Below are 557,989 nucleotides of genomic sequence, written 5' to 3'. Positions count from 1 at the left end.
TAGAGGAAATCAAGGATTCAAATTTTGTCAATACAGGTAAAATCATCTCTTTACTATAAATATCTTTTACCAAAGCTCTAAGTTGGTAATAAACAAACAGAACTTTCAGAGATACCAAATTGTTCCCTCAATTGATTAAAAGAAAGAAGCTGTCCTTCCTCAAAACAATCCTGCAATATCTTTATACCCTTAGAATCCCAACTCTTTAAATGATTATTAAAAATTGAAAAAGGAATAAGCTGATTATTATTAAATGGGGTTAAAATTGATAATTTACCTTTTGATCATAGAACCTTATTTCTTCTAGTCCATACCTTTAACAAATGTTTTAATACTGCCATATTATACTCCCGCAACAAATTCATATTCCATCAAAATATAAATTGATGCACCTCAACTTCAGAAATACAAGCCGTCTCCACTTTCACCCAACTTGGAGGTTGGTCCAAGTCCATCAATCTACTAATAAATTTCAACTGAGCTGTTTCATAATAATTTTGAAAATGAGGTAACTGGAGTCCACCTAACGCATATTTCCATGTGAGTTTATACAATGCTGCCCAGGGTAATTTACCTTTCCTAAAAATTTCCCTCACAACTTTATTTAAATCCTGAAGAAAACCTTTGAAAGGGAACATGGTATCGATTGAAATAAATATTGGAATCGAGGAAAAATATTCATCTTAATACAATTTACTCGACCAATTAAAGTTAACGGAAGGTCTTTCCATTTAATTTAATCTGCTTTAATCTTTTATTAATAAAGAAACATAATTTAACTTATATAATGATTGATAATCAGCATTTACAATTATTCCTAAATATTTAATTTTATCGGACCATTTCAATTTTATAATATTTTTATACTCTGAATAATCACCCTCTCCAACTGGCAAATTTTCACTCTTATCTCAATTAACTTTATATCCAAATTATAATAAACATTCCTGCATATGTAACAATGACTGTTTTGGTTCTGTCAAGTATATCAAAACATCATCTGCAAATAGATTAATCTTATATTCCTCATCCATAACTCTTATCCCTCTTATCTTTTCATTCTGTTTTATTGTCTGAGTTAACAGTTCAATAGCCAATACAAACAAGGCTGGTAACAATGGACACCCCTGCTGGGTGAAATGTGTCAATTTGAATGGTAAGGAAACTTGACCATCTGTCACCACCCTAGCAATTGGATTTGTATATAAAACTTTAACCCAACCAATAAAAAAAGGGCCAAATTTAAACTTCTCTAACATCTTAAATAAAAAATCCCATTCAACCCTACCAAAGGCTTTTTCTGCATCCAGCGCAACCACCATTGGGTGGTTGGGCTGCTTTCGATATGCATTGACCAAAGTTATCAATCGAAGAATATTATCTGATGCATTCCTATTCTTAATAAAACCTGTTTGATCAATAATGTGTCAACTTAGGTAAGTACTTGGCAAGCTGATTTGCTAACACTTTTGTTATAATTTTATAATCTACATTCAATAAAGAAATAGGTCTATACAAAGACACTTTCAATGGATCTCTATCTTTTTTTTGAATTACAGTCATTAAACCACTTGAACAAGATTCCAGTAACACCTGCTCTTCAGTTATTGTAATACATTCCCAAATACAGAAGATAAGTCTTCATTAAAATTTTTATAAAATTCCACAGAGAATCCATCATCCCCCAGTGACTTTCCATTTGGCATCTCCTGTATAGCCTCCTTAATCTCAAAATCTGTAAACGGAGTTTCCAATTCCATAACATCTTCCTCCCCTAATACCGGTAACATTAATTTAGATAAATAAGATTCAATAGAACCGTTATCCTATTTCCCCTCAGAAGTATTTAATTTTTGATAAAATGAATAAAACTAGTCATTGACTTCCTGAGATTTATAGGTATCTATTGAATTCTTTTTAACAGCATTAATAGTCCATGAAACCTGTTCCATTTTTAATTGCCATGCAAGTACCTTACGTGCTCTCTCACCCAATTCATAATAACACTGCTTAGATCGATTAATTAAATGCTCAAATTGATAAGTTTGCAATGTATTATAACATAATTTCAAGTTTGCCAGAGCCTCTTTTTTATCTTCTGTCACATCTTTCTGAAATTCCTCCTCTAACTCAGCAATTCGTTTCTCCAACTCTAAGCTCTCTGCCATATATTGTTTCTTAAATCTCGTAGTATAATTAATAATCTGCCCTCTTAAATAAGCTTTCAATGCATCCCATAATACAAAATGACTCTCTACAGAATTAGCATTCTCAGGCAAAAACAAAGTGATCTGTTCTTTAACAAAAGTAACAAACTCCAGTTTTTTCAGTAACATTGTGTTAAACCTCCATCTATAAGATGAATGTACCACTTCTGAACTTACCCAAGAAAAAAACAATAAAGAATGACCCGATATAACCCTACTTTTATACTCAGCCTTATAGTACTCTACCCTGTAAATGTGCCGATACCAAAAAAAAATCTATTCTGGAAAATTAATCATGCTGAGATGAATAAAAAGAAAAATCTTTTTCTGTTGGATTAACTCTTCTCCAAATATCCACCAAATTTAAATCTTTCATCAAAGTCCCAATTTGTATCGCCATCTTTGATTTCCTTATACTTTTCAGAGATCTATCGAATAAAGGGTCCAAAACACAGTTAAAGTCTCCCCCAACTAAGATATTTGCATTAGCCTGATTTAACAACAAAAAAGCTTCTGAAATAAAATGTTCATCATCTATATTAAATGCATAAACATTAAGTAAAGACCAAGATTCAGCAAAAATTTTACAATTCACCCTTAAAACTCTCCCAGCATTTCCCTCCAAAGATTGTAATTCAAAAGGCAAACTCTTATGAATTAAAACCACTACACCTCTTGCCTTAAAACTAAAAGAAGAAGAAAACACATGACCAACTCAATCTCTCTCCAATTTCAAGTATTCTTTTTCAATCAGCTGTGTTTCTTGCAAAGAAGTAATGTCAACTTTCATTTTTTTAAAATAGGCCAAAACTCATTTCCGCTTATTATTTCTGAATATTAAAAGTTGCAAATTTCAAATTAGACATTTCTATAAACTAACAATATGATCACACACTACTAAATATCGCTCCCCTTATAAATCCTTAAAGTCACAATCCCTCCCCTTTAAAACGTCAAGAAAAAAATTAAAGAAAAAATCACCCCTAAAAAAAACACCCAAAGGTAGTAACACCCTAAAAATCTGGGTGTGGTAAACTCCACTAGCAGTGGATGACTGTCAAAGATTTCAGTGCCATCCACCTCCCAACCCCCAGCCAGACATACATACATTATTCAATTAAACATAAACAAATACAGTAAATATATTCAACCCAATGATTCCAGTCCCAATGATTGTTCCGGGTCTTCAATATCAAGAAGACTTTGTGTCAGTTCTTCTTTCTTTCCATTCTTCCCATTCCCATTCCCATTTCCATTTGCCCTTCCTTTAGGTGACAACAATGGAGATTGGCCATTTCCTCGCAAATCTGACAAAGAATTGGCAAAAATTAATGCATCATGGTCATTTTCAAAAAATTGAGATTGAAAATTACCATAAAAAACTTTTAACACTGTAGGGTAGCGAAAAGCAAATTTATAACCCTTCCACCACAGTACTTCTTTAGCTGAATTAAATTCCCAACATCGCCTAATAATTTCTTGACTCAAATCTGCATTAAAAAATACTCTATTATTTTGGAGTTTGACTTTGTCGGGCCTTTTGCACTGCCAGTCGTAATATCATTTCTCTATCTTGATATTTCAAACAACGAATTAAAACCGCCCGTGGCGATTGTCCCGAAACAGCTTCTTCCTTAATGCTCTATGTGCTCAGTCCAACTCCAAACCTTCCGTAACAAACTCTTTGCCCAACATCTCAGGAATCCATTTCTTAAAAAATTTTATCGGGTCGGAACTTTCAATATCTTCTGGGAGACCACAATTTTCACATTATTTCTCCGACTTTGATTTTCCAATGAATCAATTTTTTTCAATAGTTCTTTCTTCTGAATTCCCCAATCCACAAAGGAATCTTCCACTTTTTTCATTTTTTCCCTATTACGTTCAACTTGATTTTTACATTCAAAAAAAGCTGCTTCAATTTTTTTTAAATGATCTTGTACTGTATCAACCGATTTTAGAAGGAGGATGGCATCCAAAAAGGAGAAAATAAAAACAACTGGAAAAAAAGAAGTAGAAAAATCACCGAAGACAAAAGAAGAAGGCCTTACCTGCACGAAGGAACAGCACACTGTGGTGGCGAGGAGCGCCCGACCCCAGAGGTCAGTGCCTGCCCTGCGGATTCGCAACTCACCTGCCAGTGGACTTCAAAAATGGCTCTCAGAACCAAACAAAAGTACGCAACTAATGGAAACAAGGGAAAGAGAGGACACCGGTGGGAGGGGAACCAAGCAGAGGGGCAGGCAGCCGCAGCACAAACAGCTGAGGGACGCCCGACACCAGGGCGCTCAGCTGGAAGATTAGAAAGGCAGCAGAGAAGGGAGCGACGTGGGAGAGAGACGGAGAGACAATCACCAAGAAGATCAACGGCAGGAGGCACAACAGAAGAGTAGCCCAAGAGGAGAGGACCAGCAACAAGAGGCCCAGCAAGAAGAGGCCCGACAAAGAGATGCAAGCAGATCCACAGGAAAAACAGAAGAGACACAGACACAAAGAAGAGAAGAAGAAGACACAAACACAGGTACAGACACAGAAGAAGAGGACACAGAGAAGAAGAAGAAGAAGACCAAGATCTTCACAGAGAAATAGAAGGTAAAACTGATGGATAAAGAGAAATAGAAGGTAAAACTGATGAACAGAATATAGATAAAGTATTTTTTGAAGAACAAATTAGGTCATTAAAAGAATGGTTGTCATTAGAATTTAATGCAATTAAAAGGAAAATGAAAAGAGCAGAAGATAAAATGCAAAGGTTATAACTGGTAATGACAGAAATAGGGAAAAGAGTAGAGAGTGTGGAAGAGCGGGAAATGGCTGTAGAAATGGAAGTAAATAACTTAAGAGAAAAATTGGAAGAAAGTGACAAAAAATTTAAAGAGATGCAAGAGTTGTTATCTTAGAAAATTGATATGTTGGAAAATTATAGTAGGCAAAACAACATAAAAATAGAGGGCCTGAAGGAGGGTGAAGAAGGCACAGAGATGAAGGAATTTATAAAAGGATGGATCCCGAAGGTCCTGGGAATGACGGAAATACAGGAAGAAATGGAAATAGAAAGAGGACATAGAACACTAGCTCCGAAACCACAGGCACATCAAAAACCAAGATCCATCTTAGTAAAACTTTTGAGAAATACAACAAGATAAAACATACTGGAGCGGGCAAGGAATAAAGTTAGAGAAGACAATAAACCATTGGAATACAAGGGTCAAAAAATATTTTTTTATCCAGACATAAGTTTTGAACTCTTAAGGAGGAGGAAAGAGTTTAATACAGTGTGATAGTACAGATCTATCACCAATGTATATAGTGTATATAGTTAGAGTATCTAGACTGTGCTTACAGCGATTGGCTGAGAGCTTAGCCACGCCTACTGTCTGGGCCTTAAAGGGTTGTGTCCCTAGCCAGGTCGGATCATTCCAGACTGGTCGGCCACCTGTGAAGAACTCCTGTCTTTTGCTAATAAAAGCCTTGGTTTGGATCAACAAGTCTTTGATTCTTTCGACGAGCTCTACATACAGCGAAAACAATTTTATGGAAAAAAGGTTACAAATTCATGTTAAGACATCCAGCCGTGCTTAAAATATTTATACCTGGGGAGCAAAACAGACTGTTCTCGGATCCAGAGGAAGCAGTAGAATTCGCAGAATGTTTGCAGGACAGAAGAAGAGATGAAGAAGTGTAATAAGAATGAAGAATGGCGATAAAGTATATATAAAGATGTAAAAACAATGTATATGTAAAGAACTAAAGAGGGAAAACAGAAGGGAAGGAAGGAAATAAGGGTGGAAAAAAAGAAAGAGTGAGAGCTTTGTTATATGTGTTTAAAAAAAGTATTTTCTGGGGAGGGCTGGAGGGGGAGGGATGACCCGTCACTACAAAATCAGTTGACACTGCAAGCAAGATCACAATCCAAATGAAAAGGGTGAAAAGGGGAGTTGTGATTGCCCTGCAAGGGATAAGAGGCAACTCAGAGAGGGAGGGAACTTTTGGGGTTAAGGTATTAGTGGATGTGGGAACTGTCAGATTTATGTTTTAAATATGTTGTTGTACATTAAGTTTAATAAGAGAAAACTAAGAGATGAAAATGGGGAAAAGGGGGATGGAGGTGGCGAAGACGTAGAAAAGAAATATAAGCAAAATATAAGATGGTCATGTTGAACTATATGACTATAAACATTAATGGATTACATAACCAAATTAAAAGGAAGAGGGTACTAAATTTATTCTAAATCAGATACTAAATTAAATTACAAAAAAATAGCATACCAAAAAAAACAGAGATATTTCTTTTGGATAACATAAGAAGTAAGGAATTGGGCCTCCAATTGGATAAAGCACAAAAAAATTTCATTGTGATGGCCTTGGCAGTAGTAAAGAAATGTATAGTGTTGGCTTGGAAAATGAAAGAGAGCATGAATGTTCAGCAATGTACATGGAAATGAAGAAATGTACTCCATTGGAAAAAAATAATATATAATTTAAAAAAATAAAGTCACAATGTTTGAACAAATTTGGGAACCATACATGGAACATATCAGGGAGAGCTTGCCTAAGACCTCCCATCCCCTAAAATGAAAATGATAAGAAGACAAAATGACTAGATTCAGTGTGTAATAAATAGATGATGCATTTTTCTTGTTTATTTTCCTTTGTGGGAAGATACTGTTTTGTGGTTTTATTGTACTGTGTATGTTGAATACCAAAGGGTTTTGGGGGGGTGGATAGAGGGGAGAGAGGAAAAGGGGGAAAAAAGGGAGAAAAGGTCACTGTATAAATTTAATGAGAAACGTTTGTACATATTTTGGTTGACATGATTCACAGTGTGAAAAATTTTAAAAATAATAAATCCCGAACCCTCGAAGCACCCCGCATGCCCGGTAGGACCAGTGACTGCGCAGTTGCGTTCTCCAACGCAACTCTGCACATCCCCAGCCCACCTGACAACATCGCAGGCTCGAGGGCCCTTCTCTCGGCCGGACCGCCCGCGCTCCTGACTTCACGGACGCGTGGTTCAGCGCGCTGGCCGAGCTTATCATCAAGCCGGCGCCATCTTGCGGAGGCAGGATCAGCACCGGTGTCATACTTAACCAGGCAGGAGTGCTCTGAACCTTGGGGATTCCCACCAACGACTCCATGGTTTCAACTGAACAGGTAGGACTCAATTCTTTGACACTCTTGTAAGGTAGTTTCTTCTGTAATTGAGCTTTCGTTTTTTTACGTTGGTAGCCATTGTATTCCAGTAACTATAAATACTACTTTTAATCACTTTTATAAATTTTAAAAACAGGTATTTAAAAAACTAGCTGGTGAAGGGTGGAATTGCACGTCTGTCTTCTACGCCATCTTGCTACGCCCCCCAAGTTCTTTCTTGTCCTGAGTGTTAGCACCTCTGTACCAGGCACTGATGCAACCCGCCAGAATAATTCCCACGGTACACCTGTAGAAATTTCCGAGAGTCTTTGTCTCCTCGAGCGCCTTACCAAGTTGTATATAAGAACATAAGAAATAGGAGAAGAAGTAGCCATCTGGCTCTGCCATTCAAGATGATTCTGGCTTAATTTGGCAGAGAATTCTATAGATTCACTACCCTCTTGGAGAAGCAGATTCTCCTATCTGTCTTCAATCTACTTCTTCAGATCTTGAGGACATGTCCCCTCATTCTGGCGTAGCGACCACACAGTTAGATGGGCCGAATTGCCGCCCCAGATGACTGACACAAGATGGTGTGGGCCCCCCTTCCCTTCCGGGGGGACTGCGCCGTTTCCAGGTTGCGGCCGCTGGACGGGGAGTGACATCGTGACGCGCTTCGTAAGGCCAGCGTGCCCCTCACAGGAAGTGGGCGGTCTCCTTGAGCAGCACGAGGAATTCAAAATAAAGTTCAGTTACTGGTTCACCCCCGTGCTGCGTGGACGTCTCTCAGGCGCTACAATGGAAGCAACCTCCCGGCTTCTATCTTATTCCTTTCATAATTTTGTATGCTCCTCTCTGATTCCTCCCTCCCCCCCCCCCCCCCCCCACAACCCTCCACCCCACTATTTATTAGTTGCAGGCTTCTCCTCATCAGCTAACCCTCTCATTTCTGGGATCAATCTGGTGAACCTCCCCTGCACCATTATACCCGTTCCCAAGTCAGGAGACCAGAACTCCGCACAATACTCCAGGCACGGCCTCACCCTATTCGGTTGCAGCAGAACCTCCCGGCTCTTAAGTTCAACCCCTCTAACGACGAAGGACAAAGTTCCATTTGCCTTCCTCCATACCTGCCTTTACGGCCATTTCACTTCGACTGATTGCCCCTCCTTATAGCGTCCATAAACTTTGAGCGGTGTCCTAAGGGGATCAGAGTCGAAAAAAGGTTGAGAAGGTCACCCACCTTCCTCTGTGCTCAATTTAATTTGCCTCTTGCTTGCCTGTTCTTCCAGCCTATATTGGCCCGATGCAGGCAAAGGGGACCCACTTCAAGAAATTCCTCCTCAGATCTCTACGGAATCCCATGACCCTATCTTAAACCTGTGCCCTCTCCCTTTAGACTCCTCAGCTGAAGGCAACAGTTTCTTACCACGTGCTCCTCAAAACATCCCCTCCTTGCAGACCCTTCGGCCCAGTAACTATTGACACTCCCAGTAAATTAGATCCATTCATTCTGATATTCCAATTCCTTGCCTCATTCAGAAGGTTTATTTCTCGAACCAATGCTTTTTTTTTTCAGCTCTTTCCAGTGAGATCTTGCCATGCATAATTTTAACTGTTATATCATCCAGATGAGAAATTGAATTGGATTGTTTCATTTTCATGTGTGCCGAGATGCAGTGAGGAACGATATTGTGTGCTACCTGGGCAAGTCATGATGGAGGTTTGGATCTGGGCCCAGGTGGCCAACGGTTTGAACCGAGGTGGAGCTTGCGTGGGTGTAGAGGTTGTGTGAGCGATGGAGGTGGATCCATGGGCACTCGTTGACTCTTTTGCTTCTCCTTCTCCAACTGTAAGGGACGCCAGGCAATGCTAATGGCAAATCTTTGTCTGCTTTATGGCAGACGAAAGGCAATTTCATGTAAATATACATTTCTGATCTGATCTGAAGTCAGCCCATGCTTAAATGCAGCAGGTCATGCAATTATACAACCAGAACTGCAGTGTTTCTTGGATAAAGCGCAGGGTAGAGAGAAAAATGCAGTTAAACAGGGCAAGGGTATATTTTACCAGTGAGAGGTTCATTCAAGAGTCTGTTAACAACAGGAAAGAAACTGTCCTTGAATCCAGACGTTCATGTTTTAATGTATCTTCTGCTTGAGAGAAAGCGAGAGAATGAGACTGTAGGGGCTGCCTCTTTAGCATATTTAAGATGCAGTTTGCTAGATTTTTGAATAATAGGGCAAATGAAGTGTGATAGGGAACAGGCAGGTAGATGGAGCTGAGTCCACTGTCAGATTGGCCTGGATCTAATTGGATGGCAGTACAGGGTTAGTGGGCCAGATGGCCAACTCCTACTCCAGTTTTTAATGTTATGTCTTCATGAGATTCCCAGGACAAGTATTTTTTTTAAATCACGACCACCACACAGGAGAAGGCCCTTCCAGCCTGGAAACCTATGCAGTCCAATTACACTCAGTTAATCTGCCAATACAGCCAGCAAGTATATTTCTGCAGGTGTACCGCGGAAAGCATTCTGATGGATTGCACCACTGACTGGTATAGAGGTGCCAGAGCACAGGACAGGAAGAGGCTACGCAGAGAGCTGTGAACTCAGCCAATGCCATCACGGGCATTTGTCTTCACTCCATCAAGGACATCTACAAGAGGCGGTGTCTCAAGAAAGCAGCCCATCATCATGAAGGACCCAGGCCATGCCCTCTTCTCACTGCTACCGTCAGAAAGGAGGGACAGGAGCCTGAAGATGAGCACCCAATGTTACAAAAACAGCTTCCTCCCCTCTGCCATCAGATGGACAATGAACCACAGACACTGCCTCACTTTTTGTCTTCTTTTGCACTAATTTATTTATTTATTTTATGTAATTTATAGCAAACTTTGCACTTGTAACGCTGCCGTAAAACAGTGCATTTCATGATACATGTTTGTGACAATGAATTCTGATTCAGATTCAACCCCGTATGTTTTGTAGGGTGGGAGGAAACTGGAGCGCCTGAAGAAAACTAACGTAAAGTTCTCTCCCCTCGTTTCTATTTCAGTCTTAAATGTTTGCCTCATTTTCCGCTGCTTCTTTCTGCAGTAGCAATAACGTTACGTTCCTCTCTAATCTCAGTCCAGTGCTTGACTTCCCTATTCCTGTGTTGGTCTTCCAACCTCACTAAACCTGAGCTCATCCAAATCTCAATTGTCCTATCATAAAGATACATCCTTTTCTCAGTGGCTTGCACTTGCCGGCAACTCTTCCATGTTTAAAATCTTTTATTTAAACATTTTCCATACATGTAATTAATACAAAACAATAAGAATTTAAATTTAAGAGAGTTTCAATCATTACATGATGGTTACATCCCCTCCCCTTCCCTCCCTCCCTAAACCCCTCACCCCCCCAAAGAAATTATATATTAACATAGAATAAAGAAAAAGCAAAAAGAAAATTAGCTTCATGGGTTGCTCGGAGGATCGCTTCTAACTCAGCAAGTTCAGGGAGGAAGTTCAACACAGGTCTCAAGAGGCAGGAAGAACATCACTACATATTTATACTTAAAATATGCATATATAGGCTCCAAATGTTCAAAAATATACCAAATCTATTTCTCAAACTGTATGTAATTTTCTCCAAGGGGACGCAGCTTTGAATTTCTGCATTCAATCTTCCCATACCCAAGTGTGAATCTGATTTCCATGTCACTGCAATACACTTCCTAGCCACTGCTAATACTATTTTAACAAATTTCATTTGGTGTGTCGATAGTTTCAACTTAGGTCTTGTTCCTTCTATATTTCCCAATAGAAATAAATTTGTGTTTTGTGGAAATACAATACCAACAGCTTGTTCTAAAAAATTCTGTAAGTCCACCCAAAAAGGCTTTTGGGACATGGCCAAGTTGAATGCAAGAAAGTTCCCATCTCCTCACCGCATCTAAAACTTTGAACTGATAAATCTGATTGCATTCTAATGAATTTTTGTGGTGTTAAATACAGCTGATGTAAAAAAACATTTTATTGAACTAATCAATACCCTAAATTAATAGTATTTGTCATACAATCTCGACAGAGATCTGACCATCTTTGCTCATCAATTGTTATACTCAATCCACCTCCCACCTCTGTCTCGATTTATGAACATGTTTAGTTGTTCCTGTTTGTAAATCTCCTCCATGTTGAACACCTTTGCCTTGGCCCTCCCTGTCTCTGCAAACTCTAAAGCGTTCAAGTGTTCGAAAGCCTCAAGTTCCAGCGTGGTAGATTTAGAACAGAGGTGAGGAGGAACTGTTTCTCCCAGAGGGTGGCGAATCCACTGCCCATTGAAGCAGTGGAGAATGCCTCTGTAGATATATTTAAGACAAGGTTGGATGATGCAGCCGATCAGCACACTTACCACCACACCTCTGAAGAAACTTGTCAGACTTACTAATGTCATAGCCTATGGGAAGAAGTTATTTCCCAATCTGGCAGTCCTGACTTTGATGCTCCTGTACCTCCTTCTGATGGTATTGGGTCAAAAATCCTGTGTGATGGATGGATGGGCCATACTTAAGCAAATTCCTGGTGAATGTCATCAATAGAGATGCCAGTGATTTTCTCGGCAGTTCTAATGATTCTCTGATCTATTTTAATGGATTTTCAATACAAGACGATAAATGAACTTGAACGTTCTGTACATCAATCATTGCCATGTAATGACTTAGTGACAATGTCTAATTGGCTCTGGACTTAACAGTTATACAGGGGAGTGAAACCCAAACGTCTGCAGGTGCTGTGATTGAAGTAAAAAAAACAGAAATGCCGGAGGAGCTCAGCAGGTCGCGCAGCATCCATAGGAGGTAAAGATACCTTGAAGAAGGGCTCAGGCCTGAAACATTGGTTACACATTTTTACCTCCTTTGGACACGGTGAGAACTGCTGAGTTCCTCCAGCAGTTTTGTATGATTCTGCAGGGGAAGTCATTCCCAACAGACATCCTCTCCTGCCCTTGCTTCAGCAACACCCAGTTGATCTTCCATTATTTAAACTGCATGTCGGGAGTTCCTTCCTCAATTTCCAGACTCTTTTCTTCTTTCTAATGATGTTTTTAAGCCAGGAATTTGTTACTTCAAGCCATGCTCCAGGGACAAATAGTCTTTCATCTCCATACCACAGAAACATGTGGTAGTTTTCAACCTTTTTTCCATTCACATCCCACTTTAAGTATTCTCTGTGCCATCAGTGCTCTGTGATTGGTAAGGGATGGCTTAAGGTGGGATGTGAGTGGGAAGGGAAGGTTGAGAATCACTACTCTGGACCCAATTGTTACTGAAATATTTTGCTTGAGAAAAATTGTCATTGGCTCATTTCCTTTGGAGTTCTGAACCTGTGCACATAACGAGTCAATAAGGGACGATTAAGACAGTGGTTTTCAAACTGTCCCTTCCCACTCACATCCCACCTAAAATAATCCCTTATTAATCACAGAGCACCGTTGGCATAGGGATTACTTAAGGTGGTATGTGAATGGAAAGAAAAAGTTTGCCTTTAGCAAAGCCAACTCCTCCATTCTGAGCAAGTTGCCTCTTTGAGCTAGCCTCCTCTTGGCCCATCTCCCTCTCAACCTCTCCAATCCAAGTTCATGTCCAAATGTCTTTTAAATATTGTAATTATACCTACCTCTACCACTTCCTCTGGCAGCTCGTTCCATATACTCATTGTGTGAAAAAATTGTCCCTCAGGATTCTTATAAACTTCCCCCATCCATCACCTTAAACTCTAGTTTTAGACACTCCTACTCTGGGGGAAGGAGTGTAACTATTCACCATATCTGTGCCATAATGACTTTGTCTACCACAGCCATGATCGTGCCCCATATATTTGGCAGAACATGTTAAGGCTGTTCTTTAAGAGTCCCATCTTGACTGGCATTCTAGAATAATACTACATTGTTGAGGCAGTATTCAGGGATCCTGGTTACTCCTTCTGGTGGACGTAACAAATCACAAGGAAATAGGAGCAGGAGTTGGCCTCTCAACCCCACAGCCTGCCCCACTACCCATTGAATGTATCTACACAGACGGGGAGATCACTTTGTTGAGCACCTCGGCTCTATCCGCTGCAGCAGTGTGGATCTCTCAGTGGCTGCCATTTCAATTCTCCATCTCTTGCTGACATTTCTGTCCATGGTCTTGCCAGACTGAGACCACCGGCAAAATGGGGAAACAACACATCTTCTGACTGGGCATTAATATTGACTTCTCTGGCTTTCATTAAAACAACAACCCCACCCCCCCACCCAACCTCTTCCCCTATCTCTGTCTCTCCATTCCATCTCCTTTTGCACAAACATGATAAATTCTTTTTTAAATATTTTTATGGAGTTTAACATAAAATTTTAAGAAAAAAAACACAAAACAAGTCATCTCATATAGATACAAGTACACAAAGGATGGAACTACATTAGACAGTTCCTTCATCCACATATGAAACAAATGATTGAATTCATCTATGATAACCATGTTAAACCCATATTTGCTAAATTAATCCATATAAAAATTGATGAAAAACCCTAAAATCTAAATCTAATTGACACCGTCCCCCCCCCCCCCCCAATCAAGGTAATCTTATAAAATAACAGCAAACTTATGGCTCAGATAGCGACTCCAGACATCAGACAGAAAATCTCCAGAACATGAATGGGCCCCACATCTTTACAAATTGAAACTTTCTATCTTTAATGCTGTGTCCAATTTTATACAGGCTTAAATAAGACCTAATATCATGTAACCTCTGTGCATGCGTAGGTGAAGAATCATCTTTCCATTTCAATAAAATTGCTTGTCTGACTTTCAGTGTGGTAAAGGCTAAAACTTCCTTTAAACATGATAAATCCTTATTGTACCCAATTAACACCCTTTGTTGGTCTGGATTCCTGCCCCTAGATGGCATTGTCTGAATTGTGAGACCTTCTGAGACTTCCTGCCTCTGGCTTAATCCTTGAAGAAGGGCTCAGGCCTGAAATGTTGGCAATGTATCCTTGTCTCCTATAGACACTGAAAAGACTGGCTGAGTTCCTCCAGCATTTAGGAGTGTTTTTTTAGCTGTGTGAGATGCTGCCTCAAGAAGGTAGCCAAACGTCATAAAGGACCTCCATCGCCCTGGACGCAACCTCTTCTCACTGCTACCTTCGGCATGAAGACCAGTATGAACAGTTCAAGAACAGTGTCTTTTCAACATCAAATATAGAACATTACAGCACAGTACAGGCCCTTCAGCCCACAATGTTGAGCTGACCGTTATAGACCTACTCAACAAACTAAACTTTCCCATCCTTTCACCCATAACCTCTATTTTCCTTCCATCCATGTGACTATCTAAGAGTATATTTTTAACCCCTATGGTACCAGCCTCCACCAGCACCCTGACAATGCATTCCAGGCACCAAACATTCTCTGTGTAAAAAGATTTCCTCCCCTTACCTTTTATAGATATCCTCTCGTGCTCACCACTCTTGCCCTGGGAAAAAGGTGCTGGCTGACCACCCTCATGATCTTGTAGACTTGGACTTGAACTAAAACTTTCCTGCTGGCACCATCACCCCTTCATTTTCATGTGCTCTTTTCTAATATATTAATTTTGAGATTTCCAGATTCGCAGAGGGTTGGGAACCAAAATCAAAAGGCAGAGGAAGAGGTGGTTGGTGCACAAGTAGATACAACTAGTGAGGAGTCTGTGTCGAAGGACAGGAAGACAGGGATATGGAATATCGTGGATGACCTTGTCGTACAGCTACGTGTGGCCATTAGGGAATCGTGGCTAAAGGATGGATGTCATTGGGAGCTGAATGTCCAAGAAAGAGGTGGCATGGGATGAGAAGACATAATCATTGTGGGTTGTGTTTAAAAATAAAATACCATTGCCGGAGCTGTGTAACGGTGCAGACCCAGGAAGGGCAGGCGGCGGAGACACAGCTCTCCCGTGGGGTCCAACCGCCCCAGTTCGACTGCTGTCAGCTCTGCACAGGCTTTGAATAGCCCGTTAAAGGAGCCGACGGTAGTTTTATTTAAAATCCCGTGGCCACAGTGTCTGGGCCCATGATGGCGGCGTCTTTGATCGGCAACAGCCACGAGGGGTTGCAGACTCCAGGGAAGCGGAGTTTTCTGGTGCAGGGCACAAGAAAACAGGGAGACCACCCCCTCCCCCATCACCCCACCACTTCTATCTGGGAAGGAGAAGCAGGGGAAACGACCCATGGGACGGTGACCACGGCTGCCCTACGAATTACAGCCTGCTAGCCAGTCCAAGAAAGACCAATTTATTCATGTTCTATTTCATGCAAAGATAGAGTTCAAATCCCAACATGGAAGTTTGTGAGCAGGAACTCAGTTTTGAAAAAAAGTCTGGAAGTAAAAAATTGGCATCTGCACAAAGTGACAGTGTTGTTGAAGTAGAATATTTCACCCATGTCCACCTGAAGTGCAAAAGAGCAAGGATGGCATTGAGAACCGTCAGCCAGTAGAACCCTAGAAACAAAGAACAATACAGCCCTTTGCACCATCTAGCCCTTTGCTCCCAGTCCATATCCCTCCATACCCCTCCCATTCATGTCCCTGTCCAAATTTTCCTTAAATGTTAACATTGAGCTTGAGTTTACCAATTTAGCTGGCAGCTCCATCCATTGAGTGGAAAGAAAAAGGTTGCAAACCACTGCCCTTGACCATCAGGCACTGATGAGCACAGTGGGACAGAGGGATCTGGGAATGCAGATACATAATTCCCTGAAAGTGGTACCACAAATAAGTACAGGAGTTGGGACGTTGTATAAGGCATTGGTGAGGCCAAATTTGGAGTATTGTGTTAAAACACAAAAATGCTGGATTAGACTGGGTCTTTATTCATTGGAGCGTAGAAGATTGAGGGGGGATTTGATAAGAGGAAAATAAAATTATGAGGGGGATAGATAGATGAGATGTGAATAGGCTCTTCCCCTTGAGGGTAGGAGAGATTGGAACGAGGGGTCATAAGTTAAGGGTTGGGGGCAAAACTTTAGAAGTAACATGAGAGGAAGCTTCTTCACTCAGAGAGTGGTGGCTGAGTGGAATGACCTTCCGGAAGAGGTGGTTGCAGCAGGGTCAATTTTGTCATTTAAGAGAAGGTTGGATAGGCTTATGGATGTGAGGGGATTGGAGGGTTATGGGCAGGGTGCAGGCAAGTAGGACCAGAGGAGATCACTTAGATCAGTGCGGACTAGAGGGGCCGAGATGGGCTGTTTCTGTAGTGTAATTGTTATACGATTATATGACTCAGCAGGAGTAATAATATACTATGCCCTCCATAATGTTTGGGTCAAAGACACTTGTTTTCCTTTATTTTCCCATGCTACACAGTTTTAATGAAGCAGTTAAACATACCTGAGTAATCAAAAAGAACCATGAAGCCGAATGTCCCTGGAATGAGGGGACTATGGAGAAAAAGTGCTGTCATATGTATATGGTCAAACCAAAATGTATATAAATAACCTTGAATAAAATTTGGAATATGCACTTTAAATACATGTGAATTGTTTGATTACTAATGTAAAAGTCTGGAGCACGGAGGAAAATAAAGAAAAAACAATGTCTTTGCCCCAACCGTTATAGAGAGCACCATATACCTAGCGGTTCAAGCCTAAGCCCTGAGTCAAGGTAGCAAAAAGCAGACAAGCTCCTGTATAAAAAGGCTGGGATAGGAGGCAGTTTTGGCCACCTAACTACAGGATAGATATCAGTAAGTTTGAACAAGTGCAGAGAAGATTTACTAGGATGCTGATAGAACTTGAGGCTCTAAGTTACACGTTAGGAGTAAATGCTGGAAGAATTCTTGTAGAGTAAAAAAGACAATTTGGGCCTGAGCCCTTCTTCAAGGTAGAACTCTATTCCCTGGAGCATCGGAGAATGAGGGGAGATTTAATGGAGGTATACAAAATAACAAGGGGGGCAAGGAGAGTAAATGCAAGCAGGCATTTTCTTCTGAGGTTGGCTGAGACAAGTCCCAGAGGGCATGGGTTAAGGATGAAAGGTTAAATGTTTCAAGGGAACATTAGGGAGAACTTCTTCACGCAGAGAATGGTGAAGAGGGTGGGACAAGCTGCCAGGTGAAGTGGTGGATGCGGGCTTGATTATGAGGTTCAAGAAAAATTTGGGCAGGTGCACGAAGAGGTATGGAGGGATATGGTCTGGGTCCAGCTCAATGGGATGAGGCAGAGTAATTGCTTGACAGTGACTAGATGGGGCAAAGGGCCTGATTCTGTGCTGCAATGTTCTATAGTTCGACTCTGGTGAATCCAGACCCATATGATCATGACGACCTCTTCAATGACCTTGTCCGACCTTCAGTAATCAGGATGGTTGTTGGCCCCTGCTGTCTCAAGGGCAATTAGGGAGTGGCAATGAATCCTGCCTTGCCAGCAACACCCACATTCTGAGACTGGATATTTCTGCAATATTTAATATGACCACAGATAATATTTGATGTGAGCTGCACCCTGTGTATTAAAGGAACCAGCTTGTTCCAGTAGACGCCAGTTGGTGTTCCCTTGGCACGATCCATGGTAAATATTTATGGAAGAGCAGTTCAGTGTCATTTATTTAAAGTTGAATCCTGATTTATCTCACAATATTTAGTCCAAAGAAAACAAATCTATCGAGAAAGAAAAGGTCAGTGTGAATAAAACCGTTAAATACAACCAAACAATTCAGCCTGCACAATGACAATTCTGGTTGAGTGTAAAGTGCTTTCATCTCTGGTAGTTCGGGACTTCATCCCCACTCCAGTGAATTCGTCTGGGGAAGGCCCTTGGGATTAAAGAATGGTTGCTTCACTCTCGTGTTGTGGGCTCTGAGATGGGAGTCTGGGATACTTTTCCACAGGTGGAGCAGGGGCGGTTGACGGGATGGAATGGGCAGGGGGGGTTAATTGTGAGGTGGTCTACACACCTCCACATCCACACACATGCACAGTTGGGACAGACCTTTTCCTTTATTTGTCCCTGTGCTCCTTAGTTTTATATTTGTAATCAAACAATTCACATGTAATTAAAGTGCACATTCCAGATTTTATTGAGGATTATTTGGATACATTTTGCATTAACTATGTAGAAATTACAAAACTTATTATACATGGTCTCCACATTTCAGGGCTCCATAATGTTTGGGACATATGTCTTCAGAGCTGTTTGTGAGTACTCAGGTAAGTTTAATTGCTTCATTGGTGCAATTATAAGAGAGGAAGGCTGTAGTTGCCATTTTTCAACACGAGGACCACAGTTGTGCCCAATTAAAGTCAAAGAAGCCATTATGAGGCTGAAAAAGAAAAATGAAACAGTAAGAGACATTGCCCAAACCTTCGGATGGCTAAAATCAACAATTTGGAACATCATTAAGGAGAAAGAACATACTGGTGAACTCAGTAATCGCAAAGGGACTCGTATTCCAAGCAAGACCAACAATTGCTAATAATAGAAGGATTAGAACCGAGGAACCATAGAACACTACAGCATAGAACAGGCCCTTCGGTCCTTCTAGTCTGAGCCAAACAATTTCTTTTTGCCTAGTTCCATTGACCTGCAACCTCCATTCCTCTATCAAATCTCCCCTCATTCTTCTACGCACCAGGGAATAAAGTCCTAACTTGTTTAACCTTCCCCTATATACTCAGCTCCTGAAGTCCCAGCAACATCCTAGTAAATCTTCTCTCCATTCTTTCTATATCTTTCCTCGAGTTAGGTGACTAAAACTGCACACAATACTCCAAGTTTGGCCTCAATTATGTCTTAAACGATTTTATCATAATATGCTACTCAATACTTTGATTTATGAAGGCCAATATGCCAAAAGCTCTCTTTACAACCTATCCACCTGTGACACCATTTTCAGGGAATTATGTATCTGCATTCCCAGGTCCCTCTGTTGTACCATACTCATCAGTGTGCTACCATTTACCATGTACGTCCTTTCTTGGTTTGTCCTCCAAAATGCAACACCTCACACTTGTCTGCATTAAATTCCATCTGCCATTTTTCAGCCCATTTTTCCAACTGGTCCAGATCCCTCTGCAAGCTTTTAAAACCTTCTTTGCTGTCCACAACGTCTTCAATCTTAGTGTCATCTGCAAACTTGCTGATCCAATTTACCACATTATCATCCAGATCATTGATAAAGATGACAAACAACAATGGTCCCAGCACTGATCCCTGAGGCCCACCACTAGTCACAGGCCTCCAGTCTGAGAACCAATCATCCACCACTATTCTCTGGCTTCTCCCATCCAGCCATTGTTGAATCCAGTTCACTACTTCACCATGAATACCGAGCATCTGAACCTTCCTATCTAACCTCCCATGATTAAAAAATGGTAGGTGCGGTATTCTTTTGTGACTTACAATTTTTCTGGCTTACGATGGATGGGTTGGCCAGAACGTAACCCCATCATAAGTTGAGGAGTGCTTGTATACGTGATTATTGTGCGTGGTCTGGAGAAACACTGTTTTGTCTGGTTTACATGTAGTGTCAGATGATAATGAACTAATAAATAGAGTTATTACATTCAGCCTATTTAAGAGAGATGTTCCTAATTCGACTGAGATTGAATTATAAGGAGAGACTGGATAAGGTGAGGTTTTGCACCCTGGGGTGTAGGACACTGAAGAGGACATGATGGAGGTTTTAAAAATCACGAGGGGTATTATTGGTCATCCTTCGGATCGAAGAAGATTCAGAAACATGTGCGTGATGGAGTTTTAAGTGGAACATTCATTACATAGGGGCGATCCCACTCTCTCGGCAGAAGAGTCCATGACCTAGTGGCACAGACAACCCTTACGTCTGGAGTACTCTCTTGCTGCATTGGATGATCAGGATGTCTAAGTGACTTGTCATATTCTTAGTGCTCCACAATGCCTGCTGGGCCTGCCTTCTTAACCCGATGGACCATTAATCAGTCTCTTCTGCTCAATCCGCCAGGGCCAGACTTCACACACTGGGCTAGACAGATCCCCTACCTCAACGCGGGTTGGCAACCTGAAACGCTCTATCAACGACTGAGTGAGAAATGATAGGCTTTAATACACATTAAATTTCAGCTGGCCCGACTCCATGTGCTCACATGAATGGAAGGGGGCAGGGAGGTCAATCTCCTTGGCCAGGTCACGGGGGGGAGGGGTTACAGGGGGTCGAGTCATCAGTGGGCGGGCCAGCCACTTATACACAGAGCAGTGCCACACAACCCTCACCTGACTTAGCCCGTCTGCCGAGACGGTTTACTGGGGTGTGGCCGCTGCGCGTGCTACATTTACTTGGATCTGCAGGTGAGAGCTGAGCATCAGGTGGGGACGAAAGGTGGACAAGCTGCCTGAAAAGGGAACGACAGACACCACCCCCCTCCCAACCAGAGGTGCTACCCCTCTCTAGACACCCTATGCACTCCACTCTGAAACTGGAGAGCGTTGATTTTAGGTGAGAAGGGAATGAATTAAAAGTAAACTAGTGGGGCACAGAGAGTGGGCTGGGTATGTGGAGTGAGCTGCTGGCAGAATTAGTAACATTTGAGAGATATTTAGACAGTTACATGGATAGGAAAGGTTTAAAGAGATATGGACTAGTGGGGACTAGCTCAGGTGTTTTCTTTAAATATCCTCCCATACCCCTCAACCCACCCTCCCAACACTTCATCTCCTAAAATAGAAAAAAAGAAAGGGAAGAAAAAAAACTGGAGAATCTCAAGAAATAAAACATTTATCCAAAATAATCTATTGGCGGTTCCCAAAAAGTGAGGTCTTCAGGGTGTCAAATCAGACACGCAAACCAAAATTTTGTAAATATGGGTGGGTAGCGGGCTGAGAGGTCGTGTAACATAGTGGGCTGAATGACCGAGAGCCTGATCACCGCTGGTGCAGCCGGCCAAGCAGCCCATAAGATGGCGTGTGGCTCCCGTCGTCCTCCACTTTAAGCCCTGTGCTCTTTGGGTGTGTCGCAGGGATGTGATGATATCACTTCCGGTCCTGGGTGTCTGGACCGGAAGTGACTTAAAAAGTGAGGCAAGTTTGAATAAACATTATTGCTGACTAACTACTGTGTCTGGTGCAGACACCATAGACTCCATATTTTCAAAGAAACGTGATATTTATCTTGCATGTTATAACTAATTTTCTCTAATGGTAAACAACTGCAATGTTCTGCGTGCCATCTTTCCACCTCTAAATTTATATCTGACTTCCATGACATTGCTATACATTTCCTAGCAACTGCTAAATGTATTCAATTTGATAAATATTTAAATTTAATTTTGGCCTTATAACCTGAATATTACTCAGTAAAAATAACATTAGGTCCTGTGGGAATTTGACCTCACTAATTTGTCCCAAAAAATTACCTGCTCCTAACCAAAATTTAAGTCATTGCCAAGTTGAATGAAGACAAGTTCCAACCTCAGATCTACACCTAAAACATAAATCTGATACAGCAGGACTTAATCTATTTAATTTTTGCGGAGTCAAATATACCTGATGTAAAAAGTTATATTGAACTAACCTATATTGTACATTTATAGTTTAGTCAAGACTAGCTCAGAATGACAAGTTGGGCAGAAGGCCCCGCTTCTGTGCAGTACAACTCCATGACTCTCTGAAACAAGGATTATGAAAATACAATAGAAGCGGCGGCTTTTGTCAAAATTGTAGGAAACGGAGGATAATTTACTCTCAGGTGATGTGCTTCATCTAAACATGGCCACATCCAGGAACACAACTAACAGGCCTGCTTGACAGCAGAATGACGCAAATGTGAGCAAGGCCCGGGTAGGCACGGCTGTTGATAGATCCAGGGGCCCAGGTTCAATCCTGACTTCAAACGTTCTTCGTGACCACTTGGCATTTCCCCAGGCACTCCAGCACCCTCCCACATACCAGACAGTTGGCAAGGCAGTTATCGTGATGCCAGTAATCGGGACCAGGGTACAAATCCCGCGCTGTTTGCAAGGAGTTCGTACGTTTTCACCCGGTGACTGCATGGGATTTCCCCAGGGGCTCCAGTTTCTTCCCACCATTCGAAATGTACCCGGGGTGTAGGTCAATGGGTTGTAAATTGGGTGGAACAGACGCATGAGCCAAAATGGCCTGCTACCGTGCTGTATGTCTAAATTTAAATTTGTTTAAGTATTTAAATTTTAAAAATTGAAGATAAGTTGCCATAACCTGATACAAACCCAAATTCAGTGAAGTAGCAGACGGCAAAGCTTCATTCCCAGAGGAACTCAATCACTTCTATCCTCGATTTGATGGCAGAAACAGCGAAGAACGACCCCTTTCACCCCCACATCCCCTGATGGTCCCATCCTGTCCGTATCTGAGGTTGGCGTGTGTGCTGCCTTCAGGCGAGTGAATCTAAGGAAAGTATCCAGCCCGGATGGAGTACTTGCTTGAGTATTAAAAATCTGTGTGGACCAACTTACCAAGGTATTCACAGATAACTCAATATCTCACTCCAGCAGGGTGTGGTACCCACCTGTTTCAAGCAGGTGTCAATCATACCGGCGCCCAAGAAAACTGTAGTAACCTGCCTTAATGACTATCCACCAGCGGTGAAGCGCTTTGAAAGGCTGGTGTTGAAGCCTACCAGCTCCTGTCTGACCATTGACACAGATCCATTCCAGTTCACCTATTGTATAAACAGGTCTATGGAGGATGGCATCTCACTGGCTCTACACAAAGCCCTGGAACACATGGACAGTAAAGATGCATTCATCAACATGTTCTTTATCAACTTCAGTTCAGCATTAAATATTATCCCATAAAACTGATAAGCAAACTCCAAGACCTGGAACTCAACACTTCACTGTGTAATTGGAGCATGGATTTCCTCACCTCCAGACCACAATCAGTGAAGATTGGTAAGAACATCTCCTCCACAATCTTCATCAGTACTGAGGTACCACAGGGCTGAGTTCTTAGCCCCCTGCTCTACTCACTTTACACCTACGACTGTGTGGCTCAATACAACAATAGCACCATCTACAGATATGCCAACGGTACCACGGTAGTGGGTTGTATCAAGGATGAGGGTGAATCAGCTGTACAGGAGGGAGATTGAAAATTTGGCTGAATGGTGCAACAACAACAACCAATGTCACCAAAACTAAGGAGCTAATTGTTGACCTCAGGAAGGGAAACCCAGAGGTATGTAATCCAATGATCTTTGGGGATCAGAGGTGGAGAGGGTGAGCAAATTTTTCTTGGGAGTCACTGTCTTGGAGGATTCTTCCTGGACCAAACACACCAATGGCATTGTGCAGAAAGCATGTCAGCTCATCTACGTCCTCAGGAGTTTGCGAAGGTTTGGTAAGTCATTGGAAACCCTGGACAATTTCTACGGAGGTGTGGTGGAAAGTGTGCTGAATGGCTGCATCAGTCTGGTAGAGGGACATCGATATCCCTGAGCATAAAGCCCTGCAAAAGGTCATTGACACAGCCTAGGACATCGCAGGGAAAATCCCTCCCCACCATCTGTCGTTGGAGAGCAGCAGCAATCAGTAAGGATCCACAGCACCCAGCATCTGCTCTGTTCTCACTGCTACCATCAGGAAAGAGGTATCGATGCCACAACACTCACACCACCAGGTTCAGGAACAGCTGCTCCTCCTCCACCATCAGACTCCTCAACAACAAACTCAATCAGACATTTAAAGACTCAGACTTCACTCATTATTGATTTTTTTCTCTTCCTCTGAATTGCACAGTCAGTTTGTTTACATTCATTACCTGTTTACAGTTTTTTATTTGTTTACATATGTACTGTTACGTTCACTACAGCAGCAATAAAGATTCACCTTATATTTAAAATAATATTTTTAATTATTAATTTGCAATTATATAACTCCTAATCTAACTTATCTAAACTTAACTAAATGTATATACAGTCAGCTAATAAACTTTAACTTTACGTGAATATATTGGTGTGTGGAATACCCAAGCCACTATGGCTAAAGGCTCAATTCAGTTCCAAGTTCAAAGTTCAGAAATTTGGTGATGATACGTGGGCTTGAGTTTGATGTGACCCTCAGGCTTTAGATGGTTGAGGTCCATAGGCCTTAGATGAACAGTCAGACACGTAGGCTTGAAATGATGGAGACACGCAGGCCTTAAATGGTGAGACACACACTTAGATAGAAGGAGTAGTTCATGAGGTGGGTGAAAGAGACCGGGGGGGGGAGGGGAGGCGGGCGCATGGTAACAGAAGGTTGAATAACTCATGAAAACCCTTGCTAAGGTACTTCAGAGAAATGTCCCTTTTAGACGAGACCCTTCTTCAGCAATTTGAACCCCTTTTACGGTCAGTCGAAGAGGAGTGCAGTATTTCTTCTGCCAACGGAGAACCCTTTTTGTGCTTCAGTCAAGTGGAGTGCAGTATTTCTTCTACAACTTTAAAGCCCTTTTCGGGGGTCAGTCGAAGTGGTCTCTCAGCCCACGGTAAGCAAAAGGAGGAAATCTGACAATTCTGTCTATAACTACACAATGAGGCCAAGTGGGTTTCTCAATCCCACAAAGGAGGTTGACGAGCTGTTTCTCTTGTGCTGCCTTCTTAAAATGGCCTCTTGAACAAAATGTGCACTGTCTTTTTAAGAAGCTGGTCACATGGTCACATGATTCTCCCCTTCACTGTGCAAAATGTAAAGAAGATAATGTCTTTGAAACCTGTTGCTAGTTCACAGTGACTTTCCAAAACCTGCAGGCTTTGCTAAATCTGGTCTCTTAAAGGGGCAGTCCTACACATATACAATGAACTGCAAAACTGGGGGAATGTCAGAGTACATCGCGTAGAGTAATTCTACCTCACCCGCAGGAAAAAGAATCTCGGGGTGGTATCTGATGTCATGGATGTACAGTGAAGATAAATCCGAAATCTGAAAATCGGATTCTGAATTTTTTTCTTGCTGATGCCACACAGATACATCAGCAATAGTATAAATTAAATTTACACAATGTGCTGTTACAAGTCCAGAGGACCTCAAACCCAGCAACAATAGAAATTCAACAAGACAAATTGTTACTTAAACAAAAGGTGCTTTAAAATGTCTTTAAATATAAAAACAGGATCAAATTTTAACTTATTACTATTAACTTAACTTAACCTAATCCCCTTCTAATTGTAAGCGCAAGTGCATGTGTATGTAATGTGTATGTAATGTTCAGGCAAGTTCCTTGCTTTAATAGTCCAATCATTCACTTCTCACTTCTCCACGTTCACTGGTATCAGGCAATTATACTGTGCACAGAATTTAATATTTATGAATTTTCACCAGGCTCTGGTGCTTAAAGGTAATTGGTTACCGCTCAGGAAGGTTCTAATTGGTATCAGAGAGAGATTTGTTGCTCATTGGACACACACACAAACTAATTTCCTCTGATCAGCCACTTCAGTGCCTTGCTGAAGAAACTTGCCCCATCATGGGTTTTCCAAATGATAACCTCTTCTTCCAGGTCACCACAGAGTTCCTCTTGTTTCCCTTATTTCAGGAAAAACACTCTAGCCAGCCATTTCCCCTTGTAAGGACCACAAGAGTTTTGAATAGGTTGAACTCAGAACACACAACCTGTCTTCAAAATGGGGTTTTCAACAAGTCTGCCAGCTTGTCATGTTGCAGTGTCCTAAAAGCTACTGTAGAACTCTACCACTCTCTCCCAAAAAGAGAAATCCTGTTTGGTCTTCTCTCTGCTTGCAAAACCGCATGACCCCTCTTAGAACAGCTAACAGCAACCAGACAGATTGCAGGCACCAGAATCAGTTTGTGAGCCTGGATATCCATTTATTTACAGCTGCTTCCAAAGTAATTTCATTGCCTTTGCAAAGGCCCTGGTGCCTGAAGGTCCAGCTTGAGCAAAGCTCTTGAATTTTTAATGAGCTGTCTTTTGTGAACTATTACTCTATTTGTGAAGTGACCTACACACTAAACCCCCCACAATCTATCTCTTTTAAAGACACATTTATATATAATATCCAAAGTACCCCATAACAGTGCTATGAGACAGAAAAGGAGAAAATAAATATAAATGATAAATAAATAAATATTTACAGTTGCAGTTGAAAGGCTAGACCACACTTGGCGGTTTTTTTTAGACCAGCAGCATTATACACCTTTCGTCCCACTAACCCATGCAGCCTACTTACTCCTAATTGACCTACAACCCCGCAAGGTTGTGTACAGTTCAGGTCACTTCGCTTTAGGAAGGATGTCAGTGAGCTGGAAAGGGTCAAAAACAGATTCACAAAGGTGTTGCTGGGACTGGAGTGCTTGAATGATAAGGAGGGACACCACAGGCTAGATCTTTTCTTTCCCCCTTGAGTGAAGAAGGCTGAGGGAAGAGGTGTATAAAATAATGACAGGGCACAGATAAGGTGAACAATCAGTCTTTTACCCAAAGTAGGCAGGTCTAAAACTGGAGATTTAAGGTGAGAGAGAAAAACGATTTAAAGGTGATCCGAGGGACACACTTTTCACACAGAGGATGGTGGAGATATGGAATGAGCTCCCAGATGAAGAGTACAATTGCAATATTTAAATTATATTTAGTACATGGATAGCCCCATCCCTCAACTGCTTTAAATCCAGGTTAAAAATGTATCTTCTGTCATTACCGTTTAACGTCTGAAACCCTTTGTACGTTCCAAACCTCCAACAGTGCTGCACTATTCACTGCTCTTTATAACATCTTAATCCATTGACCTGTAAATAGTTGTACTTGTTTTGATCGATTGCCTTGGTTTGTACAGCAAGTTTGTCAATGCAAGTTGAAAAAAAATGTGCTATATAAATAAAGAACTTGAACTATCGGCCGAATGTGGGCAAATGGGACTGGCTCGGGTAGACGAGTTGGTTGGCATGGATGAGTTGGGCCGAAGAGTATTTTTCACTGTTGTATTATTCTAATCTGAGCTAGATTCCTGTTGTTTTACAAGCAGTTGTATGTGAACATCTAAATTTGATTAAATAGCTGGTCACACTAAAACTGTAGGATACCGCTGGTTCACGATTGACATTTAGGGAAGTATTTCAAATAGGGTATCAGTATATCAGAATCAGAATCAAGTTTATTGTCATGAACGTGTGTCACAAAATCTGTTGTTTTGCAGCAAAGTTGGCGTAATCCTGTTACAGCGCCTACGATCGGGAGCGGGCTTCAAATCCAGCGCTGTGTCCGTAAGGAGTTTGTACGTTCTCCCCGTGTCTGTGTGGGTTTCCTTCGGGGACTCCGGTTTCCTCCCACCGTTCAAAAAACCTACTGGGTGTCATTGGTCAATTGGGTGTATTCGGGCGGCATGGGGTTATGGACCTAAAGGGCCTGTTACCGAGCTGTATATCTTTTTAAAAATTATTGCACGTTACAGTTGCAAAAATTGCTATAAATTACATTTCCAAATGTACAAATAAATAAATAATTGAGTGCAAAAGAAGATTAAAAAAACAAGGTTGCATCTGTGGTTCATTGTCCATTCAGGAATCTGATGCAGAGAGGGAAGAGCTGTTTTTGTAATGCTAGGTGCTCGTCTTCAGGCTCCTGTGACGAGTGGTGGGCCTCAGGGATCGGTGTTGTTGTTTATCATCTATATGAAAGATCTGGATGATAATGTGGTAAATTTGATCAGCAAATTTGCAAATGACACAAAGATTGGAGGTGTTGTGAACAGCAAAGGAGGCTTGCAGAGGGATCTGGACCAAATGGAAAAATGGCAGATGGAATTTAACACAGACGTGTGAAGTGTTGCATTTTGGAAGGACAAACCAAGGAAGAATGTGCACGATGAATGGTCGGGCACTGAGGAGTGTGGTAGAATGAAGGGATCTGGGAATACAGATACATAATTCCCTGAAAGTAGCATCACAGGTGGATAGGGTTGTAAAGGGAGCTTTTGGTATATTGGCCTTCATAAATATAGGAGTTGGGATGTTATGGTAAAGTTGTATAAGACATATATGGGTCACGTCTCCAGAATGGAGGACCATCGCCTTCCCAAGATCGTGTTATATGGCGAGCTCTCCACTGGCCACCGTGACAGAGGTGCACCAAAGAAAAGGTACAAGGACTGCCTAAAGAAATCTCTTGGTGCCTGCCACATTGACCACCGCCAGTGGGCTGATAACGCCTCAAACCGTGCATCTTGGCGCCTCACAGTTCGGCGGGCAGCAACCTCCTTTGAAGAAGACCGCAGAGCCCACCTCACTGACAAAAGGCAAAGGAGGAAAAACCCAACACCCAACCCCAACCAACCAATTTTCCCTTGCAACCGCTGCAATCGTGTCTGCCTGTCCCGCATCGGACTTGTCAGCCACAAACGAGCCTGCAGCTGACGTGGACTTTTTACCCCCTCCATAAATCTTCGTCCGCGAAGACAAGCCAAAGAAAAAGATAAGACATTAGTGAGGCCAAATTTGGAGTATTGTGTGCAGTTTTAGTAATCTAACTACTGGAAAGATATCACATATGTACATATACACATTGGTGATAGAATCTGTACTATCACTGGAAAGATATCAATAGGTAGAAAGAGTGCCGAGAGATTTATGAGGATATTACCCAGGCTTCAGGAACTGAATTACAGGGAAAGGTTAAACAGGTTAAAATTTATTCCCAGGAGCATAGAAGAATGGGGGCGAGATTTGATAGAGGTATTTAAAATTAATGAAGGGAATAGACAGAGTGAATATAAAAAGGCTTTTCTACTTAGGGTAGGTGAGATAGAAACCAGAGGACATGGGCTAAGAGTGAAACAGGAACTGTTTGGGGAAACATGAAGGGGAACTTCTTAACTCAGAGGGAACGAGCTGCCAGCCGAGTTGGTGAACGCTGGCTCAATTTTAACATTTAAGAAGAATTTGGGCAGGTACATGGATGGGAGAGATATGGAAGGCAGGTCAGTGGGACTAGGCAAAAAAAAAATTCAGTGCTGGCTTGAAGGGGCGACGGGCCAGTTACTGTGCTGTGGTGTTCTATGGTTCCTGTACCTCCTTCCCGAGGGTAGCATGGCCTGGATGGTGAGGGTCTTTGATGATGGAGGCTTTTTTCTTGAGACACTGACGTACAAAGTCAAAGAACGGGAGCACAATTACAGAATAGTGTTACAATGAATAAAAAGCAATCAATCAAAGCAAGGGCAGCGCCATTGTTGGGGTCATTCATGAGCCTGATGGATGCGGGGAAGAAATCTGTTAAGATTGTGGGTGTATGATTTCACACTCTTGACCAGTGGTTCTCAACCTTTTTCTTTCCACTCACATACCACTTTAAATAATCCCTATGCCATCGGTGCTCTGTGATTAGTAAGGGATTGCTTAAGGTGCTATGTGAGAGGAAAGAAAAAGTTTGAAAACCACTATTTTAATTGTACCTCATTGAGTCATTATGTGCACGGTTTCATAACGCCAAAGGAAATGTGCCAGATTCATATATATATATATATATATATATATATATAAAATACAAAACCATTTACAGCACAGAAACAGGTAAGTTTTGCGCTACTAGTGCGTACTAAACATATTCTCCCACCTAGTCCCACTGTGCGGCATTCAGCCTATAACTCTCCACACTTCTCCCGTCCATATACCTATCCAATCTTTCCTTGAATATTAACATCGATCCCGTTTCTACCACCACTGCCAGAAATTCATTCTACACCCCCACCACCCTCTGCGTGATGAAATTCCCCTTCATGTTTCCCCTAAACTTTTCCCCTTTTACTCTCAATCCATGCCCTCTTGTTTGAATCTCCCCCACTCTCAGTGGAAAAAGCCTGTCCACATGCTTTTAAATACCTCTATCAAATCACCCCTCAACCTTCTACGCTCCAAGCAATAAAGTCCCAACCTGCAACCATTCCCTGTAACTCAAACCCTGAAACCCAGGCAACATTCTCATAAACCTCCTCCACACTCTCTCTATACTGTTAATATCCTTCCTGTAATTCGGCGACCAAAACTGCACACAGTATTCCAAATTTGGCCTCACCAAAGCCTTATACAATTTCAACATAACATCCCAACTCCTGTGTTCTATATTTTGATTTATGAAATCCAACATGCTAAATGCCTTCTTCTCCACCCTATCCACATGTGATTCAAATTTCAGGGAATTATGTACCTTGACTCCTAAATCCCTTTGTTCCACTGCACTCCTCAATTGTCTACCATTTAACGTGTGTGTCCCATTTTGATTAGTCCTACCAAAATGTAGCACCTCACATTTATCAGGATTAAACTCCATCTGCCATCTTTCAGCCCACTCTTCTGTCTTATATCACCCTGCAAGCTTTGATAATCTTCCTCGCTGTCCACAACATCGCCAACCTTTGTATCATCTGCAAATTTACTAATCCAATTTGCCACCCTCTCATCTTTTTTTTTAAAGCAAAATATTTCAGTAATAATTGGGTCTGGAGCAGTGATTCTCAACCTTTTTTTGTCCCCATTCACGTACCACCTTAAGCCATCCCTTACTAATCACAGAACATCTATGGCATAGAGACGGCTTAAGGTGGTACGTGAGTGGGGAAAGAAAAAGTTTGAAAACCACTGCCCTCGAGGAATAGGATACAAGAGCAGGGATGTGATTTTGAGGCCTTGTAAGGCCCTGGTGAGGCCTCACTTGGAGTATGGGGTAAAGTTTTGGGCTCCCTACTTAAGAAAGTATGCACAGGCATTGGAGAGGGTTCAGAGGATGATCCCTGGACTAAAGGGAGGAACATTTGATAGTTCTTGGACTGTATTCCTTGGCATTCAGAAGAATGAAAGGGAACCTCAAAGAATAATTTCAAAAGTTGAAACTCCTGGAGAGATGTAGATGTGGCAATGTTGTTTCCCATGGTAGGGGAGTCAAGGACAAGAGGGCACAGCTTCAGGATTGAAAGGCACCTGTTTAAAACAGAAATACAGAGGAATTATTTTAGCCAGAAAATGGTGAACCTCTGAAATCTGTTACCACATGTTGCCGTGGACATCAGGTTGGTGGGTGCAGTTAAGGCAGAGATTAACAGGTATTTGAATACCCAGGGTTTCAAAGGTTATGGATAGAAGGCAAGGGTGTGGGGTTGAGTGGGAGAATGGATCAGTTCATGATGGAATGGCGGAGCAAACTTAATGGGCCGAACAGCCTATTTCTGAACCTATATCTCATGGTCATTCGCCATTGGTGCATAGAAGATTAATGAGCCATGAGGAAATGGTACTGCACAGAGGAAGAGAGGAAAATAAGGTGCACATTTTCACGATTTGCCATGTGATGTTTCAGCAGAAAAAAAAGAAGGGGAGAATGAATTCTGTAAATCATTGATTCAGATTGAAGCCTCCTTGTCAATTATTGACAGTGTCTGCCTTGGGAAGAACACATTGTACTGTGAAAGAGACAATTACTCGCAAACAGGGGCAAAGAATTCAAGGCACAAAAATGAATAAAGATACCAATTTTATCACCCCTTAATCCATCTGCTTTTGCCCCACACTACTGCTTAGGGACTATTCATGATTAGCCGCCAATTTCCACAGGATATTTATTCAGGGAAGGACTGGAGGTCTTTGCATCTGGTTTATCTCAAAAGGCAAGATGAGGGATAATGGTTCAAGAAGCTGGGAGCAGCGGATTTATAGTTTGGGACAGAGAGATAAGGATTTTTTTTAACTTTTTTTTTACACACGGGCATGTCTCTGATCTGGATCTCACTATTTGTCAGGTGGTGGAAACAGGGTCAACCAGGATTCTAAATGGGCAACGAGCTCAGAAATCAATGATGCAGAGGGACTTGGGAGTCCTCATGCAAGATTCCATGAAGGTTCATTTGCAGGTTGAGTCAGGGGTAAGGAAGGCCAATACAATGGTTGCATCTATTTCAGGAGGGATGGAATTTAAAAGTAGGGATGTGATTTCAAGATTCGAGATTTGTTTAACCGTATGACAATTACAGCACGGAAACAGGCCATTTTGGCCCTTCTAGTCCGCACCAAACTAAGAATTCTCCTCTAGTCCCACCTACCTGCACCCTGCCCATAACCCTCCAATCCCTCTCCCATCCATATACCTATCCAATTTTTCTTTAAATGACAAAATGGACCCTGCTGCCACTACTTCTCCCAGAAGCTCATTCCGCACAGCCACCATTCTGAGTGAACAAGTTCCCCCACATGTTACTTCTAAACTTTTGCCCCTTAACTCATGACCTCTTGTTTTAATCTCTCCTATCTCAACTCTGTCTATGCCCCATATAATCTTAAATACCTCTATCAAATCCCCCTCAACCTTCTACTCTCCAAAGAATAAAAACCTATTTGCTCAATCTTTCTTTGTAACCTAGATTCTGAAACCCAGGTAACATTTTCGTCAATCTTCTCTGCTCTCTCGCTACCTTGTTGATCTCCTTCCTATAATTCGGTGACCAGAACTGCACATAGTATTCCAAATTTGGCCTCGTCAATGCCTTTCACTTCCCATCTCCTGTATTCTATACTTTGATTTACAAAGGCCAGCATACTAAAAGCCTTCTTCACCACCCTATCCACATGAGATTCTACCTTCCCAGATCTTTCTGCTCCACTGCATTCCTCAATGCCCTCCCATTTACTATGTATGTCCTGTTTTGATTATTCCTTCTAGAATGAAGCACTGCACATTTCTCAGCATTAAACTCCATCTGCCATCTTTCAGCCCACTCTTCTAAGCCATCCAAATCCCTCTGTAATCTTTGAAAACCTTCTTCATTATCCACAATTCCACCTATTTTAGTATAATCTGCATATTTACTAATCCAATTTATCACCCATCATCCAGATCATTAATTACAGAACCCCGAGGCACACCACTTGGTACCGGACTCCATCCTGACAAACAGTTATCCACCGCGACTCTCTGGAATCTTCCTTCCAGCCACTGTTGAATCCATTTGACTATCTCAAAGTTAATACCTAATGACTGAACCTTCCTAACTAACCTTTCATGTGGAATCTTATCGAAGGCCTTACTGAAGTCTATATAGACAACATCCACTGCTTTATCCTCTTCAAAAAATTCAACGAAATTAGTCAAACATGACCTTGGATGCACAAATCCGTGTTGAGTATTCCTGGTCAAACCCTGTCTCTCCAGATACATATATATATTATATATATTATATATATATATATATATATATATATATAATCATGTTGAGGAACTTTGGGGGACATCCGATGCGCTCTAGTATTTGCCAAAGCCCTTTCCTGCTCACGGTGTCGAAGGCTTTGGTGAGGTCAACAAAGGTGATGTAGAGTCCTTTGTTTTGTTCTCTGCACTTTTCTTGGAGCTGTCTGAGGGCAAAGACCATGTCAGTGGTTCCTCTGTTTGTGCGAAAGCCGCACTGTGATTCTGGGAGAATATTCTCGGCGACACTAGGTAATATCCTATTTAGTAGAATCCTAGCGAAGATTTTGCCTGCAATGGAGAGCAACGTGATTCCCCTGTAGTTTGAGCAGTCTGATTTCTCGCCTTTGTTTTTGTACAGGGTGATGATGGTGGCATCACGAAGATCCTGAGGCAGTTTACCTTGGTCCCAACAAAGCTTGAAAAACTCATGCAGTTTGGCATGCAGAGTTTTGCCGCCAGCCTTCCAGACTTCTGGGGGGATTCCATCCATACCTGCTGCTTTGCCACTTTTCAGTTGTTCGATTGCCTTATATGTCTCATCCAGGGTGGGAACCTCATCCAGCTCTAGCCTTAGGGGCTGTTGAGGGAGCTGGAGCAGGGCGGAATCTTGGACTGAGCGGTTGGCACTGAAAAGAGATTGGAAGTGTTCTGACCATCGGTTGAGGATGGAGATCTTGTCGCTGAGGAGGACTTTGCCGTCTGAGCTGCGCAGCGGGCTTTGGACTTGGGGTGAGGGGCCGTACACAGCATTTAGAGCCTCGTAGAAACCCCTGAAGTCGCCAATGTCCGCGCTGAGCTGGGTTCGTTTGGCGAGGCTAACAAGACCAACAAGGTCGGGTCAGATACAGAAATGAGCTCTCTGAACCCTTCTCCATTAACAATGGCGTGAAGCAAGGCTGTGTTCTCGCACCAACCCTCTTTTCAATCTTCTTCAGCATGATGCTGAACCAAGCCATGAAAGACCCCAACAATGAAGACGCTGTTTACATCCGGTACCACACGGATGGCAGTCTCTTCAATCTGAGGCGCCTGCAAGCTCACACCAAGACACAAGAGAAACTTGTCCGTGAACTACTCTTTGCAGATGATGCTGCTTTAGTTGCCCATTCAGAGCCAGCTCTTCAGCGCTTGACGTCCTGCTTTGCGGAAACTGCCAAAATGTTTGGCCTGGAAGTCAGCCTGAAGAAAACTGAGGTCCTCCATCAGCCAGCTCCCCACCATGACTACCAGCCCCCCCACATCTCCATCGGGCACACAAAACTCAAAACGGTCAACCAGTTTACCTATCTCGGCTGCACCATTTCATCAGATGCAAGGATCGACAATGAGATAGACAACAGACTCGCCAAGGCAAATAGCGCCTTTGGAAGACTACACAAAAGAGTCTGGAAAAACAACCAACTGAAAAACCTCACAAAGATAAGCGTATACAGAGCCGTTGTCATACCCACACTCCTGTTCGGCTCCGAATCATGGGTCCTCTACCGGCACCACCTACGGCTCCTAGAACGCTTTCACCAGCGTTGTCTCCGCTCCATCCTCAACATCCATTGGAGCGCTTACACCCCTAACGTCGAAGTACTCGAGATGGCAGAGGTCGACAGCATCGAGTCCACGCTGCTGAAGATCCAGCTGCGCTGGATGGGTCACGTCTCCAGAATGGAGGACCATCGCCTTCCCAAGATCGTGTTATATGGCGAGCTCTCCACTGGCCACCGTGACAGAGGTGCACCAAAGAAAAGGTACAAGGACTGCCTAAAGAAATCTCTTGGTGCCTGCCACATTGACCACCGCCAGTGGGCTGATAACGCCTCAAACCGTGCATCTTGGCGCCTCACAGTTTGGCGGGCAGCAACCTCCTTTGAAGAAGACCGCAGAGCCCACCTCACTGACAAAAGGCAAAGGAGGAAAAACCCAACACCCAACCCCAACCAACCAATTTTCCCTTGCAACCGCTGCAATCGTGTCTGCCTGTCCCGCATCGGACTTGTCAGCCACAAACGAGCCTGCAGCTGACGTGGACTTTTTACCCCCTCCATAAATCTTCGTCCGCGAAGCCAAGCCAAAGATATATATATACTATCTCTAAGAATGCCTTCCACTAATTTACCTACCACAGACGTCAAACTCACAGGCCTATAATTGCTAGGCTTGCACCTCAAACCCTTTTTAAACCAGGGAACCACGTTAGCAATACGCCAATCCTTTGGCACTAAACCCATCTCTAATGACATTTGAAAAATCACTGTCAGAATCTCGGCTATTTCCTCACTAACTTCTCTCAAGGTCCTGGGGAAAATCTTGTTGGGACCAGGAGACTTATCCACCTTTATATGCTTCAAAAGCTCCAGTACTTCCTCTTTCTTAATCACTCTAGTTTCCATAATTACCCTCTTTGCTTCCTTTACCCCGTACAATTCAATATCCTTCTCCTTAGTAAATACTGAAGAAAATAAATTGTTCAAGACCTCCCCCATCTCATTTGGCTTCACGCACAGTTATCCGCTCTGATTCTTTAAGGGACCAATTTTATCCCTCACTCTCCTTTTGCTATTAACATATTTATAGGAAGCCTTTGGATTTATTTTCACCGTTTGCTATAGCCACCTCAAACCTTCTTTTAGGTTTTCTAATTTCTTTCTTAAGATTCTTTTTACACCAGGGCAGAGGTGGCCTCTGGCACCTCACCTGGCTGCTTCGGCCTTTAGGGCCACAAGTCGGCACCAGCGGCTCAATACGCGGCAGAGCAATGGCCGTCCACCCCTCCCATAATCCCCCACGCAGCTGGAACCGTTCTGGGAAACGCAGAGTGGTTCCAGCTACATGGGGGATTACGGGTAACGAAGTCGGTCCTTGCTCAGCATGTAAGTGTGGTGTCATGGTACCAGTAGCCACGCCTCCAGAAAGCCACAGCAACGCCCCAGCCATCTCTAGGTTGAAAGGGGACATCAGAGCAGGGCTTTCTGGATCTGCATGCAAAGGAAAGAAATATCTTTCATTCGGTTTTAAGACGGCCTCCATGAAAAGGCCTCTAGATTCAATGTCTTGAATGATCTTCTTATGTGCAGTAATGAGTTTCTGACTCTATGACAACTAGGCAGGAAATGGGTTGATGGTGTTTGGGAATGGCAGGCCATTTAAAATATCTCTAATGACACTGAATTAAGCTTAGCCCAGATCATGGTAACACAGTACCTTTCAGACCAGTATCCCCAAGGCATGGACTAATTGGCCATGCATCTGTTTTCATTGCCTGGACAGTGAAGGAGAGGGCTAGTTCCATCATGTTCCTGGGAGTCCGCACATCAGAGGGCCTCTTCTGGAACCAGCACATCAAGAAGTCTGAGGAGATTTGGCATGCCGTCGAATAGTCTTATCGAACTTCTAAAGGTCGATAGTTCAGGGCCTGGTTTCATCGCGGTTTGGTTTGGACAGTACAGAATAAGAATCAGATTTTATTGTCACGAAAAAGTCACGAAATGAGTTGTTAGGCTGTGGAATCACAATGCAAATGTTGCTGTAAATTACATAGCTAAAATAAATACATAATGTACGAAAACAGGATAAAGTGGTGTCTGACGGCAGAGGGGAAGGATCAGCGACTTATTAAAGGACGCTTGCTTTTTCACTTTATTGATTTTTTCTCTCTCTCTCTGTATTGCACAGTCAGTTTGTTTACATTTCTTTATTTGCTTACCTGTGTATGTTGAGTACGGCTATTTTTGTACTGCCAATAAATGGCAATTCTGCCTTGCCCATGGGAAAAATGAATCTCAGGGTTGCTTGTGATGTGACGTATGTATTCTGACCATAAATCTGAAACCTGATCTAATCTAATTCAAAGAAGCTGTCCTTGAGCTGCTTGGATGCTCATATTCAGGCCCCTGTACCTTCCTACCTGGTGGCAGTAATGTGAAGAGGGCATGGCCTGGGGGGTCAAGGTGAGGGTCCTTGAGGCTGCTTTCTCAAGTCAACTTAACGGCGACTTTAACTGATGTTTCGGGCCTGAGCGACTGTGACTGTACTACTTTAGGGGTGACTCCAATTGCCTCTGGTAAGGCCAGCATTTATTGACCATCCCTGAGAGGGTGGTGGTGAGCCCCCTTCTTGATCTCCTGCAGTTATCCTGGTGATGCTCCACAATGTTATTCAGGAGAAGGCAGCTAAGGGCACCAAAACTTCATCCTGTGCAGGACCCACACTTTCAACCATCAGTTCTTCACTTGCCTGGCATCCATCAAAGACAGGCAGCTCACCTCCCCAAAGACGGTGGCAATAACATCGACCTCCAATTTCTATGAACTCCCTCCCCCCAGTCTCTCTCTTTCCTTATCCTTCTATCTAATTTCCTCCAGCTTCCCACCCCTTTCCTTGATCTGAGATCTCACCTAATAGCTTCCGTACACCTGAGATTGTCTGTTCTCGGAAGCTAAGCAGGTTCAGGCCTGGTCAGTACTTGAAGGGGAGACCGCCCAGGAACACCAGGGTGCTGTAGGTTTCTGTGAGGGGCGCAGGACAAAGTGATGACTCTCTGTCTGCCTTTCAGTAGACAAAAGTTAAAGAGTTTCATGTATGTTACATTCTACGTGACAATAATGGAACCTTTGTAGCAGGTTGTGAAAAGAAATGAGACCACAGGATGTGAGCTCATTAAGCACAACTGATTTACTTTGAAGTTCACGCTGCAGCCTTTAAGGGCATCCAGAGCCCACCCCTCACGTACCACCCCTCGCGTACCACGTCACACTGACATAACTGCGCACACATGCTTCCAGTCTGTAGAGAAGGCCCCGTGATGCTGCTCCGCTGACCACGCGTGACCGCTTTGCCGCTGCAATTATGTGCGCTGCCATACCTTTACCTTTCTCTACCCTCTCCCCATCTCCTCAGTATTTTTCACTTCTACCCTCCCCTGTATCCACCCCTGCATTCCTCTCCCTGCCCCTTCCTCCCACCTCTCCTTATCTCCCCATTCAGATGCCTGTCTGCTTCTGCTTATACCTGATGAAGAGCTCAGGCCCAAAATATTGGTTACCCTTAACTTCCTAGATGATGCGCAACCTGCTGAGTTTCTCCAGTATGTTTGTGACTTGCAACCAAGGATACCCATGGCCAAACATGATCCTGACTGGATATTGTCATTGGGTTTCAGCTTAGTTCCCTGCACTTTGAATGAGTACCTTGTAGATACAAGCCCTACACCAGAGGTAGACACAGAGAACAACATCAAACAGCACATAGTAGAGACATTTGAATTCATATTCCATTGCCAATCTAGTGTGGGGTTTGCTCCTTGCTTTCTCTGACTGATAAATGTAGTGTAGTCTCCTCCCCTTATGACCTGGCCATAAAGGTCGACCTCCCTCCCCCCCTTCCAGCGTTTCTGTACCTGGATCCGGGGCAGCCAAAGTCTTCTGTTTATTAAAGCCTATCCTTCCCCTGCTCTCGGTTTCATGGTTATTGATAGAGCCAATCAATTTAATAAGAGAGACCCACTGGTTGAAGAGGTGCAACTCATTCATGCCAACCCCCAGTTTGCTTATGTGGTGTATCCCGACGGCCACGAGGACACAGTCCCCGATGGGATCTGGCACGGGCCAGAGAACCCGAAACCAGCCCATCCACCCCTGACCACCCCACTGTTCACTTTGCACCCCCCTCCCCCTCATGGGATTCGTCACCAGGGATCGAGACGTCTAGGACACATCTCCCGGAACACACTCCAGTGGCACCGACCCCCATCATGGCACCGACACCGGACCCACACACATTTTTTCCTTTACACCTCCTGCACAGACAGTCCTGCTCCCAAACATACAGCCAGCAGCCCCGCCTCCAGATACTCGACTGGCAACAGAGCAAGAAAACTCCACGCCGGTCCCACAGACAGAGGAAAATGCCAGTGTGGCTAAACCTCCAGGAATGAGATGATTCAAAGACAATGGGGGGAGGGGGGGGGGGTCTTGTTTTAAAGAAGGGGCTAATGTAGTGATATGTTTTTTCTTTGTACATTATTCCCTACCTGTGTACTGTTGTATGTATGAGGCTGGCCCGCCCACATAGTCACTCCTCCCCTTATGACCTGGCCATAAAGTTCGACCTCCCTCCCCCCCTTCCAGCATTCCTGTACCTGGATCCGGGCTAGCTAAAGTCTTGCGTTTATTAAACCCTATCCTTCCCCTGCTCTCGGTTTCATGGTTATTGATCGAGCCTATCACGTAGGTCAGAGGGTGAACTATGAAGGTTCATGGGGGAAATGGAGGGAAAAATGGTTGAGTTTGTTTTCAAATCTCGCAGCCACACAGGGGAGTAGCGGGGAACCAGAAACGTGGAGAACACCCCCTCTGTTAAGAAGGAGAAGACTGGGAAAACACCCCACAGGGAAGGTGACCACAGCCCTGGACTCAACGCTGTTCTGTGGTCTGCTGGAGCTTGGCATGATTCAAGAGGGTGCTGAGGGCAAGGAGGGCTCTTCCCGGGCACTGATGGCTTCCTGACCTGGAGTTCGGGCTGCTGATGGATTAAACAGGAGTCTGCGGGAGCGCTGAATCCATGGACACGACGGCTCTGAAGGGACTCTCTTTTGTTTCTTTCTCTTATTGTTGGGGGTACTGGGCAATGCTGGTGGTGACAAAAGTTGAAGTATATCATGTATATTACATTTTTAAATATTATTAGATGGCAATAATCATGTGCTATGTGCAGCTGAGGTTATTGGATCCACATTCAATTCTCGGTGTGCAAAGATAAATCCAAAGAATCTGAACCAATTCTCCCAATGGCTGCTGGTCAACCCAGAAATTAGCAGCACGGGATCTAATGTCCGCAGAAGAACTTAGAAACAGACGCAAATTCTAGACAAGTGCACGACAACACTACCACATGAATTACCCTGCTAAAGATTCGTGTAGCTCGGCAAAGTTTGTGCAGCCGTTAGTTACAGCGCCAGCATCCCGGGTTCAAATCCCGCTCTGTCTGTAAGGAGTTTGTACGCTCTCACCGTGTCTGCGTGGGGTTTTCCCCGGGGGCCTCCGGTTTCTTCCCACATATCGGGGTGGGGGGTGGGTTATAGGTCATTTAGGTGTAATTGGACGGCATGGGCTCATGGCCCTGCTACCGTGCTGTACATCTAAATTTAAATGTTTCTTTTTAAAATATTATTATTAATATTTAAAGTATAAACAATTGAACGATACCATTATATGCAACACAATTAAAATGAAAGAGAAAAATGTGCAAATATGAACACGAATCAAAAATTCAGAGCACATTGGTAGTAGGATATCAAAGCGTAATGTCAAAAAAAATCCCCAACCCAAAAGAGAGGAAAAAAAGAAAAGAAATAAGAGAGTGAAATTATAAATTATTTTCAAGGAAGTTATAAATTTTTGATTGTAATTTTTTGTATTTCTCTTTCCTTCTCCTCTCCTCCTGTCGTAATTTTATTATTCACAGTTAAGCAAAAAAAATGTAAGCTACCAACTTCCAGAATGTAGGAAGTTTTAATGCTGCGGTGTCCATGATGTTGGGTCCAAAATACCTTCTGGACCGTTGGGGTCACCAATGCAGCGCTCGCGCTACGGAGCGAATAACGAGACCGGCAGTCGACAGGTTCGTCCCAAAACTTGCTGCTTTATTGCTTGCTGGCTGAACGTTTTTAAAGGCGCTCCCCGTCCCCACCACTGGGAACCGGGGGAAGTTGCGTCGCGGACTGGCAGCTCTTCGTCATCCGCACGTGCGGGCCCTTTCCTTGAGGGGGAAGGGCCCCACCGTCATCTAGGCTGCTCCAACCGCAGGCGCATTGCAATTGGAACCGAATCGCCTGAACGCCAAGCGCTCTGGTCTCCACGTAATACTGCATTTAAATAGCCACCAAAATCAAAAGAAAGAAAAAAACCCTAAACAAAACAGAAAATTAAAACCTTATAAATCAAAACCCCAATCACGAAGCAAAGTTAAATGATACATGGGAACAAAGTGACACCAACCGGGAATCAGACAGCACTAAAGCATCTAAATACCCCATATTCTTTGGGTTACGATATAGTCCAGGAATAGGCCGAAATCTAAAGTTATAACTGAACCCATTGAAAGGTGCTGTGCAAGTCTTTCCTACAACCCTCTTCTTCCAGACAATTTTCAACATTGTCCCTTCACTCTCAGCACCGAAAGCAACAGTTTCCTCACGCCATGTGCCTTGGAAAGGAAATTCTGTCCTCTGGTGTTCACAAGTAAGAAGGGCAGAGTGAAACAGGATGGCAAGAGAAACCTCACACAAATTTATATGGAATAATATTAGAGAATCACAGCTGGGATGTATACCTGAAGCACAGGATTAATCTTACAGAGATTTATAAATTCACAAGGAGTATATTTGAGGAAAATGGTCTTAATCTTTGTCCCAGGTCAGGGGAGTCTAAAGTTAAAGCACTGATTTAAGGTGATTTAAGAAAATCTTCAAAAGAGACAAGTGAAAAACACACGAGCTGGAGAGTCTCAGCAGGTCAAACAGGGTCTTTTATGTACCAAAGGAGGAGGAGATACATCACCGACGTTTTGGGCTTGAGCCCTTCATCAGAGAAATTCTGGTTCCCAAATTATAGAAAGGATATCAGTGAGGTAGAGAGGGTGCAGAGAGGATTTACGAAAATGTTGCCTGGATTGTAGGATCTAGAATACAGAGAAAGATTGAGTAGACTGGGTCTTTATTCATTGGAGCATAGAAGGTTGAGGGGGGGGGGATTTGATAGAGGTATTTAAAATTATGAGGGGGATAGAGTAGATGTGAATAGGCTCTTCCCCTTGAGGGGAGGTGAGATTGGAACGAGGGGGCGTAAGTTAAGGGTTAGGGAGCAAAGGTTTAGAAGTAACATGAGAGGAAACCATTCAGAGAGTGGTGGCTGAGTGGAATGACCTTCCGGAGGAGGTGGTTGCAGCAGGGTCAATTTTGTCATTTAAGAGGAGGTTGGGTGAGTGCATGGATGTGAGGGGATTGGAAGGTTATGGGCAGGGAGCAGGTAAGTGGGATTAGAGGAGTTCCCTTAAATCGGTACAGACTAGAGGGGCCGAGATGGCCTGTTTCTGTACTGTAATTGTTATATGGTTAAAGTATGAGAAAATGCCGGTGAGTGTAGGAATAAAAGAGTGGGAGGGGAAAGGGGGGTGGCAGGACAGCAGATGATGAGTGGAGAAGGGAGGGAGGGAATGGCAGCACTGAGGGGGAGGGGGGAAAAGGCAGGGCTGTGTAGGTGAAAGAACTGGAAAAACAGGAAATGGGGGAGAGGGAAGAAAAGACTAACAGGTTTATTGGAAAGCAGTGAAGTCAATTTATTGCATCAGGTGTTCCCTTTGTGCCATTCTCTACATCGGAGAGACCGGTCGCAGACTGGGCGATCGCTTCGCTCAGCACTTCCTTTACGTCCACAACCACAGCGACCTCCCAGTGGCCAACCACTGCAATTCTGGGTCACACTCATATGTCTGTTGATGGCCTTATGTACTGTCCCCACCCTGACCACCCGCAGGTTGGAGGAACAACACCTTATTTTATTTCTGGGCACTCTCCAGCCAGATGGCATGAACATGGACCACTGTTTTCCATTAAACCTGCTCGCACTATCAATGACTCCAGAGACTGAGGGAGAAAGGACAGGCTTTAATACACATTAGATTTCAACTGCCCAGACTCCATGTTCTCAAATGAATGGGAGGGGGTAGGGAGGTCGACCTTTAGAGCCAGGTCACAATGGGAGGAGTTACAGGACAAGTCATCCGTGGCAGAGCAGTATATACTATCACCACACCTTTTATTCCCTCTTCCCCCATTTCCTGCCTTTCCAGTTCTTTCGCCTACACAGCCCTGCCTTCCCCCTTCCCCCCTCAGTGACCCCTCCCTCCCTTCTCCATCTATCTGACAGGGGTCTCAAACTCAATTTACCCGGGGGCCGCTGGAGGTAGAGTCTGGGTGAGGCTGGGCCGCATCAGGTTTTCCACAAGAGAAGCTCTTACAAAAACATTCCAATGTTATCAAATGTCTTTATTTTTATTTTTTTTAAACACAAAATAAGATGAAAAAATAAATAAATTAACAATTCATAAGAAAAAAAATAAAATCAATCAGTAATAAATAAATAAAATGAAAATAATAATAATACAGCAGATAGAGAAGACGAAGAAACCACATCTAGTTGCTGACTGGAGAAATGTAATTATTATTATTCAGATTCAAATGTCTGTATTAACAGTTCTTTAACTTTCTGAACATGAATGGAACATTGAACATAAACTGTTATGAACATGTCTTCTTCTGCCGACTTCTTACTGCTAGAGATCTGGCAGCGCTTCCTCTCGCATAGCCGAGCCACATTTGGCTTAAGGGAGGAGCCAGTTGAGACCCTCAGTAGGGCTTGAAGATGCTCGTCAGTAAGTCTGGACCTGTCCTTGGACTTATTGAAGTTCAAGGAAGAGAAGAGCTTTTCGCACAAGGATGTGCTCCCAAAAAGACACAGGGTCAGCTTGAACATTCGGGAAAGCTCAGGGAAGCTGGGGGGCAATTCTCAAAAATTGCCCAAGCTTGTCTGCTTTTCCACTCACCTCCCTGAACTTGGTTTTGAGTTCAGAGTTGCACTGCAGGTCAATGTTTAGCCAATATGTCTTTTCCGCTTCTTTTTCTGTCCCGCTGAGCAACAACTTCCGGGTTCAGACTGGACGCCGAAGCGCGTGAAGCGGGATCGGCCGCGGAAATTGCGCATGTGCCGCGTGCATATAATGACAAATAGAAAATGCACACAAATATGCTTATATTCGCAATAAGCCCAGCCGATGTCCCGCCCCCCGAGAGCAATATACCCCACCGTGATTGGTAGGTTCGTTCAGCTCCGCACACAACACTGAAAAGTGCCAATCATATCAAACTCGCGGGCCGCACTAACATTAAACTTTCATATTAAGGCGGGGCCACAAATTATCGTCCCGAGGGCCGCAGTTGGCCCGCGGGTCGCAAGCTTGAGACCCCTGATCTATCGTCTCCTGCCCCGCCACCCCTTTCTCCCTCCCATTCTTTTATTCTGGCACTCGCCGGCATTTACACATACTTTGATGAAGGGCTCAAGCCCGAAACGTCAGTTACGTATCTCACCCTTTGCTACATAAAGGACATTGTTTGACCTGCTGAGTCTCTCCAGCATTGTGTTTTTACTTCAACCGCAGTGTCCACAGAATTCTGTTTTATCCCTTCAAAAAAGACGAAACAAGGGTGTACTGACAATAACCACACCAGTGGTGCGAGTATAAGACAGCTTTAATAAACTAATATGTACACTAAGAGGTCTCGTCTCTCTGCAAGACAAACCTGGAAGGCTAGACTGTAGCTCTGGACTGTTTTATATACAAGGTCACCTAGTGGTGTAATTACATATCACCACATTCACCCCCCCCCTTAAAAAATTGTTATTCCCCCCCGCCGTCCTCCTTTCCTTGTTTGTAAGTTCATGTCCAAAATTTTTTGTGGCTTCCATTGCCTTCTAGACCTCCTCGGAAGTGGTATAGGGGTGGGGAGTGCGGTCTGCCTTTCGGCCTTTCTTGGTGGAGGTGTGGGAGTGGGAAGTACTAGATGGCCATGTGGGCTGGGGATCCACTTGTATGGGATTAGGTCCTGCCATCAAGTCTAGGGTGGTGATATTTTGTGGGGCAGGAGTACCCAGGGTCCTGATTTCCTTGGGGTTGAGTTACAGGGGTTGAGTCCTCTGGGGTGACTCGATGGACGACTGTTCTAGTGACTGCTGCTGTGCTCCTTGTTGATCCGTAGACATCTGTGTTTCTTCCGCGTTGTTCACACATCCAGCCGGCATGAGATCCCTGGTGGCCACCGAGTCTTCTCGTGCCTCAACTCCACTTGTTCCACCAGCAGGTCCGCTTTGTGGGGTCTGCAGTGCTTCCGGAGGAGAACAAGTCCCAGTGTCATCATCCATTTAGGTAGCATTGCGCCCGTCGTGGCTTTCCTTGTGAAAGAAAAGATACGGTCATATGGGGTCATGTTACTGGCAGTACACAACAAAGAACGTATAGAGTGTAGGGCTTCTGGCAAAACTTCTTGCCATCTAGTAAAAGGACCTTTTAAGGTCAAAAGGACCGTTTTCCAGATAGTGGCATTTTCCCTTTCGACTTGTCCATTCCCCCTAGGATTGTAACTTGTAGTGTGGCTGGTAGCAATCCCTCTCTCGTGCAGGTACTGGTGTACTGCGCTCATGAATGCAGCCCCCCTGTCTGTGTGTATGTAGTTCGGGTACCCAAATATGCTGAAGATGGGTTGGAGGCATTTTATAACAGTGGGTGCTGATCCATCGGAACACGGGATTGCGAAGGGGAAACGGGAATATTCATCTATTACGTTTAGGAAATAGACATTTCTATTATTGGATGGGAGCGGGCCTTTAAAATCGAGCCTGAGGCGCTCAAAAGGTTTGATAGCTTTTATCAGGGTGGCTTTGTCTGGCCGGTAAAATTGCAGTTTGCATTCTGCACAGATGGGGCAGCTCTTGTTCACTGACCTCCCTCTACCGAAAATGGAAGGTTTTGGGTTTTAATGAAGTGAAACAGTCTAGCGACCCCCGGGTGGCCCAGCTCATTGTGCAAGTTCTACAACTGGGACGTGTGGTTAAGGATGGCACAAGTGCCTCTGGAAAGCGCGTCCGGGGGCTCGTTGAATCTCCCGGGGCGGTATAGAATGTTGTAGTTAAATGTAGACAATTCTATCTGCCATCACAGGATTTTGTCATTCTCAATTCTCCCCTGTTCTGGCTATCAAACATAAAAGCCACAGATTGTTGGTCCGTGACGAGGGTGAAGTGTTTGCACACCAGATAATATCGCCAGTGCCTTACTGCTTCCACAATGGCTAGGGCCTCCTTCTCTACTGATGAGTGTCTTACTTCTGACCCCTGTAGGGTTCACGACAAAAAGGCCACCGGTCGTCTATCTTGGTTTAGGGTGGCTGCCAGAGCCACATCGGATGCATCCGTTTCTACTTGAAACGGGATCGACTCATCTATGGACCCCATGGTAGCTTTAGCGATATGGTCCCTAATGTCCCTGAATGCTCTGGTGGCTGCTGGGCACAGTGGGACAACTGAGGCTTTTATAGGTGGGCGGGCCCTGTCAGCGTAGTTGGGAACCCATTGGGTATAGTAAGCGAACAGCCCCAAACACCTTTTTAGTGCTTTCAGCGTGTGTGGCACTGGGAGGTCTAGGAGAGGGCACATATGGGCTGGGTCTGGGCTGATTTCCCCATTCTGCACTACGTAACCCAGGATTGGCAATTTCCTGGTGCTAAAGACGCATTTGTCCCTGTTGTATGTTAGGTTCCTTCCCTCGGCTGCCTGGAAGAAACATTTTTAATTCGTGTCGTGATCCTCCTGAGTGTGGCCACAGATTGTCACGTTGTCTAAGTAGGGGAATACCGCTTTCAATTGGAACTCATCTACTATTCGATCCATTTCTCTCTGAAACAGGGACACTCCATTGGTGACATCGAAGGGAAGTCACAGAAATTGATACAGCCTGCCGTCTGCCTCAAATGCCGTGTAAATGCGATCGCTGTTTCTAATGGGCAGTTGGAGGTATGCTGCCTTCAGGTCTATCGTGGAGCACACCTTAATAGATAGTGTGCAATGTTGTTGACCATGTCTGCTATGCATGGCAGGGGGTAGGCATCTACTTGGGTAAATTTGTTGATTGTCTGACTGTAATCCACTACCATGCGCAAATTTTCTCCTGACTTTACAACTACCTGGGCTCTCCAGGGGCTGGTGCTCTGCTCTATGGTGCCCTCCTGTAGTAGCCTGTGGACCTCTGTCCTAATGAAGGCTCTATCCCTCGGGCTGTACCTCCTGCTCTTTGTGGCTATTGGTGTGCATTGTGGGGTCAGGTATGTGAACAGCGGAGGGGGTTCTATGTTCAGGACAGATAGGCTGCAGTGTTGTTTCTTCGTGAGGCGTAGTGGGGGGTGAGGCCCGTTGTGCACTATTGTACTGCTTTCTAACTGGCACTGAAAATCTAACCCCAATAGTACCGGGGCACAGAGGTGAGGGAGTAGTACTAATTTGAAACCTTCGTATTTTGTGCCCTGGATTTCTAGAGTAACCCTGCAAAACTGTTTTACCTCAGCCGCAAGGCTGCTGGCTGCTAACAGGATTGGTGCTCACTCGGGCATGTGGGGAGGGCAAGGCGGTTCACTAACCCCTGGTCAATAAAACTTTCAGTGCTTCCACTATCTATTAAGCAATTTACCCTCACATCATTAATTTTGATGCACACAGTGGCATCAGATAAATTGTGTGGACTCGCCTGATTCATGCGTAGGGAAGCAAGTCTGGCGTGTCCTTCCATCCGATAGTACTCGGCGTCATATTCATCTCCTGAAGACTGTGTCCTCTGCTTTGTAGCATTTGTCCAAGATGGCCGGCTGCACATGGCATTCTTCTTCTTCTGTTTGTCTGTGGAGAAAGAAGAGATTTCCCGCCTCTCATTAGCATGAGAATGGGCCTTGGCTGTGGCTTTGGGGCTTCTACAGACTTTTGCATAATGCCCACGTTTTCCACAGTTGGAACAAACATTTTCTCTGGCAGCGCAGAGGGCTCTGGGGTGCTTTCTTTGTCCACAGAAAAAGCACTTGGGACCCTCAAGGTGCTGCCGCTGCTGTGAATTCCTGAGGCAAAGTACTTTTCTTTTTGTGGGGCTAGAGTCCAGCAGTCTGACGTTTGTCCCAGCCCCAGGGTCCTGTTAGTACTCCTCCAATTCTTTCCTGGTGCTTTCTAAAGCTTCTTCAATTGTCTCTGCCTCACCTTGCCTCACCATTCCTTTCTCCAGCCATCGATGGCTCGTCTTAGTGGACCGTATGCCCGCAACAATTCTGTCCCTAATAAGGTCCTCCGCATACTCCTGAGCTGATACTGCTTTAAAGTTGAAGCCTCTTGCCAGGTCTTTCAGAGAGAGTTTAAAGTCTCTGGCAGACTCCCCTACTTGTGACCTGGTCATGAGTCTGTACCAGGAGTGGAGTTCACTATGCCCCTTACTGTAATGTCTCTGTAAAATGCTCATTGCCTCTTGGTAGGACCTGGCATCCTGTATAAGGGAGTAAGGGTGGACTCCCAGCTGGGCTAACAGCAGCATTAATAGCTCTTTATCCGATGCATCAGCACCCTCCATGTAATTCAGAAAGCATCTCTGCCAGCGGCCGAAGTGGATGCCTTCTCCGGGATTTCTGAGGTCGAGCTCCAGCCTGTCTGGTCGCAGCACATGGCCTAGCCGCAGTCTCTGGTCCGTTAGGTGTAGCCAGGGTGGACCTTGGGGTACTGGGAGCTGCTGGTAGAGCCTCTGTGGGGCTTGTGTCCGCTGGAGAAGTAACCTGGGTGCTTGGGACTGTTGGCTGAGTCTCTGGCTTTGGGACATTTGCAGCGGGCTTAAGGAGGATCCCAGTGGTAGCATCAGGTCTCCATGGTACTGGGGAAACTGCTGCTGGGGGAGTGACAGTAGCAGTGTCTGCTTTCCCTGGCTCTAGAGTGGTTGAAAATTCTGCACATACGTGGCAATCGGGAGCACAACTTGTGGAGATCCTTCCACCCGCACTTGTAGTAGCCCCATTCTGATTGGACCTGGGTTTAGGGTCGAAAGTGCCTGTATAGGTGAACCCATGGGCAGGCAGGGCTCTTGGCCATTTCTTACCTGCCCTATCGTACTTCTGTGGTCTTCCCTGTATTCCACCACGATTCCAGTACAGTGGTTCCTCGCTGTCTCTGTCCTCGGAAGCACGTGCGTGCTAGTCGTCCCTGGATTCCATTCCTCAGGAAAAGTCTCCATGTGGTCGGGAATGCAGAAGCAGCTTCCATCCTAGTAGCTATCTTATTAGTTTATTAAATTGTACTGACAATAACCGCAACAGCAGGCGAGTATAAGACAGCTTTAATAAACTAATATGTACACTAAGAGGTCTTGTCTCTCTGGAAGGCTAGACTGTAGCTCTGGACTGCTTTATAGACAAGGTCACCGGGATGACCCCTTATATCATATCACCACAAAGTACTAAAGGTTAAGGTTGAAGGGTGAAAGTTTAAGGGTGATAGGTGTGATGATAAGGAGGAATTGAAACACAAAAGTCGGCAGATGCCGTGACTGCAGTAAAAAGACAATGCTGGAGAAACTCAGCAGGTCAAACAGTGTCCTTTATATCGCAAAGATACATATCCAGCATTTCAGGCCCGAGCTCTTCATCAAGGGTTTCAGTGGTTCTCAACCTTTTTCTTCCCACTTTAAGTAATCCCTACACCATAGGGGCTCTGTGATTAGTAAGGGATTGCTTAAGGTGGATGTGAGTGCTCTAGACCCAATTGCTACGGAAATATTTTGCTTGAGAAAAATTGTCATTGGTCCATTCCTTTTGGAGTTCTGAAACCATGCACATAACGAGTCAATTGGGTGTGATTAAAACAGTGGTTTTCAAACTTCTTCTTTCCACCCACATCCCACCTTAAGCAATCCCTTACTAATCACAGAGCACCGATGGCATATGGAATACTAAAGTGGTGTGTGAGTGGAAAGAAAAAGGTTGGGAACCACTGGGATAAGGGGAACTTTTTTTGCACAGGGAATGGTGGGAATGTGGAATGAGCCACCAGTTGAAGTGGTGAATACGAGCTCGATTTTGACAGTTAAGAAAAATCTGGAGAGGTGCACGAATGGAAGGGGTATGGAGGGACTGGTCTGGGGGAAGGAAGGTCAATGGGACCAACAGTCTGGCATGAAATAGATGGATCAAAAGGTTATGCTGCGGTATTCTATGGTGCAACTTCTTTACTCAGGTGGTGGTGGGTATGTGGAACAAGGACATGGTAGAGGGGATCATTTAAAAGAGAGTTGAAAAGACGCAGGGATAGGAAAGGCTTGGCCATATGTGAACCAAGCTTAGGAAGAGGGAATAGCTTAGATGGACAATGATCAGCAGAGATGTGTTGGACCAAAGGGCCCGTTTCTATGCTGTTCCATTCTATTGTTCTTGTTTTATGGCTCTAGAATACATTTTGTTTTAAAGTACCATATTCTTTAGTACCAGATGATTTATTTCCGATTCCATCTAACAAGGAGACCATCTTGGTCCATTAAGGCTCCCAGTGCAATCCCATTCGACACTAATTTTCCCTGTAATAATATTCTTCCCACATCCCTGCCCAGTCTCCCCAGTCCCTACTTCTCACTACGCACTCGATGCACCGTTGGGATATAGGAGGAAATCAGAGTAATCGGGGAGCCCGCAGGGTCACAGGGAGAACATGCAATCTCTGCACAGACAACACTGGGGGGGTGGGATTCTGGGGCAGCAGCTGTGCCACTCTACAGTGCAAATGTCTTGCGGAGCTGCCCCTGTCAAATCTATCCCCATGACCGCCACTTTGAATCAGTGTTTCCCAAGCCTGTCACAAGATGCAATAAAAGTTCAAGCTTATTGTCGCATGCCCAGAGGACCAGTTAGAAAGTTTGTTTCATGTGCAATCCAGGTCATCAATACATGCATAGTACGGCAATTAAAAACTCCTGCAGAGTGCAGAGTATCAGAGAGAGAACAGAGCAAAGGCAATATCAAGAGTCTGATAGTAGCCTCCTGTTACCAAAGGGGTGAAAAAGCAGCTTGGGTTCAGATTTTGAAATGAATAAAACTGATGAATTATCCCAGAGCAAATTCTGTATAAAATGGAAGAGTGAATTGTTCAAAGGAACTAAGGAGGCATTAGTATTAAAACATTTATTCAAACTATGGAATGGAATCCGTATTGAGAGAGGAATTAAAAATGATCAATGACCAAAAATGTGTTTAAAACAAAACCAAACTTCTTCCCTTTTACTTTGGATAAATCTTTATTTGATAATTAATATAGTAAAGGTGTCCAGAGGATAAAAGATTGTTTTTTAGGATTTAAAAAAAAACTTTTGACCAATTAAAACATAATTACAATATACATAAAACAATTTTTGCATATTATCAATTAAAATCGTATTTAAAAATGAAATTGGGAACAGATGTGAGGCTTCCAAAACAAAGTCATTTTGAAGATATAAATAACAGATACATTTATGGCCAAGAAATTTATTACTAATATGTATATAAAATTACAAAAAACCACAAAGAAAAAAGATTTATACAAATCAAAAATGTGATGGAAGATTTAAATTTCCAAATTCGAGAGGAAATATGGTCAAAATTGTGCCAAGCAAAGTGTTACGAATACAGTTAATGTCAGATACCAAACTGTTCAACATGATTTTCTCCATCAGATGGGTTATATTCCAATGGACTTAATCCTAATTATTCTAATAAGTGTTTTCTATGCACAAAAGAATAGGTGGCACAGTGAAATGCGAAATTGTAGACCTTTAGAAAGAATTACATATAGTTTAAGAAAAAGAGTTGAACATTTTTATAGTATTTGGAAACCATATATGGATTTTATGAACAAGTTTCCGTCCTGCTCTTCCACCTTACCCACCCCTCTCAATTAGAAATTAACAATAATAATTAATGAACATTATCATGCTATTGTATATGTAGTACTCGAGATGGCAGAGGCCGACAGCATCGAATCCACGCTGTTGAAGATCCAACTGCGCTGGGTAGGTCACGTCTTCAGAATGGAGGACCATCGCCTTCCCAAGATCGTGTTATATGGCGAGCTCTCCACTGGCCATCGCGTCAGAGGTGCACCAAAGGACTGCCTAAAGAAATCTCTTGGTGCCTGCCACATTGACCACCGCCAGTGGGCTGATATCCCCTCAAACCGTGCATCTTGGCGCCTCACAGTTTGGCGGGCAGCAACCTCCTTTGAAGAAGACCGCAGAGCCCACCTCACTGACAAAAGACAAAGGAGGAAAAACCCAACACCCAACCCCAACCCACCAATTTTCCCCTGCAACCGCTGCAACCATGTCTGTCTGTCCCGCATCGGACTTGTCAGCCACAAACGAGCCTGCAGCTGACGTGGACTTTTACCCCCTCCATAAATCTTCATCCACGAAGCCAAGCCAAAGAAAAATTAGGTACCTTTCCTTTCTCTCTTCCTTTTGGGGGGGAGGGGATTGGGGAAAAAATTTAAAAGTTCACTTTTTTGTATCACTACATGTGGTCAAACAATTAAGATTGTATTCATTGATTTTTTTTGTCTGTATTGATACAAATGGGAATTTTTTTTAAAAAAAGAGTCTCATAGCGGCAAGAAAGGAACTATCCTTGAATTTGGGGCTGTATGATCTGAGAGTCGCGAACCTTCCTCCAGACAGGATGGCGGCGGCGGGGGTGGGGGGGTGAAGAGAGTGAGGCTGGGGTGGGATGAGTCTTTTATCTTTGAGGCTTTTCTTAGGGAAGTGTAGGTAGAGCTGATAGGGAGGGAAGGTTTGTGTGTTGGCCACAAACGCATTCACAACTCTTAAAACCTTAAGCTTGATGGAAAGAAATAAAACCCCTCGGGGTCTTGACAGGGTGGGTGTGGAGAGGATGCGTCTGCTGGGTGGAAGAATCTAGATAAAGAATGCATCTTAAATTCATGAGATGCACATCGACCTTCATATGGTCTCTATCCCACCATAGTCTATTCACGTATGCCTAAAATGTTCTTAAATATTGCTCTCAATCGACACTACAGCACAGAAAGAGGTCTTTCGGCCCATCTAGTCATACTGAACTTTCTTTGGCTTGGCTTCGCGGACGAAGATTTATGGAGGGGGTAAAAGTCCACGTCAGCTGCAGGCTCGTTCGTGGCTGACAAGTCCGATGCGGGACTATTATTTTGCCAAATCCCATGAACCTGCACCTGGACCGTACCCCTCCCGTCCATGTACCTATTCAAATTTTTCTGAAAAGTCAGTAATGAGCCTTCAATCACCACTTCGGCTGACAGCTCGTTCAACACTCTCACCGCTTTCTGTGTGGAAAAACTTCCCCGAATATATTTCACCTTTAACTCGTGTCATCTAATGTTTGTCTCAGCGAAAAAAGGACAGCTTGCATTCACGCTCTCTATTCTCCTTAGATTCTGCGAGAACCTAGAACTAGAACCTGATGAAGGTATATAAAATTATGAGGGCACACATGTACATGATCCCTATCCATTTACTGTTCATGTGGCAGTCTAAATTTTTTAAATTTAAATGTAGACATAGAGCAGGATAACAGGCCATTTTGGCCTACGTATCCATGCCACCCAATTGACCTACACCCTAGTACATTTCGGACGGTGGGAGGAAACCGGAGCCCCCGGGGGAAAGCCCACACAGACACGGGGAGAACGTGCAAACTCCTTACAGAGTGGGATTCGGGCCCAATTGCTGGCGGTGTAAAGGTGGTGCGCAAATCGCTACGCCAATCGTGCTGCCCTAAAAGCCTATCATCTGAAATGTCAGTAATGAGGCCTCATTCACCACTTCAGCTGGCAGCTCGTTCAACAGTCTCACCGCTTTCTGTGTGAAAAATATATTTCACCTTTCACCTTAACTCGTGACGTCTAAAGTTTGTCTCAGTGGAAAAGGACAGCTTGCATTTACTCTCGATTTCAGAAGCTATTGCTATTCCGGCAGCACGTTCCAGGCACTTGCCACTCACTGTGTCAAAGATATGCACTTTAACTCTTCTACCTCCCAACTATCCTCCAGTTTTGTCAGATCTGAGCTGATTGATGAGGCCAATGTAGGATCGGCAGACTGGGAAAGGATTTGGCTGAGAGAGAAGTGCACCTCCCACTATTTACTCGTATGCAGCCGATGGGGAGAGTGGAGAACACCACATTCCTCGGTGTGCATATAAAGCACGCTCTATCCTAGACCCCCAATACCTCCTCATTATCAGGAAAGTACAGCAGAGCCTACACTTCTTAAGGTGGCCAAGGAGGGCAAGGCTACCAGTCTCCAACTTGACCACTATTTTTTACAGGAACCTAATTGAAAAGGTCATGTCTGGCTACATCATGGTGTGGGCCGGTAGCTACAAAGCATCGGACTGGAAATCACTGCAGAGGATCATCAAAATGGCCAGGAAGATCTCCCTTTCCTCGATTACTGACATTTTCCAGGAGCATCAAAGAATTATTAAGGATCCTTTCCATCCAGCATCAAAATCAGGATAACAGTAGGTATCTGGGAATACAGATACATAATTCCCTGAAAGTGCCATCACAGATAGATAGGGACATAAAGAGATCTTTTGGCATATTGGCCTTCAGAAATCAAAGTATTGAGTACAGGAATTGGGATAATATGTTGAAGAACTTGGTGAAGCCAAATTTTGAAGTATTATGTACAGTTTTGGTCATCTAACTACACAAAGGATATCAATAAGATTGAAAGAGTGCAGAGAAGATTTACAAGGATGTTGCCAGGACTTGGAAGAGCTGAGTGATGGGGAAAGGTGATGAGATCAGGACTTTATTCCATGAAGCACATAAGAATGAGGGAGATTTGACAGAGGTGTACAAAATTATGATGGTTACAAATCTCAGGTGAGACCACACTTAGAATATTGTGCTCAGTTCTGATCACTTTATTACTGGAAGGATGTGGAAGCTATGGAGAGAGTGCAGAGGAGATTTTCCAGGGTGTGGCCTGGATTGGAAAATGTCTTATGAGGCCAAGCTAGCAGAGCTGGGACTTTTCTCTTTGGAGCAAAAAAAAAGCTGAAAGGTCTGCAACAGTGGTTCTCAACCTTTCTCTTTCCACTCACCTACCACTTTAAATAATCCCTATGCCATCGGTGCTCTGTGATTAGTAAGGGATTGTTTAAGGTGGGATGTGGGTGGGAAGGGAAGGTTGAGAATCACTGCTCTAGACCCAATTGTTACCGAAATATTTTGCTTGAGAAAAATTGTCACTGGCCCATTTCCTTTGGAGTTCTGAAACCGTGCACATAACGAGTCAATTGGGTATGATTAAAACAGTCACACCTCTTCTTTCCATCCACATCCCACCTTAAGCAATCCCTTACTAATCACAGAGCACCAAATGGCACAGGGAATATTTAAAGTGAGTGGAAAGAAAAAGCTGGAGTACCACTGGTGCAAGATTCTGAGAGGCATAAATAAGGTTGACAGCCAGCACCTTCTTCCTAGGGTGGGAATAGCAAACACCAGAGGACATCTGTATAAAGTGAAGGAAGGAAAGTTTAGGGGAGACATCAGGGTACGTATTTTACAGAGAGTGTTGTGGGTGCCTGGAATGCATTATCACGGGTGGAGGTTGAAACAATAGGAACACTTAAGAGTCTCTTAGACAGACACAAGGATGAAAGAAAAATAGAGGTAGAGACAGTTTAGTTTTTTTTTAAATACAAGTCCGCACAAATGTCATGGACCGATGGGACAGCACTGTGCAGTGATATTTCATGTTCTATGGAGTAAACGCAAGCAGGCTTTTTTTAAATTGAGGCTAGGTGAGATAAAATCTAGAGAATTAAGGGTGAAAGGGGAAAAGTTTAAAGGGAACATTAGGGGGACTTCTTCACGCAGAGTGGTGGGAGTGTGGAACGAGCTGCCAGCAGAATTGGCAATTGTGGACATGTACATGGGCAGGATTAGTCTGGATGGATATGGTCCGGGTGTAGGTCAGTGGGACTGAGCCAAAAAAAATCTATCAGACTACAAGGGCCGAAGGAGCCTGTTTCTGTGCTGTAGTGTTCTACATTCATGGAAAGCGATAGGCAGTTGATGTTTCGAGCCCGAGTCCTCCAGCACTTTTGGGCATTGTACTAGTAGCCCATCATCTGCAGGGCTCTGGGTTGCAGTGAATTACTCATCATTCCAATGACTTTGGACGATTTGGCAGAAACAAGTGGGCTTGGTATTCATCCAGGTCTCAGTAACCGATCACTCCTACCTTAGCCCTCCATGAGTTTGTCCCAAGTGCTATTCCGGATCCAAGAGTGCGGTTGAAATGACTGCCCTACTTGGGAGAAGAAGTAAAAGACACATTACAGGAGAAATTCGGCAGGTCAAACTGTGTCCTTTATACACCAAAGATAAAGATACACGACCAAAGTTTCGGGCTGAATTTCATGCTGAATTTCTCCAGCATTGTGTTTTCATTTCAAACTCCGCATCTGTAGACTTTGGTGCTTTACTCTCCCCTTCCCACTTTGATCTTGATAAAGACTCCCAACCCAAAACGTGGATTGAGTGTTTCTCTCCGTAGATGCTGCCTGACCCATGGATTCACTCCAGTTCTCTTTACTCCACATTCCTGGACTTCTTGTGTTGCCCCAGTAGGTCAATCAGTTCAGGAGGGGCTTAGGGTCAGGGTAAATGCTGGCTTGTTTAGTAATGTTTGCTTCCTGCACATGAATGAATCAAGGGCTTTAAAACGAGAAAGTCTGCAGATGCTGGGGCATGTACAATACATGAACTTGCTGAAAAAACAAAGCAGGTGACTCATCAGATATGGGAAGTACAGGTATCCGTCACCTATGGGTAGATGCCAGATAAGTGAATTTTCCAGTTGCCTGAGATTGCCTGTTGCACGATTGGCAAAATAACCACCGGGGGTGGGGGGGGGGGGGCGCCAATTTTAAATCCTTATTTTTTACCTGTTTATTTTCTTTTGCCAGTCACTTGAGGTTGCTTGATTTCTGGAAAATGGGGATTTTACAGTATATGCACCATTCCCGAAAGATTGGTTACCCTTCCATTCCTATGGATCCTGCGTGACCTGCTGAGTGTCTCCAGCACTTTTGTGTACAAGAACCAAGGTTCTAATTTTATGATCATGTGTTTGTGTTCTGGATGATCTGACCAGCAGATTTTCTCAGCACTTCCCTCCTTAAGTCATTTTAGAACCTTAAAATTGGATCAAACGTTGCAACCTCGACAAGATGACCAACTCACCAACTTTATGTAACTCCACCTCTCTGTCTGCACCAGAGCTCTGTTTTTCTTATTCCATTCATACTTTCTAGACTACCTCATCATTAACAAAGGTTTACCAAGCCAGAGGGCATATATAATTTCACCTGTTTGGTCTCACCCTATCGGAGAGGTTTCCTTTGATCTACCCATCCCTTCCCCACCATCTCCACTACTGAAAACAAACTGGTTTTTCTCTTTCCTGGTTCTGACAAAGTGGCCAAGCTTTAAAGCTTTGACTGCTTCTTGGTATTCATCCGGGGGATGTCTGCTGTGGGTAGTTGAGGTCTCGGTATCTGATCACAAATGAGAGTTTCCAGCATTTTGTTTTATTTCAGATTTCTACCATCTGCAGGGTTTTTTTTATTTTCATGCAGCCAACATTAATTGTACAACCACCTGTATCATTTCTGCCTTCCATCTCAAGCCCAACAATATTTATTTTTAATTCCTGACCAACCCCGAAAACTAAATAAGATTCTACAAAACAAACCAGATGAATCCAGATGGACTCAATGGATCAGGCTGCATCCACAAAGAGTGAAAAGAACCAAGATTAGATATAGGACTAGGTGTCCAGGAAGAGGAAGAAGCGGGAGAAAGGGTCTGGAGTGGGGTTGGGGGGTGGGGGGTGTGAGAGTCATGGCCACAGAAGTGAGCCTGGAGGTATCATGGCATGTGCGGAACTCATTTGAGGTGTGGGCAGAGAGGGACAAATGTGAGGCCTCTACTGAGGACCGAGCGTTCTGTCTCAGAGAGGCGGGTCAGAGGGAATGGTAAAAACCAAGGATGGGTTACAGTGGGGATAGGTGTAGTGGAGGGTGTTGGGGGGGAGGGGGAAGGTGGAGGGTGTTGGGGGGGAGGGGGAGGAGGAGAGGTTGGGGAGATCCGAGGGTGGAGATGGAAGGTGGAGGAGTTTGGAGGAGGAGGGGGGGATTGGCAGAAAGAGGGGGGTTTGGGAGAGCAGAGGAGGGGGGTGGTGGAGGTCAGAGGGGAGAGGTGGGGGAGGTCATGGGGGAGGTGGGTGGTGGGGGACGTCAGGGGGAAGAGGAGGGTAAAGGGGCAGCCAGTGAAGTGGGGAGGGAAATAAATTCTGCTATGGTCCTGCAGGATTGGAAAATCACAAATATCACTGCAATATTCAAGAAGGGAGAGAGGCAGCAGAGAGGAAATGAGAGATTGGTTAACCTATTGTCAGTGGTTGGGAAGAGTTGGAGTTGATTTGTCAAGGATGGGGTAATAGAGTACTTGGAGGCACATGACAAGATAGTCAAGTTTATTGTCATCTAATTGGACAAGAACATCCCAATGAAACAGCCTTCTCCTGTCCTCAGTGCAAATCACACTGACACATAACCAGTCATAACATACAGACAAAAAATACACGTGCAAGACAAGTTCTCACACTGTATATACAAATAAATAAGGAGATATATATGGTGGCCGAGTCACATGCGAAGAATGTTTCATGAGCTAACCCTGCACCTCTGCTCTTCCCACCCAAACTTTCTCCAGTCAGAGCAAGAACAGAGATCGCCTCATCATCTCTTTCCACTCCACCAACCTCCACACTCACACACACACACTCCCATGGATGCCGCTTATAGATGAACAATACATATGCAGGACAAGTATTTCATCTACACGAATAAATAAATCAATATTGTTTCATGAATATGAGAGTCTCGGACGGTTCGTGTGAGCAGTTCCTTTGGTCGTTCAGCGTTCCTCGGCCTGGTGGTACTGATTCCGATCCTCCTGTATCTCTTACCCGACGGGGGCAGCTGAAAGATGCTGTGTGCAGGGTGGAAGGGGTCCTCAATGATTTTGTGTGCCCTCTTCAGACAACGATCCTGGTACATCATGTTGATGGGGAGGAGGGAGTGATCCTCTTTGCCACTCTTATGATCTGATCCATTTCTCTGCATTTCTATCCATTTATATATTTATTTTACATTATGTATATACAGGATTATTGTGTGCTGGGTACATGTGTGAACCATGGCCTGCAGAAACGCTATTCGGTCGGGTTGTATATTTACAGTCAGATGATAATAAATTTGAACTTGAATTAGTTTATTGAGAGCCCAAACAGGCCCTTCAACCAGAGTGCAACACACAAACATAGACCATAGAATATTACAGGCCCTTCAGCCCTCAATGTCATACTGACCCATATATTCCTACCAAAAATACTAACCCCTTCCCACCTCGTAACCCTCTATTTATAAACGTGCTCAAGATGTGTCTGGAAGCTGTGTGGCCTGCTAAATTTCTCCACCACATTTGTGTATTGCAACCTACTAATCCAGTCAAAACACAGGGGTGCTGGAGAAACTCAGCAGGTCCTGCAGCGTCCACAGGAGGTAAAGATATCAAATGTCTGAATGAAAGGCTGGGGGAAGAAAGGGGGGAGAACGGGAGGGGGAGGGTTTCAGACCAACAGTATGATAAGAGGAAAAGTGAGAATAGATTTGGCTCTGTGAAAGGAGACTGAGATAGAAGAAAGGAACCATAGGGGAAAAGCAGGGGGGGGGGGGTGCTATTTAATGGTATCTGGAGAAGTCAATGTTAATGCCATCAGGTTCGAGGGAGCCCAGACGGAATGTGAGGTTGTTCTTCCAATTTGCAGGTGGTCTCGGTGACCATGGACAGACATGTCAGCAAGGGAATGGGACAGGGAATTGAAAACGTTGGTTACGTATTACCTCCTATGGACACTGCCAGACCTGCCGAGTTTCTCCAGCACCCCTGTGTTTTGACTACAATAACGGCATCTGTAGACTTCGGTGTTTTCACAACCTTGCAGCGCAAGCTACTTCAGGATCTGGGAAGAGAACAAGAGGGGCCAGAGGAAACCCAAGATCATTCCACTGAGATCGGGAACAGACCCAGATTTCGAGTTGGGATGTAGCAACACCTCCTGCCTCCATTAATTCATTTCATTTCAACCCTCTTGCTGTTAAAACATTTTGATTTTGGGGGCAGCGAATTACTGGAGCCCTGAACCCTGACATTAGGAAGACCAGGAATGACTCTGGAGTGGAGAGCACCAAGTTCTTTGGAATTCACTTAACTGGTGACTTATTGTGGTCACTCATCTCCTCGCTCGTCAGGAAAGGATCAGCGACTGCACACCCGGAGAAGACTGAAGCGGCCAAGGCTACCGGTCACGTTCCTGTCAACTTTCTGCAGGAGTTCTATCGACAGCACCCTGGCCGGCTGCAGTGTGGTACGGTTGCTGCAGAGAAATGGATCGGAGGTCAATCCACAGCAGAGAGGATCACTGGAGTCTTCCCTCCCTCCATTGACGTGACCTGCCAGAATTGTTGTCCGAAGAGGGCGCACAAAATCATTGAGGACCCCTTCCACGCTGCACCCAGCTTCTCCCGTCGGGGAAGAGATCCAGGAGGATCTCCACCAGGCTGAGGAACAGCTTCTTCCCGCAGGCAGTGAGAATGCCGAAGGACCAAAGGAACTGCTCACAGTAACCGTCCGAGACTCATATTCACAAAACAACATTGATTGATTTGTTTGTATATATGGATACTTAAATTTATAAATGTAGACCTGCAGGCCAGTCAGACACCCCACAAGCCCCTGCCACTCAACGATGCCCCTGGAGGAAACCCAGGCAGGCATGGGGAGAATGGACAGACCCTTGACAAACAACGCCAGATTCGAATCCCGGCCCTGATCGCTGGCGCTGTAACTTCAACGCTAACCCTGGCGCCCTTACACTGCCCATGTATTACAAGGCCAAGATGCTGGAGAAGTTCAGCAGGTCAAAAAGTGCCCTTGATGTAGCAAATGTAGCTGGAGCCCTGCATCAAGGATCTGAAGGGCTCAACTGCACATGCAGTTGGATACATCCCACTGCCTATCTGGTGGTGTGTCTGCGTGTTTTTGCACCGAGGACGGGAGAGGGCGGTTTCCTGGGGTTGTACTTGTACAATCAGGTGACAATGAACGGGACTTTCTCCCTTCAAGGCTGCGAGGGGTGGGGGGGGGGGGGGGATAAAGGAGAGAGTGCCCACCCCTTCACGACCTCCTGACACGTGGGGGAGAGAGAAAGAGAGAAGGGAAGGGCATTGGCAGCAAGGAGTGATGTCTCCCTGGTTCACCCTCAAGGCGTTCAGCCGGCTCCCGGGCGCAGCCACACTGTCCCGCAGAGCGACCTCAGCCAAGCGGCCAGCGCAGCTGAAAGGGTCCAAAGGTGCGGGGGGCTCTGCCGTCCTGGCGGCGCCGTCGGGGTCCGGAGCCCGGCCGGCGAAGAGTCTGTGCGAGATGCCTGGACCCAGCACAATGCGGAACCTGGCGGAGTTCTTCTGCAGAGACGGGTTCAACAGGATCCACGACATCCAAGTAAGTGAGGAAGGAGTTGGAGCCGAAGTTTTGTACCTGTATTGAAAGCGCTGGCTGGAGGTGGTGGGAGGTGGGGGGGGGAACAAAGAGGCGGCAGGAACACCGCTCTCAGTCTTTCCACTGCTTCGCTGTGTTGCTCGGTGACTTATTCATTTCCTTAACTTGCTTTTCTTTATGTTCAAGAAGAAAAACCAGTGAAACCACGAGCAGGAAAAGGCCATTCAGCCCCTCGAGCCTGTTCCACCATTCAACTCGATTTCCGATTCCTGCTTTGCTCCATCTTCTTTAGCTCCATCTAATAGCCAGTAGATATATAGAACATTTCAGGCCCTCGGTGGTTCCTGTCTATTCCTACCCCCCCCAAAAAAAATTCTACCTCCTAACCTTCTTTCATCCAAGAGTCTCTTAAATGCCCTTATTGTTCCAACCTCCACCACCACTACTCTCTTGTGTAAAAACCCCTAAACCTCCCCCTCTTCCCTTTGTACAGATCTCCCCTGGTGTTTGCTATTCCCACCCTGGGGTGGGGGGGAAGGTGCTGTCTGCCTATGCTATATCTCACAGAATCTTGTAGATCTCTATTAGTCCCTTCTGCACTCCAAAGAGAGAAGCCCCAACTCTGCTAACCTTGCCTCATGAGAGTTATTTTCCAACTCGGGCAACATTCTGGTAACTCTCCTCTGCCCCCTCTCCGTAACTTCCACATCCTTCCGATAGTGAGGTGACCAGAACTGCTTTTTGAATATATCTAATGAGCTGGCCTTAACAACTTTCTGTGACGGGGAGCTCTATAGGTTAACCATTGAGAGTAAAAAAAAATATTTAAACCTCGACTTCTGGTGTGGATTTTCTCCAAACTGGGAGTATTTTTGCGACTTCCTGAAACAGATTCTTTTTAAATTCTTGAATCTTTGATTCATGAATATTTTAAGACCACTCCTCTCACCTCCTGCTGGACTATTCTGGGAAGGAGGGGGTTCCTTGCCTTGGTTTGTGAGAACTTCACTCCGTTTTGTTCTTTCACAAAATGGGATAGAATTTCATAAGGAGCTCCTCACCTTGTTGTGAAGGGAGCAATACACAATCTGCTGTAGGAACTCCCAAGGAGTCGAACATCCTCGGCGGGAGAGAAGTTTCAGACAGGAATCCTTCATCGGGATGGTGAAGAGCTCCAGCCAGAAATGTCAACCCTTCTGGGGATCTCTCCTGCAGCCACCACGTTGATGCAATCACAAAGGCAGCTCACCAGCGGCTATACTTTGTGAGGTGTTTGAGGGGATTCGGTACGTCACCGAACACTCAAACTTCTACAGGTGTTCTGTGGAGAGCATTCTGGCCGGTTGCATCACTGTCTGATACGGAGACGCCAATGCTCAGGTTAAAATGAGGGTTTGCCAGCTCAAGTCTCCAGAAACGGAGAAGGTTGCAGAAGGTAGCAAATGCAGCTAGGCCCATCGCAGGCTCTGACCTCCCATCCGTTGCAGACAACTATGTGAAGCGCTGCCTCAAGAAGGTAGCCAACGTCATAAAGGACCTCCACCACCCTGGTCACAACCTCTTCTCACTGATACCTTCAGACCTTAGGACCAGCCCCTCTCTGTTCAAGAACAGTTTCTATCCAACATCTATTAGACTCTTAAACCTTTCTTCACTACACTCGTCATAAACAGCTTTGACACCACAGAGCTATTGCAAGTTACACAAGGATCACTGTTAATATTTACCATCTAACGTACAGTATTTGTTGCCTTTTAACAATTCAATTAGTTTATTATTGTACATTTTCTTTTCAAGTACCTGTCCGGCAGCAGCAAGTAAGAATTTCAGTGCATATGTACATTGTACAATTGTATGACAGTAAAACCCCCGATATCCGGCACCTGCAAGAATTGGTAAGCAAGTTTTCCGCCTGCTGGAAATAGCATGTTGCGCGACTGGAAAATTAACGGCCAATTTGAAGTTTCCACGCTTTTTCATCCATTTGTTTCCCGTGACTTTTTTTTTTGCCGGTTGCTTGAGGTTGCCTGCAGCTTGAATTCCAGATAACCGGGATTTTACTGTATTCTTATTATCAAAGATTCAACCTGTGGGTGACCGGGGAAGTTTCTTACTGACCGTCCAATGAATCTGTTGTTACCTGATACAGCTCCAACACACACAGCAATATGGCAAGATCTTTAAATCGCACTTCGGACCCCAGTTTGTTGTCTCCATTGCCGATCAGGATATGGTGGCCCAGGTGTTGAGATCAGAGGGCAGAGCTCCCCAAAGAGCCCACATGGAGTCTTGGCAAGAGTACAGACAATTGCAAGGAAGGGCTGTGGGGCTGATATCTGCGTAAGTAGAAACTGAGTGGGCACGGAATATGGGATTGGATCTGGGCAGTTAAGATTCTTAAAATTCAGGAATTAAGACAAACAAATTAGGCCATTTGTAAGAAAGCAGCATTCCTTTCACATAATTTTTTTTAACGTGATGGTTAGCTCCCACTCTTGCCCGAGCCTTTAAACCTTTGGGTGCATGTTTTGCTCCAGAGTTGGTATGCTCATGTTAGTTTGAAGGGGAGCGTTGCGTGATTTTCGGGTGAATCGATGTGAGGTGTGTTGTTCATTCTGTTTGCGGGTGGCCTTGATGTGTCATTTCCTGCATTGCGTGCTGCCAACGTGAACTCCTGTACATCAGGGAGACTGGGCGCAGACTGAATGGACCTCCCAATGGCCAACTAATTTAATTCCACACATCATTGCCACACCTACAAGCCTGTCCATGGCCTCAAATACAAAAAACCTTTGAATAAAAAGTAAAAGCTGGGAAAATCAACAGGTCAAACACTACTTTTTGGAGGGAAAGATTAGTTATGTATCTTTATCTTTGCTACAAAAGTACCTGCTGATTCTCCCAGCTTTGGCACAGTTGACATAGCGGTTAGCGTAACACCTTTACAGCGCCAGCAATTGGGACCAGGGTTCGTAACCCGCGCTGCCTGAAAGGAGTTCGTACATTCTCCCCATGTCTGCGTGAGTTTTCCCCGGGGGCTCTGGATTCCTCCTACCGTTTGAAACGTACCGGGGTGGCTGGGGGGTGCAGGTTAATTGGGAGTAAATTGGGCAGCATGGACTCGTGGGCCGAAATGGCCTGTTACCATGCTGTATGTTTAAATTAAAAATTAATATTGTTTGCAGACTTTTGTGTTTTACTTTCAAGTCCTTGAACAACATTGTTTCGTTACAACATTGATGAGAAGAAAGAATTAAAACGCAAAAAGTAAAATACCTCGCCACACTTCGTTATCGTTTCGGTTTGAACCGAACCGCTGTGCAGCAGACCACAGAACCATGACCTTCGTGAGGCTAGCGGCCGTTCTTGCCGCACCTCCTCGCTCTCCCGTCACAAGCTGTTTCTGTGCTTCTATCCCACACACTGGCAATGCCAGGTCCCTCAGGAATTCCTTGCAACACTCCCATCCTCACCTCCTGTGATGACGACGACCATCCTGCTTCTTTGCCCTTCAGGTGGTGATGATCACTTTTGGGGTTCCAGTCGCCTCCCTCCCCAAACCAGCCAACCTCTACAGTCTCCATCCACGTGACCTGCAAGGACTAATCGCATGTCATCCTCATCTTTGGGCAGATCTAACCATTGATTGGCACCTGGGGGGACCAATCACACATCTAAGCTTCACAGATCTAACCCTTGATTGGCAGGTGAGGTGACTAGGTTCCAGCCTGAGAGGCCACATGACCCTCCACCATCCACATTCCCAGCAGGTTCCAGATGGAGAGGCCACATGACCCTCTGCAATCCTCATTCTAGTTCTCCTTTACACCCCCCCAGCCATCTTTCCTCTCCTCCTTCTCCACCTATTACCTCCTGCATTTGCCACCATTCCTTCCCCCTCTCTTTCATTTGGATGCCTGCTGACATTTTTTGATACCTTGATAAAGGGCTCCAGCCTGAAACATCAGACATGTATTTTTGCCTTGGCTATATAAAGGTCACTGTTTGACCTGCTGAGTTTCTCCAGCATTTTGTTTGTACCTAACACAATCCACATTCCCACCAGGTTCCAGGCAGAAAAGTCACATGACCCTCCGCGATCCACACTCCCACCAGGTTCTGGGGAGAGTTCACATGACCCTCCACAATCCACACTACAGCGACCAAAATTGATTGAATAATTTTTATTTGTTTCTATTAATCTTTCTTAAACGTAACGCATACATTTATTTCAAGGTTTGATATTAGAAGTGTTTTGGGTCTTTATTTAGAAGTTCGGTGACGTTTTTGTGACCAGAAATAAACTGTAAGAACATCACTTGTTTTTATCATCGTAAAATTGGTGGTGTTTAACGTTGGTTCACATTCCAAGAATGTACCAACAACATTGTGTGGATCTGCTGTTCTGCCAAATCAAGGCCACCCAAAAAATTGGAGGAACACACCTTATATTTCAACTCCTCAGTCTCCAACCAGATGGCTTCAATAATGACTTCTCCAATTTCTCTTAAACCCCTCCCTGTGACCCTCTTTCCCTATCCCCCTCTCCTTTCTTTCAGTTCTCTTCCCACCCCCCCAACTTCTGTTCCTTCTCATATCTTCTCCCGCTATCACTTCTTACCTTGTTTCTCTTCTATCCTCCCACCTGCATCCACCGATTACCTCTTACCAGTTAGCCGGGGTCCTCCTTCTTTCATTCCTCCACCCCCCGCATTTTAGTCAGGCGTCTACCTGGTTTTCCTGACAAAAGGCTCAGGACCAAAATGCATGCTGCATGACCCGTTGAGTTTCTCCTGCACATCTGTGCAAAACACTTGACCTCATCATTTGCAGATTTTAAAATTTAGACATACAGCACAGTGACAGGTCATTTCGGCCAACGAGCCCAATTAAACTACACCCCTGGTACGTTTCAAATGGTGGGAGGAAACCGGATTGCCCAGGGAAAATCTACACAGACACGGGGGAGAATATACAAACTCCTTACAGAGAGCATGGGATTCGAACCCCAGTCCTGATCGCTGGTACTGTAAGGGTGTTGTGTTAACCGCCAAGCCAACCAGACTGCCAACCTCATCTTAAATCTCAGACTCTAGTTTTAATTCCCCTACCCTTCAGAAGAAAAAAAAAATTGTACCTTTTCTATGACCCTCTTGATTTTATACATCTTTATAATGTCACACACCACCAGCCTCCTAGGATAAAACTATCAGCCTCTCCAGCTTCTTCCTAAAGCTTAAGCCCACCAGTGCCAGGAACATTCATGTCAATCTTATCTGGAGCCCTTCTAGCTTAATGGCATCTTTTTGATTAAGCTGTGATCAGAACCACACGCATTTCTGCAAGCGTGGTCTCACCAACATCTCGCGCAGTTGTTACGCGGCATCGTAACTCCTGTACTCAGTTCCCTGAACAACGAAGGCATAAGGGCCAAATGCCTTCTTCACCCACGAAGCTCTTTGAGATCTTGCTTTTCCTTGTGCAGTAACCTCTTCCCAACCTGGAGGCAGCAAATGGAGGGGACTTGGGGACTTTTCCTCCTGCTTCAGTTGACACCAATGCGACTGTGCTTAGAAAAGGTTCGACAGATTCAAAGAGAATCAAGGCTGGACATGTGTTATCAAACAATAGTGGACGTTCAAAAGGGCATACACTCACAGACTAGCCAGGAATAATACACAAATAACTACACATTGGGAGCAAATCATCACTGGTGAACATTCTCAGCTTCCAATTAGGAATGCAAGGATTAAACACAAAATGCCCATCCACCCAAAGGCACAGCACACTCATGAACAGTATATTAATTACAACAAACTAGTATCTCAAAAGAACCTGGTTTCCAGCATCGACCACAACTCAGGATCTCGGACAGGTCCATTGCAGTCAGCCCTCCAGACCCACCCGTGCTTGGCAGCCTGGACTTCAGTGATGGTTTTGAGGCAAAAAGAAAAAGCAAGACTCTAAGTGCTAGGCTTTTTCAATACAGGGCTTGTCCATGTGACCTGTGAGGACCAATCACATGTCAGCCTCACCTGTGGGCAGATCTAACTGTTGATTGGCACCTGGGGGACCAATCACATGTCAGCTGCCAGGGCCAATCATGCATCAGCCTCACGGTTGGGCTGACCTAACCCTTGATTGGCAGGTGATGAGGTTCCAGTCAGAGAGGCCACATGACTCTCTGCTGTCTGCATTCCCACCAGGTTCCAGATGGAGAGGTCACATGACCCTCCACAACCCTCATTACAGCGATCAATCTCTGGCCACCCTGCTGGCCCTGATACATGGCCTCCATCAATGGTGGTTGACCATGAGTACTGTGACTCTGGTGGTCACTGTGGAATGGACTCTCCATGGCACAAGCCAGGGCTGAGTTGATATAGAGATCTGTCTGTTGCCCATGCAGTAGGAAACCCACCCCCCCCCCCCCCACCTCCACGCTAATGATAGGTCCAAAGGAACGACAAAGGTCAATACTGTTTGGTACCAGCAGCATGGCAGGAGTTGCCGAGTCGGTGCTGGGTACAGCAGTCAGCCACCTTCGGGACTCTGACTCCGGATTTTTCCTCAGGGTTTACTCCCAAAGCCTTTCCCATGAGGAGGTTTAGCCACAAGGCAGTGAAGGTTTGAAATCAGAGTTTACCCTCTCCTAGATGAGTTACCATCTGTGGTTAGCAAGCCCATCTGTCCGGAGCAACTGGTTTCAAGGCGCCAGCGACCCACCTTTGCCCCTTCTCCTGTCTTCGCCGGGCATAAGAACGATGCCACATGTGAAGGCCAGGAGTTGGACTTAGTTGTCAGAGGCCCAGTTGAGAAGCAAACTTTAACCTGGGAATCTCCTGATCCCTCTCGGCTTAGGTCAGACCGGTACTGCTGTTAATTTCAGGGAGGGTGAGGAGTGGCTGAAAATGAGGAACGTGCTGAAGCAGCTGATCATGAAGCCCAAAGATGTGGCCGGGTTCTCCAAAGGATTGACGGATGTCATCAGCGACCTGATCAAAAGGATAAAGTACATGAAGGGAGGCAGCTCACAGACCCTGACTGACGTGAACAGCTTGTTCTTCAAGTTTGCCATGGAAGGTGAGGCCCTTCATCCGAAAGCACTCCCTATCCTGTATCTTTTAACCAGATTCCAGATCAGAAACCGGATGTAGTGCAAGGGTCTGTGTCCCCAAGTGATCTATGAATGGGAAGAACTGTACAGCAGCTCCCTCATTCATGAGCTCAATGCTAGAGAGTCGTCATCCGGCCCTGAAACAGGCCCTTCAGCCCTCTGAATCAGTGCTGGCCATAAAGTAAAAAATGGTGGCACTGCTGTGACTGCAGGCCTGGCGTTGCAGTAGACTCGGGAGGGTAGATGGACACCACTACTCCGTAGGGTTTGTCCGCCCAGTCCTAATGCCAGCGTTCCCGTACAGGCTTTAAACGGCTTGTTAAAGATGCTGATGGTGTTTTATTTTAAAATCCTGCAATCGGGGGGGGGGTCTGTGCCCAAGATGGCAGCGCCTATGCTGGGCAGCGGCCATGAGGGGTTGCAGACTCCACAGGAGCAGTGGACGAGAAACAGGGAGAACCCCTCCCCCACCCCATTGAGAAGGAGAAGCTGAGGAGACGACGCTCCAGGACGGTGACCACAGCAGCGGCTGAGGATCCGACATAGGCTGCAGGCAACTTGCAGTCGGGGGACCCGCACAAGCCGTGCGCCCCGAGAGACTGGCTCAAGGAAGCCAGGATTCGTGGGGATGCTGAAGGCAAGAAGTGCTCCCGTCGGGCCTTGGGCGCTGAAGGCCTCCTGATCGGAGGCTTGGATCTGGAGCTCGGGTTGCCGATGGATCAAACTGGGGCCTGTCCAGCTACAAAGACAATGGGAGTGTTAGAGGCGCTCAGTGACTCTGAACATTCCTTCTTGTTCTCTGACTGTTGGGGGCGCTGGGCAACACCAATGGTGACAGTCTGCCTTATAATTTGTGTAATATTACATATTTTCTACTATTACATGACAATAAAGAAATATTTTTTTAATATTTTATTTATAATTTTAGATCGTATAACACCAATTATAATATATTCATACAGAAAGTATATAATTAAACTTTAAAAAACCCCAACCACCCTCTCCCTCCCCACTAACACCTACCTTCCTGCTCCTTCTATCCACTAAGAAAGGAGACCATCTTTTAAAAAACATTTAGCTGTGGAAAACAAGATGCCCACCAGAGCGGATTGAGAGATTAAATCTTCAAATCAAGAATTTTTAGGTATGGGCTCCATACTTTTACAAAAAAATTATATTTATCCTTCTTATTATCTTTTCTAAAGGAATACAGGATTTAATTTCAGTACACCATCTTTGCATTCCTAAAACTAAATCAGATTTTAGGTGATGGCCAAAATTATTTTAGAAACAGCCAAAGCTAAACATAGAAATTCAATTTGATGCATAGTCAATCTTAATCCTAAGGCAATCAATTTAATGTCTCCTAATAAAAAGATCAAATGGAAGACTCACTTTTAATACTTTTTCCAAAAATAATTTAACTTGTATCCAAAAAGTTTTAACATTAGAACAGGTCCAAATCGAATGGAAAAAAAAAGTGCCTATTTCTTCACCACATCTAAAACACAGATCCGAGGAAATTAAATTAAATTTCTTTTAATTTTTGAGGAATTAAATAGAGTTGATGTAGAAAATTATATTGTACTAATCTACATCTTACATTTATAACCTTTGTCACACTATCCTTACATAAACTTCTCCAAACATTTTCATCGACCTGTTTTGTCCAAATTTCCATTTTAATCTTGATTTATGAACATATGACTTTGACATTTTATTTTGCAATAACTTAAACACTTCAGAAATAAACTTGTTTGTTTCTTATTTAGTAAGTAATAATTCCAAAGAAATTTTAAACTGTGGTCTAATTTTTCCACTTAAAAGCAAACAAAAAAGGTATTACTAGAAACTTGAAATTTTTCCTTCATCCAATTTTTAAAAAATTACAAATTTCTCCCTGCTTCAAAACAATCTTTGACTTTTTAAATCCCCAATTGATTCCATATCTTCAAAAACTGATTATTGACAGTAAAAGGAAAAAGTTTATTTTGATATCGGGGCATTTTCGCTGAAATCTTTCCCTTTCCACCTATCTCATAATCAATTTTATTCCATAGTTCAATTAAATGCTTCAATATTGGTGGGTCTCTACATATTAACAATTTTGAATTCCATTTATAAGTAAATTTTGACATAAATTTCTCATTAATTTTATCTAACTCTATCCTTGGCCAAATTGAGGGTTCATTTCAATCAAACATTCCATTAATAAATTTCAATCGTGCAGCTTTATAGTAATTCTGAAAATGTGGGAGTTGTAAACTACCTAATTCAAATTTCCAAGTTAATTTCACCAAAGGTACCCTATTCATTTTCCCTTTCCATAAAAAACTTCCTTACAATTGAATTAAGATCATTAAAAAATTTCTGAGGTATTGAACAAGGAATAGATTGAAAACAACATTGAATCCATGGAAAAATATTCATTTTAATACAGTTCACTCTACCTATTAAAGTAATAGGTAAGTCATTCCATTTACTTAAATTTAATTTGATTAAATAGCGGTACATAATTTAACTTATACAAATTATCCAAATTTCTATCAATTCTAATACCTAAATATTTAATCGGATTTTGTGTCCACTTAAATTGAGCTACTAAACAATAAATAAATCTTGATAGCACCGACGTATGTACGGAATTATGCTCTTCATCCCATCAAGGTTATGTTGTAGATCATATTCATGAACACTAAAAGTCATACAGGCCCTTCAGCCCACTGTCCAGACTGACCTTTAAGCACCCATTTTCATTCATCCTATTTGGCTCATGTTCCCATCAACACGGCAGTAATACCAATTTCATGATTCATTAATAACTTCTATTGTCGTGTTATTACATAAAATTGTCTTCTGCCTGCCATAAGGCAGACAAGGAGTTGCCTTGAGCATTGCCCAGCACCCCTAATAGTTCAAGAGAAAGAGAAGCAAAAGCGAGTCCCTTTAGAGTCACTGCATGTGCATGGATTCATCGACAGATTCCTTTTCAATTCGTCGGCAACCCGAGCTTCAGATCCAAGCCTCTGAAGTGATTAGGAAGCCTTCAGTACCTGGGGCCCCTTCAAGAGCCCTTCTTGTCCTTGGCCCCTCACCGATGCCACTTCTGTGCATCCCTCTAATGCAAGCCATTGACCGCCTTCAGCCACTGAGGTCTTCACTGGACTGCTGGCTCCGTGCCAGAGTTTCTCAGTGGATTGAGCAGCTTCAGTGAGAGAAAAGGAATGGCCAACATCTCATGGGGGAATCCTTCATCGAGAATGAGAAGGCAGAAGGGAGAGAGCCAATGTAATGAGGTCAGGATAGGAGGGATTGGACAGGACCAGGAAGGGATTGGTGAATCAGGGAGGGGAGACGGATAGAGAAACAGAACCTGCAGCGGCTGGAGTCTTGAGCAGACTAAGAATTTGCTGAAGGGACTTGGGGGGGAGGGTGGCAACATTTTTACTCAGTGATCCGTATCTGGAATGAGAGTAAACAGTAGAAGTGGGCATCATTTCCACATTCCAAAGACATTAGGACAGATACATGGATAGGAAGGGTTTAGACCAGTGATTCTCAACCTTTTTCTTTCCACTCACATCCCACTTTAAGTATTCCTTATGCCATTGGTGCTCTGTGATTAATAAGGGATGGCTTAAGGAGGGATGTGAGTGGAAAGAAAAAGTTTGAAAACCACCGTTTTAATCGTATCTAATTGACTCATTATGTGCATGGTTTCATAGCTCCAAAGGAAATGGGCCAATGGCAATTTTTCTCAAGCAAAATATTTCAGTAACAACTGGGTGATTCTCAAACTTCCCTTCCCACTCACATCCCACCTTAAGCCATCCCTTACTAATCACAGAGCATCAATGGCATAGGGAATACTTAAAGTGGGATGTGAGTGGAAAGAAAAAGGGTGAGAACCACTGGTTTAGAAGGATATGAACCAAATGCAGGCAAATGGGTCTAGCCCGGAAGGTCAACTTGGTCAGCACAGAGTTGGGCCGAAGGGCCTCTTCCACACTCTGTGACTCTATGGCAAATATATTTAGGGAGGTGCTTCAAGGCAAGGGAGTAGATAATAAATGGGAAGATAATGCTTCTCTCCATCACACTTTATCCTTCCCATGACTCGACGCCAGAATCTGGTGTGGAGCATAGATCTTTAACGATGGGAGGAGAGATCAAAGGGTCTAAGAACCTGAGTCATGGTGTCTTCTATTAGACAAGGCACAGAATATAAGGGCAGGAAGATTGTTCTACAACTGTGGCACAGGACGAGTGTATTCTACAGTGAGTGGTCCACCTCCTTGGTTTTACAACACTTGCAAAGTGCCTGAGATGATGGCTAAAAATCAAGAGGTTGTACCTATCTGCACCTCCCCAACACTAATATGTGAGGAATGTCTATTGTCCATGTGCAGGTATTGCCACCATTCTCTTTGAATCTCGTCTTGGTTGCCTGGAAAACGAGATCTGCCAGGAGACAAGAGAGTACATGGAAGCATTGGAGCTCATGTTCAGCATGTTTAAGACCACGATGTACGCAGGAGCCATTCCGAAATGGCTCCGTCCTTTCATCCCTAAACCATGGAATGAGTTCTGTCAATCCTGGGATGGCCTGTTCCGATTCAGTAAGTATCGTTGCTTCAAGCTGCTGGACAGAAAGACTTGGGAGCGCTGGTTCATGAATCACAAAAATAGGTTGGTTTGCAGGTGCGGCCGGCTGTCAAGAAGGCAAATGGAATGTTGGCCTTCATGGCTAGAGGGATTGAGTTTAGGAACAGGGAAGGTTATCCTGCAACTGGTCAAGTTACTGGTGAGGCATCATTTGGAGTACTGGGTGCAGGTCTTGTCTCCTTAGTCTTGGAGTTGGTGCAGAGGAGATTCACTGGATTGAGAGGGTTAGCCTAGGAGGAGCGATTCAGTGGTCTGGGACTGTACTTGCTGGAATTCAAAAGAATGAGAGTGGATTTTATAGAAACATTTAAAATTATGAAAGGAAGAGATAAGATAGAGGTAGGTAAGTTGTTTCCACTAGTAGGTGAGATGAGAACTAGGGGACATAGCCTCAAGATTTAGGGTAGCAGATTTAGGCTGGAAATGAGGAGGAATTGCTTTTCCCAGAGGGTGGTGAATCTGTGGAATTCTCAGTTCATGCACACAGTGGAGGCGACCTCAGTAAACACATTTAAGACAAGGTTGTGATGGACCCAGAGGACCCCAAACCCCAGCAGCAATAGAAATTCACTAAAACTTGTCCAACCCAGTCCTGCTTAAGTTTCAAATGTTCTTTATCTGTCAAATGAATTTCCTGTAAAAAGGCCACATCTACTTTAATTTTTTTAAAATAAGCAAGTACTTTCTTACGCTTTATAGGATTATTCAAACCCTGAACATTAAGAGAAGCATATTTAAATTTTGACATGTCTTACAACAGTTAGAAAAAAACCCCCAACTCTTACCCTCTCTTAATACGATCAAAAAAAAAGAAAAAAAAGAAAGAAGAGAAAAAAAAGGAAAAAGAAACTTAAACAAAAAAAAAACCCTTCACTTTTTAATCTAATAATACAAAAAAAAGAGAAAAAAATGGGTAGGAGGTTAAAAATACCCCCTCCCGTCTAAACCGCGCAATGCGGTAACTCCCAAAAAAAAATGGGTGTGAGATAACTCACGCGTAGCAGATGACTTTCAGAAAATAGTGCCTATCCAGTTCTCTCCCCCAACTCTCACTTCATCTTAAACTAACATCATCATTATTTAATATCCCCTTTTTTTGAAAAAAAGCATTAGAAAAAAAAAGGACAAATCTTCTTTTAATCAGCTCCAACTGCTGAGTCACCATTACGACCATTCCTTCTTGGAGCACGGCTCTTTTCTTCCATCTCTTGTCTCCTTGAAAATCGCAGCGGACTATGTCTCTGTTGAAACTGAGTGATTGGCAGCTCTTGAGCAAATGCTATAGCTTCCTTTGGAGAATCAAAGAACTTTGGTTGGCAACCATCTTGAAAAACCTTCAAAACAGCTGGATATCTAAAAGTTGCCTTGTAACCTTTCTTCCACAACAACTCTTTAGCAGGGTTGAATTCCCGTCGTTGGAACATAACCTCTTGACTTAAATCCGCATAGAAAAAAACTCAATTATTTTGAATCATCAAGGGTGATTTTCTCTGTTATGCATTTCTAATAGCCACTCGTAAAATTATTTCTCTGTCATAATAATTCAAGCAACGAACCAAAACAGGTCTTGGACTTTGACCTGAAATAGGTCTTCTACGCAAAGCTCTGTGAGCACGTTCCAGTGTTATACCTTCCGGGAAATGTTCTTGACCCAGATTTACCTTTGGGTTTATTAGGAAGAATTAATACTATAAAAATGAATATTTTCCTCGTATACAATATTTATTTCAATCATTTCCTTGTTGTTTACAAAAAGGATTTTTTAAGGATTTATATAAAATAATTAGGGATTTTTTGTGGAAATGAAAATTTCCTAGGGTGGCGTTGAAAAAATTGATGTGGGATTTTCAATTTGGAGGGTTACGGCTACCTAACTTTCAATTTTATTATGAAGCAGCTCAATTTAGATTTCTTAGCGCATTAATGGCCACACAAGATACGCCTAGTTGGGCACAGATAGAATTGGCAGTTATTTCTGAAAAATTTTCGAATGCATTTTTATTTCGATGGAATAAAAATTTGTTACGAACTTATGATGTACCAATATTGAAACATTTAATGAATTTATGGACAAGTAAATTACATAAAATGGGATTCAAAAATAAGTGGTCGGGAAGATTACCATTATATAATAATCAACTTGTTCCTTTCACGGTATCTAATACTATTTTGAAACAATGGGAGGAGAAAGGAATACATAATTTGTCTGACTGTTTTTTAGAAGGTCATTTTTGTTCTTTTGTAGAATTGCAAAAGAGATTTGATATAAGTGGTTATTCTATATTTGTGTATTATCAGTTAAGATCTTTTGTAAAACAGGTATGCGGTCGTCAAATGAATTTACTGTCTGAAACTGATTTTGAGAAATATGTGCTCTCATTTCCAAAAAAGGGTTATATATCAGGTTTGTATTGTATTTTGTTGGAAATTGAAAGTAAAATAGATTGGGATAAAGATAAAATGAAATGGGAAAAAGATTTAACTTTAACAATAACTGAAGAAGATTGGTCTGAAATCTGCCGTAATAGTGTTTGAAAATTGATTAATGCTAGATTGGCAATGATTAATTATAGTTTTATACATCAATTATATTTAACACCCGAAAAATTTAAAAAATTTGGTTTTAGTAAGTCAGATCTTTGTTTTCGTTGTGATCAGGTTTCTGGTACTTTTTTACATGCTGTTTGGTTGTGTGATCGGTTACAACAATTTTGGAAAGGTATTCAATCTGTATTTAATAATCTATATAATCTTCATATTGTATTAGACCCTGATATATTTTTATTAGGGAATATGCAACCGTTGATTGATTTAGAATTAGATAATTACCAGATCTCTTTTATTTACTTAGCGCTGGCAGTGGCCAAGAAATGTATAGCGATTACTTGGAAGAATAGAAATGTACTGTCTTTAGATAGGTGGTATTCAGAGATGAAGTTTTGTTTGGCTATGGAAAAAATATCTGAGTTAAAGTGGTATTGATTATATACAATTTAAATAAGTTTGAATTAATCATTTTTTTTCTTTTTTTTTTAGTTTTTTTTATTAGTTGGTTTTTTTTCATTTAAGTTCTTTTTGTTTTTGTTTTTTCATATATTCTTATATAATAAATTTTTTTTGGATTAATAATTAATACTTAATTAATATTTTTTTGTTTTTTATATATATCGATCTTTTTTTAAGATATATATTTTTTATTTTTTTAATTATACTAATAGTATTAATTCTTCACTCTTTATCATGGGGTGGGGAGGGGGGGGTTTAGGGGTTAAAAATAGTTTTTTTTTAGTCTTAGTTTTTAGTTGTTAGGGGGAGATGCCAAGATTGGTATTGTATTAACTATGTTACTTTGTACTTGTATTACTTTATTTTGTATTTTTTCTGTACGTGAATTACTTACTTTCTTCATACGTTAAAATTAATAAATAAAGTTTCGAAAAAAAAAAGAAATTCACTAAAACAAATGGTTACTTAAATAAAAGTTACATTTAATTTTCTTTAAACATAAAAACAGGATCAAGCTTTAACTTATCACTATTAACTTAACTAACCTAACTTAACCCCCTTCTTCTAATTCTAAGCGCATGTGTATGTAATGTGTGTGTAAGTTCCGAAAAGTTCTTTGATTCACAGTCCAATCTCACTTCTCATTCCTGCAAATTCACAGGTTGCAGGCAATTTTTATACTGTGCATGGAATTTAATATTTATAAAATTCACCAGACTTTGGTGCTTGAAAGGTCAATAGTTACCGCTCAGGAAGGTTCTTGTCGGTTTTCAGAGAGAGAGAGATTTGCTGCTTGCTGGACACAAACTAATTCCTTCCAATCAGCCATTTCAGTGTCTCGCTGAAGAAAATTGTCCCATCAGGGTATGCCAGATGATAACCTCTTTCTTTCAGGTCACCACAGAGTTCCTTTTTGTTTCCATTATTTCAAATGAAACATTATACATCCCACCATCTTCTCTATGTAGACTTTGGCCAGGGCTTTGACCAGGCTGAACTGAGAATTCACAACCCATCTTCACAATGGGGTTTCAAACAAGCTTGCCAGCTTGTCATGTTCCAGTCCCAGCTGCTACTGTACAACTGAATTATCTCTCTCTCTCAGAGAAAACCACATGACTCTCTTAGAACAGCAAACTGCATTCAGACAGACTGTGGCACCAGACCCAATCTTCTGAGTCCATTCATCTGTTGCTTTCCAAAACAATAATCCATTACTCCACAGCACATTCAATTAACACCTACTTGTGAAGTCCTTGTTTTCATTGTCTTTACAAAGGCACGGGAGCAGAGCTCTGGCATTTTAAATGAGATCTATGTTGTGAAGAGTTTGTGTTTGCTTGTGACCTACACTTAAAAAAAACCCACATTTTATCTCCTTTAAAACATACAATATAGAATATAACATAATCCATCACAAGGTTGGATAGATTTTTGCATAGTGGGGGAATTAAGGGATATGGGGAAAAGGCAGGTAGATGGAGATGAGCTGATCATCAGATTGGCCACAATCACATTGAATGGCGGAGCTGGCATGAGGGGCCAAATGTCTACTCTTGTTCCTTACGTGATGCAGTAGTGTCCGTGTATCTTGTCTGTTACATCTGTAGTTGGACCTCTTGTTAGGGTGCAGACAATGGTCCAACCATCAACAATTGGTTCTGCTTCACTCTGGAAAGTGGGAGGCTACTTTAATTCGTGGTTATCAACTTTGAATACAACAGAAGATTCCCAAAAGGAGCGTGGGGCTTTCTCCAGCAGGCCACTGGGAAGCAAAATCCGCATGACTCACTTGGTGAAGATGGTCATATGGTTGGCACAAAATGTTGGCTGATTAGCCAAAGAGAGATCAGACTATTTGCCCGATTACCTGTTCCTAAAGGTCATTTACCAGAAATCTCTAGATGTCAAGCTCTTGTAGAGTTTGTCATTCTGGTGACCAGGCAAAGTTCAGTACTTCCAGATGGCTTGAAAATTAAGAACTGAGATTATGTATTTTTTAAATTTTATTTTATTTACAGCACAGTAGATTCCAGCCAATTACACCCATGCCGCCAAATTACACCCAAATTAACCTTCAACCCTGTCGGTAATTTGGGAATTGTGGCCGCCTAATCCTGTCATAGAGTTCCTCCTTCTCTGGAGTGACGAAAATTAGTAGACCACAGATGCAATTTGAAGGACTTGGGTTTGTAGACAGGAACTGAACCACCCTTAGGTTCCTTTTCATTTCCGTTCTTATAACCGTGCCTTTCATTTTCACCTTTTCACCCTGATCGATACTTCAAAATTATAATTGTATAAGGAGATGTTGAAATTAAACCAGAGAATGCTACAGCACAGAAACAGGGCCCTGCAGCCCATCTAGTCTGTGCTGAACAATTATTTTGCTTAGTTCCATTGACCTGCACCCAGAAACACGCCAATCCAAATATCTCTTAAATATTGAAATGGAGCCCATATTCACCATTTCAGCTGGCAACTTGTTCCACACTCCCTTCACTCTCTGTGTAAAGTTGCTTTTAAACATTTCACCTTTAACCCATGCCCTCTAGTTCTTCCCGTGCCTAACCTCAGTGGAAACAACATGCTTGCACTTACTCGATCTATACCTCTCATAATTTTGTACGCATCTATCAAATCTCCCCTTAATCTCCAACACGCCAGTGAATAAAGTAATTTTTTTTCTCTTTTTCAGTATTTTTATTGAAATTCCACTTTAAAAAAAGACAAGAGTACATAAGAATACATATTAAAAGTTTTAAAAAATTAAGAAGGACAGAGTACAGGACACTCAGATCACCCACGGTATCCCGCATTCTTAATCAAACAAATTATATCGTAGTAGTATTTTATTATAAAAAGAAAATCTAATCCCACTACCAAAACCGAAGCTGTTTGGCAAAGAAAGAAGAAAAAAAATTTGTGCCGCAGTAATAAATTACATGATTAGCCAACACTTCTGCATTGATACCAAATCAAAAATTTTGAAAGACATTCAAAAAGGATCCCCACTGTGTTTGAAAATTCAAATCGGAAATTGATCATCGAATCTTCTCTAAATTTAAACATGACATAAACATTGAACGTGAGTAGGCGGGGCAACATCCCTCTGTCTGAGCAACACCACCCGCCTGGCCATAAGAGAAATGAAAGCTAATACATGCAGCCCAGATGCCATTAAAAGTTATGCCTCTCTCTGTGTCTCTCTCTCTCTCTCTCTCTCTCTCTCCAACAATACCACAAGGCAGTTGAAGGATTAGGCCTAAAATTTACTTAAAAAGTACAGAAAAAGTATTTCCCAAGACTCCAAAGCATGTGAATTAGTGAAGCATCTCCAGGGATTGAAGTCCTAAGCTGTTTAACCTTTCCCTGTAACTCAGTGCCTCCTCCTCAACATCCTTTTACATCTTCACTGCGCTCCTTCAATCTCCTGTAGTTTAGGTGGCCTAAGCCTGCTTACAATACTCCATCTCAATCAGTGCCCCTTCATCCACTTCTCAAAGGCAATTTGATCAGCAAATATTGACCTTGCTAGTGATGTTAAGATTCCTTGAAAGAATAAAAGGATAACAAGAAAATTGCTTAAATGTTCTAACTTTGCAATATGATTAGTGCTCACGGTTATAGGTTCTGATTTGTCATAATTAGTGATAAAGTTTGTTTGAATACAGTAATAATATTGGGATTGGTAGATGCCACATGGGATTGTGTAGAATATAGGAGCTGGGAGATGATGTTGAGACTATTCAAGGTGTTGGTGAGGCCAAGTTTGGAATATTGTGTGCAATTCTGGTCCCCAAATTATAGGAAGGATATCAATAAGGTAGAGAGGGTGCAGAGAAGATTTACTAAAATGTTGCCTGGATTGCAGTATCTTGAATGCAAAGAAAGATCGAGTAGACTGGGTCTTTATTCATTGGATTGTAGGAAGTTGAGGGGGGATTTGATAGAGGTAGATAAAATGATGAGGGGGATAGATAGAGTAAATGTGAATAGGGTTGGTGAGATTGGAACGAGGGGTTATAAGTTAGGGGGCAGAACTTTAGAAGTAACATGAGAGGGAGCTTCTTCACTCAGAGAGTGATGGCTGAGTGGAATGACCTTCCTGAAGAGGTGGTTGCAGTAGGGTCAATTTTGTCATTTAAGAGAAGGTTGGATGAGTGCATGGATGTGAGGGGATTGGAGGGTTATGGACAGAGAGCAGGTAGGTGGGACAAGAGGAGATCACTTCAATCGGTGTGGACTAGAGGGGCCGGGATGGCCTGTTTCCTTACTGTAATTGTTATAGGGTTATATATGGTTTGCCTGCAGCTGATGTGGACATTTACCCCTCCATAAATCTTCGTCTGCGAAGCCAAGCCAAAGAGAGATATATGGTTAAGTGTATTTTTCGGTTGCTTGAGACTATTACAAGGCCTAAATAATACACCGGCATTAAGAATAAACAGTTTAAAAGATAAAATTACTACACTGAACCTTCACTGAACAAACTTCACTTGCATGAATATATAAACTTTAAAGCATTTTACTTGATGCTCAGTCACATTCTATGAAAACATTTAACCGTCGCTGCATCTGTAGATTCCTCCCCTTCCACAGAACCACCAGAAAGACGAACAATATCCTTATAGATAATTAACCCCTCTCCCCCAAGTTTACAGATAAAGCCTTACCAATATATTTAATAATATAAGGTAAAGGTTCCATTACTGTCACATAATGCTACATTTAGAATGTAACATACATGAAATTCTTTGACTTTTGTCTACCACTTTGTCCAGCGCCCCTCACAGAAACCTACAGCACCTGGTGTTCCGAGGCAGTCTCCCCTCCAAGCACTGACCAGGCCTGATCCTGCTTAGCATACACAGGCTTCTGATATTAATATACAAATAAAGACTCTCACCTAAGCAGGGATAAGGAGACATTTTAAGTGAGTCACCCCAACAGCGAGTGGCATCAACCAGCCCTTCATCCTGGGTGACGCCCTTTTATCCAAACACAAGTTGGATTGTTTGGCTGGACCCTATATGGCTGCAGCGGCAAATCCATGGACACACGGTGTCTCAATTTTGCTTCTCTTTCTCTGACGATAAGAGGCACTTCAGGCAATTTCTGCCGATGACGAATCTGTCTGCTTTACAAATTTTGTGCAATATGCATGACCAAGGCACTCCGCTGGCTGAATATTTCCTCCCAAAAGCTTTTATGTGTTACTTTGGAGCAGTGGTTCTCCACCTTTTTCTTTCCACTCACATCCCACTTTGAGTAATCCCTATGCCATCGGTGCTCTGTGATGAGTAAGGGATTGCTTAAGGTGGATGTGGGTGGAAAGAAAATGTTTGAAAACCACTTATTTTAATCGCCCCCTCATTGACTCATTATGTGCATGGTTTCAGAACTCCAAAGGAAACGGGCCAATGACAATTTTTCTCAAGCAAAATATTTCAGTCACAATTGTGTCCAGAGCAGTGATTCCTTGGAATCACACTCACATATCACCTTCAGTAATCCTTTACTAATCACAGAGCAATTATGGTAGAGGGAAAACTGAGTGAAGTTTGAAAACAGAGAACATTTACTTTTATAGTTTTAAATTTATTAAAATTTTTATTTATTCTTATTAATTTTTATTTATTTACTTTCCTCGTTTTTTAAATGCCGGTTGCTTAAGGTGGCTGGTTGCTTGAATTCTAAATAACAGGAGCTTTACTGTATAAAGCATTAAATGGCACTGAAAGGTCTGCTTCAACCCTTTATTCCCTGTGCTTGTCTCCTCACCTCCCATCTCTCCGCCACACTGTCTAACCAGGTGAGATCCATGTGAACAGGAAGGTGGCGCAGATCAAGCGACATTTGGAGCAAGGGGAAGAAGTCCAGGGTGGATTGCTCACCTACCTGCTGGTCAGTCAGGAGATGACGCTGGAGGAGATCTACGCAAACATGACAGAGCTGCTGCTTGCTGGGGTTGACACGGTAAATCTGAGAAATGCTTACTTGCATTTCTATAGCATCTATCGTGACCCGAAATACTTTACAATCATTTAATTTTTTTTAACAACTTTTATTTCCATATGCAGTCATATCATGTGAGCATTTAAACAAAATACATCGATCACATAACAGATGTATACAGCGAATCAATCTATCTTATTCGGGTTCTGTTCATAGAAGCATCACAGATTTGCGTACCCAATTATTCCAAACCAATATCCAGTCACCTATATATTTAACCATACACTTCTTCACAGGCCCATTGGGACACTTTTGAGCTTAAACTCACATCCCACTTTAAGCAATCCTTATGCCATCAGTGCTCTGTGATTAGTAAGGGATGCGAGTGGGAAAGGAAGGTTGAGAACCCCTGTTCTAGATCCAATTGTGACTGAAATATTTTGCTTGAGAAAAATTGTCATTGGTCCATTTCCTTAGGAGTTCTGAAACCGTGCACATAACGAGTCAATGAGGGACGATTAAAACAGTGGTTTTCAAACTTTTTCTTTCCACCCACATCCCACCGAAAACAATCCCTTACTGATGTCAGAGCACCTATGGCATAGGGAATACTTAAAGTGAGATGTGAGTGGGAAGGAAACGGTTGAGAATCACTGTGTTAAACCAATAAAAGAAATGTAAAGTTAAAAAAAAAACATTTAAAATCTTTGAAAATCACTAGCTTCATCGTCTGAGGCAAAGAACTGGGCAAGGATATTTGGGGTCTCACTGGCATCATACAGGCCCCAGACTGAATCTGGAGAGTCAGCTTCCACTTCGTCATCTGTCCCACAATAAATCGTCCTCCGTACCAACCATTGCACTGGAGACTTTTAACTTTGTACTTTCTTCGTTCATGGCTCCAGGATGACAACTTGATAAAGAATTTTTTAAGGGGGTTTGTCTTATACCACCAATATGAGTTAAAACCCTGAAAATGAGACTGAGGTCGGGGTCTTATCTGAAGGTCACCTTATCCACCGTAATTTACAGTAGTTCTCGCTGTAAGAGTGTGCAGGGCCAATTAGTTCAGTTGCAGTCAATGTAGAATGGAGAACATTACAGCACAGTACAGGCCCTTCGGCCCACAATGTGCCAACAAGCTAATCATTGCCCACCTCACACCCATAACCCTCTATTTTTTTTGTATCTTTTAAATGTCTTTATTGTGCTAACCTCCACCACCAACCCCAGCAATATGTCCAGGCGCCAATTGCTCTCTAGATTTAAAAAAAAATGTATCCCTGGCATCTCCCTGAAACTTTCACTTTAAACAGATGTCCTCTGGTATTTGCTACTCTCGCCCCAGGAATAAAATTCTGGCTGTCTACCCTATCTATGCCCCACATAACCTTGTAGACCTCTGTTGTTACCTCTCACCCTTCTCTCCTAGCTCTGCTAAAACACATTCTCAATTCCAGACAACATCCTGGTAAATCTCTTCTGCACTCTCTCCAGAGCATCTAAATCCTTCCAGTAATGAGGTGACCAGAACTCAATCTTTCAAGTGGGGTCTACCAAAAGTCTTATATCGCTGTCTCAGTACCTCAAGTCTCTTGAACTCAATCCCACAGTTAATGGGGCTAATCTATAAGCATTTCCAGTACAGATTGGTGGGTTGGGAACTTTTAGTCAACATGAGGACTGGGAGGCTTCTTGTAGACTAGGGGAGAGATAAGCTACTCCCCTGCCTTACCTAAGGATGATTTCCATCTCATTGGTTTTCACAGACTTCCTTCACACTCTCGTGGAGCATGTATTTATTGGCCAGATATCCCGCCATCCAGAGCGCAGTGTATGAAGAGATCTTCCAGAACCTGGGACGGGACACGACACCAACAGCCCAGGATCTGTCCAAGATACCTCTGGTGCGCTGTGTCCTCAAGGAAACATTGAGGTAAACTCCAGTGGTCACATTTTTACTTTCTTGTGTTCCCCTGCTGGTTAGGTGGTTGGGGGGATTCGATGTTATACCAGCAAGCGGAGACAGAAAGGAAGGGTGGAGTGGGTTGGGGGAGTAACAAAAGTGAATTTCTTTGCAGAAATGAATTGGGTTGAATTTTTAAATGACCAAAGGAACTGCTCACACTAACCACCCGAGATGTTCATAATCATGGAACAATCTCTCTCTCTCTCTCACTCTCTCTCTCTCTCTCTCTCTCTCTCTCTCTCTCCCCCCCCCCCCCCATACACACATATAAGTACATATATAACTCGTCCTACATCTCTATCTCTCTCTCTCTCTTTTATATGTATATATATATTATATATATAACAAGGTCGGGTCAGATACAGCAATGAGCTCTCTGAACCCTTCTCCATTAACAATGGCATGAAGCAAGGCTGTGTTCTTGCACCAACCCTCTTTTCAATCTTCTTCAGCATGATGCTGAACCAAGCCATGAAAGACCTCAACAATGAAGACGCTGTTTACATCCGGTACCGCACGGATGGCAGTCTCTTCAATCTGAGGCGCCTGCAAGCTCACACTAAGACACAAGAGAAACTTGTCCGTGAACTACTCTTTGCAGACGATGCCGCTTTAGTTGCCCATTCAGAGCCAGCTCTTCAGCGCTTGACGTCCTGTTTTGCGGAAACTGCCAAAATGTTTGGCCTGGAAGTCAGCCTGAAGAAAACTGAGGTCCTCCATCAGCCAGCTCCCCACCATGACTACCAGCCCCCCCACATCTCCATCGGGCACTCAAAACTCAAAACGGTCAACCAGTTTACCTATCTCGGCTGCACCATTTCATCAGACGCAAGGATCGACAACGAGATAGACAACAGACTCGCCAAGGCAAATAGCGCCTTTGGAAGACTACACAAAAGAGTCTGGAAAAACAACCAACTGAAAAACCTCACAAAGATAAGCGTATACAGAGCCGTTGTCATACCCACACTCCTGTTCGGCTCCCAATCATGGGTCCTCTACCGGCATCACCTACGGCTCCTAGAACGCTTCCACCAGCGTTGTCTCCGCTCCATCCTCAACATTCATTGGAGCGCCTTCATCCCTAACGTCGAAGTACTCAAGATGGCAGAGGCCGACAGCATCGAGTCCACGCTGCTGAAGATCCAGCTGCGCTGGGTGCGTCACGTCTCCAGAATGGAGGACCATCGCCTTCCCAAGATCGTGTTATATGGCGAGCTCTCCACTGGCTACCGTGACAGAGGTGCACCAAAGAAGAGGTACAAGGACTGCCTAAAGAAATCTCTTGGTGCCTGCCACATTGCCCACCGCCAGTGGGCTGATCTCGCCTCAAACCGTGCATCTTGGCGCCTCACAGTTCGGCGGGCAGCAACCTCCTTTGAAGAAGACCGCAGAGCCCGCCTCACTGACACAAGACAAAGGAGGAAAAACCCAACACCCAACCCCAACCCACCAATTTTCCCCTGCAACCGCTGCAACCGTGTCTGCCTGTCCTGCATCGGACTTGTCAGCCACAAACGAGCCTGCAGCTGACGTGGACATTTACCCCCTCCATAAATCTTCGTCCACGAAGCCAAGCCAAAGAAGAAAGATATGCATATATACACACACACACCACACACACACACACACACACACACACACACACACACACACACACACACACACACACACACACACACACACACACACACACACACACACACACACACACATAAATATAATTAAAGAAAAAATACTTGTCCTGCATATGTGTTGTTTGTCTGTATGTATGTTTTGTAAGGTTGTGTGTCTGTGTATTTTGCACCAGTGACTAGAGAACATTGCTCTATTGGGATGTTCTTGTATAATCAGATGACAATTAACGACTTAACTTGAATTACCATGAGAAACTTGCTATCCAGACTAGTCATTGTCCATACCCAGAGTACAACAGGGTGTGCAAGGGATAATGTTAAAGAGAAACAGTGCCATGCACCATGGTTTTATAAAGGGTCCATCCGAGAGTCTGATAACAGCCGGAGAGAAACGGGCCTTTAATCTGGAGGTGCATGTTTTCATACTCCACTATCTTCTGCTATGCATTGTTGGAATCGACAACAATTTCATCCCTCCAATGTTCAACAGCCAACTGTAGCCCAGTCTACACTTCCCTTCCTGGCATAAACCCACACCCTCTGCTTTCCACAGTGCACCTGTGACAAGCCAGATCAGTTGCTCTCTCACCCTCCCTGCTTTATATTAGTATAAATACCCTGCCGAGTTCTCCACTTCAGCCAGATGGAGGCAGGAATGAGTGGGTTGCTGGTGACACTACAACATTGCGCCAAAGAGGTGTGACAGTACCAGTGAACAAGCTCTGCTCTGTGAGGGGCGGCATTAAAATGGAGAACAGAAAGCGACAATCCCACAGTAACATATGTAGAAGCAGGACCATATGAAAAAAAACAACTTGAATTTATTCCATCTGTTTGTGTTTTGCTCCAGATGCCAGCATCTCTTATCAAATTCATCCAGCATCTTTCACGGGTTTGCAAACCAGCTTTTACCCGGGGACAGTAAACACATCATCAACGTGCACAGCAAGTTCCCATAAACAGAAAACTGGTTGATAAGGAAATGCTGAGTTTGAGATAAATAGGGACCTCACACTAGTAAAATAATATTCCCTTACTCCGTTCAAACTGAACTCTCTTCATTACTCTGCTGTACTTGTGTTTGGATAGACCTGCTGGATAGCACACAAAATGAACCTTTTCACTGTACCTTGGCCCACTGACAATAAATGTCAACTTGAACTTGAAGATTCTCCCTGCATCAAAGTTCAGTTTTATTGTTAGAGATTCTTTTTCCTGGGTGGCAAGCAGAATCAGTAACTGATAGAAGTATAAACCAAGAAAGAAATGTAAACAAATTGACTGCAGGAAAAAAATTCAGTAATAAATGTGCAAAATAAGAGTCTTTAAATGAGTCCCTGATTGAGTTTGTGGTATGTGATCTATACTGCCCATTTGGCATTAATATTGGCAGCTCCAGTTTTCATTACCGACGCCCCCCCCCCACCCCCATCCCATCTCCTTTCCTCTCTCTCTCTCCCTTTCCATCTGTCTCCTTTCCTCCAGCTCTGTATTCATAGAGACACACCCCCCCCCCGATCATTTCTCATCTTCCTTCTCCTGTCTATGGCCTGTTGGCCTGTGCTCCTCCCCTACCCCCCCCCCCCATCCACCCCCCCACCCCCCCCGGTCCTTTCTCCTTCCTCCTTCAACCTTTTTAATCAGGCGCCTTCCTGCTTTCCTCTCATACCTTGAAGAAGAGCTCAGGCCAGAAACGTTGGTAATGTATCTTTACCTCCTAAGGACTCTGAGAGACCTGCTGAGTTCCTCCAGCATTTCTATGTTTTTACTCGGAACTCAGTTCCCCTTGGATGCAGTGGAAGTAGCTAGCAATCGTAAAGAGATCTGGTTGGTGTCACCAGAATCTGAATCGGGATTTATTGTCATGAACAGGTCATGTTATTCGGTGTTCTGCAGCAGTATCATGCAGACATTCATATTATAACCATATTACGACCTGACTATAAAAAATAAAATAATAAAATAAATAATAATAATATTAGTGCATGAAAAGTAAGGCCGTGTCTTTGGTTTATTGATCATTCAGGAATCTGATGGCAGTGGGGAAGATGCTGTCCTTGTGCCGCTGAGTGTTCATCTTTAGGCTCCTCTACCTTTCCCCCGATGGTAGCAGAGTGAAGAGGGCACAGGTGGTGGGGGTCTTTGAGGATCGAGGCTTCTTTTTTTTTAAGACACTGCCTCATGTAGATGTGCTCGATGGAGGACATGTGATGTCGCAGGCCGAGATAACAACCCTCTGGAGTTTATTCTTGTCCTGAGAGTTGGTGCCTCCATACCAGGCAGTGATGTAACCAGCCAAAATGATCTCCACGGTACACCTGTATTAGTTTACGAGAGTCTTGGGTGGCATACCAAATCTCCTCAGACATCTCACAAAGAATAGCCGCTGGTGAGTCTTCTTTGTGATTGCGTCAGCGTGGAGGCTCCAGGACAGATCCTCGGAGATGTTGACACCCAGGAATTTGAAGTTCTTGACTCTCTCCACTGCTGAGCCCTCGATGAGGACTGGGTCGTGTTCCCCGACTTCCTTCTGAACTCCACAATCATCTCCTTGGTTTTGCAAACGTTGAGCACAAGGTTGTTGTCATTACACCATTCAATGAGCTGATCTATCTCCCTCCTGTACACTTCTTCATTGCCGTTTGTGATTCTGCCGACAGATGGAGTTATCCAAGGTTAAATCAATCACTGACTAGCTAGGAATTTAAACAGGAAATCCAATGGACCTAAATGAGAAATTCCTTCTTCCTTTCCCCTACAGGTTGTTTCCAGTACTTCCTGGGAATGGTCGAATCACTCAAGAAGACATGGTTGTTGGAGGATATTTCATCCCAAGTGGAGTAAGATGATCATTTACTTTTCCAAACTAAGTTTAATAACATGGCTCATATAGATTATGAGTCCAGCAACTTTGTAAAATTCTTGATCTCTGTAGGTGATAAAATTGTGGGGATGGGTATGATGGGAAAATCTGTGTCTTTATGTTTGTGGTCTCACTCTGTAAGTGTGTGAGAGTCTGTGTATTGTGAGTGTAGATGTGAATGCGTCTGTGCGTCTGGGAGCGGGACTTTGAGACCTTCGGGATGGAGGATGGAAAGTGGGACGTCCACAGTGAAAATGAGGTGGTCTAGTCCAGGCCACTGGAAGCTGTTGAAGTAATGGAGGGCATGTGAGGTATCACAGATGTAAGGGCTGGAAACCGGAGGACAAAATGGAGTCGAGACAAGAGGATTTCAGTCCAATCACATCCTTCCAGTAGTGTGGCAGCCAGAACTGACCACACTCTGTATGGTCTATTTCTGGGAGAGCTGTAAGTCTTCGGGCTGAGTGGGGGAAGAGGGCACAGTTAGTGTAGCGGTTAGCGCAACACTGTTACAGCGCCAGCGATTGGGACCAGGGTAAGGAGTTTGTCCCTTCTCTCCATGTCTACATGGGTTTTCCCAGGAAAAGTACCAGGGGTTTTGGTTAATTGGGTGTATTCGGGTGGCACGGGCTTGTGGGCCATAATGGCCTGTTACTGTGCTGTATGTCTAAATTTAAATGGAGAAGACAGGTCAAGTCACAGTGTTTAAAAGACATTTGGACAGGTAAGTGGTTAGGAATGGATGGGGGAGACAGGGACCAAACACAGGGAGATGGGATTAGCTCAGGTAGGCAACTTGGTCAGCACAGAACGATCTGGTGTGTGCTGTATCATTATCTGCTAATAGTCCCAAATCTACGGATCGTCTCTCACTGAGCGTGTGAAGGATGGAGATCGATGGGTGTTTCAATCTCTGAGGCAATGAAAATGATGAAGAAATGAGTTAAACAAGGAAATCTGAGGATCGGGCAGACACGGGGATGGGAGGGAGGGGAAGGGCAGGAGCACGGTTACAAGGGTGGATCCAGGTGGGAGTGCAGAAAGAAGCTGAGTTGGGGAACTGGAGGAAATGAGAGAAGGATAGGGAATGAAAGAGACACGGGCTGGGGGGGGCAGTGTTAATGGAAATTGGAGGTCGATGTTGATACCGTCTGTTTGGAGAGTGCGCAGACGGAATACAAGATGTTACATACTTGGCTGGTGTGGACCCACAGAGTGCAGGGAGTGGTGACACAGATCTCCCCTATGGGTTCTAACCATCCAGTTGGCTTTAAATGGTCTGTAAAAGCACCTGGTAGTAGTTTATTTTAAAATCCTGTTTCCGCGTGGTCTGGGCTCTAGGTGGGGCAGCAGACTCCAGGGAAACAGAGGGCAGGTAGAAGGAGATGACCTGACAGGAGAGTGACCACGGCGGCAGACCAGCAAGGTGCTCTGTGGCTGAAGAAGCACACAGGCAGTGGGGCTGTTGGTGACTCGAGGCGAGGCTGCTGGAGACTGCGGTCAAGGGACTTGCACCGGGCTGCGGACTGTGGTGAGACTGGCTTGAGACTGGCTGAAGCAGGTACCAGGTATCGGAACCGGGATGCGAGAGGGTGTCGAGAACACTAAGGGCTTTGTGATCATGTCAGAGGTTTGCATCTGGAGTTCGGATCACCGATGGTTTGGACTGAAGTCTGTGTGGCTGTGGAGGTTGCGGGAGTACTGGAGGCAAATCCGTGGACTCTGGAGGGACTCTTTTTTGCTTCTCTTTCTCTGACTGTAAAGGTGCTGGGCAATTTTGAATAATATTAGATTTTTTCTTTTAAAATTTGAATATCCACCTGTCATGTTCTATGGATACTGAGTGACTTGCTGAGTTTCTCCAGCGCTGTCATGTACGGGTGAGGAAATGAGTTGTTGGCCTTGAGCTGAGCGGACGTGGCTGGTGGAAAATCCAGTAGAAAGTGTGCTGACTGGCTGCATCACGGTCTAGTATGGGGACACCCATACTACCAAGCGCAAAGGTTGTGGACACAGCCCAGGACATCACCATCTACAGGGAATTCTGCCGTCAGAGGGCAACAGCAATCATCAAAGACCCACACCACCCAGCACACGCTCTGTTCTCGCTGCTGCCATCAGGAAAGGTGTAGGTGCCACAAGACTCGCACCATCAGGTTTAGGAACAGCTGCTCCACCCCACCATCAGACTCAACAACAAACTCAATCAGAGACTCGTTTAAGGACTCTTACTTTCCTTTATTATTCTCTCAGTATTGCACAGTCAGTTTGTTTACATTCATTATCTGTTTACAGTTCTTTATTTATTTACATGTTTATGCTGAGAACATCTTTTTTTGCACTACCAATTAATGGTAATTCTGCCACGCCCGCAGGCAAAAGAATCTCAGGGTTGTATGTGATGTCATGTACATACTCTGACAATAAAGCTGAAATAAAACTGAAATCTGAATCTGATACTTCTCCTTTGCTCCTAATAATTCTTTCCATTTTTCTCCCTACACCACATGCCCCCCCCCACCTCCAGACACAGCTTGCTCTGTGCCACTACACCACGTCACATGACAGCGAGGTCTTTGAGAGGCCGGGGGACTTCCAGCCTCACCGCTGGCTGCGGAAGACCAGCTCAGAGCAGGTGGATAGCTTTGCAGCCATCCCGTTTGGCTACGGGGTGTGGAGCTGCGTGGGACGGAGGATCGCAGAGATGGAGATCCATCTGGCGCTCGTACAGGCAGGTCTTGCGGACCGTGGTTGGGTCAGAGGATGGGGTGGCAGCAATGGATCAAGATCGGGCTGCATGGACCTTCTCCGTAGCACTGTCCAGGGGATCCAGTGTAGTTTAGGAATTGGGACCAGGAGATATTGGGGATGGGGTTGTGGGGGTGAGGTGGGGGGAGAGTTGGAGAACAAAGACCATGCCCCGTCTCTGAAGAACTTTACCGAGATAAAGTTTGTTTTGAGAGCAGTCCTGCTTGACATTCAGACAGGACAGGAAGGAACAAGCACTTCACGCTTATTGATATTAAACTCCATCTGCCATCTTTCAGACCACTCTTCTAAGCCGTTCAAATCCTTCAGCAGTCTCTGAAAATCATCTTCAATATCCACAAACCCCCCCCCCCTCTATTTTTGTATCGTCCGCATATTTACTAACCCAATTTACCACTCCATCCTCCAAACCATTAATGTAAATGACAAACAAGGGACCAAACACCGATCCCTGAGGCACACCGTTTGTCACCAGCCTCCATCCTGTCAGACAGTCATCCACCATTACTCTCTGGCATCTACCCTCTAGCCACTGTTGAACCCATCTAACTATCTCAACATTAATCCCTGGTGCCTCAATCTTCCTTACCAACCTTCCATGTGGAAACTTATCAAAGGCCTTACTGAAGATTACATCTACTGCTCTACCCTCATCAACCTTCCCAGTCACCTCCTCAAAAAATTCAACAAGATTTGTCAAACATGACCTTTCCCACACAAACCCATGTTGGGTGTCCCTGATCAGTCCCTGCCTCTCTATTATCTCTAAGAATAGAGTAAATGTCGATAGGGTTTTTCCACTGAGGTTAGGTGAGATACAAACCAGAGGACATGGGTTAAGGATGAAATTATCCCCCTCATTCCATATTCCCAGATCCCTTCGATCTACCACACTCCTCACTACCCTTCCATTTACCGTGTACATCCTTTCTTGGTTTTTCCTTCCAAAATGCAACTTGTCTGCATTAAATTCTATCTGCCATTTTTCCAGTTGGTCCAGATCCCTCTTCAAGCTTTGAATGCCTTCCTCACTGACCACAATGCCTCCAATCTTAGTGTCAATGTTCAAACTTGCCGATCCAATTTACCACATTATCATCCAGATCACTGATATCAATGACAATAAATTCATCACCAGTGTCCGCTCAGTGTTGATGACCCTTTTGTGATGCACTGGTAATAAATGCAAATACATTTCCCATTACCTGAAAACCACTTAACTGAAATTCTCAGAGGTAGTTTATTTGGTAAGAATTAAACATTATTTCATGCGTGAAAAACCCTCCAATTTTTTTTCTTGACTGATAACGAATATTCTGCTGATGGCGCTGGGCTTCTAAAAGCAATTTCTCAGTTGTCTGAAAAATCTGGCTAACCAAACATTGTCCGGTCTCAAGCATTTCGGATAATTGGAAATGTACTGTATTAGAGCACGAAAATCTCCAGACACCGTGGTTGAAGTAAGATCATGATTCTGGAGGAACTCAGCAGGTCAAAGAAAGAGCAAGTTTCTAGAGAGGAGGGCAACGTGGCCGTGGAAGCGAGTCAGGGTAATACATGGCCGTGGAGCTTGAGGGAAGCAGGGATTTCAGGTGGGCAGCAGTGAGAGAGAATCTCACAGAACTCCCTTCGGAGACCAAAGGAGAATTTATTCAGGCAAGGCATCCCTTGAAGAGATTTCAGAGTTTTGCAGTAGACAGGAGTAAACCACAAAGGTCTGCAGACACTGTGGTTGAATGAAAAACACAATGCTGGAGAAACGTTACCCAGCATCATATTTTTACGTAAATGCAAGTTGTTATTATCAGAGCCATTTTATCTGTATCCAGATCATGGAGCCCTGTAGTTCGGAAACAGAACCATCCGAACAATGTGTCCCACATCAGGCCCAATCCCTTCCCATCAATGTAATTACCCAAGTGCTCCTTAAAAGGAAGCCAACGTTCCTGCCTCCACCGCTTCATCTGGCAGCTCTGTGTGAAGAACTGCCCCCTCGCATCCGTACTAAATCCCACTCTCCTTCACCTTATGCCCTCTCATCTTAGATTCTCCCACCCGAGGAAGCAGACTGTTGCTATTCACCTAATGTCTGTCCCTTGTGATTTGATAGACCTTGATAAGATCCCCTCTCATCCTCCTACCCTCTAATTAGGATGGGGCTAGTTTTGCCAGTCTCTCACGATAGCTCAACTTCCTGGAAAAAACTGTAAACTTTTTCTGTGCCCTCAACAACTTTATAATATTCTTTCTCTAGCTAGATAACCAAAAGTAAAAACGCATTGCTGAAGGAACTTAGCGCATTTTATATAGCAAAGACAAAGATACGTAACCAACGTTTTGGACTTGAGCCCTTCATCACGGTATGGGACACAGTTTGACCTGCTGAGTTTCTCCAGCATTGTGTATTTGCTTCAACCACGGTGCCTGCAGACTTTCGTGCTTCATACTGTTCCAAGTGTGGCCTGTCCAACATCAAGTATAGCTCCAATGCATATATTCAATGCCCCAACCCATGAAATCAAACATCCCACTCTTGCCACTTCTCTATCTACCAGTGCTGCCATCTTTAAAGAGCTGTGTCCCTGCACTCAAAGCCCCTCTGCTCAATAACCCTCTTCAGGGACCTGCCGTTAACAGAGCACTGACTCTTCAACTTTTACCTTTCCAGCTCCTGCAAGCGTTTGAGATCCAGGAGGTCCCCGGTACTGGGACAGTTCTTGCCAAGACTCGCGGCTTACTGACTCCTGAAAGGCCCATTGACCTGAAATTTGTTGACAGGAAGTGATTTCCCCCACCCCCTCCCCCACCAGCAGAGCAGGGGGAGAGAGGGGGGAGGCCTGCCTGATATGATCTGTACACCCATGGAAGCAGCGTGGGAAATACCTTTGAGAGGAGCGCGGAGGGATTTGCTTCATTATACTCAAAGCCTCCAAAGCATCTCATCCATACGGACTGGCGGACGGGGATACCACAGGTCAATCTCAGCCATAGAATAACTAAACTTCTGGACGCTGGAACTTGGAGTAAATGATTCTTGAGGGTTTCTCCCTTGTTCCACGCACGGTCTGCCTAGTCGGAAGAAGTTATCCTCCTCCTTTCAAAGACAGCTCCCTAAACCTCGATGAAGGGTCCCAACATTAGCCATTGACTATCCATCCCTCTCCATGGATGTTGTTTGACCATTTTAGTTCCTCCAGCCCATTTAGAACTTAAAACATTGAACACTACAGGACAGTAGAGGCCCTTCGATATTGTACTGACCTATATATTCCTTCCAAAAAACCCCACCTCCACCTCATAAGCCTTTATTTTTCTTTCATCTACGTGCCTAAGATTCACTTAAATTCCCCTAATGTTGCAGCCTCCACAACTACCCTTGGCAGGACATTCCAGGCACCCACAACTCTGTGTAAAATAAACTTTTCCCTGATATTTCCCCTAAACTTCCCTCCCTTCATTTTATACAGATGTCCACTGGTGTTTGCTACTCCCGTCCTGGGAAAAAGACACTGGCAGTCAACCTTATCTGAACCTCTCATAATCTCTATTAAGTCACTTCTCATCCTTCTTCGCTCCAAAGAGAAATGTCCCAGCTCTGCTAACCTGGCCTCATAATGCTTATTTTCCAAGCCAGGCAACATCCTGGTAAACCTTTCCACCTTCTCCAAAGCTTCCATGTCGAGGGCTACTTAGGGGCCTATAGACAACTCCCAGCACAGTGATTGCTCCTTTCCTATTTCTGATTTCCACCCACTCCCTCTACAGCGTCCTCCCTTTCTGCAGCTGTAATACTATCCCTACCAGTAATGCAACTCCATCCCCTCCTCCCCTTGGACCTCCCATCCTATCCATTTTGAAACGCCTCAACCCCAGTTCCTGCATCAGCCAATCCTGTCCTTCCATCAGCCAAGTCCGTAACAGCCACAACTTCGTACTGATCCATACTCTAAGTTAATCTTTATTCTTAATATTCCTAGCATTAAAATTTCAATGACGCACTTCAAACCCTCCAACTGACTACTTCTTCATCCCCTCCCTCCCTGTCCTTCCTCACAAACCCACAACACGTTCCATCATCCTTTCCACCTTCTGCCCAATTCCCTGACCATCAACCTGCCAAACTGGTTTAAACTCTCTCCAACAGTTCTAGCTAAACCTGCCCACCAGGATATTGGTCCCTCTCCAGTTCAGGTGCAGCCTGTCATTTTTGTACAGGTCAGACCTTCTCTAGAAGAGATCCCAATGATCCACAAATCTGAACCCCTGCACCAAGCCACACATTCATTTGCCACAACCTCATATCCTTACCCTAAAGATGCAGGTATTCCTGAGATGACCATCCTTCAGGTCCTGCTTTTCAGCTTCCTTCCTATATAACCATATAACAGTTTACAGCACGGAAACAGGCCATATCGGCCCTTTGAGTCTGATATTCCCTCTTCAGGAGCTCATCCCCACTCCTGTCTGCATCATTGGTACCAACATGGACCACGACATCTTGCTGCTCACCTTCCTGCTTCAAAATCCTGTGGACTCAATCTGAGACGTCCCTGGCCCTGACACCTAGGAGGCACCTTACCTTCCAGTTGTGTACTGCTTCATTAGATCAGTGATAAACTGGTTCTAGAGGTTCATCTTTACCTCCTGCTTACTGGGAAAGACAGCCAATGTATTAAAGGACCTATCCCACCCAGCCACTCTTCACATTTTCTCTCCACAGCCAGGCCTCAGTCCCCAAACCCCCTTTGAAGTTTTATCGGGAACAGCATCTCCTGGACAGCCTTAAATCCAAAATCAGAGATTACAGACACTGGAAGAGGAAGCCAGACACAATCTGCTGCAAGAATTCAGACGGTCAAGCAGCCTCAGTGGGAGAGAAGGAATGGTCGACGTTTTGGGCCTGAGCCCTTCATTGACACAGTCCCGACCAAGGGCTCTGGCCTGGAACGTCAACCATTCTTTTTCTCCCACTGATGTTCCTCCAGCGGGCATGAACATTGAATTCTCCAGCTTTTGCTAAACCCCCACCTATCCCCACCTGGTTTCTCCTTCACCTTCCCATCTCTCTCTGTCTCTAACCTTTTCCCACTCTCCTCCCCCCTCCCACAATGGTCTATCCCTCTACCTAGCACTCCACTTATCCCACCTTCTCTGTCCAATATCCTATCACCTCAACCCCTCTGCAGCCCTACAAGAGTACAGAGATCCTGCTACAGCTGTACAGGGCCTTGGTGAGACCACCCTAGAGTACTGTGTGCAGTTTTGGTCTTATCTGAGGAAGGGCATCCTCGCCATGGAGGGGGTGCGGGGAAGAGTCACTAGACTGATACCAGGGATGGAAGAACTTGGATATGAAGAAAGGTTGGATAGACTAGGCTTATATTCTCTGGAATTTAGAAGATTGAGGGGGGATCTTAAAGAAACATAAAATTCTTAAGAGTTTAGAAACTCTGGACATAGGTAGATTGTTTCCAATGCTGGGAAAAACCAGAACCAGGGGACACAGTTTAAGATAAGGGGGAAGTTTTTTAGGACTGAGATGAGGAAAAAAATTCTTCTCTCAGAGAGTGGTAAATATGTGGAATTCTTTGCCACAGGAAATAGTTGAGGCTGGTTCTTTGTCAATATTTAAGAGTAGGTTAGATTTGGCCCTTGTGGCTAAGGGGATCAGGGGATATGGGGAGAAGGCAGGACCAGCTACTGTTCAGCCATGATCATATTGAATGACAGTGTAGGCTTGAGGGGCCAAATGACCTACTCCTGCACCTATTTTCTATGTCACGTTCTGCAATTAAAACGGTGGCAGCTAGGTGGTGGCAGAAGAGCCCTTCAGCTGATTTGAGATTCAAACAACCAGGCATTTAGTGGGGAATCAATGACTGAGTTGCTAGCCGTGGTTCCCAACCTTTTTCTTTCCACTCAAATACCACTTTTAAGTATTTCTTATGGCATAGGTGCTCTGTGATTAGTAAGAGATTTCTTAAGGTAGGATGTGGGTGGAAAGAAAAAGGTTGAAAACCACTGTTGTAATCGTACCTCATTGACTCGTTATGTCCACAGTTTCAGAACTCCAAAGGAAATGGGCCAATTACAATTTTTCTCAAGCAAAATATTTCAGTAATAATTGGGTCTAGAGCAGTGATTCTCAATCTTCCCTTCCACTCACATCCCACCTTAAGCAATCCCTTACCAATCACAGAGCACCGATGGCAAAGGGATTACTTAAAGTGGGATGTGAGTGGAAAGAAAAAGGTTGGGAACTACTGTGCTAGAGGAACCCAGCAGGTCAGGCCGCATATATGGAGGCAGATGGAGAGTCAACGTTTCGGATCGAGACCCTCCCATCAAATCCACTCCAAATTGGATTTGGGGCAGCACGGTTAGCACAATCGGGACGGGGGTTTGAATCCTGCGCTGTCTGTAAGGAGTTTGTACGCTCCCCATGTCTGCTTGGGTTTCCTCCCTCTATTCGAAACGCACTGGGTGGGGGGAGGGGGTTAGATCAATTGGGTGCCACAGACTCGTCGGCCAAAATGGCCTGTTACCGCACTGTATGTCTAAATTAAAAATTTTAAAACTCTTCATCTGTGTCCACTGTGAATAAATTTTCCCCTTTCTTCACCAGAAGTTCCATTAGACCCTTTTTCACAGGCAGGTAGGAAGAGGAATGGTTGATGGAATTAAACCCAGACTGTTTGAGGGGTCTCGCATGGGTAGGATCCATGCTATGAATGATAGGGATCTGGGGAGTATTGTTGAGCAGAGGGATCCAGGGCAGAGAGGTTGAGAAGGCTGGGGCTGTATTCCTGGGAGTGCAGGAGGATGAGGGGATGATCTCACGGAGGTGGACAAAATCAGAGGAATGGAGTGGGTGCATGGAGAGAGGTTTTTGCCCAGAAGGAGAGCGAGTGAACAGGAAGTGAAGGGATACTGTATAGAGTGGTAGGTGTATGGGACAGGCTGCCGGACGAGGTGATCATTCACTCTGAAGGTAGCGATCAAGGAGTGAGTTCCAAATCTGTTTCAGTCTTTTCCTTTCTTCAGCCGGAGCGTGGACCTTCCCACATTTGCATGAGGACATGCAAGAATGGGAGTGGGGGCAAATCACGAGCTGCCTCAAACTCAGGGAGGCCTGGCAGCAGCTGTGGAGGGGAATGTTTAACATAACATAATAACATAACAATTACAGCACGGAAACAGGCCATTAGGCCCTTCTAGTCCGCACTGAACCAAACACCCCTTTCTAGTCCCACCTCCCTGCACAATGCCCATAACCCTCCATCTTCTTCTCATCCATATACCTGTCCAACCTTTTCTTAAATAATACAATTGACTCCGCCGCCACTATTTCTCCCGGAAGATCATTCCACACAGCTACCACTCTCTGAGTAAAGAAGTTCCCCCTCATGTTACCTCTAAACCTCTGCCCCTTAATTCTTAACTCATGTCCTCTTGTTTTAATCTTTCCTCCTCTTAACGGAAATAGTCTATCCACATCCATTCTGTCTATCCCTTTCATAATCTTAAATACTTCTATCAAATCCCCTCTTAAGTTATTGTTTAAGGAAAACTGGATGTTTACATGGATAGGATGGGTTTAGAAGGATGTGGATCAAACAATGGCAGGTAGGACTAGTGTTGGGTGGGACATTTTGGTCGGCATGGGAAAGTTGGCCGAAGAGTGTTTCCACGTAGTGCAACTCTTTTGACTCCTCCTGCTTCCGATCGCCATTCTCAACCAGGCCTGCTGCTGTAGGCACACAACCTTCCTTGCTGGCTGGGATTCAGAGAAGGGTCTCGGCCCGAAACGTCCATTCTCCATTCCCTGCTGAGTTTCTGAGGCAGCTCATGATTCACCCCCACCCCCATTCTTGCACGTCCCCACGCAAACGAGGGAAGATCCATGCTCCGGCTGAAGACACACAAAGGCTGAAAGAGATTTGGAACTCACTCCATGATCATTACCTTCAGAGTGAACAATCTATCCTGGGTAAATACCTCCATGGAGATGGGCAGCTACCAGTGTTTCTAATGGATCAAAATAGTCTCCCATCATTGATCAGGACAGAATTTATTGCCCCCTCTTAAATGCCTTTAGTGGAGTAGTTAATAGGGTGTCCAGCCATCACCTTTTTCCCACAGTGACAATGGCCAAAACCAGAGATGGGGGGGGGGGGGGGGGGGGAGAAACGTTTAGGGGAAACATCAGAGGTGTTTACACAGAGTAGTGGGTGCCTGGAATGCATGGCCAGGGGTGGTGGTGGAAGCTGGAACAATAGGGGCATTTAAAAGACTCTGATAGGCACATGAACACAAGGAAAATAGAGGGTTTTGGGGGTGAGGGAGGGAAGGGTTAGATTGTTGTGGAGTAGGTTTACGTAGATTGGCACAACATCATGGACTGATGGGCCTGTAATGTTCTATCCGCATGGGGTAACATTTTAATTTAGTCACACTGCACGGTAACAGGTCATTTCGGCCCATGAGTCCGTGCCACCCAATTGACCTACACTCCCCAACCCTCCCAGTATGTACTCGTGGGCCAAAATGGCTGTTACTCTGCTTTGTGTCTAGATTAAAAATGAAAAGGTTGGCCACCCCTGTATGGGGTATTTTCAAATAGTGTGGAAGAATATGTAACAATCCTGATCTTGACAGACAAGGCACTGGAAAAATTAAGGCAGACAAATCACCAGGGCCCAGTGGACTGTTTCACGTGATTTTAATGGAAGTGGCTGCATTAATAGCAAAGCCATTGGTTGAAGGTGCTGTGGTTGACTTAGGGACAGGCACTTTTGTGATGGCAGAAGCTCTGGTTCCCAGGATAAAAGGTTATGGATTCACGAGGGGCATGGATAAAGTGAATGCTCACAGCCTTAAACCCAGGGTAGACAATTCTAGAACTAAAGACAGAGTTTTAAGGGGAGAGAGTTAAGAGGGTCCTGAGGGGCACTTTTTTCACTTGGAGAGAGGTCCGTTTCCAGAACGAGCTATAGATGATACTTTCCAAGTTCCTAATTTCAAAACATGTCATCTTCAAGGAACCATAAGGACGATATTCCAAATTACTATCTTATTAATCCAATAAACCAAACTTTGTAGGTGCAGTTTTAAGTAGCTTTAATTTGCTGATAAAACAGATAAACATTTTGTTTTTCATAATGACAAATAAACAAAGCATTCGACTATATTTAAAGATATAACGACATTCAAGATGAAATAAGGCGAGTTCAAAGAAAATGATCTCACGCTCACGTCCCCTTCATGGTTCATCGAAGAATGAGATGCAAGCCCTTAGTCTGCTTGGATATTACATCATATCACTACGGTAACACTACAAACAATACTTTTTCTTAAAGAGACGGGCTTAAAATTAACTAAGACTCAAAAACACAAGGTTTTAACCTTTACATCTACAACAATCAAAAGATATTAGTACAGATCTATGGATACAAATGGATTAGAATAGCCACCCTCCATCTTTTTTCTTGGCTCTGGCCCCTTTAGGACACTGCTCAACATTTATGAAGCAGTCAAGTTCAGTTGGCTTCTTATGTCCTACCAACTATATTTATAAAATGATTTCTGGGCGTAGAGGTTAGTGCAATGTGTTACAGCACCAGCGATTGGGACCAGGGTTCGAATCCTGCACTATCTCTAAGGAGTTTGTACATTTTCCCGTGTCTGCGTGGGAGGGGAGAGGGTTGCAGGTCAAATGGGTACAATTGGGTGGCATGGGCTTGTGGGCCAAAATGGCCTGTGGGCTGTTGGCAACTTGCGGTCAAGGGAGACTGGCTCACGGGAACCGGGCATGGGAGCCGGGATTGGCGAAGGTGCTGAGGGCAAGAAGGGCTCCTGAAGGGGCTCGGGCACCGAAGGCCTCCTGATGGTGTCGAAAGTTTGGATCTGGAGCTCGACACGAGTCCGTGAGGATGCAGAGGCTGCGGGAGAGTTGGTGGAGAGTCCACAGGCGCTCAGTGACTCGGACGGGGCTCTCTTTTGCTTCTCTTACTGCACTGGGCAGTGGACAACACTAATGGCAATGTTTTGTCTGCTGTAAATCAGGCAGAAGGCTATTTCATGTAATATTGTTCTGCACGATTATGACTTTCAGGAATCTGGATTTCGAAGCAGGCAGACATGGGGAGAACGTACAAACTCCTTACAGACAGTTCCGGATTCGAACCTGGATCAGTGGTGCTGTATTTTATTCCCCCTTTCTCTCCCCAGTCTACCTGCTCTTATACCTTGATGAAGGGCTCAGTCCTGAAACATCAGAAATATATCTTTTCCTCCCTTGAACATTGCGAGAGTTCCTCCACCATTTCTATGTGTTTTTGAATTTCGATAGATAAGTTGGGCCGAAGGATCTGCTTCAGGATGCCTGGTCCTAAAATGGATGCCCCCCTCCCACCTTTCAGCTCTGGACAGAATAATAAATGGTTGAGTTTTCCCCCCAATCCAATACCTTTTTATTCCACATCAAGGAAAAGGGAATCCATGTATAAACATCATTGATTAATCATAGATGACTTGGTTCACAATTAAAATTTCTTGTACATTTTTTTGGTTTCCATCTTAATTCACAAAAAAAAGATTAAAGTTCACTGCAGGCAGGGCAGTAGGAGTCCAGAGATCTCACGACCGAACAACATTTTGCTGATCACCTCAGGTTGACGTGCTCAGCTTTCGCAGAGAGACTAAGGGTTCACGACTCCATTGAAGCTGGTGTGTGGAAATGTAAAATCAGTGTGTCAAAAGATGCCACTTATCTCGAACTCGGGTAACTTGGGGACCCTAGTTTGAATTGAATTGTGGGATGTGAACTCCCAGCTCTGGAACATTAGACCTGGCCTCTGTGTGTAACTAGTCCTGCACCCTATCCACAAGGCTACCATTAACCTCAAGGCAGTGTGACTAAATACTGTGAATCAACAGTATAGATAAATGTGGTGATATGTTTCCTCCATTGTATATGGTTATTGTTGACTACTGTATATATGGAGCTGGCCCGCCCACTGATGACTCATACCCTATGACTCCTCCCCCGTAGTCCTGGGCCATAAAGGTCGAGCCACCTCTCCCTTCCCGCCATTCCTATACCTGGATCCGGGCCAGCAAGGTTCTTCTGTATAATAAAGCCTATCGTCTCCTCAGCCTAGTCTTGGTGGTTACTGGTAGTGGACAACAATAAGTTTGATATTTTTTTCAAGAGGTACAGCCCTTCCGCTACATGAGCCCATGTCACCTAAATACACTAATTAACCTACGATTTTTGTACATTTTTGGAGGGGGGTACGAAACCAGAGCCCCCAGGGAAACACCATACAGACACAGGGAGAACATACAAACTCCTTACAGAGGGCGCTGATTTCGAGCCCGGGTCGCTAGCGCTGTAATAGTGTTGCGCTAACCGTGCTGCCCTTAAGTTTGCTTGGGTTCATTTACATTGCATGTAACTGGGCCTTTCTTGATGTTACAGCGACTCTGTAGCCACTACCCTTGCTTTGTGCGACTGGGTGTGTTTTCCCATGAGCTGACAGAGGTGCACAAGCTCCCGACGGGCATCGAGAGGGATGCGGCCCCAACACAGGCAAATGGCAGACAACCTGGTCAGTATGTGCAAGTGGGCTGAAGGGCCTGCTATCGTGCAGTGAAACTCAACGGCTGAATTTGTTCATGTCTGAGTTATTAAAAGGGACGGATTTGGTTAAGACTGAGCAGCGTTATCAATTGGAAAGTAGCCGAACGAGAGCATCTGCAGGTGCTGGTGTCAAATGTAAAACATAAGCGTTCTGGAGATACTCACCAGGTCACGCTTGTAAGCAGGTGTTTGAAGGCACTCTACAGTATAGGCCCTTCAGCCCACAATATTGTGCTGACCTCCATCACAGTCTAATCCTTCCCTACCTCACACCCATGACCCTCCATTTTCCTTATTAAGTGATCTCCTTTATCAGAAAATACACGGAAGAAGCGAAGAGTGAAGCTCTTTGGGAGGCCACCGCGCCCCCACCAACTCTCCTCGATCACTATGCCTCCAGACAACGACGCGGTGGGGCAGATGTGGCTGTCACATTCCTGTCGATCAACTGAAGATTGATGGGACTTCCGGGGTACATCAGCGTCCTGGTTTTAGACGTTACCACTTTTCCTGAAGGGTCCGGTCGGATTTCAAAGTGCTTGATCAGCTAAGGCAAGAAGTAAACAGAGATGAAGCACTGTCCTGGATGGAGTTTGAGAAATCCTAAACGAGTTATTTATGCAAACCCTACAATTCTACTGGACTGATTTCACATCTCCAAGCCTTCCCAGATCATGATGGAGATGTGGCAGGCTTTCTTGTTAGAATGGTCAGGACCGAGCGGAAGACATATAAGAATTCTTGCCAGGACATTCCTTCGATTGCTGAAAGATTCCATCCAAGGTCAACCACACTGCACGGAGTTTGCACATGCAATGATCTGGTTGACAATTAGATCAGCAAATGACACAAAGATAGGAGGTGCAGCCTGGGAGTGCCAGTTGTGTATTACTGGGGGGGGGGGGGGTGCAGGTCATATGTTACTGGAGTATGGGCCATACATTACTGCTGGGGTTGTGAGCTGGGTATTACTGCTGGAGAGTGGATCGCTTGTTACTTGGGACAGCAAGGAAGAGGCTTTCAAAGCTTGCCATGGGATCTGGACCAGCTGGGAAAACCAGTCACTTCTTTTCGTTGAAACACCACTTGCACAATGGTAGATGGAATTCAAGTTGGACTTTGGAAGGACAAACCAAACCAGGACATACGTGGAAAGTGGTCAGCCACTGAGGTGGGCGGTAGGACAGAGGTCTGGGAGCACAAATACAGAATTCCCTGAAAGTGGCATCACAGGTGGATAGGGTCGTAAAAAGTGTTCTTGGAACACTGGCCTTCAGAAATCCAAGTACTGAGTGTAGGAGTTGGGATGTTATTATGAAATTATATGAAACATTGATGAGGCCTAATTTGGAGGATTGTGTGCAATTTTAATCACCTAACGACAGGAAGGATATCAATAAGATTGAAAGATTAAGGAGAAGATTTACTAAGGTGTTGCTAGGTCTTGTTGGACAGGTTAAACAGGTTTGGACTTCATTCCCTGGAACATAGAATAATAAGGAAAGATTTGATAGAGGAATTTAAAATTATAATGGATATAAATAGAATAAATGCAAGTAGGGTTTTTCCACTGAAGTTAGGTAAGATACAAACCAGAGGACATGGGTTAAGGGTGAAATTATACCTCTCATATATGTATTGGTATTCCCTCTGTTCCACTGCACTCCATTCACCGTGTACATCCTTTCTTGGGTTCCCCTTCCAAAATGCAACTTGTCTGCATTAAATTCTATCTGCCATTTTTTTCAGCCCAATTTTTCCAGTTGGTCCAGATCCCTCTGCAAGTTTTGAAAACCTTCTTCGCTGTCCACAACGCCTTCAATCTTAGTGTCATCTGCAAACTTGCTGATCCAATTGACCGCATTATCAACCAGATCATTGATATAGATGACAAACAACAGTGGTCCCAGCACCGATCTCTGAGGCCCACCACTGGTCACAGGCCTCCAGGTCCAGGAAGCAATCATTACTGGGGATGTGGGCCGCATATTACAGGAGTAAAACACAGAAGTCTGCAGACACTATGGTTGAAGTAATTACTGGAGATGTGAGTCATGTAATACTGGGGTGTGGACTGGGGTGTAATACTCGGAGTCCGTTGGAAACACTGTCGAATCGGTACATTGGGCAACCGCATCAGTAGTCTAAGATTGCCGGATTATTGGAGGTCCCATGAATAATTTTATGGTTCTACCCCCCTGCTTGGTCACCAGAGAACTTATTCTCGTTAAATGATATTCAGCAATTAAAGAGAACACCATCTTCAGCAATTGAACCAAGCCTTGTAATTCTTGTGAAGCTGTACCATCCACCCTTCTGTCGCTGGCCGCCTCTTACCTGCGTGGTCACACTGTACATTTCCAGCTCTGCCAATCGCTTCCCCAGGCAGCTGCGGGTACCAAATCCGAACGGGATGGAGGCAAAGGGGTGGTGCTTCTTCTCTCTCTCCTGGCTGCGAAGCCAGCGGTCCGGCAAGAACTTCTGGGGCTCGATGAAGATGCTGTCTTCCTGGCATATGGCGTAGTGGCAGAGGTGGAAGAGAGTCTGGGAAAAGGCAAGGACAATGAGTGCTTCTCATGCAAAAGGAAGGAGAGAGGGATGGGAGAGAGAGAGTGTGAAAGGGGGGGTGAGAGAGGGGAGAGAGAGGAGGGGGCGAGGGGCAGGGGTAGTAAGAGAGACAGTGAGAGAGAAGGGAGAGAGAGGGTGATGGGGAAGAGAGGAGCAGGAGAGAGGGAGGAAAGAGGGGAGAGATGGGGAGATAGAGAGATGGGAGAGATAGAGAGAGGGGAGAGATAGAGAGAGGGAGGGAGAGAGAGCACTCTATGAGCAAACAAAGAGGAAGTGGAGAGCCTCAAGGGGTCAGGCAGTATCCATGGAGACAAATAGACTAGCAATGTTTCAAGTCATGACCCTGTTTTGAGATGGAGGGAGTCATTGGGTCCCTCCATCTCCTCGTTGTTTGGCCAAGATTCTAACATTTGTCAGTCTCTCCCCATAACTGAAGTCGACCAACCCAAGTCCTGAAAAATCCACCATCCTGGACACTTATTGTTTAAGCAAATAAAGTTACTTTAGAATAAAAGGAAAGAAAATGGGCTGAGGATAAAATAAGATCTGCAGGTAAAGGGAAACATCAGTTAGATTCCGAGTAAGACTCCTGCGTTGTCTTGATCCCACGTTCCAACGCAGGTTAGAAAAGAAATGCATTATGAGCATGAACAGTGACAGATTTTTCATGAGGTCAAAGTCATGAGACATGCCATCCGTGGAACCTTGGCTGCTTAGATTCGGAACTGGCTTGCCTGCAGAAAGCAGAGGGTGGTAATATTCTGCCTGGAGGTTGAGGACTAGGGGGATTCCACAGGATCTGTCCTGGGTCCCTGCTCTTTGCCATCATTATCAATGACCTGGATGAAGAAGTGGAGGTGTGGGTCTTTACATATGCAGGTTATAAAAAGGTTGGAGATGTTGGGAATAGTGCAGAGGGTTGTCGTAGGTAACAACAGAGACTTAAACAAGATGCAGAGATGGGCAGAGAGGCGGCAGATGGAGTTCAATGAAGTGATTCTTTTTGGAAGTTCGAACTTGAAGGCAGAATACGTGGTTAATAGGATTCTTAACAGTGCAGAGGAACAGAGAGATCTTGAGGACCATCTTGGGCATATGGTGTGCTGTGTGCTGGCCAAGAGGTAATGTGGTAGCTCCATAAAATTATGGGTAGACTACACTTGGAATATAGTGTTCAATTCTGGCCACCTCATTACAGGAAGGATGTAGATACTTTAGAGAGGGTTCAGAGGAGATATAACATAGAACATTACAGCACAGTACAGGCCCTATAGCCCTCGATGTTGTGCCGACTGATATATTCATAAAGAAAAGAAATACTAAACCCTTTCTACCTCATAACCCTCTATTTTTCTTTCAACCATGTGCCTGTCTAAGAATCTCTTAAATGCCCTTAATGTTTCAGCCTCCACCATATTTAGATCACATCTACTGCCCTACCTTCATCAATTTCTTTTGTTATTTTCTAAAAAAAATTAATTAGGCTCATGAGACATCGCCTTCCCTTCACAGATTCATGCTGACTATCTTGAGTAGACCGTTCTTCTCCAAATGCTCATAGATCCTATCCTTAAGAACCCTCTCCAATAGTTTGCACACCACTGATGTAAGACTCACCAGTCTATAATTCCCAGGATTCTCCCTATTACCTTTTTTAAACAAGGGAGCTACATTTGCCGTTCTCCAATTCTCCAGCACCTCCCCTGTGGCCAAGGAGGACTCAAAGATCATAGCTACTGCCCCAGCTATCTCTTCGCCCCCTTCCCACAGCAACCTGCAAAGTGTCTGGCCCCAGGGACTTATCAATCCTAATGTTTTTAAGAAGATTCAACTCTTCCTTTTCCCTAATCTTAACATGGTCCAGCACACAAGTCTGTTCTTTTCTTACCTCACCCTATTCAAGGTCCTTTTCTTTTTTTTAATTTTTTTAATTTTTCACACCATATTGAACCATATTGACCAAAATACACACAAACATTTCCCTCTTGAATATACACAGTGTCATTTTCTCCCCTTTTCCCCCTCCCATCCCTCCCTCTTTCCCACCCCCCTCCCTACCCACTAAACATTCAACATATGCAATACAATAAACCCATTAAACAATGTCATCACACAATGAAAATAAACAAGAAAACTGTGTCGTCTACTTTTACACACTGGGTCAGTTAATTTTGTCTTCTCATTCTATCATTTTAGGGGGTGGAGGTCTGTGGTAGGCCCTCTCTGTTGTGTTCCATGTACAGTTCCCAAATTTGTTTGAATAGGTGTGATGTTATTTCTTAAATTGTATGTTATTTTTTCCAATGGAATACATTTATTCATTTCTATGTATCATTGCTGTATTCTCAGGCTCTCTTCTGATTTCCAGGTTGACATTATACATTTTTTTTTGCTCAGCTCAGGCTATCATAATAAATCTTTTTTGTGCTTCATCCAAAGCGAGGCCTAGTTCTTTACTTCTTATTTTACTTAAAAGAAAGATTTCTGGATTTTTTGGTATGTTATTTTTTGTGATTTTATTTAATACCTGATTTAGATCTTTCCAAAACTTTTCCACTTTCTCACACGCCCAAATTGCATGTACTGTTGTTCCAGTTTCCTTCTTACAGCGAAAACATCCGTCTGATAATGTTGGGTCCCATTTATATTCAAGGTCCTTTTCTCTGGTTTCTCTGAAGCAAAGTATTCATTTAGGTCCTTCCCAACCAACCACCTCCACCTCCAGGCACATGTGGCCTCCTTCATCCTTTAGCAGCCACACCTTCATTTTTGTCATCCTTATGCATAGAGTGCCTTGGGGTTCTCCTTAATACAGGGAATTACTAGGATGTTGCCTAGATTGGAAAACATGTCCTATGAAGCAAGGTTGACAGAGCCTTCGGCGCAAGGTGAAGGGGGGGGGAGTTTAACAGGGTCAAATGCAGGCAGGTGGGTCCAGTGTGGGTGGGATATTCATAGAGTTATACAGCTTCAAAGCAGGACTTTTGGGCCAAAAGTCCTGCTTTGAAGCTGTATAACTCTATGAATCTAATTAAACTCAAATAGAAAAGATTTAAAAGGGGTCTGAGGAGGAAGCTTTCACAGAGAGGGTGGCAGGAATATAGAACAAGCTGCAGGTGAAGTGGCAGGCGCTAATGTTTAAAAGAACATTAGACATGTGTAATCCTGCATAAATGTGTTTTTTTAACGATTTCAATGTCTATCATATTTATAACTGTAAATCAGTTTGTACACTGGTTGAGGTACCTTGGGACATTTTAACCTGGTGTTAAGGAGGAAGACATCATTCTGCAGTACTGTATCTAAGTTACTCCTTTACTCCCTGTAAAGGTTAAAACCTTGTGTTTTTAACTCTTCGTTAATTTTGTGCCTGTCTCTTTACGATACTATTGTTTGTAGTGTTACCATAGTGACTGTGATGTCATATGTCGCAATATCTGCCCAAACTAACATCTCACTCATTATTCAACGAGATGCGAAGGAAATGGGAGCACGAGAAATTTCTCTTTAAATAATTTTCTGTGTACCTCTCAAAATATCGTTATATATCTCTTTAAAGTTTGAGCTTTATATATGTTTTATATATCAATCATACAGTAAGTACTTTGTTATTCATCGTTATGAAAGTCTTAACGTGAAGCTATGCAAAGTTTATCCGTTTTATCAATGAATTAAAACTACGTAAAATAACAGCCACAGAGTTTGATTTGTTGGATTAAAGAGATCGAAATTTGGGTTATTGCAGCTCATACTTTGGAAGATGATACTGTGAAATTAGGATATATTAGAACAAGGAAAGCGTGGTCTACACTACTCACATTTTTAGGGAAGTGGTATCCTTCAACCACAATGTCCTTCTCCACTATTTGCCGACTATTGCCAGGCACCACAGGGTACAACCTACCAGCAAGGAAGAGGCAGATTTAATTTGAGTGAACAGAGTCCTTGCATTTCGAGAATCACAGATGGTGAGAAGGGAAAGGTATGGTCATGCACTTTGGTAGAAAAATATAAATGGGCAGACTACTTTTGAAATGGGGAGAACATTGAAAATACCCAGGTGCAAAGGGCCCTCGGTGTTCTTGTGCAGAGTAACCTGAAAATAAACTTGCAGGTTGAGACCGTGGTGAAGAAGGCAAATGCAATGCTGGTGTTTATTTCAAGAGGAAGAGAATATAAGAGCAGGGACGTGATGTTGAGGCTTCATGAGGCCTTGGTGAGACCTCACGTGGAGGATTGTGAGCAGTTTTGAGCTCCTCATTTAGAAACAGATACGCTGACCTTGGAGAGAGTTCAAAGGAGATTAATTGGGATTAATCCGGTATGAAAAGATTATGATGTGAGGAATGTTTGACGGCTCTTGTGCTGTATTTAGGAGAACAGGGTGGAGGGAAAATCTCTGAAATATTTTGAATGTTGAAAGGCATGGACCAAGTAGATGCAGAAAGGTCGTTTTCCATGGTGGGAGAGTCTAAGACAAGAGGGGACAACTTCAGGATTGAAGGGCATCCACATAGAACAGAGATGCATAGGAATTTCTTCATCTGTGGAATTTGTTGCCACGGGCAGTTGCGGAGGTCGGGTCATTGGGTGTATTTAAGACAGAGATTGATAGGTTCTGGATTAGCCAGGTCATCAAAGGATATGGGGAGAAGGGCGGGCAGTGGGGCTGAGTGGGAAAATGGAGCAGCTCCTGTTTAAATGGTGGGCTGAATAGCCTATATCTGCTCCTATGACTTAAAGGTGGGGTAGAGAAATGGAGATCAGGTGCACAGAGTAACAAAGATAGTTAATAATGGAAAAGAATGACAAAAACAGGGATTATTTTCTTTGCATAATTGCCAGTTGTGAATTTGGAGCAGCCAACATCATCAAGGACCCTCATAGCCCTGAACACCACCTCCTCTCACTGTTACCTCTGGGCAGAAGCCTGAAGTCCAGGTGAATCTGCAAATGCTAGGGTCTAGTGCAATGTACAAAAGCGTTCGTTAGAAATAAAAGCCAATCAACGTTTCAGGTTTTAGCCCTTCCTCGGGAGAGCCGAAAGTCAGGTAGATGGATGAATAAAAAATAGGGTGGGGGGAGGAGAAGAGGAAGGGGAGGAGCACAGGTAAGAGGCAATAGATGAATACAGGTGGGAGAGTAGAAGAGAAGTGGTGGGGAGAAGGAAGAGGCCTGAGAAAGATAGCTTTCAGATGGCCTAAGGAAGAGAAGAGGGCAGGAAGCTGGAGGAAGGGAGATGGAAAGGAGAAGGAAAGAGAGAGACTGGGGAAGGGGGTTTTACCAGAAAATGGAAAAGTCGATATTGATACCACCTGGTTGGAAATGGAGCGTAAGATATTGCCCCTCCAATTTTCAAGTGGCCTCAGTTTGGCAGTGGGGGGGTCCATGGACAGACGCGCCCTCTTCCACAACTCCACCTCAGCTTCTTTCTTTTCTACCCTCCCGCTAGAATCCACCTATTTACCATTTACCAGATAGCCTGGACACCCCACCACCCCCCTGATCTTTTTTTATACAGGCCTCTGTCCGATTTTCCACATTCCTGATGAAGGCCCCAGGCCCAAAACGTCGACCGTCTTTTACTTCCCCAAGGGTGCTGTGTGACCTGCTGGGCTTCTCCAGCAGGGTTCGGGCTCTACAGCCGGAAGACCAGGACCTCTAGTTTTTTTTTCCCCCCAACAGATTCAGGCTCTTGAACCTCCCCTTATTACACCAGTCAAGTGACAGCACCACAGAAGGGCTGTGTGCAATATTGCTAAATCACTCTTGTTTTGCACTAAGATAACTGTGAATATTTATATAAAGTATCCCTTTTTAATTTAATTAAGTATAATATAGTAGTTGGTGTTTTTAGTTGATTTTGTAGTTTTGTTTTTACAAATTTCCTGTCCAGCTGCTACTAATAAGAATTTTAATGATTATATGCAATGTTTAAGGTTTAAGACAAAAACAAAACTCATCATCTGGTTAAGCAGACAATAATGGTTGAGGTACTTTTCATGTGTTCCTGCTCCCCTTGCATACATACAAACAAAGGGTCCTTGAATTGACCTTGTGCCTGGAATAGTCGCAGCCATAATGACCATCAAATAGTGGCTAGAACGCACAATGAACAGCTGTTCAGGGCAAACACTGGAATATTTTGGGAGACCCGTTGCATCTGTGCCAGCTCCACTGGAAGAGTGAGTTTATATCCCTATCTCCCATTTTTCGGTAATGACGTGCGAGTTCTGCAGGGGTGCATTCGTATGAGCTGAACAGCTGTACTACAGGGGTTCCTGTAATGCTCTGGGTTGGACTCGACCATGGTCCAGGAAGAAATTTAAATTCAGCACATTGAATAAAATTGAAGTTAGACGCTAGTTCGCATCGGTATGATACATAATTGGGTTTCCTTTAGTCTCCTGCGATGTCGTACTTGTCCCTCACTGTCCTTGCCCAGACCAGCGGGATTGTGACTCAAAGCTCATAGAACTGTGTGCCCAGTCACAGTTGCTCCATGAGGCCATGGGAGTGGGGTGCAAAATTGATGTGGTTGGCCACTGGGAGATACGAACAGAGCGAAGGTGCTCAGAAAACCACTGTCTGGGATATTCCAAATATTCTGTCTGGTTAATCTCCAACTGGACAGCATTTGCATCATATTCTCTGGTTTCTGCTACGGTGGTTCTTAACCCTGTTCTCCCTCCCTTCTCCTTCCCTCTCTCTTTTTTCCACCAGTTCTCCACCCCTTCCCTTACAGAGCAACCCATCCCCTTCTCCCATTTGCTGTTGTGCCCTCCCTCCTTTATCTGCCTCTTATCTCCTGCCTGTGGGACTGTGCTCCTTCCTCTGCCCCCCCCCCACCACTTTGTTCAGGCGCCTGCCCACATTCTGCACATACCTTGATGAAGGGCTCAAGCCCGAAACGTGGGTGATGTATCTTTACCTTTGCTACATAAAGAACCCTGTTTGACCTGCTGAGTTTCTCCCACATGGCGTTTTTATTTCAACTGCAGTATCCACAGCCTTTTGTGTTTCACTCCAGACGGCTAAATGAAAAGGTGAGGGGAGTGGGGAGGGGGGAGGAGGAGAGGAGGGAGGAAGGGGAAAATCACAGGCCTATGAGGTAAGAGGTGTGGGAAGGTAGAAGCTGAGGAATGATGGGGGAGGGTGCCAGAGGTAGCTCTCTAATCGGAGAAGGAAGCGAAAGGGTGGGGATAGTGATAGGGAAAGGCCGGAGGTAGTGGTCTAATGGAAAATGAAGGGCGATATTGATGCTGTCAGGTTGGACCGACGGATTATTAGGTGTTGTTCCTCCGATTTGCAGTGGCCTCATTTTGGCAATGCATGAGGCCATGGATGGACGTGTTAGTGTGGGGAATTGAAATGGTTGACCACCAGAAGGACATTGCTGTTAGAGAGGACAGAGTGAAGGGGTTCATCAAAATGACCTCCCAGTCTACGTCCTCGATGTCAAGGAGATCGCATCGGGAGCACCAGATGCCCAAAATGACCCTTGCAGGTGAAGCATTGGTTCACTAGGAAGCCCTGAATGGTGGTGAGGGAGGAGGTATAGCATATCTTGCAGTCACAGGGTTTGGTACCCAAGGGCTGATTGGTTGGAAGTGATGAGTGGAAGAGGGAGTCACGGATCTGAACTAGTCTAGTGAGATGCTTAGATGTGTCTCTGGCACTGGGGGCATCACCAACCAGATGGCGAAAGTTCAAGATTGCACCTCCCTGCCATCTCCTCAAGAATGATTAGGGATGAGCTTTAAATGAAAATCCTCTCTGTCCACTACAGTTGAAATGAAACATCTGGGCTATACGTGTTATACTGACATAACAATAATTCACAGCACGGTTGGCGTAGCAGTTAGCGCAACCCCTTTACAGCGCCAGCCATTGGGTCAGAGGTTCGAATCCCGTGCTGTCTGTAAGGAGTTTGTACGTTCTCCCCGTGTCTGCGTGGGTTTTCTCCGTGGGCTCCGGTTCCCTCCCACTGTTTGAAATGTACTGGGGGTGCCAGTTAATTGGGTGTAAATTAAGCAGCACGGACTCGTGGGCCAGAATGGCCTGGTACCATGCTGTATGTGTAAATTTTAATTTAATTTCAAACTTAAATTTATACATTTTAATTCAACTAAATTGCAAGAATTATAAGAAAAAACATTGAATGGATACATGGATAGGGTGGGCTTGGAGATATATATGCCAAATGCAGGCAGGTGGGACCAGTGTTGATGGAATTTTTTAGTTAGCAAGTTGGGCTGCCAACCAAGACTGGACAGCTGTAGGGCCCTGGGTATTGGCCACAGACATGTCCAAATGTAGGAAATAGCTATAGGAGAAAGGCAATTGGTCTTTTATTCTTGTTCTACCATTTGATATGATTACCTAAATTCAATACCTTGTTCCAGATTTCTCCCCTTATCATTGGATCCCTCCAGCTCGATAAGCAATATCTCAACCCTTAATCACAAATAAGAATTTTAAATACAGACATACAGCACGGGAACAGGCCCTTCTGGCCCATATGCCCAATTACACCCAATTGACGTACAACCCCGATATGTTTTAAAGGGTGGGAGGAAACCGAAGACCCCGGAGGAAACCCACAAAGACAACAAGAGAATGTGCAAACTCCTTACAGACAGCGCCGGATTCGAACCCTGGTCGCTGGCATTATGCTAACTGCCACGTTAACCGTGTTGCCCTGATACCACTAATACACTCCACATGGGACCATGAGACAAGAAGGACATTTTGGAGTCGCTCCCAGACAGGTCCCACCAGGGATCGACTGAGAGGTGAACTCTATCATCTTCTGCTTTGCACAAGGAGTTTCAATCACCTGCCTCTTCGACACTCCTGGGTTATTAGAGCCATGCTCTCAACTATGAGTGTATGATGACTTTCCCAGGGATTATAATGGATGAGGTTCAGGACACAGAAAAGACTGCAGACACGGAAATCTGGGGCAAATAAGCAATCAACTTAGTAAGTTGATCACCACCAGAGGAGCAGGGGTGGGGACTGTCAAGGTTTAGAGTTAGAAGCCTTCATCAGGACTTTGATTTAGTAGCACAGGTTGGTGAAACATCCTTAAACACGCTGATGATGGAGAACTGTTCCATTTACTCCATTCATTCCTTCCATTACTAGCCAATTACACTGGTTAGACTCAACCACAAACCCCTTCACCTCACCCTCCCCAACATGAGTACAAATCTCCTCTACCATTCGCCCACAACCCAGGGGGAGTTGCCAAATTAGAAGAACGAGGCCAGAGGAATGGGAATTACCGAAGGGTCTCTTTGACCACCGCTTTCAACAGGGGCATGTGGACAAAATCCTTGGCCACTGGGATTTGGTCTCCTGGACAGACATTGTTCACTTCTTCGTACAATTGCTGCTGAATGGACTGTTCTCTGGCTAGATGGTAGAAGATCCAAGAAGTTGTGTTTGATGTCTGAAAGGAAAAGACAATTTCTTCACTCGTGCTGGCATTATGCAATAGAGGACAAATAGAAACATGATTTAGGAGCAAGAATATTGATTGGACTCCCAGTCTGTTCGCCACTCAATACAAGAGAGATGGGTTACACCTGAACTGGAAGGGGAGGGGGCCAATATTCTTGGATGGGAAATTTGCTATGTTCACCTAGGAGGCATTAAACTAGCCTACAATTCTGAAATGTATACGTTGTTACAAAACAAATTGCCTAAACCAGATCTTGATAAATCAAAAATGAAATGGGATGCAGATTTAGATAGAAAGATTGATGAAAATGTTTGGAGAAATTTGCGTAAAGACAGTATGACTAAGGTAATAAATGTACGTTACAGATTCGTGCAGTATAATTTTTAACATCAATTGTATTTGACTCCGTATAAACTGAAACATTTTCAACTTAGATCTTCAGATGTGGCCAAGAAGTAGATACTTTTTTTCATTCGACGTGGACTTGTTCTAAGGTTAGAAGTTTTTGGATGCAAATTAAATTGTTTTTAGAGCAGATATTAAAAGTAAGTTTACCTTTTGACCCAATGTTTTTAATAGGAGATATTAAGTCGACAGCTTTAAGATGGAGATTGAATATGTATCAAATTGAATTTTTGCGTTTGTCTTTGGCGGTTTCCAAAAAGTGTTTAGCTATGACATGGAAATCTGACTCAGTTTTAGGGATGAAAAGATGACATAATGAAATGAAAGCCTGTATTCCTTTAGAAAAGATTACATATAATTTGAGAGACAAATATTTTTTCTCTGTTTGGAGCCCTTATCTGAAAATTATTGATGTTCGAATTTGATCTCTCGGTCCACTTCGATGGATGCCGCCACTCCTGCAGCCAAGAAGCTTAAAAGTTTTAAAAGTGATTGTACTAGATAACGATCTCCTTTTTCTCTCTTTGTAGGAGGGGAAGGGAGGAGAGAGAGTTTAGTGGGGAGATTGCAGAGGTTGGGATGGGGGGGGTTATATAAATTATTCACATCATGCTTGTATTAAAATGTAGAAACTAATGTTATGTTATGTGATTTTAAACTTCAAATAAAATATTTTTTAAAAACTAGTCTACAAGGGGCTGGAATCCAAGATCGAGAGAGGGGTGGGGGTGGGGGGGGGGCGGAGATAGAAAAGGTAAAGGGGAGCAAGGAAGGTAAATTGAAGCAGAACAGGATGGTGGGGAAGCGTCAAGGAAAGACGGGTAAACTTCATTGTGCTGATTTCAAGGCGAGAAGCCAGACAGAGAAGGTGGACAAACTTAGGATGGGGATACATAAGGAACAATGGGATATTTTAGCCATAATGGGGACATGGTTGTAGGAGCACCAAGTTCCTAAGTTCTGTACAGTAGTTACAAGTGTGATGGGCACAGTGGAGAGTGAGTTGGGGGGAGGGGGAGATGGGGCTATCAATATTTGTCAAGGAATATATCAAAGCAGACTTCAGGAAGGACATAGCCAGAGAACTATCATGTAAAGGCAGTGTGGGTCAAAATCAAGAACGGATAAGGAGTAGTCCCCTGGATGGAGGTATCCAAAGGCATAGGGAGCGAGTGTGGAGAGAGATTGCTGAGGCTTGTAAATATTGCAAATCTGTCATTGACAGGGGTTTCAACTTCCCCAACATTCTATTCTGCTGGCATGGATTTGCTGGGACTTCAGGAAATGAGTCACAGAGAAAGGTTAAGCAGGTTCCCTGGAGCGTAGAAGTATGAGGGGAGATTTGAAAGAATTATACAAAATTATGAGGGCGATAGAAAGAGTAAATGCAAGTTGAGGGTGGGTGAGATACAAACCAGAGGACCTGGGTTAAGGGTGAAAGAGGAAATGTTCAGCGGGAACATCTTTACACAGATAGAAGTGGGAGGGTGGAATGAACTGGTGAATACAGGCTCGATTTTAACCCTTAAGAAAAATATGGACAGGTACATGTATGGGATGAGTATGGAGGACTGGGTGCAGGTCAGTGGGACAGACTAGATGGGTCTGCTTTCTGTGCTGTAATGTCCTATGATTCTATATGTTTCGATAAGATCACCTCTTATTCTCAATTCCAGCAAGTACAGTCCCAGGCAAGGTCAGACTGGAGAAGCCGGGATTGTCCCATCTGATCCAATTTTCTTGGAACAAATTGGTGCTCTTACTGTGTCCACTGCAGCCAGTAACACCTCTGACAGACTCCCGTAGATGTCCTTGGGTGTCATGTTGGTATTGGTCAAGAGGTAAGTGAGATATTCCCCACTCATTTCTTTCCCTTCCTTCATGTTGGTCTCGATCTCCCTCATCCTCTTGTTCACAAGTTTCTCGGCTAAAAATCAAAGAAACACAATTCACATACTAAGTCATTAGATCCAGCAGATCAATGGAGGTCAACCCCACCAGAACCAACAGATCAACAAGAGTCAGACTACAGGTCATAGGAACATAAGAACATAGGAAGTAGGAACAGGAGTCGGCCAAAAATGGCCCATCGAGCCTGCTCTGCCATTCAATATGATCATGGCTGATCTAATTTAGGACCTAACTCCACCTACCTGCCTTCTCCCCATATCCCCTAATTCCTCTATCATGTAAAAATTTATCGAACTGAATTTTAAATATGTTTAATGAGGCAGCCTCAACCACTTCCCTGGTTAGAGAATTCCAAACATTCACTACTCTCTTGGAAAAACTATTTTTCCTCATCTCTGTCCTAAATCTACTCCCCCGAATCTTGAGACTGTGTCCTCTCGTTTTAGTTTCCCCGGCCAGCTCAAAAAACCTTCCTACATCTATCCTATCCATACCCTTCATAATTCTATATGTTTCTATAAGATCTCCTCTCATTCTTCTGAACTCGAGCGAATACAATCCTAGACGATTTAATCTTTCAACCTAAGTCAACCCTTTCATCCCAGGGATCAACCTAGTAAACCTCCTCTGGACCGTCTCCAAAGCCAGTATATTCTTCCTCAAATATGGAGACCAGAACTGGACACAGTACTCCAGGTGCGGTCTCACCAGTACCTTATACAGTTGCGACATGACCTCCCTACTTCTGAATTCAATTCCTCCAGCGATGAAGGCCAACATTCCGTTTGCCTTCTTAATAACCTGCTGCACCTGCCACCTAACTTTTTGCGATTCATGCACAAGCCCTCCCAAGTCCCTCTGCACAACAGCATGCTGTAGTTTCTCACCCTTTAAATAATATTCAGCTCTTTTATTTTTCTTGCCAAAGTGGATAACCTCACACTTACTAACATTGTACTCCATCTGCCAGGCCTTTGCCCACTCATCCAGCTTAACTCTATCCCTCTGCAGACTCTCCACATCCTCATTACAATTTGCTCTTCCACTCAATTTAGTGTCATCTGCAAACTTGGCTACACCATATTTTGTCCCCTCCTCCAAGTCATCAATGTAAACGATGAACAGTTGTGGGCCTAACACTGACCCCTGCGGCACCCCACTTACCTTTCTCTGCCAACCTGAAAAACTCCCATTTATCCCGACTCTCTGCCTCCTGTCAGACAACCAATTTTCAATCCGGGCCAATAGACTTCCCCGGACTCCACTTTCCTGTAACTTACTGAGAAGTCTCTTGTGCGACACCTTATCAAACGCTTTCTGGAAATCCAAATATACAACATCAACCTGTTCCCCTCTATCCACCGCACCCATTATATCCTCAAAGAATCCTAACAAGTTTGTCAAACAAGATCTTCCCTTTCTAAAACCATGCTGCATCTGCCTGATTGAACCCTTACGTTCCAAAAGGTCCAGCAGAAGCCAGACTTCAGCCCCCACCATCATCACCACAGCCTCCAGTGGACATCAGTCTCGCCAAGGTGCAGCAAATAATTCGATTTCAGCCCAGAGATGCAGCAGTCTAGCTGGAGTTGGCTACCATCTGGTCCAGCTTACAAGGCTGGAATCCAAGATTGAGAGAGGGGTGGGGATGGGGGGAGATAGAAAAGGTAAAGAGGAGCAAGGAAGATAAATTGAAGCAGAACAGGATGGTGGGGAAGTGTCAAGGAAAGATGGGTAAACTTCATTGTGCTGATTTCAAGGCAAGAAGCCAGACAGAGAAGGTGGACAAACTTAGGATGTGGATACATAAGGAACAATGGGATATTTTAGCCATAATGGGGACATGGTTGTAGAAGCACCAAATTCCTAAGTTCTGTACAGTAGTTACAAGTGTGATGGGCACAGTGGAGAGTGAGTTGGGGGGAGGGGGAGACGGGGGTATCAATATTTGTCAAGGAATATATCAAAGCAGACTTCAGGAAGGACATAGCCAGAGAACTATCATGTAAGGCATTGTGGGTCAAAATCAAGAACAGATAAGGAGTAGTCCCCTGGATGGAGGTATCCAAAGGCATAGGGAGCGAGTGTGGAGAGAGATTGCTGAGGCTTGTAAATATTGCAAATCTGTCATTGACAGGGGTTTCAACTTCCCCAACATTCTATTCTGCTGGCATGGATTTGCTGGGACTTCAGGAAATGAGTCACAGGGAAAGGTTAAGCAGGTTCCCTGGAGCGTAGAAATATGAGGGGAGATTTGAAAGAATTATACAAAATTATGAAGGGGATAGAAAGAATCATCTGATTCCACAAGTGCAGCCCGACAACACTGTGTTCTCTGGTCCTCGGTGCTGAACACACAGACACACAACCAGACATAGCACAGATGCAGACAAACAAGACACATGCAGGTCAAGTATTCTTCCTTTCTTTTAAAAATATTGTTTTTATTGAGTTTAATAAAAACCCTTTACACAAGGTACATCAATAATAACATAAATCAAATAATCTCATATACATATCAATTGTAAATTAGAAGCAGAAGAATTTTTACACAACTTATTTTGTTCACAATATCAAATTTTATAATTATAATAATTAAACAACTAAATCATAATTCGTACTATGTCCAAAAATAATATTGAATACAAAAATTATACATGTAAAATTTCCTTACACAAAGTATTTTACATTTCTCTGATGTGATCCTGTTGTTCTGTGAAGTGAACTGTAATCTGTGGTGTTCTTCTATACAAATAAATATTGTTTCATAAACATGAGAGTCTCGGATGGTTACTATGAGCAGTTCCTTTGGTCGTTCAGCGTTCTCACTGCCTGTCGGAAGAAGCTGTTCCTCAGCCTGGTGGTGCTGGCTCCGATACTCCTGTATCTCTTCCCTGAAGGGGGGAAGCTGAAAGGTATTGTGTGTGGGGTGGAAGGGGTCCCCTCACTGATCATCACCCTCTTCAGCTAACGATCCTGGATCGCGTCGACGGTGGGGAGGGAGACTCCAGTGATCGTCTCTGCCATTCTTAAGTTCCTATGGATTGACCGCCAATCCATTTCTCTGCAACAACTGTACCACACTGTGATGTAGCCAGCCAGGACACACTCAGTAGAGCTCCTGAAGAATGGTGGCCCACTTCATTCTTCTCAGGAAGTGCAATTGTGCCTTCCTGACAAGTGAGGAGATGTTGTGTGTCCATCATAGGTTACGAGACAAGTCAATTTTATTGCTATTTGATTGTTCATGTACAACCTGACAAAACAGTGTTCTCTGGTCCTCGGTGCAAAAACATGCAGACACACAACCAGACATAACACGCACACACAGACAATCAATACATATGCAGGACAAGTATTATCTCAATGAAAATAAATAAATAAATATTGCTTTGTACGAATGGGAGTCTCAGAGGGTTTGGTCGTTCAGTGTTCTCACTGCTCGCAGGAAGAAGCTGATCCTCAGCCTGGTGGTGCTGGCTCTGATCCTCCTGGATCTCTTCCCCAACGGGAGCAGCCGTGTGAACTTGGTGCCATCTCCCACAGAGTTGTTGACTTGTAGCGGAGGATGGTCATTTCTGATCCTCCTGAAGTCGACGGTCATCTCCTTCGCCATGTCCATATTGGGACTCAGGTTGTGACTCTCGCACCAAATCACGAGATTTTGCACCTTTTCTCTGTAGTGCGACTCATCGTTGCTGGCGGATGAGGCCAGCCGCTGTTGCGTCATCTCCAACACTGTTGGAGCTGGATCTGGCAGTGCAGTCGGAGGTTTGTAACCTGAACCATGCGACCAGTGGAATTTGGATACCGTCTGTTCCAGCAAACCAGCAAAACTTGAACCCTCAACAGGCAGCAGGAATTAGACTGCCCAATTCCAACAGACAGAATGGGAATCTGCCCTTCCCCCACCCAGTATCCAGCAGACAGCAGGAATTAGACTCTCAGGTCTAACAGACACAGTAGAAATCTGCCTCTCCCGCCAGTATCCACCAAATAAGACCTAAATGTTTGCACTGAATTGTTTGTGCTATGTGTACTAAAGCTTAGGTTAGTCAACCAATACTGACAACACGCATAGCAGGTAGTGTAATAATAAAGAAAAAATTCAGAGTACATCAGAAAATTAAGAAGTCCAATCATTAGGAACATAAAGCATTACAGCACAGTTATAGCCCCTTCGGCCCATAATGATGTGCCAACTGTGGAAACAGCACAATTAAGCTTGGCTTTCCCTCCCTCATAGACCATAAGTCCCCATTTTTCTTATATCTATGTGCTTATCTTCAGGTCTTTTGAATGTCCCTATTGTACCAGCCTCCACCACCATTCCTGGCAATGGGTCCCAGGCTCCCAACACTCTCTAGGTGCTTTTAAACTGCCGCATCTGGGTAGCCCTCCTGGGACCCAGCTGCATTAAATGGGTTGGCGGTACTCCCAGCACCCTTCAGGCTGGGGCGGGATCGACCCAGTAAATCGCCAACCCAGCGATTAAAGGGGGATCCTGCCCCCGTGAAGGCGCATTGAACGATGCATCATGCAAATTATCAGCAAGTCTCCCCCATCCCCCCACCAGCTGTCAATCGCTCCCATGCCCCCCACCCCCTCAGCAGCACTGACCCTTCTGTTCCCGTGGCAGCCGATTGCAGAATACCCCCCCACCCGGACTGCCAATCACGGCATATCCCCCCACCCCCCCCCCCCCCCGGCACACCGATCGCAGCGTCCCCTCAGCCCACCAATCGCGGAGACCCCTCTGCCTCGCCAGCGACCCCTGTCTCCCCTTCTGCCAGTGATTCCCTGTGATGCCAGTGTGCAAGCGCTGACGTCACAGGAGTAACTGGGTCAGCCATTTTCACTTTCAAGCCACGGGAGGACACAACAGAGATAAGTTTTACTGGGCTCCCTAACTACCTCCGAGGTAGGCAGGACACGGTTGATTTCCGATGTGCCTAATCATGTCAGACCCTTTCAAACTGCCCTGTGAATAGGGTGCTAATTGCCTGGTTAACCCCATTTTATTGAGCAGTTTAAAATCACCTTCTGTGTATAAAAAAAAATTACATCTGAAGTCTTCCCTAAACTTTCCTCCACTCACCTGAAACAGACGTCTTCTACCATTGTCACCCTGGGGAAACTACAATGCAGGATATAGAGAACAGTACAGTTTGAACCGTGCAGAAGCATCATCTTTCACCAATAAATCTGGTCTTATGATGTATTACTGTAGGTTTTGATTTAATGGCCTTTGAGGAAATCCTGCCTCCTGGCCTTCTGAGAGTACAGCAAAAAAAAACTTTGTTATCCGGAATTTGAGCAAGTGGAAACCTCAAGCAACTGGCAAAAAAAATCAAGGAAAATATATATAAGAATAAATAAAAATTTAAATAAAAGATTAAAATTGTAAAAGTAAATGTCCTCTGAGGTAACACATAAACCTTTGGCAAAGATGGGAGCAAATATTCAGCCAACGGACCACCTTGGTTGTGCTTGGCTCGCAGCAGCTGTTTGAATAAAGTTGTGTTTGAATAAAATGGCATTGCCCAGGATGATGCCACTCGCCATTGGGGTGACTCTCTTAAAAAGTCTCATTATCCCTGCTTAGTAACAGTTGTTCTCTTTATTCTTAAGCATATTAGTAAGGCTTTATCTGAAAATTTGGGGAAGAGGGCGTTAATTATATATAATGTTATTGAACGTGTTTCAGGCGGCTCTGTGGAGAGGGAGGAACCTGCAGATGCAGTGACGGTTAAATGTTTTCAAAGAATGTGACTGAAAATAAACTAAAATGCTATCAGGTTTATATATTCATGAAAGTAAAGTTTGTGTAAGTACAGTCTAGTATTTTTGTGTTTTAAACTTTATTCTTAATGCAAGTACATTAGTTAGGCATTTTAAGCAGAAGGCTCAAGCAATTGGAAAACTTGTTTATCTAGCAACTATCAATCCCTGAAGGTATCATTTACCAGGGGTTTTGCAGTGCATTTTAGTGGTTCTAGGAGTTTTGACAATGTTGGTAGGAATTTTAATGCTAATCTTAATCTCCAGTCTGCTTACAGGAAGAATGAAATGGACCTTGAATCTAGAGGTTTATGTGGCCAAGCAGGTGCATCTCCTGCTTGATGCGAAGTGGGGAAGAGAACAGGGCTCCTCCCTACTCTGCTCCTCATGCACCTTCCTCAGTCCTGATGAACAATGTTGGTTCTTTGTCTCCCACTGGCCCTGCTCAACCTACTGAGTTCCTCTTTCAGAATGTGTTTGTCTCTAAATTCCAGCATCTGCAGTCTCCTGCCTGTGACCAAGGCAGGCCGGGTTCTATCTAAATAGAACAAAAATGCTCAAAGGTGGTAATTCAATAACTCTAGAATTTGTATTGGATCGATAAGCTAATGATATGAACTGGGAACCTTAATCTCACTGTAACTGCCTTAGCTCAGCTCCCTGATTACTGCCCTTCCTGATCGTATTTGATTCTACCCCAGAGGTGGCCCAGGGATGTTGGTGGAGGCTGGGTCAATTTAAACATTTAAAATTATTAGACATACAGCACAGTAACAGGCCAATTCAGCCCTATGAATCCGTGCTGCCCAAATTACCCCCCATTAACCTATCCCCTGGTACATTTTGGAAGGAAACCAGAATTACCGGAGAAAACCCACACTGACAAGAGGAGAACTCCTTACAGACAGCACAAGATTTGAACCCAGGTCCTGTCCTGGTCGTTGGCACTGTAAAGGCGTGGTACTAACTGCCACGCCAATGTGCCACCTAATTGATGCAAGAGAGATTAATGGATGCAAGGAAAATAGAAGGTTGTGGGTATGAGACTGGTAAGGTTTAGATAGTTGAGTAGGTTTATGTAGGTCGGCACAACATTGTGGGCCGAAGGGCTTGTACTGTGTTGTAGTGTTCCATATTCTATGTTCTAGATCATTAATATACATTGCAGATAGTTGGAATCCCAGCACTGAACATTGAGATGCTCCAATAGTAACTGTCTGTCACGCTGAATAGGACCCATTTATTACCACTCACTGCTTCCTGCCTGACAACCAGTTTTCTATCCATGTCAGTACATCACTCTCTAATTATGTACAGCAATATCTTGTGGGGGACCATATCAAAAGTCCCTTGAAAGTCCAAACGCAACTTGTTCATCAGTCCACTCTACTGGTTGCATCCTCAGAACATTCTAGATTTCCATTTCGTACGTCCACGCTGTCTTGGACGTATCCTGTCACTCCTCTCCAAATTTGCAGCAATGACGTTTCTCACATCCGGCATTTCCCCGCCACTGAAGTCAGGCGAATAATCTCCCGATTTTTCTCTCCTAACCTTTCTTAAATGTGGTGCCCCATTAGGCAGCCTTCCAGTCCAAAGGAACTGGCCCAGCATGTGGAGAATGTTGGAAAACTAACACTTTGACTTGGGCCACCTCTGGGGTAGAATCAAATACGATCAGGAAGGGCAGTAATCAGGGAGCTGAGCTAAGGCAGTTACAGTGAGATTAAGGTTCCCAGTTCCTTTCATTAGCTTATCGGTCCAATACAAATTCTAGAGTTATTGAATTACCACCTTTGAGCATTTTTGTTCTATTTAGATAGAGCCTGGCCTACCCTGGTCACAGGCAGGAGACTGCAGACGCTGGAATTTAGAGACAAACCACATTCTGAAAGAGGAACTCAGTAGGTTGAGCAGGGCCAGTGGGAGACAAAGAACCAACATTGTTCATCAGAATTGAGGAAGGTGTATGAGGAGCAGAGTAGGGAGGAGCCCTGTTCTCTTCCCCACTTCGCACCAAGGAGGAGATGCACCTGCTTGGCCACATAAACCTCTAGATTCAAGGTCCATTTCATTGCTGCTGGAAGCAGACTGGAGATTAAGATTACACTGTGTAAAAAAAAATACCAATGACTTCTCCCCTAAACACTCCTGCCCCTCACCTTAAACAGATGTCCTCTGATGTTTGCTATTGTCACCCTGGGACAAAGGTGCTGGTGAAGGTGGAGAAGGTCAGAACCTTCCAAGTTCCTGGGAGTCTATATTTCAGAAGACCTTTCCTAGAGCTAGCATATTGAAAAAACTGTGAAGAAGCCTCTCCAAAGAGACTGAGGAGATTTGACGTGTCTTCAAATACTCTGCAGGTACACTGACTGGTTGCATCACAGCCTGGTTCAGGAATTCAACTGCTCAGAAATGCAGAAGGCTTCAGAGGTTACAAGCATAGCCAGGTCCTTCAAAAAGTCCGAGCTCCCATCCACTGAAGAAGTCTATGTGACGCACTGCCTCAAGAAGGCAGCTGACATCATAAAGAACTCGAAAAGTAAATCACAAAATTCTGTAGACACCGTGGTTGAACACACGACGGTGGAGAGACTCGGCAGGTTAGGGTTACGGACTCGTAGGGCTGAATTGGCCTGTTACAGTGCTGTATGTCTAATAATATGTAGCAAAGGCAGAGATCCATCATCGACATTTCGGGCTTGAGCCCTTCATCAGTGTATGAGAAAATGCCGGCAGGCGTCCGAACAAAAGAGTAGGAGGGGGGAAGTGGGTGGCATAGCAGGAGAAGATAGGTGGAGAAAGGAGGGAGGGGACAGCAGCAATGAATGGGGGGGTGGAATGGCAGGGCTTTGTGGTTGAAAGAACTGGAAAGGCAGGAAAGGGGCGGAAGCAAATGAAAAGGCGAGCAGGATTAATGGAAAGCAGTAAAGTCACGTGGCAGGAGGGTACCCAGATGGAAAATAAGGTGTCGCTCCTACAATCTGCAGGTGGTCAGGGTGGGACAGTACATAAGGCCATGGACAGACATGTGAGCGCGGGAGTGTGACCGGGAATCAAAATGGTTGGCCGCTGGGAGATCGCTGTGGTTGCGAATGGGATGGAGGTGCTGAGCAAAGGACGCTGACCACCCTGGTCACATCCTCTCCTCACTGCTCCCTTCGGGGAGAAGGTACAAAATCCTGAAGACCAGCATCTCTAGATTCAAGAACAGTTTCTTTCCAACATATATCGGGCTCTTGAAACTCCCCTTTTTACACTAATTAGGGACTACTCTGACACCACAAAAGGACTGTCTGAACTTTTGGTCAGTGTGATGTAATATTTGTAGATGTTTTTGGGAGATAAATTGGTAAAATTGGAGTAGGTTACATACATACACACACTTTAAAACAGATCTTATTTGAAATACTGAAGAATTCATATTCAGTGACTTTACAGAAATTATGGAGGATGCTGTGCACATTTCACAAGGTGCTAATTGAAATGATGTCATGAAATGAATGGATTATTGTCTTGGAAGAACAACCAGAGTCAGGTTGTCTGTTTTGGACCTTTCTGCAAGGCTTTTGACCTCTGAAAAGTGCTCACTCAGAGGTCACTGAGAGGTTTTTTTACCTAAAACAACAGATGGACTAGACTGACAAGAAGACTGACTCCTATTGTTCAGTGGCAGCAAGTAAGAATTTTGGTGCTTGTGTATATTCTACAATGTGTATGACAATAAACTCATTATTAATATCATCATCTTTGGAGTATTGAGTGCCGTTCTGTTTGCCCTGTTAGAGGAAGGATGTTGCTCAGCTAAAAAGATTGCAGAGAAGATTTATGAAGCTGTTACTGGGACGAGTACTGAAGATATTAGAACAGACTTGATAGGCCTGTTTTAGGCCTTGATAGGCCTTAATAGGTCTGAAAAGATTGCAGAGAAGATTTATGAAGCTGTTACTGGGACGAGTACTGAAGATATTAGAACAGACTTGATAGGCCTGTTTTAGGCCTTGATAGGCCTTAATAGGTCTGAAAAGATTGCAGAGAAGATTCATGAAGATGTTGCTAGGACTCGAGAACTAGAGATATTAGAAGAGAATTGATAGGCCTATGCTGTTTTCCCTAGAGTGAGGGAGTCTGAGGGGCCTGCTAACAGTTGTACATAATCATAGATGTTGTAATGATAGAGATCAGATTTGCATGGCAACTAGCAAGGCCTTACTGTTTGATTATACTTGGCTACCACCAGGGGCTGAAACAGAGCAAGACACACAGTATGCAGTATCTTTAATGGAGGCTTGCCTCATGGTGCTGTTTGCAACAACTTTAAAGTAAATAACCTTTTCCTTCATCCATGTGTTGTCTTAGCAATTCACACAATACAAGATGAAACATGGTGTCAGAAGTGGGATGAAGGAAATACTTTAAAAAGTAAAATCTAAAGTCAGCAACTGATCAGTGTAGAGAAGCAAACGCAGTGAAAAATAGAAGGATTACATCCACCAGCGAAATTTCAGTTGACAGGTAATGAGGCTGAAAATTGGAACAGATTTAAACAGTGTTTATGATTGTATTTAGTGGCAGTCGGAGCTGACGAGAAAAGTGATAAAGTGAAAGCTCAGTTTTCTTACATGTCATGGGTAATGAAGCCCTGGAGGTGTATAATAACTTCACATCTGCTGCTGGAGACAAAATGAAACTGGAAAAAATAATGGAACAGTCACTTAACATGACATTTGAGAGACACAGATAATTCATGTGTACAGAAAATGGAAGGAAGTATTGATCAGTATGTGACTGAATTAAGAAACAGAAGCAGAATGTGCAAATTTGGTGGACTGACCGACTCGCTGATAAATGTCAACCTTGAGTGTGGTATTCCAGATAATAGTCTAAGGGAAAGACTGCTAAGAGATCAAAATGTAGATCTGGAAAAAGCCATAGCTCTCTGTCGGGCTACAGAATCTGTAAAAATGCAGGCAAAAGAGTTCTGTGAAACTAGCCGAACCGTGGATGCGGTGAGCACGAACAGACACAAACCATTTAACAAAAAGCATGCCAAAGTGGAAAGAGAGGTGTGGCCAGCGAACAAAAATGAAAGGGGCAATTGAAAGCCATGTCGTTGATGAGGTATACAACACTTACCAAAACAGTGTCCAGCATATGGTAAAACATCCTATATGTGGAACAAAAGCAACCATTATGACCATTGCTGTAGGAATGGAGTGCAACAGTACAAGGTCCATGCAGTAGATGAAAGGGAGGCAGAGGAATTCTGTGTAGATGCTGTGTCTGAAAACAAGAATGAAATCAGAGACTGGATGTTGAGATTAAAAGTGAATGATGTTCATATTTCAGTTAAATTGGATACTGGAGCACAAATTAATGTAATATCAGAGACTGATTTTAAGAAGAAGATTAGACCCAGACCAAAGATGTATGGAACAAAAGTGAAGGTGACAGGATATTCAGGTACCGATATACCAGGGCAGGGAGAATGCATGGTCAAAGTGAAACAATAAGGACGGCATGTGAGAAACTGAACCTGGTAAAAAGAGTCCTCATAGTGGAAAGCGAAGGAGAGACAATCTAAGATGAACTTATGAAAGAGTACAATGATCTATTTCAGGGTCCAGGCTGCCTTCCAGGAGAACACATGATCAGAGTGGATAAACGTGTGCCACCGATAATGCAACCATGCAGAAAAGTTCCTTTTGTACTTCAAAAGCAACAAAAAGCAGAGCTGGACAGGATGGAAAGCCTGAACGTGATTCAGAAGATAGATGAGCCAGCAGAGCGGGTGAGTTCACTCGTCATTGTGGACAAAAAGAATGGAAAGCTTAGAATTTGCTTGGATTCAAGTGATCTAAACAGAGCAATAAAAAGAACATTTTAAGCTTCTGACCTGTGAGGAAATCATGTCACAATTTGCAAATGCAAAGTTTTTCAGCAAGTTGGATACTTCATCAGGATTTTGGCAGTTAAAATTGGGTGAAGCAAGTTCAAGACTGTGCATGTTCAATAGTCCATTTGGAAATACAGATTCTTAAGGTGACCTTTCGGAATCGCCTCAGCTTCTGAAGTGTATCACAAAACTATCCATATGGTCTATGAGCACCTGGACAGAGTTGATACCTCAATGGATGACATCATAGTCTGAGGAACCATGAGAATGGAGCATGATGAGAGACTAAGGAAAGTGCTGGAAGCAACAAGACCTGAAGCTGAATAGAAAGAAATGACAGTTTGGGGTGACAGAACTAACATTTGTGGGAGATATTACTGGCAGTGAGGACATCAGACCAGATCCCAGAAAAGTTTCTGCTATTGGGAACATGCCAAGGCCACAATGCAAAAAGGACATATAGAGATTTAATGGAATGGTCAACTGTATGGGCAAATTCATATCCAACCTCTCAGAAAAGATGGCTCCATTGAGACGACTAACAGAAAAGAACATTGAATGGGAGTGGAATCATGAACCTGAAAAGTCATGGAGGGAACTAAAGAAACTGCTCATAGAGGAACCAGTTCTGAGGGTTTACAACCCAGCGAGACCCATCAAGATATCATCGGACGCATCACATAGTGGGCTCGGTGCAGTTCTTCTGCAAAGTATGATGAATGGCAACCCACTGCATGTGCATCACGCTCAGTGACAGACGCAGAGACGAGATGCACTCAAATTGAAAAGGAGCAGCTCGGCATCACATAGGCCCGTGAAAGATTTCATCAGTTTGTGTCAGGACAAGCAATCAGTGTAGAGACTGACCATTAGCCCTCGATTGTATCATTCCAAAAGCAATTAATACATACAAAAAATTATGATTAGGCTGCAACACTATACACTGAATATAGCGTACACTCTGGGTAAGTTAATGTACACAGCAGACACATTGTCTAGAGCTGTTGACACGAGAGAGCCAACAAACTCAAAAATGGTTGAAGACGTGAGAGCTTTTGTGGACATGATCACAAGGGCACTGCCAATATCAGATGCAAAAATGGAGCTTATAAAATCAGAGACAAACAAAGATGAAACACTGAGACAATTGAGAAAAAACATCTTGGATGGATGGCTCAACATGAATCAGGACTCCTCAACTGATGCTACAGAATACTAGAACCGCAGGGTGGAACTGCCAGTGGTTGAAGACATCACCTACAAAGGAAGTAAAATCCTTATCCCAAAGAGTCTGAGAAAAGAGATGCTAAAAAGGGTCCACGGAGGACATCTCAGAATCGAAAAGTGTAAGAAAAGAGCACAAGAGGTGATGTACTGGCCAATAATCAACAATGATATAACAAAGTAAGTGTCAAACTGTACAATATGCTGGAAATATCAAGCAAGCAGTCCTGCAGAACCACTAAAGCCACACCCAGCACCATACAGACCTTACTAGAAGGTAGGTATCCAGAGGTGTGTAGACTGAACACCACCACTGCAGATGCTGTAAAAACAGGTATGAAAGCCAGATTCTCCAGACATGGCATGGCAAGTGAGATATTCACAAACAATGGACGCCAGTTTTGCAAATTAAAGTTCCAACAGTTTGCCAAAGAGTGGGAATTTGTCCACACCACATCAAGTCTTCATTTTCCACAGTCCAGTGGTCTAGTTGAAAAACTATTTCAGACAGTGAAAAGACTGATGTGCAAGGCAAAAGACAGTGGAACAGATTTCTACCAGAGCATGCTAGTATACTGCACAACGCCGCTTCAGTGTGGTATGTCACCAGCACAACCTCTTATGGATGTAGGCTAATATCAAACCTACCCATTCAGGAGAACCTCCTAAAAACAAAAGAGGGGGGAATAGGTGAGGAAATTCAAAGAATGCAGAAAGAAAAGCAAAAGTTTTACTTTGACAGAGAAACAAAAAACCTACAGGAACTCTACACTGGTGACCAAGTAAGGCTAAAAGATAAAAACAAACATGGACTCAGAAGGGAACTGTCCTTCGTGAAGTCCAGCCAAGATCATACACCATTCAGACAGATGAAGGTGCTGTTCTGTGAAGAAATCGTCAAGATCTTCAAATGGGACCAGCCACAGTAGATGGAAAGACAGATACTGTTGAACAACCTGAATGCACATCTGAGAAGACATCGTCTGAGGCAACAACACAGATTCAAGGACAATCAATCAGGAGATCGTCAAGACACGTGAATCCTCCTAAGAGACCCATTGAGCAAATTTAAAGACTCCTGTTATAGAATGAAGTAGTGCTATCTTATTCACTCCTCAAGTTTTAGTGTATGTAAATGTGAACACACAAAACAAGTTTAAAAAGATGTTAACAATGTTGATAATAATGAAAATGTAAGTTCTTGGTGTTAAAGTTAAAATTGCAGAGTTATACAAAGAAAACATGTTAGTTAAAAGTTAGCTACTTTTGTTTTAAAAAAGGGAGATGTAATGATAGATATCAGGTTTGCATGGTAACTAGCAAGGCCTTACTGTTTGATTATACTTGGCTGCCACCAGGGGCTGACACAGAGCAAAACACATAGTATGCAGTATCTGCAATAGGGTTGCAGCCTCATGGCCTGCCTCATGGTGCTGTCTACAACAATTTTAAAGTAAAGAACATTTTCCTTCATCCATGTGTCATCTTAAGAACTCACACCTATGAATACAAGATGAAATAGATGATATGGACTTTTCCCCAGGGTTGGAGAATGTCAAGCGACATGGCATTGTTTTAAGGCTGGGGTGGCCAAATTACAGCCCCTGAGCCAACTGAGGCCATTGCCCATTTTAAGTGGCCCAGAGTGAATCTTAAAAATGAAATGGCATACAAGCCCGTTAGAGCATTGTCCAGCAAAAAAGTACATTGGATTTCTTAGCTTCAACACAAGATGGCGATGACATTTTAAACAAATACTAGGTCATTAGTTCTCAATCTTTTTCTTTCCACTCACACACTACTTTAAGTATTCCCTATGCCATTAATGCTCTGTCATTAGGAAGGGATTGCTTAAGGTGGAGTGTGAGGGGAAAGAAAAAGATTGAGAAAAAGGGAGGAGTTTTTAGGTGAGACATCAGGGATATGTTTATTTTTTACAGAGAGAGTTATAGGTGCCTGGAATACCTTGCCAGGGCTGGTGATGGAAGTTGAAACATTGTGGCCATTTAAGAGACTCTTAGATGAAATAAAAATGGAGTGTTATGAGGAAAGAAGGAATTCATTTTTTTGGGTCTGACTATATAGGTTGACACAGCATTGAGGGCTGAAGGTCCTGTACTGTGCTGTACAGTAATGTTCTAGGTTTTATGTTCCAATTAAAGAGATTAAAATGGTATATCTAAAACAATACAATGCACTGCAGGTCAAGAGCAGAAATAAATCATATACAGTAAAAACCCATGGTGACCAGCACCCATGGGGATTGGTAAATGCCAGAAAAGAGAATTTTCTGGTTGCTTGAGATTGCATGTTGCATGATGAGCGAACTAAAGGTGAGGTGTTGTAAGGTAAAAACATCATGAGTTGGGACCGGAGAAGGAGTCACCCAGTACTAAAGAGTAACAGGATGCAGGTGTGACCTTGTACGCTCAAGATAAGTGTGGCAATAACAAGATGATGTGCAGCAGACTAACAGAGAAGGGTAGCAACAGCTTATTCATTGGACAATGTAATGGTATGATAATTTACTAAGTGCGTGTCCTGGGGTATAAAAAAAAACACCACTTGCTGATATCGTTAGAATGCGCCTTCTCCAACTAACACTGTTAGTTGCAAGTGTTACAATCCGGTAATAAAGAACCTTGATTTCGACTCAGTCTGGTGTCTGACTCACTCATTCTCGAACAAAGCAGACCTAACAATTTGGTGACCCCGACGTGATGGGTGAGTGGACACTAGACGACGGTTTCTGTTTTTCTTGACAATCATCTCAGCTGGCTGACAAAAAGGTCCAGAGAAGCCTGTTTTAACAAAATTCTCTCTCTTAAAATCTTTATGATTGTCAGTAAGAACTGGAAATCGGACAAATTAGACGATCATAATTGAAGGTTGTCACCTGCCAGGATTGTAACACGTAAGTGTTTACAGACAAATCTATAAAAGTCCTTAAGGTGTTTTAGTGACATTTGATAAGTGCTTCGCCGACAAACTACTAGAGTTTAAAAAGTCTTTATTGTGACGTTGCAAAGTCCAATAGAGTGAGAAGGTGGTCTAAGAACAATTGGGGACCTGAGTTTTCTTCCCTAAACCGGTTATTAAGAGGAGAAATCTCCCACGTGAAGGTTGGGCTTTGAAAGAAAATGAAGGTTCAGGCTTATTGGTCTCAATTGTATAAGACTCGCTTATAAATGTCCGGTAGGTATGATAATGTCTGTACACTTGAAAACTTAAGAATTTATTTCCCAAATTCGCTGTGGTGGAATACCACAGCGGACATTAGAGACCCTGAGACGACAAAAAGAGTACTCAGAGATGCCTGCCTGGTGAACAAGGGCGACGACCAAAGACTGCAAAAGCTGTGTCCGGATCAGGTAGGAGATATCAATGAAAAAGTTGACAGAATCTTAAGAGACACACGGTTTATTCGAAATATTTTTGACAAGTTAAATGAAGGTATTCCCAGCATCACCAAGGAGATAAAGTTACGTAAATTCATAGATTGGTACAGGGAAACTGGACAAAAATATAGCCCAAAAACTTGGTTTCCTAGTTGTAACCTAACTTTCAGACCTCTTTGGGAAAACAGAGAGTGGAAGACGAGCAATCAGAGTATACAGGACAGTCTGAGGTCCACCGGAGGACCAGACTCGGAGACTGTTTCACTAAAAAACTTTTGTCATCCGGCCTGCAAGGAGACATTTTTAAAGGCGATTTTTGTTAACATAGATCCTCTAAATGGACAAGAACCTAAATTAAGAGAGGCATTAGGAAGCGACCCCGCAGCAATGGCTGCACAGTTGCCTGCTAAGACCTTTGACCAAGTTATTAGGGAAATTAATCAGGAATTAGAGAAGCGAAATACCAGTAAAGAGGCATTGGAGAAACAAAGAATTCTCCGAAAATGTGTAGATCGCTGGAGGAAGATGGGGTGGTTACCCGGGAGCGCCGAGATGTTCCTGACAGGTGAGGGAAACAAAATTCTAAAGCGTAGGGTCTTAGATAAGCTGGAAGAAACAAAACACAGAAGGGAAAGGAAAAGTGCCTGTTTCCGGTTTCCAGCCACGAAGTGTCCGGGTTTGCTCTCTCCCTCCCTCCTTTCCCCCTCCCCCCTCTCTCTTCTCTCCCCCTCTCTCTCTTCTCCCCCCCCTCCTCTCTCACCCACTCCCCCTCCCAATCCCAATCTGTGGCGGTGCTGCCCTGAAATCCCCAGGTGGGGCAGGGCAGAGAAATACAATTTGGTTTTAATTTTGTGCCCACAATTCCAGCTCCGCATCAAATGGGATCCTGTTTTATCCTCTCTCCCTCCTTCTTTCCCGCACCCCCACCATTGTGGGATCGGGGCAGACATTGTGGACTGACGTGTAGCTCACTCGAGGTGGGAGGGAAGGAAGGAGTGGTGGTTCCCAGTGGTGGGAGACCCAATCTGATCCAGACCAGTGATCACAGGATGAGAACCTTTTAAAGGTGTAACCATGAAACGGAAGTGTTAATCTGAAGACTTTTCTCCCAGTGGGGCCAGTGCAAGGCATTTTCTCTCTCTATCTCTCGTGCTCTGTGTATCTGCCTCTCTATCTCTTTCTCTTGCTATGCTCTCTCTCTCTCTCTCTCTCTCTCTCTCTCTCTCTCACAGTCTCTGGATGTATGTGATGTCATGTATGTACTCTGACAATAAATCTCTCCGACATGATCTGGTTTTACGGAGACTTGTCAGGGCAGTCATGCTTCCCCGGGCTCTAAGCCTAATTAAGGTGGCAGGGCATTCCCTACAAAACACAAAGGAAGGGAAAGGAAACACGACGGCTGACAGAGCAGCCAAACAGGTTACTGGATATCAAGAACCTATACAGGGGATGATTCTGAGGTCCCATGGCAAAAAAGAGGAATTAGAGAGAAGAGAAAATAGTAGTAAGTTGAGTGACCAAAAAGAGAAGGAGGGAGAGGGACCCCCACCAAATATTGAACACCTGATAGAAATACAGGAAAAAGCTAGCCCAAGTGAGAAAGAGGAATGGATGAAACGCGGTGCTACACGACAGGAGATCATCTATGACAATCGGACCGTACATGTCTGGCGCTCCCCAATAGGTTCGATAGTTTCCCCCCGCCAATTACTTCTGCTATTATTTGAAGAAACACATGGGCCGACTCACATTAGCGCCACCAAAACTTATAATATGCTTAAACAACATTGGTGGAATCCCCACTTACGCGAGCACATTGACAACTTTAGAGCTGAATGTACTATCTGCAATGGCCATAAGCAAAGGATCACCTTACCCCACCCGCTTTTACAATTTCCAGTACCAACACCCCCATGGAAAGAAATCTATATTGACTATACAGATATAGGTACTGACCTTAGGACAAAGGAAGGATACTGATATCTCTTAGTGGCGGTAGATAGGTTCTCACGGTGGGTGGAGGCTGTCCCAACGAAGAGGGAGGATGCGGATAGTGTAATAGGCTGACTGACGCGAGAGTGGATACCCCGCTACGGGGTCCCCAGCAGAATATGCTCTGATAATGGGTCCCACTTTAAGAATGAGCTGATCCGACAGGTTGAAGAATACTTAGGGATCAAACACCGTTTCGGTAGTGTCTATAGGTCTGAGAGCCAGGGGCCAGTAGAAAGGGCAAACAGGACGATAAAATCCAAATTAGGAAAGGTTTTGGGTGGGACCAGGTTAAATTGGGTCGAAGCATTGCCATTAGTACTGATGTCTATGCGACAAGAGAAGGCCAAAATACCTTCCTGTCACTACACGAGATTCTAATGGGTCGACTCATGCCCGGTCCAAAGACTGATCCAGCCTGGGTAAAGAATTGGGAAGAAAGGGAAGTGGAACTGGACCATTATATGCAGATGCTGGGTAATATGGTTGCTTTAGTTTCACAACAGGTGGCGAATGCAAATAAGGAGAACCCGGACACTGAAGGAGCTCCAGTGAAGGAGGGAGACCTGGTGTATATCCGTAAACCAGGGAAGGTACATTGGACTGAAATTAGATGGACTGGACCATACACTGCCGTGACAGATAGGTCGGTAAGAATTGACAAACCAGGGGATAATAATTGGCATCATTTTGCCTTTTGCTCCAAGGCAAAACAACAAGTAGCGAGTATTGGAAAATATGATGAGACTCATGTGGACAATGTCGAGGGCCCTATGGGCATTCCTGTTGATGGGTTGCCAAACAAGCCAACAGAGTAGTTCGGATCCATGCGGGGCCAAAGTTATTCTGAAGATAGATAAAGACAAGGATAGCACCTTCCAGTTCGATCTATGCTGCACTTCTATCTCTAATAACACAGGGCCAGATGGGTCACTCACTAAGGGGCTGACAAAACTTAAGGCATTGGCGAAGGAATTAAAAGCCCAATCTGGAGTCTCTAACCCTGTTTTGACCTGGTTACATGGAGTGTTTGGGAAATGGGGGCACAATGTTGGGACAACTTTTTCTAGAATTGTTCATTTCTGTATCCATTTTTATCACTTGTGGCTGTTGTTGTATTCCATGCATTCGAATGCTGGTCACGAGGACCATTCAGAGAGCCTTTTCCAACCGCGATGAGCTGCCTCCAAAATATCAAGCTCTACAAGCTACGGAGCGGGACTATCTCACGTCACAGGAGGTGTCAAAAAATGCTGAGATCGATCCGGAGTCTGATGGAGAATGTGACGGGGAGGAGGGATTATAAAATAGATTGTCGCACAAATGTTAACTTTTATCTTAACTAATTACAAATGCTTAGAAGGGCTAGCCAGTTATTTGCTTGGGGGCAAATGGGGAGGAAACTTGTAAACGGGCAATGGGATCGGGGAAAAGGATGGGGGGTATACGCTAAAGAGGGTTAGGGGGAGCCCTCACCCACCAGCCGAAAAACCCCGTGAACAGAACCCGTATAGAGCTTGGCAATAATAGGCGAACTAATGTAACGCGGTGGTAGCATAGTCAGGGCAAGATTGTCCTCTAAAGAGGACAAAGGAGGGATTGTAAGGTAAAAACATCATGAGTTGGGACCGGAGAAGGAGTCACCCAGTACTAAGGAGTAACAGGATGCAGGTGTGACCTTGTACGCTCAAGATAAGTGTGGCAATAACAAGATGATGTGCAGCAGACTAACAGAGAAGGGTAGCAACAGCTTATTCATTGGACAATGTAATGGTATGATAATTTACTAAGTGCGTGTCCTGGAGTATAAAAAAAACACCACTTGCTGATATCGTTAGAATGCGCCTTCTCCAACTAACACTGTTAGTTGCAAGTGTTACAATCCGGTAATAAAGAACCTTGATTTCGACTCAGTCTGGTGTCTGTCTCGCTCATTCTCGAACAAAGCAGACCTAACAGTGTGCCAATTTTAAACTTCCGTATTTTTTACCTATTTATTTTCCGCTATTTTTTTGCCAGTTGCTTGAGGCTGCCAGCGGTTTTACTGTATTCTGAATCCTACAGAGAAAGAGTTAGGTCCAAGTACTGCCAGGAGCAATTGCCACCATGTTGTCATTCAATTTTCAATCTGCTCAATAACATGAAATCTCACCAAGTACAGCGCTACAACTAATTTATCTTACTGATATAAAAGACGTAGTCCCACGCATCAAGGAACTTTTTCCAGTAGGGCACATATGTCCATAATACTTTCGGAAAGAAGGGGATAATGGCGGTGGTGGTGAATATCTCAAAGACAGCCGCAATAAACTTCTGCGTCTCCTCGGGGATTTCTTCTTTCAAACATCCCAACCTTGTTTCAAACACAATTTTGCAGATTGCTAAGAAAAACGAGAGAGAAAAAAAATGTGAGCAGATTGTCAGAGCAGCTGAGTTGATCCCTAATTTGCATGGATTTAACAGATTTGTTGACCTCAGAACGCCGAGCACATACATGACATCACATACAACCTTGAGATTCATTTGTTATGAGCCCAAAGGACCCCAAGACCCAGCAGCAATAGATATTCACCTTAATAAATGGTTACTTAAACAAAAGTTGTTTTTAATTATTTTTAAACATGAAAACAGAATCAAACTTTAACTTATCTTTATTAACTTAACCCCCTTCTAATTCTAAGCGCACGTGAGTGTAATGTGTGTGTAAATTTAAGAAAAGTTCTTTGGTTCACAATTCAATCTCACGTCTCATTCTTCCAAGTTCACTGGTTTCAGGCAATTCTTATACTGTGCACAAAATTTAACAGGTATAAAGTTCACCAGGCTTTGGTACTCAAAAGGTAAATGTTTACTGCTCAGGAAGGTTCTTGTAGGGTTTGCAGAGAGAGATTTGTTGTTCCAGGATTTCCTCAACTGAGGTACCACCATTAGTCACCTCAATGTCTCGCTGATGAAACTTGCCCCATCAGGGTTCTCCAGATGATAACCTCTTTGTTTCAGGCTACACAGAGTTCCTTTCTGTTCCACTTATTCCAAGAGAAACATCAGACAGATAGCACTTCCAGCCATCCGCCACTCTTGAGCTTCCTGTTTCAGTTCCAACAAGCTTCATGCTTGCTTCAGCTGTGACTGTTCAGTCTCTCTCCCTTTCTCTCTCTCTTCATCTTCCAACTGCTAGAGAGCCCATGTGACTCTCTCACTTGCCACAAACTCCCACCTTCTCCAGCAAACAATAGGAGTTAGTCTTTTGCTCCCATCTGTTGTTTTAGATAAACAAATCTTCTCATTGACCTTTGAATGAGCCCTTTGCAGAAAGGACAGAAGCCTTGTAAAAATGTTCAACACAGACGGCCTGTCTCCAGTCAATTCATTTGATGACATCATTTCAATTAGTCTCTCTCTTTGGCTTGGCTTCGCGGACGAAGATTTATGGAGGGGGTAAAAAGTCCTCGTCAGCTGCAGGCTCGTTTGTGGCTGACAAGTCCGATGCGGGACAGGCAGACACGGTTGCAGCGGTTGCAGGGGAAAATTGGTTGGTTGGGGTTGGGTGTTGGGTTTTTCCTCCTTTGCCTTTTGTCAGAGAGGTGGGCTCTGTGGTCTTCTTCAAAGGAGGTTGCTGCCCGCCAAACTGTGAGGCGCCAAGATGCACGGTTTGAGGCGTTATCAGCCCACTGGCGGTGGTCAATGTGGCAGGCACCAAGAGATTTCTTTAGGCAGTCCTTGTACCTATTCTTTGGTGCACCTCTGTCACGGTGGCCAGTGGAGAGTTCGCCATATAATACGATCTTGGGAAGGCGATGGTCCTCCATTCTGGAGACGTGACCCATCCAGCGCAGCTGGATCTTCAGCAGCGTGGACTCGATGCTGTCGACCTCTGCCATCTCGAGTACCTCGACGTTAGGGGTGTGAGCGCTCCAATGGATGTTGAGGATGGAGCGGAGACAACGCTGGTGGAAGCGTTCTAGGAGCCGTAGGTGGTGCCGGTAGAGGACCCATGATTCGGAGCCGAACAGGAGTGTGGGTATGACAACGGCTCTGTATACGCTTATCTTTGTGAGGTTTTTCAGTTGGTTGTTTTTCCAACTGCACGAAAACCAACAAGGTCGGGTCAGATACAGCAATGAGCTCTCTGAACCCTTCTCCATTAACAATGGCGTGAAGCAAGGCTGTGTTCTCGCACCAACCCTCTTTTCAATCTTCTTCAGCATGATGCTGAACCAAGCCATGAAAGACCCCAACAATGAAGACGCTGTTTACATCCGGTACCGCACGGATGGCAGTCTCTTCAATCTGAGGCGCCTGCAAGCTCACACCAAGACACAAGAGAAACTTGTCCGTGAACTACTCTTTGCAGATGATGCCGCTTTAGTTGCCCATTCAGATTTCAATTAGTAGCTACTTGTGAAATGTACATAGCATTCTCCATAGTTTCTGTAATTGTTACTGAACATGAATTCTTCAGTATTTCAAATAAGATCTGTTTTAAAATGTGTGTATGTATGTAACCTACTCTAATTTTACCAGTTTATCACAATATTTATCTACATTATACATTTTCCTGTGGGCGTGACAGAATTACAACTTACTGGCAGTGAAAAAAAACCTGACTCAAATTACACATGTAAACAAATAAAGAAATGTAAACAAACTGACTGTGCAATATAGAAAGAAAAAATCTATGGGGCAAAAGTAAGAGGCCTTAAATGAGTTCCTGATTGAGTTTGTCATTGAGGACTCTGATGGAGAAGGGGTAGCTGCTGTTCCTGAACCTGGTGGTGTGCGACTCTTGTGGCACCGTGACCTCATTCCTGATGGCAGCAGTGAGAACAGAGCATGCGCTGGGTGGAGTGGGTCCTTGATGATTGCTGCTGCTCTCCGATGGCAGCATTCCCCTGCAGATGCACAGGACACAGGAAAAGACTTCAGAGAGTTGTGAACTCGACCAGCACCATGACAGGCACCAGACTTCACACCATTAAGGACATCTGCAAGAGGCAGTGTCTAAAGAAAGCAGCCTCTTACCACAAGGGCCCTCATCACCCAGGCCATGCCCTCTTCTCACTGCTACCCTCAGGAAGGAGGTACAAGAGCCTGAAGATGAACATCCAGCATTCCAGAAACAGCTTCTTCCCCTCCACCCACCAGATTTCTAAATGGACAATGAACCACGGACACCACCTCACTTTTCTTTTGCACTATTTATTATTTTAAATGGGTAATTTTTTTACTGTACTCTTGCCAGAAAAAAATTTGTGTCTTGTTCATGATAATAAACTGATTCTAAAATTAATGTGTGAGGAATTTGTATCTATGAAATTGAAGTGACAAGATGTAGTAAAAACACAAGAATGCTGGGCCAACTCAGCAGGTTACGCAACATTCATAGGTGAAAATGACCAATGTTTCAGGCCTGAGCACTTCTCCAAAATGTTGGTGAAAGATCTTTACCTCCCATGGACGATACATGACAGGCTGAGCTCTTCCAGCATTTTTGAGTTTTTACGACAATCACAGCATCTGCAGACTTGCACTGTTTCACTGACAAGATGCAATGTACAAAAATGCTGAAGATTATGCAACGTCAATAGGAAACAAATGGATATTTTGGAACCTTTGTCAAGGGATGAACAAAAAATAGGCAGGCACCTGAATCAAAAAAGTTGGGGGGGGGGGGGTGGGGAAGGAGAGGAGGGAAGGGTAAGAGGTCAGAGATGGACCTTGCAGTTCCTTGATGCGTGGGACTACGTCTTTTATATCAGTAAGATAAATTAGTTGTAGCGCTGTAGGACGGCAGAAGAGAAAAAAAGCTGAGGTAATGGGGGAGGAGGGAGTTCTCTGATAGGAGAAGGGGATGGGGAGGTGGAGGAGACCGAGGGACAGGGAAAGAGAGCGACTCGGGGGAGGGGTTTAACGGAAACCGGAGAAGTCAATGTTAATGGCCATCTCGTTAGAGAGGGGAATATTAGATGCTGTTCCTCCAAATTTTTGGGAAGCCCCAGTTTGGCAGAGCGTGAGGCGATGGAGAGACACGTGGATCTGTCCTATCAAGACCAATGTCTGGTGGGTTTTCACCAACTGTGATTCCCCTCCAAAGTGTGGTGGGGTCTAGTGGAAAGTAGAGAAGTCGATGTTAATATCATCTGATTGCAAAGTGCCCAAGTTTTTCCTGCACTTTGTGGAGAGGAGAATAAAACAATATTATTGTTAGGAGGAAAATCCTAGGCTACAGAAGGAAGAAGGATGGAGGAATGGCAAATGGAAATTAAGCCTGATATAGTAGATGGGCAATATACAATCACATTCTCATTCTTTTAAATTTTTTTAGTTTTATCAGAAAAATAATCAAAAAAGCAGTAAAACAATTGCAATTAAACCTTTGCAGATTTACAAATAATAACATATGGTACAGCGGCAATCTGACTTAATTCTAAATCCAGTAAATGGAAATATGTACAATATTGTAAATTGTAAGAGGTAAGTTAAAATTCATATTGTGTGGCGTGTTAAATCCAAACAAGTGTCCTCAGGGGTTCACGCCCAGCGACATATATCATCGCACCGAATTATCCAAATGATAGAAGTGAGCTGTAAATGGCCACAAACTTTATTAAAAAAGAAATCTAGATTATGCCGGATTTTCTCCAGATTTAAAAAGGACATCTTATCTAATAGCCATTGATTAGGTGCAGGGCGCAGTGCTGCCTGAGCTCACCGGAGCGTGGGGTGGCTCCAGCACCTCCTTGTGGCTGTTTTGGTGAACTCCGGTACCTAAAAAAATTAGTCCTGTACCCCTGGTTGTGTGTAGGTGGGAGCTCATCTTTTCATTTCAACAGAATTTCTCTTCTTGCTAACAAAGTGGAGAATGCTCTAACCGGTCTTTGATTAGAAGATAAAAATTATATTTACATCTTTAGAAAAACCAAATCGTGCGATGACCAGACATGGATCTAAAGTGATTCTCAATAGGGTTCAAAAAATTCTAAAAAATATCGGTCCAATATTTTTGCAAATTAGGGCAAGACCAAAACATAAGCAACAAAGAGGCACTGAGAAGCAAAGAGCAGGAATAAGCGGGTTCTTTTCTGAATGGCAGCCAGTGACTAGTGGGGAACCGCAAGGCTCAGTGATGGGGCCCCAGTTATTTACAATATATATCAATGACTTAGATGAGGGAATAGAAAGCAGCATCTCCAGGTTTGTAGATGACACGAAGCTGGGTGGCAGGGTTAACTGTGTAGAGGATGCTAAGAGGATGCAGGGTGACTTGGACAAGTTAGGTGAGTGGGCTAATGTATGGCAGAAGCAATATTATGTGGATAAGTGTTAGATTATCCACTTTGGAGGCAAAAACAGGAGAGAAGATTATTACCTCAATGGTGTCCGATTAGGAAAAGGAGAAATGCTACAAGTCCTGAGAATCGCAATGCACCAGTCATTAAAAGTGGACATGTAGGTACAGCAGGCCGTGAAAGCAAATGGTATATTGGCATTCACAGCAAGAGGATTCATACAGGAGCAGAGAAGTTCTACTGCAGCTGTACAGGGCCTTGGTGAGACCACTCATGGAGTATTGTGTACAGTTTTGGTCTCCTTATCTGAGGAAAGACATCCTGGCCATAGAGGGACTGCAGAGACAGTTCACTAGATTGAAACCAGGGATGGCAGGACTTACATATGAAGAAAGCTTGGATCGACCAGGCTTATATTCACAAGAATTTAGAAGATTGAGAGGGGGATCTTATAGGAGTTGGGAGGTGATGTTGAGACTGTATAAGACGTTGGTGCGGCCTAATTTGGAGTTCTGTGTGCAGTTCTGGTCGCCTAATTATAGGAAGGATATAAACAGAGTGGAGAGAGTGCAGAGAAGGTTTACCAGAATGTTACCTGGGTTTAAGCATCTAGAGTATAGGGAGAGATTGGACAGATTAGGTCTTTATTCTTTGGAGCGTAGAAGGTTGAGAGGGGATTTGATAGAAGTATTTAAGATTATGAAAGGGATAGACAGAGTGGATGTGGATAGACTATTTCCGTTAAGAGGAGGAAAGATTAAAACAAGAGGACATGAGTTAAGAATTAAGGGGCAGAGGTTTAGAGGTAACATGAGGGGGAACTTCTTTACTCAGAGAGTGGTAGCTGTGTGGAATGAGCTTCCGGGAGAAATAGTGGCGGCGGAGTCAATTGTATTATTTAAGAAAAGGTTGGACAGGTATATGGATGAGAAGAAGATGGAGGGTTATGGGCATTGTGCAGGGAGGTGGGACTAGAGAGGGGTGTTTGGTTCGGTGCGGACTAGAAGGGCCTAATGGCCTGTTTCCGTGCTGTAAATTGTTATGTTATGTTATTATTAAGGGATTGGACAGGTTAGATGCAGGAAGATTGTTCCTAATGTTGGGGAAAACCAGAACCATGAATCACAGTTTAAGGATAAGGGGGAAGTGCACCTGTGGAATTATTTGCCACAGGAAGAAGTTGAAGCCAGTTCCTTATCTATATTTAAGAGGGAGTTAGATTTGGCCCTTGTGCCAAAGGGGGTATGGGGAGAAGGTACTGGGTATTGAGTAGACGATCAGCCATGATCAAAATGAATGGTTGTGTAGGCTTGCAAGACCAAATGGCCTACTCCTGCAACTTTTTTCTATGTTTCTATGAACTAATATCAGAATAAATTTGATCAAGTTTGACTTTGGAGAAATGGACACCATGTAGTACTTTGAATTGAGTAAGACTCTGCCAAGCACACAATGATGAACTGTACATCAGGCCTTAATTTGAAGTCCATTCTTCCTCTGTGAAAGAAATATTCAGATCATTCTCCCTTTCAGTTTTAATTCCACAAAGAAATTGCTTTCAGATTCAATAGTTTACAATATGAAGCAAATATCATGCTTTACATTATGTTCAAACCTTAGAGCGGACAAAATGTCGAAATTGATCATCTCAGAAATAATGTCTATTCGATTGGTTAAATATCTTCACCAATTGTTGAAGAAATATAAAATATTGCTGTATAAAAAGATGTTTAAAAACTATTAATACCTAAAAAGTTCCATTCTTGAAAACTGGCATCTAAGATAGCTGGTTGAAATAAAAAATTAGATATTATGGGACTTGTAACTATAAATCCCATAAGACCGAAAAAAAATTCTGAATTGATTCCAGATTTTCAATCTATGTGTCATTATTAAGTTCTTGAGATGGGTAAAGACAGCCCCAATGCTGCTGAGGGATTTCAACTCCATCTCAATCTAATTGGGATATTCATCTGTATTTTAACATTGCAACAAAAGGAACACATTTCTTATGTTTATAGCCCAGTAGTTTTCTTCAGGCTGACTTCCAGGCCAAACATTTTGGCAGTTTCCGCAAAGCAGGACGTCAAGCGCTGAAGAGCTGGCTCTGAATGGGCAGAGGTCGACAGCATCGAGTCCACGCTGCTGAAGATCCAGCTGCGCTGGATGGGTCACGTCTCCAGAATGGAGGACCATCGCCTTCCCAAGATCGTGTTATATGGCGAGCTCTCCACTGGCCACCGTGACAGAGGTGCACCAAAGAAAAGGTACAAGGACTGCCTAAAGAAATCTCTTGGTGCCTGCCACATTGACCACCGCCAGTGGGCTGATAACGCCTCAAACCGTGCATCTTGGCGCCTCACAGTTTGGCGGGCAGCAACCTCCTTTGAAGAAGACCGCAGAGCCCACCTCAGTGACAAAAGGCAAAGGAGGAAAAACCCAACACCCAACCCCAACCAACCAATTTTCCCCTGCAACCGCTGCAATCGTGTCTGCCTGTCCCGCATCGGACTTGTCAGCCACAAACGAGCCTGCAGCTGACGTGGACTTTTTACCCCCTCCATAAATCTTCGTCCGCGAAGCCAAGCCAAAGAAAAAGAAGCCCAGTAGTAAAAATGGAAATTAGGTAGGTCCTAATCCCCCATTATTTCTAGTATTCTGAAGATACCTTTTATTCAATCTAGGTTTCTTGCTTTGCCATATATATGACCTAATGAATGATTTGAAATTGGAAAAGACTTAGGGATAAATATCAGCAGTACTTAAAAGAGGTTTAAAAATGTTGGTAGAATATTCATTTTAACCAATTTATTACAGCCAATCAGAGTCAAGGCAAAAGGTGACCATCCTGTAAGAAGTGATTTGGTTTAGTTGACTAAAAGTGCAAAGTTTTCTTTAAAAAGGTTTTTAAAATTCTTAGTTATGATTATTGCCTAAGCATTTAAATTGTTCATTCACTATTTTGAATGGATATTTAGAATAAAGTTCTAGTGCATCCTTGAAGGGTAGAAATTATGAAGATTGATCTTCTTGCCAGCAAATCTGCTAAAACAAGAAAGTAATGACAGTATATTCAGTACAGATAACTCGGGATTGAAAATGAGCAATAAAAGGTCATCCATGTAATGAGATAACCTATCTTCAGTGGTTCCTCTAAACAAACCAGTAAAATCAGGATTATCCTGCAGAGCAATAGCAATACTACATCAAAAAACAAAGGGCTCAGAGGACAGCCTTGTCTCGTGGTTTGATGTAGTTTAAAAAGCCTGGATTGCTGGGAATTGGTATAAATAGAGATGTATATAAAAGTTCTATCCAATATATAAAAGCTGGGCCAAAAGTAAATTTTACTACGGTGGCAAATAAATATTCCTATTCTACTCTGTTAAATGCTTTTTCAGCATCCAAGGATAAAATACATTAATTGTTATGAGTAGAAGGTGCATGCATGATATTCAGTAATCTATGGATATTATAATAAGAATGCCTATTTTTAATGAATCCTGTTTGATCCAAGTTTATTAAACCTGGTGAGACATTCTCCAATCGATACGCTAAAATTTAGATAAAATCTTAACGTCCGCATTTAGTAAGGGGGTCAATCTGTAAGATTGAGTTTTTGCCCTTTTTTTAAGATCACAGCTGCTTCATTAAAAGAAGGTAACTTTCCTTCTCATAAAGAGTTGTTTAATACCAAGTTTAAATGCGGGACCAGATGTTTAGAAAAAGTTTTGTAAAACTCAACTGGATAACCGTCCATCCCCCAGAGCCTTACTTGATTGTAACACTGCTTTATGCAATTCTTCTTGTGAAATTGGAGCTTCTAGACATTTTTTTTATATTCCTGAGAAATTATCAGTATATTTAAATGGTTTAAAATTTAATTCATTAAATCCTGCTCATTATTAAATTCAGAGGAATATAAATTAGCGTAGAAATCTTTAAAAATATTATTTCTTTTGGATTGATCAATAGTGATAGTACCATCAGGGAGACAGATCTTACTAATTTGCTTATTAGCCAATATGGATTTCAATTGATTAGTCAACAGTTGACCGGACTGAAATTGGCCTTTCATTCTTAAAATCCATTGTTCAATTGGGTGTGTAGAAAGAAGTTCAGTTCTTCTTCTGAATGGCTCCAAGTCTCTATCTTGGGCAAGTTTTGGTTAATCATCTGATTAACCAAATTTGATCTTTCTTCCCTGGCTCTTTTGATTTTGTTGGCTGTATAAAAAATGATTTGGCCAGATAGGGCGACTTGCATAGTATCCCAGACCACTAAATTTGAAACATCTGAATTTTGTTCTCTAAGAAAAGTCCAAAACTTTATTATTGAATAATAGGGTATTTAGCTGCCATTGTTTTTTAATACTCAGAGAATTTATTAATTCTAAACTTAAAGAGGCTGGAGTGTGATCTGAGATGACTACACTTTGATACTCATAAGTTTAACCAAGTTAATTAGCTGGTTGTCTATTAAAAAAAATAATCAATCCTGGTATAGGCTTTATGAATGGTTGAGAATAAAAGAGTAATCCCTAGAGGTAGGATTCAAAAACCTCCATACCTCAGACATTCCCATATTAGATAAGAAGGAGTGTATCGTTAAAGCTGATTTTGAGAGATTAGTCTTTTTTTTTAAGAACGGTCTAAAATTGTGCTTAACCATTAAAATCTCCACCTAAAATTAGTGAGTAAATGATTCAAAAGCTTTTGAAAAAAATGTTGCTCATTGACATTTAGAGCATAAGTATTGGCTAAAACCATTGTGTAATCCCAGTAAGAATAATATAGCGCCCCATTTTATCCATTCTAGTATGATGCAGTATAAAAGGTACATTTGGTGGTATTAAAATGGAGATGCCCCTAATTTTGACTTCAAAAGTTGAAGATAGCATTGACCATTGGTCTGTCATTGTCTTTTGGATGTGTTTCTTGGAAATACATAATATCTGCCTTTAAATGTTTATTGCGCGCTAAAATCCTTCTACGCTTTATGGGTCCTTTTATGCCCTTCACATTCCATAAGTAGGTGCCAGGAACAACCAATCTCTCTCTTAAAACCATCAAGAACCTTCCTGAGCGGCAACCATTTACCTTTCAAGCACCAAAGCCTGGTGAACTTTATACGTGTTAAATTCTGTGCACAGTATAAGAATTGCCTGCAACCAATGAACTTGGAGGAATGAGAAGTGAGAATGGACTGAGAATCAAAGAACTTTTCTGAACTTACATACACACATTACATACACGTGAGCTTAGAATTAGAAAGGGGTTGTTAGATTAAGTCAATAGTGATAAGTTAAAATGTGATTCTGTTTTCATGTTTAAAGATAATTAAAAGCAACTTTTGTTTAAGTAACCATTTGTCTTGGTGAATATCTATTGTTGCTGGTCCTACGGGGGCGGAACCAAGAGGAGGGGCCGGCTGTCTAATCTACACATAGACAGTGAATTGCAGTTCACTGCATTCACCCTTTCCTTCAGAAAGGAACTTGCGGGTGAAAACATAGACCATGTTCAGTAACACAAATTTTAACAATTATTTACAAGTTGAATCTGCCTGTGGGCCTGGATATTCTGGTCAAGCACCTTAGAACTGGTGGACTTTGTTCTGCCAGTGGGTGCCTCCTGTGGGTCTTGGATACTGGGACTCGGGGGTTCCAGATCCGATGGTAGCTCCGTTGATACCATATAATCCAGAACCCTGCACAGGGTATTTGGAGGTTCCAGGCCTATTGTGGGCATCGGGACCTCAGTTCCAGAAGGTGCCAGATCTCTAATTGAGACGGTGTCCTCTCTGCCATCTAGGTGTGCCACATAGGCATACATCAAGTTTACGGCAGTAGGTGCTGGGAGTCGAAGGAGGAGAAGCTCAGAGTGAGTGACGTGGAGGTAAGAAGTTAAATACAAGGGCTTACTGGGGCTTGGGCCTACTCAAATCGGGCTGGGAGTCTGAGGAGACAGTAGCTGGAGTTTCAGCTGTGATTCAGAGGAGCAGGAGCTTGGAGAGAGTGACTGGGTTAATTGGTCAAAGGTTAATTGGTCAAGGGGCCAGTAAAAGGAGTAAAAGGGGAGGGAGCGGCCAGCGAGGAGCAGCGCACTGAGTGAGTGGGACACTGAAGGAGTGGGACTTCCAGCCTTTGGCTCAACAGGCTTAGGCAAAAGCAGGCGAGGAGAAAGGTAAGTGGCATTATTTTAGCTCAGTCATGCCTATGGGGTTAGTGCTTTGTACTGGATGTCAGATGTGGGAACCATGGGTGAGTCCCACCCTCCCAAATAGCCACATCTGCGTCAGGTGCATCGAGATGCAGTTCCTTAAGGACCGAGTTGGGGAACTGGAGCTGCAACTTGAGGACCTACGGCTGGTAAGGGAGAGTGAGGAGTTGATAGATTCAACTTTCAGGGACATGGTTACCCCAAGACCAGATGTGTCAGGTAAGTGGGTAACTGTCAGGGGAGGGAAGAAAAATACCAGGAAAATGGAGAGCACACCTGTGAACATCCCTCTCAGCAACAGGTATATTTTGTTGGATGCTGTTGAGGGAGATGACCTGACAGAAGCTGGCAGCAGTGACCAGGTTGCTGGCACTGAGCCTGGCATGGTGGACCAAAAGGTAAAGAGGAATGCAGTGGTCATTGGGGACTCCATTGTCAGAAATACAGACAGGAGATTCTGTGAGTCAGATAGGTATGCCCGCATGGTGTGTTGCCTCCCTGGTGCAAGGGTGCGGGATATCTCAAATCGGGTCCAGGGTATTCTAAAAGGGGAAGGCGAACAGCTTGATGTCTTGGTACATGTGGGTACCAATGACATAGATAAAAAGGAGGAAGTACTGAAAAAGGATTACAGAGAGCTAGGACAGAAACTAAGAAATAGGACAGCCAGGGTGGTGATCTCTGGTTTGCTACCTGTGCCAAGTGCAACTGAGGACAAAAATGGAAGGTTAAGAAAAATGAATGTGTGGCTGAAGGGCTGGTGTAAAGGACAGGGTTTTGGCTTCTTGGATCATTGGGATCTCTTTTGGGGAAGGCATGACCTCTACAAGAAGGATGGGTTACACCTAAACCCAAAAGGGGTCAATATATTGGCAGCTAGGTTTGGTACAGCCGTCGGGTGCGGTTTAAACTAATTTGGCAGGGGGGTGGGAACCTGTATGATAGGGCAAAGGACAGAAAGATAAAACAGGAAAAGTTAGGTTAGGCAGCAAAAGTAAAAATCAGAAAGAGCAAGGAGGGTGAAAAAAGCAAATCTGAAGGCTTTGTATCTTAATGCAAGAAGCATTCGGAACAAGGTAGATGAATTAGCTGTGGAAATTGAGATAAACAAATATGATTTGATTGGGATTACAGAAACATGGCTGCAGGGTGGGCAAGCCTGGGAACTTAACATCCCGGGGTATACGATATTTAGGAGGGATTGGCAAGAAAGAAAAGGGAGTGGGGTAGTATTGATGGTGAGAGAAGGGACCGACACGATTGATAGGAAGGATATTAACTCAGAAGATGCGCAATCTATATGAATAGAACTGAGGAATAGCAAGGGGCGGAAAACGTTAGTGGGGGTGGTACATAGGCCTCCAAATACTAGTGTAGAGGTGAGGGAAGGCATTAAAAGAGAAATTAGAAAAGCGTGCAATAAGGGAACAGCTGTCATCATGGGAGACTTTAATTTACATATAGATTGGACTAGTCAAATTGGTAAAAATACAGAGGAGGAGGAATTCCTTGAATGTTTTCGGGACGGTTATCTAGACCCATATGTCGAGGAACCAATTCGGGAGCAGGCCATTTTAGATTGGGTATTATGCAATGATAAGGGGCTAATCAACAGTCTTGTTGTACGAGGCCCTTTGGGTAGGAGCGATCACAATATGATTGAATTCTCACTCGACATGGAGAGTGATGAAATTAAAACCGAGACTAAGGTCCTGAATTTAAATAAAGGGAATTATGATGGTATGAGACAGGAGTTGAGTAAGATTGATTGGGTGGTGTTTATGGGGGAGTTGACTGTGGATAGACAATGGAAGATTGTATAAGGCGTTGGTGCGGCCTAATTTAGAGTTCTCTGTGCAGTTCTGGTCGCCTAATTATAGGAAGGATATAAACAGAGTGGAGAGAGTGCAGAGAAGATTTACCAGAATGTTACCTGGGTTTAAGCATCTAGAGTACAGGGAGAGATTGGGCAGATTAGGTCTTTATTCTTTGGAGCGTAGAAGGTTGAGAGGGGATTTGATAGAGGTATTTAAGATTATGAAAGGGATAGACAGAGTGGATGTGGATAGACTATTTCCGTTAAGAGTAGGAGAGATTGAAACAAGAGGACATGAGTTAAGAATTAAGGGGCAGAGGTTTAGAGGTAACATGAGGGGGAACTTCTTTACTCAGAGAGTGGTAGCGATGTGGAATGAGCTTCCGGGAGAAATAGTGGCGGCAGAGTCAATTTTATTATTTAAGAAAAAGCTGGACAGGTATATGGAAGAGAAGAAGGTGGAGGGTTATGGTCATTGTGCAGGTAGGTGGGACTAGAGAGGAGTGTTTGGTTCGGTGCGGACTAGAAGGCCCTAATGGCTTGTTTCCGTGCTGTAATTGTTATGTTATGAAAGCATTCACAGATCTAATGGAGAAATTGCAAAAATCGTTTATACCAGTTTGGCATAAAAATAAACCAAAAAAGGTGACTCAACCGTGGATAACAAGGGAAATTAGATCCAAAGAGAGAGCATATCAATTGGCCAAAAAAAGTACCACAACCGAAGACTGGGAGCAGTTCAAGGTGCACCAAAGGAGGACAAAGGGATTAATCAAGAGAGCAAAAATAAATTACGAAAGTAAGCTTGCGGCAAATATAAAAACTGACTGCAAAAGCTTTTATAAATATGTCAAGAGGAAAAGATTGGTGAAATCCAAAGTAGGTCCTTTGCAGTCGGAATCAGGGGAATATATAATGGGGAATAAGGAAATGGCAGACCAATTAAATTCTTACTTTAGTTCTGTTTTTACAAGAGAGGATACAAATAACCTCCCAAGGATGTTGGGAAACATAGAGGCTAATGCAAGGGAGGAACTGAAAGAAATCAGTATCTCTAAGGACATGGTCTTGGGGAAATTGATGGGATTGAAGGCAGATAAATCCCAAAGGCCTGATAATCTACATCCTAGGGTACTTAAGGAAGTGGCCATTCAGATAGCAGATGCTTTAAGAATTATTTTCCTGAACTCGATAGACTCAGGATCAGTACCCATGGATTGGAGGGTAGCTAATGTTACCCCACTATTTAAAAAGGGGGGGTAGAGAAAAAGAGGGGAATTATAGGCCGGTGAGCCTTACATCAGTAGTGGCCAAAATGATGGAATCCCATTATTAAGGATGTAATAGCGGAGCATATGACTAGCAGAGAAGGGATCGGACAGAGTCAACATGGATTTACAAAAGGTAAATCGTGCTTGACAAATCTATTGGAATTCTTTGAGATGGTGACAGGTAAAATAGATGGGGGAGACCCAGTGGATGTGGTGTACCTGGACTTCCAAAAGGCCTTCGATAAGGTCCCGCATAAACGACTGGCTTCCAAAATCAAGGCTCATGGGATTGGGGGAAAAGTATTGATGTGGATTGAGAACTGGCTGGCTGGTAGAAGACAGAGAGTTGGAATAAATGGCTTGTTTTCTGAGTGGCAGGCGGTGACCAGTGGGGTGCTACAGGGATCTGTACTGGGACCCCAGCTGTTCACAATTTACATTAATGATCTGGATGAGGGGATTGGATGTAATATCTCCAAATTTGCAGATGACACTAAGCTAGGAGGGGTTGTGTGCACGGAAGAGGGGGTCAGGAAGCTCCAGTGTGATTTGGACAAATTGAGGGACTGGGCAGATACATGGCAAATGCACTACAATGTGGATAAATGTGAGGTTATCCACTTTGGTAATACAAACCGGAGGGCAGATTACTATTTGAATGACAATAGATTAAGAGATGGGGAAGTGCAGAGAGACCTAGGGGTACTTGTACACCAGTCTCTGAAGGCGAGCATGCAGGTACAGCAGGCGGTTAAAAAGGCAAATGGTATGTTGGCCTTCATATCAAGAGGGTTTGAGTCTAGGAACAAGGATACCTTACTGCAGCTGTACAGGGCCTTGGTGAGACCCCACCTGGAGTATTGTGTGCAGTTTTGGTCACCTTATCTAAGGAAGGATGTTCTTGCAATGGAGGGAGTGCAGAGGCGATTCACCAGGCTGATACCTGGAATGGCAGGAATGACTTATGAGGAAAGATTGCGCAAATTGGGATTGTACTCGCTGGAGTTTAGAAGATTGAGAGGGGATCTCATAGAGGCATATAAAATTCTGGCAGAACTGGACAGAATGGATGCAGATGGGATGTTTCCAATGGTGGGAAAATCCAGAACCCGGGGCCATGGTTTGAGGATAATAGGCAAACCATTTAGGACCGAGATGAGGAGGAATTTCTTTACCCAGAGGGTGGTGAATCTGTGGAATTCATTGCCACAGAGGGCAGTAGAAGCAGGTTCATTAAATCTATTTAAGAGGGAATTAGATCTATTTCTTCAGTATAAGGGTATTAAAGGTTACGGAGAGAAGGCGGGGACGGGGTACTGAACTTTAAGATCAGCCATGATCTCGTTGAATGGCGGAGCAGGCTCAAAGGGTCGAATGACCTACTCCTGCTCCTATCTTCTATGTTTCTATGTACCAGCAGGTCCGTTTTGCTTCTCCTCACATGCTTTTGCAGCAGGACCGGTCCCCCTGGTGTCGTTAGCCATGCTGGAAGAGTGAGCCCCAATGTGGATTTCCTCAGGAATGCAAACATTAGTTGGTGAGGAGTTTCTTTGGTCACTGTGCAGAGAAGCGATCTTATGGAGTGGAGCGCAGTTGGCAGAACTTCTTGCCAGCGCGAGTCTGGAAGGCCTTTAGAGTGCAGAGCTAATTTTACCACCTTCCAAACTGTTGCATTCCAAATCCTTCTGCAGTCCCTGAAAACCATCTTCACTATCCACAACTCCCCCTATTTTTGTATCATCCACATATTTATAAACCTAATTTACCACACCATCATCCAAATCATTCATGTAAATGACGAATAACAAGGGACCCAACACCGATCCCTGAGGCATACCACTTGTCGCCGGCCTCCATCCTGACAGACATTTATCCACCATGACTCTCTGGTACCTATCTTATAGCCACTGTTGAACCCATCTGACTATCTCAACATTAATCCCTAGCACCTGAACCTTCCTCACCAACCTTCCATGTGGAACCTTATCAAAGGCCTTACTGAAATCCATGTAGACTACATCTACTGCTCTACTCTTATCAACCTTCCAAGTCATAAATGATACAGATTGTTAATCGGTGAGCAATGAATTTCCTGCTGGCCAGGTATGCCTCCAGTGCCTGATGGCCTCCACAAAGGCTTTCACCACTGAAGGGTTTTGGAGCTCGTGGCCTTGCAGGGTGTGGGAAAAGAAAGCTACCAGCCTGCCTGCCTGGTTAAGGGTCGCAGCCAGAGCTACGTCGGAGGCATCGCTCTCCACCTGGAAGGGTGCGTTTTCGTCCACCGCATGCATGGTGTGACCTTTGTGATGTAGCTCCTGACATAATTAAAAGCTGCCTGGGCTCAGCCGATAATGGGAAGGAGGTGGATTTTAAGAGGGAGTGGACCTTGTTAGCTTAATGAGGGCATAGTATGAGAAGAAGCCCAGGCACCTCCTTAGCACCTTTATGGTCCATGGGATAGGCAGGTCTAAGAGGGGGCACATACGCTCGGGGTCTGGGCCATTGACGCCGTTCTCCACCACATAACCCAAGATAGCTAGACATTGGGTCCTGAACACGCACATGCTGACATTGTACATGAGGTTCAGGGATTTGGCTGTGTGAAGAAACTTCTGGAGATTGGTGTCATGGTCCTCCAGGTTGTGTCCGCATATGGTGACGTTATCGAGATAGGGGAAGGTACTCCTTAGCCTGTACTTATCTACCATTTCATCCATTTACCTCTGGAAGACTGAGACCCCATTCATAATAGCAAAAGGGACCCTCAGGAAATGATAAAGCTGTCCATCTGCCTTGAATGTGGTGTAGAGATGGTAATCAGAATGGATCACTAACTGATGATATACAGCTTTCAGGTCAATGGTCGAATAGACCTGGTACTGTGCACCATGACCACCATGTCCAAGGTTTGGGGGAGGGGGATATACGTCAGGAGTGTGAAGTGATTAATAATTTGGTTATAGTCAATCACTAGCCTGGGATTTTCTCCCCCTCTCATGACTACCACCTGGGCTTCTCCACGGGCTGTTGCAAGGCTCAAAGAATTTTTCTTTGTTTTGGCTCTAATAAATTCTTGGTCCCCTGCACTGTATCGTCTGCTCTTTGTGGCTATCGACTTACAGTCAGGGGTTAGGTTCTGAAACAAGGTGGGGATTTCGATATTCAGCGTGGAGAGACCACATGTAGTGTCTGGATTTTGGGACCTTCCATTCCGCACTATGATGGGGGGAGTGGGCCTGAGTACTCTATGGTCATGCTCTTAAGGTGAAACCAGAAGCCTAGGCCCAGCAACACAGAAGCACACAAATCCTTCAATACATACAGTCAGAATTTGCAAAATTCCCACCCCCCACTTTTACAGTTAAGTGCACAGTACAATCCCCCTGAATAGTCATTGAATACAACTATGATGCTAGATAGATATGGTAGTCCATGGGGTAAACCTTTAATTTGTACCGCCAAGCAGTCGTAGAATTTATAAAGCTCTCCGTCGAGCCATTGTCTATTAAACAGTCCGTCAGATGTCCATTTACCCTCACCTCCATCGTCAAGTTGCTCAGCTGGTGGGATTTTGCTTGGTCAAGGATGACTTTTGCCAGTGCTCCGGAGGCTGCATCACTCCCCCTGCTGTTGTCACCTTGAACCGAAGGCCGGAAAGGTGGCATCGACCATGAGGAGCACCAAGATGGCCACCATTGCTTCTCTTCCGGTAGTGGCGATGGCTGCCATTCCTGCCATTGCTTCTCTTCCGGTAGTGATTCCTGCCACGAGGCACAGCAAGGTGATGGGGAGGAGCAGCATGGAGAGGCCGGGGCTTGCACCTCTGTGCTTGGGCATGGGGAGTAGGATTGTTCAGGGGCCGTGCACACGGTAGCCTTCCTAGGGTTCCCCTTTGCCCGACAGACTTACACCCAATGTCTGCTCTTACTGCATCCTGAACACACGGACTTTCTCGTGGGGCATCTGGCACAGAGGTGTTCAGTTTGTCCACAGAAATAGCACTCCCGGTCATGTGTGGCCATGGTAATTAGAACCTGGGACAGCTGTGCTCTGTAGGCCTTCTGAGAAGGCGCTGCTTTCGTTAGCAAGGTGATCCGCTCCCAGTTAGGCCTTTTCAAGGGATTTCACCAGATTGTGGGTACTGGCAAGGTCCTTCTTACCCAGTTCTAGAATTCATTGCCTCGAATTCATTCCAACCATGTGTATTCTCTGGACTTGCTCTTCTTCCCTCACCCGGGCTGAGACTGCTTCATAGTGGCACTTTCTCGTCAGTGACCATAGTTCCAGAATGTAGTCATCCAGCGATTCACCCAGTCGTTGCCGATGTTGTGAGAGTCGGTGTCAAGCCTGCACGTCATTCTGGGGCCTCATGTAGTGGGCCTTCAGTCCTTTGATGGCCATCTCGTGATGAGCGCGTACCCCTTGGGGCCGAATCGAGAGAGGAAGGCCGTCTGGAGGCTGTCGGAGTGCAAGTCTTATTGGGTGGCTGCAATATAGGACTGTAAGCACTCCAACCAGTTGGCAAATTTCTCCAGGGCCTCTGGGGACAGAGGGTCAACCTGGAGCATGCCTGGCTTCAACAGGGCTTCCATCTCATCTTCAAAAGTAAGCTAGTAAAATTGTAACGTGATCAATAGAACTAGGAGACTTGTCAGGAGCACAGACGTGCTTTTATTGACTTACAACTAACGGCCGGTATCTACAATAGTCTTCAGGTAAATCGGAGGTAAAGCAGGAAAACAGGGTTTATATCGGGACTGACGGGGGCAGAGCCAAGAGGAGGGGCTGGCCATCTAATCTATACATAGACAGTGAATACCGGTTCACTGCATAAGTTAGCTTGTGAAAATTTTTAGTGGGAATTTGTCCTTCATTATCTCTGCCTTTCAGAATATTATTCCAGCACCCCTGCCTTTCCAGGTTAGTTACATGTTGTTTTTAACTTGTTCTGATCAGCAGTCAGTGCCTCATTTTGTTGTTCAAGCTTATCCAGCCATTCATTTAAAGCAGACCAATCTATCTCCAAACAAGTCAAACATTGTTCAAAATGAGGAATGGATTCCAGAACCAAGTCCTTATCTCTTTGGCCCACATTTTTAAAGCATTATTTATATCCACAGACCGTCTCAAGATCATTTTAGCATCAAAGGATCCAATTCTTCTTGCGTCAGCTGTTTCTCCCCTCCCTACCATTGTCTTGAGTCGAGGAACTTTTGGTATTTTAGGTATTTTAACTGCTTTCTTTGGGAAGCGAGATTTTCTAGTACCTGCATTCCCTGTAAAGATAAGCTGCAGTAAGATTGGTTAAATTAAGAAAGATGATAAAGCTGGGAAATATTTGAAAAATATAGAGCTCACAATAGCATTTGGTCACCAGCAGAAGTGATTACATTTCATTTTATTTGGACGCCCAGCACAGTAACTTGAAGCCGTGCCGCTCAAATACCCCCATTTAACCTACGGCCCCCAAACATTTTTGAACAGTGGAAGGAAACTGGAGAGGCCAAAGGAAACCCACGCAGACATGGGGAGAACATTGCAGGCAGAGCGGGATTCAAATCCAAGTCGCTGGTGCTGGCATAGCGTTGCGCTGACCGCAACAATAACCATCCCGCCCTTTCAAGCTCAAGCTTATTGGCACGAGCTGAGATTTATTCTTGAGGGAAGTCAATTTTGACATCGCTAGAATAGCAAGTCAAGGACAGTATCGAAGTGCACAGACACAGGGTGAGATCAGCTAGTGCCAAGCAAAGGCAAAAAGAAACGCAGACAAAGTGGAGACTGCAGATGTTGGAAGGTGGAACAAGAAACAACTTGAGACTGAGTGATTGGCAGCTCTTGAGCAAATGCTATAGCTTCCTTTGGAGAATCAAAGAACTTTGATTGGTAACCATCTTGAAAAACCTTCAAAACAGCTGGATATCTAAAGGTTGCCTTATAACATTTCTTCCACAACAACTCTTTAGCAGGGTTGAATTCCCGTCGTTGGAACATAACTTCTTGACTCAAATCCGCATAGAAGAAAACTCGATTATTTTGAATCATCAAGGGTGATTTTCTCTGTTGTGCATTTCTAATAGCCACTCGTAAAATTATTTCTCTGTCATAATAATTCAAGCAATGAACCAAAACAGGTCTTGGACTTTGACCTGAAATAGGTCTTCTACGCAAAGCTCTGTGAGCACGTTCCAGTATTATACCTTCCGGGAAATGTTCTTGGCCCAGCACCTCGGAATCCATTCAGTAAAAAATTTTCTTGGGTCTGATCCCTCCATACCTTCCGGCAAACCAATAATCTTTATATTGTTCCGTCTGGATTGGTTTTCCAAATAATCAATCTTTTTCACCAAATTTTTATTTTGAGTTTGTAAGTCTTCAACCATTTTGGTCACATCAAGAACTTGATCTCATATTTCGTCTATATCTTCTTCACACGAATTAAATTTATCTCTAACTTCAAGCTTAAAAGCTCCAAACTGAGCCATCTGTTGAGAATGTATTTTCACCAGGGTATTAAACCTAGTACCAAGTTCAGTCATAATCTTGGATAATCCCTGCATTGTATAAGATAATTTAGATTCAAGATTCACAAGATCTATAAATCCATAAATCCATGTGATTTCACAAGGTACAGGCGCAGAAACAGGCCGTTGGCCCATCGCGTCTGGTCCGCCATTCTAATCATAAGGTGATCCACCCTCCCACTCAGTCCCACTCCCTGGCTTTGTCCCTGTAACCCTAATGCCCTAACTGTCAACCTTCACCTTAAATACATCCAATGACCTAGTTTCCACAGTTGCCTGAGGCAGCAAGTTCCACAGGCTCACAACTCTCTGACTAAAGAAAATTTTCTACATCTCTGTTTTAAACTCATCATGTACTAACCCTTTCCTTCCTAATAAATCATCTCTGAACCCTCTACAATGCCAGCCCGTCCCCAAAACTGTACACATTTCACCAAGTGCTTTAGAGAGTCTCAACATTACATCCCTGCTCTTGCTGCAACCCCTCTCAAAATGAATGGCAATTTTGCATTCACCTTCTTCACCACCGACTCAACCTGGAGGTTAACCCTTTAGGGTATTTGCACTTCAGGCAACTTGAATTTTCTCCCTGTCTAAATAACAGTCTGCCCGCCTATTTCTTCTATCAAGGTCCATGACCGTACACTTCCCGACATTCTACTTCATCTGCCACCAAATTGCCCATTTTCCTAATCTATCCAAGTCTCTCTGCAGCCTTTCCGTATCCTCAGCACCACCCACCCTATCCCCTATATTGGTATCATCTGCAAATTTAGCCATCTATTCCATAATCCAAATCATTTATATACAATATAAAAAGAAGCAGCCCCAACTCCGACCCTTGTAGAACACCACTGGTAACTGGTAGCATTAAATTCCTTGGGGCTTGAAATGAATATATGCATATCTGAAACAGAAACATGTTTTGCTCCACAAGTTGTGCAATGGTGAGGGTTGGCTAATTATTAAAAGAGAATGTGCATTATCTTTACATGAGCAAGATCAAGGTCCGGTCAACAACTTGGAAAGAGTTCCACAACTGTTGCAACACACAAACAGGCTGGAGTAACTCAGCAGCTCCCGCAGCGTCCATGGGAAGGAAAAGGTCACCAATGGGCCCTTCATCAGCTATAAGCAAAAGCAGATGGGCAGTTGAATAAAAAGGGTGGATGGATGGGGGGAGGGGGCAGGAAGGAGGAGGGGAGGGAGAGGAGCACAGGTCATTGGTTGATACAAGTGGGAGGGCTGAAGAGAAAAATGTTGAGAAGTGATGGGGAGACAGCAGCTCTCTGATAGAAGGCAGAAGGGTAGGGGGTGTGGAAATGGGAAAAAGAAGACAGGGATAGGGAAAGAGAGGGACCTGGGGGAGGGGGGGGTTAACAGAAACCGAGAAGAGGAATTGGAGAAATTGGGGATGTTTAAACCATCTGGTTGAAGAGTCCTCAGACTACAACACATCGTCCCTCCAGTTAGTGAGTGAACCCAGTTTTACAGTGCATGTGGCCACGGCTAGACAGATCGGTGTGAGATCTGTGCAGAGCATTTAACGGGTTGGACAATGGGAGCGAAGACAGAGTGAAGGCGATCTCCCAGTCTGTGCTCGGTCTCTCCGATGTAGAGGAAACCACAACAGAAGCATTGGATGGAGAAAATGACCACCTACACGTTCACAAGAGAAGTCCTGCTTCACTTGGAAGGACTGTCTTGGGGCCCCCAATGGTGGTGAGCGAGGAGGTGTGGTCAGGTTGATTAGAGCTGTTGAGGAGAATTTAAAGTAATTTGGCAGAATAAGAAGGAAGTGAACAGGGCAGAAGATACACTGTGTAGCGAGATTGTGAGGAAAGATCAGGAGCCCAATCGGGCAAAATTGCAAGCATAAGATTAAGGATTTAATTGCGATACTTTGGGAACTAATTGGAAAAGGTGACGAATAGAGCACTGAAGGTCTTGTACATGTACTTAAATTCCTGCAGTATAAAAAATAAGGTTGATGATGTTGTAACACCACTGGAAATTGGCTGCTAAGAAATGGAATCCAATCTTTGGAAAGAGGAAACATTGGATCAGAATGTGGAATCCCCAAGGATAGAATCAAGAAACTGTAAGGGTAAAAAGACCCTGATGTGAGGATGTGGGGTGCAAATTACAGTGGGAGGTGGAACAGGCAGGCAAATAGGGCAAAGCTACCATAGTCATGGGGGAATCCAATATACAGGGCGATTGGGAAAACAAAGGTGGCACTGGATCCAAAGAGAAGGAATTTTGAGAATGCCTTCGGCTGACTTTATAGAACTGCTCGTGACTGAGCCAATCAGGGTAATAATTATTCTGGGATGGATCTTGTGTAATGAACCACAGTTGATAAGGGAGCTGAAGGAAAAGGAATCCCTCGGGAGTCAGTGATCATGATATAATGGAATTTACCCTGTGGTTTGAGAGAGAGAGGGCAGCACAGTTGGCGCAACGCCTTCACAGCGCCAGCGATCAGGACCGGGGTTCAGATCCCGCACTGTCTGTCAGGAGTTTGTACGTTCTCCCCGTGCCTATGTGGGCTTTCTCCGGGGGCTCCGGTTTCCTCCCACTGTTCAAGACGTTCCAGGAGAGCAGGTTAATGGGGTGTAAATTGGGCAGCATGGACTTGTGGGCCCAAATGGCCTGTTACTGTACTGTATGTCGACATTTTTAAAAAATTTAAATTTATTTTTTAAAAACTTAAAAGCAGAAGTGTCAGTATAGCAGAGGAATAAAGGGGACTAGAGAGGTAAAAGGGAGGAGCTGGCCAAAATGGATTGGAAGCAGACACCAGCAGCAGTGGTTGGAGTTTCTGAGGTTAACTCAGAAGACAGGACAAATTCATCCCAAGGATAGAGGAGTGTTCTCAAGGGAAGGTGAGGCATCCGTGGCTGACAAGAGAGGTCAAAGGCAGTATCAAAACCAAAAAAGAGGGTGTGCCTCACGGCAAAAATTAGTGGGAACCAAGAGGATAAGGCAGCTTTTAAAAAGCCACCAGGAGGCAACTAGAAAAGCATTAAGGAAAGAAAAGATGAAATACGAAGGTAAGTTAGCCAGCGATTTTTTTTTTTCAATTTTTATTTTATTGGCACATGTAAAAATTACATATGGAGGCAAAAATTCTATATATCAAAATCAATGGATGCTTTTTTTAAAATCATTTTTCTCCCCACTCCCTCCCACACAGAAACACCCCCAAAGAAAAGGAACAAAAAAATAAAAAAGGACAGTCTAAATTTAAAACAATACTGGATATTACCTTATAGACAAATTATGACCTAATTATTTTAACACTTACAACTATCAGTATATCTTTTAAATATAAAGTGTACAATAAAAGTGTATAGAATATAACACTTGGTCAAAATATATAACCACATATAAATAACGTCTAGCAAAAATAATAAAATGAAATATTAAGGTGACAGTTTGCACCAAATTCTACCAACTGTCATATTGTAATTACTTATAAAAGTTATAACACCAATCTGTTGTATATATGGAAACCAAATTTTCAAAGAATTACCGTATTTGTTCTTTAGATTATATATAATCTTTTTCAAAGGTGTACAACTTCACATTTCACCATGCCATCTGTCTAGAACCAAATCCATATCTAATTTCCATGAAACAGCTATACATTTTCTGGCAGCGGCCAGCGGAATTTTAAAAATTTCCAGCAAATTCCAGGTAGTCAGCAATATCAAAGTAGACATGAAAAGTTTATCTAGGTACATAAAGAGCAAAAGAGAGGCAAGAGTGGGCATTGGACCGCTGGGGAGATAATAATGGGGGGGGGGGGGGAAGGATCCAAGAAATGGTGGACAAACTTACTAAGTGTTTTACATCTATCTTCACTTGGAAGACCCCATCAGTGTGCCAGAGGTTCAAGAGGTCCAGGGCAGAAGTGTGTGTAGATGGTATTATGAAGGAGAATGTGCTGGGAGAGCTTTTTTTTTTGTTTGGACACTTGCCGACATTTTTCCATATTTTGATGAAGGGCACAAGCCCAAAATGTTGGCTATGAGTTATTATCTTTGCTAATAGAAAGTTCAGAGTTCGGTGGCAGAGGCTCCTTGAAGAAAGGCCCAGGCCCGAAACGTTGGCAATATATCTTTGACACCTATATATGCTGAAGAGACCAGCATTTCGGTGTGTTTACTGAAGTACACTGCAGAGTTTCTTCAGTGTTGTGTTTTTATTTTGTTCTGGGAGAGTTACAGGTACCAAGGGGATCTACATGTCAGGATTTTGAAAGAAGCAGGCAAAGAAATTGTGGAGGCCTTGCTAGTGATCTTTTGGAAATGACTAGATTCTGGAATGGTGCCGGAGGATTGGAAAAACTGCCCTTTAAGAAAGGAGGAGGGAATTATAGGCAAGTTAGTCTGAATTCAGTGGTTGGTAAGATGTTAGAACCCTATTGCAGTAAAATCTCATTAGAACGCAATACTTGGGGTCCAAGATTTCATACCATGTTATGGCCGAGTCACGGAACGGATGCACATACACCATGATTCAGGAAGCAGGAAAACAGAATTTAAGCCCACTCGAATTGTGCTGCCATCTCCCCACCCCCCCACCTCGCCCACCTGACACGCTGCCGGTCTCCCCCCTCGCCTCCCCTCGCCCATCATGAGTCCATTTTTGAGTTTGTGGCTGTTAGCCACTGTTAACCTGGCCTCCTAAAAATCAATGTTTGAGGTCCACACAAACCCGTGCTTTCAGCGATTCTGCAGATTAACGAATCGCGTTCTAACGTGGTTTCACTGTATTAGGGGGCAAAAGTTTAGGTGCAACACAAGGGGAAGCTTCTTCACTCAGAGAGCGGGGTGTGTGTGGAACGAGGTGGTGGAGGCAGGTACAATATTATCGTTTAAGAAAAGTTTGGAGGGGTATATGGATGGAAAAGGTATGGAGGGTTATGGACAGAGTGCAGGTCAGTGGGACTAGGAGAGTGTAAGTGTTTCAGCATGGACAAGAAGGGTTATTATTAAAGATGAAGCTTCAGTGCACTTGGAGGCACACAGTAAAACAGGTCAAAGTCAGCATGGTGTCCTGAAGTGGAAATCTTGCCTAACAAACCTGTTGGAATTCTTTGAGGAAATAACAGGAAGGACAGAAAAAAAGGAGCGTCAGTGGATAAGGTTTGCCCAGGTTTTCAAAAAGCCCTTGACAAGGTGCCATAAATGAGGTTGCTAAGCAAGAGGAAAGTCCCTGGTGTGACGGAAAGGAAATTTACATGGATAGAAAATTGACAGAGAGAAGGGATAAAAGTGGCCTGCCATTGGCCAGTGGTGTTCTGCTGGGACAAATTCTTTTCAAGTTAAATGTCAGTGATTTGGGTGATGGAACTGATAGCTTTGAGGCCAGGCTTACAGACAATACAAAGATCAGAGGAAGGGCAGGTAGTGTGGAGGAAGTACTGAGTCTGCAGAAGGACTGAGGTTCAGAGATTAGGCGAGGAAATGGTACGGTATGAAGAAGTGTATGATCATGCCCTTTGGTGGTAGGAATGAAGACTATTTTCTAAGTGGGCAACAAATTCAGAAATCATGGCACAGTTGGCATAGCGGTTAGAGAAACGCCTTTACAGTGCCAGCGATCGGGACTGGCATTCAAATCCCGCGCTGTCTGTAAGGAGTTTGTACTTTCTCCCTGTTCTGTGTGGGTTTCTTCCAGGGGCTCCAGTTTCCTCCCACCATTCGAAACATACCAGGATTGTTGGTTAATTGGGTGCAAATTGGGCGGTACGGACTCACGGGCCAAAACGGCCTGTTACCGTGCTGCATGTCTAAAAAATATCAGAACCGCAGAGGGACTTGGGAGTCCTCGTGCAAGACTCCTTAAAGATCAACAGGCATGTAGAGTCAGTGGTCAGGAAAGCAAATGGAATGCTGGCATTCATTTCAAGAGGGACAGAAAATAAAGGAAAAGATGTCATGTGAGGTTAGGCACTTCTAGGGATATTGTGAGCAGTTTTGGGCTCCATATCTAAGGAAGGCATTGGAGAGAGTCCAGAGGAGGTTCACAAGGATGAACCCAGCATGAGGAGAAGCATTTGATTGATCTGGGATTGTACTTGCTAGAGCTTAAAAGAATGAGGGGGATCTCATTAAAACTTATCTAATACTGAAAGACCTGGATAAAGTAGACGTGGAGAGGATGTTCCTTATGATGGGGGAAGTCTGGGACCAAGAATACAGCCTCAGAATACAAAATTGCTCCTTTGGGATAGAGATGAGAGGAATTTCTTCAGCCAGAGAATTGATGGTTGTGGAGGCCAAGACAATGAAAATATTTGAGGAGGTAGACATGTTCTTGATCATGAAGGGAATCAAGGGTAATGAGGAGAAGGCAGGAGAATGGCGCTGAGAAGGATGGAATGACAGGGAAGATTCAATGGGCTGAATGGCCTAATCCCACTCCTAGTATTAAGGGATGAGTGGAAAAAGGAGTCCCGAAGGGAAAGCAAAGAGAGGAGGAAAAGGTGGCAGGATCACGTTGTAGATGGTGGAAATTGCAGGGATAATATGTTGGATGTGGAGGCTGATGAGGTGGTAGGTGAGGACAAGGGAAATCATGCTTTAACTCATGGATGCCACTGCACTGACAGTATTTATTCTCTCCCCTTCTTTCCCGCTGCCCAGTAAATGATTGTTTACTACGGGGCCGATCCACTTCCTTCTAAGAAGCCCTGACTGGTCTGTCTCCAACACTGCCTGTGATGGATATCTTGGATCTGAAATGTTAGCACTGTTTCTCTTCCCCTAAATACAGCTTGTCTTGCTAAAGCAGCGGTTACCATTCTCAGCTCAGTATTGCTTTCAATTGATACATGGTGAATGCTGCCGACATTTTCTGCCTCTGTTCCCAGTTCCCAATTTTCTTAGTTGGATTTCCTTTTCATTAATGATTGTAATTTATGTACTGGCATAGAACCGTAGACCGTAGACCCCTTCAGCCCTTCTAGTCTGTGACTAGTCTGTGACTAACCATTTTTCTGCCTAGTCCAGTGGTTCTCAACCTTTGTTTTAATCGTCCCTCATTGACCCGTTACGTGCACGGTTTCAGAACTCCAAAGGAAATGGGCCAATGACAATTTTTCTCAAGCAAAATATTTCAGTAAGAATTGGATCTAGAGCAGTGATTCTCAACCTTCCCTTCCCACTCACATCCCAGCTTAAGCAATCCCTTACTAATCACAGAGCACCAATGGCATCTTTGGCTTGGCTTCGCGGACGAAGATTTAAGGAGGGGGTAAAAAGTCCACGTCAGCTGCAGGCTCGTTTGTGGCTGACAAGTCCGATGCGGGACAGGCAGACACGGTTGCAGCGGTTGCAGGGGAAAATTTGTTGGTTGGGGTTGGGTGTTGGGTTTTTCCTCCTTTGTCTTTTGTCAGTGAGGTGGGCTCTGCGGTCTTCTTCAAAGGAGGTTGCTGCCCGCCAAACTGTGAGGCGCCAAGATGCACGGTTTGAGGCGTTATCAGCCCACTGGCGGTGGTCAATGTGGCAGGCACCAAGAGATTTCTTTAGGCAGTCCTTGTACCTTTTCTTTGGTGCACCTCTGTCACGGTGGCCAGTGGAGAGCTCGCCATATAACACGATCTTGGGAAGGCGATGGTCCTCCATTCTGGAGACGTGACCTGCGCTGGATCTTCAGCAGCGTGGACTCGATGCTGTCGACCTCTGCCATCTCGAGTACTTCGACGTTAGGGATGAAAGCGCTCCAATGGATGTTGAGGATGGAGCGGAGACAACGCTGGTGGAAGCGTTCTTGGAGCCGTAGGTGGTGCCGGTAGAGGACTTATGATTCGGAGCCGAACAGGAGTGTGGGTATGACAACGGCTCTGTATACGCTCAGCTCTTCAGCGCTTGACGTCCTGCTTTGCGGAAACTGCCAAAATGTTTGGCCTGGAAGTCAGCCTGAAGAAAACTGAGGTCCTCCATCAGCCAGCTCCCCACCATGACTACCAGCCCCCCCACATCTCCATTGGGCACACAAAACTCAAAACGGTCAACCAGTTTACCTATCTCGGCTGCACCATTTCATCAGATGCAAGGATCGACAATGAGATAGACAACAGACTCGCCAAGGCAAATAGCGCCTTTGGAAGACTACACAAAAGAGTCTGGAAAAACAACCAACTGAAAAACCTCACAAAGATAAGCGTATACAGAACCAATGGCATAGAGATTACTTAAAGTGGGATGTGAGTGGAAAGAAAACGGTTGAGAACCACTGGCCTAGTCCCACTGACCTGAACCCAGTCCATAGCCCTTCATCCCCCTCCCATCCATGTACCTGTCCAAATTCTTCTTAAATGTTAAAATTGAGCCCGCATTCACCACTTCAGCTGGCAGCTCATTCTGCACCCCCTCAACTCTCTGTGTGAAGAAGATCCCCCTTCAAGTTCTTCCTAAACTTTTCCCCTTTCACCCTTCAGCCATCTTCTCTGGTTTGTGTCCCACTTACCCTCAGTGGAAAAAGCCAACCTACATTTACCCTGTCTATCCCCCCCTCATAGTTTAAATGTCCTCTTAGAGCTGTGTATTCAACTTCAACTGTGGTTCAACATGTTTGTTCTTATTTAAACTCGCTCAAGCTTTGTTTTTGTACAATTGTGACCTGAAATCTCACTTCTTCCCCTTCACTAAAAATAGATAGGTATCTAAATGCAAAAGGCGCTAAGGAGGATGGGGAAAGAATAAATGACGGAGCATGCTTAAATGGCTGAATAGTGTACTTCAACCTCCATTCATCGGTCTACGTTTCCTTTGGGAAGAACATGCTGAAAAACTTGACAAGGAATATTCCTGGACTGTGAACTTGGGATCCAGGAAGAAGCCAAGATGGGAAACCATTCTAGCAACCTCGACGATATAGTGACTCATTCAGAAAGACCCATAGCTGGGCCTGTCAATGACTTCAGTGGAAGTAACACAATTGGATGGGTCAAATACAGTGGTGGGAAGTATACGGGCATGTAATTTTGCATCAGAAATATTATTTAGATGGGGAGAAAATTCAAAATTCCTGAGGTGCAAGGGGACTTGGGAGTCCTCATGCAGGATACCCTGAAGTGTTGACCTCCAGGTTGAGTCGACGGTGAAAAAAGAGAATGCAATGTTGGCATTTCTATCTATAGGAATACCATCTATAAGAACAGAGGTGTAACGTTGAGACTGTATAAAGCACTGGTGAGACCTCACTTGGAGTACTGTACTATACAGTCTTGGGTGCCTTATTTGAGAAAAGACGTGCTGGTGTTGGAGATGAGGAATGAATGTTATCCCTTCGACTGTACTCGTTGGAGTACATGTGGATGGGGTGGGGGGGGGGACCTCATAGAGGGATTTTGAATGCTGAAAGACCTAGACATTGTAGATCTGGCAAGGATGTTTCCCATGGTCATGGAGTCCAGGAAAAGCAGGCATAACTTCCGGATAAAAGGACGTCAACTTAAAACAGAGATGCGGAAAATTTTTCTTGAGTCATAGGGTCGAGAGGCTGTGGAATTTGTTGCCATGAGCGGCTGTGGAAGCGAGGTCGTTGGGTGTATTTAAGGCAGAGATTGACAGGTATATGGTCAGTCGTGGCATCAAGGGTTACGAGGAGAAAGCTGGTGTGGTGGAACTGTTGGTGCTGTTTAATACAAATGTACTGAATGGGCTGGCCCACCCCTGTTCCTGTGACTCCTCCCCTCAGAATACCCATAAAGACAATTACACCCAAACCCTTCCCTCAGTACCTGCCTTGGAACTGGACCAGCAACATGTGAGATTTGCTTGCAGTTTATGGTGATTAAAGCCTATTGAATCACGACTTCTGGACTGTCGAGAGTTATTGATAGTATATCAGCCAGGGAGTGGACAATGGTTTGGACTAGACTCTGTGTGGCTGCGGGGGCTGCAAAAGTGCTGGATGTGAATCTACTTGGTGACCCTTGGGGTTGGGGGGGGGGGGGAAACTCTCTTTTGCTTCTCTCTCTCTCTCTCTCTCTGAAAGTCTGACTGTAAGAGGTGCTTAGGCAATACCTGCCGGTGGCGAATCTGTCTGCCTTGCAACAGGCAAGTAAAAGCTTTCAGTTTCGGTAACTTCAGTCTTTGTGTAATTGATTATGCATCAATTTTATTTGCAAGAGATGGACTGCATCCCTGTGTGGGTCAGGGTGGGGGGGAGGTGGGCAGGCTTGTGCCACGACAGCCTCAATAGGGAAGAAAGGGGGAGGGGTTGCAAGCCGGCCAGTGAGGGCAGGGTCGACCAGGAAAGGTGATGCCATTTACACATAACAAATATGTACAATAGTGGTTTTACCACAATGGGGAATGGGCGGGTAGTTGGAGTTGAGTCCATGGCCAGATTAGCCATGATCTTATTAAAAGGCAGGGCAGCCTCGATGGGTCAATGGTCAACCTCTACTTGTATTCCTTATGTTCCTATGGACATAGATTCAAAATGCATGGAAGCAGATCCTTCAGGTCACTGGAAGATGAGTTGTGACTAGGCAGGCTGGCCATGAATAACTGTATTGATTGTAAATTCATCTTATGTTCAGACCATCATGGAGCTCAACATCAATGAATATGAAGATCTTTCGGGCCTGTGAAATATACCCTGGAAGCCCTCCTCTTTAAACCTATTTGACCAATGGGATCAGCCACGTAGTCACCTGCCCTCTGCCAGAACCAGAAGTGGCTCATCAGTCTTGAATTGTTCCCTGTGTTTTTCATCGAACAAAAACTTATGATGAAAGAATGGTTTGAATTGAATGGTCGGGAGAAACTCAGCAGGTCACACAGCGTCCTGAGGAAGTCAAAGGTAGCCAATGTATTGGGTCTACCCCCCACCCCCCAGTCAGGAAAAACTGGGAGATGGATGCCTTTATGAAATGGTGGAGGGAGGATGGAGGAGGAGAGGAGGGAGGAAGGGGACATATACATCAGTACCAGTACAAGTGTGATGAAAGTCTTGCTTCCCAGTTATGTAAAACACGCCAGCACAAATTAATATAGCATGAACAAAAATAAAGAGATATAAACACAAAAGGAAGAGAAAATAAAATGAAAATATATAAGTATTACATCTACATCTCCAGACTCTAGAATGGCATCTTAACCCTCAGAGACTACTGGCCCTGGATTCTATCATCGGAGCATGTCCCCCCCCCCCCCCCGGTATGAAAAATTCAATGAACTCCAATACCTTCGAATGCAAATTTGTAGAACTCGCTGGATATATCATACACCATCAGTCCATCTCCACGAGCCTCCCTCAACCAACGGATTCTCTTCACCAAGTCCGCTACCACCTCACTGATGACCAGAGAGTAAGTGGCCACCTCCTTGGGCTTCAACATCTTGGGGTTCAAGATGCTGCGAATGTGATGCCACTTTTGACCATACCTGAGGCAAAGAACGATTATTTGCAGCCTTTCAAATGGAAATTGGGCCATATCTTTAGGTGGTGTGGAGGATGAGGGACTTTAGTTAGGTAGGGAAGGTGGTGGTGGGGGCTATCATCTCAAATCGCATCAACTTCTCCATTCCTGTGCTTCTCCTGTTGATTCTCCTCAAACAACTGCACTGGTTACCACGACCACTGCTGTGGAACCTGCTTCCATTAGCAATGCAAAGAATCAAGGAGAAGCCTTTCATCAAGAATATTGCAGCGTGCAATTGAAGTGCCAGTTGATGAAGTAGATAAAGACAATGTGGTCAAACAATAATCATAGCTTTTATTAGCAGAAACTCATGGTAGAATAATGAAAGACACTAGATGCATCTACAGTTATATCCAAGGGGAGTGTCCTTAACAGTGGAGATAATGCACAGCCAATGTTAGTACAGCAAGGCTCACCACAGGAGAGACAGGCAGCTTGGCAGACATTCACCACAGTCTCCCCCTAGCAGAAGAAGGGTTAAAATCAAAAGGACATATCAAATATGTCAGCCTATCAGGTTGTTTATGAATTCTGGTGCTTCGTCTCAAAACAGGTGGCTCCTTTGCAATCTTGGGAACTGGTACAGGTCCTGGGTCTGTAGTGTGGGAAGGACTGACTTCTGGACCCGCTCCAGAATTGCCAGTGTGAGGCAGTGGAGCCTCAGCATGCCCATCTGAAAGCTTACTTGGGGGAAGGGGGGAGTGAGCTCAATCTCTCAGGCTCACTCTGAGTAGGGGTGTGAGGAAGGGGCGAACCAGGCGAGGCCAGATCTCTTAGGGGTACAGTGTCAGTACTCCCATCTGGGAATTTAACATGAGCGTAGTATGCAGTAGTCGAACTGGTTGGATTAGGGGGTCTGTTTTACGCGCCTGAGCGTGGCTCTTCAGCAGCACGGTTCCAGGCTCAGATATACAGGCTGGCCAGTCCATCACAGTTCCTGATTTCCTAGGAAAGGCAAACATAAGTTCATGAGGTGTTTGATTTGTTACAGTACAAAATAATGACCAAATAGAATATAGCGCCTCAGGCAGCACCTCCTGCCATTGGGTTACAGGGTAATCATGCGATTTTAGAGCATGATTAACAGTCTTCCAGACTGTAGCATTAGCCCTTTCAACCTGCCCATTGTCCTGTGGGTTGTAGCTTGTGGTACGGCTGGCGGCAATCCTTTTTCGTAGCAGGGCTCGCCGCAGTTCAGCGCTCACGAATGCTGAGCCCCTATCGGTATGAATGTAATTGGGAAAACCAAAAATGCTGAAAATTCTGTCAAGTGACTGAATGACAGACGCTGATGAGACGTCAGGGCAGGGTATCGCAAAGGGAAACCTGGAATATTTGTCAAATACAGTAAGGAAATATACATTTCTGTAACGGTCCTTTAAAATCTAAGCTGATCCTCTCAAAAGGTCGGGATGCCTTGATGAGAGTGGCCTCCGGAGCTTTGAAGTATTGCGGTTTGCATTCTGCGCAAACAGGACAGCTTTTAGTCAGTTTCCTGACTTCTTCCGGAGAGTAAGGAAGGTTGTTAGCCCTTATGCAGTGGAAGATTCTCGTGACTCCTGGGGGGCACAGTCTGCTATGGATCTCTTTAAGCCCTTCCAGCTGAGCACCAGCAGGAGATCGTGACCATGCGTCAGAGGGATCATTTAACCTGCCCGGTCTGTACTGGATCTCATAATTATAAGTTGAGAGTTCTATTCCCCAGCGTGCCATCTTATCATTCTTGATTTTTCTTTTGTGTTTAGTACTGAACATGGAGGCTACAGATTTCTGATCAGTGACAAGAGTAAATTTTCTACTGGCTAGAAAGTGTCTCCAGTAGCGAACAGCTTCAATAATAGCCTGGGCTTGTTTTTCAATGGCAGGATGTTTAAGTTCAGGTCTGCATAACGTGCGGAAGAAGAATGCCACAGGTCTGCCCTTTTCATTAAGGGTTCCTGCCAAGGCACAATTTGAGGCATCAGTTTCCACTTGGAATGGGACGTCCTCGTCAATGGACGAGAGTGCAGCTTTGGCAATATCAGCTTTGATATTGCCTTCAAGGCCATTGGAGAAAGAGGAAAAGATTTAGTGTCAAACAGAGGGCGTGCCTTCGTGGCGTAGTCCCGAACCCATTTGCCGTAGTAGGAAAAGAATCCCATACACCTTTTAAGGGCTTTTGCTGAGTTTGGGGGGGGTGGTAACTTTTTAAGGGGGGGCCATTCTTTCAGGGTCGGGGCGGAATTCATCCTTGCGGACAATGGGTAGCTCTGTCGCATTGAACGCACATTTGCCCTCGTTAATGTAAGGTTGAGTTCTTTAGCTGTTGCTAAAAATTTCTTTAAGTTGTTGCCGTGCCCAGTCTGTGTTTTCCCACAGATAATGACATTATCCAGATAGGGAAACATACCCTGAAACTCATACGTCCTAACAAACTTATTCATTTCCCTCTGAAACACTGACAGACCATTAGTGACTCCAAAAGGTACCCTTTTAAACTGGTATAACCCCCCCATCAGCCTCAAAGCCTGTAGAGGGTCGTTCCTTTTTTTTAATGGGGATTTGGTGGTAAGCTGCTTTAAGGTCGATAGTGGAGTATACTTTGATAGAGTATCTCAAGGCCAAACATGGTATTCATGTATCACTTGTTTCAGTCCTTCCTAGCAACTGTCCTTTTGATTTTAACCCTTCTTCTGCCGGGGGGAGATTGTGGTGAATGTCTGCCAAGCTGCCTGTCTACCCACTCTGGCAAGCCTTGCTGTACTAACATTGGCTGTACATTATCTCGACTGTTAAGGACATTCCCATCTGGATATAACTGTATATGCATCTATTGTCTTTCATTATTGTACCATGAGTTTCTGCTCATAAAATTGAAGTGCCTGTTGATGAAGTAGACAAAGACGATGGTCAAACAATAATCATGGCTTTTATTAGCGGAAATCTGATAATGCAACTTGATGTTAATTTTAGCAGACGATTTTGCGACTTTCACATAACGACGTGAAATGTTCTTTTTTTCCCCAGAATTGCCAATTGCAACTTGCACAGCGGGCGTTTTTACTTCAACACAATAATGCAAATCTCCATGGAGGTTATCACCTATGGTTAGATTAAATGTTCACTCAAAAAGTATCTATCAAAAAATTGGCCCTCTCCGCCCCGTTATTACTTCATTTATGAACTTCACATTAAAAAGCACAAATAATCAGATGAAAATTACTTGTTTTATTAAAAGCCCATTGGATATAGACTTTATGCTAATTTGTATGAATGTACCAATTTAGAATTTTTTTTGTAGTCTTGGCGCTGAATTCGATCAGTGGTGGCTTTCTGACTGTCAAAGACTGCTTTGTTTTTCAGCCTGTAAAACGTAGCCCTTAATTTAATTTGTGAGGAGGCCTGAAGGGAACAAACAACGAGTCGATAATCCACTGCCCATTTCAGAGAATACATTCGCAAGGCACTTTCGTTTGCAGGCACAGAGAGTCCTTGAAGGCCAAATTTGATCAAACAATTGTATTAACATTAGTTTTCCTGTACTCACATGTCCCACCCCTGTGCAGCTGTATTTGAATAGAAAATAACATTTCCTGAAATGTATGGGCTATTTATACTTGCCCGCGTTATGATTACAATCGTTGGGATTAAGAACGATTAGGTATATAGCGTGAAAGATTATGTTGTGTTTGTATTGTATATAGTATGTTTTTGGGAGATAAATTGGGGCGTTTCTTTAGTGTAGGTCACCTACAAACACTTCAAAACAGATCTTATTTGAAATACTGGAGCTCTGCTCATGCTAGACATGTTGGCCCCAGAGCCTTTGCAAAAGCTTTGGAGGGTGCTCAAGAGACTTCACGAATGGATTGTTGTTTACAAAAAGGCAACAGATGAGAGAACTTGTCAGAGCTGCAGACTGTCTGTGGTGGAACTTGCTGTTCTAAAAGGATTGTGTGGTTTTGCAAGCAGAGAGAGTCAAACAGGCTTTCTTTCAGAGAGAGAGAGAGATCAGTTCTGCAGTTTTACAGTCAGCAGCAGCTGGGACTGGAACAGGACAAGCAGGCAAGTTTGTGGAAAACCCCATATGGAAGACAGGCTGTGAGTGTTTGGTTCAGCCTGGTCAAAGCCCTTGTGGTTCATGCAAGAGGAGAGGACTGGCTGTCTAATGTTTCACTTGAAATAAGAGAAACTAAGGAATTCTGTGGTGACCTGAAAGAAAGAGGCTATCATCTGAAGAACCCTAAGGAGGAAAGTTTCTTCAGCAAGACACTGAAGTGGCTGATTAAAAAGGAATCAGTTGAGGGTGTCCAGTGGACAACAAGTCTCTCTCTGAAAACCGACAAAAACCTTCCTGTGCAGTACATTTACCTTTCAAGCACCAAAGTCTGGTGAATTTTATAAATATTAAATTCTATGCACAGTATAAGAATTGCTTGCAACCTGTGAATTTGCAGGAATGAGAAGTGAGATTGGACTGTGAATCAAAGAACTTTTCGGAACTTACACACACATTACCCATGTGTGCTTAGAATTAGAAGGGGGTTAAGTTAGATTAGTTAAGTCAATAGTGATAAGTTAAAGTGTAATTCTGTTTTCATGTTTAAAGATAATTAAAAGCAACTTTTGTTTAAGTGACCATTTGCCTTGGTGAATATCTATTGCTGCTGGGCTTTGGGGTCCTCTGGGCTCGTAACAATAGTTACGGATAGAAGGCAGGAGGTGACAAGCATGCATGTTTCCCGGGCACTGGCACGAGCAGAGCAGTTCTAGCTGCATGGGGGATTATGGGTAACAAAGACGGCTATTGATCCCACATTGAGCCAATTCCACCACCACTCTGATTAAGCCCAACGTTTTTTTTTATTTTAGTGAATAAAGCCAACTGACAGGAGTGTTGAAAGCTACAAGTTGTTGCAATTTTAAAATACTTCTAATATTGTGGCGGTTTCGTTCCTGTTGACATCATTAAAGTAACATTTCTATTGTTGATTGACAAGGCCCCCTTACCTACCGGATCCTAAAGCCTATTCAGCCTAATGGTTAATCCGCCATTGAAAATTGGTAATATTAGTGTGGACTTTAGTAAAGTCTATATCCAATGGACTTTTAAATAAACATGTAATTTTTATCTGATTATTCGCGCTTATTAATTTGAAGTTCATAAATTAAATAGCAACAGGGCGGAGAGGGCCAATTTTTTGCTAGATACTTTCTTAATTGTTGAGTGAACATTTAATCTAAACTCTATCCATTATTGAGTTGAAACCTATTTTTCCAAGTTGTAATTGCCAGTTCTGGAAAAAAAAAAATTCCTGCCATTAAATGAAGGTAGCTAAAATTAACTTTGAGCTTCACTATCAGATTGGACAGAGGCCGCACGTGATGCCGACCCTGGGGGGGCCTTACAAAGACTCAGTCTAGGGGCCCACATGGTAGTTAATCTACCACTGGGCATAGACAGTAAATGTAAGCAGTCTTTTTCCACTGAGACGGGAACGAGAGGGCATGGGCTAAGGGTGAACAGGTGAACATGAGAGGGAACTTCTTCAGGCAGAGTGAGGTGAGAACATGGAACAAGCTGCCAGCTGAAGTGGTGAATGCGGGCTCAATTTTGAGATTTAAGAAAAAATCTGGACAGGTTCAAGGGGGAGAAGGGGTATGAAGGGCTATGGTCCATGTTAATGGGACCAGGCAGGATAATAGTTCGGCACAATCTTGATGGGTTGGAGGACTTGTTTCTGTGCTATAATGTTTACAGTTCTAAGTGGGACTAACTTGGTGTGCATGGACAAGTTAGGCCAAGTGATCTGTTATGTGGTGTCGAACTCTGTCTCTAATCATTACGCTGCCAATACTCACTCACACAGAGGACCATAAGTTTTCCCTCTCAACTCTCTGTACTCTCGCCAGTGGGGCATGTAGGATCGGATTGGGTATTTGCCTTCTTGCCGCAGAATGCTCTCAATCATGTCCACGCTGGCTACATTGATGACACTGAGGGGTCCAAATCTAGATCTCCAGATGGGACCAAACTTCTTCTTCTGCATTATCTATAAAATGGAGGAAATCAGACCCAAAAATAGGTAGTTAAATGCTGATCTCCCATCATCTTACCATGTCTAAAAGTGTGATGGAAAGGTTTCAACTCAGTAAACACTCTGTTGAAGTTGTTTTAGGATTACCATGTAAGAGATGGACCATTCGGTCCATTGAAGCCACCTTAGTCGGAGCTAACTTCTAGTTTATTGTCATCTGATTGCACAGGGGTTAACAAAACAGCGTTCTCCGATCCTCAGTATAAAACATACAGGAACATAACCAGACATAACACACACACATAGACAATCAATACATATGGAGTACAAGTCTTCATACATACAAATAAATAAATATGAGAGTCTCGGAGGGTTAGTGCGAGCAGTTCCTTTAGTCGTTCAGCATTCTCACTGCCCGTAGGAAGAACCTGTTCCTCGGCCTGGTGGTGCTGGCTCTAATACTTTGGGAGCAGCTGAAAGATACTGTGTGTGGGATGGAAGGGGTCCTCAATGATTGTGCGTGCTCCATTCAGGCAACGATCTGGTAGATCATGCCGATGGGTGGCGGGGGGGGAGGGAGGCTCCAGTGTTCCTCTTATGCTCTATGATCCATTTCTCTGCAGCAACTCTACCACTCTATGATACAGCCACCAGGACATTTTCGATAGAGCTTCTGTAGAAGGTTGACATGACGGTGGAGATGTTGAGTGTCCACGATAGGTCACTAATTAAGTGAACTCGGTGCTCTCCACGATAGAGTTGTTGAAACTTACACCTTAATTCATCAAAACTCAAGTGACAGCAGGCTGTGAAAACAAGTGTGTACTCATCCTGCCAGAACTCTTCATTATAACTGTGAAATCCTGATCATGTTCCATGTTCTCCAAATAGAAACGAGTTTGATGAGGATCAGGGCTAAGAAAAAGCCTCTTAAATCAATGGATCACCCACCATGAGGTCCACAGGAGAACCACCTTGTATTCTATGCTATGGACGCTGGCCTTCATCTGCAGAAAAACTGCCACAAGTTCTTCCATTCCAGCCAATGCTCCATTCCCATTGATCTGGCAGAGGGAGAGATCAAAGTGCTGTGAACCCAACTCCAGGCCATCACATAAACCAACCCCTCCTCAATCAACTGCATCTTCACCTCCGCTGCCTTGGGAAAGCCATGGCCATGTCATAAAATTCCTTGTTCTTCAGCATCACACAGTGTAAACATTTATATAAACTACTTAATGATACAAATAGTGCAAGAAACATCGAAGTAAGACAGCGTCTGAGGTTCATTGTTCATTCAGGAATCTGATGGCAGCAGGGAAGACGTCCTTGTGCTGGTCTTCAGGCTCCTATATCTTTATCCTGAGTGAAGAGGGGATGGCCTGGGGCAAGTCACATGATGCCATAGGGGGACAACACACATTCTCCTGACTCCCATGAGATTTATGAAAAAGAACCCATTTAGCAAAGTTTTTAAAAATATAAAGTTAACGTAAGATGCTCAATTAACTTTTAAATGTTCCCCCAAAAAAATTTTTTAACTTCTAAGCTGACTCTGACTACAAAATCTGAAGAAGGAAAATGGTGCCCTTACCTCAACATTGAAGCACGCTGCTGAAGTACCATTGTGATGAGTTTCATCATATTTTGTATTGTATATAGATTTTTTTTTGAATGAGATAGATTGTGGGGGTTTAGTGTAGGTCACAAACAAACACAAACACTATACAAAACAGATCTCATTTAAAATCAAGCTAGACAGTCCAGGCTCTGACTGCCTTTGCAAAAACTTTGAAGAATGGCTCACTAATCACAAAGCACCAGTGGTTTAGGGATTACTTAAAGTGGTACGTGAGTGAAAAGATTGAGAAACACTGAGATAAAACTATGTTACATTTAATGAAGGATTTAAATTTAGTGGATATATGGAGAAAAAAAACATTCTAGAGATAAGGATTGTTTTATTCTAATAGATTTGATTCATATACCAGAACTGATTTATTTTTACTTTAAGTCCAAAATCAATTACGAGTTTTGAATATTGACTATAAAGCAAGAATGTCTGATCATTCCCCATACCTAATGAAATTGGAATTTTATGAAAAACAGCAGTCAGTATAGAGATGGAGATTAAATTCTATGTTATTAAAAAGAAAATATTTTTGTGAATTTATTTGACAACATATTAAACTATTTTGTGATATTAATTTACAATCGATGTATGGTAAGTTTGTTATGTGGGATGCATTAAAAGTCTATTTAAGAGGATAAATAATAAGTGTTACTTTGAAAATGAAAAAGGAATAAATGATAGATTGGAAAAAGAAATAACTGCATTGAAAAAAATATTCAAAAACTACCAACAGAAGAAAAACATAGGTATTTAATTAATTAAAAAGTTACAGAATAATACATTGTCGACTGATAGAACATTATCCTTAGTTCTAAACAAAAGTATTATTAATAATGTGAGAGATCTCAAAGTTTTAGCTTGGCAATTAAAAGCAGAACAAGCTTCTAGGACAATTAATGCAATACAACAAGATAATAAGATGACATTTAAACCTCAAGAAATAAAAGAAACTTTTAGGGAATTTGATGAAAAATTATATACTTCAGAATCACTACAAAATTTGTCACAAATAATACTGCTAGATTAACTGAGAAAGATAAAGATCATTTAGATAGATCATTTACTGAACAAGAAGTTAAGAAAGGACTTAATAGTTTACAGAGTAATAAAGTCTCCATGAGAGGATGGATTTCCTGTGGAATTTTATAAAGAATTTAAAGACTTAATAATTCCTTTACTTATGCAAGTAATAGAATAAGCCTCTAGTGCTCTTCCAGAAACCTTTCCAACAGCTATAATTATGGTTATTCCTAAAAAAGATAGTTCCATTAAAGCCAGCTTCATATAGATGTTTTTCATTGTTAAATGTTGATTATAAAATTATAGTGAAGCTACTAACAAATAGAATAAATAATTGTCTTACTGAAACTAAAGCTCAAACTGATTTTGTTAAAAATAGACAAACTTCTGAAAATATAGTAAGATCATTACGTATAGTTAATTTAGCACAAAAAAGAGATTAAGTGCAGCAATTGCAATGGATGCAGAAAAAGCCTTTGATGGATTAGAATGGGATTTTTTAAATTTAATGTTTTAGGTAAATTTGGTTTTAGGTTTAATTTTATAAATTGGATTAAAGCACTTTATAGAAGTCCAAGGCTAAAGTAATAACTAATGGGCAAGTAGCTCAATCATTTAATTTGACTAGGTCAAGTAGGCAAGGTTGCCCTTTATTTTGTGCTTTGTTTGCATTGGCTATAGAACCTTTTGCACAAATGATTTGAGTAGATCAACAGTTAAAAGGTTTTATGGTAAATCAAACTGAACATAAGATTAGTCTATTTGCAGATGATGTGTTGGTATATTTGACTCAACCACAATTATCATTACCTAGACTTCATAAGCAACTGATAGATTATGGAAAAGTTTCTCGTGTGGCATTTGAATGTTTGTGCTTGATTGCCATCATGTTGAAATAACGAGACCACACCTGAAGTTGCCAGCTAGTGAAGAGAGAAGCGTTTATTACAGCGTTATCAGGCTTGCTATAGACACACAACATGTGACCTGGCATCATGACATCTGAAGTCCTAATGACCTCATGTCATAGCTGTGTTAAAGGCCAAGGCTTCACAGTAGACCTACGGGTGCTGTTGAGTCACTGTGTCTCATGGCTGTAGTGGCTAGTTGCCAGTCAAGGAGGCTGTTGTGTCTAGCTGTCATAAGACAGGAACTGTTAGCACTGGTTCTGCCCTCCAACCACTACCCTGGTTATAAAATAAATGGGGATAAAAGTGAAGTGATGGAATTAGTACAAGGTGATTATTCACAATGTCGAAAAGATATTCAATTTAAATAGTCTAACACTGAGATTAAGTACTTAGGAATATGTAAAGATAATTTATAGCATTTATGTAAATTAAATTATATTCCTTTACTTAAGAAAGTAAATGAGGATTTGAAAAGATGGATAAATTAACCTATAACTTTAATTGGAAGAGTTAATTGCATTAAAATGATATCTTTTCAAGAATTCAATATTTGTTTCAGTCTTGGCCAATTTTTTTTCCCCCAGGAATTAGTTAAACAAGTTAGAAAATTTCTCTGGAAAGGTAAGATGGCGAGAGTATCGATAAAAGAATTAATATGGACAAGGTGGGTTAGAACTTCCTAATTTTAAGAATTATTGTAAAGCAGCACAGTTAAGATTTCTTGCCTCCACATTTGGAAATATTAACACTGTCATGGGTGAGAATTGAATTAAATAAAATCGAAGAGGATAGAACTGAACAATTTATTGATCAATGGGAACCAAGGTTAATGACTGTTGACAGCGATGCCCCATTATTGCAACATTCCATTGATATCAGGAATAAGATTAAATTAGAAAATGATGGAAGCTCGCTGTCACCAAAAATGACATTAGTTAATCCTCTTATAACTTTCTCTAAAGATAATCCTTTTTTTTAAGTTGGCTTGGCTTGGCTTTGCAGACGAAGATTTATGGAGGGGTAAATGTCCACATCAGCTGCAGGCTCGTTTGTGGCTGAAAAGTCTGATGCGGGACAGACAGACACGGTTGCAGGGGAAAATTGGTTGGTTGGGGTTGGGTGTTGGGTTTTTCCTCCTTTGTCTTTTGTCAGTGAGGTGGGCTCTGCGGTCTTCTTCAAAGGAGGTTGCTGCCCGCCGAACTGTGAGGCGCCAAGATGCATGGTTTGAGGTGATATCAGCCCACTGGCGGTGGTCAATGTGGCAGACACCAAGAGATTTCTTTAGGCAGTCCTTGTACCTCTTCTTTGGTGCACCTCTGTCACGGTGGCCAGTGGAGAGCTCGCCATATAACACGATCTTGGGAAGGCGATGGTCCTCCATTCTGGAGATGTGACCTACCCAGCGCAGTTGGATCTTCAGTAGCGTGGATTTGATGCTGTCGGCCTCTGCCATCTCGAGTACTTCGATGTTAGGGATGAAGTCGCTCCAATGAATGTTGAGGATGGAGTGGAGACAACGCTGGTGGAAGCGTTCTAGGAGCCGTAGGTGATGCCAGTAGAGGACCCATGATTCGGAGCCGAACAGGAGTGTGGGTATGACAACGGCTCTGTATACGCTTATCTTTGTGAGGTTTTTCAGTTGGTTGTTTTTCCAGACTCTTTTGTGTAGTCTTCCAAAGGCGCTATTTGCCTTGGCGAGTCTGTTGTCTATCTCGTTGTCGATCCTTGCATCCGATGAAATGGTGCAGCCGAGATAGGTAAACTGGTTGACCGTTTTGAGTTTTGTGTGACCGATGGAGATGTGGGGGGGCTGGTAGTCATGGTGGGGAGCTGGCTGATGGAGGACCTCAGTTTTCTTCAGGCTGACTTCCAGGCCAAACATTTTGGCAGTTTCCGCAAAACAGGACGTCAAGCGCTGAAGAGCTGGCTTTGAATGGGCAACTAAAGCGGCATCATCTGCAAAGAGTAGTTCACGGACAAGTTGCTCTTGTGTCTTGGTGTGAGCTTGCAGGCGCCTCAGATTGAAGAGACTGCCATCCGTGCGGTACCGGATGTAAACAGCGTCTTCATTGTTGAGGCCTTACATGTACAGAAATTTGTAAAATAGGAGATTGTTATAAAGGTGGTAGATTGATGCCATTTGCTCAATTGAGAATCAGATGCAACTTTCCACGTAATATTCTGTTATTTTCAATTGAGAGCTTATTTAAGAGAAAAAACTAGGACCGGAAATGGTTTTAAAGGACTGTACAGAACTAGAACAAATGATTACTGGTGGAATTGTCAAGAAGTTTATCTCATTAGCATATGAGAAATTACAACAGAAAACACCTAAATTAGGTTTATTTAGGGTCAAAGGGAAGATGGGGACACGATTTAAATATGTCAATAGATCAACAAGTTTGGCAAAATTTATGTAAAGCTATGTCTAATACAATGAATGTAAAGTTATAGATTACTTCTGTATAATTTTTTACCTCAATTGAATAGATGGAAATCGGATGTGGTGAAGATATCAGAACTTCTCTTCATTCTACATGGTCTTGTACAATTGCGACGCAATTTATTTACAAATATGATATAACTGATTGTGAAACCATTGAATAATACAATTAAACTGAAACGCAACAAAGGTGTCATGATGCAGATCAACACCTCGAATGCCTGGAATAGGGGTGAAGCGACAAATTCAGCATTTTTAATGCAGTAAAATGGCACACGGTGAATAACGTAGAGCGGTTTCACGGCACGGTAGCCTCTATTAGTAAGTTTTTGCAACGGGTTACAGGTGTGGTTTATCCATTGAACCTCAAGTTATTTTTGATTGGGAATTTTGAAAATATAACTCCTAAATTATGTTTAAAACTGGCTGCAGTTTTGGGCCCCATATCTTAGAAAGGATTTACCCAGGTTGGAGAGGGTACAGAAGAGGTTTACCAGAATGATTCCAGGAATGAGAAGGATAACATATGAGGAACACTTAGCGGCTCTTGGACTCTATTTATTAGAATATAGATGAATGTGGTGGGGGGGGAAATTTCATAGAAACATTTTGAATAATGAATGGATTGAACAGAGTGGATGTAAATAAGATGTTTCCCCTGTTGGGTGACAAGAGAGCACAGACTTAAGAATTAAACGGTACGCATTTAAAACAGAGATGAGGAGAAATTTCTCAAGCCAGAGGGTCGTAGATTTGTGCAATTCGTTGCCACATGCAGCTATGGAGGCCGGATCATTGGGGGAATTTAAAGGGGAAATTGATAGGTATCTAATTAATCAGGATATCATGGGTTATAGGGACAAGGCCAGAACTTGGAACTAAATGCAAGAACAGTTTAGCTCAGGGAGGTTTCACGGAGCAGACTCGATGGGCCCAATGGCCTGCTTCTATTCCTTTTTCTTGTGATCATATGTTTTGCTAGATTTTCAATTGAAATTTGTTAAATTAGCTCTGCTGATAGCAAAGAAATATATTGCTGTTACTTGGAAATCAGATGTTTCTTTAACATTAGGAAGATGGCACACAGAGATTCAAAGTTGTATTCCACTGGAAAAAAATTACATATAATTTGAGGTAAATATTTTTACAGATTTAGAGCCTGTATCCTCAAACATTAGGCTTGAATTTATAAATAATTCTTTTGAATCCTCTAGACCAGTGACGTCTTCCCTTAATAAGTTATGTTCTTTTGTGAAATGGATAGTCAAATGGATTCAACAGTGGCTGGAAGGGAGATGCCAGAGAGTCGTAGTGGATAACTGTCTGTCAGGCTGGAGGCCGTTACCAAGTGGTGTGCCTCAGGGTTCTGTATTGGGTCCTTTGCCATTTGTCATATACATTAATAATCTGGATGATGGGGTGGTAAATTGGATTAGTAAATAAGCAGATGATACTAAAATAGGTGGAATTGTGGATAATGAAGAAAGTTTTCAAAGATTGCACAAGGATTTGGACTGCTTAGAAGAGTGGGCTGAAAGATGGCAGATGGAGTTTAATGCTGAGAAGTGTCAAGCACTTCATTTTGGTAGGAATAATCAAAACAGGACATACATAGTAAATGGGAGGGCATTGAGGAATGCGGTGGAGCAGAAATATCTAGGAATAATGGTTCATCGTTCCCTGACGGTAGAATCTCATGTAGATAGGGTGGTGAAGAAGGCTTTTAATACGCTGGCCTTTATAAATCAAAGCATAGGATACAGGAATTGGGACGTGATGTTGAGATTGTTCAAGACAATGGTGAGGCCAAATTTGGAAAACTGTGTGCAGTTCTGGTCACCGAATTATAGGAAGATCAACAAAGTAGAGAGATAGCAGAGAAGATTTACAAAAATGTTACCTGGGTTTCAGAATCTAGTTACAAAGAAAGATTGAGCAAATTGGTCATTATTCTTTGAAGCGTAGAAGGTTGAAAGGGGATTTTATAGAAATATTTAAGATTATGAGAGGGATAGATAGAGTTGATGTGGAAAGACTTTTTCCATTGAGGGTAGGAGAGATTGAAACAAGAGGTCATGAGTTAAGAGTTAAGGGGCAAAAGTTTAGAAGTAACACAAGGGGGAACTTCTTCACTCAAAGAGGAGTAGCTGCGTAGAATGAGCTTCCGGGAGAAGTAGTGACGGCAGGGTCCATTTTGTCATTTAAGAAAAAATTGAATAGGAATATGGATGGGAGGGGAATAGAGGGTCATGTGCAGGGTGCAGGTAAGTGGGACTAGAGGAGTGTGCTTAGTTCAGTGCGGAATAGAAGGGCCGAGATGGCCTGTTTCCATGCTGTAATTGTTATATGGTCATATGGTTTCACAATCCCCTTCTCTGGGCAAAAGACTCTCTGTGTCCACCCTTACCTATTGCTCTTGTGATATGGTAACACTTTGAGGACACCTCCTGCATTCCAAGGAATAAAGCCCTCACCTGTTCAACCTCTTCCTACAGGTTATACACCTGAGTCCTGGCCAAACCTTAAGAACCAGAAAAAATGAGCACAGTAGTTCTAGTTTCTGAGAAAAGTGATTGCGAGTTGACCTCTGTTTTAACTGCCAACGATTCCACCCACCCACCCCCACCAAGCACTGGGGTGGCACGGTTGGCGAAGCAGTCAGCGCAATGCCATTAAAACCCCAGTGATCGGGACCAGGGCTCGAATCCCGCACTGTAGGGAGTTTTTACGCTCTCCTTGTGTCTGTGTAGGTTTTCTCCGCGGGCTCCAGTTTCCTCCTACCATTCTAAACTGTCATGGGCCCAGAGGACCCCAAATCCCAGCAGCAATAGAAATTCACCAAGACAAATGGTTACATAAACAAAAGTTTTTAAATTTTCTTTAAACATAAAATCTGGATCAAACTTTAACTTATTACCATTAAAAACCCCCCTTCTAATTGTAAAAGCACATGTATGTAATGTGTATAAGATCAGAAAAGTTCTTTGATTCACAGTCCGATCTCACATCTCATTCCTCCAAGTTCACCGGTACCAGGCAATTCTTATACTGTGCACAGAATTTAACAGTGATGAATTTTCACCAAGCTCTGGCATTTAGAAGTAGTTGGTTGCTGTTCAGGAAAGATTCAATGCTTGTTGGTCACACACAAATTGACTCCTTCTGATCAGCCACTTCAGTGTCTTGTGGAAAAAACTTTCCCCATCAGGGTTTTCCCAATGATAACCTCTTCTTCTGCAGGTCACCACAGAGTTCTTCTTGTTTTCCTTATTTCAGGTGAAATTCTCTAGCCAGCCATTTCCTCTTTTATGGACCACATGGGTTCTTTCAACAGGCTGAACTCAGAACTCAAAACCCATCTTCAAAATGAGGTTTTAAAGAAGCTGCAACCTTGCCATGCTGCAGAAACCAGTTCTCTCTCTCTCTCTCTCTCTGCTTGCAAAACCACATGACATCCTTAGAACAGCAAATTGCATTCAGACAGACTGCAGCACTCTTCGCTTCTATACTTACAATCTTCCGAGTCTGTTCATCGGCTGCTTTCAAAACAGTAATCTATTTTCCACAGCGTGTCCAATTAACACCTACTTGTGAAGTCTCTATAGGCATTCTTCAAAGATTTTGCAAAGGTACCCGGAGCCTGGGCTGTCTGGCTTAAGCAGAGCTCTGGCATTTTAAATGAGATCTGTTTTGTGAATTGTTTGTGACCTACTCTAAGCCCCCACAATCTATCTCCTTCAAAAGCATATCTATAGACAATATAAAATATGATATAATCCATCACACCATAAAATCCCTCCATGATTATATCGCACCAGGGGCAATTTTCAGAGGTCGATTATTCCACCAACCTGCACATCTTTGACCTGTTGGAGGAAACCGGAGCCTTTGGAGCAAATTCAAAGGGTCACAGGAGAATGTGAACACTCAGTGTCTAGCACCAGAAGTCAGGGTTGAACCCAGCTCACTGGAGTTGTGAAGCAGTAGCCCATTACTCTTCCACTTGTCATCTTAACTGAGTCTTGCTAATTATCTTTTTGCTGTTAAACCAGAAGCCTGACACTCTGAACCATAGATACCATGAATCTTTGGAGTGAAGGTGACTTAATAGAGGTCTACAAGATTCTGGGAGGCATAGAGAAAGCAGACAGCATGGGGAGATGAAGATACTGTTGTAAAATCAAAGAAGGCATATCACACAGGGGTAAAGATGAACAATTACTTTATTAGCAAAAATTCACCTTCAAACTTTAATTCCAAATTTCCCCCCCCCCCACCCTTTTATAACAATGCCCACTGGTTACTATGCAAATCTTTATGACAGTGTAAAGCTAATAAATTCCCAGCCTAAATATAACATACGTAATTAAAGTCTAAGTTATATTTCCAACCAGCCCACAGAAAAACTTAAGACACTAAACAAACACAAAACACACAAGAGTCACAAAACTTCGATCTCAACCGTAGCAAAGATCATAAACAAGATTCAGTTTGTTTGGTAAACTGATCTTTGAGAGAGAGAGAGAGAGAGAGAGAGCACACAAAATTCAAAGTGGTCTTGTGTTGCTTGCAGAGAGAGGAACCACTGGCTTGGTCTGGATCCTTCTGCTGCCTTCAGAATGTTCATCCTTTTTAAATCCCAACATCCTAAACTGTCTTCCAGACCATGACTCATGCTCTGGGCCTTCTTCCACTCCACAGCACACCCAGTGGTGGTTTATCGTCCAAGTCCAGAAATTTTTAGATCATTTTCTGCACATGCCCAGTCCTTCTCCCACTCTCTCAGCAGTCCACCTTCACCTTGGCTCTCTAAGGCAAACTGTCACTTTTTAAAATAAAACCACACAACATATAGGCCAATACACAACACAGAACTCTGTAACAATACTATTATTATGTACTGATTGCTGTGTATTGTAATCTATTTAATTACATATCCTTATTCTTTCTGTTTATTGTATCTTAAAATCAACAAAAAGATTGAAAAAGAAAGAATAGGAGCATTTAAGAGTCTCGTAGACAGGCATATGAATGGAAGAAAAATAGAGGGTCACGAGATAGGGATATTATTTTTGATAAGAATATATAGGTCGGCACAACATCAAGGGCCAAAGGGGCTGTACTTGGGTGTGATGTTCTATGTTAAATGTTCTATGGGTGGCATGGTTAGTGCAATACTTTTACATTCCCAGAGACCCAGGTTTGAATCCGGTGCTCTCTGTACGGAGTTTGTATTGTTACGAGCCCAGAGGACCCCAAAACCCAGCAGCAATAGATATTCACCAAGACAAATTGTTACTTAAACAAAAGTTGCTTTTAATTATCTTTAAACATGAAAATAGAAACAAACTTTAACTTATCACTATTAACTTAACTCCTTTCTAATTCTAAGCGCACTTGTATGTAATGTGTGTGTAATTTCAGAAAAGTTCTTTGGTTCACAGTCCAATCCCACTTCTCATTCCTCCAAGTTCACTGGTTGCAGGCAATTTTTTTACTGTTCACAGAATTTAACATGTATAAAGTTCACCAGACTTTTATGCTCGAAAGCTAAATGGTTACTGCTAAGGAAAGTTCTTGTAGGTTTTCAGAGAGAGATATGTGTTGTTCCAGGACATCCACAACTGAGGTACTTCCCTCAGTCACCTCAGTGTCTTGCTGAGGAAACTTGGCCCATCGGAGTTTTCCAGATGATAACCTCTTTCTTTCAGATCACCACAAAGTTCATTTCTGTTTCCCTTATTCCAAGTGAAACATTAGACAGCCAGTCCTCTCCTCTTGCATGAACTGCAAGGGTTGATTAGGCCATCTTCCAACTGGAGTTTCTTGCTGGCCTTTCCTATTTCAATTGGCTGACATTGGTCTTTCTCTCTCTCTCTCTCGCTCACACACACACACACACACTCTGAGACTGAGACAAAGCCTGCTTGACTCTCTCTGCTTGAAAAACCACATGACCCTCTTACAACAGCAAGTCTCCTGTAGACAATAGGGCACCAGCCTGCTCTTTCATTTGTTGCTTTTGGGTGATCTCTCTGACTTCAAAGCTCCTGCAAAAAGATGCGAGAAGCCACTATGTCTCCAGCATTTCAAATAAGATCTGTTTTAAAGTGTTTGCATGTGTCCTACTCTAACAAACCTTTCCCAATTTACCTCCCATAAACATATCTATATACTCTGTCACAGTACAGTCTGCATGGGTTTCCTCCGGGTGCTCCAGTTTCCTCCACGTTTCAAAGATGTATGGACTTTGTAGGTTAATGGGTCACATGGGTGAATTTGGGTGGCACGGGCTGGAAAGGCTTATTACTGTCCTGTATCACTGAATTCTTAAAGATTACATGTAATTAAAATTAAGCACAAATTTCATCCCTAACACCATAAAAGTTACAATAAAGAATGAAAATTTAAATAGCAGAAGGGAGTGAGAACCATAGAACATTACAGCATAGAAACAGACCCTTTGGCCCAACTAGTCTGTGCTGAACTATTAATCTGTTGTGCCACTGACCTGCTCCTGGACCATAGCTCTCCATACCCATATGTACTTATACATATTTGTCTGAAATGTCTAAATCGAGCCCACATTTACCACTTCAGCTGACAGCTTATTGCACTTCTCTGTGTGAAGTTCCCCTGAATTATCCCTTTAATTTAAAAAAAAATTTAGACATGCAGCATGTTAACAGGCCCCTTCGGCCAATGAGCTCTTGGTGCCCAATTACACCCAATTATCCTACAATCCCTGGTACTTTCCAAACGATGGGAGGAAACCGGAGCCCCTGGGGAAAACCCATGCAGACACCAACTCTTGACAGACAGCGTAGGATTCGATCCCTGGTCCCAATGGCTGGTGCTGTAATAGCGTCACGCTAACCACTACATCAACCGTGCTGCCCTAACATCTCACCTTTCCCCAATCACCCACGTCCTCTTGTCTCACCCAACCTCAATGGAAAAAGCTTGACTGCTATTGACTCTATCAACACCCCTACATTTAGTCGCTGTGTTTCCCTCTGCTGAGAAAGCAATGAGAAACTGGGGGGTCTCAGCAGGTCAGATAGTATCCAGGGAGAGGAAAGGTCAGTCAACGATTCGAGTTGGGATCCTGTATTGAAACTAGAGTAGGAAGGGGTAATAACATCAATGGGAATAAAATAAAGAAAGGGCGCAGAAGTTGGGGAGCGGCTAAGAGCTGGTAGAGTGTTGGATGGAGGTGAGGGAGGTAGAGACACAGGCAATGGAAGAGGAGATTATGGTGTTGAATGCTGAATTGTAGTCAATAAATGCATCATTGCTGTCAAGGTGCTCCAGGGCCAGTGTGGAGCCAGTGAGATGGCAACTGCCGCATACCAGTTGCTGATGTAAGCAAACTGGAACGGATTCACGTCACCGCTCAGACAGGAGCCAAACTGCTTCAACACCAGCCTCTCAAAACGCCTCATCACTGTGGATGTGAGTGCCACATGTGGAGCTGAAGGAGGGGAGAGGCAGCGGCAGTGACCGCTCCCCCTGCCTTTTCAGCACGGTAGCACCCCTGATCCCACGGCCCTCTGGCATTGCACATTTTTGAACTGTGCTGTGAGACCACGGCAACTGCCAAAGTCGGTTGACCCTGAATTGCAACAGGTTCAAAAACAGGTGCCACTGAATCCCTCAGCCCATCCACCGGAGCTCCTGACGCCCGTCCGGTGTGCGTGTGCAGTAGGCTGAGGCGTCAGGAGCTCTGGTGTAAGCCGAGGGGAAGGGTCAAACTCAGAGTCAGGTGTTGGGAGCTCCGGTCACCAGAGTTTCTCCGTCATTGATTTATTTACTGCAGTCATAGTGTCCTGCAGACTTTTATGTTTTACCTCTAAGAGTATTTTGAATATCTGCTGAACCAGCCTTCACCACTACCCCTGGCAATTGCAATACATTGATTTGACAATTTGACAAACCCAAGTTCGTCCAAATTCTGTCCACGGTTTGAGCTGAGTTTTGTGTGAGCAATGGCATGAAGGGCATTGAACGACTTTGCTTAGAATCAATCAGAACATGGTGTTTGTCAGTAATCTAGGCAAGCTTGACATTAGCCAGGATGGAACCAAGAATGAAGCTGTGGAGTGTGTTGACAAAAGTCAAAAGCAAAGCTGATGTTTAACTGGAAGTTATTCAATATTGACTTGGGAGAGTGAACAGAAAATTCTGAAAGTTCAGCACTTGGATAAAAATGTGGAGGGATGTGTCAATAAGTTTGCAGATGGTGTCGTAGGTTGCAACAGGATGTAGACGGGATGTGGAGTTAAGTGAAGGAGTGGCAGGTTGACTTCAATCTGGACAAGAAATGATGCACTTTGGAAGGTCCAACCTGAAGGCGGAGTACGTGGTTAATGACAGGATTCTGAACATTGTGGAGGAACAGAGGGAGATCTTGGGATCCAGACCCATCGATCCCTCAAAGGTGGTTAAGAAGCGTACACCTTTATTCATTGGGCGCTGAGTTCAAGAGTCATGGGGTAATCTTGCAGCTCTATAAAGTTCTGGTTAGACCACACTTGGGAGTATTGTGTTCAGTTCTGGTAAAGAAGGACTTAAATGCTTTGGGGAGAGTGGAGAGGAGATTTACCAGAATGTTGCCTGGATTGAAGAATGTGTCTTATGAAGCAAGATGGACACAGGTAGGGCTTTCCTTTTTGGAGCAACAAAGGATGAGAGATGACTTGATAGAGATATACAAGATTATGTTGGGTTTGGACACACTGGACAGTCAGCACCTTTTTCCGGGCAACAACAGCGAATACCAGAGGAAATTTGTTGAAGGTGAGTGGAGGAAAGTTTAGAGGAGACATCAGACCCAAGTGTTTATATATATATATATATACATACACATGCATATACACGAGAGCAGTGGGTGCCTGGAATGCATTGCTGAGGGTGGTGAAAGAGGCTGGTACATTAGGGACTTTGAAAAGTTGCAAAAACAATAGAAGGCTAAGGGTGTGAGGCAGAGAAAAATGAGGTTGTTGTGGAGTCGGTTTACACAAGGTGGCACAACATTGTGGGTTGAAGGGCCCGCACTGAGCTGCAACATTCTCAGCTCTAGCACAGAGCCTGCAGTGAGCTGAAGCAGTAAGTTATAAGGAACGCCTCAACGCACTGTTGGGAGGGGGGTAATTGTAGGTATGTCCTCCAATGGTAAAGTTATTAAATTCAGAGAAATGGGCCAGTTTTAATGGATGCAGAGTCATACGACATTCAAGCAGGCCCTTTGGCCCATCCTTTATATGCTGAAGATGATGCCTAACCCTATTAATCCCATTTACAAGCATTTGAACTATAGCCTGCTCTGTCTTGGCAATTGTAGTACTCCAAACATGTCCTAAATGTTGTGTGAGTACAAGGATATTTTTCCCAATAATTTCCATGACGTCTCAGTGGCTGGAGCTCTCTTCAAAAATAAAGCCTCCAGTTGAACTGACCCTGAACTTCCACAACCTGCAGGATTCACACTGGTCTGCTTGTACTCTGCGTTGCCCGTAGAGCTCGAATCAATGCTTTTTCTTTCTTTGGCTTGGCTTCGCGGATGAAGATTTATGGAGGGGTAATGTCCACGTCAGCTGCAGGCTCGATTGTGGCTGACAAGTCCGATGCGGGACAGGCAGACACGGTTGCAGCGGTTGCAGGGGAAAATTGGTGAGATGGGGTTGGGTGTTGGGTTTTTCCTCCTTTTGTCAGTGAGGTGGGCTCTGTGGTCTTCTTCAAAGGAGGTTGCTGCCCGCTGAACTGTAAGGTGCCAAGATGCACGGTTTGAGGCGATATCAGCCCACTGGCGATGGTCAATGTGGCAGGCACCAAGAGATTTCTTTAAGCAGTCCTTATACCTCTTCTTTGGTGCACCTCTGTCTCGGTGGCCAGTGGAGAGCTCGCCCTATAACACGATCTTGGGAAGGCGATGGTCCTCCATTCTGGAAATGTGACCTACCCAGTGCAGTTTGATCTTCAGCAGCATGGATTTGATGCTGTCGGCCTCTGCTTCTTTCTTCTTTGGCTTGGCTTCGCGGACGAAGATTTATGGAGGGGGGTAAAAGTCCACGTCAGCTGCAGGCTCGTTTGTGGCTGACAAGTCTGATGCGGGACAGGCAGACACGGTTGCAGCGGCTGCAGGGGAAAATTGGTTGGTTGGGGTTGGGTGTTGGGTTTTTCCTCCTTTGCCTTTTGTCAGTGAGGTGGGCTCTGCGGTCTTCTTCAAAGGAGGTTGCTGCCCGCCAAACTGTGAGGCGCCAAGATGCATGGTTTGAGGCGATATCAGCCCACTGGCGGTGGTCAATGTGGCAGGCACCAAGAGATTTCTTTAGGCAGTCCTTGTACCTTTTCTTTGGTGCACCTCTGTCACGGTGGCCAGTGGAGAGCTCGCCATATAACACGATCTTGGGAAGGCGATGGTCCTCCATTCTGGAGACGTGACTCGATGCTGTCGACCTCAGCCATCTCGAGTACTTCGACGTTAGGGATGAAAGCGCTCCAATGGATGTTGAGGATGGAGCGGAGACAACGCTGGTGGAAGCGTTCTAGGAGCTGTAGGTGATGCCGGTAGAGGACCCATGATTCGGAGCCGAACAGGAGTGTGGGTATGACAACGGCTCTGTATACGCTTATCTTTGTGAGGTTTTTCAGTTGGTTGTTTTTCCAGACTCTTTTGTGTAGTCTTCCAAAGGCGCTATTTGCCTTGGCGAGTCTGTTGTCTATCTCATTGTCGATCCTTGCATCTGATGAAATGGTGCAGCCGAGATAGGTAAACTGGTTGACCGTTTTGAGTTTTGTGTGCCCGATGGAGATGTGGGGGGGCTGGTAGTCATGGTGGGGAGCTGGCTGATGGATGACCTCAGTTTTCTTCAGGCTGACTTCCAGGCCAAACATTTTGGCAGTTTCCGCAAAGCAGGACGTCAAGCGCTGAAGAGCTACCTAACGTGGAAATCACAGACTAAACATTGCCTGGCCATGCCAGCCCTTGTTCATGTTTACCATTGAAACAATCTTGACTATGAAATCTGAAGGAGGTAACCAATGCTGGATTAGGCTGGGACCAACTAATAAATTCAAAGCCCATTCAAATCCAACCACAGGATCTGGGCACTGGGGGTCACCAGATGAGTTACGAAACAAGGCAAGAATTAAAAACATTGGATGGATCCAAGATGGTGGCAGAAGAATGGTAAAAGGATCCTAGAGCTCCCCAGATAGTAAAGTATAAAAGACAGAAAAAAAAGATCCTGTAGCAGCCCACTCCATGGGCCGACACAGGAAATGGCCATCAAATGCAGCGATCGAGCAAGCAGCACGCGGGATGGGAGACCCGCTCCCATAGGCTGCAGTAATAGTGGCCAAATAAACCACTCGCTGTCAGCGGATCGCAGGGGGTCCAATCCAGGTCTGCGGACCTGAGGCGGCCAATCAGCAGCCAGGTCCACTCAAGCCACACCCCAGTGGTGACGCGGCCAGCTGTCTATAAAAGGCAGAGCTTTTCATCTCAATAAACTCAGTATTGACTACACTCCTTTCGTGTAAGTCTCCTTTCTTATTATGACCTCGAGCTATAACCGTGGCAACCCACTGGAGTCCCACTGAAAATGATCAAGGAAAGGAAAAGGGTAGAGAAGAAAGAAAAAGTTGAAGAAGAATGGGAAAGAAGGCAAAGGCATCGATTTTGGAGAGAAAGGAGAAAGTGAAGAACAGGAAGGACTCACCTCGTGGTCGAGAAGGAGAAGTCAACTTCAGACCTACCCAGAGGCCGACGGCAGCATCGGAAATGGAACATCAGGGTGCTCATCGGGAGGAGAACTCGCCCGTAAGGGTGAGTGAAAGCAGCTCTGGTGGGGCTGACCCAAGAGGAGGCCAAGTGAGAGCCACAATCGAGGTGGAAGGAGCACCATTGGACGCGGAGAGTGTGGAGGCCTGTAGGACAAAAGGTTGGGTGATTCGATGTCTGAGAGCGAGGAGAAGGATGGAGAATAGGAGGAAGAACGCGGGGAAAGAGAAGGACATTGAACAGAGGACAGAAAATAAAGTTGGAAGAGGACCTTGATGCTCTCCACCAGGGATATAATGGAGGCCATTGGCCAGATAAAAAGAATGCTGAAAACACTGGTGGCAGGCCAGGGGGTGATTATGTGTCAGGTCACTTGTCTGAGTGCCACTTGGTGCCATGTGACCCAGTACTACCTGTCACAAGCTTGGTGATTAAACCAACTCCCCCATCAGATTTGTCTAGTGCAGAGGGTGGCTAGATACACTGCAGGATGAAAAACAAGACCTCTCATAGGGTCAAAGGAAATCTAGCTGTGAAGCGTGGAAAGGGAATTCCTTGCATCAAAGCTTGCTCTAGCCATTCACTGAAACCGAACTTCCTCCAACCGTCTTGGACCTCACCATGCCGCTGGATCCAGAGGGGATGTCGAGAGGGTGGGTTTGGACCTGTCCAACCCCTACTCACCTAAAATCCATTCACCCACACAAGCTGTTCCTTTCTGAGGAGTGGGGTGTAAAGCCTGCAAACTGACTGAAAGGGACCATCATCAATCTATGGGATGGATGGGGGAGTCACGTGATGGAGTAGTGGCCGGACGGTGAACTCCAGCCCTCTCCAGAAAAGTCAGAAAAAACAAAACAAAACACAAAGGCACAAAAATAAAAATCAAAGTAAAGTGTATATAAAGGTGGAAAGAAGATGGCGACGAAAAATGAAAAGTCGAAACCAACGGTAAGAAGAGAGGAAGAGAAGACAACGGAAGATGAAGGAAAAGGCCTTACCTGTTCGAAGAGGCCCGCGGTGGAGAGAGAAACCCGCTCCCTCAGGTCGGTAGAATATGGACTACAAAAATGGCTCGCTGAGCCGAGTAAAAGTGCGCAACCGCGCATGCGTGAGGAGTCGCACATGCGCGATGCGCATGAAAAAAAACACACCGACGGGAGGGGTGACCAGCTGGGGAGTCGATCTCCACAGCCGGCAATTTCAGCTGCAGAACACCTGCAGCAAGAGGAGAACACAGAAGACAATGGAAACAAGAAAGAAGAGAAGAAAAGGGCAACAAAGAAACAACAGATGGCCAACCCAGAGGAAAAAGAAGAGGAAGAGGAAGAGTACAGTGAAATAGAAGAAGAAAAGAAAGGCAAGATAAAGAAGGTACTTTCTCTTATTAAAGGATACATGGAGTCATTTAAAGAATGGCAAGCGCAAGAATTTAATGACTTAAGAAGAAGAATAAACAATACAGAAGAGAAAATGAATAAAATAGATATGACCTTATCAGAAATGGGAAAAAGAATGGACAAGGTGCAAGAACGAGAAGCAGCAGTAGAAATGGAGGTAGAGGACTTAAAAAAGAAATTGGAGGAATCTAATAAAAAAGTTAAAGAGACACAAGAGCTGTTAGCTCAGAAAATAGATATAATGGAAAATTATAACAGAAGAAATAACATAAAGATAGTGGGCCTTAAGGAAGATGAAGAAGGCAAGAATATGAGGGAGTTTATAAAAGATTGGATCCCTTGGATCCTAGGATGTCCAGAACTACAGCAAGAAATGGAAATAGAAAGGGCACATAGAGCAGTGGCCTTTAAACCACAATCACAACAAAAGCCAAGATCTATTTTAGTAAAATTCCTAAGATATACTACAAGAGAAAAGGTATTGGAGAAAACAATGGAAAAAGTAAGAGAGGGCAACAAGCCACTGGAGTACAAAGGGCAAAAAATCTTCATTTATCCAGATATAAGTTTTGAACTCCTGAAGAAGAGAAAGGAGTTCAATACAGCAAAGGCGATTTTATGGAAGAAAGGGTATAAATGTATACTAAAGCATCCAGCAGTATTGAAAATATTTATTCCAGGACAGCAAAACAGACTATTCTCGGATCCAGAGGAAGCACGAAAATTTGCAGAACAATTACAAAATAGACTGAGAGATGAAGACGTGTAACGAGAGTACAAAAGACTGCGAACTAAAAAGACACACAAGTTTTGAACTCCTGAAGAAGAGGAAGGAGTTCAATACATCGAAAACGATCTTATGGAAAAAAACTATTCTCGGATCCAGAGGAAGCAAGGAAATTTGCAGAACAACTACAAAACAAACAGAGAGATGAAGACATGTAATAAGAGTAAAAATGACCATGATTTATATGTATGTGGGTAAAGAGGTATATGTGTGTATATGTATAATGTGCATACATGAATGTATCCGTATTTAGAGGAAAACCTATGGGATGGATCGCCAGAAGAAGGAAGAAGGAGAGATTGGATAATTGAACAGAAAGGGTGACAGAAATGGAGGAAAGAATTGAGAAGGTGGAGGAAAGGCTAGATAAGAGGGAAAATGAAATGAATATGTGGGGGAGGGAAAGTGTGGGAAAAGATGGACTCATTATAGAATTACAGTAGGAGGAATAACATCAAGATTGTGGGGGCGAAGGAGGGTATGGAGGGAAGAGAACTGGTGGGGTTCTTTAAAAAATGGATCCCAGATATGCTGGGGAGGGTTAAAATTGGGGACAAATTGGAAATAGAAAGATCCCACCGGTCTCAGACCCTGTAGTTTCAAGATGAAACAGAACATCTTCCGCTCCTCTAACATGGTGCTTAAAGCCAGTACGCAACCGTCGTCATTGGGAACGACCCTCTGAAGCAGCGCTGCATCTCCAATCCCCACTCTCCCATGCCCACACCAGTGGCATCACTGCTATTACAGAAACACCACTATTTTTTGTTGCAAGACGAAGGCAATAATCATTTGACTTCAGGAGAACACACCCCTATCCATATTAATGGTGCTGAAGTTGAAAGATAAGCTGAAAGCATTTAGGAATAAACATCTGACCCGGGATAACACATTGGAGTAATGATCAAGAAATCACACCATCTTCTTTCTTAGAAGATTAAGGAAGTTCAGCACATCCTCCTTGTCCTTCAATAGTGATCGGACTTCCAGTGATAGAAGTGCGGGACGGGAGCTGCTTTTCTCAGGATTGGAAGAAGCTGCAGAAGGTGGTGAATGCAGTTCAGAGCATATCACCCACAAGGGCGGCACGGTCAGCAGAGTGGTTAGCGCAACTTAATTACCGCACCAGCGACCCGGGTTCGAATTCACCACCGATGGTAAAGAAGTGGGTTTCCGCCCACTGATCAAAGCATACCAGGCTGTAGGTCAATTGGGCACACGGACTCCTGGGCTGACAGCCCTGTTATCGTGCTGCATGTATGTGTTTGTATATTCTGCATGGGTGCTCCGGTTTCCTCCCACCCTTTGAAACGTAGGTTTAATTGGGGACACGCGCTTGTATGTCTAAAAAAAAAATTTAAGTACCCTCCATGGATTCCCCCTACATCCCCACTGCCTAGAAGAGACTACCAAGCGCACACCAACAGGCCAGAGCACAGTTTCTTCCCTGCCTCTATCACCCTCATCGATAGAGAATTTCAGGAATTCAGCACCATGAGTCCCACATCGAGAGTTATCGCGCAACAAGAGCTTTGGGCTTGGTGCTATTACTCTATATATTGCGCTTGTTACACAGCCAAATGAATGTTGGAGATAATGTGTCCAGAAAAAAGTGGGGGTGTCTGGACGTGCTCCAGGATTCTTTAAGGTAGCTGTTCCAGGCAGATTCTAAATAGATTAGATCCATATTCTTTGGAGTTCCAAAGAGTGAGGGTTGAGCTTATTGTGACATACAAGATCCTGACGCAGCTTCACATGGGAGATGTTCTCACTGGCAGGAGACTCCCATGAGGGGATGTAGTAACATAGGAACCAGTTGTTAAAGAGAAGCGTAGACATTTATTTTTGCAAGGGGTGCGGAATCTCTGAAATTCTCTATCCAGGAGGGTTATTGAGGCTGGATCATTAAACATATTTAAGATGGTGCTCGATACATTGTTTTTAATATTTTGTTTAAAATCACATACCATAATATTAGTTACTATATATTGATACAAACATAATGTGATTAATAATTTTTAAATAAACAACACCCCTAACCTCCCTCCATTTTTTAAAGATCATGTAATTGAGGACAGTGCCGAAGGAGTTGGGACTTCAAGCAGATCAGGCATAACCGAATTGAATGGTGGGGCAGATGAGGGGCAAGGGCTGATATCTCTTGTATTCTGACATCTGATGCAGACACAATTGACTGAAGAGTTTCCACTGGTTCATACAACCGCAGAAACAAGAGGGGCTTAGTAGCTGAGGGACTCATACAGGCTGCGGGCTGCTGGAGACTGGCTCGTGTATTGGAGCAAGGATTTGAGAGGGTGCTAAGGGCAAGAAGGGCTCTTGAAGGCCCCTGGGCACTGAAGGCCTCCTGATCATTTCAGAGGTTCGGATCTGGAGCTCGGGTGGCGGACGGTTCGAACTGGAGTCCGCGCGGCTGGAGGTGAATCCACGGACACTCCGTGACTCGGAAGCACAAAAGTCTGCAGACACGTAAAATCACACCAAAATGCTGAAGGAACTCAGCTGACCTTTTCCGCGTCCACAGGAGGTGAAGACATATTGCCAATATTTCAGGCCTGAGCCCTTCTTCAAGGAATAAGCCAGAAGCAGGATCTCAGACAAGTCTCAGAATTCGAACAATAAAGGGCTCAGGCCCAAAATGTCACCAATATCTTTACCTCTTATGGACAGCAAAAAGACCAGCTGAGTTCCTCCAGCATTTTGGTGAGATTTTATTAAACTTTTTTTTAATATTTATGATTTTCCAGTTTTGATCTCAGTTGTCAACATTATCAGTATCAATGTTAACATGGTCAATATTGACAACAATTTACAATTGTCCATTTTGTACAGTTTCTACAGAGTTCAAGCTTTTTTCATCTCCCTTACTCCCCAACCCCCATATTCAACACTGGATGTTTGACTATTCGTAATTACACAAGACATTAAAGAACATTCACAACAAAAGGGTGAAACACATGTCGGAATTTTGTGGGTATGTCACAGCACAGCAGTCAGAGCCCAGGCCGTTTCATTTTCTTGACTTTACCTGGTCGGGACAAGTTGCCTCCCCCCCCCCCCCCCCACCACTGTGCCCAAACAGCTGTGGGGTATCCAGGTAAGGCGGGGCGGTGAGACCTGTAGTCGTGCTCCCACAAAATTTAATAGGGTTGCCAAATATTTTTGAAAGTATTGTATTTTTTTATCAAGTCTTTAAGTGACTTTCTCCAGGGGAACCCAGCTCCAACGTATAATGCTCAGGCAGGAGTTGGATGGCCAGATATCCGCTATGCACTTCCTGGCCACTGCCGATGCGATCATCACAAATTGAATTTGGAATTTGGACAGCTTCATTGTAAGTCTCATGTCCATTATATTTCCCAACAGGAACAACTCAGGGACCTGCGGGGATTCTTTACCTATGATTTTTCTTAGGACTTGACTGAGCTCCACCCAAAAGGGCTTCACTTTGGCGCACGTCCAGGTTGTGTGCAGAAAGGTTCCTGTCTCAGCGCCGCATCTCAAACATTGACCTGGTCATTCTGATTTAGATCTGCTCAATTTTCGTGGCGGAAGGTATAGCTGGTGCAGAAAATTGTACTGCACCAGCCTGTTCTGCACATTGATGGCTGTCGTCATGCTGGGCTGACATTGCTCATCAATTGTTATTCCTAAGTCTGACTCCCACCTCTTTCTTGATTTGTGAAGGCCTGGCTTGGGTCCTTCCTCTTAGAGCAGGAAATACGTTGCCGAGATGAACTTCCTTGTGTTCCCCCTTCAAATCGTGGTCTCTCTGTCGCTGCATTTGGCTGAACTTAATTTGTCTTGTAAAAAAATATCTTTTCTGAAGGAGTTTTTAATGATACTGAAGAGATTCTCATTTGCTTCTCTTTCTTCTCTCATACTGTAAGGGGTACCAGGTGACGCTAAAGGTAACTCTGTGTCTGCCTTATGACAGGCAATTTCATGTGATATTACATATTCTGTAAGAGGTACAAGGACTGCTTAAAGAAATCTCTTGGTGCCTGCAACATTGACCACCGCCAGTGGGCTGATATCGCCTCCAACCGTGCATCTTGACGCCTCACAGTTCAGCGGGCAGCAACCTCCTTTGAAGAAGACCGCAGAGCCCACCTCACTGACAAAAGACAAAGGAGGAAAAACCCAACACCCAACCCCAACCCACCAATTTTCCCTTGCAATCACTGCAACCGTGTCTGCCTGTCCTGCATCGGACTTGTCAGTCACAAACGAGCCTGCAGCAGACGTGGACATTACCCTTCCATAAATCTTCGTCCGCGAAGCCAAGCCAAAGAAGAAGAAGAAAAAACATGTTCTGTACAATAAAGGAATCTTGAATCTTCGGCCCAACTCTTCCCTGTCTCTCCAATCTAGTGCCATTTGTCCTTTTCTCTCCAAACTATATACCTGTCCAATTATCTACTGCTGGAGAGGTTATGCTCAAGGAAGAGAGACAGACTACGGGTGTGATTTCAGTCCTTTTATTTTGTTCTCGTAGCTCTGCTTATAAAGGGCTCAGGAGCCTATCTCCAATATCGTCATGTCACCCGACCAGTGGCAATACGATCCACTTCCTGGGATTGGCCGTTTAGCGCTACCCGGGGAGCAGCCAATCAGTGAGCCCCTCTCATCTCTGGGTGTGGCTGCTTCCCTAGCTCCAACTGATTGGCTGCTGCTGGCCAGCCCATCGGAGTGGGGTGCTGCAGCCACGGGCTCCTGGTGTTGGGTCGCCGCTTCAGGCATGGCTTTTATTATGGACATAGGCACAATGTAGATACACGAAAATTCTTTCCATCTACAGCCACACAGGTACAGACACAACTACAATAAAATTAAGTTCCCACACAATGCCAAGACAGAAAAAGAGAGAGCAACTATAGAAGAATAGAAACATGTATCCACAGTTGCAGTTCGTGACTTTATAAATGAAATAGATGAGGGTTATACTCAGGTTGGCGGAGTTGTGGATATGGTTGTCATTGGTTACAACAAAATATAGGCAGGTTGCAGAGATAGGCAGAAAAGTGGCAGATGGAGTGTGAGGTGATGCATTTTGGAAGGTCATACTTGAAGGCTAGGAATTGTGGGGCCCAATTAGAAAATTGATAGCGGGGCCTCTACTCTACAAAAGTCGAAATTGATGTTTTATATTTCGTGTAGAATGCCAGTTTTCGCCAAAAAGCATTAAATGCTTGATGTACTAAATTTTGAAAGACAATATGAAAGTTTTAATTTTTTAATACAAGTTAAGACCATTACAGACCTACTGTTTATGCAGGTCTTTTAGAAACAGAGTTTTCTGGCTTTTTTATTTGCAAAATCTTTCAAAATAATTTCAACATCAATGGTTTTAGTTATGTCATTTTCTATAGATCACATCGCCAAATTGTTTAGTCTCTCTTGTGAAATTGTTTTAATCAGTTTTAGTTTTGAAAAATTTCTTTTGCCTGATGTGACTGTTGCGGGCATTGTTAAGTAAATCCTCAAAGCAATAAAAACATTAGGAAATGCTGTGAATCGATTGTTTACTTTTTCTTTCTTTTTCTTTGGCTTGGCTTCGCAGACGAAGATTTATGGAGGGGGTAAAAAAGTCCACGTCAGCTGCAGGCTCGTTTGTGGCTGACCAGTCCGATGCGGGACAGGCAGACACGATTGCAGCGGTTGCAAGGGAAAATTGGTTGGTTGGGGTTGGGTGTTGGGTTTTTCCTCCTTTGCCTTTTGTCAGTGAGGTGGGCTCTGCGGTCTTCTTCAAAGGAGGTTGCTGCCCGCCAAACTGTGAGGCGCCAAGATGCACGTTTTGAGGCGTTATCAGCCCACTGGCGGTGGTCAATGTGGCAGGCACCAAGAGATTTCTTTAGGCAGTCCTTGTACCTTTTCTTTGGTGCACCTCTGTCACGGTGTACCAGTATTCAAACAGAGCTTGAGGCTTAACGACACTGAAGAGAAGAAAAGTTTTCAGAGCTTCAAGTTCTTCAGCCAACAGATAACCATCCACATATTTAGTTGTTTCGGTATCTACCTCTCCATCAGTGCTCTGTTTTAGTATGCTGTCAGTTAAAGCTGCTTCAAGGTCTGCCGTGTATTTCCTTATTTCCGCCCTTTGTAAGCTCTGAACGTTATTTAAAAATCCAAATAATTTTACGTGGCTTTTAAGCTGGTTAAATTTAGGCTCTAAAGATTCAATAGGTTTGTCTAGCACTAAGCTGAAGCATTGAACTCTGTGCTTCTTTTGGATCATCTAAAGCTTGATCTTTTGCCTCATATGGAAACATTCTCTTCCTTCTATGTAGTTTTTTTTCTTGAAATTGTCTAAACTCCAATGGTAATTCAACGGCTTCAGCCAATTCATTTGCACCTATTAGGATATCATTAAAACTGCCCTCTCTGTAAATTCTTAGCCATGATAATAGTTTTTCAAATGACTCTATGCCTTCATCAATGTCCTTTGTTTCACCTTGTAGTTCCTTGCTTACATAGTTAACTTTAAAAAGGACTTCATGCCAAAATATCAAAGAAACTAAAAATTTGTAGTCTTTTAGCTGGTTTGCTAAAGACTCAGCTTCTGCTTTTACCTTGGGCTCATCTATTATCTCCGATATTTCCACAGGTGCATCATATACTTCTCCAACCTGATAACGAACAGCTTTAACACTATCAATCCAGTATTCCCACCTCGTGTTGCTCAAGGATTTCACTGATAACCCGGGTACATGTTTGTTAAAAACTGCCCACCTCTTAGTTGATGCAGAGAACAATATGTAGATCCTTTGCAAGATCCCAAAAAATGTTATAGCATCTGGACAACACTTGGCTACATCTCCGAGTCAAAGGTTATAATTGTGACATGCACAGGGTACAAAGAAAACTCTTGAATTATCCTTCAACAGTCATGCTTGTATTCCAGATGTGTGACCTTCCATGTTGCTACCATTGTCATAGCCTTGGCCTCGAATGTCTTTCACCTCTAAATTTAATTCCTTCAGTGTGTTTAATAATGTTTTATATAAATCTTCTCCTGTGCTACTTTCAACCTGCATAAACTTTATGAAATGTTCGTAAACACCTGAAGGAGCCAAGTGACCATCAGACACATACCTGATCGTAAGAGACATTTGGTCTTGGTGACTCAATTCAGGTGTGCAATCTAAAATTATGGCGTAGTACTTAGCTGCTTTTACGCGTTTCAGTATCTCATTCAAAACAGCTGTAGCCGTAATGTCTAGTAGTTCATTCTGAGTATCTTTTCCTAAATAGTGTTTATGAATTTTGTGGGATTGACTTTTCGCATATGTTCTTCAAGAATAGGGTCAAACTTTCCAAACAGCTCAACAAGACCTAAAAAGTTTCCATTGTGTACACTCTCATTACCAACTTTTTCCTCTGTTCCGCTAAATGCTAGATTTCTCTCAGCAAGAAACTGCGCTATTGCTACTAGCCTTTTGAATACTTGCTGCCAATGCTTTGCATGTTCATTGACAATTATTTCAAGTTCTTTGTCAATTGTCTGTCCATTACAAAGTCTTTGGTGTGACTCCCAGAAACTGAAATATTACCAGTAAGTGAAGGAAATTATTCAGTTTATAAGAATATTATTAATTTGAAATCGACTGATCGAATTAAATATCTTGGTATAATTTTGAGTGTTAATTATCAATCTTTATATAAATTAAATTATGCTCCGTTAATTAAAAAAATTAAAACTGATTTGATTAAATTGAAAGATTTGCCTATTAATTTAATGGGAAGGATAAATACAATTAAGATGAATATCTTTCCGCATATACAATATTTGTTTCAATCTATTCCGTATTTACTTGATAAATTTTTTTTTAAAGAATTGAATAAAATGGTTAGGGAGTTTTTATGGAGAGGTAAATGTTCGAGAGTAACTTTGAATAAATTAACTTGGAAATATGAGTTAGGGGAACTACGTTTACAACATTTTCAAAATTATTATGAAGCAGCCCAACTTAAATTTATTAGTTCATTGATGGATTTGGGACAGCCTCCTAGTTGGGCTAAAATTGAGATGGCAAGTATTTCTGAATTTGAAATACATCAGTTTTTGTTTAGGTGGAATAGAAATTTGTTACAACAATATAATGTGCCTATACTAAAACATTTAATGAAGTTATGGATAAAGAAAAATAAAATGATAGGCTTTAGGGGTAAATTATTGGCTTTGACTCCGTTGTATAATAATCAACTTACTTCTTTTTCAATACATAATCAAAGTTTATTGCATTGGAGATTTAAAGGTGCGAAAAATTTGGGAGATTGTTTTAAAGAGGGTAAGTTTTTATCTTTTAATCAGATGAGGGAAGATTTTGGTTTTGATAAGAATTCTTTATTTCTTTATTATCAAATTTGATCTTTGGTAAAACGTATGTTTGGTAGAGATATGATTTTACCTAAAATGACTAAATTTGAGACTTTCTTAAGAAGGTACCAAAGAAGGATTATATTTCATCTATGTATCAAATATTACAGGATGGTATGGATAAAAAGGGTTGGGAGAGATCTAAAATTAAATGGGAAGCGGATATTGGTTTTATTTTTTCTGAAGAGGATTGGTTAGATATTTGTTATGATAGTGTAACTAGATTGATAAATGCACGTTCTGCAATGATTAATTACAATTTTCTACATCAATTATATTTGACACCTGAAAATTTTAAAAAATATGGTTTTAATGAATCAGATTTGTGTTTTAGATGTGGTGATACGGTGGAACTTTTTTTCATGCTGTTGGTTATGTATACATATACAATCTTTTTGGAAGAAAATTCAATTGTTTTTAGAATATCTGTATAAGATTAAAATAGTTTTAGATCCAACAGTATTTTTATTGGGTAGTTTGCAACCTCTGAAAGGTTTGGGATTAGATAAATTCCAGCTTGCTTTTGTATATTTAGCTTTATTCGTTGCGAAAAAATGTATTGCTAGAACGTGGAAATATACAAATATCATTGATATTAATAGATGGTATAATGAGATAAAATATTGTTTAATAATGGAAAAAATTACGTATGTTTCACATGATAATTATAATTTTTTATTAATAAATGGCTGTTATACTCGGAATATTTACATTTCTATTTATATTGACTAGATTTCAATATGTATATTTAACTTTTTCTTTAATATTCTTTTTTCTTTTTTTATGGCTCTCCTTAGGAGAATTGGTTGAAGGGGGGAGGGGTCTTTTTCTTTTCCTTTTTTTTCCTATATAAAAAAAATCATGTTCATGTTTAACTGTTGCATATGTCATATATTATTTGTTTTTTTGAACAAATAAATAAAGTTTTTAAAAAACAGTCTGGAAGAACAGGGGGTCCTTGTGATCCAAATCCATACATCTTTCAAGGATGCTGCGCAGGTAGATAAGTTAAGAAGGCCTATGGGTTGCTGGGCTTCATTAGTTTGGGGCTAGAGTTTAGGTCTTATGAGGTAACTCTGCAGCTCTATAAATCTCCGATGAGACCAGACTTGGAATATTGGGTACAATTTTGATCACCTCATTATAGGAAGGATGTGGAAGCTATGGAGAGGGTGTGGAGGAGATTTACCAGGATGTTGCCTGAATCAGAAAGTATGTCTTATGAGGCAAGGTTAGCAGAGCTGGGACATTTCTCTGTGGAGCATAAAAGGTTGAGAGGTGACTTAATAGAGGTCTACAAGATTATGAGGCATAGATAAGGTGGACACCCAGCACCTGTTTCCCAGGGCAGAAATAGCAAACACCAGAGGACATTTGTACAAAGTGAAGGGAGGGAGCTTTAGTGGAGATGTCAGGGGCAAGTTTTTTTTGTTTTTTTTTTTTTTTACACAGTGGCTTGTGGGTCTCTGGAATACATTGGCAGAGGTGGTGGTGCAGGCTGGAACATTAGGGGCATTTAAGAGACTCTTAGACAGGAACATGGATGAAGGTTCCACAGATACTGTCTTACTTTGAATTTTTCTTGCACTATTTTTTATTTATTTTGTAATGTGTTTTATATAAATGTTTGCAATGTGACGCTGCCATAAAATGACAAATTTTGTGACATGTTCATGACAATAATTTCTGATTCAGATTTTTTTTTTGGTTGGTATATATGGGCTGAAGGTTCTGTACTGAGCTGTAATGTTCTATGTTACAGAAATGCTAGAGAAACTCAGTCGGTCTCGCAGCATCATTCGGAGGTAAAGATCCCCTGAGTTCCTCCAGCATTTCTGTGTGTTTTCACTGACATCACAGCATTGGCAGACTTTGATGTTTTGCTCTTCATGCGCACAGTGACGCGGACCACGCTACAAAATGGCCGGCGAACACGGCAACTGCACGGACATCAGCCTTCATCGCAGGTGACCTCCTGCATGGCGGGAAGATGGGGAACTTTGGCCACTCCGATGACATGGAGCCCATATAAGTGCCGGAGCAATAAAACCAATCTCGTTTTCCAAGGCTTTAGAGTGCGTGTCAATCTTCTCCACGGTCACATAGCGCGAACGCTACAATGTTCTATATTTTCTACAGGACAGGCGGATCCAGAGTGATCTGAGAGCAGTACAAACAAGTTCACTGTGGTTCATATGTGTTGAGAGGTATAAATATGAACTCTAATGTGTGTCGTGTCGTGTCCCCTTTGTATGTGCGAGGACATAATCAAGCACTCTGGAGACATAATATACAGCCAACTGGCTTGGTTTAATTATGCCATGTTTTTGCCTTGTGGAACAATACATTAAGGCATCTCTGCGCATGCACCACTCATCAGTGTGATATGGCCAATACAGTATTCATGCTCGTAGCAATGAAATAGCCATGGGTATTTTTAATATACCACAACATGTTTGAAGTAAAACACAATGGTGGAGAAACTCAGCAGGTCAAACAGTGTATGTCATAGAGCAGATAAAGATACAGAACCAACTTTTCAGGCTTGAGCCCTTAGTCAAGGGATGGCTATGGGAGTAAGTCTAGGTGAGTACATGGTCATAGAGCTTGAGAGCAGCAGGGATTATGGCTGGGGAGCAGGGAGAGAGAATCCCACTCTTCAGAGAGCAAAGGAAAACTCCTTCCTCGAAGAGATTTTGCAGTCGACCAAAGTAAAGCACGGTAGCACTATTAATCAACAACATTAGACTCTTGGTGTTGTGATTGCTTGCCTTTGATCACTTTAAGACATCAACACATCCCACAAGTGGCTGGCCCAGCTAGCTCCAAGGCAGGTACTGAGTTTGGGTATAACAGCCTTGGGATTTCTTGGTGGGGGGTGGAATGGAATCCCAAGCCCCTTTCACACTTGCCAGTGATCCCACGAATCAAACACCAAATGGCCTTTAAAGTGGCAAGTGTGAAAGCAAAGCCTGCTCAACGCCAGCCTCATGATGTCATCTCACACTGGGGATTGACGGTCTCGAGCCCTAGTACAATCCCTGGCATCGAGATCAGGCCAAGTGTGAAATGGGCAATCGCTTCTCTCTTTTGCATGCTGCGTCATGCTGCCACTTCCAGTTAAAGGTAGAACAGACCCTTACAAGCGTGAAAGCGTTCAGTATCCCAGTTTGCTCCTATCCCAGCACACCGAATGGCCAGTTTGGTGGGACACAAGTGTGAAAGGGGCTCCAGTTGCAAGGGACCAGCCAGCTCTTACAATACCTACAAAATAGCTCTACAGGGGTTCCACCTCAAACATCAAAGTCTGCAACACAGTGGTTGAAGTTCTTTGGCTTGGCTTCGCGGACGAAGATTTATGGGGGGGGGGGGGGGGGTAAAAGTCCACGTCAGCTGCAGGCTCGTTTGTGGCTGACAAGTCCGATGCGGGACAGGCAGACACGGTTGCAGCGGCTGCAGGGGAAAATTGGTGGGTTGGGGTTGGGTGTTGGGTTTTTCCTCCTTTGCCTTTTGTCAGTGAGGTGGGCTCTGCGGTCTTCTTCAAAGGAGGTTGCTGCCCGCCAAACTGTGAGGCGCCAAGATGCACGGTTTGAGGCGATATCAGCCCACTGGCGGTGGTCAATGTGGCAGGCACCAAGAGATTTCTTTAGGCAGTCCTTGTACCTTTTCTTTGGTGCACCTCTGTCAGGTGGCCAGTGGAGAGCTCAAAGCCAAGGTTGAAACCTTGATGAAGGGTTCAAGCCAGAAATGTTAGTTATGGTTATTTTTTTTTTACCAGATCAAGGACACTGACCTGCTGAGATACCCCAGCTTTATGTTTTTATACTTCAGTCACCGTGTCCTGCAGACTTTCTTGTGTTACTGGAGGAAAATGTTTGTTGGACATTCAAGGGGAACAAACAAGATGAGATTCAGACTTGGAGAAGACAACAGAAGTAAAACTATTCATACTTAAAGAAGGGCTCAAGCCCGAAACGTTGGTTCTGTATCTTTATCTTTGCTACATAAAGGACCCTGTTGACACGCTGAGTTTCCCAACTTCTGCAGGGTCCCAAGTTCGCCCTCGGGGTCACTGGAGAAAAGTTTGGGGGTCACTGGTGGAAAGTTTGGGGGTCACTGGTGGAAAGTTTGGAGGTCACTGGTGGAAAGTTTGGGGGTCACTGGTGGAAAGTTTGGGGGTCACTGGTGGAAAGTTTGGGGGACAGGGGACGGGTTTTGATCCTTACCTGCAATTCGTGTGATTTGCTGGAGTAACCCTTCAAGAAATGCCAGTAGAAGGTCCAGAGTAACCCGTGGCCGGGAATGTCCCGAATCGATTTCAGCTCCCTGGTCGGTGCGTCGGTCTCGGGGCTGAGATTCGCGGCCGGCCTGGCGTCCGAGCGGGACCGGGCAGGTGGAGGGATGGCCCGGGTGGCGGTCAGCGGGCGGCTCCGAGCCAGCAGGCAGCGCAGCCACCAGACCAGAGACATGGTAACAGCTGCTTCCCTTCCGTTCGCCTGTCCGAATGCTTCGACCTCCCGATCCGACCCCCCCCCCCCCCCCCCCCCCCCACCAAATCTCTTGACTTGGACTCGGGAAGCGTCTCCAGAGGCAGACGTTTGGGAAGGCAAGGGGAGGACACCCAGTGCGTGAACTTATAGAGCCTCCCTCGTCCCCTCCCCCCCTCCTCCTCTTCCCAATTCTCCTCCTCGTTCATCCTCCCCCCTCTTCCCCTCCTCTCCCATCCTCCTTTCTCTTCTCTTCCTTCCCCTCCCCTCCTCCCTCCCCTTCCTTCCTCCTTTCTCTCCTCCTCCTTCACCTCCCATCATCCCTTCTCTCCTCCTCCCACCTCCTTCCCCTCCCCTCCCTCCCCTCTTCCTTCCTCCCTCCTCCTCCCATCCTCCTTTCTCTCCTCCCACCTCCCCCCTCATCCCTTCTCCTCCTCCTTTCTCTCCTCCTCCACCTCCTTCCTCCCCTCCTCCTTTCTCCTCCTCCAACCTCCCTCCCTTCTTCCTCCTCCCATCCTCCTTTCCTCCTCCCACCTCCTTCCCCTCCCCTTCTCCCTCATCCCTTCTCTCCTCCTCCCCTCCCTCCCTCTTCCTTCCTCCCCACCACCTTCTTTCCCTCCACCCCTCTCCCTACCCCCTCCTCTCCATACACCCACCTCCTCCTCCCCCCCACTTCTTCTCCCCCCTTTCCCATCCCTCCCCCCTCCTCCTCTCCTTCCTTCTCCCTCCCCCTCATGCTGCCGGGATGAAATCACCTGGGACTACTGGGGGACGGGGTGGGGTGGGGGGGGGGGGTGGCTCCATGCATCAATATGGCAGAGGAAGTAGCCTGATCTTCTGCTGCGGTATGTATACCCCACAGTATCCACGGTAATTCATCCATCCAATCCAGACCCTTGATGCATGCCATGAATACTGTCTTTATATGTCTTCATACCATTAGTGCGATTGCAGTCCAAATCCCAGACATGAACTGTGGCCCTCTGACAGAGGGGATGTCCATAGGTAAACCAAAACGGGCTATCCATTGAGCAATGAGGGCTCATTCACAAGCTATAGTGGAGGTGTCCGAGAGCAAAACAACCTCGAGCCATCTCATAAATCTGTCCTCTACTCTAAAAAGGTGAGTAGCACCACTAAATGGGGGTAACGACCTGACAATGTTGAGGTGGATATGATCGAACCATCTGTGTCAGGACAAAAGTCTGAAGTGGAGCCTTGACATGGCACTGAACTTTGGAGGTTTGACATGGGATACAAATAACCATATAACATTTTACAGTGCAGAAACAGGCCACATTGGCCATTCTAGTCGCCTCCGATTTACTTGAAACTCCAGTAATTCCACCTACCCACTCCCTGCCCATATCCCTCCAATCCCCTCATATCCATGTACTCATCTAACCTCCTCTTAAATGACAGAATTGACCCTGCCACAACTACCTCCTCCGGAAGATCATTCCACTCAGCCACAAACTGATCCCTTTTAATTAGCCACGTGAGTGCCTTGCCGAAGAAGCTTGCCCCCTCAGGGTTCTCCAGATGATAACCTTTTTCTTCAGGTCATCACAGAGTTCCTTTTTGTTTTCCTTATTCCAAGTGAAACATTAGACAGCCAGTCCTCTGATTTTTCATAAACCACAAGGGCTTTGACCAGACTGAACTAAGCACTCACCACCCTTCTTCCAAATGGGATTTTCCACAAGCTTGCCAACTTGTCCTGTTCCAGTCCCTGCTGCTGCTGACTGTAAAACTGCAGAACTGATCTCTCTCTGAGAAAAAGCCTGTTTGACTCTCTCTGCTTGCAAAACCACATGACCCTTTTAGAACAGCAGGTTCCACTCCAGACAGTCTGCAGCTCTGACAAGTTATTTCATTTGTTGCCTTTTTGTAAACAACAATCCCTTAGTGAAGTCTCTTGGACACTCTCCAAAGCTTTTGCAAAGGCTCTCGGGCTGACATGCCTAGCACGAGCAGAGGTCTAGTATTTTAAATAAAATCTGTTTGAAACTGTTTGTGTGTGACCTACACTAAAAAACCTGCCCCAATTTATCTCCTAAAAACATATCTATATTCTGTCACTCAGAAAAAAATTGCAACATTGTTTAAAACTAATTGAAACTAGTCTAATACCAATAACAACCGAGAAGAGTGGTGATGACCTTTGGACCAAGTAGTAGAGAGAAAGAGAGAGAGAGAGAGAGAGAGAGCCGAGCTACCTTTGAACCCCAGAAGCCCCTTTCAGACTTGCATCCCCCTAAATCGGCCATTCAATGTCCCAGGATAGTAATGGGGGTTTGGCCTTTCACACTAAACCACTCCTAACTGGGACACTGAACACTTTCACACTTGAAAGGGTTTATCCCCGGTGTTTGGTCTGTTCTACCTTTAATAGGAAGTGCCTGCGATGCCTGATCTCAACACTGGCATCTGCAGACACCGGGGATTGTACTAGGGGTTGAGGCCAGCATTATTTTTAAAAAGTACTTTATTTATTCAACATTTATAATGTAAAAAATTAAGAACATTATAACAGTTACAAAATGGAATATTAACAAATATATGTTGAAAATCTATTTATGAAATCTAAAATACTAAAATCTAAGAACTACAAAATACATAAAACCCTAATAACCCACCCTCCCCCAACCTAATCTGATCCCGAAACAAATAAAAAAGATATTTCATTATAAAACAGTTAGAAATAATTAAGTCAGATTGCATCAGTTGACACACAAAGACCTCAAAAACATCAAAATGTAATAATATTTTTAGGGAAAACACGGATGAAAAAAAATTAATAATTTTAATTTCTTTTTTTGCACACGGACCCCAAATTTGCACAAAAAAAAATTTATCCCTTAAATTATACATTTCAGGGGTTTCTTCCAGGTGGGACCCAACAAAGAGGATGCCGTTTTTCTGGAGGACATAAGAGGCCACTAGATCATCATTAAATGTTATATCGGAGGGAGTTAGATTCACTAGTCCACAATTAAAGGTATCGGGAGTAAGGGGGGGGAGAGTCATGGGGGTCTGTGTGAAATATCAAGACAGGGAGGCAATTTAAGACCTGATTCTGGTTCCTCAAGCTGGGGTGAATCTGATGGGACAAGATCTGCAAATTAGACCAGGAGTCGGTACCGCTCCAGTGGAAGGAAGTATAATGGTGAAATTGTACCCATTGAGGGAAGAGGATATCCAGGACATTGGGGACTGTGTCTAGGGTTGGGAAGAGCAACAGGGGAGGACTGCAAATCACCCCACTCAAAATAACCCTAAAGGAGGGGTTCCAGCCAGTACGGGTGGAACAGTATCATATTTCGGTAGAAGGACGAAGAGGCCTTCAGCCGGTTATTGAAAATTTGCTGAGAGATGGAATGCTAGAAAGTTGCATGTCCCCTGTCCTCCCTGTACGGAAAACGGATGGGACTTTCCGCTTGGTCCAGGATCTACGAGAATTAAATAAGATTGTTCAGACATGACATCCAGTAGTCCTAAACCCCTATAACATATTGAATCGAATTCCCCCGGAACACTAGTGGTTTAGTGTTGTAGATTTGAAAGATGCTTTTTGGAGTTGCCCTTGGATGAGAATAGTCGGGACTAGTCGAGTGGGAGGACCCTCACTCGGGAAGAAAACAGGAGTATCGAAGGACAGTCCTCCCCCAAGGGTTTACAGAATCTCCCAATCTATTTGGACAAGTATTAGAAGAACACCCAAGCACGACAGGAACACAGTTAATACAGTATGTAGACGACCTGTTGATTTCAGGAACAAAGGAAAATGAAGTTCATGAATCCACTATTGAGTTGCTAAACATTTGGGACACTTGATTAGCCAAGGGGAAAAGAGAATCGGACCTGAACGAATTGCTGGTATCAAAGGTCTGCCTATATCGAGAAATCAGAAGGAGATAAGGAAGTTCCTCGGATTAATTGGGTATTGCTGACTGTGCATAGATAAATACGAACTGAAAGTCCAATTCTTATATGAAAAACTAGGAAGTGAAAAAGAAAATGTGGAGTGGAACCTAGAGGATCAGCAGGAATTTAATCGCTTGAAGAAAGACTTGATTAATGCTCTGGTCCTGGCTTTGCCTGATATTAATCAGCCTTTCCACTTGTTTGAAAATGTGGAAAAAGGGATAGCTTTGGGAGTGCTAGCTCAGGAAAGAGGAGGCCAAAGGCAACCTGTGGCATTCCTCTCAAAAATGTTGGACCCAGTGTCACGAGGGTGGCCGGAATGCATTCAAACAGTAGCAGCCACAGCAGCATTAGTGGAAGAAAGCCGAAAATTTACCTTTTGAGGGAGTCTCGTTGTATTCACTCCACACACTGTCAGAACCATTTTAACTCAGAAATCTCACAGATGGTTGACAGACTCGAGAATTTTAAAATATGAGGCAATCTTAATGGAAAAAGATGACTTAACTATATGTACAGATAAAAGTCTGAACCCTTCACAGTTCCTGTACTCGTCAGGAGAAGCTTAAGAACCAGAGGACTGGGGGGGGGGGGGGGGGGGTGGCAAGATGGCGTAAGGAACAGATGTGCCTTCCAGTCCTCTCCTGACTCTTTGTTATTGCTTTGTCTATAAGTGCCCGTTAAAACTTTTTAAAAGTTTAGAAATAGTTAGAGGTGTTGAATCAGTTTCTAATGGTACAACTGCTGAAAAGAAGTAAAAAAAAATGGCAACAGATCGTTAAGAAACTGCATTTCCCGAGGTTATCTGAGCCTACCTGTTTACAAGAAGCCAGGACTCCGCGTGGAATGGATCCAGGAAGAGAGGTACAAGATTCGACAACGGAGCTCCGCTCTTTAATGGTAGGGCTCTTTAAAGATGGCGCCCGGCAGCCCTTGGAACAAAGGGCTAGCCAGGCGCGTGTGCATGAATCAACGCCCGATGTGAGCGCTGTCAGTGAATCTTTGACAGCTAGAACAGCTGGGACGCTGCCAGCTGAAGACCCGACTCTGAAAAGACGCTTACCGATTGATGTAGCGGTGGCGCTGCGAAATGCACCACCAGTAATGAAGACTTCAACAGACATCGATGTAATGAAGGCATTTGATATAATATGGGTTAAGGATAACCCTGGCCATCAGCCTCCAGATACTGCTGTGGCAGGGGTTTCCACACGTAGTCATACTGTAAGAAAAGCAGTTAAACCAAGGGAAGGAATAGAAGACCCTTTGGCTACACAGAAACAGCAGGATCCTACTGTGCCCGAATCTATTCCAGTAGATATGCTTATTAAGAATCTTGAATCTAAGTTATCCTCTACAATAAAATAAATAGGTAAGGCTTTAGTTCAAGTTAATACTAAGCTTAATACTTTGGTGGACATTAATACCCAACAGATGGTTGATTATGGAGCCTTTAAGCTTGAAACGAGCGAAAGACTTGATGTTTGTGACCAAGGCATAGTCGAGGTACGAGATCAAATACAAGATGTAAATAAAACAATTGAAACTTTACAAATTCAGAATAAAAATTTAGCGAAAAAGGTTGATTATTTGGAGAATCAATCTAGACGGAATAATATAAAAATTGTTGGTTTGCCAGAAGATATGGAACGATCAGATCCAAGAAAATTTTTCACTGAATGGATTCCACAAGTGTTAGGACAAGATAAGTTTCCGGAAGGCTTAATATTGGAACGTGCCCATAGAGCTTTGAGAAGAAAACCTTTTCCAGGACAAAATCCAAGACCTGTTCTGGTTCGTTGTTTAAATTATTATGATAGAGAGACAATTTTGCGTGTGGCTATAAGAAACGCACAACAAAGAAGATGTCCCTTGATGGTTCATAACAATCGTGTTTTTTTTTAACCGGATTTGAGTCAAAAAGTTATGTCTCAACGACGTGAATTTAACCCTGTGAAAGAAGTGTTGTGGAAAAAAGGATATAAAGCAACATTTAGATATCCTGCAGTATTGAAGATTTTTCAAAATGGCTATCAACCAAAATTTTTTGATAATCCTAAGGAAGCTATGGACTTTGCTCAATTGTTGCCAATTACGCAATTTCAGGAAAGACGTAGTCCACCACGGTCTCCAAGGAGAGTGGAGACGCAAGATGGAAACCGAATTCCAAGAAGAAATGGAAACAATGGTGGTCGGAGTGATAAAGTTGATTTTAAAAAAATTTTCTGAGAAAATTTCAGATAATGATGATAGTTTAATGTGAAACGGGAGTTGGGAGAGGGAGCTGGGCGGGCATCATTTTCCAGAAGTCATCAGCTACGTGTGAGTTATCTCAAACCCATTACCTTGTGGGAGTTACCGCATTGAGCGGTTGAGACAGGAGGAGGTGGTTGCAACCTCCTACCTGTTTTTTTTTTCATCAATTTTTGGATTAAGGAGTGAAGTTTTTTTTATTATTATCTTTAATTTTTTTTTCTCTTTTTGTAATTTTAGGAGGGGATAAGGGGAGGGGATGTTTTTCTTTTTTTTCCTTTTCTTTTTTTTTCTCCTTCTCTTTTTCTTTGTGTTATTGTAAGTAATGTCTAAACTTGTTTGCCTCTCTTAATGTTCAGGGTTTAAATAATCCTATTAAGCGTAAGAAAGTACTTGCTTAAAAAAATTAAAAGTTGATGTGGCTTTTCTGCAGGAAACTCATTTAACAGATAAAGGAACATTTGAAACTTAAACGTGAATGGGTTGGACAAGTTTTCTATTCTTCATTTAATTCAAAGGCAAAAGGAGCGGCAATTCTGGTGCATAAGAATTTACCATTTCAGTTACAGAATGAAGAGAAAAATGGAGGAAGATTATTAAAACTGAATTGTACAATTCTTAATGAAGCTTGGACTCTGCTTGATGTTTATGCTCCAAATGTTGAAGATACAGCTTTTATTGTAGATGTGTCTTTATTACTTGGACAAACAAATTCCAATGTGATGATTGGATCCTTTATTGGACAAGTATCCAAGAGTAATTAAGAAATCTAAGATGGCAGTACAAGTGACTAATATGATGAAAGATTTGAATTTAGTTGATATCTGGCGAAGACTTAACCCTACAGAGAAAGATTTTTCTTTTTATTCTTCACGTCATAATTCCTTTTCAAGAATTGATTATTTTTTAATTTCAACACATTTGCAGGATAAGGTTATATCTGTGGATTATAAGGCAAGGTTGGTCTCAGATCATTCATTATTATTATTAGAATATCAGAGTTCACAAGATGTTCAGAGAACTCCAAGATGGAGATTTAACACCATGTTTTTACTAAAACCAGAATTTATTAGTCATTTAAAAAAACAAATTGAGGATTTTATTAGTAATAATGTTAACTATGTTTCTAGTCATTTTGTTTTATGGGACGCAATGAAAACTTTTTTACAAGGTCAAATTATTAGTTATGCATCTAAAGTAAAAAAAAAAGAGAGAATTAGAGAGATTGAAGATTTAGAGAAAAAGATAACTGTTAGTGAAAAAGAATTTCAAAAAAAATGCTACTGAAATGCAAAAGAACCAGTTAACTAATTTAAAATTAAAGTATAATGAATTACAAACATATCGATTTGAATGTTTAATGAATCGAACTAAACATAAGTTTTATAAATGGGGCGAGAATGCTCATAAAGTTTTATCATAGCAGTTAAAAAAAGAACAATTATCCAGGATTATACCAGTAATTAGAAAAAAAAAAAATCGGGTATTACTTTTAGACAAAAAGAAATTAATGAGAAATTTTGCAATTTTTATAAAAAAAATTATATACGTCTGAGTGTAAAGATGTAAGTGAAGATGCAATAGATTATTTTTTGAAAAATATTAATTTGCCACAGCTGAATCAAGAAGATAGACAAGAGTTGGATAAATCTTTTACAGAAAATGAAATTGAAATGGCTATAAGAGATATGCCAAATGGAAAGGCACCCAGTGAAGATGGGTTCTCTATAGAATTTTATAAAACTTTTTATATTGATATATCTTCTATTTATAAGAATGTAATACAGCAAATTTATAAAATTTTTCAATTACCTGAATCTTGTTCTAATGCAATAATTATGGTTATACCAAAAAAAGATAAAGATCCTTTACAGGTTTCTTCTCATCGACCAATATCGTTGTTAAACGTAGATTATAAAATTGTAGCTAAAGTTATGGCTAATAGATTGGCTCAATATTTACCTAAAATAATACATAAAGATCAAACAGGATTTATAGAAAACAGATATGCGTCTGATAATATTTTGCGACTAATTACTTTGATAAATAAATTTAAATTTCAAATGAATTATCCAATAGTGCTTTCATTAGATGCAGAAAAGGCTTTTGATAGAGTGGAATGGAAGTTTTTATTTAAAGTACTTGAGAAATTTTGTTTTGGTTCTTCGTTTATTGGATTGATAAAGGCTTTATATAATAGTCCGAAGGCTAGAGTTGCTACTAATGGACAGATCTCAGAATCTTTTGATTTAACAAGGTCTACTAGACAAGGATGTCCATTGTCACCTGCTTTATTTGCTATAGTTATTGAACCTTTGGCATAGTTAATACGTCAAAATGAAAATGTTAAGGGTATGAGAGTTTTGAATGAGGAATATAAGATTAATTTATTTGCAGATGATGTTTTATTATACTTGGTGGACCCTGATATTTCTTTACCAGCAATTCAAGAATCTTTAGAAAATATTGGTCAATTATCTGGTTATAAGGTAAATTGAGCTAAAAGTGAAATTTTGTCAATTTGTAAAGATGATTATTCGATATATAAAAATATTACAAAATTGAAGTGGACAAAACAAATTAAATATTTGGGAATTAATGTCAATACAGAATATCAAGATTTATATTCAATTAATTACCTTCCCTTAATAAAAAAGATTAAATTAGACTTGATTAGGTGGAAGGTCTTACCTTTAGGTTTATTGGGGAGGATTAATACTATAAAAATGAATATTTTTTCCTCAGATGCAATATTTATTTCAATCAATTCCTTATTTAAAAAAAAAGTTTTAAGGATTTATACAAACCAGTTAGAGAATTTTATGGAAGGGAAAATATGGAGGGTAGCAATGAAAAAATTGATGTGGGACTTTCAATTTGGAGGTTTGAGATTACCCAATTTTCAATATTATTATGAGGCAGCTCAATTTAAATTTCTTAGTGCACTAATGAATATGGAGGATCCGCCCAGTTGGGCAAAGATAGAATTGGCAGTTATTTTAGAAAAATCTCCACATGAATTTTTGTTTCGATGGAATAAAAATTTGTTACGAACTTATGATGTACCAATATTGAAACATTTATTGAATCTATGGACGAGTAAACTTGATAAAATGGGGCTTAAAAATAAATGGTCTGGGCGATTGCCATTATATAATAATCAACTTGTTCCTTCTAGTCTCCAATATCACTTTGAAACAATGGGAAAGGAAAGGAATAAAAAACTTATCTGATTGTTTTTTTTGAAGGACATCTTTGTTCTTTTGAGGAATTACAAAGGAAATTTGGTATTAGTGGAAATTCTATATTTGTTTACTCAGTTAAGATTATTTGTAAAACAGATATGTGGTTGGCAAATGACTTTATTGCCCGAAACTAGCTTTGAGAAATATGTACTTTCAATACCAGAAAAGGGGTATATATCTGATTTGTATTGTATTTTACAAGAAAATGAAAGTAAGAAAGATTGGGATAAAGATAAGTTGAAATGGGAAAAAGATTTAGGTTCTACAATAGCTGAAGAAGCTTGGATGGAAATTTGTCAAAATAGTATTCGGAAATTGATTAATGCTAGATTAGCGATGATTAATTATAATTTTATACATCAATTATACTTAACACCAGAAAAATTAAAAAAATTTGGTCTTAGTAAGTCACATTGTTGTTTTCATTGTGACCAGACAGCCAGTACTTTTTTACATACTGTCTGGTCCTGTGACCAATTGCAACAGTTTTGGAAAGGTATTCAATCTATATTTAATAAATTATATAATATTTGTGTTGTATTAGATCTTGATATATTTTTATTAGGGAATATGCAATCATTAAATGATTTAGGATTAAATGATTATCAGATTTCTTTTATCTATTTAGCTTTAGCAGTGGCCAAGAAATGTATAGCATCTACTTGGAAAGATAGAAATATACTAACTTTGGACAGGTGGTATTTAGAGATGAAGTCTTGTTTAATTATGGAAAGGATATCTTTTTCAATCCAAGATAAGATGTCTTTTTATAAGCTGAAGTGGACTCCATTTGTTAAGTATATGCAATTAAGTTTGATTAAAGTATGTTCTTAGATGTGATATTTTAGATCTGATAAATCTTTTTTTAAATTATTTTTTATTTGTCATATTTTTCTATTTTTTTGTGTGCTTTTTTTAATATATAATATTATTAATTTTACTAATTCTTCACTCTTTATTTTGGGGGAGGGGCAGGGTGGGGTTTTTTATATATATATATAGATTTTTAGTTCTTGTATATGTAGGGGGGGTTAGACTGAATTAAGATAGGTTATTAATGTTGTATTGTAATTATATTATTCTATTTTTTATCTTTTCTTTAAATGTAATCTTTCTTTTTATTCCTGTGATAAAATCTTTAAATAAAGTTTAAAAAAAAACCAGAGGACTCAGGACACGACTGTAGCGAGTTGGTCGAGCTGTAAACGAAAAGTTGAGATGACTTAGGAGCCCCTCTCGAAAGGATAACGGTGGTTCATAGATGGACTGTCGAGCTGTACAGATGGAAAGAGATACAGTGGATATGCTTATTGTTGATGGAGCTACCGGAACCAAGGTGGAAACTGGGCATCTGCCCGGCAGCTGGTCCGCTCAGTCTTGCGAGTTGTATGCCCTAATGAGAGCCCTGGAACTGTTGGAAGAGCAGTAAGTTACCATATATACAGATTTGAAATATGCGTTTGGAGTAGTACACACATTTGGGAAAATTTGGAAAGAACGGGGGATGATAACAGAAAGAGGAAAAGAATTGGCTCACGAGCAACTAATTGAAAAGACTTTAGAAGCATTAATCAAATCAGAAAGAATTGCCATAGTACATGAACCTGGACATCAGAAGGGGAACTCACCAGAAGCGCGAGGAAATCAGATGCTGATGAACTGGCCCGACAAGTGGCACGATCAGGAACAGTGCACATGACGACTCTGATACCACTCAGAGAAGGGCTGAAGAAGGTGCCCATCTTTTCCCTCCCTGAAGAAGAACAAATGGAAAAGATGGGAGCAAAGAAGACAGAAGATGGAAAATGGTGGCTTCCCGATGGAAGACAATTTTTAAATGAAGAAATCACCCAGCAGATACTAGGGGAACTGCACTCATGCTCCTACTGGGGAGCGCAAGCACTGTGTGATGCATTCTTATGAACTTATGCCTGCAGAGGAGTCTATATCCTAGCAAGACAGACAATGAACCGCTGTGTGATCCGTTTAAAGGTTATTAAGAAAATTTTGAGAGCTATGCCTAGAGGAGGACAACCTTTAGCAATCCGGCCATTTCAGCAGATACAAGTGGATTTCACAGAACTCCCTAAGGTTCAGCGATGGAAATTTCTACTAGTAATAGTGGACCACTTCACGAGATGGGTTGAAGCGTTCCCCACCGTCAATGCCATGGCGAAAATAATTCTGGAACAAATTGTATGCCGATATGGAATAGCCGAGTCCATCGATTCAGATCGGGGAACACACTTCGCTTCTAAAATTCACAGCCTGGTCTGTGAAGCCTTAGGGATAAAATGGAAGCTGCATAGACCATGGCATCCAGAGTGGAGCGAATGAATGCCACTTTAAAAAGGCAAATTACAAAACTAAAAGAAGAGACTAAATTACCCTGGACCAAGTGCGTACCGATAGCTCTTCTCAGAATTCAGACAGCCCCACGACAAGACATTAGAATATCCCCTTTCGAGATGTTATTTGGACTCCCATATTTGGGGCAGGTAGAAGGAATACCTACAGTCGAAAGTAGTGATGTGTTTTTAAGGAACTATTTATTGGCAGTCTCCTGTTCTCTTGCAGATTTAAAAGCTAAGGGTCTGCTGGCGCAGAACCCTCCTCTGGATTTCCCTATCTACTCTGTGAATGCTGGTGACTGGGTCCTGATCAAATCGTGGAAAGAAGAAAAGCTTCAGCCCTGGTGGAACAGACCATATCTAGTACTGTTGACCACAGAAACAGCGGTCTGAATGAAGGAAAAGGGGTGGACACATGCTTCAAGAATAAAGGGACCAGCCAGAGGAAAAGAAAGAGGAGTAAAAAGGGACAGAAAAGAAAACTACAATAATGAAACTTTTACCCTTACTATTTCAATTTGTGCTTATACATATCATAGTTTTGCATGTTGAACCTAAAAGTTATTTTATCTCTCTATGTACTAATTATGCTAAGAACCAAAATCAAACAGATTGTTGGGTATGTGCGAAAATACCACACCATGGCAAGTCAGGAGTCCCCTTAGTAGCAGTCCCTCTCTCCCTACACAAATTATTTGATATATATACCTTGCCCAGCAACAGTGATCCAACCAGTGAAGATAAATACAAAGGGTGGTCGATACGACCAAAACCAACAAAGTCACCAACTACTCAGTCTGGAGAGTTGCTTCCTTTTGAGGAACCAACTAGGAGTTTCCAATGCAGAGTTGGACAGTCACACGACTGCGAATCCCGCAGCCTGTACATGGCACATATTGGGTGCGTGGACGTAAAATTTATTCATGGTTTCCCAGGGAAAAGGAATGTTTGAATCGAACAAAAGGGTTTAAATTGACCCGTACACCTAAAGGTTGGAGTGGATGTTGTTACCTGACCTACTTAATTCCCCATGTCCATGTTCTTAACCAGCTACCTGTACTAGTCTCGTCCCATGGGCAAAGCAAAAGAAGGCTATCATCTCATGTGGACGTTTTTCCTGACATATGGAGCCACATGAGCTGGGGTTGAGATTCAAGAATCAGCAGCCACCCGAGATAAACGGACCTGGCGCTTGGGGAAGTCCAATCCCAAGACCAGGCAATAACTACCGAAATGGCCGCCTTGCGACTTACAGTCCTCCGAAAATGCATGGCCCTTGACTTTATTTTAGCAGAGACAGAGGGGACTTGTGCTTTAATTGGCTCTGAATGTTGCACATACATTACGGATGAATCAGCTAATATCTCAGATTTGGTGGTCCATATTAAAAAGTATAGAGAGAAAATCTGGGAGGCTAGAGACAAATATAAAAAAGGTGTATGGGGTGATTGGAATTTCGGAGGTTGGGGCCATGGTTAGTGCACCTTGCTATATATGGTTTAATGATTCTGGTGGACGTATTTATTGGATTAGCCATCCTATGATGTATTATCACTAGATTAATTTGCTCAGCTACTGGAGCGTAGCAGATGGTATTAAAAAACCCCATGGCAGATGAACAACGACAAATTCAACTCGTGTTACAACTATTTGAGGAAACAAAAGGTGAACAATAATGCAGTTTAATCAGAAATACATGGTTAACAGAATAAAGGAGGAATTGTGAAAAATGGTTGAAAGTCATTAAATTTGCACCATTCTGTGAAAAGTGATGGAATGCAAAGTATGTAGATTAGAGCTTGAGAGTAGACAGTACTAGCTAGAGGGGCCCCTTCTCATCTTGAGCCCCAAGGATGCAAGGATCTGGTTCAGGCTGGTACAGTGACTTAAGGTAGTCTATAGCTAGTACTGCGCTTGCTTAATAGAGACATGAATATTAACTTAAACGCCCCTAAGGAGGGAATGAACTAATTAACATAACATGCGATGTATGAAGAGGGAGGAACTGAGTGATACCTGGATTGATGGAAGGGAGAAGGAGAATGTTGTAATGTATTAGGATACTGATTGGAAGAAGGTAAATGAAGGTGGGGTGATGTTGAGCGCGGGACTGTACAAAGGAACGATGATTCTGAACCTCCGGTGTGTCTCCAGACCAGGGAACCCGACTCTGCAGACTCCAAATAAACCTGACCCTGTTCTCCAAGGCCTTATCTCCAGAGTAGTGATTGTGAACACTTCATATTTCACACTATGAATATAGCTGGGATACCCGAACTGGGCAAAAATGGAGTCTAGTGCCTTTATGATTGACGAAGTGGACATGCCTGGGCATGGAATGGCGAACAGGAAGCGGGAGTACTCATCAGTGATAGAGAGGAAGAAGGGGAGAGGTCCCTTAAAATCGATACCGATCCATTCGAAGGGCCTGGGTGACTTGATCAGGTGATCCTTTGCGGGACGGTAGATGTGCAGCTTGCACTCCGCACAGACCTGGCATGACCTGATCATTTCCCTGACGTCTTCCATGGAGTAGGGCAGATTGCATGCCTTGACAAATTGAGCACGCAGGTGACCCCTAGATGGCAGAGCTTATTTTGCATAAACCGCAGTTGGCCGGTGAGTGCAGAGGCACAGCTTCCTCTGGATAAGGCATCTGGAGGGTCATTAAGGGCTCCTGGTTGATAGGCGATGTCATAATTGGAGGTGGAGAGCTCGATCCTCTGCTGAGCAATCTTGACTTTACCCTTCTTGACGTTATTAAACATGAAAGCGACCAAGCACTGGTCAGTGAGGAGAATAAATTTTCTACCAGCCAGGCAGTGCCTCCAGTACCTCTCAGCTTTTACATTGGCTTGAGCCTCCTTTTTCACAGGTGGCTTCTGGAGCTAGTGGCCTTGTCATGTCTGATAGTAAAATGTAACTGGCCTGCCCAAGGGGGAAATTAGTGTCTTTTAAGAGAGGCTGAACCTTATCAGCGTATTGAGGGATCCATTGGACAGAATATGAGAAAAACCCAAGGCATCTCCTCAAAGCCTTTGTGGTCCTGGGAATGGGAGCTCCAACAGGGGGCGCATCCTATCGGGATCGCGGCCAATGATGTCATTCTCCACCGCGTAGTTAATGATAGCCAGACGTTTAGCCTTGAACACGCACTTTGTCAGAGTTATAAGTGAGGTTCAAGGCTTTTGCCGCGTGGAGAAACCTCTGGAGGTTGGCGTCATGGTCTTCCAAGATGTGGCCACAGATGGTGACATGATAGAGGTAGGGGAAGGTAGCCTTCAACCCATACTCATCCATCATTCTGTCCATTTGCTTCTGGAAGATAGAAACCCATTTAGCGATACCGAAAGGGATCCTCCGGAATTGATAGAGATGACAGTTAGCCTCAAATGCCATATATGGATGGTCCTTGGAACAGATTGGAAGCTGGTGACAAGCAGTTTTCAGGTCAATGGTTCATAGACCCAACACTGTGCAATATCATTCACCATGATTGAAATACAAGGGAGGGGGTATGCATCCAGGAGTGTGTACCGATGAATAGTTAGGCTAAAGTGAATTACTAGCCTGGACTTGTTTTCCCCTTTTACCACCACCACTTGCGTTCTCCACGTGCTGATGCTGGGTTTGTTGATAGCTTCATCGAGCAGATGTTCTGTTTCAGACTTTATAAAATATTGGTCTGCTGTGCTGTACCTCCTGCTCTTGGTGGCAATAGGTTTGCAGTCCAAGGACAGATTCGGGAAGAGAGGTGTGGGGGGGGGGGGGGTGGGGGTCGATATTCAGTGTGGAGAGGCTGCATGTGGGTTCTGATTTTAGGGGCCCACCATTCCAAAACATTACGGAGGGGGAGGGGAACAGAATACTCCAAGGTTACACTTTTAAGGTGACGCAGGAAGTCCAGATCCAACAACACCGGAGCGCACAATTCATCAAGTACATACAGGCGAATCTTACGGAAATTCTCCCCCCACGCCCCCACAACAGATGTTGTTGAACACATATAAAATGTGAATAAGACACAAGGAATATGCAATAATTGGAAGGATACATCTTCAGGTTGTACTCTTGCACAGTCTGCGAGGTTGTACTCTTGCACAGTCTGCGGGTCTATGAAGCTTTCAGTAGAGCCCATGTCAATTTGGCATTTAGTGAAATGTCCGTTTACCTTCATAGTCACTATAGAATTGCTGAGCTGGTGAAATCTGTCCTGATCTAGGACCGTCGAGGCTAGGTCCCCAGAGACTCCATGCTCCTCACTCAAGTGGCTCCCACCATCCTGGGTTTCCCTGCATGGGTAAGATGGTGTCAACCTTATGGCACAGCAAAATGGCCACCTTCCTTCCTCCCCCGACGATGATGGCGCCGAGTTTGATTTGGGTCACGGCAAGATGGCCGTTGAGTCTTTTTGTGCCATTTCCTCACTGCCACCTGCCGTTGGCGTGTAGCGCAGCAAGTATCAGGAGAATTCAGGGCAGACGACTTGGGGCTGGAATCTGATCCGGGAGCAGTGCAGGCCATGGACTTTCCCGGATTTCCCCTTGCGTGGCAAACCCTTGCCCAATGCCCTTTCGGCGGGGGGCAGCCCCGGGAGGCGGGGGCGGCGCCGGGAGGCGGGGCGGCGCCGGGAGGCGGGGGCGGCGCCGGGAGGCGGGGGCGGCGCCGGGAGGTGGGGCCGGTATGCGGGGGGCGGGGCCGGGAGGCGGGGGCGGCGCCGGGAGGTGGGGGTGGCGCCGGGAGGCGGGGGCGGCGCCGGGAGGCGGGGGTGGCGCCGGGAGGCGGGGGCGGCGCCGGGAGGTGGGGCCGGTATGCGGGGGGCGGGGCCGGGAGGCGGGGGCGGCGCCGGGAGGTGGGGGTGGCGCCGGGAGGCGGGGGCGGCGCCGGGAGGCGGGGGGGCGCCAGGAGGCGGGGGGCGGCGCCGGGAGGTGGGGGGCGGCGCCGGGAGGCGGGGGGGGCGGTGCTGGGAGGCGGGGGCGGTGCCGGGAGGGCGGTGCCGGGAGGCGGGGGGGCGGTGCCGGGAGGCGGGGGCAGCGCCGGGAGGCAGGGGGAAGTGCCGGGAGGCAGGGGGAAGTGCCGGGAGGCAGGGGGAAGTGCCGGGAGGCAGGGGGAAGTGCCGGGAGGCAGGGGGAAGTGCCGGGAGGCAGGGGGCAGCCATCAGCACAACACCCTACCAGTGCATCCCAGTTCACTGCAGTCTTTTCTCAACAAATAGCTGAGGGATATAAGTGAAGAGCCAGTTGATGAAGGAGACAAAGACGATGTGGTCAACAATAATCATGGCTTTTATTATCAGAAACTCACGGTACAATTATGAAAGACAATAGATGCATATACAGTTATACCCAAGGGGAGTGTCCTTAACAGCAGAGATAATGCACAGCCAATGTCAGTACTGCAAGGCTCGCCGAAGGGAAGACGGACGGCTTAGCAGAGATTCCCCATAGTAGGTTCAGGTAGCCTCAGGCTGACTGGGATAAAGCGTGAGGCTATTGACTCCAGTTGGGAGATGGGGCCGTGGTCATCGTGTTATGGAGATAATGGGAAGCGACCTGCTATTTGCTTACTCCTTGAGGAGTGCATTATCCTTTGCCTTCAACTGCTTTATCTTTTGTTTTCTGATTATGTTTGTGTGTCTCTTTTACTCAGGAAGAGACTCAGAGCTCTGCCCTTTTTTTGAATATTTTATTCATTTTAATTATTGAACTATAGTACATAAAGTAAAAATACAAAATATATATTAAAAAATGGTATAGAAGACATACTACCCACCCCACCACCCACCTTCCTCCCATAATAACCCTCCCACCCACCCTATCCTCTCATACCCAACCCTGATAACCATATAACCTAACCCCAAGAAGGAAAGAAAGGAAGAAAGGAGATATAAACCATAATAACAGTTAATTACCATGGATTGGAGTAACATCACCACAGTGTGACCAGAGAATTCAAAATTTTAAACCCTTATAATCCAAATAAGGACTCCAAGTTTTCCAATAAAAAAGTAATTATCATGTAAATTATATGCTGTTATTTTTTTCCAATGGAATACAAGACCTCCACTCAATTACGATGTGCCATCTATGCATACTCAAATCAGTCTCATTTTTCCAAGTAAATCGCCAAACATATTCTAGCTGCAGCTAATCCTAATCTCAAAAATTTAATTTGAAATCCAGCTAATCTTAATTCCAAACTTAACTTCTTAATATTACCTTACAGAAATACTAGTGGATCCAATGAAAATTTAACTTTTAAAATAACTTCTAAAAATTCTTTAAGTCGCTACCAAAAAGGTTTTATCATTTCACATAATAATGTAAAAAAAAACTTACTTTCTTCTGACATCTCAAACACAAATCTGTTAAATATAATTGATGTACAAAATTATAATAAAATAACCAATAACTCACATTAATCATACTGTCTTTACATAAATTTCTCCAATCAACTGGATTAAATACCATCCCTAAATCTTTTTCCCATTTTAACCTAGATTTATGCAAATCTAACTTAGGAATTTTATTCTGTAATAAAACCCTTTGTTCCCACCATCTGTAAGTAAAATTTCAAGTTTAGATCATCTTGGTAACCGTAAAGAATGTCCAAAATTATCATATAATAAAGCTTTAACTTGATAATAACAAGAAATAACGATAATAAAAGAAATAGCCTGCTTCATAACAATCTTGTACAAATTTGACCCTTTTGGTCCCATAATTTCAAAACTGATTATTAAGCATAAAAGCTTATTCTGATTTAAAGGTGACTTACCTGAAAATTTCCCTTGTGTACTCATTACTTCACTTATTTTATTCCATATTTCCATTCGATGTATCGGAATAGGTGAATTATAATTACGTAATAACCTAGAATTCTATTTATAAATAAAATGATCCATCTCTTTCTCACCAATTTGAGATAATTCAATATTTGCCCATATCAACGATTTTTCCAAATCAAACATTCTATTAATAAATTTTAATTGTGCCGCTTTATAGTATTTTGTAAATTTGGAAGCTGTAAATTCCTAATTCATATTTCCAAGTTAACTTTTGTAAAGATACTGTGACAGATTATGTTGTGTTGTATTGTATATAGATAAGTTTTTGGGAGTTAAATTGGGGCAGGTTCAAAACAGATCTCATTTAAAATACTGGAACTCTGCTCATGCCAGACAGGGTGGCTCCTGGGGGCCTTTCCAAAAACTTTAGAGAGTGCCCAAGAGACTTCACTAATGGATTGTTGTTTTGAAAAGCAACAGATGAAAGAGATCAGAGGAGTAGTTCGGAGCCCCGGGCTGTCTGGGAGTGCAGCTTGCTGTTCTAAGAGGGTCATGTGGTTTTTGCAAGCAGAGAGAGTTGAATAGCTTTTTCTGAGAGAGAGAGAGAGAGAGAGAGAGAGAGAGAGAGAGAGAGAGAGAGAGAGATCGATCAGTTCTGCAGTGCTACAGTCACCAGCAACTTGGACTGGAAAAGAACAAGCTGGCAAGCTTGTGGAAAAACCCCATTTTGAAGATGGGTTGTGAGTTCAGCCTGTTCAAAGCCCTTGAGGTTCATACAAGAAGAGGGGACTGGCTGCCCAATGTTTCACTTTAAATAGGAAAACAAGAAGGAACTCTGTGATGACCTGAAAGAAAGAGGTTATCATCTGGAAAACTCTGATGGGGCAAGTTTCTTCGGCAAGACACTGAAGTGGCTGATTAAAAGGGATCAGTTTGTGTCCAGGAACAACAAATTGCTCTCTGAAAACTGACAAGAACCTTCCTGAGCGTAACCATTTACCTTTCAAGCACCAAAGCCTGGTGAACTTCATAAATGTTAAATTCTGTGCACAGTCTAAGAATTGCCTGCAACCAGTGAATTTGGAGGAGTGAAAAGTGAGATTGGACTGTGGATCAAAGAACTTTTCTAAACTTACACGCACGTAACATACTTGTGCGCTTAGAATTAGAAGGGGGTTAAGTTGGGTTAGTTAAGTTAATAGTGATAAATTAAAGTTTGTTTCTATTTTCATGTTTAAAGATAATTAAAAGCATCTGTTGTCTTGGTGAATATCTATTGCTGCTGGATTTTGGGGTCCTCTCAGCTCGTAACATTTTTGGGAGCTTGTCTTTTTGAATTGAAAATTGGAGTTTGGGGACCTTAAACTTTTGACATTTTTGTAATTTATTAGTTATTTGGGTTTTCTTCAAGCTAATTTAAAGTTTATGTGTGTGGAAAAACACACATGTGTGTGGATGTTGATACATTTTTGTCACAACCATCACCTGCAGAGCTGTAGAGAAAGAGAAAAGAGGAACTGATGGTTATTTCTAAGGCATTAAAGCTGATCGAGTCAAGCATTGGATGGGGAAAATAAAAATACAGAGGATTATAGTGAAACATTATATAGGTGAGGGAAAATATGTTGAGAAAGACCCCTCTTGCATGAGAATTAAAAGAGCCAATAACCTGACTAACCCAATCTCTTTTTAATTTCTGATGTTCCTTTTCGGTTAAATGTGTCTCTTGCAAAAAAGAAAAATCAACTTTCAACTTTTTTAATACAAGCCAAAACTCTTTTTCTCTTAATCGGAATATTCAGCCCATTAACATAAAAAGTAGCAAAATTTAAATTAGACATCATCTTAATTTATAACATGAATAAACCTCCATGCCCAATATAGCGGGACTCTAATCCATGATCAATCTGGAAAAAAAAATCTCCTCAATAGAAAGGTATAGACCCTAAAAAAAAATACTGTACCACAGTACTATACGGGAAGTGACCAATGCCACAAAGTGGCCAACAACTTCAGAAGGAGGAGTAGACAAAACCACCTCCACAGAACAGGACAATAAAAAAATAAGAAAATCATTTCAAGTATGAAAAGCTTCCTCCAAGTCTCTGTTAACTTGATCATCTTTTATATCAAATTCAACCAATTGATGACATTCCCTCTTCATGCCAGTAATGATTATTTAAAGATTTTTTTAAAAAGCCTTGATTCATCTGCTATGCCATAATTTCAATTTGTTTAGACAAAGTATCTTATTAAATTGCAGGATCTGGATAATGAGAAATATCAGACTTGGAAAGGGCCTACCTTTGCATATCACTGTTTCTTCTTCTTCTTCTTCCTCAGTTCCAACAACAACATCCCCTTCCTCCTCTGTGGAAATTGATGCCATCGCCACCCGTCCACAGGGTCTAGTCCTCTCCCTCAACGGTCCAGCATCGCTGGGCCATGAGAGGTCGGTCCCCTCCGCAGCACGGGCCGAGCTTGATATAGCGCACATGCATGAAGTCTTGTGGATGCAGAGGTTCCATCGTCTGGAAAAGGTAGTCTCCGGGCTCCGGAGCCATCTTCCCCAGCGTTCTGAGGAATTGGCGCCAGAGTCAACTGGCATCTTCCCTGAAGATGGTCTCTGTGGATGCAGAGGTTGAGAAGTTGGATCCCAAGGCTCTATCTCGAAGGTAGGCCCAAATTTTCAGTACTTGAGGTTGCTTCTGGATCTCTTTTTTTTTAAAAACTGTGTCTGTTTTTTTTTCATTATTGCAGTTAACAACACTATAAAAATACTTGATTTTTTTTTAAAGTTAACACAACATACATTTTAATGACCCCACATGGTAGAAGTCCCTTCTCGCCCATGAAACCAATCAACCCTTTAAGTTTTGGAGGGTGGGAGGAAACAATAGTGACAGCATTGAATTCAAACACAGGTCACTGGCCCTGCAATAGAGTTGCACATTTTGTATACTGCTTTGAGATCACTCCTCATGCTCCTGTACTCCAAGGAATCAAACCCAAGCCTGCTCAACCTCCCCCTATAGCTCAGGCACCAGAGACCTGGCAATATCCTTGTCAATTTTCTCTGCACCCTCTCCAGCTTGATGACATCTTTCCTGCTGCACCGGTGACCAACATTCAACACAATACTCCAAACCATCCGCCTGAAACTTACAAGCAGCTCCATCTGAAATGCTCTCGAAACACTCTTTTGGGCTATCATGGAAGGAGATTACCATAGCAGCAGGTAAAAAAGGTTCAAAAATGTGCTTGAAGCCTCCTTGAAGAAATGCAACACCCCTATTGGGAATCTCTTACTCAAAATGGAGAAGGATTGTTCAGGCTTGCAATGAGAACCTCCATTTTGCACAGCAGGTGCACATAAAGTCTGTGTAAAGGGCACAGCTTCACCTAATAAACCTCATCCACCCAGCCTGTCTCCTGCCCACTTTTGCAAGATCTCATCTGCCTCCATTTCCTTTGATGCCACATTTTATACCGTCAGGGGCCCTCACTCACACCTGGAATTTTAACTTTTCTTTTGTAGGCTAGGCCAGTACTTATTGTGGAGTTCAAGTTTATTGCCATCTGATTGTGCAAGTCTTCTTCTTCTCTTTGGCTTGGCTTCGCGGACGAAGATTTATGGAGGGGGTAAAAGTCCACGTCAGCTGCAGGCTCGATTGTGGCTGACAAGTCCGATGCGGGACAGGCAGACACGGTTGCAGCGGAAAATTGGTTGGTTGGGGTTGGGTGTTGGGTTTTTCCTCCTTTGCCTTTTGTCAGTGAGGTGGGCTCTGCGGTCTTCTTCAAAGGAGGTTGCTGCCCGCCGAACTGTGAGGCGCCAAGATGCACAGTTTGAGGCGATATCAGCCCACTGGTGGTGGTCAATGTGGCAGGCACCAAGAGATTTCTTTAGGCAGTCCTTGTACCTCTTCTTTGGTGCACCTCTGTCACGGTGGCCAGTGGAGAGCTCGCCATATAACACGATCTTGGGAAGGCGATGGTCGTGACCCACCCAGCGCAGCTGGATCTTCAGCAGCGTGGACTCGATGCTGTCGGCCTCTGCCATCTCGAGTACTTCAATGTTAGGTATGAAGTCGCTCCAATGAATTTTGAGGATGGAGCGGAGACAACGCTGGTGGAAGCGTTCTAGGAGCCGTAGGTGATGCCGGTAGAGGACCCATGATTCGGAGCCGAACAGGAGTGTGGGTATGACAACGGCTCTGTATACGCTAATCTTTGTGAGGTTTTTCAGTTGGTTGTTTTTCCAGACTCTTTTGTGTAGTCTTCCAAAGGCGCTATTTGCCTTGGCGAGTCTGTTGTCTATCTAGTTGTCGATCCTTGCATCTGATGAAATGGTGCAGCAGAGATAGGTAAACTGGTTGACCGTTTTGAGTTTTGTGTGCCCGATGGAGATGTGCGGGCCTGGTAGTCATGGTGGGGAGCTGGCTGATGGAGGACCTCAGTTTTCTTCAGGCTGACTTCCAGGCCAAACATTTTGGCAGTTTCTGCAAAACAGGACGTCAAGCGCTGAAGAGCTGGCTCTGAATGGACAACTAAAGCGGCATCGTCTGCAAAGAGTAGTTCACGGACAAGTTGCTCTTGTGTCTTGGTGTGAGCTTGCAGGCGCCTCAGATTGAAGAGACTGCCATCCGTGCGGTACCGGGTGTAAACAGCGTCTTCATTGTTGAGGTCTTTCATGGCTTGGTTCAGCATCATGCTGAAGAAGATTGAAAAGAGGGTTGGTGTGAGAATGCAGCCTTGCTTCACGCCATTGTTAATGGAGAAGGGTTCAGAGAGCTCATTGCTGTATCTGATCCGACCTTGTTGGTTTTCGTGCAGTTGGATAATCATGTTGAGGATTGTGCAAGTACAACCTGACAAAACAGCATTCTCTGGTCCTTGGTGCAAAACACGCAGACACACAACCAGAGATCAACACACTACAAACAAACCATGCATATTCAGGTCAAGCACTCAGATATAGAAATAAATATTTGTTTCATGACTATGAGAGTCTCAGAGGGTTCGTGTGAGCAGTTCCTTTAGTTGTCCAGCATTCTCATTGCCCGTGGGAAGAAGCTGTTCCTCAGCCTGGTGATGCTGGTACTGATGCTCCCGTATCTCTTTCCCAACAGGAGCAGCTGATAGATGCTGGGAGCAGGGTGAAAGAGGTCCTTAATTATTTGCACACCCTCTTCAGGCAATGATCCCTGTAGATCAGTGGTTCCCAACCTTTTTCTTTCCACTCACATCCCACTTTAAGTAATCCCAATGCTATTGGTGCTCTGTGATGAGTAAGGGATTGCTTAAGGTGGGATGTGGGTGGAAAGAAAAAGGTTGAGAAGCACTGCTCTAGACCCATTTGTTACTGAAATATTTTGCCTCAAGACAAATTGTCATTGGCCCATTTCCTTTGGAGTTCTGAAACTGTGCACATAACAAGTCAATTAGGTACAATTAAAACAGTGGTTTTCAACCTTTTTCTTTCCATCCACATCCCACCTTAAGCAATCCCTTACTTATCATAGAGCACCTATGGTATAGGGAATACATGAAGTGATATGTGAGTGGAAAGAAAAAGGTTGGGCACCACTGCTGTAGATCATGTTGATGAGGGTAGGGGGAGAAAGACCTGCCACTTTTACAGTCCTGTGGATTGACCACCTATCAATTTCACTGCTGTATCTATACACACTGATGAAGCCAGCCAGGACGCTCTCAATAGAGTTCCTGTATAGGTTTGACATAATGGTGCCTGATAGTCTTGCCTATTTCAGTCTTCTCAGGAAGTGCAGTCTCTGTTGCGCCTTCCTGACAAGTGAGGAGATGTTGAGTGTCTATGATACGTCACTAGTTAAGTGAACCCCCAAGGAACTTGGTGCTCTCCACTCTCTCTACTACAGAGTTGTTGATGGTGATCATTCCTGAAGTCCATGATCATCTCCACATTGTGACTCAGGTTGTAACTCTCCACCTCATGAGATTTTCCACCTCTTCTCTGTAGTTTGACTCATCATTGATGCTGATGAGGTCAAATACTGTCGCGTCATCTGCAACTTGATGACACTGTTGGAAGTTGGACCTGGCGACATAGTTGTGGGTCAGTAGCGTAAAAAGGAACAGATTGAACACACAGCCCTGAGGGGCGCCAGTCCTCAGCATGACGGTGCTCAATGCTCTGCTATGTCCAGTCACCTTTCAGAAGGTTGCAATGCTTTACTGAATTGCTGCAGCCTTTCTTGTGTACAACCAGTGTGGTTGAAGAGACTGGTACCAGGATTTAAATACAGCAGGCACATAATATCAATTTAATGGGCTTACTAGCCACATCATTCAATTAATTGTATAGTTAGCACAACACTGTAACAGCTCCAGCTATCGGGACAGGTGTTCAAATCCCACTCTGTTTGTAAGGAGTTTGTACATTCTCCCTGTGTCTAGGTGGGTTCCTCCGAATGCTTCCAGTTTAAATGTACATTCTCCCTGTGTCTAGGTGGGTTCCTCCGAATGCTTCCAGTTTAAATGTACATTCTCCCTGTGTCTAGGTGGGTTCCTCCGAATGCTTCCAGTTTAAATGTCCTGGGAGTTGCAGGTCAATCGGGTGTAATTGGGCAGCATGAGTTCATGAGTTGAAAGAGCCTGTTACTGTGCTGTATGCCTAAATTTTAAATATCCATCTGTTATGCATGTGAAAATATTTGGTGAATTCGGAAATTGCAAGAAAAAGGCAACTTAGTCATATGTAAAGAGATCTAATTTCTCACAGGCACAATCTCAAAATTTAATATAAAAGTCTGGTCTTGAGACAATCTTCCACCAGCTGTGAAAGACAATTAGCATGTTTCTTTTGCACAGCAATTCAATGGCAACAGGGAAGGACTGGAGGTGACCTAGAAGTGTTTAGCCTGTGTAACAGGTTCCTGCTTTTGAAAAGAATAGGTTTATATTGAAGGCTGTGGACTGTTATTGGTGTAAATCCAGGCGCAATGATGAAGGTGTAGAATAGCGGCAAAAGGATGAAATAGTTTTCACTTTCCATCTCCTATCCTGCAAATCACAGGATGGGAATAAGAGAAAAAAAGGAATAAAGTAGGCCTGAAGCTTAACAGGCGCCAAAGCAGTGTTTCCATTTTTCAGAGATAAGACACAAGGGTTACTTTCCAGTAGGATACCTCCTCTAGGAATCCTCCTCATCCAAAACGATCAGAAATTTGGCACTGACTCCTCTCTGTTCCAACCTCACATCTCCATACAAACCCCTGTATAGGTTTTGAACGGTGGGAGGAAACCCACACCAACACGGGGTGAATGCACAAACTCCTCACAGATAGCACAGGATTAGAGTCCCAGTCGCTGCCGCTGTAACTGTGCTGCCCTCTTCCTCTAAAACCAGAGATACCTGGTATTTAGGCTCATTTTCCCCTGAACACAGTCTCACTGGACTGGGCAAAATAAAAGAATGTCAATTCTGTGAAGTTATGGAGAGAAAGTCAGAGCATTTTATTAAATATTTCACAAAATATACTTTTCATATACATTCATCACATCTGGTGTAAACATGCCCCTAAACTTTTGGTGGCCCCACTGGGATCATGGCGAGACCTAAATCGCTGCAAAATAAATTTCTCAAGAGTGAAATCGGGCTTACTCATTTACAGATTTTAAAAAGTGGATTTCCATTTAAAAATTACAATCCTTTTTTTTTTAAACTTTGAATCCGTAAAATGGCCTAATTACAGAAAAATGTTCATCTTTCATCATATGATTGCAGAAACACACCCAAAATGATCATTATTTTTTCTTTGAAGGCATAGAACAGAACACAGGACTGACAGTAAACATCTACATTTAAAGGCATCGCACCCTAACCAGGAATGGAGGAAAAATTGACAGTATTTCTCCACTGCTTGGAATGATGAGAATGATACTTGACCATTTCTTTTGTATCAGCCTCATTGCTTGCTGGGTTAAAGGAGCAACTGCTACAAGGGCAACATGCAAAGGTTTCGGGTCGAGTTCTACGTGACTAGATTCCACTGTGAGCACAAAACCATTAACCATTGTTGATTAGAACTGTGTACGAACTGCAAGAATAAAAGGAAGAATCTGCAACGACTGCCAAGTCTCAGCGCGCAGAGGATAATTTAAGATTTGCCCAGGACTGTACCACGTGGCACATTTTAAACTGATTCAAGAAAAAAAATAGAACCATAGAATGCACTGATCTGGTCTGTAATTTAGAGTTAAGGTATCAATAGTGACCAGCACTCTCCCTCCTTGGTGCCAAGTTAAATAAAGGACTCGGAATGAGAGATAGGATGTCAGGAGTTTTGTTCATTTTTAGTGAGGGGAATATTTTTCCATGCTACCAATTATACAGTCTTAGAGGTAGAGCAGAAGGTACCCCCTTGCAGCAAATTATTTATTAAAATATTTCTCTGAACCTGGATGCACATATCTACATAGATACAAACAGCCCTGTTTTATTTTTAAGGCGTGCTCTCGATTTGCACTGCAGATAAACTGCTGCAAAATATTTGTGACATTGCCAAGTTCTGCCACCAGGTTTGTACATAGAGTCTTTTATTCAATCGCTGTCACTTCCAGAGTCACTGAGTTGCAAATCACTTCCTGAAAATTCAAGATAAAAAAAATCAATTTCTTTCACCTTATTTTGAACTTTATTCTCTCACCACCTACAAATTACAAAATAGTCCAGAATTTTTAAAAAAAAAAAATCACAAACCTCCATTAACTCCCTCTGCATTTTTCACAACAAATCATTGCAATCAGACACCAGTTTTCTCAATTACAACCCTCACAATGAACAAAGAGTGCCATTCCACCAGCCTCAGTACTCAAGATGTTTGGAACATAACCAGGTCTCACACCAAATCCACTATCACTTTCTCCTACACAACAACTTTAAAAGTTGCTTCACAATCTCCTCTGCTCAACCTTCAGCAGCGTCTCACCTCAGCCCGAGCACCCCTCCACCCATCTCTCTTTACCTATTTTACCCATCAGTTTGCTAGTTATTCTCACCATTTTCTCCAACCCTTCTAGTTAAATCTCTCCCCAGTATTTCTTGAATCAATTCAATTATGCTTATGAAGGAAGACTTATCACATTTACTTGGGTATCCTGCAGCCCCATGCCATGAAGAACAAATCCAATTCCAATGACGCTGTTCCCTTTAATCCCTTTCTTGCTTCTCTCATCCACCTAGGTTGGGAGTAGCTAATCCATGGCCCACGGGCCAGCTGTGGCCCGTTACCCATTTTTAAGTAGCCCTTTAGACCAGTGATTTTCAATCTTTATCTTTCCACTCACATCCCACTTTAAGTAATCCCTAGGGCATTGGTGCTCTGTGATTAGTAAGGGATTGCTTAAGCTGGGATGTGAGTGGGAAAGGAAGGTTGAGAATCACTGCTCTAGACCCAATTGTTACTGAAATATTTTGCTTGAGAAGAATTGTTATTGGCCCATTTTCTTTGGAGTTATGAAACCATGCACATAATGAGTCAATATGGTACGATTAAAATAGTGGTTTTCAAACTTTTTCTTTCCACTCACATATCACTTCAAGTATTCCCTATGCCATAGGTGCTCTGTGGTTAGTAAGGGATTGCTGGAGATTTAATACAATGTTGTTAAAGAAACCTGAATTTATTGAATACATTAGAAATCATATCTTTCTTACAAATTAAATTTTGTTTGAAGTAAGTTTGTCTTATGGGATGCTTTAAAAGCATATCTGAGAGGGCAGATTATTAGTTACTCATCTAAAATTTCAAAAAAAAACAATACTCGGCTGATAGTTAAAATTTGGAGAAAGTAGAGGTTTTAGAACAGGATGTGCATCGAAAACCGACGGAAGAATGCTCGATTGACTAAGTTAAAATTTTGTTATAATACTTTACAAATATATAAATTTGAAAAGTTGCTGCAAAGGTCTAATCAAGTCGAGAGTTGGTGGGCAAAGGTTTAGGAGTAACATGAGGGGGAATTTCTTTACTCAGAGAGGTTACTGTGTGGAATGGGCTTCCAGGAAAGGTGGTGGAGGCAGGGTCAATTTTGTCATTTAAGAAAGAGTTGGATGAGTATATGGATGGGAGGGGGATGGAGGGATATGGGCAGGATGCTGGTAGGTGGGATCAGAGGAGGGTACTTGGATCAATGCGGACTAGAAGGGCCAAATTCGCCTGTTTCCGTGCTGTAATTGTAATATGGTTGTAATAACGTTATTAAGAGTTAGGGGAATGTTCCCATAAAGTTTTAGCATGCCAACTTAAGATGAAACAAGTTTCTAGGACGATAAATGCTATTAGAAAAGGTTCGGTTGTTACTTATAAACCCCAGGAGATTAATGAAGAATTTTGTTTATTTTATCAAGAGTTAAATACTTCTGGGGTGGTACAGGATAATGATTGTATTGACATTTGTTTTGTCAGGTTTGGACTTGCCATCATTGGAAAAGAATTTAAGGCTAAAGAAGCTTTATTGGCTATGCCAGGTGGAAAACCACCAGGGGAAGATGGATTTACTTCCAAATTTTATAAAGAATTTTATGATCTATCACTTCCTGTATTTATGGATGGGGGGAAGCAACCTATTGACATGGGTTGTTTTCTGAAATCTTTTTCTAAAGCATTAATTATTGTTATTCCAAAAAAAAAGAGACCCACTCAAAGTCGGTTCATATAGACTGATTTCATTATTGAATGTTGATTATAAAATAGTAGCTAAGGTTTTAGCCAATAGTTTGGCTAAATTTTTGCCACAGTTGGTTCATGCAGATCAAGCTGGTTTTATTAAGAATAGATACTCTGTTGATAATATTGTTAAGTTAATTTCTTTAATTAATGCATCTAGAAAGCAACTCAACCAACTAATGATAGTAGCTTTAGATGCAGAGAAAGCATTTGATAGAGTGGAATTGAATTTTTTTTTAAAATTTAAAGTACTGGAGAAATTTAAATTGGGACCAGGCTTGACATAGGGATTCATCAGCTAGGGTGGTGACAAATGGACAAATATCATCATCTTTTAATTTAACCAGATCAAGTGGACAAGGATGCCCTTTGTCACCAGCCCTATTTGTGTTGGTAATAGAACCACTGGCACAATTGATTAGACAAGATGTTAATATTAAAGGTATTAAAGTAGGTTAAGATGAGTATAAAATTAAATTTATTTGCAGATGATGTTCTAGTATACTTAACTCATTTTGGAAAGATTTGGGTTATTTACAAAAGTGGCTGGAGCAGTATGGGAATATTTCGGGTTATAAAATAAATTGTGACAAAAGTGAAATATTACCAGCAGCAACTGGAGATTATTCTGATTGTAAACAATTGACACAATTTTGGTGGTCTAATATAATTAAATATCTAGGAATAGTTATTGATATTGATTATTGCCACTTATACAAGTTGAATTATATTCCTTTATTAAATAAAAGTAAAACTGATTTACTCAAATGGAGAGATTTACCATTAACTCTATTGTGACGTTGTCAATTGTATTAAGATGAATATTTTACCATGTATACAGCATCTTTCTCAACCTATTTCTTATAAGCTTCCAAGGACTTTTTTAATGAAATGAATAAATCAATACGTTGTAGCGGCTACTCCAGTAGAGCTACTAAAGAAATACAAACGCATGCCAGAGTAGTCAACTCAAGACTGATTTATTGAAGCGTTACAAGCGGCTTTTATTCCCTGCCTGTCCTGGGCTCCACGAGACAAGGTTGGACCTTGTTAAGGAACAAGGGACCAGCAGGTTTAAATTGAGACTTGTTAATGTCCCGTGCCTTTCAGCATGGGACCCAGCTGATCAACGTGCCGTCCCTCGGCACTCAGTACCGCTAGCATGCCAGCCCTTAGGTAAATCCATGCACTGCACTGACAGTGGCGGTTCGCATTACCACGCTGAGCGCCCACTCGGCCTGCTACACAGTTGCTACAACGTTTATTTTTATGGACGGGTAAATTGTCTAGTGTATCGTTGCAAAAATTAATATGGAAATATGCTTTGGGGGAGCTTCAATTGCCACATTTTCAGAATTATTATGAGGCAGCCCAGTTGAAATTTATTAATAGGATGTTTGATATGACTTCTTTTCCTATTTGGGCCAAGATTGAATGAACAAAATATAGATCAATTTATTTATAAATGAAATCCAAGTCTTTTACAAAATTATAATTTACCTGTGCTGAAACATTTGATTGATGGATGGTATATTAGGGACCGAACTATTGGGACCAAAGGTAAAGTTTCAGTCAAAACTCCATTGTACAAGAATAAATTGCTTCCTTTTTCGGTAAATAATGCTTATTTAAAGCAGTGGGAACAGAAGGATATTAGATTGGTGGGTAATTGTTTTGAAGGGAGATTGTTATTGTCATTTTATAGATTGAGGGAAATGTTTGGGATCAAACAAAGTATTTAACGTGCATATTCTCAAGAATGTACTTGGTTAGTGGAGAATTTAGGCCGTGAATTGAGTTTACCTAAATGTTCTAACTTTGAACTTTTGCTGATGGAAGGGGGCAAAAAGGTTTTATTTCAGAAATGTATGATCTGTTGCAGCAGAAGATGACCAAACCCGATTTATATAAAATGAAAAATAAATGGGAAACTGATTTAGATACTACAATATCTCAGGAAGAGTGGACAACAATGTGTGAGGATAGCATGACCAAATTAATTGATGTGACATTTGGTTCATTATAATTTTTTTTACTCCTGAGAAGTTAAAAAGATATGGCTTTAGTTCTTCAGCTACATGTTTCCAATGTGGGAAAGAGATTGGCACTTTTTTTACATTCAGTTTGGCTTTGTGAAAATGTGAATCCTTTTTGGCAAAGGATTATGGAGTTTTTGGAAGGTTTATTTAAATTTAAACTAACACTTGATCCACTATTATTTTTAGTGGGATATATTACTACATTGCTGTTGGGCTTTAAATTGGATAAATTTCAAATGATATTTATTTATTTAGCTTTAGCAGTTGCTAGGAAATGTGTATCCGTTCCATGGAAGTGCTCCTTTGGAAAAGATAACTTCTATGTGAACATTATTCTTTTCTTATTAACAAATGGGATCCGTATTTGAAATGTATGGGTTTGGAAATAAAATAGTTTGATATAGATGAGAATGGCTCTCTCTACAGCGGCGAATAATAATAATAAGTATTATTATCGCTCTTGTTTTTTTTGGGAGGGAGTAGAGGTTAGTGGGGGGAGGTTGGGTGGGAGGGGGAAAGGGGATATATGGGGGAAAAATATTTGTATTGTATACTTTAACATCTGTATTTTTTTTTTTCCTGAATAAATAAAGTTTTAAAAAAAGAATCTCCATTCTTTCCTATTCCCTCTTTTTGGCACAAATGGATTCGTGGCCAGTAAGGGGGGTGGGGGGGGGGGGGCGGAGAGAGATTTTCTCCTGCTCTTTTTAAGTGGGCTGAATCTTGAGCTTGGGACAGATTCCAAAATTCAGACTTTGGCTTACTGAGTGGTAGGGGTAACAAGTTTTCTACTCGTCAGCAATGGAAAGGTACGACACCCTGTAGTCCAATCAGCCAAAGACTTTTCCTTCTACTCTTAGCAGCAAGGGTAAATAACCAAGGGAGAATGGAGGAGCTGCCGTGCAAAGTTGGCTTGGAATAAGTCTTGTAGGCCAAAGAGCACACAAATAAATCAGGAGGAGCTCAGCCACTTGGTTCTCCTTGCCTAGTCCACCATTCTTTATTACATCATCACCACATTGTTGCGCTTCCACAGTAACTAAAATTGTGCATTTATTCCTATTCTTGATTCTGCATTTTTTAAAACCTATTTATCTCTCCCTAATCAAGTCTCAAGGACTCTCCTTCCATCATCCTTTGAGGAAGAGTTCCAAAGACTCATGAACCTCAGAGGAACTTTCACCTTCTCTCAGCCTTAAATAGATAACCACCCTTTTTTAAAAAAATATCACCCCCAAGTTCTAGGAGTAAAACACAAAAGTCTGCAGACATGTCTTCAAGGTCACACGGACTGTCAAACCAAGACCACTCGAACATCGGAGCAGCAACATCTAATTTTTCATGTGAACACTCTCCAACCAGATAGCATTAACAGGCTTCTCTGGTTTCTGTGGGCCTACTCCCTTTCCATTCCTTCGGTCTTTTCTTCCAGCTCTCCACCCCTTCTCTCTCCATTCATAGTCAACTCCCCTTTCCCTTTTTGCTGGTGTGCCTTCCCTCCATTTTCCACCTATTACTTCCTGCCTGCGGGACTGTACTCCATCCCCTACCCCCACCATTTTGTTCGGGGGGCCTGCCTAAAATTTTTCACACCTTGATGAGTGGCTCAAACCCAAAACATTGGTTTTGTATCTTATCTTTGCTAGAGAAATTTACTTTTTCACCTGCTGAGTTTCTCCAGCATTGTATTTTTTACCTCTAATACTAGATTCATCTATTAGAGGAAGAATACACCCCATGTTCATCTGGGAAAGACCCCTCAAAATCTTGCATTTTTCTGTATGCAAGGAAGGAGCATCTATTCCTCAGAAGTTTAATCAGAGATGATCAACCTGTGCTATTTAATTCTGGAGACACAGCACAGCAACAACCCCTTTTAGCCCATGAGCACACGCCACCCCATTACACTTATGTGGCCAATTAACCTATTAACCCATATATCTTTGTAATGTGGACAGAAACCAGTGCACTTGGAGGAAACCCATGCTGTCTCGGGGAGAACATACAAACTCCTTACAGTCCGAGACAGATTCATACCCGGGTCATTGGTGCTACACTAACCATGAAGCCCAGCTGTAAAGCATTAGAGACTGTGTCCTTAAATATACTTAAGACACAAAACATTTTTGCATTATTAGGGGAATTGAGGGATATGGGGCAAAGGCAGGCAAGTGGAGGCGTCTAGGGCCTGATCAGCCACAATCCTGCTGTATGGTGGAGCAGGCTCGACGGGTCAAATGACCCGTTTTTTTATGTTCCTGTTTTTTTATGTTCCGCGAAGCCAAGCCAAAGAAAAAATAAATCAGAATTTACAATAGCCAATCAAGTTACCAACAAGCTTACAGCTTAGGGAACAGTAGCAGCCAGGGGAAATCAAAGTGGTTGTAGGGAAAGTGATCAAATTCTAAACCAAGATTGTTGGAGCTGCAACTCTGGTACACAAAGTGGCTTGGGATCTTAGACCATAAGATATAGGAGCAGAAGGTGGCCATTTTTCCCCACTGAGTCCTATCGACTATTCATTCCATCATGAGCTTATCCATTCTCCCACTCAGCCCCACTCCCCTGCCTTCTTCCCATAACCTTTGATACCCTGACTCTTCAGATGCCTATCAATCTCTGCCTTAAATACACCCAATAACCTGGTCACCACAGCTGCCTGTGACAGAAAACTCCAGAAGTTCACCACTCTCTGGCTAAAGAAATTCCTCCACATCTGTTTTAAATGGGTGCCCTACAATCCTGATGTTATACCCACTTGTGCCTGACTCCTCTACCATGGGAAACCATATCATTCACCAAAAGATCCTAATAATTAGCCACGCTATCTGATATGGGTCACATCTGATATTTTAAAAATATTATTCAGTTAATTAAGAAGAAAAGAAAGTTACTGACGTAGTGTATTCAGAGTTTCTTCCGGCTTGTTAACACATTCCTGAGGTAGCGATGTTGATATTAATGGCATTGAAACATGAGAGGAAGGCACAGTGGGAGGTAGAGGCTGAGCTGGCTTGAGTGCATCATCTTCAGAGTCACTGGAGCTTTCACTGCTCGAGGAAGACGACGAAGAGCCTTTAGAGTCTGATGAACTGTCTGATGTACTCATCTGATCCATGGCACCAACCTCTGCCATCAGTTCTATAAATGAGATGTAGAATGTGAACACAGGAACAGAAGACATAGGAGGAGATTCCTTGTGACTGGACCACCATTCACTAATATGTCCAAGCCCCACACATACATCACTATTCCTTTATTATTCAATATTCTACTGACCTCTGTCAAAAATATACCTGAACCTGGATAAGCAAAGAACATAAGCAGGTAAGTGGGGTCCCGTTGCACTGGAGAATGGTGTGTAGGTATTATAGGGAGATGATTCAAATATCCATGTCAAAAGCTGGAGCCAAAACAAAGGGATGGATTACATTGATCACAATGCTTCCTCATTCAGCAAAATGGGATAGATCCAAGAAATGCAGGCACAAAGTTAGGGCTGTCAGTTTGGAAGTATTGGGAAGTAATGGAAGTAGCAGAGACAACTGACCAGATGGTGTCAATCTTAGTAGCAAACTCACAGGCTGTTGGTTATGAGAATGTATGGAGATGGTCTGACATGATCAAGATTGCTTGTAGTGTGAAGAAACACCCACGCGATCACTGCACTTCAGGATAATCTTGAACAATGAACACTTTATATTGTTGAGCTAGATATGTGAGGGAGCAGAAATATAACAGAAAGGTAGAGAGGCTATTAGTTGCACAGCATTGCAGTTTTTTTTTCCTGCCTTTCGAGGATGGTTTCAATAAACTTCCAGCAATATATATTACAGTAAAAAAAAGCTTGAAACTTCTCAAAAACAATTTGATAATTAAACACCGAGCAACAAAATAAATTGACAAGTTAAAGCTGAATGTCAGGTACAAAAGACTAAATATCAAGAGAAGGAGGAAGCCAAGGTGAACAGAGAGGCATGTTTATAAATTGCAAGGCAGGTGGGTGATTAAGTTTGACTTTTGAGCTCATGTAAAATTACTGTAAAGATCTGGAGACATTGAAATAAATTGCTTGAGCGAGATAGTAAGTGATAAGGTTCTACAATTGTTTCCCCTCCCACATAATGTGAATGGGCAGATGAGATCTGCCCTTCATAATTCCTGTGCTGGATACTGCGGTCAAGGGACTCGCATCAGGCTGCGAACTGCTGGAGACTGGCTCAAAACTGGCTGAAAGGGTACCAGCTATCAGAATCAGAGAAAACACATCCAGACACGGAGAAAATACAAATTCCTTACTGACCGCGTGGGATTTGAACCCCATTCCTAATCTCTGGTGCTTTAACAGTATTGCACTCACTACTACACCCCTATTTTGAGATGATATACTCAGCAACAAGATACTGCTCATCAGTCTCACAGCCTAAAGGAAGAAGTCTAGAATCCAGTTGCTGAGAGGGTGTCAAGTCCAAGTAAGGACCAGCCTCTGAGGTATGATCATGCTTGGCACCTGAAACTTGGTTCTCTAGGTGGATCAGTGGAAGATCAAAATGAAAGCAGCATCCGTGGACTAGTTTGTCCGGTCCAATGTCGGTGAAAGGGACAGTTTGATGATCACCAGTCAGACTTCATGATGATCAGTGCCAATGGATGGTGCTGCTGGAGTGAGATGATGCTGCACAGTCTTTCAGCATCTAACAAGGTACGTTGTCTGGTCCCACTGCTTTGCACAGGTTCACCCTGGGTAGGATCCTTCTCAGTTCAGCCATGGCTATGCATGGTTTATACAAAAATGCTAGAGATACTCAGCAAATCTTTATGAAGCAAAGATAAAGGTACATAACCAATATTTCAGGCCCGAGTCCTTCAACAAGCTTATGAGCAAAAATCAGTCAGGCACCTGAACAGCAGGAGGTTGGGCAAGGTGGGGGGGGGGGGGGGGGGGTGGTGGAGCAAAGGCCCAAAGGTAGGAGATCATGGGTAAATATGGGGGAGAGGGCACGAGACAATAAGCTGAAGTGATAAGGAGAGCAGAAATCTCTCTGAAAGGAGAGGGAAGGGGTTGGAGAGCTGTGGGGAAAGGAAGCGGGATGGGGAAAAGAGAGGAGGCGAAAGATGAAGGAGGGACAGTTAGGTGTAGGGAGAAGAACTGGAAAGGGGAAGGGAAGAGGAGAGCAGGTTAGCAAAAACCAGAAAAGTTGACATTAATGCCAATGCCATCTGGCTGGAGAGTGTCCAAATGAAAAATCAGGTGTTATTCCTCCAATTTATGGATGGTCTTGGTGGGACAGTACACAAGGCCATGGAAAAACATGGGAGCATGATACAGAACTGAAATGGTTGGCTACTGGGAGGACTACTACAGGTGCAGACAGAGCAAAGGTGCTCAGCGAGGTGATAAATTTCAGGCTGGTGGCCATGGCATTGGGAGCTCCATCAGGTCAGCAGCAGAGGTGTTGGGAGTTCCATCAGGTTGGCGATCAGGGCAAGGTTTAAGACAAGGTTGGGTGGATTTAAAAAAAAGAGTAAGGGAATTAAGGGATATGGGGGAAAGGCAGGTAGGTGGAAATGAACCTATCATCTGATCAGCCACAATTTTATTGAATCACAGAGCAGGCTTGACAGGTCTTATTTCTTGTGTTCAAAGTTGACATGTTGGAATTTCCAACTGTTTTAGGTCAATGTGATTGATGTCATCAGCCACCAGGGTAAGTTGCCTGGGCTTCACAGATGGCCCTGTATAGCTCTGAAAATGCTGGCCCAGCATTTTCAGGAGGATCACAGGCCTGCTGTAACGAGTGGCTGTGAATTCCCTGGGCAAGTAGAAGGACCTGCTCTTCACCTTTAAGAGCTTGAACTCTGGTGAGAAGCAGGCCTATCCTATAAAGACATTCATACTCCCGTCTTTGTTGATAGATGCATAAACCCCCTTCTTCAGGTCTTAACAGAGGCATTAGAATTTCTGTCGGCTCAAAAGGAGACAAGGCCTTTACCACAGCTTACAAAAAAAACAAACACACATATTCATTTCTTTCAGGACACCATGAAGTTGACTTTCTTTTTATAATTCACTCGTCACAATATTGTACTTTTGAACCCCAAAACACCACCCAGCTAAACTCCTGACCTTTTTATTGGCTCACCACCACACAGATAATCCTGACACACTCACCCTCCTCCTGCATTTGAGATCTATCACCCATATACTGACCCTTAACACATCCATGTGTGTGCATTATTACCCCAGTGCATGTATCGCTTTCATCATCAGCGGTGCCCGTCTCTGCTCCCGACAAAGGTAAGTATGCGACCATGACAGCCCCCCGACACTCAGCCATGCAAGGAAGCTACTGATTGTAACTGTTTGCTACGTAATGATCCAGAGGCTTGACAGTTCAGCCTGACCTCATATGAAACTGCAAGACAGATGATGCACGGTCCAACTGGCAAGGGTCCTCTGGCTCTGGCTCCAATGCAGAGTATAGACCATAAATATATGTCAATTTCAACCTGTCAAAGGAAACAGCATTTGCTTTTCCATTCCTATCGATCACAAAAGTCTTCGAGTGGCGTGGCAGCATAGTCTTCAGATGTAAACAGATAAGTATATCCCCAAGTTGGCAGAAGCTGGCCTACCGAGTCAAGGTGCACGTGATGGAAATGGGAATCCAGAACAAAATCCCCCAGCTTGGATTTCGTGCGCCTGGAGACTTTAGAGCAGTGCATCTCAACATTTTACTTTCCACTCACATATCACTTCATGTAAACCCTATGCCATAAGTGCTCTGAGATTAGTACAGGATTGCTTAAGGTGGGATGTAAGTGGGAAGGGAAGGTTGAGAATCACTGCTCGAGACCCAATTGTTACTGAAATATTTTGCTTGAGAAAAATTGTCACTGGCCCATTTCCTTAAGTCATCCCTTACTAATCATAGAGCACCTATGGCACAGGGAATACTTTACTTAAAAGTAGTACGCGAGTGGAAAAAGGTCGAGAACCACTGATCTAGGGTCACATCTTGAAGATGGAAACCAGAGTTGATCCAGCGATACCAGAAGAGATCGGAAATTGGTGAGCTGTGCATGAGCCTTGGCGGTCAATGTCACGCCGAGACCGGCTGTCAGCTGCGGCATTCACTTTTCCTCATGTGTGCTGTTTGGTCAATGAAAAATGTAGGATGAAGACCAAGTGCCAAATCTCTCTGGGCAAGTAGAGATGTGTGCTTGAACTCGCAGTACACGCAAGAGGCTAATGGTCTGTATAAGTGGTGAAAGGACAAGCTTCCAACAAAAAGCGGAACTGTTTCACTGCGAGATAAATGGCCAAGAGTTCTCCATCAACATACTATACTTTGCCTGAGCCGGTGACAGTTTGATGGGGAAAAAAAACACCAGAAGTTCCAATTGCCCAGGGACTCATTGTTATAACACTGACAGCTGCATCTGTGGTAAGAGAGAGCAGTGAAATAGAGACTCTGGTTAGAAAAGGGAGCTCAAAAAATTTATTCCTTACCTGATAAATCGAGAAAAGGTGGGAAATCAGATTTTGGTATATTGATCCATTTTGCTGGTCCGACATGTCATGACAGGATGATTAACACGATTAATGTAAGGGATCAGCAAGTGCAATATAACTTCTTACATCAGCTGTACTTAACTCCACAAAAGCTACATAAATTGAAATCTGAAATATCAGACCAATGTTTTTGATGTGACCAATGAGGCCTTTCTGGGAAGATTTGGGTAATCTCCTGGAATAAATTACTGGAACCACTTCCCTTAAGCACCTGAATTATTTTTATTGGGGAATTTAGAAGATGCAAAACTTAAAATGAGGCTGTCAAAATATTAAAATTTGTTAAGCTCGCTTTAGCAAGTGGCCAGGAAATGAATAGCAGTTACTTGGAAATCTGATTCCCAACTAAGTTTAGCCCGCTGGAAGATAAAAATGAATAATTGTGTTCCGCTGGAGATGACCTATAGCCTCAGAAACAGGTAGGATGTATTTTCAAGAATACGGAATTCATACCCAAGATATATCGGGGTAAATCTTTAGCAATTCCCCCCCTCTTGTCTCTATCCCCCTTGGTGCTGATAAGTCAGGTTATTTGTCCCTTGATGGGAGTGGGGTTTGTCCTAGATGAAGCCAATCTTTTTTTCTTCTTTCTTTTTCTTCTTTGTTTCTTGGGTGAGAGGGTTGTTCTTATTTTGTTCATCTTTCTCTATTATCTTTCTCTCCCTTTGGTTCAACAGGATTTGTATTTCTGTAGTGTTATTGTAATTTTTTTTTCTTTATCATAATTGAATCATATGTTCACTCTTTTTTACTCACTTTCTTTACTATTGACCTGTGGATCGATATTGTATTATTTTGTTAATATTATTGATACTGATCTTTTTCTTTTTAATTATTCTTCATTGACTGCATGTTGATTAAAAATTCTCAAAAAAGAAGCAAGGCTTTTGATGTACAAGCATCATGGTATTCGCAAGCGTCGTCCTCACATCGCTGAAAGCATGCACGGCAACATCTCCAAAGTCAGTGATCTTTTGGACACATACTTATCGGATTCTTTTAATAGCTCAGTAAGGGGTCATTGAGATGCTGCAGCCTTTGGCAGGAATCGGCAATAAAAACTCATCATGCCTAAAAAATATTGCAATTGGCCAAACGTAATGAGTATAGGAAATTCTCAAATCTCTCGCAATTTCGATTCATCTGGAAAAATACCCACGTTGCATAACTCTGTCCTAAAAATAAGATCAGCAGCGCCAGAAACAGATCTCTATCCACTATCAATGAGAAGGTACTGTGACCTCATGGGGTCACCACTTGTAATGGCACTAATTTACCACAGCTTACAAATAAAGAATACACTCGCTCATTTCTTTCAGCATACTATGAAGGAGACTTTCCTTTTATCATTCACTGCACAGCATTGCATTCTTCAACTCCCACACATCACCCAGCTAAACTTCTGTCCTTCTCATCGACACACTGCCACACAGGAGATCCTGACACGGATAATGAAGAATAGTCACCAACTGTCTAGTGCAGATCTACCAACTTGTATCTGAAGGTAAACAACCAGAGATGGTGGTCAACTTCAGGTCGTCAAGAGGATCCAGTTCCTCGGAGTGCACTTGGCAGAGAATCTCACCTAGTCCCTTAACACCAGCTCCGTGGCCAAGAAAACCTAGCAGCGCCTCTACTTCCTGCAAAGGCTGATGGAAGTTCAACTCCCACTTCCCCCTCCCCCACCTCATTCTCTCTACATTCTACAGAGGATGTATTGAGAGCATCTTGTTCAACTGCATCACCACCTGGTTTGATAGCTATACCTCCTTGGACTGCAAGACCCTGTAGAGGATAGTGAAGTCAGCGGAAAAGATCATTGGTGGCTTTCTTCCTACCGTGACGGACATCTACATCGCCTCCAACCGCGCATCTTGGCGCCTCACAGTTCGGCGGGCAGCAACCTCCTTTGAAGAAGACCGCAGAGCCCACCTCACTGACAAAAGACAAAGGAGGAAAAACCCAACCCCAACCCACCAATTTTCCCTTGCAACCGTGCCTGCCTGTCCAGCGTCGGACTTGTCTGTCACCAACGAGCCTGCAGCAGACGTGGCCATACCCCTCCATAAATCTTCGTCCGCGAAGCCAAGCCAAAGAAGAAAGACGGACGTTTACAACACTCGATGCAGAAGAAAGACAATAAACATTATGAAGAGCTCCACACACCATTTAAGTAAACTGTTCTCCTGCCAGCTCGTGGAGGTACTGCAGCACTAGGGCCCATACGTCCAGATTGGGCAATAGTTTTTTTTCCTCCCAGACCTTCAAACTCCTGAATTTCCAGAACATATATGCATAAAGTACCTAGGTATCTTGGCACATATATACGCACAAGTAGGTTCGCGCAAATAGGTTCGCGCAAATATGCTCCCTGGTCCTGGAGAAATGCTCTTGTCTTTACTGTGTGAGCATGGTATGAATAATAAATAAAGATGACTCCACTTACTCTCCTCCTCCTGAATCTGAGATTCATCACCTGTATGATGGCACTTAACACACCCTCGCATCACATCGCTTACATCAGTGGCGGCCGGCACCGCTCCCAACAAAGGTAAGTACGTGACCACAGCAGCCTTCCAGCTGGATGGACAAATTTGGAGTAGAGTCCTGGATCCATGTTTCTGTAATTACTGGAGTGCAGTGGTGCTTCATTTCACTCTACCTCAGATGCAGTTTATTTTCCAGATATCGAACGTTTGCAGTAAAGTAGTCAGGGCCAGGTGGATTAATTTTGAGCCTTACATAAATACTGGAATGCGCACTTCTGCTCACCATTTCCAATGACCTCTTCCCTGGGTTTCTGTCGTGGTCTTAAACTTGGCATTAGGGACTTGCCTTCTTCAAGTCATATTCGCACAGTCCCTTCATGAACTCATCCTCGAGCTTGGTAGACTGGAAGGTTTTAGTGTTCCTTACATTTAGCAGTGCTTTTTGATCAGACAAGACAAACAGAATGAGAGTTTTGTGGCTTGTTCATTGACAATAAAAAAATGTAATATTTAAAAAAATGTTTTGACCATACAATGCACTCAAGTACAAAGTTAAAGAGAACAAATATAAAAGTAAATCCAGTATTTACTCCATGATAGTTATAACCCAATCCCCCAACCCACCCAAGAAAGACCCCAAAAGAAAAAAATGTAGATATAGAAAAAGTAAGAAAAAATATAAAGAAATAGAAAAGAAAGAAAAAGCAGGTGGATTGCTAAAAAGTGCCGTACAGATCACAAATTCATATTCAATTTAATTTTTCTTTGGAGAGGATCAACACAGGCCACAAGGGCTAGGAAGAACACAACTGAAGATTTACACCTAAGATTTGTAAATATAGGCACCAAACTTAGGTAATCTTCTCAAGGGGAACCCAGCTATGCATTCCATTGGGCCATACCTAGATGTGAATCAGACTTCAAAGTAACTGCTCTACATTTTCCGGCCACTGCCAATACAATTTTAACAAATTCTGTTTGATGTTTGGATCGTTTCAGTTTAGGTCTTATTCCTATAATATTCCCCAATAAAAATAATGCTGGGTTTTGTGGAAATTGAATTCCTGTCACCTGCTCTAAGAAATTTCCTAAATCTACCCAAAAAGGTCCCACTTTAGAACATGACCAAGTTGAATGTAGAAATGTTCCTATCTCCTTGCCACAGCTAATAGGTCTGATTTTAATTTATTTAGTTTCTGTGACATGAAATACATTGATGCAAAAACTTATATTGTACTATATCTTACACTTATCAAATTAGTCATACTATCCAGTACAATTCAGACCAGTTTTGTTCATCAGTTCTTGCATTTAAGTCTGATTCATGTCAATAAATTCTGATCCTGACCTTTGTTTGGAGCTGGAGTGGCTGCTGCAATCATGTATAGTCAGATTTTCCAGGTTTTAGGACAGGATCAGAATTTACTGTCCTGTTCACGAGTCATGAAAATCATGGCTTTACAGGAGGCACTAATTAAAATGGAATCAAATGTATTGCAAGAACTGGGACAGTCATCTCCTCCTGAGCCTGGTTGATGTAGCCCATTGTAGGTGGCACAAACTAATGTTGGATGAGGAGGCTGATGGGGTGGTTGGCAAGGAAGAGGACAAACTTCAAAACTACCAAGACATTTCCCTTCCAGTTGATGGAATGTGGCTACTACTGCAATGTACAGAGCACAGCAAAACGTTCACTCAGCAAGATATTTCCAATGACTTGACTTGCATCAACTATATTGATGAAACAGTCAAGAAAGCACATCTGTGCCTCTACTTTCTAAGAGGACTAGGAAGTTCAGCATGTCCCCCTGGACTCAACAGTTTCTGCAGTTGGCACAATAGTATTTTTGTTGGATGCATAACAGTGTGGTATAGGAGTTGCACAATTCAAATCAAAAGGTGGTCAATGCATCTCAGGGCGGCACGGTTAGCATAGAGGGGGGCACAAGGCTGTCACAGCACCAGCGATCGGACCAGGTTTGAATCCCATGCTGACTGTACACAGTTTGTACGTTCTCCCCGTGACTGCATGGGTTTTCCCTGGGGACTCCAGTTCTTCCCACTGTTCAAAATGTACCAGGGATGTAGGTTAATTGGGTGTAAGTTGGATGGCATGGGCTCGTAGACCAAAATGTCCTGTTACTGTGCTGTATGTGTAAATTAAATCAACAATGGTACTCTCCAGGTTTTGTACTGAATTATTCAAACAGTGGAGTATCACATGCTGTCTGTAAGGAGTTTGTACATTCTCCCAGTGTCTGCATGGGTTTCATCCCACCATCCAAAGCATAGGGTCTGTAGATTAATTTGGCAGCAATTGGACGGTATGGGTTTAAATGGCCAAAATAGACATAAAATTTAAAAAATTAATTTAAAACTTCAGGTCATGTCACCTGATTCTCACGTCACCTGACAGCAAAAGCCACCTCCATTGTCTGTCTCATCTAATCTTTTCATAATATGATATTTTTCCCACCAAATCCCCCCACCCCCCCCCATTCTTCTGAACCAATGATCCTCACCAATCTTTATAAGCCAAGCTACACAACTTTGCAAATAGAATATGGAACCTTATGGCACAGGTCCTTCAACCCACAATGTTGTGCCAACCTATGATAAACCAATGCAAATTAAACCTTCCTCAGCTCACACCCATGAAAGTCTGCAGATGCAAACACTTCTCAAACAAGTGTTTGGAGCCTGAATGGTGATGAGAGAGGAAGTATGGATGCAGGTGGAGCATCTCCTACGGTCTCACAGGGATAGGTGCCAAGGGGTCGATTGGTGGGGAGGGAGGAGTAAATGAGGTTGGACAGGTATATGGATAAGAAGAAGATGGAGGGTTATGGACATTGTGCAGGGAGGTGGGACTAGAGAGGGGTGTTTGGTTCGGTGCGGACTAGAAGGGCCTAATGGCCTGTTTCCGTGCTGTTAATTGTTATGTTATATTATATAACCAATTGGATACAAAATTGGCTTTATGATAGAAGGCAGCAAGGGAGGATTGTTTTTTTTAGATCAGAGTCCTGTGACCAGTGTGCTGGAATTTGTTATTTAATGATTTGGATGCAAATCGTTAGTAAGTCTGTGAAGACATCATAGGAGGTTGTCTTCTTAGCTTATGCCAAGATCAAGTGAAGTGGGCAAGAAGTGGCAGATAGAATTTAACTCACATATGTGAGACATTGCATTTTGAGAAGTTAAACCAGGCCAGGACTGCATAGTAAAGGGCAAGTTCCTGGAAAATGCTGTAGAAAAGAGATATTGAAGAGTAAATAGTTTGCTGAAAAAAAATGTTGATGCAGGTAAGCAGGCATGATTGCCTTAATCAGTAAGGCAGTGAGTACAGGAGTCGCGTCTCCAGAATGGAGGACCATCGCCTTCCCAAGATCGTATTATATGGCGAGCTCTCCACTGGCCACCGTGACAGAGGTGCACCAAAGAAAAGGTACAAGGACTGCCTAAAGAAATCTCTTGGTGCCTGCCACATTGACCACCGCCAGTGGGCTGATAACGCCTCAAACCGTGCATCTTGGCGCCTCACAGTTTGGCGGGCAGCAGCCTCCTTTGAAGAAGACCGCAGAGCCCACCTCACTGACAAAAGGCAAAGGAGGAAAAACCTAACACCCAACCCCAACCAACCAATTTTCCCTTGCAACCGCTGCAATCGTGTCTGCCTGTCCCGCATCGGACTGGTCAGCCACAAACGAGCCTGCAGCTGACGTGGACTTTTTACCCCCTCCATAAATCTTCGTCCGCGAAGCCAAGCCAAAGGAAAAAAAAAGAAAAAAAGACAGGAGTCGAGATGTACAAGATATTGGGGTAAAACGCAGAATTCTGTGGACTCCGTGGTTGAAGTAAAAACACACAATGCTGGAGAGACTCAGTGGGTCAAACAGTGTCCTTTACATAGCAAAGGCAGATTGCCATGAAGATTGGACTTTACTGCATTCCATTAAACCTGCTTGCCTTTTCTTTCCCCTCCCCCATTTCCTGCCTTTCCAATTCTTTCACAAAAGCTTTGCCTTCTCACCGCCCACCCCCCAGTGCAGCTGTCCCCTCCTTCCCTTCTCCACCTATCATCTCCTGTCTGCCACCCCCTTTCCCCCTCCCATTTTTATTCTGACACTCATCAGCATTTTCTCATACTTTAGTGAAGGGCTCAAGCCCGAAACGTCAGTTACTTATCTCGGCCTTTGCTACATAAAGGCCGCTGATGTGCTGAGTCTCTCCAGCATCGTGTGTTTTTATATGTACAAGACACGTGCCATTCTGGTTCGCCTACTTATAGGAAGGACATAATTCAGCTGGAAAGGGTGCGGAGGGCTGGAGTTACAAAGAGGTACTGGATCGGCTGAAGAATTAGTCCCTAGAGTAAAGGCTGAGGGGGTGACCTGATACAAAATACTGAGGGATGCCCAACGGTAACATTTCGTGCAAGAAGGAAAAGACGTAAAGGGGCTGCTAAGAGGCAGCTTTTTCCACAAAGGGAGTTGGGTCAGTAGAATAAGCTACCAGAGAAAGTAGAGTGGAGTTCAATTAGGAGTTTTGATGAAGGACATGCCTTGATAAAGGGCTCAACCCCAAAAAGATGATGTATTTTCACCTTTACTATATAAAGGACACTATTTGACCTGTTGAGTTTCTCCAGCTTTGTGGGTTTTTTTTTTGCAATTATGAGTTTGTACAGCTACAAGGGAGAAGGCTCAAGCAGGTAAACAGGATCAAAGGGCCTGCTTTCATGGTGTACAAGGCTAATGTGACAAAATGAGAAAGAAATTTATGAAGTTGTGATAAAATTGACACTCAGGGGGTGTTCCTTCTGATGGTCAACACTAAGAAAAAGGGCAAATTAACTGAGATGAGAATTAATTTATTCACGTAAACTTCTTTACTCAAGAGATCTGTAGAGTTGTCATTGAATATATTCGCGATACAAGTTTGGGGATTGTTGGGGTCAAGAAGATTTCAGACAAGGGAAGTTTCCATAGAAATGGAAGATAGGCAATATTATTGAATAATGGAACAAATGACACGGCAAAATTTTGCTTTTAACGTTGAATCATTCCCACATACCTCGTTCAATGTCATCCATTTGAGAAGCAGGAGAAAGTTTTTCCTTTGGAGGCGAACTCTTTGGCACAAAAGAAGCCTTGGCATTGAAGCGTATTTGTTGTCCCAGGCGATTGGTCTGCTGGTCAAGGCGAGATTGAATTTTGCTACTTCCTTCCGCCCTACAGAAATTCAAAACAACGTTACAGCACAGAGACCACTCAATGGGATCACTAGGTTTCTACCTTCGAGTCTGTATCCCTCAACATAAGCAACCTGGTCTACAGGGAGACCCGAGTTACGAACGCCCAACTTACAGAGAACTCGTACTTACAAATAAATTGTGCCCCCAATTCACACATGAGCATAGTTACCTCACGAATGTTCCTTCCGGCATGCAAGACATTGATGGAAGGAGAGCAAGTGTTAACTTTTAATCATAATTTTTTTCTCTCCATCTAAACTGCTTTAGAAACTGTTTAATTTTTTTTTACACTACTAATACAAACATTTGACTAACTGACGCTAAGAACCATACGTACCTGTTTCAATTTATCTACAGATTTGACTTAAAGACAGGCATACAAATGGATCTAGCTCGTAACTCGGGGACTCCTTGAATACCTACTCTGGAAGAGCACTTCATATTTCAGTTAAACAAGAAAGTCTGTAGATGCTGGGGTCAAGTGCAATTCACCGATGTACTGGAAAAACTCAGCAGGTCACAAAGCATCCACAAGTGAAGGGTAGCCAACAATTTGGGCCTTTCGCAAGGTACAGTAAAATTCCTGGTATCCAGATTCAAGCAACAGGCAAAAAAGGTGGGGGGGGGGGGGAAATAAATAAATAAAATTAAAATAATTTTTAAAAAGTTTAAAATTGTAAAAGTAAATGTTCTACGAAGCAACACAAATCCATGAGCAAATATTCAGCCAGAGGAGTGTCCCATGCCCCCAGCAGCTGTTTGAATGAAGTTTAAATTAAGTTGTCTTTGAGTTAAATGGCAGCACCCAGGTGACAAGCAATACAACATTCAACATGGAACAGGCCCTTTGACCCATCTAGTTTGTCAAACTATTTTTCTGCCTAGCCCAAATGACCTGCACCCAGTCCATAGCCCTCAATACCCATCCAATCCAGGTGCCTGTCCAAATTCTTCTTAAATGTTAGAATTGAGCCCACATTTACCACTTCAGCTAGTAGCTCATTCAACACTCCCATCACTGTGAAGTTCTCCCTCATGTTCCCCCTAATCTTTTCCCCTTTCACTCTTACACCCATGTCCTCTTGTTTGTATATCAACTACCCTCAGTGGAAAAAGCCTACCTACATTTATTCTGTCTATACCCCTCATAACTTTAAATACCTCCATCAAATCACCCTTCATTCTTCTACGCTCCAGGGAAAAAGTCCTATCTTGTTTAACCTTACCCTGTAACTCAATTCCTGAAGTCTAGGCAACATCCTAGTAAATCTTCTCTACACTCGTTCGATCTTATTGATATCTTTCCTGTGGTTAGGTGACAAAAAATGTAAACAATACCCCACATTTGGCCTCACCAATGTCTTAAACAACTTCACCATAACAATCCCAAACTCCTATACCCAATATGCCAAAAGCTCTCTTTACAACCCCATCTACCTGTGACACCACCTTTAGGGAACTATGTATCTGTATTCCAATATCCCCCTGTTCTACTACACTCCTCAGTGCCCCACCATTAACCTTTAATCAGCTTCAACTTGCCTAACCCCACAGGAATTTATCCTTTCAGTGCAACTTTCTTAACCCTATTATGATGCATCTTGCCAGACTGGAACTTAAAATTTCAAATTTCCAAACATTTCTTTTATCAGTAGCCCTGCAAAACTTGCCCCACTCTACTTTTGAATGTTTTCTCTAAAAATTAAACACGATTCACTGTACTGCACGTTTTTCTTCAAGCATCAACATGCTCAGTATGAAACACCCACCTGGTTTTCTTCACTGTAATGTTGCTGCTGAGTTTTTCGAGCCGATATTCCCCAGTATCATGATTTATTATAAGAATACATTCTTTTAGGTATGGTCTCTTTGAACCTTTAAACACAGACACAGGTGGCGTTGATCCCTGTGTAAGCAAAATCAGAAATTCTCGTTGGAAGAGTACGAAAATTTGGACTAGCGCCGAGATGCATTACGATCAGCAATGCATTGCTTCAGCAGGGCAATGGAGGCTGATTCAACAGCTACTTCACCAAGAAGTAGATCATCGGGCACTATTAGGCCAACTATGCAGCAACCTAGGGCGCAGACCTGAGGGGCATTGTCAAGGTGGCCAGTTGTTCGGTATTGGGGCCAAATGTGCACTTATTTTATTAGTCGGCGCCCCAGGGTCTGTTTGCAGGGCACAGCCATTTTTATTCTTGTGCACATGCACAAATCCTGGCTGTCACATGTGCAGAAGGTTGCTGTTCTGTGGTCAATTGGCACATGCGCGATAGTTAAGGGTGCAAATTCATAGGCTCTACAGTGCCACCCCCACTAGATCGGGAACCAGATAACCAGCATTGAACCCACAAAGTAAGTAAGCCTCAGAATGAATATCCCTGTGCTGTGTTCCTGTACTCAAATAACTGAACAGGTAAAGGTTTTATTTCTGTTTCGTATTTTTGCTAGTATAACCATTGTAGAAACAACAATCGATAATGATCAGTGTTTTGGAATATGTACATGCAGGGAAAAATATGCCACACTGGAATATGCAAAAAGGCAGACATGAAGTTTTGGAGATTAGAACCTGAGGTTTTAAGTCTTCACTAAGTAGGAATTGCGTGCAGGGATATACATGAACCTTCTGCAAATATTGCTAAGCGATTCTCAAAGCTCAAACTTATGAAAACTTACATACACTCAATAATGTTGCAATGGAGACTAGATGGCTTAGCAACTACATCAATTGAACATGCCCAGGCATCAACACTTAATCTGATTGAACGGTGACAAAATTTGCAAAGGAAAAGGCTCGCTAAGCAAGATTTTGATGCGCTTGAAATTAAAACTTATGAGACTTAAATTTTAACAATTCACAAGATTATCATCTCCGACAATGTTACATTTTTAACCCTGTTTGACTGATTCTTTTGGTTTGTTTCTGTAAGCAAAATTTTGTCCTAACATGTTGGGTTAATTACATGAGTCACCTTAAAAGTATATAGACTTAAAGATGTGTGAAGTAAAAGGTGTTGTCCTTGGCAGAGGTCTGCATTCTACCCAGTACCCTTTAGTTCAAAATGATTTGTGTGCCAAAATATTTCCTATTGTATTTGTCTCTCAAATGAATTCAAAACTTCCTTTAATGAGCAGGGACATCAGGGTAGCTAGGGCTACTCAGGATCCTTTAAACTAGAATGGTTGGGGGGAGGGAACAAAATAGTACAGAGCAGTAAGGAGAAGGTTAGAATGCAAACAAAGAAAGTTTGTAGTAAGTATTTGAATATGGATGGGCAGGTGATAGAGAAGGGAAATGCTCTGGAAGAAGATGAAGGGCAATTGGCAGGAAAAGTAAATAATGTTGTTATTAAAGATGAGGGAAAACAGGGATTAAAAATTGGGAAATCTCTGAAATTCATATATTTTAATGCCAGGAGTATTGTAAAAAAGGTGGATGAGCTGAAGGTGTGGATTGATACTTGGAAGTATGATGTGGTAGCGATTAGTGAGACATGGTTGCAGGAGGGATGTGATTGGCAACTGAATATCCCTGGGTTTCGTTGTTTTAGGTGAGATAGAGTCGGAGGGGCAAGAGGAGGTGGGGTTGCATTGCTTGTCAGGGAAAATATTACAGCGGTGCCTAGGAAGGATAGATTAGAGGGCTCATCCACGGAGGCTATTTGGGTGGAACTGAGGAGTAGGAAAGGAGAGGTTACACTTGTAGGGGTGTATTATAGACCACCCGGAGGGGACCGAGACCTAGAGGAGCAAATCTGTAGGGAGATAGTAGATATTTGTGATAAGCACAGGGTTGTAATTATGGGAGATTTTAATTTTCCACATATAGATTGGGAAACACATTCTGTGAAAGGACTGGATGGGTTAGAGTTTGTGAAATGTGTGCAAGATAGTTTTTTTACAACAATATGTAGAGGTGCCGACCAGAGAAGGAGCAGTGTTAGATCTACTGTTGGCAAATGGGATGGATCAAGTGACGGAGGTTAGTGTTGGCGAGCACTTCGGGTCCAGTGATCATAACGCCATCAGCTTCAATGTCATTATGGAAAGAGAGAAGTCAGGGCCAAAGGTTGAGGTTTTTGATTGGGGAAAAGCTAGATTTGAGGAGATGCGAAAGGACTTGCAGGTTGTGCATTGGGACAATTTGTTTTATGGGCAGGATGTAGTAGAGAGATGGAAGTCTTTTAAAGATCAGATTTTGAGAGTGCAAAAGCTTTATGTTCCTGTTAGGTTAAAAGGAGGGGCAAAAGGTTTGAGAGAGTCGTGGTTTTCAAGGAATATTGGAAACTTGGTTCGAAGAAAAAGGGAGGCGTACATTAGATACAAGAAGCATGGAGTTAAGGAGATGTTTGAAAGATACATTGAATGTAAGAGGAATCTTAAGAGAGGAATTAGGAAAGCTAAAAGAAGGTACGAGAAAACTATGGCAAGCAGGGTGAAAACTAATCCAAAAGAGTTCTACAAATATGTTAATGGTAAGAGGAAAGCTAGAGACAAAATTGGTCCCTTAGAAAATCAGAGCGGAAAACTGTGTGTGGAGCCTAAAGAAATGGGGGAGATATTGAACAGTTTATTTTCTTCGGTATTCACTAAGGAGAAGGATATTGGGAGATGTGAGATAAAAAAAAGCAAATTGGGTAAATATGGGGAATATAGAGATTACAAAAGGTGTAGTTTTAGGGCTTTTGAACAATATAAAGGTGGATAAGTCTCCGGGACCAGACGGAATCTTCCCCAGGACATTGAGAGAAGTGAAGGAGGAAATAGCAGAGGCTGTGGCGGTAATTTTCCAAATGTCATTAGATATTGGGATAGTGCCGGAGGATTGGCGCATTGCGCATGTGGTTCCGTTATTTAAAAAGGGTTCAAGGAGGAAGCCTGGCAACCATCGGCCTGTAAGTTTGACGTCTGTGGTAGGTAAATTAATGGAGAAAATTCTTAGAAATAGTACTTATAAACATCTGGATAGACAGGGTCTGATCAGGAGCACTCAACATGGATTTGTGGGAGGAAGGTCATGTTTGACCAATCTGATTGAATTTTTTGAAGAGGTGACTAGGAATGTGGATGAGGGTAGTGCAGTGGATGTTGTCTATATGGACTTTAGTAAGGCCTTCGATAAGGTACCACATGGAAGGTTAGTGAGGAAGGTGCAGTCTTTAGGTATAAATTTTGAGATAGTCAAATGGATTGAACATTGGCTGAAAGGGAGAGGCCAGAGAGTGGTAGTGGATAATTGTCTGTCAAGTTGGAGGCCGGTGACCAGTGGTGTGCCTCAAGGATCTGTATTGGGCCCATTGTTGTTCGTTATATACATTAATGATCTAGATGATGGGGTGGTGAATTGGATTAGTAAATATGCAGACGATACTAAGATAGGTGGAATAGTGGATAATGAAGAAGGTTTTCAAGGATTGCAGAGGGATTTGGGCTGCTTAGAAAAGTGGGCTGAAAAATGGCAGATGGAATTTAATGCTGATAAGTGTGAGGTGCTTCATTTTGGTAAGAAGAATCAGAATAGGACATATGTGGTAAATGGGAGAGCATTGAGGAATACAGAAGAGCAGAAAGATTTAGGAGTGACGGTACATCGTTCCCTGAAGGTAGAAACTCACGTGAATAGGGTGGTGAAGAAGGCTTTTAGTATGCTGGCCTTTATCAATCATTGCATGGAATATAGGAGTTGGGAGGTGATGTTGAGATTGTATAAGACGTTGGTGCGGCCTAATTTGGAGTTCTGTGTGCAGTTCTGGTCGCCTAATTATAGGAAGGATATAAACAGAGTGGAGAGAGTGCAGAGAAGGTTTACCAGAATGTTACCTGGGTTTAAGCATCTAGAGTATAGGGAGAGATTGGACAGATTAGGTTTTTATTCTTTGGAGCGTAGAAGGTTGAGAGGGGATTTGATAGAAGTATTTAAGATTATGAAAGGGATAGACAGAGTGGATGTGGATAGACTATTTCCGTTAAGAGGAGGAAAGATTAAAACAAGAGGACACAAGTTAAGAATTAAGGGGCAGAGGTTTAGAGGTAACATGAGGGGGAACTTCTTTACTCAGAGAGTGGTAGCCGTGTGGAATGAGCTTCCGGGAGAAATAGTGGCGGCGGAGTCAATTGTATTATTTCAGAAAAGGTTGGACAGGTATATGGTTGAGAAGAAGATAGAGGGTTATGGGCATTGTGCAGGGAGGTGGGACTAGAAAGGGGTGTTTGGTTCGGTGCGGACTAGAAGGGCCTAATGGCCTGTTTCCGTGCTGTAATTGTTATGTTATCAATTCTCATCATCTTGGGCTAATACTTTTCATTCTCATTACCAGGGGTGACACAATTAGCATAACGATTTCTCCAATGCTATTATGGTGCGAACAACCCGGGTTCAAATCTGGCACTGAGTGAGGAGTTTGTATGTTCTCGAGCCCGCATGGGTTTCCTCCGCTTTCTCCCACCTTATTTAAAAAAAACATACAGGTATTGATGGTTAATGTGCATTTGGTTTCATGGGCTTGTGGGCTGGAAGGGCCTGTTACCATGCTGCATGTCTAAATTTAAACTCAAAAACTGATTTGCCAATTATGGACTCTTGTGGAAGTTTGCTGCACACAAATTGCTGCCAAATTTTCAAAATTGCCAAATTGCAAAAGCGACTGCACTTCAAAAGTACTTTGAAACACAGAGGGATAGATGCTCTATAAAAGCAAGCTTCTCTTGGGGAGGTCAAGGACGGTTTTGAAAATAACGGTGAAATTTTATCATTTTAACATTTTTAAAAAGTTGTTGGCTAAGTGTAGTGACATTATTCCTATTCCATACATAGTCATTAGTAGGGTAAGTTAGGGGTTGTCTGTGACGCGTTCTTGCATAAATCAGTAACGAAGTCCAGTTAAATTTTGTCAAACAATCTAATTTCAAACACAAAAGGGTTAAAGTCTGTCAAATATGGATTTATCTCAACAAGTATGGTAACTTTCCGTTATAACATCCCTATAACATTCTATTTAACAGTCCATATATATCAACTTACTATTTAATTTTGTGAAGCGATAGCTATATAGTCAACTGAATAGTCAACCCCTAAATTACCCTTATATCCTGGTTTCCAAACTGCCTGGCTGACTGAAGATCCTCATTTTAAGCATATGCATACATTATTATGCTCCATGGCACATGCACCGCCACGTTCCGGCTCTGCAACAGAGCCGGCCCCAGCAAACGCAGACAGACCGAAGAGGCCTACGCACACCAGCAGACACCCGCAAATGCTAAGAACTGAGCTTATGGCTCTTACACCAAGTATGCAGTGGATTCCCGTGAAGAAGCCACAATTATTTATAATTTTAAATTTGATTTGCCTGTTAGATGAGAGTTAAATGCATCAATTGTCACGATCAATCATGTTGTCTGTTGCAATTTTCTGTTAATCATGTTTTGTAAATCCAAATATTTTAATATTTTACTTTTTATCTTAAAAAAATTCATACATACAAATAAACAACATTTTTAGCAACAATAGTGTACATCATACAGTCTATTTTATCCCCTACTCCTCTCCCCTCCCCCTGTATCCTAATTTAAAAAATATATATAAACAAATACAAAGACCAAAATATAAGTAAAGTCACAAACCTTTAAGGCAGTGGTTCTCAACCTTGCCTTCCCACTCACCTCCATTTTAAGTAATCCCCATGCCATCGGTACTCTGTGATTAGTAAGGGATTGCTTAAGGTGGGATGTGAGTGGGGAGGGAAGGTTGAGAATTATTACTCTAGACCCAATTTTACTGAAATATTTTCCTTGAGAAAAATTGTTATTGGCCCATTTCCTTTGGAGTTCTGAAACCGTGCACATAATGAGTCAATGAGGGACAATTAAAAGAGTGGTTTTCAAACTTTTTCTTTCCACCCACATCCCACCTTAAGCAATCCCTTACTGATCACAGAGCACCGATGGCAGAAGAATTACTTTTTTTTTAGTCTGAATATTTTATTGTACTTGCTGTGAAAATGGTGGTATTGTTCTTTCACCTGTTAATGTCCAGTCTACACAGGAGTCAGAAAAGAATATTAAAAACAAATCCATTGCTGTAAAAGGAGAGCTTTTACAGCAAGACAAACAAGTAAAATCACTTTTGATCCCATTTCTAACCATGATGGCTACCGATGATGCATGCTGGCTGCTCAGAACATTGTTATATCATGTTCAAAAAATTGGAATGAGCTGGACCATGGAGCACAGAATCCAGGGATGAAATACTGAGGCAGATTGATGAGTGGCATAAAACAGAGACATAACATTATCCAGGCCCTATCTCTCACCAACACAGAACAAGTTTTTTTTAAAAAAAAAGCATTTTAAACCACATTATACCAGCACTATCTACTGTTGAAAACATGTTTAGGCAGCTCCATTTTGCAATAACTGCATCTCCACCATTTCATTCCGCAACATGCCAACCAACACAGCTCAAAATAGTCCCTCAATTGTACGCTTTCAATGCTCAATTTTGTACAAGTACGTTTTTTGTAAAAAAAAACGGGAGTACATTCATTCACAGATGTCATCACTGATTAGACAAGCTTATACACCCACAAGTCACAAGAAAGAAAAAATGGGTTCTCAATCAATGCTGGTGTAAAAGACTTAGAAATTTGATCATGATTTTTTTTTGATTTTTCCCATAAACAACTTTAGCGTACATAAGACAACAGGGTTACACAGAATAAAAAAATAACAGGATTTATTAAATCTGAGAAAGCACTGCCTCGAAAGCTTTATATTATATTCTTCCTCCTAGTTTAAACATGACGATCACACGGCTTTCCAAATTTAGCGCTGCCCCAATCAATCTCCAAGGCGGGGCATGAAGCCAGGCCCGATTTACATGTCACTTTCACTTTTGAAAAATAAATTGCAGCCCCCTCTCTTCACCCACCCCCAACACAAAAGGCAGCTGTTGGTGGAACAAAAAGGGAAAGAATTAAAGTGAGATTGGAGAATGAAACACGCAGCCATGCATCTGACCTGTGCCTGACCAAAAAAAGGTTGATTTATTTTGACAATCTCAATAAATCTAATACAATTTTTTTTTTTTTTTATACAAAAAAGCTAACTTTGGTACAGGAAGCGTATTTTTTTGTTTTTTCCTCTCTATTGGATGGATTACCGCTGGCCTTGCATTGATTAATCTTTCCATTCCTTCTTGATGTTGAGCTGCCATTCCCAGAGAAGGTGGTGGTGTTCGTCATCATCGGTGTAAAGGGATTTGACCAAATATTTGCCCCGAGCAATCAAGCCTTTGGGCGCTTCCTCCTGTGGTGTTAAGAACTCGTATTCAGTATCATGTGGCCCGTAGCTCCCCACCATGTATCAATTTTTATACCTTGCCTTGATGTTGTCTGCACATATTTCAGCCCAGAAACAATTTCTTTGTTCACCTTGAAGCAAATTTTAATCCTGTATTCAACACCTTCTTTCAGTGTTAAAGAATTACTTTTCAAGTTATCAAGGTTACCTGTTTAAAATCTAGGACTAAGGGATGAGGTTAACACTGCACACAGTGTTAAACTAGTCACCTGAACATCAACTTTATTTCGGTTTCCCAGCAGCACCTCTTTGTACTTCTTGAGGCTTTCATCATCTTTATCCAGTTCTTCGATCTCCTGAAGTTTTTTGTGCTGGTGGTTTGTAACGCAGTGTAGTTTCTTCTTCTCAGCCACAATGGCTGCCAGCTGTTATGCAGCTGGCTCCTGCTCTGCCATTTCTCCTTTCATACAACTCACTCCGAATCACCGCTCTACTGACAGCAGAATGAGTGTTTCTGACCAGACGGAGAGCGTCATAAGCATTACTTAAAGTAATATGTGAGTGAAAAAAAGGTCGAGAACCCCCTGTTGAAGAGAACTTAAGAACCCAAAGAAACCTAAAATAAGGAACAAAATGCAAAAGTACATTGCCTGCTCCATGACCCACTTCACTGATCTCAAGCATTCCACTATTGGCATGGTTGTTGTATTCATTTTATCTAAAAAGGGCATCATTACATCAGCATACAAATGTGCTGCAGATAAGGCTGCCACACAGTGGTGATATGGCTGCATGCACTGGCTGGCCTACCCTCCGGGGGTCTCCCTTACCTTAGCTTGATCCTTCCCATGTGACCCCTGGCCAAGAAGGTCAAGTCTCCTCTCCTTCCCACTCATTTTCCTAACCTAGAACCAGGCCAGCAGTCTCTTGCTTAATAAAGCCTATCGTTCCCCTCAGTCTTCTATCTGCGTCATTACTGGACTATCGATAGCACCTAGCAATTTATTAAGCAAGATTTTACAGCTCTCCCGTTATGGAGAAATTGCTGCACCCCGAACAGCTGGAAGTAGGCCCCCAAGTCCCGGGTGCATCGGTACTCTTCGAGCAATGGGTGAACTGTTTCAATTTTCTCGATGCCGATGAGGTGGTGGTCGACTCGGACAAGAAGAAGCTCAAGATCTTTCAAGCATGAGTTGGCCAGAAGGCCTACCTGGCCATCCTAGGCTGTGCGACCTACACCAACGCGATGACTGAGCTGCGGGCGCTCTATAAACCTAAGGTGAACTCAGTTTACTCCCGTTACCTGCTGGTGTCCTGGAAACAACAGCCTGGTGAGTCTGCTGAAGAGTTCATCCGGTCCTTGGTCACACTGGGAAAACTGTTTGGGGAATCTCACGGGCCCAGGTACATTATCACTGAACCAGTGCATGGAAGAGCTGATCAGAGATGCCTATGTGTCGAGGTTGAGATCAGACTACATCCAGCAAAGACTCCTTGAGGAGGACCCACTCCCTCTCAAAAAGGCCATCAAACTGGTCAGAACTCTGACCAGGCGGTGTCGATCGCGGGCAGAAGCGGGCCAACCATGTATGTTCCACCATGAGGGCCATCAGCCTGGGACTCAGCGTCGGGAATCAGCGACCCGAGCACAGCTGTAATCATTCTGACTGCACCGTCGAGGTGCAACTTCTATGGGCAGGCCAGGCACGTGAGGCACCTCTGCCCCACGAAAGGAGCAACGTGCTCGGGTTGTGGTAAGAGAGGCCACTATCAAAGGGTCTGCAGGTCCCAATCGCAGCCAGCGAGCAGTGCACGTTCCCAAAGAGCTTTGTCGCTGACCACGTGCGCGGTGTGGGGAGGACCATCTTACCAGTACCTCGGCCTGCCATGCTAGTGAAGTCATTTCCAGCCACCTCGACTCCACTTGCGGCATCTTCTTCACCCAATGCTGCGTAGTCAACATGGAGGTCGCTATCTTGGGCGGGCCTCCCCACCGACGACAACGAAGAAACGCCACTCCTCGCTTCAGTGACACTAAATCAAGCCAGTCCTCACCCCATCTCGAAGTCAATGATGCAGATCGAGGTGAATGGACATGAAATTAACTGTCTTTTTGACAGCAGCAATACAGAAAGCTTCATACACCCTGATGTGGTCCAGAGGCTCTCCCTCCCGGTCAGACCCATGACCGGGATAGTTTCAATGATGGTCATGGACCAACAGACGAAAATTCGGGAGTATTGTGTAGTGTCGCTGATGGTGGTGGGGGGGGAGGGGGGGTAATGTTATAATGACTTTGTTTTACTAGTCATGCCATGCCTCTGCCCGCCGATCTTCCTAGGCCTCAACTTTCAAAGTCAGTTTAGGAGCGTGACGATGGCATTCGGAAGCCTCCAACCACCGTTGACCATTTGGGTTTGGGTGATCATCCCCGACCAAATGGCCGGCCCCCGTTACCGTCCTGTGGCCCCAACATCCAATCCCCAGCACCGTCCAGCAGTATGGGCACTTGGTCCTCGACACCATCCAGCAGTCCCACTCTCAATCCCCGGCTACGACCTGTGGCCTCACCACCTTAAGGGTGCTCCCTCCATTGCTGTTCGTGAACCTCACCCTGGATTGCAAACCTATCGCCACCAAGAGTCGGTGCTATAGTTCGGAGGATAGGCAACTTATACGGGCTGAGGTCCAGTGACTGCTGGTGGAGGGGATCATAGCCCCTAGCACCAGCCGCTGGAGAGCACAGGTCCTTGTGGTCAGAGGGGCAGGCAAGCAAGCCCCGGATGGTAATTGACTATAGTCAAATCATCAACCGCTTCACCCAGCTGTATGAGTACCCGCTCCCCCGTATAGCCGACTTGGTCAATAAGGTCGCCAAATATAGAATTTTTTCGACCACTGACCTCAAGCCAGCTTACCACCAACTTCCCCTCCATCCAAGCGATCGAATCTATACTGGATTCAAAGCCAAAGGGAAACTTTTCCACTTCCTGCGGGTACCTTTCGGCGTTACTAACGGTGTTTCTACTTTCCAGAAAGTAATGGACAGGATGGTGGAGGAACACGGGCTGACAGCAACGTTCCCCTACCTCGACAATGTCACCATCTGCGGCCATGATCAGCAGGACCACGACGCAAACCTCGCCAAGTTCTTGCATACGGCCAAGTTACTTAACCTGACGTACAACAAGGACAAGCGCCTGTTCAACACGGAGCGCCTGGCCCTTCTTGGATGCATTGTGGCACATGGTGTCATTGCTCCCGACCCTGACCTCATGCGACCACTCCTAGAACTCTCAGTCCTGAGCACCCTGAAGGCGCTGAAACGATGCCTAGGGCTGTTCTCATACTATGCACAGTGGGTGCCCAACTCCACCAATAAAGCCCATTCTCTAATTTGGTCAACCATGTTTCCACTATCGCCAGAGGCCCAAGCTGCTTTTAATCAGATCCGTGGAGACATCGCTAAGGCTACGATGCATGCTGCGGATGAGTCCGTCCCCTTCCAGGTGGAAAGCGATGCCTCCGACTTCACGCTGGCCGCCACATTAAATCAGGCAGGCAGGCTAGTAGCATATTTTTCCCCGTACCCTTCACGACTTCGAACTCCGGCATTCCTCCATCGAGAAGGAGGCGCAAGCGATCGTGGAGGCAGTGTGCCACTGGCGGCATTACCTAGCTGTTAAGAGATTTACCCTGTTGACTGATCAGAGGGCAGTGGCTTTCATGTTCAGCGTCAAACAATGGGGTAAAATCAAGAACGACAAGATTCTGAGGTGGAGGATTGAGTTATCCACCTACAATTATGACATCTTGTACCAGCGGGTAAGCTCAACAATCCCCCAGGATGCCCTAACACAAGGGACGTGTGCCAGTGCACATCTTGACTGTCTCCAGGTCCTGCACAGCAGTCTGTGCCACCCCGGAGTCACAAGGCTCTATCACTTTATTAGGTCAAGGAACCACCCCTATTCCGTCGAGGAAGTCTGGTCCACGACCAGACGCTGGCAAATCTGCGCTGAGTGTAAGCCTCAGTTCTACCAGCCAGAGAAGGTGCACCTCATCAGGGCCACCTGCCCTTTCAAACGACCGTGTCGAGTTCAAGGGCCCCCTCCCTACCACAAATAGGAATGACTTCTTCCTGACAGTGGTGGACGAATTTTCCAGGTTCCCCTTTGCAATTCCTGCCCAGATATGACCTCAACCACGGTCATCAAGGCCCTGAGCAGTATCTTCACTCTGTTCGGGTACCCCGACTATATTCATAGTGACCAGGGGACCTCGTTCATGAGTGAGGAGCTATGTCAGTACTTCCTGACCAGAGGCATAGCCACCAGCAGGACCACCAGCTATAACTTTAGAGGTAATGGCCAGGTGGAAAGGGAGAACGGCACTGTCTGGAAGGCAGTGCTCCTGGCCCTCAGGTCCAAATATTTACCAGTGTCCTGCTGGCAGGACATTTTGCCAGAAGCCTTCCATGCTATCCAGTCGTTACTCTGCACCACAACTAATACCACCCAGCATGAATGCCCCTTTGCTTTCCCTAGGAGGTCAGCGAATGGTTCTTCCATCCCTCACTGGCTGACATCCCCAGGGCTGGTTCTCCTTCAGAAGCATGTCAGAGGCCATAAGACGGATCCACTGGTTGAAGCGGAACACAACATTCATGCCAACCCCCAGTATGCATTTATGAGGTATCCTGACGGCCAAGAGGACACTGTGCCCTTACAAGACATGGCAAGGGCTGGAGACCCCGAGACTGCCTTTTTGGCTGCTGACCACGCTGCAGACCCGATGGTGCCACACCCAAACACAGCCCTGGAGTCCGAGCAGTCCAACCTGCAGCCAGACGTCCAGGCTCCTACCCCTCCTGCAGCTGCAGAGGACTCCCCAGCACTTCAGGAGTCCACCGCCAGCAACCCAACCTCCACAGTTCCAGAAGCAGACACTCCCCCATTGGCCCCCTCTCCGAAGGAGCGCCATACTGAACGCTGGTTCCTCGGCGGCCCAGCAGAGGCCGCCTGTGCAGCTCAACCTCTAGCCAGTGGGGGGGGGGGGGGGGGGGCGTCCACTTCCTCGGCCAGTTTTGTTGATTGTTAAATGTTATTATTTCTGCTGTTGTATTGCCTTGGGGTTCTGTTTATTACCGGAGGGTTCTTTTTAAAAAAAGGGGGGGTGAATGTGGTGATATGGCTGTATGTACTGGCTGGCCTGCCCTACCTTAGCTCCTCCCTTGATCCTTCCCATGTGACCTCTGGCCATAAAGGTAGAGTCCCTTCTCCTTCCCGATCATTTTCCTAGCCTAGACCCGGGCCAGCAGTCTCTTGCTTAATAAAGCCTATCATTCCCCTCAGTCTTCTGTCTGTATCATTACTGGGGCTACCGATAGCGCCCAACACACACCCTAATGAATGTGCCATATTTCCTCCTCAAATTTTACGTGATTTTCTCCAGGGGAATACAAATCTGTATTTCCATATTCCATTGTGTAATATTTAGGAGTCAGACTTCCACGTGACCACTATACAATTCCTGGCTACCGACAAGGCGAGCTTCACAAATTGAATTTGGTATCAAAACAGCTTAAAACTCACGTCCATAATGTTTCTCAGAAGGTACAACTCCAGATCCTGTGGAAAATCCACCTTTATAATTTTTTTCAGAATATCCCCCAGGTCCTCCCAGAAGGATCTCACATTTGGAACTTTATTCATTTAACCCGGCTGAATACAATCTCCACATCGCACCTAAAGTATATTTCTGGGATTTCTGATTTAGATTTATAATTTTTGTCAATCCAAAATGTTGACAGAGGGTGGTGACTTTTTGCAAGCTGCTTGTATGACACCAAGATTTTCCACTGTAGCTCAGTACACATGTCAATGTTCAAATTCTTACCTCTATGTTTGGCAAGGTAATCGTGATTTGTTCCCCTTTGCCCACTTCAAGATCTCCCTCACATGCTGTGTCAATAGATGCAGGCTTGAAATCATCTGAAACAGAAAACAGAACCTACTGCAAAAATGCAAAAAGATTTGCTGAAAATAAATAGGAAAAAATACAAAAGTTTAAAATTGGCGCCCACTTGTAGTTAGTTCACCACACTTGACAATGACAAGCAACCAGAAAATTCACTTATCCGGAATCTATCAATTCCACCCCCCTCCCCCCCTCTTAGGTGCTGAATAACAAGGTTTTTTACTATAGAAAATTTGTAATGAAACCATTTCGCTTTGTCTGATCTGTGCCAAAGCCTGTGAACATAAAGAAACAGGCCTTTAATCCATCCATTCATTTCTTACTTACACCAAGTTATAATAATCCTACTCTAATCTCATTCTCTTCTTCCCACATTTCCCTCAACTCCTCCCGACTGCGCACAAGGGGCAATTTATAATGGTCAATTAGCTTACATTATTGACATGAGAAAGGAAACACATGCATTCACAAGGAGAATGTGCAAATTCCACACTGAGAGCAGGGGAAGTCCAGATTGAACCCAGACTGCTGCAGGTATAATTCTGAGCAGATCAGACTTTCCACTTCCCCATGTCCACTGCAGAATCAAGACCAATTGCTGCTTTTGGGAGAACTGTTTTTGTTAAACAAATTTGGATGTAATTATTGACAACTAAAATATCCAATATGTCTGAAGACATATCTACAGTTAAGAGGGATGTCAGTAAATGTATTAAATCAGTGGATACAGTGCAAGAATTTTTTTTTTTTAATTAAATTGAAACAGCTTTTTCTGAATGTAAAATTGAAGTTGAACATAACAAGGAAAAAATAGAGAAAGTGGAAGATTCGTTTGTGGATTGGGGAATCCAGAAGAAAGACTTACTGAAAAAAATTGATTCATTGGAAAATCAAAGTCGGAGAAATAATGTGAAAATTGTGGGTCTTCCAGAAGACATTGAAGGGTCTGATCCAATAAAATTTTTCAAGAGTTGGATTCCCGAGGTGTTGGGCAAAGAGGTTTTTTTTTTCCAGAAGGTTTAGTATTGGAGAAGACACATAGAGCTTTATGAAAGAAGCCATTACTGGGGCAACCACCACGAGCGGTCTTAGTTCGGTGCCTGAACTATCAAGACAGAGATATGATATTACGGTTGGTGGTACAAAAGGCACGACAAAGTCAATCTCCAGTGATGATCCAAATAACAGTTTTTGTTTTAAAAACACAAATTGGATTGTATTGATGTGAATGATGTATTTCTGGCTGGGGGGGGTGGATACCACTGAAATCTTTGATAGTCATCTGCCACTAGTGGGGTTTACCACACCCAGTTTTTTAGGGCATTACTACCTTTAGGTAGTTTTTTTTGGGAGTGGGGGAATAATTATTATTTTTTTTTAAATATTTAGGGGAGGGAAAGTGGTTTTTATTTACTAGAAGGGGAGCGATATTTTGTTGTAAGTGATTATATTGTTAGTTTATAACGATGTCTAATTTGAAATTGCAACTTTTAATGTTCAGGGGTTAAATAATCCGATTAAGCGAAAGCGAGTTTTGGCTTATATTAAGAAAATGAAAATTGATATTGCCTTTTTACAAGAAACACATTTGACTGAAAAAGAACATTTGAAATTGAAGAGATTGGGTTGGACATGTGTTTTTTTCTTCATTTAATTCTAAGGCAAGAGGTGTAGCAATTTTAATTCATAAGAATTTGTCTTTTGAGTTGCAAACTATGGAAGGGAATGCTGGAAGGGTTTTAAGGGTGAATTGTAAATTTTTTGCTGAATCTTGGACTTTGCTTAATGTTTATGCACCTAACGTGGACGATGAGTGTTTTATTTCAGATGCTTTTCTTGTTATTAAGTCAAGCTAATTAAAATATTTTAGTTGGGGGAGATTTTAAATTGTGTCTTGGATCCTTTGTTGGATAGATCCCCAAAAAGTATAAAGAAATCAAAGATAGTGACACAAATTAGGGCCATGATGAAGGAATTAAATTTGGTGGATATTTGGAGAAGGGTTAATCCTACAGAGAAGGATTTTTCTTTTTACTCACCTCGACATGATTCATTTTCTAGAACAGAATTTTTTTTAGTATCAGCACATTTACAAGGAAGGGTATTACAGGCAGAATATAAAAGCAAGGTTATATCAGATCATTCTTTATTATTTTTTCTTATGCAAGTTCAGAAGTGGTATGTTTATTTTATAGATGGAAATTTAACACAATGTTGTTGAAAAAACCAGAGTTCGTTATCTTTGTTAAAGGACAGATTACATTTTCTTGTCTGAAAATGTTAATTCAGTAAAAAGTCGTTTTGTGTTATGGGATACGTTAAAAGCTTATTTAAGAGGACACATTATTAGCTAAAGTTAAAAAGCAGTATATGGCAGAAACTTTAGAATTAGAAAAGCAAATTGATAAATTGGAGAAGGAATTTCAGAAGGAAGTGAAAGAAGATTTAAAAAAGTGGCTTTGACTAAATTGAAATTGCATTTTAATACGTTGCAGACTCAATTTGAATATTTAATTTATCGATCTAAGCAGTGTTATTATGAGTTGGGTGAGAGGGCACATAAGGTACTTGCATGGCAGTTAAAAAAGGAACAGGTTTCACGGATTATTAATTCTGTAGAAAATAATTCAACAGTTACCTATAAACCTCAGGAAATTAATGACCAGTTTTATTCATTTTATAAAAAAATTATATACTTCTAAGGGGAAACAGGATAGTGGTTCCATTGAATCTTATTTATCCAAGTTAATGTTACCAGCATTAGAAGAGGAGGATGTTATGGATCTGGAAGCTCCATTTACAGAATTAGAAATAAAGGCGGCTATATTGGAAATGCCCAATGGGAAGTCATCAGGTGACGATGGGTTTTCGGTGGAATTTTATAAAACTTTTTATGAAGTTTTATACCTCCTTCTTCGGTGTTTGAGGAGGTATTACAACAAATGACTGAACAGCACGAGTTACAAGAATCTTGCTTTAGTGCTTTAATTACTGTAATCCCGAAAAAAGATAACGATCTGTTGAAAGTGTCTTCGTATAGACCTATCTCTTTATTGAATATTGACTATAAAATTATAGCAAGTCAATTTGCTAACAATTTTGCTAAGTATTTACCTAAATTGATATATGTTGATCAAACAGGTTTTATTAAAAATAGAAATGCTTCAGATAATATTCTTCGATTGATTAGTTTGGTCAATGCTTATCGACAGCAGCCCAACCATCCAATGGTGGTTGCGCTTGATGCGGAAAAAGCCTTTGACAGGGTCGAATGGAATTTTTTATTTCAAGTATTGGAGAAGCTTAAATTTGGCCCTTTTTTTATTGGTTGGGTTAAAGCTTTATATACGAACCAGACTGCTAGGGTGGTGACAAATGGTCAAGTTTCATCATCGTTTAAATTGACGTGTTCAACTCGACAAGGTTGTCCATTGTCACCAGCCCTGTTTGCATTGGCTATTGAACCGTTAGCTCAAACAATAAGGCAGAATGAACAGATAATAGGGATCAGAGTTATGGATGAAGAGTACAAGATTAATTAATTTGCAGATGATGTTTTGATATATTTAACAAACCCAGAACAATCATTGCCACATTTGCGGGAATGTTTACTACAATATGGCACATTATCTGGATATAAAGTTAACTGGGACAAGAGTGAAATTTTGCCAGTCGGAAAAGGAGATTATTTGAGTATAAAAATATTATAAAACTGAAATGGTCTGATAAAATTAAATATTTAGGAATAATTGTAAATACTGAGTATCAATCTTTATATGTTAAATTATGTTCCATTATTAAAAAAGATTAAAGCAGATTTAATTAAGTGGAAAGATCTTCATTAATTGGTCAAGTTAACTGTATTAAGATGAATATTTTTCCTCATATTCAATATTTATTTCAATCAATACCATGTTCTCTTTCAAAGAGTTTCTTTCAGGATTTAAATAAAATTACAAGAGAATTTTATGGAAAGGTAAACTACCATGGGTAGCATTATATAAACTTACTTGGAAGTATGCGTTAGGTGGGCTTCAATTACCTCATTTTCAAAATTATTATGAAGCAGCCCAGTTGAAAAATTTATTAGTAGATTGATGGATTTGGACCATCCCCCGAGTTGGGCTAAAGTTGAGATGGCTTGTATTTCTGAAGTCGAGGTGCATCAATTTTTATTTCGATGGAATGTAAATTTGTTGAGGGAATATAATATGCCGATATTAAAACATCTATTAAAACTATGGATTAAAAAAAATGAGATTTTAGGATCAAAAGGTAAATTGTAAATTTTAACTCCATTATATAATAATCAGCTTATTTCTTTTTCAATGTTTATTAGTCATTTAAAGATTTGGGATTCTAAGGGTATAAAAACATTATAGGATTGTTTTGTTGGACAGTTTCTTTCTTTTAATCAATTGAAAGAGCATTTTGATATTGCTGAAAATTCTTTGTTTATTATCAGCTTTGAGTTTTGGTGAAAAATATGTATGGTAGAGAGGTGATTTTACCTGTATCGACGGAATTAGAGTCTTTGATTTCTTCTATACCAAAAAGGGGTTATATTTCTGTTATGTACCAAGTATTACAAGACAATATGGATAAGCTGGAATGGGAGAAGTCTCAGCTTAAATGGGAAAATGATTTAGCTTTTGTTTTTCTTGAAGATTACTGGGCAGAAATGTGTCATGATAGTGTTACTAAATTGACGAATGTGCGGTACGGAATGGTTAATTATAATTTTCTAGATCAGTTGTATTTAACTCCAGAGAAATTTAAAAAACATGGTTTTAGTAATTCAGATTCTTGTTTTAGATGTGTATGTAGTGGAACTTCTTTACATGCTGTTTGGTCTTGTGTTCATGTATAACCATTCTGGGATGAAATTAAGTTAATTTTGGAAAAATTATATAATTTTGTTACCATTAGATCCATCTATTTTTTTTTAATGGATTATATGATTCCTTTAAAGGGATTAGGGTTGGATAAATTTCAAATTGCATTTATATATTTAGCATTGTCTGTAGCTCGAAAATGTGTAGCAAGTACATGGAAAGATAATATAATGATTAATATAATGCGATGGCAGAATTAATTGAAAGCTTGTATTGTTATGGAAAAAAATTCCCTTTATGGAATGTATTCTATATTACTATGAATGATTCTTCAAATAAATAAAGTTTAATTTAAAAAAAACCCAAGCTTGGCATGTACTGTTATTGTTATCTACAATCATGAAACATGCACCAACCAAGCCCAACTCCCTTTCAAAGATCAGAGCAGTCACGGTTCTGAAGTAAATAACAAAGACATTAAAAATATTGTCGTATTCAAAATATCTGGAAATCTGAAAAATTCCCTTGAAGAGGTGGGTACTGTTCAACTAAATTTCCACACAGACACAAAATGGAATTAAGATGTAAATCTACAGAATGGCAGGTCTCCTTCAAGTACATACATGATTAAAATACAATAGATATTATCCAGAAACCATTGCATCTTTCGAGAGAAAAACTATAAATATTTCAATAAATGAAAAATGCAAAGTAATGGGGAAACATCAGAGCACTTGGATTAGAGCAGGGGTCTCAAACTCAATTTACCCAGGGGCCGCTGGAGGTAAAGTCTGGGTGAGGCTGGGCCGCATCAGGTTTTCCACAGAAAAGCTCTTACAAAAACATTCCAATGTTATCAAATGTCTTTATTTTTATTTATTTTTTTATTTTTTTAAACACAAAATAAGATGAAAAAATAAATAAACAATTCATAAGAAAAAAAATAAAATCAATCAGTAATAAATAAATAAAATGAAAATAATAATAATACAGCAGATAGAGAAGACTGAAGAAACCACATCTAGTTGCTGACTGGAGAAATGTAATTATTATTATTCAGATTCAAATGTCTGTATTAACAGTTCTTTAACATTTAACTTTCTGAACATGAATGGAACATTGAACATAAACTGTTATGAACATGTCTTCTTCTGCCAACTTCTTACTTACTGCTAGAGATCTGGCAGCGCTTCCTCTCACATAGCCGAGCCACATTTGGCTTAAGGGAGGAGGCAGTTGAGACCCTCAGTAGGGCTTGAAGATGCTCGTCAGTAAGTCTGGACCTGTCCTTGGACTTATTGAAGTTCAAGGGAGAGAAGAGCTTTTCACACAAGTATGTGCTCCCAAAAAGACACAGGGTCCACTTGAACATTCGGGAAAGCTCAGGGAAGCTGGGGGGCAATTCTCAAAAATTGCCCAAGCTTGTCTGCTTTTCCACTCACCTCCCTGAACTTGGTTTTGAGTTCAGAGTTGCACTGCAGGTCAATGAGCTCCATTTGAAGCACAGGAGGGGCATCTTGCACATCAAAGGAGGAGGGGTCTGCAAAAATTTGAAAGGTGGCTCTGTGCATCTTGAAGGCTGCAAATCTGTGATCAAATTCCTCCTGGAGCTTCAAAATGACATCCACATACTTCTCACCACTGAATGGTGTGCCTGAATCCATGAGTGCCTTGCATGCTGGGAAATGGCAAAGGTTTGTCTGAGAAAGCTGGGCTTTCCATAACATAAGTTTCGCAGAGAATGCTCTCACGTTGTCATAGGCAGCACTGACAAGTTGCCCCTGGCCTTTAACTTCTTGTTCAGTACATTAATCTCATGTGTAATATCAACAAGAAAAGCCAAGTCCATGAGCCATTTGGGATCACTTAGCACGGGAACAGCAACCCCATCTTTTTCCATGAAGGCTTTCACTTCCGCTCTCAACTCAAAAAACCTCTTCAATATGTTTCCCCTGCTGAGCCAACGTACCTCAGTGAAGTAGAACACATCCCCATAATCTGACTCCATTTCCTCTAAAAAAGCACGGAAACTTCCATGCTTTAAGCTCTTGGATCTGATTTGGTTGATGCATTTCACAACGACAGACATCACATTGTCAAACTTCAGGCATTTGCTGCAAAGAGCCAGCTGATGGATAATGCAGTGCAGAGCAATGGCCTCCTCCACACTCTCCTCTTCCAGCTTTTTTTTAAAAAAGTGCCACCAGTCCATTTTTCCTCCCTGTCATTGATGGCGCTCCATCGGTTGTTATTCCAACAAACCTCTTCTGTGGCAAACCGGCATTCTCAATGGCATCACACAGCTGGTAAAATATCTCCTGAGCGATGGTCTGGCCATGCATTGGAATTACTGTGAGCAACTCCTCTGTGACTTCAAATTTGTCATCAACACCACGAACATAGATTGCGAGCTGAGCAGTGTCGGTGATGTCTGTAGTCTCAAGAGCGACTGAGTATACACTGAAACATTTTGCTTTCTCACACAGTTGATCATAAACGTCACTTGACAGGTCACGGTGTTGCTAATCTGACCTTTCTTTTCTGGACAGACAATACTTGCAGCCTGTAATATGCACTTTTTGACAAATTCACCTTCTGTGAATGGCTTTCCTGCTTTAACAATCATCTCACTAACCACGTAGCTAGCTTAGACTGATGCATCATTCTCTTTGGTTGCTTTCTTAAAGAAATCTTGTTGCCTCACTAGACATGTTTTAAGATTAGCAACCCGGTTGGCTCTCTCATCTCCTTGGTATTTTGCATACTCCTCAGCATGTCTAGCTGTGTAATGACGTTTCAAATTGTATTCTTGGTGCACTGCACCTTTCTCTGTCCAAATAAGACACGTCGGGATACCCCTGTGCTCAACAAAGAAATATTGCACTTCCCACTTTTCCTGAAATTGTCTGTGCTCATCACCAACCTTTCTCTTCACTGCAGGCTTTGAAAAAGACATGTTTGGGGCCGTATAATATATATAATTCCACTTGGTGTCACTGTTGCGTTGAAGTTTCAGTGTTTAGCCGACGCGTCTTTTCCGCTTCTTTTTCTGTCCCGCTGAGCAACAACTTCCGGGTTCAGACTGGACGCCGAAGCGCGTGAAGCAGGAGCGGCCGCGGAAATTGCGCTTGTGCCGCGTGCATATAATGACAAATAGAAAATGCACACAAATCTGCTTTCATTCGCAATAAGCCCAGCCGATGTCCCGCCCCCGAGAGCAATATACCCCACCGTGATTGGTCGGTTCGTTCAGCTCCGCACACAACACTGAAAAGTGCCAATCATATCAAACTCGCGGGCCGCACTAACATTAAACTTTCATATTAAGGCGGGGCCACAAACTATCATCCCGAGGGCCGGAGTTGGCCCGCGGGCCGCAAGCTTGAGACCCCTGCATTAGAGGGAGTTGTCTTACAGGGAATGATCAAATAGTTCTGGCTGATCTCAGATCCACATAATCCTCAACTCCCATACAAAACTATCCAATTGTGTCTAAAATATTTAAAGAGGTAGCCTCTACTGCTCTACTGGGCAGAGAATTTCAGATTCACTGCTCTCTGGGAAAATCTGTTCCTTCTCATCTCCAATCTAAATCTTACCACCCTAAATCTTGAGGCTATATTCCCAATATTGTCTCACCTACTTCTATCATCTATTTCTTTCATAATTTTATACATTTCTACAAGATCTCCTCTCATTCCTCTGAATTCCAGAGTACAGTCCCCGGTAACACAATTCCTCATTTCTGGAATCAACCTGGTGTACCTCCTCTGCACTATCAAAACCAGTAGATCCTCCTCAAGTGCAGAGGCCAGAATTGCACGCAGTTCTCCAGATGTAACCTCATCAGTTCCCTCTATGGTTTTCAGCAGAATAAAATATTTTAGCGCGTCCTTTTGGCCCACAATGGTGGGCAAACAATACCAATCTTTTTTTTCTTTGGCTTGGCTTCGCGGACGAAGATTTATGGAGGGGGTAAAAAGTCCACGTCAGCTGCAGGCTCGTTTGTGGCTGACCAGTCCGATGCGGGACAGGCAGACACGATTGCAGCGGTTGCAAGGGAAAATTGGTTGGTTGGGGTTGGGTGTTGGGTTTTTCCTCCTTTGCCTTTTGTCAGTGAGGTGGGCTCTGTGGTCTTCTTCAAAGGAGGCTGCTGCCCGCCAAACTGTGAGGCGCCAAGATGCACGGTTTGAGGCGTTATCAGCCCACTGGCGGTGGTCAATGTGGCAGGCACCAAGAGATTTCTTTAGGCAGTCCTTGTACCTTTTCTTTGGTGCACCTCTGTCACGGTGGCCAGTGGAGAGCTCGCCATATAGTACGATCTTGGGAAGGCGATGGTCCTCCATTCTGGAGACGTGACCCATCCAGCGCAGCTGGATCTTCAGCAGCGTGGACTCGATGCTGTCGACCTCTGCCATCTCGAGTACCTCGACGTTAGGGGTGTGAGCGCTCCAAAGGATGTTGAGGATGGAGCGGAGACAACGCTGGTGGAAGCGTTCTAGGAGCCGTAGGTGGTGCCGGTAGAGGACCCATGATTCGGAGCCGAACAGGAGTGTGGGTATGACAACGGCTCTGTATACGCTTATCTTTGTGAGGTTTTTCAGTTGGTTGTTTTTCCAGACTCTTTTGTGTAGTCTTCCAAAGGCGCTATTTGCCTTGGCGAGTCTGTTGTCTATCTCATTGTCGATCCTTGCATCTGATCCACATCTACTCCACAACAATCTAACCCTTCCCTACCATAACTCTATTTTTCATTCATCAATGCAATTTTTTAAGAATCTTCTATATGTTCCTTTTGTACCAGCCTCCAACATAATGCCTGCAATGCATTCCAGACACCCAATGCATTAAAACTCACCTTAAATGTTCCACCATTCACCTTAAACATTCTCTGGTAATATCCATCATTGCTGGCTGCACATCCTTATGCCTTCTCATGATCTTGTATACCTCTATTACCGTATTTTAAGCATATAATGTGTGAGTTACAAGTGTACTTTACAAACCAGGTACCCCCTGCACATTATATGAGTGTGTGCTCTATACAAGAATATGCTTACATGTTGAAAGAACGTGTACAATTTATAGCGAGCATGGGAAAGTCAAACTGGCAATTTATAGCGGCCATGGAAGTATAATAGCATTGAAAGAACATGCAGAATTAATAGTAGCCATGGGAAAAAGGCGCCAGCAAATTTATAGTGAGGTGGGAATGTTATAGCAGCAATGAAAGAACGTGCACAATTTATAGTGGGCGTGGGAAATTTTGATTTTGGGAATATCTCTTTGTACTGAATGCCATGGTATTCCTATAAACAGGACATTCTGGCTAGGGCTCTGCACCTTATCAATGTTAATTGCCCAGACCTGTCCCTGAGGGAGAAGATCATCATATCAAGTGCCTGTTATTTGAGATAACATTAGAACTAAAATCCTGCTCAACTCTGAAACCTGTCTTCTATCTATTTAATTGATTCTTCTTCAAGACTTGTTAATGTTTTCCAGCAGGAAAATATAACGGCCGATCATCACCTTTGGGGAAATTTGATGGGGAGTTAATTGCAGAAGATTAACTGTGGCAGATCCTGGTATGTGCTTTGTCTCATGTCCCATTTAAATGCATTTTGCTTTTACCAGTTGGAATTTATATGTATGTTATACAAAAATATTCTTACACAATTTATGATTTTCTGCATGTTATGTGCATGCAAATATGGGAGGCAACTACTCATCCTTCACTCCAAAGAGAAAAGCCCTTGCTCTGTCTCCAATCCAGGCGACACCCTGGGAAAAAAAAAATCTCCTCTGCTCCCACCCTAATGCATCCACAAACTTTGATGAGACGACAAGAACTGAACGCAATACTCCAAATGTTGGCTAACCAGAGTTTTAAGGAGATGAAACATTTCCTCACGACTTCTGAACTCAGCCCACTGATTAATGAAGCCCAGCATACCATATGGCCTCTAAACCAACCTATCAAACTGCATGGCAACTTCAGGAGACCTATGGATTTGGGATTATAGATTAAGTATCCTGCCATTAATCACATGCCCACTTTCAGGTTTGACCTTCGAAAATGCATCACCACGCAACTTATCTGGATTGAACTCCATCTGTCACTTCTCTGCATTCTGCCTATATCCTGTTGTAACTTATGACAATATTCTACACCAACTTCATAAGGAGCTAGTGGAGTTGTTCAAGTGAACCGGTATGGATTTGAAGGGCCGACATGGCCTGTTTCCGTGCTGTAAACGGTTATACCCACAACACTAACCTTCATGTAATCTTCAAACTTACTGTTCCAATTCTCTGTCCCAGAGGAGATTTTGTGAAACTCAATTAGTCACTGACCTACAGCCAGAATATATTCCATCCACCACCACTGTCTCTTCTGCAGGTAAGCTAGTTTCATATCAAAGCAGCCAAGGTTTCATGATCCCATGCCTCATGGGTTTTTGAGTGAGCTTACCATGGGGGAACCATGTCATACACCACATTGACCATTCATCAATTTCTTTCGTCACCTCCACGAAAAACTCAGTTTGATGAGGCACAACCAGTCCCTCACAAACCCATGCTGATTATCCAAGAGAAGACCAAGCTTCTCCAAATGCTCATGAAATTTGTTCCAAATAATCTTTACCAATAGTTTGTCTACCACCGACATTGACATTGGTCAAATCCCAGGATTATCTTTCTTAAACAAGAGTACCACATTTGACATTCTCTGATCCTTGAGGACCACCCAGTGGCCAGGGAGGGCAGAAAGATCATTGTTAATGGCACAGGAATCTCTTCCTTTGCTTCCTGTAATAATCTGGGGAATGTTACATTTGGTCCCAGGGAGTTTATCTGAATATTTTTAAGAAGATCCAGTACTTTCTCTTTTCTGAGCACATGTCTTCACCTGTCCTAATAAGGACCTCACATTCACCAAGGCCACTCTCCCTGGTGAGCAATGAAACAAAGTATTCATTTAAAACCTCCCCTATTTCCAGCCACATGTTCCCCCTTTAACCTCAAGCAGCCCGACCCTCATTAGTTATACTTCAGTTCTTCATGAAAATGTAGAACACCTTAATCCTACTTACCAAGGCCTTCTCGTGCCCCCTTCTTGGCTACCATACATGATACATTAGGAATCCCTCTTGGACACCTTAAATTCTGCACCACCTGAACCTTTTGCACTCAAGTGGTGGTGTCAGTCAATATTAGGGAAGTTAAAAGACTCCATAACCACAACCCTGTTATTTTACACCTTTCCAAAATCTGCCTGCTTATCTGTTCCTCAGTGTTCCAGTGACTATTTGGGGGCTTAATGAATACTCTCAATAGTGTGATCACTCCTTTCCTGTTTCTGACTTCCACCCACAAGGTAATGACTCCACAACAGTGTCCCTTTCTGCAGCTGTGATTACTCTCCCTGATTATCAATGCATTTCTCCCTACCTTTTACTTTCCTCCTTTTTGAGACATCTGAAGCCCATCGGCCAAATCTCTGAAATGACCATGTAATCCACCTCCCTGCTTTTAAAACTAAATCCCAAAACAATAAAGAAAAACATTTAATTTGCTTCCTTGATTACCTGTTGCATCTGCAATCTGAGATTTTGCAATTTACGTCAGTGTGGGAACCTAATTGCTATAACATTTCAGCTAAAACCATGCTGGGCACATCCACAGTATCCATGACACTGAGATGCACAGACAGTTTGCGTTAGGGTATTCTGGTAATAGTGTAAATCTAAACTCTTAATTGCAGAACAATAAGGTGATTATGATGGGATAGCCACATAATTAGCTTAAAAAAAAAATCGAAGCAATGTCTAGAAATTCGCAAAGAATGGTATAAAAAGGTGGCCCATGCAATGAACAGCAGCAATAAATTTGGAGAAGATCTCAAATCTCTGACTCAGAGTAACTTGCCACACTGGACCCTGGCTGTGTTCAGTGAGATCAGGAAGTATAGTAAAATCCCAAGCAAGTCTTTATTAGTATTGAGTATATTAGTAAGGCTTCATCTGTAAACTTGGGGGAAGGGGAGTTAATTATGAAGGCAACACGGTTAGAGCAGTGGTTAGTGTAACACTTTTTTTCAATCTTTTGATTGGTGATCTAACAAACCATAGACCGGTGTTTGAATTTAAATGTAAATTTTGTAAACTACAGGAATTACCTAATAATTAATGACTGATTTTTAATTTTTTTTTAATTACTTTACATTTTGCACTGTCTACTCTCTTTTAAACTGTTGATTGTGAGTTCAGATATTTTTAGCTGTCTTATACTTGCACTGCTGATGTGGTTATTGTCAGTACAATTTAATAAACTAATATGTACACTAAGAGGCCTTGTCTCTCTGCAAGATGAACCTGGAAGCTAGACTGTAGCTCTGGACTGCTTTATATAAAAGGTCACCAGGGTGACCCCTGGTGACCTAGTGGTGTAATTACATATCACCACATATTGTATTGCAGGTATACAAGTTCGGCATGAAACAAGTTTGTCTCAGGCAACCGGAAAATTCCCATAGGCGGCATCTGCAATCCCAGTAGGTGTCGGATACTGTGGATTTTATGGTATGACTACAATTAATGGGTTTCCTAATTGTGAAGCATACTGAAATAATGAAATTGGGATTTTTTGTAATCTTTGAGTTATTTTAACTAATTTTGATGTATAAAGAGGCATAGTTATTGTCAAAATCATTGGTTGGTGTGGTTTGTAGTGTGCAATAAGGCTGTATTGGCAATTGTTCTCCCACTTATGTTCCTAGAACCCTTTGATCGTAAAAATCACCTATGCAAGGATGAGGTAGGCAAACTCACTTGTTCTTGCCCTAAATCAACAGCCGTAATAACAATCCCAAACGGCAACAGGAGTTCAAGGTGATTTCCTCCCGCCTCAAGCTGCAATTAAGTAACAATTTGTTCTCGTTCACAGCACCCCAACCAGTCACTATTCCTGGAAACAGAAATCAGATGCTACCTGGTTAAGTTTTACAGAGACCCAAGTTTTTTTTTTCCCTATAATTTCAACACTAGGTGGAACAAAATCTCTCTGCATCTCATGTTCCAGCGCAAAACCTCAGCCAGAGCCTAATTCATTCAGGATTATCAGACTCCATAGCCAAACCTGAAATATCCAACCATCCCTAAAGGCCAAGGAACACAGGCTGGAATTTTTATTTTTTAAAGCACAACATTAAACAGCAAAAACTAGCATCTGATTCTAGTTAGCAAGTACACAGCAACATCAGAATCAGAATTTATTGTCATGAACAAGTCATGAAGTTTGGTGTTTTTGCGGCAATGTCGCTCCAGCAGTCGAGAACAAGTCTGCAGCCAGCAGCGGCCAGGATGGCTCTGAATGTGGGACAGACCTCGGCTCGGAAGCCGACGTTAATTCCACCCCGCAAAGAATGGTGGTTTCTTGGAGCAGGTTCTTAAGCAACAAGGCTGATTTGAACACTGATTCAAACAGAAAACAGTTCAACTGGACCTTGCTCGACTCAGTGTGTTGCTTTCACTCGCTGCAATCAGCGCGACCACCTGGGTAACCACCTCTCCTGCTGCAAATTTGCTGCATGCTAACTGCACATGGACGGCCTGCATATGTCCCTGATGAGGGACATGCTAGCATTGGTAGATGGCCATAAGTCTTACCTGCTTTTTGAACAGATTTTTTGGAGCAAATGCCAGAAGACATCAGCCAAACAAAATGGCAAAACCACCATCAAAATTAGTGCTGCATTATGGCCGAAAGCCCAGCCCTCCCACACCCCAGCAGCGAAGCCTGTAACACCCACACCAAGGGACGACACCACTTCGGAGTCTTGATGGTTTTTTTTTTTTTAAATTATCAAAAGTGGTGTCCAAGGCCCATCACTGCCAACTGCCATGCTCGTTCCAGGGAAATACTAGGACCAGATGTCGCTAGGGCGGCTGGTCACCATGATAGCTTTCTCTACGTTTGGGACAAACATTCTAGGCATATATTTCTGGTGGACATGGGAGCAGAAATCAGTGTCCTACCCCCTCCCCCCACCTAGACCCATGATACCCGATCTAGAAGAACAGGGACGGAACTTGCGACAGTCAACAGCAGTACCATCTGCACCTATGGCTCAAGAACCATCCCCTTGCAGTTCGGGTCCAGCCACTTTACATGGACATTTACACTGCCCACAGTGTCACAGCCATTGCTGGGTGCTGTCTACCTCCGAGCGCACTACCTGCTCATGGATCTGAAGGTGTTGCAGACTTTCTCCCTCAAATGAGACAAGGTTACCGGCCCCACACCTGGACAATATTCGCCAGAGTGTTATCAGAGTTCCCATCTATCATCATAGTGGAGTTTTCCTCAACAGACCCCAAGCGTGATGCACCACATCCCCACTCAGCAACCTCCCTTTCATTCCCGGAACTGTAGGCTACTGCCCAATAAGCTTCGCCTCATGAAAGAGGAATCCAAGAAAATGGAGGAGATGGGGATTTTGCAATGTTCTGACAGCCCGTGGACCTCCCCATTTCATATTGGGTCCAAGTCCGAAGGAGGGTGGAGACCATGCGGCAACTAGAGGAGGCTGAACGACGCCACCACGTCCGATCGCTATCCAGTACCACACATCCAGGACTTTACAACCAACCTGTAGAAGGCACACATCTTTTAAAAGACTGACCTGGTCTGAGGGTATCATCAGATCTAAGTCCACCCAGATGATGTATCCATTTCCCTCTTTGGCCTGTTCGAATTCTTCAGGATGCTGTCCGGGCTGAAAAACGTGGCACAGATGTTCCAGTGCCTGATGGATGTAGTAGGGCGAGATCTGGACTTTCTGTTCATCTACCTGGATGACATATTTAATCGCTCCCACCAGAAACATCTAGCACATCTATGTCTTCTCTGCTGTCGTCTAAACGACTATGAGCTATTACTTTGCCAGCAAAAGTTGAAGCCATCCCCAATTCGCCAGGCCCAGCACTGTTAAAAGCCTGCAGGAATTTGTTGGGATGGTTAACATTTACCACTATTTCCTGGTCTCAGCAACCCGGATCATGCGGCCCTTTTCAGCTTGATGTCTGGCAAGGTCAAAGAGGTCACCTGGACAGAGAAGACAACAGCAGCTTTCAAACAAGCCAAAAACGCACTAGCAAACACCATTCTCCCAGTCACTGTCCCCACTACCCTCACTGTGGATATCTCCAAATAGGAAGTTGACTGCGTGCGCAACCAGCTCATTGAAGGCCAGTGGAAGCCGTTCGCTTTCTTTAGCCAGTACCTACAACCCCCAGAACTTAAGTATAGCACTTTCAACAGGGAGCTCCTAGCTCTGTATCTTGCCATTCAGCGCTTCAAGTATTTCCTAGAAGGAAGGGAGTTCACGGTCTTCACAGGCAACAAGCTCCTCACTTACTCGTTTGCCAAAGTGTCTGACCCATGATCAGCCCACCAACAATGCCACCTGTTGTACATCTCGGAGTTTACCACCATGATCAAGCACATTTCTGGGAAGAACAACTTGATGGCCGATACACTGTCATACACTTCCACCCAATCAGTGCACTCTGTCTCCAGGGATGGATTATGCAGCGTTAGCTGAGGTGCAATGACTGGACAGTGAGATGCCAACGTACTGAACCACAGTCTCAGGACTCCGCCTCAAAGACAAACCCATTGGGCCCAAAGGTAACAAGCTTCTTTGCAACTTGTCCACCGAGCATCCTTGGACCATTTGGAGGCACCAAGTATTCAACGTCTTACACAGTTTAGCCCACTCTTCCATCCAGCAGAATGCAGATAGGTTCGTGAGGCATGGCCTACACAAACAGGTTGGGCACTGGGCCAGGACATGCCCACAATGTCAAACCTCCAAAATCCAGAGGCACGTGATGGCCCCACTGCAACCCTTTCAGCCGACACATAGGAAGTTTGAACATGTCCACATGGACAACATCAGCCCATTGTCGGTTTCGAGAGGAGTAAGATGGACAGGTTCACAAGGTGGCCAGAAGCTGTCCCAATCGCTGATACGGCATGGAGACATGCACCAGAACCCTGATTACCACCTGGGTGGTGTGATAGTACAGATTCTATCACCAATGTGTATATGTACAGATGGTAGTGTAGGATGATTGTGATTGGCTGAGAGTGTAGCCAAACCTACTGGCAGGCCTTAAAGGATTGCTCCTAGCCAGATCAGGTCATTCTGGACTGGTCAACCTACTTGTGATATGCTCCAGTCTTTTAGTTAATAAAAAGCCTTGGTTTGGATCAACAAGTCTTTGGTTCTTTCAACGCACTCTACAATTTTATTAACTAAAATTTTGAAGAGATGGAGTGTATGCTATGGCTGGAACACCTCGACATCGACCCACAGTCAGCTACAGCCTCGAATGACTTTAAGCACTGGGTGAGATGCTTCGAAACATACAGCTCTCTGATCCTGCCATGATAGAGGACAGCCATCGACTACCAATATTGATGACTATGGTGTCCCCGAGAGTCTACCAGAGTGTCCAGGACGCGACCACTTACACCGCAGCCATAAAGGTGCTGAAAGGGCTCTACGAGCGATGGGTGAACAGGGTCTATGCTCGGTACAAACTTGCAACAAGGAGGCAACAACCCGGTGAGTCCTGTAGAGTTTATATTCAGGCACTAAGGGGAATGGACAGGGACTGTGCCTGCACAGACAGACCTGCTGCGGAGACCACATATGATCTCATTCGGGATGCCTGTGTGGCCGGGGTTCGATCGAATGAGGTGAGGCAGCGCCTGCTAGAGCACGGGGGAGAAAACCTAGAGGACGTGATCCAGATCACAGACGATGGAGGCTGCGATCTTAAGTATGGACATGTACTTTCTGGGCTGGACCCCACACTCTGATGTGAGTAGGATGCCCTCCCCCTTCCCTACTACCCCCCGGCACACCGATGGCCTGTCGGCTGCCACTACGCTGCCCAATGCAACCCCAAAATGTTATTTCTGTTGGAGGAACAAGCACAGCAGGTCCCAGTGCCCGGCGAGAAAAGCCAGGTGCCAGAAGTGCCTTAAAAACGGCCACTTTGCTGTAGTCTGTCGCTCCAAAATGACCGCCGTCAAACACAGTGCCTCGTGTAAAGCCCAATCACCAGCCTCCCGTTCAAACACTTCCTCAGAACTCTCATCCAATGAGAGTGTGGGCTCCACCACGCGGCAGCACTTGACGTCACGGGGCAGACGCCGAGCATGCAAGGTACAACCCACCCTCGCCGCAATGACGTTCACCCTACCTCACGAAGCAACATCTGACCAGGCCTCAGCCCCGATCTCAACAGCCGCCACTGTTTGCGTGACGTCATCACACAGGACTCCACTGTCCCAGTTACCAGTCTCTGCCTCAGTAACCCTCGACCAGGACTTCCCCCAGCCCCTCACAAAAGCAATGGAACTGATTAAAGTGCATGGACACTATACCAATTGCTTATTTGACTCGGGGTCAACTGACAGTTTTATCTGCCCAGACCTGGCCACCATTGCGGACTGGCTATTCTTCCCACTGCACAGAGAATTTCATTGGTGACCAGATCGCATTCGACTGGGGTAAAGGAGTATTGCGTGGCGACCCTGAAAGTCCAGGGCATCACGTTCACAGACTTCAAACTATTTGTTCTTCCCCAGTTGTGTGCCCCTGCACTGCTGGGACTGGATTTTCAGTGCCAGTTTCAAACTGTTTCCCTGCACTTTTGGGGGCCTCAAGCTCTACTTTCTGTCTGTAACCACTCCAACCCGGAAGCCACCCACCCTCATGGCCCAGGGCCTCACCTGTAGTCTGTCCACCCTCCGAGTTGCTCCGTCAGCGCTTTTCGCAAACCTCACCCCTGGCTGGATGCCTGTGGCCACCAAAAGCCGGCAATATAGTTTTGAACACAGGAAATTTATAACAAGCGAGGTGCGCAGACTCTGGACGAGGGCATTATCAAACATAGCTCAAATCGCTGGAGGGACCAGGTAGTGGTTGCTAAAAATGGGGAGAAGCCGCGGATAGTGGTTGACTACAGCCAATCAACTGCTTCACGCTTCTGGATCACAAATGGTGTCACGGTCTTCCAGCGGGAAATGGACCGGATGGTGGACCAGAACAGGCTAACTGCTACTTTCCTGTATCTTGACGATGTTACCATCTGCGGCCATGAAACGGAGGATCACGATGCCAACCTTGAGAAATTTTTTCAGACTGCAATTCGGCTGAACTTGACCTACAATTTCGACAAGTGTGTCTTCCGGACCACTCGGCTCGCAATTCTGGGCTGTGTGGTGGAGAACGGGGTGGTCATGCCAGACCCTGACCGCATGTGTCCCCTCATGGACGCCCCCCCCCCCCCCAGAAGGCACTCAGACATTGCTTTTTCTTCTTCTATGCCCAATGGGTTCCACACTATGCCAATGAGGCACGGCCACTCATCAAGACAACCTCCTTCCCCCTGTCAACCGAACCCAGAGCTGCCTTCAACCACATCAAATCGGACATCGCTGCTGCAACGCTGCACACCATCGACGAGTCCATTCCGTTCCAAGTCGAGAGCGATGAGTCCAACTTTGCACTGGCAGCCACTTTGAACCAGGCCGGCCAGCCGGTAGCCTTCTTCTCCAAAACCCTCCAGGATCCTGAGAGCCGACACTCCTCTTGTCGAGAAGGAGGTCCAGGCCATAGTCGAAGCAGTATGTCGTTGGAGACACTACCTCACTGGCAGGCGCTTTACACTGCTGACTGACCAACGTGCGGTCTCCTTCATGTTTAGCAATACCCAGCGAGGTAAGATAAAGAATGACAAAAATCGCCAGGTGGAGAATCGAGCTCTCCACCTTTAATTATGTATCGGCCTGGTAAACTCAACAACCCGCCAGATGCGCTCTCCAGGGGGACTTGCGCCAACATACAACTGGACAGGCTGCAGAGACTCCATAAGGAGCTCGGTCATCCAGGGGTCACTAGGTTCGTGCACTTTGTCAAAGCTCGCAACCTGCCCTACGCAGTCGAGGAAACTTGTTCCATGACCCGAGCCTGCCCGGTGTGCGCTGAGTGCAAGCCCCACTTCCATCCAGAGAACACTCTTGTCATCAAAGCCACCCACCCCTTTGAGCGTCTCAGCGTAGACTTCAAGGGGCCCCTACCGTCGACCAACCGTAACATCTACATCCTTACGGCCATCGACGAGTACTCCCGCTTCCCGTTCACTGTGCCCTGCTCGGACATGACTGCCTCCTCAGTCATATAGGCCCTGCGCAGCATCTCTGGGTACCCCAGTTACATCCACAGTGACGGGGGTCCTCATTTATGAGCTGCGGCAGTACCTTCTGGAGCGTAGTATTGCTTCAAGCAGGACCACCAGTTATAACCCACACAGTAATGGGCAAGTTGAAAGAGAGAATGCCACCATCTGGAAAGCGGTTACGCTTGCCCTCCAATCCAAAGGTCTCCTCACCTCTCGCTGGCAGGATGTGCTCACTAGTGCCCTACACTCCATCCGCTCCCTCCTATGCACCGCGACCAAGGATGTTCTCTTTCCCGAGGAAATTCGAATCGGGAACGACCATACCGGCATGGCTCACGGTTCCAGGTCCAGTCCTCTCACGACACCACGTCCGGTACTCAAAGAATGACCCCTTGGTTGACCAAGTGACTCTGCTCCATGCGAACTTCCATTATGCCTACATTGAGTACCCAGGCAGGTGGGAGGACACAGTCTCGGTAAGGGATCTAGCCCAAGCTGGATCTGGTGCAGCAGTGCCTTTAACCCAACCGCTCCCTATTCCTTCTCCCCCAGGTCATGTGCTTGAACAGAGGGACCAGCACCACCCCACCAGCTCAGGCCAGACTGTTGACAACGCCATTGGGGAATTGAGCGAAGTAGTGGCCGCATCCTACAAGCATGCCAGCGACACAACTCCGGCAACCCCAATCCCGGCACCACGGTGGTCACGCTGGATGGTCAGGCCCCCTGACCAGTACAGCCCCTAACCTTCATCCACCCCGGGGTCAGTTCTCAAAGAGGGGTGAATGTGATAGTACAGATTCTATCACCAATGTGTAATATGTATACAGATTGTAGTGTAGGATGACTGATTGGCTGAGAGCATAGCCATGCCTACTGGCAGGTCTTAAAGGATTGCTCCTAGCCAGACCAGGTCATTCTGGACTGGTCGACCTACTTGTGATATGCTCTAGTCTTTTAGTTAATAAAAGTCTTGGTTTGGATCAACAAGTCTTTGGTTCTTTCGACGCGCTCTACAGGTGGCATGGTTTGGACTCCCAGCCCACGTCATTTCGGACACGGGTGTGCAGTTCACATTGGCTTTGTGGTCAGCCCAACGACTGCTTACCACCTGCAGTCCAATGGTCTGGTGGAATGTTTGCAGAAGTACTTGAAGTCAGCTCTAGGACACGCCTCTGAGGGTTAGACTGGGTGGACAAACTCCTGAGTGCTGCTTGGCATCTGCATGGCACCCTCATCTGGCCACATCATCATCAACTGATCTGGTTAACGTTGCCCCCACTCACAGTTCCCAGTTTGTGCCAGCACCCCGTGGCCAGGAGGGCACACGTATGGCAATATTATCTAAACTCCAGGAGCAGCTTGGAACACTTGGCCAAGACCCGACGTCCCACCACGGAACAACACCTTCCTTCGAGCCCAAGCACCTGCCACAGAGTATGTTTCATTCACCGAGGCGCATACAGACCACCCCTGCAGCATCCATATGAAGGACCCTACAAAATGGTGCACCATAATGGGATGACCTGCGTTCTTGACATCGGTAGTCATGAAGAAACTTTTACCATTGACCATCTCAAACCGGCACATCTCAACCTTGAATGCCCAGATGCGGTGCCACCCCCATGACGACTAGGCTGGCCACCTAAAAAAAAAACTAACAGTATGCAGGCTGTGGACTCTGAATCTCCTATTGCTTGTTCTTGGGTTGGGGGTGGTCAAGTGGTGGCTCACCCACGCAGCAAGCAAACTGGCTGCAGCAATAACAGGCAGGTCCACAGCCAGCAGTCACCGGGAGGGCGATGAGTGTGTGGCAGACCTCAGCCTGGAAGCCGACATCACTTCCTCCCCACAAAGCCGGGGGGCTGCTGGGAGCACAAATATTCTTACCATATTACTACATTAAAAAATAAAAGTGCATGAAAAATAAGGCAGTGTCTTTGGTTCATTGATTATTCCAGAATCTGATGGCAGCAGGGCCACTGAGTGCTTGTCTTTGGGCTCCTGTACCTTCCCCTCTGCCCCCCGAAGGTAGCAGAGTGAAGAGGGCATGGCCTAGGTGGTGGGGGTCTTTGAGGATAGAGGCTACTTTAAAACACCGCCTCATGTAGGTCTTTGATGGAGTAGTCTGGTGCCTGTGATGTCGCAGGCCGAGCTAACAACTCTCTGGAGTTTATTCTTGTCCTGCGGTTTGGCGCCTCCCTACCAGGCAGTGATGCAACTAGCCAGAATCCTCTCCATGGTCCACCCGTAGAAGTTCACAAGAATCTTCGGTGACATACCATATCTCCTCTTACACTTCAGAGTATAGCTGCTGGTGAGATGGGAGCCAATAGCCTTGCCTTCCTAAAACTCCTTAGGAGGGCAAGGCTGTGTTTGACTAATGTGGTGACATGTGGGTCCAGGATAGGCCGCCTGTTATGTGCAAGCCAAGGAACTTTGTGCTCTCAACTCTCTCCATGACAGAGCCATTGATATGTAATAGAGTGGTCAGCCTTCATCCTCCTGAAGTACACAATCATCTCCTTTATCTTGTCCATGTTCAAACTCAGGTCATTATTCTTGTACCATTATACAAGCCTCAACCTTTGCAGGGAGAATCAATGGGTTGAATAGCCCATTTCTGCTCCTATATCTTGTGCTTTCTCTATCTCAGCTGACTCATTATTGTAGCTAATTTGGGCCAACTAACGTACCATCCGCAAACTTTACAGTTCCGTTTGAATCCAATATGGCAGTGCAGTCATGATGAGTCCAAGACAATCCTAGAGTGCAACACCAGTTCCTCAGATCTCTCCCTCACCCCCAATACCCCTTATCGTAAACCTGCTTTCTGTAGTTTTTAATACCTCTGCTTGGGGAGAAAGCTTACCCATCTATCCCATTTATGCCCCTTATCTTGTATGATCCTATCAAATCCCAAAACCTTATCCTGTATACCAAGAAAATGCACCCTTATCATCTGTGTTGCCTATTTCAAGAATCCTCAGACATATACCAAGGTCATTTTGCTCCTCAGTACTCTTCAGGGCCCAAATATTTGTGCTTTTTCTCCCCTCCCTGACCAACCCTCACAAAAATGCACTGCTTCATGGATATCAAGATTAAATTGCATCTCCCTTTTTTCTGCCCAGGCTTGGAAATCTATCGCCATTCCTTCCTCATCATTGGATTGAAATATAATCCAACAGTTCTACAGGATCAACCATCACAAGGTTTGCAGCAATTCAAGGCTGCAGTGCACCACCACCTTTGCCTCAAAGAAAATTAGAGAATGGAAATAAATGTTGGCCCTGTAAGCTACACCCACATGCTGTAAATGAGTAAATAAATGAAATATACTGCGAAGAGTGCCTCAGACCAGTAAAATCCACAAGATTACCCTGGAAAATTCTCCACCTTCCAAATCAACAATACAGGAAACTTTGTTTCCTGTATTCAGCTAAAATTGGTGAAATGCAAATAAAACCTGGGGTAAAGAGTTTTTGCGGGGATGATGAAACTGCCAGATGGACAAACCTGTTTCACCATTTTACTTCATATTTTTTTAAATTTAGACATATAGCACGGCAACAGGCCTATACCGTCCAATTATACCCAATTAACCCACAACCCTTGTACATTTTTGGAGGAAACTGGAGCACCTGGAGGAAACTCACGCAGACACAGAGAGAACATAAAATCCTTACAGACAGCACTAGATTCACATCCCTGTAACAGCGTTAGACTAACCGCACCACCTCAAGTATTCATAATAGCTAAATCTTCATTCTATTTGTGAATGAAGATGAAGACTGTGTGGTTAACCCTACATGACAATCGCAACTATGCAATCTGCAGGCTGTTTACAGTAGCATTTTCCATTCGTCTTCCCCCTCACATCAAATCAAGCACATTTATAGTATCATCCAATTGTAAAAGTACAATGAAACAGTGTTCTCTGGTCCTCAGTGTAAAACACTGCAAATGCACATACAGACATATCATACAAGCATGAGGACAGTACAAAGATTAAATATTATTGTTAAATAAATAGTAGTCACGGAGGGCTTGTATGAGTAGTTTGAACAAAAACTAAATGAACCCTTCCAGTCATTACGCACAGAAACCGTCCCTTCAGCCCAATGAGTTTAACCCACTACTAATCTTTTCTCCCCCCAAAATCTTACATTCTCATCAACTCTCCCAACTCCCACCACCCCATCCCATCCCCTTTACCAAGTTTTATCGCCAACCTACACACCAGGAGACTATTTACCTACCCTTGGTGAGAGGCAGAGAAGCAAAGCTAATTAATTTCATTTTGGAGTAAACAATTATTTTAACAAAAAAAATGAACAGTCAAGAATACCCAAGGCAACAAAATTAAAGAGTAAATACTCCAATTATCTGTCACTCCTTAATCCAAGGCATCAAGACTTGACTCCAATATATCCACAGTGGTTCCAGCCTGCCAGAGATGAAGATAAAGCTTGAAACTGCTCAGTCGTCAAGTCCAAAGCGAGAAAGCATGGAACAGCCCATGTCAACATTCTGGGCGAGTCCCAATTGCCTCTATTTTGCTCTTCTGATATGTTGGATCCAGTTACATCCAACATTTTAATTATTTGAACAATATTTACAGAAAATAAAAGTTAACAATCCAGAGGATGAGTCCCCGTGGCTTCAGTAACCAGAGGGAAACCCCACGTAGACATGGGGAGAACGTACAAACTCAGTGTGAGATTTGAACCCTGGTCCTAATCGCTGGCGCTGTAAGACGTTGCTCTAACTGCTACAACCGTGCTGCCCAGACATGCAGTTTTTAATTCTTTCTTAATTAATCCTCATTCATCTAGTTTCCTGATTTTCATTCTGACATGTAAACCAGTCCAAGCCTTTCAGTGGCTTGTCTTTTAATCAGTATATTGGGAATTTATTTAATTCGAGTAGCAAATACTCCAACAAGACAGGAGTGCTGTGCAAGCTGGGTTGAAGCAATAAATCCAACTTTTATGCATTTGTAAAGATGCAAAGGCTGGGTATTGTAGCAGTAACCTAACCAACATTCATCCTTCAACCTACGTCATTAAAAACTTGGACCCAATCACCATCCCGCAGCTGGGTATGAAATATGCAGAGTGAAAACTTGATACCTCATTGCCAAAGAGAATACATTACAAGTCAACCAACTTCTGAGTAGCAATTTGCAAAGTTTGAATTCGTGAAAAGCACCATAGAATTATCCATTTCTATCCCAACCAATTCACCCTCCTCTCCATACAAGCCACAGTACCTAATCCATGAGTACCTAACCCATGACCACCTAAGTATACATTACCTCTGTCACAGAATCCCCAAAGCCCCTCACGCCCTCATCCCCTCCAGAGCTCTTGGTGCCCATGAACTTCCAGAGGACCTGCCAACCCCTCCTCAGCCTCTGGCACCCACCTCCTACCCCCACCACAGCCACTGGTACCTGCCAGTCGCCTCCTCACTGGAGCTACTGGCACCCAATACCACTCCAGCGCCCCTAGTGCCTGCCTTCCCATCATCCCCAGAGCTCATAACGCCACCCTTCCTTCCCAAAAGTCACTGGTGCCCCCCTCCAACCCCCCAGCTGAGACACTGGTACCCACCTCCCCATTATCAACTCCAGAAGCCCTGGCATCAATCCAAAGACCCTGGTGTCCACCACCCAGCAGACCTCCTCGCCAGCCTCCCCCCATAGCTCCCTACCTCCTGCCTATACCCTCTCCCCCACGTCGCCAACCCCCCCTTCCCCCCAGGTCACAAACCCCCCCCAGGTCACAAACCCCCCCCCCAGGTCACAAACCCCCCCCCCAGGTCACAAACCCCCCCCCCAGGTCACAAACCCCCCCCCAGGTCACAAACCCCCCCCCCAGGTCACAAACCCCCCCCCCAGGTCACAAACCCCCCCCCCAGGTCACAAACCCCCCCCCACGTCACAAACCCCCCCCCACGTCACAAACCCCCCCCCACGTCACAAACCCCCCCCCACGTCACAAACCCCCCCCCACGTCACAAACCCCCCCCCACGTCACAAACCCCCCCCCACGTCACAAACCCCCCCCACGTCACAAACCCCCCCCACGTCACAAACCCCCCCCACGTCACAAACCCCCCCCACGTCACAAACCCCCCCCACGTCACAAACCCCCCCCACGTCACAAACCCCCCCCACGTCACAAACCCCCCCCACGTCACAACCCCCCCCACGTCACAAACCCCCCCCACGTCTCAAACCCCCCCCACGTCTCAAACCCCCCCCACGTCTCAAACCCCCCCCACGTCTCAAACCCCCCCACGTCTCAAACCCCCCCCACGTCACAAACCCCCCCCACGTCACAAACCCCCCCCACGTCACAAACCCCCCCCACGTCTCAAACCCCCCCCACGTCTCAAACCCCCCCCACGTCTCAAACCCCCCCCCCACATCACAAACCCCCCTCCCACATCACAACCCCTCAACGCATCCCAGCCCTTCCTCCTCCTCCTCCTCCTCCTCCTCCTCAACGCCCCCGACCTCCTCCCTCCCTGGTCCCCTCGCCCACCGCCCCCCCCCAGACCTCGCCCCCTTCTCTCCGCCTAGTCCCCGACCCGGCGCGGGGGCGACGGCTGCCACTCACAGCGGATGGTGTGGAAGCCGCACCGAGCTTGCTTGTCAAAGCTGCCGCCCAACTTTAAGACGTGCTCCTTGCTGTCGAACTGTGGGAGCGCTCCGCCACTCATCATCCCTTGCTCCGGGACCTGCCACCTCCCCGGCGCCACTCAACGAAACTTCCCAGCTCTGGGGCGAGAAGAGAATAGCTGCCCCGCCCCCCGCGTTTTAATTGGAGAATGAGACGGGGCGGTTGATCATCCCGCTTCCTGATTGGTGGTTCCTGCTGTCCATCAGGGCACGGTTGTCAGCCTGCGCTGGAGATTTGGATAATCACGCTTCTGACGCGTGTGTCTGTGACGTCAGCAGGAGGCCGGGGGCGGAGTCCGTGGGAGCCACGCCCCCGGGTCCCAGTCATGCTTGAAGACGGAAGTGCTGTGGTTGCAGTTAAGGCTGCTGGAGGAGCTCAGCCGGTCTTTCATTGTCCTTAGGAGACAAAGATATATGGCTGACATTTGGGGCCTGAGCCCTTCTTCAAGGAATAAAGCAGAATGGGCAAAAAACAAAAGGAAATCTCAGAATACAGAGAGTGGTGGCTTGGCAAATTTGATATGGGGAGAGGTGTGAAAGGAGACAGGGGAAAGGGGAGAGAGACAAAGCTGGGAGAGGGCAATGGGGAAAGAAGTCCATCCGGTTGGGACGATGCCCAGTTGGAAGATGGGGTGTTGTTCCTCAATCTCAGTCAGGCAGTGCACCAGACCTTGGACAGCTGTGTCTGTTATATATAGAGAATTTAGGTTAAAATGGCTTAAGTTAAAATGTGATGATTAATCATAAAAAGGGAAGCCAGAACGGACAGGGAGCTTACTAGCAGCCAAGGACAAAAGGTTCAGCTGGATATGTTTTTTTAAACCTATCTTTCCATGGTCATAGTGAGAGACATGCAGGAGACAAAAGATTGATAAGAAGGGTGAGAAACAGAATTTAGTGTATGTAGAGTTCGCAGCGTACGTAACGAACGTGATAATTAAAAATGCAGTTGTACTTAGAATGCTTTTGCAATACTAACCAATTAAAACAGTATTAATAAGTAGGGGAAGGGCAAACAACAAGGGTATAAAAATCAATGCACTGTATGTATCGGGGCTTAACTGGTGAGAAGCCAGTTGAGTCCAACTCTGCAGACTTGTAAATAAAGCTTGTCGTGTCATCAGTTTTAAAGAGACTCATGTGTGAGAAGTTTTATTTCTGACAGTGTCGACAAGGCAATGGGATGGAGAATTGAAATGGGTGGCCACTGGGTGATCCACACGTTCGCGGCAGACAGAGCCGAGGGGCTCAACAAAGCGTCCGCCCAGTCTTGCCCAACGGGTCGTGCAGCATCAGAATTGTGGTGTGTCAGAAGTACAAATTCTCACACATGAGTCTCTTTAAAATTGGTGACACGACAAGCTTTATTTACAAGTCTGCAGAGTTGGACTCAACTGGCTTCTCGCCAAGTCAAGCCCCGATACATACAGTGCATTGATTTTTATACCTTTTTTGCTTGTCCTTCCCCTCCTCTTTAACACTGTTTTAATTGGTTAGTTTGTGCAAAATCATTCTAAGTACCCTTACATTCGTAATTATCATGTTAGTTACGTACACTACGAACTCTGCACACACTAAATTCTGTTTTTCACTCTTTTATCAATCTTTGGCTCCTACATGTCTCTTTGTGACCATGAAAGATCTCTGTTTGTTATAACATTGTCCAGCTGAACTTTTATGGTAAGCTCCCTGTCTATTCTGGCTTCCCCTTTTATGATTAATCATCACATTTTAACTTAAGCCCTTTTTAACCTAAATTCTCTATCTATAACATGGTGGCTCGGTTGGCGCAATGCCTTTACAGCACCAGTGATCGGGACCGGGGTTCGAATCCCATGCTGTTCGTTTGTCCTTGTCCTGCTTTAAGGACGTTCTACCCATGTCTGCATGGGTTTTCCACTGTTCGAAATGAGAGTAAAAGTTAATTGGGTGTAAGTTGGGCGGCATGGACTCGTGGTCAAAAATGGCCTGTTACTGTGCTGTATGTCTAAATTTAAATTTAATTAGAATTTATCGGCATGAACAAGTCACAAAATTTGTTGTTTTGCGACAGATTCACAGTGCAAACATTTATATAAACAACCTTACAAAATAAATTTTAAAAGTGCATGAAAAGTCAAACCCCCCCAGGGTCTTTGGTTCGTCAATCATTCGGGAATCTGATGGCAGCAGGAAAGAAGCTGACATGCTGCTGAGTGCTTGTCTTTAGGCTCCTGAACCTTTTTTTCAATGGTAGCAGAGGGAAGAGCACATTGAAATGCTGGAGGGACTTAGCCAGTCTTTCAGCATCCATAGGAGACAAAGATATATTGCGGACATTTTGGGTCCCAGAAGGGCTCAGGCCCGAAATGTCGGCAATATTTCTTTGTCTGCTATGGACATTAAAAGACCGGTTGAGTTCCTCCAGCATTTTTACTACCATCACAGTGTGTTCTGCTGAGTGAAGAGGGCATGCATTGACTGAGTTGTGGGGGTCCTTGAGAATAGAACTGTTTTCTTAAAGCACCACCTCTTGTAAATGGTCTCGATGGAGTAGTCTGGTGCCCTTGATATCACAGGCTGAGTGAACATCCCTCGAGTTTTTTTTCATCTTGTCCCATGCGTTGGCATCTCCAAATCAGATAGTAATGCAATCACCCAGAATGCTCTCCACGGTAGACAGAGAGGTTTTTGTAGAGACTTCAGTGATGTACCGAATCTCCTCAAATTCCTCACAAAGTATAGCCACTGACAAACCTTCTTCAAGACTGCATCAACATGGAGGCTCCAAGACAAATCGTTGGAGATGTTAACACACAGAGATTTGAAGTTCTTGACCCTCTCCACTACAAAGCTCTCGATGAGAATTGGTTCGTGTTCTCCTGAAGTCCACAATCATCTTGGTTTTACTAAAGTTGAGTGCAAACTTGTTGGTGTGGCACCACTCAACATGTTGATCTATCTTCCTCCTGTCCGCTTCATCACTGCCATTTGTGATTCTATTGACAACCGTGATGTCATTGGCAAATTTGTAGCTAGCATTGGAGTTGTGCGTGGACACACAGTCATAGGTGTATAGTGTGTGAAGTTTTAAGTCACCTAATTACAGGAAAGATATCAATGAGAAATGCCATAGGTTCTGTGTGAATCGTAAGGGATTGCTTAAGGTGGTATGTGGGTAGAAAGAAAAAGTTTGAAAACCACTGTTTTAATCAAACCTAATTGACTCGTTATGTGCACAGTTTCAGAACTCCAAAGGAAATGGGCCAATGACAATTTTTCTCAAGCCAAATATTTCAGTAAAAATTGGGTCAAAATCAATGATTCTCAACTTTCCCTTCCCACTCCCATCCCATCTCTAACTAATCACAGAGCACTTATAGCATAGGGAATACTTAAAGTGGGATGTGAGTGGAAAAAAGGTTACAAACCACTGCAATAGACTTATCCAGCACAGGAAACACAGGCTCTTTGACTCAATCAAAGTGCCAAGTCAAATGACCTGTTTGCCCCGGCCCTATTAGATATTAAGGGTAGGTGACCAAGTTCACTTTTGTTGGAGTTGATGAATACTTGACACTTGTGTGGCGTGATTGATGCTTGTTTCCTTGGTGCACGTGTGCTCAGAGATCTGAAACGCGATTTCAATAGTTCTGATCCAACATCGCTGGCCTCGGCGTCTCACCTTGCAGATTAGTTTACTCTTAAGCAGAGAAACAGGAATCCCCCACCATTTAGAACGATGGTTGAAAGGGTGCGGAGAAGGTTTACTCGGACTTCAGGAAGTGAGAACAGATTAGGTGGAGCGTGGAGAGATTTGATAGAGGTATGGAATTAAATCAGATCTTCTTCTTTGGCTTGGCTTCGCGGACGAAGATTTATGGAGGGGGTAAAAAGTCCACGTCAGCTGCAGGCTCGTTGGTGGCTGACCAGTCCGATGCGGGACAGGCAGACGCGGTGGCAGGGGAAAATTGGTGGGTTGGGTGTTGGGTTTTTCCTCCTTTGCCTTTTGTCCGATCACAGAGTTAAAAATATTGTGAGATAGGTTAATTCAGTTATGAATGGATAATTTTAAAAGTTGCCTGCTACAAGAGAAAGAACAAATTGAATGGGAAAGGCAGGAGTGCAATACAAAACTTAAAGCTCACACTAGGACTTTGTTAATGGTTTTAAAAGGTCATTATAACAATAACCAGTGGGGAAATTATCTCAGCTTCTCGACTTTTAACAAAGTAATCTTTACATTTGCTGAAAGGGTGGAAATTTATGGGACTGGAGTTCCTAATGCTTATTAATTAATTGGGCATGTATCATTAAAACGCTGGCTTTGGAGCTCTGTGTCGAAAGTGCCGCTGCGGAGCAGGGGACACCGTTGCCATGGCTACCCCACGCCACTGCGGCCTAGTCGGCCATGGCGGGCCGCCGCGCCGCGGGGTCGGGAGCTGGACGAGCCAAGCGGTAAGCCCCGGATGACGTTTGAGGCGGGGCGGGGCGGGGGTGGGGGGGGACGCGTATTTTTTTCTTGGCGGCGAGGCCTCCGCGGGAGCGGGGAAAGGAAGCCGCGTGGGACCTCCCTCGGGCCTAGAGGGGCCCAGTCGACCCCGGCCTGGGGCCTTCACACCCAATGTTGTTGTTAAACAACAACCACAAAAAAAAATCGGGCCGCCTATGAGGGGGCTGAGGTCTCCTCGTGATGATCTTGGCCTGGCCCCAGGAGGTCTGGAGGGTGGCACATGTGGTCATGGGGAGAATCCTGGCAATGGTCAAGGCTGAAATCAGGTGGGGACAGAATTTGGAGAAGCGTAGATTCATTTAGGGGGACTCATCCCGGGCTTTGTCCATCGTCACCGGATTGGACGAGTGCAACCTGACGGAACGGCGTTCTCGGTGCCAAGCGCGCAGCCACGCCACCAGGCGTAGCGTGCGTACGGACAAACCGGACCTATTCAGGGCAAGATTTCCTGTTTGCCGCGAAGATAACTTTCTTCCTTTATCTGCCCCTGCCCTCCACAGTCACTTCGCACAGGAAGTTCACACTCCCAAGTTTTATTCAAGGTGACTTGGTTTGACCGTGTCGTACCCCCATTTCAGGGCGCCGTGCCGTTTGGGACATGTGGTCTCGCAGGTGTTTGATAGTGTGAGAAACAGAAGTACCTTCACAGAATTTGCTCGAGACAAAAAGAACTTTTATTATACTATTACAACAGTGCCGTAGGTGGTGCCGGTAGAGGACCCATGATTCGGAGCCGAACAGGAGTGTGGGGATGACGACGGCTCTTTGTGAGGTTTTTCAGTTGTTTTTCCAGACTCTTTTGTGTAGTCTTCCAAAGGCGCTATTTGCCTTGGCGAGTCTGTTCTCGTCACCTACGGCTCCTAGAACGCTTCCACCAGCGTTGTCTCCGCTCCATCCTCAACATTCATTGGAGCTCTTTCATCCCTAACGTCGAAGTACTCGAGATGGCAGAGGTTGACAGCATCGAGTCCACGCTGCTGAAGATCCAGCTGCGCTGGGTGGGTCACGTCTCCAGAATGGAGGACCGTCGCCTTCCCAAGATTGTGTTATATGGCGAGCTCTCCACTGGCCACCGTGACAGAGGTGCACCAAAGAAAAGGTACAAGGACTGCCTAAAGAAATCTCTTGGTGCCTGCCACATTGACCACCGCCAGTGGGCTGATATCACCTCAAACCGTGCATCTTGGCGCCTCACAGTTCGGCGGGCAGCAACCTCCTTTGAAGAAGACCGCAGAGCCCACCTCACTAACAAAAGGCAAAGGAGGAAAAACCCAACACCCAATCCCAACCAATCAATTTTCCCCTGCAACCGTGTCTGCCTGTCCCGCATCGGACTTGTCAGCCACAAACGAGCCTGCAGCTGACGTGGACATTTACCCCCTCCATAAATCTTCGTCCGCGAAGCCAAGCCAAAGAAGAAGACAACAGTGCAAAGTTGGGTGCTTCCCCTTACCCTGGGAATACACACAGATACTGAGGCTGACCCATCTTTTATGCATTTAATTTCAGTACAGAGATACCTTCCCCCTAACATTCTTCTGCCTCCTGGATTGGTTTAGCATTAGATAATTCTGCCCACGTGGATTCTAACTTCTTATCAGTTTATGTGCCTTCCTGCAAACTTGTTAGCCAGGAAATATCATGTCCTTGTTCTTTACTCATTAATCAATCCCCAAGACTTGCTAAAGCTATCTACTTGTTATCCTGTTTTGAAGATCCTTATTTTATTATACTTTTATGACCCTTCCTCCCATTCCAGCATCCCTTCACCCTGATTTAACCCATAATACTTCATTTTTAATGAGCACTTGCTTGACTCCTCACATTCCAGCATCCCTTCACCTTAAGTTAACCCATAATACTTCATTTCTAATGAGCACTTGCTTGACTCCTCACATTCCAGTATCCCTTACAATAGGTTTAATTGCTTCATTTGGGGCAGGGTATAAGAGAGCTGGGCTGGCTTCCAAGCTTTTGATCACCTTTGGAATCTGGGGTGGCCATTTTCTACACGAGGACCAGAACTGGGCCAATGAATGTCAAAGAAGCTGTTATGAGGCTGAAAAACATGAATAAAGCAGTAGGAGACATTGCCCAAACCTCAGGATTACCAAAATGAACCGTTTTGGAACATCATGTTCCAGAAGTGGAAGTAGTTGCAAAGGGATTGGTATTCCAAGGAAGACCTCCGCGGCTGATGACAGAATTCTCATCGTGATGAAGAAAAATCCCCAAATCGGTCTGAAAGATCAGAAACCAGGAGGCAGGTGTGAAGGTATCGATGACTACTGTCCGCAGAAGACTTCATGAGCAGAAATACGGAGGCTGCACTGCACAAAGGTTAGAGGTGTTGTGGCTAGTGCAGAGGGTTGTGGTAGGCTACAGAGGGATATAGATAAAAGATGCAGAGTTGCGTGGAGAAGTGGCAAGTGGAGTTCAGTCAAGAAAAATGTGAATGTGACACACTTTGGAAGGTTAAACCTGAAGGTGGAATAAAAGGTTCATAGCATTATTCTTATCAGTGTGGAGGAACAGAAGGATCATGGGGTCCAAGACCATTGATCCTTACAAGTTGCTGCACTAGATGATAGTATGGTTAAGAAGGTGTATGGTGTGTTGGCATTCATTCGTCGGGGGATTAAGATTAAGAGTCACAAGGTAATGTTGCAGCTTTATAAAAATACTAAGATCATACTTACAGTATTGTCTTCAGGTCAGGTCACCTTATTATGAAGGATGGGGAAGCTTCAGCAATGGTGTGGAGGAGATTTACCAGAATGCTGCCTGGATTAGACAACATGTCTTGTGAGGAAAGGTTGATCAGGCTAGGAGTTTGCTCTGAAGCAAAGACATGATTTAATAGAGGTGCATAATACTATGAGGAGCATAATGGACAGCTACCACCTTTTCTCAGTGACGATGGCTAATCAAGAGCACATCTGTTTCAGGTGAGTGGAGGAAAGTTTAGCAGAGATGTCAAACGTGTTCATTTTTTTGGGTGCCTGGAATGCACTGCCATGGGTTGTGGTTGAGGCTGATACAATAGAGCCATTTATAAGACTCATAAGGCCATTTCACGTCGGATCTCCATCTTGAAACTGGCTACGGAGTGGATGGAAAAATAGGAACTTGCCTTTCAGACAGCAGCCCTAAAAAGCTGCTCCAGCATCCCATTCACATCCAGGGGTGCCTCATAGTGCCCCTTGGATCTAATGGAGGCGGGGCAACTGGTGCCATAGTGCCAACAGTCATAGATTCGTGGTAGAGCAATGGCTGTCTTCCCTACCCATAATCCTCCAGGCAGCTGGAACCACTTGATGGTTCCCAAAACAGTTCCAGCTGTGTGGAGGGTTATGGGTAGGGAAGATGGCCATTGCTCTGCTGCGTTTTGAGCCACAGAGAGTGGCCCCGAAGGCCAAGGTGTCCTGGTGTGTGGCTGTCCCAGCCTACACTGGCTTCCCCTTGTTGGCCCCCGCTGGTGGCTCCAAATCTGCCCCGGACTGCTCCCACTGGCCCCCGCTAACAGCTCCCGCTGCCCCACCTGCCCCCACTGCCCAACTACTCCTGACAGCTCCCACTACCCCGCCGCCCCTGACTTGGAGGGAGAGGGATGAGTGAGGAGATGGCATCGTCAGCCCGTCCCTAAACAACTGCTTAGTGCGGCTGTACATTCAGATCGATCAGTGGAGGGCTATGCTGTGGAGATTATCCCTCTCGGAGAAGGGTTGGAATATGTCCCTCTGCACATTCAGAAAGGTAGGTGATTATGTGTTTTGGCAGAGTTTCTCTGCCTTTACATCTCAACTTCTGGGCAATCTTTTTTTTTGAAAATTTTATTTAAGAATTTTGCAAAATATTACAGAAAAAGAAAATACAAGATTCAAATACAGATATATAAAAAAGAAAAAAAATTATTAAAAAATGATGGTAATATCCCCCCACCCCCCCTCCCTCTTAACTTCCTCCCCTACTCCTCGAAGCCTTAAAAAAATTATACATTTAGAATTAATTAATCAACATGCCAACTCTTTTCATAACTTTTACTTAAGATCAATAGCCATACAATCTAAATATAAACTCCACATTTTAACAAAAAAAATAATCACTTCGCAAAATATAAGTTACTTTTTCCAAATATAAACACGATTGCAGTTCATTATGCTGTCGTTGTATATTCAATTCCACATCATTTTTCCAAGTTGTCGCTATGCATTTTCTTGCAACTGTTAACCCTAACTGCAAAAATGCCAATTTTGGCTTATCAGCAAATCCCAAAGTAACTGCATTCATGTAACCCAATAAACGCATAATTGGATCCCTTTGCAAATTAATTGTAAATCTCTCAAAAATTTAATAACTTTTTCCCAAAAAAATTTTAACTTTCTTACATGTCCATACACAATGCATAAAGGTACCTGTCTTTTCTCCATATCTAAAACACAAATCTGTTGGACTAAATCTAAATTTTTTCAACTTCTCAGGAGTCAGATATAATTGATGAATAAAATTATAATTAACCATACTATATCTCACATTAATTAATTTTGTTACACTATCAATACACATATTTGACCATTCCTCCCAAGACAATTCAATATCTAAATCTTTCTTCCATTTCTCTTTTGTCCTATATAGCCCAAATTTATTCATCTTTTCTTGCAACAATCTATACATATCCGATATAAATCCTTTCATTTCCTTGTCAACCATTAAAATCTCAAACTTAGATTGACTTGGTAAAATTAAATCCTTACCAAATTGTGTTCGCAAAAAATCTCGAACTTGATAATAAGCAAGAATCTCTTTGGCTTGGCTTCGCGGACGAAGATTTATGGAGGGGGTAAAAAGTCCACGTCACCTGCAGGCTCGTTTGTGGCTGACCAGTCCGATGCGGGACAGGCAGACACGATTGCAGCGGTTGCAAGGGAAAATTGGTTGGTTGGGGTTGGGTGTTGGGTTTTTCCTCCTTTGCCTTTTGTCAGTGAGGTGGGCTCTGCGGTCTTCTTCAAAGGAGGCTGCTGCCCGCCAAACTGTGAGGCGCCAAGATGCACGGTTTGAGGCGTTATCAGCCCACTGGCGGTGGTCAATGTGGCAGGCACCAAGAGATTTCTTTAGGCAGTCCTTGTACCTTTTCTTTGGTGCACCTCTGTCACGGTGGCCAGTGGAGAGCTCGCCATATAATACGATCTTGGGAAGGCGATGGTCCTCCATTCTGGAGACGTGACCCATCCAGCGCAGCTGGATCTTCAGCAGCGTGGACTCGATGCTGTCGACCTCTGCCATCTCGAGTACCTCAAGAATAGAATTTGCAGAAATACCAAATTTCTCTTGTAATCTATCAAATGTAGAAAATTTACCCACCTGAAAACAATCTTGTATAAAACTAATTCCTTTCAGTTTCCAATTTTTCAAATAAGGATTATTTAAAGAAAACATAATTAGTTATTCTGATACAACGGTGATTTAATCAAAATTTTCCCTTTAGAACCTATAAGTTGATCCTGCTTATACCAGATATCCAGTATATGTCTTAATACTGGTAATTTATATTTTTGTAACAATAAGGGATTCCATTTATAGATAAATTGACTCATTTATTTTTCAAAAATTTGATCCAATTCAACTTTAGCCCAGACAGGTGATTGAACATCAAACAACCTATTAATGAATTTCAACTGTGCCGCTTCATAATAATTTTGAAAATGTGGTAACTGGAGTCCTCCCCATTCATATCACCACGTTAATTTATGCATAGAAACCCTAGATAATTTACCCTTCCATAAAAATAATCAAATTACTTTATTTAATTCTTTAAAAAAATTCTTTGATTGAAAAAGATATTGTATACGAGGATAAATATTCATTTTTATACAATTTACTCTCCCAATTAAAGTTAATGGCAAATATTTCCATTTCTGTAAATCAATTTTAATCTTGTTCAACAAAGGTATATAATTCAAAATATAGGTCCTGATATTCTTTATTAACTATAACTCCTAAATATTTAATCTTATCAGACCATTTAAATTTAGTTATCTCTCTACAATCTAAATAATCCTTACTGAAATGGTCTTTAGCCTGGAATGTGTATGTAACATAAATAGGTGGTTAAGGGGTGTGGGGGAGGGAAGAGTTAGATTGATTGTGGCGTAGGTTTCTATAGATCATAACCATTGTGGGCTTGAGGGCTTGTTCAGTGCTGTACTCTTCTAATATCTGAGGTGGCTGATGTGGGACGATAGGCTTTGGTGGGACAGTGAAGTAAGTGGAGGTCTAAGAACCTGATAGCTGCTGGAAAGGCCCTGAACAAAGGTAATGATCTGAATGATGTACATTTCTGAACTTTTGAACAGGGTTGATCCTGTACTTTTATCAGAAGTTTTTAAAATGTGATATTGTGCTGCAAAAGCATTAGATTATCAGGTTATTTTGCAGTACACTACTTTGAACTCTGAATTCCATTTGGGGTGGCTACAAGGAAACAAACTCCGGAGGAATGCTGAATCACTGTCAACAACTTCAGGACCTCCTTGTTAAATTGTGTCGGACAAATGTCTGATCCAAATGACAGCATCTTTTTTTTTAAGAAAAGCACAGCACCCTTGCTTCTCAACAGAAATGACAGCCAGAAACTTGTGTCCACGATAATGCCAATGTCATTTTTCACCAATCTGTTCTGGGGTGGGGGGGTGGGGGTGAAAACCAAGTCAAGGAAATAGATATACAGACTCTTTTTCCCTCCTGGCTGCATCACAAGAGCAATATTCTAACTGACCTGGAAGATTCTTGCTCTGAAAGCTACAAGTTGCTGGAAAACGCAGTTCTGAACTTGTAGCTTTTCTGCAAAAATGCTTCCGTGAGGCGTCGCACATCCTCGTAGTGGCGATCCAGCCCCACTTGTCACGTGCAGTCGCTGGGGCAGTCGCGGCAAGGATGGCATCGTGGGACCGTCTCTTCCGGTCCAGACTAGAAGGTCGCATATGTACTTGCGTCATCGAGGGGCAAGCTTCGGGACGTTGGGACGGAACGAAATAAGGCTTAAAGGCTGCAGCGCGAGATTCAAATTAAAGCAGTTGTGATACCAAAGCTCACCGCCTATTGTCTCAGCCTCTTCGCTGCAGTCGCTCACAACACGCTACACCGTTTGAGATTCCAAGTTGAAAAAGGAATTCCCAGGGTGCACCTGTAGGGTCCAGGAAAAATGTAAATGTAGTCCTTTCTTTTCAATGGTTTGAGAGAAAATAGTTGAGTGATTTTTGAATAATTATGTTTAGTTGAATGTTTTTGAAGACTTCATTCTTTTAACTCTTGAAAAATGGACTTTTTTTTAAAAGGATGGTCAAGGGTTGGAATTGTTCTGCTGGCGTCTTAACAAGACAATGTTGCATCATACTTTGTGCTGCAGCTATACAGGAATTGCTGTTTATTATAGGGATGGCATTTACTTAATCTGAGACCAGCTCCTCGGGCCGCTTGCTGAAGGCAAGCAGGTCATGCAGGGAGTAATAGGCAGTCAATGCTTTGGGCCTGAGTCCTTTGTCAAGATTTTTTAAAAACAGGTATATAACCATATAACAGTTTACAGTGGGGAAACAGGCCATATTGGCCCAACGAGTCTGCGCCGGTTCACCTGAACAACTCCACCAGCTCCCCCCTCCCTTCTCTGCCCATAACCCTCCAACCCCCTCATAGCCATGTTCACATCCAACCTTCTCTTAAATGATAGAAAGGACCCTGCTGCAACTATCTCCTCTGGAAGATCATTCCATTCTGCTACTACTCTCTGAGTGAAGAAGCATCCTCTAGCATTTTTTCTAAAGTTTTGCCCCCTTACCCTTAACTTATGCCCTCTTGTTCCAACATCCCCTGTCCTCAGGGGAAAGAGCAGCTACCATTCTACTTGCGTCTAGTCTCTCTATTCCCTTTATAATTTTAAATACCTCTATCAAATCCCCTCTCAACTGTCTATGTTCCAATGAATAAAGTCTTAGTCTCCTTAATCTTTCTCTGTACTCTAGATGTTGTAAGCCAGGCAAGATCCTTATAAATCTTCCCTGCACCCTCTCCACCTTATCTATATCCTTCCTAGAATTTGGAGACAAGAACTGAACACAATTCTCCAAACCTGGCCTCACCAATGCCTTAAACAGTTGCAGCATCACTTCCCAGCTCCTATAATCTACACTACGATTTATGAAAACCATATGCCTTCTTAACCACCCTGTCTACAGGGGAATCCACCTTCAAGGAACTCGGTACCATAACCCCATGATCCCTCTGTTCCTCTGCATTCCGCAATGCCCTCCCCTTAACCACATAAGTCCTATTCTAGTTATTTTTTCCGAAATGCAGCACATTGCACTTGTCTACATTAAATTCCATCTGCCATCTTTCAGCCCACTTCTCCAAACAAACCAAATCCTTCTGTAATCCAAGAAAACCTTCCTCACTATCCACCTCTCCCCCTATTTTCGTATCGTCTGCATATTTGCTTTCCCAGTTAACCACCCCCTCCTCCAAAGCATTAATATAAATTATAAACAACAGGGGACCCAATACCGATCCCTGAGGCACACTGCTCATCACAGGCTTCCATCCTGACACAGTTGTCCACCATGACTCTCTGCTGTCTATCTTCCAGCCACCTCTGAACCCATCTCACTATCTCTCTATTAATGCCTGAATAAAAAGAGATGGGAGAGGTGGGGGAAGAAGGAGGAGCATAGGCTGACAAGCAAGAGGACATGAGAATGTAGGTGGGAGGGTGGACTAGAAAGAAGCTGAGAAATTAAGAGGAAGAGAAGAAGGATGAGAAGGGGTTAGGGAGCTGAAGGAAAAAAGGAGTAGCCTTTTCTCAGTTTGGGCCTCCACCTGAAGACTGGCTACAGGGCGGATCGAAAATCTGGAACTTACCATTCAGACTGCAGCCCAAAAAGGCTGCTCCAGTGTCCCATTCAAAGGAGAGGCGCTTCGTAGCACCCTCCGGATCTCCGTGGAGGTAGGCCAACTGGTGTCGTATGCCACCCATCATCAATATGCGGCAGAGCAATGGACGTCTTCCCTACCCATAATCCCCCATGCAGCTGAAATCGCTCCATGGGTCCCAGAACAGTTCCAGCTGTGGGGGATTATGGGTAGGGAAGAAAACCATTGCTCTGCTACATTTTGAACCGCAGAGAGCGGCCACGAAGGCCAAAGTGGCCAGGTGTGGCTGTCCCAGCCCGCACCGGCCGCCCCATAGTCCCCACTGCCCCGCCAGTCCCCACTGCCCCGAGGGCTCCCCACTACCCCTGACTTGGAGGGAGGGGGGTCAGTGGGGAGATGGGTCGCAGGCTGACGGCATCATCAGCCTGCCCCCAAACAGCCACCTTGCACAACTGCCAATTCAGATCAATTGGCGGAGGGCTGCTCTGCAGAGATTATCCCCCTCAGAGAGGGGTTGGATTATGTGGCTCGGAGACTGCCTCCACACATTCAGAGAGGGAGGCCATTAAACATTTTGGCAGAGTTTCTCCGCCTTTACATCCCAACTTTTGGTCTGAAATGGCCTGGAGAGATGGGAGAAGGGAGCTTCAGAAATTGGAGGTCAGTATTAGTGCTGTTTGGTTGGAGACTGCCAAAATTCTCCAATTTGGCAATGCATGAGGCCATGGACAGAATGGTCAGTCTAGTGCGTGGAATTAAAGTGGTTGGCTCCTGGGGAGGTCCTTGCTGTGGAAAAAGACAGGTGCTAAATGAAATGATCTCTCATTCTCCCTAGTTGAATTTCTAAAAGTGCCTTTTTGTGTTTTGTGGTCAGAGATGCAGCCAAGGCCACTCTGGATCGAGATTCAGAAGTGAACATGGAAGTGTTTAACTTGGCAGCTGAAGTTACAGAATGCCCGGATGATAAGATCCCTATATTGCTACTAAAGCTAAAAGGTAAAAAGAAAAAATATCAAATCAAGGATCCACTCATACTCTTATGTCCTTTTTACTTCCTTCATTCTGACCTAATTCCAACTGGAATACTGTGCAGTCTTTGTTTCTGTGTTTTATTATGTCATCCAAACATAATATTTCAGATCAATGATCTCTGTTCAGAACTCTGATAGAATAACATAGATTCAAAACTTCAACACTGATTCTCTCTCCACAATCCTGCTTCACCTGCTATGTATTTTGTGAATTTTCATTTTTCATCATGTTTCAACCATGGTGGTATTTTGATAATCAAGTGCCATCTTTTTCACCCCTATCTATAATGATCACTGAAATTAAGATGGCAGAGCAAAAGCTTGCTGATTTTTCTGCATCCTTAACTCAGCAGTGTTCTATAATCATGAAAAATTTGCTGCACAAAAAGGCTATGGTCCACGAAGGTATTTATGGCCAATTCACTTTGCATTTACCTTTTCATCTGATCCTTTCATATCCTGTATTTTTTTTTCCAATTGTATACTTTTTGTTTACTGTCACATATACTGAGATACAGAACAAAATTCTGTGTGAAATTCAGAAGTTCAGCAAGTGGTGCAAAATAAAACATAAGTGCAGCAAATTGAGTAGCAGAGAAAAAGTTCTGTGCAGGGACAGAATTTTACTAATGAGAGATCTGTTTAATCGTCTGATAATAGCTTGGTAGAAACGATCCATGAATCTGGTGGTTCCTGTTTTCAAACATGAATCTTGTACCTGACAGAAGTGGGGGAGAAAGTGTGACTGGAATGTGATGGGTCTTTTAATATCTGTTCAAAGCGAATGAAGAATGCTTTGAAATACAGTATTCAGGGAGGATTAAGCAACCAGCAAAAAAAAGGTAAAAAATACAAAAATTTCATGTCCATGATCTAAGAACAGTAAAATCCCCCGGTATCCTGGATTGGTAGATGCCGGTTGTTTAAGATTGAGTATTGCATGATTGGCAAACTAACCGCAAGACACACCAATTTTAAACTTTTAAAGAATGATATAGATTGATATAATGATTTAAAGATTTATTTGTCGAGGAAAGTCGCTTCCTTTGAACAACTTTCAGTTAAATACGGTCTGCCAAATACTCATTTTTTTTCATTATCTACAGATTAGAGATTTTTTACGATCTCAATTGCATACATTTCGTAAGAGGACTGATAAGAATTTAATTGATGCAATATTTAATTTACAACCTTTCATTATCTAATATTTATGATATATTGTTGAGAATAAGAGAGGCTCCCTCAGATAAAATTTTTTTTTAAAGCCTGAAGAAACTTGGAATGTCATTTCAAATTGGTTAATACCTCTTCTTTATGTGCCCGCCACTCTCTCTTACAATTTAAAGTAGTCCTTAGGGCTCACGTGTCCAAAGTCAAACTATCTTGTTTTTATGCAGTTGTATCTCTTCATTATAACTTTAAATTTCAAATTTAAATGTAATTAAATTTAAAAGTAAATTTAGCCACATAGCACAAGTCCATGCCACCCAATTTACACCTAAACCTACACCACCACCCCCCCCCCACGTATGTTTCAAAGAATGGGAGGAAACTAGAGCCTCTAGGGGAAACCCATGCAGACACAGGGAGAACATACAAACTCCTTAGCACAGAATTTTAACTCCAGTCCCGATCACTGGCACTGTAAAGGCATTGTGCTAACTGCTACGCCAACCGTGCTGCCTCTCTGCTCTTTCCTTTTGGTCTTCTTGCTGGTCCCTTTTTATTTTATTTTTGCCTCCATGCCATTCCCTATTAATTCAGAGCTCTGAAATTCCACCTCTATCTCCTATGCTAAAGTGACAGAAAGACAGCCGCCAGAAGTGTCTGTTACAATGCTGTATGTCTAAATTAAATTTAAAATGGCAGATTTTTTTGGTTAAATCTCAAAATTGAAAATTGTTCCCTACTTGGCTGCATAATTATATTAATAAATTTTCTAGTACTTTAAAATTTGAGATTTTGTCTGTGGTGTAGCATTAATCCATTACTCTTTACCTTATTATCTACTTTAGAGATCTTGAAAAGACCTCCTTTAGGAAGCAAAGAGTTAAAGAAGTTGAAGGAGGATATTTATGACTATGACCTGATTCAGTATTGTGTAGTGATGCTTACACAAGACTACCACCACATCCCAGGAAACTGGTTCACAGCTATGCAGCTGGCACAGATTCTCAGGTAACAAGATTAGGAGCTTAATCTTCGTGACTGATATTCACCTTTGTTGCTTTTGTAACTTGCTTCAGAACCAAGTGGACCTTTATAGCAAAATGCGAACTTCTGGAACAATTCAGGAGGTAGCATCTGTGGTGCAAATGGAATTGTTGACATTTGAGGTCGAGTCCCTACATCAGTTGCTTTCCCCCTATAGTTGCTGCTTGATCCATTGAGTTTCTCCAAATGTTGTTTTTTGCAGATGCTGAAATATGAGGCAATCTCCTGTGTTGCTGGATGAGTGGCACCTTTTGTGTGCCTTTCCAGGGTAAACAAAAGTAAACACATTTTGTGTCTATATGCACACACCCCAGGAGAAAACTCTAGCCTTTTTGACCTGACTCCTGGTGTAGTAGCAGATGTGGAATAGAGCAAGCACATTCTTTGGAATTTTGAACAAGGAGTTCATTGTTCTTGGCAACACGACTTGCTGCATGTTAATACGTGGAAGTGCATTGCACTACATCCTTGACAATAAGAGAAAGAAAAGCAAAGGAGAAAATGACCATTTGGTAGATGTTGTTTGAATTTTCTTCAGATGCAGTAAATTTCCTCTCATCCAGACAGGAAATAGTTTGAACGCAGTTTTAGATTGGGCGATGTGTAATGAACCTGAAGTTATAGGGAATTAAAGATAATGGAACCCTTAGGAAGTAGTACGATTTAGTTCATTTTCAAATTTGGATGATATTTCTACAAGAAATAAAGAAAGTGCAGGATAGATATATTTAAAAAAAAAAATAAAGTAATGAATGGAAAAATGCAGCAAGTTATGTTGCCAAGAACAATGAAGTCCTGGTAGAAAATTCCAAAGAGTGTGCTTGCTCTTTTGCACATCTGCCATTACATCAAAGCCAGATCAGAAAGGCTAGTTTCCTCCAGACAAACAAGAGAGGTTAAGGCTAAAATAAGATAATAAAATAAATAAATAAAAGCAAAAGGGAGGGCATACAAGGAAGCAAAAATTAGTGGAAAAACTGGGAAACAAAAACTTACAAAAAGAGACAAAGAAAATCATTAGGAAAGAAAAGGTAAATTATGAAAGGAAATTTACAAATAACATGCAAAGGGGGATACTGAGTTTTTTTAAATATATGAAGAGTGAAAGAGAGAGACAGGTAGATATAGGACTCATTGAAAATGATGCTGGAGAAATTATAATGGGTAACAAAGAGAACACCGAGCAACTAAATGAGTATTTTGCACCTGTCTTCACTGAGGAAGACCATAGCAATATACCTGATAGAAGTCTCAGGGAATAGAATTAAGTACAGTCAGGATTACTGGAGAGATAGTGCTTAGTAAGCTAAATGGACTAAAGATAGATAAGTCTCCCGGATTGAATGGGGTGCACCCATGGGTTCACAAGGAGGTAGCTTTGGAGATTGTGAAGACATTGGAAATTATTTTCCAGAAATCATTAGACTCTGGCATGGTTCTGGAGGATTGGAAGGTCGCAAATGTAGTTTCACTCTTTAAGAAAGGAGGGAGGCAGAAGAAAGGAAATTATAGGCCTATTAGTCATCAGTGGTTGGAAAGTTATTTGAGTCAATCCTCAACGACGAAGTAACGAAATACCTTGAGGTGCATGACACGAGTCGAAGCCAGCATTGTTTCATGAAGGGAAGATCCTGCCTAACCAACCTATTGGAAATTTTTGAGGTAATCTCAAGTAGGATGGACAAGGGAGAGAATGTGGATGTTGTGTATTTGGATTTTCAAAAGGCTTTCAGTAAGGGGCTGCCTAAGAGACTGATTAATAAGATAAGAACCCATGGAATTACAGGAAAGATATTAGATTGGGTGGAGCATTGGCTGATAGGCAGAAAGCAAAGGGTAGGAATAAAGGGATCCTGTTCTGGTTGGTTGCCAGTTACTAGTTCTGCAGGGGTCGGTGTTGGGGCCACTTCTTTTTATAATGTATATTGATGATTTGGATTATGGATTGAATGGTTTTAAGGCTAAGTTTGCAGATGACACCAAGATAGGTGTTGGAGTAGGAAATGTTGAAGAAACCGAAAGACTGCAGAGAGACTTGGACAGTTTAGGAGAATGGGTAAAGAAATGGCAGATGAGATACATTGTTGAGAAATATATGGTTGTACATTTTGGAAGAGGAAATAAACAGGCAAATTATTATTTGGATGGGGAAAAAAAATTAAAATTCAGAAGTGCAAAGGATCTTGAGGGTCCTCATGCAGGATAACCAAAAGGTTAACCATCAGGTTGGATCGGCAGTAAAGAAACCGAATGCTATGTTGGCATTCATTTCAAGAGGAATAGTGTAAAGAGGTGTTGATGAGTCTGTATGGGGCACTGGTGAGGCCTCATTTGGAGTACTGTGCAGTTTTGGGCCCTTTAACTTCGAAGGGATGTAATGATGTTGGAAGGAGTACAGAGAAGATTTGTGCAGGATGATTCCTGGAATGCAAGGGCTAACATGAGAAATGTTTATTGGCTCTTGGACTGTATACATTAGAGTATAGAATAACGAGAGGGGATCTCATTGAAACATTTTGAATGATGAAGGGATTGGACAGAGTAGATATGAATAAGATGTTTCCCTTGGGTGAATCCAGGACAAGAGGGCAAAATCTTAGAATTTAAAAAGTACCATTTAAAACAGAGATGAGGAGAAATTTCTTTAGCGAGAGGGTCGTGGATTTGTGGAACTCATTGACACATACAGCTGTGGAGGCCCGATCATGGTGGGGGTGGGCGGGGGGGTTTAAGGAGAAGATTGGTAGGTATCTAATTAATCAGGGTATCAAATGATATGGGGAAAAGGCTGTAAATTGAAACTAAATGTGAGAACTATTTAGCTCAGGGTGAAGTAGTGGAACAGACTCTATGGGCCGAATGGCCTACTACTGTTGCTTTATCTTGTGAAGGCATATATTCTGGATAAACAACAAGATGAAATGTTACGGCCTGTGTAGGAATGTCATGAAGTAATTAAAACACTCATGATCTGATTCCATGTCGAACTGTCTCAAGGGCAAAGGTACCAACCTCCGCTCATAATTTCACATGAAGGAATATACAGTTTAAGTTCTATGACAGAAGATCGATGCAAATTTGAACTTTCCATTTCAGACCAATTAAACTACACTAAGTTTAGTGCATGATATAAGCAGTTGTAAGAAGCCAAAGTGTGGAATGACAGTTGTTTAAGTGAAACCACTAAATTAGAACATGGAAACAGGCCCTTCATCCCTAATTCATCCATGCCGACCATGTTGCCCATCTGAGCTAGTCCTATGTGGATGCACTGGAGCCATACAAGTCAAACACATTTCTGTCAATGCACCTGTCCAAGTGTCCCTTTAACTGTCATAAGGGTTCCTACCTCTACAGCTTCCTCTACCCTCTTGTTCCATATGTCCAACCTTCCTCTGTATGGCAAAAAGTTGCTCCTCAGGTATTTTTTAAAATCTTCCTTCTTCTCACCTTAAGCCTGTGCCATTTAAATTTGTTCAGAAAAGTGCTGGAGAACTCAGCAAATCACAGATAAGCTCAATGCCTTCTACGCTTGCTTCAGAAGGAAAAATAATGATGCACCCTCACGAGCGCCCATAACCCCTGGTGACTCTGTGCTCCCAGTTTCTAAGGCTGGCATGAACAGAACTTTCAGAAGGGTAACTGCTTGAAAAGCATCCAGGCCAGACAGAGTACCCAGCCGCATCCTTAAAACCTGTGTTGCTGGAGGCTTGCAGACATTTTCAGCCTCTTGCCACAATAGAAGTTCCCACTTGCTTCAAAAAGCCATCCATGAATTTACTCAATGTATATTCACCTAACGAAGAAGATCAAAAATTTAGGCAAGATATTTTTTTGAAGATAGCAGACACGCAAGGGAACATACTAATAGGAGGGGATTTCAACCTTAATTTGGATTCAAACATGGATAAAACTGGGAAAAAAATTAACAGAAAGAACAAAGTAACCAAATTTATAATTAAATCGATGCAAGAAATGCAACTTTTGGATATATGGAGGAAACAACACCCAAAGGAAAAGGAATATTCATATTATTCGGGTAAACATAAAACGTACTCAAGAATAGACCTATTCCTGTTATCAGCTCGTATGCAAGACAGAGTAAGAAAAACAGAATATAAAGCTAGAATATTATCAGACCACTCACCCCTGATATTGACAATAGAGTTAGAGGACATCCCTCCAAGAATGTATAGATGGAGATTAAACTCCATGCTACTTAAAAGGCAGGATTTTAGAGAATTCATTGAAAGACAAATTAAAATGTACTTTGAAATAAATACGGAATCAGTGAAAGATAAGTTTATACTATGGGATGCAATGAAAGCGTTCATCAGAGGGCAAATAATAAGTTATGTAACCAAGATGAAGAAGGACTACAATCAGGAAACAGACCAATTGGAAAGGGAAATAGTAAATATTAAAAAAGAATTAGCAATAAAGGAAGATACAACTAAAAGAAGAGAATTGGCAGATAAAAAAAATAAAATATGAAACACTACAAACATATAAGGTGGAGAAGAACATAATGAAGACAAAACAGAAATATTATGAACTGGGTGAAAAAACGCACAAAATTCTAGCATGGCAGCTTAAGACAGAACAAACTAAGAGAATGGTTATGAAAACTTCTGAGAATTCTACGAACAATTATACCAAACTGAAAACGAAGGGAAAGAAGATAAAATAGATGAATTTTTAACTAAAATTGAACTACCAAAATTACAAATAGAGGAACAAAATAAATTAACAGAACCATTTGAAATAGTAGAAATACAAGAGATAATAAAAAAACTACCAAATAATAAAACACCAGGAGAGGATGGATTCCCAATAGAATTTTATAAAATATTTAAAGATTTATTAATTCCTCCCCTCCTGGAAGTAATCAACCAGATTGATAAAACACAAAGCTTACCAGATTCATGCAAAACAGCAATAATTACAGTAATACCAAAGACAGGGAAAGATCCACTCGTACCAGCGTCATATAGACCAATATCTTTACTTAACACAGATTATAAGATAATAGCTAAACTATTAGCAAACAGATTAGCCGACTATGTACCTAAAATAGTAAACTGGATTTATTAAAAAAAGACGAAACACAGACAATATTTGTAAATTTATTAACTTAATTCAAGCAGTAGAAGGGAATAAAGCTCCAACAGTAGCAGTTGCTTTAGACGCAGAGAAGGCCTTTGACAGAGTAGAATGGAATTATTTATTCAAAGTATTACAAAAATTCAGTTTACCAGAGAAGTATATTAATTGGATTAAAGCATTATATAAGGGGCCATTGGCGAAAGTGACAGTAAATAGATATATATCAAAGCAATTTAACTTAAGCAGATCAACAAGGCAGGGATGCCCACTATCACCCTTATTGTTCGCGTTAGCTATAGAACCACTTGCAGAATCGATAAGAACAGAAAATAAAATAGAAGGGATAAAAATAAAAGACAAGGAATATAAAATCAGTTTATTTGCAAATGACGTTATAGTATACTTAACAGAACCAGAATTATCAATAAAAGAATTACATAAGAAATTGAAGGAATATGGATAAGTGTCAGGTTACAAGATTAACGTAAATAAAAGTGAAGCAATGCCAATGAATAATGCGGATTTCTCAAAATTTAAGAAAGAATCACCATTCAGATGGCAAATGCAAGCAATAAGATACCTAGGTATACAAATAAATAAAAACCTCGGCCATCTATATAAACTCAATTATTATCCACTAATGAAAAAAATTACAGGACGACTTAGAGCATTGGAAAGACTTACCACTAACACTAATAGGAAGGATAAACTGTATTAAAATGAACATTTTCCCAAGGATACAATACCTTTTTCAGGCATTGCCAATACACTTGACGGAGAAATTCTTCAAGGAGTTAAAGAAAATAATGAAATTTTTATGGAAAGGGGGGAAACCGAGGATAGCACTAGATAAATTAACAGAATGGTATAAACAAGGAGGCTTACAACTGCCAAACTTTAAAAATTATTATAGAGCCGCACAATTAAGATACCTATCAGATTTTTATCAAACAAGGGAAAAGCCAGATTGGACTAGATTAGAACTAGATAAAATAGGGGAGAAGATACCTGAACATATATTATATAAATGGGATGAAAAATTGGTACAACGTAGGAATTCTCCAGTATTACATCATCTGCTCAATATTTGGAAGAAGATTCATGTAGAAAGGAATAAAACAAATTACCAATTACCAAAACTAATACTGACGCAAAATCAGTTAATCCCTTTTACAATAGATAACTTTTCCTTTAGAGAATGGGACAAAAAAGGGATCAAAAGAATAGAAAATTGTTTTTCAGGAAATAAATTACTATCCTTTGAACAAATGAAGGATAAATATAATATAACTCAAGATACAGTGTTGGTATACTACCAACTGAAATCCTACTTGAAGGACAAATTGGGAAACAGTCTGAGGTTACCAGAGGGAAGTAATTTTGAATATGTGATTACAGATACAATGATAATCAAAAAATTTATAACAAATATGTATATTAAACTGCAAGAAAAGGAGAATGAGGAAACAAATGGTAAAACAAAACAAAAATGGGAACAAGATTTAAACATAAAGATAAAGAAGGAAACATGGGAGAAGTTATGCTCTGGAACTATGAGAAATATAATAAACACGAGGTTACGTATGATACAATATAACTGGATACACAGGCTATACATTACACCTCAAAAGTTAAATAAATGGGACCCAACAATATCTGACAGATCTTTTTGTTGTAAAAAAGAAATGGGAACAACAATTCATGCAATCTGGATGTGTGAGAAAGTGAAAAAATTTTGGGAAGATCTAAACCAGATATTAAATAAAATTACAGAAAGCAATATACCAAAAAAACCAGAGATCTTCCTCCTAAGTAACATAAAAAAACAAAGAATTTGGACTTGATTTGGATGGTGCACAAAAAAGATTTGTTAGGATAGCCCTAGCCGTAGCAAAAAAATGTATTATGTCTGCCTGGAAATTAGAAGATAACTTGAGAATACAACAATGGTATATAGAAATGAATAAATGTATTCCATTAGAAAAAATAACAATTTAAGAAATAATATTGCAATATTTGAACAAATATGGGAGCCATACATGAAACACAATAGAGAAAACCTACCGGGGATATCTACCACCTAAAATGACAGAAGGAGAAGGAAATGAAAAGAATTGACTCAGTGGAATTTCTTGTTTATTTTTATTGAGTGACAACATTGTTTGACTGGTTTAATGTATCTTAGATTCTGTATTTTAAATGAATGGGAGGGGAGGTAGGGAGGGTGGGATGGGAAGAGGGAGGGGGGGAAGAAAACTACACTGTATATATTTGAAAAGGAAAATGTATGTATCTTGGTCAATGTGGTTTATGGTGTGAAAAATAAAAAAATTTTAAAAAAAAGCCATCCTTGAGGGCTAATGTGACCTGCCTCATTGAGTATCCCTTGGTGGCAATTGCATTTGCTATTAGAAATTGCTTTGAATGGTTGGTTATGGAGCAAGTCAACTCCTGTCTCATTTCAATTGGCCTTATGATCATAACAGGGCAGATGCCATCTTGCTGGCCTCCTCTCTGCGTTGGCTCATCTGGACCATAAGCACACCTGTGTCAGGCTGTTGTTGGTTGACTATGACTCGATGTTCAACACCATCATGCCACCAAAGCTTATGACAAAACTAAGGGCTCCAAGACTCCGTTCATTCCTCTGCAACTGGATTTTTGACTTCTCCATCTGCAGATCTCAATCAGTGCAGATCAACCACATAATTTCCTCCATACTTATCATCAAACGGTCACCCCAAGATTCTGTGCTTAGTTCCCTGCTCTACTCTTTTTGTTCGGGGGACTACCTACATTTTTCTTATGCCTTAATAAAGGCCTCAAGCCCGAAACTTTGGTTATGTATCATTATCTTTGCTAGATAAAGTGCACTGTTTGACCTGCTAAGTTTCTCCAGCATTGTATTTTTACCCCTACTCTATTCGCTGTACACTTATGACTGCGTAACCAAGTTCAGTTCCAATGCAATCTATAAATTTGCTGATGACCCCACCATTGTTTGTTTTAAAAAATTAAACAATTATTATTAATTTCTAATTTTTTTTAATTTTGAAAATTTAGGTTTCTTTCTCCCCAACCCCCCACTCAAAAATAAGAAAAAATAAACATCTACCATTTAATATACAATATTACTAGCACATACAATCATTAATTATTATTAAAATTTCTGATGAAGAGGAGTGGATAAAGTAGAGAGATGGACGGAAAATTATTCATAAAATCCATATCTAGTTTCCAAATACTATAAAAAATTTTCAACTCGATTCCTTAAACTATATGTAATTTTTTCCAAAGGTATACAATTTCTCACCTCATTATATTAATAACATTAATACACTTCCTTATCATCTTTGCATGATATCGTTAGACATTTCTTTGCGGTTGCTATTATAATACTGAAAAAATTTTCTTGATATTTGTCCAATTACAATTTTGAATCCTTTTCATATATATCCCCAAGTAAAAATATTCTTAGATCCTTTTGCATCTTTATCTTCATAATTTGTCCTAATAATAAACTCAGTTCATTCCAAAACCTTTCTACTTTTTCAAAAGACCATACTGAATGCAAAAAAGTCCCTATTTCTTTCACACCTTGAAAACACTTATTTGAGTAATTGGAATCAAGTCCATTTAACTTGTATGGAGTATAATATAATTGATGAAGAAAATTATATTCAACCACTTGATATCTAACACATAGTGTAATCGTAACACTTTCTTGACATAATTTTGCCCAAATCTTCTCCTGAATTAGTACATTTAAATCTTTCTCCCAGCGCATTTTGGATTTATATAAATCTTTTATCTTTGTCGTTTCTTGCAATTTTATATACATGTTAGTAATAAATTTCTTTACAACAGATGTATCTGTTATTATATCTTCAAAATGACTTTGTTTAGGAAGTCTCAAATCTGCTCCCAGTTTCTTTTTTAAATGCATTTTAATTGATAATATGCAAAAATTGTATAATGTATATTATATTTATCTTTTAATTGATCAAAGGTTTTTAAAAAATCCTAAAAAACAATCTTTTATTCTCTGTATACCTTCACTACACCAATTGTCATACAAATAATATTAAAAGTAAAAGGGAGAAGTTGATTTTGATTTAACAACATTTTTGGTAATTGATCATTTTCAATTCCTCTCTCAATATTAATTCTATTCCACATTTTTAATATAAGCTTTAATACTGACAAATCTTTAGTTCCTTTAAACAGCTCACTATTCCATTTATACAAAATTTGCTCAGGAGTAATTTCACCAATTTTATTCATTTCCATTTAAACCCAAGATGGTTTTTCACCCTTTTGATAACAGGAGGACAAAAATCTCAATTAAGATAATTGTTAAAATTTGGTCGTCTTAGTCCACCCTCATCAAATTTCCACATTAATTTTTCTAAACCAATTCTTGACATCTTATTTTTGCAAAGAAACTCACGTACTCTTTTATTCAAATTTCGAAAAATGGATTCTGGTACATGAATGGGCAATGATCAAAACAAATATTGCATTCTTGGAAAAATATTCATTTTAATACAATTCACTCATCCTATTAATGTTATTGGTAAATATTTCCATCGTTTCAAGTCCTCTACCAATTTTTTAGCAATGGCAAATAATTTTACTTAAACAAATTATTTATATTTCTATTGATTTTAATTCCTAAATATTTGATTGCTTCATTTTGCCATTTAAATTTTGTCAATCCTTTACATTGAAAGTAACCCATATCCACCATGGGCATCACTTCACTTTTATCAACATTAACTTTATAACCTGATACTAATCCATATTCTTTTAATCTCTCATTCAACTTATTTAAAGATATTTCTGGTCTCATTAAATATACTATAACATCATCAGCAATAAACTAATTTTATGTTCCTTATTACCTACTTCAAATCCTTTAACATTGTCAGTTCTAATTACTTTAGCCAATGGCTTATTCGCTAATATAAATAAAAAGGATGATAATGGACAACCTTGTCTTGAAGACCTTTCTAGCAAAAAAGGTTGTGAGATTTGTTTATTCGTAATCACTTTTGCTTTTGGTTGATCGTACAATGCCTTTAAGCAGTTTATAAAAGTATTTGGGATCCCAAAAGCATTAAGTTTCTCAAATAAAAAATCCCATTCCAAACGATCAAATTCTTTCTCTGCCTCTAATGCTACCGCAGGAATCTTCCTATTTTCATATTTATCAAACTTAAAATTTTAACTATATTATTTGCTGCTTTTCTATTTTTAATAAAACCAGTTTGATCTAAATTTATTAATTTTGGCAAAAATTCAACTAATCTATTAGCTAATAATTTTGATACAATTTTATAGTCTGTATTCAATAATGATATAGGTCTATATGAGGAGGGTTGTAGACAATGTTTCCATTTTTTGGAATTACAGTTATTAATGCTGTTTTAAAAGATTCTGGTAAATCATGAACCTCTTTCATTTGATCTAATACCTCCATAAATACTGGTACTAATAACTCCTTAAACTCTTTATAAAATTCTGGTGGGAAAATCATCTTTACCTGGTGCCTTATTAGTCTGTAAAGACATTAAAGTCTCAGAAACTTCTGTTTCTGAAAAATTCTCAGAGCCTTAACTTTTCATCCTCCTTTTACACCGGTAATTTAACTTGTCTCAAATAATCTCTTATTATTATCTTTCATTGATACTGAATGATAAAGTTTAGCATAAAATTCTTTAAAATTATTATTTATTTCATGCATTTTATATCTGTCCTGATAATTCCTTAGTTGTAATTATTGTTCTAGAAATTTGTTCCGTTTTTATTACCATGCTAAAACTTCGAGCCCTTTCACCCCTCAATATTTTTGTTGTGATCTCATTATGTTTCTCTCCACTCTATGTCTGCACAGTATTAAGTCTTAATTTCTTCAACTCTTAACAATTTTCTCTTCTCCTCATCTTTATGTACTTGAATTTCCTTCACCAATTTCATTTCTCTTTATCTAATTGAATTATTTCTTTCATATATTCTTTCTTTATTTTTGAAATATAATTTATTATTTGATCTCTCAAATATGCCTTCATAGAATCCCATAATATAAACTTACTCGCAACTGAATCTTTATTAGTTTCTAAAAAAAAATTAATAGTTGCTTCATATAATCACAAAATTCCTTTTTCTTCAACAAAGTTGTACTTAACCTCCATCTATAACCTACCTTTTGTTCTTTTTCCAATTATATAGATTAAAATTAAAATCTGATTAAACCCGGATTGATATTCCACTCTTCATACTCTGTATTGAAATTGTGCAGAAATTAAAAACATATCTATCCGTGAATATGTTTTAAATCGAAAAGAATAAAAGGAATAATCTCTTCCATTTGGATGGATTTTTCTCCAAATATCCACAAAATCCATATTTTTCATTAAATCTGTTACCATTTTTGCTACCTTATTTTTCACCATTCTATCTCCCAATCTATCTAATCTAGGGTCCAAAGCAAAATTAAAATCACCTTAGGATTTGATAAATTCATAAAAATATCTTGCATAAATTTGCCATCATCTACATTTGGTGCATATACATTCATTAAGATTCATTGTTCAAAATAAATCTGACAATTTACTATAATGTATCTTCCCGCTATATCTATACTAATATCCAATATTTTAACTGGTAAATTTTTATTAATTAATATTACTGTACCTCTGGCCTTAAAATTAAGATGATGCTATTACTGTCTCTACCCAATCTCTCTTTAATTTTTGATGTTCCTTTTCTGTCAAATGTGTTTCCTGTTTAAAAAAAAAAGCTGTCTTAATTTTTTCATATAAACAAATAATTTTTTCTGCTTTATTTGATTCTGAATCCCATTAATATTAATACTAATAAAATTTAATTTATCAACCATCTGATTTTTTCATAAAATCCAGTAACTGCTCAACTTTTCACCTCCACTCCTAAATATTTCATAACACAATAGTTAAATTCAGGTGTATTAAAGAGAAAAAGAAGAAGAAAAGAAACAAGGACAGAAACCCTGCCCCCCCCCCCCCCCCCCAAGATGTACATTGTTAACAATACGTCTTTACACCCCTGATCTGTAGCAGTTGTGATCAAAAACGACACCTGCTCACTACATTCCAGAGAGGCCAGGCTCGTACTCCCACCAAACTCTCCCAAAATATAATATTGTCTCTCATGCCTCAAATCTGCTCAATCTCACAGTTATCAAATCATTTTTTTTACAGATTGGGTAAAAAAACTGTCCTTCCTAATATTCTCTCTCCTCCTAAACACATTATTTAATTATATATCCCCAACTACAATTTTTCTGCTTCCTCACTCCCTTCAGCTCTCATCTCATTTTCTTAGCCAGCAAATCTGCTTACACTTTCACTTCATTGGGTTCCATAAATCTGTTTTTGCTCTCAGGAACAAAAACCTTTAACACTGCTGGATATACCTTAAAACGAAAGTGTAACCTTTTTTCTATAGCACATTTTTAACAGCATTGAATTCTTTTCTCTTTTTCAAGAAATCAAAACTTATATCAGGGTAAAACAAAATCTTATTATCAATATGATGTTGCTGGAAAGGGTGTAGAGGAGATTTACTAGGATTATTCCTGGAATGCAGGGGCTGGTGTTTGGGGAGCGTTGACAGCTCTTGGGTTGTATTTGTTGGAGTATAGGAGAATGAGGGGGGATCTCATGGAGACATTTCGAATATTGAAAGGTTTTGATAGAATGAATACAGATAAGATGTTTCCCTTGATGGATGAATCGAGGACAATGGGTCACAATCTTAAAATTAGAAGTTGTCCAATTAGAACAAAAAGGAGGAAGAACTTCTTTAGTCAGAAGGTTATGGATCTGTGGAACTCCCTTTGAGTACTTAAACAGGAAATGGATGAGTATCTCATTAGCAAGGGTATCAAGGGATATGGGGAAAAGGCTGTAAATTGGAACTAGGTGTGAGCATAATTCAGCTTAGTGTAGAGTCACGGAACAGACCCGATGGGCCTAATGGCCTGCTTCTGCTCCTTTAACTTGTGAAATTATATATCAGTGGTGAGTCTCTCCTTCCCTCGCTTCGCAACCAGCTCCAGGATCTCCCTCATTTCATAACGAACCAACTTGACCAGGATCAAAAGCGGCTTTTGATCTGGCTGCAGTTTAGGCTGCAATGCTCTTTCAATCTCAATATCTCCATGAAATTCAGTTCCCCCCCACCCCAAAGAATCCAACATTGTAAAAATCTCATCATTTCTTGTCCTTCATCACCTTCTTTAAGTCCAACAATTTTTATATTATTTTTTCTACTGAAATTTTCTAACCTATCAATTTTTTTAGTTAATTGATCTTTTGTTGCGGCCACTTCAGCTTGAACTTTCGTCATTGACTCTTTAATGTGTTAAATTTCAAATTCATTATCTTAAATTGAAGTGATGGATACAAAAACTTTTGTTCCATTAGCGACAGCATTCTCTCCACCTTCTTTGTAGAACTTTTTTTTAAATTATAACCCTCATTACATTTTATACCTTCCGTTGTTAACTTTAGCAAAGTTTGCTGGAAAGTATTCATATATTTCTTCATTTCTGTTGCGAATATATAAGGCTCTTTTGTTTCCTCCTGTCTTTTGGCCAAAACTCTCCGTTCATCGTACATTTCTTCTTCTTCTTCTTCCTGCTCCTCTTCTTCATCACGAGCTGGAGCTGGAGGCTTCTTGAGCTTTTTTTAAAGTTGCCTCCTTTTTTTGTGCTCTGGGCATGCGCGACTCCTCGCACATGCCCAGTCAATTCTTCACCTGGGGCAGGTGACCATTGTCGGGGGAGAATAAAAGATTGTTTTTTAGGATCTTTTTTTAAACTGATCAATTAAAAGATAAATATAATATACATTATACAATTTTTGCATATTATCAATTAAATGCATTTAAAAAAGAAATTGGGAGCAGATTTGAGACTTCCTAAACCAACTCCAGGCTTATCCACCTACTCCCCCCACCCCACTACGCACCCCGCCCCCAGGAGAGCTCCAGGATCCTTCTTCAAGGTTGGTCTCTCTTCTTTATCAGCTTCTTTTTCCTGTTCAAGTTCTTGAACAGTAACAGTCGTTTTATCTTTCTTAGGTAGCATTGTATATTGTTCTATAGGCCTTCCAATAGCTTCCTCTTCTTTCTTCCTTCAATCACTTCAGACATTTTGACTCTTTTTAAAACATTTTCGGAGAGAGTAGAGAATTCAAGTCTAGCCCCACGTCATCACGTGGCACAGCCCCGACCCCACCATTGTTGACCAAATAACTGGAAACTATGTCATGCTGCAGGATGGAGATCGAGAATAGCAACAATCTTGCTCACAATGTCACAGACCAAGGAGCTTTATTATGGTTGATTTTAGGAAGGGAAGAATGAGTGACCTCTCACCTGTCTGAGCCTTTGACTGAGCTTGTCTATGCCAGACAAGTTGATACTCTCTCCTAGTCCCTCTTGTCCACATTTGGACCATTTCCAAATTCCTTCCAATCCATATATCCACGTATCTCAAAAACTTCTCCAGGTGTATCGTGGAGAGAATTCTGGCTGGTTTCATCTCTGTCTGGTATGGAGGTGCCAATGCTCAGGAGTTGTTAACTCAGCCTGCGACATCACGGACACCAGTCTCCACTCCATCGAGGACATTTACAAGAGGTGATGTCTTAAGAAAGCAGCCTCTATCCTCAAGAACCCCCACCACCCAGCTACCATTAGAGGAAAAAGGTACAGGAGCCTGAAGATGAGCACTCAATGGCACAAGAACAGCTTTTTCCCCTCTGCCATCATGTTCATGAATAAACCACAGAAACTGTCCTACCTTCTTTTTCTTTTTCCTGTACTATTTTTATTTATTTATTTTGTAAGGTGGTTTATATAAATGTTTGCAATGTGACCCTGCTGCAAAGAAACGAATTTCGTGACATTCGTGACAATAAATTCTTATCTTCACATTGATCGTCACCCTCTTTGTGAAGAATGCTCACACATAGCTGTACGGCAAGGAAACAGACCCTTCACCCTAAAGTCTATAACTGGTTCTCTCCTTTGTCTTCTCAACAAGTTCCCTGAATTCACTCTATCAGTTCCCGAATTTTGAATGCGATCATGTCTCATTCTTTCAAACTTGAAAGAATCCCTCTAGAAAATTTCATCTCTCAGGTGGTAAATCTGCCATCCTTGGAAATAGCCAAGTAAATCTTTGCTGCAATCCATCCCTGGTAAATGTATTCGTATTTTGGTAATGGCATCCAAAATTGTGCACAATACTACAGTTTGCAATTTTATCAAGACTCTAATCTCAGTATGATCTCTTTACTCCTGCACACAGTGTCCGACAGCAAAAAGCATAATTAACTCCTAATTGTACCTTCTCAATGCAAATTAGTCTTGGGGGTTATCATGATGCTTGAAAAATTGCTTGAACAACTAATACTGTAGTTGTTTAGTGTCTCAAATTTACTTCCTCTATTCATATGGTTGCTCAAGTTTCCAGAGTTGTTTTGCAAGCAGAATCTTTAGATTGAACTGTATCAGCCACAATATACTTTACTTTAATACTGTAATTATTCCAGGCCATTGGAACTTCCATTTGTAGGGTATCAATTCTGTAGAAAAAAAAACCTTTGAATTAGATAAATTTTGGTTTGATGAAACCTCACTTGGAGTATTGTGAACAATTTTGGGTTATTCATTTAAGAAAGGATTTGCTGATGTTGGAGAAGGTTCAGAGGAAGTTCCCTAGGATGATTCCCGGAATGAAAGGGTTGTCATATGAGGAACGTTTGACAGCTCCTGACCTATATTCGTTGGAATTTAGGAAAATGAAGGGGGATCTCATTGAAACATTTTGAATGTTGAAAGACCTGGACAGAGTAGATATAGAAAGGTTGTTTCCCATGGTGAGAGAAGACAAGATGGCACAAATTCAGGATCATAGGACTTCTGCTTATTACAGAAATGTGGAGGAATTACTTCAACTGGAGGTTGGTAAATCTGTGGAATTTGTTGCCACAGGTGGTTGTGAAGGCCAGATCATTGGGTGTATTTAAGGCAGATTGATAGATTCTTGTTTAGCCAGGGCATCAGAGGTTATGGGGAGAAAGCTGGGGAGTGGAACTGAGTCAGTAAAATGGATCAGCTCATGATTGAATGGTAGGGCAGACTCGATGAGCTGAATGACCTATTTCTGCTTCTATGGTCTTATTAAGCATCCTATTTACCTGTTTAACATTGCAAGATGTTAAATAATTTGACTGCCAAAGCTAAAGATTCTTGAAATATGTGGGGCTCTTTTGGGTGAATGGAGTAGTTGTAGGAGTATAGAATTAACAGTAATTTGAATTCCTTTCTCACAGCACTGCCTGTGTGGGTCTGGATCCAAAGAATGATGCAGAAGAATTCTACAAAAAAGTTTTACCATCAGCTGCAGACAATCTAATGTTGTTGGCACGTCGTCTTCAGGCTCGCTTCCTCAAAGCTGATGAGGTAATTCTATTCACCTATTCCACTTACTTTACAATAAACAGTAAATCTGACTGACCGACTGCACTTTAAGCTAAAAACTCTGCTTTTAGTTTCAGTTTCAATGATATGGAAAATATCAATGAGCTCAAATTTTGCTTTCAGCCAAATTCAGATTTGCTCCAGAATTTATGATAGTCACTTAGAATTTCATTAGCTTCAATATTTTAATCCCTTGAGACTTCAGAAGCCACTTTCAGGTGGCCAGAATACCCCGATGTAAAGCCGCCTATTCTACCCGAATGCGGCTGTTGAGAGACCACCTGAAAGCAGAAAACCTGGCCCTGAGGAGTACTTACCAAAACTTCCTCGGGGAGGTATATTCTCCGCTTCCGAGCAGTCCCCCTGAGGCACCTGAAAGCAGCAGCGGCTCCTAGGGGGCGGGCTGATGATGTTGCGGTGACGTCGTCAGCCTGAGACACTTTGGCCTGATTTTTGAAAAACTGGAGAGTGTGCAGGCTCGGCATTACCAGTACAGTCACATTTTTTGGTATGTTAGAGGCACTTCTCTGCTCCTGGCCCTCCATGATCCTGTGTTCCTTTCTGCTTCAGCCTCGATGCGCTGCAAATAACATCATGACAGCAGGCGTGACTACGGCCACAGTTGACAGGTGTCAACGCTCACTCCGAGGCGCCTCTCCTGCAGCCGGCCCTTTCAGGTGCCAGAACAGTGCCTTAAGCGCTGCCACCTGAATGTTGATTTGAACACACCCACAGCCACCTCTGCAGGCGCATTCTTAGAGCAATTGCATCTGAAAGCGGCTTAAGTTTCAATTCTACCTGTATACTGCCACATGTAAAACTTGCAACACAAAAAGAAATCTTGGACGTTGAATCTTTTAATTATCCTAGCAGTATTTCCCTAGCCCATTTTCATTCTTTTTTAACCAAAAATAGACTTTATTCACTATATTTACAAAAGAAAAACCTTTAAAAGTCTTTTGCAATCCAACGATGTCTCCGTGTGGTGAAAGACCACAGGTTTCGGGCAGACAAAAGTGTGTGTTTCACCAAGCTCCTGCAGTTCTGGATGTCTGACTTTGTGTGTCCCCAGTAACAGCCCATAAATCAGAGAAGCCTCTGTCACATTGCTGCTGAGGACCCTTGCATCCTTCTCCCCACTGCAGTTATCTCAGGGACAACATGCATTGTGGTTGATGTTCAGGTTGTACTGGAAGAATCTAATTGGGAGGGCTTCTCTCACCGTCAGCTTGATCAGGTCTTGGTGCTTGTTATTAAGCACTGGCGATGAACAGATTACCTACAGTCTGCTCAGGGAACCACCCCAAAGGGTCCATCGAGTCCTCTTCCCTCAGTGTTTACAGGACAATCCATGCTGATGGCCTTGAGGTCAGAGATGTTTGTCTGGAAAAAAACATTTCAATGATTGGTGGTGTAGCAAGGTCTAGCTGACTGTGGCATTGCGTTGCACAGGGAGGGGAGGCTAATCCTTTGCAACACCTGGGACAGGTAGAACCTTAGCACATACTAGCACTTGGTACCCTCATATTTTGGTTCCACGCACAGTCTGATGCAGACACACTCGAGATGAGGGCCACATTCGTTATGCTCTTGCTCCCCTTGTCTAGCGACTTGGACATGGCAACCCTTCAGACCAATTCCATCTTGGATCCTCATATGAACCGGAAAACTGCTCTAGCGACCACCCGGGTGGAGGTGCAGGGGATGGGCCACACCTGCACCACATACAGCAATACCGAGAGCACATCCACACCTGATGACCATGTTCTTCCCTGTTACGGAGAGGAAGTGTTGCACTCTCTGACCCAATTTCTGGTGGACGTTTGTGATCTGCTCTGAATAATTCTTGTTGTGTGCCTCAGCCCCTCCAAACCAGATCCCCAACCTCTTCAAGTAGTCACGTCTGACTGTGAAGGGGTAAGTTCGAGCCAGTCACTGAATAACATGGCCTTGCTCTTTTTCTGGATTATCCTGGCGTCTGATACACACTCAAATTGGCCGCAGATGCTGATCAACCTGCGGACCCATAGGAGCTCAGTTCACTTTGTCTTGTCCACCAATTCAAGAGCTGCAGTTCCTCAGTCATACTTTGTGCAGTTTCATGTTGAGGCTGTCATGTACACACACGGTATCTGCAACTGCGTACCTTTTCCCTTGGCACTACCCGCTGTTTCACATCCTTTATAAATGCTTCAGGATTTGCAGCAGATGGCTAACAAGATGTTGGGGGTTTAGCATGAAATAGCAGAGGTTATGTAAAGGTGTCTATGATAACAGACTAGAACTTTCTGGACTCTGGGGAGGACCTGGCAAAGTGGAAGTCAGCAAATGTCCCGCCACTGTTTTAAAAAGGATGTAGGCAAAAGGCAGGGAGCTATAGGCCAGTTAGCTTATTGGCTGTAGTTTAGAAAATCCTTGAAAGTATCATTTAAAAAAGAAATAACAAGAAAGCAGATACAGCATGGATTCAGTAAAGACAGGTCCTCTTTGACAAATTTGCTGGAGTGCATTGAAGATTGAACAAGTGCAGCGGATAGAGGGGAACAGGTAGATGTTGTGGACTTTGATTTCCAAGAGGTATTGATAAGGTGCTACATACAAGCCTTATTCATAGGATAAGAATGCATGGACTTGGCAAAGTATTAGCATAGATAGAGAATTGGCTAACCAACAGAAGGCAGATTTGGGATAAATGGGTGATTCTTTGGTTGGCAGGCAGTGGTGAGCAGAGTGCTGCCTGGTCAGTGCTTGGCCCGCAACTGTTCACTATATACAGTACGTTAATGATTTGGAAGAGGGAGCTGAATGAGGCATATCTAAGTGTCCTGATGTGAGTAAACTGAGTGGAAAAGCAAATTGTATAGAGGATGTGGAGAATCTGCAGTGAGATGTAGATAGGTTAGATGAGTGGGGAAGGATATGGCAGATAGAGTACAATGTTAGTAAATGCGAGGTCATCCACTTCAGAAGAAAAAAAACCATCAGATTATTTCAATGGTGAAAGATTGCAGCTTATGGTTCTGAAGAGGGACTTGGGAGTGCTTATGCATGAGTCTCAATAGGTTGATTACAGGTACAAGAGGCAAATGCAATGTTTGCTTTCATTCTAGACGGACTGATTTTTTTTGTAATTTATTGATCATTTTAAATATATTTAACAATCAACAACAATATAAAATACAAAACGTGAAAAAAACCCATCCCTCCATTCCCCCCCCACCTCTGTACGTCCAATTAAACAGGGAGAAGAGGAGAAAAAGGGGAATGAATTTAAGAGCAGGGAAGTTCTGCTGCAACTGTACAGTGTACTGGTAAGGCCGCACCCAGAGTGCAATTCTGGTTACTTCCTGGCTTCAGAGATGACGCAGAGGAGGTTCACCAGGTTAATTTCAGAGATGAGGAGTGGTTTGCCAATAAGGAACGATTGAGATGCCTGGCATAACTATACTTGTTAGAATTCAGAAGGATGAGAGGGGATCTTATAGAAACATCAAATTATGAAAGGGATACATAAAGTTGTTTCCACTCATAGGTAAGTCTAGAACTGGGAGCAAATTTAGCATGGAGATAAAGAGGAACTGCTTTTCCCAGAGAGTAGTGAATCAGTGGAATTCTCTGCCAAAGGAAGCAAGACACCTCATTAAATGTATTCAATTCACAGTTATATTTTTGACAAATAAGGGAATTAGGGTTCATGTGGGGGACGGGTAAGTGGAGCTGAGACCACGGCCAGATCAGCCATGATCTCATTGAATGGCGGAGCAGGCTCAGATGGGCCAGATGGCTGACTCCTGTTCCTATTTCTTTGTTCTTATGGAACTGTGTGAGTCTTGGAAATCCTTTGGCATCCAGCACAATCCTGCTATAACTTCAAATGTCCTCTCCTGAACTCTGGTTTTAGTAACTCCAGTACTTTCCTGGGTTAAAATTTAATTTATCGAACCCCATCAATATATCCTTTCATTTTTTTCCCTCATTTAATTAACCATGCCGTCCATTAAATGCATCTATGTCATATCCTTCCACTACCTAAGTCTTTAGTGAGTGGTTGAAAAACTTCAAAAAGTAATGAAGTTTGTTATATAAAGTACCCTGTTTGAACTGCTGAGTTTCTCCAACATTGTATTTGTACTTCAAAAAGTAATTGATGTTTTGGGAAAGTTACTGTGGCATGTCATTAGGAAAATGACTTCAATACATTAACACATGCCCTAGGGATACCAGTGAAGCATTACACCATGAAGTTAAATATAATGAAGCTCCACTCAGTGCTTTTACTTCCTGTAACATTGGTAGATTTTCTGTATTAAATAAAGCTTCCAGGTCCTAGCGTTCCTTTAGCATTTGGCCTGTTCTGTTCTCCTGTTTGACTTCAGCACCAAAGGATACTCATTTCAGATTTATTGTCAGGTAGGTACATGACATCATACACAACCTTGAGATTCTTTTTCCTGTGGGAGAGGCAGAATTACCATTTAATGATAGTGAAAATAAAAACTGTACATAATGTACACATGGAAACAAATAAATAAATGTAATCAAACTCATTGTGCTGTACGTAGAGAAGAAAAAAATAATAGAGTTCCTGATTGAGTTTATTGTTGAGAAGTTGGATGTTGGAGGGGTAGCAGTTGTTCCTGAATCTGGTGGTGCGAGTCTTGTGGCACCGATACCTCTTTCCCGATGGTAACAGCGAGAACAGAGCATGTGCTGGGTGGTGTGGATCCTTGATGATGGCTGTTGCTCTCCAACAACACCATTCCCTGTAAATCAGGGGTTGGCAAACTTTTTAAACCATTGACCTCTTCATGAATCCTTGATCTCTCATTGACCCCCAAGCATATAAAATAAATAAATATTATCAATAATAAATTTCTCTTTAGCCTAGACATTTATCCACCCCTTGGATAGTCCCATCAACCCCCGGGGTCAATATAGACCACTTTGCCGACCCCTGCTGTAAATGTTCTCGATGGGGGGAGGGTGTTGCCTGTGATGTCCTGGGCTGTGTCCACTACCTTTTGCAGGGCTTTTTGCTCGGGGACATTGATGTCCCCGTGATGCAGCCAGTCAGCACACTTTCCACCACACATCTATAGAAATTTGCCAGGGTTTCTGATCTTCCTCTGAGTTAGTGAAGTTACCACAATGTAATGACTGAATGATTTTCAACTGTAACATTTTGATCAATTTTAACATTACCAATATTATAAGAAGTATTTAATGTTTAATTGTTTTTAATACTTAAGATTGGTTGAATAAAGGGAAAAGATGATTCAAAGTACAGGATGGAGATAGTGAAACTGGTCCACTGGTGCGAGAACAACAATCTTACTCTCAGTGTCACAAAGACCAAGGAGCTTATTATAGATTTTAGGAACACAAAGCTGAGGGGCCATGCACCTGTCCACATTGACAGGATTGAGGTGGAGAAGGTTGATTCCATCGGGAAAGAGGTATCGGTGCCACAAGACTCGCACCACCAGATTCAGGAACAACTGCTACCCCTCCAACATCCAACTTCTCAACAATAAACTCAATCAGGGACTCTATTGTTTTTTTCTTCTACATATCAGAGGACCTCTCCTGGAGTCAGCACATCGAGCCAATAGTGAAGAAGGCACACCAACTAATTTGTAAGATGTCTGAGAAAATTTGGCACATCATCAAATACTCTATCAAACTTCTACAGGTGAAGTAAAAATATACTGACTGGTTACATCACGGTTTAGTTTGGTAATTGGAATGCAAAAGGCTTTAGAAAGCAGAAAATATAGCCAGGTCCATCATGTTCTCTGACCTACTACCATTGAATGCATTTATGTGAAGTACTGTGTCAAGAAGGCAGCCAACATCATAAAGGATCTCTTCTCACTGTTACCTTTGGATAGAAGGTAGAGAACCCTGAAGACCACAAAAAAAAACAGGGTTTTTTTTTCCAATACGTATCAGGTCCTTGGACCTCCTGTTTCTGCCCTAAACGTAAGCCCCTTTCAAACTTGCAAGTGATACCTGGAATTAACAGCCAATTAAGCTTTAAAGTATTGTTACAACCCCAAAGGACCCCAGAACCCGGCAGCAATAGATATTCATCACAACAGATGGCTACTTAAACAAAAGTTGTTTTTAATTATCTTTAAACATGAAAACAGAATCAAACTTTTATCACTATTAGCTTAACTAACCCAACTTAACCCCCTTCTAATTCTAAGTGCACATGTATGTAATGTGTGTGTAAATTTAAGAAAAGTATTTTGGTTCACAGTCCAATCTCACTTCTCATTCTTCCAAGTTCACTGGTTGCAGGCAATTCTTAGACTCTGCACAGAATTTAACATGTATAAAGTTCACCAGGCTTTGGTGCTCGCAAGGAAAATGGTTACCACTCAGGAAGGTTCTTGTAGGTTTGCAGAGAGAGATGTTCCAGGATTTCCACAACTTAGGTACCACCATTTGTCACCTCACTGTCTCGCTGACGAAACTTGCCCATCAGGGTTCTCCAGATGATAACTTATTTATTTCAGGCTACCAGAGAGTTCCTTTCTGTTCCACTTATTCCAAGAAAAACATCAGACATATAGCACTTCCAGCCATCTACCACTCTGGAGCTCCTGTTTCAGTTCCAACAAGCTTCTCCTGGCTATTCAGTCTACCTCTCTCTCTGAGACCATGACTGCCATGAAGCATGTTTCCTTCTCTCTCTCTCTCTCTCTCTCAGTTGCAAAACCCATGATCTTCTCCAGAAAACAATAGGAGTTAGTCTTTTAGTTCTTCTGTTGTTTTTAGGTAAACAAGAACCTCTCAATAACCTTTCTGTGAAGAGGTATAAGGAGAAAACCTGTCTCTTGCTGTGGCTTTAAAGACAATAGTCCATTCATTCACTTCAATTAACAGCCACTTGTGAAATCTCCATAGCATTCTCCATGACTTCTGTGAAATCACTGAATATGAATTTTTCAGTATTTCATACAAGATCTGTTTTAAGGTGTGTGTATGTAACCTACTCTAATTTTACCAATTTATCTCCCAAAAAATTCCCAAATATTCCGTCACAGTATCTAGTATGAAAGCAAAATCAGCTCAACGCTGGCATCACATGATGTCATATCTCTCCGAAGATTGACAACCTTGACCCCTCGTACAATCCCTGGCCTCTGCAGATGGTGGTGTTGCAATCCTGCAAGTGTGAAACAGACAATTGTATTGTGGAATTGAAATGACCCAAGTTTTTGTGCAAGTGAAGGAAGAAAAAATTAAAATGAAGTATAAACTTTGCTGTGGGAAAGTCGCAATGGGAGAGAGATAGGAAATAAATAGCAATAGCAGACAAGTTGGTAGCGCTATAAGCACACAATTTATAAAGACCATGGGAAAAAGCAATGGTGAACCTGACTTCCCAGAATGCCATGTGGCAGAGAAACCCCTCCATGAATCCAGCTGTTCATACAGCTCTTTCTCTCCCACATGGCATTCTGGGAGGGCATGGTATTTGTAATAGTATGCCATAGTGCTACCAACTTTCCCCTGGTGTATATATTGTGCGCTATAGTGCTACAAATATTCCCACCCTGTGTAAAAATTGTCCGCTATTGCTATTTATTGCTAGCAATTTCCTTCGGTCCCTTATAAAGGTTTATATAGGTCGGCACAACAACAGAGGCCAAAGGGTACATACTGTGCTGTACATAAAGCTTAATTATAATTAGGCATGAGTAGTTTTGTTCAAGTATAAGATCATAATACATTGATCAGGATTTAGGGCAGGTCCACCATCGCTTGATGTGTCACCAGTAGAAGGTAGAACAGTCCTAACCCTGGGAATGGCTCCTTGCAAATGTGAAAGCGTTCAGTGTCCAAGTTAGGAGTGGTCAAATGTGAAAAGCCAAACCCCCATTCCTATCCCAGGACATTGAACGGCCAATTTAGTGGGATGCAAGTATGAAATGGGTTTAAACTAGTATGGTTAGGGACAGGGTTTCAAGTTAGGCAGGACAGCAGGGTGAGGGTTTGTGGGGTAAGGAAAGAGACAAGCTTGAATAATTTGAGGGAGGAAAAGCAGGAAGTAGTAAAAAGATGTTGTAGTGAAAATTGTGAGAATGGAAGAGAGGAGGATATGCAGAAGGTAGGATGTAGGAGATCCCTGAGATATATTTATTTTAATGCGAGGAGCGTAGTAAGGAAGCTGGATGAGCTAAAGGTGTGGATTGACACATGGCATTATGATGTTGTGGCCATTAGCGAGATGTGGTTGAAGGAAGGTTGTGACTGGCAGTTGAATTTTCCAAGATTTTGCTGCTTTAGATGTGACAGAGTTGCTAGATTAAGAGGGGGAGGTGTGGCATTACTTGTCAGGGAGGATATTACAGCAGTGCTGAAGCAAGGTAGACTGGAGGGCTTGTCAATGGAGGTAGTGTGGGTAGAGCTGAAAAATAAGAAGGGTGAGGTTACTATTATGGGGGTATATTATAGGCCGCCAAATGGGGAAAGGGAACTAGAAGAGTAAATGTGCAAAGAAATAGGTGAGATGTGCAGGAGAAATAGGGTGGTGTTGGTTGGGGATTTCAATTTTCCAAACATAGATTGGGAAATGTAGTCAGTAAAAGGGCAGGATGGCTTAGTATTTATGCATTGTGTTCAGGATTGCTTTTTGCAGCAATATGTTGAGACGCCAACTAAAGGGGGAGTGGTGTTAGATCTGTTGTTTGGGAATACAATGGGGCAGGTGATGGAGGTAAGCACTGGAGAGAACTTCGGATCCAGTGATCATGGGTCCATTAGCTTTAGCTTAATGATGGAAAGGGATAGGTCAGGACGGAGGTTGAAGGTCTTTGAGTGGGGGAAGGCCAGATTTGGAGCAATGAGAAAGGATCTGCAGAGAGTTATGTGGGCTGATCTTTTTGCCGGAAAGGATGTAGAGGAAATTTGGGGGGCATTTAGGGGTGAGATTTTGAGAGTACAGGATCTTTATGTTCCAGTCATGCTGAATGGGAAGACTAAAGGTTCGAGGGAGCTATGGTTTTCTGGTGAAATTAAAAAGTTGGTTCGGGTCAAGAGGGAGGCCCATATCAAATGTAAAAAACAAAGGATTGAGGAGATGTATGGTTGTTTCTTAGATTGTAGGAAGAACCTTAAGAGGGAAATTAGAAAGGTAATAAGAAGGTATGAGGAGTCCATAGCTAATAAGGTGAAGGTGAATCTTAAGGGTTTTTACAGATATGTGAACAGTAAAAGAAGGGTTAAGGATAGAATAGGTCCACTGGATGATGGGACCAGTGAACTTTGTCAGGAACTGTATGAGATGGGAGAAATATTGAACAATTTTTTCTCGTCCATATTCACGAGGGAAAGGGACATTGGGCTATACGAAATAAGAGAGGCAAAGGGCTTAGTTATGGAAAAGATAGGGATTAGTAAAGCGAGAGTTTTGGAGCATCTAGGGTCAATTAAGGTGGATAAGTCTCCTGGTCCTGATGGGATTTTCCCCAGGACTTTAAGGGAGGTCAGGGAACAAATAGCGGGGACACTGACAGTGATTTTTCAAAGATCACTGGAGGAGGGGGTGGTACCACAGGATTGGAGGGTTGCAAATGTTGTTCCATTGTTCAAAAAAGGAAGTAGGTGAAGGCCAAGTAATTATAGGCCAGTAAGTTTGACTTCGGTGGTGGGGAAAGTTATGGAGGGTATTCTTCGAGATAGTATATACGCATATCTGGATAGGCAGGGATTGATTGGGGGCACCCAGCATGGGTTTGTAAAAGGAGAGTCATGTTTGATGAACCTTGTTGAGTTTTTTGAGGAAGTGACAAAAAAGGTGGATGAAGGTAGAGCGGTGGATGTGATCTATTTGGATTTTAGTAAGGATTTTGATAAGGTTCCTCATGGAAGGTTAATAAGGAAGGTTCAGTCACTAGGAATTAGTAGAGAGATAGACAGCAGAGAGTCATGGTGGACAACTGTATGTCAGGTTGGAAGCCTGTGACAAGCGGGGTGTCTCAGGGATCGGTGCTGGGTCCCTTGTTGTTTATCATTTATATTAATGATTTAGAGGAGGGTGTGGTTAACTGGGTAAGCAAATATGTGGATGATACAAAAATAGAGGGAGTGGTGGATAGTGAGGTAGATTTTCTTGGATTACAGTAGGATTTGGTTTGTTTGGAAGTGGGCTGAAAGATGGCAGATGGAATTCAATGTAGACAAGTGTGAGGTGTTGCATTTTGGTAAAAATAACCAGAATAGGACATATACAGTTAAGGGGAGGGCACTGAGGCTCACAGAGGAGCAAAGGGAGGTGTGGGTTATGGTACAGAGTTCACTGAAGGTGAACAGGGTGGTTAAGAAGGCATATGGTATGCTGGCCTTCATAAATCATGGTATATAGTATAGGAGCTGAGAGGTGATGCTGCAGCTGGTGAGGCCAGGTTTGGAGTACTGTGCTCAGTTCTGGTCTCCAAATTATAGAAAGGATATAGATAAGGTGGAGAGAGTGCAGAGAAGGTTTACAAGGATGTTGCCTGGCTTACAGCATCTGGATTACAGGGAGAGATTAAGGAGACTGGGACTTTATTCATTGGAACGTAGACGACTGAGAGGGGACTTGATAGAGGTATTTAAAATTATGAAAGAAATAGATAGACTAGACATAAACAGACTTTCCCCTGCGGGCAGGGGAGGTTGGAACAAGAGGTCATGAGTTAAGAGTAAGGGGGCAACACTTTAGGAGAAATATTCGAGGTGGCTTTTTCACTCAGTGAGTGGTGGCAGAATAGAATTAACTTACGAATGAGATAGCTGTGTCAGGGTCCCTTCTGTCATTTAAGAGAAGGTTGGATGTGTACATGGAGATGATGGGGTTGGAGGGTTATTGGTGGTGAGCTAGTGGAGTCCGGAGCGGACTCGAAAGGTCGGCATGGCCTGTTTCCGCTCCGTAAATGGTTATATGGTTATAAACTACTCAAACCACACAAAAATACCTGACTGCACTATTGAAATGTCATTTTATTGCACAACTGAAACTGAATATTTATTATCTATGTCTTTTAAAAAATGTTATTATCTTTTTCCATGCAGCAATTTTGTATATAATTTTGGAATGTTTTTTTTTTACAATTTTTTTACATTTTAAACTTTAGTATATTTTACATTTATTTTCCTCAATTTATTTTTGCCAGTTGCTTGAGGCTGCCGGTTGCTTGAATTTTGGGGGAAACAAGGGATATTACTGTATTTGAAATGGAGAAAATCAACACTGTGGAAGGTTTTAGATCTCATATTTGGAGATACTGAGGTCTTGAAACATAGTTGGATAAGAAACGACCAGAGTGATTAATGGGGGATAAAATATGGGATATAATTTGACTGGTTACAGAGAATGGGAGGTTGGCCAAAAACTCAGTTGTCTGGTGATGAGTGTAATACGTTCTTGCATAATAATGTTACAATAAGAACATTTAAAATACATTTAAATGGACTGACGGGATGGAGGGATTATGGATCATGTGCAGGCAGATGGGTTAGTTTAAATTGCAACTCTGATTATCCAAATGGTCAGGACCTGGCCTACGTCAGATAAATGTTTTTTCTTCTGAGAACTGGTCTTTTTTTTAAAAACAGCCCAGTAGTAACAGCAAATCACTTGCATCAATGTTTAAACAACAACAAACAAGGGAAGCATTTAAGCATTAAAATAATGTTTAATTCTAACCGAAAAAAATGCTGGCCGCTGCCGATCACTGACACCTCCACATCAGGGCCCTGCTCCCATCAGGAGTTTGAGGTCCCCACTGCTGCTGGGAGCCTGAGGTCCCCAGTCAGTTCAGCTCTGAAAAATTTTCAGATAACTGAGGATTTATGATTTGTTTCAGATATCCTCATTTATTTGATAAATGAGGATTTCGGAGAATCCAATTTTGGAGAATCCGAGTTGTACTGTACCAGTTTGGAAGCAGCAAGTAGGAATTTTGGTACATGTGGATATTACATTTATGTGAGTGATGTTAAACTCATTATCTTTATGGTTAAACTTGTTTCTGTTTCAAGGAGGATGATAAACAAGACTTTCTGCGCTATTTCCACAATGTAACTGACTCTCTTTGTTGGCTCCTGAGTGGTCATATTCAGTTAACTCAACATGGTAAGTGCAATGTTTGAACTGCCTTTAGAAATTATTTGTCTTAAAACAGAAAGCCTTGTTGACAGAGAATAACGTAAGATGAAAGTGGTCAGCGAGACCAAAGAGTTACTAGGGAAGGCAAAAAAACAGCTTTGATTTTTGTTGACAATCGTGAAGGAGCTTGAAGCAGGAGAAAGAGGGCAATACAAAATGAAGCAGATGCATTATATTTGTAAAGAGAGATAGCACAGAAATCAGCCCTTCAGCCCATCGATTCCACACTAACCATCCTGTTTAAGATAATCCTACCTTTAGGGGGCATAGTTGTTGTAGTGGTTAGTACAACGCTGTTACAGCGCCAGCAACCAGTGTTTGAATCCACTGCTGTTTGTAAGGAGTTTGTTTGTTCTCCCCGTGCCTGCATGGGTTTTCTCTGGGTGCTCTGGTTTCCTCCCACCATCCAGAACGTAAGAGATTGAAGGTTAATTGGGTATAATTGGGGATCATGGGTTTAAATGGCCAGAATCAGTTTCTACTGTGTTCTATTTTTTTTTAAGTGTAAAAATTAAATTTTAAAAAACCTGCATACTCCACGAAGATGACCTATTGAGGTCAGGGTTAAACCCAGCTTTCTGACACTTACCAGTTATGATATCAAGGTTGGTGGAGCAATTTTGGGAGAGACAGTAAAACTCCAGGTGCCCAACACCTATGGGGATTGGTATACGCTGGATAAGTGAGATTGCGTGTTGCGTGATTGGTAAACTGACTGCTAAGGGGTGCCAATTTTAAACTTTAGTATATTTTACATTTATTTTCCTCAATTTATTTTTGCCAGTTGCTTGAGGCTGCCGGTTGCTTGAATTTTGGGGGAAACAAGGGATATTACTGTATTTGAAATGGAGAAAATCAACACTGTGGAAGGTTTTAGATCTCATATTTGGAGATACTGAGGTCTTGAAACATAGTTGGATAAGAAATGACCAGAGTGATTAATGGGGGATAAAATATGGGATATAATTTGACTGGTTACAGAGAATGGGAGGTTAGCCAAAAACTCAGTTGTCTGGTGATGAGTGTAATACGTTCTTGCATAATAATGTTACAATAAGAACATTTAAAATATATTTAAATGGACAGAAGGGATGGAGGGATTATGGATCATGTTAAGGCAGATGGGTTAGTTTAAATTGCATCATATTGGCACAGATATTGTGGGCTGTCTATTGACTAGTTGCATCACAGTTTAGTTTGGGAATGTGACTGCCCAGGAAAATAGATGGCTCCGAAGGTAATAAACGTAGCTAGGACCATCACAGGTTCTGGTCTCCTAGCAATTGAATGCATCAATCCACAAGCAGCATAAAGGACTCCATCACCCTGGTCACAACGTCTTCTCAACACCCTCTCTGCAACTGGATTCTGAACTCGATGGCTGAAAGACCGCAGTCAATCTGGATTGGTAGCAAAACCTCAAGTCCCATTGTGCTGAGCATGAGCGCATCTCGGGGCCGCGTGCTCAGCCCGCTGATGACTCACCACTGCACTGCCAGATTCAGTTCGAATAGAAACTTCAAGCTTGAAGGTGATACAACATTAGTTGGCCTCATCAGCAACAATGATGAGACAGCTCAGCGAGGGGAGGTTAAGCAGCTCATAAAATGATGTGAGAACAGCGACCTGAGTCTCAGCATGGACAAGACAAAGGAGATAATTGTAGACTTCAGGATGATGAAAGTTGGCCATTCTTCATGAAACATCAGTGGTTCCATCATGGAGAGAGTTGAGAACACAAAGTTTCGGTGTATACAGGACAGCCTATCTTGGACCCACAACACATTCTCATTTAGAGGGGAAGCTGCAGCATCTACAATTCTTAAGGAGGTTGAGGAGGGCAAGGGTACTGGTTCCTCTCTTTGCAACATTGTACAGAAGAACAATTGAGAGTATTCTGTCTTGCTGTAATACAGAGGAACATTAAAACAGCCAGGAAAATCACGGGGTCTCCCTTACCTCTATTGTTGGCATTTAGTGTGACGTTTACTTAAATGAAGCTCAAATATTTAGTGAGGACCCTTTCCACCCAGCACACAGTATCTTTTACCCATGACCATCAAGAAGGAGGTAAGAAGCATCAAAATCGAGACTGCCAGGTTGGGAATAACTTTTTCTTACACACTGAGAGACTGAGGAACAGTACCCTGTAACTGAGAAAATCATCCCAAAATAGTCATATATTTATTTTAATAATTTATGTAGGAGATACAAAAACATGAAAATTGGGACTGCCAGGGTGGGAAATTCCTACAGGCTGTGAAAATGATGAACCTATATCTGAGTAAATGATCCTAAAATATTTGTGTATTTATTTAAATTCTTTTTAATGTATACATGTGATTATTTTGTACTGTGTATTATGTGTGTGTACTGATGCCCAGAGAAACACTGTTTCATTGGTTTGTAAATATACAGTCAGATGTCATTAAACTTGAACTTCTCACTGCTACTTTTGGACAGAAGGTACAGAAGTCTGAAGCCAGCACCTTGAGGTTCAAAAACAATAAACTCATTATCGTTTCACAGAATTGTCTGTTTCAGGAATATTGTCAGTTTTATGGAAGCTGTACATGTTGACTGCTCTAAACTGAGACTTATGTCAACGCCAGATTGAACTAAAATTGTAAATGTTTACAGTAATTGTTAGCATATTTACAGGCAAATGACTAATCTAGTAAAGAGATTATAGAGCAGGAATTGAGAAGCTTTGTTAGCAGTGTTTACATCCTCTGACTAACTGTGAGTCAGAAGCATGTAGCTAGAAGTTCCAATCCAGTGCTGCGTTAATTAGTAAGTCAATGTGAGAACAGTGAAGTGAGTCACTTCTGTTTCTCCATCGCTCTGTTCAGAAAATCCAATTGGTACTGTATTTGCTGCATCAGTGCTTATTCCTTCTACTATAATAAAATCCCAGTGGATGTGCCAAACAAGGACACATGCAATAAATTAGCTTTTCGGAGAACGCAAAGTCAAGTTTATCGTCATCTGATTGCACAAGTACAACCCAATGAAAGGGCATTTTCTGGTCCTCAGTGCAAAACATGTAGACACACAACCAGACATAATGCAGATACGTAAATAAATACACAAGACAAGCATTCATATATTTTAAAAAATAAATAAAGATTGTTTTTTGAATATGGGAGTCTCGCTGATTAATACGAGCAGTTCCTTTGATTGTTCAGCATTCTCACTGCCTGTGGGAAGAAGCTGTTTCTCAGCCTGTTGGTGCTGGCTCTGATCCTCCTGTATCTCTTTCCTGACGGGAGGAGCTGAAAGATGTGTGCAGGGTTGAAAGGGCCCTCAATGATTTTGTGCACCCTATTCAGATGCAATCCCAGTAGATCACATCGATGGGGGGGAGGGAGACGCCAGTGGTTCTCTCTGACTCTCTTCTCGGCTTGTAGATTGATCTCCAATCCATTTCTCTGCAGTAACTATACCCCACTGTGATACAGCCAGTCAGGATGCTCTCAATTGAGCTCCTGTAGAAAGTTGACATGACAATGGCTGGTAGCCTTGCCCGTTTCAGTCTTCTCAGGAAGAGTAGTCGCTGTTGCACCTTCATGACAAGTGAGGAGATGATGTGTGTCCATAAAAGGTCTCTTGTTAAGTGGACTCCAAGGAACTTGGTGCTCTCCACTGTCTCCATTACCAATTTATTGACGTGTAATGGAGTGTGGTCGTTCCTAGTCTACCTGAAGTCCTTGATCATTTCCTTCGTCTTGTCCACATTGAGTCTCGGGTTATTACTATCGTACCATATCATGAGATATTCCACCTCTTCTCTGTCGTGTGACTAATCATTTTTGTGGATAAGCCAACTATGCTTGTGTCACCTGCAAAGGGAGCAATAATCCATGAGAATTGAACCAAACCAAGAAATAGACTCAGCCAAATTTCATACAGGATCACAAAAATTGCAGATGCTGGAGGAACTCAGCTTGTCAGGCAGCAACCATGGGTAGAAATGGTCAGTCAACATTTTGTGTCGGGACCCTTGATAGAGACTGAATCTTGATGAAAATGTCATCATGAAGCAAGAGGGCACTTGAAAATGCAGGAGGTGAGCTGTGTGAGAGCTTCACAGAACTTTCTTGAGAAAGGAAGAAGACTGCCTCAAAGTAGGCCTTGAGAATTTCTGTGGAGTAGATCAAGAGAAAAACATAAAACTACATTTGCCAGAATCTTTAGCAAACATTAGAGTTAGAGGTACTTAGTGGGTCATTCGTGCATAGTTTCAGGTCAACATCCTGATACCAGATTAAATGCCCCACCCCCATGAACATTCAACTTTTTTTTACCCAACATGTAGTAAGGCCCTTCAGTACCAACAGCCACTCACAATTTCTAATTGTGTTTCTGGACTAACTATATTTGCCAGTATTTTTTATTTTCAACAAATAAAGGGGTTGAAGTGGTCGGAGGAATTCATAATAATCCTGAGCGTCTAGAGATTATTATGGTTATGAGTTATCTTAAAATAGCATGAAGGGAAAATGGATTTATCCTTCCATGATCTCTCCAAGCAATTCACTCTACATTGTGCAGTTTTCAAGTTGCTCTTGATGTTTTCAAGATTCAATTTATTATCATGTAATAAAGACAGTGCAATATTACATGCTCATCAGACTGCTCAAACTACAGGGGAATCACGCTGCTCTCCATTCCAGGCAAAATATTCGCTAGGATTATCCTTAATAGACTAATACCTAGTGTCGCCAAAAATGTCCTCCCAGAATCACAGTGTGGCTTTCGCGCAAACAGAGGAACTACTGACTTGGTCTTTGCCCTCAGACAGCTCCAAGAAAAGTGCAGAGAACAAAACAAAGGACTCTACATCACCTTTGTTGACCTCACCAAAGCCTTCGACGTCGTGAGCAGAAAAGGGCTTTGGCAAATACTAGAGCGCCTCGGATGCCCCCCCGCAAGTTCCTCAACATCGAAGTACTCGAGCTGGCAGAGTCCGCAAGCATCGAATCCACGCTGCTGAAGATCCAACTGCGTTGGGTAGGTCACGTCTCCAGAATGGAGGACCATCACCTTCCCAAGATCGTGTTATATGGCGAGCTCTCCACTGGCCACCGAGACAGAGGTGCACCAAAGAAGAGGTATAAGGACTGCTTAAAGAAATCTCTTGGTGCCTGCCACGTCGACCACCGCCAGTGGGCTGATATCGCCTCCAGCCGTGCATTTTGGCGCCTCACATTTCGGCGGGCAGCAACCTCCTTTGAAGAAGACCGCAGAGCCCACCTCGCTGACAAAAGACAAAGGAGGAAAAACCCAACACCCAACCCCAACCCACCAATTTTCCCTTTTAACCTCTGCAACCATGTCTGCCTGTCCCGCATCGGACTTGTCAGTCACCAACGAGCCTGCAGCAGACGTGGACATACCCCTCCATAAATCTTCATCCGCGAAGCCAAGCCAAAGAAGATTACATGGAATCTGTTTTCAACTGCCATAAGGCACGCAGATTCAACATCAACAGAAATTGCCTGAAGCATCTCTTACAGTCAGAGAAAGAGAAGAAAAAGAGAGTCCCCTCAGTGTCACCGTGTGTCCGTGAATTCACTTCCAGCAGACACACGAGTCCAGTCCAAACCATCAGCAGCCTGAGCTCCAAATCTGAACCTCTGACATAAACAGGATCCATTCAGCCTCTGCACCATCTCACATCCCAGTTCTGATACCTGCTACCTCTTCAGCCAGTCTCCAGCGGTCTGCAACCTGGTGTGAATCCCTCCATCACAGTGGCCAGCAGCCCAGAGCCTGAGTGCGTTCCTTGCCTTGAGTCACCAACAGCCCACTGAGTGTGTGCTTCTTCAACTGTAGAACTCCTCATTGGTCTGTCACTAAGGCCAGTTTGTGCATACCAAACTCATTCAAGTTCCACTGTGATAAATTATTTATTTACTTGATGTAGAGAGATAGATGGAGGTCAGGAAGCCAAGGATACCTCCTGAGCTTTTCACTGCAGGCTTAAGAGATCCTGGGCTTCTAAATGAGGAGCAGGTTTGCCTTGGCTAACATCTGATCTGAACATCCAGCATGTCATCACTTTCTCTGAGCTCAGGGTTCTGGAGTGGGGCTTGAACCCTCATCCTCCTGAAGATCAGTTGTTGGAGGAAGTCAGCAAGTCACACAACAGTTGTAGGAAGAAATGGTCCGCCAATGTTTTGGTTTGGGTCCCTTTCTCTACAGCTTTTCTCTTTCTCAACAGTCATCTGACCTTGTGCTACGAAAAAAGCTATTGGGAAACTGTTAAACTGCTCTTTTTAAAACAAAGGTAAATGGCTTTATGTTATCAACTCAGTTTCTTCTATGGAACCAACTATGCACATGTGAATCATGAAACTGCTCTCTTCCTTCCTCCCCCAACTCTAATATCAGCCATCCTTTGCATACCTAAGACTGCCAAATTAGCAGAATTTGGATGCTGGGTAGATTTTGTCTAAAATGACCCAGGGTGAGGTGATTTTTCAAATTGAATAAGCATAGACAGCCTCGTCCTCATTACCTTTTTCTTCCTCATCATCCTGTTCCCCTCTCCAGACACAGGAGTTTGGATGGACTCGTGCTTATTTTCACTAAACCTGTTTGTTAATGGTAACGATGCAATATTTTCTGAAACCAATTCTTTTTTAAAAAACACCTTTGCATTCTACCGTGCTTTCAAACATCTGCCCCTGAACTAATTTTGAACAATTTGCATGAAAAGAGATGTGTTTAAATACAGCAGCTGGGGATCTCCCAGCTCATCCTGATAGACCAAGAGGCCATTTTCATTTAATTTTCACACACATTATAATTACCATGGCAAACTTCAAATTAATCTTTAACAATTGTGATTAAAATTAAAATTTCAATGTAATTTCAATCCCACAGATAATAAACAATGACACATAAATTAGAAAAGCCACCAATTGCCTTGGAAATAAGCAATTCCATGAATCTCCAGCTCTATGGATCTGAACCTTTATTTAATAAAGAGACCACCTTTAGTTACTACAAAACGTATATAACAAACCCAGCGACCCCACCAGTAGGGGGTGTGGGGGGTGAGGTAGGGGTTAGTTGGCAGAAGTTTTGCTTTGTTTTATTGGGAACATTTTTTGTCAGTAAATTTACAAACTTCAAGATTCCATTTATTGTCATTGTAATAAAACAGGGTCATATTATATGAAATTGCTTTTGTCTGCTGTAAGGTAGATTCACCATTGACAGAAATTGCCTAAAGCACCTCCTTACAATAAGACAAAGAGAAGCAAAAGAGTCACTAAGTCTCGAGAGTCACCAAGTGTCCCTAGATTCACTTCCAGCACACTCCCACAGCCTCCGCAGCCACATCGAGTCCAATCCAAACCATTGGCAACCCGAGGTCCGGATCCAAACCTCAAACACGATCAAGAACTCTTCAACACCCCTTTACATCCTGGTTCCGATACCTGGTACCCCTTCAGCCAGTTTTGAGCCAGTCTCCAGCAGTCTGGAGCCCAGCACAAGTCTCCCACCAGCAGTGTCCAGAAGCCCAAGCCTCCATGGTTTCCTCACCTTGAATCGCCAGCAGTACACCAGATGTATTGGTCTTTCAGCCTCTGAACCCCCTCACTAACCCTGCCCCCATGGCTCGTCTCCTCTGCTTCTGCTCCTCAGACGGGGGATGGTCTCTCTGTTTTCTGGTGCCCTGCACCAGTCCTCAGTTCCCCTGGAGTCTGCAACCCTTTGTGGCTGCTGCCAGTCAGAGGTGCCACCATGTTGGGCGCTGACCCTGTGGTCGCGGGATTTTATATAAAACTACTATTGGCTCCATTAAGAGACCGCTCAAAGCCTGTGGAGAGCTGACGGCAGTTGACTGGGTGGTTGGACCCTGTGGGAGTGCTCTATCTCCGCTCCTCACACCCCGCAGGTCTGCACCAGTAGCAATGCTGCCATTCTACATGTTTTACATATGACTTGTTTCTTATATCAGCAACATTTGTCATCGTCAAGAACCACCTGTAACAAGCCCACGGTCCTCAGGTTGAAAAATAACTCTGTTTAAAGACCAGAATTTAATTTGCCCCTCTTTGAAGTTCACGCATTAGATTCTACAACTGATGATCAAACTAACAAAGACAATCAATCCAACCTGTCATTGATCTCATTTGATTAGAGCAGCCAGTCCTGAATTTGTTAGTGAAATAAGTGCAGTTCTGCTGCTCCTGGGGGCGTGATGACTTATCCAGCCATAGTGGGTATTATTTTGATCTTGGCTGCATTTTGATAGTCTTGGAAGCAACCAGATGAGATAATAAACCAAGGTGCATTCTGCACTCTCAAGATCAGGAAGAGGGGACAGAGTGTGGTGTATCTAAGTTTGTAGGTGCAGCAGATGATCAAGAAGGCAAATGGATTGTTGGCCTTCATTGCAAGAGGGATAGAATTTAGGAGTGGGGAGGTTCTGCTGGAACTGTTCAGGGTCCTGGTGAGGCTGCATCTGGAATATTGCATGCAGTTCTGGTCTCCTTACTTGAGGAAGGAGGTGGCTTTGGAGGTGGTACAGAGGAGGTTCACCAGATAGATTCCAGAGATGAGGGGAATGACCTAGATTGGGGCATCTGGGACCGTACTCACTGGAATTTAGAAGAACCAGAGGGGATCTTATAGAAACATATTGATTGAGGTAGGTAAGTTGTTCCCATTGTTGGGGGAAACCAGAACTTGGACACATAGTCTAAAATTCAGGGCAGTAGATTTAGGACAGAGATGAGGAGGAACTGCTTTTCCCAGAGGGTGGCGAGTCTGTGGCATTCACTACCCAATGAAACAGTCGGGGCCACCTCCGTAAATATGTTTAAGACAAGGTTGGATAGATTTTTACAAAGTAGGGGAATTAAGGGATATGGGGAAAAGGCAGGTAGGTGGAGATGAGTCGATCATCAGATCAGCCATGATCACATTGAATAGCAGAGCAGGCTCGACGGGCCAGATGGCCAACTCCTGCTCCTATTTCTTATGTTCTTAAGAGGATGCTAAAAGTCCCATGACACTATTTTGAAGTTGTCCCTGGAGATCTGGGTTAAGGTTTGTTTCAAAAACAAAATCTAAAAGATAGATGCCCATTTATTATCAAGTTACTCTTTGTAGGAGTTTGCTGTTGATTAATAGGTTACCACATTTCCAACATGACAATTTTAATCAATTTTACAAACTCCTTCTTTAGCTGCAAAGTTGCTTGGTTTGTACAGTGATCATGTAGTATATGACAATAATGTAACCTTTACCTTTACTATCGGGAAAAAGATGGAGGAGCCTAAAGATGAACACTCAACGACACAAGGACAACTTCTTCCCCACTACCATCAGATTCCTGAATAATTAATAAACCAAAGAAGCATTTACATAAATTAACAAATATGGACCAGACTGGTTTTATTAAACATAGAAGATCAGTGGATAATATGGTTAAATTTATGAGTTTATTAAATGTAGCACAGAAAGAAAAGATACCTGCAGTAGCAGTCGCATTCAACGCAGAAAAAGCATTTGATAGGTTAGAGTTGGACATTTTCTTGAAAGTGTTAGATGTTTTGGTATTCCAAATACTTTTATAAATTGGATAAGAGCTTTATATAATCAACCAAAAGCTAAAGTGGGAAATATCTAAACCTTTTTTATCAGAAAGATCGTCTAGACAAGGTTGTCCATTATCACAATTTTTATTTGCTTTGGCTATAGAACCTTTGGCAGGGATAATGAGATTAAAGGTTTTGAGATAGGTGAAAAAGAACATAAAATTAGTTTATTTGCAGATGATGTAATAGTGTATGTAACAGAATCAGAAGTATCATTGAAGAAAATAAATGTTAGAATATGGTTGGGTGTCAGGTTATAAAGTAAATGTAGAAAAGAGTGAATGATAGGGATTATACACAATGTAAACAAATGACAACATTTAAGTGGCAAAAATAAATAGCTTAGGAATAATAATTGGCCGGAATCTAAATAATTTATTTTAATTGAATTATTTACCATTATTAAAAAAGATAAAGGATTTAAAAAGATGGAAAGATTTACCATTATCTTTAATAGGGATGGTAAATTGTATCAAGATGAATATTTTTCCTAGATTACAATATCTATTTCAATCATTACCCATTCCAGTCCTGGAGAAATTTTTTCTGAAAATTAAATAAAAATGTAAAAAATTTATTTGGCATGAAAAATGCCAAGAATAGCTATGGAAAGACTGACCTGGAAATTTGAAGGAGGACTAAGATTACCTAATTTTAAAAATTATTATAAAGCAGCACAATTAAGATTCCTGTCCTCCTGTTATCAAACTGGAGGAAAAATAACAAAATTAATAATAAAAAAGGAGAAACTAATGCAGAGTACTTTTTGTACAAATGGAATGATGAATTTTTGAAAAGAAAAATGGAAGTACCAATTTTAGCATATTTACTTCAGGTATGGAATGGAATTCATGTAGAAAGAGGAATTAAGAATTATCAAATACCTAAGCTGCTGTTAACGCAGAATCAACTTATTAAGGACAAGATAAAAGCAAAGGGGAGGGCATATAACAGGGGTGTCAAACTCAAATTCACGGAGGGCCAAAATTAAAAACTTGGACTAAGTCGAGGGCCAAACTAAATATTTATTGAAAATTTTCAACAACATCTGCATGTTTTCTCTTCTTTCAACATATGTAATGTTAAATTTTTTCTTATTAAAATAAATGTTTAATAATAGTTTTGGATAAACTCTTTCCAGAAGCATTAACAAATGAGAAATAAAATATTCAATAAATAATATTTCTCTATAGAGGATTTGTCAAATGTTGCTAGTGTGCTGTCGAATAGTAAAATCTGAGGGCTATTGAGAATGTGGGAGAATAACATGATTCCTGAAACAATCAAATGGGTGACTGATTGTGGGCATGAACTCTAGCAGGGTTATTTGCCATGCCCTTTTTCCATTGGTACAGATATCCTTTGATTTACACACTTTTCAAGTTTTATGCCTAATGAGCTTGTATCCAGGTGCAGGACCATTTTTAACCAGGAATATATTTATCACTGTGACATGAAACTATTGGAAGATCGTTTTATCCTGAGATTAAAGTTCATAATCCTTACTCAGGCCTTGTGTGCGGGAGGGCGGGGTTTGCGGGCGATCAGGTTGGACAACGACAGTGCGGGGGCATCGGATCTCGCTGCAGGGCGGCATCTCGGCGGATCAGCGGCCCCGTCACCGTGAGTCGCGGGTCGGCCTACGGCAGGGAGGGGGAGTGGGCAACGGTCCTGGCGAGGTCAGGCCCCTCCTGAGTTTCTGCCGGACCCCCCTTGACCTGCTGAGTTTCTGCCGGACCCCCCTTGACCTGCTGAGATTCTCCCAGACCCCCCTTGACCTGCTGAGTTTCTCCTGGACCTCCCTTGACCTGCTGAGTTTCTCCCGGATCCCCCTTTGACCTGCTGAGTTTCTCCCGGAGCCCCCTTGACCTGCTGAGTTTCTCCTGGACCTCCCTTGACCTGCTGAGTTTCTCCTAGACCCCCCTTGACCTGCTGAGTTTCTCCTGGACCCCCTCCCCTTGACCTTCTGAGTTTCTCCCGGACCCCTCCCCCTTGACCTGCTGAGTTTCTCTCGGACCCCCCTTTGACCTGCTGAGTTTCTCTCGGACCCCCCTTTGACCTGCTGAGTTTCTCCCGGATCCCCCTTTGACCTGCTGAGTTTCTCCCGGATCCCCCTTTGACCTGCTGAGTTTCTCCCGGACCCCCCTTGACCTGCTGAGTTTCTCCCGGTCCTCCCTTGACCTGCTGAGTTTCTCCCGGACCCCCCTTGACCTGCTGAGTTTCTCCCGGACCCCCTTTTCTTTCCATGCCGGTGTCCCAGGACCTTTCCAGGGCAGTCTCCGCGCTCAGGACCGCGCTGGGATCCCGGTCAGCGGTGGAGGAGCAGGTGAGCGCAGCTAATCCCGATCCAGCCCACGCCACTCCCGAGATTGGCGGGGGGGGTTCCACCTACCTGCCCGACCAGCCTCGCTCTCCACGTGTACTCTGGGCACCCGCCGCTGGTCCGGTGGGAAGGCGCAGGGTGGCCGGCGCCCCCATCGCCCGGTGGGGAGCCCCAATCTTCCCTCCGGCATCCCGACTCCATCTGCAGCTCCAAGAAACGCTGTGCCACTGGGGTTCCGGGCGCTGGGAAGCGGCCTTGGCTTCCCCTGACATCGGCCAGGCCGCGCTGCGGTGGGGGGGGGGTGGGCGGGGGGACACGACAGGGTGTTTATAAAACCACCCACCACTACTTGTCAAGGACCAGGATTTTTCTCTCTCTCTCTCACCCTGGGACATAGCAGTTACTGTGCATGCGCTATTCTGGCGCAGCGGCCAGCGGGCCACCTCTAATACATTTTTGATATGATCTTGCGGGCCAAATTTGACATGTGTGGCATATAAGGAGGCTAAAACTAGTGGGAAATCAGAGGATTGGGATTCCTTTAAAAACTTACAGAACGAAATAAAGAAAGTCACAAGGAAAGAAAAGATGAGTTATGAAAGGAGATTGGCAAACAATATAAAAAAAGATAGTAAGAGTTTTTTTAAATATATATGTAAAGAATAAAAGAGACATGTATTGACATAGGACCGATAGTAAATGATACTGGGGAAATTATTATGGGTTACAAAGATATGGCAGAAGAATTAAATCAATATTTTACATCTGTATTCATGGTGGAAGACAATAGTAATATTCCTGACAGACAAAGCTTCAGGGAGTAGAGTTAGATACAGTTAAGATTACTAGAGAAATTGTGCTAGGTAAATTGATTGGATTAAAGACCGATTAAATTTCCCAGACCGGACAAAGTACACCTGCGGGTTTTGAAAGAGGTGGCTTTGGAGATTGTAGATCCATTGGTCACAATCTTCCAGAAATCAATCGTCTCTGGCCTGGTTCCGGGGATTGGAAGGTTGCGAATGTGGTTTCGCTGTACAAGAAAGGTGGGAAGGCAGTAGAAAGGGAACTATAGACCTATATATCTGACATCGGTGGTGGGGAAAATAGAGTCGATCCTCAAGGATAAAGTTATGAAATACCTGGAAAGGATAGGTCCTAATCAGCATGGTTTTTTAAAAGGTAGATTCTCCTTAACTAACCTGTTGGAGTTTTTTGAGTAAATCTCAGGTAGGACAGACAAAGGGGAGGCTGTGGATGTTATTTACTTGGATTTTCAAAAGGCTCTCAATAAGGTGCCACATGCTGGGCTGATAAATAAAATGAAGGCCCATGAAATTACAGCGACACTATTAGATTGGATCAAAAATTGGCTGATAGGCAGAAAGCAATGAGTTGAAATTAAAGGATCCCATTCAGAATGGCTGCCTGTAATGAGTGGTGTTCCAGAGAGGTTGCTCTTGGGGCCGCTGCTGTTTACAATTTATATTAATTATTTGGATTGTGGACTAAATAGTTTTGTGGCCAAATTTGCAGATGACTCCAAGATAGGTGGTGGAGCAGGAACTGTTGAAGAAACCATAAAATTGCTGATTGCAGAGGGATATCGACAGATTGAGAGATTGGCAAATATTTGGCAGATGAAGTACAATGTCGAGAAGATCATTGCATTATGGTAGTGAAAATAAACAGGCAGAGAACTATCTGGTTGGAGAGAAAATTCAATCCTCAGAGGGGCAAAGAGACCTGGTCGACCTCGTGCAGAGAAATCTAAAAGTTAATGCCCAGCTGGGATTGGTAGTGAAGAAGGCAAATGCTATGCTAGCATTCATTTCAAGAGGTATTGTGTTTAAGAGTAGAGAGGTGTTAATGAGACTCTATGGGGCACTGGTGAGACCCATTTGGAGAACTGTATACAGTTTTGGGCCCCCTAAGTAAGAAAAGAGGTGATGTTGTTGGAGAAGGTGCAGAGGAGATTTACCAAGATGACTCCTGGAATGCAGGGGCTGGCGTATGAGGAACGTTTGGCAGCTCTAGGGTTGTACTCATTGGAGTATAGGAGAGTGAAGGGGAATCTCATAGAGACATTTGAATATTGAAAGGTTTTGACAGAGTGAATGTGGATAAGATGTTTCCCTTGATGGGCGAGTCAAGGACAAGGGGACATAGTCTTAACATTATAAGTTATCAATTAAAATAGAGAGGAGGAAGAACTTCTATAGCCAGAGGTTGTGGATCTGTGGAACTCACTGCCACACAAAGCAGTGGAGGCCAGATCACTGGGAGTATTTAAACAGGAAATGGATAGGTCATTAGTTAGAGTATCAAGGGATATGGGGAAAAGACTGGATATTGGAACTTGGGGTAAGTTTAGTTTAGCTTAGTGCGATAGCCATGGAACAGACCCGATGGGCCTAGTGGCTGCTTCTGTTTCCTTTATCTTGTGATCTTTTACTTTAAATAACTTTTTTTGATATTTGGCACAGTAAAGGGTAAAAGATTGTTTTTTAGGTTCTTTATGATTTTTGAACAAATGAAAGGGAAATATAACGTACCAAATAATACAATTTTTTCATATTATCAGTTTAAATCAGATTTTAAAAAGAAATTAGGCACAGAATATAAGACTTACGGAACAGAGTCAATTAGAATATTTAATTATGGATACATTTATTGAGAAATTTATTACGAATATGTATATAAAGACACATTGAAGAAATTATGTAAATCAAAGCGAAGATGGGAGAAAGATTTAAATATGCAAATTCAAGACGAAGTGTGGTCAAGACTTTGCCAAGAGAGTGTTACAAATACAATTAATGTTAGATACCAAATGGTTCAATACAATTTCTTGCACCAATTATACTACACTCCATATAAATTACATGGACTTAATTCAAATTGTTCTGACAGATGTAATAAAGAAAGAGGGACTTTAATACATTCAGTTTAATCTTGTGTGAAAGTGGAAAAATTTTGAAAATATTTAAATATATTATTAGGACAAATTATGAAGATACAAATACCAAAAGACCCAAGAATAATTTTTACTTGGCAATATATATGAAACATATTGAATTGAAGTTAGATAAATATCAAAAGAAGTTTTTGAGTGTAGCAATATCGATAGCAAGGAAATGTGTGCAATAAGATGGAAATCAGATAATTTTATAAGATTGGACAGATGGCAGACTGAAATACAAAATTGTATATCTTTGGAAAAGATTACTTATAGTTTAAGGAATCACCTTGGGAATTTTTATATGATTTAGATTTCATTGGTAAAAGTTCACATTTCTCGCTCCTCCCATTGATATTTAGAAGGTAAAATAACTATATTAAAATAAAATGAATAGTGATCAATATCTATATCTAGTGTTTTCTTTCTTTTCTCTCTTCTTTCTTTTTCTTTTCTGGGGAAGGGTTGAGAGAGGGAGGGGGAGAAAAGAAAAATTTTGTGTATCATTTTGTATCAATCTTTATCGTTTTGTATTTTTTGATGATCTGTGTTTTATGCAAATGAAAAATAAATAATTTTTTGTGCACTTTACATTTTTTTATTTATAGTGATGTCGTAAGATGGTTCATAATCTGAATGTTCGCTCTGTGACGCTACTGCAAAACATGGAATTTCATAACTTGTTCATGACAAGAAATTCTGTTTCGGAGTTGGGGGATATACATTAGCTTAGATAGATGATTGGTTAACCAATGGAAGGCAGGGAGTTTGGATAAATGGGTTTTTCCCTGGTTGGCAATCAATAGTAAGTAGAGTGGTGCAGGAGTCAGTATTAGACCTGCAACCATTCAATAAAAGGTTACGAGCCCAAAGGACCCCAAAACCCAGCAGCAATAGATATTCACCACGACAAGTAGTTACTTAAACACAAGTTGTTTTAATTTATCTTTGAACATGAAAACAGAATCAAACTTTAACTTAACTCTGTTTTTAACTTAACCCCCTTCTAATTCTAAGCGCACGTGTATGTAGTGTGTGTGTAAATTTAAGAAAGTTCTTTGTTTCACAGTCCAATCTCACTTCTCATTCTTCCAAGTTCACTGGTTGCAGGCAATTCTTAGACTCTGCACAGAATTTAACATGTATAAAGTTCACCAGGCTTCAGTGCTTGAAAGGTAAATGTTTACTGCTTAGAAAGGTTCTTGTAGGTTTGCAGAGAGAGATTTGTTGTTCCAGGATTTCCACAACTGAGGTACCACCATTAGTCACCTCAATGTCTCGCTGATGAAACTTGCCCCATCTTTCTTTCAGGCTACCACAGAGTTCTTTTCCGTACCCCGTATTCCAAGAGAAGCATCAGATAGATAGCACTTCCAGCCATCCACCACTCTGGAGCTCCTGTTTCAGTTCCAACAAGCTTCTCCTGGCTGACACTGTTCAGTCTCCCTCTCTCTCTGAGACTCTGGGACCCTGACTGCTAGGAAGCATGTGTCCTTCTCTTTCTCACTTGCAAAACCCATGACCTTCTCCAGAAAACAATAGGAGTTAGTCTTTTAGTTCTTCTGTTGTTTTTAGGTAAACAAGAACCTCTCAATGACCTTTCTGTGAAGAGGTATTAGGAGATAACCTGTCTTTTGCTATGGCTTTAAATTCACTTCAATTAACAGCCACTCGTGAAATCTCCATAGCATTCTCCATAGTTTCTGTAAAGTCACTCAATATGAATTTTTCAGTATTTCAAATAGTATCTGTTTTAAAGTGTGTGCATGTATGTCACCTACTCTACTTTTCCCAAATTATCTCCCCAAAACATTCCAAAATATTCCATCACGAAAGAGATTATATAATTTGGAAGTGGGACCGAGTACCGTACCTAAGTTCGCTGATGACATTAAATTGAGTGGAAAAGCAAAGTGTGCAGAGAATGCCGAGAATTCATCAGAGAGATAGAGACAGGTTCATTGATTTAATTTTTTTTTAATTAATTTAGATATTCAGCATGGTAACAGGCGATTTCGCCCAATTTACATTCCATTAACCTACACTCCCATTACGTTTTTGAATGGTGGGAGGAAACCAAAGCACTCAGAGAAAACCCATGCAAACATGGGGAGAATGTACAAACTCCTTATAGACAGTGTGGGATTCGAACCTTGGTCCGGTCCTGATCACTGGTACTATAAAAGTGTTGCGCTAACTGCTACGCCAACCATGTTGCCCTTGGGTGGGTGGGCAAGAGTCTGGCTGATAGCATACAATGCACTTTGGAAGGAAAAATAGTAGACTCGGCTATTACTTAAATGGTGAAAGATTGCAGCTTGTCGTGTAGAGGAACTTGGGCATACTTGTGGATGAATTACAAAAGGTTGTAATCAGGTAATCAAGAAGTCAAATGGAATGATGGCCTTCATTGCTGGAGGAATAGTGAGGGGAGATACTGCTGGAACTGGAATAACGTGTCCATTTCTGGTCATCTTATTCTGATTTTGGAGGCAGTGCAGAGGAGGTTCACCAGGTTGATTCTGTAGATGAGAGGGTTTGCCTTTGAGGAGAGATTGAGTTGCCTGGGTCTGTTCTCACAGGAATTCAGAAGAATGAGAGGGGATCTTACAGAAACAAAATAATGAAAGAAATAAGATAGAGATAGGAAATTTATTTCCACTGGTAAGTAAGACTAGAACTGAGGAATCTAGTCTCAAGATTCGGAGGAATAGATTTAGACAGAGATGAGGAGGAACTTATTTTCCCAGAGAGTAATGAATGTGTGGAATTCTCTGCCCAAGGAAGCAGTGGAGGCTGCTTCATGAAATAGATTTAAGACGCAGTTAATTTTTTTTCCAAAGTAGTGGCACTAAGGGTAATGGGGGGAAAGCAGGTAGGTGGACCTGAACCTTATTCAGTCTTGTCCTTGTTAAATGGAGGACCAGCCTTGACAGGCCAGGTAGCTGATTCCTGCTCCTCTTTCTTCTGTCCTTTTGTGACCCTAAGCATAAATTTGGAGACCACTAAAAGTTTGCACTATGTTTTGCACTAACTGCAACTGTATATCTATCCCTTTTGGTTTTTTTTTAATCTCTTAACACTTTCCTTAGCCACACTCATTCTCAGAATAGGCTCCTAGGATCACATATTAAAACAAGAAATGCATCTCTGTGTAAATCACATGCGTGTTTAATTACCCATTAACCCATTCCAAGCATATTCCATTCACTGTAATCAGTGATTTTATAAAGTAAATCTTACATAAATAGTAATATTTTTTGTTCTCCAAATGCATCACAATTATTGCATTAAATTGCATAATTAATAACATAAATTATCAGATTTTGTTGATGTTGTTTGGGGAAGAAAGTTATCTGGGATAAGAGGATATTTTTCACTTGAACAAGTGTTCCTGTATAACCTTGATAAGTATGTGCAAATTCATGTTTTAAAGTTTCGCTAAAAATTTTATATATTAGAGTCCAGGGAATGAATGGCGACAATTAAATTGCAATCATTCCAATATGCCACATGACAGTGATATTCAGAATTGTTGAGGCTGTGTGGTCCTGCTGGATGACATTCAGTTTTTCCTTTTCAATACAGTCTTTCAGTCTGATCACCTCCTGCAATTGTTGCTCACCGATGATGTGGAGACCGCGACTATCATGGTATCTGTCCTCCTCAGCTTTCTCCAATTGAACAGGTAAAATGATTCATTCAAATGGAAGAAACTTAATTGTTATATGTCCTCAGAAAATGTTACTTTAAACCATTAAAACTTGCTTTTTTAACATCCATAATTATCCATACCATTGAAAAGCAAACTAAAATTAGCTATAAGTATCTGGAGGGACAGGATATGATCAGGAACTCTCAGCACGGGTTTGTGTGTAAAAGATCATGTTTGACCAATTTTGTTGAATTTTTTGAAGAGGTGACAAGGAATGTTGATGAAGGGAAAGCAGTGGATGTTGTCTATATGGACCTTCAGTAAGGTCTTCGATAAGGTTCCACATGGAAAGTTAGTTAGGAAGGTTCAAGCGCTAGGTACAAGGCATTAATAGTGGCTGGAAGGGCGATGCCAGAGATTCATAGTTTGTCAGGCTGGAGGCCGGTAACAAGCGGTGTGCCTCAGGGTTCTGTATTGGGTCCCTAAACAAGCAGTGTGCCTCAGGGTTCTGTATTGGGTCCCTAAACAAGCAGTGTGCCTCAGGGTTCTGTATTGGGTCCCTAAACAAGCAGTGTGCCTCAGGGTTCTGTATTGGGTCCCTAAACAAGCAGTGTGCCTCAGGGTTCTGTATTGGGTCCCTAAACAAGCAGTGTGCCTCAGGGTTCTGTATTGGGTCCCTAAACAAGCAGTGTGCCTCAGGGTTCTGTATTGGGTCCCTAAACAAGCAGTGTGCCTCAGGGTTCTGTATTGGGTCCCTAAACAAGCAGTGTGCCTCAGGGTTCTGTATTGGGTCCCTAAACAAGCAGTGTGCCTCAGGGTTCTGTATTGGGTCCCTAAACAAGCAGTGTGCCTCAGGGTTCTGTATTGGGTCCCTAAACAAGCAGTGTGCCTCAGGGTTCTGTATTGGGTCCCTAAACAAGCAGTGTGCCTCAGGGTTCTGTATTGGGTCCCTAAACAAGCAGTGTGCCTCAGGGTTCTGTATTGGGTCCCTAAACAAGCAGTGTGCCTCAGGGTTCTGTATTGGGTCCCTAAACAAGCAGTGTGCCTCAGGGTTCTGTATTGGGTCCCTAAACAAGCAGTGTGCCTCAGGGTTCTGTATTGGGTCCCTAAACAAGCAGTGTGCCTCAGGGTTCTGTATTGGGTCCCTAAACAAGCAGTGTGCCTCAGGGTTCTGTATTGGGTCCCTAAACAAGCAGTGTGCCTCAGGGTTCTGTATTGGGTCCCTAAACAAGCAGTGTGCCTCAGGGTTCTGTATTGGGTCCCTAAACAAGCAGTGTGCCTCAGGGTTCTGTATTGGGTCCCTAAACAAGCAGTGTGCCTCAGGGTTCTGTATTGGGTCCCTAAACAAGCAGTGTGCCTCAGGGTTCTGTATTGGGTCCCTAAACAAGCAGTGTGCCTCAGGGTTCTGTATTGGGTCCCTAAACAAGCAGTGTGCCTCAGGGTTCTGTATTGGGTCCCTAAACAAGCAGTGTGCCTCAGGGTTCTGTATTGGGTCCCTTGCTGTTTGTCATTTACATTAATGATCTGGATGATGGGGTGGTAAATTGGATTAGTAAATATGCGGATGATATTAAAATAGGTGGAATTGTGGATAATGAAGAAGGTTTTCAAAGATTGCAAAAGGATTTGGACTGCTTAGAAGAAAGAGTGGGATGAAAGATGGCAGATGGAGTTTAATGCTGAGAAGTGTGAAGGAATAATCAAAACAGGGCATACATACTTAGTTAATGGGAGGGCATTAAGAATGCAGTAGAGCAGAAAGATCTAGGAATAACGGTTCATTGCTCCCTGAAGGTAGAATCTCATGTAGATAGGGTGGTGAAGAAAGCTTTTGCTATGCTGACCTTTATAAATCAAAGCATTGAATACAGAAATTGGGAAGTAATGTTGAGACTGGTCAAGGCATTGGTGAGGCCAAATATGGAATACTGTGTGCAGTTCTGGTCACCGAATTATAGAAAGGAGATCAACAAGGTAGAGAGAGAGAGCAGAAAATATTTACGAAAATGTAACCTGAGTTTCAGAATCTAGCTACAAAGAAAAATTGAGCAGATTAGGTCTTTATTCCTTGAGCACACAAGGTTGAAGCTTGTTCAAGCTGTAGGAAAATGCAGTCTGGAAGTAAAAACTTAAATGCTGGAGAAACTCAGCTGGTCAAACAGTGCCCTTTATGTAGCAAAGATAAAGATACAGAACTGATGTGTGACTCAGAATTTAAATGGTTGGCTAATGGGAGGACTCTGTTCCTGTAGCGGAGGGAGCAGAGGTGCTCAGCGAAGCGATCACCCAATTTGCGACCGATCTCTCTGAGAAGGCCAGAAAGGGAGCACCGGATGCAGTAAATCAGTCCTGTGGGTATACAAGTGAAGTGTTGCTTCACTTGAAAGGCCTGGTTGGGACCCCAGATTGTGGTGAGGGAGGAGGTGTGGACGCAAGTATTTCACCTCTTGCAGCCATAGGGGAAGGTGCTGAGGAGGGATGAGTGCACGAGGGAATCCCTATGGAAGGCAGAGAGGGGAGGAGAAGGAAAAAGGTGGAATCCTGTAGTAAGTGCCAGAAATTTCAGAGGATAATATGTTAGATGTGGAGGCTGGTGAGGACGAGGAAAAGTGCTATGTTTGTTGCATCTGGCGGCGGAGGGGGCCAGGGCAGGTGAGCAGGAAATGGAGGAGATGTGGGTGAGGGCTGAGTTGATGAGAGTGGAGGGGAAGCCACGTTTGTAGAAGAAGGCAGACATTTAGGAAGATCTGGACTGGAAAGGCCTCGTCTTGAGAACAGAGGCGTCAGAGATGGAAAAATTGAGAGAAGAGATGTGGGGAACAGGGTGAGAGGAAATGTAGTTGTGGGAGTTAGTGGGTTTGAAAAATGTCGGTGGAAAGCTTGTCTACTGAGATAAAGACAGAGAGATCCAGGAAGGGGGGAGAGTATTGTCGGAGATGGACCAGGTGAGTTTGTGTTTTTACTTCAACCACGGTGTCTACAGATTTTCATGATTTACTTCACAGTTCTGGAAACCCAGGTGGAAATTTCATGTTAGATGCTCTCTGTTTGGAATTTGCACGTTTTGTCTCTGCAACTCTTGAGTTTCGGTTCTGGTTTCCTTATGAAGCCAAAAGAGGCTGGGTTAATGGGCTTGTGCTAATTACCCTTTGGCTCCATCCTCAACATCCATTGGAGCGCTTTCATCCCTAACGTCGAAGTACTCGAGATGGCAGAGGTCGACAGCATCGAGTCCACGCTGCTGAAGATCCAGCTGCGCTGGATGGGTCACGTCTCCAGAATGGAGGACCATCGCCTTCCCAAGATCGTGTTATATGGCGAGCTCTCCACTGGCCACCGTGACAGAGGTGCACCAAAGAAAAGGTACAAGGACTGCCTAAAGAAATCTCTTGGTGCCTGCCACATTGACCACCGCCAGTGGGCTTATAACGCCTCAAACCGTGCATCTTGGCGCCTCACAGTTTGGCGGGCAGCAACCTCCTTTGAAGAAGACCGCAGAGCCCACCTCACTGACAAAAGGCAAAGGAGGAAAAACCCAACACCCAACCCCAACCAACCAATTTTCCCCTGCAACCGCTGCAACCGTGTCTGCCTGTCCCGCATCGGACTTGTCAGCCACAAACGAGCCTGCAGCTGACGTGGACTTTTTACCCCCTCCATAAATCTTCGTCCGCGAAGCCAAGCCAAAGAAGAAGATTAAGAAGTGAGAAAAAGAATCAAAGGGAAGTTAATGAACATGCAAAAAAAGAATAATTTGCAGGGCCATGGAGGAAAAGGAATGGATTACACTACTGGGAGCCTGGATGGGACCTAATGGGTTGATTAGTGTCCTGCTGTGTGAAATAAATACGTACAGATGTTGTGGAATCTTTCAGTTTCTTTCATGTTTGTTCATATCTGGTCACAGGTTTAAAGTAATTTACAAAAGAACCAACCGGGAGGTATAAATAGTTTTTAGGCAGAACATGGGTATAGTCTGAATTGTAGTGCCTGAAGGAGTCTTTCTTTCATTTAAATTCAAAGGAGATTGGAAAAGAGATTTAAATAATGACTGAAGGATTGCACCTGCGATACTGACTCCAAAAGTGAAAAGTGCTATCTGCTGAATCTCAGTGGCACTAATATATCATTAATTTTTTTTTGAGGAATGAAATGTAGCCAATTTTCTGTCTGCCAGTTACAAACATGTGGTTCAATCACCACCTTAAGAGGATAATGCTTGACAACAACTCTGCCTGGTTAAAGCCTTTCATTGGGGACCCCCTCACCTGTTGGGGGGGACTTTGGTTGATTCGTTTATTTTAGGAAGGTTGAGTTTGAAGTTTGGCTGGTTAGACCATCAAACTTAAGTCTCACCGTGGCTCAAAGCTTTTCATAAGACTTCGATTCACATTAGCAACTTCTGCTTTCCCCCTTTTTACATTTAAGTTCATTATCATCCGATTGCACAAGTACAACCCTATGAAACAGCATTCTGTCCTTACTACAAAAATATGCAGACACCCAACCAGACATAACGCACATAGAGACAAATATTACATGTGTAGTACTTACAGTAGATATCATATATAGGAATAAATAAATATTGTTTAATAAATATTCGATTCTCAGAGGGTTGGTGTAAGCATTTCATGCAGTTGTTCAGCATTCTCACTGCCCATGGGAAGAAGCTGTTTCTCAGCCTGGTAGTTCTGGCTCTGATCCTCCTGTATCTCTTTTCCGACAGGAGCAGATGAATTTAATACTTTGTGCAGGGTGTTAAGGGTCCTCAACAATTTTGCAAACCCTCTTCAAGTGACAATCCCGGAAGATCACGGTGACAGGGAGAGGGAGACATTTAGGAGTTGTTTCATGGCTATTCATAGGCACTGGGTGTTTTCCAACTCTGCATCCAAATGTCATGTTGCTGGAAAGTCACAATTGATCCCTTTTCTTGTCCGATATCCACTATTCAGTAGTGTTCAGGAGAAGGAAATCTGGCAATATTCTTCCTTCATAGACCAAAGAAGCTGAGACCAATTCCAGCGGCTCTGTTGCAGATTAGGTACTGCTATGCTCCAAGTAATCAATCACTGACATGTAGTATTTATTTGTCTTTCAGAACAGTATTGCTCTATGTGAAAGAAAAAAGCATCCGATTAATCCTGGATGAAATAATTTACAAGTTATTTGAAAACACCAATCCAGTAATAGGAAGCACATCTATTAAAGTCATGCTACTCATAGTGGAGTCTCATCCTCCTACCTTGCAAATGCTTTACAAATCCTACAAAGGTATGTGGAGTATTAATTACTTGCAGTCATGCTTCAGATAATGTGTTGTTCTGATATCCGGCTATTCCTGATGGTAAAATTTTAACCACAGTTATTTTAAAATGTCTAATGACCTTTCAGCATTTTTCTAGTGATCACTGTAAAGCGTACTGTTGTATTATTGCTGAACAAGTTTTCAGTCAGAAAGCTATAACCCCACATTTGGCCCCGTTTAATTTAAATTGCCATTCTCAAATTTCATCTGTGATGTCATCAGCCACCTAACTCACGAGAACGCTATAAACATTAACAATCAGTGTGGCTTGCAACAAGGGAACCAATCTTGCCATAAATTTGTTGGAGCTATTTTTGTGTCATGTCGCAACGAGTTTGCAAGTCTATGTTTTTCTGTCGGAATTTGGACAAATCAGATTTCCATGTACACTTTATCTCAGGAAAGGGCTGAACGAGCAAAGTACTTATTTTCACTTGTTTCGGGCTTTTAATATAGCGATAGTAAAGGTCTTGGAGATATTTGCATGGTTAACATTACTTCAGCTGGATTTTAACTCTTGAGTAGATCAATTGTACAAACCACAGTGATAGAAGAAGTGGGAATTACTTTATAAGGGCAGCACCAAATAGGAACATAGGAAGTAGGAACAGGAATAGGCCAAAAATGGCCCATCGAGCCTGCTCCGCCATTCAATACAATCATGGCTGATCTAATTTAAGACCTAACTCCACCTACCTGCCTTCTCCCCTTATCCCCTAATTCCTCTATCATGTAAAAATATAAAATCATGAGGGACCATATATAAAATGTCTAACAGTCTTTTTCCTAAGGTCGACAGTTGTAGAACTAGAGGGCATAGGGTTAAGGTGAGAATGGGAAAATTAAAGGCGGGGTGGGGGGGGTGGGGATTCTGAAGAGAAACTTTTCCACTCTGAGGGTAGTCTGTATCTAGAATATCCTGTCAGGAAGAAACTGCAGGTAAGTATAATTGCAATGTTTAAAATACATTCAGACAGACATATGGAGGTTCAGAAGTTATGGACAAAATACAGGTAAATGGGACTAGCTCAGAATGCCAAGTTGGATGGCATGGATGAATTAAGGCAGCAGGGACAAGTTTCACATCTGAATAAAATGACTTTTTGTCCAGATCCACTCAGATGGGTGTGAGTATAAATTCATGGTCTGTCCTTGCTGCTAAGCTGTTTATTAATGATGGAAGAGAGGATTAGAGTCAGGAATTAATCTGCAAATAAATCTGAAGGTCTGTAGGTAAACAAGACATTTGCATAAACTGAGGTCTGGTGCAGTACACAAAAAGTGCTGGAGCATATACGGCTTGCTGAGTTTCTCCAGCACTTTTTGTATACTGTCTGTCTGAAGGAGAAAGGGCAGGCAGTATGGAAATTAGCGCAGTTCTCGAAGTAAAAACATAAAATGCTGGAGAAACTCAGCTGGTCAAACAGTGCCCTTTATGTAGCAAAGATAAAGATACAGAACTGATGTGTGACTCAGAATTTAAATGGTTGGCTATTGGGAGGTCTCTGTTCCTGTAGCGGAGGGAGCAGAGGTGCTCAGCGAAGCGATCTCCCAATTTGCGACCGATCTCTCTGATGTAGAGAAGGCCAGAAAGGGAGCACCGGATGCAGTAAATCAGTCCTGTGGGTATACAAGCGAAGTGTTGCTTCACTTGAAAGGCCTGGTTGAGACTCCAGACCGTGGTGAGGGAGGAGGTGTGGAAGCAAGTATTTCACCTCTTGCGGCCATAGGGGAAGGTGCTGAGGAGGGATGAGTGCATGAGGGAATCCCTATGGAAGGCAGAGAGGGGAGGAGAAGGGAAAAGGTGGAATCCTGTAGTAAGTGCCAGAAATTTCAGAGGATAATATGTTAGATGTGGAGGCTGGTGGGGACGAGGAAATGTTTGTTGCATCTGGCGGCGGAGGGGGCCAGGGCAGGTGAGCAGGAAATGGAGGAGATGTGGTTGAGGGTTGAGTTGATGAGAGTGGAGGGGAAGCCATGTTTGTAGAAGAAGGCAGGCATTTAGGAAGATCTGGACTGGAAAGGCCTTGTCTTGAGAACAGAGATGGCAGAGATGGAAAAATTGAGAGAAGAGATGTGGGGAACAGGGTGAGAGGAAATGTAGTTGTGGGAGTTAGTGGGCTTGAAAAATGTCGGTGGAAAGCTTGTCTCCTGAGATAAAGACAGAGAGATCCAGGAAGGGGGGAGAGTGTTGTTGGAGATGGACCAGGTGAGTTTGTGTTTTTACTTCAACCACGGTGTCTACAGATTTTCATGATTTACTTCACAGTTCTGGAAACCCAGGTGGAAATTTCATGTTAGATGCTCTCTGTTTGGAATTTGCACGTTTTGTCTCTGCAACTCTTGAGTTTCGGTTCTGGTTTCCTTATGAAGCCAAAAGAGGCTGGGTTAATGGGCTTGTGCTAATTACCCTTTGGTATTAAGAAGTGAGAAAAAGAATCAAAGGGAAGTTAATGGACATGCAAAAAAAGAATAATTTGCAGGGCCATGGAGGAAAAGGAATGGATTACACTGCTGGGAGCCTGGATGGGACCTAATGGGTTGATTAGTGTCCTGCTGTGTGAAATAAATACGTACAGATGTTGTGGAATCTTTCAGTTTCTTTCATGTTTGTTCATATCTGGTCACAGGTTTAAAGTAATTTACAAAAGAACCAACCGGGAGGTATAAATAGTTTTTAGGCAGAACATGGGTATAGTCTGAATTGTAGTGCCTGAAGGAGTCTTTCTTTCATTTAAATTCAAAGGAGATTGGAAAAGAGATTTAAATAATGAGATGAAGCAAAATATTGTAGTGCTATAGTGAAAGAGCATGGTGAGAGACTAATTTGATATTTTCTTAAAAGAACCAGGAGAAGCAGCTGGAAAAATGGACTCTTTCTGGATGGTGTAATTTCTACTCTGTTCAGTGCCAGGGAATCATTTTGATGTATCCTGTTGTTCCAGGATAAATAGAATCAAAAGTATTTAGATCAAAAGGAAGCAATGAGATATGATAACCAAGTGAAAACTTAGTCCTCTACTTTCTCTCCCCGAGTCTCTTTCCCTATCCCTTCTTTTCTCCAGCTCCCCACCCCCTTCCATTCAGAAATCTACCCCCTCTCCCTATCACTTCTCAGCTTTTTTTCTTCTACCCTCCCCACCTTTTTTCTTTTTCAATCTTTTTTATTGGTTTTAATATGTGCAAAATACATAGGTACATATGGTATTAATAATAAAGTAAATTAATATCAAGTTACAAGTATCAAGTAGCAATGAACAAGGTTCATATAAGCCCATGTTATTGAATGGAAAAAAAAAGAAAAACTAAAAATCCAACCCCACCCCATGAGGACTGCTGGCCAATTTAAGGAGTCCACTGCAAATAATAATAGCTAGGGGACATGAAAAAATCATCAAAGATAATTAACCTACAAGTTTTGAAAGTAATTGAGAAAAGGACCCAAAGAGAAAGAAAACTAAAATCCATTACAGTAGTAGAAACACCTATTTTGTTCTAGAGACAGAAATGCCATCACATCTGACAGCCATTGAGTATGAGTAGGAGGGGCAGCACCTTTCTATCTCAGCAAAATGGACCTTCCAGCAATGAGGGAAGCAGAAGTCACTACATGGGATTGGAAAATTGTCAGTATTAAATCCATTGGCCCACTCACTCCAAAAATAGCAATGAAATGGCTAGGAGTCGTTAATATTAAGAACTAATGATAAGGTGCAAAATACCCTTGCCAGAAATTAAAGAGAGAACATACCCAAAACATATGATACGACATGCCTTTCCTCAGTTATGCTTTTATAATATTTAGAGGAAATATTAGGATAAAATTTAGCTCACAGAACCTTGGAAAAGTGTGCTTGATGGACGACTTTAAATTGTATTAATGAATGCCTAGCACAAAGAGAAGATGAGTGAACATGTTTCAAAATAGAATCGCATGTAGTTTTGGCAAATGGTGGTTGAAAGTCTTGTTCCGATATTTTCTTAATACCACCCAGGGAACTATCGCTAGATTTTAAAAGTAATTCGTAAGAGACTGAAAACAATCCTTTATGATTAGGTTTAAAATTATATACTTACCAAATAAGGTTACGATCTTAATCCTCTCAACGTTAAAGAATTTAAGAAGCTCCTAATCTGTAAATAACGAAAAAAGTGATATTTAGATATTTTAAATTCAATTCAAAAGAAGCAAAATTTTGGTCAATATATGGACCTAGAAAAGATTGGATACCCAAACTTAACCATTGACTATAACCGATATCTTGGACTGAAGGTATTAAAAAAAAAGGAGTTCACACCCTTTCTCAATCTCTGTTTTCATCTCAAGAGATAAACTCTTGACAGATATCTTCTACAAACCCACCACCTCCTACAGTTGCCTTGACTACACCTCTTCACACCTTGTCCCTTGTAAGGATTCTATTCCTTTCTGATCCACCCCTGGCCAGTAGTGGGCAAATTATTGAAGAGGATTCTATAGACAAACATAGTCAGCATAGCTTTATGATGGCCATGGGCCCCAACTATGCCTACCTTTTTGTTGACATTGTGGAGCCATCCATGCTACAAGCCTCCTCAACTCTTCCCCTGTTGCATTGACGACAACAATGGTGCTGCATTTTGCACTTATGATGAGCTTGTCAACTTTATTCACTTTTCTGCTAACTTTCACACTGACCTCAAAATCACTTGGTCTATCTCTGGTAACCCTCTCCCCTTCCTTGATCTCTCTGACTCCATCTGAGGAGGCAAACTTTCTACAGAGACATTTTCTACAAACTTACCAACTCTCACAAGTACCTCGATCGACTACCTTATCCACCTATTACCTCTTGCCTGTGGGGCTGAGCTCCACTCCTGCCCTCCCCCCCCCCACAATTTTATTCAGCCTCCTGCTTACATTTTACTCATACCTTGATGAAGGGCTCAGGCCCAAAACATTGGATATTTAACTTTATCATTGCTAGTGATAAAAGGAGGAGAGATCTCTCATCACTGCACTGCCCGGTTTTATCTCCTACCCAAGATTCACAAACCCAATTGTCCCAGTAGACCCTTTATTTCCTCAAAAGATTCTAACCTCTTTGTTTCCCAACTCCACACTCTCCATTTCTATCTCCTACCCAAGATTCACGCACCCATTTGTCCTGGTAGACTCTTTATTTCCTTAAACTTTCTAACCTCATTGTTTCCCAAGTCTGTTCTCCCTAGTTCCATCTCCTACCCAAGATCCACAAACCCAATTGTCCTGGTAGACCCATTGTTTCTGTGAAGCAATCACCTTCCCAATATTACTTTTTAGTTTTTTTCTCTTCTACCCTCCCACCCATATCTATGGCTCTGGGTACCTGTGCTCCTACCCCCAACCCCTTCCTCCCACCTCTTCTCTCCACACCCCACCCACCTTTTTATGCAGGTGCCCGCCTTCTTTTTGCTCATACCTTGGTGAAGGAATCAGGCCCGAAATATTGGTTAAACTTTACTTCCTATAGATGCTGAGTGAGCTGTTGAGTTTCTTGAGCACTTTCTGCACTGCACTGCAATCAGAGCATGTGCAGACTTTTCTGTTTAGTTATCAAAAGAATATTCAAAAAGTAATCAGTTAATGATTTTCTTCACAGGTTTAAGTCGTCTTTTGAGTAAGCAGTGGACAGGAAGAGGCTTTGGCAAAGACCTGAGTCAGCTGTTAGAACTCCTCGATGTTGGGTCTGTCCAAGGAGTCAAGGAGCAAGTATGCATTGTTACCCTGTGGAAGCTGTCTGAGTGATAACACTGGAGAATGAAGATTTTGCTTCCTGAACACATTTTGTGTGTATTTTATGTTTGCTGCTTATGAAAATCACCTTAAAATTTTCTATCACATACCATTTGGTAGATATTACCTATTTTTTTGTGACTTCCTGTCATGTTTTAAGTCTACATCAAGCAGTCAAAACCACAAAGTGCAACATGCCATTGAAAATCCATTTTCTTCATTCGCACTTGGACGTCTTCCCCACTTCCCCAATGTCATGCGACCATGACATTGCGTCCATGGAAAAGCAGTATCAGGGCAACTAGAATCCATCACTGCTGGCCTACTATTGTTGGACACTGACACAAGAGGCATCAGATGCTGAGTACAAACAAAAATCAGTGACAAAAGATTTTTAGGTCAGCATCATTATGTGACTAAACGTGCTAAATTCAATAGAAGTTAATTTAATGTTTATCCAACTTCCTACTTGATTCAGCAAATCTGAAATTATCATGATGTTAAGCATGAAGTTTCCCCCATTTTTTTTCAGGAAGCAAACCTTTTAAAAATGGGCGGCACAGTTGCATAGCAGTTAGCGTAACCCCTTTACAGCACCAGTGATCGGGACAGGACTTCAAGTCCTGTGCTGTCTGTAAGGAGTTTGTATGTTCTCCCTGTGTCTGAATGGATTTTCCCCGGGGTGTCCAGTTTCCTCCCACAGTTCAAAACGTACCAGGGCTGTGGGTTAACTGGGTGTAAATTGGGCGGCGCAGACTCATGCTGTATATCTAAATATAATTTTTTTTTTAATTAAAAGGAAAAATTGTTGTCCAGTGTAATTTTAGAAAGAGAACTCAATAAGCAATCAGAAGGGCATTTTACAATGTGATTGGGACTATTTGTACAGATTTTCCCTCAGGACAACAGTGAACCTAATCCAAGTTTCTGTAGCTTGGCTGGAATTGCTTTTTTTTAAAAAAAAGTGGTAGCAAACTTTGGTTAGTGAAAATATTAAGTGTTACTGAAATAAATGTTGCAAACTTTTTCGCATATAATATACACATTAATATGCACATTTTACAAACAAGGCACTCCCCAGCATGTTATACGCGTTTGCACACAATACAAGAATATTCTTACATGTTGAAAGAACGTGCACAATTTATAGCGGGCGTAGGAAAATCGAAACGGCAATTTAGATCAGGCATGGGAATGTAATAGCTGGCAATTTATAGTGAGTATGGGAATATAAAAGCAGCATTGAAAGAATGCGCACACTTTATAGTGGGCATAGGAAAGATGCCCCAGCAATTTATAGTGAGCGTGGGAATGTTATAGTGAGCTTAAGAATGTAATAGCGCCAATGAAAGAACGTGCACAATTTAGAGCAGGCATGGGAAATTTTGATTTTGGGAATATCTCTTTGTACTGAATGCCATGGTATTCCTATAAACAGAACATTCTGGCTAGGGAACTGTACATTATCAATGTTAATTGCCCAGACCCATCCTTCAGATAGGAGATTAACATATCAAATGCTTCCGATTTGAGACGACATTAGAATTAAAATCCCGCTTAACTCTGAAGCCTTTCTTCAATCTATTTAATTGATACCTCTCCAAAGCATGTTGTGGCAGGATAATATAATTGTCAATTGATACCTCTGGGGGAAGTTGATTGGGTGCTAATTGCGGGAGATTATGTGGCTGATCCTGGTATGTGCTTTGTCTCATGTCCCATTTAAATGTAAATTACTTCGGTAAGTTGGTCAGAATTTTGAATACTACACCTGCGCATTATATGAAAATATTTTACACAATTTATGATTTTCTGCTTGTTATATGCATGTGCATGTTTATATTAGTGAAACTATGGTAGTTGGATGAATGGCTGGTGAGTGGAAACTTTCAGGTCAATGACATTTTCTCATTAATATTTTATTTTTAAAATCTTTAAGTTTATGCTGTGTAGCGTGAAGTAAAAATATGAATCTTAATGTTTTAAGAGATTCCACCATGCTGCATGCTTGATCCAAGCAGTGTGGAGAGCATATCAGACACGAAAGCGGATGAAGAAACTTCCAAAAGTAGTGACACATTTGCAAAGGAGTTTCAGGTAAAACATTTAATCCTGCTCTACCCAGTTTGATCATTTTTACATTCACAATCTCTGCAAAGTAAAGATAATTAGAGGTGGTTTAAAAGATCATGCAGTGTTGTACAAGGTCAAGATATTTTAGGAAAGGATTGATGAATGAGATCGATAGGACACAGATTTATTGTGATACGCAGCAGACATAAGGAAGATAGCAAGGAAAGATTCCTTTTGTATAGTGGTTGTAATTTGGGAATCACTGAGTGGTTTAAAAAGTCAGTTATCGCTTTCAAACATGAATTGCTTAGTTCTTGAGGGAAAATTGGATAAAGTACTCAATGGGTTGGGTAACTGAAGAGAATGTTTTAGACCCTGTTTCCTTTTCCATCATAACTGCCGCTAACTACCTCCAGCATTTTCTACTTTTATTTCAAGTTTCCAAAATCTGCAGGTTTTCCTTTTTGCTTTAGGATAGCCGCAGTTCCTTTATATAAAGACCCTTTTAAAGTGAAGAGAGAAATCTGGAAACATTTTTTAGCCACTCATAGCTATGGTAACCTGGAATATGTCCCCTTTACACCTTGCATTCTGGATCAATAAAAACTTTCAACACTGATTGGTAAAGTTTAGACCAGTGGTTCTCAACCTTTCTCTTCCCACTCACAGACCACTTTAAGTAATCCCTCTGCCATCAGTGCTCTGTGATGAGTAAGGGATGGCTTAAAATGGCACGTGAATGGAAAAAGAAGGTTGAGAATCACTGCTCTAGACCCAATTGTTACTGAAATATATTGCTTGAGAAAATTTGACAGTGGCCCTTTTCCCTTGGGGTTATGAAACCAAGTCAATGAAGGACGATTAAACAGTGTTCAAACTTTTTATTTCCATCCACATCCCACCTTAAGCCATCCCTTACTCATCACAGAACACCTATGGCATAGGGAATACAAAGTGGGATGTGCGTGGAAAGGAAAAGGTTGAGAACCACTAGTTTAGATACAAGTGTTTGAGAAATATGGAATGATTTAATGTTCTAGTCTATAGGTAGAACAGGCTTAAGGAATTAAATGAGACAGTGTTCATACCATCAAAATATCTGTAATCTATGGCACATTTTGCATCTCTTTGGAAGACTTTATTTCTCTGATAATTGATTGTTAACCATATAAAATGCTACTAGGGCAAAGCGTGAGCAGGAGATACAGCGGCTGGAGAAGGAAAGAGAGGAGGAAGAGCTAAAGCACCAAGTGCAGCTTTGTCGACACCGAGCTCTTCGGAATTTTCGACAGCGGCAGCTGAGCCTACTGGAAATAGTCCCTGCAAGTAAATAACTTCCCATAAAACTAATTGTCTTTGCCCTTGCATGCTGTAGATTGAATTGACCCAACCTCCCAGTTCATCTTTTGACCTTCTGTACCTTCAAACTTTTGAGTCACTGCTTGCCCGTCCTGTTTGCAGATTTCAATATCACCTTCTCGTTTTGAGAGCGCATTATGACTTTACTATTTCCTCTCTCTTCAGTCTCCAGCCCTCTGCATCTTCAGGAGCTCTCTTCCTCCTATTCTAACCTTTTGTTCATCAATAATTTCCATACCTGAACTTGTGATCAAATTCTGGTATTCCCTCCCTTGCATCCATAAGATGATAAGACATATGAGCAGAAATAGGCCATTCAGCCCATCGAGTCTGCACCACCATTTAAACATGAGCTGATCCATTTTCCCACTCAGCCCACTGCCCAGCATTCTCCCCATAACCTTTGATGCACTTCCCGACCTTATATTTCTTTTGCCTCTGCCCACTCTCCTTATCTCTCTAAGTCCTTCTGCACTACCTTCGTATCATCTGCAAACTTGGCTATAAAGCAATTCCAAATCAAATCATTAATTTACAACATAAAAAGAAGTGGTCCCAACTCCCATTTTCCCTTTTTAAAAGCTGCATAAAACCAACCTTTTGGACCAAGCGTTTGGTTTCTTGTTTGGTTATCCATTTGCAATGTTACATGAGAGAAGTATTGATATTGCAATATTCTCAGAGATGTATTGTACAGGAATAAAAACTATTTGATTGGATCTTTGAAAAGACTGACTCTTTAAAAGACTCTCCTTTAGCTGGATAACAGTCAAGCATCAATAAGGTATCTAAGAGCAAGCTTGGTAGAATTTATTCTGGCTAAAAAGAGCCCTGTTAGGAAATAATATTTTTAATGCAAACACAGCACTTTTGATGTCACTGGTGAGAGCAGCATTGATTGCTCTGCCTTTAATTTACTCATGAACTCAGTGGCTTGCTGGGTCACATCAGAGGAATTTAAGATTCAACCACATTTCACTGCCTATAGAATCACAGACAAGAAAGTAAAAACTCATCCTTTAAAGCAGCCATTCTCAATCGAGGCATACAACCCCCTGGGGGGGGGGGGGGGGGGGGGGATAGCATATGGAAAGGGGAGGGGGGGGTGCATGGACTGAAATCATAATTTTTTTGTGTGTTGTCAATAAGAGAGAAGTACGGAAGAAATCAACTGAACTTAACTGCTTCACATAAACTTTGAACAGAGTTTAAGAATGCCATAGCCAAGAAAAGGTTGAGAATGGCTGCTTTAAAGAACTTGTGAACCAGATGAGTTTCAACGACCGTTCAGTTGTTTCTAATCCTAGCTTCTTTTTGAAATTTCCATAGTTGCTTAATGAGTTGGAATTTAAAAGCTGTCATGTGGGATTTGAACTCCCAACTCTGGATCATTGGTTCAGGCCTCTGTGCAGCTCGACAAGTAACATATCCTCAAAGCAAAGCCTTATGTGATTTTGGAAACTATGAACTCAGCAGAATAGGTATACTTAGGGCATTTTATATTGGATGTACCTGAGTCCTACTTAATATAACAGTATCTCCAGAACTACCCCTTTTGCAAGTTTCAGTCGTGAGGAGAGTTTGGATAGGTTGTGTTTGGTTTCCCTGCAGCAGATGGGACTGTAGTACATGTCAGAGGTACACAAAGTTATCAGGGATATGGAAAGAAATATCAGCCAAACACAGGCAAATTGGATTAGCTAGGACAGACAACTTGGGTCAATAGGTACAAGTTTAGCTGAAGGGCCTGTTTCATTATCTAAAACTATGACTGTATTGAGGGGCTAGGTAGTCAGAAACTTTGTCCCAGGGTAGAGAAATCTAAACTAGACAGCATGTGTTCAGGGGAAGAGAAAAGAGGCTTGAAGGGATCTGAGGTAGAACTTTCTCATCCAGAGACTCCTGAGTGGGTAGTAGATGCACAGTTTCTCATAACATTTATTTAGGGAAGCTCTTGACTCACCAAGGTGTCAAAGGCCATGTGCTGTTAAACAGGATTGGTATTGATTGATGCATGATGGTTGGTTCAGACATAATGGCCAAAAGGGCCTTTTTCTGGGATCGTGTTTAATGTAACATCCATTTAGTGCATGTTTTGCTTCATTCAAAACTGCAGGGATATAAATATAATTTCATCTTCATTGCAATGACATGCACTGCTACCAATTTGTTGCTCTAGTATTTTGATCTTGTGCATAACTTTTGAGCATTAACACAACCTTTCTGAAAACTTCACAATAGTGACCTCTGTTTAGAGTTCTGATGCTTTTCTCTCTGCAGGTGAAGTTGCCCAGTACCTACAGCAGGAGAAAGAACAAGCAGCATTGCTGATTCAGAAGGTGTGGCGCGGATACAGACAGAGAAGCTGTTTCAGACAACAGAAGCAGCCCCTTAAGGAATTCAAGGCAGCTGTCATTGTCCAAAGAGCTGTGAGTGGTTTCTTAAAAGATGATGAACACTTTTTAGTGGTTTTGTCCTGATTCTGCATTCTGTGCAATTGTTGGAGTTTATCATTTACCTCCAGGATCACTGGGATTTTGCACTGGGATTATCAAGCAAATTGGAGGGAAGAATGTATCCTTGCATGGCTACACATTGCTCACTTCAGAGTAGTACTTTCACAATAACTTTACATGTAAAAAAGACACCTTCACGCTTATAGCTAGAAAAACCGACATTTTTCCCCATCACTCATTGTCGCCAAGGAGGTAATGGCTGCAGTTCTTATGCTGGAGGTGTTCCCACGGTGCTCTAGATATTGAGCAGGAAGATGATCGACTGACTGATCTGTGTATAGGTCAGGACAGTGCGTGACTTAGAGCTTGGAGGTGGAGATATCTGGCTGGTGGATGCTGTGGGTCTTGGAGGTAACTTTGACTTCCTCCCATTTGCACTAGTATTGTTAAACAAGATATCCTGGGCTATGTCAACTACCTTTTGAAAGGTTTTACACTCAGGTTTTACACTTTTTACAAAAGGCAAAGGAGGAAAAACCCAACACCCAACCCCAAAGAACCAATTTTCCCCTGCAACCGCTGCAACCGTGTCTGCCTGTCCCGCATCGGACTTGTCAGCCACAAACGAGCCTGCAGCTGACGTGGACACTTACCCCCTCCATAAATCTTCGTCCACGAAGCCAAGCCAAAGAAAAGAAGACATTCAGGGATATTGGTATTCCCATACCAAACCACACCTCAAGAAATTTGCTAGGGTTTCTGGTGCCATACCAAATCTCCGCAAACTCTTGCAGAAGTAGAGGCGCTGACGTGCTTTCTTCACGATGGCATTGGTGAGTGGGTTGAGGAAAGATCCTCTGAGATAGTGACTCCCAAGAACCTAAACGTGCTCACCCTCTCCCCCAATGATCACTGGATAATCTACCCCTGGCTTTCTTTTCGTGAAGTCAACAATCAGCTTCTTAGTTTTGGTGACATTAAGTGCAAGGTTGTTGTTGTTGGTGCACTATTGAGCCAAGAATCATCCCCATCCCCATCCCCATCCCTTTTACAACCCACGACCGTGGTTTCATCAGGCAAGTTTGTAGATGGTGTTATTGTCGTACTGAGCTACACAGCTCTACGTTTAAAGTGAGTAGACGAGGGGGCTAAAACACAGCCCTGTGGTGCTCCAGTACTGATAAAGATTGTGAAGAAGTTCTTACCAATCCTCACTGATTGTGGTCTGGAGGTGAGGAAATCCATGATCCAATTACACAGTTGGGTGATAACTCCCAGGTCTTGGAGTTTGCTGATCAGTTTTGAGGGGATGATGGTGTGAAATGTTGAACAGTAGTCGATAAAGAGCATCATGATGTGTACATCTTTGCTATCCAGGTGTTCCAGGGCTTTGTGTAGACCCAGTGAGATGACATCCGTTGTAGACCTGTTGCTACGATAGGTGAACTGGAATGGAACTGCTCAGACAGGAGCTGATAGGCTTCATCACCAGCCTTTCAAAACACTTCATCGCTGTTGATGAAAGTGCTACTGGTCGATAGTTGTTAAGGCAGGTTTCTGCACTCTTCTTGGGCACTGGTATGATTGACATCTCTTTGAAACTGGTGGGTTCCACGCTCTGATTGAAGATATCCGTGAATACCTTGGTACGTTGATCTGCACAGATCTTTAATGCTCGGCCAGGTACTCCATCCGGGCCGGATGCTTTCCTTGGATTCACTCTCTTGAAGGCTGTGATTGTACAGATTCTATCACCAATGTGTATATGTACAGATGGTAGTGTAGAATGATTGTGATTGGCTGAGAGTGTAGCCACACCTACTGGCAGGTCTTAAAGGATTACTCCTAGCCAGACCAGGTCATTCTGGACTGGTCGACCTACTTGTGATATGCTCCAGTCTTTTAGTTAATAAAAGCCTTGGTTTGGATCAACAAGTCTTTGGTTCTTTTGAAGCGCATTACAAAGGCAGAACACACGTCATCCTCAAATATAGACAGGATGAACTTCAATGAGGATAGGAACACAAATATAATTTCAACTTGACGACCTTTTGATTTTTATTAGGTTAGTTGAGGAATGAATATTAGCTGGTATTACCAGAAAACTCTCAGTTTTTTGTTAAGTTAGTGGTATATGATCTTTTACTCCTATCTGGAAGGCAATACAAAATCTCGGTTTGATGTCACCTTCAATATGCAGTGCAGTTCTCCCTCAGTGCTCTACTGGAATACCACCCTCAGTTTTTCTGCTCACGTTTGCTCCAGTCTCAGTTCACTGTCGTCCAGGTGGAAGCACCACCAATTGGAATATACTGAGATTAGGACAATAGAAACACATCCTGTGATTATAATGTTTGCCTTGAATTGTCATGCAGGTAAAATGGGTCTGAACCCATTAGAGTTTCAGCAAAGTGGACAAGGAATGTTTTTCATGGTTGCAGGTGTTGAAGTTCTTAGAAAGACGTAGAAATCTGAGGAGAGATTTGCATGTCTGGCAGGGACCAAAGGGTCTCACAGAATCACGGAGACAAGAACTGCGTGCCAAAGTTGAAGACTATGTCAAACGTCATCCAGTGAGTATCCAGTGGAATTGTGGTCTAATCTGAAATTCATCATCAACCTGAATTTGCTTCATTAATTTGTATTTTAAAAATTAGACCTAACCAAATGGCGGCGCTGCAAAAGCTGCTGTTACAGTAGCGCTGCTGCCGGTACGGACCCACGGAGAGCAGGGAATGGAAACGCAGCACTTCCCCTGTGGGGTGCATCTGCCCGCTCCAACTGCCGCCTGCTTCGTACAGGCTTCAAACAGCCCATTAAAGGAGCCGACGGTGGTTTATTTTAAAGTCCTGTGACCGAAGGGCCCAAGATGGCAGCGCCTATGATCAGCAGTGGTCACAAGGGGTTGCGGACTCTAGGGAAGCAGAGGACTGGCGCAGGTCACCAGAAAACAGGGAGATCAACCCGAAGGACTGGACGGTGACCTGTGACAAGTGAAGAGATATTGAATGCCCACGTCAGGTCACTAGTTAAGTGAACTCCAAGGAACCTGGTGCTCTCCACTCTCTCCACTGCAGAATTATTGATGAGTGGTGGAGAGTGGTCGTTCCCAGTTGTCCTGAGTCCCATGATCATCTCCTTCGTCTTGTCAAGTTTATTGTCATGTGTTCCATGAGGCAGTGAGAAACCACATCATTGTTTAATCCCACTTACAGTGATGTGAGTCACCAAAAGGACCCTCTCACAACGGGTTCTGGTTAATACATTAATGCACCCAAAATTGAGCACAGCATTTTAACCCACTTCTTTAACTCTTAGGTTTCTCAGGTGTCAGAGGAGAGAACAAAGGAGCAACATGCCCAGGCCCAGGAGATGCTGGGCCAATACCTCATGAGGAGAAACCTGAAGTGGAAATCAGAGCTCCGACAGGAGGCACTACTTGCCCAGATTAACACGGACATTGAGCTACTAATGAGTAAGTAATAACACAGAACTTGTCTCTGTGACCGCAGGAGATGCTCCACTTGTTCCCACACCATCTCCCTCACCACCCATTCGGGGCCCCAAACAGTCCTTCCGAGTGCAGTAACATTTCACTTGTGAATCTGCAGGGGTCATTTGGTGCTCCCATTGTGGTCTCCTCTACATTGAAGAGACTGGGAGGTCACTTTGTTGAGCACCTTGGCTCTCTGCACCGCAATAGCGTGGATCTCCCAGTGGTCACCTGTTTCAATTCCCCGCCCCATTCCCTTGCTGATATGTCTGTCCATCATCTCGTGCACTGCCAGACTGAGAGCACCTACAAATTGGAGGAACAACACCTCATCTATCATCTGGGCATCCTTCAATCAGATGGCAGTAATATTGACTTCACTGGTTTATGTTAAACCCCTCTCCTTCTTATTCCCCATTTGCTTTCGTCTAGTTCTCTCTCTCTCTCTCTCTCTCTCTGTCTTTCTTTCTCTCTCTATCTGTCTACCTATCTCTCTCCCTCTCTTTTCCCTCTTTCTCCTTTCACAGAGCCAAAATCAATTCTCACCTTTCCTTATCATATCCAGTTAACATCTTTTGACTTTTGTTCTGGACTCCTTCCCTTCCCATTCTTCAGTCTTTATTTAGATGCCTTCCTTTTCTTTCCTTATACTTTGAAGAAGGGCTCAGGCCCGAAATATCAGTGATATATCTTTACCTCCTATGGACTCTGCAAGACCGGCTGAATTCCTTTAGCATTTCTACAAGGCCAGGATATGTCAATTTGGCCCCCACATTGACTTGGTGGACCTTCATGGTCTTTTTTAACTGCATTTGACTTGACTTTTGCATTTAGATGCTCCCAGTCTAAAGGAGTCCACGAAGAAGGACGTGGAGGTCTTTAGCTGCAGGTCTGCTCCTGTGGCAGCCAGAGCCAAGCAGTCCCACAATGCCATGCTTCAGTTCACACGGGGGCCTTGGTGGAAGAAGATGGTTGATGAGTTCCAGGATGCTGAAAGAGTCTACACAGATGATTTGGATTTTGATCTTGTACTCTGATCCTGAAGGCTTCCCACATTCCCATCAACTCCTCCCCAGATTCTACCACTCACCCACACACCAGGGGCAATTTAGAGTGGCTAGTTAACTTCCATACTGCATGTCTTTGGGATGTTGAATGAATTCGGAGCACACAGGAGAAATCCATGCTGTCGCAGAGACCATGTGCAAACTCCCCAGTCAGCATTTACAGTCAGGATGGAACTTGGAGTCTCTCGAGCTGTTAGGCGACAGCACTAACTGTCAGAACTTCCTTTCTCCTCTTCAGTTTGATCGAACAGATCTTAGATATATATCCGGAATGACAACTGGGAATATATCTCAGCCAAAAGTTAGTGTCTCTGGCAGGCAACTCCTTTGACATCCCATAAGCAGCAACAAGATTAAAGACACCATCGGCAAGAGGATAAATATTGACCTTTGTTATTAGGCACTGAGCTAACTTTGTTCATTCGTGGAAGAAGATTTGGTGGAGATTCACACAATGGCACAGTGCAGAGTAGATAATTGCAGGACAGTATTTCATATTAACATACATTCAAACTACTAAATGGCAAACTTTGCATTGACATCACAAGGTTTAGAAGAGTGAGGCGTATTTGAAGTGAAAAGCTGCTGCCTGGATTTAATGATCATTGTGTATCTGCGTGAATTATAACCATTGAGCAATTTTTAATGTCCACTTGATATTTTTATACCACAATTAAAAGAAAGGCAAGTATTAAATTTGACTCTTGTTTTTTCGACTCAGTGTATTTTGGCAGGGAGCATTGGTTAGAGAACATATGGGACAAGACTTATCCTGCCTTCCTGGGCAACATTCATTATTTCTTTTTAATGTTCGAAGCCTTTGATAGAGGTAAACAAGAAAGACTGCAGATGCTGAAAAACTGGAGCAACACACAAAATGTGGAAGAACTCAGCAGGTCAAGCAGTATCTGTGGAAGGCAAGAGATAGTCAATGCTGTAAGTCATAGCCCTTAATAGCAAGAAAAGGGGCAGAATCCTTACTAAAACAGTTGGTAGGGGGAGGGATGCTGGGGGAGAGAGGGAAGAGTATGTGATGGGTGAATATAGGTGGGAGTGAAATGAAATGGGGAGAAAGTCAGAAGCTAGGAGGTGTTAGGAAACAACAGAGAGCTGAGAGAGGTCCACTCTGATAGGAATGGGGTGGGGATATGGAGAAAGGAAGGTGACGGGCAGGGGAGGGGAGGTGACGGACAGGGGAGGGGAGAGAGGAGGAGGAGGTATGGGGCCAAGGAGTTGTTCCAGGATGGTTATTGATGAATGCAGTTGGCAGATGAGGATAAATTCCTTTACTCAAAGAGTACAGCTGTATGACAGGATTTTGAGAGGCACCGCTTGGATCAGTGACACACAACCATTTTGAAAACCTCTTCTTGGGTCTTCTCATAAAAATTGTATTTTTTTTTATTTACCTTGCACAACATAGAACATGCCCTCAACAGACCCTTCAGCTCATGATGTTATGCTGGCCTATGAAAACCAACTCCACACAATCTGATTTTTTCCTTCCTCACACCCAGAACCCTCTACTTTCTCACACCCATGTGGCTACCAGAAGTTTTTTGTATCAGCCTCCATCCACCACCCTCTGGAATGCATTCCTGTTAGCCTATCACTCCTGGTATTCCCCGATGATCTCCCATCCAAATACTGACCAAGCCTGAGCCTCCTTATTTTTTGAGATCAGACAAGATCGTGCATTTTCAGGGTAGTTAGTTCAACAGTAAATTTATTGTCAAAGTACATACTTCCCTGAGATTCTTTTTCCTACGGGCCAGAAGAATTTCTACTTATCAGTAACTAAACTGTACCCAAGAGATGTATACAAAGAGAGAAATGTTAACAAAGAAAGAAATGTAAACAAACTGTGCAGTAAACAAACTATTCAGTAATAAATAATGTGTAAAGTAAGATTCCTTAAATGAGACTTTGATTGAGTCTTGTTCATGAGTCTGATGGTGGAGGGGTAGCACCTGTTCCTGAACTTGCCAGGACAAGTCCTGTGGCACCTATACCTCTTTCCTAATGGCAACAGCAAGAACAGAGATTGTCCTGGGTACTCAACCCTGTGGTGCTCTTGTTCTGATGGAGATTGTGGAGAATATGTTTTTGCCAATCCACAATGATTGGAGTTTGAAGGTGAGGAAATCCAGGATCCAAAGGCACAGTGAGTTACTGAGGCCCAGGTCTTAGTTTGCTGATTGGTTCTAAGGGGATGATGGTATTGAGTGCTGAACAGCAGTGAATAAAGAGGAATGCATCTTTGCTGTCTGGGTTTTCCAGGACTTGGTGTAGAGCCAGTGAGATGGACCTGTTGCTGCAGTAGGCAAATTGGAATGGATCCATGTTTCCACTTAGACAGGAGCTGCAATGCTACACCAGTCTCTCAAAACACTTAATCTCTGTGGATGAAAGAGCCACTGGTTGAGAGTCGTTTAGGCAGGTTACCACACTCTTGGGCACCCATACGATTGAGGTCTGTTTGAAATAGGTGGGTACCACACCCTGTTAGAAAGATATGTTGAAGATATCCATGAAAATATTGGCCAGTTGACCAGCACTGGTTTTCAGTACTCGGCCGGGTACTTCATCCGGACTTTGGATTCACTCTCTTGAAGGCAGCCAAGCATGTCATCTTTGAATACTAACAGTAGAGGACCATCAGGAGTCATCAGTTCTTCCTTGTTCTGGTGGTCAAATCGGGCATAGAAAGCTCTGAACTTATCTCTCTCCTATTGCACCAGATTTGATTTGTAACAGGTTATGTCATTTACTATGGACGTAGGCAGTAACTTTTAAAAGAAAATCAGCATTTGGTTTGGTTTTGAAGAGACAAATCCTGTTCTTGCTGCTCCAAGGCCACCTCCTCCCAGGTGTCACCTGCTCAAGCTGCCTCCTCACTGTCACTGCCCCCATCAGAGCAGCGTGGAGGTGGCTGAGAAGACCAGGACAAGCCCTACACCATCCTTGGGTATCTCATGAGTCAAGCACAAAAGTCTGCAGGCACAGTGATTGAAGTAAAAACATAATGCTGGAGAAACTCAGCCAGTCAAACAATCTACTTTATATAGCCAATGTTTCGGGCTTGAGCATTTAATCAAGGTATGGACATCCCATCCCCTGGTCTCGGGGCCCCATTGGGTTGTAGGTCTAAGATGAGCTTGGTTTCAAGGGCCACGTTTGGTAAACAGTCAGATCCTAGCCAAAGCCCGGCATTGAAAGAGCTCAGGGGCACAAGTAAGTAGGTCACAGTGGGTAGTGGGTAGTGCATGCGACCCAGATGGACCCAGTTGATGGTGTCAAGAAGAAATTAGATGAGTATGTATGAAGGGAAAGATGGAGTTGGGGCAGATAGATTGGAGACATGTTGTGTACAAACATCACTATTGATGCATTTAGCCAAATGATCTGCTGCTCTGCTGTGCACTGCTTTCCTGTGTTCAATTGGAGTGTTTGGCTTGTGGTGGTGGTATGATTAAGTTACTGGTCCAGTAACCAGAGATCTGGATGATTGATCCAGAGAAAATTGTTTCCCATCAGGCAACTGGGAAATTTAATTTTGAATAATTAAATGAAAATCTGGAATAACAATCTATTAACAAGTGACTATCAAATTTCTGGACTGTTGTGAAAAAACCATTTGGTTCAATAATGTGATTCAGAGAAGGAATATTTGAAGATAAAGCACGGTAACAGGCCCTTCCAGCCCACAAGCAAAAAAAAAACCACGTGACCAATTAACTGACTAACCATGTACGTCTTTGGAATGCGAGAGGAAACCGGAGCACCCACGCTGACACGGGGAGAACTGACAAATTCCTTACAGATTTGAACCCGGATTGCTACGTCAACCATACTGCCCTATCCCCCCCAAAAGAAATGTGTTGTTCATTCCCAGTTTGTCCTGGCACGAGTGAAATTCCAGACATTTTTCTCTGAAATAACTCAGCAAGCCTCGCTGCCCAGGGGCAATCAGACAACACTGGATGAACAAGGCAGTCTGCCGGGAGGGAACTCGTGGGTCGAGCAGCAGTAGTGAGAGAAGGAAAGAACAGCCAGCGTTTCAGGTCTGAAGCTTGCTGGACAAACCTGTAGTACCCACATCCATTAAGCGCGTTAAAAAAAACACTTGTGAATTACTGCAGGATTAAGTCAAGCCAACCAATTTTCCCTTGCAACCGCTGCAACCGTGCCTGCCTGTCCCGCATCGGACTTGACAGTCACCAACGAGCCTGCAGCAGACGTGGACATACCCCTCCATAAATCTTCGTCCCCGAAGCCAAGCCAAAGAAAAAAAAAGTCAAGCCCAGTAAACAGAAGAGAAGTCAGGCTTGGAGATGGGATTTGATAATTCACCAAATAAGCAAACTGACAACGATTTCAGCTCAGGTCTGCCAACCACAAAAGGAGAGTCTTTAAATGTTCATGTATTGATCATGATGTGGTTGGTCATTTGTTTGTCTCCAGCTACAATACTCAGCTCTCTCCTGCAGGTGTAACCAGCACTCCATTCAAAAGAACAAAAGCAATGCAATTTTAAATGTGATTTACTTCTAAATTAAATTATTTACCTGGGATCTCCAAAGAGGTAAACAATAGATTGTGATTATATTGCACCATTTAACTTAGAAAAGCATTCAAAGACACTTTGGGTTTTTTTTATATTTATAATTTTTAAATCATACAACATCAATCATAACATATACAGAAAGCAGGGAGAGAGGAAGTAAAACGAAAGGTGAAAATGGGAAACCAAATGTATAACTTGGAATTGTCACATCCTCAATGGGACATTTATTGAGGTGAATTTATCTATGCTGAGAAAAAGTAAGTAGGAATGATTTCCCTGAGCACAGAGGACAGTAACCAGGTGGTACAGATTTGTAGAAGGAATACAGTGCAAAGTATACTGACTGGTTGCATGACATTCTGGTTTGGTAATTCGAGTCCCCAGAAACTTGGGTCTATCAATAGGCCCTTTCAAACTGCCGTGTAAAATGGGGTTAACTGTACAGAGCCGTTGTCATACCCACACTCCTGTTCGGCTCCGAATCATGGGTCCTCTACCGGCACCACCTACGGCTCCTAGAACGCTTCCACCAGCGTTGTCTCCGCTCCATCCTCAACATCCATTGGAGCGCTTACATCCCTAACGTCGAAGTACTCGAGACGGCAGAGGTCGACAGCATCGAGTCCACGCTGCTGAAGATCCAGCTGCGCTGGATGGGTCACGTCTCCAGAATGGAGGACCATCGCCTTCCCAAGATCGTGTTATATGGCGAGCTCTCCACTGGCCACCGTGACAGAGGTGCACCAAAGAAAAGGTACAAGGACTGCCTAAAGAAATCTCTTGGTGCCTGCCACATTGACCACCGCCAGTGGGCTGATAACGCCTCAAACCGTGCATCTTGGCGCCTCACAGTTTGGTGGGCAGCAACCTCCTTTGAAGAAGACCGCAGAGCCCACCTCACTGACAAAAGGCAAAGGAGGAAAAACCCAACACCCAACCCCAACCAACCAATTTTCCCCTGCAACCGCTGCAACCGTGTCTGCCTGTCCTGCATCGGACTTGTCAGCCACAAACGAGCCTGCAGCTGACGTGGACTTTTTACCCCCTCCATAAATCTTCGTCCGCGAAGCCAAGCCAAAGAAGAGATGCCTGGTTAGCCCCCCAGTTACACGGCAGTTAGAAAAGGTCTAACCCGGTCAATCCTGTTGGAATCCAACCGGGACCCTAGTCAGGGAACCCAGTTACTTAATCTAGGTCGCACCCACAGGCGATTTGAAAATGAAAATGGCCAACCCGCTTATTCCAGTGACGTCAGTGCTTGCGTGCATGTGTCACCGGGCAGCCAGCATCTGAACATCCAGCAATACCTCCAGTGTGTACGTGACAAGTCATTGCAGGGACAGGATCCCTTTAAATTGCTGGTTTGGTGATTTAATGGGTCGATCCCCCTGCAATTTAAAAGGTGCGCACCTTTGCTCCAGTTATCACACCCTGGCCCCAGGAAGGCTACCTCGGTGCTGCAGCCTAAAAGAGGCTATTGGCTTTGACTTCCCAACTATCTGTGAGAGCTGCTGCCCCATGAAGTCAAGCAGCATCATAAAGGACCCTCCCCCCCCCCCCCCCACCCCACCACTGTCATCACCCTGGTCACAACCTCTTGCTACCTTCAGATGAGACAACACACACCAGCAAAGGCAAAGTCTGACCCCTGAAGTGCAAAACGGTAAAATGACAGAAATGGTTACAAGGAAACAGGAGACCAGAGAAATAACTGAATGAATGTGATCTCTTGGTTATAATCTCACCTTTGCGTCAGAAGGTGGTGGGTTGAAGTACCACTCTGGGGAAGTAAGCGTGAAACTTGAAGCTTACTTAGTGTGAGTGCACACTAATGGATCATAAAGATCCCATGGTGATATTTTAAAAGAGGAGTAGGCCACTTATCCCCAGAGTCCTGGCTAATATATATCCCTTAACCATCATCATTAAAATAGATTGTCTAGGTATTATCACTGTTGCTGTGGGATTTTGCAGGGCGCAGATTGGGGGCCACATTTCTTCAAACAAACTGGCCCTTTGAAGCAGAAGCGCCATCTAATTGCTCCTATTAACCTACCACAATTATTTGCTTTGTACCACAGTAAAAATCCAGCTGCCAGAAATCTGGACCACCCGAGAATCGGGATTCTCAAACTTAAATTTAGAGGGCTTCTGTGGGCGTGCGTGTGTGCCCGCGTTGGTGCCACAGATGTGCAGGTAATCTTAGAACAAAGAAATTCATTTGTACACTGTATTTTGTTTTTACAATGTTCATTTTTAAACATAATTACACGCTTGAAGTAAAAATAATTGTTTATATTTTATCAAGTGTTGACTTTATTTTTCTTTAAAACTGCTCTTTTTGATAATCGAGGCATGCTGGGTCAAAATTTACCTGCCCATCTCTTCTTTATATATCCTTAAATTTGAATTTTAAAGTACAGCATGAGAAACCGGAAACTCCGAAAATCCAAAGCAATCTAATCCCGAGCAGTCTGGATTTTAGGACGTACTGTATCAGTTCCTACTTTTCCACCAGCCACTTAAAATGGCCTTTTTTTTTTTAAATCTCTTTTTTTTAAATCATGAAACTAATTTTGTTTCTCTCTCCACGGCGCTGCTTGGCCAGTTTAGTGTTTGATGAAGGGCTCAAGCCCGAAACATTGATTATGTATTTTTATCTTTGTTATGTTAAGTACAATGTTTGACCTGCTGACTTTCTCCAGCAATATAAATTTTAATTTTTAAAATTTAGACGTACAGCACGGTAACAGGCCATTTCAGCCCACAAGTCCATTCAACCCAATGTACACCCAATTAACCTACACCCCTGGTGCATGGGAGGAAACTGGAGCCCCTCGAAAAAACTCACGGAGACGGGGAGAACATACTGACTCTTTACAGGCAGTGCGGGACTTGAACCCCGGTCCCGATCGCTGGCCCTGTAAAGGCACTGTGCTAACAAAGCGCACCGCCCATGTTTTACTTCAATCACAGCATCTGCAGACTTTTGTGTTTTACTCCATAGACCCCGTGCCACCCAAATACCCCAATTAACCTGCCACCCTCGTACGTTGTGAAGGGTGGGAGGAAACCGGAACTCTCGGAGGAAACCCCCTCAGACACTGGGAGAACGTGCAAACTCCTTACACAGGAGCTGCCGGTGAAATTGCTTTGGGGGCATGACCGGACCTCAAAATAAATGGGAAACAGAGAGAGAAAGGAGGAAAGAGAAAAGAAGGGAATTTAAAGATTTAATACCTTAATCTCTATTAGTACACTGCGCTCTGCAAAAAAAAATCTTACCTTAAACTGACAATGCAATGAAATCTTGAAGCAATCATTAATCTAATTCAACAACGAGAGGGTCTTCTCTACTTGCAACTGACTGTGCCTGCAAGAATTGGAACTAAATTGTTTACATTCATGTGTACCGAGAGACACAATGTTTTACATGCTATCCAGGCAAGTCAGTCTGTACTGAAATGAAGTGGTAGTACAGGGTGTACTCGGGTGCTGGTGGAGGCTGGTACAATGGGTCATTCAAAAAATTCTTAGATGGGCACATGGATGTAAGAGAAACAATGGGAGTGAAGTAGAGAAGGATTAGATTTTAGTGGAGTAGGCACAACACTGTGGGCTGAGTGGCCTGAACTGTGCTGCAATGTTCTATGTCTGGTTTGATAGTAAGTAGTGTGGCAAAGTGCAAGGGCATAATCTTTTAAGGTTCAAGATCAAGATTCCATTTATTGTCGCGCACACAAAGACACGGACAATTTTTGCCTTTGTGTGGCCTGTGACCGCACACAAGCAGCCGCTACTAGTCCAGCACCCCTCTCTGAATAAGAAAGGGAAGCAAAAGAGATTCCCTTCAGAGACACCGAGTGTCTGTGCATTCTGCGTCCCTGTAACCTTTCTGCTCCAACGGTAAACCAACGCTTGAGGCATCCCAAGTCTCCCTCGTCAGCCGTTGGTTCTGAATCCCCGAAATGATTTGGAAGCAGTCACTGCACGAAACCGTTCGGGGGCCCTGCTCGCCCTCAGCATCCCCAATGGATCCCAGTCGTAATGCCTGGATCCCAGAAGCCGTCCGCCAGCAGACTACAGCCTGGTATGGACCCCGAACTGCACCTGGTCGGCTGCAGTGGTTTCCTACTCTCTAGAGACCACTCCCAGCCTTTCTCTTCTTGGCAGGGTTTGGGGGGGGGGGGGTCGTCCACTTCTGGTACTCTGCACCAATCCACTACTTCCTCAGAGTCAATCCTCTCTGGGCTGGTGAACATTTATTCATGAGAAGTCCATTTAAGAGTTCAATAACAGCAGGAAAGCATGTTTTCAAGCTCATAGTTTACATTTGTAGTTTGACTTAGAAGACACCGCTCGGTAACAGGCCCTTCTAGCCCACAAGCCTGAGCTACCCAAATACATCCACGGGACTAATTAACCTACCAACCACGCCTTTGAAATGTGGGAGGAAACTGAAGCACCCGGAGGAAACCCATGCAGACGACACACAGAGAATATGCAAGCTCATAGGACATCAGCGCAGGCCCTTGGGGCAACAATATTGGGAGTGGGATGCACCTGTATATTGTTCTTATGGAATTGACAATAAACTCCTTACAGACAGCACCAGATTCGAACCCAGGGCACTGGCGCTGTAATAGTGTTGCGCCTTCATCCAGGCTAATTATAAGCATATAACAATTAGAGCATAGAAACAGGCCAACCTGGCCCTTCTAGTTCATGCCAAACACTTTCTCCCACCTGACCCCATTGACCTGCTCTCTATCTGTATCCCTCCATTCCTTTCCCGCCCAAATACATAATCCAACTTCTCCTTAAATGCTAATATCGAACCACTTCATCTGGAAGCTCATTCCACACACCCACCACTCTCTGAGTAAAGAAGTCCCCCCCTCATGTTCCCTCTGAACATTTTCCCCCTAACTCATGTCCTCTCACTTGTATCTCCCCCTTTCTTAAAGGATAAAGCCTCTCCACGCCAACTCTATCTATACCCCTAATAATTTTAAATACCTCAATCAAATCCTATCTCAACCCTCTACGCTCCAGAGAATAAAGACCTAACTTACTTAACCTTTCTCTATAACTTAGTCCCTGTAACCCCGGCCACATTTGAGTAAATCTTCTCTGCACTCTCTCCAATTTGTTGGTATCTTTCCTATACTTTGGTGACCAAAACTGTCCACAATACTCTAAATTTGGCCTCACTAATGCCTTGTACAATTTTAACATAACATCCTGATTTTCCAGTCGGGGGCGACCTATTCATCAGCTGCAATGAGAGTCTGAGACCGAGGGGGAAACCCCTCAAACAGCAGAGGGGGTGAGTGAAACACGAAAGTCTGAAGACACTGAGATTGTAGTAAAAATACACAGAGATGCTAGAAGAACTCAGCCGGTCTCACAGTGTCCATAGAAGGTGAAGATATTTTACCGACGTTTCATCAAAGTTATAAGCAAAAGTCAGGCAGGCAAACGTCTAAATTAAAGACTGGGAGGGGGAGGAGTCCAGACCAACAAGTAAAAGGAGTTAATTGGCTATGATAAGAGAAGAGGTGAGAATTGATTTTAGCTGTGTGAAAGGAGAGAGGGAAGAGAGAGAGAGAGAGGCTAGAGGGAAGGAGACAACAGGTGGAAATGCTGTTAAATAGAAAATTAATGACAACGGCTCTGTATACGCTTATCTTTGTGAGGTTTTTCAGTTAGTTGTTTTTCCAGACTCTTTTGTGTAGTCTTCCAAAGGCGCTATTTGCCTTGGCGAGTCTGTTGTCTATCTCGTTGTCGATCCTTGCATCTGATGAAATGGTGCAGCACTCCTGTTCGGCTCCGAATCATGGGTCCTCTACCGGCATTGCCTACGGCTCCTAGAACGCTTCCACCAGCGTTGTCTCCGTTCCATCCTCAACATTCATTGGAGCGACTTCATCCCTAACATCGAAGTACTCGAGATGGCAGAAGCCGACAGCATCGAATCCACGCTGTTGAAGATCCAACTGCGCTGGGTAGGTCACGTCTCCAGAATGGAGGACCATCGCCTTCCCAAGATCGTGTTATATGGCGAGCTCTCCACTGGCCATCGTGTCAGAGGTGCACCAAAGAAGAGGTACAAGGACTGCCTAAAGAAATCTCTTGGTGCCTGCCCCATTGACCACCGCCAGTGGGCTGATATCACCTCAAACCATGCATCTTGGCGCCTCACAGTTTGGGGGGTAGCAACCTCCTTTGAAGAAGACCGCAGAGCCTACTTCACTGACAAAAGACAAAGGAGGAAAAACCCAACACCCAACCCCAACCAACCAATTTTCCCCTGCAACCGCTGCAACCGTGTCTGCCTGTCCCACATCGGACTGGTCAGCCACAAACGAGTCTGCAGCTGACATGGACATTTACCCCTCCATAAATCTTCGTCCGCGAAGCCAAACCAAAGAAAGAAGAAAATTAATGTAACAATGTACAGTGATGGAAAGGTATGGATACGACACTAAGGATGCAGAGATTTTGAATGGTTTTCTTTGATTATTGCCAATGAAGTATTTTGGGGGGGGATGGTTGGGGGGGAAATCAGCCACATGACAATGACAGCAGTGAACCACTAGAGGGCGGCACTCAGCACCTTCAGCATGGAATGAACAATGAATTTCAAGATGTTTCAGTGGACTTGCCAGATCACCAAGCCTACTGATGTGTTTGTTTCATCTCCAGGACACTGCTGGGGAGAAAGAAAATCAAAAGGAGCATTAAAAATCCCAAGTATTCTTTCAGTCCTTCTGTCTGCTTGTTACGAAGATGCAGGACAAACGAAGAATCATCCAACCTGATGAGACCTCACTGTAGCTTTGCCTGGAAGAAAGTGGGGCAGGGAGAGGATGGACATACTGTTGTCCAATGGTGGGGCACTTGGAGGCAGAAGGTCACGTGATGCAGCCTCCTGCCGCACGTGCAAGCCGCAGTGGAAAATACTCTGTGTTGCACCAACAGGCATCAGAGTAAACTAATGTAACACATTTCTTGCACCACTGGCCAACTAAGAATATTTTAAAATTTATATTTTTATACTATCATTTTTTTTCCTTTTAGAACCAGAGAACAGGCCCTTCAGGCCTTCTAGTCTGTGCTGAATTATCCTGCTGAGCCCCACTGACCTGCACCCAGTCCATATCCCTCCATACCCTTCCAATCCACGTTTCCATCCAAATTCTTCTTAAATGTTAAAGTTCTGCCCATATTCACCACTTCAGCTGGGAGCTCATTCCACCACTCTCTGTGTAAAGAAGTTCCCCTTAAACATCTCTTCTTTCACCCTTAACCCATGTCCTCTGTTTTGTATCTCACCTACCCTCAGTGGAAAAAGTCTACTTGCATTTACTCTATCTCTCCCTCTCATAATTTTAAATACCTCTATCAAATCTCCCCTCATTCTTCTACACTCTTGGGACTGAAGTCCTAACCTGTTTAACCTTTCCCCGTAACTCAGTTCCTGAAGTCCCGGAAAAGTCCTGATAAATCATCTCTGAACTCTTTCCATTTTAATTATATCTTTCTGACTAAAATCTTGATGACTAAAACTGCACACAATTCTCCAAATTTGCCCTCATCAATTTCTTATACAACCTTACGATAAGATCCCAATTCCTGTACCTAATATTTTGATTTTGGCCAATGTGCCAAAAGCTCTCTTTACAACCCTGTCTCCATGGGGTCTAAAGCATCATTTGTATTAGTGCCCTTCATGTCAGGAGAAATTGCAGCAAGTAAGACTTCCATTGCATTTGTACATTGTTCTTAAGGAATTGACAATAAACTCTTCATTACATGTGTCCACATGCCAAGTGTGTGGCAGGCATTGCCTGTCAAGGATCAGCCTGTATAACCAGTCCAGGACCCACCAACTGATTGAAAGGCAGAAGAAACCACGATACACATGATGTAGATGTGCCTGCCATGCCTCAGAAATTAGATAGGTTGAAGTCATTTATCAGTTCAATGTTTTAGATGTAGCAAGGAGATCTTTCTTACATGTACTTTCTTACATTCGACATTTTTGGATAGACTTAGTAAAATTTTTAGAACAGGAATTAAGTTTCCAGAATTTATTTCTATTGGGGAATATCATAGGGACAAGACCAAAATTGATATTATCTCAACACCAATTAAAATTTGTCAAAATAGCACTAGCAGTGGCAAGAAAATGTATAGCAGTTACTTGGAAATCTGATTCACCTTTAGGTAGGGCACGATGGAAGGCCGAGATGCATAGTTGTGTTCTGCTTGAGAAGCTTACTTACAATTTAAGAAATAAATATGACATATTTTTGCAAATTTCGTGCCAGTATTTACAAATTCCAGGTATAAATTTGTAGTTATTTTTCTAATCCTAGAGACTTTCATTAACCTTTTCCAAAGAAAAATTAAAAATTAAATAGCATATATATTGGAGATCCATGTGGTGAGTGGCACTTTCTGGGTGATCCTTCCCGCTCTCCCTGCTGTTCTGTTCTTGTCTTTTCTTTTTCTTCTTCTTTTGGGGTTTCTAGGGTGAGAGGGGGTTGGGGGGAGTGGGGAATTTAACCATTAAGAAGTATATAATGGATTTGTTTTTTTCAATTTTCTAACAATAATTTTAAATAAAGTATTCAGAAAAAAGTGTCCTGCATAAACTCACTTGTCCATGTGCACAAAGGCAGGTACTAATATTTGTACACGTAAATGTGCATCAGTATAGATGTCCTTGCTTGCATATTTCTATATTTAAGGCACCACAGTTAGTGCAATGCTATTACAGTGCCAGCCACCCGGGTTTGCTTTGACCACTGTCTGTGAGGAGACAGTGTCTGCAAGGGTTTCCTCCCACCTTTAAGGGTGGTATTTGGGTTCATGGGCCAAAATGTCTTGTTACCGTGCTGTATGCCTAAATGGAAAATGAAACCGATCAAGAACACGCACATGACCATTAACATGATAATGACTGGGCGATGTGTTCCGCCACACTGGATGATGGCTGGCACTCAGGCAAGAAGGACCCTGCTGCCCTTTCTCAAAGTAGTGACCCAGATCATTTGAGAGGGCAGTGGGCCTCTCGATCAAGGTACAGTATCAACAGCATGACAACAGTCCCACAGCACTTCGCCCTGCCACAGACTAGGTTTGTGTTCTCAGGTCTCTGACACCCTTCTGCCTCAGAGTTAAGAATGGTGATCACAGATACAAGACTGGTGCTTGTATCTGGCTAAGTTGGGTGGGAGATGGGAACCATTGCATCTACAGATTGCAATCACATCTCTTCTCAGGTCGTCATGGCACAGTGACACAGCAGGTGGAACTGCTACTTGCAACCTCAAAGACCCAGATCCCAACATGGGTTTGATCCTGACTCAGGTTCAATCTTGACCAGGGATCGATCCTGACCCAGGTTTGATCCTGACATGGGTTCGATCTTGACTCGGGTTTGATCCTGACATGGGTTCGATCTTGACTCAGGTTCGATCTTAACACGGGTTCGATCTTGACCCGGGTTTGATCCTGACATACGTTTGATCTTTTTTTTTTAAATTTTTTATTTTTCACACCATAAATCACGTTAGCCATGATATACACTTTTTCTTTTTCACACATATACAGTGACTTTTTCTCCCCCCCCCCCCCTCCTCCCAAGCCACCCCCCACCCCCCCCCCTCTCATCCATTTTAGGTATACAATCTAGGTTGCATTAAGCCAGTCAGGCAATGTTGTCATTCAACAAAAATACACCAGAAATTCTACTGAGTCCATTCTTTTCTTCTCTTCTCCTTCTATCAACTTAGGTAATGTTTGTTCCCGGTAGGTTTTCGCTATTGTATTTAATGTAAGGCTCCCATACTTGTTTGAATATTTCAATATTATTTCTTAAACTATATGTTATTTTTTCTAATGGAATACATTTATTCATTTCTATATACCATTGTTGTATTTTCAAATTATCTTCCAATTTCCAGGTTGACATAATACATTTTTTTGCTACGGCTAGGGCTATCTTAACAAATCTTTTTTGTGCATCCTCCAAGTCAATTCCAAATTCTTTATTTTTTATGTTACTTAGGAGAAAGATCTCTGGATTCTTTGGTATATTGTTTTCTGTTATTTTATTTAATATCTGATTGAGATCATCCCAAAATTTTTCTACTCTCTCACATGTCCAGATTGACATACGTTTGATCTTGACCCGGGTTCGATCTTGACCTGGGTTCGATCCTGACATGGGTTCGGTCTTGACCTGGGTTTGATCTTGACCTGGGTTTGATCCTGACATGGGTTCAGTCTTGACCCGGGTTCAGTCTTGACCCGGGTTCAATATTGACCTGTGTTCGATCCTGACATGGGCTCGATTCTGACATGGGTTCAATCTTGACCCAGGTTTGATCTTGATCCGGGTTTGATCTTGACCTGGGTTCAATCCTGACATGGGTTCAATCTTGACCTGGGTTCGATCTTGACCTGGGTTCGATCCTGACATGGGTTCGATTTTGACCCAGGTTTGATCTTGACCTGGGTTCGATACCCCAATGAACCTACATGCATTTGCATGTTGTCCCTGTGACTATAGGTTGGCTCTGGTTACTAGGGTTCCCTCCTGCAGCCAGAGGACACCACTACAATCACAGGGATGGTTGGTTGGTTGGTGTCGATTGGCTCTTACGTGTAGAAGTTCTCATGTAATATTCGATACCTTGTAAAATTCGACCCCTATTTTTGGCCCTGGGCACCTGCCCATACAAGCACCTGATGTTTCAACTGCGGAATCTCATCTACGCCCCAGCTGCCTGCCCAACCAAGCTCCCAACATCCCGACCACAGACTTAACCACCCAGTCCCGGCTGGCCAGCCACACATCCAAGCTCCCGACACCTCGAAAGTACTTTCTGCGGTCAAAAGAAGTATGCATGCAGAGGTGTATCTAGGCTATGGCAGGTATGGCATTGCCCTGACCACCACTTGAAGGGGGGGGCACCACTGATCAGTTTCTACCCCCCCCCCCCCCCGGTGGTCTCTGCACCTCCCCTGATGACTGGAAGTGGTGTATTGAAGGAGAAATGGAGGCCCAATTCACTTAGAGGGAGCCGATTCCCCCCTTCTTCCTCCCCCCCCAAGAAGCCCATGACGGCCACCAAGACCAGCTCATGCGAGACCTCCTTGTCACTGTTTATGTAAAAGGTTGGCACACCTGCCATAGGCACTATTTTCCATAGATACCCCCCTGTATCCATGTAAGAGTAGACTCCATAAATTTTACCCTAAAATTTGGTCAACAGAATTTGACTATTACGTGCATATATACAGTATCCGATAGGATTGGTGAGGATGTAGGGGTTGGTCATATTGATACTGTTTTTGCCTACTGTGTAGATTTAATTTATACCATTTGGTGTAACTTATGTCACTGATGGGCTCAGCAAGGATTTTGACATATCTGGAGATTGTACATATATCTATGACAATAAGCTCCCATTACTCAGTACAGCTATTCATGACATCTATGCCCTATAGCTTTAGACTTCTCTCTGCTGAGAAACTGTCCTTGAATCTGCAGATACCTTGATTGTTGTAAAAACACAAAAATGCTGAGGGAAACTCAATAGGGGCTACCCATAGTCTTTGGGAGGTAAAGATATGCAGCCAATGTTTCAGGCCTGAGCCCTTCCTCAAGGTCCTCTGTGTCCTCAGGCCCAAAGCATTGGTCAGACTGGAGAACGCTGCTTCATCTGGCTGTACTTGTACAATCTGATGGCAATAAACTTGATGATAGAGAGCATCCTGGCTGGCTGCATCACAGTGTGGTGTGGTTGCTGCAGAGAAATGGTTTGGAGATCAATCCCATTGGACTATAAGATTGGCAGAGAGGATCTCTGGAGCCTCCCTCCCCACCACCAATGTGATCCACCAGGATCGTTGTCTGATGAAATCATCAATATACTCATCCAAATCATCGAGGGCCCCTTCCACCCCGCACACAGCATCTTTTTGCTGCTCCCGTCGGGAAAGAGATGCAGGAGGATCAGAGCCAGCACCACCAGGCTGAGGAACAGCTTCTTCCCACGGGCAGGGAGAATGGTGAACGACCAAAGGAACTGCTTACAGTCACCCTCATAAAACAATATTTATTATTTGTATAGATTAAATACTTATTCCACATATTTATTGTTGGTCTCTATGTGTGTTATGTCTGGTTGTGTGTCAGCGTGTTTCACACTGAGGACCGGAGAATGCTGCTTTGTGGGGCTGCACTTGTACAATCGATGACAATAAACTTGACTTGAGATATACAAAATGATGAGGGATAGAGATAGAGAACTTGCAAGCAGGCTTTTTCCATTGAGGTTAGATAAGACAAACTAGATGACATGGGTTAAGGGGAAATGTTTTAAAGGAACATTGGGGGAATTTCTTCATGTAGAAAGTAGTGGAAGTGTGGAACGAAATTCCAGAAGTCATGGTGAATATGGGCTAAATTTTATTTAGGTATATTTATTTATGAATGGTTGGGATATGAAGGGCTATGGTTTGGGTGTAGGTTAATGGGACGAGGTAGAATAATGGTTCAGAGTAGACTAGATGGGATAAAGGGCCTGTTTCTGTGGTGTAGTATTTTGTGATTCTGGCTGGTTGCATCACCCCCTGGTATGGAGGCACCAACTCTCAGAACAAGAAGGTTGTTACCTTGGCCTACGACATCACAGGCCTCTATCCTCAAAGATCCCCACCACCCAGGCCAGGCTATGCCCTCTTCACTCTGCTACCATTAGGGAAAAGATACAGGAGCCTAAAGACGAGCACGCATTCCCACCGCCATCAGATCTCTGAATGATCAATTAACCCAGTGGTTCTCAACCTTTTTCTTTCCACTCACATCCCACTTTAAGTATTCCCTATGCCATAGGTGCTCTGTGATTAGTAAGGGATTGCTTAAGGTGGGATGTGGGTGGAAAGAAAAAGGTTGAAAACCACTGTTTTAATCATCCCTCATTGACTCGTTATGTGCAGGGTTTCAGAACTCCAAAGGAAATGGGCCAATGTCAATTTTCTCAAGCAAAATATTTCAGTAACAATTGGGTGTAGAGCAGTGATTCTCAACCTTCTCATCCCACCTTAACCAATCCCTTACTGATCACAGAACATAGGGATTATTTACAGTGGGATGAATGAAAAGGAAAAGGTTAGAAGCACTGAACACTTCCTTACTTTTCATGTACTATTATTTTTTTTATATAGTGATGTCTAAGATGGTTATAACATGACGCTGCTTCAAAGTATGGAATTTCGTGACTTGTTCATGGCAATAAATTCTGATTCTGAAGAGGGGATCCTTTTTCAAGCAGGGAGCAGTGAGTACCTGGAGCACACTGTCCGAGATAAGTTGGTGGAAGTGGAGTCGCTGACCGTGTTTAAGGGGTCCAGATGAGCACCTGAATTCACCAGGCACGGAAGGTGACAGGGGGCAGAAGGCGCTAGAAGGTAGAGTTAGAAAGGATGGCTCAGTATGATTGAGATGGGCCTTCCTGCGAGCTCTGGCTTTGAAAAGGGAATTGGATCAACGAAGGAGGGAAACAATAGTAAGAGCAGTGCTGCACAACGAGCTAGTTCAGACTGGATGGGCAGAACGGCCTCGCCTACCAAAATCATGCAATTTTTTAAAAAAGTCAGGATACATTTTAAATATTTAATACTGGTACAAATTCAGAAAATAACCTTGAAGTGCTTTGGATTTCCTTCCCCCTCCCCCACCCCCGGGGAAACTCTCCCCCTCATTATCCTCATTCAACGACCCCCACACACAGGGACCCTCTAAACCACAGCAGGGAAAGAGGGAGCCCAACGTGCCCGTGCCAAGGGGAAAGGGCTCCTTCAACCATCCGCAGGGTGGTTATGGTGCCCTGCGTCCCGGGGACATCCTCCCACGGCCAGGTGCCTTTGTGGCTCTCAGCTCCGCTCCCCGAACGCAGGAGCCGGCGATAGGATCCAGGGCACCCTGGCAAGAAACGAGGCGTTGAGATTCTGTTCCACGCTGTTGCTTGGAGACAGTGGAGGAAGAGGGAGTGTTGGAAGTGCTGCCGCCGGAGACGGTCCAGCAACAAAGAGAGGGCGAGCAAAGCTCTCCCGCTGGACCCCTTCCACGCCGCTCCTCGGTTGGGACCGCGGCGCAGGAGCAGGATTTATATTGCTGGCCCGATCTCGGACGGGAGAAAGAGAGAGAGAAGAACCGCCCCATCACTTTGACGGTAAGATCCAGCGCTTGCCCTTTCTCTGCGCTGCCCCGGAACGCACGTCCTCCTGGCGAGCGGAGCTGAACTCTGGAGCAGCGAGCCTGGGGGACAAAATCTGCCCCGCGTCCCCAGCCCCCCACAACAAGGGCGAATGTTACCCAAAATTGGCACGGGCGAGAGAGAAACAAAGGTGAAGATTGAAGAGGTCTGGAAGCTCCGAGAATGTGGGGGATTGTGTGTTTGCAACATTACCCGTAAGATAATGAGTTTATCCCTATAAATATATATATTCGTTCATGTATTCTATCTAGATACATATATATGAATGTATAAATACTATATAATAGAATACACAGGTCTGACTCTTTAGACAAGATGTTATATATTAATAAATACCCAGTATGTCATTCCTGTGTATTATACTCATGTATGTATACATACATATATGTCTATACACACCTATATGAACCCTCTGGGTAAATTATAACTGCAGAGAACCTCTTGTCTCAGCATACAGAAATATGCATTCTAATATATAGTATTTATACACCCACCCATGCGTTCCAGGGTCCGGATGTCTGAAAGGGTCTATCTTCTTTGGCTTGGCTTCGTGGACGAAGATTTATGGAGGGGGTAATGTTTATACATGTACAGGGGGGAAAGCGCATCCACGCACAAGCCTTATGTGTGTCTGCCTGCAGCATGTTCCTTTGCAGGATTTTCCATGGCTCTTGCACAAGTTGTGTGTGTGAGAGATTCTTGGGGCACTGTGGCTTCCACAGAGAAACGTGGGTGTGGGTGTGTGATGTTACCCTCTGCTCTACTGCTGGTATGCGTCTATTGTCTCCGGTTGCTGTCCCACACTGTTTCAAAGCAAGCCATGTTCGCCCAGCAGTATATATATTCTTCAACTCGCCTCCTTCCTTCCTCCCACCCACTCCCGGCTGCCTCCTGTCATGAGATCATCTCGGGAATGACCTCCCAACAAGGTATCCCCGGGATGGGCAGCGTCGAGGGGGGACGCCAGGAAAGGGTGTTATAGAGCCCGCAGGACCCGGTGTGGACAGATCAGGGGATGGAAAAAGCTTCGTTCATGACCCGGGGCTCTGCTGCACGGATTTCCAATCGAGCCAGCAGGTCTCGGCAGGGAAGGGACGTTCTGTTTCAGGCTTCGGAGGGGGTTCAGAAGGATGTGGCCTGGGTAGAGGAGCTCTAAGGAGGACAGACTTGCCTAGTTTTCTCTGGAGCAACGAAGCGGCAGGGGTGACTCACAGTGAGTTAAGGATTATAGGGAAAAGGCAGGGAGGTGGAACCGAGTCCACGGCCAGATCAGATTGAACGGCTGGGTCATACATAGAAATCTCCAACACAGTGCAGGCCCTTCGGCCCACAGTATTGTGCCGACCTAATAACCCACCTAGAATTTCCCAATGGCTTAACCCTCCATTTTGCTCAGTCCCATCTACCTATCTAATAGTCTCGAGAAAGATCCTGTTGTACCTGCCTCCGTTGCAATTTCCATGCAATCACTACTCTCTGTGTGAAAAACGTACATACCCCCCCCCCCCCTCACCCCGTACTTACTCCCAAGTACTTTAAATCTATGCCCCCTTGTGTTAGCCATTTCAGCCCGGGGTGGGGGTGGGGGGGGGGGGGGAATCTCTGGCCATCCACATGATCAATGCCTCTCATCATCTTGTCCACCCATCTCAGGTCACCCCTCATCCTCCGTCACTCCAAGCACAAAAGTCCCAGGTTCACTCAACCTGTCCTCATGAGGCCTCCAATTCAGGCCACCTCCTTGTAAATCTCCTCTGCACCCTCTCCCGATCCTGTTGTGAGGTGATTGGAACTGAGCACAATATTCCAAGTGGAGGTTAACCGAGGTCTTATATAGCCACAGCATTACTTCACGGCTCTTGAGTTCAATCCCCTGGTTAATGAAGGCCAATCCACCATACACACGTCAAAGAAAACTACAGGTACTCCCTGGCTTGTGACCTGCGTGACTTACGTCCATCTGCACATACGACCAAAAATAATATAACATTTATGCTGTATTTGACAAACTATAACAGGGATACAGGGCATGGAAGAGCCAAAATTTGTGAACTTACCTCGTTATTTGGCATTCCAGGGTCCGTAGGCTGGGTGTGGCCATCTTGATTCCTGTGCGTATGCCTGAATCTTCAATTGGCACATGCTCGGTGGGTTCGCGTATTGGAGTTCGGCTGGTGCACGCGTGAGAGTTAAAGGCGCAAATTCAATATAGTTAGGGGCTTAACTCTCGCACAGATGCACCAACTGAATTCCAATACGCGAACCCACCACGCATGCGCCAACTGAAGACGCGCATGTGCACCAGAATCAAGATGGCCGCACCCAGCCTATGGATCCCGAGGTGGACCAGAAGGTGGAACGATTCACCGAGATTGATCAACAAATTCAGGAAGCTTTAAGTTGTGATCGTCAAATCTGCAATGAGAAAAAGATTTGATTAATAAGTTTGCTTTAAGACTTTGGAACTCAAAGCGCACAGGCAAAATTCCGACTTACATCCATTGCAAGATACGACCGATCCTTCGGATCCAAATATGGTCATAAGTCGGGGAGTACCTGTGCAACAGGCCCGTGGACATGGACCCCATATAGACATGGTCCTTATTCAGCTGGTAGAAGTATATAAAATTAAACAAGGGCAAATAGTCATTTACAAAGGGTGGTTATGTCAAATATTGCAGGGCCAAACTTTAAGATCATACGTGGACTGTTTAAAAGTGATGTGCGAGGCAAGTTTTTTATATGGAGCGTGATAGGAGCTTGGAAAGGCCTGCCATGGGAGGGTGCCAATTACATTTTAAGAAACATTTAGGCATAGAACATGTGCAGGCGGATGGGATCAATTTGATTTGGCCCAGACATCATTTGGCTATTCCTCTGTTGTACTGTTTGATGTTCATTGGAAATTGCTAGACATCATTGACCTTTTGCCTGATGCACTATTTGGAGCAAGTGGTCTCTTTCAGTCCTTCTTAAATCTCTCCCCTCTCACCGAGTTAAATCTTTGTCCTCTAGTTCCAGAATGATCTACACCTGAGGTGGTGAAAATAAACTGTGAGCATTCACTTTTTATCCACGGCCTGCAAGATTACACACAGCTCTATAAGGTCACAGTTCAGCCTTTTATACTCCAAGGGAATAATGACCCATCCTACCCAATCTCTCCTGAGAACTCAACCACCCCCCATCCCAGTAACTTCCTGGTGAATCTCCCTCTGCACCCCTTTCAGCTCTTGAAATAGAAATATAGAATGTGGCAGTGCAGTGCAGGCCCTTCAGCCCACAATATTGTGCTGAGGTTACTAAACCCACTCCACAACAATCTAATTTTTCAACCTCAAACCCATGGTCCTCTATTTTTCTTACATCCACGGGCCTGTCTAAAAGTCTTTTGAATGTCCCTATTGAACCAGCCTCCACCACCACCCGCAGGCACTCACCACTCTGTGTAAGAAGCTTACCCCCTGACGTCTCCCCTAAACATTCCTTCACTCACCTTAAACCAGTGGTTCTCAGCTCTTTTTCTTTCCATTCACATACCACCTTACCTAATCGTTTGCTAACCACAGAGCATAGGATGTCATAAGTGCTCTGTGGTTAGTAAGGGATAACTTAAGCTGCTATGCGAATGGGAAAAACAGGTTGAGAACCCTGGCCTTAAACAGACGTCCTTTGGTATTTGGTACTGTCGCCCCGGGAAACTTGTGGAAATGCAACACTCTCCTTTTATTTCTCCCCAAGCTGTCACTCGTTAATGGGAGATTCCAGCCCCCTGTTCAATGCTGAGCTGGTAGATCTGAGCCAAATAAACAGATGGGGTCCTTCAGTTGATGGCATATAGCTCATGCAGCAGGTTTTTCCCCACTCCCATTTGGCTCCAGTGGGATCGGGACCAGCTCCGAAGTTTCCACAGCGGAGAGAACTGTTGGTGCTTACTGCTGCATCTAAAGCCAGCGTAAGATCCAGCAGAAAACGACAATATGGGTGGCCAGTTTTTTTCCAAGAATAACTTTATTCATAATAAATCATTCACAAAGGGAAAACTGTACAGAATCTGTTCCCACCCTAACTTGTGCCTTGCTTCTTTTACACCATTTCCACCCCAGTGGCACCTTGCTGTTTCTCACCCCCCCCCCCCCCCCCCCCTGTGTTGTTTGAGGGGCTTTCCCCTCAGTCTCAGGCCCTCAGTGCCCGGTGAGGGGAGAACTGTGATCCTTCCCCACAGCCCCCTTGTGTTGGCTGTGCCTAGCCTCTGAGCGTCCCTCAGCACGTATTCCTGCATTCCTAGATTGATATCTCAGTGTGCTCAGTGACCAACAGGTTGCGGGCAGACCAAAGTGCACCTTTCACTGAGTAGATGGTCTTCCAGCAGTTCTGGATGTCTGACTTTGTGTGCGTCGCCGGGAACACCCTCTGTCACACTGCCACCGTGTATGAACCCTGACATGGACCCTTGCATCCTTCTCCACATGCTCTTTGAGAAACTGTATTCAGCAAAGAGGTGGGCAACTGTATCCACTCCACCACAGTTGTCTTGGGGACAATGTGCATGGTGGGTGATGTTCTAGTTGAACGGGAAGGGCCTGATTGGAAGGGTTCCTCTCACCACCAGCCAGGCCAATTCCTGGTGTCTGTTTGAGAGCCCTAGTAATGAGCCATTCTGCCAGATGACCAAGACAGTCTGCTCAGGGAACCACCCCACTGGTAATGAGCCATTCCGCCAGATGACCTAGGCAGTTTGCTCATGGAACCACCCCACTGGTAATGAGCCATTCCGCCAGATAACCTAGACAGTCTGCTCAGGGAACCACCCCACTGGTAATGAGCCATTCTGCCAGATGACCCAGACGGTCTGCTTAGGGAACCACCCCACTGGGCCCATCGAGTCCTCATCACTCAGTGCCTGCAGGACTTTCCGCATTGACCACTGTCTGATGGCCTTGTGATCAAAAATGTTGGTCTGGAAAAACTTATCCACAACAATATATGTGGTGTGGCAAAGTCCAGCTGACTGGAATATTGCGCGGAAACACAGCCAGGCCAATCCTTCTCAGCACCTGGAACAGGTTGAACCACAGCACATAGCAGCATTTGATGGTCTCATACTTTGGTTCCATACACACCCTGATTCAGCCACACACAAAGGTAGTCAACAAGATGTGGGCCACGTTGGGTGTGCCCTAGCCCCCATTGTCTGGTGAATTGTACATGGCAACCCTTAGGACCCATTGGGTGGTCACTTGGCCATTTTTCCAGTGCTGCCACTTGGTGGGAGGGGGAACAGAGCAATATAGCATGCATGAGGAAGCCCCCCCCCCACCCCAACATTCAACTCAGAGAGAGTTGCAGTTGGCCCTTGGCAATAGGTGATCGATCACTCATCACAATTCCACGAACCGGCAGATCATGTGGGGTCTGAACAAGTGGATGTGGAGAGGATGTTTCCCGTTGTGGTGAAAATCCAGAACATGGGGTTCACTGCTTAAATGTAAAGGGTTAAAAGCACACAGAAATGCTAAAGGATCTCAGCCGGTCTCACAGAGGAGGTAAAGATATATTACCGATGTTTCGGGCCTGAGCCCTTCTTCGGGTATAAGCAAAAAAGCAGGCATGGGTCTGAATAAAGGCTGAAGACTGGATGGGGGAGGAGTCCAGACCAATAGTGTTAATTGGCTGTGATAAGAGGAAAGGTCAGAATTGGTTTTAGGGAAAAGGGGAGAGAGAGAGAGAGAGAGAGAGAGCGAACTGGGGGAAAGGTGACAGGGGAGGAGAAGAAGCAGTGGGGGTGGGGGGAAGGTTTCATGGAATCCGGAGCAGTGGACGTTAATGCTATCTGGTTGGGGGGTGCCCAGGCAGAAATTGTTCCTCCAGTTTCCGGGTGGTCTCAGTCTGGCAGTGCGCAAGATCATGAGAGCAAGGGATTGGGATGGGGAATGGCCACTGGGAGATCCACGCTATTAAATAAAGGGTGAAATTGTTCCATTTATTAGCCTTTGGGCATGATGCCCTCACATATTGGGCATGGGAGTGGGTAGGTGGAACTAGTGGAGTTTCACGTAAATCGGTGCGGACTAGAAGGGCCGAGATGGCCTGTTTCCGTTCTGTAAATTGTTGTTATATGAGTTGCTAATTTAAGATAAAGATGAAATGATTCTTTTTTCCCTCAGAGGTTGTGAATCTTCCTCTAAAATTTGTGGAAGCAGTGTCTTTGAATAATTTTAAACTCTTTGGTCATATTATGCCTAGATTATACCTAGTACAGTGAGAAGGGGTATTCTGCGAGCAGTCTAACAAGTTATCTCCATGCAAAGAGCACAATTTCCAGAGTGCAGTTACAATGAAAAGGAAGACTAATTAGTACCAAGCAAGGGCAGCATGAGAGCACCGCTGTGGGGCTCATTCAGAGTCCTGATGGCTGCAGGGTAGTCTTTAAGCCTGGTCCTGTGTGTTTTCACACTCTTATGGGAGGGGGGAGAGGTGAGCATGTCTGGCTCACACCAGTGACCTGGTTGCGGATCCACTGATGCCTGGACTTTTTCTGCAAGGCTTTCCGCCGGGTCTGGTTTCAAAGACGTTCAGGGTTAATAGATTAATTGGTCACATGGGCTGGAAGGGCCTGTTTCTCGAAACTAAATTAAATCGAGCCATTGAGAGTTATGGGGAACTGGCACAGAAGCAGCCAGCACAGATCAGCCATGATCAGAGTCGGGAAGGCTTTCATGAAAGGGAGCTGAGTGAGGAAGAACAATTACAGGAGTCTAATGAACTAGTGCACATACAGTGGGGTTGAGAGGAATCCTTCGCTGCTTTATCATCCTCTCACCTGATGATGTCATCAGAATTGGTGCTGAGAAAGAAAAGAATCTGCAAAGGCTGCAATTGTAGTAAGAACTCAGTGGGTCTCGCGGCGTCTGTAAAGAGGTAAAGGTATATTACCGATGTTTCGGGCCCTTCGTCAAGGTATGAGCAAAAAGCAGGTGAGTGGCAGGGAGTGCAGAAGGGGAGCAGTGAGAGAGACCCCCTTCGAAGAAACGGGAGAGAACTTCTTCAGGGTTTTCGGTGGCCTCAGTCTGGCGGTGCATGAGACCATGGGCAGACATGCCAGCAAAGGAATGGGGTGGGGAATGAAAATTGGTGGAACAGCAACATCTGGGCACCCTCCAACTGGATGACATTAACATCAACTTCCAGTTTCCATTAAACCCCCACTCCCTCCCCCCCAACCCAGACTTTATTTACAGAATGATCTGACAGTACTGGAGAAGGTGCAGAGAATATTCCAGGGCTGGAGAGTTATAGTAATCAGGAGAGATGGTGTGTTTCATGTTGCCGTTGCAGCACCAGAGACCCGGGCTCAACGTCTGTGAAGCGTTTGTACATTTTCCTTGTGACCTATTTGGGTTTTCTCCAGGTGCTCTCGCTTCCTCTCACCCTCCAAAGCAGACGAAGTTGCTAGGTTAATTGGGTAGCACAAGCTTCATGAGCTGGAAGGGCCTGTATCATTAAAATTCAAAAGTATAGCTCGGAGCTGAGTTCTCTGGGACTGAGGAGCGTGGGAAAAATTTGACTGAGGGGTACAGAAATATTAGAGGCAGAAAGAACCGTCTAACAATTTAATTTTAATTTCGATATACCGAACACGTCCTTCAGGCCGGGCTCCCCAATTTGCACCAATTAACCCACAGACCCTATATGTTTTTTTGGCGAGTAGGAGGAAACCGGAGCACCCACACAGGTCAAGGGGAGGACATACAAACTCCTCACACTCAGTGCAGGATTCAAACCTGAATCACTGGTGCTGTGCCTTTGACATAGGGGATGGATTGAAGCTCCTGAAGCTGAACTTGAATCCTTCATTCAGAGCTGAGAGTGTAACCGTAGAGCTACACTTGATACTTAAATAGCTCAAAGCATCTCATAATATGACCCACGTGCCAGTAAGGTAAAGAAGCTTCTAATATGTGGTGCGCTGTCATACAGAAAGCAGACACAAGACTTAAAGACTGATCAACAGGCTTTATTCCACTTAAAGTTCCTGCTGTAGTTAGCTGTGCTGACTCCATGTGACTGACCTTGAGGGGCCAGATGTGACTTATATCCCGGAGGGTGATTGGCAGCCGACCAGGTGGGGCTTGGTCCATTCAGGTCAGGTGATTGACAGCCGGCCTTGTGTTGTCTTGTCCTCCAGTGCTCTTCCTGCAGGTACACAGGTCGCCCCCTGCAGTAGGTCAGTGGTGTTTCACCACATAATGTGATAAATAGAGGTCTTCCTGCTTTTAAAGACCTTGGTCAAAACTAACACAAAGAGTGCAAATGGCCTTAGATTACATTGTGAGTGTGATGCTCCATCAGTGGTTCTGGTGTATCAGGCCCTTGTTACTCTGTCACCCTGCTCACCAGCACTGGTGACAACAAATATCCTCTAATTTATCTATTCTCAAACATTTTGGCTATAGTCCCCTTGGAACTCTGCTCAAAGCTTCTGGGCCCCCTTCCCTCGGAAGCAGTCACGATTAGTTGGTTTCTTCTGTACTTCTCCACTACATAATTTAAAAAAATATTCTAACCCTCATTGATCCACAGCTCCAATGTTTAGATGGATGATTAATATTCTATATTCAAAATTTTAAATAAAGTATTCAAAAAAGGATGAGGATTGACCTGATTGAAACTCAGAAGATCTTAAAGGATATAACACGATAAATGTTGAGATGTTCCCACCAGTGAGAAAGTCTCGAACAAGGGACATAATTGCAAGATTGTTGGGGGTGGGGGGGGGGGGGGAACACAGAACTTCTGACAAAGGGCGGGCGAGTCTCTGCCTCAGAGGGCTGTGGAGACCGGATCACTGGTGGTTCTCAAAGATGAGGAAAGCTCTGAGGAACTGGCAGTGAAGAGGAGATAAAGCCTGGGGCAGATCAGCCATCACCTGGCAGTAGCGGATAATGTGACACTACTGCAGTGCCAGAGTCCGGGGTTTAATCCCCGTGCTGTCGGTAAGGAATTTGTATGCTCTCTCCAGTTTTTCCCCGGTTTCTTCCCACCCTCCAAAAAACCAGTAGGGTTGTAGGTTAATGGGGCAGCGTGGGTTTAAATGGCATGTTGTGTTTTTTTTAAAAATCGCATTGAATGGTGGAGCAGGGCTGAGGGACTCAGTACCTTCCTCCTCCTGTCTTCCTGTTTTCTCATGTTTGCCACTTCTTCACTCAGTAAGGGCGTAGAATTTCTGGGAACCACAATGCCACAGGCTTTGCTTTCTCCTGAGGCCTTTAGCATAATTGAGATTTTGTTAATACACCAGAGCACAATCTCACAACACTCAAAAATGCAACTTAAAGGCTTGGCAACACCAGCACAAACTTCATTATCGCAATGAAAATCTAAGGCTTGTGAAGGGTCTTGGGAGGGGAAAGGGGAAGAGAAAGACTCAGGGGAAAGAGAAGAGTCTGGGAAGGAAAGGTTCTGGGTCAGGGTCTAGGGTAGTAGAACATTACAGCACTGTACAGGCCCTACAACCCTGGATGTTGTATCTAAACAAAATACTAAGCCTTTACCAGCCTCGTAACCCTCTATTTTTCTTTCATCCATGTGTTTTACTGGGACAGAATAGAAGACAGAGTCTCTTAAAAGCCCCTATTGTTCTAGCCTCTACCACTACCTCTGGCAAGGCATTCCAAGAACCCACAACTCACTGTGTGAAATAAACTTACCCCCAAACTTTCCTCCCTTCACTTTTGTTCACTGATGATCGCTACTCCCAACCTGGGAAAAAGGCACTGGCTGTCCACCTTCTCAGAATCTTGTAGACCTCTATTAAGTCATCTCTCATCTTTCTTCGCTCCAAAGTTTTGCCAACCTTGCCTCATAAGACATTTTTTCCAGTCCAGGTGCCAGGGAGTGGAGAAGGTCAGGATCTTGGAAAGGGGAAAGGTGTGGAAAAGAGGTATGGACATGGGTCTGGGGAAGAGGGAAGAGGAAGATTTTGGAAAAGCAAAGGCTCTAGGTTAGGATCTGGGGAAGAGTACTTCTGGCGGTGGAAGGGGTCCAGGACTGGGGAAGGGGAAGGAGAATTGCGCTTTATTGGGACAGAGGATAAGATCAGCTTTTACGGTGCTGTGCTCAGCACATAAAGAATGCCTCTGGGTTGCACGTGAGATTTGCAAGATTACCCTGTGTTATACGAACAGAATTTCAATGATGCTATTGATCCAGAGAGAAAGCAAAGTCAGTAAAATCAGCTTCACACTTCCCAGAAACACTCCTGGAGATTCCAAGAAATCTGTGACTGAAAATGTGGCAAATAAATCGTAGTGACATAAATTAAGTTGTGAGACACATCTTCTAATAAGCAAGTTAATCATGGGCTGTGCATTGAGGTGTTAATGCATGCACTCCACAGTAACCAGGCTGTGAGGAATCACAGACTGCACATTAATATCAGCACTCAGTGTAGTGGCTAGTTACTCGATGAGTAATCCAGCACTAATGGTGGTTTACACTAACTAACTAGCTGGAAATCTGAATTCAAATCCCTCTAAGACAGATGTGGATTTTAAATGTGGTTGATGAAAGATTCAGATTTCCGATTTATTGCCAGATTACATACACGCTATCACATACAACCCTGAGATTCTTTATCTTGCGGCGCGGCAGAATTAGTACATATTGGCAGTGCAAAAAAAAACTGTACGCAGCGTGTACATGTAAACAAATAATGTAAACAAACTGACTGCAATACAGAGAGAATAAAAAAGAAAATCAATAAAGTGCACAAGTAAGAGTCCCTGATTGAGTTGGTCGTTGAGGAGTCTGATGGTGGAGGGGGAGCAGCTGTTCCTGAACCTGGTGGTGCGAATCGTATAGCACCAATACCTCTTTCCTGATGGCAGCAGCAAGAACAAAGCGTGTGTTGGGTGGTGAGGGTCTTTGATGATTGCTGCTGCCCTCCGACGGCAGCGTTCCCCGTAGATATTCTCAATCATGAGGATGGTTTTACCTGTGATGTCCTGGGCTGTGTCCATTACCTTTTCGAGGGCTTTATGCTCAGGGGTATTGGTGTCCTTATAGCAAACCATGATGCAGCCGGTTAGCACACTTTCCACCATACATCTGTAGAAATTTGCAAACTGCTGAGGAAGTAGAGGCGTTGACCTGCTTTCTTCCCAATACCATTGATGTGTTGGGTCCAGGAAAGATCTTCTGAGATAGTGACTGCAAAGAACTTAAATGTACTCACACTCTCCTCCTCAGATGCCCCACTGATCACTGGATTATAAACCTTTGGCTTTCCTTGCCTGAAGTCAATAATCAGCTCCTTAATTTTTGTGACAGTGAGTGCAAGATTGTTGGTGCACCATTCAGCCAAGTTTTCAATCTCCATCCTGTACACTGACTCGTCCCCTTCCTTTATACCGCGGTATGATCAGCAAATTTGTAGATGGTGTTGTTGTTGTACTGTGCTATACAGTCGTATGTGTAAAGTGAGTAGAGGAGGGGGCTGAGAACACAGCCCTGTAGTACACAGAATTTAAAAAATAATTTTGGAATTGAGCAAGGCAGGTGTCCATAAAACATCCACAAATCTGCCAGGTTTTCCTGTTGCACCTTTCCTCACAACTCCGTAAGACTGCAAGGCATCGGAGTGGAATTAGGCTATTCAGCCCATCGAGCACAGCCTGTCATTCCATCACAGATAATTTATCATCATTTTCAAACTAATTTTCCTGCCATCACCCCATAATCCGTGATTCCCTTCCTGATCAAGAACCTATCTCGATCAGTCTAAAATCTACCCAAAAGCTTGGCCTCCACAGCAACAAACCGCACAGATACACCCCCCCCCCCCACCCCCGGTAAAGAAATTCCTCCTCATCTTTGTTCTAAAAGCTTGTTTTTGTATCCGAGGGTGCGCCCTCTGGTCCCAGACTCCCCTGCCATAGGAAACAACCTCCCCACGTCCAGGCTTTCAATAGGTTTCAATGAGATCCCCCCTCATTCTTCTAAACTCCAGCAAGTTCAGTTCCAGATCCATCAAATACTCTTCCAATATAATCACAGCATCTGCCCACTTTTCCATTAAACCCGTATAACACTTTAATTCTAGCGATCCTTCTTGATACACTGCTGACGGACATGGCAGTGAGTGAGTTCAGGGAAGAGAGCAGTGATGTCTTGAAATGTACTGACAGCAGGAAAGAGGAGGTTTTGATGGTCTTGAGGTGTACCACGGTGTACACGGGGCAGCACGATTACTTTAGCGGTTAGCACAAGGCTATTGCAGCGCCAGCGACCCAGATTCGAATCCGCTGCTATCTCTAAGGTGTTTGTACATTCTCCCCAGGTGCTCTGGTTTCCTCCACCCTTCAAATAGTGCGGGGTTATAGATTAATTGAGATATTTGGGCGGCGCGGGCTTGTGTACTGGAAGGGCCTGTAACTGTGCTGTTTGTCTAAATTTAAAAATAAATCCCGGGTCCTGACCACATATATCCTAGCACATTATGGGATTCAAGGAATCTTGTGGGATGCATGTTTATTTGTGAATAATTCCAAAAGACGGCAGAGTGGAAGGGCTGGAAGGACAGGTCAGGAAACGACAAGCCAGTTGGTCTTACTTCAGTGGTGTGAAGTTGTTGGAAGGGATTCTGAGTGACAGTGCAGAGCATAAAAGTGCTGGAAAAACTCAACAGGCATAGAAGGAAGCTTTTTAACCATTGTGGCCACTGGAATTGCAGTGGACATGACAAAATAACCACACTAGGCGTTCCTAGAGTGAACCAAATGGATTTACTCTTCATCACCTTTTAAAAGCCAGAATCGCGTGCTCGACACACACATGGCGGTTCGATGCCTCCTGGAAGTTGTAGAGCCGTCACAGCGCTGCTACACCATCATATCTATGCCAGTCCTCAGTCCCACTCTCTCAGGATCTCTCCACGATCCATCTCCGCTTCTCCAACTGCTATATTTGTGCACATCTACATTATAAAGCAGCTTGATTCCTTTCATTTTCTGGACCAGGGTGTTCTGGCAAGGACAGTATCCATCAAAGCCCTTTTATAACCCTCCCCCACAAGTGAGAATATCTATGGGGAATTCTGCCGTTGGAGGGCAGCAGCAATCATCAAGGACCCACACCACCCAGTGCACGCTCTGTTCTCACTGCTGTCATCAGGAAGAGGTCTTGGTGCCACAAGACTCGCACCACCAGGTTCAGGAACAGCTGCTGCCCCTCCACCGTCAGACTCCTCAACGACAATCAGAGATTCATTTAAGGACTCTTACAGTTTATTGATTTATTTTGTCTGTATTGCACAGTCAGTCATTTACATTTCTTTATTTGCATGTGTACATTGTGTACAGTTTTTTTTGCACCACCAGTAAGTGGTGATTCTGCCTCACCCGCAGGAAAAAGAATCTCAGGGTTGTATGTGATGGTCATGTACGTACTCTGACAATAAATCTGAAATCTTGTATCTTTCCCCTTTCATTTTAACATTATTCTCCCTAGTTTTGGATTCCCCTACTGTCACCATTCACCTTAAATATGATTTTATATACAGTACCTCATGATCACGTCTCAGCCTCCTATGGTCCAGGGGGTAAGTGCTGGGATTCTTCTGTAATTCAAGTCCTCTGGTCCTAGTAAAATCCTCACGAATCTTGTCTTCACCCTTTCCGTCATATTGACATCCTTCCGACAGCTGGGTGACCAGAAGTGGCCACAGTATTCCAAATGTGGCCTCACCAATGCTGTGCACATCACGTGCATCTGTAAAGATAATAAACGTACAGTTTAGAAACATTACGTTCTCCTTTGAGCACCAGGCATCCCCCGAGATGAATTGCCTGACATGTCCATTACTCTAGCCTTTTCCAATACCATCCAGAAACCAATTATGCTGGTCCCCAATTCCCTACATCCCATCTGTTTTCCCCAGAGAAGAATGTGTGAATGCTTGATGTGTATGTAAGAAGAAATGTTTATCTACAGTAGTGTATTTTTCTTTGAGAATGTTCAAGGTTCAAGGTTCCTTTTATAGTCACGTAATAATACGTTAAAAATGAAATATGGATGATATACTTAATCTCTTGTCTGCCGTAAGAATTGGAATGAACTCCCAGTGTCCCTAACAATATAAGAAAGAGATTCAGAAGAGAGTCCCTTCAGAGTCAATGAGTGTCCATTGATTGGCCTCCATTGCTCTTGCAGCCTCTGCAGCCGCACAGACTCCTGTTCAAAACATAGTAGCCTGAGCTCCAGGTTCAAACCTCCAACACGATCAGGAAGCCTTCAGCAGCCGAGGCCTTTCGGGAGCCCTTCTTGCCCTCACCACCCTCTTGAACCCCGGTTGAGAAACCTGGACTCCATGAGCCAGTCGCTAATAGCCCGCAGCTGGTCCGCTGCCGTGGTCGCCTTCCCTGGTCATCTCCTTTGCTTCTCCTTCTCAATCGTGGGCTGTTCCACCCATTTCTGGTGTCCTGCATCAGTCCACTGCTCCCTCGGAGTCTGCAACTTCCTTGCGGTATGCTGGCCAGCACTGGCACAACCATCTTGGGCACAGGCCCAATGGTTGCAGGATTTTTAAAAAAATAGTTGGCTCCTTTAACAGGCTTTTTATAGCACGTACGGAGCTGTCAGTATCATGACCGGACGGTAGGACCCTGCCGAGCAGCGCTGCGTCCCCGCTCCCCACACCCCCTGATCTGCACCAGAGGCAACGCCGCCATTTTTATGTGTTCATGTAAATGTGTCCATGTAAGTTTGTGCAAGTGCAAGACTTTATTGAGTCGTACAATGCAGAAACAGGCCATTTGACCCTCCATGAGTATGCTGGCTGTTACATCTGTTTCTACAGTCCATTTACCTGCATTCTGTCCATAACTTGCTCTGCCTTGGCCATTCATGAACATGTTTGGATGTTTCTTAACTGCTGTGAGAGTATCTCGCTCCAACATCACCTCAGTAGCTCACTTTAGATCCAACCACCAGCAAGACCAGCATTTGTTGACCATTGCTAATGGTTGATGGCACAGTTAGTATAAGGTTTAGCACAACGCTATAACAGTGCCAGTGACCCTGGCTCGAATCCGCCGCTGTAAGGAGTTTGTACATTTTCTCTGCTCCGGTTTCTTCCCACCCTTCAAAACATACGGGGGTTGCAGGTTAATTGGGATATTTGGGCGGTATGGGCTCCCAGGCCAGAAGGGCCTGTTACCATGCAGTATGTCCAATTTTAAAAAAAACTAAATTAAAAAAAAAATCTGTCTTCTTGTGAGCCTCCTGTAACCCATGTGTGGTGTGAACATTCTACAGACATATTCCTAGTTTCAATGGGGGGGGACACCTCCACTCGGAATAGAGTGGCAGAGCCAAAAAGACATCATGACCTTGAGGGAGAATTGGACTACCTTGCATGTGGTGCTCCTTCTCAACCCTTTTGAGATCTGTGCTCCCACCAAATAGGGACAACTCTGCACACCTGGACTCCAAAGTATTCATCCAGCTTGATGTTGTAGAGCGGCACAGTTGGCGTAGCATTTAGCGCAACGCTGTTACAGCACCGGCAATCGCCAGGACCAGGGTTAGAATCCAGTGCCTTCCGTGAGGAATTTGTTCGTTTTACCCCCGTCTGCGTGGGTTTCCTCCTACTGTCCAAAATGTACAGGGGGTTGTAGGTCAATTGGATATAATCGGGTGGCACAGGTCTGTGGGCTGGAAGGGTCTGTTACTGTGCTGTATGTCTAAAAACTACACACATACTTTACAGGAAAATTTGAAACATCACCTCATAAGCTATTAAAATGCAATCAATCCATCAGATCTGAAGTTTCTTTCTTGAGACTCCAAGGAGACTGCTGGAATCTGAAGCTGAACACAATCGGCTTGAGGAACTCAGAAAGGGTTTCACAGCCTGAAATGTCGACCACTCTTTTCCGATGCTGCTCGGCCTGTGGAGCTCCTCCAGCAGACTGTGTCGAGCTGAGGTCTCCTTGATTTCTCATTTTGAGTTTAAGGAGAGAGAGAATTCCAGAGCTCAGGCTTGTGGCAGCTGAAGGAATTTTGGAGCAATGAAATTCGGGGCCAATAAAGAGTGGGGATTTCAAAGTGCTGCAGGTCCAGAGGAGATGACAGAAGAAAGGAGGAGAGGACAAAGATTGAAAAACCCAGAGAGGATAGATAGGATTTTTTTTCCCACTCACATACCACTTTAAGTCTCTTTCTCTTTTTGGCTTGGCTTCGCGGACGAAGATTTATGGAGGGGGTAAAAAGTCCACGTCAGCTGCAGGCTCGTTTGTGGCTGACAAGTCCGATGCGGGACAGGCAGACACGATTGCAGCGGTTGCAAGGGAAAATTTGTTGGTTGGGGTTGGGTGTTGGGTTTTTCCTCCTTTGCCTTTTGTCAGTGAGGTGGGCTCTGCGGTCTTCTTCAAAGGAGGTTGCTGCCCGCCAAACTGTGAGGCGCCAAGATGCACGGTTTGAGGCATTATCAGCCCACTGGCGGTGGTCAATGTGGCAGGCACCAAGAGATTTCTTTAGGCAGTCCTTGTACCTTTTCTTTGGTGCACCTCTGTCACGGTGGCCAGTGGAGAGCTCGCCATATAACACGATCTTGGGAAGGCGATGGTCCTCCATTCTGGAGACGTGACCCATCCAGCGCAGCTGGATCTTCAGCAGCGTGGACTCGATGCTGTCGACCTCTGCCATCTCGAGTACTTCGACGTTAGGGGTGTAAGCGCTCCAATGGATGTTGAGGATGGAGCGGAGACAACGCTGGTGGAAGCGTTCTAGGAGCCGTAGGTGGTGCCAGTAGAGGACCCATGATTCGGAGCCGAACAGGAGTGTGGGTATGACAACGGCTCTGTATACGCTTATCTTTGTGAGGTTTTTCAGTTGGTTGTTTTTCCAGACTCTTTTGTGTAGTCTTCCAAAGGCGCTATTTGCCTTGGCGAGTCTGTTGTCTATCTCATTGTCGATCCTTGCATCTGATGAAATGGTGCAGCCGAGATAGGTAAACTGGTTGACCGTTTTGAGTTTTGTGTGCCCGATGGAGATGTGGGGGGACTGGTAGTCATGGTGGGGAGCTGGCTGATGGAGGACCTCAGTTTTCTTCAGGCTGACTTCCAGGCCAAACATTTTGGCAGTTTCCGCAAAGCAGGACGTCAAGCGCTGAAGAGCTGGCTCTGAATGGGCAACTAAAGCGGCATCATCTGCAAAGAGTAGTTCACGGACAAGTTTCTCTTGTGTCTTGGTGTGAGCTTGCACTAACCACAGATCACCGATGGCATAGATGCTCTGTGGTTAGTAAAGGATTAATTAAGGTGGTATGTGAGTGGAGAGAAAGGTTGAGAACCACTGGGTTAGAGCAACAAGCAGGAATGTGGCATTTTGAGTTTAGGTAACACAATGGTAGACCTGCTCCACCGATCCTGATTCAAGCCTGACCATCGGTTACAATCTGAGTGGAGTTTGCATGTTCACGCCACAGAGTTTGCTTGACGTAGGAGCTCCAGTTTCCACCCACGTCTCAAAGACATGAAGGTTGGGAGGCAGTAAATTGCTCCTCGCGTGTACCTGAGTGGCAAGATGTCGGGGGAGCTGATGGGGAAAAATGTAGAATGGGTTAACATAGCCTGCGTGTAATTGGGTGGTTGGTACAGACTCGAAGGGCCTGTTTCAGTGCTGTCAGGACCTTATGACTCTCTAAGCCATGGGTAGGAGGGTGTGGGGCAGATAGAAAGGAAGAGCACGTCAGCAAGAAAATGAACAACATTATCAGTCCAAATCGGCTATGTTTGCAATACCACATCAGTAAAGAATTGTTGAATTTTCCAATGCAGTGGGATCAGGTCACCTAAATATATCATTTATTAAACAGAGACAGGCAGTATCATTTCAACTTTGTTTCAAGTAATTGAATTAAAACACATTGGTAGTCAGCACCAACCTCACTTAGTAACGTTGCAGAATAACTGTTAATTGGATTTTATCGGCTTGAAAACAGTAAGATTTTGTCAGCTTTTTCTCGGCCTCCCCAATTGAAGAGAGTGATTCAATTTTCCAGCTCTCCTGAGGCCAGAGACTGCCAAATCCTTGAAGAACGGAGATGGATAAATTATTCTAGCGACTTGCAGCTCAAATTTGCACTATTGAATACATGTACTGGGGAGAGCTGTACTTTGGATGAGACACGCCTCACGTGATCTCACTGAAGAAGGGGCAATAGCGGAGGACTTCTCATGCAGACCTTCAACCTAAATCCCTTCCTGAGAACAAAGCGTCAGGGTGTCATCACTGTGGACCCAGAACCTACCCAAGCCAGGGAGACCTTCAAACAATAAGGGCAGCAGAGATAAACCAGGTTGTGAGAGGCCAGCCTAGGTTGGCGTTCATAGCAAGAGGATTTGAGTCCAGGAGTACAGAGCTCCTGCTACAGCTGTACCGGGCCTTGGTGAGATCCCATCTGGAGGACTGCGTGCAGTTTTGGTCTCCTATCTGAGGAAGGACATCCTGGCCATAGAAGGGGTGCAGAGAAGGTTCACTAGACTGATACCAGGGATGGAAGGACTTGCATATGAAGAAAGGTTGGATAGACTAGGCTTGTGTTCTCTGGAATTTAGAAGATTGAGGGGGGATCTTATAGAAACATATAAAATTCTTAAGGGTTTAGACAGACTAGAAGCAGGTAGGTTGTTTCCAATGCTGGGAAAAACCAGATCCAGGGGTCACGCTTTAAGGATAAGGGGGAAGTTTTTTAAGACTGAGATGAAGAAAAAAAATCTTCTCTCAGAGAGTGGTAAATGTGTGGAATTCTTTGCCACAGGAAGTAGTTGAGGCCGGTTCCTCGTCAACATTTAAGAGTAGGTTAGATTTGGCCCTTGTAGCTAAGGGGATTAGGGGGTATGGGGAGAAGGCAGGAACCGGGTTCTGATCAGCCATGATCATATTGAAAGGCCATGTAGGCTTGAAGGGCCAAATGGCCTGCTCCTGTACCTATTTTTCTATGTGCTAAGGAAACAGTTGGAAAATACTCCGAGGGACAAGACATTTGCAAAAGCAGGGATCGATCAGGGATAACCAGCACAGCTTTCTCTGACTAACTTAATGGAGTCTTTTTGAACAGGTAACCAAATATATTTACGAGGCCAGTGCAGATGATGTGGTTTGTGTGGACTTCAGTGAGGCCTTGATAGGGCTAGAGCCAAGGAGATCCAAGGCAAGGTGGCAAAGTGGTTCAAAAATTGGCTTGGTCATAGCAGGCAAATCCAAGACTACCATAGGTAGACATTGTGGTCAGCAAGGACAACGTAGAACATTACAGCACAGTACAGGCCCTTTGACCCTCAATGATCCTACCAAAAAATATACTAAACCTTTCCTATCTCGTAACCTTCTATTTTTCTACTTTGGGCCTAAAGGCTTTTTATCTGTCCAATAAAGCACTGTGACTTGATCCCTTCTTCCAAATTATTGGTGATTCTGATACCATGTAAATATAGGAGGTATGGTTTGCAGATGACACAGAAATTGGTGTTGGTGTGGATAGCAAGACAGATAGGCTACAGAATAATATTGATTAGCTGGTAGATTGCGCAGGGCAATGGTATAAATGGAAGTTCATTCTGATCAAAGTGAGGTGATGCATTTTAGGGAGAGATGTGTAAAAGGATAGGTTTGTAGTGGCCTCAGGAACATTTAATGAACAAAAGATCTTTAGGGTAAAAGTCTAAAAACACATAATTTCCAGAAAGTAGCGTGGCAGGTAGATAGGGTTGTGAAGGTTGGAACTTTGGCCTTAATAAATCTAGGTATAGAATAGAGGAGTTGGGATGCTTTGGTGATGTTGTTTGGTGAGGCCAAATCTGGAGTATTGTATGCCAATTTAGTCACCTAACTACAGGAAAGATATCGATAAGATTGAAGGAGTGCAGAGAAGATTTACGAGGATGTTGTCGGAATTTGAGGAACTACGATACAGGGAAAGGTTAAACGGGTTAGGGCTTTATTCCCTGGAGTGAAGAAGAATGAGGGCGATTTGACAGAGGTATAAAAATGATCAGGGGCATAGATAGATGCAAGAAGGATCTTCCACTGAGGTTGGGTGAGACAAGAACTAGAGGGCATGGGTTAAGGGTGAATGGTGAAATGTTTAAAATGATTATTTTTTCATGCATGGGGTACTGAGAATCTGGAACGAACTGCCAGCTGAAGTGGTGAATGTGGGCTCGATTTTGACATTTGTAGATAGTTACATGGATGGGAGGGGTATGGAGGGCTATGGTCTGGCTGCAGGTCAGTGGGGATAGTCAGAGTAAAAGTTCGACACAGACTAGAAGGGCCGAAATGTCTGTTTCTGAGCTGTTGTGTTCTATGGTACTATGGTTCTAAATCCGATCTATTACCAAAAAACACTCAGCAGGTCAGACCACATCTGCGGACAGAGAAACCGAGTTACCATTTCGGCATGATGGTAACTCTGGTTCTCCTCCCACAGGTGCAACCTGACCTGTTGTGTATTTCCAGCATTTTCTGTTTTATTTCAGAATTCCAGCATCTGCGGTTTTTAATTTGGATTTCCAGTCCATTATAACATTGCTCTCATTTGCTGTGGACTATATTGTCAATGTCTTTCTGTTAGTGCAATCATATGTGCTCATCTGAAAAGCATAGTTCTACCATTTTATGACTGTATGCTGTAAAATGGATTGGGATGGTTTTTTTTTTAAATTTAGACATCCAGCATGGTAACAGGCCATTTCAGCCCACGAGCCTAATTAAAATACACAGCAGGTCAGGTTGCACCTGTGGGAGGAGAACCAGAGTTACCATCATGCCAAAATGGTAACTCGGTTTCTCTGTCCACAGATGTGGTCTGACCTGCTGAGTGTTTTTTGGTAATAGATCGGATTTAGAACCATAGTACCATGGTTAGAAGATCAAACCAGCAACCACAAAGAAGGCATATCACACAGGGGTAAAGATGAACAATTACTTTATTAACAAAAAATTCACCTTCAAACTTTAATTCAAAATCCCCCCTGCTCTGGGCTTTCTTCCACTCCACAGCACCCCCAGTGCAGAAATTTTTCGATCATTTTCTGCACATGCTCAGTCCGTCTCCCACTCTCTCAGCAGTCCACCTTCACCTTGGCTCTCTAAGGCAAACTGCCACTTTTTAACATAAAACCACACAACACATAGGCCAATGCACAACACAAAAAATTGACCTACAACCCCCCACCCCCCGCCAGTACGTTTTGAATGGTGGGAGGAATCCGGAGCCCCCAGAGAAAACACACGCAGACACACAGGGGAGAACATATCAACTCCTTACAGACAGCGCGGGATTCGAACCCCGGTCCCGATCACTGGCGCTGTAACTGCATTCTGCTAACTGCTCCGCCAACCGTGCCATAACCATTCTCAACCTGCTTTTTTGGCAGTGGCCTCCCCTTAGGACTCTTCTCAAATTCTATGGGCCCCTTCCCCGTGGAGCAGTCGAGTTGCTTTTTTTTCCATACTTCTCTCCTACCTCCTATAAACCTTGGGCCCCTCATTAAAAATTTCAGTCCATGCCCCCCCCCCCCCCCTTAAATGTGCTGTGGCCTCTGGAGGGGCCTGATGGCCCCCATTGAGAATGACTACAATAGAATATAGCAGTCTTTCATTTTATTTTAGCCAAGGACCGATGATGATGATGTGAGGTTTAATGCTCTGGTGCTTTCTACTTCATTTCGTTCTACAAAGGAAGTACAAATTGTTTTCCACACACATAAAGGCTGGGCTCCCTTGCTGATGGAAAGTGATGACAGGTTGTCACACACAGCTGTCACACACAATGCCTGGAGTATTTTAAGACAAGAATTGTCATCAAAGTGGAGGTCCAATGGGCACAATCAAATGATCTAATGTGGGACGTGATTCAGGGCCGAGGTATCACCGGTTAGAAGGCTGTTTTGTGCAGATTGGCAAATATCAGGAATTAGCACTTTGTTTACATTGGGAGACTGGCTGATTCTACCAGCAAAAATAAATGCTTTGAAATCTCAGATGCAGCGTTCAGCTCTGTAAATACAGGTTAGGGCTTGTGAGGATCCATTTCACACTTCCTACATCTCAAAGATATGAAGGTTGGAGGCAAGAAATTGCCCAAAGCGTGTTCCTCATTTGCTTTTCAGAAAATAAAACAAAGGGCAAGATTTCTTTCGCAATCTTTGGCATATTATGCTGTGTCACGCTTCATAATGTTTTAATGAAGTGATAACCACACTTAGAGTGGAAATATAGTAATTGGGTAATTGCATTGTCAAATGAGCTTGTGGAAATGACTGAGATTGCTCTTATGTTTTGAACTTAATTTTTGTTAAATTTGAAGACATATAGCATAGTAACAGGCCATTTCAGTCCACGAGCCCATGCCACCAAATCACATTCAATCACTACAACCCTGTACATTTTGAACGGTGGGAGGAAACCGGAGCCCCCAGGGGAAACCCACACAGACACGGGGAAAATATACAAGCTCCTTTCAGAAAGCGCAGTGTGACTGAGTATATAGATGTGTTTTTGGGAGATAAATTGGGAAAGGTTTGTTAGTGTAGGTCACTTACAAACACTTTAAAATAGATCTTATTTGAAATGCTGGAGCTCTGCTCATGCTAGACACGTCGGGGCCGCAGAGCCTTTGCAAAAGCTTTGGAGAGTGCCCAAGAGACTTCATTAATAGATTGCTGTTTACAAAAAGCCAATGGATAAAAGAACTTGTCAGAGCCACCTTCTGTCTGGAGTGGAACCTGCTGTTCTAGGAGGGTCATGTGGTTTTGCAAGCAGAGAGATTCAAATGGACTTTTCTCTCAGAGAGAGAGAGAGAGAAAGAGAGAGAGAGAGAGAAAGACGCACACAGAGATCTCTTCTAGGGTGTTACAGTTCAGCAACAGCAACTGGGACTGGAACAGGACAAGCGGACAAGCTTGAGGAAAACCCCATTTGGAAGACAGGTTGTGAGTGCTTAGTTCAGCCTGGTCAAAACCCTTGTGGTTCATGCCAGAGGAGAGGACTGGCTGTCTAATGTTTCACTTGGAATAAGGGAAACAAGAAGGAACTCTGTGGTGACCTGAAAGAAAGAGGTTATCATCTGGAGAACCATGAGGGGGCAAGTATCTTTGGCAAGACACTGAAGTGGCTGGATGTCCAGTGTACAACAAATCTCTCTCTGAAAACCGACAAGAACCTTCCTGAGCTGTAACCATTTACCTTTCAAGCACCAAAGCCTGGTGAACTTTATACATGTTAAATTCTGTGCACAGTATTAGAATTGTCTGCAACCAGTGAACTTGGAGGAATGAGAAGTTAGTTTGGACTGTGAATCAAAGAACTTTTCTGAACTTATTCACACATTTCATACACGTGCACTTAGAATTAGAAGGGGGTTAAGTTAGGTTAGTTAAGTCAATAGTGATAAGTTAAAGTGTGATTCTGTTTCCATGCTTAAAGATAATTAAAAGCAACTTTTGTTTAAGTAACCATTTGTCTTGGTGAATATCTATTGCTGCTGGGTTTTGGGGTCCTCTGGGCTCGTAACAGTGGGATTTGAGTCTTGGTCCCGATCGCTGCCTCTGTAACAGCATTGCACTAACCGTGCCCATTGTATATGGCTATCAGCTGTATGTCCCCTACATTTTCATCTGGATCATTAATATAAATGACAAATAACAGTGGAAACAGTGCCAATCCCTGCCACCCACTATTTGTCACAGGGCTGCAAACTGAAAAGCAATCTTCCACCACCAGCCTCCGACTCCGATCAGCCATGATCGTATTGAATGGTGGAGCAGGCTTGATGGGCCATTTTTGGCCTCCTGCTGTTCCTATGACTCCTACCACAAAGCAAATTTGATATCCTGTGGGCTGGTTCGCCCTGGGTGCCATATGATCTAACCTTCCTAACCATGTGGGACCTTCTCAGTGGTTAGCACGATGCTGTTACAGAGCCCAGGTTCGAATCTGGCGCTGTCTGTAAGAAGTTTGTATATTTTCTCCATGCCCTGCGTGCGTTTTACCGGATGCTCCAGTTACCCCCACTCTTCAAAACGTACGGGGTGGGGGAGGGGGGGTTGGAGGTTAATTTTGGTATAATTGGGCGGAACAGGTTTAAATGACCGAAATCAGCTTCTAATGTTCTGTACATTTTAAAAAAAATTAATCTTAATGTAACCTGCCTTCATCAATCTTCTTTGTTACTACTTCAAAAACACTCAGTCAATTCCATGAGACATAATTACCCATGCTCAAACCCACAATGAATACACAAAAGTGCGGGGGAAACTCAGCAGGTAATGCAGTCCATAGGCTGTAACTAATGTTAGTGGCAAGGGCTGCACGGTTGATGTATTGGTTAGCACAATACTATTACAGCGCCTGCAACCAGGATCGAATCCGGCACTCTCTGTAAGGAGTTTGTACACTCTCCCCGTGTCTGCGTGGGATTCCTTTGGGTACTCTGATTAGATTTCAGATTTATTGTCAGAGTACATATATGATATCACATTCATCCCTGAGATTCCTTCTCCCTGTGGGTGAGGCAGAATTACCACTTATTGGTGGTGCAAAAAAAAAACTTTACACGGCTGTGAACATGCAAACAAAGAACTGTAAACATAATGAATGTAAACAAACTGACTGTGCAATACAGAGAGAATTTTAAAAATCACTAAAGCGCCGAAGTAAGAGTCCTTAAATGAGTCTCTGATTGAGTTTGTCATTGAGGAGTCTGATGGTGGAGGGGAGGCAGCTGTTCTTGAACCTGGTGGGTGCGAGTCTTGTGGCACGGATACCTCTTTCTTGATGGTAGGAGCCAGCGAGAACAGAGCGTGTGCTGGGTGGTGTAGATCCTTGATAATTGCTGCTGCTCTCCAATGACAGCATTCCTTGTAGATATTCTCGATGGTGGGGAATTGTAGTTGTTGCCTCCCCTGTTTCTAACCTGAGGTTAATCCATCCATCATTTTCATTCTCTGACTGACGCTGTCAGTCTGTAAACTGCCAGTCTCCCATTGCATGCATCTGTGCTGTCCACCCCTGTGGCGTCAACCTCCCCATTCTCATCACCATTTGGGTTGAAGACATTTATTTCAAAGTCTCTGTTCCATTCCCAAGTATTTCCTGAACTTTCCCAAGGTGAACAAAGTTAGTAAAGGCAACTGGAGGTACAAGGCTCCAAATGCAAATGGGGGCGCTGCTGGAACTGCTGTGGTAGTGCTGGTGGTACAGACTTGTGGAGAGTGGGAAGCAGAAACACAGCGCTCGCCCATGGGCTCCAACCACCCAGTCCGACTGCATCGGCTTTATGCAGACGATGGCTTATTGTAAAATCTTGGGACCGCAAGATCGGGGTCCAAGATGGCAGTGCCTGGGTTCGTCCCACGGCGACGGAGCAGTCGGGCGTTCTGTGGGTGAACAACATACGGGTGGCAGGCTGTTGGGGACTCGAGGCGAGAAACCCACACGGGCTTTAGGCTGCTGGCGACTGCGGTCAAGGGACTCGCATGAGGTTGCGTACTGCTGGAGACTGGTTCGAGACTGGCTCAAGGCTGGTATCGGAACCAGGATGTGAGAGGGTGCTGGAGGCTTACTGACCATATCAAAGGTGTGCATATAACCATATAACACTCACAGTAGGGAAACAGGCCATCTCAGCCCCTCTAGTCCACACCAATTTAAGAGAACTCCACTAGTCCCACCTACCTACTCCCTCTCCATAACCCACCAGTCCCCTCAAATCCATGCTCTAAAAACTTTGAAATAAAATATTCCAAGAAATCCTGCATTAGGACTGAGGGTGTAGCGAGAAGGCAGCCAAAAGGGGCAGACCTGTTGGTGTAGCAGTTAGCGCAACGCCTTTACAGCACCAGTGTCTGCATGGGTTTTCTCTGGCAGCTCTGGTTTCCTCCCACCTTTCAAACGAACCGGGGGCTGTAGGTTAATTAGGTGTAAATTGGGCGGTACAGACTTGTGGGTCGAAATGGCCTGTTACCGTGAGGTACATCTAAATTTTAGAAAAATATATGGAAGTGAGAGGGAGGAGTGAATCAGAGGCTGATTGGTGGAGCCAGATGAGGCAAGGATGATGGACAGATGGGGAAGATGAAGTGTTGAAAAAGAGGTTGGGAAGTCTTCTGTTTCCACCTCTCCCCTTCTGAATCTGTCTCATCCCTTCCATATTCTGGCTAACAACCCTCTAGACCAGGGGTGTCAAACTCAAATTCACAGAGGGCCAAAATTAAAAACTTGGACTAAGTCGAGGGCCGAACTAAATATTTATTGAAAATTTTCAACAACATCTGCATGTTTTCTCTTCTTTCAACATATGTAATGTTAAACTTTTTCTTATTAAAATAAATGTTCAATAATAGTTTTGGATAAACTCTTTCCAGAAGCATTAACAAATGAGAAACAAAATATTCAATAAATAATATTTCTCTATAGAGGATTTGTCAAATGTTGCTAGTGTGCTGTCGAATAGTAAAATCTGAGGGCTATTGAGAATGTGGGAGAATAACATGATTCCTGAAACAATCAAATGGGTGACTGATTGTGGGCATGAACTCTAGCAGGGTTATTTGCCATGCCCTTTTTCCATTGGTACAGATATCCTTTGATTTACACACTTTTCAAGTTTTATGCCTAATGAGCTTGTATCCAGGTGCAGGACCATTTTTAACCAGGAATATATTTATCACTGTGACATGAAACTATTGGAAGATCGTTTTATCCTGAGATTAAAGTTCATAATCCTTACTCAGGCCTGTGTGCGGGAGGGCGGGGTTTGCGGGCGATCGGGTTGGACAACGACAGTGCGGGGGCATCGGCTCTCGCTGCAGGGCGGCATCTCGGCGGATCAGCGGCCCCGTCACCGTGAGTCGCGGGTCGGCCTGCGGCAGGGAGGGGGAGTGGGCAACGGTCCTGGCGAGGTCAGTCCCGAGGCCTCCGGTTCCGGGCGCTAGGAAGCGGCCTTGGCTTCCCCTGACACCGGCCAGGCCCCAAATCCAGAGTCCACGGTGAGACCCTGCAAAGTAAACAGAGGAGGTGGGGGCGATTAGCGGGCTGACGCCAATGCATTCTGGGATTTGTTGTATTACTGTGCATGTGCTATACTGGCGCGGCGGCCAGCGGGCCACCTCTAATACATTTTTGAAATGATCTTGCAGGCCAAATATAATTATATCGCGGGCCAAATTTGGCCCGCGGGCCAGAGTTTGACATGTGTGCTCTAGACAGTCTGAAGCAGGGCTATGTTCCATAATTGTTCTGACATTGTAGGGAGAACTGAAGCATGAGTGGTTAAATGTCAGCAATGATGCCTTTAGACAAACAATCAGGGTTCTTGGTGCTGGTCCACATGCAGAGGAACAGAGGGATCTTGGAATAACGGTTCAGTGTTCCTTGAAGGTGGATTGCCATGTGAAGAAGGCTTTTGGTATGCTGGCCTTTATAAATCATAGCACAGAATATAGGAGCTGGGGGCTGGGGACTGTTCAAGGCATTGGTGAGGCCAGGTTTGAAGTATTGTGCAGTGGACCAGCGAGGGGCTCAGCGGCTGTAAAGAATCCCCTCAGGCTGAGGGCAACCTGTGGTTGGGGGACCTGCATGGGCTCAGGGCTGCTGGAGACTGGCTTCTGGGAACCAGGTATCGAAGTCAGGATTCAAGAGGGTGCTGAGGGCAAGAAGGGCTCGGGCGTGTTGGAGGATTGGATCTGGAGCTCAGGTTGCCGATGGTTTGAACAGGAGATTGCTGGAGTGCTGGAGGTGAATCCACGGGTGCTCAGTGCCTCTGAGGGGACTCTTTCCCTCTTACTGCAAGGGGCACAGGGAAACACTAGAGACGACTCTACGTCTGCCTTACAGCAGGAAAAAGTTAAAGTATAATCATATATGTTATATTTTTGATGTAATATTATGTAACAATAAAAAGAACCTTGAAATATGTCCCATGTTAACAATTAATGTGGGAGGAAACCAGAGCACCCAGAAGAAACCCATGTGGCCACGGAGAAAAGGTACAAACTCCTTACAGAGAGCGCGGGCTTGAATCTGGGTCGCGAAGGCTGTAATAGCTGTGTGCCAACCACTACACTAACTGTCCGCCCCTACAACCCATGGGTAGAGCTTCTAAAGTAGCAATGCTTCTCCCTGGAACTGTTAGTGTCAGCCTTTTCCTGGGCTTTTGAAGTCAACCACATCGGTGGGACTGCAATCATATGCGGACCAGATTTTTAAAATTTAATTTAGACTCGGTAACAGGCCCTTCTGGCCCATGAGTCCATGTCGCCCAATTAACCTAAAACCCCTATATGTTTTGAACAGTGGGAGGAATCCGGAGCACCCAGAGGAGAACGTACAAAGACAATGCCGAATTTGAACCCAGGTTACTGACACTGTAACAGTGTTGCACTAACCATGCCACACCAATGGTTTCCTCTCCAGAAGGATAGTAGAAGGCAGAAGTGGTGATAAGAATGCAAGAACATATGAAATAGGAGCTGGAGATGACCATCCGGCCTGTCGAGCCTGCTCCGCCATTCAATGAGATCATGGTTGATCTGATGATAGACCCATCTCCATCGACCTGCCTCTTCCCTATATCCCTTAATTCCCCGACTATGTAAAAATCTATCCAACCTTGTTTTAAGTACATTTACTGAGGTTGCCTCCATTGCTTCAATGGGCAGCGAATTCCACTGATTTGGGATAAGCAGTTTCTCCTCATCTCCATCCAAAATCTACTACCCTGGATCTTGAGGCTGTGTCACCTGGTTCTGGTCTCCTCCACCAGTGGAAACAACGTACCTACCTCCATCTTTCATAATTTTATACATTTCTAGAAGATCCCCTCTCATTCTTCTAAATTCCAGCAAGTACATTCCCAACGTTGATGTTGTGATCCTATACATGAAAGTTCTAGAGAAACCCAGCAGGTCATGCAGGATCTGTGGGAAGCAAAGGGTAACCAGCATTATTAAAAAAATGCTCAAGATAATTTCTAGAATCGCCTGATAACATCCTATCATTCTCCTTCGCTTTTACTCGAGTGATGACACCTAAGGTAGCAGCGCAATTAGTGGCTGACAACCGGCAGTCCAAATTCTGGAGGACTGACAAGAGGGAAGCTGTTATCAAATGACAAAGAAAGAAAAAAAATATGTAAATTCTTGGGTCTTGGCAAAGAAACAAAAACTAAAAAATGTCTATGATTCCGATGAAAGGCACTGACACCTTTACTTGTTGTTTGACTGCTTCAAAGAAAAGAACTGATTGAAGTGTTAACAGTTCTCCAGTGCTGGGAGAGACACATTAGATTGGAGGTACTATTAGTCATCCACAAGGGCACAATGTCGTCTAGGTCAGCCTGCCTTTCACTTCACAATATGTAGATTTATCTACAAATTAAACGAGAACGTACACGGCTGTCAATAAAAGAGATGATAGGGGCATAGAAAGTAGATCAGCCCTTCAGTTTATTTGTCATCCGATTGTACCAGTAAAACCAGGCGAAACAGTGTTCTCAGGTCCATGGTGCAGAACAGTTTCATACGTAGCGCACATGTAGACAAACAGAACATATACACAGTCCAAATGTATATGTATACACACACACACCCGCGCGCACACACACACACGCACACACACACACACAACACCATATATATATATTAAAATAAATATTCTTAATAAATAGTAGAGTCATGGAGAGTCATTTTAGCAGTGGTTCAGCTGTCTTGCTGCCCGGGGGAAGAAGCTGTTCCTTAGACTGGTGGTTCTGGCTCTGATACTCCTGCATCTCTATCCTAATGGCAATCATTTTTTTTAAAATTAGACCTACAGCACGGTAACAGGCCATTCTGGTCCATCAGCCCGTGCAGCCCAATTAACCTACAACCTCTGTACGTTTTAGCTGGAAGATGCTGCGTGCGGTATAGTCGGGGTCCTCCCTGATTTTGCGAGCCTTCTTTAAGCCACAATCCTGGTAAATCTCACCAATGGAATTAGGGTGGGGGGGGGGGGTGACCCCAGTGATCCCCTCTGTCTTGAGAGGAATTTAAAAGCCTTCAGGAAGCTCATGAAGGATGGGCTCAAGTCCTGCTTGAGGTTGAGAATTCCTGACTGTTGAATTGAATCATTTATTGTTACGTGCAGCAAGATATATTGAAAAGCTTTGTTTTATGTGCTATCCAGGCATGTCAAACCATACTTAAACAGCAGGCAGTGCAATAATAAAACAAAAGTTCAAAAAGCAGAGTTACAATAAGTCAAAGATTGTAGGCTATAATGTTACTGGGACACAGGGGGGAATATTAGTACAGTTAAAAAGTTCAGTGGGATTATTTATTACCAATGACAGATCATCTCAAGTGTCTTATAACAGTAGGAAAGAAACCATCCTTGAATCTAATGCTTGCAAGCTCGGGTATCGGGTATCTTCTGAGAATAGGAGAGGGTGGGGGAGAAGAGAATATGACTGGGGTGGGATGGGTCTTTTATAAGTCAAACACAATAGGCTGAAGATGGCCTTACTGTAGTAAACAGACAGAAACGCTGGCGAACTCAGCCGGTCTTTTCAGCATCTAGAGGAGACCAAAGTTCAACTCAACTTGACTTCCAACTCTGAATGATGAAGGCCTCCTTTACCACCTGATCCACTTGTGTTGCACTTTAAGGCAGCCCTATCCAATTGGCGACTCACTCTGGATCCCATGCTAATGAACCTTCCAGGCCAGCCTACCTTGTTTCCTTCGGGGCAGAGGAGGAGGCTGAGTAAGAATTCCATCGAGCCACAAATATTTATTTTGCGACAGGGCAGATGGCCGGATCTCCTTAAAGTTTCCCCTTAACAGAGGGAACTCTCACCACAGAGCCTTGGTTTAAAGCAAGGAAGGGGGAGATGATTTGGGGGAAGGGGGTATTTAAAAAAAAACGTAGATAAACAGCACGGTAACAGACCATTTTGGCTCACGAGTCCATGCTGCCCAATTAACCTACACTCCCCCAACCCCCACTCAGTACGTTTGAAAGGTGGGAGGAAACAGGACCCCCCGGGGAAAACCCACACAGACACGGGGAGAACACACAAACTCCTTACAGACAGCTTGGGGCTCGAAGCCTGGTCCCAATTGCCGGTGCTGTAAAGGCATTGAGCTGACCGCTATGCCAACCGTGCCGCCCAAAATCTTAATACCAGGAGTGGGTATACACCTATGTATTTTATGATCTCTCCCTCGTGGTTACAAACCTCATTCCTCCCATGTGCTCAGTTTGAAAATAACTTCTGCAACCCAGAAGGCATCTGGCACTGGTCCAACCTGTTTATACCTTATTACAATATTTATCATCTTTAAATGGTTGAAAGGGAACTAAATCATGGTCTCCTTAGTGTATAATGAATGCAATACATAATTGTCATCAACAAAATGAACAAAAGAGATCAAAGCAACACACAAAGCCATGGATGGTTCACGGAATCCCCTCATTTCATAAATTACATGTTTCTATATACACCTGAGCAAATGCCTCTGATCATTATCCCTTCAAATTGCCCTGGAATTTAAGTAAGACAAATTCAAAGCCCTGAACAGCCAATGAGGCATTCTGAAGTAGAAGGTACAAGGTGGCTGTCAACGTTTCACAGTTAGGCCCCACCAAACTGCAGCCTGGTACAAAGAATGGCACAGTGGCGCAGCTAATAGAGCACTGTCTCACAGCTGCTGTGACTCATTTTAGATCCTGACTGCGGCTGCTGTTTTTGTGGAGTTTGCACGATCTTTCTGTGGAGTTCAAGTTTATTATCATCTGACTGTACATATATCACCAGACAAAACAGTCTTTTTCTGGACCACAGTGCACACACAATAGACAGCATTTGATAATCACATAAAAATATAATTAGAAATATATATGTATACATACTTTGGGATTATTCACTCAATAACAGGATACTGTTTGTCAATATCACAGCCGGCAGGGAGAAGTTATTTACCAGCCTGGCAGCCCTGATTTTAAAGCTCCTGTACCTCCTTCTTGATGGTAGTGGTCAAAGATACTGTGTGTTGGGTGGAAAGGGTCTATTATTCTTTGAGCCCTATTTAAGCAATGTTCCCCAATGAATGCCATCAACAGAGGAGAGAGACCCCGGTGACCTTCTCGGCTGTTTTGACGATCCTCAGTATTGACTTCCAGTACCATCCCAGCAGTGATGCAGCCAGACAGGACACTCCCAATGGCACTCCTGTAAAATGCCAAGATGGGGGCTGGTAGCCCTTCCCTTCTGTGGATGCTCCAGTTTCCTTCCAAAAGACATGCAGGGTTTTTTAAAAATTTGGCCACTATAAATTGCCCTTAGTGTGGGTTAGTGTTAGACAGGGTTGTATCTAGGTCAAATGCTGTCCTAGGGCTGCCACTGATGTTGGTGCTCCCCCCTCACCCCCCCCCCCCCATTAACAAAAACTGCCAAAACACAAACAAGTTAATGGATACAGGTTGTGATTTTGCAAAGTAATGTATTTAGTTAAGATTTTACTCTGTGGCAGTGGTTCTCAACTTTTTTCTCTCCACTCACATACCACTTTAAGTATTCCCTATGCCATTGGTGCTCTGTGATTAGTAAGGGATTGCTTAAGGTGGGACGTGGGTTGAAATAAAAAGTTTGAAAACCACTCTTTTAATCGTCCCTCATTGACTCGTTATGTGCACGGTTTCAGAACTCCAAAGGAAATGGGCCAGTGACAACTTTTCTCAAGCCAAATATTTCAGTAACAATTGGGTCTTGAGCAGTGATTCTCAACCTTCCCTTCCCATCCACGTACCATCTTAAGCAATCCCTTACTAATCACGGAGCACTGATGGCATAGGGATTACTTAAAGTGGGATGTGAGTGGAAAAAAAAAGTCTGAGAACCACTGCTCTATAGTTGGAACTTCCTTGTTCAGTTTGTTTTTCCATTAAATAAAACATCAATGAGTATTTCTTATTTTTATATGATGCAATATCTAAATAAATTGATAACAATAACACCCATCAATTCACAAATTATTTATTTGGTGAGGTTTTAATTGGAAAATCTCCATGGGCGACTGGGGGTGGGCTATCTGCAGCGGCTGTCAGGGGACAGCTAGCGGGGCAGTCAACGGGTGGCCAGATCGGCCTTTCAGTGGGGCTGTCAGTGGAGCCGTCAATGGGCAGGCTGTCACCGGGGCCATCAGTGGGCGGCCAGCAGGGCCATCAGTGGGTGGCCAGCAGGGCCCAAAGGCAAAGCAATCAGGGGGCAGCTGAGACAGGCTGTGACATACCCGCTGGCCGCCCACTGACGGCCCGCCCCCCTCTGGCACCTCCCCGGGCCACTTCGACCTTCGTGGCCGCTTGTCAGTGCCAGCGGCTCAATGTGGGATCAATGGAAAAATGGCCATCTTCCCTACCCACAATCCCCCACACAGCTGGAACCACTCTGTGTTTCCCTGGCTGGCGCTGGCACTGTCAGAGTGATTCCAGCTGTGTGGGGGATTGTGGGTAGGGAAGATGGTCATTTTTTCCCATTTATCCTATATTGAGCTACCAACAGGTGCTGTTGAGTGCTGGAATGGACCCAAAGCGGCCTGATGAGATGCCGGCCGTGAGTGAAACTCCAGAGTGATCAAGTGAGTCCTGACAGCGCAATACTGCACCCCTGGGATGGAGTTTATTGGGCTAGGGATTCGGATATTGGGTGGGTAAGGCGAGGACATAGGTGCCCCCCTGTAAGTGGCACCCCTGTACTCTGCCCAACCTATGGTGCTAGAGCCTAGGGGAATTGTGACAATAAACAATTCAACAGATGTACACCATCATGAGAAGAATAGATTTTTAAAAAAAGAATAGATCAGGTGAATGCATGAGTCTTTTGGCTAGAGTAGGGGAATCGCTAACCAGAGGACTGAGATTTAAGGTGAGGGGGGAGAGATTTGACAGGAACCTGAGGGGTAACTATTTTTACACAGAGGGTGAAGGGTGTGCAGAATGGGCTGCCAGAGGAGGTGGCTGAGGCAGGTACGATTGCAATGTAGGGTGCATGGATTGGATAGGTTTAGAAGCATATGGGCCAGACGGAGACAAGTGAGCTGAGTGTGGGTGAAACATTTTGATCAGCGTAGGCAAGTTGGGCCAAAGACCGTTTTCTTACTGCGTGAGTATAATTCTGGTGAGGCACGGTTACTATAGCAGATAGCACAATGTTATTACAGTATGTCTCAATTTAAATTTAATTCAACAGTCATCCTCAGTGCTCTTATCACTTGCTCTCAACTGCAGCAAAATTCAAAAGCCTTCAGAATTTACTGATGATAATTATCCAGACTCTTCTCATTGGAAGAGATCAGTGTTGGGGTATCCAAGTCCAATAGGGGTGGCCTGTTTCTCTGCTGTTGTATTCTATGGGAACCAGGTATTGAGACCAGGATTGATGAGGGCACCGAGGGTGAGCGGACAGATTTCTAAATGCTTCGAGATGTTTGGAATCAGGAACCAAATGGGGGTGACCTGAATCCAGACCTCTGGACTGGACAGGACAGGATGCCATGTGGCCACAAAGGGTACAGGGTCGTCAGAGGAGGGATCCACAGGTACAATGAGTCTGAGTTCTCTTTCTTATCTTGATAGTAGTACTGAATTGATGGTGCCCCTTTCAGTGCCTTTACAGGACAAACAAAGGAAAGAACCCTATCTCTGTATTTTGTGTGCATAACAATGAATGGAACCTTGAAAGAAGCTTTGGCATTTTCTACCCCGCAGGGCTGTTTCACTGGATTCATTCGAAACAGAAGTCGATAGACTTTATTTTAGAAGTAAGGGATATGGATTTACTGCAGAGAAATGACAGGTAGCAGATCAGCCATGATTGGGATTGAATGGTGAAGGAGGTTGGCCCTATTCCTCTTCTAGTTCTCAAGACCTTAATGAATGGAACAGTTTAATTGAGGTGAAGGAAATCATCTAAAAATGTATTGACTGGGATTGCTCACTTAACTTGAGAACCTGCAGCAGTCATCTACTGCTCTCGTTGTGGTCTCTATGTTGGAGAGACTGGAGGCAGTCTGGGAGATCGCTTTGTTGAGCACCTCAGCTCTGTCCGCCGCCACAGTGGGGATCTACCAGTGGACAGCCATTTCAGTTCCCCGCCCCATTCCCTTGCCGACATATCAGTATACAGTCTCGTGCACTGCCAGACTGGGACCACCAGCAAATTGGAGGAACAATACCTCAAATTCCACCTGGGCACCCTCCAACCGGATGGAATTAACATCGACTTCTCCCGTTTCCGTTAGTCCCTCTATCCCTATGTCTACTTTTCTCTAGCACTGTCTCTCTCTCTCTTTTCTCTTTTCCTCTTCTTTCCTCTATCTCTGCATTCACAGACCCAAGCCCCCCCCCGATCAATTCTCACCGTCCCTCTCTCCAGTCCTCCAATTAACACCATTTGCCTATTAGCCTGTACTCCTCGCCTGCCCATTCTTCCTTTCTCTTCCCCCCCACCCCCCAACAGCCCATTAATTCAGACACCTGTCTGCTTTTTCCTGATGCCTTGGAGAAGGGTTCAGGCCCAAAACATCGGCAATATACCTCCTGTGGACTCTGCGAGACCGGCGGAGTTCCTCCAGCATTTTTATTGCAATCACGGCGCATGTGGAGTGTGTACTTCACTTGTTTAATTCATTAAACCCTGCACGTTTGCCTCTTTGACTTTGTCCCACTTTAATGTGCTGGCACACGACACTAGATCCTCTTTGCTTCTAAATCTAAATGTTTGCCATTGGAGAGAAGCAATGAGAAAGATGAAACGTGAGGAGTACCTTGCCAGCCAAGAAACTAATTAATACATTAATAAATAATATTTCAATCAGTTGCCCAGTAACTGCCATGGGACCAGAAGCTTCTGCTTATAAGGACATTTGCATATTTTATTTTTCTTACATTCAATCATAGAACATTCCAGCACAGTACAGGCCCTTCAGCCCACAACGTTGTGCTGATCTACTCCACAACAATCTAATTCTTCCCTACCTCACAGCCTCTATTTTTCATCTAACTAAGAGTCTTTTCAATGTCCCCATTTTACAAGCCCCATCCTCTGAGCCAAAAAAAACCTACCTCAGGCATCTCCTCCAAACCTTCCTCCACTCAACTTATACAGATGTCTTCTGGTATTTGATGTGGTTGCCCCAGGAAAAGGGTGCTGGCTGTCCACCCCAGACAGGACCCTCCTTTATCTTTTATACCTCTATTAAGTCACCTCCCATCTTTTGCCACCCAAAAAGAGAAAAGCCCGTTAACCTGGCTTCATATGACCTGGCTTCAGAAGACATTTGTATAAGTTGATGGAGGAAGGTTTGGAGGAGATGCCTGAGGTAGGTTTTTTTTGGCTCAGAGGATGGGGTTTGTAAAATGGGGACATTGAAAAGACTCTTAGGCAGATGAAAAATAGAGGCTGTGAGGTAGGGAAGAATTAGATTGTTGTGGAGTAGATCAGCACAACGTTGTGGGCTGAAGGGCCTGTACTGTGTTGGAATGTTCTATGATTGAATGTAAGAAAAGTAAAATATGCAAATGTCCTTATAAGCAGGCAACATTTTGATTAATCTCCTCTGCACCCTCTCCAAAGCATTTACAGGATGCAACAATACATCACAATTAGAACAGAAGACTTGAAGGGCTGAATGGCCTGTTTTCTGTGCTATAGCATTCTATGAGTCCACTAATTACTTCAAAGCTGTATGCCCACTCCCCCCCCCATGACTGATTCACACAGGCCTCAGTGTCCCCATGATATTCCTTGATTTTTTGAGTACTTATCTACCTCTTTCTCAGTGGTTCTCAACCTTTTTCTTTCCACTCACATACCCCTTTAAGTTTTCCCTAGGCCATCGGTGCTCTGTGATTAGTAAGAGATTGCTTAAGGTGGGATGTGAGTAGGAAGGGAAGGTTGATTCTCAATTGTTACTGAAATATTTTGCTTGAGAAAAATGGTCATTGGCCCATTTCCTTTGGAGTTCTGAAACCGTGCACATAATGAGTCAATGAGGGACGATTAAAACAGTGGTCTTCACCCTTTTTCTTTCCACCCACATCCCACCTTAAACAATCCCTTACCAATCATAGAGTACCCATGACATAGTGAGTATTTAAAGTGGGATGTGAGTGGGAAGAAAAAGGTTGAGAACACTGCTCTATCTTAAACATATTCATTGATCTGACCTCCACCTGCCTCAGGTCAGAGAAGGCTGGAGCTCTACTACCCTCTGAAAGAATTCCTTTCTTCACAGGCCTGAAATGCTTATTACTTCTTACTTCCCATGGATACTGTGTAACGTGATGAGTTTCTCCACTCTCCCCATGTCTGCGTGGGATTCCTCCGGGAGCTCTGACTAGATTTCAGATTTATTGTCAGAGTACATACACAACATCACATACAACCCTGAGATTCTTTTTCCTGCGGTCAAGACAGAATTACTACTAATTGGTAGTGAAAGAGAATCTGTACACCGTGTATACATGTAAACAAATAACGAACAGAAAACAGAAAAGAATTTTTCTGACTGTGCAATAGAGAGAGAATTTTTTAAAATCAATAAAGTGCACAAGACAGAGTCCTTAAATGAGTCCCTGATTGAGTTTGTGGTTGAGGAGTCTGATGGTGGAGGGGGAGCAGCTGTTCCTGGACCTGGTGGTGCGAGTCTTCCGGCACCTAGGCCTCTTCCTTGATGGTAGCAGCGAGAACAGAGCGTGTGCTGGGTGGTGTGTTCCCTGGGTGATGGCTGCTGCTCTCCAATGGCAGCGCTCCCCATAGATGTTCTCAATGGTGGGGAAGGTTTTGCCTGTCAAGTCCGGTGTGGTTGGGTTTGCAGGATCCCAGGAAAGATCCTCCAACACTGCTACATATTTTTTTGGTTTGGAGACCAAAACTATGTAGTTTTACAGATATTCCAGAGGCAAAATGTTACTGATTCTTTTTTTTAAACTTTATTTATTTGAAAAATCATTAGTAATAATACAGCATACATTCATAAAGACAATTTTATATAAGTATATATAAAAAAACAGTAAGAAAAAACAGAATTTTTAAAAAAATTTAAATTCCCACCCCATCAGCCAGCTCTCTTAAGGAAAGCCAAACATATAAACAGAAACTAAGAATATATAATAAATCAAAGTACATCTAAATACATATATTCCAAATATGGTAACCACTTATTAACAAAAAAAATTCTCATGCAAATTATATGTAATTTTTTCCATAACAATACAAGCTTTCAGATCATTATGCCATCGCATTATGTTAATCACTATATTATCTTGCAACATGTACTTGCAACACATTTTCAAGCTACAGACAATGCTAAACGTACAAATGCAATTTGAAATTTATCCAACCCTAAACCCTTTAAAGGAACCATATAACCCATTAAAAAATAGATGGATCTAATGGTAACATCATATCATACAATTTTCCCAAAATTAACCTAATTTCTTCCCAAAATGGTTGTACATGAACACAAGACCCAACACCATGTAAAAAAGTACCAATACACACACCACATCTAAAACAAAAGTCCGAATTACTAAAACCATATTTTTTCAACTTCTCTGGAGTTAAATACAGCTGATGTAAAAAATTATAATTAACCATTCCATACCGCAAATTCATCAATTTAGTAACACTGTCATGACACATATCTGCCCAATAATCTTCTGGAAAAACAAAAACTAAATCATTTTCCATTTAAGCTTAGACTTGTCCCATTCTGGTTTATCCATATTATCTTGTAACATTTGGTACATAACTGAAATATAATGCTTTTATGGTATAGAAGAAATCAAACATTCGAATTCCATCAATACAGGTGAAATCATCTCTCTACCATACATATCTTTCACCAAAGCTCGAAGTTGATAATAAACAAACAAAGAATTTTCAGCAATATCAAAACGCTCTTTCAATTGATTAAAAGAAAGAAACTGTCCTTCTACGAAACAATCCTGTAATGTCTTTATACCCTTAGAATCCCAGCTCTTTAAATGATTATTAAACATTTGAAAAAGGAATAAGCTGATTATTACATAAGGGGATTAAGATTGACAATTTACCTTTTGATCCTAAAATCTTATTTTCCTTTGTCTATATCTTTAATAAATGTTTTAATATCGGCATATTATATTCCCGCAACAAATTTACATTCCATCGAAATATAAATTGATGCACTTTGACTTCAGAAATACAAGCCATCTCAACCTTAGCCCAACTCAGGGGTTGGTCCAAATCCATCAATCTACTAATAAACTTCAGCTGGGCTGCTTTATAATAATTTTGAAAATGGGGTAATTGCATACTTCCAGGTAAGTTTATATAACGCTACCTGTGGTAGTTTACCTTTCCATAAAAATTCTCTCACAGCTTTATTTAGATCCTGAAAAAATCCCTTTGAAAGAGAGCATGGTATTGATTGAAATAAATACTGAATACAGAGGAGAATATTCATCTTAATACATTTAACTCGACTAATTAAAGTTAACGAAAGATCTTTCCACTTAATTAAATCTGCTTTAATCTTTTTTAATAAAGGAACATAATTTAACTTATATAAAGATTGATTCTCAGCATTTACAATTATTCCTAAATATTTAATTTTATCAGACCATTTCAATTTTATAATGATTTTATATTTTGAATAGTCTCCTTCTCCGACTGGCAAAATTTCACTCTTCTCCCAATTAACCTTATATCTAGATAATGTTTCTTATTGTAATAAACATTCCCACAAGTGTGGCAATGATTGTTCTGGGTTTGTTAAATATATCAAAACATCACCTGCAAATAAATTAATCTTGTACTCTTCATCCATAACTCTCATCCCTCTTATCTGTTCATTCTGTCTTATTGTTTGAGCTAATGGTTCAATAACCAATGCAAACAGAGCTGGTGACAATGGACAACCTTGTCGAGTTGAATGCATCAATTTAAACGATGATGAGACTTGACCATTTGTCATCACCCTAGCAGTCGGGTTCGTATATAATGCTTTAACCCAACCAATAAAAAAGGGCCAAATTTAAACTTCTCCAATACCTTAAACAAAAAATCCCATTCGGCCCTATCAAAGGCTTTTTCCGCATCAAGTGCAACCACCATTGGGTGGTTAGGCTGCTGTCGATATGCATTGATCAAACTAATCAATCAAAGAATATTATCTGATGCATTTCTATTTTTGATAAAACCTGTTTTAGGTAAATACTTGGCAAGTCAGTTTGCTAACACCTTTGCTATAATTTTGTAATCTACATTCAATAAAGAAATAGGCCTATACGAAGACACTTTCAACGGGTCTCTATCTTTTTTTCGGGATTACAGTAATTAAAGCACTAGAGCAAGATTCTGGTAACTCATGCTGTTCAGTCACTTGTTGTAATACCTCCTCAAACACCAAAGAAGGAGGAATAAAACTTCATAAAAAGTTTTATAAAATTCCACCGAAAATCCATCGTCACCTGATGACTTCCCATTGGGCATTTCCAACATAGCCACCTTAATCTCTAATTCTGTAAACAGAGCTTCCAGATCCATAACATCCTCCACTTGTAATGCTGGTAATGTTAACTTAGATAAATAAGAATCGATAGAACCACTGTCCTGTTTCTCCTCAGAAGTATATAATTATTAATAAAATGAATAAAACTGGTCATTAATTTCCAGAGGTTTATAGGTAACTGTTGAATTCTTTTTTACATCAAACCTGTTCCATCTTTAACTGCCTTGCAAGTACCTTATGTGCCCTCTCACCCAACTCATAATAACGCTGCTTAGATCAATTAATTAAACATTCAAATTGATAAGTCTGCAATGTATTATAATGTAATTTCAATTTAGTCAAAGCCATTTTTTTTTTATCTTCTTTCACTTCCTTCTGAAATTCCTTCTCCAATTCATCAATTTGCTTTTCTAATTCTAAAGTTTCTGCCATATACTGCTTTTTAACTTTAGTGGTATAGCTAATAATCTGTCCTCTTAAATAAGCTTTTAATGCATCCCATTGCACAAAACGACTTTCTACTGAATTAGCATTCTCAGTCAAGAACAAAGTAATCTGATCTTTAACAAAGGTAACAAACTCTGTTTTTTTCAACAACATTGTGTTAATTCTCCATCTATAAGATGAACGTACCATTTCTGAACTTCAGCAAGAAAAAAATAAAGAATGATCTGATATAACCCTGCATTTATATTCCATCTGTGATACCCTTCTTTGTAAAAGTGCCGATACTAAAAAAAATCTATTCTAGAAAATGAATCATGTCGAGACGAATAAAAAGAGAAATCCTTCTCTGTAGGATTGACCCTTCTCCAAATATCCACCAAATTTAAATCCTTCATCAAGGCTCCAATTTGTGTCACCATCTTTGATTTATTTCTACTTTTTGGAGATCTATCCAGCAAAGGGTCCAAGACACAATTAAAATCTCCCCCAACTAAGATATTGTCATTAGCTTGATTTAACAACAAAAAAGCTTCCAAAACAAAACACTCATCATCCACGTTAGGTGCATAAACATTAAGCAAAGTCCAAGATTCAGCAAAAAATTTACAATTCACCCTTAAAACCCTTCCAGCATTCCCTTCCATAGTTTGCAACTCAAAAGGTAAATTCTTATGAATTAAAATTGCTGCACCCCTTGCCTTAGAATTAAATGAAGAAAAAAAACACATGCCCAACCCAATCTCTCTTCAACTTCAAATGTTCTTTTTCAGTCAAATGTGTTTCTTGTAAAAAGGCAATATCAATTTTCATTTTCTTGATATAAACCAAAACTCGCTTTCGCTTAATCGGATTATTTAACCCCTGAACATTAAAAGTTGCAAATTTCAAATTAGACATCCTTATAAACTAATAATATAATCACTTACTACAAAATATCACTCCCCTTCTAGTAAATAAAAACCACTCTCCCTCCCCTAAATATATATTTTTTTAAAATATATAAAAAATTATTATCCCTCACCCCCCAAAAAAAACTACCTAAAGGTAGTAACGCCCTAAAAAACTGGGCAGATGACTATCAAAGATTTCAGTGGTATCCACCCACCCCCCCAAGCCAGAAATACATCATTCACATCAACACAATCCAGGACTGTAAATATATTCAACCCAATGACTCCATTCCCGATGATTGTTCCGGATCTTCAATGTCAATAAGACTTTGTGTTAAAACTTCTTTCTTTCCATTTTTCCCGTTCTTCCCATTCCCATACCCATTTCCATTTCCATTTGCCTTCTTTTTGGGCGACGGCAGCGAAGCTCTTCCATGTCCTCGCAAATCTGGTAATGAATTAGCAAAAATTAATGCATCATGGTCACTCTCAAAAAATTGAGATTGAAAATTACCATAAAAGACTTTTAACACAGCAGGATATCGAAAAGCAAATTTGTAACCCTTCCGCCCAGTACTTCTTTAGCTGAATTACATTCCCATCATTGCCTCATAATCTCCTGACTCACATCTGCATTAAAAAATACTCTGTTATTTTGGATCATCACTGGAGATTGCCTTTGTCGAGCCTTCTGTACCGCCAACCGTAATATCATTTCTCTGTCCTGGTAGTTCAGACAACGAACTAAAACCACCCATGGCGGTTGTCCCGGTAACGGTTTCTTTCGTAACGCTCCAGTACTAAACCTTCCAAAAAAACCTCTTTGCCCAACACCTCAGGAATCCAATTTTTGAAAAATTTTATTGGATCAGACCCTTCAATGTCTTCTGGGAGACCCACAATTTTCACATTATTTCTTCAACTTTGATTTTCCAATGAATCAATCTTTTTCAGTAAATCTTTCTTCTGGATTTCCAATCCACAAAAGAAACTATTTTCAAGGTCACTTGCAGGTATGGCTTCTTCCATGATTATAGATATAACCATATTACCACTTACAGAACAGGCCAGTTCGGCCCTACTAGTCCATGCCGTAGCAAATCCCCACCCTCCTAGTCCCACTGACCAACTCCCAGTCCAGTCCCCACCCTCCAGTCCCCTCCTATCCATGTAACGATCCAGTCTTTCCTTAAACGTAACCAATGATCCCGCCTTGACCACGTCCGTCAGAAGCTCATTCCACATCCCCACCACCCTCTGCGTAAAGAAATTTCCCCTCATGTTCCCCTTATAATTTTCCCCCTTCAATCTTAAACCATGTCCTCTAGTTTGAATCTCCCCCTTTCTTAATTGAAAAAGCCTATCCACATTTACTCTGTCTGTCCCTTTTAAAATCTTAAACACCTCTATCAAGTCCCCTCTCAATCTTCTACGCTCCAGAGAAAAAAGCCCCAGTCTGCACAACCTTTCCCTGGAACTCAGACCCTGAAATCCAACACTTTCTTACACTTTCTGCATTTTTTCCTTATTACGTTCAACTGTAGCTTGTCTGTGTTTTCAAAGTATAGAATAGGGGCAGAAGTCACTGCTGTTCTACTTGAGTGAACTTTGTTCCTGTTTTGAGGCCATAATCTTCAAAAGCCTTTCCTCATTTGACCCAAAAATGTGCTGGTGAATGATTGCTGATAGACAGGGGAGCTGTGCAAATTTCTTAAGTGCCGGAACTCACCAAAAACGGCAAGAGCTGGCCCTGGTGGCCTCCATGTTGTATTTGGTGTTGTTTAATTGACAGTGTACAGGGCCTTGGTGAGACGCCATCTGGAGAACTGCGTGCAGTTTTGGTCTCCTTATCTGAGGAAGGACATCCTTGCCATGGAGGAGGTGCAGAGAACATTCACTTGACTGATACCAGGGATGGAAGAAAGGTTGGATAGACTAGGCTTGTATTCTCTGGAATTTAGAACATTGAGGGGGGGATCTTATAAAAACCTATAAAATTTTTAAGGGATTAGACAGACTAGATGCAGGAAGGTTGTTTCCAATGCTGGGAAAAACCAGAACCAGGGGTCACACTTTAAGGATAAGGGGGGAAGTTTTTTAGGACTGAGATGAGGAAAAAAATTCTTCTCTAAGAGGGTGGTAGATTTGTGGAATTATTTGCCACAGGAAGTTGCTGAGGCCGGTTCCTTGTCAATATTTAAGAGAAGGTTAGATTTGGCACTTGTGGCTAAAGGGATCAAGGGGTATGGGGAGAAGGGAGGAACTGGGTACTGATCAGCCATGATCATATTGAATGGTGGTGTTGACTTGAAGGGCCAAATGGCCTACTCCTGCACCAATTTTTCTATGTTTCTATGAACTGTAGGACTACAAAGTAGGGCGACTGGTCGTGGGAGAAACCGGCATGTCCAGAAAAGAAAATAGGGCTCAGCTATGGGGTGGTGGGGGGTGGAGGGAGGGAGGGAGGGACATACGCATGTTTTCCTGGCTCTGGGAGACTGGTTCTAGCTGTGTGGGGGATTCTGGGTAATGAAAGATGGCCATTGATCCTGTCTTGAGCTGTCGCTGCTGCCCTGAGCGGGCCTGTGAGGTGCCGGAGTGGTGCTCCGATGAGCTCCGGCAGCACTCCACCCCTGCTGATGGATAGAACTCAAGGTAGTCCTTGCTTACCAGGAGCCTTGATTGTCAGGGATTGTTGTCGTATGTTGTCGTATGATGGGGCCAGTGTGGTAGTCCTCTGTCTTCTAAATGTTTAGAGTAAGGACCATCCTCTTCAGTGTAGGGGTCAATGCCGACCTGTACCTTGGCCAATGAGTTTGCATGTATTCAAATGCCGTCAGCAACTGAGGTTGTGGTCATTTTGGATTTGGAAAGGGTCGGAGAACTCCTCTGGATTACCCCCACTGCAACGGGGACCCTGCAGGGAATGAGATGCAGCATTTTCATCTGCAAAACATCTCAAGATTTCCCAGGGCAACAACAGAAAATACCAGAGGCCATATCTTTAAGGTGAGTGGAGGTGAGTTTAGGGGAGATGTGTTCAACACAGAGAGTGATGGGGGCCTGGAAATCTTTGCTGGGGGTCGTGATGGAGGCTGATACAATAAGGACAGTCAACAGACTCTTAGATCGGCCCCGTGGATGCAAGAAAACTCCAGGGTTATGAATGTGAGGAAGGAAATGATTAGATTGTTGTGGAGTAGGTTTACAGAGGCCGGCACTGCATTGTAGGCTGAAGGGCCTGTACTGTGCTGTAATGTTGTATGTTTTATGCTTCACAGGGCAGACGATCAAACTGAGTTTCACACTGGGACTCTGAGCAGGTATTGGGATTGGTGTATGCAGTAGGTCTGAAGATGTATCTTAAATTTATGGATGTAATAAAAGTCTTGCTGCAGTTACACAGGTGCGTAAAACACACCAATAAACAACAAATAGATTAAATTATCACAATGCTCCATTAGAGAAAAAGAAAAATACTAAATTTAAGAGGATAAACAGGTAAACATACACAGTTGTAACCGTTCAAGGTATGTTGTTTCAATGGTGCAGACACATCTTTTATGGTCGCAGTAGTTTAGAGCTGTTGAACGGAAACTGTTCTTGAACTAAGAGATTCTATGAGAGAATAATGATGGGGAGAACATGAGAAATCGGACTAGGAGTCAGCCATCCAGCCCGTCCGCCATTCAATGTGATCATGGCTGATCTGATGATAGACTCATCTCCACCTACATGCCGTTTCCCCATATCCCTTAATTTTCCTATCATGCAGAAATCTAGTGTGTGTGTGTGGTGTGTGTATGTGTGTCTGTCTGTGTGTGTGTGTGTATGTATGAGTCTGTGTGTGTGTGTGTGTGTGCGCGTGTGTGCGCGTGTGTGTGTGTGTGTGTGTGTGTGTGTGTGTGTGTGTGTGTGTGTGTGTGTGTGTGTGTGTGTGTGTGTGTGCGCGGATCCTCTCTCCATCAAGTACATTTGAAAGTGATCCAGATGATGAGATACCCTGCTTACACATTGTACTTAATCGCCTGTTCACAGAGGCTCAGCCCGTGAATAATTCACAACATATGTCAAACTGCGATGCCCTTTTTCACTGTGGCTATTTGTGTTAACAGCCTGTGCCTTCTGCATTAATTTGAAGCGCATTATATTCTGTCAAGCAAGTCTCCCGCGAGGCACCAACACATAACACAGAGCTGCACACAAGTCTCCCCAAACCCACTATAGACAAGAGGCATTGTAAATATTTAAAGAGCCCCGATATTTGATCTTCACCTACGATTGCTAATGGAACCAGAGTAATTCTGTTCACCCACACCAGCTGAAAGAGTCGCTGTTGGTGCAAATGGAAGGGAGTAGAATGATTCCAAAGCACCTCTATTCTACCCAATGACGGCTTCCTTTTTAAGATTGAAGACCTTTGGTTTATCTTAAAGCTGCATTTAGTAACAAGGCGACACAGATGAGAGTGGAGAAGACTGAGAAATTCTGCTGTTAATCGAGCTTTGTGACTATAGAGTAATGACGCTGATTTTACGTAAGGAGTTTATGAGTTGATTATCCTCCACTCACTCCATTTTCTGAGAGATGATCCTGCTTTAGTTGAGAGAAGTTGCTGTTTATTTTCATCCTTCTGCTCCTCAAACAGACTGTTTTATATGTCAGCAAGCAATGAAAACGGACAGTCAACATTTTGGGTCAGGACCTTTTCCCGAGGCCAAAAATACTGACTGTTCCAATCTCTCCTGGATGTTACCTAACCCACCAAACCCCTCAAGCCTCCAACATAGTTTGGCTGAGCCCCTAACTGTGGGTGTAAACTTTAAATTCCATTTTAATTCCCTTTACTGTTTCCACACAGATATGTCTGTCCTTGGCCATATTCATGGCCAGAGTGAGGCCAGGTATATGCTTGAGGAACAAAGCATCATATTCCTCCCAAATAGACTTAAACTCTATGGCATTAACATTGATTTTTCTAATAGCTAACCCCTATCTGTAGATGGTTCCACCATTTCCATCTCTCCATTAACTACTTCTCTCACCTTTCTCCCTCTCAAGATTACTCTTTTGATGGCTCTGGGCTTGAACTCCAGTGAGTTTAGAAGGATGAGGGGGCGATCTCATTGAAACTCATTGACGATTGAAAAGGCTGGATAGAGTGGTCGTGGAGATGTATCCAAGAGTGGGAGAGTCTAGGACCAGAGGGCACAGCCTCAGAATAACAGGACATCCTTTTAGAACAGAGATGCAGAAAAATGTCTTTCTTCAGTCAGAGGGAGGTGGATCTATGGAATTTGTTGCCACAGATGGCTGTGGAGGTCCGGTCACTGGGTAGATTTAAAGCAGAGGTTGATTGGTTTTTGATCAAGATTATGTGAAGAGAGCAAGAGAATAGGGTTGAAAAGAAAAATGCATCAGCCAGGATTTGAATGGTGAAACAGACTTGACCAAATGGCCAAATTCTGCTCCTCAGTATTATGGTCGCAGTTTCTCTCCTTCCACCTGTCTCTCCACCTCCTCCACCTTCTGTCCAATACCCTATAACCCCAGCTTCTTCCATCCCTTAATAAATTGAAATCTTCCCTTCATACTTTTGTCTTGATAGAGAGTCCTGACTCAAAGCACTGACACATTGCACTCTCCAAACGGATGGCAATAACATCGTCTTCTGCTTCTGCTAGCCTACTCTCTATTCTCCCTCTCTTCTCCATCCCTCTGTCTTCTTTCCTCCACCTCTCCACCCTCTTCCCTCTCCATTCAGAGCCATTCATAGAACCACAGAAAATGGGCTAGTTGACCCTTCTAGCCTGTGCCAACCATTGTTCCGCTAGCCCCAATATCCTGCTCCCATTCCATAACCCTTCAGACCTCTCCCATCCATGTATCTATCCAATTTATTCACCACATCAGATTGCAGCTCATTTTACACTCCCACCATTCTCTGAGTGAAGAAATTACCTCTAACGTTCCCCATAAGCCTTTCCTCTTTCACCCTAAAGCCATGACCTCTCATATTTATTTCTCCTAATCTCAGTGGAAAGAGCCTACTCACATGTTTAAGAAGGGCTCCAAAAGTAAACCAGGCAATTACAGGCCAGTGAGCCTGACGTCAGTAGTGTTTAAATTATTTGAAGGATTTCTGAGAGATGGAATATGTAGATATTTGGACCATCATCAACTGATTAAGGACAGTCAGCATGGATTTATGTATGGTAGATCATTATTTAACAAATCTTGTAGAGTATTTTGAGGAAGTTACCAAGAAGGCTGATGAGGGAGAGGCTGTGGATGTTGTTTATATCAATTTTAGTAAGGCCTTTGACAAAATTCCACGAGAGGTTGGTTCAGAAGGTTAGGACATAGAAAGGTTGCAAACTGGATTCAAAATTCAAAGCTTGATGGAAGAAAACAGAGTGGTGGTGGATGGTTGCTTCTCAGACTGGAGGCCTGTGTCAAGTGGTGTGCCTCAGGGATCTGTGTTGGGGCCATTATTGTTTGTTATCTATATAAATGACCTAGATGATGACGTGGTGAATTAGATCAGCAAGCTTGCTGAAGACACAAAGATAGGAGGCATCGTAGACTGCGAGGAAGATTTTCAAAGCTTGCAGAGGGATCTGGACCAGATGGGAAATTGGTCCAGTAAATGGCTGATGGAATTTGATACAGATAAGTGTGAGGTGTAGCACTTTGGAAGAATAAATCAGGGCAGAATGTACACAGTGAAAGGTAGGGTGGAGTGTGGAGAAGAAACAAGATTTGGAAATATAAAAACATTGTTCCCTGAAGGTGGCTTCATATGTGGACAGGGTTGGAATGAAAGCTTTTGGCGTCTTAGCCTTTATAAATCAAAGTATTAAGTGTAGAAGTTGGGATGTTATGTTGAAGTTATTCAAGTCATTGGTGAGACCACGCTTAGAATACTGAGGGCAGTTCTGGTCACCCAGCATCAGGAAAGATGAAAATAAGATTGAAAGAGTGCAGAGAAGATTTACTAAGATGTTGCCAGGTCTTCAGGAGATTAGTTACAGGGAAAGATTAAACAGGTTAGGACTGTACTCCTTGGAACGAAGAAGAATGAGGGGAGACTTGATAGAGCTTTATAAAATTATGAGGGGTATAGACAGAGTAGATGTGAGTGGGATGTTTCCACTTAGATTGGGGAAGATAAATACGAGAGGTCATAGCTTTAGGCTGAAAGGGGAGAGGTAGAAGGGGAACATTAGGGAAAGTTTTTCACTCAGAGAGTGGTGGGAGTATGGAATGAGCTGCTATCTGATGGAATTAATGCAGATTCAATCTTGATTTTTAAAAATTAATTGGATAAATCCATGGATAGGAGGGGTCTGGAGGGTTGTGGAATGAGAGCAGGTCAGTGAGACAAGCTAGTTTTATTGGTTGGAACAGACCAGAAGGGCCAAATGGCCTGTTTTGCTGTGCTGCAATGTTCTATGGTTCTATTTACTCTATCTATACCCCTCATAATTTTGTAAACCTCTATCAAATCTCCCTGATGAAGGGTTCAGGCCTGAAATGTTGGTGATGTATCTTTACCTTTGCCACATAAAGGCACTGTTTGACCTGCTGAGTTTCTCCAGCATTTGTGTGTTGTTTCCACTTAACCACGGTGTAAACAGAATCCTGTGTTTTACCTCTATCAAATCTCCCCTTATTCTTCTTCATACCAAGGAATAAAGTCCTAACCCTTTTAATCTTTCCCTGTAATTCATTTCCTGAAGACCCGGCAACATTCTAGTCAATCTTCTCTGCACTCTTTCAATCTTATTGATATCCTTCCTGTAGTTCGGCGACCAGAACTGCGCACAATATTCCAAATTTGGCCTCACCAATGTCTTATAGAACTTCAACATAACATCCCTCCTCCTCCCGTTTGCTGGTGTGCCCTCCCTCCCTTATCTACGTATTACCTTCTCCCCATGCCCCTCCTCACTCACCAAGATTAGATGGAATGTAGAGCCTGTTTCTATGGTTGTTAATCTGTTGAAGTACCACAGCTGACGGGATGATATTCGAACTGGGATAATTGGATTAATTGCCTAATCCTGTAGATTACACTGGGCAACAAATTTTTTCAAAAGGTTCGCTTCATGACAAAAATATTGGAGATTAGGACAAGTAACTTCAAGCTGATCACAAAGATAATTTCAGATTTACTGTATCATGTAGGAAGTTGGAGAAACATTAAATGATCTTCTATTGAATTTAGTTTAATCACATAATGATGCTGAGACATTGCATTAGTTCAACTGATGGAAAAATGTTTTGATGCTGATTTTCATTTGTACTCAGCATCTGATGCCTCTCATGTCAGCGACAAACAATAGTTGGTCAGCATTGATGCCCTGATACTGCTTTTCCATGGTCGCAAAGTCCTGGTGAAACTTTTCACCATGTTTGTCACTGACTGCAGGGAAGGGGTCCAAGTGTGAATGCAGAAAATGAATTTTCAATGAAATGTTACACTTCATGGTTTAATGTGCTTGAAGCATGTTATAAATATATTAGGAAATCATAAAAATGGGTTATATCTAAAAAAAGTACATGCTAAAAAAATTTTAAGGTGATTTTCATAATCAGCGACCCAAAATCCATAAAATACACCCAAAAGTGTTCAGGAATCAAAATCTTCGCTAACTAGTGTTACTTAGCCACTGCAATACCAACTACATTGGCTGCATTCAAGACAAACTGAGAGGAAACCAATTAGGGACCCCCCCCCCCCCCCCACTTCACTAGCTGGGGAAGTATATTGGATGCTCAGTTGCACATGGAGAATGCGGAACTTTTCTCTGTCATTTCCACATTGTCTATCCTCCCTGTAGGCTAACCTCAGCTGTGGATATCAAAGATTTATGAATGTTTGAGCCAATGGAACATATTACATTGTGATTAATTTGTTTCCATGTTATTGCAAAAGCAAGCAAGGTGAGAGTACTGAAGAGGTGAGCCAGGGAAATCCATTAATTCTATATTTGCAATACAATGTTAATTCAGTCGATGCGGATGGAGCAACTCTGGTGTGGAAACACATCACAAGTTGTGAAAATTATTAATCACATTAAGAACTCCTAATATATTTGCAGGATTCATACTTAATGCAAGTGATTTAAAGTGAAGCTCCAACTGAGGGAAGGGAGCAGTTTGTAGTGCTGTATTTTACCAAATCCCCTTCTAGTATTAAGGCAGATCCCTACCTGCATTCAGCATGGGGAGATCTCCACTATCCTAACCAGAATTTACCCTTTTTTATAAACAGAAAAGTTTATTCAAATAACATCAACCTGACAAAACTACACAAACTCGTTCAAGCTTGTTGTCATCTGATCTCGACGAAACAATGTTTTCTGGTCCTCGGTGCTAAAATATGCAGACACACAGCCAGACTATGTGTGTATAGAGACAAACAATATAAATATGCAGGAGTATTCATCCGTACAAACAAATAAATAAATATTGTCTCATGAATACGAGTGTCTCGGACGGTTAGTGTGAGCCGTTCCACATTTGTTGGTCAGTATTCTCACCGTATGTGAAAAGAGGCTGTCCCTCGCTCCTGATACTGTATCTCTTACCCGAAGGGAACAGCCGAGATGCTGCGTGCAGGGCAGAAGGGGCCCTCGATGATTTTGCGCTCCTTCTTCAGTCAACGAGCCTGATAGATCTCCTTGATGGAGGGGGGAGGGGGGGGATGCAAGACTCTAATGATCTTCTCTGCCTCTCTTATCGTCCTGTGGATTGACCGCTGATCCTTTCTCCGCAGCAACAGAACCCACTCTGTAATGCAGCCGGCCAAGACACTCTCGATAGAAGGTTGGCATAATGATGGCCGGTAGCCTTCCCCGCTTCAGTCTTCTCAGGAAGTGCAGATGCTGTTGCGCCTTCCTGACAAGTGAGGAGACGTTGAGTGTCCACGGTAGGTCACTAGTTAAGTGAACTCCAAGGAACTTGGTGCTCTCCTCTCTCTATAACAGAATTGTTGATATGGTCGTTCCTGATCCTTCTGAAGTCCATGATCATTTCTTCCACCTTGTCCATGTTGACATGCAGGTTGTTACTCTTGCAGCATTTCATGAGATTTTCCGCCTCTTCTCTGTAGTGCGACTCATTGTTATTGCTGATGAGGCTGACGACTGTTACGTCATCTGCAAACTTAACGACTCTCTTGGAGCTGGATTTATATAAAGGTGAAACTATACACAGAATTACATCTAAACATACTATTTACATTGCAAGTCATTCTCGATAAGTGGTAATTCAACACCACCTCTCTGTTATATACACTTTACAGGATCAGATTAGAATTCACTATGGACAACACATGCGATCTCTTGTTGGGGGCCACCATTCCAGGAACTCACCTACCGTTCCCTTGGATACAGCAGGCTTCTGCTCCAATACCATACTGGCCTGGATGTAATCCTGAAACAGGGGCAGGCAGTCAGCTCACCATGAACAATCGACTACTTGCCGCCTTGACCTCTGAATAGCTAGCTTGTCCAGGCCCAGCAACAGCCCCACAGTATCCTAGCCAGAATTTACCCTTTTTTATAAACAGAAACATTTATTCAAATAACATCAACTGGACAAAACTACACAAACTCAAGGCTAGTTTATTATCATCTGACTGTAAAAGTACAACCCAACAAAACAGCGTTTTCTGGTCCGAGCACTCAACCCCACTCCTCACTGGGAGAACTTACCCATTAAATTGCAGGCCCAAAATCAGATTAAATGGTCTCTCAACTCGTGAGGCTTGCTGCACTGGGCTTGTTGTTGAATGATTAACTGTGGGTTGGAGATCCATCATACCTTCTCTCATCATTTCTATTTCCATTTATTTCAAGATAAGGGATTGTGCAAGTCAGTCCATGCTGTAATAAAACCAATAGCAGAACAAATCGCAGAACCAATTAAGAGTACAATTTCTTTATTCAGCCTTGATTATGCTAGCAGGAGTGAGGGGTGCCAAAAGAGAGTTTAGTAACTCGCTCTCTACGCTGAACCCCACTCAAAGTATAGTGAGCATTCATTGGGCTTTAATAGACTTTGGGCAAGGGTCTGCATGAGACCTTACAAGTTTCACATGAGTTTCACACAGCTGGTGGTTTTTTGTTTAAGAGAACTGTGATGGTACAGATTCTATCACCAATGTGTATATGTACAGATTGTAGTGTAGGATGACTGTGATTGGCTGAGAGTGTAGCCACGCCTACTGGCAGGTCTTAAAGGGTTTCTCCTAGCCAGACCAAGTCATTCTGGACTGGTCGACCTACTTGTGATACGCTCCAGTCTTTTAGTTAATAAAAGCCTTGGTTTGGATCAACAAGTCTTCGACGCGCTCTACAACAACATGTTCCCTTGTGGTGTCTATAGTCAGCTGGGAAATGTCAGGTTGTCCTTTACTCAAGGTTTATTTATGTTCTTGTGGCGTTAGTTACTATCTCACTGTAGCACAGAGAAGGTCATGTTAGAAGGCAATTATATTCCCACCATTTTATAAGCCTCTACTATATTTTCTCACCTAATTCATTAACCCTTTGTTAAGCATATTCATTAAACTTATTCTTTACAGTTATTGGCTGGGAAAGTCATAATGCAAAAAATAGAGATGAAGTGGAATTTGTCAGGTGTGTTCAGGAATATATTGAGGGATAGACGTACAAGATATCAGGAGTATTTTATATTGTATGGTGCCCTTACACAAAAAAAGTAGGGGACATTCAACAGGCAAATTTTTCAAGTGTGTTCAGGCAGGTTTACTCCAGCAATACGTGGAAATACATGACACGTTAATTGTCAATTTCAATCTTCTTCAGCATGATGCTGAACCAAGCCATGAAAGACCCCAACAATGAAGACGCTGTTTACATCCGGTACCGCACGGATGGCAGTCTCTTCAATCTGAGGCGCCTGCAAGCTCACACCAAGACACAAGAGAAACTTGTCCGTGAACTACTCTTTGCAGATGATGCCGCTTTAGTTGCCCATTCAGAGCCAGCTCTTCAGCGCTTGACGTCCTGCTTTGCGGAAACTGCCAAAATGTTTGGCCTGGAAGTCAGCCTGAAGAAAACTGAGGTCCTCCATCAGCCAGCTCCCCACCATGACTACCAGCCCCCCCAAATCTCCATCGGGCACACAAAACTCAAAACGGTCAACCAGTTTACCTATCTCGGCTGCACCATTTCATCAGATGCAAGGATCGACAATGAGATAGACAACAGACTCGCCAAGGCAAATAGCGCCTTTGGAAGACTACACAAAAGAGACTGGAAAAACAACCAACTGAAAAACCTCACAAAGATAAGCGTATACAGAGCCGTTGTCATACCCACACTCCTGTTCGGCTCCGAATCATGGGTCCTCTACCGGCACCACCTACGGCTCCTAGAACGCTTCCACCAGCGTTGTCTCCGCTCCATCCTCAACATCCATTGGAGCGCTCACACCCCTAACGTCGAGGTACTCGAGATGGCAGAGGTCGACAGCATCGAGTCCACGCTGCTGAAGATCCAGCTGCGCTGGATGGGTCACGTCTCCAGAATGGAGGACCATCGCCTTCCCAAGATCGTATTATATGGCGAGCTCTCCACTGGCCACCGTGACAGAGGTGCACCAAAGAAAAGGTACAAGGACTGCCTAAAGAAATCTCTTGGTGCCTGCCACATTGACCACCGCCAGTGGGCTGATAACGCCTCAAACCGTGCATCTTGGCGCCTCACAGTTTGGCGGGCAGCAGCCTCCTTTGAAGAAGACCGCAGAGCCCACCTCACTGACAAAAGGCAAAGGAGGAAAAACCCAACACCCAACCCCAACCAACCAATTTTCCCTTGCAACCGCTGCAATCGTGTCTGCCTGTCCCGCATCGGACTGGTCAGCCACAAACGAGCCTGCAGCTGACGTGGACTTTTTACCCCCTCCATAAATCTTCGTCCGCGAAGCCAAGCCAAAGAAAAACAGGAGCTCTATTGAGAGCGCCCTGGCCAGTTGCATCACAATGTGGTACGATTGTTGCAGAGAAATGGATCTGACGTCAAACCACAGGACCATAAGAGTGGCAGAGAAGATCACTGGAGTCTCCCTCCCCTCCATCTACCAGGATTGTTGTCTGAAGAGGGTGCACAAAATCATTGAGGACCCCTTCCACCCTGCACACCGCTGCTCCCGTCGAGGAAGAGATACAGGAGGATCAGAGCTGGCACCACCAGGCTGAGGAACAGCTTCTTCCCACGGGCAGTGGAAACGCTGAACGACCAAAGGAACAGCTTACACTGACCATTCAAGAATCTTATATTTACTAAACAATATTTATTTGCAAATATGAATACTAATTCGCATAATACATTGTGGCTGGAGAAAGTCTGCAGGTCAGCGAACTTTATAGACTGCCCCAAGTTCCCCAGTCCTCCCATGTCTTTCCCCACAATAAAAACAGAGGACCAGTAGTTGTTGAGGACCTTACCCATCTCCTGTGGCTCCACACAGAGTTGACCACATTAGTCCCTGAGGGGTTCCAGTTCTTCCTTTAATGTACTAGAGGAAATCCGTTTGAGGGGAGAGGAGGAATGTTTAGGGGGGGATGTCAGAGGTAGGTTTTTTTTACAGAGAGTGGTGGGTGCCTGGAAGGCATTGCTGGGAGTGGTGGTGGAGGCTGCTATGATTGGGACACTTCTAACATAGTTGTTAGAAAGAGAGAGAGTTATGAACTGCATGGGAGGGAAGGGTTGGATTTATGAGGAGTGGGGTTTTTATGGGTTCGCATGTGGCCTGAAGGGTCTGTACTGTTCTGTTCTATGAGCATTTTGGCTTGCAATGTGTAAAGTCAACTTACCCCAGAACCAGGAGGCCTGGTCTCATAAAATGGGGTGGTGGTGGGGAGCTGAGGGGTTGTCCCATTTAAGATTGAGAGGAGGAAGGGTTTCTTCTCCGAGAGTGTTGTGTGTCAATTAAATTTTAAAATTTAGATATACAGCATGGTAAAAGGCCATTTCGGCTCACGAGTCCTGCCACTGAATTTACATCCAATTAACCTATTCCCCCAGTACATATTTTGAACAGTGGGAGGAAAAATCGACACGAGGAGAATGTACAAACTCGTAACTGACAGCGCGGGATTCAAACCCCGATCCTGATCACTGGCGCTGTAAAGGCATTGCACTAACCACTACGCCTTATTTGAACTCCTTGGGGGTTCAGGGACCTTGTATATATTTAAAGCTGCGAACATAGAGGAGTCAAGGGCTATGAGCAAAGAGTGGGAGTGTGGATTTCAGGAACAACATATTGCTCATAATCCCATGGAATGGGCAAGCGGTCTTCAAGGCTTGAATGGTCTCCTCCCCCTCCTGCTTCAGGCCAAATGGTCACGGTCTAAAGGTGATTGATCAGCCCTGAGACAGTCGGTACTGAAAAAGATCACCAGTTAGCGCAGAGGTTCAATGATGGAAATCAATTTTCTTCAGCAAAGCAACGCAGCAGAAAAAAAATGTAAACAGTTTCCATTAGCAACAAAAAAAATGTGTAGTGATGGGAAAATATAAGTACAACAGAGGAGGCCATGGTAAAACATGGAAGGATCTGGTTCATCACTGGAGGAAAAAGGGTAAAGGTTCCATTATTGCCACATAATACGACATTTAGAATGTAACATACATGAAATTCTTTAACTTTTGACTACCGTAAGGCAGAGAGTCGTCACTTTCTCCAACACCCGTCACAGAAACCTCCAAGTACTGACCAGGCCTGGGCCTGCTTAGCTTCCAAGCAATCTCAGGCGTATTCAGGCTATTAGGTACCAACTCCATTGAATCCAAGGAAGGTGGCCATTCATCCCATCATAGGATAAACCTTCCACCCTCCCCAGCTGTCAAGGCTCTTCAAATGTTTAATCACATTTACATTTTAAGTAATGGGGCATGGTGTTCAGTTATGGTCACCTCATTACAGAGAGCATGCAGAAGCTTTGGAGAGGGTGCAAAGATTTACCAGGATGTTGTCTGGATGGAAGAACATGCCATATGAAGCGAGGCTGACAGAGCTAGGGCTTTCCTCTTTAGAACGTTGAAGGATGAGAGGTGATTTACTCAGGCATACAAGATTGTGAGGGGCTTGCCTAGGGTCCGCAGCCAGCACCTTTTATTCTGGGGTGACAACATCAAATACCATCTGTTCAAGGAGAGTGGAGGAAAGTTTAGGGGAGACTTTATAGGTGCATATTTTACTCAGGGAATCAGTGCCTGGAATGAATTGTCAGGGGTGGTGTTGGAGGATGGCACAATATGGACATTTAAAAGACTTAGATCAGCACATGGATGTAAGAAAAATAGAGGGTTATGGGTGTGAAGGAGGGGAGGATTAAAGCAGTGGTTCTCAACCTTTTTCTTTCCACTCACGTGCCACGTTAAGTAATCCCTCTGCCATCGGTGCTCTGTGATTAGTCAGGGATTGCTGAAGGTAATAGGCAAGTGGGAAGGGAAGGTTGAGAATCACTGCTCTAGACCCAATTGTTACTGAAATATTTTGCTTGAGAAAAATTGTCACTGGCCCATTTCCTTTGGAGTTCTGAAACCATGCACATAACGAGTCAATTAGATCGATTAAAACAGCGGTTTTCAACCTTTTTCTTTCCACCCACATCCCACCTTAAGCAATCCCTGACTAATCACAGAGCACCGATGGCATAGGGATTACTTAACGTGGTGTGTAAGTGGAAAGAAAAAGGTTGAGAACCACTGGTTGAGATTGTTGCAGAGTAGGTCTACCCAGGTTGACACATCGTGGGCTGAAGGGCCTGTACTGTGCTGTAATGTTCTTTGGTTTCTGCTTCCACCAACCTTCACCTTATATTTCTAATTTTTTTTCCTCAAATGAAAATCCCAATGTTTACTAAGACTGAGATGAGGAAGAATTTCCTCTGTTGGAGATTGTGAGTCATTGCAGGGGCAGATATAGTCGCAGAATAAAAGGGGAGCCCTTCAGCACAGGCCAACAGGTAAGAGGTGGGAGAGTAAAGAGAAAGATGCTGAGAGGTGATCGGGGGAGCCCATTCACACACTGACATGTCCGTCCACGGCCTCATGCGCTGCCAAACCGAGGCCACCCACAAATTGGAGGAACAACAGCTAATGTTTCGCATGGGCACTCTCCAACCCAGGTGGTATGTACATCGACTACTCCAGTTTCCGTTAAACCCCTCCCCTGAATCTCTCTTACCCTATTCCGATGTCTTCTTTCCTCCAGCTCCCCCCGCTCCCTTCCCTTTCCTCTCCATTCAGAGAGCTACCCTCCCAACACCTCAGACTTTTTTCTCTTCTGCCCTCCCACCTCTGTCCACCTGTTACCCAGAATTATCCTGCCCCTTTCTCCTTCCTTTCCTTTCCTCCTCCTCCTCCCTGCTCCCACTTTTATCGTCAAGCACCTGCCTGCTTTTTGCTCATACCTTGTTGAAGGGGTCAGGCCCAGAACCTTAGTAACTTCCTATGGATGCTGCCCGACCTATGCAGACCTATATAAACGCATTTCACACCAATCTAATCCTTCCCTCCCTCACAGCCCATACCCCTTTATTTTTCTAACATCTATATGCCTGCCTAAGAGCCTTTTAAATGTCCCTATTGCACCTGCCTCCAGCACCACCCATCCAGGCACCCACAAACCTCTGGTGTGTCACCCCTAAACCTTTCTCCACTCACCTCAAACAGATGCCCTTTGGTATTTGCTATTGTCACCCAGGAATAAAAATGTGCTGGCTGTCCACCCTGTCTGTGCCTCTCATCATTTTATACGCCTTCATTAAATCATATCTGTGGATCAAAGTTCAGATGCATTGTCAGAGAACATACATGTCATCACATACAACCCTGAGGTTCCAATTCCTGCAGGCCAGGCCAAATTTCTACATATCGGTAGTGTAAAAAACTATACTCAAAAAAAGATAAGTGTACAAGAAAAAGAGAGAAATATAAAGAAAGAAATGCAAGCAAACTGACTGTGCAATAGAGAAAAAAATAATTATTCAGTAATAATAATGTGTAACATGCAATAATGTGTAATAATGTGTAATGTGTAATAGATACTGCATGCCTTGCTGAGTGTCTCCAGCACATCTGCGTAGTAAAGCCTCCCATCTTACGTTGCTCCAAATTTAAAAAGAATTTAGACATACAGCACGGTAACGGCCAATTTGGCCCACGAGTCCGTGCCGCCCAATTTACGCCCCATTATCCTACACTCCTGGTATGTTTTTGAATAGTGGGAGGAAACTGGAGCCCCTCGGAGAAAACCCACGCAGACATGGGGAGAACGTACAAACAGAGAAAGGCCCTGCCTCAGATAACAGTGGAAGTATCTGGGGAGAGCCAATGAGAATGTGGGAGAGAATGAAAAAGTGGGAACAGTAGTGCATTAGTGCACAAGGGTGGTCGATGATCGGCACAGACTTTATACCGTGCGGTATCTCCCTACAATTGGAGTGAGAGGTGGGGTATCTTCCACATCTTAAACTCTTGCCATCTCTTGTCCAACTCTGGAAGTGTCACCTTGCCTGTACTTCAGATCCAGTGACACAAACAGTAGCGACTGCCTTGCCTTCGTCCTTTTATTTTTCCCTAAGCTTTCACCTTTGTTGCAGAAGGCAGCTCAGGTTACTCCCTCATTCAAAGGCAGGAAACACTGCAGTTACAGCCTTTGGTCTCTGCTCCTCTTTAGGTCATCCGAGCAGGATTCAGCGATGCTGTGAGGCAATGTTGCAGTGAGAATATGGAATAAAATAGTCTTCACCTGTCTCAACATCTTCTTTGATTTCAGGTAGGCTGAGTTGAGCTATAAATACAACCAGTGGCTGCACAACAGATGTCATTGTGAGGCTGGCTGCATCATTTAGCACAGGAATGAATAACCAAGACTGGCTAGGAAGAATCACATCGGGGCATTCCAAAAATAAGGAATGACCTTCTACTGCCCCCGCTTCTACTTCTGTCACCCCTCCTCTCCCTCCCTTCCAGCTCTCCTCCTACCCTACCTGCCTCTACTCCTACCCCTCATATCTTTTCTTCCTATCCCTCCCTTCTCCCCTCCAATCCCTTCTGTCTCCTGCCCACCCTTACTTACCCCACCTGCCCCTCATCCTACCTCAATCCCTCCTGAAACCTCCTTCCCTCCTACCCCCTCTTTACCCCTCCTTTTCTTCCCTTCTTCCTACCCTCTCTCTGCCCCTCCTCCCCTTCCTGTCCCTTTTACACCCCTCTCATCCTGTCTAACCCACCTACCACTGCCCTCTCTCCTGTGCCATCCTCTCCCCTACTCTACCCTCTTTCCTACCCTGCCCTCTCTTAACTCTTCCTCTCCCTCTCTCCTAACTTTCCCTCTCCCCATCCTACCCTCTCTCTCTCCCTTCTACCCCTCCAAACTCTCCCTTATCCTTCTCTCTCCCTCTCCCCTACCCCTCCTTCTCTCCTCCCCTCCCTCTCTCCAACCTCCTCCCCTACCAGTGGTCAAGAAGGCAGCATTGAGTGCTCAGTGATGTCGTTTGGACAGCTTTTTTATGGAAATGCCTCCCTGTAAAGGGTATTCCCAATGATTCCCAAAGGGAGTATCAGGCTGAAACAAGTTTAAGTTTTCATTTGAATTCAGTGGTTAGTTGACAGTGAGAGTGACTAAAAATATCCAACATATTTTTTTAAAATACATTTTTTGAGTTTGGTTATAATTGTAAGTCCAGCTTTTGTTTCCTGTGCCCATCTACCAATGGTCGTTTTCCATCCATTTTGAAAGAAATGGGAGGATATTAGTAAAACACTAAAGTCTGCAGGCATCGTGGTTGAAGTAAAAACACGACGCTGGAGAAACTCAGCAGGTCAAACAGAGTCCTTTGTGTAGCAAAGATAAAGACACATCACCGAAATTTCGAGCTGGAGCCCTTCATCAAGGTGAGAGGAGGATTTTAGTTTGCTTATCCATTACAGAGGCTGCCCAGTAATAACTTACCCAGTCTTTCTTCTTTGCTTTGATTGTCTGATAGTGGCACTCAGAGACAAGTTTCAATCCTGACTGCGTGGAGTTTGCATGTTCTCCCTGTACCCATGAGTCTCCCCTGGGAAAAGGTGCTCGAGGATTGGGACTGTCTGCTGGGCAGCATTAATCCAAGAGACAATAGGTGCAGAAGTAGGCCATTCAGCCCTCCGAGTCAGCACCGCTATTCACTGTGATCGTGGCTGATCATCTACAATCAGTACCCTGTTCCTGCCTTCTCCCCATATCCCTTGACTCCGCTATCTTGAAGAGCTCTATCTAATTCTTTCTAGAAGGCATCCAGAGCATTGGCCTCCACTGCCTTCTGAGGCAGAGCATTCCACAGATCCACAGCTCGCTGGGTGAAAAAGGTTTTCCTCAACTCCGTTCTAAATGGCCTTCCCCTTATTCTTAAACTGTGGCTTCTGGTTCTGGACTCCCCAACATCAGGAACACGTTTCCTGCCTCTAGCGTCTCCAATCCCTTAAATAATCCTTTGTATGTTTCAATCAGATCCCCTTTCATCCTTCTAAATTCCAGTTTATACATGTCTAGTTACTCCAATCTTTCAACATATGGCAGTCCTGCCATCCCAGAATTAACCTCATGAATCCATGCTGCACTCCCTCAATAGCAAGAATGTCCTTCCTCAAATTTGGAGACCAAAACTCACACAATACTCCAGCTGTGATCTCATCAGGCCCCCTTACAACCTCTCTGCTCCTCTACTCAACTCCCCTTGTTATGAAGGCCAACATACCATCAGCTTTCTTCACTGCCTGCTTACTTTCAGTGACTGATGAACAAGGACACCGAGATCTCGTTGTACTTCCCCTTATCCCAACTTGACACCATTCACATAGTAATCTGCCTTCCCGTTTTTGCTGCCAAAATGGCTCTCTTCACATTTATCCACATTAAACTGCATCTGCCATGCAGCTGCCCAGTCATCCAACCTGACCTAGTCACCCTGCATTCTCATAACATCCACCTCACATTTCACAGGGCCACCCTAGCTTTGTGTCATCTGCAAATTTGCTAATGTTTCTTTTAATCCCTTCATCCAAATCATTAATGTGCATTGTAAATAGCTGCACCAAGCCTTGCGGTGCAAGGCTCATCACTGCCTGCCATTCTGAAAGGGACCTGCTGTCCCTCGTGACTCTGAGACCTGCATTGCTTGACTGAAGGCACCTTGAAGCACTGGAGTACCCCACCCCCTCCACTGATTCTGTCCGACTTCCACATCCTGACAGCTCAAAGTGAGGAAGCAAATCTATGGTGGAATTGAGAACCTCTGGGCCATGAGGAACACAGAGAAGCAGGAAGGAATGTAGCACCTCACAAACCACCCACCCGCGTCAGCGCTTCTTGTTCCATCTGTGGATGAATCCACTTTGGCCTCATCAACCTTGGAACCTACAAAATTAAAGTGCATGCTCTCCTCCATCCCGAGGGATTGGCTAAGAAGAGACTTGATTGACTGGCAATTACCTTGGAGCTTCCTGAGAGGATGTTGCTTTAATGTAGGTTTCCTCTTTCTCAGGGAACCATCATTATGAAATGCTCCCTCTCTTCGGAACTAGCATAGATACCATATCTGGTGCACGGCAGATGCAGATCCACAGAGAGCTGGGAGCAGAGAGGCAGCTAGCCTCCACAGGGTCCTACCGTCCAGTCAACTCCTGACAGCTCCACACAGGCTATAAACGGTCTTTTAAAGGAGCCAACGGTGTTTTATTTTAAAGTCCTGTCACCACAGGGTCTGGGCCCAAGATGGCGGCGCCCGTGTTCGGCAGCAGCTTCGCAGGGTTGCAATCTCTGGGGAAGCAGAGGACTGGTGCAGGGCACCAGAAAATGGTGAGACCACTCCCTGTTTGAGAAGGAGAAGCAGAGAAGACGACCCTACAGGATGGTAACCATGGCGGCGGACCAGCAAGGGGCTCTGTGGCTGAAGAGCACTTAGGCTGATGGCGACTCAAGCCGTGGAACCTATGCTGGCGACTACAGTCAAAGGACTTACAGCAGGCTGCAGACTGGAGACTGGCTCAAGACTGGCCGAAGGGGGTACCAGCAATTGGAACCAGGATGCGAGAGGGTCCCACTGAGGGCACTGGAGGCTTCCTGATCATGTTCAGAGGTTTGGATCTGGAGCCCAAGTTGCTGATGGTTTGGACTGAAGTCTTTGTAGCTGCAGAGGCTGGAGGCGAATTCACAGATACTCAATGACCCGGGGGGGGGGGGGGGGGTGGGGCGGGGGAGGCAGGGGCTTTGCTTCTCTTTCTCTGACTGGAAGGGGCACTGGGCAATTTCTGCTGATGGCAAATCTTTGTCTCTTATGGCAGACTAAAGTCTATTTTGTGTAATATTACACCTGTTTTAATTAAATAACAATAAAGGAATCTTGAATCAAATAACCATCTCTCCCAGGATTAACCTGTAATCCTGCATAGCCTCCTGATCTGTGGGCTTCAATGCCAGAGAAAAGGGAGACCATTCAGTCCTTCTCTCCTACCTATCCATAAATCACCATCATAGAGGCTAAGTACTTGTAGAACCCACCCCGGAAATCCATATATATATTTACACTAAAAACCTTCATCCCTCCCCACCCCCACCCCCCCCCCCCCCCACCCACCAATCCTAGGCAAAATATAGAAAGAAAAGAAGAAAAAGAAACTGAGAATGCCAAAAAGAATTATTATTCTCAATACAAACAATAGGGGTTACCGACGGGATGGGCCTACAAGAGCCCTTCACACCTTCAAACCAAGATACTGTAAATATGGGTTCCATATTTTCAAGAAAAAATTATATTTATACGTAAATTATAAGTTAATTTCTCAAGTGGAATAATAATCTATGTTTGACTAACTCATACCCTTAAGCAAGTGCACTCGTCCAATGTAAAGGCCCACTATGTGCAACAAAACTCATCTCAGCTCACAGACCTCATCACTGTGGACATTTAATCTTCATGCACATCAGCCGTTTACTGCAAGTCACACAAGGGAGTCAGGGAACAATTACGCACAAAATCCTGTCATTAAAACCCAAGGCTGGATCCCCTGGAGGGGTGCGACGGTGGATGGTCTGCCTTCGGCTTTCTCAGCTATTTCTTGTTGACTATCTCTTGCTGCCTTGCATCTCCCTAAGTGACATTAACTTCACTAGCTTGTCAATATCTCCACAGCAACCGTTAAGGCCTTTCATGTTGACTTGCCCGTCAGGGTCTTTGTTCACAGGCAGTGAGTGTGTCGAACGAGCGAACAGAGTGAAGGAAGCAAAGATTGTGCGTGGACATGTATAAATGAAAAAAAAAAGTATTCAATTCAACAAAGATTTCTGATTTAATCATAAAACAAAAGAAATGTAGTCCACTGGAGACAGTGGATGCAATTTCACGATGTTTGCTTTTGCAAACTGTCCTGGTTTTCGATTTCTTTTTGCATGTAACTATTCAACTACTAAACAAGAAGACGATGGGGCCAAGTCCAATACACAAATGTGCTGGAGAAACTCAGCAGGTCACGCGGGATCCATAGGATGTAAAATGTAAAAGACAGTCAACGTTTCAGGCCTGAGCCCTTCATCAGGAATCTGAATAAACAGTCAGAATTAAATTTATCATATTTCAAGCCAAGTTTATTTTTATCCGATTGTACAAGTACAACCTGACGACAGTATTCTCCAGTCCTCGGTGCAAAACTCACAACCAGACATCACAGTCATACAGACAAACAATACGTACGCAGGACAAGCATTCATCTATACACATAAATAAATAAATATTGTTTTGTGGATATGAGAGTCTCGGAGGGTTAGTGAGAGCAATTCCTTTGGTCATCCAGTATCTCACCGTCCGTGGGAAGCCTGGAGGTGCAGGCTCTGATCCTCCTGGATCTCTTCCCCAACGGGAGCAGAGAAAAATGCTGTGTGCAGGGTGGAAGGGGTCCTCAATGATTTTGTGAGCTCTCTTCAAACAACAATCCTGTTAGATCATGTTGATGGGGTGGGAGGCTCCAGTGATCCTCTCTGCTGCTCTTGCGGTCCTGCGGATTGACCTCCAATCCATTTCTCTGCACCAACTATACTACACCGTGATCCAGTCGCCCAGGACGCTCTCGATAGGTTATTGAAAAGAACAAAGTTTGTCCAAGGGCTATTTCACTAAGTAGTGAAATTAGTTATTAGTTAGAAAAACCCCTACTTGGCAAGCTAACCTCAGATAAAACGGGATTGTTGGGGAAAAGATTCAAAGGGCTCAGAAGCCCATAGAGAGTGGGATGAAGAGAAGAGGAAATGAAGGGTCAGGCGCAAAGAACTTAATACTGCGGGATACAACAAAGAGCAGCGGGGTGAAAATCAAAGGAGTAACAGGAAAGCAAAGAGTGGACATGGCAAATAAAATCAAAGAAAACCCTAAGATGTTTCAAAAGAACAGAAAAGGCTAAAGGATAGCTATGGAAAGAGTAAGACCCATAAAAGGGACCTCTGAATGTAGGTGGAGGGCAGGGTTGTCAATAAATAATTGTAGTGTCTTCACAGAAGTAAAAGAGGAACAACACATCAGGCATGATTTGAACGGCACAGCAGACTCGATGGGCCGAATGACCTAATTCTGCACCTGCATCTTACGACGCCAATATTTTAGAGGATGTGTGTGAAGTATTGGATGAGATAAATATAGTAGGAAGGAAGTATTAAGGCATTTAATATCCTTGAAAGGAAATATTTTAATAGAATTGAAAGAGTGCTGTGAAGATTTACAAAGGTCCTGGCAGGATTTGAGGAGCTGAGTTACAGGGAAAGGTTAAACAGGATAGGACTTTATTCCCTGGAGTGTAGAAGAATGAGGGGAGATTTGATCGAGGTGTACAAAATTATGAGGGGTCTAGACAGAGTAAATGCAGGCAGGTATGAAAGTTGAGGTTGTGCGAGAACTGGAGGGTAGGGGTTAAGGGTGAAAGATTTAAAGCAGTGGTTTTCAAACTCTCCCCCCCCCCCTAAACTCCTATTTCACTTCAAGTCATCCCTAAGCCATTGGTGCCCTGTGATTAGTCAGGGATTCCTTAAGCTGGTACGTGAGTGGGAAGGGAAGGTTGAGAATCGCTGCTCTAGACCCAATTGTTTCTGAAATATTTTGCTTGAGAAAAATTGGCATTGGCCCATTTTCTTTGGAGCTCTGAAACCGTGCACATAACGAGTCAATGAGGTACGATTAAAACAGTGGTTTTCAGACTTTTTCTTTCCACCCACATCCCACCTAAAGTAATCCTTTACTAATCACAGAGCACTGATGGCATAGGGATAGCTTCAGGTGGAATGAAAGTTTAGGGGATAACCACTGGTTTAAAGGGAACATCAGTGGGAACATCTTCATGGAGAGAGTGGTGGGAGTGTTGAACAAGCTGCTGGTGAATTGGAGTAAGCAGGCTACATTTGACATTTAAGAAAAAATTAGATGGTATAGTTGCACTGGGCACGCAGTGAGCGAAAGAACCACACAGAGTCGAAAATGACTTGAACCAACTGACTTTAATAGAACTCTCGCACGCGTTTAAATCCCTCGGAGCCTGATGATGCTTGTGAATCCTGGGAACTTTATGACGTCAGATGCTAGCTAGGCTGTGGGCTTTCCCCGCACCCGGAGCTCTCACCATCAAATGTGCCGTGGACTTGCCCACGATTCCGTGAGCCAGTTCGCCTGCTGCGTGGGCGAGCTGCCACAATAGGGACATTAATGGGAGGGGTATGGAGGGCTAGGGTCCGGGTGCAGGTCGATGGGGCAAGGCAGAATAATAGTTCAGCCTGGAAAAGATGGGGTGAAGGGCCTGTTTCTATGCTATTGTGCTCTATTTATTTTATGGAGAGTGCATAAAGAATGAGACTCAGATAAAATTTATCCCAGGCTGCTGAAGGAAGTAGAGGAGAAAGTTGTGAAAGCTCTGACCATAATTTTTCTGTCTGATAGAAATGGGAAAATTATTTGATCTTCATTGAGAATCCATAGATATTTGGAATTTAGGAGAATGATGGGGGAATCTCATGGAAATATCTTGAATGTTGAAAGACAGGGACAGAGTAAATGTTGAATGGTTATTTTCTATGGTGGGTTGAATAGATTGCAGAGGAATTTTTTGAGCCAGAAGGTAGTAAATCTATGGAATTTGTTGCCACAGGCTGTTGTAGAGGCCAAGTGGTTGCTTGTATTTAAGGGAGAGATTAGCCAGGGCATCAACGGTTATGGGGAGATGGCCAGGCAGTGGGGCTGAGTGGGAAAATGGATCAGCTCGTGATTGAATGCTGGGCCAGACTTGATGGGCCGAAGAGCCTATCTCTGCTCCTATGTCTTATGGTCTAACCAGGGTATGCCATGCTTGAATATTTTGAAGAGGCAACAAGGAAGGGGAAGTGTAATTGATGTAGCCTACATAGAATTTGACAAGGTCCCACATGGCAAAAAAAAGTTTAAAGCCCTTGCGATCACTGGGAAAACGGCAAATTGGATCTGAAATTGACTCAGTGACAGGGAACAAAAAAGTGCAGTCAGGAGGATTTTGTGAGGAGTCACTTTTTGCCTTTTCTTGTAACAGCCATGCTTAAACATGTCTGCAGGTGATGAAGGAATGCCTGCTGTGCTGTAACATAAGGGGATTCAGGATTTGGATAGAGCAAAAATGAAGGATCCGAGATACATGCTAAGTCAGCAGGTATCAAAGTATGAGTTGCAAACATTGATTGGGCAGCGGCACGGTTAACATGGTGGTCAGCACAACCCAATACGACCCGGATTTGAATCCGGTGGTGTCTGCAAGGAGTTTGTACATTCTCCCCTATATCTGCGGGGGATTTCCTCTGGGGCCTCCGGTTTCCTCCCACCATTCAAAACGTACCAGGGTTGTAGGTTAATTGGGATAATTGGGCTCGTGGGTCGGAAGGGCCTGTAATCCGTGCTGTATGTCTAAATTAAAAAATTAAAAATTCAACAGGAAAGTCAAATCAAGTCTGAGAAATATCACAGTGATTTCTAAACTGATCAATACTGTAAGAATCGATGTATTGAATAGAAGTAATTTGAAGGCTGGTTCTTGAGGAAATCGATAGTTTCATTGCACTTACAATTAGATTTTTTCCCCCTAACAACTAGCAGGTTCTTGAATCTCCCCGTATTACCTGTACCAGAACATTACTAGAAGACAATCAAATATTTGTCTGTACCACTGAAAAAATAATTTTATTTCCACGACCAGCCAACTGTAAATATTTGTCATATATTTTATTATCTTCATTTTATATATTTTTTTCCTTTCTTCATGGTGTCTTTACCAATTTAGTTCCTGGGAAGATGTTGCAAGTATTTGAATTGAATTGAATAGAATATTTTATTTATATAGCAATGGAATGTTGCTCCAAAGTGGTATACATCAATTAATCAAAAAATATACAAAGCACAATGTTATAAAGTCAGGATAATGTGAACTATTTTGTTACCACGTAAGAATACACCCTTCTCACTGTAATAACTGTAGTGCACCACTGTGGGGCGTATGTATATGTATAGGAGTGTGTGAGTTTCCTGAGATGGTGGAAGGTATCAGTAAGTAAAGTCTCTTGTTACTTGAATCTTGCATCTCTAAGTTATTTAGGATGCCTCCCAATTAACCTGGAGATATAACACACAAAATCAACAAACACAAAAGACGAGACACTGGACAAGAGAGTCACCTCACAGAGTAGTTATAGAAACACAGAAGATAGGAGCAGGAGTAGGCCATTCGGCCCTTCGAGCCTGCTCCGCCATTCAATGAGATCATGGTTGATCTTAAAGTTCAGTACCCCGTCCCCGCCTTCTCTCCCTAACCCCTAATTCCCTTATACTGAAGAAATAGATCTAATTCCCTCTTGAATATTTAGATATTTAGAATGGGTTGGGGAAACACGTGGATGGCAACAGGCTGCCTAAACACACTGGTGCAGCTGACTTGGTCCCGTGACCTACAAACCCAGACTATCTGGGCAGGCGTTGCAGCTCCCTAGGCGACCCTCACAAGAGCGAGCCCAAGACTTTTATCTGAGGTCAGAGGAATCAATACAAATTCGAAGCTTATTTTTTTTAAAGCTGCGGCAGTTACAATGAGCAGCATTAAAAAAAAATGGGATAACACTCTTGGAGAAAGGTAAAACACAAGACACTTCAGACTAAACACAAATTAGACTTTAGACTCAGAAGCATTATGCAAAATTACCTATATTATAAACTAAATTAATTATGTGTAAAACACTTAGTTGCAATTATATAAAATATCTGAAAAATCTGTGCCACTAATACTTCAACTAGTAACTAACCCTAGCACCATAGGGTTGAAAAACTGCGGTAGCCCTCAGTAGCTCGAGTAAGGAGTTTCTCCATTCACCATCTCTGGTGCCTGTATTCATGTATGTGACAATAAACTTCCTTCATTCATTCATTTATATTTTTTCCAATTAAATTCAGACATAGAACACAATAACAGGCTCTTATGGCCCATGAGTCCGTTCCACCTAAATACATCAATTAACCTATGTTTAATATTTAGCTCACTCTTATTGACATTTGGATGAACTATTTGGTTAAAATCTCTACCTGAAATACTATTGACTTCATCTCAGAAGTAAATTTTTAGCTTTTACCTCATTGGTAGCAAGACGGGGAATTCCGGTGAAATGGAAAGTCAGTACCCCACCTACTCATACTCAATGGCTACAGGAAGTCACGTCCTTTCCAAGTTTAGGAAAAAACAGACATGATGTTAAAGATTAGGGGTGAACTTTTACAAGACGTGGGGCCCATTCATGGAGTATTACCGTAATTTAACGAATTAGGGTGTTTGGATGCTCCCGAATAGCGCTGTCTGCTCTCTGATGTCACCCTTCATTTTCTATGTTCGCCTTGTTGAGAGGGAGGGGCTTGATTATTAGGGTTTTTTCTCTCTTTCTTTTTTTTGCTTTCTTTGTTTAAATATTTTGATATAATGGGTTAAGTGCACACAATTTGTATTATGAATGATCAAAGTTTTATTTGAAATGTACAAATTATTTGTCTTTTCTTATATTCCAGCTGATGGATTGGATTTATATGCATGTATTTTTTTAATTAAACTCAATAAAGTTATTTCAAAATAGAAAATCTCTACCTGAAAATGCATGAGAAAACCAATTGCTCCCTCTCAGTCCTCTGCTCCCTCCTTTTCATCCACCTAGGTCCTCTCAATGCCCAGCCCCCTGTCACCCATACATTTCCCTTCCCTTCTTCTCCACCTGCCCACCACCTACACCACCCACCATGTCCCCTTTCTGGTAGCCCTTACGTGCTCCAGCCAATCTCCATTCTTCAGCACCCATCTACACCTTCCCCCCCATTTCCCCCACCATTTCCATCCTGGCTCTATCAGCCTTTTTCCCCCCCCCACACTGTCTACTTCTCCCTCTCCTGACTTTCATTTTCCAATCCCACCAGTCGTGCTCCCCCACTGGCTCCATCTGCCCGTCATCCTTCTACACTTTTTTGGTCCACTGATCGCTGACTTACCCCTCTCCCTCTCTTTAATATTGCCTGTCTTCCCTCTCTTTTCTCAGAGCTGACGTAGGGAGGGTTTCAATCCAAAATATTGACTGTCCATTTCCCTCCACAAATTCTGCCTGACCTGCTTTCTTTTTAAAATATTTTTATTAATATTTAAAGTATAAACAATTGAACAATACAATTATACAATGTGCAACTTAATTATAATAAAAAGAAAAAAAAATGTCCAAATATGAACAAAAATCAAAAATCCAGAGCACATTGGTAATTAATATATCAAAGCATGACATAAAAAAACCAAGCTAAAAGATTCTGTGTGGCTACAGGGGCTGCGGAAACATTGGGGGTGAATCTACCGACACTCGGTGACTCGGGGAGGGGGGTGGGGTGTGCTCTCTTTTGCTTCTCTCTCTCTGAAAGTCTGACTGAAAGAGGCGTTTAGGCAATTCCTGCCAGTGGCAAATCTTGCAGCAGGTAAAAAAAAATTCATGTAATATGACATTGTTTTAGGACTATGATAATAAATTGAATCTTGAAAAAAGGAAAGAAAAGATGAAATTATAAATTCTTCAAGACAGTTATAAAATTTCTTTTTATTAAAAAAAGGTTTACAATTCTCTTCTCTTCTATAATTAATAGAATGATTGGGGACAGAATTTGAAGTTATCATTTTCAGATGGGGTTTGGGATTCTATTTGTAATCTGATTAATACGACATCGTTTAGTGCATGGCATTGTTTGTTGCAATTTAATGTGGTCCCCAGAGTTCACATGTCGAAAGGTAAAGTGTCTCATATTTTTTTATTCAGATATAAATCCTCTATGTGACAAATGTAAAATTTTTGCTGCTTAATTAATTCACATGTTCTGGACTTGCCCCAGGCTAGAAAAATTTTGGAAAGACATCTTTCAAACTTTATCGGTGATTCTCAAGGTCATATTAGAACCTTGCCCTTTAATTGCTCGATTTGGATAATTTCAAGAAGATGATGTTTTACTGACTGCCTGACCTGCTAAGTTCCTCCAGCAGTTTGATGCTCCAGATTCCTGAATGAGCAGTTTCTTCCGGTCTCCTTTAGAAAACCGTGACTGATGAATGTTTGATCAATTCTTGCGACCAAGTTGGAACCCCCCCCCCAGTTGCCAACCAATCCAATTCTCCTCACCAATCCCACACAGACATGTCTGTCCTCAGCCGTTGCAAGGGTGTGGCCAAACATTAATGTGATGAACCGCACGTCAAATTCCTCTAGGACAGCCTTAAATCCAATGACATTAGCATCGACTTTTCTAGTCTTGTAAGAAAAATAGGCTATGCATGTGAGGTAGGGAAAAATTAGGTCGTCGTCGTCTAGGTTTACATAGGGCATCACAGGGCGGCATGGTTAGCGAGGCCTGGGTTCGAATCCAGTACTGTCTGTAAGAAGTTTGTATATTCTCCCCATATCTGCATGGGTTTCCTCCGGGTGCTCTGGTTACTGTTCAAAAAACACGGTGGGGTTGAAGGTTAATTGGGTGGCACTGGTATGTCTACATTTAAAAAAAAATTATTTTAAAATGTTAAAAGAATATAATATCATGGGTTGAAGGACCTGTACTATGCAGTAATGTTCTATGTTTTAATTTCAAGTGACCACACCCCACCATCTCTATCTGGTTCCACTGTGGCCATCTCTTCTTTACCTACCCCTGTTCTTATTTTAGATCTCTCTTCCCCCCACATCCCCTACCTATCTCCCCTCCTCTCCTATCCAATACCCCATCACCTCCTAGTTCCTCCCCTTATCTTTCCCCCTTGATACACTTGGTTTCACCCACTCCAACTTTAGCCTCAGTCAAGATTCCCAACCCAAAACCGTCGACTGTCCATAACGACCCCCCAGTTGCTCCCGAGTTCCTCCAGAGGCTTATTGTTTGATTTGGACCACACCACCTGGCAGGGTGGTGAAAACAGATTAGATGTGAACCTTCAAGAAGGAATAAGATAAAATACTGTAAGGAAAGAACAGTTAAATCTAACCTGTGTAGTCGTTTCATCTCAATAGACCAAATGATCTAGTTCCATGCACATAATTTTCTGATTTTGCAAATAGCTATGGAATGTCATATAAATGCAAATTGCACACGTGTAAATGAATGCTAGCCTCTGCTGCAGGTAATAGCACGAGGTCTACTCCAAAGAGCTGTGTTCTTGGAGCAGTCAGGAAGGACTAATCAAGTAATAAATGAACAAAGCAGAAATTTGTGACATATGAATTGAGGAGAGTGTTGCCATCCTGGGGAATTGAGTGAGAAAGCGTGAATTAGAAAGGATGAGAGCCACAGAGGAGGTGTGATATTGCCCTATCTGCAAATCCCACAGCTTCTGATCATTCTTCCAATAATTACTTTAACAAAAGCAATGCATTTATCAAGAAAAAAAAGCCCACCCTAGAAACAATGCGATCGTGGGTGCTCAGAGTAGATATGTTCCAAAGCATGTGCTGGTCAGAATGTTTCAGAATCAGTATCAGTATTTATCGTCATGAACAAGACATGAAATTCGGTGTTTTGTGGCAGCGTCAAAGTACAAACATTCATATTATAACCATCTTACAACATATATATATATATATATATATATATATATATAAAGTAGGGCATGAAAAGTAAGCAGGGAAGAAGTTGTCCTTGTGTCACTGAGTGCTTGTCTTCAGGCTCCTGGACCTATTCCCCAGGGTGTGGCCTGGGTGGTGGGGAGTCTTTGAGGATAGAGGCTGTTTTTTTAAGACATCGCCTCATGTGGTTGTCCTCGATGGAGTGAAGTCTGGTGACTGTGATGTCACAGGCCGAGTTAACAACCTTCTGGAGTTTTTTCCTGTCCTGGGATTTGGCGCCTCCATACTAGGCAGTGATGCAACCAGCCAGAATGCTCTCCACAGTGCATCTGTAGAGGTTTTCGAGAGTCTTCGGTGACTGCTTCAGACACTCGCAAAGTATAGCCACTGCCAAGCCTTCTTCGTGATTGCATCGGCATAGAGGCTCCGGGACAGATCCTCGGAGATGTTGACACCCAGGAATTTGAAGTTATTGACCCTCTCCACTACTGAGCCCTCGATGAGGACTGGGTCGTGTTCCCCTGACTCCCTCCTGAAGTCCACAATCATCTCCTTGGTTTTGCTAACATTAAGCACAAAGTTGTTGATATAACACCACTCAACAAGCTGATCCATCTCCCTCCTGGACGCTTCCTCATTGCTGTTTGTAATTCTGTCGACAACTGTGGTGTCATCAACAAACTTGTAGACAACATTGGAATTGTACCTGGCCACACAGTCATGGTGTATAATGACTAGAGCAGTGGGATAAGCATATATCCTTGAGGTGTGCCTGTGTTGATAATCAGTGAGGAGGAGATGTTGATTCCAAATCATACTGACTGTGGTCTTCTGTTGAAGAAGTCAAAGATCCATTTGCAGTGGGGGGGTACAGAGGCCTAGAGTTTGTAGCTTCTTGACCAGCACTGAAGAAATAATGGTACCTCATTGACTCGTTATGTGCGCGGTTTCACAACTTCAAAGGAAATGGGCCAATGACAATTTTTCTCAAACCAAATATTTCAGTAACAATTGGGTCTTGAGCAGTGATTCTCAACCTTCCCTTCCCACTCACGTCCCACCTGAAGCAATCCCTGACTAATCACAGAGCACCGATGGCAGAGGGATTATTTAAAGTGGTGTGTGAGTGGAAAGAGAAAGATTGAGAACCACTGGTCTAAATGTTTTTTTTTGCTCTCTCTCAGAAATTTGTTAAACAATTTCTGATCATTGGAGATGCAGAATACAGTCATGGTACAGTGGGCAGCTCGGTTAGTGCAATGCTGGTACAGTGCCAACAACCCAGGTTCGAATCTGCCACTGTCTGTAACAGATTTTTACATTCTCGTCGTGACCTGAGTGGGTTTCCTCTGGATTCCTCCTGCCCTCCAAAACATACAGGGTTGGCAGGTTAATTGGGTGTAATAACCAGTGCAAGTTTCATGGGCCTTCTACGGCGCGGTATCGGGCCTATTAAAATTTTTAAAAAAGGCTGGGACAAATGACCTCGTCCTGCGCTGTAACCATTCAATGATTCTATGGATTTGCCCATCACCAAAGCAGGCCGACAGATCTGTAGTTACCAGTGCTTCTCAACCTCTTTCTTTCCCCTCACATCCCACTTTAAATAATTCCCATGCCATCGGTGCTCTGTGATGAGTAAGGGATTGCTTAAAGTGGGATGTGAGTGGGAAGGGAAGGTTGAGAATCACTGCTCGAGACCCAATGGTTAATGAAGTATTTGGCTTGAGAAAAGTTGTCATTGGCCCATTTCCTTTGGAGCTCTGAAACCGTGCACATAACGAGTCAATGAGGGACGATTAAAACAGTAGTTTTTAAACTTTTTCTTTCCACCCACATCCAGCCTTAAGCAATTCCTTATTAATCACTGAGCGCCGATGGCATAGGGATGACTTAAAGTGGTATGTGAGTGGAAAGAAAAAGGTTGACAACCATTGAGTTAGACAAACCCTTCCTTCTTACCCTTAATATGGAGTCAGACAGCACAGAACTAGGCCCTTCAGCCCTACTCATCCTTCTGGACCACAGTGCCCAGCTGAGCTGGTCCCATTTGCCTGTGTAAAGTCCATCTCGCTCTGAACCTTTCCTATTCATGCACCCATCCAAGTGTTTTCAGTGTTGAACTTGTACCTGCCCCTCCAACCTCCTTTGTCAAATTGCTCCATATAACCCCCACCCGATGTGTGAAATCTTGCCCCACAGAATTACAATCAGAATTTGTCGTGAGCATGTCATGAAATTTATTGTTTTGTGGCAGCGTCACGGTGCAAATGTTTACATCAATCACCTGGCAAAATAAATTAAAATAGTGCAAGATAAAGAAAAAAGGCAAAGTAAGGCAGTGTCTTCAGTTCATTGTGCATTCAGGAATCTGATGGCAGAGGGGAAGAAACGTAGAAACATAGAAGATAGGAGCAGGAGTAAGCCATTCGGCCCTTCGAGCCTGCTCCACCATTCAATGAGATCATGGCTGATCTTAAAGTTCAGTACCCTGTCCCCGCCTTCTCTCCATAACCCCTAATTCCCTTATACTGAAGAAATAGATCTAATTCCCTCTTAAATATATTCAATGAACCTGCCTCTACTGCTCTCTGTGGCGGTTATTATGACACTGTGTGCTTGTCTTCAGGCTCCTGTACCTTTTCCCAATGGTAGCAGAGTGAAGAGGGCTTGGCCTGGGTGGTGGGGGTCCTTGAGGATAGAGGCTGCTTTCTTACATGTCCTTGATGGAGTGAATCTGGTGCCCGTAATGTCGCAGGCCAAGTTAACAACCTTCAGGAGTTTTTACAAGTCAAGTTTATTGCCATCTGATGGTACAAGAAAGACCCAATGAAACTGAGTTCTCCGGTCCTTAGTGCAAAATACGCAGACCCATAGCCAGACGTAACGCACCTACAGATAATCGATACTTTTGAAGGAAAAGTTTTCTTGTCCTGAGCATTGGCACCTCCGTACCAGATCTCCCTATCCCAGCAATCTTCCAGCCTTCTGGCCCCTGTCACCAGGGAGGATTGGAAAATATTTAGAGCTTCAGTTGTCTCCTCTTTGATTCTCTTAACAGGCTGGGAGAAGCAAACAGTCCTAGCAATTTTATTTATTCCAAGCCCCTAATTATTTTGACTCTCACTATGTTTATCCGATCCAATACATCACATGCCTCCTCGTTAAGTATCATTCTCTTCCTTTGTTAGGACAAGCATGTATTCATTCAGAACCACCTCCACTCATACACACACGCATTATCTCATGGGTGCCTGACTCATTCCTCTGTTGTCATCCTGTTTTTTTTAATGTCTTTATAAAACACTGGGTTTCCCTGACTTGGCTTCATTTGTTTTTTCATTTCATCTGGTGCTTTTTGTACTCATTCATCGCCAAGGGGAATGGGTTATCAGCAGAAATCTAACTGGTAGATTCAGGTGATTTATTACACGCAGGACGCAGGCCTGCTGCCAGATAACTTCCAAAATGTAATCTCATTGCGGCTTGTACTTAATGTGAAATACCACTCAGTGAGAACAATAGTTAAACAGCCTCTCTGTGTCTCTTTGACAGGATACTCCTCACTGTTGATTCGAGCTATGACAGTTCTCCATGCCGGACCTGAACACCGAATCATGTGACTTCCCAGGAGCTTCTGCTGTGGTCTGTGGCATGGACATTGGTTGCTATGTGAATGACCAGTCCGGCCCCTTTAACCTGCTGGAGTCAGGGCCTCCATTGTTGAAGGGTCTCATCATGACATATACCGCCAGTGTGCACCAGAGTCAGGGCATCCCCTGTTGCCACGGCAGTGTCTCCCTCAGCGCCCCGTGTGAGGCACAGTGTGTGGGCTCCACCGGGCAGCCTCTGCCCCCCTGTACAGTCAGGGAGACCCAGCGCTGTGCCAGGATTGGCCGGAGCCCAGCCTCACCGTGCCTGGCCACCAGGCCCTACCGAAGTCTGGAGGACCTGCACCGGGCCCCGTCGGCGCAGCTGGCAAGCGACCCCCTCAGCCCTCCTTGCTGGGGAGAGCGCACCAGGGTGGCCCTACACTGCCAGACGATGAGCAGCTGGTGTGAGTTGGTGGCAGGACGTTGGTCTGTTAGCAGTCAGTCTCGGGCCTATGGGAACGTGCCCCGTTTCGGCTCGGCAATGGTGGGTGATCTCTTCCCAGCGGTGAGTGACAAGGCTTTAACTGAATACACCATAAAAGGCTTGAAGGAGAAGCTCAGATTTCTGAGTGGCAAGACGGGGGAGGCGAGTGGACCCGTGCGGCCATTGGGAGGTCCCAATTTTGGCTGCAGCAGCCTCAGACCCTCACCCTCAGCTGCCAGAGCACTGGACGGGAACACAGACCGACGCCGGTGGCTGACAAGCCCCACCGAGATCAAGGAGGAGGCCATGAGGAGGCTGAAACTACGGCGGCAGAACAGCACGCCAAACCTGGCACCGATGCCGCGCGGAGAGGGTTCCAGAGAGCTAGCCAGGTCTCGGACCACTGAGGCGGTGGATGGGGGAGAAGGGAGCAGGTGTCAGAAGGAGAGGGGCCGAATCCCCGCCCCTGTTCACATCCCATCCTTCGAGGAGTTCAAGAGGATGAGGAGGAAGGGTTCCGGGGAGGGAGAAGAGGAGGGGGGTCTCGGGGGCTCTGGCAGTGCAACAGGTTTGTCTCCAAACAAGTCCGACCCCATCCCTTCCCAGAGGGTGACCCCCGATGAATGCACCCAGCCACCATCCTGCCATGCCTTGGGCAACCCCCATCAAGAGCCCACTGTGTCCACAAGCCTCGCTACCCCTGTGTGTACGGGACCAGTTCCTAGCTCTCCTCTGCAGACGGTAGCCCTCCCCCTTGGATGCGAGTGCAGGCACCAAGAGGAGCAGAATTCGGCCGGCGAGACCCAGTCATCCTGCTGCCCTTCTCTCCTGCTGGAAGCAGCTGCAGATCTCTCTGCTTATGGAGTTTCATTGCAGCAGATGAAAAATGGATTGATAGGATCAGCCATCGACCTCATCAAAAAAAGGTAACAGGATCCACCAGGGTTGATTTAACTGTAAAATGTAAGATCCTAAGGGATGGGGTGCTGGAAAGGTAGATGTTTCCATTAAATGGCCAGTCTCTAATGAAGTAATGTTGTTGCAAAGCAACGGGGTTGTCCCTTAAAATTAAAGGCCAGTAAAAATGTCTCGCTGAGGATGAGAAGTCTCTTCCCCAGATGCTGGGTGGTGGACGTCAGTGACAGGACCTCCCAGTGACCAACCACTCCCATCCTCACATGTCTGACCATGGCCTCCTGTACTCTCCCACCAAGACCACCAGTAAATTGGAGGAGCAATACTTGATTTTCCGTCTGGGAGCTATCCAGCCAGACGGCATTGGCGTCGATTTTTCCGGTTTCTGCCAGCCTACTCTCCCTTCCCTTTCCCTTTGTCTTCTTTCCTTCAGTTCTCTACCCGCTTCCGTCTCCTTTCACAGAGCCATCCCTCCTACCCCCGTTTGCTGGTGTGCCCTCCCATCCTTATGCACCTATTACCAGCCTGTGGGACTCTACTCCTCCCCCTGCCCTCCTCCCCCCCCCCCCACTATTTTGTTCAGATGCCTGCCTACAAATAGTTTGGAACAGACTAGAAGGGCTGAAGAGAACTGCTTCCGTGCTGTAATGTTCAATGGTTCTACTTTGCTCGTACCTTGATGAAGCCCTCAAATCCAAAACACTGGTTATGTATTTTTATCTTTGCTACTTAAAACCTGCTGAGTTTCTCCAGCGTTGTGTTTTGACTGGATTGCTGGAAATAGATACACTTTAGAAAGATCGGGGAACTTGTAATTTAGAGATATAGGTGGTTCTGGCCCACAAGCTTATGCTGCGTAATTCCACCCATGTGGCCCATTCACCTGCTAACTGCATATGTCTTTGGAACGTGGGAGGAAGCCAGAGCACCCAGAGGAAAGCCACGCAGGGAGAGCATACAAACTCCTTACAGATTCCCTTTTATCCCCACATCCCTTCACTTCCCCCCTTCCTCTCCATCCCTCCCTTCCTGTCCATCTCACCCTGACCTTCTACCTCCCAACCTTTTACTTCCAGCACTGTCAAGATTGGGTGAGAGTCATAGAGTATGGAAACAGACCTTTTGGCCTAACTTGCCCATGCCAACTAAAATGTCCCACCCACACTAGTCCCAACTGCCTGTGTTTGGCCCATGTCCCTCCAAACCCGTCCTATGCAGGTATCTGGCCAATTCTTCGCTTAAACGTTGCAATAGTACCTGGCTTCATGTGTACCTCCTCCAGCCAACCATTCTACACCCCCACCACCTTCTGTGTAAAAGTTCCCTCTCAGGTTCCTGTTGAATCTCTCCCCCCAACTCCACCTCCACCTGAAACCAATGTCCTCTGGTTACTGATTCCAATCTCTGGGCAAAAGACTCCCTGCGTTCACCTGATCTATTCCTTTCATGATTTTGTCCCCCACTGTGAGATCACGCCTCATCCTCCTACGCTCCAAGGAATAAAGCCCCAGCCTGCTCCACCTCTCCCTGTAGCTCAGGACCCCGAGTCCTGGAAACACCCTTGTAAATCTCTGTACCCTGTCGAGCTTGACATTTTTCCTGCAGCACGGTGACCGAAACCGAACACTCTCCCCAAATGCGGCCTCCCCAACATTTTGTACAACTGCTACGTGACCTCCCAATCTCTATATTGAATACTTTGACGGACAGAGGCCAAGGCTGCCTGCCTCTGATAGATTAGTGCAGGCTCCCTTTGGTGCCACATTGGAGTGTCTGCCTGAGCTTTTGTCAGGAGGGAGATGCAAACCCAGGTCATTCTGTGTCGGAGGGTAGAGAATTGTCCACCGTCCTTGTTGGTGCACCTAACAGTTGGACATAATTGAAAATGTGATTCAGCAGTTCCTTTGGAAGCAGCAGAGTCTGAAGGGAAAGCAGTAATGCTGACAAATAGGCATTCTTTTCATCTGTGACTGGCTTGCAGTTCCATAGCTCACAGGATTTTAACAGCATCAGCGGGGAGGATGAAGGTGAAGCTTTCAAGGTCGAGACTGCTGGGAGAGGAGGGGCAAAGAAGGGGAAGCGTGACGGGTCTAGTGGGTTAAGGCAGGGTGGGAAAGGGGTTTGGAATGGACAAAGAATGGTGGAGGAGAATAGCGGGGAGAGGAAGAGACGGAGGAGCAGAGATAGATGTGTGAGAAGGAGAGGTGGTGAGGGAGAGGAGAGGGGGAAGGGGGAAGATATGGGGCCTGAAGGAGGGGGAGAGGGGATCAAAGGTTAGGAGGTAGAAGGTCAGGGTGAGATGGACAGGAAGGGAGGGATGGAGAGGAAGGGAAAGGGTGTGGGGATAGAAAGGGAGATGGGCTTCGGGATAAGGAGATGGATGGAGGGTTGGAGTGGATAGGGAGGAAAGGGAGAACACAAATAGTGAGGGAAGGAGAAAGTGAGCAGATGGAATTGATAGGAGCATTGGAGGGGATAGGAAGATAAAGAGGGATGAAGGCCAGATAGAGAGGGGAGAGAGGGATGGAGGAGAAAGCAGAGGGCCTTGTGGAAAAGAGAAATGGGTGGAGAGCAGAGATAGGGGGGAGAACAAAGATGGAGCAGGAGGGTTAGGGTTCTGTTTAGGGTTTGATGTATGGATGAGGCTAGGAGTGGATTAAATGGAGGATGGAGGGGAAATAAAAAGGATGCTGGAAGGGCTTGGGAGAAAGGAATAAGGGGAGGGAGGGAGAAGCAAATGGAGGAGCATGGATAAACGACACGTGAATATTAGACCCCCTGAGGAGACTGCACAGCCATTCAACAAGATCAAGGCTAACCTACTGGCAAAGCTACTGTCCTGCCCTGTCCCCATATTCGTTCATTCTTTTAATATCCAGAAATATTACACAGAGTGGTTGAAATCAAGAATTCACTGCTAGAGGAGGTGATGAAATCAGATGTTTAAGAGGCCTTAAGATTGGAACTTAAATAGATAAGGTGCAGGCAATTAGGACGGTAAAAAAAGGATGGCAGGAGGTGTTGGGCCAAAGGGCCTGTTTCTGTGCTGAATATCTCCATAACTCTATATAGGTTTTTCCTCTCCAATATGATGACTAAGTCGATGACTGAGTCTCCACAGCCCTTCAGGGGAGGGAATTCCAAAGATTCACCACCATCTGTGTGAAGACATTTCTTCTCATCACAGGGAAGAAGGGAGGTGTACCATCTGTGCCTGCTCCCTCCTCACCGCCATCCAGGGACCTAAACAGCCCTTCCAGGTGGGGCAGAGCTTCATGTGTACCCCCTTCAACCCTGACTTCCTTTACATCAGGGAGACCTGAGCACTGACAAAGGGTGGATTGGTCAGTGCAGCGGTTACAGCAGTGGTTCTCAATCTTTTTCTTTCCACTCACGTACCACCTTAAGTAATCCCTATGCCATCAGTGCTCTGTGATTAGTAAGGGATTGCTTAAGGTGGGATGTGGGTGGGAAGGGAAGGTTGAGAATCACTGCTCTAGACCCAATTGTTACTGAAATATTTGGCTTGAGAAAAATTGTCACTGGCCCATTTTCTTTGGCGTTCTGAAAACGTGCACATAGCGAGTCAATTAGGTACAATTAAAGCAGTGGTTTTCAAACTTTTTCTTTCCACCCACATCCAACCTTAAACAATCCCTAACTAATCACAGGGCACCTATGGCAGAGGGAATACTTAAAGTGGGATGTGAGTGGAAAGAAAAATTTGAAAACCACTGGGTTAGAGCAACATTATTACATCGCCGATGACTCAGGTTCAAATCCCCTGCTGTCTAGGAGGAGTGTTGTGTAGGAAGGGAAAAGTTCAGTGGGTTCAAAGAGCAACAAGTTTGGACATGGGCTGAACACAGAAAGGATCTTTATTACAATGCATGTGGGGATTGCAACAGGGAAAGCCCACATTAGTACTCTCAATCACAAAAACACAGTATAAACCGTCACATCAGACTTAACAATACCAATACTAGCAACTGTGTACAGACTTATAACAACCAAGAATTACAATACACTACTTGCTATTTCATGTTTAACGTGGGCCCAGCTCCATTGATATCTAACAATCCCAATCCCTGTGTAGTGCACACCTTACCAACGACTCCTCCAGCATTGTCCAGAGTTCACGACCTGGAGTGGAACAGGGTTCTTGTCTGCACCAAAGAGCAAAGAGAGAACCACTGCATGTGGTGAAAGCTGGAGGGTCTGGCCCAGGTAATCACTAGGTGATTAAAGGGGCCCAATGATCAGATGTTCACCAATGGGAGGGCAGCAGAGTCCAACCTTGATTGGCAGGTGATGCGACCACTGACCAGGTACCAGACAGAGAGGTCACATGACTCACCACAATCCTACTACAAGGAGTATGTAGGTTCTCCCCATGACGCGCGTGGGTTTCATCCGGGTGCTCCCGTTTCTTCCCAACCATGGGCTTTGGATGGCATGAGCCTGTTGGCCAGAAGGGCCTGTTACTCTGCTGTATGTCTAAATTAAATTAAAAATACAAAATAATGTAAAGGACCACTTTGTTGAGCACTTGAACTTTGAGCTCAAGCACCAGCCGGACATCTATGGGACTAGTAGATGCCAGATAAGTGTATTTTTTTGTTGCTTGAGATTTTCAATGCCTACTTATTGCACCTGCATTAACAATAAACAGCTTAAAAGACAACAATACTATACTTACCCTGAACAAACTTCACGAATGAATATATAAAGCATTTTACTTTATTTTCAGTCACATTCTTTGAAAACATTTAACTGTCGCTGCATCTGCAGGTTCCTTCCCCTCCACGGAGCCGAAAGACGAACAATAACCTTATACATAATTAACCCACCTTCCCCAAGTTTACAGATAAAACCTCTGACCGGGGTGACTCTTACTAAGCAGGGATAAGAAGATACTTTAAGAGAGTCGCCTCAACGGCAAGCGGCATCAACCAGCAATTTATCCTGAGCAACGCCATCTTATTCAAGCACAACTTTATTCAAACAGTCGCTACGAGCAAAGCACAACCAAGGCACTCCGCTGGCTGAATATTTGCTCCCACCTTCACCAAAGGTTTCTGTGTTACTTCAGAGAACATTTAATTTTACAATTTTAAACTTGAATATTTTTACCTATTATTTTATGTTTATTCATTTAATTTTTCTCTTTTTTTTTGCCAGTTTCTTGCACCTGCTAGTTGCTTGAATTCTGGATAACAGGGGTTTTACTGTAGTCCCCTCATAATGTACAAATGTGCTGGAGAAACTCAGCAGGTCACATAGCATCCACAGGAAGTAAAGTGTTACCAACATTCCAGTCCTGGTCCCTCATTTAAAATCCCTTAAATACTCTACCACTTGTTTTGAAATGGTGACCTCTAATTCTAGACTTCAAGCCAGAAGAAAGATCCTCCCTATATCAACCCTGATGAACTTTCTAAAAGTGATGTAGGCTTCAGTGAGGTTGAGTGTTGTCCAAATGGGACGAGAACTACCGTGATGTGGAGAACAAGTTTGGAGGGGCAAAGAAATGACAAGTCTGAATGCAGTTCAATAACAAACTACACACAATCACTTCTAATCGCACCTCCTGATAAATCACTTGTGATCGCAACCCCCAAATGTGAAACGAAAGTTAAACAAAACAGTACTCACCACCCACAGGCACGGTATCCCACTTAACAACAGAATCTAATTGTACTGATAACAAGAATAAGTCACAACAGTCCTTTCCAGGTACGCACCACAATAGCCCCCCACCCTATACCAGCACACACCTTACAATTGATTCTCCAGCATCACTCAAGGCTCGCAACCTGGAGTGGAGCTATGCTTCATTTCCAGGGGGAAAAAAAGAGAGCTGCTCCATGTGGTAAGTGTTATACTGCTGCCACTGGAGGGGCTTGCCCAGGTATGTTCAAATGAGGCAAGGTGCTCAAGAGACCTAATTGTAAGGTCTGACCTCAACTGTGGGTGGATAACGTTGATTGACATGTGGGAATGACTTTCGACCTGCCTGGTCAGATGACCCTCCAGGAACAAACACGTGAATTATCCTTCGTTCAGAGCAGTTTCCTGTCTGACCTGTTGAATAATCCTCCAGATTACAACTGCTCGACGCAAGACCGCAAGAAAATGCAGAAAGTCATGAACGCAACTCAGGCCATCGCAGAAAGCGATCCACTCTGTACCTGCCACTGTCTCAGGAAAGCTGCCAACCCCACCCTGCTCACATTCTCTTGTCCCTCCCTCCGTCAGGCTGAAGATACTAGAGGTTGTAAACATGAACCTCCTGATTCAAGGGCAGATTCTTTCCTGCTGTTATCCAACTCTTAAATGGATCTCTCACTGGTAAAAGATGATCCCCTTGCACTATTTAACTGCATTTCCCCCCCCCCCAACCCCTGCACTTTATCTTTGTAATACTATACCCTGCAATCTTTGATTTATCGCAACACCACACCCTGCATTTTTTAAATTGTTGCACTATCTGCTGCAAAAGTACAGTTTAGCTTTCCTGGATAGCACTCAAAACAAAGATTTTCACTTGTTATGGGCCCAGAGGACCCCAAAACTCAGCAGCAATAGAATTTCACCAAGGCAAATGGTCACTTAAACAAAAGTTGTTTTTAATTATCTTTAAACCTGAAAATTGGATCAACCTTTAACTTACTACTATTAACTTAACCTAACTCAACCCCCTTCTAATTCTAAGCGCACGTGTATGTAATGTGTGTGTGTGTACAAGTTCAGGAAAGTTCTTTGATTCACGGTCCAATCTCACTTCTCACACATCCATGTTTACAGGTTGCAGGCAATTCTTATACTGTGCACAGAATTTAACATTTATAAAGTTCATCAGAGTTTGGTGCTTGAAAGGTAAATGGTTTCCACTCAGGAAGGTTCTTGTCAGTTTTCAGAGAGAGATTTGCTGCTCGTTGGACACAAATTGATTCCTTCCAATCAGCCACGTCAGTGTCTTGCCGAAGAAATTTGCCCCCTTCAGGGTTCTCCAGGTGATAACCTCTTTCTTTCAGGTCACCACAGAGTTCCTTTATGTTTCCTTTATTTCAAGTGAAACATTAGACAGCCAGTCCTCTCCTCTTGTATGGCCCACAATGGCTTTGACCAGGCTGAACTAAGAACTCACAACCCGTCTTCCAAATGGGGTATTTCCACAAGCTTGCCAGCTTGTCCTGTTCCAGTCCCATCTGCTGCTGCTGACTGTAAAACTGAATTCTCTTTCTGTCATTCAGAGAAAAACCACATGAACCTCTTTAACAGCCAACTGCACTCAGACAGACTGCGGCTCAGGACCTAATTTTCCGAGCTCTTCATCTGTTGCCTTCCCAAAACAATAATCCTTTACTCCACAGCGTGTCCAATTAACACCTACTTGTGAAGTCTTTATAGGCATTCTTCAAAGTTTTTGCAAAGGCACTCGGAGCCTGGACTGTCTGGCTTGAGCAGAGCTCTGGCATTTTAAATGAGATCTGTTTTAAAATGTTTGCATGTTATCTACACTAAATAAAAACTGCCACAATTTATCTCCTTTTAAAACATACAATATAAAATATGACTTAAACTGTCATACACTACATTTCAGTACATGCAACAATAAACAATTCAAATCTTATCCTACCTTCTCAAGAATAAAAGGTCACTAAATCTCTCCTCACGTGACACATCTACCCTCCCAGGAATCAGTGCGGTAAATCTTCATGCACTGTCTTCCTTGGAAGTGTATCCATTCCTTAGGTAAGGAGTCACACAGTATTTTGGGTCAATCTCACGAAAGCCCCATACAATTGAAATCATGTGTCTTTTCTCTAGATCTGAAATTCTCCAGCCTAATTTCCTACTGCCTTAGTTTTCAACGACTTGCAAATAAGGAAGGTAAATTTACAATAAACCATTCAACTCTATAAAGGAAAAGCATTTTATCCAATTACCGTTAATGGCTTCTCCATTAAAAAGGCCCGTCAATCAAACCTGGATACTGAACTGCTAAAACAGATAGGAATTAATTTTGCATAGTTAATTTTTTTATTATTACAGTAAAGCCCCTGGTATTCGGCACCTATGGAGATTGGTAGATGGTGGATAAATGAATTTTCCAGTTGCTTGAGATTGCATGTTGCATGATTAGTGAACTAACGGCAAGGAGCGCCAATATTAAACTTCCGTATTTTTTACCTATTTATTTCCCACAATGTTTTTTTTTATTTCTTGAAGCTGCCACCAGTTGCTTGAATTTTGGATAACAGGGGTTTTACTGTAATTTGCTGGAAAAATTTTATGACAGAATTTTGCTGTGGCTTCAATGAATCCTGTTTCCAATAGTTCAGGGAGATTTGGTTTGCTGAATAAAAATTTGATTCAAGATTATTTATAGCATTGTGTGGAGGTCTGGTCACCACATTGCAGGAAGGATATGGAGGCTTTAGAGAGGGTGCAGAAGAGATGCACCATGCTGTTGCCTGGATTACAGAGGATTACCTGTAAGGAGAAGAAGGACAGACTTGGATTATTGTCTCCACTGGGGGCTGAGGGGAAGCCTGATAAGAAGCATATAAAGATATGAGGGGCATAGATAAGGTAGATAGCTAGCGTCTTTTCCCAGGACTGAAACATCAAATACTATAGGGAAAGATTTAATGTGGGAGGTGTGATGGGTGGGGGCAGTTTAAAAGAGATTTGCAAGGCATGTTTTCTACATTCCTGCAATGTGCTGGCTAGGGGAAGTGGTAAAAGCAAATACGATAGAGGCACTGAAACAGGCAGGGAATGGAGGGACATGAATTGCATGCAGGAAGATTAGATTAGTTTAAATTTTCTACCTAGTCTCACTGATCTGCACCCAGTCCATAGGCATCCATACCTCTCTCATCCATGTTCCTGTCCAAATTCACCACCTGAGCCGGAAGCTTGTCCACACTCCCACTACTCTCTTGTGAAGAAGTTCCCCCCTAAACGTTTCCCCTTTCACCCTCAACCAAGGTCCTCTGGCTTGTATCTCACCTTCCCTCCGTTGAAAAAGCCTGAGAGGCCAGTGGCTATCTATGCCTTTTCCATACAGCAATACAGGGCAACCAATTCTTTTCTGAAAACATTAGGATGACCAGATAATCCATTGTTCAGTGATTTTGAGTGGAGATGAGACAATGGTCCAGTGCTTCTGTCAAAGACGTTGAAGATTGGAGGCTGATAGTTCTGGTCCACTCCTGTACAAAGTCAGTCGAGGCACCACATCCCTGCCTTCTCCTGCCTCCATTAATACTGAGACTTGAACGTCAATGGCTGAAGAGGCCACAGTTGGATGCCCAACAGATCCTTTCAAATGCTGCATTGAGATGCCAGCTCAGATTATACACTTGAGCTCTGTCTTGTGTACATCAAACTCAGAACCTTCCAGTAGCTGAGGTGAAACGTCACTTATTGAACAATTATCTTTGAATCAGCAATCAGCATGTGCCCCCCCCCCCCCCCCACATACACACACCATAGGTGCTCTGTGGTTAGTAAGGGATTACTTAAGGTGGTATGCGAATGGAAATAAAAAGGTTAAAAACCACTGCTCTAGGCTGTGCTCTTTCCCCAGCGCTCTCGCATTGGCTGCACCGAGCCTCTGTCTTTCCCTCAGCACGTACTCCTGCAGCCAGGAATGTGCCAGTCGGCAGCCTTCCAACACCAACATCTCTGTGTGGTGAAAGACCCACAGATTTCAGGCAGACCAAAGTGTCTTTCAACTTATTTCTCTTCTACCCATCCCCCCCTACCCCACCACTTAAATCCACCTATGAGTAAAACACGAAAGTTTGCAGATACTTTATGTAACAGAAGTAAAGATACATAACCAAAGTTTCAGGCACCAATGTTCCATTCTCTCTCCTTTCCCTCTCCTCCAGCATTCGACCCCCTTCCCTCTCCATTCACAGAGGCATCCCCCCCTCCCCTGTTTGCTGGTGTGCCCTTCTGCCTGCCTACATTTTGCTCATACCTTGATCAAGCCCAAAACATTGGTTATTGCTACATAAGATACCCTGTTTAACCAGCCGAGTTTCTCCAGCATCCTGTTGTTACTGTGTCCACTTGTGACTTTTTTAACCTCTGCTCCTCCCTCCGCTCCTGTCCCCACCTTATTCAGGGGGCCTGCCCGTTTTTTTTTGCTCACACCTTGACCAAGGGCTCAGGCCCAAAAGGATGGGCGTAGGGAGGCACGATTAGCTTAGTGGTCAGCGCAAGGCCTTTACAGCATCAGTCATCGGGACCCGGGTTCTAATCCTGCACGGTCTGCGAGGACTTTGTACGTTCTCCCCGTGTCTGCGTGGGTTTCCTGTGGGTGCTCCCGTTTCCTCCCACCCTTCAAAAGGTACCAGAGGTTGTAGATCAATTGGGCCCAGGCCCAATTACAGGCTGGTGGGCTGTACATCTAAATGGAAGCATTTAAAGTTGGTCACCCTTTATTCCCTATAATGCTGCATGACCTGCTGAGTTTTGCATATTGCAAAATGCACCTAACCCTGGTCACTTGGCGTGCAATGCTTATGAACGCTGGCTCAGGGGTGGGGGGGGTGGGGGTCTTCTGCAGACGAGTCCCCTTTAAGTGTCAGCGGATCAGGGCCTGCTTCTGCATGAGTGGCCTGCAGATGGCACATGGATGAAAATCCTAGAGGTGATCAGGAAGGTGTCAGACAGCCCTGCTTCTCTCCCTGCCTTCGGATGCATGGAATGTCCACAAGTGCATGCAACCCACCGTAAGTCCCTTGATAATTCCTTAATATCCCCTCATGTTACGTATTGTATAGGTCTATAAATCTAACACGTTTCCACATTTGAAAGTCAGATTGTCAACCTCCCCCCAAAGTCTGCAATGCAACCACTTGGCGGCCAAGCTGGTCTTTGATCGATCTGTTCTGCTTCTTTTAACAGCTGTACTGCAGAATCTGCAGCCATCGAAGCTGCGCATCACCGCCAGCTGGGTGACATCACGGTCAATGAAAGGAGCTGTCAATCAGGAGCGGTTTCCACGCCAACCCTGGACGGCAGCGTCCCGGAGCCCGCTGCTGGACCCAGCCAAGCGGACTGTGTAAATAAGCTTTCGCGCACGGCCGAGGGGTTAGGACGGGGAGGCGGCGGGGGGGGGGGGGGGGAGTTCCCTGCATGTTAGTGGTTGGGCAAGCGGTGGACGGGGGGGGGGGGGGGGGTGACTGATGCACTGTGATGTAGCAAGGGTTGACTTGTGTCTGCATCGGACGGCGAAGTGCTTAAAGTCATCTGTAGCTAGCCCAACGAGAGCGCACAAGAGGCAGTGGTTGCCAGGTTCAGTGATTGGGATGCAGGGGGGGTGAGGTTGGACTGGGGTGGTTTCTGCCCAGAAAGATTTGGGGGCAGGAGAAATCCAATCTGGTGATCCCTATATAAAACTGTGGACCTTGAAAATGCAAAAGGCAGAGAGAGAGAGAGAGGGGGGGGGGGGGGGGTCTCTGCGGGTGGGAGAACCAGGGCAGCTTGGGACCCTTTACCATTCCAGGGCAAAGTGGGGAGGAGAGATGCCAAGTGTATGAAATGGGGGGGGGGGGGGGGAGAAGCTGTTTGGGAGAAAGAGACAAGAAATGGGTTGCTTCAAATTAGAAGAAGAAATTGAGATTCATTGCCATTAAACCCCAAGTCCCGTCATCTCCTCTGGTGCGAACTGTATGGAGTTTGCCTGATCTGCCTTGCGGGTTTCCTCCGGGTGCCCGAAGACCGGGCAGGGTGCAGGTTAACTGGGCCCTGTAAATTGGCCCTGATGTGTTGGTGGTAGGGAGCGAATGGGGTATTGGAGGGAGGGTCTTGGAAATTTGGTGAGCATAAATATGGGGCAGGCATAGTATTGATGCAAATAGGTGTTTAATGGTTGGCACAGTGGGTTAGGGGCCTGTTTCTCTGCTTCATGACTGTCTCCAAGGAAGGTGTTCGGTATTTATAATCTTAAGAACTTTGTGATCTCTTTTAATGTTTATAGTCTGCATGGTGTGGACATGGAGAGGCTGTTTCCTATGGTGGGGTATCTGGGCCTCAGAATACAAAAATGCCACTTTACCCAGAGGGCGGAGAATCTGTGGAATTTGTTGCCACGGACGGCTGTGGAGACCAAGTAATTGGAGCTATTTAGGACAGAGGCAGATAGGTTCTTGATTAGGAAAGGAATCGAGGGTTATGGGGTTGAAAAGGACAGTAAATCAGCTGAGATTCAATGGTGGGGTGGATTTGATGGGCTGAATGGCCTAATTCTGTTCCTATGGTATGGTCTTTTGTGACTGCGGGAGTGCTGGAGGCAAAGTGACTCTGGGGGGGGGGGGGCTCTCTTCTGCTTCTCTTTCTCTGACTAAGGGGTGCTGGGCAATTCTACTCTGAGAGCAAATCTTTGCCTTACGGTAGGCTAAAACAAATTTCACGTAATATTACTTTTTCAGTTTTATTACATGACAATAAAACAATCTTGAATTGTGGCTGCCAAAGGCATGGACATCAATAGTGGAGCAATTAAAGTGGGGAAACGGTAAAGAGAAGGTTGGTGAAGAGTGACACAAGAAGAAAAGAATGATGGGGCATCAAAAGGGGACTGGAGCGTAATAGAAGGTTCAAAAAGTTAATTAACATAGAGTTTTATCCTTTTAGGTGTATTGATCAATGTAAACCGGGGTTACAAAACATGTTTTTTGTTGTTATAACTAATGACAGGGATATTTTTATAATAATAAATTTCTGCTGAAATTGCACAAAAATTTTAACAGCAGACATTTTGCTGTCACCCCCTCTGACGGGGTCACCCGGTGCAGTTTGCACCTCGGTAGTGATGCCATTGGTACTCAGATTCTTTGGCTTGGCTTCGCGGACGAAGATTTATGGAGGGGGTAAAAGTCCACGTCAGCTGCAGGCTCGTTTGTGGCTGATAAGTCCGATGCGGGACAGGCAGACACGGTTGCAGCGGTTGCAAGGGAAAATTGGTGGGTTGGGGTTGGGTGTTGGGTTTTTCCTCCTTTGCCTTTTGTCAGTGAGATGGGCTCTGCGGTCTTCTTCAAAGGAGGTTGCTGCCCGCCAAACTGTGAGGCGCCAAGATGCACGGTTTGAGGCGAGATCAGCCCACTGGCGGTGGTCAATGTGGCAGGCACCAAGAGATTTCTTTAAGCAGTCCTTGTACCTCTTCTTTGGTGCACCTCTGTCTCGGTGGCCAGTGGAGAGCTCGCCATATAACACGATCTTGGGAAGGCGATGGTCCTCCATTCTGGAGACGTGACCCATCCAGCGCAGCTGGATCTTCAGCAGCGTGGACTCGATGCTGTCGACCTCTGCCATCTCGAGTACTTCGACGTTAGGGATGAAAGCGCTCCAATGGATGTTGAGGATGGAGCAGAGACAACGCTGGTGGAAGCGTTCTAGGAGCCGTAGGTGATGCCGGTAGAGGACCCATGATTCGAAGCCGAACAGGAGTGTGGGTATGACAACGGCTCTGTATACACTTATCTTTGTGAGGTTTTTCAGTTGGTTGTTTTTCCAGACTCTTTTGTGTAGTCTTCCAAAGGCGCTATTTGCCTTGGCGAGTCTGTTGTCTATCTCGTTGTCGATCCTTGCATCCGATGAAATGGTGCAGCCGAGATCGGTAAACTGGTTGACCGATTTGAGTTTTGTGTGCCCGATGGAGATGTGGGGGGGCTGGTAGTCGTGGTGGGGAGCTGGCTGATGGAGGATAAGATATAATGGATTGGTCTGAAGGGAAGGAAATGCAGTGGGATTTCTTGGAAAGTGGAGGTTCTCGTATCCCCAAAATATGGAAAAAGATGGTAAATTCATAGTATCTGGGCAGCTGAACTAGATTCTACCTGAGGATCTCCACAAACCCTATCCAACAACTTCTCTGTAGTGCAGTATTGCAGCACTGGTACAACCATCCCACCACCTCCCCATCCCCCCTCCCTCGTCAACACTTCCTATTGCTTTGCAAAAGCAGCCCACATCTTGTACCCCAGCCTAGCTTCGCCCTCTTCACCCCCTTCCCGTCGGGAAGATTCATGAATGTGAGATCATACACCACCGAATTCAGGGGACAGTTTCTTTCCCGCTGTTATCATAGTCCTAAATTAACCTCACACTGGTAAAATAATACTGCCTGTGCTCTGTACTAACTGATAGCTCTCTATAACTCTACACTGCATTTTTACGGCATATGCTACTGTAGACCAACAGCTATAGAAATTCGCCAAGACTATTTTTTTCTCTCTGTTCTCTCCCCCCCTCCCATCAGCGTTCCCTGTGCCGGAGATCCAGTTCTGACGCAGCCTATGGGACCACGGAGACGGCAAAGGCTCAGCGGGAATGCCGGCTACGCCCTCACTTCAGTGACCCCATGCCGGCCGATGCGGTGAAGCGGAAGCAGCTGGAGATGAGGATAGCCGCTGCAGCCTGGGGCCTGGGACAGAAGAGACACCAGGGCAAGGAGAGCGGCGCACGTGAGTGCAACCGTGTGCAGTTCTGGTTGCCCCATTATAGGAGGTGGAGGCTTTGGAAAGGGGGCAGAAGGGATTTTCCAACATGCTGCCTGGATTAGACTGTGTGAGCCATGGGGAGAAGTTGGATAAACTTTCTGTGGAGATTAAGAGGCTGAGAGGAGACTTGATGGAAGTTGATAAATGTAGAGTAAAAACACAGAAATGCTGGAGGAACTCAGCCGGTCTCTGGTGGCAGACAGAGCCGACTTGCTCAGCGAAGAGATCTCCGATGTGGAGGAGACCGCAATGGGAGCACTGAATGCAGTAGATGACCCCACACCAGGAGCACCGGATGCAGTAGATGACCCCTGCAGGATCACAAGTGAAACGTTTCTTCACTTGGAAGGACTGTTTGGGGCCCCAAATGAAGGGAGGAATTGTGGGCGCTGGTGGAGCATTTCCTGAAGTCACAGTGTTAGGTGCCAAGGGGACGATTGGTGAGGAGGGAAGAGTGGACAAGTGAGTCACGGAGGGAGCGGTCCATGTGGAAGGAATATATGTAGGTGGTGGAAATAGGGTAGACGGAATCTTTTACGCAGGTTAAATGTCACATAAAAGAGAATGCATTTAAAGTGAGAGAGAAAAAGTCAAAAGCAATGTGCAGGGCAAGATTATTACACTAAGAAGTAGCACGGGAGGCCACCATGGGAACATTGGATGCAGGAGATAATCCTTGCAGATTCACAAGGGAGGCTCTGTTAAAGACTGGATGCAGACAGGTAGATCATTTTGTTGAGCTCCTTCACTGTACGTTGCAGTAATGGGAACCTCCCAGTGGCCAACCATTTCAATTCCAAACTCCATTCCCACATCAACATGACCATCCATGGCCTTGTGCACTGCCAAACCAAGGCTACCCACAATGGTTTTTTCCCTCAAGGTAACTTGATTTATTATTTGTTTTATACTATCAACAAATGAGCTGCATTTGGAGTGGAGATGTACCTGTATGGCCGCAGCCAGCAATAAATTCACAGCATCCTCACATAGCACTTGTGTTAATGATAATAAACTGCCATCGTCAAGTAGTTCAACTAATGTGGCAGCTCACTCATTACATTCGGCAGATTTTGTTTGTGATCTAACGCGCATCTCCTCTCCCCCCCACCCCCCCACCTTTTTAATTCAAGGACCTGCCTGTTCATGCTTGTACCTGATGAGTTACCCTTTGCTTCCTGTGGATGCTGAGAGACCTGCTGTGTATTGCATCCTTCCTGATTGGCTGAAGCCCTCTCATCCTTTCATTTGAAATCTGTACAGCAGTGGGGGCAAATTGTTTTTATGTTTTATAGTGTTGTATATACTCTAGCACTATAACTTAAAGAAGTTGGATGGACTGTAATGTTTGTGGACCATAACACACACACACAGACACAGACACACACACACACACACACACACACACACACACGTTATCTCACTTACCATACATACTTGTGCAATCGTTGATAACGTGTAATAGTTGACCCCCCCCCCACCCTTTATTTTTGGCTCAAAAATCAGATGTTTTTGTAAGACCTGTGTAAAAGGCCTCCCCCTCCTATTTTTGACCCCAGCTGCCCTCCCACTGGAGCTCCCAACGCCCCACCCGCCAGCCCATTGGAGCTCCCGACACCCCTGCCACCTGACTATCCGAGCTTTCGATGCTCCAACCAGGAACCTACCTCCCAGTCCCAGTCATCCGAGCTCCTGGGGCCTTGAATGACGCAGGTACTTAACTGCAGACCCGTGCAAAAGTTAACTCCCCTACTTTTTGGCCCGAAAAAATGGTACAAAAAGAAATTGCCAATTACTCGAGAGTGTATGGTACTAATGGTGACTGGACTTAAAAAATGAGCCCGATGTAGTTATTTACTGAAGGAACAAGGGCACTGTCAGCATTTATTACCCATCCCTTGATGCCCTTGGGACGGAAGTGCAGTCAGGTTGGAGATGGCCACCCCCTTTCCCTCACCCACCCCCTTAGTGTTGTCATGCAGACAGCTTGCAGTTCACAGGCAGAGACAGCTTAGAAGGAAAGTATTTCAGCTTCATACCTTTATGAAGGGCCCAGACCCAAAACATTGGTTACCCATCACTTCCTATGGATGGTGTGTGATCTGCTGAGTTTCTCCAGCACTTGACCCCAGCGTCTGCAGACTTGTTTATATCCTTGTAATTTTGCCATCTCTGATGTGCAGATCCGCTTTCCAACCCAGCCGGCAGAGGGGACCGTGCCTCCCGCAACTCTGAACCCCGCGGAGAGCACCTGCAGCTGGCATCATCCAACAGGCCCAAACACCGCTGGAGCAGTCTGAGCACCGACAGCGGCGTGGTGGGGCTGAACGACAGGAGTGAAGAGAGAGAGGAGGAGGAAGAAGAAGAGGTGGAGGGGGAGGAGAGAGTAAGGAAGAGCCGACCGGGGGAGGTGGAGAGAGCGGACAGCGGCATCGGGCCAGGAACAGCCAAGAAATGGAGGAGCAGGGTGGAGGAGACGGCGCGCTCCGTGCAGGCCTGGGTGACGCACCGCCCCTGCATCGACTGCGGGGAGAGAGACACCTCGGAGCCCGAGCCAGTGTGCGCAGGGGGAAGGCGGCGGGAGAACCTGTGTGGGAAGTGCGCCAAGCGCAGACGGGAGCGCAAGGAGGCCATCCTGGAGTTTGTCAACACCGAGTCCAGCTACGGTGAGGACCTGCGCATCATCAGGGAGGAATTCCACCAGCCCATGCAGGCAGCTGGGCTCCTGACCACAGAGCAGCTGGCTGTGGTCTTCAGTAACATCCAGGAACTCATCGAGGTCAACGAGAAGTTCCTGGAGAGGCTGCAGGATTCCACGGAGCAAGCGTTTGATCAGGTGAGCAGAGGCTTGGTCAAATGCTCAAAGATTCGCTGCCACCCTCAATTGCGCCCTCCCCCTTCCATCCTGCCTCTGCCCCTTGCTCTCTTTTTATTAAAATAACATTTGGAGTGGCAGGGTAGCACAACCCTGTTGCGGCAGCACCGTCTTTAAGGAGTTCGTACGTTATCCCTGTGAAATGTTCAGGGGTTGTAGGTCAATTGAGTGTAATTGGGCAGCATGGATACGTGGGCCAGAAGGACCTGTGACTGTGCTCTATATCTGAGTTTCAAATCCTTGACAGAGTAGATTTTAAGAGCACATTTCTACTCACGAGAACACAATAGGAGAAGTAGGCCATCAGGCACTTTAATTCTGCCCATCATTCAGTATGATCATCCACACTGGCTCAACTCCTCTTTAATTTAGACATATAGCACGGTACCAGGCCCTCTGGCCAACAAGCCCATGCTGCTCAAAAACCCCAAGTAGCTTACAGCCCCCATACGTTTTGAAGGAAGCCAAAGCAGCCGGGAAACCCCCAAAAACACAGGGAGGATGTGGAATCTCTGGAATGACCCTTCCTCCAGGTAGTTAATGTAAATAGAGGCCGAGACTGATCCCTGAGGTACTCCACACATTACTTCCAGTCTGAACCAGACCCATTTATTTCAACTCTGAAACATGAAAGTCTGCAGACAATGTGATTGTAGTAAAAACGTAGAAGTGCTGGAGGGAGCTCAGCAGATCTTCTGTCACCCAAAGAGGAAAACGATATTACCGACATTTCGGGCCTGAGTCCTTGGAGAAATGCTGAGTTTTTCCAGCTGTTTTTTCCGTGATGGATAGTTTTTCAATTCATTCACTTCTTCCGATACCCTGGGCTTTTAATTAACATACTGGCATATTATGTGGCATTTTATCGAATCCTTTTGAAGTTAAGCAATAAAATCTGCAGATGTTGAGGTCAAGTGCAAAATGTAAAGGTGCCGGAGAAACTCAGCAGTTCACGCATCAAGTAAGACAAAGGGCCTAGGCCTGAACGTTGGTTACCCTTCCTAACGATGTTGTGTGACCTGCTGAGTTTCTCCAGCACCTTTGTGTATTGCAAATGCCTCTTGAAAATCTAAAATACAATACATCCTCTGGTTCCCCTCTATCAGCCGTTGTAGATGTTATATCCTCAACTAATTAAAGCTGATTTGTCAAACATGATTTATGTTTCATAAAATAGTGTTGACTGTGTAATTATATTCAGCTTTCCAAAATGATTAATTATTTGTTCCTTGATCGATTTAAGCATCTTGCCATTAATAGCTGTTGAACTAACTGGCAGAGGTTCTCTGCCTTTCTTTTCTTTTTGAACAAGGGAGTCAAAACACAGACCATTTTTCATTCTTCTGGCACTTTCCCAGAGTTCAGTGAGTTCTGTAAAATTTCAACCATCATCTCTGCAGACACTTCTGCCAGAACCTTCAATGAGCAGTCTATCAAATCATCGAACATTACAACATGGTACAGGCCCTTCAGCCCATGATGTTATGCTGACCTATGTAAACCTACTCAACAGAACCTTCCCTACCTCACACCCATAATCCTCTATTTTTCTTGCAGCCATGCGCATGCCTAAGAGTCTTATATGCTCCTGTTGTACCAGTGTTCACCACTTTCCCTGGCAATACATTCCAGGCACCCACCAGAATCTGTGTAAAAATAAAACTTAACCCTGTCATCTCCTTTAAATTTTCCTCCACTCGCCTTAAATAGTATTTGCCACTGTCACCCCAGGAAAAAAGTGCTGGTTGTCCACCCTAATCTTGTCTCTCATAATCTTGTCGACCAAGTCACCTCTCATCCTTCTTTGCTCCAAAGAGAAAAGTCCCAGCTCTGATGACCTTGCCTCATGAGACATGTTTCCCAGTCCAGGCAATGTCCTTGTAAATCTCCTCTGTACCCTCTCCATAGCTTCCACATCCTTCCTATAATGAGGTGACCAGAACTGAACACAATATCCCAAGTGTGGTCTCACCAGAGCTTTATAGAGAGCTGCAGCATTACCTCACAATCCTGGCAACTTGTCCAAAACTTTATCCCTAGTGATTGGGATTTTTGCAAGTTCTACCATGTTATATTAAATTTAGTCCCTCTGATAGCTTAAGATGTTAACACAGTGAAGACTGATGCAAAAGATTTAGTCAATCTGTCTGCCACTTGTTTGCTTGCTTTTTTAATTCACCAACCTCATTCTCAAGGCCTAACATTTATCTTAGCAACCCTCTTCCTATTTATATACCGATAGAAACCTTGGCTATTTTTATGCAGGTTGTACCTCTCTTATCCAGCACTCTGTGGTCTGGCAACTCCCATGGTCTGGCACATTTGAATCTGCCGCCGTTAGTACAAACTCCTTACGCGGGACTCGAACTCAGGTCCCAATTACTGGTACTGTAAAGGCGTTGCGCCAACCGTTACGCTAACTGTACTGCCCTGCAGTATTCCTGTTTTAAGCTTTGATATGTTGACACAGGGGGTTCCCTTCGTGGTCAATTTCTGTTTTCTGGCATTTTCTGTGGTCTGGCAATGGCCAGGTCCCATCGTTGCCAGATTGAAGAGGTACAACCTGTACTACATGCAGGTTTTCTCTCAAAGTTCATTTTCTCTCTTATGAGCTGTTTTGTGTTTTACTGTGGCATCTGGAAAAACCTCTGGCCTACCACTAGCCTTTACCACTATGTTTACCCAAGCTTTTAGAACATAGAACATGACAGCACAGTACAGGCCCTTCAACCCATGGTGTTGCATCTCCACAACAACCTCACTTGACTGTAAATTTAACAGCATCTTTTACCTCCTTTGTTAGCGGTTGATTGCATTTTTCTCATGGAATCCCACTTTATGACGGGGAGGGACTTGCTGATTATTACAGACCAGCTGTTTGATTATCTGTCCCTGTTCTTCTACTGATCTGTCCCTTAGCTTGCTTTCCCAGCGTACCCGAGATAACTCCTTGCTCACACCACTAGAATTCCCCTTATTTCAACTGAAGACCCCTGGTTTTCACCCTCCAACTGCACTTGGAATTGTGTTGGAGTGTGGTCGCTAACCCCTTTAATCACCAGATCCCTCGCACATGAAGCAGGTGCAGCCCCCAGCCTGCTTTTGTCCTTCAGCACAATCGTGGTTGGCCTGACTTTGGTCTCCACTTTTCTGCTTGGTGCTCCAAACCGCAAGAACATGGAAATCTGTCTCGCCCAACCCTGATTGTGCCAGTCACAGGCTCCACGGCTCTCCGGGAGAGAAATCCAAATGTTCATGATGCTCTCTCTATTTTGACTGCCTCCCCAAATTTCTCAAAGTTCCTTACCATCTTAAATCTCACCTCATCCCCTAGTTCAAGAATCCCTGTGGGGTAAAGCATTCCCTGTGCAGCACATGGGAGTTAACAGAGCTTCAAACTATAATGATGTGCTCCCTTTAAGAAGAGGGAGAGGAGGACAGGCAGAGGAGAGTTGGGCAGGCGAGGAGAGGAGGGGCAGAATGGACAGACAGAGGGGGTCAAGCCGAGGATTAATCCTTCCTCCACTTGCTTATCGAGATTTGTCCCCCTGCCACTTAAATTCATTAAACGAAGATCAAAATATTCCATAAAGAGCCGTGACTCCTAATTGTAGAGGTATAAATTTGTCACAAAGTTCAAATTCGCCATCATATTTCAAATCTTTCCACAGTTTCCTTTCTAATCCCCTTCAGCCCAGATGCCTACACTCTGTGATTGACTCTAGAACTGGTATAATTTAGGCAGGCCCTTCTGATCCATGAGCCCGTGCCTTCCATATTAATCTACAACCCCTCTATTTTTTGAAGGGTGGGAGGAAACCAGAGCCCCCAGAGGGAACCCATGCGGACACAGGAAAAACGTGCAAACTCCTTACAGACAGTGCGGGATTCGAACCCTGGTCGCTGGCCCTGTAACAGTGTTGTGCTAATTGCCATGGCCCGTAGCTCCAGAATCTCCTTTCTGAACCTTCTCCATCTCCCTCGTGTCCTTTAAGGCATGCATTAAAACCTGCTATTTCACCAAGCTTTTGATTGCCTTCTCTAACGTGGAGGACAATGGGCCTTATTCAGAATCTATTGTCACGAACATGTCACGAAATTCATTGTTTTGTGTGAGCAAATAATTGCTCTAACTTGCATTTAAAAATAAATTTGTACAAAAGGAGAGAAAGTGTGGCAGTGTCTGTGGTTCATTGTCCAGTCAGAAATCTGATGGCGGAGGGGAAGAAGCTGTTTTTGTAGCAGTTAGTGTTCATCTTCAGGCTCCTGTACCTCCTTCCCAATGGTAGCAGTGAGAAGTGGGCATGGCCTGGGTGGTGAGGGTCCTTGAGGATTGAGGCTGCATCTTTGAGGATGCAACTGGTCAGAATACTCTCCACAGTGCACCTTTTGAAATTTTGACACAGTCCAAATAGTCTCGGGGAGCAATATTTTAAGAATAAAATATTTTTTTCTGCTACAAGTGTCTAATCTGTTATCCGGGATCGTCAGGACCGGACACCTGCTGTTGTTCGGAATCTTCTGGATTTCGGAATCATTGCAAATAAAGGTGCGGTTTCAAAATTGAAAACCAGGGCATGGGGTGTTAAATGAATTTAGATAAATAAAGACCATAATATCACTAGCATTTTTTTTATTTTAAAGTAAAACTTCAAAATAAAATTGGCTCAGGCCCCCGTCCCTGTCCCCCGTGGGCTCCCTCTCTTACCTTAGATGGAAAAATGACTCTTGGCCCCGAGCTTCTGGAGTTCACTCGCGGATGGCTCAATACTGGAGCAAATGGCCATCTTCCTTACCCATAATCCCCCATGCAGTTGGAACCGCTGGGGAATTATGGGTAACGTAGTTGGCCATTGCTCCTGCATTGAGCTGTTGCCAGCCGCTACCGTGAGTGAACTCCGGGCTCGGCGAAACTGTGTCCCTGCTGCCACGTCGGGGGGGAGGGGTGACTGATGGACGGCTAGGGGCAGGAGGGATAACATGGATAGGGGCGGGGGGGCAACCAACAGTGGGGTGGGGCAGCGATGGACAGCTGGGGGTGTTGGGTGGACTAAGACCAAGGTGGTCAGGTGTTATCATTACCCAAAAAAGTGCCAGTTTTTAAAAAAAGTTGCCAGTGTTCGGAATCCTGGATAAAAGGTTAGGCACCTGTATTGCTTTCTAATCCTCCTTTCTTTCTAATATGTTGGCAGAATGACGAGGACTTTCTGACGGTGTGCATTGGTGAGATGTTCCTGGAATTTGTTAACATGCTGCCAGCTTTTCAGACTTATTGCATCCATCAATCTTCCTCTATCAACCTACTGAACTCTCTGGAAAAAGAAAAAGAACTTCTCAGGTACTGATACCGTGACTCTGTACACTTGTAGAACTTGGATATAATGAGGTGAATCTTGACAACAGTAGGAAATCATTCAGCCCATTCTCCGCTGATGGTTAATCTATCCCTTGGTTCATTTTTGTTCCTTACAACCAATACAAACAAAAGTGTATCAATCTGTAAAATTGAGAGTAGGCAGGACTAAAGAAGTTCTCTTCCTCTCTTCAAAGGGAGTTCTGCGAGGGCTTCTCTCACTGCTCCCTGCTGCTCTCGACCATGGTCTATTCCCATGCCCTCACCCAGACTCGCTCCCATGCCACATGTCCTTCCTGCATACTTGCCTCCACCACCATCTTGTGCCACGTGGCTTCCAGCTCCGTCTCCACGCCTCCCCATTTGTCTCCCACAGCGATCTTGGGAGGCTGCGCAGCATTTACCTTTGTTACTTAACTGCAGTCAGTAAAATTATTTGTTTTAAAATCTGCAGATGTTGAAAAACTGAAGTAAAAACAGGAAATACTCTGCAAGTCAAACAGCATCTGTGGAAGGAGTAACCGCTTGTTTTTGAGGTTCTGATAAAGGTTCCTGGAGCTGAATGGATAACTGCTTCTCCTGCCACAGATGATGCTCAACCTGTGGAGTTTTTCTAGCATTTTGGAGTCATACAACACAGAACAGGCCCTTCAGCCCAACTCATCCATGCTGACCAAGTTGGCATTCTGGTCAGATCCCATATATCTAGAATGGATATTATCCTGGACCATATAGCTAGGTAAATGTATTTTAAATGTCAACATCACACCCATTTCTAAAGCTCTGGCAGCTCTGAACTGCCCCCTCTAGGTGACATTTACCCCTTAGGCCCCTCTTAAATCTTTCTTCTCACCTTCAACCTATGTGAGTGGAAAGAAAAAGGTTGAGAACCACTTAGTTAAAGGCTTTCTTCCCCCAGTGTCGGGGGATCTAAATCTAAAGCAGTGGTATTCAAACTACCCCTTCTAAACTCACATCCCACTTTAAGTAGGCCCTATGCCATCGGTGCTCTGTGATGAGTAAGGGATTGCTTAAGGTGGGATGTGGGTGGAAAGAAAAAGTTTGAAAACCACTGTTTTAACCGTCCCTAATTGACTCGTTATGTGCACGGTTTCAGAACTCCAAAGGAAATGGGCCGATGACAATTTTTCTCAAGCAAAATATTTCAGTAACAATCAAGTCTGGAGCAGTGGTTCTCAACCTTCCCTTCCCACCCACATCCCACCTTAAGCAATCCCTTACTCATCACAGAGCTCTAATGGCATAGGGATTACTTAAGGTGGAATGCGAGTTTAGGGAGGCAGTTTGAAAACCACTGATCTAGAGGGTATAGATTTAAGGTGAGAGGTTGAAGATTTAAGGGAACGTTTTTCCACACATAGTTCAATTTTAACTATAGAGCACAGTAGAAGGTCCTTCTGGTCCATGAAATCCATGCTGTCCAGTTTCACCCAATTAACCTAGCAACCTATACATTTGGGAGGGAGGAAGGAAACCGGAGCACTGGGAACAACCAATTTGAATCCAGCCTTGCTGGCACTTTATTTGCATTGGATGGGACAAGCTGTCAGAGGAAGTGGGGGACATGACTTTTAAGAAGGTACGTGGCTGGAGTGACATTGACATTTTCCGTTGCCTTTCAATGCATCAGGTACACACTTGGTCAACCAAGTAAAAGGGTATTTATAGGTGAAGACCTCAAAAGTGGCACAAAACTCATGATCGACCAGACAGCAGTCATTTCTGCATGTTGTACATTTTTGAGGCCTGGACTACCTACCACAGGCATCTCAGAGTTCTGGCAAAAAAATACCACCAACACTTCCTCTGCAAGATCTTCCCAATTAACTGAAACTACAAGTCAACCAAAGATACTGTCCATCCTGGCACCACCATGGTTATATCCAGTCACCTCTATTGGGCTGGCCACATTGTTTACATGCCTGACACCCGAATTATGTAGTGAAACGCGAAAGCCTGGAGACACTGTGATTGCAGTAAAACACATACAGAAATGCTGGAGGAACTCTGCTCCTACGCGCAATGAGGACAGGATTCTCCCCCCCCCCCCCCCCCCCCAAGCCTCAGTGTCCAACATATCCTCCTCCACCAATTCCGCCACCTACTGCGTGATCCTACACTTATTCCCTTCTTCAGTGACTCCCTTGTCCACTCCTCCCTCCCCACAAGAAATCCCCTTGGCATCTACCCCTGTGATCGCAGGAGATGCTCTACTTGCCCCCACACCTCCTCCCTCAACTCTTTTCATAGCCCTAAGTACATTTCACTTGTGAATCTGCAGGGGTCATCTACAATAACTGGTGTGGTCTCTTCTTGTTGTGAGTGAGGAAACAGGTTTGGTAGGTCTCAAAGACAAGGACTCTGAACACAGTTTTGATGTAGGGAAGGATGTTATTTGCAAAGGGCAAGTATGGGAAAATGGCAACTGATGCAGAGCACGCGCACACACACACACACACACACACACACACACACACACACACACACACACACACACACACACACACACACACACACACACACACACACACACACACACACACACACACACACACACAATGATCAGGGAAAAATTACTATGATGCCCCACCACCCCTTGACTCAGTGCAGGCTATAAGGGACACTATTAAATGCTCCCAACCCTTTTAACAGTGCTCATCTTACCAACAGTTTCTCCAGCCCCCTTCCACATTTCTAGGCCTGGAGTGAAGCAGGGTGGTCCCAAGCTGGCAAAGAGAGAGAACAAAGAACACATGGCACCTTTATAGAGCTGGAGGGACCAGCCCACATCATTTACTGGGGGCCAATGGCTCAGTGGCAGGAGGTTTAATCCAATTACAACAGCCAATGGCCCAAGGCCAAGTACAGGCAGGCTGGACGGTGCAGTCCAGGTTATTTACATGTGGCCAACAGCAAGGTGTGCACTAATGGGTGGGGCGGAACCAAACCTTGATAGGCAGCTGGTTTGTCCTCCGACTAGTTAAGGGACAGTGCTGTCACATGACAGCCACAACCCTTCCCAATACACCTCCACATCAGAGAGACTGGGTGCAGACTGGGAGGTCACTTTGTTGTGCACCTTGGCTCTGTCCGCCACAATAACGTGGATCTCCCAATGGCCACCCATTTCAGTTCCCCGCCCCATTCCTTTGCTGACGTGTCTGTCATGCCCAGCCAGACTGAGACTGCCTGCAAATTGGAGGAGCAACACCTCATCTTCTATCTGGGTACCCTCCAACTGGATAGCATTAACATAGACTTCTCCAGTTTCCATTAAACGTCAAACCCCTCCTCCTTCTTCCACCCGTTGCCTCTTCCCCCCCCCCCCCCCCTCCACACACCAGCTCTGTCCCTCTCTCTCTCTCTCTCTTCCATTTTCCATCTGTCTCCTTTTGCAGTGTCAAAATCAATTCTAACCTTTCCTCTTATCCAATTAACTCCATTTGGCTGTTGGTCTGGACTCTTCCTCCTCCTCCCATGTCCCCCTTTTCTCTGCTCAGTTTTTATTCAGATGCCTTCCTGTTTTTTGCTTATACTTTGAAGAAAGGCTCAGGACTGAAACGTTGGTAACATATCTTTATTTAGCTCCTTTGGATGCTGCGAGACCAGCTTTTGTGTGTGTTTTTACCTGAATTACATAATCTACCAACCTGTCACGAGAAGCGCTGACAAGCTGATCAGAAGGGCCAGTGCTCAAAGCCTTGAGGAAATGTAACATCTCCACTAACTCCTGGGAATCTTTGGCCAACGACGAGTCAAGGTGGAAATGGAGCACCTGGAATCGTGTTGAGAACATCAAGGAGCGTCCCACATGCCTGCCCTGTGGCCATTTCCTTCCCTACCTGCAGAAGATTCAGTGGATCCCCCGTTCGCTGCATCAGCCATCTTGCAAGCCACAAAACTGACTACAAGCAAGTCATCCTCTATCCCCAGGGATAGAGACGGTGACCTTGGGACAGGAAGGCAATTCAGAAACAGATTCACACTGACACCACTGTGGACTCCAGCTTTTTATTGTGTTAATTTGCCAATTATTCTAATCAATCAATCAATAGTTATTAGTAAATGTCATTTAGCTGGCATTACCAGATAGAACCACAGAACGGAAAACAGGCCATTTGGCCCTTCTAGTCTGTGCTGAAACATTCTGCTAGTCCTACTGATCTGCACCTATTCCATAACCCTCCAGACCTCTCCAATCCATGTATCTATCCAATTTATTCTAATCTTTGAGAAACGTATACAATTATGTAAGTCATAGATAAGATAGAGGTAAGTAAGTTGTTTTAATTTTTTTTTTAGAAATGCAGCACACTATCAGGCCATTTCGACCCACGAGTTCTTGCCACCCAATTTACACCCAATTAACCTACACCCCTGGTACGTTTCAAATGGTGGGTGGAAGCCAGAGCTCCCGGGGAAAACCCACGCAGACACAGGGAGAACATACGAACTCCTTCCAGACAGCGCGGGATGTGAACCCTGTCCTAATAGCTGGCGCTGTAAAGGCATTGCGCTAAACCACTATGACAACCATACCATCCATTGCTGGGGAGACTAGAATTAGGGGACACAGCCTCAAGATCCACAGTAGTAGATTTGGGACGGAGATGAGGAGGACCTGCTTTTTACCCCAGAGGATGGGGAATCTGTGGAATTCTCTGCCCACTGAACCAGCGGAGGCGATCTCTGTAAATCTGTTTAAGGCAAGGTTGGATACACTGTTACATTGTAAGGGAATTAAGGGATATGGGGAAAAGGGAGGTGGGTGGAGATGAGCCCATGATCAGATCAACCATGATCTCATTGAATGGCGGAGCAGGCTCGACGGGCTGGATGGCCGACTCCTGCTCCTTTATCTGATTTTTTTGTGTTCTTATCTAGTCGCTCATAATAACTTGCTCATTAAGTTAGCTATTGATGCTCGTCCATTAGTAGATTTAGCCCATCACGGGGCAAGTATCATCATGAACATGTCACAAAATTTGTTTTGCGGCAGAAGTTTTGTGCAAAACAAGCTGCAAAATGACTATAAATTACAATTCAGTAAATACAAGATTTTAAACATGGATAAGTAATGAATAAATAGTTGATGAATATGGTCAATAGCGATGGACAACAAAGATTTTGCTTCCTGAACACTTATCTGTGTATTTTATGGATTTTGGACTGCTGATCACGAAAATCACCTGAAAATTTTCCTATCACGTACCTTTTTTTTAGATCTAATCTATTTTGTGATCTCCTGTCATATTTTAAGTCTATCAGTACATTGCCCACAAAGCAAGCTGTTTTGGTCTGTCCGAGTATGCCTGGTCATGCACTCAGTACAGGTGCTATTTAAATGTTGTCTTTGGCCTGGGCATGCTTAGTCAAGATAGATGCAGACAGGCTAATAAAAGCAGCTCACATATACTGATGCTGTGCATTACACTGATTATAGATTGAACGCACGTTGATGCACATGTTCTTCAGGCAATAGCAGAGAGAGTGTACTTAACAATAGCACTTGATGTCTTCAGTAAGATTTAATACCAGCAGAAATGTCTCGTCAATGTCACAAGGGCTATGATACTTTCTGTAACGTTTGTAGCAAGCATACGCTTAAGGCTCAAAGATGTACCATGACTGCACTTATTAAGAAAGCCTGTAAGCTCTACTTCGGTTGTAAAATTGATGACCAAGACAAACCCTGGGCTCCTCACATTTGCTGTGCAACACGTGGAGTCAACCTGAGAGCCTGGCTCAGAGGTGCTCGGAAGTCAATGCCATTTGCAGACCCAACGATATGGCGAAAACAGAGGGATTGCGTTTCTCCAACTTCCTACGTGATACCGCAAATCTGAAATTATCTTTGTGTTCAGCTTGAAATTGTCCATCATAATCCCCAATTTTTTTTCAGGAAGCAAATCTATTGAAGAAAAAAATTATTGTCCAGTGTTATTTGAGGTTAATTGTCAATTACCGTAGTTAGTGATATCTATAGTTGCAGCAAGCAAGAATTTCATTGCATCTCTATGTTGATGTACGTTGATAAACTCTCATTGTCGAAGTAATGTGTTTGCTGTGCATTAACTGAGCATTCTGTGGTTGTTTTCAGGATTTTTCTTGACGTATCACAGAATGACAACACTGCACTTCGTCGCATGAACCTGCGCTCCTTCCTGATGGCCCCACTGCAGCGAGTCACCAAGTACCCCCTGCTGCTGAGCCGGATCAGCAGCTCCACCCCAGAGTACCACCCAGACCACTGTGGGCTGCGGGAGGCCAAGAGCCGGGTGGAATCTCACCTGGAGCACATCAATATGAAGAGCCGGCAGGAGGGCACCCCCCTCTGGCCCTTGCGCTCCTTCCGCCGTGGGAGCCGGAGGCACCGGGAAGCTGCCGACGTGGAGATGAGGGAGGTGGCCATCCGGGCAGTGGGCTGGCCACGGGAGGAGACACGCTTCGCCATGGAAGGGACGCTGCAGTCTTCGCAGCCCAACGACGGCCAATGGGCCAAGAAGGGCAGCAGGTCGCTCAAGTTCCAGAATCTCCGCGCCCTCCTGATGGTCAACAAGGGGCATCAGGCAGAGCCAGAACCCAGCCAGGGAGGTCCAGCCACCGACGGGAGCAGTCGGGAGGCTGCGGCGGCAGTGCGGGACGCTGCACTGGTGCTGATGCGGGACAAGAGCGGTGTCAAGTTCTCCCTCTTCCGTCGGCCCATCCACCTGGGCAACTGCGTGGTGTCTTCAAACCCAGACTGCGAGGACACCTTTGAGCTGCTTGAGATCCCCAAGGAGGTGTTCGTCTTCCGCGACGTGGACAAACCACGGACCCGCCACTGGTTCAGGCTGATCAAACGCTACTCACAAGACCTTGGCTCCTGGCGCAAGAGGCGCAATGCGCTCCCCAACATCATGATCAACACGACCTACAGCAGGTCCTGAATCTAAGGGGACGTCTCTCCCACCAGTGTCCCCACTGAAACACTGTTAATGTCACTGCTCACTGAAAGAGGGGAGGGGAGGGTGGGGAAGGAAAAAGTTCTGTGTGGGGGCGGGTGGGGGGGAAATCCTTCCCAACAGCTATACCAATCTTCAGGATTGGCCAGGAGACTCCAGGAATTGAGATTTAATCAGACTTAACTGCTAGCAAATCTCAGCCCTGGGGAATACCATTTCAAAATGTATGGGGGTTGTAGGTTAATTGGGCAGTGCAGGCTATGTCTAAATTTCAAATTTAAAAATAATTAAACAGAAGTCTACTTTGCGGTTGTAAAATTAACAGAGGACATCTATTTGATTCTCTGTCACCCTATCAGATTATAGTATGCATGGAAGACATTATTGACAAGATGAACATGTTGGGCAGCTAATAGTAGAAGCTCAGGGAAGAAGGGAGGATAGGTGAATAACATGTCCCACCAGAGATGGCAGGGAAGTTTATCTCAATTTGACGCCACCTCGCTTGATGAATTAACCATGTAATAACCATGCTTTGGGACTTTGGTGAGAACTCATAATTTACATTGTTGTTATCAAAATGAAAATGGTTCTGAGATATTACTCCCTACATCACCAATTGGAGTGGCAGAGTATTTTCCAACTCTGTCTGGATGCATTCCTGAAGGCTTGCCACTCCAGCCACCTTCATTCCTTTTTGCGCTAACAGTAAAGGTGAGGTCGGCTGTGAACACACAGAAAAATGCCAGAGGAACTCAACAGGAATCGTAGTGGCCACAGGAGGTAACAACGCATAACCGACGTTTTGGGCTTGGGCCTCCTGCGGGCCCTGCGGACGGGTCATCCTGAGTTCCTCCAGCATTTTCACTACAATCACAGCGTCTGCAGGCTTTTATGTTTCACTCGAGGCCAGCCATGGTTCAGTTAGCAACCTCTCCACTTTGGCAAGAAGTTTAGGGGTTTAAGCTGCACTCCAGGGACTTGAGGGCAAAAATCTAGGCTGAAGTTCTCTGAAAATGCCACTAGTCAAAGGTATCCATGTTGAAACCACACTTTAATATAATAGTTCGTATGTTCTCCCCGTGTCTGCGTGGGCTTTCCCCGGGAGCTCTGGCTTCCACCCACCATTTGAAACATACCAGTGGATATAATAGATCCTGCTGTGGTATTTTGGAAAAGAAAGAACAAAGAGGTGACACAGTTAGCGCAATGCTGTTACAGCGCTACTGACTGGGGTTCAAATCCAGTGCTGTCCATAAGGAGTTTGTACCTTCACCCCATGTCTGCAAGAGATTCCTCCGGGTGCTCCGGTTTCCTCCCGCCCTTCAAAATGTACTGGGCGTTGTAGGTCAATTGGGTGTAACTGGGCTGAAAGGGCTTGTTTGTTACCGTGCTGTATGTCTAAATTAAATTAAAGTAGGATTCTCCATAGAATTTTGCCTGATAATTATCCCTTAATTGTTATTTCCAAAACAGTTATCCAGTTGATTACTACATCACTGTGTGTGGGAGCTGCTTGTGACCAATTTGCCGCTCCCAATTCCATTATTACAGCACTTCCAAGCCAGCTCTTTCACTGTAAAATGCTTCGGAATATTTGCAAAGAGATGAGCGATGTACTTAAAACATCAACGTTCGGGGATAATGAGAAGGGTGCGTGACCTTTTAAATGTTTTCATGATCATTTTCCACCTTGGATGTAGCTCGTGGTAGATTAATCGTCAGTTCCTGGAGGCTCCAGATTCCTGTTGGGCTGGGAATGTCAAATGAAGGGATGGGCGATGAGTATGGGAAATGGGTTGGGGATCAGTGTTTATCTGTTCGAGGGACAGTAAAGTCACTCGAGTCCTAAACTAGCAGCCTGGATATAAATGTCACACTCGCAGTTTTAAGAATACACAAGCTGAACCACAGAATCCAGTGCTTTTTGAACATGGTTTTCCTGACTTTGCACTCCAGCTCAAAAGTGGTTGAGCACAAAAGCAGACTTGTATATTTATTTAACCGACACAGCACTTTCTGTTCGCATCTCTGTTCCAGGAGTATCACTAACCATACATGGTTAATTTTGACTGACTGCTTGCATTTAATGTTGTTGCAATACATCAGTGTTTGACTCTCAACTGAATACACTTCAGTCCTACCACAGTCTCCGAAAGCACAATCATTTGTGGCTTGAACCAGCTGTCTAATACTGTTAAATTATTTTAATTTATATTTTACAACTGTCCTCTGAATGTCATCAATCTGTGGATGAGTGCTTAAGATTTACCCATTTGCAGCAGTAGTAAAGGCACAGACCAGGTCAGGAACTGAGCATTACATTCATGGCCTAGACCTGAGTCAGAAGGCAAGGCCACAGCAAAGTGTTAATCGAGATAAAACATCGCAAAGCTAAGTGTCATCTGAGCAATAGGGCAATAAGTTTCATCTTACAGGTGTTGGCCCACAAATATATTCATCTGGGAAGGAAATTGTTGTTGCTAGGGGTTGACATCTAACTGTACTGATCGGATACCAGATGCTGAACTCAGCGAGTCAGGCAGCATCGGGGTGGGGCTGGGGAAGAACTAGTCAATGTTTCGGGTCAAGACCTTGCAGCAGGATTGAGGGCGTAAAGGGGAGGTGGCCAGGGCAAAGTGAGGGAGAGTGTGAAGTAGTTCCCACCTCTGCCATTTCCACTGCGCTTCAAACTTGTTCTTACTGATGGGAGTTATCTACTGCATCCGGTTGGTGCTCCCGTTGTGACTTTTTACCTGTGAGAGACTGGAGGCAGACTGGGAGATCACTTCACTGAGCACCTTTGCTCTGTCCACATCAGTGACAGGGATCTTCCAGTGGCCAGCCATTTCAATTCTGGACCCACACCCGCACTGACATGTCTGTCCATGGCCTCGCGCACTATCAAGAACAACCGTAAATTAGAGGAGCAACACTTCATCTGAGCACTCTCCGACCGGATGGCATTAACATCAACTCCAGTTTCTGCTAGCCTACTCTCCATTCCCTCTGTCTTTCGTCCAGCTCTCCACTCCCTTCCCTCTCTATTCACAGAGCCACCCCCTCCTCGTATTTGCTGCTGTGCCCTCCCTTATCCACTGATTATCCTGTGCTACTCCCCTACCCCTCCCTTCTACCATTTTGTTTGGGTATCTGCTTACATTTTGCTCATTCCTTGACAAAGGACTCAAGCCCAAAACGTCGGTTCTTTATCTTTGCTATAAAGGACACTGTGTGACCTGCTGAATTTCTCCAGCATTGTGTTTTTGCTAAGACTTCCCACCTATCTCCTGCCTTTCCCCCCCCCCCCATCTCTTTCCACTTGCTTTATCCCCTTTATGCTTCCAGTTCCAATGACCCGAACATCACCCGCTTGACCTGATGTGTTCCTTCAGCAGCTTGTTCTTTGCCTCCGACTGGATGGTCGTTTTGTTAACAGTGTAAGGAACATGCAGTCTTCCTCCTAAACACCAACATTTGGATGAGCACATAATTTTCAAGAAATGTTTATAAAATAATTATGTACCAGTTTCCAGTTCTTTGTCTCGATATATGTTAAGGTTTGCTAATGTTTTCCTATGTTATAATGGTACCTGCGTGCATAATCACGTCACACCCTCTTTACCTTCTCTCCTCGTGCATTTACTCCAGCCCCTCCCACTTTATAAAGATGGATGGGTTTATTAGGTCAATTGATATACTTAGGTGGTGCGGCTTGGAGGCTGCAAGGGCCTGTTACCGTGCTGCATGTCAATTATAACAAGTGCTCTTCACTGCCATCCCTCGTCAGAGAACTTAACCACTGCATAAGTTATTTACATGGATTATTCTCTTTATAATGGGATAGTTCTGTTTAAATACATGTGTGCTAGTATAATGGGTGAATTTGTGAACTATTTTCTAGCACCTAGATTGTTTATCTGAATGAAAGTTCCACACTTGCTAACTAAATTTTAAGCAATTAAATAAATCTGGCATCACATAATTCTCATAAAAGTTCATTTTGATTTACTGCTGTTCTTCAGGCAAGGAAATCTGTTGCCCTTAGGTGGGCAATACACTAATACAAATTACAGTCCAATATGAGGAGTCGCAGGGATGCTCCAAGGAGACATCATTAATGTCTGCAAACACTGATTGTGGTAAAAACAGAAAATCTTCCAGCATTTCTATGTTTTTAGAATCTGGAGAGCAAAGGAAATGGAAATAATGTGAAAAGATGGGAGATCAACCATATTGGTAGAAGAACCAAACAGAATTTAATGGGCACTCAAGAGAGAACAGGTTGCAGTTCTAGTTCATTTTTATGCATATCCAGGTGTAGTGAGAAAGTTTGTTTTGCAAGCAGTCTGGCTTGTCAACACATACATAGTACAGCAATTAAAACAGAATGAAGAGTTAGAGAAATCAGAGCAGAGCAAAGTAATTTTACTAGCAAGGTTCTTTCAGGAGTCTGAAAACAGTAGGGGAGGATCTGTCCTTGGGTTTGCATGATCTCACTTTTGGGAAGCTTCTTTCCGATGGGAGGAGGGTCAAAAGAGCTGCATTCACAACTCCCGGGGGGGGGAACGGTTCTGTGGCAAGCCAGTAGGAGGTGAATACCTGCACTACAAATTTGTAAATAGCAAAGTGGTAAACTTTTATAATGTTGGAAAGTGCTGCTACCCAGGCATTCTTGAATATGCTGGTGGAGCTTACAGGTAGGAAGGCAAAGAGTCACTAATGGACTTAATTGCAAGAGTAGGTCTGAGGAGTGAAATGATCTAATCCTCCTACGATTTGCAACTAATATTCCGTCTGGGTTCTCTCCAACCGAATGGTATTTACATTGACTTTGGTTTCTGCTAGGACCACTCCCCATTCTCCCTCTCTTCCCCTTCCTGCTTTCTCCTTTCCTCCAGTTCTCCACCCACTTCCCTTGCCATTCACAGAGCCATCACCCCTCCCCTTGTTTGCTGGTGTATCATCCCTGCCTTATCAACCATTAGCTCCTGCCTATAGCCCTGTGCTCCACCCTTTCCCCTGCCCCCCACCATTTTGTTTGGCACCTTCCTACCTTTTGCTCATACCATGATGAAGGGCTCAGGCTCGAAATGTTGGATATGTATCTTTATCTTTGCTATAAAATGTACACTGTTGAGTTTTTACAGCATCTGAAGACTTAATCCTATGATGTTCTAAACTACAGGTGCTCCTCGACTCACGATGGTTCAATTTTTTCGCCTTACAATTTTTCCACTTTGGGTTTATCAGAACATAACCCTGTCATAATTTGAGGAGAATCTGTAATAATGGTTTTGCAAAGCATCTTGATCTAGGCACACTAAACGTGGTCTTGCTGGCAATGCTCACATTTACAAACATGCTGAAGTATAATCGTTAGGATTTTTATATATTCACAGAAAAGTCATGTCCCTCCCAATGCCAGCATTTATTGTCCATCCATTATTGCCCCTGAGCTAAGAAGGCCTATAGGATACACCATATTGGTGGGCTTAGAGGCACATATAAGATTGTTCAGATGAGGCTGGCAGATAGCCTTTCCTGAAGAACATCAGATGGACTCTTACAACAATCCAGTCGCTTCATGGATTCCATTGATGAGACCAGTTTTTCTAAATTCTAAATTGCTTTCTTCCCAGCATTTCAGCTTAAGGACCGAAAACCCAGGCTGCTTGGACACTGGGTTGGTCCTGATTTTCCGGATTCTTAGGCAGTACTTTTCAAATTCAAATTTATGGATGAATAAAGAAGAGATGAACAGGTAAATTTTGAGAGTATATCAACAAAACGTTTTTCATATAAAATACAAAGTACAAAAAAAATTCATTAATTTCTGTGACTTTTGTGCATCTGTAACACTTAAACATGCACACGCTAAAATTTAAAAAGGTTGAGAGTTTTGAAAAGTCCGTATTCTCATGTGGTCTGGATTTTTGGATTTCTACTGTACAAGAATAGCAAAACAGATACCAACAACTTTTTAGTTAAATGGACCTAGGAAATTATATGGGTTATAGATCAACAAAGATTAAAATGGTGACCAAATTCCTTTTGCACACTTCCTCTGGAAATGTCATACGGAATAAATTATTTTTTTCAAATTTTGAGTATATGTTCCATGCAAGACTAAGCTTTTATTGGTGTGTATTTATCATGCAACCTATAAATCACATAATTCACAAATCAATCAAGAATTATTTATTTATTCTACCAAGTTCTTTCTATTGCCCATAGCCTATCCCCTACTATGTCACTAAGTTACCGGTTTTCCTAAAGAGTCCTGTTGCTGAGTGACACCACGAAACTTGGCTGCCAAGTTTCTCCAGCACGTTTGTTACTGCACTCGACCCCAGCATCTGCAGACTTTCTCATTTAACGTGACACCAAGAAGTTTGGGATTTTTTTGGGGGGAGGAGAGATCTGAGTGTTGTCAACAAAGCCAACATTTATTGCCCCATCCCTAATTGTGCTTAAGAGGATGGTAGTGAGTGTCCTCTTCCACCACTGCTACTAAGGGCAGCATGGTTAGCATGGGTTTGAATCTGGCACTGTAAGGAGCTTTTATGCACTCCCTGTGTCCGCACAATTTTTCCCTGGATGCTCTGATTTCCTCATACTCTCTAAAACATACTCATTAATTGGAGTGTAATTGAGTGGCATAGATTTTAAAGGTCGGAATCTGCTTCTACCTACGCAGACTCAGGGAGAACATACAAACTCCTTAGAGACAGGTCCCAATCGCTGGCTCTGTAAAAGAGTTGCGCTAACCGCTATGACAACCGTTCCACCCATTTACACCCAAATTGTGCTGTAATTTTTTTTTAAATTGTTTGGAAGGGTGTTGCAGGATTTAGATTCATTTATGATATATGATCGTATCCTTTCAAGTTAGGATGGTTTGCACCTTGCAGCTAGTGGTCTCCCTAGGCACCTGAAGAGTTTGTGCTTGGCAATGTGTGGTTGGAGTATCTAGGCAATTAATTACATTGTGTTTTGCTGTTTCCACACACTTCGGAAAGGATCGAATGCTCAAGGATAGTGGATATGACAAAAGCCTACAGCGTTGAGCTTTCTGTCTGCCATTGAAACCATGCTCCTGGAAGCAAATGTTTCATCACACTCCTGGCATCCTATGTGGGGAGATGTTGAAAAGACATCAGGGTGTCAGAAGGTCAGCCATAACTGCAGGACGCCCGACCTCTGCCCTGCTCTTGCAGTCACTGTATTTATGCAGCTGATTGAATTGAGTTGCTGGTCACTGGTGGCTCCAAGAATGATGTTGGTGAGGAATACATCTCTGGTAAGGGTAGTTGGTCAGGGCCTGAATTGAACTGTTCATTGTCATGTGCACTGAGATACCATGTAAAACTTTGTTTTGCGTGCTATCCAGGCAAGTCAACTCATGCGTAGGTACAACAGAAAGTGCATCGTCTGGCACATTTGTTACTTGCCACTTAACAGCCCAGACCTGAATGTTGTCCAGTTGCTCCTATATTTTTATAAGTTGCCAGCAGCTTTTTCACATGTGGACCTTCTGCAATAGGCAAGCCTGACCTTGGTTCCTGGGTAATGTCCACAAGCGCCTAACAATATCCAGCATAGACACCAGTCATAGAGCATTATCCCTTGAGCCATTGATGTTGTTCCAACCCACATCAATCTAACCCCTCCCTCCCTCACAACCCATAATGCTACAGCAACTATCAGAGGTCTTTCTCTGATCAGGGGTAGGAGTGGGAGGGTTAAAGCAACAACAACAACAAAAAAATGCTCCACACAAGAGAATTACAGGAATGGGTGCAGACAGCAAGGCTACAGCAGGTGGCGATCCAGATTTAATCCCAATCTCCAAAGATGACTATGTGGAGTTTGCCTGTTGTCTCTAATGGCTGGGTGAGTTTCATCTCCCAAAGATGTCTCCGGTTCATTGATTACTGTTCACAGAGTGGTAGGATAATTCATAGAAACATAGAATATAGGTACAGGCTATTCATCCCTTTGACAGTGTACTATCATTCAATGTAATCGTACCTGATCATGCATCTTAACCATATAACCACTTACAGCACAGACAGGCCAGTTCGGCCCTACCAGTCCATGCCGTAACAAATTCCCACCCTCCTAATCCCACTGACCAGCACCCGGTCCATACCCCTCCAGTCCTCTCCTCTCCATGTAACGATCCAGTCTTTCCTTAAATGTAACCAATGATCCCGCCTCGACCACGTCTGCCGGAAGCTCATTCCACATCCCCACCACCCTCAGCGTAAAGAAATTTCCCCTCATGTTCCCCTTATAATTTTCCCCCTTCAATCTTAAACCATGTCCTGTACCATCTTCTGTACCATGTTCCTGCTTTCTCTACATGCCCTTGATTCCTTTAGTTAATAGGACCTCATTCAACTCCCTTTACAAGATACCTCATGAACTGGCTTCAACAATTTTGTGTGGTAGAGAGTTCCATAAGCTCACAGCACTCTGAGTAAAAGTTTCGAATGGCTTCCCCTTTATCCTTAGACCCCTTGTTCTGGACCTCCCTAACATCAAGAATATTCTTTCCTGCATCAGACCTGTCTAGCTCTGGCACAATTTTATGATATTTTTTGGTAGATGTATATATGGGTTGGCACCACATCGAGAGCCAAAGGGCCTGTACTGTGCTGTAATGTTCCATGTCTCTGAGAACCCCTCTCAATTCTTCTAAATTCTAATGTCTGTCCAGTCTCTCGTCATATGACAGTCCTGCCGCTCTTGGGATCAGTCTGGTGAACTTTTGCCGCACTACCTCAATGGCAAGAACATCCTTCCTAAGATTAGAAGACCAAATTGGGGTGAGTTAATGGACATGTGCAAGAAAATAAGTAACAATGAAATGGAATTACTTAAGAGCCAACAGAATTGATGGGCTGAAAGCCCTGGGAAACATGATATGAGCAAACGGGTTACTGTTACATTGCTCATCTGACATGGAGATGCGCACACAGGCTCAAGTTTCAGGGAAAGAATATTCCATCAGAGTCCTGCATTGTGGGTTCTGCCAAAACAAGAGCCCTGTCCCTCACTGCAAGGCCTGATGTCCTCCAACACATTTTGCTACCTTAAAAAAAAGCAAAGACAAACAAAATAAAAATGAAAATTCCTGAGTCAAGAGTTAGTCACGTCCATTAGAAACAAATTAACTGGGCCATTTTGGGGTGGCACGGTTAGTGTGACATGATTACAGTGCCAGCCAGCCTGGTTCAAATCCCATGCTGTCTGTAAGGAGGTTATACGTTCTCCCTGTGTCTGCGTGGGTTTCCTCCGGGCGCTCCCGTTTCATCCCACCCTTCACAATGTATGCGGGGTTGTAGGTTAATTGGGGTATGGGCATACCCCCGCTTTACGAAACTAGAGTGCTTCTATGAAACCTTTCGTCAGCCAAAATAGCGTACAGCAAAGACCCAGTCATTACTATTGGAAGCTGTTTTCATAAAAAGTAAAAACCTATTTTCGTAAAATTGAACACGGCTTTCTTCATAAATGCCAATGTTTAGTAATTTGAGAATTCATAAAGCAGGGTATACCTGTTATTGGGCAGCATGGGCTCATGAGCCAAAAGGACTTGTTACCATGCTGTATGTCTAAATTTAGACCAATTGGATAATTGGATATGGAGAAGAGGTCAGGAAAGAATAAAGGTGAGGATTGATAAGGGGAAGGGGGGAATGCAGATCAGAGGGAAAAGAGAGAGAGAGAGATTTAGGAAAAGAGGCATGGGGGATTTAACAGAAACTGGTGAAGTCGACGTTAATGTTATCCGGTTGGAGGGTGCCCAGATGGAAGATGAAATGTTCTTCCTCTAAGTTGCAGATGGTCTCAGTCTGGTTGTGTGCAAAACCAAGGTCAAACAACATTCGAGTCACCACCATAGCCCTTTCTGTAGACATAGAAGTAACGTCACCTACCAAGTCACAAGCAAAGAGCTAGGCTGTTGTATGCAGTGATGCAATGAGAAGATAATTAACCCTGAAACCACAAAACTCATGAGAAATTCATTTTCTTTTAACTGTGTAATTTATTTAATCTTCCACAATTTTTTTTGTATCACAGCCGAAGGGGAATCCTTATGAAAAATGTGAGCAGGGCAATGATGAAGTGTGTATAGTGTATAATAATGATTAAATAAAACCAATTCTAAAAAAAATCCATGTGTACTTTTTGTGTTTGCGAGTTCGCAGGAAAACCTGAGAAAGGGAAAGTGCTGATGCTGGGTACATAGAGAAACTGGAAGGACTCACAGGGTCAGGCAGCATCTGTGAAAAGAAGTGAATTCAGGTTGGGACCCTTTGCCATGACTAAGAATATAAAGGCAGGGAGAAAATGGTGGGAGGGAGTGGCTAGGGAGGGCCCAAAAGGTACTGGACAGCAGGAAGGAGAGGTGGAGAGACAAGTAGGGGAGGAGGGGGGAAAGAAAAGGTTAACGAGAAAAGTGAGAACAGGAAGAGGTAAAAGGGTGGATTAAAAACACAATACTGGAGAAATTCTACAGGTCAAACAGTGTCCTTATATAGCAAAGATAAAGGTGCATAAACCATTGTTTTGGGCTTGAGCCCTTCATCAAGGTAATTATAACGTTGGTTATGTATCTATCTGCCAGTCCTGCGAGTATTATTGTGAATCTTTTCTGCACCCTCTCCGATAGCTGGGTGACAAGAACTGCACACAATTCTCTAAGTGTGGTCTCACCTACATTTTGTACAGTTATAACATAATGCCCCCGATCCTGCACTTAAAGGCCAACCCTTTTATTCACCACCCTGTCTAACTGTGTTCATAAGAGAGAGGTAGATGGGTACTTGATGAGGAAGGGAATCAAGGAGTATGGAGAGAAAATAGAAGAAAGGGATAGAAAAAGATAGTAGATCAGCCATGATGGAATGGCAGGGCAGACTTGATGGGCCAAATTCCTCTCCTATGTCTTATGGCCACTTTCATGCATTTGTCTGAACCTCTAAGCCTTTATGATCTACATTTCCCAGGGTCCTGCCATTTAATATGAAACTCCTGTCCCAGTTTAACCTATTGAAGTGCAAACACCTTGCTCTTGTCTGAATTAAATTCCACCTGCCATTCCTTTCCCAGTTCAAATAACCCGTGTAGCTGTCCACAATACCACTAACTTACTAATTATGCCAACTGCAGGTCATTAATATAAATGACAAATGACAACACCTAGCATTGATCCAAGTGGTACACCATCTGAAGAACAACTCTCCAACCAAGTTCCTAATCCTTGGTACCTTCCTGGAATATGTCCTCATCGAACTCCCCAAATTCATCTCAAATGTTCCCAGATTTTGACACAAAAAAAAAATCAAATGATGCCAAACCTTGCATAACGATCCAACAGGGACAGTTTGCTCCCTTCAACCATGTGCCTATCTGACGGCACTACCTTAAGCAAGTGGCAATAAATGACGCTGGAGACAGTAGAGTCAGGAATCAGTACCTTTATTGTGCTTAACCACAGCTTTTATAGTTCCCTCTGCGCATTTACCGCTGAGCCTTCTGGGATGTGGTAGTGACGTCACTTTCCAGCCTTGGGTGTCGGGTGCCATAAAAAGTGTGGGCTCTTATTTGCGCGCTTTTCCTAATTGCTGGTACCTGGTTGTTGCTGGAGGACTGGGACATAATTGGATGTGATGTGCTCTGGTAATGCGCTTGCTAAACTGCTGTGGCTGTGCGCAATTCTGTTGTTCGCGTGGGGCTCCCACTACACCACCCCCCCCCCCCAGAATCATGGCTGCCAGACGCAGGTTCCTGCTAGTAGTTCAGCCTGGGGCGTCCTCTGGGATGTTTCAGAGGTGACAAGATCAGTCTTGAAAGGTCAGTGTGTGCCGGCTTCAGTCGTGCAATTGTGAACATACACTCTTGGCCCCCTTTGTCTAATGTAAATACTACACTTCCTCACCTGATTAGCCTAAAGGGCCCCTCATATGGACATTGAAATGCTGAGCCTTTCTGACCTTTCCTAACCATCACGAATTCTGCAGTCAGTAGGTCGTGTGACACCTGATGTTTGGAGCTCCCATGAAAAACCGTGGGATAAGGTTGTTTTGCCCCATTGCTATCTCTCACAAGATGTAAAATATCCAAGTCAGCTGTCTGATTTATGTCACTACTGAAATGTATGTCACCTGGAATGGATAGTGGAGTTCCGTAGATCATCTTAGCAGTCGAAACTGGCAATCCTTCCTCTGGTGCTGTACGTATTCCCAATAGCACCCACGGTAATTCGTCCATCCAGTTCGGCCCCTGCAGTCTCGCCTTAAGTGCCGACTTTAAATGCCTATGGAACCGTTCCTCAAGTCCATTTGACTGAGGATGATAGGCGGTTGTGTGGTGTTATTTACTTCCACAGAAGTTTGAAATCTGTGTCCACAGGTGGGAAGTAAACTGCGTACCTCTATCCGAAGTGATGTGACCAGGTACACCAAATCGTGCAACCCAATTAAAAATAAAGGTCCGTGCATATGTCTCCGTGTCTGCTGCCTGCATAGGGATTGCTTCCAGCCAACAACTAAAATGGTCAATAAGAGTAAATAAATATCTCATCCCCTGACAGACTGGCAAAGGTCCAACTACATCCACGTGGACGTGCTGAAATTTTGCATCCACCGTGGAGAATCTTTCAGGCGGTACATGCGCGTGTCTGTGAATATTAGCCTTTTGGCACTGAAGGTAAGTTTTGGCCCAGAGGGTGACATCTCTTTTTAGACCGTGCCACACATAACAATTTGACACTAGTTATAACACGTGTTATATGGCGAGCTCTCCACTGGCCACCGTGACAGAGGTGCACCAAAGAAAAGGTACAAGGACTGCCTAAAGAAATCTCTTGGTGCCTGCCACATTGACCACCGCCAGTGGGCTGATCTCGCCTCAAACCGTGCATCTTGGCGCCTCACAGTTCGGCGGGCAGCAACCTCCTTTGAAGAAGACCGCAGAGCCCACCTCACTGACAAAAGGCAAAGGAGGAAAAACCCAACACCCAACCCCAACCCACCAACTTTCCCCTGCAGCCGCTGCAACCGTGTCTGCCTGTCCCACATCGGACTTGTCAGCCACAAACGAGCCTGCAGCTGACGTGGACATTTACCCCCTCCATAAATCTTCGTCCGCGAAGCCAAGCCAAAGAAGAATGGAAGACCTAATGGAAGGATGTGAAAAATTATGTATATCATCGAAGATCTTCCTGCTCCAGCTAACCGGTAGAATGGGTCTAGGGTGTCCTGTGGAAATGTCACAAAGGAGTGTGGGACCATTTGCCTCAGTAGTAATTTCCTCAGCCTGGAGACTATGCTCTGTCAAAAAATCCGTGCCTAACAGGAAAACCTACTTCTGAAAGTAGGAATCGTGGTATCATTCACTGCTGAAAGCAGTGGAGTACGTACATCTGGTGCCAACTCAAACTGTGTCGGGGGAACAATACTGAACTCAGACCCCGTATCTATCCACCCCCAAAATCACGTCATGTAAATAAAGTAGACCTTTTTCTGTGCCAACCGCTAAGGCCTCTAACGGCGGTTGGCCGGTCCATTTCCCTGACATTGGTGGTGGACCTGGGTAAGTGCAAGGACTCTTACATCTATAGGCAGAGCGACCCCATCGGCGATGATAAAAACAGTGTCCGGAACTCTTGTTTCCTTGATCAGGACGTGGTCGCTGTACTGCCGCACATGCCGCTGGTCTTGGCATTTTGGGGGGCTCGGACAACTCAGCCGTACAGATGGGCTGTATCTGCAATCTGTTCACCTGTGGAAGGCCATAAAGTCGGTTGGCCTCTCTTGCTACCAAATGCGGCTCTACAAAATTCATGTACGCCACACCCGCTGCCACGTGCACTGGTAATTTCGGTAAAGAAAGCAATCCGTATGGCCTGAGGCTAGTGATACCAGCTCTTGCATTAATTGGGATGGACTACGGTCCCCCAGTTCTTGCGTATTCAAAATCCTTACAGCCCATTCATGATGAGAAAGCTCAAATGTTTCCAGCAAAAAATTCCGGAATATAGTATACTTCTGGACCACCGGCGGGTTATTGATGAATGAACTTACCCTTGCTGCAGTCGTAGTGTCTAATGCACTCACAACGTGCTAATATCTTGTGTCCTCACATCTAATGTTCCGAAGCACAAATTGCGCTTCGTCGACCAACTGCAGGCAGCTACGTGGCTGATCCAACCAGAATAGAGGCAGGCAAACTGCTACTGCATTAATTACCACCGGTGCTGTCGCTAGCGAGGCTGCGTCGACGTCCACCTTTGAAGTCGTCGGTTGCTCGTCCATGTCAGACATGTGGGACTCAGTGTAGCTGAGGCCCGTTGGGGTCACCAAAATATGTAGTGGCCTATCTGACGGAACTACCTTAAGCAAGTGGCAATAAATGACACTGGAGACAGTAGAGTAAGGAATCAGTACCTTTATTGAGCTTTTATAGTTCCCTCTGCGTGTTTCATGCTGAGCCTTCTGGGATGCGGTCGTGACATCACATTCCAGCCTCAGGTGTTGGGTGCCATAAAAAGCGTGGGCTCTTATTCGCGCGCTTTTCCTAATTGCTGATGCCTGGCTTGTAGCTGGAGGACTGGGACATCCTTGGAGGCTATGTGCTCTGGTAATGCACTTGCTAAACTGCTGTGGCTGTGCGTGATTCCGTTGTTCGCGTGGGGTTCCTGCTACACAATTCCAAAAAAAAATGCTGGGCAGATAAATCTGCGGATCAATGGCCAGGGTTTCCCGTCCAATATGGACACTGCAACTGAAGAAGGCAATGGGAAACCACTTCAACATTTTTCCCTTGAATAATCATGACCTCGACATTGACTACGGTCTCAGCTCAAAGACAGAGCCTTCACCGATGAGGAGGCAACAACTACAATTCGGGTCAGAGGTCATGATGGACGGAGAGATATGATCACCCACGCTGAACGGAAAGGCACCTGAATGATGGTGACCTTGTACTGTTGTATGACTTGTGGGACAGCTCATCAAATTAAGTTACAGGCAACCAGAAATCCAAGGAATTTTTGAGCCATACATTGTTGTATTAAATCCTAAAGTCTGGATTCAAATAGCAATATGTAAATGAAAAATTAACTGCAGCTGGCCTTCCTACCTTCTAACTCATCCATGAGATTTACTATCTGGGTATCGATGGCTAACTTGGGATGCCACTGTGCAAGACATTGTCAACCCCAACCAACCAATTTTCCCCTCCAACCGCTGCAACCGTGTCTGCCTGTCCTGCATCGGACTTGTCAGCCATAAAAGAGCCTGCAGCTGACGTGGACATTTACCCCCTCCATAAATATTCGTCCGCGAAGCCAAGCCAAAGAAGAAAGAAAGAAGAAGAATTTATGACATGGGAGGTCTCGATCCAATGACCATAACAACCCTCTTGCAGAATGGGGATTCTAGGGAATATTTCCCTACCAGTGCCTGGATATATTAATAGGTGAGAGTCGAAACTCATTGGGCAGCTTTCACACATCTGAGACAGAAGGCTGAGGAATCAAGCCTTAAGGATTTAAGCAGATAATCCTGGCTCAGAAACTGAGGGATCCACATTGGCTGAGGGCTGCTGGAGACTGGCTCAAGGGGACCAGGTATTAGAACTGGGATGTGCAAGGGTGCTGAGAGCAAAAAGGACTCCCGAAGGGTCTCGGGTCCTGAAGCCTTCCTGATCGTGTCAGAGGTTTGGACTGAAGCTCGGGTTGCCAATGGTTTGAACAGGAGTCTGTGTGGCTACAGAGGCTGCGGGAGCGCTGGAGGCAAATCCACAGACATTCAATGTCTCTGAAGGGACTCTCTCTTTGCTTCTCTTTCTCCTAATGTCAGGGGCACTGGGAAATGCTCATGGTGACTCTTTGATTGCAAAGTTAAGTACATCATGTAATATTAGGTGACAATAAAAGGAATCTTGAGATAATCCAGGTGCTTTGCAGTGTGAGATGAGTGCGCCCTCTTATGACCAGTAGGTACAACAGCAAAGCACAGAGGCTACTGGCCACCATTATGTCAACTTTCGATAGGAGCCCTGTCAAGAGTGTCCTGGCCAGCTGCACGACAGTGTGGCATGGTTGCTGCAGAGAAATGGATCAGAGGCCAATCCACAGGACCATTGGCGTAGCAGAGAGGATCACTGGAGTCTCCCTCCACCTCTCTCTCCCCCCCCCCCCACCCCCATTCAAATAGACGTGATCTACCAGGACCGCTGACTAATGAGGGCGTGCAAAATCATTGAGGACCCCTTCCAACCTGCACACAGCATCTTTCAGCAGCTCCCACCTGGCAAGAGATACGGGAACATCAGAGCCAGCCTCACCAGGCCGAGGAACAGCTTCCTGCCACAGGCAGTGAGAATGCTGAACGACTGAAGAACTTATAAAAATCCTTTGAGACGCTACTATTTAATTATTACTGTCTCTTTCTTCTTCTCTCTTTGGCTTGGCTTCGCGGACGAAGATTTATGGAGGGGGTAAAAGTCCACGTCAGCTGCAGGCTCGTTTGTGGCTGACAAGTCCGATGCGGGACAGGCAGACACGGTTGCAGCGGCTGCAGGGGAAAATTGGTTGGTTGGGGTTGGGTTTTTCCTCCTTTGCCTTTTGTCAGTGAGGTGGGCTCTGCGGTCTTCTTCAAAGGAGGTTGCTGCCCGCCGAACTGTGAGGCGCCAAGATGCACGGTTTGAGGCGAGATCAGCCCACTGGTGGTGGTCAATGTGGCAGGCACCAAGAGATTTCTTTAGGCAGTCCTCGTACCTTTTCTTTGGTGCACCTCTGTCACGGTGGCCAGTGGACAGCCCGGGTAAGAAACCTGCATAGGAGAAGGCCACTCCGATATAAAACCTACGACCCAAGGAATTATTACTGTAATATTTGTATATACTGTAAGTACTGTCTTTTGTATGCATCTTGTGTCGTGTGTCTGCATGTTTTGCACTGAGGATCAGAGAAGGCTGTATCATTGCGTTGCACTGGTACAACCAGATGATCAATTGAATTTAGACATACAACACGATAACAGGCCCTATCTAATATTGACAGTGATCACATTTTGATCCATCCTCTTCCGAAAGATTATCCTGAATCGGCTTCTTCCTTTTAATGTACTTCAGGGCAGTCTATCCCTGTAACATATGGTGCTGGCATTTTCCCCACTCCACCCTTACTGGCCCAATGCAGCATACATCACCTCCTTATCTTGTGTTATTCGTCTTTGCAATTGGGTTTTAGTGTAACTGAGATTTACAGGTCAGTAACTGCCTGGGAAAGTGGTCCCAGCTCGGTAACTTAATTTGTTTTGAGTTGAAGATTACAAGTAATAGTTGTATGCAATGAGAGGTCATGATAACCCCAAGACTGATGGTAGCTGCCACTGACCCTTCCATAGAGATGGTCCATGTTTGCATGGCAGTGATGGCACTCCCTGGTCCGTCTTGACTCCAGTTGCCCATCCCACTGAAAGGGGCCCAGCATATTTGATGATAACTGGAGTGCCTGGCTTTTCAGTGATGGGTTGCATCACAGTTTTGCAAGTGCTGGTTGGCTACAGGAGCATGCCTGGTTTTGCATGAGTAAACGGCCCTTATTTCTTTTCATCATCTAGTTTGGCTCAGTTTGCCTGGTCCTCAAGGTTGGGCCGGCCACCTGTTAGCTCTTGCTATGATCAAAAATAATATGATAGTTTAACATTCTTCCCGTGTCCTCATTGACTGACTCTCACTTGGCCCGTCTTCTCTCTCTGATCAGCAATGGATTGTAGCTGTTCGGTCCAATACCTGATATTGAAGTTGAACCCCCATTTTCATTCCAGGAAACAGCAATGGCCTGAATCCTATCCTCTCAGCTGTTTTGTACAAAACTAATTGCATCAAAAACAAGCTTTACAAAGGAACTTTAAACCTCAAAACGAATATATTGACAACATATTATCTTGTAACCTTTTGCAAAAACATACTTAAAGAAAACCAACATATATTATAATACCAATTTCTTAAAATGCCAATTTCACCCCAACGTGGGAATCTCATATCCAGAAATAGAAAACTTGTATTTCTAACCCCTTTATCTAAAGGCCCTTTCATGCCAGGCCTTCACCTCAAGGCCAGCTATAAGCCTGGAGGGAAAACATGAACTTACTTTTCATAGAGCAGCCCTAGGAGACTGCTCCTGCGTCGCATTCGTGTCAAGCGGAGCCTCGTAGCGCCCTCTGGAGCCAAGCCAACTGGTGCTGTAGCGCACCCACTGAGTTTATGTCATTCATACACGCCAACGTGGAAAGAGCCCTATAGTGAATCATGGCAAACCCAGAGCAGGCAAGACAGATGCTTGTGAGGTTTTCAGCCAGTCTTAGTAACTAGGAAGAGATCCAGTGCACCCTCAGTAAGGCAATTACTACTTCGCTCCTGCGTCTCAGGCTGACGACGTCACTGTGACATCATCATCAGCCCGCCTCTAACCAGCCGCAACAGCGGCATTACATTCATGCAAGGTGCTCCACCGATTACCCTTCTCTGAGAGGGATCGCATTCGGCACCTTGGAGCTGGCCACAGCACAATCAAGAAGGTCATTCCCTCAGCGTAAGGGCAGAGAACCTCCACCTTTATTGTCGGGCTTTTTCATTGCATGAAAGGGCCTTAAGGTTGCACATATCCAGTGTGGAATCTGGGCTTTCTCCCTATTTCGTCCCCAACTTATCAATTCCAAAAGAAAGAAATGAAAGAACATAAACTTAAAAAAGAGGGAAATAAAAAATCTCAAATTGCATCAGCCACAATACTGCCATTTTTTATATTAGCAGCTTTTTTTTCCATATAAGCCAGGGGTGGCCAAACTGCGGCTCATGAGCCACATGCGGCTCTTTGACCTTTAATATGCGGATAGCTGCCGGTCTCTCCCCCCCCCTCCCCCACCCTCGCCCACCCAACTCGCGCTGCCGGTCTCTCTCCCGCACCCGCCTGACTCGTGCTGCTGGTCTCTCCCCCTCATCCGCCCGACTCGCGCTGCCGGTCTCTCCCCCTCGCCTGCACGACTCACGCTGCCAGTCTCCCTCATCCTCCGACTCGCGTTGCCAGTCTCTCCCCCTCGCCCGCCCGACTCGCACTGTTGGTCTCTCCTTCTCGCCCACCCGTCTTGCGCTGCCAGCCTCCCAACTCACCTGCCTGCCTGACTCACGCTGCCATTCTCTCTCCCTCGGCCGCCCGACTCGCGTCTTTAATAGCCTGATATTTGTAGCATTGTATTTTAGTCATTAAAAAAAATGATTATAATAAGTCTAATTTTGAAAGGTGGAAATCTGATTAAAATATCTCTCATTTTTTGGTTTACTTTTTTTCCCATATTGGTGTCTGTGATTATTGAAACTAATACAAATTAACAGTTTAAAAACTGCAGGCAGGAATAAATATTATTGCATTTAATATGCATTTCTTAAAATTTATATAAAATTTTTGTTACAAAATATGTATGTAACAATAAAAACGTCTGTGTGAATTTTGTTCTTCTCCTACGGCTCTTAAGCATCTGAGCTTTATCGTTTGTGGCTCTTACATTAAGCAAGTTTGGCCACCTTTGATATAAGCAGTTAATTTTCCCAGTGAAAAATTTTGACATGCACTTCAAAAGATAAAGCAAAACAAAAACCACAAGAGATTACAGATGGTGAAATCTGAATGTGCCTTAATTCTTCCCTCTAACCTAGTCCATGATACCATCACAGACTCATCTGTCTCCAGATTGTCTGTCCCCATATTCCTCAAGAACTGAGACTCGTTCCACATCACCCATAGTTGACTCAAAGGCATGCTGCACAACTGACATCATTCTCATTCTGCCACATGTGAGTGCTTACCTGTTGGATCCTATCCTGCTTGACTCTCAATCTTTGACAAAGTTGTCCGTGTCGGGCTCTGATCCTTCTGCCTGCTTCTCACCAAAGTCTCTCTCTCTCTGCAGGTGCTCCCACTTTCCATACATCTATCTGGCCCCGCTTGTACACTGCATAAACATTTTCTGTGCCTTCCTGCTCCAGGTCTGCTTGCACACTACACGCTTCCCCTATTGTATCTGTCAGTTTTCTCGTGCAAGTATTTCCAGATCAAATCTAACAACAAACAGAGGACAAGGAGAGGAGTGCAAAAAAAGTATCGATGAGTTTTTTTTCTTCCACGCGCAATGCTGCTACGAAGTTCTCCCAAAAGCCCTCTGGCATCCCAAACAGTACTTTCCATACCACTGAACAGCTTCAGTCCTGATGTCCCAAACTGTGAGCAACCACATGCCACGAATGGTGACCCTGTCATAGCAATTTACCTCGTGCTATCAGTCCCTTGTGCATATAAACACAATGATTCTTTATATCCACCTCTACAGCCAGCTGCTCGGTTCTTTGATACAATGTGATCCAGTGGTCAATGCCCGAAGAGATATAATTTGGGGGCCACTACGTTTTAAAATACTCACTTGAGCTACTTTAACATAACATAACAATTACAGCAATGCCCATAACCCTCCATCACAATGCCCATAACCCTCCATCTTCTTCTCATCCAGTGTACTCATTGAGGAACCACTGTACACGATGTCAAGATGATATACCCGTAAGGAAGTCGCTGTGCACTTTGTGGTGTCTAGTGCAAGACTGACATCTCCAGGCTTGCATACTAGATTTGTATACATCACTGCTTCTGTCACATGGACATCATCAGTGATGTCATCAACCCAGATGAAAACCTGTGGTGGCTGCAGGTCAATTCCCCATGTATTCCACAGCACGGCCGCCATTTCGGGACCTGGTTCGTTTGCTGGTAAGAGGGTCGCCACATGAGTCCACCCACCCAGAACTGGCAATTCCACTGAGGACCCCCAAAGTCTCTATATTTTATTGCTTGGGCAGCCTTCCTCTCCGCCGACCCGCCTGAACCACGACTGGTCCATCAAGATCCAGATGGGCAGGTTTGAGTCAATTGCAAAAGCTTCCTCTTTAACTCTGACGTCTAAAATGTATGTCAACCCATTACATCTTAGTCCGTCAAAGGGACCCTCATACAGACACTGGAATGGAGCTCAGTGTGCTCCTTTCTGTACAAAAATGTACCTAGAGTCCTACAAGTTCTGGTGTATATAGGACCTGCCCTGACCATGTTGAGATGTTGGTATGGGTGCTAAAGAACTGAGCTTCTTGCAGAGCTTGCTGCGGGGATCTACTCCTGTCCTCGTGAGTCTGATACAAATTCTCCTGGAACCATCAGGGGTGTGCCATAGACCAGCTCTGCGGATGAGGCACTTATATTGTCCTTAGGTGCCGTTCATTATGCCCAAGAGTAGCCACAGCAATTCGTCAACCTAGTTAGGTCCCTACAGGCATGTCATAAGTGCCAGTTTCTTTCTACTAGACCGTTGGATTGTGGGTGGTACGCAGTTGAGTGGTGCAACTTGGTTCCAAGCAGGGAGGCCATTGCTGAATTGGGCACCTGTTAGACATGCTAGCCAGGTGGAAATGAGAGCCCTGGCGCAAGTGTCAGTAGTCATGTTTGCCAGTGGAACCACCTCTGGCCACCACATGGCTTGATCCACTATAGAGAGAAGAAAAATGGGAACTACATGACACCAGCAGGGGGCCTACAATCTCCACATGTGGTCAAACCTCCAATACGTTGGCTCAAAAGATTATAGTGGGGCTTTTGTGTGTGCTGGATTTTGGATGTCTGGCAACGAGTGCATGTCTTCACCCAACTGCTGACCCATTTTCGAAGGCCGTGCCACACAAATTTGTTGGCTAGTCATTCTGATCGATGGATGTGCCAATCTGTGTACCATGTAAAAGATCTGTCACCTCCAGGCCACTGGAACAATTGGGTGAGGACAACCTGTAGGTACATCACACAGGAGTTTGAATTCCCCCGGGCCTACTGGAATTTCTTTCAGCAGCAGGTTTGAGTCTCCTGTTCTATAACATGGAATTTCTTCATTTGTCTGTTGTGCTTTTACGAGTGCAATGTAATCCACCTCTTGAGCTAAGGTCTGCACGTACTGTATGGCCGGGTGAGATGGCGCATCTACCACCAAGTTGGCCTTTCCTGAGATGTGTTCAATGGCCATCATAAATATATGATAAATGTCTCTGTTAACAAGCCAATCTGGATCTGATACCCTAGTGAAGGCAAATATAAGCTGCTTGTGGTCCGTAAAAGCCGTAAAATGCTTGCCTTCTAGAAAGTACCTGAAATGTCTGATAACTAGGTACAGTGCAAACAATTCTCGATCAAAAACACTGTGCTTGAGTTCTGGTGGTCTTAGATGCTTGCTAAAGAAAGCCAATAGTTTCCAATGTCCAATGATGTACTATTCAAGCTCCCCTCCTACTGCCGTACTGGACATATCCACTGTCAGGGCTGTTGGGACATCTGTTCTTGGGTGGACCAGCAATGCAGCTTTAGCCAGTGCTTCCTTGGCATTCTCAAATGCTTCCGACGATTCTTCATCCCAAGTGACATCCCTTACCTTGCCTGACACCGGGCACCGGCGGGGGGAGGGGGGGGGCGAAGAGGGGGCGCATGATGCAAGCTGTTGATGGTATAAAAGTTCACCATTCCAATGAACTCCTGGAGGCCTTTAACTGTGCTGGGCTTAGTGAATACCTGAATCATCTCAACCTTTGCCGATAGTGGCTTCGCTCCATGTTTGTCAATTCTATGATCCAGAAAGTCGATGGTCACTAATCCAAATTGACACTTAGCCTGGTTGATGGTCAGCCCAAACTCATTCAAATGAATGAAAAGCTTGTGCAGGTGGGACAGATCTTCCTGACAACTGCGGCTAGTGATAAGTATGTCATCTAGGTATACGAAGGTAAAGTTGAGATCGTGTCCCACTCCGTCCATTAAACGTTGGAAAAATCTGCATGGCATTCTTGAGCCCAAAAGGCATCCTTCTGAATTCGAAAAGGCTAAAGGGTGTAAAAATAGCTGTTTTTAGAATCTCATCCAGGTGGACTGGGATCTGATGATACCCCCAGACCAGGTCCACCTTGGAAAAGATGCAGGTTCCTGTGGCCTTGGATACCACGTGGAGCGGGGAGGCCCAGGAGCTATCGGAATGTTGTACAATATCCAGGTCCTCCATCCTTTCAAACTCTTCTTTGGCCAGTTATCTTGAGGAAAGACGTGGAAACGTTGGAAAAGCAGCAAAGAATTACCAAGGTGCCTCCTGGTTTACAGAGTATGCATAATGAGCAGAGATGAAAAGAGCTAGGGCTTTATTCTGGAGAGGAGGAGGTTGAGAGATGATAGAGATATACAAGATAGAAAGAGGAATAGATTGAGTGGACAGCCACTGCTCAATACACGAGGGCATGGCTTTAAGGTGGGAAGATCAAGGAAGATATTAGACAAAGGTTTTTTTTTACCTAGATTGTGGCTTGTGCGTGGACTGCACTACCTGGGTCAGTGGTGGAGGCAGGTACATTGGTGAAATTTAAGAGACTGCTAGACAAACATATGGATGAATTTAAAGTGGAGGATTATATGGGAGACAACTTCCAAAGGTTTCACAACATTGTGGGCCAAAGGGCCTGTGCTGTACCATTCAATGAATGGTTATACATAGTTAAACCCTCTATTGGGAGTCAGAATACCCAAGGCAGATTTATTTTAATCACTAGATTGGGATGGCTCAGTCTGTATACAGTAATGTAGTTCCATGCAGCTATCCTTGCCTTAAATTGAAGACTGACTCTCATTTGAATTAATACCCACCAACCATACAACTCAATGAATATCACCCAGAGAAATTATTAAAACTTTTATGATATTGAATTTCCATGAGATTGGCCTTACACATGGTCAAAAGTTCCCTCTTCTTATCACTCGTCTTCAATGGTCACTCCTGAGATGTTTCTTTTACTGTAATAAAGAAACTTGGGTTCTTTTAAAACTATGAACTTTCACCCTGAACTCAGTGACCTAAGCAGGTTTCCACCTTGGCCCCTGTGACCTACAGGACTGAGCCTCCATCACAAACTGCCACCCTGGCTCTAGGAGCACATGGTCCTTTCTCCACCCAGCCCTCCCCTGGACCCTTCCTACCCTCCACATCCAGATCCACTCCATCCTCCTCCTCCATGATGCCTCCATTGAACCTCCTCTTAATCCCTGCCTGGTCTTCACCATGCCCTCCAATCTCCCCTCTCAGATTGAATGCTCCAACCTTAATAGAGGCCTCGCCTTCATCCCCCTTTGCCCACACCTTAACAAGTTCTATGCACGCCACGATGCTGAACTTTTCTTTCATCAGCTCCATTTACATGACTATTTCCACAACTATGAGTATCCACCCCACCCCACTAGATTCCTCCTCCCACTTTAAACCTTCCTCCTCCCACTTTAAACCTTCCTCCTCCCACTTTAAACCTTCCTCCTCCCACTTTAAACCTTCCTCCTCCCACTTTAAACCTTCCTCCTCCCACTTTAAACCTTCCTCCTCCCACTTTAAACCTTCCTCCTCCCACTTTAAACCTTCCTCCTCCCACTTTAAACCTTCCTCCTCCCACTTTAAACCTTCCTCCTCCCACTTTAAACCTTCCTCCTCCCACTTTAAACCTTCCTCCTCCCACTTTAAACCTTCCTCCTCCCACTTTAAACCTTCCTCCTCCCACTTTAAACCTTCCTCCTCCCACTTTAAACCTTCCTCCTCCCACTTTAAACCTTCCTCCTCCCACTTTAAACCTTCCTCCTCCCACTTTAAACCTTCCTCCTCCCACTTTAAACCTTCCTCCTCCCACTTTAAACCTTCCTCCTCCCACTTTAAACCTTCCTCCTCCCACTTTAAACCTTCCTCCTCCCACTTTAAACCTTCCTCCTCCTCCTCCTGGATGCCTTGTTCTGGTCTTCTGACTGCTCCAGACCTTTATATTTCAAATAGCCACCATAACATCAACTTGATCGACTTCACTACTTTCCTTATTCACCCCAATCTCACCCTCTCAGAACACCTGGCCCTCTACTCTCACACCAATCCGCACCTCACCATCAAACCTGCAGACAAGGATGGCGCTGTTGTGGTTTGGTGCACCGACCTCTATCTGACCGGAGCCAGACGACAACTCTCAGACACCTCCTCTTACTCCTCCAACAAGACCTCACCAAGACTCAAACCACTATATCACGCGCTATCTCTGAACTCGTCACTTCCAGTCACCTCCATGGTACAGCCTTCCATTCCTGCACTGCCTGTTTCGACCCCCTACTCAAGATCCACACAACCAATGTCCCAGCAGAGCCATCGAGTCCATGTACTCCTCTTCCACCAAACTGGTCTCCACTTACCCTTGACATGGTTTTGTCTCCCCTCCTCCAGCCCCTCCCCACCTACATCCAGGACACTTCACACACCCTCCTTCACTTCAACAATTTCCAGTTCCTGAACTCTATCGCCTCCGGTTTACCATGGAAATCCAATTCCTATACACCTCCATCCCCCATATTAAAGGCCTCAAAGCCCCTAATTTCTTTCTGGATAAGAGAACCAACTAGTCACCCTCTGCTACTCTCCTCCTCTGGCTGACAGATCTTGTCCTCACCTTCAATAATTTCTCCTTTTGACACATCCCACTTTCTCCAGTTTAAAGCGGTAGCTATGGGTACCCCTTTGTTGGCAATGTGGAGCAATCCATGCTACAAACCTATGCAGCCAAGGCCCCCTCAACCTCTTCCTTCTCTACATCAATGACTATTTTGGCGCTGCCTCACGTACCCATGATGAGCTCGAAAGTGTCATTCACTTTGCAAACCAACTTCCACCCCGACCTCAAATTTACTTGGTCCATCTCCAGCAACACTCTTCCTTTCCTCAATTTCTCTGTTTCCATCTCAAGAAGCAAACTCTCAACTGACATCTATAAGCACACCAACTCCCACAGCTACCTCAACACCTCTTCCCACCGTCTCCTGTAAGGATTCCATTCTTTAAATTCCTCCGTCTCCATCACATTTGCAACCAGGATGTGGACTTCCATGTCAGATCATCAGAGATGTCCTTCTTCAAACAACGTGTCTTTGCCTCTACCACCATTATCTTGGCACTCACCTGCATATACCTCATAACCCGCACATTTGTCTTAGCCCCCTCTGTCCCCAAGCGCAACAAGGGCAGGATTCCTCTTCTTACCTATCACCCCACTAGCCTCCACATCCTCCTTCACCATTTCTGCCACCTACTATGTGATCCCACTAGACACATATTCCCCTCTCCTCCTTCTGCAGGGACCACTCCCTCTGTGACTCCATTGTCCACTCCTCCCTCTCCACCAATCCTCCACTCCTCTCCTTGGGCCCAACCCTGTGACCACAGGAGATGCTCCACTTGTGCCCACTCCTCGACACAATCATTCAGAACCGCAAACAGTCCTTCCAAGTGAAGCAACATTTCACTTGTGAATCTTCAGGGGTTATCAACTGTATCTGGTGATCCCATTGTGGTCTTCTCAACGTCAGAGACTGGATGCAGACTGGGAGATCACTTTGTTGAACACCATCCACTGCAATAACATGGATCTCCCAGCGGCTACCCATTTCAATTATCCATCCCATTCCCTTGCTGACGTGTCTGTCCATGGCCTCATTCACTGCCAGACTGAGACCACCTGCAAGTTAAAATAACAGCATCTCATCTTCCAACTGGGCACCCTCCAACGGAATAGCATCAATATCAACTTCTCTGACTTCCATTAACCCCCCCCTTCCTCATCGCCCCCGTCTCTCCATTCTATCTCCATTTGCAAAATAATAATAAATTCTTACCTCGTCCTTTTTCATATCCAATTAACACCTTTTGTTGGTCTAGATTCCTCCCCCATCCTTTGAATTCTAAGATTTTCTTGATTAAATTGTGAAACTTTATGATTTCCTCTTTCTGACTTATTTGCTTATTACTTTAAGAAAGGTTCAGGTTCAAAATGCTGGGAATACATCTTTGTCTCCTATAGATGCTGTAAAGACCAGCTGAGTTACTCAACCATTTTGGAGTATTTTTTTTTTTAAAACTTTTAACACAAGAATCAAGAACTAACAGAATTTTTGTCAAGAACTTGCATACAATTGCAATGCAGTAACAAATTTGTACTGAAAATATGGTTAAAGATATTTCAGCTACTTTTCATCTTCTGAGATCTAAGTACTCCTTTGGACCTATAATTTGATACTACTCCGATCTTTTGGTGGCTGAATCTTTGCAATGAGGCACTGAAATTTGTCAAACTGAATGAGTAGAGAATCAACTTCATGTCATTGATCATTTAAAGCATCCAACTTTTATTTGTAAACTGTATTAACATTCCATGACACCATTTAACTTGTGACTTGTAGTTGGACAATGCTTTCTAAGATTTTTAAATGTACAGAATGAACATTTTATAAATATACACAATTCTGCAAAATCTACTTAATCAAAAAAAGTATCATCCACAAATTTTATTAACTATTTGAAAATCTTCATCAGTGCCATGCAACAATGACTTTTGAAAAAATATGTCCTTAAAAAAGGTTTACAAAACAATGAATACTGAAAAATACAAGCAATACTTAGGAGTATACAGTAATCAAGCTCAATAATTAAAAACTTCAATTTTTTAGCATTCACTAGCAAAATAAAGTTTAGATTAATCTCCTGGTAATTTTGCATGTTCATTTAAAGTAGCATTGTCAGTTCAATATAAAAAAGACAAATTCTGTTTCTGTTCTTCATGGACTTTTCCTGCATATATACACAGATCATTTTTACTGGAGATTGTAAAATTATTGCTGATGGACTTCAGGACAGATTTAAATTCAATGAAATGATATACATGATTAGAAAACCATCCCCAATACATATTTTCATGCACAAAAACATTAAAAAGGCAACGATTGGACATTTGTACACAATGCAAATTTTATCTGGCAAACCTGCCTTTAGTCACGCAAACTTATCAATGTCAAACTCAAGTGCAGACTATTTTCAGGTTAGAAAGTAGACCTGAATAAATGCACGTCCTTGCACTAATAACAGCGGTTATACAACTAACCTAACTATATTAGTGCTGGGAGTTTTCCTGTTAATAAAGTATTGCCCAGAATTGCACATGAAAATGTTATCAGCAATTGTTATCACCTCAAAGTTCTTTGGTTGGAGGACAGCAGGACTACCAACCAAACATGTATTCCATAGCTTTGGAAACAAGACTTTCATCTTTTCTGGGAGTCTGCCTGTCTGAAACCACCTAAAATGGAGGGGGTGGGAGGAGAAAAAGGGAATTGAATAATTGACTCAGCTTCTAACCACATTCCAAATTAAACAGCATCAACACATGACCTCAGTGCAGCAAGAGAATCCTGAGCCCCTCAATCTTGCTCACGCATTCAACAAGATCATATTCAATCTGACTGAGATCTCAACTTCACATTCCTATGGTAACCTTCCACCTCTTCATGATCCAGAACTTAAACATATTCATTGACTGCTTCTACTGTACTTTTAAGGAAGAGTTTCAAAGACTCCCCACCCACCTTTGTATTAAATAGACAATCACTTTAAAAATACTACTTTAAAAAAGAAATGCTCTTACTCCAGATTCTCCCACAAACACCTAGTCAAGATCCTCCAATATTTCAATCCTTCCCATCCCAACAGATGCAAGCCTAGCCAGTCCAATCTTTTATCATAACACCCGATCATTTTCGGTATTAATTTAATACATCTTCTCCGAACTACTTCCAAAACATTAATGTACCTTCCCTAATAAGAAGTTACAGTGCACACAGTAGCCCGATCCAGCTTCTTTACTATCCTTTTCAAATTGAGCCAACCTGCCTACCTCAGCACTCCTATGGCAATAAATAACATAGCTTTCCTAATTACCGACGTACTAGATTTTTTCCCCCATGTACCTGATAATCACTGCTGGAAGCTTTGTACGCAGCAGCCAAAGGTCTAATCGCAGTATTTCTAGGAGTACTTGGTGACTGGGCAGGTGTATCTATGGTGTTGATAGGAGGTGTGAAGACAGAGAAGACAGGTCCATAACTGCGGTCATTTGACTCCATAACACTCTATTAAACAAAAAGAAACGCATCTGAGACAATTTTCTAAACTTCTACCTTCAAAACTGCACCAATAAAAAAAGTTAAGTTATCTACTGGAAAATTCATGCTTCAATCATCAGAACTAGACTTATTTCCAAGTGGGAAAAGCAGTAAGGAACATAAGTTATCCTTTTTTTAAAAAAAGGAAAAAACTGCAGTCATGAATATTTTTTAGAATCTCAAATTGTAAAATGCATCCAAATCAAGAAAAATCTAATAATCTTGAGTCCACTTGTGTTGGTTCTTCCCCTTACTTAAAGAACAAATTCCCTTTTTAGGTAAGTATATAATCAAGATGGAAAAATAAACTCAATTCTGGGATTTTTGATATAACAGTTAGTCCCCAATACACTGTAATCCTCCAATAATCAGTACTTTGAATATTCAGAAATCCAAAATGTTCAGCATCTGGCTCACCAAAGATTACCACCCTCTCCCATCCACTAACCCAGTTTCCACACTCACCTGAAATTTACCCCAAGTGACTAAAAAGTCCTGAGCATGCCAAATTACAAAAGTAAAATTGTACTTTATGTCATGTCACTTCCTACACAAACCAACCCAATGCTCTGCATGGAAGCACTAACAAGGGCAAAGTGTGCATTCAGTACTCCAGCAGAATTTTCCAAAGTCCTTTCATCAAGAAACATACCAAATTCAAATAAGATCACCTTATCAATGCATGGCTTCACTCCAACCATGATGCACTCGCCAAAAATCTTTCCATCTTTACTTAATGCTTTCCTGGCTTGCAGTTTAGACTGATACTGAATGTGCATCCAATTCCCATTGTTTGACATCTGTGAACCATTCAACCAAAAACAAAAATCAGATTTAGACCCGAGAAAAAAAGATGCACAGGTACAATACTCCCTAGGAATGAAGCTGACAATTTGATGCAGAAATTATCTATTGATTGGCAGTGCAACATGTGGGTGAATTTTTATCTTTGGAGAAGACAGTGTCAGCCACAAGATGTGGCAGTCCATTTTTTTGGTGCTACCGTGTGAAAAGCAACTGTGGAATGAAACACAGATGCACTCTAGGCTGAATAAATGCAACATGTATTTCCAAAAAAAAACCCAATTTGTACTATGTCTCAAAATACTATGAAAGACTATCGATCAAATTTTTAATCTATACAGCAAAAGAAAGGATTAACCGTTAATATCTTTGTTTTAGATCAATGTGCATTTACTATGCAGCATTTGATCAAAATTGTAAATTTATTTTTAAATGGTGACTCCTGAATCTCTTGTTCAGAAAGAAAATGCATTGTCAATGTCTAACAATAAACAGTCAGATTTCAAAACCAAAGCTTTTCAAATTGACTCAGCGAAATGCAGATACATTTGCTTCATTTTTCAATGGTTAAAACGTCAATAGAGCTTCAGATCGGATCATGTGAATTAAATCACATTGTTGTAGTTTGTTGCAATTCAGCTCATTGGAATTCATTTCTCAAAATGCAAGCTCCATTTCTTTATGTAATGCAAAAAGAAAGTTTCTCCCATACAAATAGGAATTGTTAAACAGATCAAACATGTATTTTTTTCTAACAAATCCTCCTAACATTACAAATTAAAGAGTTTAATTTCATAAAACCACAAGAAATTCTTTCGCTTCCTAAAAAAAAAGGCATCCTTGTAATAATGCTACTTTTTAAACAATTTATATTGGTTTATCAGGTACTCATTATTAACTGCAATAATAACTAAATGCGTCTGTCACCCTCACATCAATGTAAAAATAAATAACTACCCAATTTCACTGGTCCTCATGTCACAGTGGAACCATGCAATTCCATTACTACCTAAATACGGTACATGGACATGTTTTACACGAGTAATAACAATTTTCCAAAGTTAGGCCGCTCCAATCATTAAAACCCTGTGTATCTTTATGGATACAAATGTTTTTAATTTCTCTTTTGGAAAATTAACACCATTTCTTTTCAGCTTGCTGATTGTACCCAACCATTTCAGTGTCCACATACATCACTTGGGAGCTAATGGAAAAGCTTGAATTTTATACTAATGACTTAACCTGCAACATGCAACTATAACTTGATAACGTCACTCTGGTACACACAACAATTTTTTTAAATATAAACAGTATCTGTAAAGTTTATTCAGTTTTTATAACCTTACCACATGCTTTAAGATATTTCCATATTGTGCAAATTGTAAGAGGACGTATGAAGCAGATGCTGGAGGAAACCTACAATGAGATTTTTGAAGCCTGATTAATGTTATTTCCGATCTTACTGTGCAAAAATAATAAGCGCCAGAGCAGCTGTTCAAACTTCAACTTATAGCCAGACAGAAGAGATTGGAAACTATCATAGGCAAGGAGATCCTATTGATTAGTTTAATAATCCATGGTATCACTGCACTGTCATAAATGCTAAAGTATCCTTTGCAGAGTTCAAATTAAGATGCAAAAACCAATATTTTTGTTAGAAATTTAAAAGCACGATGAAGTACATACCAAATTTTGAATTTTCTGGTTTAACCATGTTCCAGTCAGAATAATTACAACTCCCAAACTTAAATCCTTAGTGAAATGTAAAGATTCTACATTACACGAGGGGCAGGTCAACATATCTATGGTATCTTCACTAAAGATTTACCATGCAAACAGCAATATGTCAGTTGAACACCTGACAATTTTGAAATGGTTACTTAAATACCCTCGTTTGAAATATTTTGAATTTCTTCCAAGCATTCTTCACAGGACTTCTATCAAAGCAGCAAGACTAGTCAATTCTACTCTGTAATTTAAAACTTGATAATCATATATTCCAGACATATCTATACACATAAAAGCTAGTTCCTCCATAAACCAAATTCAGGACTGAAAATACTTGATCGACAATCCATCAAGACTCAGCAGTGTTAATAGTGAACCCAACAAAGAATCTTAGGATTCCATTTCTCAGTTCAGCCCTAAACCGACAAGGTGGCATCAAATGATGAAAATAATTTACAAGAGTAACAACTTTTGGAATCATATGTTTATGGAACGAGGAATGACATGGATGGAAAATTGTCAAAGGAACGGAAAAGTTTTTTTTTCCCACCCTAAAGAGTGGGAGTATTCAACAGTGTTATTACTAGGCCCATTATTGCTTTTGATTCCCTTTAGTTTCTTGCTTTGGGAAAAGAAGGTATTCTTTCAAAATGTGCATATGGCACAATATTTATATTTAGAATAGAGAACATTAACCACATAACCATTTACGGTGCGGAAACAGGCCATGTCGGCCTTTCGAGTCCGCACCATATAACGTGTTGGCTTTCATTTCTGTACATTTTTTCTTCCCAATCTCATTTCTAGATTTAGTATGATTTCATCGATCTGTGTATCGCGGAATTTTGGTTTGTCTGTCACGGTGTTACGATTGTTTCATCGCCTCCTGAACAGCCAATGTTGACAGAAGTCTCAGAACTCCATTTGAAGTCATCTGAGATATCCTCTTGGATTCTACAAAAATATGTGCATTGATTTGTGGTCTTTGTAAGCAGTAAAGTTGAGGCCAAGCAGAAGCTTGAGGGAATCAGCCATTCTGAAGCAAAAGCTGTAATGCATAAATATGCTGTTGAAACTCTGAGTTTTCCCAGTAATAGACTTCATTCAGTTAGTCATAAAAAACAGGTGGAATAGGCCATTCTGCCCTTCGAGCCTGCACCATCATGCAACACGATATTCGCTGATAATGTGACCCCAGTCACAAGTAATCCTGCTTTCTCTCCATGTCCCTAGATCCCTTTAGCCATAAGGACCGCATCCAATTCCCATATATCTAATGAACTGGCCTCAACAACTTTCTGTGGCAGAGTTCCAAAATTACACAGCGCTTCGTAAATACATTTCGCTCTTCCTATCAGTCCTAAATGCCCTAACCTCATCCTTAGACTATGATGACTTGTTCTGGACTTCAACGTCAGGAACATTTTTCCTGCTTCTAACCGGTTAAGTCCTGGCAGAATTTTAGATGTCTCAGTGAGATCCTTCCCATTTTTCCAAATTCCATTGAGTATAACCAGTCTATCCAGTCTTTCTTCATACAACAGCCCTTCCATCCCAGGAGAGTCTAATGAACCTTCACTGCACTCCTTTAATAGCAAAAATGTCCTTCCTGAAATTAGGAGACCAAATTTTTGCACCATATCCAAGGTGCAGCTTCACCATGAGTGTGTACGGTTCCATATTTAAAACCTCTTGCAATAAAGACCAAATGTGTCACTTGCCTTCTTAACTACCTGGTGTACCTACATTCCAACCTTCAATTGCTTATGCATCTTGACAAACAGGTCTCAAAGCACCTCCCCTTTTCCTTATTTATCATCATTTAGTTAATAATCTACCTTCCTTGAGGAAAGGCTTTGGAAGCGGTAAAGAGGGAGGTTCATCAGGTTGATTCCAGAGATGAAAGGGTTTGCCTATAGGAGAGATTGAGTCGTTTGGGACTGTACTTGCTGGAGTTTAGAATGAGAGGGGACCTTATAGAAACATATGAAATTATGAAAGGCCTAGTTAAGATAGAGAGAGGCAAATTGATTCCATTGGTAGTGGAGTCTGGAATTAGGGGACATAGCATCAAGATTCAGAATAGTTGAGGAGGAACCTGCTTTTCCCAGAGGTTGGCGAATCTATAGAATTTGCTGCCCACTAAAGCAGTGGAGGTGACCTCTGTAAATATATTTTTACATAGTAATGGAATTAAGGGATATGAGGAAAAGGAAGAAGGTGGAAATGAGCCGACCATCAGATCAGCCATGATCTCATTGAATGATGGAGCAGGTTCGACAGGTTTGTTGCCTGCTCCTGCTCCCATTTCTTATCCTCTTTAAATCCTTTTAAAGAGGACAACCTTACATTTATCTACATTTTACTGTGTCGGCCATACACTGCCCACTCTCCTGGTCTGTACAAGACACCCTGCAACTTGGAATCTTTCTCGCAGCATGCATTAAACTTAAAGATATTACATACATAGACAGATGGATAGAATGACAGCAGATAAAATCTAATACAGAAAAGGCTAAAACAATACATACCAGGCAGAAAGGATGAAGAGAATTAAAGAAAATTAATGATGACTTAATTTTTAAAATGTTGCATAAAAAAAGATATCAGAGTACTTGTGAACAAATTTTCAAAGGTGATAAAACAGGTTAATAAGTGTTGGTAATGCAGCTTTATAAAAGGGGAACAGAATACCAAACTGTGGGAGATTATGGTTAATGTGTCAAAAAGCTAGTTAGACTCCAGCTGAAGTATTATGTCCATTCAGGTTGAGGAAAGCATGTTTCAGAGGGGATGGCTTACTCATCTTCAACTGTATAGGGCTAAGAGCAAAATGGAAAGAGTCATTTAAAATACACCAAATAATGGCTGGATGATTCAAACTCAGAAGTTAATGAATGATCCAGATGTCTCAGAGGATTGCTTTTTTTTTAGGAACATAGGAAGTAGGAACAGGAGTCGGCCAAAAATGGCCCATCGAGCCTGCTCCGCCATTCAATAAAATCATGGCTGATCTAACTTATGACCTAACTCCACCTACCCGCCTTCTCCCCATATCCCCTAATTCCTCTATCATGTAAAAATTTATCTAACCCAATTTTAAATATGTTTAATGAAGCAGCCTCAACCACTTCCCTGGTTAGAGAATTCCAAACATTCACTACTCTCTGGGAAAAACTATTTTTCTTCATCTCTGTCCTAAATCTACTCCCCCGAATCTTGAGACTGTGTCCTCTCGTTTTAGTTTCCCCAGCCAGCTCAAAAAACCTTCCTACATCTATCCTATCCATACCCTTCATAATCCTATATGTTTCTATAAGATCTCCTCTCATTCTTCTGAACTCGAGCGAATACAATCCGAGACGATTTAATCTTTCATCATAAGTCAACCCCTTCATCCCAGGGATCAACCTAGTAAACCTCCTCTGGACCGTCTCCAATCCCAGTATATCCTTCCTCAAATATGGAGACCAGAACTGGACACAGTACTCCAGGTGCGGTCTCACCAGTACCTTATACAGTTGCAACATGACCTCCCTACTCCTGAATTCAATTCCTCTAGCGATGAAGGCCAACATTCCATTTGCCTTCTTAATAACCTGCTGCACCTGCAACCTAACGTTTTGCGATTCATGCACAAGCCCTCCCAAGTCCCTCTGCACAACAGCATGCTGTAGTTTTTCACCCTTTAAATAATATTCAGCTTTTATTTTTCTTGCCAAAGTGGATAACCTCACACTTACTAACATTGTACTCCATCTGCCAGACCTTTGCCCACTCATCCAGCTTAACTCTATCCCTCTGCAGACTCTCCACATCCTCATTACAATTTGCTCTTTCACTCAATTTGGTGTCATCCGCAAACTTGGCTGCACCACATTTTGTCCCCTCCTCCAAGTCATCAATGTAAATGATGAACAGTTGTGGGCCTAACACTGACCCCTGCGGCACCCCACTTACCACTCTCTGCCAACCTGAAAAACTCCCACTTATCCCGACTCTCTGCCAACCAATTTTCAATCCAGGCGTTTTTGGTAATGCACTGACTAGAAGGGCCGAAGAGGCTTGTTTTTGTCCTGAATTTTTCCATGGCTCTAAAATACATCATCAGATGATGTTTTAGAAAAGATTCAGGCATAGCTTTCTTAAAATTAACCTTGTTGCAAAATTTAGAAATGGCAGTGAAATAACAATTAAATGAAACTAATGTGACTTTATTTAAAGGTGAAATCTTTAAACCCTCAGTTGCTCTGCAAAAACATTTAATTCATTGCCAAATGAGATTCTTGAAAAGATAGCAACAATTCACTATGCAGGAGTAGAATCAATAAAAACAATTTCTGGATTTATGCATCTAACAATGCAGATGTACACTCCAGCTATCACTGTCAAATGTTCCCATTATAAACATTATAGTGTTGAGAACCTCACCATCATTCATGGCACAAAATTTCCAGTCATTTCTACAACCGTGAAAGATAATAGATGGTACAAACCCAAAAACCGTAATCCAAGTTTCATCTAAATGATCATCTGAAGTGAGAGATTCTCCTTGAGTGTAAAAGGGATCGGCCTGTGCAGGAGAAAGTGTGGACTTTCTGTGCTGGACAATTGTGGTTGGAGTAAATACATTACAACCTAAAAAGAAAATAAATAGTTATACTCAAGTGCATCCTACAGAATAATCATTTCACCTCTGAAACAGAAAATAAAAGAGTACGCCATTCAACTCTGACCCTGCTCTGATCATGACTCAATCATGTTAATTGTTTTAAAAAAATTAGTTACAACACGGTAGAAGCAGATTCTGGTCATTTAAGCACATGACGCCGACTACACCCAAATTAAACAATCCTGTTAAGAGGAAACCAGAGCACCTGGAGAAACCCCACATGGACATGGGAAGAACGTACAAACTCCTTCCAGAAAGCGCTGGATTCAAAACTGGGTCACTGATGCTGCCCCAATTTTCTCTCATCAATTGGCTCATCTGGCCCAAAATGTCCAAGTCCTCTCAAATACATTTATTAGAACAAAGAATAGTACAGGTTCTTCAGCCCACAATGTCAGCCCACAAACCAACTCCACAACAATCCAAACACTAGAAGGAGAGATGAAGAGATATAACAAGAATGAAGGGCAAAAATATATACAAAGATGTAAAAACTGTGTATATGTAAAAGAAGGGAAAGAGAAGGAAAGAAAGGAAGTAAGAGGAAAAAAGGGAGGACTTTGTTATATGTGTTTTAAAAAAGTGTTTTCGGTGGGGGAGGGGGGGAGAATAGCGTTAGATAAATTAACAGAGAGGTACAACCAAGGTGGTTTGCAGTTACCAAACTTTAAAAACTATTATAGAGCAGCACAATTAAGATATTTATCAGATTTTTACCAGACAAGAGAAAAACCAGACTGGACTAAGATAGAACTAGATAAAATAGGGGAGAAGGTATACTTTAATAAGTGGGATGAAAAGCTGGTACAATATAAAAGCTCACCAGTACTGCATCATTAACTCAATATATGGAAGAAGATCCACTTAGAAAGGAAAAAAACAAATGATCAAATACCAAAATTATTATTGACACAAAATCAGCTAATCCCTTTTACAATAGATAACCTTTCCTTTAGAGAATGGGAGAGAAAAGGAATCAAAAGAATAGAAAATTGTTTTTGGGAAATAATTTATTAACAATTGAACAGTTGAAGTACAAATATAGAATAACTCCTGGTACAATGTTTGCATACCATCAACTTAAAGCTTATTTAAAGGATAAATTGGGAAACAGACTGAGATTACCAGGAAGCAGCTTTGAATATGTGATTACAGACACAATAATTAAAAGATTTATAATGAACATGTACAAAGCTGCAAGATAAGGAAAATGATGAAATAAGCTATAAACCCAAACAAAAGTGGGAAAAGGATTTAAACATAAAGATTATAAATGAAACATGGGAAAAGTTGTGTTCTGGAACTATGAAGAATATAATAAACACAAGGTTACACATGATAGAGTATATTTGGTTACACAATTATATATCACGCCCCAAAAGTTAAAAAAAAATGGGATCCAACATTATCAGATAGATGTTTTCGCTGTAAGAAGGAAATGGGAACAACAGTACATGCAATTTGGGAAGATCTAAATCAGATATTAAATAAAATCACAAAAAATCCAGAGTTCTTTCTTCTAAGTAATACAGGTAGCAAGGAATTAGGCTCAAATTGGATAAAGCACAAAAAAGATTTATTACGATAGCCTTAGCAGTAGCAAAAAAATGTATAATGTCAACTTGGAAAATGGAAGAGAGCCTGAGAATACAGCAATGGTACATGGAAATGAATAAATGTATTCCATTGGAAAAAATAACATACAATTTAAAAAATAAAGTCACGTTATTTGAACAAATTTGGGAACCGTACATGGAACACAACAGAGGGCTTGCCTCGAACCTCCATCCCCTAAAATGATAAGACAAAACGATTTGATCCAGTGTGTAAAAGTAGATGACACATTTTTCTTGTTTATTTTTCATTGTGTGATGACAATATTTAATGGTTTTATTGTATTGTATATGTTGAATATTTATTGGTTTTGGAGGAGGGAGGGAAGGTAGGGGGGGAAAAAGGGAGAAAATGCCACTGTGTATAGTTAATGAGAAATGTTTGTATATATTTTGATTGATATGATTTCACAGTATGAAAAATTTAAAAATTATTAAAAAATGTTTGGATTTTATACTTAGAAGAAAATTACAGATGCATCGAGGAGCAATTTGGCGCAATGGTCAGCATAGATTTGATGAGCTGAAGTGCCTCATTCTATATTTATGGCTCATGACCAAATGGTTTCATTTAATTTGTTATTGTGCAACAACCTTTGGAAGCTCACACAAGTACAGTGGAAACCCGACTTTAGGCACCCCGATTTAACGCAAATTCAGATACAACACGATGAGTCATTGGTCTCCGATACATGCAAGATGTGCACCGCTTAACGTCCACGTTCTGTTCTTTTAGATAGGAAATTAAGCGAGCCCATTTTAAAAGATACAGTACCAGGGATAGCCACCATTTGGTGCAGTGAATGTTTAGATGTGGCGCCTCTAAATGATTGAGCCAAATTGGAACTAAACATACCTGATCCAAGTGTTGATAGATTACTCCCAGATTGAGGAGTTTGAAGCCTTGAAATATTTCCCTATAATAAAACAAGAAACCAATGAAAAATATCTTAGAAGTTATTTTGATGCACACTTTTTACTATATTAATAAATTCATTGAGACAAAGAAAAAAATAAGCCTGAAAAGATTATACTTTACAACACCCAGATGTAGCAATCATTGAAAAGTAGCATTGCTAGAGGCTTAAAGATTTCCTTCTATCCAAACACATTCACTACAAGGTATCATGAAACTAGCAATACAGAAAAAAGTTTAGGAATAAATAACTTGATCGCTTAAAAAATCCAAATGGATAGAAAGAAAATTCAGAGATTATTGCATTAAGATGAAGTATTTGTGAAGTCACATTGCACATTTTAAATTCAATAAATACCTAACTTGCGGCTATTGAAATGTTTACCAGTTATTTTACCAAAATACAATGGATAACTGTCTTACATTGTTGCCTTACAATTATCTTTAATTGAAATTAAAAACTTAAAATAGTTATATCTTAATTATCACTGGTACAAAATGCAACAAACAACCATCCAGCATTTCAGCCAAGTTCTGAAAAATTTTAACTGAAACAAAATGATTTGTGTAAAAACACAATGCTGGAGAAACTCACCAGATCAAATTGTACTTTATATAGCAGAGATAAAGCTACATAACCAACATTTCGAGCTTGAGCCCTTTATCAAATGTTAGTTATGCAGCTTTATCTTTGCTATATAAAGTACACTATTTGACCTATTGAGTTTCTCCAGCATTATGTTTTTACGTTAACCACTGTGTCTGCAGACTTTTGTGTTTTACTTACAAAATTATTTACTTTTCCTGTAAATAAATTATATTGAAACTTAAAACCCACTACTTCTCCATAATCTTGGAGGTATAACCCCCCCCCCCCTCCCCCCCCCAGCATGCTCCTACAGCAATAGTCACATTTAGTAGTCCTGAGGTGCAGAGATATTTTGCCAAAAAAAAAAATCCTTGTACTCAACTCCTTACCAGTTGAGAATTTAAGGATGCGAGTCCAGCTCGTGTAGTTCCCAGATCATCATACAGTCTACGAACTGGTGGTGCACCACACTTATCTTTAGGGGTTGGTACAACTGGTTGGGGAGGTGTACCACCTAATTTGAGGAAAATAAGATGTAGGAAATCTTTACAATTAAAATAACAAATTTGTTGACAATTTTAGTAAAATACAAAAATCAAGTTAATTATTTCATATTTTATTCGAGGCAGAAGCATGAACCCAAATGCAAAATTCATAGATGGGATTTAAAATTGCTGTCCTGTGCTCATCTTTACTTAGTTGTGAATCAGTGGTCACCAAGATCCCAACAGAACAGGTTTACAATTACAGCTGAGTTATATTTTATAATTACTATTTAGTCTTTCTTGTTCATAGGACAAGATTTAAAAGTGTGCTGCATTCAAATTTAAAAACTAAGAAAGTATTAAGATACATTGCACATACCATTGAGGAAAGGCAAGTCATGTAACAAAAATTCCAGTAACTGCAAATCCAATTATCTTCTTGTTGAAAATATACTTAAATTTACTAATAAAAAAATTAAAGGCACACAACTAGGACACAGACCAGAACTAAAATGCAATGGCCAATAACTTAAAAAGCCAGAATAAGACTTCAACATCTTTCCTATCGATTGCATTGTATCACACTTCTTACCTCCAAAGGGAGATCGTACATCCATTATACCAGCCAAAGTGCCACCAAGGTTACGTGCTTGAGGACTGATCGGAGCTGGTAAATCCCCCATCAAGAAGCCAGGTAAAAACTGAGCCCCTCCACTGGGCTTTGGAGATGTTGGAGATCCCAGAGTCATTGGTTCAGATCCTATAATTAAAAACAATTGAGTGAGCAAAAATATAAAAATTATTCAAGCTATTTTCATTTTACAAGCATCTCATAGGATACTTAGAAAAGATGTTTCCACCCGTTAGACTAACCTAAACCAAAAGCCATAACAAGGTTAGTGAGAAGTCAGAGAAAATGATAAAAGGGCAAAGATTGCAAATCCAAGTAACCCTGGGTGTCAAGGGATAGATTTTTTTTTTTTAAAGTGGGCAGGGGAAAATCATCTAGGCTAAACAGAGGGGCTCTTCAAGAAATCAGGGAGTGTAACAAGGTGGTTATAGAAATTATGAGAACAAAAAAAGGGCCACAAAATATCATTGGTTGATCAAAATCCAAAGAAATGTTATGTATATTAAGAACAAGAAGATAACCAGGGACAGATTGGAGTTTACTACTGGCCAAAAACAGTATTCTGTTCATGGAGCCAGAGATACAGGCATGGTCTTACATTAATACTCTAAATCTGTATTGACGAAGGAGAAAAGCACTGCAGTTGCCAATTTCAATTGGACTAGTGAAATACATTTCCTTTATCGAGAGGTTAGATGCTTTAGCAGGCATAAAGGTGGATAAATCCCCACAGCCAAGCAAATTGTATCCCAGACTTCAATAGGAGGTAAGGGAGGTGACTGCAGGAGATCTGATGGAGTTATTTAAATAATCACTGACCATAGGTGAGATGCCAGATTACTGGAATAAAGAGAATATTGTGCAAAAAAAAAAAAACACAATGCTGGAAGAACTCAGAGTGTATGAGCCAAAGGCTTGTTGTTTACAGTTGTCGGTTTGGCTGCAGGCATCAGCGGCATCTTGCGGTCCAGAAGTTGCAAGAGTTCTGTTCCGGTGCAGACGTGCTATTCACTGGGGGTTGTTGCATGCGCAGGGGTTTTCAGTGGTTGGCAGTTAGCCTGCATTGACTGTAATGGTGGATTAGACAGTGGGTGAGTGAAGCTCCAATATTTTTTGTTGACTGTAACCAAGGAGAATGATCGCTACACATTACATTACTGAGAGATTGGTCATTGTATGTTAGACATTGAAAACTGCCATTACAAAGTTTAAGAACATTACCACGGATGTTATGAGTACTTTTGTGTTAATAATAAATCATTAAAACTTATCTACACTTCGTCATGAATTCCTCGAACGCATCAAAGTAAAGAGTCCACTTAGCCTCCAAGGGACTATTTTTTTGGATAGTAGTCGCTACATTTAGTCAACAGAAAACATCAATTTGGCATTTAGTCAATAGAAAATAGCCGCATCTACGATTGATTTTAATTGAAGGGACATTGTTGAAATAATCCACTCTTTGGTTTTGAGTGATATGGCAGATATGTTTGAAATTCCGAGCGCAGGCCCCTGACGGCAATCCACCTCCATCGGTCTGAACATCGGCCACAGAGGGGTCCAGGACATCTACTCCTAGAGCAGAATGTCCTATGAACACACTGGCAGTCATTTGGCGAGAATCACAGCAATATCATTGACTCTGCCATGGTGGAAACCCGCTTGTGACAGCAGTGCATTCACAGCCATCAGAAGCAGCAGGATTACTTTTGTGGATTCCTTCTATTTATTTAGTTTGAACACAGTTGGGAGTTGCTGCTGCTTGTCTATTGGGAACTGTTCATTTTGTGCTCGTGTTGTGCGTGCTTGGCAGACAGTTGGATAGAGATGCATAAAATAGCCTCCGCCGCCAACGTTACTGCTGAGGTGTGATTAAAACCACTGCAGAAGACATCTGACTGAATTTAAAGTCAGCAACTTGGAAATGGCTGAAGATATGTCACAAAATGGTGGTGAAGAGGATGAAAATGCAAAAGATGTACAATTCAAACTGGAGAAAGAGTCAAATATTATGGCAACATCTGACTTACAGGATGAATTACAGTGTGTCAAATGTTGGAAGTAGAAGCAAAGTTCTCCTGGATATATCACCAGAGTTTCAAGTACGATATCTGCACGTCTCAAGGCTCTTGTTGCACGACAAAAATTGCTTAAGGATAAACATGCCTTGGAAGAGCAGGAAGAACAGCTAAGGCGGGAGCAGCTAAGGAGGGAGCAGCTAAGGAGGGAGCAGGAGGTGAGGGTACAAGGAGCCTCAAAGGGATCTGATGTTCACAGTAAGTTATCTGAAGTGACTGTCTGTGTGGAGTTGTATTTTGAGAAAGGACAACAGGAAAAGAAATCACAATGTTAAGGCAGATCCTTTTGTACCAGTTAGAAGACATGCATACGCATGGACAAATCCTCCTAAAGCACAGTGTTACCAATCCACGAACATTAACGACTGCAGACAGAGCTATAACTCAAAGCCAATCTTTCACCACAGCTACCATGACACTCTACTCATCAGAAATATAGATGAACATGCACACGTGACATCTCCAGCTACATTACTCACTATAAGCAACAATGAACAGAGTAACATATTCTCAGCCATGGAAAGACAAAATGAAATCACTGCATTATTGGTCCATGCTGAAGGAGATTCAAGTTTTTGATGGTGACCAACCTCAGTACCAAATATTCATTAAATCCTTTGAACACAGTATTGAAAGCAAGAACAAAAAAAAACAAGAGTTGTCTATTATCCAGAACAGTACACAAAAGGACAACCAAGGGTACCTGTAAGGAGTTGCCCACATATGGGCCATGGACAGAAAATTCAAGGCAGCCAAGTCTTTATTACAGGAGCATTTTGGCAACAAGGCATAAAATTGCTACAGCTTATAATGGAGAGGCTCTTTCGTGGTCGTCAATAAAACCGGATGACAAAGGCTCTACACAGGCATATGCCCTCTTTCTTTTCTAAGAGGATATGGCATTACCATGGAAGATGAGCTTGACATGCCTGCTAATATGCTAGTCATCATAAGGAAGTTGCCCTACCAGTTAAGGGATATACAGAGAACTGTGGCCTGCAAGTTCCAGGCAGAAAACAATCAAAGAGCCTCTTCTAAGGATATGGTGATTTTCTTGAATGGCAAGTACAGATTGCAACAGATCCAGCATTTGGAGATATCAAAGATACTCCTACAGTAAGGAGAGATGTGGATAAAGCTAAAGATTCCATTGTCATATGACATTTAGAATGTAACATACATGAAATTCTTTTTATTTCTTACCGTAAGGTAGAGAGTTGCCACTTTGTCCGGCACCCCTCACAGAAACCGATAGCACCTGGTGTTCCTAGGCGGTCCTGCTTAGCTTTTGAGATCAGACAATCTCAGGCATGAGGTCCAAATCACAGCCTCATCCAAGAATTAAAGGAAGTATCTTTGCCATGACTGTGACAGTTGCAGATAAGGAAAACTATAAAGGAACTGAGGAAAGAGAGAGTTTGCCTGCTGTGAAGAACTTTGTTCTGTGGCGGTGGACATGCCTTGGAAAAGAGGGCACATCGGGAGAAAAATCACTTTCCTGAAAGAAAACGGAGTATGTTTTGGTTGCCTGTGTAAAGGAAACATCAACAAAAACTGCAGGAAGCAACTCAGCTGCAATGCAGTTTAAGGCATCCCAGAATGCTGCATCTCCACCAAAGAAAGAAGGAAATGGGAAAAAAGTAAACAGAAATAAAGGAACCAGCTGAAAAGAGTAGTATAGGTTCTGTTCTGACAAGTGATCTTATGGTGACCATAACTGCAAACTCTCAATACAGCTTGTTCAAGACCAGGAGGGGGAGAGCAACAGTACATACTTGCACATTTCTTGACCCAGGAAGCACTGCATAATTTTGCACAGTGGGCCTAATGAAAAACAATCTTCAGGGAAGAAGGTCATGGATTCTATTGAGAACTATGGGTCAAAGGAAGGTTGTTTAAACCAGCATCATTTCAGGCATACAAGTCTTTGAATAGTAAAGGTTCAGCAACCACAATGAAGGAGACCAATTCAGCAAGTCAGACCTCCAACCCAAGTCCTTATTGCCGTGCCAGGAGCCTCTGCAGTCGGACAGACAGAACAGATCTGGTGGGTCAGATGTAAAACTCCATCATCAGTTATTCTGACCACAATTTTGTGAAATATTGCTGCCTCTCTAAGTTACAAGAAGACAACAGAGTTGAAACTGTGCGAGAGGAAGCTAAATGACAAGGAAAACTGCAATTGGTTAATATTTTGAGGTAACGCATCTGAAGCAAACCATGAAGGAAAATGCAAAGTTGATCCCAAAAGGTGCAAATATCACATTAAAAATTAACCACATAAAATGCTGCTGGACAAGTTCCATCCCTGGCCTAAGCATCTTCAGTTTTTTCATGCATGATCTTCATCAGATGGATGATCTCCATGAATTCACAACTTCTCAGAGTTTGTCTTCTGTAACTGCGTAATAATCAGGAATGGGCTGAAGGCGTGCATTTGGCATCAACACTCCTCTCCCACACACAAATCTTATAACCTGTGGTAACAAATCTCACAATTATACCATTTACCATGAACTTAACTGGATCAGTCAAATTTACATTGTGGCTGCATTCCAGACTATAGGCATTGTGCAATAAGTGACTCACTTCCTGACTCCCTGCTGCCTTTCACTAGCTTTTTATACTGAAACCCTGGACTACAGCCGGCTCAAGTTCAAACATTGCAAATTTACCTTTTATGGTGACGACCTATAACGCAGTTCCCGCGGTGCCTTTATGCAGAGCCGGCTTCCAGAGCTGAAGGAGTAGTAGCGCCTCCTGCCACCGTGACTTCATACACTTGCGCCAAGGGAAAGTGGCCTATTCTTGAAAATAGCAACCGAAGAGCAGGTAAGAGCGCTAGTGGAGATCAGGCAGATCTCCTACGTAACGTAATAGCCTCTATTAACCACAAGGGCTTTTTAAAATTTGCGCTCCTGTGTCGGGGACTGACGGTGTCATCGCAACGTCATCAGCCCTCCCCTTTGGAGCCAGATTCAGTAGCATTCCTTTTATGGAGGAGGTGGAGCGACTTCACTCCACCTCTGATTCTACCCCCATAGGCGGTTGGAAAATGGATCAAGATCGACCAGTCAACCCATCTTTGGGCCTTTTATGAAGGTAAGTGAAGTGATTTTTAAGACAGAGAATCTCTGTCTTTACAATTGCCTTTCCCCCCCCCTATAAAAGGGCTTTTTATCTGCAAGGCACAGTTCAGCCCTATAATACTGAAGGCAAACAAAAATATCTGCAGATGTTGGGGTCTAATGCAGTGCACAAAAGTGCTGGCGAAACGCAACAAGCCACACACCATCAAAAGGATGTAAAAGGCAGTCGACATTTTGGGCCTGAGCCCTATGTAAGGAAATTCAAAAATAAGTCAAACGTCTGAATAAAAACAAATGTGAGGGGGGGGAGAAAAGGGAAGGATATTCACCAGGATGCAGCTAGAGAATGTCTAAGATATTGTTAAGAGTAGCTTCAATTTCAATTACTTATTCCAAAGACAATCAAATTCTGAAATTATAAACACAAACATCATATCCTTTTCACCCTCTGGGCTAAATATTTTTCCTAATTTTCTCTCTAATCCTCCAACCAATTACTTTATATCTCCACATCAAGATATCAGAATTGAGTGGCGATTTCTGCTATTAGAATAACAATGCAGTTTGCAATTAGTAATTAATCAAACTAAAGCCTGAGCAGACTTATAACCCTACCTGAAAAGTCAAGTGACATTCTTTCCATGACATTTTATTGGTCTGTTTTCCAGTCCTATTTCCCTGCTCCTCAAGCACTCCACCTATATACCACAATGGAATTTTTACAGGCTTCTACAATGTGATTTAATTTACCAAAGTTATCCCCACACTGCATCTCAATTTAAAGACAAAACAGGCCCTTTGGCCGAACTCATCCATGCCAACCAAGGTAGCATTTTGGACTCGTCCTATTTGTCTACATTTGGTCCATCTAAACACTTCCTCTCCATAAATCTCTTCAAATTCTTTTGAATGCCAGAATTATGTTCAGTTCTATTGTTTCCTCTGGCAGCTCATTTCACATACAGATCACTATCTGAGTGAGAAAGTTGTCTTCTTGGGTCCCTCGTAAAACTCTCCTTTCTCACCTTAAACCTATGGCCTCTTCTTCGAGAATCATCTATCCTGGGAAAAAGACCATGAGCATACACTTTATCCATGTCCTTCATGGTTTTATGAACTTCTTCAAGATCATCCATCAGCCACCTAAGCTCTTGGGAATATAAAGACCCAGCCTATCTACCCTCTCCAAATCAAGCACTCTAGTTCCGGTAAGATCCTGGTGAATTTCTTCAGCATCCTTTCCAATTTAAATTTAAATGTATACATACAGCACCATACAGGTCTGTACCACCCAATTTACACCCCATTAACCGTCATGCCCCTGGAACATTTTGAACAGTGGGAGGAAACCAGAGCCCCCAGAGAAAACCTATGCAAACGTGGGGAAAACATACGAACTCTTTACAGTAAGTGCGGGATTCGAACCCCAGTCTGGTCCTGAACACTGGAGCTGTAAAGGCGTTGTATTTTATCGATATCCTTCCAAATGCAAGGCAATCAAAACTGCAGCCAGTACTCAAAGTATAGTCTCATCTTACTAGTGCCTCGAGCAGCTGAATCATGAGGTCCAACCTTTGTACTCAATACCCTGCCCAATCATACCAAGCATTCTTTACCAGTTTGTCCATTTGAGTTGCCATTTTCAAGGAACAATGCACCTGTATCCTCAGGGTCTCTCACTTCTACAGCCCTCTCCTGAGCCCTGCCATTCACTATGCAAGTTGTACCCTGGTTTGCCTTAACAAATA

The 557,989-nt window shown here is 43.4% G+C and overlaps 6 protein-coding genes, 3 long non-coding RNA genes and 1 pseudogene across 16 annotated transcripts; 5 read left to right on the top strand and 5 right to left on the bottom strand.

The window, feature by feature from the left end:
* The first annotated feature begins 61,727 nt into the window (after window positions 1-61,727).
* cyp27c1 (cytochrome P450, family 27, subfamily C, polypeptide 1) lies at window positions 61,728-94,571 on the top strand. The gene is made up of 9 exons (XM_069930550.1): window positions 61,728-61,805; window positions 63,952-64,142; window positions 68,692-68,885; window positions 73,329-73,538; window positions 82,406-82,569; window positions 84,318-84,484; window positions 88,916-88,994; window positions 91,545-91,748; window positions 94,455-94,571. The coding sequence occupies exons 1-9, from the start codon at window positions 61,728-61,730 to the stop codon at window positions 94,569-94,571; spliced, it is 1,404 nt and encodes a 467-aa protein (XP_069786651.1).
* Window positions 94,572-100,889: 6,318 nt separating this feature from the next.
* On the bottom strand, window positions 100,890-209,579 carry cyp27a3 (cytochrome P450 family 27 subfamily A member 3). 2 transcript variants are annotated; one of them, XM_069935913.1, is made up of 9 exons: window positions 209,271-209,579; window positions 176,492-176,682; window positions 170,413-170,612; window positions 138,261-138,458; window positions 117,636-117,799; window positions 115,289-115,455; window positions 109,817-109,898; window positions 105,768-105,974; window positions 100,890-103,977 (listed from the first exon to the last, which is right to left on the bottom strand). In XM_069935913.1, the coding sequence occupies exons 1-9, from the start codon at window positions 209,511-209,513 to the stop codon at window positions 103,819-103,821; spliced, it is 1,611 nt and encodes a 536-aa protein (XP_069792014.1). In that variant the 5' UTR covers window positions 209,514-209,579; the 3' UTR covers window positions 100,890-103,818. The 2 variants fall into 2 exon arrangements, with proteins under 2 accessions (XP_069792014.1, XP_069792015.1); XM_069935914.1 differs by lacking the exon at window positions 109,817-109,898 and having other exon boundaries at window positions 103,888-103,977.
* A 761-nt stretch (window positions 209,580-210,340) lies between these two features.
* On the top strand, window positions 210,341-223,513 carry LOC138760205 (uncharacterized). Its single transcript, XR_011355511.1, has 2 exons — window positions 210,341-210,376; window positions 221,534-223,513. It is a non-coding gene; the product is annotated as an uncharacterized lncRNA (long non-coding RNA).
* A 12,051-nt stretch (window positions 223,514-235,564) lies between these two features.
* On the bottom strand, window positions 235,565-298,481 carry eaf2 (ELL associated factor 2). The gene is made up of 6 exons (XM_069935912.1): window positions 298,177-298,481; window positions 271,369-271,463; window positions 257,934-258,070; window positions 255,984-256,141; window positions 243,741-243,983; window positions 235,565-236,719 (listed from the first exon to the last, which is right to left on the bottom strand). The coding sequence occupies exons 1-6, from the start codon at window positions 298,280-298,282 to the stop codon at window positions 236,676-236,678; spliced, it is 783 nt and encodes a 260-aa protein (XP_069792013.1). The 5' UTR covers window positions 298,283-298,481; the 3' UTR covers window positions 235,565-236,675.
* LOC138762250 (uncharacterized) lies at window positions 258,460-294,875 on the top strand. 3 transcript variants are annotated; one of them, XR_011356858.1, is made up of 4 exons: window positions 258,460-258,522; window positions 281,790-281,872; window positions 284,768-284,869; window positions 294,682-294,875. It is a non-coding gene; the product is annotated as an uncharacterized lncRNA (long non-coding RNA). The 3 variants fall into 3 exon arrangements; XR_011356856.1 differs by having other exon boundaries at window positions 258,496-258,583; XR_011356857.1 differs by having other exon boundaries at window positions 258,497-258,583; window positions 281,793-281,872.
* Window positions 264,130-267,203, bottom strand: LOC138762249 (rho GDP-dissociation inhibitor 1 pseudogene; annotated as a pseudogene).
* Window positions 285,125-297,272, bottom strand: LOC138762251 (uncharacterized). The gene is made up of 3 exons (XR_011356859.1): window positions 297,166-297,272; window positions 286,972-287,393; window positions 285,125-285,254 (listed from the first exon to the last, which is right to left on the bottom strand). It is a non-coding gene; the product is annotated as an uncharacterized lncRNA (long non-coding RNA).
* A 4,099-nt stretch (window positions 298,482-302,580) lies between the features above and the next one.
* LOC138762246 (IQ calmodulin-binding motif-containing protein 1-like) lies at window positions 302,581-384,468 on the top strand. The gene is made up of 14 exons (XM_069935910.1): window positions 302,581-302,675; window positions 312,530-312,651; window positions 314,702-314,864; window positions 331,394-331,523; window positions 343,578-343,671; window positions 362,195-362,294; window positions 367,363-367,535; window positions 373,191-373,300; window positions 375,312-375,421; window positions 376,581-376,723; window positions 379,037-379,185; window positions 381,654-381,785; window positions 382,531-382,687; window positions 383,540-384,468. Exons 1-14 carry the CDS (start codon window positions 302,629-302,631, stop codon window positions 383,740-383,742), a joined length of 1,833 nt encoding a protein of 610 aa, XP_069792011.1. The 5' UTR covers window positions 302,581-302,628; the 3' UTR covers window positions 383,743-384,468.
* Window positions 384,469-389,913: 5,445 nt separating this feature from the next.
* On the top strand, window positions 389,914-510,540 carry arhgef49 (Rho guanine nucleotide exchange factor 49). 3 transcript variants are annotated; one of them, XM_069935907.1, is made up of 8 exons: window positions 389,914-390,002; window positions 390,421-390,535; window positions 479,324-480,771; window positions 491,693-491,849; window positions 495,048-495,252; window positions 497,472-498,124; window positions 503,356-503,501; window positions 509,638-510,540. In XM_069935907.1, the coding sequence occupies exons 3-8, from the start codon at window positions 479,363-479,365 to the stop codon at window positions 510,464-510,466; spliced, it is 3,399 nt and encodes a 1,132-aa protein (XP_069792008.1). In that variant the 5' UTR covers window positions 389,914-390,002; window positions 390,421-390,535; window positions 479,324-479,362; the 3' UTR covers window positions 510,467-510,540. The 3 variants fall into 3 exon arrangements, with proteins under 3 accessions (XP_069792008.1, XP_069792009.1, XP_069792010.1); XM_069935908.1 differs by lacking the exons at window positions 389,914-390,002; window positions 390,421-390,535 and adding exons at window positions 454,429-454,514; window positions 462,305-462,403; XM_069935909.1 differs by lacking the exons at window positions 389,914-390,002; window positions 390,421-390,535 and adding an exon at window positions 454,436-454,514.
* nup35 (nucleoporin 35) lies at window positions 444,833-555,983 on the bottom strand. 3 transcript variants are annotated; one of them, XR_011356855.1, is made up of 11 exons: window positions 555,828-555,983; window positions 551,036-551,203; window positions 550,348-550,472; window positions 549,310-549,370; window positions 546,665-546,806; window positions 541,787-541,856; window positions 540,308-540,436; window positions 539,442-539,603; window positions 530,372-530,623; window positions 455,302-455,472; window positions 444,833-445,025 (listed from the first exon to the last, which is right to left on the bottom strand). XR_011356855.1 is itself a non-coding variant. In XM_069935911.1 (9 exons), exons 2-9 carry the CDS (start codon window positions 551,190-551,192, stop codon window positions 538,697-538,699), a joined length of 924 nt encoding a protein of 307 aa, XP_069792012.1. In that variant the 5' UTR covers window positions 551,193-551,203; window positions 555,828-555,982; the 3' UTR covers window positions 537,804-538,696. The 3 variants fall into 3 exon arrangements, 1 of the variants encoding a protein (XP_069792012.1); XR_011356854.1 differs by lacking the exons at window positions 444,833-445,025; window positions 455,302-455,472 and adding an exon at window positions 524,930-525,197; XM_069935911.1 differs by lacking the exons at window positions 444,833-445,025; window positions 455,302-455,472; window positions 530,372-530,623 and adding an exon at window positions 537,804-538,774 and having other exon boundaries at window positions 555,828-555,982.
* Between the last annotated feature and the right edge of the window lie 2,006 nt (window positions 555,984-557,989).

This window comes from Narcine bancroftii, chromosome 4 (genome assembly GCF_036971445.1).
Source record: "Narcine bancroftii isolate sNarBan1 chromosome 4, sNarBan1.hap1, whole genome shotgun sequence".
Classification (NCBI taxonomy): Eukaryota; Metazoa; Chordata; class Chondrichthyes; order Torpediniformes; family Narcinidae; genus Narcine; species Narcine bancroftii.
Note: the sequence above shows the minus strand (reverse complement) of the source record. Positions and strands in the feature narration are given on the sequence as shown.

What these genes read in the sequence shown, in the direction of transcription:
- eaf2 (XM_069935912.1), bottom strand. Translation starts at nt 298,282, where the DNA reads ATGATGAGTGGCGGAGCGCTCCCACAGTTCGACAGCAAGGAGCACGTC. An exon ending in ATTACAGTGAAGAAAACCAG is followed by an intron (nt 256,142 to 257,933) that starts GTGGGTGTTTCA and finishes GAATTTCTGTAG; the next exon opens with GGCGGAAGGAAGTAGCAAAA. An exon ending in AATGGATGACATTGAACGAG is followed by an intron (nt 243,984 to 255,983) that starts GTATGTGGGAAT and finishes TCTCATTTATAG; the next exon opens with AACTGATGGCAGAGGTTGGT.
- cyp27a3 (XM_069935913.1), bottom strand. Translation starts at nt 209,513, where the DNA reads ATGTCTCTGGTCTGGTGGCTGCGCTGCCTGCTGGCTCGGAGCCGCCCG. An exon ending in ACTTATGGTCCTCTGTGTGA is followed by an intron (nt 170,613 to 176,491) that starts GTGAGTATTGGC and finishes TCTTTGCCTCAG; the next exon opens with GTATGGTCAAAAGTGGCATC. An exon ending in TACTGGCTGCAGTGGACACA is followed by an intron (nt 115,456 to 117,635) that starts GTAAGAGCACCA and finishes TTTTCCTTTCAG; the next exon opens with ACATCAAACACAACTTCTTG.
- cyp27c1 (XM_069930550.1), top strand. Translation starts at nt 61,728, where the DNA reads ATGCCTGGACCCAGCACAATGCGGAACCTGGCGGAGTTCTTCTGCAGA. An exon ending in GGATGGCCTGTTCCGATTCA is followed by an intron (nt 73,539 to 82,405) that starts GTAAGTATCGTT and finishes CTGTCTAACCAG; the next exon opens with GTGAGATCCATGTGAACAGG. An exon ending in TCCATCTGGCGCTCGTACAG is followed by an intron (nt 91,749 to 94,454) that starts GCAGGTCTTGCG and finishes TTACCTTTCCAG; the next exon opens with CTCCTGCAAGCGTTTGAGAT.
- arhgef49 (XM_069935907.1), top strand. Translation starts at nt 479,363, where the DNA reads ATGCCGGACCTGAACACCGAATCATGTGACTTCCCAGGAGCTTCTGCT. An exon ending in GACCCAGCCAAGCGGACTGT is followed by an intron (nt 491,850 to 495,047) that starts GTAAATAAGCTT and finishes CCCTCCCATCAG; the next exon opens with CGTTCCCTGTGCCGGAGATC. An exon ending in GGGCAAGGAGAGCGGCGCAC is followed by an intron (nt 495,253 to 497,471) that starts GTGAGTGCAACC and finishes TCTGATGTGCAG; the next exon opens with ATCCGCTTTCCAACCCAGCC.
- nup35 (XM_069935911.1), bottom strand. Translation starts at nt 551,192, where the DNA reads ATGACTCTGGGATCTCCAACATCTCCAAAGCCCAGTGGAGGGGCTCAG. An exon ending in CATCCTTAAATTCTCAACTG is followed by an intron (nt 549,371 to 550,347) that starts GTAAGGAGTTGA and finishes GTTTTATTATAG; the next exon opens with GGAAATATTTCAAGGCTTCA. An exon ending in TCTATCAACACTTGGATCAG is followed by an intron (nt 546,807 to 549,309) that starts GTATGTTTAGTT and finishes TTTTCTTTTTAG; the next exon opens with GTTGTAATGTATTTACTCCA.
- LOC138762246 (XM_069935910.1), top strand. Translation starts at nt 302,629, where the DNA reads ATGGCGGGCCGCCGCGCCGCGGGGTCGGGAGCTGGACGAGCCAAGCG. An exon ending in ACTGGAAATAGTCCCTGCAA is followed by an intron (nt 376,724 to 379,036) that starts GTAAATAACTTC and finishes TTCTCTCTGCAG; the next exon opens with GTGAAGTTGCCCAGTACCTA. An exon ending in ACTATGTCAAACGTCATCCA is followed by an intron (nt 381,786 to 382,530) that starts GTGAGTATCCAG and finishes TTTAACTCTTAG; the next exon opens with GTTTCTCAGGTGTCAGAGGA.